We start from the raw sequence: 560,048 nt of genomic DNA, 5'->3' as shown, positions 1-560,048 counted from the left end.
ATACTGATGGATTAATTCCAAAACACGGTGCTGAATGAAAGAACCCATACACAAAAGACGATGTGATTGCATTTATTAAACTGGGGAAAAACAAAAATAATATATAGTGACAGAAAATTGAGAGTGGAGTCGGGGGAGTGGGCGGTTGACTGGGAAGGGGCATGGAGGAACTTTTGGGGATGATGGAAATGTCCTCCATCTTGATTATGATGGTGATTGCATGGGTATGTAAATTTGTGAAAACTCATCAAAATGTACACTCAAAATAAGGGTATTTTACTGTTTATACCTTAATAAAGTTTATTTTAAATATAGGGTCTTTATCTCATGGTCGAGGGACCTGAATTACAGCATCTCAGTTGGAAAGACAGCATTAAGGTTCTCTCGGTACCTGTTTCTCACTTAACAAGGACCAAAGACCAAAGAGGTTGAGACTTGCCGTCTTTATTTGGTTTCCTAACTCAGACTACAGTCTCCTTTCCAGGACATCCCTCTGGATTCTCAGTCAGGAAGTAAAAATGAGACACCCTAAAATGTCAGCATGTTCTAGAAGTAGAGGGCTTGGCACCATAGGCTTGGTGTAGGGGTTTGGGCATGGACGTCTCTACCTATCTGGAAAGGTCCTCTCTCCAGGCCTTTTCTCCCCATCTTCTCTCCTACTGTCCAAATCTTCTTTATCCTCAGGACCCACCTTGTAAGTAAAGCCTCCTGGGATCACCCCAATAACTGCCCCCTTTAATGAGACCCCTGAGTAGGTGTACACGTGACAAGTGACTGCAGTGAAATGACTTGAGTTGCTCTTTAATCCTTTATTATTATTTTAACTTTTATGTTGACATATCTTGTTTCGCCAACTACACTACCAGTTCTGCACAACTGGGACTGTGTATTGTGACTTATTTCATATTCTACACATCTGGCAACAAAGCAGGTCCAATGAATATTTATTGAATAAATTGGCTCTGTATACTGAAGAAGACCTAAGAGAAGAGGGATATCTGGTTCTTATCCCCATGGAGCTCAGGTACCAATGATCTGAAAATCAGGTCCCAAAGGAAGAGCAATGTTTAAATCACTGAGTTGTTCTCATTTCAGCTGCACATAGGAATCACCTGCGAAGTTCTAAAAAATACAGGCACACAGATCTCGCTTGTAGCTGTTCTGATACGATGGTCTGGGGGTAGGGGGAAGGTGGGCAGCGCTAGGCGCTCAGAGTTTTTTACATTTTCCCAGATGATTCACATATGTAGCCAAGGTGCAGAGCCCCTGAAATAGAAGGTATAATTTGCCTTCCAAATCTCACTCATTAGCAAAAATGAGACTAGGTCCCAGGAGCCTTCTCCAACTGGGAGGTGGGGTACCAGAAGGGGAGTTAACTTTACTGCCACAAGTTCTGAAAGAAACTTCATGACATCCTCCCCCAACCCTGGTCCCCACCAGCTGCTCTATTAGCATTTCCAAGAGAAGACAGAGAACTCCAGAGTGTTCATTTGGCAGACAACGGCAGACAAGATTAGAATTCGGTAAGAGCTCATTCTTCTGTGTGGCAAAGGAGGACAACAGCTGATACCTACAGTCTTGGGAACTGCCCCTTTAAGAGGAGTATGGTGCTCGTGCTTGTTCCTGAGTTAAATGTGCCTTTGTCTCTATGCCCTTAAGGAAATTGTTTCAGGTGACTCAAACCCTGTCCCTTCCACCTTAGTGCAGTATTAATCGTTTAAACCTTATAGAAGGGCCTAGAAACCCAGCCAACATCAGATTCATTACTTCAATACCTACAGAGGGAACCAAGGATTGGTAGGTCCTCTCTTAGGGTTACTGAACTCAGACATCTTTCTTGGGAAGCTGGACGTTTTATCATTCTTCATTCCAGTCGGCTCAGAACTCTGTTTCTCAAGATGTAACCTCCAGACACCTACATTAGTCACCTGGGAGACTTATTAAGAATACAAATATTTGAGCCTCACCCCAAATCCTCTAGCTCAGAGACACTTTGGGTGGGGGCCCTAGAATCTGCATTTTAAATAAGCTCCCAAAGGCGATTATTTTGCCTTCTTAGGTGTGATGACCACTGATACAATGGAATGAGCACTGTACTTGGAGTCAGAGGTCTGAATATGAGTTCTCAACTCTACCACTTATTACCAGCATGACAACAGGCCAGTCCTTTAGTCCATCTGAACCTCCATAAAATGGGGATAAGTGTCTTGTGAGAGTTAAATAAAATACGTGTGAAAATGCTGCACACAGTGTGTGCTGCATACACGTTAGATGAATCTAAAGAGGACCCTCTGACTGATTGATTAACCTTTAATTTTGCAAAGTATAGAGTATATACTTCGTAGAGAGTGTATGCAATGTAGAGAGTATAGCATGAGGAATCCCCATTTCCCCGTTACCCAGTTTCAGCAGTGATCAACTCATGGCCAATCATGGGTCATCTGTAATCCCTGCTACTGACCCCCTGAATTGTTTTTAAGTAAATCCCAGACATACTATTTCATCCATAAATATTGCAGTAGGTATTCTTTAAAAAAAAAAGAAAACCACACCTAAGACACTGACAGGATTTCCTTAAAATCATCAAATATCCATTCAATGTTCAAATTTCTTGATTCTCTCTCTCTCTCTCTCTCTCTCTCTCTCACACACACACACACACAAACACACACACACAAGGTTGTATTGGTTGATATATCTCTTACATCTCTTTAATACCAACCTTCTTCCTCCAGCTCTCTTTTTCCCTTGTAATTTTGGTTGCTGTTGTTAAAGAAAACACTGTCTTCTATAGCACTGGTTTTCAAAGTGTGGCTGCAATTGAGTGGGAACTTGTTAGAAATGCAAAGTCTCAGTTCCACCCCAAACCTACTGAATCAGAATTGTTAAGACTCAAAAAGCTCTCCAGCTGATTTCCATGCAGCTAGTTTATGAAGTGTTGCTGATTGCATCCCCATGGTGTCCTCTCTTCTCTATAGTTAACGTAATTTGTGGTTGGATCTAAAGGTTTGATCAGAGTCAGGACTTTTTTTTTTGGCAGACTACTACATAGGTAGAATTGTTAACCCTCTGCTTTATTTTTAATTTTTTTTCCTTAACCCTCTGCTTGAGATCACATTGTACTATATATTACCTCTCAGGGCAATGCTTTGAAAACAGATCAGTCACTATTTGCAAGTCAAAGAGCAAATTTCTTGCCTAGTATCATCCCATATTTTCCTAACCATTTTTAGTACAATTTCTACATATAATAGTTCCACTTTGAAGCTAATTTTCATCAGAAGCAAACATGAGTCAATGACTTGGAAAACTGGAATATTAGCGTTCATTAACTTCTCACTGCCTTCTAAGGGATTCACACCCACTTGTTTGGGTCACATAGATGGGAGCATTGGTTGCCTTCATTGGGGTGATTTACAATGAACTTGGAAAGGGCCCCCTACCTAAAAACCCCACTGGTTCACCATACTACTGGGAATTCTGCCAGCTGAGATTTGTTCCTTTGGGTTTAAGGCATCAGTTCCCCCAGTTAATTAGATTTAAAGTGTAAATGCTCTGAGTGTAACACATTTGCCCATTTTCGTTTACTAGCATCCCAGTGGCAGTATTAGTTGTCTAGGTTGGCTGTAAAAAGTCACCACCACCTTGGTGGCTCAGAACAACAGAAATTTACCCTCTCATGGTTCTGGGGGCCAGAAGTCTGAAATCAAGGGGTCAGTGGACTGAGCCCCCTCTGAAGGCTCTAGGGAAGAATCCTTTCCTGCTCCTTTGGCTCTGCTGGCCCCAGGTATGCGTTGGCCTATGGCAGCATTGCTCCAGTCTCTGCCTACCTCTGTCTTCACATGGTCTTTTCTGTGTGTCTGTCTTCTTCTAATAAGGATACCAGTCACTGGATTTAGTGCCCATCCTAAAGCCAAGATCCTTAACTAACTACAAACATCTGCAAAGATGCTATATCCAAATAAGGTTACATTCTGAGGTCCCTGGTGCATGTGAATTTTGGTGGAGAACACTATTGATCTACTATACTGGCAAAATACTTTGGGACCAAGTTGCTGAGGAAAGGGATTGGGGGAGGTTGTGGGGTGATCTGGGGCACAGTTAACTGTCCAGCTGAAGGCCCACATAGGGAGTTTGCTCAACATGAGGGCCTCAATGGTTGGAGGGATAAGACAATACCAAAGGGGGGCCCACAGAGGAAGGCCAGACAGAGGACCCTGCGATGACCCACGCTGACTTCTCAGCCTGCTCTGGTGCCCAGAGCAAGGTGGTCATCTTTCCCATCTCACTGATCCTGGGTCAAGATGCAGGTTTCCACAAACTCCATCTCATCTGTCACAGAAATATTCTAAGGATTTCTGTCCAGCTAATGCACAATTCACTGCCTAACGGGTCCTGGGGTATCACTTGAGTATTGTTCTTAATTTAATGATAACCACTGGTGCTCATTTTTCAACAGCTTAAAATGTGTCCACCAAAACGTTCTCCGTTTCTTTTTACCCCAACTCCCATCACAATCAGCCATGGGGAATGGAAAGCAAAGTGCCTATTGTTTGAGCAGCACAGCTCTTTGTTCTCGTCAGTCCAAGCAGCTGTTGCTTCATAATTACCAGGAAGCTGACTTCCTAGACTGATCAAGAATTTCAAATATTGATGACTTTACCCTCAACCTCTTTCCTTTCTTCTAACACCTTCCTTAACTTCTTCCACTTGTCACATGAGTTGAGTGCCTAGTGAACGCAGGTTGCTATGGAGATTCAAAGACAAGGCAGCCTAGTTCTGGTCTGCAAGGGTCTCACAGCCTGGGGACACATGTGTCTACAAACCAGATATTTAAGGCTTGGAAAGAAACCTTCCTAACCCCATCTTCTGTGATGTGTTTGGATCGTAACATCCCTCTCTGGCCCCCAGGTCCCTCCATTGTGTAGACAAGGGTGAAGTAGAAGGAGGCAGGGATACTTTTGTGCCTCCTCATCTTCCTGAGAGAAGGATTTAAATACTGGTAATAATAGCTAATATTTATTAAGTGCTTACAACCCATGAAGTACCGTTCTAAACATGTTCTGTGCAGGCTTCATATAATCCTCACTCCATTTCCCAGGCAACTGAGGCACGAAGAGATATGTGACTTTCCCAAGCCCTGAGGTCACACAGGTGGAAACTGAGGCCAAATGTCATTTTCTCTTAGAAATCTGGGCTTTGCTGGTTGCTGTAGTGCTGGCTGGTTCTACTCAGCCCCCTGAAGGTCCTTGAAAGAGAGAGCAGAGCCTCCCCTTTAAAATAAAAGGCAAGCTTGCCTGTGGTCCAGAGTGAGCCCTCCCGAAACAGGAGAGGAGGCTCTGAGGACCTCGGCTCAGGCCTTAGGAGAGGACAGGGGAGCCACTGTAGACACGTAGGTGACTTCTGCTGCCCCTGCACTACCTTATTCAGCTCTCGTTATCACACATCAATGTGTGGTCTAGGCCAGTTAGGAAGAGAAAAGAAGGTTGAGGACAAGGCCTGTGGTACATCCCCGTTTGGGGGTGGGATGGGGGTGGCAGCAGAGGAGAGGAGGAGAGGCGGGAGCAGGGCAGAGCTGTCCTGCGTTCTGGAATCCAGAGGTTCTGGAAGGAGGGTACGGTCAGAGCTCCCATAGAGGCAGAAAGGGCAAGGAAGAGATCCCTGAGAAATGGGCACTGACCCTGGGGCTTAGGGCCCCTGGCCCCTTCAGGAAGGCTGAGGTTAAAGCATCCCAGGCGAGTCTGACTGGTGGGGGTGAGGCAGGTGGTAAGCGGGGACAGGGAAAGTTCTAACCATTAGCGACTTCCTCTGCAGGACTGAGAGCACGAGGAGGAGGAGAGGGAGTTTGGGTGGGGGGCTAGTCAAAGGAAGGCATGGGCTGAGGGTGATTCGTGCAGACACACCAGAGAGCTGAATGGAGGAGCACAGGCCTGGAGGCGACAGGGGGCAGGAAACGTATACGGCAGGACAGCAAGGCACGTGCTCATGGCGGCATACTTTGCAGCTGTGAAAATCACGTTTTTGATAGATATTTAACAACATATAAACTATTTAACATGAAAATTTTCCCATAAAATAATATAGGGGAAAGAAGGATTACAATGTTACTCTTGTGAGCAACTTAATAAAGTCGTATATTTATATTCCAATTAAAGAAACAACCTTGTTATGATTCCGATTTCCTTGAAAATGTGTGCATATTTGCACTGACAGGAAATAAACTGGAATACATGTGATTTTTAAAAATTATTTTCTGTATGTTCCAAATTTTCTAAAACAAACATGTGTTACTTCTATGATAATTAAAATGAGTGCAGATGGCTGGTAGCCTTGTCTAAACTATTAATATTATTGTGCCTTTTATTCTGTTATCTTACTGTCTGGGAACCGGGAGGGAATGCCTTCCCCCCAGCTGAGGTCCATGAACCCATGGACCATTACGGGTGACCACACCCCTCGTCCCCACAGCTGGGCTTGGTGATGGGGTGGGAGGAGATGGAGGATGTGCAAAGGGCTTTAGAATCTGACTGGACAGAGGAAGAAGCACATACACAAAAAACAGAGCCATGGTGATGTGGCTTTTGCCCTTTCAGAGAAGGGATCCATCTGTGAGAGCTGGAGACGGTGGAGAAATGGGACTTGACCTACACCTTGGAAGTGAAAAGGTTACAGTGAGGAGTCTGCTGGAATGGGCTGGAGCCACTGATCACTGGCTTGCACAGGGGAAGCCAGAGATGTGCTGGGCTGGAAAAGCGGAAAGACGACTCCATTCAGCTAGGAGTGGGGGAGCCACTGGGGTCCTGGTGCCAGCTGGAACTGTCCCTACTGAATCTGCAGGTGAGGTGGGTCACAAGGGCAATGCCCTGTAAGGAGCGGGAAGTAAGGGGCCTGGAAGGATGGGCCGCCTCACTGGCTTCAGCCCCTCGCTGCGTCCTGCTCTTCATTAACCCTGAAAGAGGGACAGTGCCTGAGAGACGATGAGAGAAGAAAGGCAGGCAGCAGAGCTCAGACGGTGTTACAGCTCCGGGAAGGGGAACAGGGCTGAGGGTGGGGGCATTTGCCGTCAAATAGCCGTCAGCTCTGATTGGTGGGATGGGGACCAAGCGGTGTCATGTGTCACTTGTAGGCATGTGAGTGGCACAGGGCGTTGATACCTACAGTCCCAGTCCCCCTTCTCTTTCAGTCCCTGACATAGTGCTCCCTGCCACAGAAACAACCTTTCTTCCTTTATCTCCATGCGCTTCCGGCCCCTACCCACGACTGGGACTGTTTCCCACCTCTGGGTGCTGTGGAGGGAGCTTGGAAGGATGGCCGTGCCCTAGTCTCTGTTGGCTTCTCTGCTGAGAGTTGATGAAGGAGGCAGGTCCTGTAAGTGTGTCCTTTGGGCCAGAAAGGCAACGATAAGTCCCTCTGTTTAACATCCAGTGAGTGCCTCCCCCGAGCAGGTACTGTGTGTGCTGGGAATAACGCGGTCATCACGGAGACACAGCTGCCTGCCTTCATGGAGCTCTTACTCTTGACTGGGGAGAGATGATAAGCGAATAAATAATCAAAATGTACAGTATGTCAGATATTGCTGTGGGTTTGGAGAAGAGCAGGGAAGGGGGCAGGGTGTGTGTAGGGGAAGTTGGCTTCTCAGCTCTTGAATTTCCTCCCTGGCCAGCCCCAGTGTCATCAGACAGATGCTTCTAGGGCAGAACATCGAGGGGTTGAGATGGTCAGTAGCTGCTTGGTGCTCACGTACCTCCCCCATGCAGAGACCATCCGGAAACAGCCCAGGTTTTGGTAAGAGGAGGGCTGTGCATGCACAATGCTGTGCTGCCTGCTAAGGCGTGCAGGGTACTGGTGATGTTAGAGAAGCAGAGGCCAACACTCACGAGCAAACCGAAGCCCCAGGATCAGGGCCGTTGTCCCTTCTCTGCCCTCAGGAGGCCAGCATCATGATTTTATCCCCCTCCCCATCTGACATTGCTCTGACTAAGCTCCTGTGGGCGTGGTCATGCAACAAGCACTCATGTTGCCTCTGTCTGCTTTGTTTCTCTAAATTCATCCCCAGAATGAGTATACATAATCCTAAGGCACTGGGTGCAATTTAAGAGAGGCTGGGCAGGGACTCTTTCTGACCAAAAGGGCCTCTTAGAAACCAGGGTCAAGGCAGAGCCCACTGTAGATCTTACATATGGGGCACTGGTAACATGGGAGACAGAAATGCTGAGAAAGCCAGAGACACTGAGACAGCCCAGAGGTTGATAAGAGCAGGAAGCCACTATCACCCCAGGGCTAGAGAGGCGATGGAAAGAGGACTTGTCACCAGAATCCAGAGCCAGGCCATCTGGCAGGGGCTAGAACCATTGGCTGGGGCCACTTAGTGAGACTTGGGTCCAAGATAGAAAGGATGCCCAGCAGGCACACCATCCCTGCTGGAGATGTTCCCTAGACAGAGGGAGATGGGGAGAGATGGGCAATGGGGAGATGGAGGGATGGGCACACCAAAAAATGGGGAGATGCCCTGGCTTCTCTCCTCCACCTCTCAACACTGGCTATGCCTCTATGATGATTAGTTTTACATCAACTTGGTCAGGCTATAGTACCCAGTTATTTAATAAAACACTAATCTAGCTGTTGTTAGGATTATATTTTGTAGATGGAACTAACATGTATAATCAGTCGGCTTTAAGTAAAGGAGATTACTGTCAATAGTGGGTGGGCCTCATCCAACAAGCCAAAGATTTCTTGGAGAAGAACTGAGATTTCTTGGAGAAGAGACTCTACCATTAGAATTAGACTATAGCATCAACTCCTGCCTGAATTTCCAGCCTTGCCAGTCTGCCTTACACATTTCAGACCTGCCACCCCAGCCCCAACAATCACTTGAAATAATCTGTCAATCATCTACCTACCCACCCATTATCTATATCTATCTATCTATCTATATCTATATCTATATCTATCTATCTATCTATCTATCTATCTACCTACCTATCTATCTATTATCTGTCTGTCTATCATCTATCATCTATCTATCTATCATCTAGCATCTATATCTATCTATCTGTCTGTCATCTATTATCTATCTATCTTTATCTATCATCTATCTATCTATCTATCTATCTATCTATCTATCTATCTATCTATCTATATCTATCTGTCTATCCTTCTAATCTATCATCTATCTATCTATCTATCTATCTATCTATCTATCCTCTATCATCACCTATCCCTCTCCTATTTTTCTGTTTCTCTGGAGAACCCTGACTGATAGAGCTTCCCATTGATCAAAACTACACAGAAGCCATCTGGCAAAGGAGTTTGAGAAATGTACTTCCTTGTGATGCCATGCAGAATAGGGGCAGGCTGGGTACTGAATCTGATTAGCACAGTCTCTTACCTGGTATGATATTCAAAGTTCTTCTGTTTGGTATTTTCCTGGAATGCTCCTTTCTTTTGAATGTCCCAGGTGATTGATTGCACAGCAAGAGCAGCTAGCATTTCTTGAGCACTTACTATGCACCAAGATTTTACATGTGCTAAGTACTTTACATGCGCAGTCTTCATTTACTCATCTATAAAATGGGGCTATTGAACAAAGTGTAGAGGACTGGATGAGGTCATGTTTATCCAAGTGCTCTATCCACAGAGTGCAACACAGGCCCAGACATCCTCACTCACCTTTCTGTGCTTTTTTCCACCTCTCAAAGGAGTTACTGTATATATTTCTCTTTTCATTTTACTGCACATTAATCCCAGTTTTGTTTTCTTTCACCCAATATATTTACCAACTGATTTTGCCCAGCTTGCCATCCAAACATGGTGGTGGGTGATCTCAGACATGTTACCATCAGCCAGTCTGGGGGCTGGAAGGAAACAGTGAATGATTTTCTGTGTCTGGTACCCATGCAGTAAAAATGAAGGCTGGGAGCTTTCCAAAGTAGGACTGTGACATGTTCCAGAATGGCCAGATTTACTTCCTGCAGGCTCTTACTGGCTTCTTTCATTGAAAAAAGGGTTTTTCTCTACTACCTCCCAGTCTTAGAAACCTGTGTTCACAGTTAGCTGCTTTCTTGCACACACTGCATGGATCATGCAATAAAACATGGCCTTTTGGTTTCTTTTCTCAAAGTATTGATCACTGTTCTGAAATTTCCATTCCAGCTATGTCCTGCTATGATTTATTTTTAAAACAGGAGGCAGGCTTCTCTTCCTTTCTTTTGTTGTTTTACATTTTTACCCACCTACTAAGAAGAGAGAAATAGTCATAGGATCCTAGAATATTAGAGAAATAATCTAGATCTGTATTTCTTAAACTGGAGGATATATATCTCTGGGGGTTCTGTGGCCATGTATCCAGGCATAGTTTTTAAAATACAAATTAGGCATGGAACAGCTTTCTGGAGCATTATTTCACCAAAAGATTCGACAAAGAGTATTTGTATATTAAAACAAACTAACATTTATTATGGAGTTGATCGCAAAATCTGCATGAATTTTTAGGTTAAAAACTGAGAGTCTTAAGGACTTCAGGCAGATGGAGGAGAGGGTGAGTCCTGAACACCAAGTGTCAACACCCCCAGCTCCTAGGATGCTTGGAATTGGCTTCTGACCCCAGGCTGGAAATGGAGGTCTTCTTCCATTCAGAAACTGAAAAGCCCAGAGGAAAAGAACATCTTTATAACATTTGGAAAGTCCACGCCCCAAAGGAAATGTGAAGTTCTTACCTAATCCGTTATTTCTGCCACACTTTTAAAGATAAATGAACAGCTCAAGGTTACTGGAGTCTTAGGTATGGTGGGTCAGCACTCAGCTCCATCTCTGGCCCCTTTAAGTCTGTCTGTAATCTAGAACTCAGCAAGGTAAAATGTACATTTCTCAGACTCCCTTGCAGCTAGGGAATTGCAAAGAGATTTGCTTCCACCAGTAGAAGCATTTGAGCAACTGTGTAAAATACATTTTGGGAAAGTATCCAATAGGAAAGAAAAAAATATAGTAAAAAGACTCAGAAATCAGAGACATGTATAGAACTGAAGAAAACTACAAAAACAAACACCGTAGTTAATATTCTCAAGGAAAGAAGAAAAGATATTATGTTCAGAGAAAGAGTAGTATGGCATTTAAAAAAAAAGAATATTCAGAAAACAAAAAAGAGCTCTTAAAATTGAATAACCAAAAAATTTTAAAAGTCAGGAAAAAGGATTAGAAAACAAGTTTAGGAAATCTTCCAGAAAGAACAGAAAGTCAAAGAGAAGGAATACAGGACTGAAAAGTCAAGGGAGTTAGAGGCCATTTTTCTGATGTTTCGGGCTGTTTTTCTGCTGGTGAGCAGGTTATGGGGGTGTCCTGCAGCAGCCCTCCCAGGGCTCATCTTTAGCTTTATGGGCAGTAAGTGACTGTTGGGGCTCTGAGTTGTGGCAGCTTCCTGATCCTAGGAGTGCCTCTCTGGCAGAGTGTTCTTGAATTTAATTCTTGCCGTGGGAGCCTCCTGGACTGCTGTTTCTCTGAATGTGGCAGAGTAGTGGCAGGTAGTTCTGCAAAGCTCCTGGGCCTCAGCATAATATCCTAGAGCTCAGTCCTCCAGCCCTTTGCTGATTTTGAAAAACATTCCTTATATTAAATCCCTTTCTTCTTTAATAGCTGCTGTGATTTCTGTTTTATGGCCTACTGCTAAACCTTGACCAATACAGTATTAGGTGGATGACTAGCTTTTTACTAATATCTATTCTCATTAATTCTGAAACTGCAGAATTTTAGCTGAACATTTGGCTAGCTAGCATAAACCTGTTTCCCAGTCTCGCTTGCAGCAAGGTGTGACCATGTGACTAAGTTCTGGCCAACAGAGTATGATCAGAGGCAATGTGTGCCATTTCCAGGCCACGCCCTCAAGGGAAATGTACTCCCTTCTTTTCCCCCTTCCATCTGAGTGGGATGCAGCTGTGATGGCAGTTGCTGAGGCAGCCGACTTGGACCCAAAGATGAAAGCCATCTATTGAGGATAGCAGTCAGATGAGTGGGTCAACCTAGGTCTAGATAAATATGTGACAAGAAAATAAAATTCTATATTGAAGCGAGGGCTTTGGGGAACTCTGTTAGAGAAGCTTAGTTAGAAATTCAACATATAGAACCTATCATTTTGGGAAAGTATCCAATAGGAAAGAAAAAAATATAGTCAAAAAGAGACTCAGAAATCAGAGACATTATAGAACTGAAGAAAACTACAAAAACAAACACCATAGTTAATATTCTCAAGGAAAGAAGAAAAGATATTATGTTCATAGACAAAGAATAGTATGGCATTTAAAAAAGAATATTCAGAAAATAATAAAGAGCTCTTAAAATTGAATAACCAAAAATTTTTTAAAGTCAGGAAAAAGGACTAGAAAACAAGTTCAGGAAATCTTCCAGAAAGAAAAAAAAGTCAAAGAGAATGAATATAGGACTGAAACAAAAAGTCAAAGAGAAAGAAAACAGGATTGAAACCGTAAGAAAAATGAGGCAATAATTTTAGTAGGTCCAAAATCCTACCAATAGGAATTATTGTGAATGAAAAGCAAAAATGGAAGAGATGAAATAATTGAAGAAATAAAAGAAGGAATAAAATAAATTTATATCCTATGAAAGACTATAAGTTTGCAAATTAAAGGGCAAATTAAGTACTTACTACAATGAAACACACTATCTAAGAACACCTGGCATAAGGAGAAGATCCTAGAGCTATGGGGTAAAAACAATGCTCACATATAGTGTTGAGCATCAGAATGACATCAGACTTCTCAACAGCAACTCAGGAAGCTGTAAGGTACTGGAACAGGTCATCAAATTCTGAGGGAAAGTGATTTTCAGTTTAGGATTTCCTATCTAGACAAATTGCCAATAAAGTGTGCCCATTATAGGAAAAAGTATTTTCAGACATGCAAGATATGAAATATCATCACATTCATCCTTTAGAAGGAAGCCATTAAAATCTGCTCCTTCCCAGGGAGGGAATAAGCCAAGAAAGAAGAGACATGAGATATGGGAGAGGCTACTATGAGTGTATTGTGTTTCCCCAAAACTTGCATGTTGAATTCCTATACCTTGTCTTGAAATAGGGGCATCGTGGATTTAATTAGTTGATAGGTGGTCATACAGGGGGATCCCCTTCTCCAATAGGACTTGTGTCCTTATAAAAAGAGCACCGTGTGAAGATGGGAGTCAAGCTGCCACAAGCCGAGAACGACCAGAGGCTGGGAACGCAGATCCCTCCCTAGTGGTTTCCAAGGGAGCCTGGCCCTGCCAGTGCCTCCATCTCAGATTCCAGCCTCCAAAACTGTGAGACAGTACATTTCTGTTGAAATGTCTGTGTACTTTATTATGGCAGCCTTAGCAAATTAATACAGAAGCAAAGAGCATCGACAGTTAATGGGAGGGGTGGCCCCAGAATGGCAGTGGGACAGCAATCTAGTGAGCAGCCCATTCATTCTGAAGAAGGAAGGAGGCTCCAGGACTGGCATCTTCAGCAGGAAAACCACATCAATATATTATTGGTTCTGTTTTCCAAGTGGAAAGTAATATAAGGAGATTTATGGCTCTGTTGGTGAATTTGGGAAGAACTAGGGATGGGCCAGAGAAAACAAAACCAGCCAGAACCAAAGTCAAAAACAAAGCAAGGAGACAACTGCTAAGTCCAAGACACACACAAGAAGGTGGTGCAGTCACAGCACACTAGGTGGCTTGGCAGGGAACAGTAGTACCTCATCATGACCTGTACACACTCCTTAGTGACTGAACAAAAAGTTGTGATGGAACCATACTGGGGGGATGGGAAGGTTGAAGTGGCTGGGGGCAGGGGGTGCAAATGAGAGCTGGGTGATTTTGTCCCATAATAAAAATAGACAATACAAAAAGTCAATAAAATCCAGAAGTGCAGCATAAGCATATCATTTGATGGTAAATAAATGAAGAAACAGCTAAAACAGTTTAAAAAGATGGCTGTAGAACTCAGGAATGGGAAGGATGAGGGGGTCAGGAGCCTGCTTATTTTCTGATTAAGTCTTTCAGGACTTTTTAGTTTTAAAGTGTTTGCACATCATATTTTAGGAAAAAAACTAACTTCTTAAAATATTCCATTTCCACTTTCCTTACCCAGAGGTGAGACAGACCATAATGATGGGTGACTCGCTTACCACTCTTAGGTCCTCAGTGGCAGTTGTCATAACTAAGTCTTCTGTTGGGTTTAACTGCTTAGCCATTTCTCTTGTACCTCAGGTATTTCCCATCCATTTAATCATTTCAGGCATTTTTCCTGCACGTACTCCACTTTCTTCTCATCCTTCAAAGAAATGGGGCTGGAAAACCTGTAAGGCCAGCTCCATGGAGCACTGAAGGAAGTTCACTGCCTGGCTAGATGGCATGCACTGTATGCCCTTCACTGAAGCCATGTGGCTTTTCCTGACATCCTGGGGTCTGCTGAAATCCACGTTTAGGTCCCATTTAGCTCTAGTCTGACCTACACTCTTGACAAAGACCAATCTGTGCCTGAGTAGCTCAATTTCATTCCTGAATTTTGTTGCATGTGTTCCCATTGCACTAGGCTATTCTCTGTGCCTTGTTCAATTTAGTCCAATTTGTTATGACCCATAGATAATTTGTGTTATTAAAATCCTGTCATCTAGGCTACAGATAAAGATGGGTAATCTGAAGACCATCTATTTCCTTCTGGAACTCTCTGCCTCTCTATTGATTCTGAGAAAATGGCTAACATTGGGAGGCAGAGCCTGCTTTCAGCTCTGCACACACCCAGTCTCAGTATGGCATACATATAAAACAATTCTGGCATTTTGAATGGATAGAGGAACAAATTGCTGGTTGTGTGTCTGCAGTGGATGAGGTGGATTGGGGTTAGGCTCCCTTATGCCAGGCTTCTGAGGCTGCAGCTCATATGCCTGAGCATCCATCCATCTGTCCATTCAACAAACATTTATGAAGTGCCACAGCACAAACCCAGAAAGCACAAAGCAAATGTTTGTCAAATAAAACTGTGTGACAGTGAACTTCAACACACTGAGGCGATGGAGCCGAAGGAGGAGAGCGGGGCAGGAACTGTATCCCCTGCCATCTAGTGTAAGAGCCCCCAGGCTCTTGACCCTTGTCCTGAACCACAGCAAGCTGCCTTGTCACAGAGCCTGTCACGTGGGGCAGAAGCAAATGCCTTGCTGAGGTCTCAGGTCGATTACATCTATTGCTTCCACCTTATCTACATGGCCTGTCACTCTATCATAGAAGGAAATTAAATTGGTCCAACTTGATTTACTCCTTACGCAGGCTGTGTCCATAAGCTCCCCAGGCCTTGCCCCCTTCTGGCTGACTGCACATTGATTGCTTGATGATTTGTTCTAGCATCTTCCCTAGAAGCCAGGTTAAGCTTATCAGGCCGTAAGGAATGTGGTCATCTTTTTCTGCCTCCTGAAAGATGGGCCTTGTGCTTGTTCTTTGTGACGCTCCTGTGGAAACACCCCTTCTCTGGGAAATGCTTGGAATGATTGTTGGTTCCTCCCCAGTGGTCCCCACAACCACTTAGTCGAGTGTCAGGACCCCTGTAGGTTTGGTGGCAGGCAGCTTTTTGCAAAGGATGCTCTGCTCTGTGTCGGGAGTTCCAACCTGGCCATGTCGCCAGGGAGGGACTCCTGTCCTGGAACCAAACCCAAGGGTTTGAGACAAAGGAAGACTTGAAGAAGCAGCCTGCTGTGCTCCTCAGCGGGTGGGCTGACAGATGAGCAGCCTTGAGGATGACTGGGAACTGGTTCCGCACAAGACAAAGTGTCTGCTGTGGTTGCTTTCTGAGTGTCAGCCACAGGCCTTAACATTAAGATGAAACATCTTTTGGTAAAGACAGATGTAAAAATACACATTAAAGCCACTGCTATTTTGAATCCTGTCACCTGCTTGCCCTCTTTGTCCATCAGAAATGGTACTTTCCTGGGTTTTGTTTCATGTAATGTACATGAAGAATACTTCTGGTAACCGTGTGTAAAAGCTTTCTGACTTTTCTGCTCTTGTGCCTACATGGTTGGGCCGATTCTTTGCTCTTGGTGACTTGCTTCCGTCCTCCGGCGTCTCTCCCTCTCACCCTGGTCTCTCTGCCTCCACATGCCCTGCTTACAGGGCCCTGAGCACAGCACCATCTTGCTGCTCTTCCCATTCTTTCTAGGTTCCAGTGTTTTTCCAAGTCTCCTGAGATTATTTCAAGGCATTTACTTTTACCTATATATATATATTTTACCTATTTTTTAAACTTCTTTTTCCTTATTAGGTAGTAAGAAACTTCTTATAAGTTCCAGCAGTTTATAAAAATCTGCTCTTTAAAGGTTCTTCCCGGGTCTCTTCTTTCTTCTTCATGATCAACTTCTAGTTAGGATCATAGAGTTTTGCACCCAGATCTAAATCTCTAATTGTCCCCCTTAAAAAAAATGAATCAAGATAAATTGCTCCTAATGTACCATTAGAATCTGGCAAGTCTTGTCCTGACTTATTCTACAGATGTTTTAGTGTAGAAGAGATTTCCTGCTCCGTCGCACGCACTCCTGCACCCACACACACCCGTCACCCTGAGGTGCCCATTTCTTTGGTGATCTCATCCCACACCAGACCCTGGATTTGTAGATTAACCGTATGCTTCGCCATCATTAAAGGAAATGGTTTGACTCTCTTACCAGGAAGGAACCAAGAACTCCAACCATAGCCTAAAATCTCCTTCCAGCTTTCTTTCCAGTATTCTCCCTTCCCCACTCCAGCCTCCCATACACACAATTTTTCTCCATTCCTTCTTCTGTCTCTTCTAGCTGGTCCCAAGCCGATGAAACCACCCATGAGATCTGAGCCATTTAAAGCCTTGCTTCTCCCCCACCACCCCCAGCCTGTCCTGTCCCACTGCCTGGCCTTCCTCCTTGATGCCGACCTCTTGAGAAGCACCTAGTCTCCAGAGGTTATATGCCACGTACAACTCGGTAGCTACTAGCCCAGCCCATCAGCTTGAAATCATTTATCAGGACTCTGTAGAATTGGGACATGGGACAAGTAGGTTTTGATGATTCAAGAAGAAAATTGTTGTCCGCTATGCCACCTGGGGGAGGTGAGGTCATGGTGAAGAGTGACGTCAGGGGGCCAGTTAGTGGTCCTTGAAGCTATGATAAAGGAAGCAGGAGCGTGAGGAATCCAGAGGGTAGTGGCAAGGACATGCTCCTCCAGTACGTTTGGCTGGAAGATAATGCTGAGTTTCTCCATAAAAAAATATTAAAGAGTGAGATGGGGAAGGCCCATTTAGTGGTTTGACCCACACCAACATAGGGTAAATAGTACATGTCTTTCTGCAATGGTTTTAAGTTCAAATCCTAAATTATTGAAGCAATGGGATGCCTATGCCTTTCCTGGGAAGATGGAGAGAATTCTTCCAGAAGGCACCAAAGTGGGGAAATCTGTTCTTCCACTCAGCTGAAATTCTCTGCCTGTTTCCACTCAATTGCTACAGTCAATAACGATTCCTCCACAAAGCAGCAGGGTTTTTAGTGGTGCTCCTCAGTTTCAGTAGTTTGCAAGGGGAAATTAAGGTAGGAATTTTCTAAAAATATAGCTGCAGCCAAAGTGCACCACTCCACATAAAGCTGCTCCTGAAATTTCCAGATCTGAAGAAATTTGTGCTTGTAGCCTGGCCTCTGGGTAAAATTTAGTCCTGCCTAAGAAAGAGGGATCAAGGGGAGCTTCTCAAAGCCCTCCAGACTTCAAGATCTCTGTACTTCGGGGCCTCTGCTGGCCAGGCAGAGTGAGAAACTGGAACAATTGTCTGAGGGCCCAGACCCATTAAGTGTGCTGGGAATGTGTTCCATAGTCATTAATGGAGCTGCTCACGCCCAGGGGAAAGAGGTCAGATGAATACCTCAAGCTTCCATTCTGTAATCCTAGAAGAGCAATCTGCTCAGGAGCCCAGTTTAATATGACAAAAGATGCAGAGAGCTGAAAGTCCTCTAGGGAGCCAGCGCCAGGCTGCTTTTCCCTCTTGTGTAAGCACGGGGCAGTCCCGCTGCAAGCATCAGGTGGTATATTTTGAGGCTGATTAAGTTCACCAGCACAGAGACCTTTGGGGCCTGGGAAGGCATGGGATTATGAGCCTCGCAGAACACCGATGCTGCGCGGGGCCCACTTTGTGCCATAGGGCCTCTGGATGGTTTGATGCTGGACTTCAGTGATACTGCAGAAGTCAGTCTACTAGTTTCTTTATCTTCCTGTGATAATAATCCTTCATCTCTCAACATGGTCCTTATTTCCTATGATGTGGCAATGCCAACAATGGTAAGACTAACAGTTGGGCAATACATACATAAACATATAATCATATTTGAATGTTAAACCTATGGGTTAAGCATTGTTAAATCCACATGTGAGAAGTGGAGAGATTGAAGCATAACAATATTAAGTCATCTCCAAGGACAAAACCTTGAAGTGGCAGACCTGGGATCCAAGCCCACTCTGTGACTCGGGGCCTGCGTTCTCTCAGTGCAGTGAGCTAGGCTGCTTACAGATACTCTCCCTAACCTGCGGCCTCTTGGCTGACCTGGGGGTTGCGTCAGCTCTCCTGGAAACCCTGTACAGCTATGACAGATGGGCGGTGGGGCACTGGCTTCCACCGGGCTGAGCAGAGACTCTCCAGGAATGCCAAGCCCCACCCCACCCCAAAGACTTTCAGACTGAGGGGTCTGGGGTGGGGTCACAAACCTGAATTTTGTTAACTAGGGCCCTGGTTGGTTCTGACACAGTCAAATCACAGACCAGCTTTTGGGAATTCCCGGACTGAATGACCTTAAAATTCCCTTCCAGAGCTAAGACTGAGGCAGGCGGACACGCAGGGAGCTGCCTAGTCAACTGGCCTCTCCTCTCCTCACCCGCTTTGTGAGGTGCCCCTTCCTGGGCCTGCCCCCGCCCCCACCCCCCGCTCTCTCTGGCTCCCCTGGCCCAGGCACAGCACCCCCTGACCCAGCATTGGGCCCCCACCCTGCTCTGTGGCCTCTGTCTGAGCTCCCAGCTCTGGCAACTCTTTTCTCTGGGTTTGGGGTCCTTCCTCTCGTCATCTAATCCTTCCAGGCCTGTATGTTTTTAGCAAGTGACACATATACACAGTATAAATGTCCACAGTTACAAAGGGTTTATTAAGAAATGTCTCCTTCCCACTCTACCACCCAGGCACCCAGGGTTCTCGCCCAGAGGGACTCCGGGTCACATTTTACCAAAAGAAATACAAATGGTAGCTGGCTGCTCATCCTGTTTTGCTGTGCTTATTTTGAGGAAAATATTTCTTGAAGATTTTTCCAGATCTTTGATAGAGAAGTCTGCAGCTTAATTCTCATTTCTGTGAATATGTTATAGTGTTTTTAAAAGCGATCCTCATTGATGAACACTTACATTGTTTCCAACCTTTGACGATTACTAACAATACCCCAGTGAATTCATTTTCCACATGCATGAGAATATCTGTAGAATAGAATTCATAGGAGTAGAATTGTAGGTAAAAGAGTGTGTTGTATTTCATTTCTCCCTGAACCTCACTTATAATCCCTGGTACCCTGGATAGCAGAGCCTAGGTCTCTAACCTGGGTCCCTGATGTTCTGGGGCCAGTGGCTCCCTGGACATTTCAGTGCCTCTGGCCAGAACCCCATGGGATTCACCATCCTATGTACTCCCAGCCAGGCCCCCATCTCAGCCTCTGAGACCCAAGCTTCCACATCATAGTAGGTTGCAAGGTTCTTCCTCTGTCACAGGCTTGTTTCCCAGTGCCTCTCTGGAGTAAAAGTCCTTGAGTGTCCTTTCTGGTGCTAACTGACTTCAGTTGTCATTTTTGTGCATCCAGATCCTCTTTTGACTACTTCAACCAAACCCAGCTTTTCACCTGGCCCCTTTAAGCTGGCCTGCCACAGAAGACCTAGCATGAGTCATGTGATCTGGGCCATGTCCAGATAAAACCACAATGTAGGTGACATTTGGCTGGGGCCTTTCTATCCATTTTTCCCTGTGCCACTTCATGCCCACAAAATGCTCTCCAGCTGTCCAGAAGTTCCCTGGGACCCTTACCTGGATTCCCTGTCTGTAACAGTGCTCTGTATTCCAGATTTCTTATGCTCCCTTAGTCCTTGTTTCAGAACATCCGTGTCTTAGCTTCTGTCTCCTAAGGGTCCTGTAGGATGAAGCCATCACAGTGGCAGGTACTATCATGCATGCAGTAACCCTTCTGGAGGTATTTTCATCTTGATAGGGCCTTCCAAAGACATATTTGCTGAAAGAATGGCACTGCAGGGATGGGGGTTCCTGCATCAGGGTAGATCAAGGGTGAGCAATTTGAGCAGAGATGGGGTGTCTATAGGGGTAACATTGGTGTGGCAGAAAGAACATACCTAGAAAACTGGGGTTCCAGCTCACGACCATTCTAACTGTGTGATGCCAGCAGCCCTTCGCTTCACAGAACCTGTTTCCTCATTTTCCATTTCTCACAGTGGTGTGGAGGTCATCAAGGTAATTTCTGTGTAAGTACTTTGTAAATAGTAAAGACTTGTCCAGGTATAAAGTTTGGTTACTCTTCCGCCAGCATCCCCCAAAGTCCCTGGCAAGGTAGCCACTTGGCAAGAAAGGAGGGCACAGTGATCTATCCCGTTTCCCCTCGTTCTGTAGAAAGTACGGAGAGCAATAATAACCAATGAAAGCCCTGTTAAAATCTTTACATCATTGGGGTCAGCTCTGAATTTTTTCTTATCTTGCCTCAAACACTAACTTCGTTTCCTAGATTTGTCGTTTCTCCTATGCTATAGGTAGATAGTCCGTTTGAATTTGCTTTTGTGAATGTTAGACATGTACATGTCTCTTTTGCATTCTACCAGTTCTCCCTAATTTTTGGAAGATGTTCCTCTGTCTGCTATTTACACCCTGTCTTTCTGCTCATTCAATTTGCTGTGGAAGCTGAGTGTCACAGGAGGCCTCGGAACAGCCCAGATGAGAACTGACAGCTTCTCTGCTCTGCACGGACGTGGGATTCCCAGAGTGCTCTTCCCACAGCCTCTGACCTGCACTGTGCAGACCCAGGTGTCATGGACGTGGATGCTTTCTTTGGTCCTCTCTATTGTTCCCCTGCTTTTTTTTCCAATTTGCACATGTCCATTACTACTGGTGCTGCTCGCTGCATCCCTGATGACCTCCTCAGGGTAAGCAGGCATTATAGAAATCAGTATTTTGTCACATGCCTGGAGTAATATTAAATGAAAAGAGGAATAAATGCTTCTCTCTACAACTGCTTTAGGGACATGTTTGACTTCTCTTTTTCCTGGGCCAACTCATAAGAAAATCAAGTTCTAAATCCCAAAAGCTCATTCCTATTCCTACTTCTTCATAGCAAGCCTGTCGCAAAGGCATTTCGGGGAAACTAGAATCCGGAGAAGTGAAAGGATTTTTTTTCAAGGCCGAAAGGTTAGTAAGTACCCCAGCCAGGATCCAGGAGCAACAAACGGAAGGTGAGGGTCCCTTGAGCATCAAAACCAATTGAAACCAAGTGATATGTGGGACCAGTGTGCATGGCAAGCAGAGACTCTGCTTATCTGAGAAAACTGTATCTTGAAGATTATTCCATATCAATACATAGTGAGTTCTGAACCTTAGTATTCTATTTATGGGTGTGTAATAGTTTATTTTCACCTATTAGGAGAAATTGGTGTTAAAATAAAAAATTGTCATAGTATCATACCCAGTTAGAATTTGCTGTATGTGTATGCATGTATAAATGGTTACCAGTTAAATAAACCTATACCTATATGTATGTATATTTGCATGTGGGGATATTTATTCATACAGTTCAGGTTTCCCCTGCTATCCAGAAGCACAGTTTTTGGTTCCTACAAACCATCTATGTAAGTATATACAAGCATCTCCTGCTTTTCAAAAGTTCGCGTTCCACCACTTCACTTTGACAAAAGCCCCACTTCAGTACCTGTTTTCACCAACTGAAAGAAACCTAAAGAAGATTCTTGCTTTTCTGAAAAAAGGTGAAAAGTGAAAAATGGCGTTCAGCATTCACTCTGCAGGAGCTTTATAGAGGCCGCACGTGAAAAACATAGATTTTCACAGTTCCTGTGAAAACTTTTGTAAGCTGAAAAGGTGTAAAGTGAAGAAAGAGTTACCATTAAGTTATATGGAAAAATGTTCGAGCATTCCCAGACCCCCAAAATAGCCTCTCTTAGGCTCTTCTGCTGCCTTAGGACAGACACATCTTGCAAACGGATGCACAAAATAAATCGAGATAGAGCACAGACGCAACTCAAAGCTCTGGGGGCCTGATGCTGACATGCTGAGTGTGGTTCCCTGGGAAGGGGGTGGGCAGGGCCCCCTTCACTGCGAGGGGTTCCAGCGGCTCTATAAAGCTCCTGCAGAGCGAATGCTGAACGCCATTTTCACTTTTCACCTTTTTTCATAAAAGCGAGAATCCTCTTCAGGTTTCTTTTAGTTAGTGAAAACAGGTACTAAAGTGGAGCTTTTGTCAAAGTGAAGTGGTGGAACACAACCTTTTGAAACCCAGGGGATGCTTGTATATGCTTACATAGATTGCTAAATAGTTTTTCATTTGTTCAGACATACTGTTGTTTTTAGTTTTTAAAATGAATCCCCTTGTTCTGTTGTAGTCTGGATTAAGAATTTGTCCAAGTTTTCTATATTCTTTCAACTAATTCCTTCAATATAAAAACCCAGTGCATCTTTGAAATCACTTCCATGTATGTATATTCTAAGCATTCTGTCCTTGGTGTTTGGTCTTCCATATTTATTCAGTTCCCCTCCCCCATCATCCTTTAGAACAAGAGTATTGCCACAATTTTTAGTGGGAGGTAGGTATCATATTGTATTTTCTGTATTTGTGCACAATTATTTCAAATGGAGTGTTCTAATCTTGGCGGGGGGTTGGGGGAGCAGGTAGGAAGAAAACTGACTTCTCACATGGACATGTTATGATGAAGACATTCATTAAACATCCAAACTGGATGCCTTAGCTCCATCTGTGGATCATATTGTCTTCAAACTCTTTACCATCTTGAGCCTCTACTCTGAGAAACACTCCGTATTTCAAGGTTCCTTTCTAATGTTGCACCCAGAATTAAATACAGTATTGCAAATAATGGTTGACGAGCAGGAAGGACCCTTGCTGGTTGTATGATCCTAAACACTAGACACTATAGCACATGTTACTGGTGCCCAGCTCATGTCCCCTGAGCCTTGCAATTTTAATGCATGCCTGCCCAACTCTGACTGCCAGCACGTCTTTGCCAGAGGGCTATCTCTGGCCGCCAGAGCCCACTTGGACTGTGCCCGGTCAGAAGTGCCAGGGAATGAACAGTCTCAGGAGAGCCTTCAAGGAATGACTGATGGGAGTTGGAGTATAAATGCCACAGCTCTTCCCCCTCTGGCTGGGGTAACCCTGAGACTCACGTTCTCCACCCTTCTCAGAGTTCCTCAGCAGCACCACGCTCCTATCACCTGCATGGCTACTGGCTCAATACTCACATCTGTTGGGTCCTTCCCTGTCCCACTCACCCCACTTCCTACAAGAAGAGGTCATGGGGTCATGTCCCAAATTCATTACTTGTAACTAGAATCCGTATCTCGGGTTCTGCTTCCAGGGGTACCCAAACTGAGAGCCTAATACTGCATCCACTTTCTTAGCAGTAACAGATGCTGCTCCTTTATCCTGATTTTATGGTCAGGCAGACTTCTGACCTCTTTTTCATGTCAGTTGCTGCCAAGTCATACTTACCTAATGCTGTGCCTTTGCTATTGATTTTTTTAAACCTAAACTCAGACTTTATGTTTATTCCTATTACACTCTTGGTTTATTTTCATATTCCAAAGTGACAGAATGACTTTGAATATCGATTTGTTCTTTTTCCATGTTAACTATCCTTTCCAGACCTGAGTCATATTCGAAAATCTGATAAGCTTGTCTTTTATGCTTTCATTCACTAGTTTTAGAAAAATGTTGAACAAGGTAGAATTAGGAACAGAATTCTAAACTAAATTCCTCCTTTAATTCAATAATCAGGATCTCTTGGTAAGAATCCTTATTATTAGTGATTCAAACTAATTGCATGCATTTAACCCAGAATTTACAAAATTGCCATAAGAATGTGGGGCAAGGTCAGCTTAGTTGCTCTGCTAGTCTCAAGATGATCCACAGTTACATCATATTAGTGATACACAGGCTTACAATCCTGTCCAAAAAGAAACATGGTCAGTTTGGCTTGATATTCATGAATCCATGGCAACTACTAAGAGAACCTCTGGATTAATTTTTAAAAGCCCCCCACATCTTCCTTTTAATAATCTATTCTGGAATTTTACCAGGGGGCTATGTGTGCATGACAAGGGGGAGGGGGTTCAAGTTTAAGGTTTCTAGACTCTACCCTTCTTTTTTATTTGAAAACGATGACTTTTGGCAGTACCTATTTTCCTATCCTATCCTCATTCCTTAATTTCTTAGCAACAACAAGTACTTAGGTCATATTTGCAAATTCTTTTAGGAGTGTGGCATGCAGTTTATCTGCAGACATCAACCCATTTCAAGTGGTCACACACTCCCTATGTCCTTCACCACCTCCTGACTGCCAAGCTTTCCCCATCACTAGGAAGGCTGGCTCTTGTGGCAGGGCCCAGAGGGGCCCCATAGTCCCCTAACCCCTCACCAACCTTCTCAAATCTGGACCCCTCCCTTCCTCATTTATCTTCTTACACCAGATGCACAGATTAGAGCTTTTGATATTCTACTTAGCTTTTCGGGAACTCGGCCTGCTTCTGACTCAGTGCTCGACCCCATCCCACAGTGGGTCAGCCCACTTCGCTCCAAGACCCCAACTCCTTAGCTCCCTGAGCAGCCACCAGGCTTTTTGCTTTTTGCTGTTTTGTTCTACCTTTCACTCCCTTTCCGTTTCCGCTGGGATCACTCACATTCAGTAATCCAATTCCTTTCGACCCTCTCCTAGTCCTCATGAGACATACTCCCCTTTATAATATTTTACCCTGGGACCAAACCCATTTTTTCTCTGAAGTACTTGAGGTGAGGTAAGCATGTCGTCTTGTCTTTGATCTCACCCACCAGCTTTCCTCTGGAATGGTCCTCAATTCCTCTACACCTCTAGGGAGGTTTCAGGCACATCTGTGGGTGGCACTCACCCTGAGGCGGGGATGGGCCCATGTTGGGGTTCGCAGCCTCCCTCAGCGCCCCGTCCCTCCAGCCCGATCTGAGATGTTTGTGGAATGAGATGGGTAACGGGAAGCCTTCCTTCTTGCATCCTGGGTTACGATTACTTGCCCTGAGCCTTGTCCAGCGCGGGTGCGGTGGGGGAAAGGGCTGTGGGGTGGGGGCGGGGGGCCACTGGCTGCTGGGGAGCAAGAATCTGATGTCCTGGCAGCGGCTGCCTCGCCTCCGAGCCCCCCAGCCTTCCTCCTCAGGAGGCCTTGGGACTCCAGCTGGCAAGGATGTGCGCCTTCAGGTGGCCTTCTGCTGAGTAACTCAGGGGGAGGAGGGAGACCGCCTGCAGCGCTCTGGGGAACGGGGCTCAAACAGACACCTGCCGCAGATAGGTCGGCGGGAACTGGCCTGGAGGACGGGGAAGGGCAGGGGAGAGGTCGCTGGGGGTGGGAGAAGGAGGGGCGAGGGGAGAGGAGCAGCGCGCAAGCAGCAGGCAGTCAGGACTCCTGACTCTGCCCCCGAATCCCTTTGCAAAGCCGTTATCAAAATTGATTTTAATAAATGAAAGATTTACCTGGGTCGAACACTATTTTTAACTGGAGGCAATTAATTAATTAACCATCACCAGCCTGGACATCATAATGGGATGATATTTTGATGCTAACACATTAATGAAAAGGACAAACCACGTTTTTTTTTCCTTCAAGTAATCAATTAATCAGCGCCAAATGAAGATTCCAACCTGACCGCTGCCTTCCGCCAGGACCCCTCATACCTGCTTTAGGACTTTGTGCCCTGGTGAGCAATTCGAGGCAGGTCAGCCAATGTTAACTTAGTATTTAAAATTTACAATAGTTAACTTTAAGAAATCTCTGAAACATCTTCTTCATAATTAATAAATGAAAAATGTTCCTGCAGCTAATCAATAAAGTTGTTAGAGAGAATTGATCGGATGGGGAACTCTTTTTGTGGGTACAATTTTTCACCTATTCAGAACAAAAGACTCCCTGGAGTGCTATCAACATGATAGACACTTAAGAGTCTGACCCAAAAGGAAAAAAAAAATAGAAAGACGATTAATTAATATCTGCAGGAGTGACATCTACTTTCATCCCGTGGGCAGAGAACTGGGTCAGGTGTGGAGGTGGCTAGTGCGAAGCTTTGGGAGGTTAAGGGGGCACAGGTGCCCAGGGATGTCCCTCACCCTGAGGCTGTGCCTGGAACACTCTGGAACTGTGGCCTCTTCGGCAGATAAAAACAACTGGCCTGGGGAGGCCTGTGTTGTTCAAGTTTGTTAAGGAGCGTGGTAGCCTCATTCCCTCTGGTGGAGTGCATGAAATGCATAAATGTGCTGGCACAGAACAAAATCTTGCAGATTCTTTTAATGTATAAGTTATCCAGCATGTTCAGGAGCAGTGAGCCCTGAGTGTTCTACAGGACCCCAGACCTGACAGCTCCTCAGGTTTACCGGCACAGGTTTTAGGGCCCATGCATACCTAATGGAGTCCGAGCCTATGAGGCTGAGGCTTGGGAATTTGTGTTTTTAAACCATGCCCCAGGGATTTGTCCCTGGTTCACATGAGGTTGAGATGATCACCAATTTCATCCATTTCCCTGTCTCCATACAATTCAGGCACTGAATGATATGTATTGTGTAACCTCCCCTTTCTCTTCTGTTGTACAAGTCATGCTACAAAATATTTATTGAGCACTTAGTATATGCCAGTCATGGTGCTGAGAATCATTTAGTCCTCATAGCAATCCCAGAAGATAGGCAACATGATTATCACCATTTTACAAATGAGTAAACAGAGACCTAGAAAGGGGAAGAGGTTGACTAAAGGGCACACACCTAATAAGAGTCCTGCCAGGTCTGAAGCCAGGTTTGTCGGATTCAAGGGCATGTGCTTTTACCTCCAGTACACACTGCCCCCAAGTAAGTGATGGGCAGCTGAGAGGGCACAGGGCAGAGTCATGGGCTGGCAGCCTGAACATGCAGAATGTGAGTGAAAGGATTCAATTCCATGAAGGTTTAAGTGGATTAAAGTAATGTTTGTTCCCTCTTTATAGACTGCCAGCTACCGTGATGAAGGTGAGAGGGGGTAGGTCAGAAGGCCAGCTGTAGTTTCTCCAAAGCAGCTTGGCCAGTGAGCTTGTGCTTTTACCAGGGTACCTGTAACCTAATCAAGTGATGACTGTACAGTATTCTCAGACAACTGGGGCATATGTTAAAAATGCAGGTACTCGGACTGACACCCGATCTACTGATACAATCAGGTGATTTGCATTTTCACAAGCTTCCCAAGTCATTCTGAGTGTGAGAGTCTTGTTTTTTTCCAAGTCTTGTTAAGTGTGAGAACCCCTGATGTAGCATTTTCCCCACTGTAGCACAGATGCCAGTTCTTGGTATGTTAGGGAGTGTATTGGACAGGGAATATCCTAGTCATTTATTGCTGTGTAACAAAACAACCAAAATGTAGTGGCTTAAAACCACTAGTGTCTAAAAACAAATGTTTATTTAGTCCCAATCTAAAATTTTTCCCAAATTGAAATTTGAGCAAAGCTTAACAGGAAGGCCCATCTCTGTTCCATTTAGCACCAGGTTGGTCTGGGGTGGGGCTGAAGGATCCACTTCCAGGATGCCTTACATGGCTGGTGGGTTGGTACTGGCTGTTGGCCAGGAGTTCAGGTGGGGCTGAAAGCCAGACACCTTTGTCCCTCTCCAAATGGGCCTCTCCATGGGGCCGCTTGGGTTTCTGCACAGCATGGTGGGTGGATTCCAAGACCATGAGTTCCAAGAGACAGAAGGAGAAGCTGCCAGCTTCTTAAAGCCCTGGGCTGGGAAACTGACAGTATCCCTTCTGCCATATTCCATTGGTTAATCAGTCACAGTGCCCAGACTCAGGAAGAGGGGACACACGCTCCCTCTCAATGGGAGGAGTGTCGAAGAATTTGGTGGCCATGTTTGAAAACCGTCACAGTCAGGATGTCTGGCTTTAGCCACCTCTGCAATTCCTTTTGTCACACTGGAGGATTCCCTTTATACCTTTCCATTGGGTTCTTTGCATCTGAAGAGGTTAAGTGATCATGCTCCCTAAGGATCCTGGATTCTCTGTATATATATCACCAGCAGGAGAGGTAGAGTGCATGGTTGCAAGGAAACCCCTCTGTGAGATTTGTCTTTGTTCTTCAGTGGTTAATATTATATCGGGATTCCTTCACACATGCCTGAAATCCAGGTCCTTGTGGAACTTATTTAGTCACTGTAGTTTTAGGTCAGAAATTTCAGAAATCCCCCCAGGTTCTTAAAGGTACTGGGAAGGTTAACTCAGCTATTGAGATACAGGCCTAGTTATGCCACCATTCCTTCCTGCAGGCCTGCCCAGCGTGAGGACACAACATGCGACAGCTTGCTCAAAATGTAAAGGTCATTCTTCAGAATAATGTGGAAAAAAGAGCTGCTCTGGTGTTACTTTAGCATCTTCTCCAAGGTGTGCTCAAGGGAGCATCAAAAATACCTATGTGAAGGAAGGATCAGGGAGAAGGGATGGAGGGATTTGGCCAATACGCCTAATTTTCTCATTCCAGCAGCTGACAAGGACCCTGGTACTTCATCGTCATAATGCTAGATGGGTTGGGAGCTCAGTGAGGTCACTCCATCATGCCAGCACCTGGAGCACAAGGTGAGGGACGCTCATGGAGACCTCCTGTAGGTGTGCGAGGTGAGAAATGAAAATGAAGCACCTTCCAAGCCACAAAGAACCAGTGGAACGAGGTGGAGATGTGCTCCTCAAATCCTCATGACTGGCTCTGTGCATAAAGACCCAAACGTCATCATTTTCATTTTTTCCAGTGGGTATTTACAGGACACCTCAGCAGACAGGGGTTACCAGGGGAGACAGGAAGGGCAAGCAAGGAAGTGCTGACCTTGTTTACTGAGTGTGATGGAAGAATCACAAACCAAGAAGTCAGACAGACATTTCAGAAAGGGAATGTTGAGCAAAACAAGTGGGTGTTGAGTATTCCTCTTCACTTCTCATTGGAATATATTATTGTTTCATTTATAAGCTCATCTTTCTTTACATAATAGATGCATTCCAAAGAAGTTTTAAGTAGAAATATTTTTCTAAATAGATTTCATTTTAGCTGTGCATTGAAAAGTACTTAATTAAATGATTCTTGAGATAAATTATATTTCTAATGATCTGGATTGTCAATATATATCTTCTTTCTCCATGCATTTGTCTGTTACAAAAATCAGATTAATCTCTGATATATTCAGTTCTAATAGTGCATGATCCTAGGAACTTGTTAAACTTTTTAAGATCCTAAATTCGGCAAACCAAACAGACCCTATTCCTGAGTGTGAGAATGTTCTATCACTGCTGTGGTCATACAGTGGTCCTTTTAAGCCCAGAACGACAAACCTTTCTAACAATAATAAAAAAGGTTAGTGGTTGCTAAACATTTTGGGGGACAATTTCAGTGAAAGCTAGGGATTCCACTTGTCAGAATTCTTTCTATTAGTTTCTGTTGACAGATACGCAACTCATCCTGGCTTAAACAACAAAAAAAGTTTGGGCCTGAGAGAGGAACTCGGTGGTTACATGACAGGGAAGTTTGAATGATGTTTCCTTGAGAGCAGACTGATTGGGGATCTCCAGTGATATCACCAGGACATCGTCTCTCTCTTGGCTGTGTTGTCCTCTGTGTTGACTTTATTCTCAGCAGACTTTCTCTGCCTGGTGGTGAAGAGAGCCACTGAAGAGGCAGCCTTACTTATGAGCATGACAACTTTAGCTGAAAAGATACCATGGAAAGTTGCAGGGCCCATTGGCTAGGGCCTCATGCCCAATCCTGAACCATCACTTGTTTGACTGGTTGGGTGGGTCACATGACTGGGGGTGGGGTTAGCCCTGCTCTGAACCACTCGTACTGAGCAGTAGGAAGGAAACTGGGATGCTGTAACCAAAAAAAGAAAAGAAAAAAAGAGAGAGAGAGAAAAAATATTGAGCAGGCAAAAAATAAACCTTTTGCCCAATAAGAATGTACATCCCTTGTAGTAGTTTCCTAGTGCTGCTGTGACAAATTCCCACAAACTCAGGCTTTAAACAAGAAAAAATTATTCTCTCACAGTTCTGGAAGCCAGAAGTCTGAAACCAAGGGGCTGGCAGCACTATGCTCCGTCCCAAGTCTCTAGGGGAGAATCTTCCCTTGCTGCCGCAGCTCCCGGTGGCTCTGGCTTCCCAGTGTGTGATGGCATCCCCACCTCCGCCTTTACTCGTTGTCTTCCCTGTGTGCCCACCCCTCTTCTAAGGACACAAGTCATCGGGATCAGGCCCACCCAAAATCTGGGGTGACTTATATCATGAAGTCCTTAACTAAATACATCTCCAAAGACCCTGTTTCCAAATAAAATCACATTCTGAGGCCCTGGGTAGACATAAATGACAGGGATACTGTTGACCCACTGTATACTTCACAAACACACACACATAAAATTTGGCATACATTTTCAGAAGGTTCATGGACTCACTCAGTTCCATCAACATATCATTGAAAAAGAATATGGAGCCCAGATTAAGATGCCTAGACTAGGATTTCTGAACCATTTTGGGCCAGGTAGTTCCTTGTCACAGGGGGGCTGTCTTGTGCTGTAAGGTGTTTAGAGCATCCTTGGTCTTTCCTCACTAGATGCCAGCAGCATCCCTTCCAGTCATGACATTGAGAACCACTGCTCTTATACCCAAACTTTTTGTGCTGTCAGGACAGATAGAGCCATTCTGAGGTCCAGCAATCCTGGATACATATGCCAGAGACATTGCATAGAGTGACATGTGCAAGAACATTCACGCAGTGTTGTTTGTGGCAACTGGTCATGGGGACGCACTCTAGGTGCGTGCCCATCACAGTGGAGATTAATAAGAGAAGTATGGATTTAAGTAGCCTTTTGTTTCACATACCCTTTATCTTCAGACCCAGTAGGATTCTCCACCATTAGCCCAGTCACTAGGCAAAGAATGCCTCAAAGCTTTGATTTGGTGCTCTGAAGTACAAGTTCCATGGTCAGCTTTGCTCAGCCCTTCCCTCAAGGTTCACACCCTTCTATTGTACACAGGCTCCTTTTTAGAGAAGAGACTGGGTTCATCCATCTTTTTCTGCCTCCAGAACTTGGGCCATGCTTTGCACTCAAACATCATTCAATACATGCTACATTTATTAAAAGTGTAATACTATTACCTGGAATTTATTTGTTAACTCTGCATAAGATGTATTGAGATTGCTTGAGATAAAAATAAATGTTTGATTCTTAAGAAAATAATCTATTTTTAGAAAGTAAATATAATTTAACTTGGTTGTCCTGTATAAATAGGAAATCTGATTATTCTTTGATCTTACTTTTCCTTTTTAAAATTTAATTCACAGAGAGATGACCAATTATGGATGATCCCACAGCTTAATAACATATCTGTTAATGTTCTAAGGAAAAAAAGCCAGGGAATTAAATTAAGTATTAATGGGGTTTGAATTGATTTGAGGAACTGAAACAAATAGGTGTCATACGATGATGTGATCTAGTTCTATGTATTTTTATTGCTAAGACTAATGTCAAGCTTTGACATAAAGAGGACTCTGTCCTTCCATTTTCAGAATCCATTTCCCTTGAGGACTAGATACTGGTTATATGTAAATAATAATAAACACAACAGCCAAAGTATTAAGTAGGGTTGGTCCCTATAATTCATCCACTTATTCATTCATTCATTTGTTCACCCATCCAATAAGCATCTACAGTTCACCTATCATGTCAGACATTGCTCTAAGTCCTAGGGATTGAGAGAGAACTGGAAACAGTCCTTGTGCTCAAGGAGTTTCCAGAATGGTAACGCAAGGGAGGCATGTAAACAGATCATACAACACAGTATCACTGGGTGGTGGTGAGTAGTGTACAGACAACAGTGGAGACACCAGGGGGCAGACAGGTCTGGGGAGGGTCAGGAAAGTCCTAATGGAGAAGGTGACCCTCACATTGGCACAGGGGGCTTAAAGAACACCAGGGGAAAGGGCAGTTGGACACTGAGATTTGGAGGGTTAGACAAAAAGTCAGTCCTGACGTTACTGAGCTGGTGGTCATTAGCACTGAGGTGGTTGTGTGAAGCTGGGGTGGGGAGGGTGGCTGAGCTCCTGCAGAGAGCACCAGAGGTCTCCTAAGACAATGAGGGTGAAAGAGGGCTGGTCTGAGCCTCAGCCAAGGGGGACCTTTGGAACTGAGGGACAGTTCCTGAGGCCAGGACACCAGAGGAAGCTTACTTTAATAATTTAAGCACACAGGCTCTAAACTCAGACAGATCTGAATTCCAGCACCCATTGTGTGGCCTTAAACAGATTACTTAAACTCTGTCTCAGTTTCCATAAACATAGAAAGAGAGTATTAATAGTACATACCTCAGAGTTGTTGGAAGAGTTTATGAAACAATGCCTAGCACATAGCAAACAATCACTGAATACTAGCTGTGGCTATCATTTCATATTAAAATGAATGCGAAAGACTTCTTTCACTTAGTAATATGCAAATAAATTTCCCCCATATGCTTTCATGGCTTGATAGCTCATTTCATTTTAGTGCTGGATAATATTCCATTTTGGATTTTGTCTGGATATACCACAGTTTATTCATTCATTCACCTACTGAAGGACATCTTGGTTTCTTCTAAGTTTTGGCAATTATGAATAAATCTGCTGTAAACATCCATATGCAGGTATTCTGTGTGGATATGAGTTTTCATAAGTTGCATGGGCATAATCATAAGAGTATGGTTGCTGGATCATGTCATAAGAGTATGTTTAGTTTTGTAAAATCTGCCAACCTGTCTTCCAAAGTGGCTGTACCCTTTTGTATTCCTACAACAATGAACTAGAGTTCCTGTTCCTCCACATTCTTGCCAGCATTTGGGGTTGTCAGTGTTCTGGAGTTTGGTCATTCTAATAGGTGTGTAGTGGTATCTCTTTGTTGCTTTAATTTGCATGTATCTGATGACATACAGTGTGGAGCATCTTTTCATACACTTATTTGCCATCTATGTATCTTCCTTGGGGAAGTATCTGTTAAAGTCTTTGGCCCATTTTTAAGTTAGGTTTTTTGTTTTTCTTATTGTTAAGTTTTACAAGTTCTTTGTATGTTTTGGATAGCCGTCCTTTATCAGACAGATGTTTCTTTGCAAATACTCTCTATCTTCTAATTCTCTTGATAATGTCTTTCATAGAACAGAAGTTTTTGACTGTAATGAAGTCAAGCTTACCAATTATTTATTTCATGGATTGTATCTTTGCTGTTATATCTAAAAAGGCATCACCATACCCAAAGTCATCTAGATTTTCTCCTATGTCATCTTCTAAAAGTCTTACAGTTTTGCATTTACATTTAGATCTCCAATCCATTTTGAGTTAATTTTTGTGAAGGGTGTAAAGTCTGTGTCTAGATCAATGTTTTGCACATGAACGTCCCATTGTTCCAGCACCGTTTGTTGAAGAGGCTGTCATTGCTCTACTGTGTTGACTTTGCTCCTTTGTCAAAGATCAATTGACTGTATTTAAGGGAATCCACTGGTTTTTTATTTTAACTTTTTATAATGGAAATTCTCAAACAGATACAAAAATAGAATAGGGCAACAAATCCCCCTGTAGCTGTCACCCAGCTCCAATAATTATCCACATTTGGTCAGTCTTGTTTTATCTGCGTTCTTCCCCCCCTTATCCCATGGAAGGTTGTAAAGCAAATTCCAGACAGAGCTTGTATAGCTCAATAATAACAACAAAAAAGAACCTGATTAAAATATGGGCAAAGGACCTGAATAGACATTTCTTTAAAGAAGACATACAAATGGCCAATGAGTATATGAAAAGGCATTCAACATCACTAATTATCAGGGAAATGCAAATCAAAACCACAATGAGAGATCATCTTACAACTTGGATGGCTATAATTTTTTTAAAAAAGACAAGTATTATCAAGGATGTGGAGAAAATGGGGTACTTATGCACTGTTGTTGGGAATGCAAAATGGTATACTGCTTAGGAAACAGTAAGGGAGCCCCTCAAAAAATTTAAAATGGAACTACCATATGATCCAGCAATCTTGCTTCTGGGTATATAGCCAAAGGTAATAAAAACAGAATCTTGAAGAGATTGTCTATACTCCATGTTCATTATTGTGAATAATGACAAGATATGGGAACAATAGACAAGATATGGAAACAACCTAGTGTGTGACAAAGGATGAATGGGTAAAGAAAATGTGGTATATACATATAAGAGAGTATTACCTTACCATAAAAAATGATGAAATCTTGCCATTTGTGACAACATGGATAAACCTTGAGGGCATTATGCTAAGTGGGATAAGCCAGACACAGAAAGACAATACAGCATGAGCTCACTTATATTTGGAATCTAAAAAAGTTTCACTCATAGCACCAGAGACTAGAATTGTATTTACCAGCGACTGGGAGCATGGGGGGAAATAGGTGGATGTTGGTTAAAGGGTAGAAATGTTCAGTTATGAGATGAGTAATGTACAGCATGGTGATTGCAGTTAATAATATTCTATTGTAACTTGAAAGTTGTTAAAAGAGTAGATCTGAAGTGTTCTCATCTCACACACACAAAAATGTAACTGTGAGATGATGAAAGTGTTAATTAACTTGATTGTGGTAATCATTCATAATTTATATGTGCACTATTCAAATTATATACCAAAAAAAATAATGTTGTACAACCTAAATATATACCATTTTTATTTGTTAATCATACTGTAATATAGCTGAAAATAATACCCTAATCCCAGACATTGTATCATTATATTTATAACAGGCATAACGGGAAGGGGGAGGACTCACGGAAGACTTTTTGAAACATAAGCACAGTATCATTATTAACCAGTCTGTGATTAAATTTTCCTAATTGTTTCAAAATTGTGGTTTCACAGTTGTTTTGTTCAAAGCAAGATCCAAACCAGGTCCACGTATTTAATTTAACTGATATGTTTCAAGTCTCTTTTGTAAAAAAAAGCAAACAAGAAACCACATTTGCGGTCAGGAGGGCCTGGCTCCAGCGCCTGGCAGCATCGGGACCAAGCCCTTCACCATTTCTGCCTTGTGGCCCGGGGCGCCATCTGCCACCCACAGGGCTCTCTGAGCAAACGCCTGCCAACATCCTAAGTGAGAAAAAATGCTTCCATCTGGGAGTCGCAAATGGCTGGCATCCAACTGGCATCCTGTTTGCTCATTTTTGTATGTGCAGCACCTAACACTATGTACTGGTGATCAATGATCCCCACTGGATGATGCAGTTCAATCGGCTCCTCTCCTAATCATGGGTTTTTAGGGAAAGGAGAGCTGCCCTTACTAGCAGGAGTGCGAAGATTTCATACAGCAAATGAACGCAGTGTAATTAATACTAGTTAAACTCATATCAGATTCGCTGGCTGTCAGGCACACTTCCAAGTGCTCCACATGTATCAACTCACTCGCTGCTCACAATAACCCCACAAAGAGAGCTGCTGTACCCTCTGCTCTGTAATGGGGAGACGGAGGTACGGAGTGGGGCAGAGGCCTGCCCAAGGTCGCAGAGGTAGAAAGGAGCACAGGTTGTCTGCTTGGGGCCCCGGAATACAATCTGTGTGGGTTTTGTTGTGTATCAAGAATCTGCCTTTGAACACAAAAGGGCTGCAGCAGAGAGGCCAAGAGCTAACCTCATAAATGATTGATTTTGACATTTGGACGGAGGGGGCCGAAAACCCCTCCACACTCCAGCCCAGCTTGGGGACCAGGCCAAGGATGGGGGAACACTGCAGCACTTTGCCTGGGGCAGTGCCCTCGGCCAGAACTTTCTGCTGAGCACTGCAAATACTCCAGTAGTCAAACCCTATTGTTAATTAGTTTTTGAATGACCGTGAAAACAAGAGGTCTAAAAACAGAAATCAGTAACGTACTGGAAATAGGGTTTCTGGGGGTCAAACCCAAGGTTATGCTTCCCATTTTTTAGCTTCTAGTTTGGCCCCACCTGCATTAGGAGACTTGTAGTCAGGAGGGTGCCCTGTGGCCTCCTACAGTCAAGGCCAGGCCTCCCAAAGGAACCTGCCTCCTGGCAACAGTGGCCCAGTGGACTGCAAGGAACCAGCTTAATAAATGTTTTTACTTTGGCATTTGGAGGAGGACAGGCCTGGCCAGGCCTCAGAGCCCTCTGAAGTGCAGCGGGCCCACTAACACTTCCCTGCCCTTTCCAAGGTGTTCTCGTGACAGCTTCTACCTGGGGTCCACCAGGCTGGAGCAACTGCTGTGCAAGGTGGTGACCTTCTAAATCCAGATCGGTTAATGAACCTGGCTGGCCCAGGAGCCCCAGAGGCTGCACCCTCCGCGGTGGCTTCTGCCAAATTCCTCTTGATTCTCGATTCCCTTCTTCTTCCTCCTCCCCCTTCCCATTACGCCTGACATTTTTAAGGCCAAGTTTTGCTACAGGCAATTAGCCTGTGTCAGGGATCTGGGGAGGTGAGCGGCATGCCAAGACACAGGCTGGGGTAGGGCAGCAGCGGTGGGGAGGGCTGCCTGCGGGCTGGCTGCCGAGAGGGTCCCCGTGTGGTGGCCCCCCCAGACAGCCTGTCCCTGTGCCGACAATGGGGCAGGAAGCTCCGCAGTGAGCCCGGGGCGCGGGGGCCCCGGCGCCGTGCAGCAGCTCCAAGGGGAGTCTGACACGCTACTCGGGAGCGCTCCCCTGCTTCCGATCTAGAAATCCATCCTTCCAGCCCGAGTTTCCCAGGCCCTGGAAGTGCTCTGAGGCCAGAGTTCATGGCCTCTTTTCAATCTTTGTAAAAGGGAAAAAGAAATGTACATTAAGCTGTATAGCAAGCCCAATATACAACCAAATATACATATACATTAAACAAAAATTTAGTCCATTCAGTACGGTTGTCTAGATGCTCAGTCACCAATTTTGTGTGCTCACTAATAAAAACTAGGAACATTAAAAAAATAAAAACAATGCATTTTGTAGCGTAGACAACACCTCTCACATGTGGGGTCCTCAGTGGAGTCACAGAGGAGGAGGGAGAGGCGCTGATCTGTTCACCATCCAGCACCCACCAGCTCACCCTCAGGTGCCCCTGGATCCCAGCAGTTGCCCCACCAGGCCTCCTCTGCAGGCCTCCCAGGCAGAAGTCCAGCCATTTAAACTCCAACTGCTGGAGCCTTGGGTTTAAAACTCAGCCATTCAAACCTGACCATTGGTTTCAATAATTTCATCTCTTTGTTGTCTGAGTGAACCCAAGAAATCAATGTGTGCTTCTGAGAGAGAGTCTGAGAGGTCACCTAACCCTTCCATGAGGTTAGGACTTCAGGAGTGGCTCTCTTGAGATAGTTTCCATCTTGGTGCTGTGCTCCCTGGGGGCATGTCAGGAAGGTGAGGAAACTGAGGCCCAGAGAGGCTGTGCTAGCCGGGTAAGGTTACACAGGATTGTGTAGGTGGCCATAACCAGAGATCAGGCCTCCAAACTCCTACACAGGGCTTTTCTACTTTGAGAAGCGCAGTGGCTCCCTACTGTTTGTATTCAATCCATATTCCATCTACAATCTATGAAGGGAATATATAGAGTCAGCAATAGCAATAAGATGCAGAAACCCAGAAATAATCCCAAAGCAAATAGTGTTCTCATGAACTCACTTGCAGTCCTGCTACTAACTCTGCCAGACAGCAGGAGGCTGGCTGCCTGTAGAGGTGGTGGAGGGCAGGCGAGGAGCAAAGGAGGGGCAGAGAGAGAAATCCTGATGGATGCTGAGGGTGAGCAGGCTGAGTGGTGCTGCAATGCTCAGAGACAGGGGGTTCTTTCTCCAGGGCTGGATGGAGTCAAGGGGTTGGGAGCCCTGGGGAAAGCTGTGCGTGTGGTCTGAGAGCTGGCTTACCTGACCTGCGTGCCTACACTTCACTGGGCGCCAACCCTTCTGAGTAGCCGGGCCGCTGGGACTGCTGGTGCCCCTGACCCCTCTCAGAGATCTTCCTGGCTCTCTCCAGCACTGCTGCAGGTAGAGCCGCTTTCCTCCTCTTGGGCTTTTCTTACCTACCTCAGATCGGCTGTGACCATGTGCCCACCTGGTGGTTTCCAGGCCGTGCAAAGGCAAGCGCTCTGGCTCAAAAGCTCTGCTGGAATTGTGGGGAATCCCTCTTCTGTGTTTCCAGAACAAAACTGATGTGACCGTTCAGTGTCTCCTTCCCCTCTTTTGGCACCACTTCAGGGTAATATATTGACATGATGGTTTTACTACCATGAACCAGTCCCCCCTCAAAGAAAAATTAGAGGAAGCAGCAAGAAATATGCAGTGGAGACATGAGAAGGCCGCTCACTAACGCGTGCTCACCAGGCAAGTGTACAAGCCCCTCCCGGGCCTTAGCGCCAGCCTGCGCTCCGTCTGTGGGATCCCCATTGGATGACTTTTGTGTTTTCACAGAGCCTGCCTGTTCTGTCATGACCTCCTCAAGTGATGACATGTCTAAAGTACCAAACCTCACTGAGCCCCTTTCTTGTTCATTCTGTCTGGAGTGTGGTGACTTAAGTCAGTGATTTCTGAAGGGGTGGGGTCAGAGAAAACCTGTTTAATCTTCAAGTGTCAGTAAGAACACTGCCCAAATCTGGTGTCCCCTCCTGCCAGTAGTACTTTAACTAGAGGGCCAAAGAAGAGGAAAGGCTAGTGGGAATGATTCAGGCCTGCTGAATACTTGTAGTTACCTGTGGGTTGGGAGTAGGGGGTGAATTGGGGTGTGTGTGTGAGGAAATAGCACCCAAGAAATGATAGCTGAAGTTCTAAAGATTGACTAGATGGACAAAAGAAACTAGGGAACCCATTCTTCCTCCTCTATCCTTCCTCTCAAACCAAACCAAACCAAAATAGGCAATTAACCAGTATCACCTTTTATATTTAACAGGTATCTAGAAATAGCCAGTTCCAGTAAGTTGGGACAGAGTGGGTTAGGAGGGAAGCAGTGCCAACTATGCAGTGGTTCTCAAAGTGTGGTCGCCAGGCCAGCAGGCCCAGCAGCCCTGGGAACTTGTTAGACTCGCAGATGCTCGGTCCCCAGCCCAGAGGCGCTGCACCAGAAACCTGTGGTGCGCCTAGTCACGTATAGGTTGCCAAGCCCTCTGGGTGATGCTTATGTTCACTCAAGTGGGAGAAGCCCTCAACCAGCTGTATCCCCACCTCCCTGCATTTGGGGTCATTCAGACTGGTGTGGAAGACTCTGCAAACACTCCCACCCAATGCTGTTGCCGAGCACGAGGAGGAAACAGAGGCCCAGGGAGGCTGTGTGAGCTGCCTAAGGTCACACAGCATTGCATGGAGAGAAGGTATCTCTTTTGAAACAACTGCCCATCCCACCCCTCGGCCTTTCATTCTCTTGGGCCCATCTTACCGAGGCATCATACTAGCATCTCTTCTCTGTTTCCCAGTTTGCTTTCAAAGAGCCCTGAGCCATCCACCCTGGAACCACCGCCTGCTCTGAAGCCACATGCCCTCACATCTGTGACTCTTGCTCTGTGCTTACTGCCTATTTTAATACTCATTTCCCCAAACAGCCTGGGGGGCAGCACCCTTGCCCTAGAATTCCCTGTGTCTCCCACCTGCTGATCCCATGCACGCCCTGGGTGATCCAGGTGGTGGCCCAAAATGCTTGCCCCAGAAGGGTGAGTGTGTGGGTCCACAAGGACAGCCTGGGAGCAGGGAGACCTCGCAGGTTCCTCCTGCAGTTTCCTCCTAGGTCTGTGCCCCACACACAGCCCAAGGAGCAGACATCCCCTTCAGGCCCCTTCACTGTTATTCCCCACGTGGATTAGAGGGTGGATTAGAGGCTGAACACAAACAGAATACGAAAGACAAAAGGCAGGGAGCTTTCGCTGCTGTCAGAGTCTATAAAAGTCTTGGAGTGACAGCAGGAGCTCGTGCCTGCTGCTGCCCTGAAACCCAGAAAGAATCAATTTCAGACCCAGGGCCAAATGGAGCCCCAGGGGGCGTGCCTGTGACAGGCACTGACTCCACCCAGCCCCAGGACCAGCCCCAGCCCCAGAGGGGAGGAGGGAGGGAGGGAGGGAGGGAGGGGGCAGGCTAGAGGGGGCATCCTGAGGACCACAAAGGGAACACGCACCTCTTTCCTCTCTCTCTCTCCTTCTCTCTCTCGGCCCCCTCATGCTCTGTCCCTTCTCGGAACCCCTCCTTGCTCCTCATCGGGGTCACAACTAAGATAAATCATTTTCTTTCTTGTTTGAAAGCTAGAACGTCCCACGATAGGGTCTGTGCCACCTTCCCCTTTGGGTTCCAAGTCCCCTAAAAACATGTACATTTTCAGTAAATGTTTGCAGTTCGTTGATAAAGACTTTAGGGCTCCAGAAATCACCTTTATTTATCCTTCTGGATGGCAAGGAAGGAGTTATTTACCAGGGACCAGTGAGTGTGTGGGTATGCATGTGCACCCATGGGTGCAAGGTATCTTAAGACAGAATTTTTGTTTTATTTGTTTACTTACACTTTTTTCAGGATATTGTTTATCACGTAAATTAGTTTTCTCCATCTGATAGAAACAGGAAGCTCCCAGGCTAGGGTTGCCAGATTGAGCAAATAAAAGCACAGGCCATCAGTAAATTTGAATTTCCAGTCAACAAGAAATACTTCTTTAATGTAAGTATATCCCAATTATTGCATCCGACATATGTATACTAAGAGGGTATTTGTTGTTTATCTGAAATTCAGATTTACTGAGTATGCTATATTTTATCTGGTGACAGTATCTCAGGGCAATTGAAGGACAGAAGGGCAAAGGGACGCTGGTCGAGGAAAAAGAAAAACTTAAAAATTTGTATTACATCTTATTATATTATTTTTGAAAAGAACAAAACCAAAAATTGCTTCCATGACACATTTCTTAAAAGCAGAAATTAGGCTCCTTTTATGTGAGTGCAAAGGTGGATGCCAAACTGGGGTCTCAGATGGAGTGATTTTAAATCTCAGAAAGAGCTTAGCTGTTTTTGTAAAAAGGAAAGTTGGCAAGTGATTAGGGCCGTTGTGGCCCAGCTGCTCTTTTGTACTTTGAAAGAAACAATTAAAATGGCTGGGACATTAAACTTTAAAGAGCTGGGTCGTTCGTATTCCGAAGCTAATTTTAAAAAGGGCCTGATACCTGGGAGATGAAGGGACATTTCCTGAGCGGACCTGATTTCTGTCCAGCCCTCCTGCCTTCAAAACTGTACATTTTAGAAAATCATTTTAAATAGCTCACAGGTAAATATTAGAGATAAACAGGTAAATACTCGGCTAAGAAAGCTCTCTCTTGCTTGGACATGAAGATACTAAATGCAAAATTAATTTTTTCACATGTTAGATTATAATAGGCACAATATGGGAAATTGAATAAATTCTAGAAAAGACAGATCCAGAAATAGTTTCTTTCTACAAATTGCTGAGCCCCTGTGACATGCCAGGCGCTGGAGTTAAAAAACAAAACTAAACTAAACAAAGCTTCCCCCCGTGGAGAGGAGGCAGTGTGCGGCCGGTGTCCCTGGTGTGGGCTCTGTGCTCGGACCTGGGCTCACACCTGCCCTGCCGCTTGGGCCGTGTCTCAGCCTTAGTCTCTACTAATGAGAGTAAAGGTGGATTACTTCATTAGATTGAGAGGATAAGTCAGTAAACAAAGTAAAGTGCTTAGTACATCACCTGTCATATAGCGAGTGCTTCGTAAATATTCACTGTTACTGTAAGTGTTGTCATACCTTTTGGGACTTTATAGCAGCACAGGGCAAGGAGACTGTCACTCTGCCTGGTTGCAGAGATGGAGGAGGGCATGGTGGGCAGCAACCCAGAGGCTGGATCTTAGAAGAGAATAGACCTTTCTCCTGGGGAATGAGAGCGTTTGAGGCAGCAGAGGCAACCAGGGGCCCGGTTACCAGGGGCCTCATCAACCACGCCGGGTGTCTGGCCTTCTACGAGGAATCAGGAAAGTCCTGTGGAGCCTAAAGAGAGCAGGGACATGGCCTGTAGTTTTGAAAGATCTTTAGTAGTGGGATGGGAACGAGTGGGAAGTGGGCCAGAGGGGAGGAAGACAATTGAAGCAACCATTTCAGTGACTTACAAAGGAAATGGTGAAGGTGTTGGTGGCCCAGCAGGTGGGGAAGCTAATAGTGATAGAAAAGATACGAAGGAGACAGACTCATCACAGGGCTTGGGGGTAACTGTGTGCGAGGGGCGAGGGAAGGGAAAGGCTGCGGATGACCACTGGGTCCCGACTTGGTGAACGTGAATGAAGGCGCCATTCACGAGATGGGGAGCAGATTTGGGATTGTAGGTGGGGAGATAGAGAAATGTGGATAATGTATTGCATCTTTGTTTACTGAGTTTGAGGTGCTTAGGGGCATTCAGGTGGAGTCTTCTGAAATGGGGACCTGGGGCCTGCGAGAGACATCAGTAGGAATATGGGGGTAATTGCAATGGTGAACTTAGATGAGATGGAGGAACACCTGGAGAGCCCACGCAGGGAAAAGAGGAAAACAGCTAAAGAGGTGAGAGGAAAACCACTAAATCTTGAGATCATACCTGCTGAAGACCAGGCTGCAAGAAGGTGTTCCAACAGGGGTCCTTTAGATGCCATGCTGTGCTCCAACAGGAGCCCTTGAATTGGGGGTGGTTGATGGCCCCGATGTGGAGGCATCCATCCGATGGAGGGTTGTTTCAGCAAGAGGACTGCGTTCATCTACGAGCTGCACAGACGGCCACACCCAACTCCACGCCACAGAGAAGGGCACGTGCACCAGCAGAAACCTTCTTCAGATCCATGATTTCACTGAAACATTTCCTCTCCCCTGAGTTAAAATGGTTGTGCCTCTGAAACATGGATGCAAGAATGTTCTATGAGCTCTAGCGTAACTCAGACACAGTATATTTCACCAAGGGAGTTCACACAATTACAGATCCATCAATAATCACACCCCATGGACTTTAAGATACAAGTGCAGATCACTAGAAGCTTGAATCCCATCTCAGAGGAAGATTTCACCACAGCAAGCCCCCACCTCCACCCCTCACATCCCTCATGGTCAGTGCAACAATTTGGTTCCATATTTTTTAAATCAATATTTATGAAGGGACTCGCACATGCGTGGCTCTGTGCTAAGCCTTTTGGAGCTTGCCATGTGCCTGGCACTATGTAACACTCAATAAACGTTTCCTATGGCTGTTGCTTAAGATACCCAATATGGATCCGGCCTTCAAAAAGTTTGCAGTCTGGTTGGAGAGGTAGACCTAGACAAGGAGGAGAACTGGGACCTATATAAACTCCATGTACTGGATAGATGTAACATGAGCCCCTAGCACAGACACGGCATAGGTGAAACGTAGCTATTCCTATTACGTGTTGGAGAACAGGAGAGGCTGGGAGAACATGGCAGATGGGAGAAGGCTTTACAGAAGTGCTGGGGCCTGAACTGAGTCTTATTTTATCTACTTTATGTGTGTGTGTTGGTGTGGGTGTGTGTGTGTGTACCCTTTAGGGTGCATAGGAGTTCTCCATCTCAGACTGCAATGGCCTATATGGATCAGCGATGAGATCTATGCGGTTTTCCAGGCACAGCCTCACACCCAAATGGACACTTGCTTAAGATGTTGATAGTGATGCTGATGACGATCATGTTGCAGTGTTCCACTCTGAGCTGAAAAATGTCTGCTGTCAGACACATTGCTTCCTCCTCGTCCTCCCCAAGTCTTAGGCAGTGTGCTGGCATGGCTTTCCTGAATGGCTCGCTTGTGGATTATTTCTAATAATAGACATTAAGGTTACCATAATTATCCTGTCACCTTTTGTCAGGGTTTAGGGCACAGGACAGTTCCCACGGAGGTCTCAAACCACCGCTCTTGGCTGCCTGGCAAACTGGAAGGCCACTAGAGTAACTTCCCTGACCTCTAGCTGACCTGAGGGGATCAATGAACAATTAATTACTATCATCCCGCTCCGGGAGAGATAGCACACTGCCATTTCTCAATTACAACTAGGAGCGCCCCTTGGCTGACAGCTGCCTGTTGGCCAAGCCACACCCCCAAGCTCGTCCTGATTCTAAGCCCCCATCACTACACACTTGCACCCACACGCATGCACACTTGAGCACACAGGGCCTACCTCAGTCCACACCCATTCCCTGATCATGCAAGAGTGCCCCCCACAGACCACGCTCATCTCCCATACACCCACAATCACACTAGAGCCTGACTGAGATCACACCCATTGTCTTTAATATTGATTTTCCTGTTGTCTGTGGGTAGGGGTGGCCCGCTGCAAGCAGGGGCTCAGGAGGACTGTGTCTTCACTGTATCGCCTGTGACATCTCCACCAGCAGAGCCTTTGATATTTTCCACCTTCGGCTCTTTCTATATCTACAGGGTGCCCTCCACCCTCACCCTAACACTGCTCTGCACTTCTGTACTCAACTAGGGCACTTCATCCTAAATTCAAAAGACTACATACGGCGGCCACTTCAGGAGCTCTGCAGTCTGGAGGGGTGAGTGGGCTGTTTTTGGTCATAGAAGCTTGAGAATCATTGTTACCTCACTAGGTGTGTTTCTTTATTTTCACAATAGACTATCTGAGAATGGTTTTTTTCCTTTTGAAATACCTGTGAATTCATTAGCCGTGATTTTTTTTTTGATTGAATGCAACAGAAAACTAGCTCAAAAAAGCAGATGGGATATAGCCTCACTGGACTGGGAGGCTGGAGTGTATCTAGCTCAGGCACTAACAAGGGATCCCCGTGCTTGAACAAAGTCAGCAGGACTTGGTGTCTGATTCCTCCTGGAGTGGCTTCCCTCCCAGGCTGAGTCCCTCCAGTCCCTGTCCCCACCCCTTCATGCACTGCTCCAGCCAGAGGAAGAGTGACCGACTTGCTTGGTGAGATCAAGGGGAACCAGACAAATCCCCTGGGCCACGTCTGCCCAGAGCCGAGTACCTGAGTGAACTTGGATGGGTCTGGCCAGTTCTCCCATCAACCTGCCTGGCTTCATCCAGAGCCTGCTGCCATCCTCCCCTTCAGCCCCCATCCTCCAGGGAGATCTGCTTTCCTCTCTAGGGAGCCCGTGGCTGGGTGTGTAAGCTCTGACTTACACCAGAGGTGTGAGGAGAGCCGAGGAAAGATGCTGTGCTTCTGTCAGGGAGCCCTGTGCTTCTGGTAGCAGAATGGACTCTGATCCCAGGTAGCTCCTTAATTCGGGAGAGCCAGGAGGGGAGAAAGCTTAAGTGCTTAGCACCCCCACCTTCAAGCACAGCAGTAGCAATTCTTGTTCTTCCTTTCCTTCTCCTCCTCGTCACCATCATATTATTGTTCTGTCACTACATCATTCAGTTATTAGATGGGCCCTGTCCCCACACTCAGAAGCAGTAAGGGAGCCGGGCCAGCTGCCCCTGGGGCCCCTCCCTTTCCCTCCTGGTGTGAGTCCTTGGCCCTGAATGTCCCCCTACTGGGTGAGCCTTGTCCTCGGCAGAACACACAAAAGCCATTGCACAGCCCTGTCTCTGTGCTGCAGAAGCCCACCAGTGCCTCGGGCTCGGGCACTAAATCATACCACAAGCCCGTGTATCTGCCCAGGGAAGAAAGAAAGCAATTGAAATCCAGTATTTAAAGGCGGTCTCAGATTTATCCCCACTCTTGACAGCCTACAAAATGTTGGAGAATGGACCCTGCCTTTCTCTGGACAAGAAAGCAGGATCGGCTATCCTGGAATTGGCTCTGAGAAAGTTCATCACTCATCCCCATGTGACCTTCCTAAGAAACAAAACTGCAGGCCAGGATGCTTGGTTTTGCAGTCTTCTTCTTCCACCCATTTGCAAAACAAGCGCTGTCTTTCCAGCACCCAGAGATACTTCGTGTTTTGTGCGTTTTAACAGAGATGAATCTCACCCGCTAGCTTGGCTTAGCCAACGCCCCACCCTTCTCCACTGGACACCACCCTCACCCACTCCCACAAAGGGTTTTTAAGGCCAAATTTTTTGGCTTGTTTCCATTAGAAAACTTGCCTGTTGTTTAGACATTAATGAACTAAAATCCAAAGTGCACCAGTTTCCCCTCCCCTAACCTGAGTTTGGAAGTTTACTGGCTCCATGTCAAGCTGATTCCTGGTGACAGGTGCCCTGCAGAGCCAGACACAAGCCCACCCTTCTCGAACCCCGGATATCTCCTCTCTGTCATTTCTTGACACAGGCACTCTCTTTGGCCCCCTCATTCTGCCCCGGGGGACTCTTCGGTGTCCCCAGTAGGGCCTGTATTGCGTTCCCTAGGGCCACGTGGCTTCTGGAGCACAAAAGTCTGAAATCCAGCTGCTGGCACGCTCGGGTCCTTCCAAGGTCTGTTTCTGGCCTCTGCCCTTGGCTCGTAGATGGCCTTCTTCTCTCTGGATCCTCACATCCTCTCCCTCTGTGAGGGTCCCCGTGTCCAAGTTTCCCTTCTTCTAAGACCTTGCGTGGGACTAGGGCCCAGTCTAATGACGTCACTGTAACTTGGTGACCTCCGGAAAGACTCTGCCTCCAAACAAGGTCACATTCTGAGGCTTGCGGGGGTTAGGACTTCAACATGAAGTCCTATGAATTTGAAGGGGACACAATTCAGCCCATAACCGGGCCCTTGTCACTTCACACCTGTTGGAGGACACTACCCAGCCCCATTCCTCTCCCATGCTCCTCACCAGGGCCAGTGTATGATTTCCCCCCATCCCCAGTGCCTGCCATAGAGTAGGCACTCAGTTTTGTTTAGACCTCCCATGCTTCTCCTTTTCTTTATCTGGTGATGCCCTTACTGACAGCATGGGCCCTGATGGCCACCGAGATTCCTGAGCTGCCTGGAATGGAGTTGGGTGGAGGGCTCGCAGAGCCTGCCTGCTGTTGGCGGCACCGCTTTAATGACCCAGACGCGTCCTCCCCATCTGCCTCACCCTCCAGGGAGTCGCTGTCGCTGGGGACACGTGTCCCTCCTTGACAGAGTGTGCATCAAGCTAATTCTCTGGCTCCATTTCTTCCCCTAACTGGTGGTTCCAGGAATCCAGCCACGCACTCTAATGGGCCCCTGTCATTAGAGGCTTGGCAAACGCTCACGCTCCAGGGCTCCCCAAAGCTCAGGAGGGCTGGCCAAGGGCTGAGAGGCACCAAGGCCATTTTCAAAAGCAAAAGGGCAGCAGGATCATAGTCTGACATTTTTTTTTAACCTGCATTTATTTAGTAAATAATGTATGTTAATGCAGCATATGCTATATTATGCAATAATTATGGAAACAACCTCATCCTGCTGTCCCAGACTTCACTTGTCTTTCCGCAGCTGTTCAGTAGGAATCCTGCGGCCCCTCCAGCAGAGCCTCCTTGGGTCCGTGGAAGGGCTGCAAAGGTTGGGGCTCAGCCCTTGGCTGTGCTGCTGCCTGCCGAGCTGCTTGCTCCCCTCCCGGGACCTCCCTTCTCATGACAAACCACTCACGCCCCACCGTCCTCCACAGACACCCCTCAGACCTGAGAGACCTCCCCAACCATGCTGGTCTGCGGTCCTCTCCAGACTTGTGAAGCTGTCAGCCCCTTGTCATCACGGCCTTAATTGACAGTGGAGGGGCCACTGTAGCTCAGCTTTTCCCCAGTCTGTTTCCTAAGCAGATTGTGAGGCACAGAGCAGTTTTCTGGGGACAGGGGTGTGTTCTGGTTCTTGACCGACGTGCTCGTCACACAGATGCCTACATTTTTCTATACCCACCAAACTTCACAATGAAAATCTGTATTTTATTATATATAAAGTATACCTCAGTAAGGTTGATTTAAGAAAAAAATGTCCTCATAACAACACAGAGAACCAGGTTTCCCTCATGTTTTGGCAATTTGAGGTTGTACCCCATCCTCTCTAGATTCCTGTCCTAACAATCACTCACAGTGACATAGGTGGCCCATGATAGTTGCTGGAGTATGGGTTTGTAGATACAGCATGTTAGCATCAATTCATCAGAATGCTTTGGACCCTGTACTATCAGGAAAACTTCGTCTTAACTGCAGATTATTACAATTCACATAAGGGAAACCAGCCTAGAGCCAGGAACCTGATTTCACGTCTGACAATCTGTGGGGTCTCGCCAGCATGCTTGCCTTCTCTAGTTGCTGTTCCTTTAACTATAAAGTGAGGCTTCAGACTGGCTCGTCTGTGATACTTCTTTTAATTCTACAGTTCAGTAACCAGGCTGCGCCATTCCTGGGTGCTGGTAAAGTGCTCCAGTCACTGGAAAACTGGGTGCCGGTGGCATCCTTCACACCCTCGCCATGCCAGCCCTCCCACAGCCCATCCCAGACTCCACTGTTTGCTGACTCTTCTCCTGTCTCTTAGCTTCCCTGAACTCTTTTCTGGTCAAGACTGTCTCTCACCTGCTCCCCTGTTATGCTAGCAACTCAGAGATAGGAAGCTTTCAGTGAGGACTGTAGAACCACCAGCTTTTCAAGCAAATTCCCTCCCTTACACCTAGAGCTCCCGTTACTGTGTCACTACTGCTAAGGGCTTTCCAGGCTTTGTGTCATTTACTTCCCACAACTCTGAAGTACATTTTATTATCATTCTCATTTTGCAGATAAAGACAATGAGCCATAAAAAAGTTAAAGGTACAGTAGGATTCCAACTATATGGCATTTGGAAAAGGCAGAACTATGGACACAGTAAAAAGACCAGTGGTTGCCAGGGGCAGAAGGGAGTGGAGGGGGGATGAGTAGTTGGGGCACAGAGGGCTTTCAGGGCAGCGTTAATACTCTGTATGATACAATGATACGTACATTTGTCCAAACCCGTTAATGTACACTACCAAGAGTAAGCCTCAAAGTAAGCTACAGAGTTTGGGTGGTTATGATGTGTCAGAAAGATCATCAGCTGTAATAAATGTCCCACACTGATGGGGGATGTTGATAATGTAGGAGGCTGTGCATGCATAGGGGAAACGGGTATATGGGAACTCTCTGTACCTTCCTTTCAATTTTGCTCTATATGTAAAACTGCTCTAAAAAATAAAACGTCTTTGAACAAATTTTTAAAAAGTTAAAGGGACTTGCCCCATCTTACTTTGGCCATGCATGGGGCACCAGGGATGTGAACCCAGGTATTCAGGCTCCAGAGCCTGTGTGCTTGATCATAATGCTATCCCACTGCCCTAAAACCCAAGGTTACTTCAGGAAGGTTGGGAATTTCGTGTTCTCCTTTCTTGATTAAGAAGAATGCAACTTAATATGACAGCCAAGAAAGAAACACTTCTTCTAATACAAAATTGGTGGTAGGGTGGCCCCCCAACTCTTTTGGGTGACTTTGCCTAAAGTCTTATGATTGCTGGGACGAGGGAAGAGTTAATATTGAAAATGCAGCTGTTGAAGTGGAAAAGTGGGTGGCTGCCAAGGCAGATGGCCCCTCCCCTACACATACCCTGGGCATCCCCACAGACATCACAGAGCCACAGAGCCTTTCTTAGAGACTGGCCAGGCAAACTTGCAGAGAGATCAGCCCTGCTTTAGAACAACCCCAGAAAGGCATTTCTCAAATGATGTCCTCTGAACATAAGGTTAGGGGAGAGATTAATATACACTCCCTGAAGGAGAATTCAAGGCCAAATGAATTTAAGAAAGATGCTGAGTCAAAGTTGAACACATCTCCATACCAGAATGCTCTTCAGACATTTTATGACGTCAGGTGAGTTATAAGGCTCCCAATGTAGTTTGCTATGTTTCCTCTGACCATGAAAGTTTGCTGTTGTTATGTATGTGTGGTAGGGTTAAAGCAGGGAATAGATAGTAGTTTTTGCCAAATGTCTATTCATATATTGACAAAAACCAGCAAAACCACAGAACAATGTTTGGAAAAATTCCACTATAGTGGGTGGAAGGCAGAGTGAAAGTTCAGGTGAGTTAATGTGGTAGCTGACACCCAGATGGCCCCCAGTGATTCTCACCCCTTGGTCCTTCCCACACAGGTTGTCCTGTATAACCCACTGGACATTGCATGAATAATGAAGTGTGACTTTTGAGGCTAGGCCCTAAAAGATATTGTGGCTTCTGGCTTGTTCTCTCTTGGATCATTGACTCTGGGGAAAATGAGTTGCTGTATCATGGGGAACTTGAGCAACCCTATGGAGAAAGTCCAAGCGGTGGGGAACTGAGGTGCCTCCCCAATAACTGGCACTGGCTTGCCAGTCATGGGAATGCACCATCTTGGGAGCAGAACACTCAGCCCCAGTCAAGCCTTCAGATAACTGAAATCCCAACAGTCATCTGACCTCATAAGAAACTATGAGCCAGAACCACCCAGTTAAGTCACTCCAGACTTCCTGACGCAAAGAAAGTGTGAGATAATAAATGTTAATTGTTTCAAGCTACTAAGTTTGAGGGTCATTTGTTATACAGGAATAAATAACTAATGCAGTTAAGCAGGATATCCAGGATGTTTCAATGCAATGATCCTTGGGGAAATAGTTTATACCTTTTAGAAATGAAGAGCAATAACATTCTGACATTATGCTTCCCTCTCAATTGTCGGCACAAAAGTCTGGAAGACCTAGTCATCCCATTCCCAATTCTTTAAACTCTTATCATTCAGCAAAAGATAAAACAACACAAACTTTTCCATTGGAATGTTCTCCTCAACTAACTGGAAGACCAGTGGTGATTGGTACTAAATATGGCTCCCATAAAATCATTTTCACCCACGAGATGCAGGTATTCTCTTTCCTTTGTCTAATGTAAAAAGTTAGCTTGCATTCCATGAATTTAGCTGTGTAATGAGACCAGCATGCTGCTCTGCAACAACCATTTTTCTTAGGCTCTACACTCCTGATTGCAAGGACAAGCTGCCTGCCTGTACAGAAGCTCTTATTTTACGTAAGGGTTGTGCTTATGGAGACAGTAACTGTGATGCTCAGAGCATCATTTATCCCATCTGTCAGCTTTCCTCCAGTTTCCTGAGAGTCAATGAAATGACTATTAAAATCCTACAAAGAAGGAAATCTAATAATCTCAGCAAGATACAACATTATATTAATATTTTAATGTTTTCTTTGCTACTGTAAGGTTTTGATATATCATGAGAGACATTTTGAGCTACTGCCTGGAAGAGAAGGATATATGGTATAAAACAAGATATTTAAAGATTCGACACTAAAGAATATTAATAACACAATGATGCTTGGTCTGAATTTTCCTGAAAAATAACAAAGGGTAAGGCATGAATAGATAAATATGATTGCAAACTGCCAAGTTGAATAAGGGAGGCTACATTTCCTGAGCCTTGGAGCAAGGATAATAAAATACTGCTTTTGCAGAGCCCCTTTCTTGGAAGAGCTCATAAAACTTTATCATACATATATTTGCTCTACTAATGTAATCATTTAATCTCCCTCCTGCTTTTGTGAAGGCATCTTTACTACCATGTGGCAGGGACCCCAGACTAATTGTGTTTACAGAGAATATCAAACCATCCTCTGGAAAGGCCTGATTTTCTGAAGGAATTGAACAGGGAAAAACACCATATTATTTTTCCCTTTATCAAAAAACCTTCTCAGGGTTTAATAAAATCGTGACCAGTGTCCCTCTGAAGCAATGAGCACATTGTGTTGATTAACCTTATCTGCAGCCTCCTCGTTCCTTCTCCTGGTCACACAGGCTGCCGTGGGAGAGTAAATACTGTCCCAGACCTTACCTTTTCACCTCTTCCTAATCTTCCTTCAGGGGCTCCTAGCAACTGTCCTGCCCCAAGAACCCAGGTAAAAGTGGAGAGGTGGGAACGCAGCCAAAGCAGTTAGTTTTTGACTAATAGCAACTGAGAAGAGGGAAGCTGGGAGGCCTCATTCTGGGCTCTCCCTCAAAGAAATAAGTGACTTCTAGGAGTGCTGGACACACCCTACCGGGACGACACACCATCAAGGGAAAGATCGTCCCCCCAACATGCCTCTTTGTTCTTGCACCATTTTGCCTGGGGAAATGAAAAGCCAAGTGTGCCAAGCGTGCGCATCCTCAAGCAGAGTGCTTGGGCTTGCGCAGGGGAGGAAACAGGGTAGGCAAGACATCTCACAGTGAGGGGTCAGGAATCCTGCCCTGCCTAGAGGCCAGCTTTGGGGGGCAGATACCCTGCTGACTTCCTCACAAGAGATGCTTCTCTGTTGGTGTTGAGACTTTATCCTTTTAGCAGTTAATGAAAAGAGAGAGAAGATACAATTACCTGCAGTTTAGGGGCCAAGAGAGCATTTCCAAAGCCAGTGCCGAATGTCTCCAGCCATTACTGTCCAGTTCTCTCTCCTGATAGAACTGGTTGTGACCCTCGATCTGACTGGAATTCCACATCCATGCCTTTCCCCCTCGGCACCTGGTGGAAGCCCAGAAGGCTATGTGGTTTTTGAATGAATGGATTTTCACATGTGTAACGTATCATTCCATCCTCAGAACAACCTGGGGAGATACCTAAGTCTGATAGTCTTGCCTTTTTTAACAGGTATGCAGACTGAGGTACAAAGGAGCCTGATGACATCCTATGGCTGCGTGGAAAATGAGTGACACTGGCTTAGAGTTCATAAAGCTCTTTGCACCCTAAAAGGAAAGATGAGAAACAAGGTGAGGGTCTGATCCACAAATCACATCTTTATTGTGTCTGTTTTTAGTTGAGTCATTTGATTAATAAGAATTTAGCCCTGTGCCCTCACCCCCTCTGGGCACCTCTCACCCTCTGGAGCAGAGCTCCTGGGGTGGTGTTTGGTACGGACTCAGCAGGGGCCCTGCAGTTCCTGTGAGAATCCGGGAAGTCACATCTTCTCGGCTACTGTTTCCTCATATAAAAAAAGGGTGGGGGCAGAATTCAGGTGAGGCGGCACAAACCCGGGTGCCAGAGGGCCTGGACGCAGCACAAGTGAGCCAGGCGGCCGGGCAGGGGCTGCAGCCTCCGATGTGCAAGGGGCAGCCCCCTTCTCTGTTGTCCCCAGTCAGGAATAGGGCCTGGAGTTACGAGAGCTTCCAATTTTTCAAGAAAATCTCTCAAGCCATATTTATTTAAAATCTCCTGATTTTTAAATATTGACAGTAAATTCAGCTTGAAACAAACAAAAACACTGCACAGGTCAAAAAAAGATGTGTCTGTCACCAGGAGCCACGTGGCCACCCGTCTGCAGCATCCAGATGCAAGCGTGACGTTTGACATTTGAAGCCTTAATTTGGCAATTAAGTGGAGGTTGCTTGTTTGTCGCCTTGTGAAATGACATAAGTGGGAAAAATAAGAGTGAGGTGCCTCTATCTTTGAGATAACACTGGTGAAGGCTGGGCCTGCTCACAGATGACAGACCCTCCCAAGCTGATGGATTTCTCTCCACCTTGGCAGCGAGCTGGTCTCCAGGCTCCTCCTTCCACTGCCCTGCTGCGGCTCCCCACCCGCTGAAAGCCACCCTATCAGCTGATGACCTTTGTCATTCACACCTCCCACCCCCCCACCCCCTGTGCCTGCAGGTATGCAAATGAGCTTTTCCTTCCAAACTGGACAGATAAGATATATTGTCACAAAGCCAATATGTGCAGTAAAGTCTCAGTTAGAGAGGAAGGTGAGGTTCTAGAAATATTTTGTAAAAAAAATGTGTAAGTATGAGAAGGGTCATCAAATAATATCAGCTTTTACAGATTGGAGCTGCTCAGAAGGGGGTCTATAAAGCACTCTTCACAGAGACTCAAAGAGATTATTGATTTTTTAGGAGCAGAAGGGGTCAAAATTACATCCCTTGCACAACGGCTGCCACTGCTCCTCTACTCCGGACCTTTACACAAAGAACAAAGTCAGGAAAAGGCAGAAAAATAGCGCTGGAGAAAGGGACAAAGAGGAAGCATCATCTGGTCCCTGAACACCTTGCCCAGACCTCAGCTCGGAGACATGGTGAAGCTCTGCAGGGAAACCAAAACCTGGTTTCATGCTGCGGCTGCTGCCGTTGACAGCTGCCTCGGGGAACAGTGGCTTTGTGTTTGCAGGAAGGCAGTGGGAAAGGTCACAGCAGGGCGGGCAGTGGCCCAATGACACTGGCCACCAAAGATTTCTCAGGTTGATTCACCTGCAAGCCTCTGAAATGCCCAGAAGGCGCTGGACATTTTCATGCTTCACCAGGATCATGACGGGATTGGCATCACAGCGTCCTGATGGCATGGCTCTCAGGCCTGGAATATGCGTGTGTGTCGGTGCCTTTTGATCCAGAAGGACTGGCATATGGAAGGGAGGAAAGCGCCACTTCGTGCTACTGCAAAAGGTGACCCAGTACCAATGTCCTGGAAGAGGCCCTGGCCTGATGGGGTGGCTGATGGAAGGCTTCTTTGGGAAGGAAGCAGGGCTTATAAATCAGAGGAAGGCCACTTTCCTGGTGGCTGCAGCCAGGAAGCTGTCAGGATGAGGAGTCACAGAGAAAACTCAGGGGTTAACAGCAGAGCAGACAGAGAGCTGTGGCACCTTCATTCTTGCTACTTCCTGGAAGAGAAGAGGTCCTCTTCTTAGTGCTTCCTCCCTCCCAGGGCCGACCAGTTAGGAACTAGACCCCAGTTTGCCTAAAAAGGATCAAAGGATTAGCCCCTCCCCCAAAGTGGAGGGCTGGAGAGGCTGCTTTGGAGAACCCTGCAGGGCATCCTGCCTTCCTCCCAGGTTGGAAGGGACACGGTCACGCCAGGGCCAAGGTGGTGCAGGGGACCAGAAAAGGAGGCACACTGCAGTTTGGGGGTGGGGACAGGTTTAGGGAGGCCAAGAATGATGGGCCCACGTTGCCTGCATTTCAGTGAGTGATCATGCTCCTGGGAAACGTGGCCTGACAGATTCAGACCCCAAAGGACCCTATCACACAGTCCTGGGAGGTGGAGATGAGACCAGAGGGCTCACGTTAACACTGCTCCACCACACGGAAACCTGAGGGGCAGGAGGGGGGCCCACCCCTCACACGCACACTATGGAGCAGGGCTGGGCCCTCCAACCGGTCAGAACCAACACAAGACAAAGCTGCAAAGTCAGACACGAGCTGAGAGCAGAGAAGGGCCAGCAGACCAGCCGTCCACGCTGCCTAGTGGGGGTGAGATCAGCCAACACAGAGACACTGCTGAGCAAGGGGGGTCATGAAAAGTAGGGTCTCAAGTGCCAGAGAAGAACCTAGGAGAGGAAAGCTACAACAGACCAGCAGAAGGGGTGGCTGTGGGGGCACAAAGGACCTCCAGCCCCAGCAGGGGCTTCCTTTGAAACCCCGTGGCTCAAGCCTTAGGAGTGCCTCAGTGGCTCTTTTTCCAAAGATTCAGTCTCCAAGCCAGACATCTGGTCAGACCACACGCTGATTTGAGAGAGCCCGGGAGAGAAGGGCAGCCCGAGCTGGCCGTGGCAGCATAGAGACAACCAGCAATAAGGCAGGCCATGGGAAGACACGCTGGGTCCACAGACTGTGCAGGAACAGGGCAGGGGCAGGGGAGAAAGCTCTAGATGGGAGCATAGTCACGCTCCCTGCGGTGGCTGCAGGGGAAAAATTCTGACCCAGATACTAACTTGCCACACTGAGCTTCCCAGAATTTCCAAGTATGTGCTAAGAGGTAGACTAGACCCTGAGGGTGGGTCCTCAGGACCCGATCAGACAAGATCTGATGCAGGTGGCTGCCATCCTCCCTGCATCCTGCAAGAGCTGTGTGCAGGGGAGCGTTCTGCCTCAGCTGGCCTGGGAGGTGCAAGGAGACCCCAAATTATGGGGCCAGCAGAGCTCCTTTCCTGCTCTCAATGTTATAAGTGTGGAGATTCACTTTAGTCTGAACATGTAGAAAACCTGGAAAATGTCCATGATGACAAATCAGGTCAAGATGGGTAAGATTTAGGTGGAAGTGGGGACCTTTCCTGAGTGAGGTAAGAAGCTCTATGCAACAGCAAATTCTGTTCACTCACTGTTTCTCAACTTTGCGCTCAGTCTCAGTCAGTCAAATCTCCATGCTGAAACCCTGTCTCTTTCCCTGTGTACACCCCCCACAACCTTCCCCTAATGATTTCTTAAGGATAGCCTAAAGTTGAGCTAAAATGTTTATAAAGAGAAACTATAAGCAAAGTTCATTATTTAAGGTTATGTTTACACTTCCGTTCCTAACCAACCACAGCCTTTCGTTAACCAAGTTTTCTCAATTGTCCACTAGTCACTGAAAGACTGAGGACCTCCAGTCCACGGAGTTGCTCCCGGTTGCTCAGATCTTACACGGGCACCCACACTTGGGTCAGGAGTACAAACAACCCAACTCTGGGGGAAGTTTTGGGCTTACTTCCAGTAAGTGATTACCTGTCACAAGAGCACCATGGACAAAACCCTAGGAAGGGAATTCACCTGCAGGATTTGGCCCTGCTGGCCTGTGGGGATTAACCTCATCTTCCCCACCAGCCATTCTCTGTCCTCTCTCTACCTGGGGCTCCCCAGGAGGCCCATTCTCCTGGGCAGACATTGCCCACAGGAAGGAAGGGGGCTAAAGGGCTCAGTCATGTTTGGAAATTGAATGTAACAAAGACAAGTTCATCCTGCAAAGGGTCCCCTGTGTAAAACATGGGAAATGGGGCTTTGCCCTTCTTTGGATCCCTGAAGCCTCATGCTGGGTTTACCCATTGAACAAGAGAGTAAGGCCCCACAGAAGAAAAGGACATCCCAATGTCACACAGCAGGGACAAAAGTCCAGCTTGGAGTTCTCAGTAATTCAGGGCTATTTTCACTGCACTGCATGTCCCTATAAAATGGAAGGTGGCGATAGAGTGTTCCACCCTTGATGTAATAGCACCTAAAACCAACACCTAACATTGCTTGGCAAGAAGCCCAGGAGTAGAGGGGAATGCAAGACTGGATCTCAGGATGTGAATGCTTTGAAAAGGTGCATAGGTTCATGGACATTTCTCCGTCAGCCTCGAGTGACTCAATTATCCATTTTACAAATGAAGAAACTAAAGTCCAGACAAGTTAAAAGACTTGCCCAAGGTTACCTGGCTAATGATTTGAATGAAATAAAGCACCCCCAGGCCACTACTCTCTGCCACACTGTTTCCCCGCATCCCATTAGTTCATCAAGAGCATGAACTTCTGCTCTTTGGCACCTTTATAGAAGATGTATGCAGATTGTTCTTAAAAAATGGTCCACAGTAATTCCACATCTAGGAATTTATCCTGCTGATATATTTTTATGAAATCATGTGTATACAGGATTATAGATTGCAGCATTTCCTTAATGATTAGAAACAACCTAACTCTCCATCAATAGGAGTTATTCATATAAATGATGGTATATCCATGTGGTAGAATACTATGCAGTTATTAAAAAGAATAAAGCTGCTGTACTGAAGCTTATATACTGATATGAAATGATCTGTAAGATACAATGTTAAGTGAAAAAGCAAGATGTACACCAGTGTGTGTGGCATGCTTTTTGCCAAATGTTTGTGTGTGTGTGTGTGTGTGTGTGTGTGTGTGTGTGTGTGTTTGCCTGTATAGAATAATTCTGAAAGTATGTCCAGAATATTGGAAACAGTCTTTGCCTGCTGGGTGCTGATGTCTGGCCCATAGTAGGTGCTCAATGAATACTTGTTATTAGAGAGACAAAGTCTGGTTTGGCCACTATTTCCACCAAACATGAAATAGAAGTTTATATATCTGATTATTCTTAATTCCCAAAGTTGACACCAGGGCCTAAGCCAAGATTCCCTGTCTTTATGGATATGGCGTGAATGTCCCTCTGTAGGACATCTTTGCAGCCTGACACGTACAATTGGGCTAATGTGAAGCACAAGAAGTCCAGGCATGGCAGTGCAGCACTTACCTCATAATGTCAGGAGGAGAAAGTCACCAGTCACTCAGTCCCACAGGAATACTTTAAAATGTTTCCTAGATACTGTCTACCGGGAAGTGATACTGTCTTCAGTAAAAAATAAATGCAAAGTGGCCTAGACAAAACTCCAGTAAAAAGACAGACTCCTTCCTCGTAATCACAGAAGAGAGCCAAAATCTGAAATGCCTCTTTTTTTCTTGTTAATGTAAACATCTTTCAAAGAAATATAGTCCCTCATGCCTTCACGATCACGCCCTTCTGGGGCCACACCTGGACAGAACACCCATCCCCGTCCAAGCTTACCTACTCGGACTCCAGTTCTGGCATCTCTTCTCCCCAGTGACAATAGGTAAGAACTGAATACATGTATGAGGAGTGGATACATGGGAATTATCCAGTGAGATATATTTTCCATGAGTTGAACCTTTTATGAGAAGCAAACTAACAATAAAGACCTTAAATGAAAAATAATAGTCGCTAGTACCCATATGGCACTTCCCAGGTTCCAGACACCATTCCAAGCACTTTACTCAACCTAAGCTATTTGCTCTTCCGAACAATCCCAGGAGGTCAGTGTCAGGATTGTCCGCAGTGCACAGATGAGGAAGCTGAGGTTACTTGACTTCCCCCAGGCCCGCATTTAGTAAGTGGTGGAGTCAGAATTTGAACCCAGAGAGTCTGGCCCTAGAATCGTGCCCCTAACCACAGTGCCAGAGGTCAGAGGGAGGGTTTAAGGCACTGAGACAAGCCAAGAAAGAGATGGTTTAAACTCCTGCAGCGTTGCAGTCAGAGCTCACATGGACACCCTCCTGCTCCAAACACTCAGAAGGCCCGCATAAAATATAACCAAAATGTTTACAATTTTGAGCCAAGTTGGAAAGAAAGGAAGAGAACTCCCCAGGTACCAGAGACATAAAGAGACTCTAAAAATGGAGCCGATAAGCACTGTAGAGCCCAGGGGGTGCAGGTTCTGGGTCCAGGTCCCTGTGGCTGGTATACAAACGGCACGCAGAGTCTGGGGCCCAGGTTCGCCTGACAAAGGTTGCAGCCCTGCAGACCTGCCCCTAAACAGGCCCTTGGATGAACTTCCCCCTCCATGAAAGACTGCTGGAAACCTCTCCCAGTGGTTCCGGGAAATGGCAAAGAGATTTGGTGTCTGCTTGGGCCCCAGAGGAAATGCCTCCTGTGTGAAACGTCTTGAAATCCCAAGACTGGGCCTCCGGGAGATGAAGTCTGAGCGTAAACCACCCACAGGGCCATTCACAAACGGGCAGATGCTCCCAGCAGAAGCAAACGCAGAACCCCTTTCTGTGCACCTCCATGACTCAGGGCAGTGGGATGCCTATGGAAAAAACCGGCCTCCCTGAAGAGAAGTCAAAGCTTAGGCAGTGCGAGGACAGGAGCTCCCAGGAGGTGCATGGGCAGTGCCCCCCATTCTGGCTGCCTGCTTCCTCTTCCTTGAGCATGGTCCTGGGCTGGTGTTCATTTCCCTCCCTCACTCAACCTTCAGCTCAGGTGCTGGGGTTGTGTTCTCCCCCTTGCTCCATCCTCAGTGCCTACGACAGTAGCTACTGCGTACTAGGCACTCAGTAAAGATGTATTGGGCATTGCTAAAAACAAGAGTATGTATTGTTTGCAGCTGGGCGCACATATACACACATATGAAACCCCGGGCAGGCAAGCAGCCCCGTAGTGTCGGGAGAGGGGTTCCCTCCAGGAAGAGAGAAAGCAAAGGATGGAAACAGAGTGAGGTCATGTCCAACTCTATCAGTTTATTTCTTTAAAAATGAATCTGAAGCCTCAAGACAAAATATTAACATTTGTTAAATCTGGGTGGTGGGCACATGGGGATCTTAGAGTTTTCTCTGTGCTTTTCTGAGTGTTTGGATTATTTCCTAATTTAAAATGAAAGTAAGTAAAGGAAGATATGTGGGGAATGAGGGGATGTCCTGGAGGCTGTGCTGATCCCACATCTGAATTCAGACCACAGTCCCGGGTAAGTCCGAGAGCCCTGACCAGGGACACCTAGTTTGCGTTCAGACCTTTTGATGGCAGAGGAGGCCAGTAGCAAAGGGGACCAATCTCCAAGGAGTGACTTCCCAGGGAAAATCCCCCTGGGATGAAGATTGGTTTAGCTTGGGGCTGGTCTCTAGGGTGGGGCTGCAGAGGAGAGAGGTTGCTTCCATTCCTATTTTGCCATCTATAAAAAATGAATACTCAGATCTCTCTGCAAAAATGCAGCGATTAAAGACACCAGCTACCTATGCATCTTTCCCGGTTAGGATTTCTGTCGGGGTTCTGAGAGCAGCTGGCCTTAGGATGTGCTCCTCCCAGGGAAGCCGGGCCCAGGATTCCTGGTTCGGGTGAGGCCAGCCCAGTGCAGGCCTGGGAAAGTGCACCCCCTACTGGGCGCCTTCCCCAGCCTGGCCACTACTGGGGTGGGGGTCTGCAACGGGTTGTGCCACCTGACTGGTGCTCAGGCCTCAAGCACCAGCCCACGTGCTCTTCCAGAAGCAGCTGGCAGCCAAGGCCTGTGGGGGTTGGGCGTGCGCTCCCCTCCCTGAACTAAGATACAAGAAAAACGGAGCCCGTCAGTTCTGGTGATCTTTCTGGGCCTTCATTAATTCTTTCATTCACTTTGCAAATGGTCACATGCCTGGCTGGGTGAGCTCATCAGGTACACCTATGCTGACCCTTTACGTTCTTGAAGCACCTGGCTGAGGCCGTCCAGGAGTGTAGGTAGCAATGGCCTTAGCCCATGGAAATGTACAGCATAAGCCTCAAATGTCAGCCACAGAGGCAATTTTAATTTTTCTAGTAGTCATGTTAATAAAAGTATAAAAATGAGTGAAATTAATTTTTTGATTAGTAGACTTTACTTTTTGGAGCAGCTTTAGATATACAGAAATCCTGAGCCGTAATACAGAGTTCCCATGTACCCCCCCCACCACCACACCCCTCCACAGCAACACATAGTTTCCCCTATTGGTAACACTTGCATTAATGTGAAACACTTGTTACAATTGATGAGGCAATGTCCATGCATTATTATCAACCAAAGCCTGTAGTTTATGAGGGTTCACTGTGTTTATAGAAAGCATAACATGGGTTTTAACAAATGTGTAAATGACTTGTAGCACCTTTACAATGTCATACAGAATAGTTTCAAAAAATCCTAAAAATCCCCTCTGTTCCACCTATTCATCCCTTCCTCCCTGTCCCCCACTCCAACCCCTGGCAACCTCTGATCTTTTTAAGGCCCCGTAAGTTTTGCCTTTTCCAGAATGCCGTGTAGTTGGAATCATGCAGTATGTAGCTTCACAGATTGGCTTCTTCACTTAGTGATACATATTTAAGGTGTACATTCCTCTGTGTCTGTTCATGGCTTGATAGCTCATTTCTTATTAGCACTGATTCATATTCCATTGTGTGGATGTGCCCCAGTTGTTTTTTTAAGCCATTTACCAAGGACACCTTGGTTGTGAAATTAATTTTAATAATGTATTTATTTAACTCAAAATATCTTAAACATCATTTCAACAAGTAATCAATATCTTAAAATTTTTGAGATATATAACACTTTTCTTCATACCATTCTTTAAAACCCAGCATGTGTTTTATATTTACAGCGCCTCTCAATTTAGTTAGCCACCTTTCAAAGGCTCAGTAGCCATGGGTGGCTAGTGGCTACTGTACTAAACAACCCAGATCTAAAGAAAGGGAAAATACAGCCCGACCTTCAGAAGTTTAGAAGAGGCAGAATATCCTCTCTTCTCAATGATGTGAGAATTGCATGCCTCCCTTCCACACAGATATAAATATGTTCAAAACTTTGCTATTTTTATTGCTTGGATTTTCATTCACCTGTTCCCATAGGAAAAACAAATTTTAGGATAGTTTTATAGGATGGACACTAGGCACACTCCATTGCCCCAAATTTGCACCTTAATGTGATGTCTTAAGCACCTTGCCCCCCACCCCCTGGAAGTGTCCACATTTCTTATATTTTTCACGTTAAAATTTGTTTTATACAACAGGTACTAGCTGAATATCCAACACAGCAGTTTTCGAAGTATGGCCTGCGTCCTGGGAGTCCCTAAGATGCTTTAGGGGGCCCATAGGGGCAAAACCATTTTCATAATATTTCTAGACATTATTTGCCTTTCTCTTTCCTCATTTTCTTCTGAGTGTATAGTAGACTCTTTCAGGGACTACCTGCAGAGGGTTGTTGTAAGGCCAAACACAGAAGCAGGTAACTGAATATGGCTATTTGCCATTCAGCTACATACTAAAGAGATCTGCAAAAATGTAAATAATGCCACTCTTCTAACCAAATTTAAATCAAATCACTCTTTGTTACACTTCTTTGTATTGGAAAATATGTTTTTTCATAAAAATATCATTTAATATGTTATCATTGTTTTAAGTAAATATTTTAAAGTTTTCTCAGATTTAACTTCTAAAATCTTAAATGTGTTAGATATAATTGACATAAAATCTCTTGGGAGTCCCCAGTTTTTAAGAATATGAAAAGTTTCTGAGACCAAAACGTTTGAGAATTGCTGCCCTAGAGTGTGCCAGGCTGCTGTCTAAGCCTGAGGAAACCAACATAAATGGACTTGTAACTCAAAATAAACAAGACACCTCTGATGGCTCTCTCCCACTTTGCACAGCCTGCTATGCCTTGTTATAAGTAGGGGCCATTCATATTTAGGTAACATGCATAAAGATGTCCTGATAACTGAGAGACAAGGTAATTTATTGTCCAAGCCAGGATACTTTGAGTCAAAAGGAACACGCAATTCATGATTATGCTGCCATAATACTGTGCCAGTCATGGGCACACCAGGACATATGGTTACCCGACAGAAAAGTTTATTTGTGCTCTTAAAAATAACTGGAGATGCAGGTTGGGGAAGTCTCCACGGGTGGGAGGCAGACATTTGGCTGCTGTACATAGTGGGTGATGACCCCGAGCACTGGATCGGGAGGGAGGAACTCAGGGATGGACGGCTGGGATGAGGCCCTGAGAGGAGAGTTGCAATCAGAGACCTTGAGCAGAGACAGGACAAAATCGGACATCCCTGTAGCTGGGCCTGGCATCCTTGGGCGATAGCCAAGCTCTTTCCAACTGATTGTCCTTTACTAACACTTGAAAGAAGAACAAACAAAAAAGTTTGTGGGTTACCCAGTGGGAGGATATGGGTAAAGGGAGTTCATTCCAGAAGACTGTTTGTAGGTACCAGGTGAACAGCAAAGGACTTGACCCCCTCCTCAGCCTCCAAGAGGGAGCGGGTAAGTCTAACCCCATTGAATTAGGCTGTCATTTCACTTCATTTCTTCACAAGTTTCCAAGGTCCCTTCTAAGATTCCCTGACAAGAGTTTTAGAAAGTCACATTTTAATTGTCCTAAAGCAAGCAGGAGCAAGTGAGTATCAAAAGGAGAAACAAGAAGCACCATTGTTAGATTTGTCCTGGAAGCTGACAGCTTTTGGTGAAGGACATGGATGACTCCCATCCCATCATCGGAGCATCACTGTCATCTGAACCAGGTGTGGATATGAGCTCAAGGCCCAGCTGTTCACTGCTGACTGAATGCATTTACTCTGTCTCCAGAGGTATAACACCTCAGGGAGCCCAGGGATGCTATGCGTCCCCTCCCAAGCCCCAGCCAGCTCTGAGCTGTGGGTCAGGGGGCCTGGGTTGCCGGCCCAGCTCAGTTGTTGGTTTGCCTTGCCTTTTAACTTCTTTCTTTCTTTCTTTCTTTTTTGCATCAGACAATTACAACGAATAAAGCCTTTCTAGGATGTGGTGATGATTATTGGTGAGTTTACAGAAGTGCTTAGAAGCTATTGATAATGTCGAGCAGCACTGTGAGTATAATATGCAAAATAAACCCTATAGTGGAGATTTCCTAAAAGCCAGCCAAAAGTCTTGCTTTAGCAAGAGAATGATTTGGTCACCACTTAGAGAATGACCAGCATTCTTTTAATGGCTGAACGGGATTAAAAAAAGAAGGAAGTGCAGGAGGAAAGCAAAGCAGAGGAAGAGAGAGGGGAGATAGAATTAGACAGACAAGATTGGTTCCCTTAACTCGGAATTCAATCCTGTCATCTCCTTGACAACTGGCCCTGCAGAGGGGCGGGGGGGCAGGGGGCAGGTCCCAGGGGCTCACCTGCCTCAGCAGAAATCCAGGCCTGGGGCTTGCCTGACTGGCAAGCTGGAAAACCTGAAATGGGAAGCTTCTGGCCTGCCTGCCTGCGGCCCACCAGCTCCCCTAAGTTTAGCCTTGAGAGAAGGAGGCGAATGCAAAGGGCTACTGCTGCTGGGGGCTCAGGATGTCAGGGAGCACCACAAGACAGCTGGGGCAGGCCCTGGCGAAGAGTATCAGGAAGCTCTGTCCTCGGCTTGGAGTCTAGAGAACCTTCCAGAGCCTTTTCTCATGACAGACAATGGCGTCTGTGCCCCCCACCCCCACATTTCCCAAGAGTCAGAGAAACAGTCACAGACTGTGTGGTACTATTAAGACCAGTGGCATCGTTTATGACCTCCCCATGCTGGGCCTGGTCTTGGGTGGCAGGCCTGGGTGGCACAGTGATTCAGATGCAGCACGTTGGGGAGCAGTGTGGGGAGTCACCAGAGGGTAATCATTGCTCTTCCTGCAGCATCTAATTTTTAATTTTGTAAATAAATCATTTGGAGTATGCTTATGTTACAGAGTGGAGTTCAAAGTTTGCTGGAATTTTTAAGGAAAAAAACTCAAAGGAAGTTTTGCAAACTTGCTATGCGGCCTGTGTCAATCCACACACATATCCAGAATATACAGACTCTCTCCCTCCTACAATTAGGGTGCTTTGCAGGATAACGTGAATACGGCAGGTCTACTGTGTTATCTTTCCCATGAATACTTGCTGTGAAGAGGAGCCCAGGGAGAAAAGCACATAAGCCTCTCTGGAATGAAATTAGACACAAGTAAACAAAAATGATGTACAACTGTAGATATTGTTCATCAAGCGATACTTGAGAATAGCAGGACCCCTCCACTCATGCCAGACCTACAAATAATGCAACAGCAGCTGCCATATTGGGCACCTGCTAAGTGGATACACCATGTCTTCAGGTTAAGCATTGCCACCCCACCTTATCAATGATGAAACTCCCCCTCAAAGTCATTAAGCCACTGACCACCCAGATAGCAGGTAAGATCTGTACTCAGATTGCCAGGGCTCTGTGCTTCCCTCACCAGGATGAGGCCCTTCTGAGAAGTGAGAGCTGCCGGGAGGCCCAAGACTCTCCCTGAAAAGGCCACTGACAAGACAAAGTAGCCTCTGTCCCCAGGACATGTCCCAAAGCCACCCCCCACCCCCAAGGTGAGAAATCGCCCTTTCAAGCCAGGAACTCCAGGGAAAATCAGGAAGGTCAGGCGTCTGAAGCCCAAAGGAAGCTGATTCCCATCAAGGGTGCGGTCTGGACTAGTATCCTTAAGTGAATTCTCTTGCTTTTGTGGCTTCCATTAACCTGCTTACTGTCATCAGAGCGGCTGCCCCTATTTGTTAAGGTCCCTAGATGGGCTATGATTAGGTTTCCGGCCGGTCATAACATTATACCTGGATCATATTTGGGTTAATCGCCTGAAGCTGGGTTAATATCCTTCCTCCGTGACAGGCCCCACCCCCTCTGAAGGCTGAACCCCTCTTCTGTCAGGGAAGTCTGAAGTCGGTGTGAGTTGTGAGGGGCATGGGCTTTTGTCAGACATCTGGTTCACTGCACCAGAGGGAACAAAGGGAAAACTGGAAGCGGAGCCTGGCAATTGCACCTCTCTAGTACGACCAGGGGATAACTACCCTTTTAGAAAAGTAAATGGCAGGGAGAATGAAAAGGGTCGTGACCTGGCAGTGACTCCCCATTGTGGAAGCCCACAGACTTTGCCTGCCTGACTCTGCCAGGCTCCGTGTGCCACCCCACCCTGCCTCTGCCGGAGCCAGTTACAACCTTCCAAACCTCTCTTGAGTCTCATTACTATGCAGACCAATTTTTCATTCATCTGGAATCCACTGTAGCATTTTAATGTGAAAAGCCTGCTACTCCATTTCTCTCCTCAGAAGAAAAATGGCTTAATTTCTCCAGCTGATAGATTTTTTTTCTGATCATTCAGACAGTAGAAAAAGACCCTGGAAAATCAGCCATTGGACTATCCCCATACATTTTATGATGGCCATAAACAGCTGTGGCAGGGGACACACCAAGCAGCATCCTGACCAGTAACCCCAGCACTGCTCTTCTCCACCTCCTGCAAAAATGGTGCTTAGCTAGATAACTAGGTAGATAGATGATGGATGGATGGATAGATGATAGATGATAGATAGATAGATAGATAGATAGATAGGTGATAGATAGATAGATAGATAGATAGACAGATAGATGATTGATAGATAGATAGATGATAGATAGATAGATAACAGATAGATAGATAAATAGATGATAGATGATAGACAGATAGATAGATAGATAGATAATAGATAAATAGATGATAGATGATAGATAGATATAGATTAGATAAGTAGGTAAATAGATGGATGAATGGATGGATGGATGGATGTTAAATCATAATATAAGCTATGATTTCCTGCCATACATATTTGAAGAATATAATTTCTCTTAATATTTTTCCTGGCAGACACATGAGACCTTCGGATACCAAATCAGTCCCGGCCCCCCCTACCTACCTACCCACCCCCAAACTGAAACAAATGTCATCAGCAGTGAAAAATCTATTTAAGAAGGAAATTAGAGGCAAAATTGGGGTTAATTATTTCAGCTGTGTTTTCTATTGTTCAGCCCACAAGGCTCAAGTGGATGAAATCAGCCCATCCTGTCTGGGGTTCTTCCTCTGAGGCTGAAGGGGGCCAAGGGCAGAGGGAGGCCAGGCCCTCTTCTGGATGAAAGGAGTGGGGCTCTGTGAGAAGAGCATTGTAGTTTAAGGCATGGACTCTGGGTTCAAATCCCAAATCTGCCATGCGCTAACTTGGTTACTTGAGCAAGTTACATAGCTTCTCTGTGCCTCAGTTTCCCTAGTGACAAAATGGGGATAATAGTCATACATAACTTGTATAGTTGTGAAGATTTAGTGAGTTAATACACCTAAGGTGCTTAAAACAGAGGCCAGTGCACAGCACCATGGGAATAAGCCACTCCACCCTCTAGGCCCCTCAGCAATCCCCAGGCTTACTACGCAAAAGATGAGACTTTGACACCAAAAAGAAGATAATCAGATTTTATTAACTCAGCCTTAGGTTTGAGGCTGAAGCTTGCACCCTCTTCCCTTGTAGTGTTTACTGATCTTTTCTAGGATCCAAAGCAGCCCTCATTCCAAGCAATAGGCCAGTCTGGGCTGGGACACTGAATGCAGAGAAGGTGAATTCTATGGCCTGGTGCCCTAGGCAAAGCCCTTATCCAGGGGCTTCTGCCTGCAGGTAGAATTCTCTACCTTCTGCTGCTGTGGCCTTGGAGGGGCCACTGCCCAGCTAGATATCTCTCAGAAACCCCGACAACTTTATATGGCTACTGTGTAATTAAGATGCGTAGATTCTTAGGCATGACTTAGAAGCTGCCTAGTGCCTGCGTTAATGTTAGCTGCCTCTTTGTTAAATGTGCTTACTGAACGTGGCCTCCTTTAGCGTCTGGGGCCTTAGAGTAGCTGATGTTATAAAAGCAGAAGACAGACGAGTGTTAACACTGAACTTCATCATGCAAAAATTTGTGCTATTGTCTCAGTGCCCCCCATCTGCACTCATCACAGTGACAAGCTAGTGGTTCAGTTCCTAAACTGAAAGTACTCATTACTGTTAAACCTCCATTCCCTGCCCAAGGCTCCCTGCTCCTCCCGCAGTGGGAGCCAGCCAGAACTCTCCCTGACAGCCTGCAGTCATGACAACAGTTTGCATGAAGCCAGGCCATTTTATCTTTGGAGACAGGATGTAAAACTAGTGCATGTCAACATGATGGAGTACTATGTTGCCATAAAAAATGATAAGCATGTGGATTGTGTCAATATATGGAAATGAGTATGTGAAATAATGTTAAATGGAAACAAGCAGAACACTCAGTAGTTTGCACACACTGATTACAACTCCGTCAATAATCACATCTGCACACTCATAAGCAGGGACTAGGAGGAAATGTAGAGTGGTGTAAATAGAGGGTTATTTACTGGATTCGTTTTTTCTCCCATAAAATCTTAGATATTTTTTATCTTTTAATGAGGCAAACAGAATGTTTGGATTTAGACTAACAAGAGAAGCATTTAGCTGCTGACACAATCGTGTGGACAGGGAAGGACACTTGCAGTGGTTGAAAATAATCAAAGGAAGCTAAAAGTCTGAAAACATACCCATTTTTAGGGGCTATGCAGACTCTACCCTTCCAGGCTCAGAGAACCAAGCCCTGAGGTAGAAAACACAGAGGAGGTTTCAAATGGATAGTGTTATTACTCTTCCCAAAATTCACACTTTGCTTTAAAGTAGGGTGATCACATTGTCCTGGCACAGCCCTAGTTGTGCCCATTGTCCTAGCGTATTATTAATAGCATCCCCATTTATCTCATAAGTGTCCCTGTTAGGACGATAAGCATAAAGTCATGCAGGCCCCAGCTTGCTGCCTAGCAGAGTAAGGAGGACTGTCTTTACAGGCACCTGGGACACTTGAATGCCGCTGGCCTCCTCCTCACCTCACAGTGACCAGGGAACCAGGATGGGGCCTCTGTCTCCAGCCTACAAGGACACCTAGCCATGGGGATGTTGGGGTTGATGAGAGCGGTGAGAGCTGGAGCCAGCTGGTGCCACCCAGAGAGCTAACTGTGCGCATCTCCCCAACATCACGTTCACTGACGTCATGTTGGTAGCTTGAGCTCAGCACTGACAGGAGTACTTACATCATGGAAATCAGGGAATGCTACAGACCTGGGCTTTTCTGTCTTTTTTTCCCCAGGGAGCTGGTTATAAAATATTTAGCAGCATGCCACGGATTGCTGGAGTCAGTGAAGCTGGGCTGTAAACCATCTTATGAGGCTATCTGATCAGACGGGTCCACACTTAGCTCTCAGCTGAAGCTCATAGCCACATTTCACACAAAGCACCAAAGAATAACCAGAAAACTGTGGAGTGTGGTAGTCCTTTGCAGAAGAGAGAAAGGGACAACATCTCTCTTTATTTTCCACAGGCATTAGAAACAGATTGAGAATGCAAACAATTCAATTGTCCTTGAATATGACAGTCTGACTCACAGCCCCTCATCCCCTGCCTGACAAGGTTATTTACATCTTATTAAAGAAGATGACCAGTATGCTGTTGATACAGCACCGTGTCTTCTCATGATGACAGCTTTTGAATCATACCTCTTTCTTCATCATACAAGTCACTGAAAACCTCTGTCCCAACTGACACCATAACATGGTGTGTCACTACACAAAGTGGCTTATTCTTCAGCACCAACAATGTCTTATTAATGTTTCCCTCCCCACAACCCCTGCCGTCCTCTGACTTCTCAGTAGAGCCCTTTGTGAAAGTCGCATTTCATGGTCACTGACAATTCATTACCTCCTGTCACATGCTGTTTTTGGTCAGCTCCCTTGTGTAACCATGGCAAACATATGATGAACTTCGACATAGTTTTAAGAGGTTTTTAAGGTGCCTTAGAGGCGCCTGAACTTCAGTGCTTGGTTAGTGAGTCAGCTAAGTCCAAAAGGGTCAGTGGAGGAACTGAAGATGAAGGAAATTCTGGTTTGAAGAAGAAAGAGTAGGTGGGACAATCCCCAGCACCACTTTCACAATAACCCTGTGTGCACAGCTCTGTGGGCTTTGATGAAAGGAGCACCACTCTGCCTGCACCACTCCAGCACCTCCGGGGGCCGAGTACTCTGCTGAGTGACACGGGCTAATTCAGAAAAACTAGGACATGTGTCCTTTGCCTTTCTAAACATCCTGGAAGACACAGGATGGAGACAGAAGAAATAATGAGGAACTCATGAATGAGAGAGAGAAGACGAACAAAAATGCCAATCTTTGGTTTGCCATAGTGATGGAGGGAAGCTAAACTAATTAGTGCTTATGGCTGGATTAGATTGATCAGGGCTCTCTTCTGAAAGGGGGCTTTTGAGCAGGGCCCTTAAATGTATTCCACTTGCAGCTATAGAGAATTGTACCTTCCGGAGCCAAAAGCGAATCAAGAAGTATGAAATCCTAAGAAATAAGAAAAGACCTTAGCAAATTGTTCTTCAATTCAACTCTCTGGAATGCTCTCTGACAACCTTTAAATATTTTTCTCAATCACAATTCCACTACCCCAAAGTTCCCTCAAAGTTAGATGTGTCTAGAATCTAAGAGTTAGAGTAGGTGATGGTGTCCCCTTTGCAGTGACAGCTAGACTCCCGCTGTGCTGCCTTAAGCTGTATACTCCTTCGTCCCTCCCACCAGCCTGTGAGAATGCAGATGCACTGTCTAAGAGTGGGCACCACTCCCGGCTCCGTGACTCCTGTATGCACAGTGCCCGATGCAGTGAAGGCAAAGGGCAGCCTCAGCCTTCACTGAAGCCTGGGTGATGGCCATACTTAACACTGGGATCCTTGGGATCAGCAAATTTGTTAAGTACTTTATTCATGTGCAAATCCTTGGTCGGGTAACTTAAATTGTCCTGAGAGGCATTTATCTAAACATGTCACATCTTACCATCAGTCAGAGCACATGCTCTTTCTAGGTTCTTTTAAACTCTGAGAATTTCAAGTTTCTTGGTGATTTAAAGGTCAAGTTATGTAGGGGAAAAAAGTTTGAAACAGGAATATTTCTTTTAGTGGTTATGTAATAAGAGTTGGGTCCAGTGTAATTTCATGATGCTGAGACGATTCAACCTTTAAAAGGAGGGAATGGAGAACAATGGTTATAGTCACAGGCAATGACATTGATTTCTGTGTTTCACCCACATTTTGGCATGCCCAAGGCAGTCAACTTTCAATTATATTAGCATTTGAGAAAAAAATGTATATTTTGTATAAGATTGTATTTTCATAAACCTGTAGTCCACAAAAAGAACCCTTGATTATATTCTCCAGACATATGTCCCTTTGCTTTACACAGACTCTTACTTATCAGGGACTGAAATAATTCTTCCTGCAGATCTCTGTGCTGAAAATGGTGTCCTCAGTACCTTCACAGATGCTCCTTAAATGTCTGCTTGTGTTTCAGAAGAGCAGTTAGATCATATATCAACTCATGGTATTCTAAAGATAGATCACCTGTCCCTGTATTCCAAACTGGACAAAATGAGGTATTTGATTCTAACCTATCACTCACAGGCAGTGTGACAACTTTTAAAAGAAAGCTTTGAATTCTACATAGTTTCTTTCTTACCTAAATACTTTTTATGGACATTAATAATATAAACTCAGGTGAAGTTTTCTGAAGTTCAGCTCTATTTTTTCATTAAAATTTTGATAAATAATGGACCAATTTTCTTGATCATGGTTCTTTAGTCTCTATTGTCAGTGTAGAGGATATTTCTCTTTAGACACATTTTCTCAACTTCTCACTAGGGTGTGTATGTTCTTTGGTGGTGGTGGAGGGCAGGTTATATTTAAGAATTCCCTTTCTCCCACTATGTATCTGGATTAACATTAGACTTTAAAAATTGACAATTAAATTATGCTCAATCCCAAATAACTGTAAAGGTAGAACTGATTTCTGGATGGTGACAAGACATTAAGGAGTAGACAGTAAAATCACAATATGTCTCAGCTTTAACTTATTTGATGAATAATCATTTGGGGACCAGGAGTCATCTCTTTGGGATGCTGGTGATTTAAAATTTTTCTCCCCAAAAGCCTATCCCAATTTATTGTCTCAATGAAATGTGGAAGTTAAAATTTCAACAGGCCTTATTTTAATTTCTACTCAAGTCAAAGCATTCCACTTACTGGAGTCTACTCCAATTCCTAAGGGGACATATAAGAAATTTACTGGCTTGGATAAAATTCTCCAAGTCATAGAGTTAATGGGAACTTAAGATATCATATATTTCAATGTCCGCATATCACAGATGAGAAAACCAAAGTTAGGGGAGGTCAAGTGATCTGACCAAGGTTAATCAGCTTGTTAGTCACAGAGACAGGACAAGACCCATACAGTTCTCTACTCATCACACCATACTCTGCCCAGTATATAGACCATCTTGCTGCTATTCTCTCCTGCTTATTATACTCTCTCATACTCATCCACCACTTCCCATGATTCAGCTGTCTCCTGACCACCTATTTTATATTTTGGACACCCTTTAATACCATGAAACATTAAATTTTCATGTGATTTCATAATAATTTCCTTCATGAGTTGTATGAGGTTGGTGCTCTCTTTTTTGCCTATACACATGGCTTCTGGTCTCTGCCTTTACACCGACACTTGAATCCTGGGTGCATCACCTAGCACAGGCCCTGGGTATTAGTCGATATTCATTTACTTCTTCCTTCATCTGAGACTCCTTACTGTCTTCTAATGTTCAACCCCCTGCCAGGTAAAGACCCTTAATTTTGAGATATTTTTGGTTCTTCTAATCTTGGCTGCTTTATAGAGTTGTTGTCGCTGTCCATGGTGCTGATATTAGCTCCAGCCGTGACTGTCCAGACTGAGTGGGAAATGCAATTAGGGGTTCTCCACGACACATCTAATTATTTTGGTGGACTATTTGGCAAACACATTAAGTAAAATAATAATAATAAATTACAAATTTTCATATATATTTAACTAGACTTATCAAAATTGATTCTCCTTCTGAACGACTCCTCAAAGAAATGCTGTTGAGTCCAGTGGGTGGTAGCTAGTGATATCCTGGTCAATGTTTAACAAATCTTAAGCATTTTTCTCCAGGGAAATCAAACATGATTTCTAATTTCCATGATGTAAGTAGGACTCCCACAATGGCTGATTTCAAGCTACCCTTGACATGGCACTGAATACAAAGGTGGGCAAAGATGTTCACAATCAGGTATCAAGAGCTACCGCAAGCTGGCTGTACCACAGTACTGGCCCTAGCCCAATATTGCATCTCGAGGTACCCAAACTAGCTCTTACCCAAGGTGTGACATTGCTAAGGTGGTTCAGAGAAAAAATATCTGGAAATGTCTCTGAGATTAAGCCCTTAAGTGAGATACGAGTGTAAAACCAAGAGAAAGACATACATCTAGATATAACAAGGCAGGCACGGTTCCTCAGTAAAGACATATTGTTGTTGTGAGAAGTATTTTTAAAAAGAAGGAATGGATTAGGATAAACATGAACTTTTAACTGTAAAGAAAGTTGGAGTTCTGTCCTATGGTCTGTGATGGGTGGGGTTGTGGGCTCATCGCATTGACCTAAAGGTACGTGGACTCAGTGAGCACCACCCCCACCCCCATACGCACCATTGTGTCCCGTGTCCCGTGTGATCTCAGCTCTGGATGTGAAGAGTGACATCAAAGTTCCAGGAAGTCTGTTGAGCTTCCAAGTCTGCAAACACACATACAATTCCATTTTTGTAAATACTACTTTTATTGCCAGTTCTTGTATTAAAAAGGTATTTTAATATTGTGGCAATTATAATAGCCAGGACTATATTTTGGTTATAAAAGACAGAGAACAACTCGACCTAGAAAAATGAGACATTAATTGAGAGAAAGTTGGGGGCACTTCACAGAACAACCAAGATCCTAAAAAGGAAAGAATTCACCTGAGATGCAGGAACAGTGGGTACCAGGAATATGACAAAATCAAAACCGCTCTCTGACTCTTATCTCTGCTTCACTTGGGTATCAGCTACACTCTCCCCCCTCCCTACAGACCCCATTTCTTCACAGAATAGAGAATATGGCATCTTTCAAACTTCAGACCTTATAGCCACAGAAGGAAAAAGATGACTGAAATCTTTTAGTCCAAAATCCAGCAATCTCAAAAAGAGATTCATTGTCCCAGATGAAGTAATATATTTCTCCTGGGACCAACCAACTGTGGTCAAGGTGGTAGGATAACGTGAGAACTATGTAGGGGACAGAAAGCTCCCAGGCAAGGGATGCTATTGGACAGGAAATCCAATGGGCATCTACTGCACTATTTCCACATGTCAGAGGATTTGTCCGTAGGGCTCTCCTGATATCACTCAACAATTCATACTCAACGATGAATAAAAGCTTTCATAAGAAGAATGAATACTTGTAGCAGCTCACTTTTTTAAAGTATTGCTACTGGGTACTGGATGAGGTTTTTCCAGAACCTGTTTGGGCATCAGATTGTGTGAAAAACAAAAAATACTCAGATTCTCAGGCCCACATCATTCCTACTTAATTAAAACATTTGACTGTGGGCTCAGAAATGCATTTTCTAAGTTCTCCAGGGGCTCTGGTGCTTGTCCATTAACTGACATTTGGAAATTCACACTCTGGGCTCTAAATGTATGTAGGTGTCAGGGTCTTAGGGGAAATGAGTGTTGAAAAAACTGGGAGGTAGGAGGGGGAATGCAGGGAAGTTTAGATCAGAAAATAATTACTCCTTCATATGACAGGAAGAACTCATTACAGGTATCCCTTTTTTCTTAGCTAAAACCCTTAGGGCCAGATGTATTTCAGACATACAAACACTGAGGAAACAATCAATACAGTAAAGGAAACAACAGACTGAAGAGACAACTGATGGAATAGGAAAAATATTTGCAAACCATACAAATAAGGAGTTAATATCCAAAATATAGAAGGTGCTCAAAGCAACTCAATAGCAAAAAAAAAAAAAAAAAAAAAATTTAACCCAATTAAGAAATAGGCAGAGGATCTGACTGGACATTTCTCAAAAGAAGACATACAAATGACCAACAGGTAGATGAAAAGGTGCTCAGCATCTCTAATCATCAGGGAAATGCAAAGCAAAACTACAATGAGATGTTGCCTCACACCTGTTAGAATGGCTGTTATCAAAAAAGATAACACAAGTGTGAGGATGTGGGAAAAGGGAGTCCTTGTAGCCCTGTTGGTGGGATTGTAGGTTGTACAGCCATTATGGAAAACAGTATGGAAAACAGCCATTTCCTCAAAAAACTAAAAACAGAACTACCACATGATCCAGCAATCCTACTTCTGGCTATATATTCAAAGGAAGTGAAATCAGGATCTCAAAGAGGTACCTGCTCTTCTGTGTTCACTGCAGCATTATTCACAATAGCCAAGATACAGAATCAACCTCAGTGTCCATTAATGGATGAATAGACAAGAAAATGTGATAGACACAGATATAGATCAATATAGATATATACACTGGAATATTATTCAGCCTTTAAAAAGAAGGAAACCCTGCCATTTACAATAGTATGGATGAACCTGGAGAACATTATGCTAAGTGAAATAAGCCAGGCACTGAAAGATAAATACTCCATGCTCTCACTTATGCGTCAAAGTAGAGAGTAGAACAGTGGTTGCTGGGAGATGAAAGAAATGGGGAGATGTTGGTCAAGGGGTAGAAAGTTTCAGTTATGCAGAACAAATAAGTTCTGGAGATCTAATGTACAACATGGTGACTATAACAAAACTGTTGTATACTTGAAATTTGCTCAAAGAGTACATCTTAAGTATCCCAACCTTCACACACACACACACACACACACACACACAAAGATAACTATGTGAGGTCAAAGATATTTTATTTAGCTTGATTGTGCTAATCAGTTCATAACATATCATCAAAATATCATATACACTGTAAATATATACAACTTTTATTTGTTTTAAAAAAAACTTTCATTTTGGGATTTCCAAATTGGGGATCTGTTTTTAAGTCAATAAAACTACATTTGAAAGGAATTAGAGAAACTAAAGACCATTGTAGGCCAAAACAGTTCTTTTTGGAAAGAAGCTGGAGCACACCTTACCACCGCCACTCATATTTTCCTCCAACCCATCCTCATCTCTGCCACCAATCTGCTGAGGATCCTCCCTGCTCTAACTCACCCTCTCACCCTAAGACAATGTCCACTCCCCCGTGGTCTCCTGGGCAGGATCCTTATGACCTGCTCGTCCTCTTCCAGCCTCTTGTCTTACTTTATCCTTCTGTCTTATGCCAGTATTACTATTCATATGCTTGTCTCTCCTCCTGGAACACCCTCTTCCCTCTTTTTTCTCTGGGAAACTCCTATTTATCCCTCAAAATCCTCCTGGGTATTATCTCATGTAACCTTTTTCTGTACCACCCAACCCCACCCCATCAAATAGGAAATGTGTCCCTTGCTACACCTTTTTTCTAGTTTGTCATACCTTGATTTCTCCCATGAAAGTGATGTTCAATTTAATTACTTACTTATCTTCTCTTTGAGGACAGAAGGGCTTTTGTCTCCATCCTCCAGTGCCAAGCACAGGGCCTGGGATACATAGTAGATGCCACATATCTCTTAGATGAGTTTGAATTCTCCTTTAAGGTTGAAATTACAGGGCATAAAAGTATACAATAGATCCCTAATAATAGGGGCCACCAAGACTTCCAAAAGGTTTCCATAGAAGTCTACCTCAAATTTAAGGAAACATGATAGAAAATATTTATTGAGCACATGCTTTGTCCCTGACATTATCTCATTCCCACAATAATTCCATAAGGTGAGTACCATTCTTATGGCTGCTTTTCAGATGAGGAAACTTGAGACATAAAAAAATTAAGACATGTGTACCATGTCACAAAGCTAGAAAGTGGCCAACCTGGAGGTTAAGCCACTGTACTATGCCAGCTCCCAAGATGTCATTTTGATGCCTGTCGGCATCCAAACATGAGACCTTGTACTCAACAGGGCTGCAAATGGGTAGGGGAAAGACTTGTTCTGTATTGCAAGGGTTAAGGGCCTTTGGGAAGGTCCACTAGCCAAATATTTTCTGTCAAAAATGTTGCTATTAGTAATTCAGTCCCTTGGAGGGAATAACATCAGACAGAAATCCCTAAGACCTCACAGTATGAATGACTTAACCAGACGTATTCCTAGTATAAGAGGAGGATAGTCACAAGGGGCGACAGACAGGTATTGAATGTAAAGATAGGGGAGGTGTCCCTGCAAATGTGGGAAGTAGAGAGACAGTCTTATCAAAGACTGCTGGGGAGCAAACACCAGCTTCATCCACGTTACAGTTTGGCTTCTGGACTACCCAGATTTCGTCAGCACCTGCAGAGAGCTTCTCGGGCCTCTGGGCATACCAGCGGCAAAGTGAGAAGCCCTTCCTAAGAATAAGAAGAAGTGGGGAAAAGACCGCTTCCTTGTTTTTATTGTGTTCGAAGGGGGTTCATCCACATTGTTGGTTTTCTCCATTAGGAACAAGGAAGGGCCTCTCTTCAGCACAAACAGGCCCAAACGCCCCCAGAAGGATCTGGCCAGAGGGTGGAAGCCTGTGTCCATTGCTGAGGCACACGATCTTACACGGTCACTTTACTTTGGCTTTACGAGCCGTGTGTCTGCTTTGTTCCATCTCTCAGCACAGCCCCCAGGCTGTCTTCCCCTCCATGAATCACCGCCTCATGTTTCCCTTTGTCTGACCTCTTAGCTTGAGTATTTCTGCCTTTCTCCCTTTGCTCTCTGCAGGAAAGCGAGGTCTCAGATTTCACCTCTACCTGAAGCCTGACGTCTTTTCAGCACATAGCAGAGCATTGAAGAATTCCTCCAGCACATGTGCCTGTCAGCAGCCATCGTGAAGGGCACCCCACTCCAGGCAGCCCTCAGAAATTATTCAGAGCGGCCAGAACAGAGCGGGGAGGTGGGTGGCACGAGGGCCCCTCGCCAGGCTGCACTGCATCCAGGCAGGTTGGCCGGTGGGTAGTGGGCCTTTTAGATCCATCCAAAAGCTTTGTCCAGCTAAGTGGCGATCACCACCCAGCTTTGCCACTTTGACCCAATGTGCCTCATTTATGAAGAAAAATGCTACTCTGCAGTTTTAAAAGAAATGCTCATAGCTGAGTTGTCTCAACACTTAATGTTCCTCAGTGCCAAAATTAAAGATGGGAGAAGAAATATAGAGAAGGGCTAATTGGCCTCTCCCAGGAAATGCAGCAGGTCAGCAAACATCAGAATTAGTCCTTACTAAGCCAGCTTGCTGGGGTCTGCTGCTCCGCCAAAGCACGGCTGTTGGAGCTGGAAGGAGCTCCGAGTTCCCTCGTCTCACAGAAAGGCTGCCAAACCCAGCCCGCCAGGTAGTGGCAGAGCCCATCTTGAAGCCCCAGTCTCTGACTCCCAAGCCAATACCCTTCCAACCACATGCCTTATTTTCTCAGTTTTGAAGTCAGGAAGATAGGAGCCCTTCATGGAAGTCATTCACCAGGGCTTACAGGTGGAAGAGCTGGATTCTCCCTAGAAGGGCCTCCTCCTCCAGGTCCCAGGACCTCTGCTGGGACCGAAGGGATGGATGGAAACAGGGCAACTTCCTCAAAGAGACCACACGTGGGGGCGGCCTACTAACCAGAAGTCCGTGCCGGTGGGGCTGAGAGATGCGCTGGAGAGGGGGCCCAGGCCAGAGCTCAGGGGGGTTTGAATCTTGACCCAAGTGCAGGGTGGGGCCAGGAAATCTCTGTGAAGAGTGGGGTGTCCTGCTCAGATGGGTGGTGATCAGAAATGTCCTCCGCACTTGGGTGGCAGTGGAAGGCCCGGGGAGGATGGCCAGAGGGGGCAGGAGGAGCTGGTCTCTGAGGTGAGGGGTGCACAGGGTCAGGGCCAGGGTGGGCCAGCCACAGGAATGCCTGGTGTGGGCGGTAGGACTTGCCCTAGAGCCTCTGGCTGTGGAAGGGGCACAGGGTGAGAGCCATCCTGGCCTCTGTGCTGAGGCTGCTGGGCCCAGTTCCTGCTGGATGCAGCAAAGGGGAGCGCAGGGGAGCAAAGCCCAGGGCTCCGGAGGGTGGAGTCTGAGAAGCACATGAGGCTTTGGGAGTGCAGAGCATCAATCAAGCATAACATGGCCTGCAGGCTGGCTGAGTAAGAGAAAGGAGGTGAGATGGGGAGAACGCAGGCTCCAAAAACATGACCAGACCTTCTTTCTCTTCCCCAGTCCTTTTCCTCAGGGCTTTTGAGGGCATGGCAGAGCCCATCTCTCCCAAGGGGAACATCTGTACTCCTTCCCTCCTGCTCCCTCCCTCCCTCTCTGCCTTCCCTCCTCCTTCCCAACACCCCTCCCTCTTCATCCTCGAGCAGCTGGGTTTGATTTTTCCATCTCCAATTTTCTCCTCATCAACATGTAGCTGGACCTGCAACCACGTATGTACCTGTACTCCCTGGCACAGGCTATAAAAGAGATACAGGAGCCCTTTTTCCTAGAGACAATCCTTGTGGCACCTTCCTGCAGAAGACCACTTCAGATTCTGCCGGGTACCAGTTCGCAGTGCGTTTGTGTACAGGGGAGGGGGGCTGTTCTGACTACTGTCGGTTTGTTCCAGGGAAGGCTTGGTTTCCTTCCCCTCTCCTCCCTCGCCCCTGCTCTACACAGGAATATCCTTTTCCTGGGACACCTCTACCCTCCACGCTGCCCCCTGCCTCCTCCAGTCACTGGGGGATTGTAAAGCATAAAGGAAAGCTTCAAAACTGGAGGACAACCTTTCGCTGTTTTTGTCCTGATGTTTCTACAGACATCTGTGTAGTCAACCATTCCATCCTCTTTGAACTGCCTTTGCAAGATGCAAATGTGCGATCCAGGAACATCATTCAAACCTTTTAGCACTTACCTTTAGGATAAATTGTTAGCTTCAGTCCCTTAACAAGGTCCTGATGCAATGGGGCTTAGGATTCAAAAGAATCAAATACACTTAGGGACACAAGGGAAGCCTTGGAGCTGGGGGAGGACAGGGTGGTCCTAGGAGCCCCCTGGGAAACCTGATTAATACCAAAGGTGACTCCAGAGAGAAAATAGTAAATATTTCACACACTTTATCAGCTTGCCCAGCCCTAGCATCTCCCCTAAGGCCCAGACATTTCTGCGTCTGTGTCCACTCTCCTCCAGAACGAACCACCACTTCCTTCACTGGTACTGCCACTTTACAGTTTGCTTCACCTGCCGTGGGTTGTGGGCCAATGTTTATATCTCCAGCTCCTTCTAAGCTCAGGCGCTCCGACACCAAGTGAGAAGCAATGTGATTCGAAGGTAAGATGAGCTTGGATCTGAGAATGAGACAGACTTGACATCTAGTCTCAGCTTTGCCCACTGGAGTAACCAAGCTACAGTTTTCTCATATGCAAAATGAGAAGATGACACCTACTTCCAAGCTTTGCGAACAAGGTAGGCACTTTAAAAGCATAGAATCCCCAGCTATGTCTTGGGGTCCCTTTCCTCTGTAGGTACAGGAAAGATAGAACCAACTGGTAAGAAAGTATTTGGGCTACACAGAGTTTTTAGTATGGGAAACATAGTACAGTGCAGTCTTCTCATTCAGGCTACACACGTGATCCCAGGAAACAGCCACAGGACAACTGATCCGCCATGCAGTCCTCCCTCGCTGGCACTGCGGTTGCCTCCCCAGCACCAGCACCCAGACCCTACACCCCCACAGGGAATCAGCCACGATGTTCAGCAGGGATTAACCCCACCTGGCACCCTTCCCCTTGCCACAGTGACTGGTTACTTAATGCAGCTTAATCAGTTCATTGCCTGACATCCAGGCCATGGGGATTGGTTGAGGACAAATCATTCAGCCTAGAGCCCAGATCTTTTCATGACAGCTGTGGACAACCAGTTGCTAGACCTAAACAAAGGCACGTGTGGCTCTGGTTGCTGCTGACTGCCATGTGTGAAGTCAGCCTGGCTCCAATACCCAGTAACAGCGAAAGAGAAAAAAGAATCTGGGTTGCTGATAACAGGAACTGGACCCAACTGAGCTGCTGGATCAAACATTCCTGAAGTCCACCCAGCCCTGGGACTTTCAGCTATGGGGTCCTGTACATGCACTTACTGTTTACATCAGTTTCAATCAGAGTTCTTGTTATTTGCAACCCAAAACACATGAGCTTAGACTTGGTAACAAGTGGAGGGCCATTCCCCTACACTTGTTTCCCCTGCATTATTAGCTCATATATCTGAGTCTTTAGACTGGAATAGACAGCCTGCCTTAGATCTGTGTTCCGGCCCCACCACCTGTTTTCTGAGCTTGTTTCATGCAGATCTAGGTCTCCAGTTCTGAATTTCAACTTGGTAAGATCAACCACACATCTTCCACATTCATTCATTCATTCATTCATTCACTCAAAAAATCTTTATGAAATATTTATTATGTGTCAGGCACTGTGCTGGGCTCTGAGAATAGGAAAGAAAGAAATCAAGAACTCTGTCCCTAAATGGCATCTTGAGACCATGTGCAACTTACACGTGTCAGGTGTGTTTCATCTGTGAATTCCTCCATGAAAATGTTTCTTTGTGGTTACATAAGGTAAAGCTATGGAGCTTTTGCCTAAATTTCTCAAAAACTCCATGAGAGCCCAGAACTTCAGCTGGAGTTGAATGAGTGGACGTGCCTTCCTCAGGAAGTTCATGTGGAGTTGTGGAAGCCATCTTAAACCACAAGCTCCAGTTACGGGGCCCAGCAAAGCTGTACCTAATCAAGCTGTAAATTAATCCAGTTAAGCACCATCCTGTATGGGGAGCCCTGTGGTCGACAGAGGAAGTTGAGAAGCCTCCAGTCTTCAGGTGAGTTTCTAAATGAATCTCTCTTTTTCTAAAAGGCAGCATTCAGCAATTGCTGAAGCCCGAATATGACGCTAAAACTCCCACTCTAGAGTCATGGCTACGGGGAGTAGCTGTGATTGGAGGTCTAGGCAAAGCCCCAGGAGCCTAATACACACGGGATTGCAGTTTTACTATTTGGTCAATATTCAATTTGTCCAGCTCCCTCTGCTTTGGCCTCACAGCTGTGCATCTCCGCTTCCGCACTCCCCACAGTTGTGGGGGGGGACTGTTAAGTGCAAGCCTCTCTTGCACCTGGCCCACCTACACAGCCCTGTGAGCAGGAAGGAACGGCCCTCCACTGGTTACCAAGTCCAGGCTCATGCCCCTCACCACGACTTGTCAATAAGTCGAAAGACAAGATGTTGGGGTAAGGAAAGCGACTGTATCTGGAAAGCCAGCAGACTGAGAAGGTGGAGAACTGGTCCTAAAGCCCCGTCTTAACTCAGGGTTGATTGCAAGCTTCTTTTATGTCAGGGAAAGGGGGAGTCGGAGGGGGAGCAGGTTAGGGGGCCCTGAAGGCCATCTGCATGCCAGCGGGGTCTCTGTGTCCTTGGCTAGCTGACCCTCGCCAGTCATGATGTTCCTAAAACTCTGCCAAGGCAATCATTATTCACATACACATGTCCCTATCTCCTGGAGGAGGTGAGATCCTGGCAAGGAGCTATTTGCAGAGATCTCAAACTGTAAGCAAAATTCCTTTTGATGGCCAAGAAGCCTACATGCAGGGCTGCAGGGCTGAGCAGAAGCCCTTTTCTTTTATTTTTCCTTTTGACCCAAACTAGGCAGCAGAAGAGGGAACACAGTAAGGAGGCAGAGATGCCACTTTTTCACTGGGTTCCACGCTTACATGAAGCAGTACCAGCAAACACAGGGCTTGTTCCACAGACACTGTTCCATGCACTTTACATATGAAATATTATATCATCTCCATTTTACAATTGAGAAGACTTGAGGCACCCAAAATTTAAATAACTTGGCTGTGACCTTCACACAGGCAGGAGGAGCAGAGATGGCATTTCAGACAGGCATCTGGCTTCTGCGGTTCTTGCTCGTCGCCACGGTGCCCCCGTACCGATCTGTAGACACTCAGCGCAAGTGTGTGGGATTAAATTAAAGTCACCAGGAAGACCTTTATAGTAAATAATAGTAGCAAAAGTTCATGATCCTCCGATGGCCTCGGCCTCTCACTGCTTAGTGCGTCTGAACATCAGAAGGAGAGGCAGTTCAGGGGTAGGAATCTGGAAGTAAGTTTCCTAAAGAGAACAGAGAGGTCTCTCTGACTGAACAGTTATTTTTCTTAGGCCTTTTCAATGCCTGTCAGGGGAAGCCACGGCACCCTCGGGGCATCAAAGCTGTTATACTCTGCAAATCTCTGACCTTGGGCTGGTTACACTTTCTCTTTGACATCCATTTTCTATAACACGGTGTGGTGGTTTTAAAGTCTTTGACATCCCTCCGTGGAGAGGTGGCGTCTCTGTGCCTCTCAATGAATCTGGGGTCCAGGGAGGAGGCTTGAGACTGCTTTGACCAAAACCTGGGGTGGAAATGAGCGTGTGTGACTTCCGAGGCTGGGTTATGTGGTGGTACGGCGCCCACCTCGGTTACTAGGAACGCTCCGCCTCCGTGCTGGAAGTCGGACTAGGCCACGCCCACCACGCTGCAGGGGCCACACCCAGGCCGGGGCCCAGCGGTCCCACGCCAGCACAGCCGTATCATACCTGAGTCCTCCGGTCCCAGCTCCTTCCGCCCCAGCTGTGGGAGTCATTTCCCGCCACTGAGGTCAGCCCCGCTGAGAGCCCGACATCACGGCGCAGAGAGGAGCCGTCCTCACAGCCTCCTGTCCTGTAAGCATCATAAACGGTGGTTGGTTATGCAGCGTAGGCAGCTGGGACATACAGGAACCACCTACCTTTTTTTTAAGAGTAGACGACATAGCAGAGGAATGAACTTAGTTTGGGGATTGACTGTAATGCGGTTTTTTAGATGCTGTCTTGACCCAGTTTTGAGGTCCTGACTAGAGGCAGGTCACCTCCCCTCTTGAAAAGCCACTTAAGCCCACACCCCCACCCACCTTCCTCATCGGGTGCTCATATGCCAGGCCACCCCACGCCTGCTCTGAGCACCCCCAGGGCCAGGTGCCAAACAAGCAGGATCGCCTGTATGCCCCAGAGGCCACAGGAGTCCTTCAAGCTCCTGCCCACAGTTCCTCTCCCACCTTCTGCCTCGTGACGGACCCCGGTGTGGCCCCCAAGTGGCCCCGTGTGTCATGCTATGTGCCCCCCAGGGAGCCGCTAGGAACAATCTGTAGAGCTCATTCTGGTCCCTCTCTGAATCTGCGTCGGCCTCACCCTCCCCGACCCTACGTAATGAGGTCAAACAGTGACACACAATGTGTCATCTGAATGGGTTTCCTTCTTTTCCTTTCCTCCCTTCCTTCAAATTGCTTTATTTTGTATAATTAAGAAATAACTGCATTTCTGGGAAGGCAAATATCAACTTGATTGGAAGACAAAATAGATGACTAGGTGTCACAGTAAAAGCTGGAGGAGCAAAGACAGAAGGGGTCTCTGGAGGGTGGGCTGGTAGGGGTTTGGGAGCCACAGTGGTGGGGTGGGCCAGCCAGAAGGTCGCAGGCAGATGATCTGTGGGTGCTTTAGGGACTGGGGACCAGTCGTGCATGCTGTGGGGGGGGATAGACTGCATTGCTGTTGCCTTCACATGGGGATGTCATCATTTGCCATGTGGAATGGCAACTCTGGGGGCACGCCCACACCTGCACACCCAGGGGCTGATCAACATCCCGGGGCTAAAATCCAGAGGGCTTCGTATCGCTCTAAGAAATGCACGGTTCTTGAGTCTGAGCCTGACCCACCTGCAGAAGCACTTCTCAAGCTCTAACATGCTCAAGAATCACCCATGATTCTCGGTCAGCAGTCTGGAGTGGGGTCTGCTGAGGCTCTGCATTGCTGTCAAGCTGGGGCAAGACCACGCCTGTAACAGCGTGGACGGGTTCAGGGTGCAGTAAAGGGCTTCCCTGGAGACCCCTGGGCTCTGTCTTTCAGAAGCAGGTGATTCCAGCTGTGAGGAAAGTATCCCATCGCCCCATTTAGCCCCACAGCCACTTGAACGTGGAGGGGTCTGGCCACCTTCCCATCTCCCCCTCCCCTACTCCGGCAAAATAGGAGGAAGGGACCTTCAGTGTTTGGCCCTGATTCTCTGTGACACTCAGTGGGACGCAGGGTCCCAGCCTCTCCCCACATGCCCCTCCAGCCCAGCTCTTCATGCCTTCTCTCCCCGGGGGATGGCATTTGCACCTGGGGCAGCTCTTGCTCGCCTTAGAGAGGGAGAGCCACGCTCCCAGTGGTTCACACCCCACCCCACATGCCCAGGCCCCAGAATATGACTGCTCCTGGACCACATCACTATCTCCTGGTACGCTCTCTCCCTGGAGGCTGCTTCAGCCTCCGCCAGGGAAACGTTCACTGAGGACAGAAGGCATCTGTGTTTTAAAATCCAAGTAAAGGAAATGTGGGAGATATAAGAATCCAGGTGAAGGATGAAGTGGCCAGGACTGCAAGTCCTCCCCACAAAAGATTCTGAATTTCTTTAACTGCCTGACTCCTGGAAGCCATTTCCCCCTTTTTACAGGGTTCAGAGTTAGCTGCTATTATGCAAATGTGAGGTGGACTGTTCTACCGCCACCCCACAGCCCTTGTTGCTTGGTGGATTTGGAGAAGATAAAGAAAAGAATGTCTGGACCCCAGGGGACTGATTGTCAGGAGACTGGGATACTGGCAGGGCTCCCCAACTATGCTCATAGAATGAAGAGCTGGTTCTGACAGATACATGTGTGTCCTGGCGCAGTGAGGAGGGGATGGAGAAGGAGGGTTGGAGAAACCATTTAGAGAAAGGGTCTTCAGAGAAATCTACTGAATTTACTCTGTCCCATGTTCAAGCACACTTCCTACAAGCTTTCTGATTCTCCCCATAGAAGACCATCAATGTCCGGTGACCCCAGGATTTGGTCCTGCATTTCTTTACAGTCCCTGCTACATCGGATTTCAGACTCGGTCATGAGGCAGAGCTCCTGGTGATGCAGTAAAAGCCTGTGGAATAAAACACGTTTATTGTAAATAGAACGAATCTTACAAATGATTTTTATTGAACTAATTCAGATACCTTACCTACCTAATCTCAGATAACCATCCTGTCATAATCTCATGGCCGTATTTTAATTCTCTGCCAGGATCTTAATCAGCAGACATTTCTCTTATTTGTGTGTTTGTGTTTCTTGTCTGTCTCTCCAACACACAGGGTTTTGATCCTTTTGCACAACTCAATCTTCTCCCCTTGTCTTTGCTGCACATCACCCCCAACCCCTCTTCTCCAGCCCTCGTGCCTACATGGAGCTAGTGGAACCACACGTCACTCCACCTCTGGCTGATCCCACTACCCTGTACTTGATTTGCATGTGAGCTTCCTCACAGAACCAACATCACAAGGTTAGAACCTTACTGCCCAGACAGCACGGGTTGTACATGGGCAGTTTGGCCTTTGCCCAAATCCTGACTTTACTCGGTCACACTCTACTAGACATCCTTAGTTCCCATTAGCCCTTCAGTTGGAATAACTCAAAACACTTACCCTTCAACCCTTCCCACCTCTGCCTGCATCTGCTCGCATCTACCCCATGTTCCTTCCTAAACTGATTGCCTCAACTCATTTTATGTTTATTAGTTCTCTGTGATATTTCCTTCCTCCAATACAACAGATTCCACTTCTGAGTAAAACTGCCCATTCAATGACCAGGAAGCTCAACCAGTGGCTGGTACCGTGTTGCAAGCTGACACACACGGCTAGGCGGCGAATCAGGATGCGACAATATAGGCCAAGGAATAATGGAGAAGTTGAAAGAATTAGCACCAGGGAGAGAGGGAGCCGAGTGAGGTGAGGCTGGAGACAGATGGGAACACCTCAAGAGAGAGTGAAATAGATAGCTGGGCTGTGGGCTATTTCCCTGTTCCCATTCTTGGACGATTATTTGTCTTGTTAAGACTCTTATTAGTTGTGACAGCAAACAACTCAAACCGGCTTGAGCACGGGGGAGGGGTAATTATAAGGAGAAAGAGCATCTCTCGGAGCCCAAGGGTGGAAACGTCCCTTCCCCACGGGGCTGGAATCAGAGCACAGGGGCCGCCCAGCCCTCCTGCTCTCTCCCCCGCCTCTTCCTCACATCCGCCTCGTTCCCCTCCCTGCTCCCCTGCCTGGATTGGGCAGCCGACTGGGCAGCTCTTAACGTCACCTGTGTCCATAGCACTGAGGCTCGCAGAGACTTCGGAGCCACACTTACAAGTTTCTCAGCTGTCCTGGTTTCCAGCAGCCATGATCGAGGCTAGAGGGAAACAGAACAAGACTGATCAGATCTCAGGGATTGACGTGCCTCTTCCTCAGAATCACAGACTGTGATGGTGGTTCTCTTTTCTTACAATTCTGTCCCAACTACTTCCTTCCCTGTCTTTCATTTTCTGTTTATTGCATTCAGTCTCTTGTTTCTGTCCTCCTTTTCACAAAGCAGGGTGAAATGTTACTATGAAATAGTTGATTTCATTCGAGGCAGCCATCAAGGCTTGGCAACATTCTGCATTTGAGTGCAGATCCCAGGGTTTACTGTTTCCTTTGCCAAGGATTGACTTTCCTCTTGGCTGAGGCCAGAAGCCACACTTTCCCCTCCCGCTGCTTCTTTGTTCCCTTCCTCCTGCTCTAGCCTGGGCAGCTCATATGAATACGCTTTAATGAGAGCAATCACTGAAAAGTCCTCCTGGTGTAGTTAAGACAGGTTAATAATTGTCCTGCCACAATGTGAGGGCATCTATGATGAACGTGGAGTGGATGAAAATGTAAAGCAATCAATGTTTTCCATTTTCTAGTTCATTCATTCATTCTGTATCTCAATCTTCCAGTTGAACAGTCAATTCACCAAAGTTCGTTTTTTTTTTTTTTCATTTTCTTGCTCTCTCGTTCACATTGGATAATGAAGGAATGAGAGATTGCAAGAGACAATTAGGATAATGAACCACTGATGAATAAAACAGCAGGGAAGAGCAGGAAAAGGCCATGTGGAGGGAACATGTGAGGAAGTAGAACATTAGATGACATATGAGAAAATCAGAACCCCAGGCACGAGATGAATGAGGCAAGAATGTGGAAGTCATATTTCTAGTACAGACAGGGGTTAATCAGTGAATTTAAGAATGATTTTGTGAAGGTCCTGTACCAGTTATCCATCCTACCATATGCCAGTAACAAGCCCAAAGCCTCAGCAACAAGCAGCGGGAGCCCTTGCTCCCATCCAAATGTCTGTTGTCAGCTAAGGGCCAATTATGGGGCTCTATTGCGCTGCTAACAGCACGCAGCAGGGTCGGCTGGTTGGCTGGCGATCTGGGCTGGGTTCATCCAGGCACTGCACTTCAGCCAGCTTGCTGTGTGTCTTCTGACATCCCAGTGGCCAAAGCAAGCCACGTGGTTGAGCCCAGTGTTCAAGGATGGGGCAGGTCACCCTGCCTGCAGTGCTCAAATTCACATGGCAAAGCACAGGGCTAGAGGGAGGATGAAGAGGGGTGTTGTGATCAAGCCTGAGTATCATACTTAGCAGAAGTTCAAGTATACTTCATCAGCGGCTCTCACGGCTCTCAGTCTGTCCTCTCTCGGCCCTGGGCTGCACCTGAGAACGTGGTCACTGTGTACAGCCCTGAAGGGCACACACACACTGTGTGGCCGGAGGGTCTGGACCTCAGCAAGCAATATGCCAGCAGGGCGCGGACAGCAGGAGCAGTAGCATCTGTGTAGAGACTGTGGAGTCACCCTCACTTTACAGCTTCAGGTTTATGGCCTCCGGGCCCCCAGAGACCTTTCCCTTCTACATGGGGGTCTGCTTCTCCTGGAGCTGGTGGAGTCATACTGTGCTCAACCACAGGGTCCTAAGAAAATTAATGACTAGCATTGAAACAAATGAGTTCTTTCCTACTTTCCTCTCCAACTAAATGAACAACATGAAACATATTTATAAAGCATGGTATCCAGAAAACTCTGTGGTTCCTTCTTACATAATCTTATCCCTGATCTTATCAACAAGACTGATCCATATGCTTTTGTAAAATTGGCCGTGATTCCTTTCTTGGGGCTATTATCCTTCCAGGCCAGCCTAAACAGGAGGACTTCAGGTCAGCTTTAAACTGTCTGTAGGTTTCTTTTCTTCACCTCTTGTGATCCTTTTTGTCCTAAGTCACCTACTTAGGTTTTTGAACTAATTAAAAATGGCCTATATCCACAAAATGGAATATTTTCTGTCAATAAAAAGAATTGCAGTGCCGACCCACGCTATAGCATGGATGAGTCTTGAAAACATCATGCTAAATGAAATAAATCAGCCACAAAGGACCACACATTGTGCAGCTTTGCTTAAATGAAGTGCCCAGAATAGATAAATCTACAGACAGAAAGTGAATTGGCAGTTTCCTACAGCTGGGGGAGATGGGGAGATGGCGAGGTGGGGAATGAGGGCCGAGAAGAATGGGTTTCTTGTTGGGATAATGAAAATACTCTAAAATGGGTTGGGGTGATGGATACTCCGTGAACATACTAAAAGCCAGTGAATTTGTACCCTTTAAACAGATGCGTTGTTTAGTTTATGAGTTATATCTCAATACACCTGGTTGTTTTTTTGTGTTAATCTTTTTGCCTGTTTTTTCAACAAAGAGAAGAAGAGGCAAAGCCCAAAAGCCAAGTCCGACACTTAGAAGACACGAGCTCCCTTCTGTGAGGCCTGAGGCTCCCAGCGGGCTCAGGGACAGGGCAGGGGGAGGCAGTGCTCTGCAGCCCAGGGCTGGGAGCAGCCTCAGAGGAAGCGGACCTGAGGCATGCCGCCCTGGCCCCCTGCCCGCCCCTGTGCTCCACAGGTGCGGCGGCACCCCCACAGCTGGGCCCTGGGCTGCAGGCGGTGGTAGGGGCACCGGCGGGTGGGAGTTGGGGGGGCCTGCTGAGCTGAGGCAGCTGAGGAGGGTCCTAGAAGGCTCTGGTCAGCGGATCCAGGAGCAAACGAAAGGGGGACACTGCCCCTCGTGGAGGTGGAGATAGGCACTGGGCTAAACTGGAGGAAGGAGCCTTACTCCTCCATGTCTGCTCATTCAGGCAACAAATATTTATTACTCACCTACTATGTTCCAGGCACTTTTCCAGGTGCTCAGAAAAAGAAAAAATACTGAAAAAAATCAGACAGTGAACCCTGCCCTCCTGGAGCTCACGTCCTAGTAGGGGGACAGGCGTTAAACCAACAAGAATTATAGTACACAGTGCGTCTGACTGTGGCCACTGCTCTGGAGGACAGCAAGCAGCGGGTGCAGGGACCCCAGGGCTGGAGGCAAGGGTGATGGGGAATGGAAGGCTCAGAAGAGGCGAGGGACATATAGGGAGGGCAGAGGGCACGGTGCCGAGTTTGCAGGCCCTGCAGGGCCAGGGTCCTCACACGGGGATGGAGCACTAGGACCAGTCGGGCCCCAGGGCTGGACTGTTGAGGCAGGGGGAGTGTGTGGTTGGGATATTGTGCCCTTTATATCAGAGGAGGCATTTTTCATGCTTAGGTCTGGGTCTAGCCTGGGGCAGAGGTGGGCATGGGGCTATCTGTTTCTTCCGTGATGAGTACTTGGTCAAAGTCCTGGCCCAGCGCACGAGGCCTGAATCTCTCCCCCAAACCCAGTGCCCCCTCCTGCCAGTACCTTGGGGCCTCTGGCAGGCCACCTGCAGGGCCCTTTCTCCCGCCTGCATCTGTTTCCTGCTTCAGAGCAGTGGCGAGGGAAGGCTGGTGGGGGAGGCGGGCGCTCCGTTCTCAGGAGTGGCTGTCACGGGAGTGCCCTCAGCCACGTGCCTGGAGGATGGATGGGCTGGTCAAACCAATTGTCCATTAGTAACTCCAGATCCATTTTCCAGGTTTACATTCTCAATTCATAAAGGTTTAAAAACTATGGATTTTCATTTTGCTTGTTGCACCTGTAACCTCACCAAGCATCCTCCGGGGCGCGGGTGTCAGCAGCCAGCAGCCAGGCCTGCGAGGTAATGCAGCGCCTCTGCTACCCAGATGGGCGCTTGGGGAGCAGGGACATTAAACAGATCAACAACTGCAAATCAATCAGGCCTTGCCCTGGGACACTGACAGGGCCGCTCTGTCCTGGGTTATGGGTGTGTGTGCGTACAGGGGGATGAGAGGAAGGGGTGGAAGATTCTGGAAAATGCCAGAGCTGTTAGCCCTGGTGAGGGCAGAGGAGCCAGGCTCAGACTCTCATGTGAAAGAACTGGGTCCACCAAGGGGCCAGTCCCTCCTCCCTGCCCTGCCCCCTCACAACCCACTGACCACAGCTCCCCCCAGACCCTTGCTTAGGGTTGCCCAGCGGCTGGCATTCTTAGGAAGAACGGAGACAGGTGTTCACGCCTCTGCCCCTTCCCACCCTTGCCTACAGCCTACACGTGCGTGCCCAAGACACACCCATCACTAATGTTTCGGTAGATGAATGACTTTGGAGGGTTGGGGAGGAGGCCAGAATAACGGTGTATAGAATTATAGAAAACTCCATTCCTTAAGTGTGCTCGGCAGCAGGCCTGTCACACCTGCAAAGGCAGGGCTCCAGGTTCAGTTCTTTCAGGAAGAAGAGAGGGAAGCCCAAGAGCCCTTTACAGTCATTTCTAGGGCACGTGGCAGCTGCTCAGGACGCCCCAGCCCCGCCCCGCCCCGCCTGGGGCCTGGTCCTCTCCCCTCTGCTCCACCCTTGACCGGGGAATCACTCCAGCCGGTGGAGGACGGCTGCTCCCTGAATTCACAGGCAGCTTCCCGTGCCCCGGCCTCTGGGCCCAATCCCCGCAGCTCAGTTCTGCGCCAGCCCTGCAGGGCTTTCCGATGGGCATCCTGACTCTACCAGAGCGGCTCGTGGCCTGAGGAGTCGTGGCCAGAATGTCCATTTCCCGGCCTGGCTCCTCGGGGCCCAAGCGGAACCCTGGCCTCTGCCCTGAAGCCCCCTGCCCTCCCTGCAGCAGCTCGGCCTCCAGGGGGAGAGGGGACCTGTGCAGATGCCTCCTCTTCCCCAGAGACACCGTGCAGCCAGGAGCCCTGGGACGGAGCCTCAGCTCTGCTGGCGTGTTCCTGGGGAGCCCCTGTCTTCCCAAACGGCCCAATACCAACAGGCGCGGCCTCTGTGAGCAGCAAGTGAGCGTCTGCGGGTGGTCCTGGCTTCTGCTCGTGCTCAGCGCGCGCACCGCGGAGAGGGGAGGGGAAGCAGAGGGATTTTTAAAGACTTCAAGGTACAAATCTCTTCATTTTCCACAGTTCTGCGGGAGAACAGAGTCACTCGGCACTCGCCAAGCGTCCTGAGGCTGGGAGGCGCCGGGGAGGTTCTGGTTCGGAAGGTGGGAGCCAGTCACCCTCGGGTGAGTCCAGAGTGAGCGAAGGAAGTGGTCCCTCCGCTGCTGCTTCCCTGGCCAGGCTCCAAAGCGGCCGGCAGGAGGCATGGCCCCACACTCCGCCTCCCCGCTCCCCTGGCCCTGGGCCACCCCCTGTCCTGAGGATGGCCCTCCTGCGCGAGGGGAACTTCCGCTGGGCCAGGGAGGAGAGGACAGCGGGCGGACGGCCTCCAGCGGGGCCTCGCTCAGGCCGCACCGACCTCTGGGCCCCAGGCTGGTCTGCTTCGGCCCCGCCACTGCGGGAAAGGATTCAGGCGAGAACAAGGCGCTGGGCCTGAATGGCCACTGCCTAGAGCAATCGTCCAAGGCTTTCATGTTCGGGGACCAATTAATTATCCAAACCCCCCGATTTGAAAAGGAGGATGTTTAATCTCCTGTTTTCCCCAGGGTCTCAGCCCTTTGACCCTGCTCCTTGACCCCTGCCCTTCCACCTCACCGTGTTCCCCAGAGGCCCTGCCTTGGTGCAGCAGCTTGGCTTCGTAAACAAGGCTTCCGAGCGGGGGAGGTGAGATGCAGGACGCTGGCGTGGCATCTTTGGAGGAAGCCAAGCTGTGTTCATGGTGCAACTTGGAGAGCTGAGGAGAAAGGCCCCAGGGCCCGGGAAGTGGCGCTCACAGGATCTGCCCTGGGACCCTGCTGGGGAGAGGGAGGCTTTCCCTGTCACAGTGCCACTAAGCGGGGTCATCCTGTGTTTTTTTTCTGAGCATATTATGCAAAGAGGTTGGCCAGCAGCTCCCCTGGCAATGGGCACAGCTGCTGCAGATGCAATAAAGGGTCCCCAAGGGAGATGGTGGGGCCACATGCGGGAACAGAGGCCTGGCCACTGATTTCTCAAGGCTCTTCAACAACTAGTGTTGAGATAGAAGGTGCCATGTCAGCCTGGGTTCAAATCCCAGTCTTGCTTCTAATTAGCTTTTTGTCCTTGGACAGATCACCTAACTTCTTGTTGCCTCAGTTTCTTCATTCTCAAAATGAGAAGAATAAGAATACCAACCTTTATGGGTTTGGTGTGAAAATTAAATATTAGATAATATTTATATTATATATATATGCATGCATATATATATATATAAAACATATATAATAAATTAGACAAACTAAGTAAAGTGTTGGACTGCTTTGAGGTTTATAGAAGAGTTGGCTAAGTTGACTTTTTCTGGTAAGAGTTTTCCTTCCCAGCAGGTGGCTCCACTTTGTGCTTCATCGTCACCCCCAATCTCCACACACCTGTGTGTCCCTAGGATCCCTGACTTCCAGGCACTACAACAGGGTTTGTAGCAAGTCTAGGTCTGGATACCATGAGCTGGTGGTTCTCAACCAGGGGTGATTTTGCCCTCTGGGAACATTTGGCAATATCTGGGGACATTTGGGAGCACTGCAACTGTGAAGGGGTGCTGCTGGCATCTAGTGGGTAGAGACCAGGGATGCTCCAAACATCCTACAAGGCCCAGGACAAGCATCCAGACAAAGAAGTATCAGGTCCAAAACGTCCATACTACAGAGGTTGAGATAGCCTGCTCTGAACAGGCCAAGGTGAGAGTGAGGCCAGGACAGGGAAACAGACCAGGTGCCTGCCTCCCGCCTGTCCCTGAGCTGGGAGAATCTGGATGCTGTCTCCCCCTTCCCCCCAGTTAACCAGACTAGTGGGGGCAGGGGAAGAGTGTCTACCCTGTGATATTTGCACGCCTCCCCCCCCAAAGAGGTCTATGGAACAAAAACAACCCCACGATGCAGATTATGTGTCCTGAGAACCCAGGACAATATGCCTTCATGTAAATCAATAAACAGAAAGCAACTGCTGTGGCACCAATTGCTGAACAAAGCCTCTGAACTAATGCCTGTAATTTGACATCTTCGGGAAAGTGATAAAAATCTGTCCATGGTGCTGGGTCTTCCTCTGTCTCCCAGGGACACGTCCAGCCTTTCAGCTGTCACGCAGCCACGGCAGCTCCGAGAAGGGAGCCTCCACCTCCCCTATACACCCAGGTCCCCTCTGAGTTAGACCTTCCCTGGGCGTCCATCTTCTCACTGAAGACAAGAACCTAGAAGTGTTTTCTGCTGGGTCCTGGTTACCTTGGTTACAGTCAGGGACAAACCAAACAACAAATTCAAGGGGGCACGGGTGGGGTGGATCAGAGGAGGGGGCAGAAGAGGAGATTTCTAGAACTCCATAATTCTTTCCTCAAAATGGTGTCTGAGTAAAAGTGCCTAGCTAGTTAGAGGTCCACCTAACCTCCCTTTTTTGCTCTGTATGTCTTTTTATGTAACTAAATGACATTATTCCTGAAGACATTGCCACAAACAGCTGGACCAAGACCAAACCAAATCGCAATGTTAAGCTTTAAATGCAGTAATTGGGGGAAGAACTAAATGTACAGGAGTACAGTGCATGCTGCTGTTCACGTCTTTCCGACCGATGGTCATGATATCTGAAAGTTGACCATCCCTGACCAAGAACAGATTTCATCACTGGAGAAGAAAGGAGTTTGATCATCAGCTTGAAATAGTGTGTAAGACATATGACAGGCAATTAGAATCTTATTTCATTTTTTATTTCTAAAATGGAAAAAAATAATTATTTCAAAAGCCATTTGTCTTTCTTATGGGGTGGGGAGGGGAGGTTCCCCTGAACCACAAGACTCCAGTCATTTAGCATTCTGTTTTAGTGTGTTACAGCATGGACTTAATTATAGCTCCTCTTACCACATGCCGATGAGGCTTGACAAGATGCTGCTAACTCATAATGAGTCAGGGTTAGTAACTAGCAATGTGTCGGTCCAATCACCCAACCTCGGCTTCATAGACGAGCGCTGTAATACACTTTGTCTACATCAACATCAAATCAGCCAGTGCTTTGAGCAATAAGTAAATGATGTACAGTCAGCGGGTGCCATAGAAGCAAACACATCTTACGTTGCTGAACTTTTTGTATTTTGACCACTGGGGTCGGTTTTCCTGTGCAAATTCTGGCACCTCTCACTAGCTGCGTGTCCTTGGGCAAGTCACACCACTTCTGAGTTTCAGTGTCCTCACATGTAAACTATGAATAATGGTCTAAAAGTTATTCATGGTTTAATAGTAGTACTCACTTCATGATGCTATTCTGAGAATTAAAATAGCTGATGAATGTAGAGCCCTCTGTAAAGCACCTGGAACTTGTTATTGCTGAAGGAAAGTGAGCTGTTGTGCATCACGGTAATAAGGGAGTTCTAATCTGAGTTTCTCCCACCCCTCAGAGATGGGTTGAAGGAGGTTTCCAAGGCACTTTTGCTGAGCTTTCTGGTATTTATGAATGATCGCCCTGCCCATCTGCTACAAGTGAAATCCTGAAGGTGGTAGGTCGAGCTTCCACTGGGCCCTTTAGCAAACAAGAACAGAACCATGCTTCTAGGAGAACCAGGGCTGCCCACCTTGTCAACAGTCACCAGCTGAAACTCAGGACACGAGTGGACCTGACATGCGTGAGTGTAACTCCCAGAACCGCCACTTCCTTGTCCACAAGGCAGGACGGAGGGTGTGGGGTTCCAGAGCTCTGCCCAGCTCTGAAAGGGCTGCGGTCTGGAGACCCACAGTCCCAGGATCTGAAAGAAACTGGCGACCGATGCCCACATTTTGTCACCCTGGGGCAGGGATGATATTGTTGGCTTCCGTGAATCCCTCATAGTGCCCAGCCCCTGCTGTCCAGGGCTCAGTAGATATTTGCTGGTCGATCCATGGGTCAGATTCCCAGTCTCATGGCTCCCAGCTCGTTGCTCTTTTAATTTCAAAAAGGTCAATCAATCAATCGATATATTTTCTACAATGCTGCAGTGCCACTGTGCAGTTTGGAAAGAAGTCAGCACCAGCCAGTGGCATTCCCACAATCTGACAGGCAGATAAAGACCTTCACACGCACACACTCGTACCACACACATGTATGCACACACACATGTGCACTTATACGAGCATGTGTGTACACACTACATGCCTGTACACACTCAGGAGGATGCAGTGATGCAGGCACAACAGGGCGCTCACTTCTAGGAGGCCACCTCGTGAGCACACACCCTTTGGTGGACTTACAGAGTTCTCCCGAGAAGCTTTGCTAGAATCAAAAATTTAGAGGAAAAAAACCCAACCAGAGTGTAATCAGCCAGACGAACCGCGCCAGTCCAGGCTGAGCGGGAGCACGGCCCCCAGACTGTGCCCCGCATGTGCCAGGAAGTGGGGAGCCCCCTACTGTTGGAAGAGAAGACTTCTTGGAAAGATGAACAACAGAGGGAAAAATCCCGAAATAAATAGCGGGGCGGGGGAGTGACCTGGCTCCCGTGCCCCTCAGCTTCTTCCCCTGAGACAATATCCCTCTGACCCCAAACTTTCCCCATTTTCCAAGTCAGTGCATTTGAAGGGGCCCATCGGGCTCCCTGATTCCACCCCGTCATTGCCTAGCCAGGAAACTGGTGTCAGTTTACAGCGGTTCGAATTCATTTCTTTATATCCGCATCCGATCTTATCAAAGGGGCTGCTGTGGAGGGAGGAGACGCTGGTTTTGCCCATCGGGCTTCCGCCTGCCCTCCCCTGTGGGTCTCTCCCCCTCCCACGGGCCCCCAAGCCTGATCAGAGATCCCCCCCCCCGCAGTTAATGGTTTTAAGAAGATTTCATTTTATTATATCTCCAGCAGTCCTGATACTTTACATTTGCCTTCGGAGCCCTGGAATCATCATTTAGGAAACAAAGCTTAACTGGGAGCTTTCAAGAAGGGCTTTATTCCTTTCAATGTTAGCAGGCTAGTAAAAATCAATAATGCCGTGTTCCCATCTGTAGCCCACCTGACAGCTCACGAACGGTCAGTGCAGCCTGCTTCTGGCTGCTGAAGCTACTGAGAGCGGCGCTGGCCAGCCCAGCCGGATCGCATCGCTTTTCTGCCAATTTAAAGTCCATTCTTGCCCCGGAAGGTGCTCCTGGGTGACTTTCTTGGGGAGGAGGTCAGGTCTTTCCCGAAAGAGTTTAGAGTGACCAAAATGAGGACCAGAAAATTGTGGGGTGGTGAGGGGAGGCATTATCTGAGCACGGAGATGATGCAACTCTTTGACCCTCAAAGGATTCATTAAATAGGACAAGCCTAGGACGGGGATTTGAAGGGTATTATCCCGGTGCAATTAGCCATGAGCTCCAGGATTCAAGAAGCTGTAAATTGGTCCTGGCTGGTGCCAAAAGGTTTGGGATGCCAAGCAAGCCTCAGTGGGCTGAACACAGCCCTGGCCGCAGACACGCTGCCCCTGCCTCCCTGGGTACCCCGAGGACGTGAGTCTGTCCAGCTGCCCCCAGGGAATCTCAGTGTGCCCTCGAGGGCCAGCCCACGGCAGCCAGTGTGGCCTTACCAGTGGCGCAGGCAACTGTGTGAGTGTGCCTCCCAGACAATGGAGCTGAAATTCAGAAGCTGCTGTGGACGCAGGACACGTGAAAAACAGGGCTCGGTGAACAAGAGCGAAACCGAGGTGGGGGGAACATGAAACAGCCACCCCCTCACCCCACTCCGAGGCCTTTTCAAAGCCACAGACTGAACCATATTGTCACTCCCAAGCCAAGTTTAACTTCTAAAGAAATCTTTTCAAGATGTTCAAAGCACCCGTGTGCGGTTCAGCTCTAAGCACTACCATCTGCCGCATGCCGTAATCCCCCACTCGGCAGAGATCCTGGTGGCAGGGCTCCTGCTGTGCCCGCTGGAGAAGGCACGTGGGGTAGGGGTGACAAAGGCCTGATGGGCGCTCCGGCTCGTGGTGGTGGTGGCTCACGGGGCACTTCGGGGTCTGGGAGCAGTTCAGGGTGTAACACATTGGCCTGGCCTGAACCAGCTCTAGGAGGGGTCCTCCCACGCCTGGGTGGGCAAGGGGGGCTCAGCACCCACCGGCGAGGCCTGCAATTCCTTTGACTCCATAATTTCAGGTGCAAATAACAGGCACCTATCTGATTCTAAATAGAAACCCTCCTTATATTGGTTTCTTGCTTGGCTCTCTTTTCCCCTATTCTAGAGCATAAACACCATCATGAGTTGGCATGAAATTAAATAGCTGCCAGTTTTATTTTTTAAATTTTTTAATTAAGGTATTATTCATATACACTCTTATGAAGGTTTCACATGAAAAAAACAATGTGGTTACTACACTTACCCATATGATCAAGTCCCCACCCATACCCCAATGCAGTCACTGTCCATTGGTGTAGTAAGATGCCACAGATCCACTGTGTGCCTTCTCTGTGCTACACTGTTCTCCCCGTGACCCCCAACACCATGTGTACTAAACATAATACCCCTCAATCCCCTTCTCCCTCCCTCCCCACCTGCCCTCCCACACACCCCTCCCCTTTGGTAACCACTAGTCCGTTCTTGAAGTCTCTGAGTCTGCTGCTATTTCATTCCTTCAGTTTTGCTTCGTTGTTATACTCCACAAATGAGGGAAATCATTTGGCACTTGTCTTTCTCTGCGTGGCTTATTTCACTGAGCATAATGTCCTCCAGCTCCATCCATGTTGTTGCAGATGGTAGGATTTCTTTCTTTCTTATGGCTGAATAGTATTCCATTATGTATATGTACCACCTCTGCTTTATCCATTCATCTACTGATGGACCCTTAGGTTGCCTCCATATCTTGGCTATTGTAAATAGCACTGCGATAAACATAGGGGTGCATCTGTCTTTTTGAATCTGAGAAGTTGTATTCTTTGGGTAAATTCTAAGGAGTGGGATTCTTGGGTCAAATGGTATTTCAATTTTTAGTTTTTTGAGGACCCTCCATATTGCTTTCCACAATGGTTGAACTAGCTTACACTCCCACCAGCAGTGTAGGAGGGTTCCCCTTTCTCCGCATCCTTTCCAGCATTTGTTGTTCTCAGTCTTTTCGATGCTGGCCATCCTTACTGGTGTGAGGTGATATCTCATTGTGGTTTTAATTTGCATTTCCTGATGATTAGTGATGTGGCGCATCTTTTCATATGTCTGTTGGCCATCTGAATTTCTTCTTTGGAGAACTGTCTCTTCATATCCTCTGCCCATTTTTTAATTGGGTTATTTGCTTTTTGGGTGTTGAGGCATGTGAGTTCTTTATATATTTTGGATGTCAACCCCTTATCAGATATGTCATTTACAAATATATTCTCCCATACTGTAGGATGCCGTTTTGTTTTGTTGATGGTGTCCTTTGCTGTACAGAAGCTTTTCAGTTTGATGTAGTCCCATGAGTTCATTTTTGCGTTCAGGAAGAAGTTGCTCATACTTATATTTAGGAGATTTTTGCCTATGTTTTCTTCTAAGAGTTTAATGGTTTCGTGATTTACATTCAGGTGTTCGATCCATTTTGAGTTTACTTTTGTGTATGGGGTTAAACAATAATCCAGTTTCATTCTCTTACATGTAGCTGTCCAGTTTTGCCAACACCAGCTGTTGAAGAGGCTGTCATTTTCCCATTGTATGTCCATGGCTCCTTTATCATATATCAATTGATCATATATAGTTGGGTTTACATCAGGGCTCTCTAGTCTGTTCCACTGGTCTGTGGGTCTGTTCTTGTGCCTGTACCAAATTGTCTTGATTACTGTGGCTTTGTAGTAGAGCTTGAAGTTGGGGAGCATAATCCTCCCAGCTTTATTCTTCCTTCTCAGGATTGCTTTGGCTATTTGGGGTCTTTTGTGGTTCCATATGAATTTAAGAATGATTTTCTCTAGTTTGTTGAAGAATGCTGTTGGTGTTTGGTAGGAATTGCATTGAATCTGTAGATTGCTTTAGACAGGATGGCCATTTTGACAATATTAATTCTTCCTATCCATAAGCACAGGATGTTTCTATTTATTTATATCTTCTTTAATTTCTCTCATGAGTGTCTTGTAGTTTTCAGAGTATAGGTCTTTCACTTCCTTGGTTAGGTTTATTCCTAGGTATTTTATTCTTTTTGATGCAACTGTGAATGGAATTGTTTTCCTGATTTCTCTTTCTGCTAGTTCATTGTTAGTGTATAGGAAAGCCACAGATTTCTGTGTATTAATTGTGTATCCTGCAACTTTGCTGAATTCAGATATTAGATCTAGTAGTTTTGGAGTGGAGTCTTTAGGGTTTTTTATGTACAATATCATGTCATCTGCAAATAGTGACAGTTTGATTTATTCTTTACCAATCTGGATTCCTTGTATTTCTTTGTGTTGTCTGAATGCCATGGCTAGGACCTCCAGTACTATGTTGAACAGAAGTGGGGAGAGTGGGTATCCTTGCCTTGTTTCCGATCTTAAAGGAAAAGCTTGCAGCTTCTTGCTGTTAAGTATGATGTTGGCTGTGGGTTTGTCATATATGGCCTTTATTATGTTGAGGTACTTGCCCTCTATACCCATTTTATTGAGAGTTTTTATCATGAATGGATGTTGAATTTTGTCAAATGCTTTTTTAGCATCTGTGGAGATGATCATGTGGTTTTTGTCCTTCTTTTTGTTGATGTGGTGGATGATGTTGATGGATTTTCGAATGTTGTACCATCCTTGCATCCCTAGAATAAATCCTACTTGATCATGATGGATGATCTTTTTGATATATTTTTGAATTCAGTTTGCTAATATTTTGTTGAGTATTTTTGCATCTATGTTGATCAGGGATATTGGTCTGTAATTTTATTTTTTTGTGGTGTCTGCCTGGTTTTGGTATTAGAGTGATGCTGGCCTCATAGAATGAGTTTGGAAGTATTCCCTCTTCTTCTACCTTTGGAAAACTTTAAGGAGGATCGGTATTAGGTCTTCACTACATGTTGGATAAAATTCAGCAGTGAAGCCATCTGGTCCAAGGGTTCTGTTCTTCGGTAGGTTTTTTATTACCAGTTCATTTTCATTGCTGATAATTGGTCTCTTCAGATTTTCTGTTTCTTTCTGGGTCAACCTTGGAAGTTTGTATTTTTCTAGGAAGTTGTCTATTTCTTCGAGGTTATCCAGTTTGTTAGCATATAATTTTTCATGGTATTCTCTAATAATTCTTTGTATTTCTGTGGTGTTTGTAGTGATTTTTCCTTTCTCATTTCTGATTCTGTTTATGTGTGTAGACTGTCTTTTTTTCTTGATAAATCTGGCTAGGGGTTTATCTATTCTGTTTATTTTCTCAAAGAACGAGCTCTTGCATTCACTGATTCTTTCTATTGTTTTATTCTTCATGATTTTATTTATTTCTGCTCTAATCTTTATCATGTCCCTCCTTCTGCTGACTTTGGACCTCATTTGTTGTTCTTTTTCTAGTTTCGTTAATTGTGAGTTGAGACTGCTCATATGGGATTGTTCTTCTTTCCTGAGGTAGGCCTGTATTGCAATATATTTTCCTCTTAGCACAGCCTTTGCTGTGTCTCACAGATTTTGCGGTGTTGAATTATTGTTGTCATTTGTCTCCATATATTGCTTGATCTCTGTTTTTATTTGGTCATTGATCCATTGGTTACTTAGGAGCATGTTGTGAAGCCTTCATGTGTTTGTGGGATTTTTCATTTTCTTTGTGTAATTTATTTCTAGTTTCATACCTTTGTGGTCTGAGAAACTGGTTGGTACAATTTCAATCTTTTTGAATTTACTGAGGCTCTTTTTGTGGCCTAGTACATGATCTATTCTTGAAAATGTTCCATGTGCACTTGAGAAGAATGTGTATTCTGCTGCTTTTGGGTGTAGAGTTCTGTAGATGTCTGTTAGGTCCATCTTTTCTAGTATGTTGTTCAGTGCCTCTGTCTCCTTACTTATTTTCTGTCTGGTTGACCTGTCCTTCAGAGTGAGTGGAGTGTTAAAGTCTCCTAGAATGAATGCGTTGCATTCTATTTCCCCTTTTAATTCTGTTAGTATTTGTTTCACATATGTAGGTGCTCCTGTGTTGAGCCCATAGATATTTATAATGGTTATATCTTCTTGTTGGATTGACCCCTTTATCATTATGTAATGTCCTTCTTTGTCTCTTGTGACTTTCTTTGTTTTGAAGTCTATTTTGTCTGATACAAGTACTGCAACTCTTGCTTTTTTCTGCCTATTAGTTGCATGAAATATCTTTTTCCATCTCATGTGTGTATGTCTTTGGGTTTAAAGTGAGTCTCTTGTAGGCAGCATATAGATGGGTCTTGTTTTCTTATCCATTCAGTGACTCTATGTCTTTTGATTGGTGCATTTACATTTAGGGTGATTATCAATAGATATGTACTTATTGCCATTGCTGGCTTTAGATTCCTGGTTACCAAAGGTTCAAGGTTAACTTCCTTACTATCTAAGAGTCTAACTTAACTCAATATGCTGTTACAAACACAATCTAAAGGTTCTTTTTTTTTTCCTCCTTTTTCTTCCTCCTCCATTCTTTATATATTAGGTATCATATTCTAATCTTTCTCAGGAGTTGTATTCATAATTTTACTTTGAACCAGGTTCCTTTTTTTAAAAAACAAAATTGTATTTATTTAACGATTCATTTTCTCATACTGTTTTTAATTTATGAGAATTAAAGGGGGAAATAAATACAATGTTGCTGTATAAATTTGATATTCTATTAAAAATTTTCAAATGTTAATTTTTGTTTCTTGTACATGTTCTGTTTACTCAAATAATACAGGAATAATATACAGAATCTCACTGATAATACACAATAAAAAACTATTTGAAGTGGCCTAAGTGAATCATTTTTGAGAGTGACTTTTATCATGTTTTCTAAAAAGGTCCATCAGATTTTTTTTGTCTACCCCTTGATTGACTTTGGGGATAGTTAATTTAATTTTGCATTTGCTTAGTAATTAGCTGTTCTACTTTCTTTACTGTGGTTTTATTACCTCTGGTGACAGCTATTCAACCTTAGGAACACTTCCATCTATAGCAGTCCCTCCCAAATACACTGTAGAGATAATTTGTGGGATGTAAATTCTCTCAGCTTTTGCTTATCTGGAAATTGTTTAATCCCTCCTTCAAATTTAAATGATAATCTTGCTGGATAAAGTAATCTTGGTTTGGGGCCCTTCTGTTTCATTGAATTAAATAAATCATGCCACTCCATTCTGGCCTATAAGGTTCCTGCTGGGAAGTCTGATGATAGCCTGATGGGCTTTCCTTTGTATGTGATCTTATTTCTCTCTCTGTTTGCTTTAAATAGTCTGTCCTTATCCTTGATCTTTGCCATTTTAATTACTATATGTCTTGGTGTTGTCTTCCTTGAGTCCCTTGTGTTGGGAGATCTATGGCTCTCCATGGCCTGAGAGACTATCTCCTTCCCCAGATTGGGGACATTTCCAGCAATTACCTCCTCAAAGACACTTTCTATCCCTTTTTCACTCTCTTCTTCTTCTGGTGCCCCTATAATGCGAATATTGTTGCATTTGGATTGGTCACACAGTTCTCTCAATATTCTTTCATTCTTAGAGATCCTTTTCTCTCTGTGCCTCAGCTTCTTTGTATTTCTCTTCTCTAGTTTCTATTTCATTTATCATCTCCTCCACCATATCTAATCTGCTTTTAATACCCTCCATTGTGCTCTTCAATGATTGGATCTCTGACCAGAATTCATTCTTGAGTTCTTGAATATTTTTCTTTACCTCCATGAGCATGTTAATGATTTTTATTTTGAAATCCCTTTCAGGAAGATTCTTGAGTTAATGTCATTTAAATCTCTCTCAGGAGCTGTATTCATAATTTTACTTTGAACCAGGTTCCTTTGGTGTTTCATATTTGTATATGACGCCCTCTAGTGTGTAGAAGCTCTACTCTCTGGAGCTGCTCAGCCCCTGAAGCAATGTTGGGGGTCACAGGGGAGTGGTACTGGTGCCTGGAGAGAGGAAAGAACTGTTTCCTGCTTCCTGGCTGCTATGCCTGTCTCCACTACCTGAACCAGTGGGCTGAGCACATAGGTATAAGCCTCTATGCTTTGTGTTTGTAGTTGCTGTAGACAGGTTTTCCCCCTGCTTGGTCTAATGCCAGGGTAGAGTTTGCCAGTTGGTGAGCCAGGTGGGGCTGGCTGCGAGAAATGCGCAGTAGACTGTGTATCATGGAGGGAGTCCTTGGAGCTGTGTAGCCAGCCAGGGAGCTGGAGCACCTGAAGATCGTGAAAGTTCCCAACCTGCTGGGCAGAGTGCAACTGGAAAATATTGTCTACCTGTCCTTTCTCCTGAGCAGTAAACTCTATGCTTCCTTGCCCCTTTAGCAGCCCTCTTGCTGTTAGGAAGTCTCTCAGACTGCCTGCCTCTCTTTTGTCCCAGAGCAGCTGGATATGGATCCCTGCTTTCCACAAGTGGCTGGAATCTCAGTCTCTCCAGGAATTCTGCCTGTCTTAGCTTTCCAAACCCCTAATCATGAGTACCATGCAAGCACCATGAAATGTAGGTTTGTGCTCCCAGAGCAGATCTCCGGAGTTAGGTATTCAGCAGTCCAGGCCTCCACTCCCTTCCTGCTCTGTTTCTCTTCCTTCTGCCAGTGATCTGGGGTGGGGGAAGGGCTTGGGTCCCACCGGGCCATGGCTTTGGTATGTTACCCTGTTCTGTGAGATTTATTCTTTTCTCCAGGTGTATGAAGTTTGGGGAAGTCCTCTTTCCTGTTGCTCTTTCAGGATTATATGCAGTTTTAGGAGGAAGCCTCTGTCTCACCTCTCACACCACCCTCTTTAGTCCCTCCTCTGAGCTCAATAGTTGCTAGTTTTAATAAGAGAACCAATACTGTATTTTAGCTACAATCAACCATTTCCTTTGATCTTGTACATCCAGGGGCCAGGAAATTCCAGGCCAGTGTGTTACTCCAGCACCAGAAGTACAGAGTTGGACATTGTGGAGGCTCAGGGCCCAGAGGGTGAAGGGGAGCAGGTGCCAGGGCACCCTGCAGGCAGAGGGTGAAGGGCCCCACATGAACTTGGGCATTCGGAAGATCGGGAGGTCCAAAGGACCAGAGTGGGGTGGAACGAGGAGGAGTCAGTGAGGTAGAGGGTAATGATGAGGAATCAGACTGGCACTGGCCTCTCGGAAACCCCCTGAGACCCGGGACCCAGTCTGGCCCGAGCAGAAGAGAGAGAGCCAGGGGTCCAGGGCTCCAGCAGCACCGTCTGCCCTAGGCTGGTTGTAGGGAGAGACAGCATGGAGGCTGCATCCCCAGCAGGCTCAACTCAAGAAAGGCTGTGAACATCAATCCCAGGCTGCCACTGTGACTGGCTGTCCCCTGCTTGGTGTGGCAGGGCGGCTGGTAGCCAGGCAGGAGTGAAGCCCTGTGAATTGCTCTGGACTGACAGTGGGCACACTGCACAGAAACACATGCCCAGGGGTCACTTTCTGGGCTGCATGACCCTGGGCAAATCATCTACAATTCACTTGCTGTGCCTTAGTTTTCCCATCTGTGAAATGGGGTGGGGGCGGGTATGAGAGCACAGACCTCACATGGTTATTGCCAGGGTTAGTTCACATAAAGTGCTCAGAACAATACCCGGTACACAGTGAGTGCCAGGTGATGCATAGCCACTATAATTGTTATTGTTTTATTTGTCACGGGAGTGAGTGAGAGGGTGACAGGCTCAGATGTCATGTCAGCTGGAAGAAGAAAATATGGCCCCAGGATGCAGTTGGTCCCCCTCCACCCAAGAGGGGCCTCCGAGTCCCAGAGCTGATGGGAGGCTCTCCCCCTACCCCTTGCCCCTACCGGCCTGGGTGCCCCGTAGCTGGTGGCTTGGCAGATCTGAGAACCCTCCGGAGGCTGGGAGCTAGATTTCCTGGTGCAAATGCCTGTCAAAGCTCTGTGGGAAGAAACCACCCCCTTGGGCTCTGCATGGCCACAGTTGCCAGATGTTTCTGTCAGAAGTTGCTTCAAAGCCACCCCCAGAACTGAGATTCAGATGGGAGCCGACTGGCACATGGGGGCTCCCTGAGTCTGGGGACCCCCAGCTGGCTTTGGCCACAAAGAGCAAGGGCTGCACTGTAAGAAGACAAAAACAGAAGGCTGGCTGGCTTTGGGGGTTTGGGTTTCTCTCTCATTTTTTCTGGTGCCCCATTAGAGTCTGAGTGACACCAGTTACAACTCCTGAAAATCCATAGCCACCACTCCGGCCAGAAGGCCAGCCTGCCTTGCTATCTGGAAGCATAATGACATGGAATCCACAGGGCTTCTCCCACCACCTCTCCTGTCACCCATCCCTTTCCCCCTGGGCCACCCGTCCCATCCCTCATCCTGCCCAAGGTTAGGAAGCCTAGAGCTCAAAGCAGTGACCCCAGCGAGTGTCCACGAAGAGCAGGTCTGTGGAGAACATACTGCTCCCCTGGGGAGGGGTGGAAATTGGTGGGAGTCCTTCGGCTGTCACAGGACAGGTGGGGACACTGCCACATTTAGCAGAGGAGCGCTGGGGCTGCCAGAGCTCAGACCGCTGGGTTCTGCCACTCGCTGGGTATGTGAACTTCTCTGGTTCCCCTTTCCTTGTCAATAAAACAGAGACAATGGTTGTACCTACTCCTGAAGTTGTGCACAGCCAGGGAATTCACATGTATAAAGCCCCTAGAACAATGCCTGGGACCCCCAAACATCAGCTATCATGTTCCTGTAATCTAAGGAACAGTCCCTGCCACAGATAATTGTCTTTCAAATTGTGTTTTATGTGACTTTCAAATGCTCCACTGAATATTCAAATGGGTTGAAAAATGTCTTCATAATGATCTGAGCCTGAAACATAACTCTTTTATATATATATATATATAAAATATATATACATATATGTATATATATTATATATATATGTATGTAATATATACATATATGTATATATTATATATATATGTATGTAAACGTAAAACAAACTTGAAGGTTTTTCCAACCACTGTGCTGGATCAGGCACAGCAAATTCACCTCCAGATTCCCTGGGCTGCATCTGCCTCCCAGACTCTCAGCATCCCGTTTTACCCGACTCTCTGCAAGGCATGAGGGTGCTGCCACCAGAGGCCACCCAACCTTGTGCCCATACGCCCTGGGACACCCCTGCTGCTTCTAGAGTCAGATCAAAGGCCACACTCAAGAGGGTGCGGTCACCTCACAAACGACATCACACAGAGGGGTGGGGGAGTTAACTACTCCAGGAACCAGCTCCCCCCCACCCCCTGTTCTCCCGGTGGACTGCTCCAGAGGTGACGTCTCCACCTGGTCTGTCTGGAGACTTCCTAGGGAGCTCAGCATACTCTGACCTAGCAGTGTCTCTAGACAAGTGGTTACCCAGGAATGCGTCGCCTTGTATGGCTTTCCATCCTTTGCTGCCCTATTTTCCATTTCCTTCCCTCTTGCTGCCCTGAGACTTTACCCCCTAGAGATAGCGTCATCACTGTATCCCTGCCTCACACTCTTTTCTAGGGAACTTGGGCTTACATTTCCCTGCAGAGGGGAGATTGTACTTTGTCTGGGTGCAACTTCACCAAGAGTTGTATAGCATTTCAGAAAATCACCTAATCAATAGGAACAACACTTAAAGTATTTAAGTCACCAATGCTACATATTTCTATCAGTCCACATTTGTAGCTGTGGCATTTGTGGTGATTGCCTTTGAGTGTAATTGTGCCTGTGTATTTACTTATTGAACTACTTCATTATGAATTATTTCCCTTTTATTTCTCCCGTATATTACATGTAGGGAAGTATACTGATTTTTTATTATGTATATAGGGAAGTTATATCATCTATAAACTTAATGTCAAGAAAGTTAAGAGGCCAATACAAGAGATTTATGATGGGCATTGGAGCTGATAGAGCTGAGCACGTGGTGGTGTAGTAGAAAGAGCCACTACCCAGGTGCCATGGCGGATAAGACACTGGTCTCCACAGCCTTGGCTTTTGGGGTTGGATGAGATGATCCTAGAGTCCTTAAGATCCAGTGTAGGAGATACCATCTGCTTTCTTTTCCTGGGCTTCCACTAAGGTGTTTTGTCTGTTGTTGGAACCCAAACCCAGCCCTTCTCTCACAGGCAGGAGTGGGGCGCCATTCCCAACCAAGACTAGCAGGAAGTGAGTGGACACCCGCCTAAGTCAGATTTCACTCCAAGATCATATTCACACCATAGGGCCCTGATGGCTGCCATCCTGGCCCACCTGGCCGGGCTGGTGATGTCTGACTGTGTGCTCTGTATGTTGATCCACCTATAAAAATTCAGTGTCAGTCCCATCCTGGGTCTCCATGTGCTCCCTGGTGCTTGCCCCCGCTTGCTGGGTCTTACTGCCAGGGCTGGCCTGTGAACCGCACCCCATCTCTGTCTCTGTCCTTCCAGGTGACACCTCTGAACCTACTCCCAGGTCTGACTGTCAAAGCCAAGACCAAGTCAGTTCCTAATGTGGAGGGCAGGAGGCTTGAGAGCCAAGCCATGGTCCTTAGTACTTTCTAGATGGACACAGAGAAGGGACTGAGTGAGGTTGGGAAGCAGGAAGAACTTTCTTACTGGAACCCCACCTACCACCCTGCGCCCCAGGTATCCGGACCAAGCCACCACCGTCAACCCCTTCCGCCGTGCCATGTAGATGACGGGAATCAGACAGTGCTCAGGACAACTGCTCAGCCCTCCAAGGACCCCTCTCCTACTCACTGTATTTGCAAACTTCAGGAATGCCTGGAAATGTTGTTCATGAGAAAAGAAATCGATAAAGTAGAAAGTTAGGACAAAAAGAAGTTTGTCTCTGTAAATGGAGCTGCTTCATGCAGAAAAGCGTGTTGACCAAGCAAGAAAGCGCCTTTAGGGACAGAGACGGTGCTTGGGAAACAGCGAGGGTAGGCCTGCACCGCCACCTGTGCCCGCTTGAGGGGCATAAATCCTTCAGCACAGGGTGGCTTTGCAGGCCTCTTCCCCTCTGATTCCCTGGGAGGTTCCCACCCATCCGCTCATCCACACAAGCCCAGAGGCCCCTGGGATGAACTGCGTCCAGGACTCCAGTGGGGAGGGGCTCACCCTTGTGCTGTTGGGGGGCTGCGTCCAGTTGTTCTCAAGCCCCAAGTGAGTCTTGGGGCAAAAGAGTTACATATGAAACTATTAAGAACCCTGATTAGCTTAACTGGGGCTTTTGAACAGCAGGAAGAAAATAAAATTGCAGGGCTTTTGAATTAAGGTTACCAGCGCTGCTTTTACAGAGCTTGTTGAACCCTGCTGAGGAAGCCGACTGGGGAGGCTGTGGAGAGGCTTCCGGGCCCCCCTTGAGTCTCCCCGGTGCCCCAGAACCTGTCAGAGGGGGCTTCCCAGCAGGTCTAAAGCTGCAGTGAGGAGTTTACCTACCACTGGGGCATCGGAGGAAGCTTAGATATTGTTTACAAATTTCTAGAATTAGGCTTTATTTAAAACCGAATTTATTGAGGACCTACTATGCCCAAGGAAAGCCCACTTTGCAAAAATGAGCAGGGCAGTGACAAGAGGGCCCATGGGACCCCCAGGATCCAGCTCGTGTCTGAGGGTCTCAGCCACAGGCTCCTCTTCTGGCTTCAAAAGCAGAGCCTGGGCTCCTGGCCCCTGGGGCACCCTTTAGCTGTTTGCTTAGTGCTAACACAATAAAGCAAATCCTGGGCCCGGAAAGCCCCACTGAGGCCCCGGATGGCCCTGGACATGGGGCCATGGGTGCACAGCATTGGGGTGCCCCCACTACTGGGGAGGCAGCACTCGGGAGAAGTGGAGCGGGGGTTGAGCCTGCTGGGGAGGGTCTGCTCATCCTGGGCACACAGGGATGCCTCGGGATGGGTAGGGGGCATTGCCCTACAGCCCCTCCCACCAATTATAGCCAGAGGGCGGGGCTGGAAAGCTGCTAGCTGCTCTAGCAGGTGCTCAGTGGGCTCTGCTTCCCCTAGAGTGGTGGCAGTGCCTCTAAGCACACTTACAAGGGGCACGCCACTAAATGCAGGCTCCCGGACCTCTCAGGCCCACTGTAGGGCACCCCCAAGGACCACAGCCGGGAAGGTGGGCTCCTGACAAGTCCCAGTGTGCACGCTCCGGTTTGAGATCAACCCCCCAGTCACGGCCTTGCTTCAGGGCCAGAGGGTCATGGATGAATCCATTTTATCGACTTTCATTGCGGAAGGAGACCCAGGGCCCAGCCCAGCTCCCCAGACCGAGGTGACACGTGGAACATTCAGTCCCTCATGCGGGCCCTTCCTGAGGGCCCCGTGGGCCTGCGTGTCCAGGGTCTCAGCAGCGAATGAGCCAAAATCTGTCCTTGAGGGCCACCACTGCAAGGGTGACAATGCCTGACATCCATGTAACACTTCACTTACAAACACTGTCACATCAGGATCGCCCCGTGACTCTACCACTGCTTTGGTGGGAATGTTGATTCCCTTTTCACAGGCAAGGGACCAGGCCCTGAGAAGGGCCTCCCTACAAGCCGAGGCCCCCTATCTCGTAGGGGGGAAGTGATCACTGTACGCAGAGCCTTCTGCCCCTTGGTGGGTCCCGCGGAGGTGGTGCTGGGCCTCTCCCTGCAGAGCAGTGGCAGGTTGCCCCCCAGGGGACACTTGTGATGTCTGGAGACATGTTCGGTTGTCACAACCACAGGGTGCTTCTGATCTAGTGAGCAGAGGCCAGAGAGCCCACACTGCCCAGGACAGCGAAGCCCAGCCAACAGTCACCCACCGGAACGGTCCAGTGTGCCGGCTGAGAAGCCCTCCAACAGCAGGGCAAGGCGGAGTGTGGACATTTCTTAGAAGCACCATGTGAGAAAAAAGTTAGACTGTTCCTTTTACACGAAGGAAAACTGAGGGTAGCCTAGGTGACTAATGTCAGAGATGATGGTAACTGGAAACAGATGGAGCTGGGATTTGACCCAGTGTTCAAATTTGAACCAGCCCAACTCCAAGGACCTATGGTTTTGCTCCCAAGTCACCTGGTCACCTGAGTCAGCAGAGTAGGAGGCGACCTCTGTAGTCAGGCGGCGCTGGGTCCTGGGTGTGGAGCGGCTCGGAGAAGTGCCACCGACTCCCCCCCTCAGCAGATTCTGCAGCCCTTTGCTTTATTTCTCACTAATGAAATACCTTCAAATGTTTTTTTGGTTTTCTTTTGTTTTCCTGGTTTGCAGGAGCTGATCCCAGGAGTCTGCCTGCGACCTGGCATGAGATCAAAAGCTTAACCCGAGAAAGTGCCTCTCGCCAGGCGGGGGTGAGGCTCCGGCGCCTTGTGAACGGCACGGAGGCCCACCCTGCGGCCACCGCCCTGGTCCTGCCACAGGCACACATGGAGCCTCCCAGCGCCCAACCCAGCTGGTCCCGTTAACGGGCTCCCCAGACTGCCCCCCAGGCTCCCCCCGACAGGCCCGTGCAAGGGGAGGCCTGTTTCCTCAGGGGAGAAGGGGGCTTCCAGAGTGACTGTGAGACCGCTCCCCTTCTGCAGCACCTGTGTTGCACGAATCTCACCTACACGTGTAAGAAAGGGAGTTATGGGAAGCATTGCTCTGTTAAGCCAAGTTGACACATTGCAAGATCACCATTGTTTTTGTTCCAAATTCTTTGTTTCTTTTTATCTGTCAAACTCCTGACTGTGTATTTTTTTAGATTTGCATGTGAGTTTGTGTGGACTCCCCTTGAACTAAACATACCTCAGCTTTTCTCAACTGAATTCCTTTGAGGATCCTTTAACTTATGATGGGAAATGAGCACCATGCCAGGAAATCTGCCGGGAAGGAATGTGGCGAGTGTGTGTCTCTGTTAGTGGCTGTGCGTGTGTGTGTACGAGTGTGTTTGGTATGTGTGCATCTCTGTGTGTGCCCTGTTCCCACCCACACTTCCGTGCTGGGAGTGGGAAGGGGACAGGAGGGCGTCAAAGATGACAACAGAAAACGAAGCTGCTCAGTTGGGCCGTGAGGCCATGTCCTTTCCCTACAAACCAGATGCAGGTTTCAATCAATTCAATCAATGGGCAATGTTTGCTGGCCGTAAAAATAGCCCAGAGGTTGCTGGTCAGCGGCTCTAAGATGGATGACCAGTGGCCCTGGAGGTCCCAAAGGTCAAAGATGACTATCACCTTAAAATGTAATCTGTGCTAGCCCCCAGCCCTGGGCCTGGTGGGTGGGGCGGGCCATCTGCAGCCACTTGCCTGGCCAGGCTGCTCTCAGCCCAGCAGCCAGGCCAGTGGCCTTTGGGCACCATGGACTGTGCCATCTGTCTGTCCACACGCCCAGCCCTGGGCTTGCGCTGTTGTCCCTCCAGCAGAGAGAACGCACACATCTACCCACTGCTGTCCCCCACGCAGTCCCACGGCGGCTGCAAAAGATGAGGACTGCCTTCTGCTTTCATCAGGCAAACCCTCACCTCCTGCAGCTCTGAGCACCTACTCCACCTTCTTAGGAACAAGGGGTGGAAGGTCATAGTCTCTCATTTGTAGTCCTGAGAAAGGGTGATGGGAGCAGCCCTCTGTTACACCAGGAGGCATAGGTGAGAGACCCTCCTGGTCCCCTTCTTCCCTCCGTGCCTGAAGACTCATTTCATTTGTCCTTTCCTCCTTCCTCAGTCCGGAATTACCTCCCATTTCCTCACGCAGACGTTCCTTCCTGCGCCTTCCTGCTCCCGGGCTGGCACTGCAAGGGCACGTGCACGTGGTGCCGCTGAGCGCCTCACCAGCTCCTCTGAAAACAGTTCTTTCCACCTTCTCTCTGCTCCTTGTCTGATGAATGCCAGATTTTTCCTCACCATCTTTGGTGTACTGGTCTCCTTAACGTCTACCATCTGCTGGGTCGCATTTGGAAACCGAGTAAAGATGAGAAGTGCCTGATGAACATTTCATCGAGTTGCGTTGTGTCCCAGAGCAGGCAGCTGCCCTTCCTCCCAGTCACTGCGGTTGGCGGTGGTGCTGTGAGCTGGAGAGCGGGATCTGTGCACTGCAGGTCAGCCTCTCACAAATCACCACACTTCGGCTATTTAATGGTTGACGTGTCGTCCGAAGATGCAGTATTTCCCAAAAGTCAGGAAGCAAATAAATTATTACAGTTTAAAAATGAATCTATCTATTGATCTCCTTCTTTTACACTATTAATGCTAATTGCTTTTCATGGTGCATGCATTTGGGATTCATCAAAATGAATTCTTAACGAATTTCCAAACACAAAGTTATAGCAGGATAACAGAGCCAAATCATCCGACTGTTTCTCAAACGCCTTCTGCTGTGAGGCGCCCTGCAGTATATGGTGGAATCATGCATCTCTGTCTGTGAGATCTGAGATATATTAACAGTGACAGGCACGTATGAGGACATTACACCCAGCTATGCTGTTTCAGCTCCTCCTGTGGGCCAGGCCTGTGCCAGGTCATTGACAAGCGCTGTGTCGCTGAGCCCCTCACGGCCGCGGGTCCGTTTTATTATTCCCACTTTATTTACTGGGAAACTGAGACCCAAAGAGGTTCCCACATCTATTCAGGGGAAGAGCCTAGTGCAAGGGAAACATCAGGCAAACCCAAATCTGGCACAGTCCACAAAATACCTGTACTCTTCAAAAGCATTGAGGTCACGGAGGACAAAGGAAGGCGGAGGGCCTGCCAAGGATCGGAAGAGCTGAGAAAGGCATCACAACTGGAGACCCCGGGCCAGATCCCGGGCCAGGAAAAAAACGTTTGTTAGGACATTTTGTGAAACTCAAAGCCTGTAGCTCAGTTTAATGGGGGTGTTCAGTTTTGCCCTATGGATTCTGGTCACTGAACTATGGTGATGTCAGATGTTCATGTTTGGGGATGCTGAGGAAGGGCACGTGGGAATTCTCTCTGCAACTTTTTTACAAGTCTGAAGTCATTTCAAAGCAGCAAGTTTAAAAAAACTTTACCATTTACTAAATACTTTTATATTATTGGTTTGATTTTATCCTAATTACAGTCTCTCAAGATAGTAGCATTATCTGTTCCGACTGGTGAGGAAACCGGGGATCAGAGAGGTAAGGGACTTGTCCAGGGTCACCAGCTGGTGAGTGGTGTATGACCGTGAAACTTGGACCCGAATCTCCTATTTCCAAATCCTATTTGCTTTGCCCACTAAGGTCAACTGGCTTTCACTTAATATCAAGAACTATTATTCCTTATAAAACATTTAACAGCCTGTGAGGGACCTGAACCCAAGTTGCATGTGGGCAGGAGTCCCACTCTGGGGCCACTCTGGCACCACCTGCCTCCGTGTGCCCTCAGTGCCCCAGTGCCATGGCGCCATCAGCAGCCAGACACAGACGGCGGCCCTGCCAGCCCCTGCATTTACTAGAGGCTCCAGCCTCCATGGGTGGAAACGGGGCCTCCTTCGACCACCTGCGAATAGTGTTGAATGTGCATGGAGAAAAAACAATGCATCAGGGGAGCAAAATGAGTCTCCAGGGGGTCTCAGCCAAGGGTCTGATTCACCGGGAACTCTGAATCCGTGCTCTTCTGCTTACACATGGGTCTGCTTCAGCTCTCAGTCTTTGAGAACTAGAGACAAGAGACAGAGCACTGAACTGGGAGCAGGACACGGGTCAGGAGCATAGAGGGTCTGGTTTCCAGGACTAACTTGGTCCTGCCTGCTGTCCTCGTGGAATAATTAACTGTTCCCCCTTTCACTCTCAAGTGGCCTGGTTAGGACAATAAATTCTATGGTCACCCTCCACCGAGATTATCTAGTTGAATTTTTTCATTTTCAGGGAAAGACATGGGGGCACAGAGAGGTGAAGCACCTTGCTCAAGGCCACACAGCATTTTGGGGCAGTGTCCCATGAGGCTGCAGTACTATTCCCTTGGGTCACCAAGTCCAGCCTTCTAGGTGGGGCCTTGGTGGTGGGGCCTTCCCAACCCAGGGCTCTGTCTCTGCCCCACTGCCTTCTCTGCGGCCCAGTCTCCTTCCGACACTGGGAGGAATGGCCTGGCTTCATCTGTGCTCTGCAGCTGGGCAGTGGCCTCCTGATGGGCTCTCCTTCCTTATTCTCACTTCTCTCCAACCTCACGTCAGCCAACAGTCTCTCCAAAATAGAGATCCTGTCATGCCCTCTTCCTGCTAAACACCCCACCCTCGGCAACCCTTGCTAGGCCAGGAGGCCCTGTGTGGCCTGACCCCTCTTACAAGCTGCCCCTCACCTCATCTTCCCCTCTTCCTACCGCCCACATTTCTCCCTCAGCCACACTGGCTTCTGGTTGTAGTTGTTCCTCCAAAGAGCCATGCTCCCTTCTGGCACATGCTTTTTCTTTTGCACATGCTTTTCTCTTAGCCTAGAACATTCTTCAACCTCTTCCCTTTTTGCTTATAGGTCTACTTAACATCAGCCTCGTCTGCCAGCATGCAAGCCCCAGCAGGGCAGGAGCTGTGTTTTGTTTCACTGTTGCATCTCTGGTGCCTCCTAAATGCTGAGCACCGAGGGTGATCGATCAACGTAAGCTGAACGGGTGAATTTGTTACAGTCCTGACGTTCTGACTCAATGGAGTCGATCAGAAACAATTAAACCACCAGGACCCAGGGATGCAGAGGTCCCCAAATCTGATTCCTCAGCACTTTCTCTTTTGTGAAGTAGAATAGAACCAGAAAGAGTAACCTCACAGGACGTGCTCCATGTGAAGTCCTGAATCCAGCACCTCAACACGCTGCTCTCATCTGAAGCTTTTCCTGGCTCCTGTCCTGTCTTTTTCATCACAACCTGCCGTTGTCAAGGAGGTGATCATCCTGTCAACCCCAAAGACAAAAAGAAACAGACCAAAAATAAGCCACGTATAAAGCTGGACTTCTGATGTCAGTCTCCGAACCTTATCATACAGGTGGGAACGTGAAGGCCTCAGGGAGGGAAGAAGTTTCCTCTGCAGGATCAGGGCCTGGGCTCCGGCCTCTGCCTGCCATGCTGTTGGTGCCCAGCATGGGGGCATTTCCCAGAGGAGCAGCCCCCCAGGGCTGGAGGTGGGCTTCCGCCCCACGTGACCTTGGGTGGCAGTGTCCATTCCAAGCCCCAGTCCAGTTGCAAGCTGGAATCTAGTGGAACTATCAGTAACTCCTGTGAGATTCCTGCAGAGACTCCAGCACAGCGCCTCTCTGGTGTAATGTGTCACCTACCACCTGGGGCGCCTGCCAGACACAGGTTCTGACCCAGGAGGTGTGGGGTGGGGCCTGAACCGCACTGCGAGTGGGACAGCTCCAGCTCAGGGGTCGGCCACCTCTTCCTGTAAAGGTCCAGAGAGTAAAAATTTTAGGCCTTGTAACCAAAAGGCAAAACTGTAAATATTACCTAGGTTCTTCTATAACAAAAGAGGAAAATACCCACAAATTTCCTATTGATGACACTCAAAATATAATGATAATTAAATGCAATATGTTTATAATACAGGTCTACTAATGAAAAAATTGAAATTCTTTTTCTGGGAGGGATAATATTTCACTAAACTGGGGTTCACAACACTCCCTATCATCAAATCAGTTGTTAGTGTTGGTCTGTGAAGAGCATCTTAGCTCAAGCACTGCACAAAAACACGTGGCAGGGTGGATGTGGCCCATGGGCTGTGGGGCGTCAACCCTGCTCTATACCAATGGTCAACCTGAGATTTATCAAAACCATTTTCCCCCCTCTTCTCGTCTTGGACAAAGGACGGAGATCCAGGGGCCTGCTGGGGTGGGGAGGCCTCTCGCCCTGTCTCCCGCTCCACTCCTTCTCGTGCCTCAGGTGACCTAAGGAAGCTCTGGGCCAGCTCACCAAATAGTGCAGGTGACAACACCTGGCCAGGTGTGCTCCTGGCTGTGCCATGAACTAGCTGTCCACTCCTTCCTTCATGGATGCATTTTGCCACTCAGCATTGCCCCTTAAGAACTCAGCCTGGCGCCAGATACTGGGATGAGTGGTGCTGGCTGAGGACAACCACTGAGAATTGCTCTAAGACCATCAGAGGGAAGGGCGTGTGTGTGTGTGTAATGGCTACACAAAACAGACTACATTAGCTAGATAGCTTCTGAGGTGCATAAGCGGTGACTGCCTGGGCTGTATTAATTTAGCCCTATCTAGAAATGCCTGGAAAATAATAGGCATTCAATGAGTCATTGCGGAATAAATAATTGAAGATTGAATTCTGAGGTCCTTGGTTGTTACTGAGGTCAGTATGAGAATGAAGTGCGTCTCTTCAGCTGCTATAAAACTGGCTTTGAACATACTATCCATTGATAGGGAGGGAAGGGCACCTGGATTTGAATCCTAGCTCCACCTCTAACTAACTAGCTGTGCTACCATAGGTCGGTTACTTAACCTGCTAGTGTATCAGTTTTCTAACCTATAGAATGTAAACTAACTCATAGGATTTTTGAGAGGCTTACATAAAATCATATAAAGCAAACACCCAACATGGTCTCAGTAAAGTCCTTCAAATTCTTTCATTCAAGGATACAGGCAGTACATTCTGCTCAGAATAGAGATACGACTGGTCTTTCCTAGCACCCAGGATGGGTTTCCCTGGGCCAGGTAACCAGGACTCTCTAATTCACCCCTGCTCCCGCTGTTAAGGAATGTGCGGCCAAACTGAATGGTAAACTGCAGCGACACCGATGCTCTCTAGAAGCCTCATCCACCCCTTTCCTCTAAAATGTTTGGAAACAACAAGCAGAAAGCTAAATGTGAGGGAGCAGGAGGAAGGAGGTGACACATGAGCAAATGTTTTGGTAATAAAGGGACAGGAAATTACGTCTGGACCCTTCAAGAGGGCCCCTTGACTCATTAGGAAAGAGACCTGAGATTTGTGCAGCATGGAGTCACAGCCTGGAAATCTGAGGCTCAGGATGTGAGTAGAGTGGTGTGTTCTGGTTTGCTCTAGAAAATTCCCATCTATTCCAGTACTTCCTGGAACAAGATCATCAGCGACAGGGAGTCAACATAATTCTGTCCTTTTAAAATCTGGCACAATGGCCATAAATCCCAAGGAAAGAATGAATGGCTTTAATGGCTTAAATGGACCAAAACCTCTTTTCTGTTCTCAGACATTTCCTTCAGCTTCTAAAAGGGTTGGCTGGACTGCCAGCTCCTCCTCCTGTCCTTCAAGGGACCCTGGAGGGACAGGGAAGGCTGGGCCTTGGTGACAGAGTCTAGGTTTCAAATACTGGCTATGCCTTTTACCAGTTGTGTGATCTTGGTCATTTCTCTTATGTGACCTGCAATTTTTTTCATCTGTGAAAGGGAGATAATAATTCACGGCTTTTAGGATTAAGAATAAAATGGAATAAAAAATGCAGCTAGTAAAATGTCTAGGACAAAATAAATACCCAGAAATGTCAGGTTCCCTCCACCTTTCCCCTCACTTTTTAAAAGTGAGCACTTTGATCTGGGTTGAAGAAAGAAATAAAACACAGGAAAACAATTAGTGGAAAAACATATTTTCCTTTAACATAGCAGCAGGAAGAAAACTGAAGACCTGTATTATCTCATAATTGAAACTTTAGATGATAATTACAGTGTAGTTAGCATTTATTGAATATTTACTATGTGTCAGACACCGTTCTAAGGGTTCTATATATACTAACTCTCTTCTCTTCTGGTCCTTATAACAAGCCCACGAGGTGGGTGCGATCAGCACTCCATGTGGCACAGGAGGAAGCGGGGGCACAGGGAGAGTTATTTAGCTGGTAAGTGGCGGATTGGACCTAGGCGGTTCACTTCCTGGGAAGGAGACCGTGAGACAGGCTTTCTGGAAGGAGGCGTATGAGAAGTGCTCCCAGGACACACCCGGGAGGGGGAAGTGCAAGGGCAGAGGGAGAAGCTGGGCTGAGGTGCGCTGGCAAGAGAGGCCTCAGCCGGCTGCACTGGGAGCTGGGGAGCAGGGGGTCCCCTGGGGGCGTCAGACTGAGGCAAGGAGGGTTGAGTTTTGTACTCCCTAAACTGGATATCAGATGCAGCTGCCTCTGGTTGGGGTGTGTGGTCTTCAGAAAAGTGGCTCGTTTCCACCCCAGGCACTTCCTGGAGAAGGACTCGACTGAGAGATGCCCACTGCCCACCGCCCGGTACCTCGTCAGCCAGCATCCTCGGCAGTCACCCTTTGCCTCACTCAGATCCACTTGCTTTGAGTAAATTCTGGGAGCAGCTGTTCCCGGATCCTGGAGGGAACTTGCAAGAGAAATACTAGTGGGGACAAAACCAGCTCTGGGGTGTGAAGCCAGCTCTGATACCCAGCGTCTCCCTCCTCTACTCTCCATTCTAGAATCCCCTCCCCCTTGGCAAGACCCTCTGCTAACCTAGGGTGCTTACTATGGGCTGGCCCGGTCCTTGTACACGAGGGGTATGTGCCTCTGGTAACCATGCCCCTCAGGTCTGCAGACAAGGCAAGGGAGTTTGACTTCTCGGTGGGGTGCTGCCTTCAGCCTCCTGTTACCCATTCTTGATTTCCTTGGGTTGGAAAATTGAACTGCTGCTGGTTACCCCGGGGATAACGTATTTTATTAATCATTTCCAAACATCTCTGCAGCAGAGGCCCCTGTGGCTAGCACTCCCACCCTGCTGGTAATCCCCCATCGGATCTCTGTTATCTCAGGATCCTGGCATCCCCCACCCCGCCCATCGCCAAGGGCCCAGTCCTACAGCTGCGTCTGGTACCTCAGTCCCAGCCTGCAGCAACGCGGGCCCTTCTCACCAGCACTGTCCTCTCCGCTTGTAAACGCAGTGTCCGCTGGCCTCTCGCAGAGCGGTCATCTGGTGCGTTTCCGGTCTTGGTATCACATCTGCCCCAGTGATCCCACCACTCCAGGCTTTTTGGTTCTTTCCTCCATACCTGCCCTGACAGTCCTGGCATTTCCTCTGGACTTCACGTCACCATCATTTGCTGCAAGCTGAGCAGCAGGTGAGAACCTGTCCCTGGGTCTCTGCCAGGGTGTTCAATCCCCTATCAATAAACTGTCCCCCGTCTCACTTTACATTCTGTTGCCCCTTGACCAGCGCCCTGAGAATCCAGTCCCACCATCCTCCCAGTTCCCGTGGGCTCTCATGGGCCTGGCCCTACAGCTCTGTTGGGGTGGAGTCCTTCTCCGCTCTAGGCAGGCCCGGCACTTGCGCAGCTTCTGTTGTGTCTTAACCCCAGCTGATGGGCCTGATGGCTGGAGAAGAGGCAGAGGGGGGCCCGCGCTGTTTTAGAGGGTGAGGCCTCTGCATCATCCTCAGGCAGAGGCGGGCACTGGCCTTACAGAGGGAGGAACGGGCTGCTTGGGCAACCAGGGAGGACTCAGCAGAACCTGGGGATTCAGGTTCAGGCATCAACCCAGAGAGCGCCCTCCGCCCCAGCCAGAGCTCTGACCGTGGGGTAGCAGACCTCTGGAGGCTGCGACTTCAGCCCTTTCTGGAGCTCTGCTTCACAGAGCAAGTCCTGGGCCCGGTCCTCAGCTCATACTTGGCTGCAGGAGATGAGGCTCTCTTTAGATGCAGCCAAAGGGTCTCTCTGGCTTCATTTTGCCTTTAATGGGTGATATATCATCCACAGATTTTGTCTTTTCCCAGTGTGCCCAGCAATAGTCATCCACGTTCATGTCTTATAATCTCTGCTTTGCATTGCCTCTCAAATGCCTGCTGCAACGCACACTCCAGCGCACCCCCTTCCATCAGCTGCCATCCCAGCTCCTCCACAGTGAACATTTTAACACCGGCGTGGCTCAGCATGCAGAAGCTCTCCATGATCATCTACCACTAGTGGAGTCACACTGCTAGTGGCTCAGTGGGTGACCAAGCTCCCAAATCCTGTTTTAGTTTTTCAAGAGCCTGTCTTCTTGGACCACTCCTAGTACCAAAGGTCACAGGCTGGGTTCTCTGGGATGCAGACCAAGACCATCTGCATACATGAAGTTGGTGGAGAGATGTTCTCAGGATGGGCACAGTAGAGGTGAAGGGAGCAGGACTGGGCAGGGAGGGCTGAACAGGGGTGCAGTCTGGTGAGGCCTCAGCCAGTCCTGGGGCATTCTGGAGTTGAAGGGGCCCTTCAAATTTTGTCCTGAGGTGGAGCTGGGGGCTGGGCCTTTATTCTGCCCTCCTGCATGGGTGGTTGCCCCCTAGGGGGGGGGAGCATGATTTGGGGTAACAACCACTCTCTGGCTGCCGGCCAGCCTCAAAGATGCTGCAGAGCTATTTGATGCTAACAATCCTAGCAGTGGGGGATAAATGCTTCTGTCTTGGCATGGGACTTGTGGAGGTGGGCATCTGGGCTATTGCTAAGGCAGGCACCCAACACACCATGCTGTCTGCACACTCGAATACAGGATAAGGAGGGTGCAGCACTTATTTTTAAAGCAAACCTTTTTCTTTAAATTAAACAAAATCTGGAAAACTAATGAAGCAGAGAAGTCTTTTATTAGGATCTTTCTGAAAAAATTGTTGGCAGTAGGGGGGTGGGGGTTTGCTTTCTAGATCTCCAGTGTCCTTTGGCCCAGGAATCTTGTTTTCTGCGGTTGCAGTAAAAGCTTGTCAGTCGTGCCTACCAATGTCCTGTCAGTTTTAAGCCTGAAGTAGGTTATGTCCATTTAGATGATATAACAACTTGAACTTCCATAAAGTCCTACCTTATAACATTCCCTCTATCCTCCAGTTACTTTCAATTTATTCTTCAAGGCCCAGGCCAAATGCTTCCTCTGTGAAGCCTCACTGGACACCACCTTGCCAGAAAGAATCACTCCCTACGTTCTTATCACTCTTTGCCCATCTCTGCTTTCAGCGCTTAATCCATCGGGTTATGGTCTTTTGCTAGATTCCAAACTCATCAGCAAGAAGAAAATAGAGAGCATATACTTGGTGTAGACCAAGATTCAAGAGATGCTTGTCTACTGAATAAAAATATCTCACTGCAGTATCTTTATTCATAAATTTTCACTAAAACTTAAAGGGCCACTGGGTAGGTAGGTCAAGTTTTAGACAATACATTTCACATTTGGGTAAACTGAAGCGCTACGTCATTTTGACACTAGTCAAAAGAAGAAGATATTGGCAGCGGAACCTACACATTCAGCTTCCTTTGCTTTGTTGATTGCATGAAACCTACTCTACATACTTTGTGCAGAGACTTGTTCAATCTTGATAGAGGTATGTTTCGAAGATAGTCATGTAATTAATTAGTCCTAGATTTAATGTGCTGACCTACTTTCTTTTTGAGGAATTAGTCATAACCTTCACAGCCATCCACCGGCATATACTTCAGTCTTTCCTCAGTGTCTACAAATTTTTTTGAGAAGATGGTAATACAGAGCAATATGGCAAAGAGCCTGGTGAATACAGGTGGAACCACAGAGAGGCCCCTTTGGGTAGACATCAAGTCCTATTATTGGAGTCCAGATAGAGAGAACACAAAACAAAAATCCACCATTTTCCAAAGAACACAAATAATTTACAATCTTGTTTATCCAAGCTCAATAAGGACTTCTATATGTTCACTACAAATATTAGCTCACATTACTGAGTGCAACATGATGCTCTTGCAAGCATCTTATAGGCATAATCACATGGATTTACCAAATGCAATACATATTTATATTGATGCCTACTACAAATCAGGCATGTGCTAGGTTTCTTCTCTGGGAAATCTCAGACTATTAAGGAAGGCATCTTGGATGGCTGTGTCCTCCTTTAGAAACAAATAAAAAATTTCCAGCCAGATCTATCTTTCCAGACAGCTCTTCCTATGCCTTTCTAATAAGAAAGAATATAAATTAAGGCTGCATTTTCGCTGTTATTTTAATAATCATCTAATTAGAATATGTTTACAGCAAGCCTGCTGATGCACATACAAGAGAAAGCAGAGGGTTAGATACTTAAGCGTATTCAGGATTCCTTTGTCCTTCTGAGCTTTGCTGGAAGGTACGGGTACCGTGTGACTTTTTCATTTTCTTATCTGTAGGAAAGAAGAGAATCTATATCTGTGTGACGGAAGCATCTGTCCACAGAATGAATGGATCTAATCCTGCTGGTAAAGAGCAGAGCGAATTGCTTACCTTTCTCCTAAGTTGCATATGCCTCTCACTGAGAAGGGCACTAATTAGAATACTTTCGTAAGTAATTTCTTTAAAGGAACTTGGGAAACTAGAAATAATTCAAGTTTCATAGGCACATGAACTCTTTTCTCATGCAAATGATTGAACCAAATGTGAAGGATGGTCTAAGATTGATGCTGCCATCACGGCAGGATCAACGTGAATTGAAAAACAAGATTCTGAGATTGTAGCACAAAACCATGTAACCTTTCAAAAAACAATCCATGTCCAGGAAAAAAGGACAGAAACAAGAAGTCTAAACACCTTTTTAGGCAATCAACATTCATAGCGTTGCATGTATGAAATGTAAGGTCTGACGGAAGAAGGATGATAACTTCAAAGCACACAATTGTGAGCTTGCTTTATTTAAACGACAATTGTAAACACAAACCTCTCTGTAGTCTTTTTGAGTTTGTAAAAAGCAAAAAGAACTGAACATCTAATTTTTGAGATTCTTCTGGCTTTTCTTTTTGACCTTTGGTATTTGTATGTATTGACGATCTCTAAACCATTGTACAAAAACACCTTGAAGTGTCAAGCTTTAAAAATGAGTCTTCTTTTCTCTTTCTCCTGTGCAGCATGGATTATCTTGGCCTTGTCAAAATACATTCTCTAGTTAGAGGTTGGAAATATTTCCCTCCTGGCTCCAATGTATTGATTTTCTTCAACACTCAGCTCTGTCAGTCAGTCAGAGAGGTGAAAGGTGAAAGTTCACCCAGCACAGCTTGGCTTTACCTTCCTATTAATGTCACGCCCTTTCCACATTTGATCAGTTTATGTGATCACCAATCATAGAGAACTGGTACTGCCCCTCTTTTCCCAGTATTGATACATTTAAGTCATCAGAAGATGTTAAAACGATTCCTGGGATGGAGACTAGCATTTGAATAGGGCCAAGATGTTGCGGTCAACTCCCCTAACTTGTATCTATTCTTAAAGAAAATTACATATATACTATTATATGAAGATTGACTCAATTAAAACTGTTCTGTATTCTTACCTGAAAATTAAGGATGTACATTTGCTATTGACACATATAACCCCCTGTGACCAATGAAGACCCATTTTGTTACTCCTGCTTTTTCTGAAAACCAATTATGCCCTTTACCTCAGGGATTCAAATTCAACTCCAAACTGAGTATTAAATGAAATGAATGTAATCATCTCAGCCCAGCCCCTCAACCCGGGGCAGCCGACCTATGTCATCAAATCTGACAGGATATAATGTGGTACAATTAGCGGTCTATTTAGAAGCAACTTACGGTGGAGATGAAGCAACATGCATGCAATGTCCTTACCCAAACCACAGGGGGTGCTGTTGAGTTTCCAGTAGGGGTGTTTCCCTGGCAATCCCACTTCCGCAGCACAGCAGGGGGACTTCCTTCTCTACCATTTGAGTGTCCTTTGTGAGCAAGTTTGCCTTTCCTGAAGCTAGCTCTCCAGAGAAATGAATGATTAGACAGAAATAGAAAGCTTGATTTGGTCAAGGTCAGGGTGGGGGAGCAGAAAGCATATGGATTTAAATTGAGAATGTTTAAGAAGAGTGAACGCTTTTAATGAGAAAACAATTTTTAGTACAGTTTGGTTTTATTTAACACACATATGTACACAGGGGCATTCAGCACATATAGAATCTATCAAGAAATGTCTCGAGAGGCAGATATTTCAATTCACTCACTGTACACAGTTCAATCATTGCATTTTCACACAGGTGTCACATCATGTCATCTTTTGCTTGTAAATTACCAATGAAGCCACATATATCTCTACATTTACAAGGACAAGTCCAAACACAGTGCCAATGAAATCAATAAAACACTAGAAGCACACACTGCTGTGATCATAGAAAGTTTGCCTCAGTGCTGAGGAATCTAAGCTGTGATGGAGGCTGGGACTGTCATCACCAAAACAGCCAAGGCGAGATTTGTGTTAACAAGAATGCAAATATTAGTTCAACAATTAGAGATAGCTGTCTAACCATCAAATATCATCCCCTCTAGAGTTTTAGAATCATAATATTCTATGGGTCAATAATTTTGGCTGGCTGTGCAGACAGCCTGTGTGACAGCCTCGTGGCCTAAGCCCACAGCCCAGACGTTGCATTCTTCTGGCCCTTAACAGCATTTTTCTAAATCCCCTGAGCCATTTGGGCATTTCTGGTGGCTTGCCTAATGGTCCCACACCTTTCCCCTAATGCACTGAATGTATTGTTTTTAAAGAATCTCTAAGATGGTGTTTTTTTAAAAAAAATCTTCACTTCATCATTCCAAAACAGCTTTGTAGTCTACAATAAATTAATCCCCACTTAAGTTCATAAAGTAAACATGTGCTGGGTGTTGCAAAGAGTCAGGAGCCCACTGGAAACACAAGTGCATCTTTCACTTACCTCAGGTTTTCTCTATCTACACCGAACACAACAGCAGGTTCACCAAACAAATTAAGTCTACACTGTATAGTTCCTTTTATTCTGCCTTGGAAACTACATATATAATCTTCATAAATACAATATACATGCATGTGGCATAAATTCACTTTGAACGAACCCAAAAGTCTAAAACCAAGGAATAGCACAGGTTTGCCATCTATGGAAATAACATACTTCATACTATCAGTATGAGAGAGACATTCTAGTGGTCTCAATTTGACATACTCCTTAAAAATCAGTTTCAATAAAATAGCAGATGTATTTGTACTGAGACTGTGACCCTACCTTTTTGGTAAATTACATAAACTCTGACAATCTACGCTTTTTAAATTAAATGCTGTCATTAGCATTTTGGTTCCTCTGCAAACTTTACATAGTTTCTCTTAATTTAATAAGTCATTTTCTCTTTTTGCAGTTAGTAAACCATTCTACCCAACTAGCGAACCAATCAACAGCCAACCGACCGACCAAATCCCCAACTATACACCAATCAAGGTTGGTTAGGAGCAGTTCATACGAAGTATTATTTAATGGAGTCTCTCCCATTACCATGAGCAAGAACCAGCATAATTTGACATAACGAGAAGAAAGCAGCCTAGTTAAAGCTTACTCTGAAGCGTGATGAACTCTCGTTGCAATGTTTGCTCAAAGTGAGAGTCCTCACGTTTTCATACATACTCCTGAATGTGTGTGCTGATTACTAATTTTGATATTTGTTTAAAAGAAATGTTGTCTTAGCTTTTCTTTAATTCACCAGTGGGAGTTTGAAGGCTGGATTGTAACTATTACATGATAACTGACACAGACCATACACATGGGACCTGTGAAGTTTCTGGATGGTAAGGCTAAGTATTTTCTTAAAAGGATCTGTAGCAACAGGCACAAATCTTTTTAGTTTTATGCTATGCTTGCTTCCAAATTTGGTTCTTTATTAACAAAAGTCTGTTTAAGAGATTAGTTATAATGACCGGGTAATCATTTAACTAGATCATAAGTAGTGATGATTTTTATTTTGAACTACTTAACTACACTATCACTTAGCAGGATATGAGCATTTTAGAAGTCTGGGTGCCTGGGAAACTGTATTCCCCATAAGGGAAAAAAAGTATTTTTTTGTATATTTCCTCATTAATCTCAAAGGGGTTAGGTGTGGATAAAGAAGGCAGTGGTTAAACCCTGGGACATTGGACTAATTTTCTAGCGATAATTAGAAAAAAAAAACCATGTAAACGCAGAATATTTTTTTGGTAAACAACCGTATGTTTTAGGAAACCCTAATTGTAGGGTTTGAAGGAAAATAACTTCAATAATCAGGCCTGCCACATTACTTCAAAACCCGATGTCTCAATGACCAGGTTCAAGGAGCACTTCAGAGAGGGGTTAGCTCTGGAAACGGCTGACTGGGTGGGGGCGCGGTCACAGTGTTGACTGATTGCCAGGCTTCCGGCGCCCCAAGCGACAGGAGCGTTCCCAGGGACCGCAGGCTTCCCCTCCCGCCCTGGCAGGGAAAAGAGACCCAGTGACGGAAGGGCCACGTCCTGCAGAGCAGTGAGCGCGTGCCCATGAGACAGCTGGTGGCCCGAGCAGGAGCCTGCCCCCGGAACCATGCAGGGGTGACAGACTCAGCCGCGCGCCTGGAGGACACCGGCGCGGGCAGCACTGGGGAGGATGCAGCGGACGGGCGCGGCCCGGCCCTACACCATGAAGCGGTGCTCCTTCCCGTCGTGGGCCATCAGGATCACGTTGCGGTTGGAAGTCCAGATGAGCCGGGCCAGCCTGAGGGCGTTGTGGGAGCCGGGCGAAGCCGGCTGCACGGGCGGCACCTGGTAGGTTTTAATGCAGCGCAGCTGCGGCGCCGAATTCAGCATGCCGATGCTTCCCAACAGCGAGGTGTTCATCTGCAGGGACGTGGGACAGGAGGGTGTGCGTGTCATTTAAAGGATCGGTTCCCTTTCCCTACCACAGACGGACACATGATTCCAGTCACTCTGTCCTCCGCAATGCTTATTCACGTTCGCCTAAGACTTTATTCTTAACCTCTGAAGGGTTCCTTTCAGTGTATTTGACATTGTTCTGATGCTATTAAAGGAAATGGCTAAATCCAGAGAAATATTACTTGGTGGGTAGAACTTGACGGCAGGAAAGTCCCGCAATCTGCCTTAGGGGCCTAAATCATCAATGTGAACGGTTCAGCCAGTATTTGGAAATTATGGACATTTTAAACTTTAGACCTTACTCTCTAACAACAGTGCTCACTGCATCCCTTGGAAGGTAGGGCCGTGAACAAGTTTTGGGACTTACAACGAGTTCAAGGAAATGAAGCAAAGGTAAGCAGCAGAGAGAGTGACAGTGGCAGGTCACGGGGTCAAAGCTCAAAACTTAACCTCCTTTCCCATCTCCATCTACCAACACCTTCCCTCCATTCCTGCCTTAAAACAAATTCAGTTTCTGGAAAGTTCTAGCTTATTTTGAAGGGAAAAAGAAGAACCAGCTGCATTTCGACACTATCTGTGGCTCACTGCTTTGCTGCCATGCTAAAGGAAGATCTTTAACCCTTTATTGGCAATGCATTTTTATCAGTTGGTAACTTCTGCTTTCTGGCAGCTTTTCTGGATTTGATGTGAATTTTAACTTAAATTCATATAAGTGGAAAATAATGTGGGAATTATGGCTCATGAACAACAATGCATTCAGGTCAAAGTGCTAAATACTGAATGGCAGTTACTCGGCAAGCTGATATCAGAGTGACTGAGTCTGAAGAATCCTTTAGATTCTAAATATTACTTAACATTTTTTCAATATACATACATCTTTCCTGCTATTACAAATCACATGGAAAGCATACTGAAAATCAGGAAAGAGGTCTTGGAAATAATAATTTTCTTTGCACTAATTTTCATTTCATAGAAGATTGCAGGATTTGTGGGAAGCATGCAGATTATGATCCAACATACATGAATGGTTGACGTGTGAAACCCTGGCAAATCCTAGGACACTTAAAATGTGTTATTGCTGATATCATGTTCTGCATTTGGATCAGTGCAAAATATAAGCCATTCCTTTCTTCTAGCTCTTCTCAGCAGCAGGACGGTGTCAGAGGGCGTAAATCATGGCATCTCTAGCGGGATGTGTGCAGGCTCCACTGACATTTCCACAATTTAAATCATCTTGAGTAATAACCCTTTTAAGATGACTAATGTTACTGATTTTCCTGCATTAATAATAGTGCCAAACACAACACAGAGGTGAAAAAAAATCACTAGTGTACGAGGTCACATTTTAAAACCAAATGTATGGTTATCATTAACTCTTTCTACTAAAATTCACTTAACATTTAAAGCCGGTCATTCTCCAGAGTGTCTTTCCTTGCTTCCTTCCCTCTTTTTCTCCAAAACTCCATGAAAGATAAAAATCAGTGCCTTATTGCTTTATGGAGGTTCCCAGTTTAGTTTAAATAGAAATAATGACGGTGAGCTTGATCTGATAGTCTTCACTTATACAAAAAGTAACAGTACATAATAATTTAGTCCTCATACAGAGCAGATCCAAATGATGCAGAAATTGCTGGTTAAAATTTACTGGCATCAACAGAAAAACTGTGCTTTTAAAAAATCTAATTTCTCAGTTGACAAGTAACTACAAAGTATTCTTTATTCTTTATGAATTGTCTATGAAATTATGTATGAAGCTTGATTTCTGATGGTGGCTCAAAGTACTAAGTATATCCAATATGCTCAGACACTTCCTTATTTTTAATTCTTTCCCTCAAATTTAGCCACATCCAAAAAATGGGTTGAGGGCTAAATGGGATGGGAAGAGAATATCTTACCAGAACGTTACTGATGGAGAGATTTCCCCCAAAAAGACCATTATTCTACCTGGGTTCCCCTTACAAGCTGAGCTACCCTTTGAATGACTGATGTATCATTTAAAAATTTGATTGATAAATGCCTTTGGTAGGGTCAAAAAGCCTGCCTGCCTCAGGACAGGGCTATCCGAAATTCGGTGAGGGATATTAACTATTATAGTTGCACACACTCAGAATGATACAGACCCTATGTTAACTATAATTTTTTGCTCTCAGACCATCCCTTCCCAACCTCATCAAACTGGAGAAGGCATCTGAAGGGTAAGCATTGATTTTTCCAACACACTTGACCAAAGAACTCTTACCAGAACAATTAACCATTCTGTTATTCAGTGTTAATGTTTTCTTGACCAGTGATTGGCTGCAAATAAGTAAAGGCAATTTAAATCCTGAATCAATGAAAATGATGTGGAATTATGCTATTTGTTAAGATTAAAATTTTTATTGATTACAAAGATGATAAATACTCATTGTAGAAAGTTCAAATAATAAAGAGAAATATAAAAAAGACAGCAGAAAATCCCCTGAAATCTCACTCCCCAGAGACAATCACCAACATTTTGGTAAGTATCTTTCCAGACTTCCCAGTATATATACACATAAAGAGAAGCAGCATTAAGTAATTTTATGTAAATAAGCTCATATTAAAAGGCATTTCACAGTCTACTTTCTTTACTCAACAAGGTGTTGAGGACAATCTTTTTATGTTAATGACTATAGATTTACGTCATTATTTTTAAATGGCTGAATAGTATTATACTATTTATTATTATTTACTATTATACTAATAGTTTGATGGGATAAATAAAAATAAGTGAAACCAATATCCATCTAATTTATAATTAGCATTTCTGAAAGAGGATACTTATTTGTTGGGATCTAATGGTAAAATTAGGTGAGAGTTATGGTTGCATTTCATCACTAAACTCCCATTGCTCAAATACCACTGGATACACTAAGGTGTGATATTCAAATTGTAGGAATATGTTGTTGGAGAATCAAAGGGCTTGAAAGACTGCCAAATGGCATCACTCAACACCTGAGGATATAAACTAACTAAAACATAACTTTGGCTTTTTCCTCCTTTTTAAAAATAATGTTTCATGAAACCAGTTCTGCAAAGATTATTTTCTAAACACAGAAACACATACAAATGTAATTCATCAAAATAGGAAGTGTTTTAATGCAATTCCCAGTGTAAGTGATGCTGCATGCAAACCTTTTACTAAGTCTCACTTGAGTAATTATCCAACCAATATTTCTCATTAACACTCATTTCTCAGCAAAGGTTTTAATAGCTGATAGCTTTTGTAAGGTTCTGTATTAATAAGACTTCATTAAGTTTTCAAAATATAGTACATTTCCTGGAATAATATAAAAGTATTACCATACACAATTAGAACTAAACAATATGTATCTAAATAAATCAACAAAGCCCATTTGGGCAGAGTGTGTTAGATCCAACACTGCTTTCCGGATTCTTTAATTCAAATAAAAACCCACTATCCTTCTGGAAGACATTTTATTGTATTTTTCTTAACAAAGCTGAAGTGTTTTTGTGCCTTCCACCTAAATTTCAACACCAAGCTGGGTATAATTTGAGCATGTAAGGAATGGGTCGCATTTTAAATTCTGACATTGGGTTTAGAGGCAAGAAAGACTCGGGTGTTGCCTGAGTTGCTCTGGTGCTCAGTCCTCTGAACACCCACCCACACGAGCAGACAGCCCAGGCCAACCCTGCAGCAGAGGAGCGCGCAGATAAGGAGGCCAGGGCCAAGCTGCACGTACAGGCCCATGGGCTCAGTGTACCTGGCAAAGCCCGGAGGCCAGAGCAGGGGCCTGAGGAGGAGGAGTGGGGGATGAAAATAGTTATGTCAGAGGTAGCACCTGATGAATGACCCTGACCTCTAAGGTAAGAAAGGCTGCTAACCATGATTCCATCAATGCGCTGGGCGGACACTTTGGTAAAACCGGAACAACATTCAAGGAACGGATGAACACAACCGAACAGAACCCCAAACATGTAGATAAGGGGAAAGAGGCTTATCACATGGAAATTCTGGGGAAAGTTTCAAATCTGACTAATTTAGAGGTACTCCGTCACATAAGGAATTACATTTCTGAGGAAGTAAAGTTGGACAAAAAGAGACTTGTTTTCCAAAGAGGAAAGCATGGACAGAAACAAGCTCCTTGAGAGCAGGGGCCTGTGACTTGACTTCAGTCCCTAAAGCACACACTGGCACCTCACACCTGGACACCGAATAAATACCGAATGAGTGTGGAGCTTGCCCTAAACACTCCTCCTGGATTTCAAGAGCAGAAATATGGGAAAATCTGTGTCAAAGCAGAGTTGGTGTAACAGAGACCATAGCATACGGCAAGGGCAGGAAAAAACGGTGGCAGAGAAGCTCTCTAAAGAACCATCGCAAGAGGCCACTTTATGGACACCTGAAGGGCTTGCTGTGGGACTTCAGGGGGGTGGTAAAATACGAGGTCTGTGGTTACCGCTGGGAAAAGTGAAGATGGCTGAACTCTCTCAGGAAAAGAGTTTAATATGAGCTAATGAAGATGCTTCAGATATACTCTGGAAGAAAGGATAATGAGAAAATAAACTGGAAAAACTGAATTAGATGAAGAGTAGAAAAAAGTCTGGGACTGATCTGAAAATTGTCATGCTTGAATAGCATGTTGTTAATTAAGCAATTTATTGTATTTTTTTTACGTTTTATTAGCTATTGATTTAAAAAAATCATCATCAAGTTGGGCTGAAGTCTTATTTAAATTTTTTAGCTTTCAAAGCAATTACTTGAAATTCATAAAACATATTTGCATCCTAGGAAAGTAAATGTAACAAAATTTTAAATTAACTTTTTTGGGGGGGAGTTGCTAATGTTTAATTTTTTGGTAATTATCGGGAGTAAGGTAATTAAAAAGAAGATGGGATGGAGATTAATCACTACGGATGAAACAAATTCTACTGTAAACATTAGATGCTCAAAGTTCATACTCATTTTAATCAGAATTAAACATAAGCATTCTCATGAACTGCCAGTCAATGACACTGGGATTTTAAAAAGTTTCCTGACAGTTTAGGAATGGAGAGCATTATGTGGGAAATTCAGAATGCAAACAGAAATGAAGAGTATAACTGGGACACAGTTACTATCAGGCTGTCTTTTCCCCACGCCTTAGGTCCTGTAGATGTGTCAGAATAGTGCATGTAAGCTACTGGCCTGGCGCTACCCCTGCCGGGTTCTTCCAGGCCAGGCCCTCACGCACTGCATGGCCTTGCTCAGCTCTGCACTGCGGCATCTCAGCCCTACTCTTCATGCCTGGTCCCTCCTCGGCACCATCACCTCTCAGCTCAGATGTCACTTCCTTGGTGAAGCTATCCCACAACCTTGTTCGCCGACTCCCTTCTGGACTACAGCTGCTTGCTTATTTACCTGTGTCTCCCTCAGACTGGGAACTCTGTGAGAGCCCCCTCTTTTTGGATTGCTGAGTATTGTCTTGGTGTACCCTGCACACTGGCATCCGGCGCATAGGCAGGCAGCAATGAATACTTGATATTTGTTGCTAGAAGGGAAGGTGGGCAGGTAGGCAGGCAGGTAGGTGCAACAGGAAGCCTTTTCTACCAAAGGCAGATCATGCGGTATGCTTCAAGACACTATGGCATCTACACTTACCTGCCAGAAAGAAATGTGGCTGTCAGTATTTGAGTAGGTGGCAAGATATCGTCCATCAGGAGCAAAGGCCACTGCAGTGATTGGTCCCTTGTGTCCATGGATTGTCTACAATAAAATTCAGAGTCATTATGATACGCATCCACAGGATGAATACACACACATGCCAATGCAGTCAGTGCTGAACAAGTCATGTCATGGATATTAGATACTGTTATGTGCTCTATTTACAGTATCGGGTTAGAAAAATAGGGAAAGCAACCAAAGTTCTCTCACTGAGGCATCCAAAGATTTCCATTTTGTTCTGAGGAGCTAACCTGTCTCCGAGGTGGGAGGACAGCATGAGTCCAGAGGAAAAGCACATATTAATGGGCAAGCCTATGTGTTAATTCATTTATGGCCATTAGAGGGAAGAATTTGACAATTAATTAGGAAGGCAAGAAAATGATGGCCAAATCTACCCAGGAACCTCACTCATCTGAAATGTAAAACAATCAATGCTGTATCATAACATCCCTGTTCTGGAGGGAGTTAAAAACTGTAACTTCAGTCCCTTAATAATTATACATTTTTTGTGTTTTATGCTCCATTTCCCACCAGTAACACTGTTTAAATGCATGTGGCTGCAATTAGTACAAATACATACTTGCGTGGGTTGGAGGCTTGAGCACACATATAAATCAAATACTATTAAAAATAAGTTAACAGGGATAATTTTCAGCCTTTGCCAAATAGCTATCATTGATTTAACCATAAATTTTAAAAAGGGATTTGTATTTTAGACTAGGTCTGTGGTAAAAGTTCTTTACTAATAAAAATTTACACCCAACTATTAATAGTTATTGAAAACAGTGTAGTACTAGGCAAATTAGAATATTGTATTAATGTCCCTACACTCAACTCTTAAAGACCATACCTCTACTCCATCAGCCAGTATTTAGTCTGCTTACAAACTGTAGGTTGGTCTCCTCCTTTGTCTAGAATGGAACAGGGAAATGTGTTCCCTTGAACTAAGACAATACCAGGAAGGTTTGTGTCCATCAGTTATTTTTTGATGAGGAATTGTGAACCTTGAGTCTCAGTAGGAGCATCAGGGTCATTATGTGACCATAGATGTTATACATTTTGGTAAGTCTCTTCTAATTCATATCTGAGTGATTAAAATGAGGCAGGGAGGGAGGAGAGAGGGATGAGGATACAAGCATGTTCCTCAATGCCCTTTGGATTTTGTTCTTTCCTGTCTTTAGATTTTTGTGAGGCACTGTGGGATCCAAAATAATGCGTTTTTCAACAGAGAGAGAGAGAAAAATGTTGTACTGGTAACATCACTGGGCTTTCAGTTGGCCGACAACACAGCTCTGAGTCAGGCCGACCAGCTGAACTCCTTATATCTGGGCTCCACTACTTACTAAAGGTGGGACGCAGGCAAGCTATGTAGAGCACCCAAGTGCGTAAGTAGGAAAGATGACGGTGATGATCCTATTGATGTACCTGCCTCCCAGAGCTCTGTGAAGATTAAATGAGTAGCAGTGTGCACAATGTGTGACAGATTTCAATAAATATTATTAATGTCCTTACTTAAAGATGACTGGACTTGAAAGTTGCTAAGAGAGTAGATCTTAAGGGTTTTCACCACAAAAAAAGAAACAGTAATTACATGACAGAATGTTGGTAATCATTTTGCAATATATAAGTATATTAAATCATCACGTTGTACACCTTAAACTTACACAGTGTTATATACCAATTATATCTCAATAAAGCTGGAGGAAAAAAATGATCAGATGAATGTAAACAATCATATAACCCAATTACTTGAGTATACCACTTCATGAAAAGCCAAAAAGAAAAAAAAATTTTTTTAATCCTAATCACATATCCCAGAATCAGCATCAACTAGCATACTAGGCTGTCTAGAAACACAGATTTTAGACTGTGGCATTTTATTAAACAGATATGGTAGGTATCCATGGTACTAGCCCACATATGTGGCACTAAATTATTGCTAAATAATTATAACAAAAAGCCAAGTTAACACCACCTATACTTAAATGAAAATTATTGTAGGTAGGGGGAAAAACGTAGCCAAATAAGAGAGGAAAACTGGCTGTCCCCATGTATGTGGTCAATTTAATGAGCTTTTTGGGAAAGCATCTTTGATTTTTAAAATCAAGATACAGTTCTGCTAAAAATTTGAAATTCTACTGGGCCAACCTGAGACTATTTTATGATTAAGACAGTTGATTAGTAGGCCTTGCTTTGTAATAGAGGCTGCAAACTGAAGAGTCTTAAGATGAAACCAGACTGTAGATATGTGTGGTTTGGCCTGCAAAGTGTTTTCTGAGCCCATATTTTCATTCATCAGGTATCATGTAAAATCAAGATTTTTTGCCTATCCTGAAAAACTGGAAGTTCTAGAAATCTTGGGCCTTTGTTCACATGCGGCAGCATCAGCCAGGGCAAAGGAGAGGCAGCCCCTTCAGCCTGGACACCTAACACCTGCTGCCTGGCTCCCTTATTTCCTGCCTGATCTCTTATGGCATTTAATGCAACACTTCTATTAAAAATACTGATGCAAAATAGTTCTTCTGTTCTCCAGGTTCTAGTATGCATATAAGCAGACCAGAAACTCTAAGAAAAGTTGGCCCTTCTTGCAAGTCCCCCCATACCCAACTCTGTGTAGAGGTGGATCGATTCTCCTTCTGAAGTTTGGGTCCCTAAATCTCAAAACAGAATGCTCAGTCTGCCTCCTTCAGGTTAGTATCACTCTTCAGTCAGTGTCTGGAATGAGCTTCAGACAGGTGGGGTAAGCCAGCAGGTCCAAAGGATGTAGCAGCCCAATGGTAACGTGACTGTACTTCTCTGTATCTGAGAGGTTACGTTAGCTCTCGTATAAAGGCAGAAAATCAGACCCACAGGCTCCTTCAGAAAAGTCTTCACAAAAGATTTCATGTTATGTCTTTATTTTTTATAGAGGCCTGTTATTTAAAACAACCACTTGAAGAATACTTCTGCATCAGCTGAAGACATTCTTCATTACATCTAGTGTCTCTAATAGAAGATCCTGTGAATTAATTCATCTTGGAATTTTCTGCCAGTGAAATGTTTATCTTTCCAGATAAATTTTGTTGCTTTCTTTTTATCATGTAACAATAATGACATAATCTTAACACATGTTTGCTTTACTGCCAGGGTGCTCAGAACTAAATTTATGCTCATTCTATGTGACCGGGAATAAATACTTCCTACTCATTCCACTAATCATTGTCCTGTTTTCATTTGATGTTCTTGAGGTCTTGTTAGACATTGAGCTTAGTTTGTTAGTTCCTTTTAAGTCTGTTTTGGACAAAGGAGGACTGCCCTTTAGAGCAGAAAGCATTCACACGCACAGGCACACACACACAGTAAGGTACTCCTAGGTGCCTCATGGGGCTGTCTTTAAAACCGACCTAAAGAAAAACCCAGGGGCACTGACTGCAGTGTCAGCTGACAAACAGACCTGGTGTCTTATAAGAAAGCAAGTACCACTCGTGGAAGCTCAGGGAAGCTCACTGTTTTAAATGGTTTGGTACATCTGGTGAGTTCATTACAATCTCAGCCTAAGAGGTGCTTCAGCTGTCAGTGTAATGGAAGTGTTGCCATTGTCTTTTGTTCAGAATCTCTGAACTTCGGAGAGCTATGCAGACACCACCTGAACTGAGTTTAACCTCAATTCTGGCCTTAGAGATGCAGCTGTGCAGGGATCACGGCGAACTTGTAAGCGCTTTGTGATGGGGCAAAACCATGGTTGGGATCTTAAATGCTAAACTGTAAAGAACATTTTCTAAAAACAGTTATCAAAATAAAAGAAGGTTCGGTCTACTTTTCATATGTGAATGAGCACCATGTCTTGTTATATTTTCAAAGAAATTGCTGACTTGAAAAGATAGAAATGGAATATAAAGAAATTAATCTAATTCGAGAAGTATTATGAACAATAAAAGAAATCAAGCAATTATCCCTAGCAGTAGACAGAGAATTGAATCGTTAAACACCCCCTCCCTGGTTTCTTGTGAAAGGAACTGAGAGGCAGGATTAATAATGAGCAACGCTTGCACTTACCCAACTGTTCCTAGCAGGCACTTTCAGTGTGCTCTGCAAAGAAATATAATTAACCCTGTTGGACAGAGGAGAGACACGAATTTCTAAAAATGATTTGGTCAGGACCAGCAGAAGCTATGACTGCCTAGAATGTTCCCTTTAGAATTGCTCTTTGAATGGTTGGTCTCTTCCTGGAGTTCTTGATATTCATCTTCCAAGTGTCAAGTGAAGAATTGAAACCCAAACAGTAGGACTTTATTACACCCACTTTAGAGATGAAAATAAGATAAAAGAGAACATTGTATATTTATTTGCAGGTCTCATCACTTTTATAAAAGGTAGGAAAAACCCCCAACCAAACAAAACACTTTCCTACTTGTAATATAAACTGTGAAGAAAAGGTTTCCTCAAGTAGGTAAAATTTTGCTATCATAATTACCATCACAAGGGAAAGATTTATAAAGTATTGACCATGTATTTTGTATAATATTTACTAAAATAAACTGAGAAACGAAAGGACCTGGATGGAGCCTTCACAGCCTTGGGTCTGTAGGGGCTGAGAGGCGAGAAGGCTACCTTGGTCTTAGGCCACCCAGGGGAGCAGCATGGCTGGCTTTAAGATAGCTGGCTGCAATTTGGGGGTGCTTGAAAGGTCTGCTGAGCTGAAAATATGTCTCCAGTTGGCTGCACATAGTCTCTGAAATTTCTAAAAATATAATTATGCTTTCAGCTGAGGCATCTTTTCTAGAATGTGTTCTTGAAGAGAGAAAATAGGATAAACATGCTTTCATGACATACAAACTTGGCAAATGCCCTGAGTTTAGGGTGAGACTGAATGAAGTATCTGTGTGTGGAGATAGGAAATAGGTTGGAGACAGACCAGATAATCAGGGAAGTGGTGGATGCCTAGGAAGTGAGGATGAGCCCTAAGAAGAAAAGGAGAAGTAATCCCAAAGACCTACAAATACCTACCTTTCTTCAGTGCTGGCCCCTCTTATGCTAAGTGAGGGTCAGGGGGGGCTCACCTCAGTGCCTGAAACCCCAAGCATACATTTGGTATTGCTTACAGATCGCACCCAAGTCTGTAAGGGTCTGCTCTGCATGCCTTTCCGACATCCCGATAGAAGAGGCCTCTGATTTCATGGCTGATTGGCAGAGGGGTCAACTGCTCAAGGCAGAGAGAAGACAAAGACATCGCTCTGACAGCTTTGTTTGTTAGGCAAGGGAAAGACTCATGAAAAAGAGTCATTTCAAAAGAGTTGAAAAGTTGAGAATTAATTATGTTCAATAAAAAAACTCCCCCCTTTCTTTTCTCTGAAGCAACCAATTTGTGAAAATTTTATTCTGTATTTAAGGTTCATTCTGTTCAAGGAAACAAATAATTTACGCAGATGATAACGACACCGTTTAAAAAAAAAAGTCTCATCTATGGCCAATGAGAAGACACAAGCAAAATTTAATCACCACAATGAAGTAAGCCTTCTCCAGCCTTTTTGTGCGTCGGCTCTTAAGGCCGAATGATATTGCCAAGAACACCGAAAGGTCACCCATTCTTTTTTGTATGTGGACAGCGCTGCCTTAAAGCAGATCAGACAGACGAGAATGTATTCTGTTTTCAAATATCTCCAGAGGAGATTCCAAAACCTCCCCTGGGGACCCTTTTCTGTGTTTAACAATGCATGCTGTCAGGAAATTTTTCCTTATATCAAATCTAAATCCAAAATGCTACAGTGTAAGCCTGCTTCCTCAGCTCTATCCTCAGCAGACATGGAGAACAGCGGGTCACCAATCCCAGCATGGTAACCTTTTATAGAGTTGAGGATTGTTAGCGTAACTTGCCCCTTTTTCACTTACTTATCTTTTATTTTAAGGACTAAAAAAAAATATCTCAGTGACTATAACCTTTCCTCTCAGGTCTCATTTTCCAACTTTTTAATAATTTCTGTGGCTTTTCCTTAAACTCTCTCTAAGCTCTCAAATCATGACATCTTAGGGTTGGGTGGTATCTTAAGGGTCATTTTATTTAATGACACCTCAAAATGTAGAATTTCACATCAGAAAGAGTCCTGGACCAGGCAACCGGATGTCATCATAATTTCCCATAACACTGTACAGGAAGGCCAGCACTCTCCTCATTTTATCAGAGAATCGCAATCATGGCTGGCAGCAATGGTGAAGCTGTTCGCATGCAGACGGCTGACACTCAGCGTACTCCCAGACCTGTAGGAGGGTGGGCTGTGGATGCTGAGGCCAGGAGCGTGCTGGTTGTGCTGCAATGCCTTGCGAGGCCTCCAGTGACAAAAACATCCATCAGCAGGCCTCAGTCTCAGGCCTCTTCTATGCTTTCCCAAAGTCATTTGTCCTCACGTTTGCATTCTGTACTCCTGCTCAGTTATTGCCCGTTGAGCTTGTTCTATTTCTTTCTGTCTTCTCCAGCTTACCAATTCTTGATACTTACATCCTATCACTAATATCTTATTGAGTAGAATATACATTCAGGGCAAAAGACAAACAGATTTGGTATCCTTTTAACACCTAAATGGAAAAGAGCATAGTTTGTGTCTCATATTGTGGTTACTGATAAAATGGATCTCATAACTTCATGTGAATCTGAAGCCTCCCTTCACATCTTGGTGCCATCCTGGTCCACTGCAATCTCCCCTGCCCGCCATCCCTATGAGGAGAGAAGGACCGCACAGCCTGGCAGTGGGGGCTTGGTGCCCGGAGGGCGCTCACTCACCTCAGCAGCTCTAGACACGTGGAAGAGGCAGGGCCCCTGGCCCCCTGCAGCAGGGGAGATGAGGAAAAAGGCTTTTCCTTGACCCAGCTCCAGCAGTTTAAGCCTCTTAAAACAGATGTTTAAGCATTAGAAGCTGCCCTGTGCTCCTTCACTGGCTAGGAGTGGGGAGGAGGCCTGTGGTGGCTCCCAAGATGCCCCGGCCGGAGGACGGCGGCCCCATCTGCCATCAGCAGGTTCCCTCCCTGGCCCGGGGTGCCTGAGGGTTTTCACACTCCCATCAGCTTTCTGTGTAATACCTATCTACAGATACCAAAATAAGCGTTTCTGGAGGAAAGGATCATTATTAAGATTAGGGGCCTTGCTTTTTTCTCACTTGGGACACAAAACGCAGAAACTGCCGTACGGCCCCAAAGGAAAGTGTCTGGTAAATGGGCTGCTGAAGCTTTAGTGCTGGCGTGAGGTCAGGTTGTCTTCCCGGCTGTGCCACCTCCCAGTCTAAGCACAGAAGCCCACGTGCTACCCTGTGGTGGTTCTAGAGTGATTCTGAACAGAGATTTGAGGGTTGACAATGGGTTGTTTATTTCTATAATTTCTTTTCTTTTTGGAGGGTTGGGGCAATGCTTGTTATTCACATTATGCCAACTCTATGTTATAGAATCAACCTGTTGTGGCATTTCCCAATAGTAGGGGTAATGGAACTGTTCAATGAATTGAGTCATTTTTTATCACTGTCTTATTGAGTGGAATATATATTCAGGGCAAAACACAAATAGATTTGGTATCCTTTTAACATCTAAATGGAAAATAGGTTTAAGGGTAAATATAATAAAGCAAGCTATCTTGTTTATTGTAAGATATAATGCCTCAAGTAAACAGACTTTTTTTATGACTTAAAAATAGCTGCAGCATTTATTGTCCATTTCCAGGTACTGAAAGTTACTTAAATGTCATTTGGGGATAAACTAACTGACAATGATGAGTTAAAGGAGCTTATCTACATCTACATATTGGTAATCCTTATGATACAAGCTATAGTTTTTAAAATTTCTTTTGTGGGTGATTACACACCAACATAAATGTACACACACATAACATTCTTATCCAGAAATAGTAAGAATTACTAAAGACTAAGAATTACTAAAGACTGTTTTATTAAAGTAACTTAGGCATTAGTAGAAACTTCAGATTTTTATTATAGTGAAGCTTTATTTTCACTAATATCAATTATAAATTATCAAAATTAATTTTAAAAAGGAAGGTCAATGAATGAACAAATAGAGAATAAACATTTAGTACAACAGTTGCTTTCTAATCTTAAAATTTTATAGTCATTGTAACAGCAATCTTTGTTAAATACATGTACTGTTTTTTTTAAATCCATTATTTTATTTAGTCTACAAAACAACTCTCTTTATCCATTCATTCAACCATCAAATTTTTATTGGGCATCAGCCATGTACCAGTTATTATTTTATCTGCTCTCATGGAACTTATATTTTACTGGAGAAAATAGTCAATAAGCCTATAAGCAAATATGTTTCATACAGTGTCAGATAGTGACAAGTATCTATCTGTGAGAAAGGCTCTATTTTCTCATCCACATCTTACATATGAGAAAACTGAGGCTTAGAAAGAAGTTACATGTATGGTTTTAAGAGTTTTTTTCCCTTCTATTCAGCTGAGGAACTTTTCAGATTCAAAGAATAAATTTTCTGTAAGTCTCACCTATTAATGCTTAAGTGATTCCCCCTCCTTCCCTTGCTGCAGATAATCAGGAGCTGACCACACACCAGCGTTCACACACATACACACTCACACACCTCTCTTTTGCGTTACTAGCCCAAATATTTTCAGGATGATGTAACTATAAAAAGCCCAATTAAATTATATGTAACTGCTACGTCCTTTCTTTGCATTTTGAAATGATCAGTATTATAGTCAGACTCTGAAAACTACATTTATCAAAAATCCCATATATTACAAACTCCTAATTATTTTAAAACATGATTACCACCAATTTTTGGCTAATAAAATCATAGGCATATTAATATTGGGAATGACGCTTAAGCTCAATAATAACATAAGAAAATAAACCTAGGTAAAGACGTAATTCAAATGTGATAAATGTGGTTCAGTTTTAAGTAAAAGGATAGTGAATAAGTTGTTATCAATATTCACATAACTAGTATGAAGTAATCATAAAACACTTATTACAGTTAAGTCTCTTATACTTAAAAAGTTACAGAAAATATTTTCTTCAGATTTTGGTAGACTCAAAGCTAATTTTTTTTTTTTTACCTATATTTCTAATATAAATCTATTCAAACACACACTAAGAAGTCTTAAAATTAACAAATTTTTGTTTTTATATTCTCTGACTATGAAAATTTTGTTGTTAAATATTCAAAGGATTCCTAAGAATTGGACTAATTTAAAATGGTTATACGATTTTTCAAAGAAGACAGGAGAAACTGTTGTTAAAGGTAATACTGTGTCACAAAAGTAAATCCCAGTCATTTCTGCTGGGAGTTCTTAGGAATGTCAGCTGTCTGGTTTGATCTCAGCACCCTCTCAAAACACTGCAGGCATTCATACAGCAGGCTGGCAGCAGACAGATTCACATTAACTGATGGAACTGTGCAGCTTCTTGAGTTCCGACCTGGGGTAAAGTTATGATTTTTTACTGTAGTAGCAGGACAAGACCCCTCCACTTCTCCCTCTCACCTCCCTTTGTCCTGGTGCAGTGCCTGCTGATACAAAACTGTCTTATGTTGACTGTACTTCAGCTACAGAATTTATATGTTTTGAAAACATGACTCATAAGGATTTAAGATTTTCAGCAGTCCAAAAGAGAAATCACTTGAAAGTGTTAAAGAAAATTAAAGTATTACCTAAGTTTTAAAAATTCATGTATACATTAGCGAATGTTACCATTATCTCTTGGCTCATACTTATTTTGGGGGATGATAGAGTATATTCACTAACACATAAAACAGATACAGAAATTTTACATTTTTATGTGTGGCTTATTATGTCTCATTAACTTACTAAAACAGAGTGAGGTTCGTCTGGAACATAACCTAATTAATGTTGTTCTGTGTTACATGGCCCCTTTCTTTTGTTAAGTCAAGCAATGCCAAGTTAATAAAAATATAAAATTACCTTCCTAATTTTGATTTAACATTCAATATTTTTCTTAATATTAAAATAGCAGTAAAATACTACAATATGCAGATTTTTTGGCCTATAGCCATTGCATTTGCACATATTCTGGAGCAATTACTGTGGCAAAATAACACTGACACTACTTGTCAGTCCTCACACTGACTTACTCTCAGACTATCCTACATTTATCTGGTGGATTAAAATTTGTCCTTGCTGGTTTTATGAATGAACAAGCTTTTCCGGAACACAATTTGTTTATTTGTAAAAAAAAAGGATGACATATATTTTGCCTACCTCATGGGATTAAATACTTTAAATACAAATGTACTTTAAAATGTTTATTGAGAGTTTATTATATTCTAGGCCCTGTGTTAGATATTGGAGCACAAGGCAGAGAAGAAGTGTGTGTAAAGTGCCACGGAAACACAGGTGAATAAGCACTAAGTTCTATTTAAGGGAGGACATGTCGGAACAAAGCGCAGAAAGTATTTGAGTTGCGCTTACAGGATGAGCAGAAGCTGGCCAGGAGCAACAGGTCCTTCTAAGCAGATAGATGAGTCTAAGCAACATGTGAGAGGGAAGACATGGGGAGGTGCAGGCAAACAGCAGCGTCCCTACGTCACTCCACCAACGTGAGTGCTGGGGCGGAGGGAGCTGGGGGAGACAGGGCTTGCAGATGAGGCAGGAAGGCAGCTCTGGCCAGGCTGTAAACTGTCTTATGTTCACAGTCTAGAGGGAGTTTCCTGGATTTTAAATAGGACAGCGGTCAGATCAAACCAGGTTTAGAGGCAGAGGAGGAGGGGAGAGGAGCTAGGACAGAAGGACTGGTTGGGAGGTAAATGTAGTGGATAAATTAGGAGCTGGATGAGGAACTGGATGTGGAGACGAAGCAGAGGGAAAACTGGGAAGGTGGCGGTGATGCGCTCCCTGGACACGGAAGGAGTCACAGAAAGACACGCTTTTGGGCCGGAGGAGAGGTTAGCGGAAGTCGCAATGAGCTTAGTTTGGGACATGTAGCCATTAAGCTGCAGGACTTAAGCAGCAGTCAGAATTACACTAGAAAGTTAGAAAGGTGAATCTGGAGCTCAGGAAAAGGTTTATGGAAGGACAGGCAGATTTGAGAATTATTAGCACACAGACCGATGCTGAAGCCATAGATCCTACACTCAGCACTGCTGCTAGTACACAGCAGTTTCTCCACGAATATTTGTTAAATGACTTGAGTGTAAGTGGTCGAGACAGCCCATGAAGAGCAGATAAGGTGAAAAGACCAAAAGGTGAGGATAAAATGAGAGGACACCCCTGGTGTAAGTGGTGGGCATGAAAGGAGGGGCAGGGTCTATTTTACAATTTACATTTCAAATCTCAGTTTTTAGGTGATATTTTTAAGTGTAAGATTTCAAGTTGTCCCTAATGCACAATTCACTTCTTAGGTAGAGAATTTTGTGACAGATCACTGTAGTTAATACCCAACAAAATTGTTTTGAAGTTTGATAATATTTTATCTTTTAAATAACAATCCATTTTTAAAATTCAAGTACAGTTGACATACAATATTAGTTTCAGGTGTACAACATAGTGATCTGACCATTGTATGTATATTACTAAATGCTCACCATAAGTGGTTATCATCTGTTACCATACAATGATATTACAATATTATTGACTGTATTTTCTATGCTGTACTTTTTATCCCCAAGACTTCTTTTATAATTGGAAGTCTGTTCCTCTTTATCTCCTTTACCTATTTCACCCATTCCCCTGCTTCCCCTTCCCCCATGGCAACCACCAGTTTGCTCTCTATATTTATGAGTCTATTTCTGTTTTGTTTGATTGATGGAGCCACTATGAAAACAGCATGGAGGTTCCTCAAAAAATTACAAATAGAAATATCATATGACCTAGTAGTTCCACTTTTGGGTGTTTACCTAAAGAAAACAAAAATCACTAATTTGAAATGATAGATTCACCCTATGCTTCCTGCAGTATTATTTATAACAGCCAAGTGTTCATCAACAGATGAATGGATGGAAAAAAAAAGATGTGGTACACACACACACACACACAGTGGAATATTATTCAGTCATAAGAAATAATGAAATCTTGTCATTTTTTGTGATAATATGGATGGGCCTAGAGGATATTATGCTAACTGAAATAAGAGAGACAGATACATATGATTTCACTTACATGGAATTTAAGTAAGAATCCTTTATCAAGTAGTAATTATTTAATTCAGGGATCAGGAAATTAATTATTAAAAAGTCAAATTTATAGGACCAGAAACATGGATTTGAATTAGAATTAAATTTACAATTCCAAACAACCAGTACACATCAACTGCCAAAACTGAAAGTCTAACCTTTCTAATTTTAAGTTTGCTTAAATTTAGTTATCAAGAATTTTGATATTTTAGAAAGGTCATTATGTAACACATTTAAGACTTCTATGAAGGTAATTATAAAAAGACAAAAAAGATACACTGTTAAAAATTAGGAAAGACAACAAAGAAAATTTAAAATGTAACCTTTATGTATTTATGAGTGAGTGTGTATACTGTGTATATGTGTATACACACACATGAATTTGGTTGCTCACTTTGATATACAGATCCTTTTCATAAATAAGGGAGAACTATTTTAACCAAATTAATGATTTATAAAAAACTCATATTAACGATCACTATCACCAACTTTGTTCTACAGAAATTTCAGTGATTCACTAGATTCACAAACTAGAATCAATGCAAAAGATACCGGATGCTTTTCTACTAATTATAGTCCCATAATATATATTAAAACAAGCACTCCTTATAGTTTGGTTAAAAAGCATTCACCTAAATGCAAAGCAAAATGAATTAAATATCCTATGGCTGATATTAAATGTCACAGGAATATCTATTTGATATTCTAAGAGTGGGAGATACACTGGCTTAAACCATCACATCCTTAATGCAATCGTATTGCCTAATGATAAGCAGAACTAAAAGTCCAGTTCATTATAAAATTCAATATTTGGACCATCATACTCTTTAGCACTTAATAAGCAATTAATATTTGTCAGCAAAGAATGTTTTGGTAACACAGGGTGAAAATCAATAACACTAGCCCACTTGTTGCGTGCCCTAGCACTGAAAAGCTATCCAAACAATTACAGTCCTTAAGGGAAACAAACTGTTTTGATGTTTTAATTTATGTTCTTCTCAAGCAAACTTTTGAAACCTTTGAAGCTTTTTTGTTTGTTGATAAGTTGAATGCACTTTGTTAGTAACTGCTTATAATTGCATACAGAGTGTGCCTTAAAATAACATCCTGTGCCTTACTAGATACTATTAAAATCATACTGTGTGTACTGATTTTAGTCACTTTTGAGCAAAGCATATAAAACTCAAGCAACAGCCTTCCATTTAATATGTCTTCCTTTTAGAGGAAGTGTGTAAAGAAGGCAGTTTGGGCACATTTCCGAAGCTTAATAGGTTCTATGTTATGAACTTTGCATTAGCAAAAATGATTTGTAAGAGAAGCATGTTTTTTATTTTGGAGGGTTTTGTAAGTATAGAGAATAACACAAAAAAAGGAAAGCAAAAATTACATATAATCTCACCATTTTAAGTACTTATAATAAAAGTGGTAACCCAACTATTCTTACTCATCAAACTCCAAGCCTTAGAAGAAACACCATGAATCACGTGGCATATATCCTTCCACAGTTTCTATTAATTTGTCTTTGAAATCATAAAGTTGATCAGTTCTTCCTAGTAGGAATGACTTGGTGTTCCTCTGCACTATCTGATTTTTTCATAAGAGTATTTTGTCCAGAACTGAGAAACACAGTTGTCAGATAATTTTAAGTGTTAAAATAAAATCGTGATATCCCGTGGGAAGTTCATGCTACCCCCAAATTTGCTTCTGCTTAAAAAAAACTATTTAACAAAGGAACATTATTTACCATGAATTTAGTTGCTTGTAAAGCTTGGAAATGATACAGACTCACTGTTTCTGTAAAAATAAAAGGCAGGTGTGCTCGTTTAAAGGGGAGGTCCTCTTCAAAAGGAAATACTATAGCTGAGGAAACATTTTTTATAATATTATAATCAGCTTTATGGTAAACATTTTCATTTAACGGTCAAGTGAGATTAACATTTAGATATAGCATTATACATTAAGATTGCCTGCTGTGGCAGGCAATAAACTATTTGCACTTACAGATTTAAAATTTATGGTTATTCAGGTGTCAGAGTTTATAACTGCTTTAACAATGAACTTAAACTATGAGGCAAACAATGAATAAACCTTAAAACCACTGCAAATTTCACACTGAAGTGTAAGTTAATACAGAACAGAAAATACCATTACTGGATCTTTGGATAGTTTAAAATTTAATGAGAATTCTGGTTCATACTTCCTGTTTAACATATGAAAAAGGCAGGCCCCAATGTCATATGAAAGAGAGCCCAGAGTCGGAGCAATGATACATTCAAGGTTCAAAAAGATCAGTATTATAACAACTGTGTTTTTTAACTTCTTGATAATTTTATATTAAATATAAGAAATAAATCATCCTATTTATAGTTCTGTATACTCATGACAGACCCTTCATGCTATTCCATATGCAATCTGGTAATTTTTTATGATCACATGCCTGCAACACTTTACATGCAGGATGTTGTGGTGTTTCCACATAGGCAGTCATTAAACAGGAGGTCCTAATGTTTGTTTGTAATTCAGCTGTTTGGAACTTGGAACACATTTATCCACTGAAACAATGCCACAAACAGCAGTTAGACTTCTAGGTCACTTTTAAAAGCCTATGGAATTCTTAATGTTTCAGAATTTATAGTGCCAGTTCAATTTCCTAAACACTAAATATAATAGTTTCTGATGGGGAAAAGCATTTCAAGGTCCAAATCAGACACCAGGAACCTAATTATCTACTGCAGATTCCAGAAACTTACAAGTTCTAACATCCTTAGATATATAGGGGGCATGCATATATGTGTGTGTTACTGGGCCAGTGGAAGCATGTATGACATTACCTTTCTTGAACCCCTAGACACTGGATTCACCCAAAATCCTAAGCCAGGCAGACACTCATTTACCTGCCTTTACACATATACCTTCAGGTAGAAATTAAATCATGGGATTACTGTAGGAGATGTTGGGGATTTTTTTTGTGTAATAATTGTGAGTGATTATGTAGTATGGTGGTGGTGATGTGTGTGCATGCATGCATTTTGGGGTAAAGTGGGGGATAGCAAGACTAAAAGAGGGTGTAATATAATCAAAGCCCTAGAAGAAAGAGAGCATGTTTTGTCAGAAGCACTAAAAAACCTTCAGAATGAGTAGGATTTACAGTGCAAAGGATGAAGTAGAGAGAGATAAGGTAGATAGAGAATTAGGCTGAAGACAGACCATGAAGGGAAGGGCTTGTGAATTTCAGTGAATATATGCTAATTGTGAACACATATTGTGAGGACTTTTAAACCCAACAATATTTAAAAAATATATGAAAGACATTATTTGGTCTAAATAACTGTATTTCCATATAATTTAACTTAAAAATACAGTTATTTAATATCAGATTTGCATCTCTACCTTCTGCTATATATGAAGATTAAAAAATTGGATACCAACATGGTTTTAGTCATTTTATATTTAAGTAAGTGTGGTTCAGTTCTGAATAAGAAATGATGGATAGCATTTTCTCTGAATAATTGCAGAGTACTTTATTAATGTGTAACTAACATGTTCAAAAAGTTAGTAAAACATTTCCTTTGCATTTGTGCAGATCTAAAAGCAAAAAGGTCTTTTTAGTATTCAACATAAAATCTATTTCAAGCCCATGGCACAAGTCCTAAAATGAAAATAGTTTGCTTTTAAATTCTTAGATTATAAATTCTTTGCACTTTTTTAAAAACTGAAGCATCACAACGCAAAGAAGGGGTAATTACTGAGGTTTGTCCACTTCCAAGTTTGGCTTCTGTGAACTCTATATAATAAATCTACCACAAATGGACCTCACAACTGTCTCATAAATTTATATTTTCTTTGATTTCCGGTCAGCTTTCAACAACAAAAAGAAAGAACCATACTTAAATGTAAAGACGTTTGGTGTATATAATGTATAAAATTAATGGCTGACTTTTTTTATTTTTTAAGTAAGGCATATTTGCACTGATTAGAACTGCTTAAAATGTGAATTGCATGATTTTTGATGGCTGCACACTCAAGGACAACAGTGAATGACCTTGAACAGCAGTGTATAAAAATACATTTATCACTGAAACGGCATGCTGGCTGCCAGTCAATATATGCCTCTCATTTGTTAGCAGGTTCTCCTGCTGTGATTCCCTCATTACAATTTGCTTTTACTTCCTGGGCAAATGACAACTAGAAAATGAGGCAGCTTCTTTCTTGACCAAACTTAATCCAGAAAAAATGAGATGACAGCTGCCGCCGCTCAAGTGTTACAGGATATTTTATACATGTTTGTAAAAGGCATGATTATATATTCTAAATACTATATTGCTAAATGTGACAGCCAACAAGTTATCTCACTCTATTAGTCTATTTCATTGGTGGGAAGAAATCTTTCAGAAAGTTAGGATACTTTTTGCTCATAAAATAACTTCTTATATCCTATCTGATCTATTTTTCTAATTAAATAAATGGGGTATAGGATGCAGATAAATGCTCAATTTAGAGACACAATGTAGAAAACATTCTTGGATACTTTTTTGAAAAACATCTAGCTGAAGTCTGAGTATGGGAATACCTGACTCCTGTCCTATATTTTTATGATAATTAGTCTCAGTACACAGCTTATATTTTTCTAGGAAGCAAAACATTGCTTAGGTAATGAACTTGTGCTAGAAGTATATTCATATCTGTAAAGAAAATTATAGAACAGTCACATATAAGTTTACGTTGTATTTAATTAATTTTTTCATATAAGGATTTTCTGACCCACTGATTTCTAGTCATGATTTGAGACACCTCAGGGCACAGTATATTATTACAAGAGATGTGAAATAACCACAAAATGCTGAAAACAAAAGCAATTTTTCCTTTCAGTTTAAAAATACAGATACTAGAAAGCACCTTAGGAAGGAGAAGACAAAGGGGAGAACAATCCCAGTGACTAATAGAAGGATATAGAAAATAAAGGCCAAAAATTATAACTATTCCAATGATCGTCTTGGTTTTTTGTTCTGGGTGGTGGTAGTGGTGGTGGATTTCCTTTATTTAATGTGGCTAAACAATTTATGTTCCAGTATAGAAAGGTTTGTTTTTTTTTAGCTAGGATTCTGTACTGAGAAATTTAGAATTAGATTGTAAGGGAACAGATTGAAAACAGAGTCAGGTAGACAGACATAAATATGATGCTACGTGAAATAAGCCAGATTAAAAAAAACACATCCTGATGATTTCACTCATAAGAAATTCTTAGTGAGGCAAAACTACCATGACAGAGAGATTAGTGGTGGCCAGGAGAGGATGGAGTGCAAAGTGGCAGAAGGGAGCCTTTGGGCGGCTGGCCGTGCTCTCACCTTGATGGTAACAAGCCTGTACACATCTGCTATCACTCACCACATGTGCACTTAGGGTGGGTGAATTTATTACATATAGATTATACTTTGTTAAATACTTACAAATATGTATAGATATAGAAATAGATATATCAGGAAGAGTGGGTTGTGTGACAACTGATGCTTTTGTTGTAACTGCCTGGAAGAGCTGAGAAATGGACATGCAAAAGGCTACTTACAGCATGAGGCTGTTTTCCCCAGAACACATTTTCTAGGCTTTCATTAGGTCTCCATGGAAAGGGACTCAATTTCCCTTGAGGAACTTTAACCACGACCTACCAGTTCTCAGTAGGGAAACCTTTCCTGTACATCTCCTAGAAGTGAGCTCTAACTTGCATTCTTCTTCATCACTCCCTAGGAGGTCTGTGTATGGCACAGGTAACATCTCTTCCTTTTAATATAAGCTCTACATTTCTGCTCAATTTCTAATCCTAACTATTGATTCAGGACTTCTGGTCCAAACCATCCTTCTTTGTTTTAAAGTCCTACATCTAAATTTCCACCTGCTATTGTCCACAAATACTTATATTCATTCAAAACATAAAGGACTTACAAGAGTATTTTAGAAGTTCTAGAACCTGCAAATACAAACTTCCACACGATTCTATGCAAGAAACTCATTAAGATTTATATTTAATAAATGGCATAGTATTAACACTGACAGTCTAGCTTTTACATGAGGGAAACTTAACATTTTCCACAAAAACAATCAAGCTATAGGAACATAATAAGCCACAAGCTTTATATGTATGGGTCACTATGCAGTTCTGAAAGAGCTCTCCACTTCCTTGCAGACTTGTGAGCATGATACAGTTCAGGAGCTCCTGTTAGAGTTTATTAATTTTCAACACACTAATCCTCCTTCAAAGAGGAATGTTACAAAATCACTAAAAAACAAAATAATTAGGGTCTACTAGAAAAACAAAATTGTCTACAGAATATGGTGCATATAATTAAAATAACACCCAATGAGACATGAAAAAACAAAAATATTATTCAGTGAAGGAAGAAAACAAATCAGTATTTTTGTATCTTCCTCAGTTCACACTTTATTAAGAAAAACAGGAAATTAAATAATATAGGATCAGTGAAATCAGATATGGAAAAAGAGCTAGAATACTATTCATTAAGCCTTCTCTTCTGCTTGGCCACTGAATAGATTCTGGTTTATGAAAGGCTTTTAAAAATATGAATGTAATTCTAGTTAATTAAATACAAATATTAATAAATCACTTGAAAATTACTTTATAAACTAAAGGATTACACTGGCAGGATTTTAGCGTACTGACAGTCCCTCTAGACATTTCCATCCTGTATCTCCTAATGTATGACTCTTTTCTATATTTTGCTACTCCCAATTCTTCATGTGGAGACTGTTCCCAAGCACAGGAAGCTGTGGTCTGCTAGCCAGCTGCAGTGTTATTCCAGGGCCAGAGTACAGGACCCTCCTCAGTGAATTCTGCACCAAATACAACTGCAGTAAAGGGAATTTTGCCAAGGCCAGAGACAGCAGCTCACAGGGCCAGAGGGCAGCAATCCCTTCTGGTCAGGGCGGCACCATGCTGGCAAGGCTAAGGAGTGGTTCATTCTCTTGAAAGGGTTTCTGGACTCCTGCTTCTGCCCTAGTTAGGTAGTTGTCTGTAGGTCTCCAATTTTCTTGCCATTTTCCCTTCTATCCCTTTGTATTGTTAAATTTGTTATTTATATGATGATAGTGTAAAAGCATTAAGTTCTCCTCATTAGACTTGGTTATTTTTCCTTGGCTGTTTTCTCCACCGTAATGTATTTCTATCTCTTCTTAGCTGTCAACACAAAGAAAACTGTTAAAGTTAAGCTTTCTTTTACATTTTTTTTTCCTGGCCTACATTTTTCTTTTGCTGAACCTTTTTTGCTAGATATTTTTCAAGGACTTGGATGCCCCAGACCAATGAAGGGCCTGACCTCATGACGAAAGGTCGAAAAGAATTCTTATTTTTCCTTTCCTATTATTTTAGTCCTCTCAGAGCAAGTGGTTTGAAAGAGTTCTGTGGATTGCTCTTTTTGCGCAATGGAGGTTTAATATACAACCCATTATTACTATTTCATACACACTATTTCCTAATATTTACTTATTCCTAAACTATTTATCTCCATCATCTCCAACCTACCCCATGATTTTAACTTTTCTACATTTCTATATTCAAAAACAGTTTCCCAGTCCTAAATTCTTCACCAGGTTTCTTTTAATACACACGATACAAAGACAGGTGTTGTAGATATATGGAGAGATTTAGAACTCTGCTATTCTTTGTTGTGGAGCCTCACATTAAAGGACTGCACTTTCAGGGCAGGATCATATCGCACTGACATTCTCCGTAAACTTTTTCTGCTGTATTTTCTAACATAAGACTCCATAAACATTCTCATAACTCTGACTTTTTGATGCAGAGGCCATTCCCAGATGTTTGAAATCAGGGGGTAAATTATCATACCTTCTATGTGACACATTATTCATACTAGTACTAGGTTAGGATAGTGTTGCTAAAAGATTATTTTAGTCTGATATTAAGTGCTATAAATGTACTATGAAGAACTTTGAACAATCATGAGCACATCCTGCAATTTCTCAAACAATATTTCTAAAATTTTAAAAAATACTTTCTTAATTTATAAGCAGAACACAGTCTTTGGGTGAACAGGAATCTAAGTCACATTCAAGTCCATAAAAAAGGTCATTTTTTGGACAAAAAGCATGATTTTTCTATGTGCAGAGCTTAGTGAATTTTCCTTTTTAGTGACTTGCTTTTAATAATGACATTTTATAAAAATGTTTCACTTTATTGTATCATTTGATGACTAACTCACTCATTACAATGGACTTCCCAGCTTCAAATCATCATTCCTTAATAGACTTCTGTATGGGAGGGATTACAAAAGCAAACAGCATTAGTAAAGTATGAAGTTAAATGATTAAATTCAAAGCCACTAAAGGCCACATTGGTTCAAGTATGCTGATAGAATTCAACTCTTTCCCTGTAGATCATTTTGTCCCACATACAGTATGCCCCTACATCCATGTGTTAAGAGTTCACTCCAGCCCAATTTTATTAAATAGAACACATAAAAAACTGGCATTATGCCTACAATCGAGTGTAAAATGTATGTGTGGAGAGAAGCAGCACTTGACCTCTGCCTCCCCAAGGCCCAGTGCAAGAGTTCTGGGCATGCGCACAGCTCCCGAGAGACCCATCTCCCAGCGGGCTGGTGGGACAGGGAGGCGCACGGCAGCCTGGCACATACGGGTCCTCACTGCCTAAATACTGGGGCTTCTGGACATCGAGCTGTGCTTGTCAGAAATGCCCTGTGACCTCGGCACTCTCCTGCTCAGGCTTTAGAAGACTCACGATGCCTAAATGGACATCTGATTTGTCTTCATTCCTTTTTTTACCCCAGGGAAAGCAGCACAGTAATAAGAAGGAGGCCTTTCTCCCCTGCTCTTCATCCTTGCTGTAAAGATGATCAGGAAAAATCGCTTCTTTACAACTAGAACTAAGAGGAAAGGAAGTTTTAAAACACAGACCATACCCATATTTATTATTTAATTAGAGGGCACATGGCTGAATGAAAGAACAAACTGAAAATGTGGAGGGCGGATTTCCTCCGCCAACTCTCCTGGTTCCTGCTGGAAACACTGCACATCCCCCAGCAGCAGCAGCAGCAGCAATTTGCTCATCTGCTTATGATCTAAATAATTCATTTTGTCATCACTTTTCTGAAAAAGTTGAACTCTAGAGATCAGTCCAAGTGCCAAAAAATATCCCAAGGTGAATTAAGTAAGAAATATATTTTACAGGAGTGGAATGATTTTTAAAGGCTTGATTATGTTTGTTTGTTTGTTTTTAAAGAGCCACAAAAGAGCAACTTCTCCCAACTCCTTCCGGTTTCCAGAGTCAGGGCTATCCATCCCTATGGAAGGGGACACTTTTTGGACAGCTCAGTGAGACTCCCTGTTTTCACTTCACCAGGGAACACATTTGTAACAAAAATGAACTGCTAGCTGAAATTCTGGCTTCGGTCATTAATACTCAACCATACAGATTTAATAGTAAATGCCCACCCCCTACACCTGACCCATGGGGAGATTCAAGAATGGATGCTGTCTTTTCAGCAAATACTTCAGCTTTGCCTCAGATGTTTACAAGTGTGGTAAACATTTATTCCTTTCTATATCTGCCACTACTGTGAGGTTATTGATCAAATCATACTTGAGAACACTGTCAGAGACCTTGGAGAAGGATATATGTTGTTTCTGAGAAGTAATTGCTTCCTTTCCTCTAGAATAGTTCATTGTTTTAATCCAGGTTTGTTTTAAATCTGATTTTTTAAGGTCTTATGCAAGTCACAATTTCTTATAAAACACTCAGGCAATTAAGGATTTACACAGTATGACTTTCACTAATATTAAACTTATACGACATTGTTTATGGTTAAGAAATGTGACTCTTCATGGAGAAGATCCAGTTTCTTTTTGTAGGCTAATTGCAGGCAATATTTATAGAACATTACATATTCTTTTCTAGCCCTCAAGTGAAATATTAAAGAATCTTTTAAAATTAAAATGCTTACATGACCATTGTAGGCTGCAGAGAATAAAGATTATATCTATAGAACATTCTGCTGTGGGTGGAAGCCCTAGATTTTAAGGACCATTTTGAACTGGTTGACATATCATAAGGAAGAAATGAGGTCTTTTCCCCCTGTCTCCTTCTGAATAGTTCTAGGAATTTCTAATTCCCTTAGGGCTTTTCCTTCCTATTGGTCCAACTGCCTCAAAGTTCTGGAAGGAAAACAAAATTTTTACCAGGCATCTCATGTAATTTTACATGACTTCTTAATCTATCAAGTAACCTTATTTTATGTACACCTTAGCTTATATATTTTTGGTTGCATCTATTTGTCAAAACTACTATAAATTTTATGTTTCCAAATTAAGGAATTTAATCGCTCTAGTAAACCAATTTGCCAAAAATAACATTTTAATTTTTTTTGAAAATTTAATTTTTAAATGTTTTCAGTAATTTGGGAACAGAACCTGTAAAGAAATCTCTTTCAAAGCTCTGGAATTTAAGAGAAGCCATATTTCATCTCTAAGTAGATGCATAAAGGTAACCTAATCATTCCTTTTATTTTGATTCACAAAAAAAAAAAAGGGGTAGCGATCAGCTCTCATGCTGTGTAGATGGTAGGCTACCAGCTCAAACAGATTCTCAATTCAACTTGTATTACAACAAATGTTTACTACATGGATGAATGAATGAGAGTGGGAAGGGATCACAGTCAGCCCTTATTAGATGTTTCTGGACTCATATTACTTAGTGGGGCATGCTGATGCTCCAATCCCTTCTGGCAGTCCTCTCAGTGTCTTGCTCTATTCTTTCATTTGAAAAATCATTAAGCCTCAAAAGCAGCAAGTGGCCCAGCTACCAAATGTGTATTAATTCTAGCTGCCTGCCCTGTGGATCCAAGTCTCTGTATGTGCAGCTTATTGGTCAAAATATCCTTTTACTTGCAGACCAGGTTCTATTTCCATGATAACGTCTTGGGAAAGGAATCCACAGATGCATACACAGATGTGTATATATTACACACAGGCAGCTAACATTGTGACTGAACCTGGACATTTAGTATAGCTGGGAGGTAGGGATGGGGGATACCAGAAATTAGAAGCATGCAAGGGGATTCTAGTAGTTCTCATGAACTCTCAAGTGAAGAAATTTTTTAACACTTTCTGGCATAAAAGAGTCCATCTCAGGATTCTGAGTGGAATGACTGGAGGTAGGGGAGGAAAGAGCAAATGGGTGGGCTCAGGAAGAACTAGGTATGGTTCCAAAACAGACAATATGGCCATGACTCAGAAGAAAGCTGTAATTTCATATAATCCCAGAGGTGTTTATTATAGACAGAATGAGTTATGCTTGGAATGGACTTTCAGTATATGGTAGATCTGGTTCCAATAGGGTGTAGTTCTGGCTATCAGTCAGATTGTTTTTCCCTAAAGAAGTAAGTGCTACACATTCTGTAATCACTTATACCATGCTTGAAAGAAAAAAAAAAAAAGCACAAATTTTGTACACTTAAACTTGTTTCTACCAGGGAATAACCATTTTTGAAGAGGAACCTAACCTCTTGTAAAGTAAAATATGTGTTTCTGAGGAAACTGGCAGGATTTTACCAAAGACAGCTTTCTCAAGATCCTCCCCTGTTTTCTTTCATCCTATAACTGTATAAACTATTAGATACCTCCTAGAAATTTAATACCATCTAGAATGTAGTCAGTTTGGTAAAAATCCCCTCTTACAACCTTGAGGCCTAAAACTTTTTGGGATGCTTACATGAAGAGAGGCTCTGCTATTATGAGATCTGAAAGATTTTATGTGTGCTAGAGTGGCATGCAATTGGATTTTTATTTTTATAATGGTCACTATGGAGTATGGCTCATGGACAGTCTACCATCACAGGAGGCTGAACACCTTCCTACTCTTTATTTTAAAATCACAGAGTTTATTAAATGATGCTCTTGCAAATGTAAACATACTTAGCCAGTAACATGAAAGCTATAGTTAAATTATTCATGGAAAACTTTGGGGAAAAAAGTACAAAAAAGGAAAAAAATTCCCATAGTGAAAAAATTCCTATTCTTAAGATGAGAAACCAGATTGAGGGGCCAAAGATTAAGAACAGTTTGAAAAAGAACTCAGAAATGCTATAAGCATAGCAAAAGTCATGAGTTCTCAAGGATTCCTACTTACTTCAACAGAGCATCCAGACACATGCAGTGTCTGTAACAGTAATGGATGAGCAGTCATACCGGCTCCATTTTAATCAACAAAAATGTAAAATCAGTGACACACTGGCAAGGAGGAGTCTGTTTCCCCAAGCAATTGCCATACAATTGACTGACAGCAATTTATCTGCTTGATCACTGCCAAATGTGTATTCAGTAATCTTAAGATTATCCTGGGAGATGACTGATCACTTTACAGGAAAATACCATTTCTGTGAAAGGATTTCCTATAAATTAGGGTGAACAGGAAAAACACACAACCCCCCACATCCCACCACCTTCCCTAGACAGAAGCTCCTCTTGACAGTCTGAATGAAAGTGCTTTGCTAACAGACTTAAAAAGGAGCATTTACAGAGTTAAAAGCTGAAAAGGCCTATCCAGGGAGACAGAGGTAAATTAGCTACATTTCTGCATTTCTTCTGATACAAATTCAATTTTTAAGGAGCCTTTACCCTAGACACGACGTCACACTTTTTACGATAAAAATTTAAAATCATAGTACGTGGCTTCACAGAATGGTCAGCAAGTTTACTATTTTTCCAGGCAGCCCCATCTCATTATAGCAAATGGCATCATTCCAAAAGAAAATAAGAGAAAAAATAAAATTGATTATTATGTCAACCTTGGCATCCATATGCCAAACTGTTCTTTGATAAGAGCTAAGTATTAGGTAGAAACTTGAGAAAAACTATTTTCTTTTCTGAATTCCAAATTCTTGCTATCAGATATATTTTCTTAGGCTCACAGATACACATTTAAATGATCTGAGTATTTCCAAAATAACTCGAGGTTTTTCTACTTAGGAAGTCAATTTATTAGCCTACTAAGTACCTCCTTCCCCACCCCCCCATACTTTATTTCATTAACCCATTTGTCACATAATTGCAAAAATAGATATAATATGTCAAATACCAGCAATATTACAACAATATAGATTTGAGTTTGGGAGGTGGGTTAGTCTATGAAATACTAAGCCATTACAGCAGTGAGTTAGCTTGCGGTTTGGACTAGCTTGGAGGCCACATGAATCACAGCCATCATAACACCAGCTTGTAGTGTAACCACTTCTTTCATTCAAGCTCCAAATGTCAGACAACTAAGGGACATGCCGCTTCATGAGACACTTACACAAGTGCGTGCTACAGGTTCTCTTGACCATCTTATCCCTGAACTCCTAGTTCAGTGGAGTATTTGGGGGTGGGTTGAACTGGCCTTGGGAAGTCACAGGGCAGGATCAGGGAAGACAAGGCAACCAGTAGAAGTCTGCCCACCATGCCTTCATCATTTGACTGTGTTTGCATTAATTACGTTGTCTTTCAAAATAATTACCACCTATTACTTGGTATTATTCTCCATTACCCATATGCTCCAAAGGACCCAAAACAAAACACTTCTACTTTATACTCCAAATTGAGACCTTGTCAGAGTCAATAATTACTTGTCCAGTGTTGTTAGAAATGTATTATTTTCTGCTTTTTGACAAAATTCAAGCTTTAATTTTAATTTTAAAATTAGCATAAGAGAATTTACTCCTTTGGAAATAATCTGTGTGTGAAGACCCCATGCAGTCCCCATTCATCTTGATACTGGTTCTATCATTTCTGAGATACCTTAGTTTGCTAAGGCACATTCCACAGACAACTTGATCTTTATATTTTATTGTTTCTTCCTTATAGTCTTTTTTATTGAAGTATAAATGACATACAATAACCTATTAGTTTTAGGTGTAGATCATTATGAAATGATTCTTATAAGTCTAGTTACCATCTGTCACCCCACCAAGTTATTACAATATTATTGACTATATTCCCTTGCTGTACATTTCTCCCAATGACTTATTTATTTTATGAGTGGAAGTTTGTGCCTCTTGATCCCCTTCACCCATGTCACCCATCCCCAAGCCCCACAGATAGACTTTACTTCACAAAATGCTGCGTTGCTGTGAACTGCTGCTAGCTCCACAGAGAAGGCAGGCTCCCCCATCTTCCCAGCGCCAAAGCATTCCCATTAATGCATTTTTCCTTACTGACACATGTCGAGCTTGGAATGGATTCTTAGGCTGAAGGAGTGATTACAAAAGGCCAGCTGCCTTAATCAAGATAGGTAAGGAAAAAGGAAGTTGTTATTTGATTAGCTGAATTATTCTTTTTCATTATGAGCGCTTTATAAAATTAAACAGCATGGGCTTGAGGCTACTTTACACTGAGCAGGCCTCATGTCTTCAATTTTAATTGATTAATATGATTAATTAGAACAAAAAATGGAAAATGTTAAAAATCTGGCAAAATACATTTATAATATAAATAATATTTTGAGAGGCATGAATAGTCTGAACATTTTATTCAATTAATGTGAACTCATAACAAGAAATTGAACTGAAAGATGTGAATCCTCTCTCTCCATTAATATTTTGTTTCTCTTAGAGAGTTTCTAGGATCACATTTCAAAGCAGGGTATTTATTGGTGTTTACATTTTAAACAGTATTTTGGACTGCTGCTAATAAACCGCATTGTAAATAGAGGTGTAAGATACTGAGACTTCAACAGAAACAGATTCCTTTTTCTTTCTCTCCCTATAATCACTCATGCTTCATTCCATAGCTTCAGGCTGCCCACAGGCCTACTGTGGCCCACAAACTTGTTTTGTTTGGTCCTATGATGTCTAAAATTTTTAGAGCTCCACCCCCCAACCCATACTGCACTCTCCACTTTACCACGGTCCCTCACCTCCCTCAAGATCAATCCAAATCTCATTTGATCAGTTTCTTCCCCATTATTTATAAAACAAAGGAGGAGGACTAGGGCAGCATGAGAGAGGTGGTACAATCTTCATATGTTACATCCAAATCTGAGAAGGGTATGTGACCTGATTTTAATCTCAAGAGAAAGGAGGTAAGCAACCAGACGCCTGAATGGTACTGAACTGAATGAGAATCAGTCTAGCCCCCAAAGGTACAGTTTCGTGTACTAGTGAGGCAGTGATTGCTTGGTTTAGGAACAAGTAGGGATAGCAGTTACTATAAGTGAAAGGAGGGAGATGGGATATGTGGAGTGGGAAAGAAAGAGAGGTCCTAAATAAGGAGTAGCATGTGCAAAGGTTCTGGGCGTAAGAGATAAGACATTAGAGTAACAAAAAAAAAGAGTTAGTGTGGCCTAAACACAGAGACTGTAGGGGAGCCTGGTAAGAGGTGAGGCTGGAGCAACAGGTAGGAGTTTAAAGTTGAATAACTATGGCTTCAGTAAATGTTACATCATATGCGTTATTATTAGTGACATTAATATTTATATTAACCCAGTGTTTATATATTATTTGCATTTAAAAATTATTATGGAAAATTTCAACATGTACAAATGCAGATAGAATGCTATAATGAAACTCTATATACCCTTCACTCAGCTTTAAAAATTCCCTCACCAGGGAGCTAGAAAAGCAAAAGGATTTCCAAATAAGCTTTTGGCCCACAGATCAACCCCTCCAATCCGGGAATTGTCACATTAAAAGGAGGAAAGGTTTCTCTCTCTCTAGACTATAATGGCATCAGCTCTAATGCTGCTCACCTTAAGGACCTGTTAGAACTTCATTTCAAACACAGTTTTGCTTGCCACAAGTGGCAATGAGTTCATGTAATGACAGGAATTCCCTGGGTCTTCAGCTCATGTGCCCTTCAGTTTCATGGATTTAATGCCAAATTCTATGCTTTTATGTACCAGCAATTTTGTTTACAGTTTTCTCCCTGGGATGTTATAATCTTATTAAAAAACCAAATCCATACAAATACAAAATAGTAACAGAAATAGTAATTATCAGCCTATGCTTTAAAAAATGTTTATTTTCCACTTAAAGAAAGACACCAGTTTTACATGTTCCTGGTTGTTCATTTAGAAGACACTTACCTATCGATTGGAGTTTGGTAAATATTTTAACTTAAAAGTCAAAAGTCAAATGTTGTTTTAAGGATGAACAAGCTAGGCCATGAAAATAATGAAGGCTGGGCTCATCAATAGAGCAAAGTTTGTATAATATTCTGAACCTTTTCAAAATAGGAAACTGTACCTACAGGAATAAAGGTAAGCTTGGACACTACAATTCTTATTAAAAAAAAAATTCTCTGGGATAAATAAAGTTACATGGTATGATAGAGGAATATAAGTCATTTAATAAATAGGTACAAGAAGTCTCAGCATTTGTGGCTGATAGAAACTTCCTAAAAAAAGGCATTTCCCTTTGCCAGGAAAACTGTTACTTTAATTTCATAACTGGATTAATAGTTTTAATATACATCAAATACCTAACTATTAGATAGGTATTTCTGAAAAATTGAACATGAATTAGAGGGAGAATAGCAGAAGTTCTAAGGAGAATTTTAGATTTTTATAAAATTAACAGACTTTTTCAGTCTTAAGTTATTTAAACAATAAAATTTAAAAAGACTATAAAATTGACTAATTATTCAGAAAATATTATTTTCAGCCATAAAGCCATTTTCAGTAATTTTGTAAGAGGAGCTCCATAAATATTAACTTTGAGGGATTTTCTCTTTTTATTTAGAACTCTCCTATCTACAAATGTTAGACATTATTAGCCAAATGCAGCTATTTAAATTTAGTTAATTAAAATAAAATAAAATAAAAAATTCAGTTTCTCAGTCTCATTAGTCATGTAGCTAGTGTCTATCACATTGGAAAATGTAGATAAAGAACATTTTCTTCATCACAGAAAGTTCTAGTGGATAGTTTTATAAGTTTTATTTCTCTTTTATTCATGTTTAACTTAAATTTATACTGAAAAAGTTTTTATTTTACTCATGATTAACTTTATACTGAAAAGTTAGCCATGGTATTTTCATTATTTCCTTTTTTTTAAAGAACAATAATACACACACATACACACACACTCCTGAGAAGATATATCACCAAAAAGGTGGTCTCTTTTTCCCTTTAATGGGTCAAAACTACTAGATAATCCCAGTTTCCTTTTAAGTACGAAGTTAGAAGCTATCATAAGAAAATAAAAATGATTCTTCCCTGAAATATTATCAATTCACTAGAAATGTGAGCTAAAATAGTTATAAAACTAATATTTCCTTCTCCCCCTGTATTGTTCTATTTTTAACTGATAGTTATAAGTAATAAGCTAAAGGGGATTTTCCAAACCACAAATCCAACTACTATTTCCTATAGAACTTTCAACTATTTAATAACTTTATTTGTACGAAAGCACATTCATGTTTCTTTGGAGTTCACCAGAATGTCACATCCTTTACCATTCACTGGAGTGAGGTCCACGAACTGCTGCAAAATCATGACAACAAAAAATATATTTGTTTTCCAAGAGGCCTTTCTTCTGAAGAAACTTTACCTTAAAAGAAAGTCAATCTATATTTTGTTCAAAGATGTACTTTCAAGTCAACTGATACTATTTAAACAACACCTTATGAGTTCAAACTTTGGTTTATAAGTCTGAGACCTGGACCGATAATTTTATAAAATCAACAATGTGGATCTGTGAGAAGGTGGACGAGGAAATGTCAATTTCATCCTGAGTCTGGGTGTGTGTGTGCAACAAGGATATCAGTGAGCAGCGATGTGGCATGTTTATCATGAGATAATCACACCCCTAGAGGTTTAGAAGCACTCAGCTGAACCCTGTGCCTTACAACACACTTGGGGTGTCATTATCTCATGATAACCATATTCCCTGTCAAGTCTTATTGCTTAATTAGGGGTTACGAAAGTGATAAGGCTAAAAGAAATTGGATGAACAGTACCTAAGATGAATGATACCTTAATCAACTTAAACCTGGTGGCTGAAGGAAGCATGAGGAACACATGCAGTAAGTTACCTATTGTTTTTAGAGAAGTTTGTTAATAATAAATGAGAAACTCAATCCGTATTTACAGATTATTTGAATTGCATTTGCCACGAGACATGATGTTCATGATCAATAATTTAAATTGGGTTTTCACATGGTATTTAAAATGTCCAAGAAATTAAGTATAACATGAAATTTAGCCTTCACCTAAGATACCCAGTCTTTGCATGACAGTGATACAATCATAATCCAAACAGAATTTAGGTATTAAGTCCACAAGGGAGCTGATCAATAACACCCACAACATGTAAGATTTTAACAAACTAAACCTGAAACCGAAGAGGGAAAAAAACATGACATGCCCCTTCTTACTTCTTTTTTTCATTAGAACTTAAAATAATCAAACATGGAAAAAAAAATCTTAGCACCAAATGCTCCAAAAAGCTCTGTCCAAATATTTAACTTTCATTCCTTTGTTCTAGTTTTTATAAACAACCGACATATTTGTGGATAGAATATCCCTCCAAATATGGCGCACTTGAAGCCGCTTTCCAATTCACTGTGAAACATCAATTATCTTTAACAAATAACAGTATCTCATCTCAGTCCATTATCAAGATGGAGTCTTATTTTAGCTGGACTGCAGCTCTATCTGTATATCAGGGCTGGCCACAGTGGCAGAGCGTGAGTGAAAGGCTGTGAAATAATCAATAATCATCATCAAATTGTGGCGAAAGGTTGTGAGGATGGAAGTTTTTGATGAAACCTCACCTTTTTTTTTTTTGGATGCAGACGATAAGGCTTAACCTTTGCAGTAACTGATAAGTATGACTCGGTTTTAAAGGAAGCCTTGCATACACGTTTAAGTGTTCTTAACGTCCAAAGACACTGAAGTGCCGAGGCTGAAGGGGTGCATGAAGCTCATGCTATTAAAAATCATCAGGTGGGAGAGCACAAAACCACTGTGACCAAGGTTTTTTGTAAACTCGATACTTGACTCCTACACAGAGAATTCAAGCCTGAGGTACTGTGGGTGTTAAGTCCCTATAAGACAAAGTTGGCTCTGAAAGTACATACTTGCATAACAATGGGTCCAGTGTACCCTGCTTTTTCCCCCAGAGGTGATGAAATGTTGCCTAAATCTGTGTACCTAGGTTTGAAAAAGCCCTCTGCTTGAAGCTGGAGGGACTTCATCGCTCTACCCTCACCCCATAAGTCCTAAAACTTTGTGAGGTGAGACATGCAGGACCATGAAGGAGAAATAACTTCTTAATTTAAAAGAACACTAATTTGGAGGGATAAGAGGGGGATGCCTTTCCTCTGTTTTTTATGTCGCATTAACTGGACATACACTGAAAATAATTAGCTGAGAAACAATAACTAGACTCAAATTAGACACTACTCAGGTGCTCAGGGGTTTGTGAGGATTTGTCATGGAGGCAGACTACGAGGCTATATACTCCCACTAGCCAAAAGCAGTATTTGCTAAAAACTCTTTAATTAAGAAATTCTTATTTTATGACAGTTTGATATTTTAAAAAGCATACTTCAGAGAACTATGCATCCCTGAAACATAAAACCTACCTTACTAGACTTTGATAAAACAAGAAACACAAAACTACCAGGGAACACAAATGAATTGTGATCTCAAAATGTTTAAAAAAATTAAACAGCAAAGCTCACTGACATAAACTGTCAAACTATTAACATTTTCTAATGGTGAGCTACTAATAATTTGAACATAAATGCTGTTGATTTTATAGCAAACATTTTTGAAACAGATCCTAGTTCCAGGGAATTCATGAAGTTGGACACATACTGATAAGAAATTAGCATTATTGTAATTTCCAAATCTTAATTTATTGAAAATAGGTTTGTTACAGAAATTTTTATTTGTTCTGACCAATGAAAAGACTCTTAAGTTAAACAACTTCAATCAAAAGTAACCAACAATTGTAGCTGAACCTGCAACTCTTGCTCTGACTTATCTTTTTCTATAAAGATGTTTAGCTGCTTCTGGCAAGAATAGAGTAATTGCTCTCTTTTGAGCTATATTGCCATTTATACTCATAATAGTACTTACAGTGGGTTAAAATACTTAAAGTATCTTTAAGAAAAATATTCAGTTTATTCTCTCTGTACCAACAGAACCAAAGTCTATTTCTCAGGACCTCTGAACTCTTTTTTGAAATGCTACACTATCAATCAACTTAGGGAACAAAGGAATTATTGTTGATTGTGGATTGGGAAAAATGGGAAATGAAAATCAAAATAATTTTGTATTAATAAATTATATGAAACCTCCAGTACAAAACAGAATGACATATGCTCAAAGAAATCCATTTTCCACGAATAACAACTTAAATAGAAAAAAAGTTTTTCAAGACAACTAAGAAGAAAGTTTTCATATGATTTTTTATAACGATATCCTATCAGAAGTTAAAATGTATTTTGGATGACATTTTGGCAACAGCAAATTAGAAATACGATAATTAAATCAAATCAGAAACTTCAAAAAGCGATCATTCACTGTAGTAACAAAATCAAAGCATAACCACTGTGACATATTTAAAAATTTAGTTTTGAAAATGAATATTATAATAACATATCTAGCCTAATGTTAATACAGAATATTCTTTTCATTAAAACAGTGTTTTCAAATTTATTTTGTACTTAAAAATGCAAAATTTCATGTTAACAGTAAATGCAAACTAGTATTGGCTTTTTTAAGACAATAAAAATGTAATAGTGTAATGTAGAATCTTGCTATAGAGGTAGCTATTAAAACTATACAAGACAGTATCCTAAAATTGCTACAATACTTTTCCCACATACAATAAATGTTCTCCAGAAACACTGTGGTATTCTAAGGCTGAATCAGTTGGCTCTCAGAGCTGAGTAGCAATAAGATAGTATGTTTTATTATGAGTGTCATGGAGACGGTGTGAAAAATCAAGAGCCACAGGCAGTCAGCGGCAATGGGTCAATAATGTTCCCAGAGACACTGTGTAGATAATCAACAACAAGGCCTGAGGTTCTCTCTGCGCTGTACACAGCTGAAGGGCAAATCAATACAGCCAGGGGAAGGACACTGCCCTGCTCTACTTCCCACAATACACTATGGCTACTCTAGGAAAAACACCCTACAAATGGAAATAAAACAAACTTGCTATGCAACTAACAATCAACTAACCTTTCATGTTATCATCATTCACCCTTGAAAAAGGCTTCCAAAAATTCCAAACAGAATCCAACATGAAATCTGCCTAAAAATGAAACCAGAGCAAGGGAAAAAAACGCTACCTAAACAGGGGCCAGGACTGAATTACTTAAATATATAAAGGGCAAACCTGATCTTATGAATTATTTCAGTTTATAATCCTAAAAATAAATTTTAACCAAAATTTTTGTAAGTAAAAAATTTATATCAGGATGTTTTATTTTCCTAACTTTGGGGTCTAATATTAATAATGCTCAAGCAGATGATGTCCATGCTTATCATCAGAAGAGTAATAAGAAGTAAATCCACACTAAATTAAGGAAATTGTAAATTATGTTTGAATTACTTCCAAAAAAAGGGAACATAATATTTTGAAGTATTTTACTGGTTATGAGGGTGACATTTTGCTGGCAGGTTTTGTATCTGACACCTTGCTAAATATATGATGCTAATATTTCACATTTCTCAGTAAAAATTTATGGGCAAGAATATGTTGATTTATTATTTCTCAAGAAAAAGGTGATTCATCACATCCATCATTCCGTTAATCATTAGGTGTTATTTCTAAGTCATATGTAAAACCATCTTTCTTGAGACATGAGAAAAATGTTCTGGAAGAAAAAAGATATTGGAAAATATTTTAAGGTTTATTTTTTATTTTTCACAATTAAACTCTCTTTTTCCCCCCAAACAGGTAACATACCATCTTTAAGCATTAAAATGTATACTAGCTTATGTGTGAAATACAGCAAACATTCTTCCAATGTCATATTACAGGAAGGACTGCAACATGTTCCTATTGTTATGGTATCAAAAGAATATTAAAGAAAAACCTACAATTGTGTAAAAATGCCTTGTGAGTGAATTTAGGAAACAAAGCACCGATTTCTTAAAGGATTTTAACTGCATTTTAGGAGAATGTTATCTTTTTGTTCAGACAATTGACAAGAGGCTTTCTCTTTTTTCTTTTATTCACTGACAATTATTTATAGAAATTGAGGAAAACAGTATCATATTGTTTAGCAAGGTACTACCATAACAATATTCCAAAATCAAACATTTTAAACTAGATTTTAACATGTCATAATTTTAAAACTAGATTATTTTAATGTGTTTTTTTAACTGGAAAGAATATGAATTAAAAAATAACAATTCCTTTGTTGGTGCTTATTATGTTTTACTATTAGGAGATGGACAGGGAGTTTACTCTGTGTGTGTGTGTGTGTGTGTGTGTGTGTATTACTGAAATCTGCTATGTGTAAACTTAGATTTTAGCAAGGAGAGATAGTGCATATAAATTGTCTACTCTGAACTCTACATTTATGACTAGTAGGTTGGTACAATATGGTTAAAAATAGGTTCAATTTCTGAAAAGTTATAATATCTAGTCACCATGACAACAAGATTGAAGTATCATAGAAAGCTTTAGAAAAATACCTGCCTTTAAGAAAGTAAAGTTGGTTTTTTAAAGTAGCTTGAATCTTCACAAATATTTATTTTGCTGAAACACTAGTCTCATAGAAATAATCTGAAAAGTAATTAGTGAAAAATAGGAACTGTTTCATCATAAAATAAAATGGTTCGGACTTAGATGCCCCTGACGATGGGAAATCTGAAATGAAAGCACTAAATATCAGCAGTTTTTAAAAGCAGTTTTCCTGTGGGATCCCTCATTGTTCCATCACATCTACCTATTATTAGAGAATCTGTGTTGACCTATTTAATTTTAGACCTTCCACCTCTTTGTCAAATCTGTTTGAGATCAGCTTGCCTAAGTCCTGTGACTGAGTGTGTGACATGAGGGCTGGCTGATTTGCATACTTCCCTCTTATTGGCTGATGACACTGCCTAGCAGTCAAACAATCAAAGACGGACATAGATTTTACATGCTTCCTCATTTTGAAAACTAGAACATTTCTATGCACTTAGAGAGCATCTACAAAACCCCAGATACTATAAATTAAGATAGTGCTTTTTTCCACCTAAAATGAGCATAAGTTAATGAGAATTTAAAATGTACTCCTTTGGACATAACACTAGCAGTTAAAAACGCCTCAATTCTAATTGTGTTTAGAGGCTTTGGTGTTTGGTGGGATTTTTTAAAGTCCCATAACCACATGATCAATTCAGGTGATTTAAAATCAATGCCAAAGCCAGACAAAGGCTGTTGTAAACAGCTATTTGCTTTATGGAAAAGGTGAAAAATCAGAGTGAAACTCTTTCTTCAGGAAGATGGCTAAACCATAGGAAAATAGCTCAAGCCTGTGAGGACACTTGCACTTCCTTGGTGGAAATTCAAAAAATGTAAACTGAACCTGTACCTCATTCATCTGGAGAAAATTAAGGAAAAGCCTCTAAAAACCGTGCTCCTCGAAAATGATACCTCTTTTTTGTAAATATGAAAAAAATACTTTGACCATGATATATTTGTATTACATATTAGCTATACATATAGCAAAGAATGTTCTATCATTGGTAGGAAAAAGATATCCCCTTCAATCCTAGAAGTACAGGACTACTGAATCATTTCATTTAAGAACACTGCTCAGCAGCTGAGTGTTTTTGAAATCCACCAATTTTAGAGTAATATAAATCTTTGAAACGCCTCAACAAATGACCCTTACTGAAGCCAGGTATGAATTGCTCTTTGTGTTTGGCTGTGATTTCAAAGGTCTGCCTTAATGATTCCTGTTATTACTCTCATTAGCACGGACTTAATGCCACTTGAATTCTTTGGGTTGGCATTAAAGTGGTACTAAAATGGTTTAGAATCATAGTGCTAAGATATGCAGAACCTGTATGAGTATTTTCTTCATGGCCAGTCCCAAACAGTATCTTTTACAGCTGTTTTAAACCTTTTCTTACTGCTAAATGTTTTACTTTGGTAAACAATGGGTCAAGTGTTCACCTTCAGGAGACAAATATTCTATAGCACGTTAAAAAATACTTATCTTGAAAAGTAAGGCTCTTTGCTTTGGATGCCACGTTTTCTCCTACCGGTTTTCCCTGTTCTCCAGCCAAGCTTCTTGGGAGAGTGGTCTACCCCCGTCTACCCGTCTGCTGCTCCCCTGTGGCCAGGCTTCCACCCCCACTACTGCAGAGACTGCTTTAGGGTCACCCAGCACCTGCTGTTGCCAAATCTGATGGACTCCTCTTGATTTTTATGTCACTTGACCTTTCAGCAGTGTTTCCTCCGTGAGACACTTTCCTTGCTTGGTATCTAAGACACCAGAGTCTTTTGATTTTTTTCTTGTCCTCAAACCATCCATTCTCACGTTTCCGCCAGATGCATCTCTTCCATCTCCTCTCTATATGTTGAACGTGAGGGCTTTGTCTCAGCCGGCTTTTCTTCTCATTCTATAGTCATCCATGGCCATGGCTCCAAGACATCAACATGCCAGTGATGTCTGAATGTTTATTTCTAGAGCCATGAATACAGTCACATATTTAACATATTGCACAGGCATGTTTACTAGGCATCTCAAAGTTAACATAAAAAACTGAGCAGTTAATTTTCTACCACAAATCTGCTCCTCTTCCAACATTTCCCATCTAATCAGGTGCTCACACCAGAAATTTAGGACTCATCCTCAACATCTCACTCTCTTAATTACCATACCAAATGCACCATGAGTTCAATTTTATCTTCAAATTCATCTCAAATTGGTCCATCTCTCTCTATCTTCACTGTCCCCGTACTAGAGTATTGTCATCTCTAGCCTGGTATCCTTCTAAAATAGCCTTGTAACTGGTCTTTCCATTTCCACTTCTGTCTTCCTTTCACCCATTCCCCACACAGTGGTGAAATCAGATCAAGTCACATGCTCAGTACCCTTAACTGTTTTCCACTTCATTTAGCATGACAGCAACATTCCTCAACATGACTCAAGGACCAGTGTGACCTGGCTCCAGTTCATCTCTCCAGTCTTGTTTCTTGTTGCTCTGCTGCTATATAAAATCTTCGTGGTGTATAATTTCTTTTGTTATATTATTAAAGATGTATTGACAAAGTGAAATGCTTATCTTAAATATGGAGATGGCTCAAATCTTTGGAATTTCACTGAATTCACAACTTGGAAAAGCAAGGCATCAACAAGTGTCCTGTCAGTTATGCCTCCAGAGGAAGCATTCGTTTCCTCATAATCATTAAATAGAAATTTATTATTTCAATAGTGTGTAGCTCTAACATAGCAGCTGATACACAGTAAATATTTAATATTTGTAAGTTATTTGAATGGATGTTGCAGCAAAAGAAAAGATCCTACCATATTTTGAGAGATATCCAGAGACAGAGAAATCCTGCATTGTGTGCTGTATCTGAGTAGCTGGAGAAAAACCCCCAATTAGGGACAAAGCTCTAAGGGGTTAACAAGCTATTGGTGACTTCTGTAAGCACATTTTCCATTAATGATTACATCTGGTACAGGCTCCCTCCTGTTGTAATCTGAAGAACAGAAAAGTCATTAGAAAGGGGACTATGGAGAGAAAAGGAGGCTATACATGTATACAGTAGTTGCTTAAAGCTCTGTCAGGGTGGGTTGGTATAACATATCAGAAAATTCTCAAATGCAATATATGAAAATCTAGGGATTCTGGCCTCAACTCAGCCTAGGACAGTCAGAGAAATTTCTTCTCAGGAAAGAGTAACTAAAACCTCATAAACTAAAATTTTACAATTTTAGGCAATGTTGCAAAGGAAATACAGGGATATGTAGACTATGATTGCAAATATCTACCACTGTACATGTGAGTAAGCAACATATAAACATGAAACTTTGTGGGGGCAATCATGAGATTTTCTCCTTTAAACCTTTCTTTAATGTTGCTGCATTGCCTTTTCAGTGGTAATACCCCACCCAAATCAAAGTCCACTAATCCTAAGACTCCATTTCATTCTATATGATTCTAGATTTAATGCAAGCTCTTTTTCTTTATTTTTAAATCACTTGGTTTTATTGATCATGAAGACTTAAAATTTTAATTCACAATTATTTACATGTCATTTGCTCCTCCTATAATCTTTTGTTTTATTTGGCAAACTCAGAGCATCTCAGCTCCTGCCTGTGTTAGATTTACTAGGAAGCATCCTATAAAAATGGAGATATCTGGGTCCCTGCCTCAGAGATTGTGATTCAGAAGGTCTGAGGTAGGAGGAACCAATTTTGAAATTTCCTACATGTCTTTGATGTGTAACCTGGTTTGGAAAGAACAGTGCTAAATGGCAATGCCCAGTGAATTTATCTAAAAGGAACTCCTAGGCAGATGGAAACATCCATGGAGGATGAAACGCATATCCATTACCCTATAAAGGAGACACTGGCTTTGTATTAGCATTAATACTTATATCCCCTTGTAGTAATTTGCAGTTTTCAAAAGCCCTTTCACATCCTCCTGCAAAGCACCTTATCTTTCTGGCCTCACTTTGCATTTTTTTTGCAAAAAATAAGGACACTAGGACTAAATTACTTTGTTCTGCTTAATAAGAAATGTGTGCCTGATACAGAATAAGCACACAAGAAATGTCTGTTGAATAAATGAATGCATGCATGGCTACCTCACAAAAATCATGCAGCATGTATTAGTGTGGTATTAACAGATTTTTGAAAATCAGTCCTATACCTAGTACACTTAGGCTCAGAGAAGTTAAGTAACAAAGTTAGTAATGAGTTTCAGACTAAATTTTCTGACTCCTCATTTGGTGATCTTTCTTTTCGCATTCTTGCCAAAATCTGCTGATTAGACTGTGGTGGGTGAAGGGCAGTCCACTTGCTATATTTTGTATTCATACCACTACCAATGAATGACAAACTGCCGTATATGTATAATGGCATGTAAGTTGTTACCTTCTTCTTTAACCTCTGTCTACAGTAGAAGCAGTAATTCCAGAGGCTTGATATGTATGTCCATAAGTAATAAATCTTTGTGAGTTATATCTGTGTCCTTGTAGATTTACAGCTGTAAGTTTTAATTCATCTCTGACAACACATTTACATAAATTACAGCAACATAGTAACAATGCCATATGCTGGGATGTTCGCCCAGAGAAATTCAAGAGGCATAAGGGAACCAGCATTCTTACTTCTACAAAGGGTCATTCTCAGTATATATATGAGAAAGCAGCATTTAATTGGTATGCTGGGCATTCTACAGATGTTTTGTTGCTCTGAACATTCCTTTGAAAGTAAACTGTTTTCAATGCCCTTCCCCATATTAATGAATATTCTAGATTAAGCTGTAACTTAAGGAAAAGCAGAATTACTTAAATAGTTAAACATTCAAAAGAATAAGCACAAATTATTTCTAAGCAAATTAGGCATATGTCTTTTTATCTCACTTTACTTTACTGGACTGCACAAATACTGCATATTTTACAAATAAAGGTTGTGGCAACCCTGCGCTGAACAAGTCTGTTGGCCCATTCTTCCAACAGCATTTGCTCACTTAATATCTCTGTGTCTCATTTTGGTAATTCTAGCAGTATTTCAGCCTTACTCATTGTTATTATATTTGTTATGGTGTCTGTGATTGGTGATCTCTGATGTTACCATTGTAACTGTTTTTTGGGGCACCACAAACCATGCCTGTATAAGACAGTGGACTTCAACGATAAATGTTGTATGTGTTCTCACTGCCCCACCCTCTCCCTCTCATCAAGCCTCCCTATTCCCTGAGACACAACAGTATTGAAATTAGGCCAATTCATAACTCTGCAATGGCTTCTAAGTGTTCAAATGAAATGAAGACTTGCAACCTCTCTTTAAATCAAAAGCTAGAATGATTAAGTTTAATGGGAGGCATGTCAAAAGCTGAGATAGGCCAAGAGCTAGGTCTCTAGCACCAAACACTTAGCCAAGTTGTGAATACAAAGGAAAACTTCTTGAAGGAATCTAAAAGTGCTACTCTAGGGAACATGTGAATGATAAGAAAGTGAAACAGCCTTATTGCTGATATGCAGACAGTTTTAGTGCTCTGGATACAAGTCCAAACCAGCTGTAACATTCCCTTAAGCCAAAGCCCAATCCAGAGTAAGGTCCTATCTCTCTTCAGTTCTAGGAAGGCTGAGAGGTAAGGAGGCTGCAGAAGAAAAGTCTGAGCTAGCAGAGGTGGGTTCATGAGGTTTAAAGAAAGAAGCCACCTCCATGACATAACCTACACCATCATTTATTGAACATCTAAAATATAACAGTCTTGAAACTAAGTATCTTCCATACCTTAGTTCAATTAATCTTCAAGACCTAAAATTATTCCATTTATAGGTAAGGAAACTGGTTTAAGGAGGGTTAGTGACTTGTTCAAGGTCCCAAAGACGGGAGGAGGAAGGGCAGATTCCCAAGCCCAGATCTGCTCTAAAGCCTCTATCATCAACCCAATTTTGCTATTTATCATAACTTACAACACTTCAGGGAAGGTGTCATCAAATTCACTTGGGGAGGGAAAGATTGGACCCCTTCCTCAGGCCAAGCCCCTGTGCTCAGGGAAGGTGACAGCTTTGCACTCTCTCAGGAGTGAATTCAACTAGGAAAATTCCATTCTCTGTGCCAGCAAGAGGTTTAAAAATGGGTATGTGATGTGATTTGGGTCCACTGAGACATGAGAACAGGCTTCCTCAGACAATGTAATTGCTTTAAAAACTTCTCTGCCTCTGGATGGTATTCTTTGCACAGGGTGCTCCTCTGTGGCAGCCATCCTGTACCCTGAGGGGGTCCAGGCTGAGACCCACGCACTGGATACAGGGAAACAGATGGAAAGACAGCAGTTTCCAAACGGGACCACTGAGCTCTTCTGTCACCAGGTACCTCTGGATGTTTTGTTATATGAAACTATAAACTCTTTAATTTAAACCCTCTCTGTGGCTTATATTACTTTGTAGATGAAATATCCTGTTAAATCTTCCCAACGATTCCACAGTTTTTTTGCTTTTGAAATTCTCTATGCCTAAACTAAATGTTTCTTTTTACATGACTACATTCTCTACCAGTTTATACATAGCTCATCCTTTTTTTCCCATTTTTTTCAGAAACTGTTGCTTTTACTTTTTCATTATGGAATTAGTTTATATTTTAACTTTAGTGTATATACTTAAAGAACTGTGTGTTGAGGCTTATCATAACCTACTTGTTCCACATCACACATCCTAATCCTTTTCTTCACTCAGCTGATATCATTCATGCTCTGACCAACTGTCGCCTGGATTGCCACCAAAGCCTCAAAGAGCAAAACATCTTCAGTTCATCTCCTGCAGTTCTGACCTTCCAAATGGAATATCTGACCCTGTGGTCCCCTGCTTAAAACTCTTCAAGTGGTTTCTCTGAATGTACCTCTAGGTATTCAGTATATTACTGATTTGTACTCTTCAAACACTTTTTAAATCAGTCACTAGCATTTAAAAATTGGAAGACTTAAAAAAAAACACTCAGATTTTCAGTATATCTTGAAAAATCAGAAGGTTAGGCAACACTAGGCCCACAATCCCACATGGCACCAGCTGATAGGATCTGAGACATGGCGCCTCCCTTTACATGGGGCAGGGGCTCCCCAGTCTGCCACAGTGCCACCTCTTCCAATTCTATCCCATACCCTCAAGCAGAATATCAGCTGGCATTTTAATAAAGGTTTATGCTGTTGTTTTACACAGAGTATCATTAAAAAGAAAGGTAACTATTTCTTGAATGGTGCTATCAAAAATGGAGAAATGAAAGATGAGCCAAGAGGGCTCACCTTATTTTACTAATTGATACCACCGGCTGGGGCTCTGTAGGCATCTGAGTCTCTTACTGCTGACCTTGAGACACCAAACGATGAAGCCGTCTACCCAGGAAAGGTTTAACAGGACTTCACCTTCCTAACTGCCAGGCTTTATCTCTCGTTTCCACTACCACACTTCCACACTCCTTTGCAACCTTTGCTCCCAGCATAGCAAAAAAAACCCTTCCATTTTCTGAAATGCACCGTAAGCCAACTAATGTCTCTGTGCTTTTGCTCATGCCTCATCCTCGGAAGTTTTCTTCCTCTGTGTGCGCCTCCAGAGCACCTACTCAGGACTCGGCTGGAGCATCACCTCCTCTGTGAACCTTTCCTCGTCCTTGCCTCCTGCGTCCTCAGGACTCACCCTTTCCTGTGTGGCCTGTCACACTCTGTGCAGCACTGTAACTTTACTGCACTTACTTGTTTCATCTTTGCCATCCCCTGCTGGATTGAACACCCTCTGGCCATGCCCTTCTGCATTCAGAGTGCCATGCAACTACTTCAAGGCATCATCATATTTTGGAGGTATTCTAACAGAATCTCTCATTACCTATTTCCTTTGCACTGACTGTTGCGGTTAGCCAATACTCTCTGTCCTGTCTATGAAGTATCTTGACTGATGCCCACCGTATGAGGAGTGCCACTGATTATCAGGCCCACTTGCTACTGCTCCCACCTAGATTAACCAGAGCTATGTGAACTGTGCTTGTGAATGCAAATATGGCATGAAATTATAAAATAAGAGAGGGGACATGGCTTTAGAATGATGTATACATACACACACTCATGAAATTAGGTGTGAGACAACTGTGAAACATTGGGGAGGCATAAACATCTGGGATTATATACATCTATGTGTAATCTATATAGATACACCTTCACTTTCTCAATCTACTTACAGAAACAGAAGACGGTAGAGTTTAGGAACAAAATATTCTGGAACTATAACCAATGGACCAATTATAGAAAGAAAAGGCCTTGGTCTCACATCTTAAATGTTTAAGATGTATATCATTTTACACGATTCTACACTTGGGAAACATTTCTCATTAACTGAGCAACTTGCAGGGCTCACTGTGCTAGATCCGAGGGCTTTTATGGTACCCGTGTATCTGCTTACTCCCCGACGAGATGTAAGCCCCATCAGGAGCCCTATCTGAGATACAAGTTACCCAAATTTTGACAACAAATTCCTTTACATTACCACCAACATCCCTCTAGAAACTACCATAAACTGTAAGTCTCATAAACTATAGGAGTCATGTCCTCATTACATATGTTTTAATTATGATTTATAATTATTGAATGACTACTACATGCCAGGCCTTGTTCTCAGTACCTTATATATTATGAGTGGATATAAAGAATCCAAGGCAGTAAATCCAGAATGAATTCAATGTACTGTGCCATTCTTACCCACTGTTTTCTAATTTTATGGACTAAATACATATGGAATATATAGAATATATATTTAGACATTTATACTTTCTTTTTCTTATACCTTGAGAGGAGAAAGAATGGCTAGGAAGGGAATAAAATGGCATTCAGAAATGTAGGTAAATTGTGAATTTTGAGAATCAAAATAAAAATTTTAGTCTACTTAATGTTTTGCAAGGATGATGAAATGCTTGTAATAACTGCTGGGTTTGTAAACAGCAGAACTCTCTGCCTCGTGTATTTACAATTAGAGAAATTACCAAGAATCCTGAATACTGCCACTCAAAGTAAACATGGATGTAAGAAATACTCAGTGATGATGCAGTAAATCAATAACAGAAAAATACTCCCCTAAATAGTCAGTTGAAAATACTCTTCAGAACACTTTTTAACTCTCAGAATAAATTGATGGTTTAATTTCAAGCACCCGTTTCTCTTCCTAGAGGTTCTTCTCTACATAGCATTTCACTTTTAAAACAGGAAGCTTGTTGGGTAATTCTTCAACACAGAGTCAGGAAGCCATTGTGTTCTCCAACCATTCATCTTATTCCCACCCTGATGCCATGTTTCTGGATGTTGCTCCAGAATGTCATAGGAAGCACCTGCCTTAAAACCAGCTCCTGAAAAGAGCAGGAAGAAAATTCCTAAAACGGCACTGTCTGACTAAGTACTGTAGTCAATTCTCACTGCAATTTTTGCAATCATCATGTAAGTGCCCTTGATGTATAAGCATTATAGACTTCTGCTCAGTGAAAACTGTGCCAGAAGCTTCAAAACTCTGCCTTAAAGAAACATCAATCATACTGTCCACCAGATCCCTAAGGTCCATTGCTCCCCCTAACCAGAAGTCAAATCTTTGTTATTTTTACGGAGAGGAACACACTGTTCTCCAAACTTTTGTTAATATAGGTGTGTTTGCTGGCATTTCTGTTGGGTCTTGAATACTAGCTCTCTTTTGATATGGAGTAGCCTTAGAGTACTCAGCAGACTTACATGTATTATAGAAAATTACACTTCGTTACTTTTATTAGAATGCTTTAAAGCCCATGCTGAAAACATTTTCATATCTTGCTCTTTTTCCTAAAAATATTATTTGTGTTATCCTTAATCTACAATTACATGACGAATATTATGTTTACTAGGCTCTCCCCTATACCAGGTCCCCCCTATAAACCCCTTTACAGTCACTGTCCATCAGCATAGCAAAATGTTGTAGAATCACTACTTGCCTTCTCTGTGTTGTACAGCCCTCCCCTTTCTCCCACCCCCCTATGAATGCTAATCTTAATACCCCTCTTTTTCTCCCCCCGCTTATCCCTCCGTACCCACCCATCCTCCCCAGTCCCTTTCCCTTTGGTACCTGTTAGTCCATTCTTGAGTTCTGTGATTCCGCTGCTGTTTGGTTCCTTCAGTTTTTCCTTTGTTCTTATATTCCACAGATGAGTGAAATCATTTGGTATTTCTCTTTCTCTGCTTGGCTTGTTTCACTGAGCATAATACCCTCCAGCTCCATCCATGTTGCTGCAAATGGTTGGATTTGCCCTTTTCTTATGGCTGAGTAGTATTCCATTGTGTATATGTACCACATCTTCTTTATCCATTCATCTATCGATGGACATTTAGGTTGTTTCCAATTCTTGGCTAATGAAAATAGTGCTGCAATAAACATAGGGGTGCATTGGTCTTTCTCAAACTTGATTGCTGCATTCTTAGGGTAAATTCATAGGAGTGCAATTCCTGGGTCAAATGGTAAGTCTGTTTTGAGCATTTTGATGTACCTCCATACTGCTTTCCACAATGGTTGAACTAACTTACATTCCCACCAGCAGTGTAGGAGGGTTCCCCTTTCTCCACAGCCTCGCCAACATTTGTTGTTGTTTGTCTTTTGGATGGCAGCCATCCTTACTGGTGTGAGGTGATACCTCATTGTAGTTTCAATTTGCATTTCTCTGATAATTACTGATGTGGAGCATCTTTTCATGTGTCTGTTGGCCATCTGTATTTCTTTTTTGGAGAACTGTCTGTTCAGTTCCTCTGCCCATTTTTTAATTGGGTTATTTGTTTTTTGTTTGTTGAGGCGTGAGAGCTCCTTATATATTCTGGACGTCAAGCCTTTATCGGATGTGTCATTTTCAAATATATTCTCCCATACTGTAGGGATCCTTCTTGTTCTATTGATGGTGTCTTTTGCTGTACAGAAGCTTTTCAGCTTAATATAGTCCCACTTACTCATTTTTGCTGTTGTTTTCCTTGCCCGGGGAGATATGTTCAAGAAGAGGTCACTCATGTTTATGTCTAAGAGGTTTTCGCCTATGTTTTCTTCCAGGAGTTTAATGGTTTCATGGCTTACATTCAGGTCTTTGATCCATTTTGAGTTTACTTTTGTATATGGGGTTAGACAATGGTCCAGTTTCATTCTCCTACATGTAGCTGTCCAGTTTTGCCAGCACCACCTGTTGAAGAGACTGTCATTTCGCCATTGTATGTCCATGGCTCCTTTATCAAATATTAATTGACCATATATGTCTGGGTTAATGTCTGGATTCTCTAGTCTGTTCCATTGGTCTGTGGCTCTGCTCTTGTGCCAGTACCAAATTGTCTTGATTACTATGGCTTTATAGTAGAGCTTGAAGTTGGGGAGTGAGATCCCCCCTACTTTATTCTTCTTTCTCAGGATTGCTTTGGCTATTCGGGGTCTTTGGTGTTTCCATATGAATTTTTGAATTATTTGTTCCAGTTCATTGAAGAATGTTGCTGGTAGTTTCATAGGGATTGCATCAAATCTGTATATTGCTTTGGGCAGGATGGCCATTTTAACGATATTAATTCTTCCTAGCCACGAGCATGGGATGAGTTTCCATCTGTTAGTGTCCCCTTTAATTTCTCTTAAGAGTGACTTGTAGTTTTCAGGGTATAGGTCTTTCACTTCTTTGGTTAGGTTTATTCCTAGGTATCTTATTTTTTTTGATGCTATTGTGAATGGAATTATTTTTCTGATTTCTCTTTCTATTGGTTCATTGTTAGTATATAGGAAAGCCACAAATTTGTGTGTGTTAATTTTGTATCCTGCAACTTTGCTGTATTCTGATATCAGTTCTAGTAGTTTTGGAGTGGAGTCTTTAGGGTTTTTTATGTACAATATCATGTCATCTGCAAATAGTGACAGTTTAACTTCTTCTTTACCAATCTGGTTTCCTTGTATTTCTTTGTTTTGTCTGATTGCCGTGGCTACGACCTCCAGTACTATGTTAAATAACAGTGGGGAGAGTGGGCATCCCTGTCTTCTTCCTGATCTCAGAGGAAAAGCTTTCAGCTTCTCGCTGTTCAATATAATGTTGGCTGTGGGTTTATCATATATGGCCTTTATTATGTTGAGGTACTTGCCCTCTATTCCCATTTTGCTGAGAGTTTTTATCATGAATGGATGTTGAACTTTGTCAAATGCTTTTTCAGCGTCTATGGAGATGATCATGTGGTTTTTGCCTTTCTTTTTGTTGATGTGGTGGATGATGTTGATGGACTTCCGAATGTTGTACCATCCTTGCATCCCTGGGATGAATCCCACTTGGTCATGGTGTATGATCCTTTTGATGTAGTTTTGAATTCGGTTTGCTAATATTTTGTTGAGTATTTTTGCATCTACGTTCATCAGGGATATTAGTCTGTAGTTTTCTTTTTTGGTGGGGTCTTTGCCTGGTTTTGGTATTAGGGTGATGTTAGCTTCATAGAATGAGTTTGGGAGTATCCCCTCCTCCTCTATTTTTTGGAAAACTTTAAGGAGAATGGGTATTATGTCTTCCCTCTATGTCTGATAAAATTCCGAGGTAAATCCATCTGGCCCGGGGGTTTTGTTCTTCGGTAGTTTTTTGATTACCGCTTCAATTTCTTTGCTTGTAATTGGTTTGTTTAACTTTTGTGTTTCATCCCTGGTCAGTCTTGAAAGGTTGTATCTTTCTAGGAAGTTGTCCATTTCTTCTAGGTTTTCCAGCTTGTTGGCATACAGGTTTTCATAGTAGTCTTTAATAATTCTTTGTATTTCTGTGGAGTCTGTCATGATTTCTCCGTTCTCATTTCTGATTCTGTTGATTTGTGTTGATTCTCTTTTTCTCCTAATAAGTTTGGCTAGAGGCTTATCTATTTTGTTTATTTTCTCAAAGAAACAGCTCTTGGTTTCATTGATTTTTGCTATTGTTTTATTCTTCTCAATTTTGTTTATTTCTTCTCTGATCTTTATTATGTTCCTTCTTCTGCTGACTTTAGGCCTCATTTGTTCTTCTTTTTCCAGTTTCAATAATTGTAATGTTAGACTATTCATTTTGGATTGTTCTTCCTTCTTCAAGTGTGCCTGGATTGCTATATACTTTCTTCTTAAGACTGCTTTCGCTGCGTCCCACAGAAGTTGGGGCTTTCTGTTGTTGTTGTCATTTGTTTCCATATATTCCTTGATCTCTTAATTTGTTCATTGATCCATTGATTATTTAGGAGCGTGTTGTTAAGCCTCCATGTGTTTGTGAGCCTTTTTGTTTTCTTTGTAGAGTTTATTTCTAGTTTTATACCTTTGTGGTCTGAAAAGTTGGTTGGTAGAATTTCAATATTTTGGAACTTACTGAGGCTCTTTTTGTGGACTAGTATGTGGTCTATTCTGGAGAATGTTCCATGTGCACTTGAGAAGAATGTATATCCTGTTGCTTTTGGATGTAGAGTTCTATAGATGTCTATTAGGTCCATCTTTTCTACTCTGTTGTTCAGTGCCTCCGTGTCCTTACTTATTTTCTGCCCGGTGGATTTATCCTTTGGGGTGAGTGGTGTGTTGAAGTCTCCTAAAATGAATGCATTGCAGTCTATTTCCCCCTTTAGTTCTGTTAGTATTTGTTTCACATATGCTGGTGCTCCTGTGTTGGGTGCATATATATTTAGAATGGTTATATCCTCTTGTTGGACTGAGCCCTTTATCATTATGTAGTGTCCTTCTTTAGCTTTTGTTACTTTCTTTGTTTTGAAGTCTATTTTGTCTGATATTAGTACTGCAACCCCTGCTTTCTTCTCGCTGTTGTTTGCCTGAAATATGTTTTTCCATCCCTTGACTTTTAGTGTGTGCATGTCTTTGGGTTTGAGGTGAGTTTCTTGTAAGCAGCATATAGATGGGTCTTGCTTTTTTATCCATTCTATTACTCTGTGTCTTTTGATTGGTGCATTCAGTCCATTAACATTTAGGGTGACTATTGAAAGATATGTACTTATTGCCATTGCAGGCTTTAAATTCGTGGTTACCAAAGGTTCAAGGTTAGCCTCTTTAGTATCTTACTGCCTAACTTAGCTCGCTTATTGAGCTGTTATATACACTGTCTGAAGATTCTTTTCTTCTCTCCCTTCTTATTCCTCCTCCTCCATTCTTCATATGTTGGGTGTTTTGTTCTGTGCTCTTTTTAGGAGTGCTCCCATCTAGAGCAGTCCCTGTAAGATGCCCTGTAGAGGTGGTTTGTGGGAGGCAAATTCCCTCAGCTTTTGCTCGTCTGGGAATTGTTTAATCCCGCCATCATATTTAAATGATAATAGTGCTGGATACAGTATCCTTGGTTCAAGGCCCTTCTGTTTCATTGCATTAAATATATCATGCCATTCTCTTCTGGCCTGTAAGGTTTCTGTCGAGAAGTCTGATGATAGCCTGATGGGTTTTCCTTTATAGGTGACCTTTTTCTCTCTAGCTGCCTTTAAAACGCTTTCCTTGTCCTTGATCTTTGCCATTTTAATTATTATGTGTTTTGGTGTTGTCCTCCCTGGGTCCTTTCTGTTGGGAGTTCTGTGTATTTCCGTCATCTGTTCGATTATTTCCTCCCCCAGTTTGGGGAAGTTTTCAGCAATTATTTCTTCAAAGACACTTTCTATCCCTTTTTCTCTCTCTTCTTCTTCTAGTACCCCTATAATATGGATACTGTTCCTTTTGGATTGGTCACACAGTTCTCTTAATATTGTTTCATTCCTGGAGATCCTTTTGTCTCTCTCTATGTCAGCTTCTCTGCGTTCCTGTTCTCTGGTTTCAATTCCATCAATGGCCTCTTGCATCCTATCCATTCTGCTTATAAACCCTTCCAGAGTTTGTTTCATTTCTGTAATCTCCTTCCTGGCATCTGTGATCTCCCTCCGGACTTCATCCCATTTCTCTTGCGTATTTCTCTGCATCTCTGTCAGCATGTTTACGATTTTTATTTTGAATTCTTTTTCAGGAAGGCTGGTTAGGTCTGTCTCCTTCTCTGGTGTTTTCTCTGTGATCTTGGTTTGCCTGTAATTTTGCCTTTTCACGGTGATAGAAATAGTTTGCAGAGCTGGGACAAGTGATGGCTGGAAGAACTTCCCTTCTTGCTGGTTTGTGGCCCTCCTCTCCTGGGAGAACAGCGACCTCTAGTGGCTTGTGCTGGGCAGCTGCGCGCAGACAGGGTTTCTGCTTCCTGCCCGGCTACTATGGAGTTTATTTCCGCTGTTGCTGTGGGCGTGGCCTGGCTCAGGCAGCTACTCCAAAATGGTGGAGTCCCGTTGGAGGGGGAGCCGCCGTGAGGCTATTTATCTCCGTGAGGGGCCTCTGTGCTCCCTGCAGCCCAGGGGATTAGGGTGCCCAGAGATCCCCAGATTCCCTACCTCTGGACTAAGTGTCCCACCCTGTCCCTTTAAGACTTCCAAAAAGCACTCGCCAAAACAAAACAAAACAAAAACCCAAAAAAAAATTAAATAAATAATTAAAAAAAAAAAAAGAAAGAAGAACAGGGGGATTACTCCCTGATAGGATAAGACTAACTGTAAATCAACGATTAATGCATGCTTTAAATGTCCTTAATTTTGATCATTTAAAGGGTGTCAGATGATCAGCTATGGAAGTACATTTTTCTGATAATATTCCTTTCTCAAAAAAAAAAAAAAGCAGTTCCTGTGTGGTGATCTCCAATAAGTTCTTCACGATGATATAAAGGGCATATCAAAGGGTGGGTAAAGGGTTTGTTTGTGTTTATATAGAGGATCAAAGCCTAATTTGGCTACCCAGAAAACGAATTAAGATACGATATGAAGAAGAACTTCCAACATCAACATCCTCTGGAAGAGTCATTCCAGAAGATGATCTTCAAAAAACTTCAACAAAGATCCTGGCGCTGTTGCAGTTGTAGCTGCATTCATCCCACTGGTTCCTGGACTTGCCATTGGAATGAAGAAGGAGATATCTAAGCTGGCCTGTGCATACAGTGAAACAACAAATTTGACTGGGTCTATACTGTTGGAACTCAACCAAGAATTAGGAGAAGTGCAAGTTGCAGCGCTCCAAAATCTTGCAACTACAGACTATCTATGTTAAAAGAACATATGGGATGTGAACAGTTCCCAGGAATGTGTTGTTTTAATTTGTCTGATTTTTCTCAAACTATTCAAATTCAGTTAGACAATATCCACCATATCATTGATAAGTTTTCACAAATGCCTAAGGTGCCTAACTGGTTTTCTTGGTTTCACTGGAGAGGGCTGGTAATTGTAGGTCTGCTTTGGTTATGTAGCAATATTCCTATTATGTTAATGTGTGTGTACAATTTAATTAGTAGTTTAAAACCTATACATGCTTATGTTACTCTACAAGATACGTCAAAGAAATAATCAATCTTCCCATGTTTTCTTCCGTCTGCTACTTCTATAGCTTTTCTTCTTCCTTCCTAATTATAACCCTTAAGTAGAATTCGTGCCTCATATCAAAATTACCAAGTATCATAATTCCTCCAAGTACTAAAGATACTCAAGACAAATGCTGGGCATAGAAGCCACAGGGCATAAATCTGCAAAGAAGTAAAAAGCTAACCTTTTCAAACAATATGGCTTCTCTCTCACTTGCCAACTTTATATTTCCCTGTATGGCCCCGGAAGATGACTGGTTAGCCAGAGATGGGTAAGATTCCTCAAGGGAGGAACAACCTAAGACAGGCACAGTCGCAGGGGGGCCATCAGGTGAGAAATAGGGGATCAACAGAGGTGAGGCTTAGAACCTCACCCCCGCTGTTTTGAGAGAAATCTTCTGCATCCGTGGATGTTTTGTTGCCCTTGTCTAGCTTGGATTAATACTTAGTCTATAGGCACACACCTGATCATCTACATTTGCCCTCTTACGGCACTAAACTATGTTTTCTACCTTTATCTTGCATCTACCTACCACTTCAGCATTTTATTAAACATAATAATAATAATAGTAATAATAAGGGAGAAATGTGGGATTCACATATAAATCAAGTATAAAAATCAAATGAATATTCATATTTGACCTGATTGTTTATAGTTCATAATGCGTGATCAAAACCAAAAGTTTCTGTGATGACTGCCCTTGTACTGTTCACCATGTAAGAACTTATTCACTATGTAAGAATTGGTTCACCATGTAAGAACTTGTTCGTTGTGCTTCAGAAGATTGGAGACTGTTGAGAATTAGGCTTGGGGTTGATTAATGATTGTGCATTGACTCCCCTATACAGAATTTTATTGTTGTTAACAACCATTTGATCAATAAATATGAGAGATGCCTTCTCAAAAAAAAATTATTTGTGGAAAAGGGCAGCATTCAGTTATTTCTTTAACACTTTGCTAACACTATGCAATTTTATTTACAAAACCTATGTTACTGACTTAGCATTGAATAAGTCCTGGATAAGAGGAGTCTCTACTTATCCATTGGAATAACTGTTTTTCACATTAAGACTTCTGCAAGTCCCAGAGTACTGCTAATTTGAAAACTTTTGTAACATGAGCCATTATTCACATTAACAGGGAAAGCAGCTCTCAGTTTTTGATAAGGAAGCCTCCCCTACTCTTTCTTGCTCCTCTGTGCTTTGCAGATGTCCTACCTTCTGCTGGAGCAATGCTCCCTGTCCTTCCCCTTCCTTGCCTAACTCCTAAGTGTTATGCATGGCTCAGTTCGGATGTCATCTCCTTTAGAGAGCCCTTCCAGATCATTCTCCCTAGACTCCTGAACAACTCCGGGCTAATGTTCCTTCCATGTTCTCCCAAAACACTCTAGGCTGCCCTGCTGGAGAGGATGATCACAGTATTTCAGCTATGGGTTTAGGTGTCTTTCATAGCAGATGATAAATTCTTTGAAGTAGGAACAGTTCATATTTAGTTTTTGATCTCTTGCATATAATATGGTGTCTGGCACAGAGAAGAGCCATCATCAAAGTTTTTAGTTTATTTTTTAATAAATGAATGAGTGATAACTCATGAATAAATGAATAAACAGACTTTTGTCTAAGATTAAAAAATATACAGAAGGCAAAAATAGACCAACTGTGAGGTTTCATTTTCAGGAGAATAACTGCAGGTGAAGAGTCATTCTGTTATCCACAGGAATATTAGGGCAGGTGTGAAGAAACGGATGCCCATAAATGGTGGGAAAATAGGTTCAGAGCATTCTGGCAATCAAATGCACAAATCTTTTGACTTAGCACTGTACATCCAGGAATTTACCCTAAAAAAATCTGATAGGCATAAAAAGTTATATAAATAAAGTTATTCAATGTAGTACTGCTTATAATGGTGGGAAATTGGGGGGTAGGTGCTTAAATGTTAACCAACAGAGGACTGGTTAATGAATTCTCTTACATCTGTGTATTGGAATATTATGTAGTTATTCAAACAGATTAAAATAGCCCTTCAAACATAATATGGCTAATACCTAAGTCCTGAGCTTCATCTCTATTCCTAGCGTGCTCTTCTCCCAGCTGTTAATGGCAATCCATTTGGCTGTTCATGACTCAGACCTATGGATCTTCCTTGAATTCTTCTCTTTCTCTCACCACTTCTTCCCCCTTAGCTCCCCTACCATGCACACTGCATTTAAACAATCACCAAGATCTGATGGCTCTACTTCCAAAATACATCCTTTATCCGTCCACTTCTCTCCATCTTTACTGTAACAATCCTGGTCCAGCTCAGCATTCAGAAATTTTTAAAAATAAAAATGGATCAAAACATTTCCTGTTTTTAGGATAGAAAGACATGTATTCAAAGATGTTTACTGCAGCCTTATTTGTAGTAACACAAAGCTGGACTTCACTTGAATATTTCACCAGCAGAAAAAGTTTTATGGAATATTTTTTATTGTAAAAAGAACCTATTTGATCAATTGTTTTTGATCTTGAAGTCTAGCTATGATATGCTAGTAAGATTTTTTCTTGAAGTTGAAGGGTAGTGTGTTTATTATGATGTCAAATTTGTGAAAGAACAAAAGCCTTCCAAAACAAAACAAACAAAAAATAATTTAAAAAAAACAGATCACATAATTTGCCTGCTTAAAATTCTCTACTGGCATCCCATCTCCCTAGAATAAAATCTGAGAGCCCAACACTGGCCTGCATGCTCAGATCACTGCCTTCCTGTCTAACTCCATTTGCTCACAAAATGAATGCCCTTCCCACTTGCCTGTTTCCTGCTCCCAAAATTTTCCCACCTTAGTCTCTGTGCTAACTGCTCCTTGAACTCACAGTGTTCTTCTTCTAGATGGTTGCATAGTCTCCGGTTAAAAGCCACCCCCTAAATGTGCTCACCCTGAGCCCCTGATCTAAAGAAGGCACCCAGTCACCCCCTTATATTATCGCACCACCACCTGATATTCCCTTGTCTAGTTTCTTGTTTGTCTCCTCTCACCATAATAGGAGCTCCTTGAGGACAGGATCCAGGCCTACTTTATGTACAGGTAATAGTAGGCACTCACTACATACTTGCTATTATTGAATGAAGTACAAGGTCTCACAGGGAGAGATAATAAGCAAAAATAACAACAGACTGCAGAAAACATATTATATGGGAAGGAGGGAGAGAATAATATTATTTGTATACCACAGAAATGAGACTCAAAGTATGTACAAGAAACAGCTAAGTAGGAATTAACTCTAAGGGACAGGTTACAGTGGACTATAACTTTCCACTTTAAATATTTTATATTGCTTGAGGCTTTTTTTAATGCTCATTTTAATGAGCATGTATTATATTTATAATCTGAACAAGCAATCAATATATTTCATTTTGGGAAAAAGTATAATGCCAGAGAAAAAGGCAGGCTGACGTACTCCTTCTCCAGGGGCTACACATTTTCCTCTTTCCTTGTTCTCACATAAATTCTAATTATATCCAGACTTCTTATGGAGAGGGTGGAAATTACACAGATTACTCAATTTTAACTGACCAGGTATCAGTAGATCACTATTATCTAAGAAAACAAAATATTTTTCTTGGAAAAAAAAAATTGTTACAGGAAGCTTCATGTTAGCAAAAAGAGGAAATTGAATTGGGCACTGGCTATAGCCTGCAAGATCAAGAGATGGAGCAGAATGGAAAAAAATTAGACTGATTCCAAATCTAAAAAAAACAGGTAACAACAAATCTTATAATTATAATTTTCTTTTGAGTTAAAGAAGCAGCCACCTATGCAGCATAAAAAGGCTTGTGATTTACGTAAACTAGACTGGGTTTCAATAGAGATAAATAACAATATGTGATATGCACATGATAGAGAAGGGTGGCATCCACAATGTTCCCTGTTTAAAGAAAGAAAAACTATGAAGAAAATTATACTACCTAAAAAATGAGACACTGAAAATTAACAATACTAATAAAAAGGCTGAATTACTGACCTAAACTTTTTATCTTTAAAAAGGATGCTGAAGAAAACAGATGCTGACAATTATACAGTAATAAAGTCCTTGAAAAAAACCCTGTGGTGATTAATTAAAGTAAGATTTTGAATATATGCAAACAGATGGGAATACTATATTTAAAAATCAGTCTAAAATTACTTTACTCAGAAAGATTCTAGCACAGCAGTAAATTAAAAGTAATATTTGTAATAATTTCAAAAAGTCACTTAAAAATATCAGTAGGACAACAGATTAGTGCTATGCAAAAATCATGATAGATGAAAGAACAATTATTAAATGTGGATGGATTACAAATTAGTAGTCTTGAAATTTGCTAATTACTTGGTTTGATATTCTATTCATTCCACTTTTAAGATTAATTAAATAGTCTTGGAAAAAAAAGAGCAATAAAACAAGTCAGAGGAAAAAAATTACGACAGATCGCACTGGAATGAAGTTGTATACACAGCAGCAGGAGGAAAAGAATGGCTGATTTTGCCTTATTAAACAATTATGAAATAATAATTATGATGGCTAACATTTTTAAGCACTTACCATTAGGTTGACTACTCTCTCCCTCTCTCTCTCTCTATATATATTTATTTATTCTTTTAATCTGTACCACACAATGTTATCAGGGTTATGGCATCCATTTCATAGATGAATAAACTGAAGCACGGCAAATTTAAGCACCTTGTTCTAAGCCACAAAGTAATAAGGGCTGAGCAAAGATTCAAACCCAAGGCAGAATCTGTTCCACTACTACCTTTTCTAGTAAGTAAGAGGAAACAACTTGCTAATTGAATTGAATATTAAGTATGGGATACTACAAATAGCATCAAAGAAATGCTAGATACTGAGTCAGAAATATAGATACAAGTAAAGAATTTGAGAGGGTAGTATAACTTACAAAGGTATGTAAGGAATTTAAAGGAAGGTCAAAAATAAATTCAGTAGAAACATTAATGAAAGCAGAGTCAATGTTCATTATTTTAATGTGGATTATCCTCAGCATTTTTGTTCACCAGGGGTGCTAAACCTATGAGTATATATTAACTGTGTATATTCAGTGAGGTCACACAGTTCAATATAATCTAAAGACAAATATAATTGGAAAGGGGCATTTCTTGTAATCTTCACTGTGTTTACAACACAACAAATCATCCAACAGAAATTTCTGAATGCCCTCCACGTAACCTGGGAGAGGACCATGACAGGGGAAAATGGAGGATGGTGTTACTGAGTAAAATGCAGCTCGAAGGAGGAGGGGATTATGCATGATGATCAAAGTCAGAAGCTCAAAAGGCCCTGAAGAACAGCCAAGGGCCTAATTAGATTGTTAGTCGAGGAAAAGGCAGATTCCAGGTATACTACTAGGGAAAGTTAACTGAACTGAGTGACTGGATAAGGGTAGGTAAAGCGGAAGCAGGATGAACTATGGTGTCATTACATAATTGCACCATTAACAGAAAAAGGTAGGTTAGGAAAAGATGCTGGTGGAAAGTAGGCTTGGAGAGATTTTCCAATACATTGAATTTGAGACAATGACAAGATATCTAGATGGAAATGTCTGGCAGATAGTAAAGAGCCATAGGGCTAAAGTTTAGGCGGGCCTGGCCATAGAGACCTGAGTATTCTCACTTGCTCAGAGGGAATAGTCGAGCTCAGTTATAATGTATGGATTCATAGCCAAAGTGAGGAGAAAGAACAGACGAGCAAAGAAACCTGTACTCTGCGTTGTGGAGTAATAAGAATTAACACTATGGCACCCCAAGAAATGAAGAAATCTAGTTCAGGATACAGTAAAATGAAAATCAAGACAGGTCACAGTGCTATGGAAGTCAAGGGAAAATACAACTTGAGAGAGAGAAGTCAGTTCTGTTGAACCATGCCTAGGTGCGGCAAGAGAAGCCCGGTGATGTCTGAGTGTGTGGTTTCAGTCACTCTGTCAAGGTGGAAGTTAGAGGGTGTGGGGCAGAGGGGTGCTACAGATCACTCTCTCATTCACTACACATAACAGGAAGGGAAAGAAGTAGAATGGTAGCTACAGAAAGGATTATAAAATGTAGTTTTTAGAGGTGCCAGTAAAGATGTTTACCACGAAGCTCATGAGATATATATGTATATACATAATTATACACACATACATATGCACAGTCCTCTAATTTTGTTTTCTTAAGTAAAAGTCCCCAAAACTATATATGCTCTGAGCCCTATGGAACCTTAATGAATGGAGCAGAAATAGATGCTCCTCACAAGTTAATTTAAGTCTTGTTCTCAAAATTACTTCGCTGTTGAGGACAAATGGGAATGAGGGTAGAGAAGTTTGAGAGGAAAACAATGAGGCAATCTTCCTCACATTCCAAAAGCACTTTAAGGTAATTGGTACTTTTCTGATTTTCCTCATTAGTTTAGTTAGATGCTCAGCAGATGCCCGTATATAACATGACTGTATCAGTCAGTGAAGGCTTGCTGGCTGAAGAATGAAGGTAAGCCAGGCTCAACACCAATGCGACAGATCAAGGCTCACAGACTGGTGACAATGGATTGACAGAGTTCAGGGCTACTTTCACTTCAATACCACTGAATTAGCAAAGGAGCAGGGCCAAGGATATTCAGGAGGTCAGGGCACAGTAAGTGGACGAAGTACCCTGTGGCATCCCCCTTTCCTCATGGAGGTGCCATGTGAAGTTCAAGGCATTTATCCCCACGTAGAGCAAGGAATCTGAGGCTAGAAGAGTCCACCCCACAGGCTTACCACTTTTATTAGTGTCAGGCTGTGTGATGGGGCACATGTCAGCACCGCAGAATGTATCCTCTGCTAAGGGATTATAGCTAGACCTCAGCTGCCACAGTTATCTACATGTAATCAGTCTTCTCTTCTATTTTTCCTCCATTATCTAGCAGAAATATGGTCAGGGTTCACTACAGAAATATAGGCATATCTTCTATAAGTAAGAGGTTCTCTATGCTGTTTCTGAAGAGATATCCTATTCTATGTACCAAGTCCAAGAAAATATGGGTCTTCAACAAAGTCCTTCAAGTAACTTACAATTTTTAGTGACATTCCTTGAATAATTTAAGATACAGATAAGACTTCAGCCATACTTTGTCTCATACCTCACTGCCTTTTTTGGTCACACTAGGTCAAAAAGTAAGAAAATAAAAGTTTAGATTTATCTAGTAAATCAGATACCTCCAAGTGACACGGCACAAACTTCATGAGGGAAATGAGCTAACATGAGCCTAAGAGACTCTTGCACAGACTAGCAGTAATTTATTAAAAAGAATGTGTTCAAAAGGACTGGAGAATCAGTGAGATAGAACATCAAGTCAGCCAAACCAAAGACAAATATTGCTAGAAGGAGAACTTTCATTGCTGATTTAACCAAACACATACCTGTAGCTCTAAGGATTCATGGAACTTAATTAATTTGCTTATCAAGCACACTGCCTACCAACAAAACTTAAGCACTTCATAAGGCGTTACATTTTTTTTTACTTAAATTGTTAATATTTTTAAAATTTTGGTATCATTATTATAAAATCACATGGGCAACACCGTGGTTACTAGATTCCCCCCATTATCAAGTCCCCCCCCACATACCCCGTTACAGTCACTGTCCATCAGCATAGTAAGATGCTATAGAGTCACTACTTGTCTTCTCTGGGCTATACTGCCTTCCCCGTGCCCCCCTCTACATTATGTGTGCGAATCAGTGTTATTTTTTTTTAATTAAGCAAAATTTGAGTCAGGTATATTCCTCATTTGCTAGCAGTTGCCAAGTGAAAACAGAGTCAGCCACACAGCAGGATCTGAACTATTGAACTGCATCGAAGTTTCTGATTTCCATAATCAGTACAGATCCGGCCTAACACAACAGGCAAGAGCTGCCTTATAAAGGGAAATCTACACACGGCCTAAGGCAGTGCTGCTGAGCTTTTCCACCCAAGTGCTCCTACCCGACAAGTGTGAACTGGCTCTGAAAGTCTACACACCCTGATGTCTCAAGTTTTATCTTTAAAATTCTCTAAAATTAATGTAATTCAATTACAATGTAATGTATTTCTAAGTTTATTTTGATATAACTATACCCACTACTTGCTGAACACTAACTACTTGGCAGGCACTGTACTAATAACTTTATATATATTATCTTATTTACTTCTCACAATAACAGGCATTATTTTGTCACCATTTTACAGTGAGGAAACTTCAGTTCAAAGAAGTCAAAAAGCTTTCACAAGGTTATGAAATTCCTAAGTGGTAGAGATGGGATTCAAGCCACATGACTTTCTAATTATTCTTCTCCAATATATCACCCTATACTGTTTGAATCACTTGTCAGTGAAATTAGTTAACTCTTCTTCCACACTCATCTAAGTCAGGGGTCAGTAAACTTTTTCTGTAAAGGGACATATAGTAAATACTTAAGGCTTTGCAGACCATATATGGTCTTCGACAGCCACACGAACTCAATCCTTGCAGTGCGAGAGCAGCTGTAGACAATCCTAAAACAAATGAGTGTGGCTATGTTCCAGGAAAACTTTATTTACTAAAATAGGCAGGGGGCAGATTTGGGCAATAGTTTTGTGAACCCTTGATATAAGCATAATTCATGTTCCAGACACCACTTTATCCTGTGGCTTTGCATAATCTTCTATTCTAGTTGTGGAAGAACAGATAAACTGATTTAAATAAGAAAAAAAGAAAACAATATCCAAAGGGAAGGGAAGGGATTTAATTTTTCTATTGTGTCTTTTACCAACCAATCCAATAAACAGTGGCAGGGAACCTGCATGCTCCTCCCTCCACTTCCTCAGACGGTTCTCTGCTTCCATCGGGCCCATGGATATTCTCTCGGCTTCGGGTATCCTGGACAGGCCACAGCAGGTCTTCCCATCAGTTCTCACTCTCCCCATTTAGGTCGTTCTGCCTCATCTTTCTGCCTAATTGGAACTCTACCACTAAAGTCCAGTGAGTTTACTAATTATTCCTTCAGCATTTTTTATGTCATATCTCTGTCTTTGCTCGTGTTAGGAGAACTGTCCCACTCTCAGTGTTAACTGACTCCAGTAGTTAACTCAAAATATGCTTTACTGCATTCCTGGTTCAAAATCTCTAGTCCTTTGATTCACCTCTAAAACTTCATTGCTAAACATGCCAGCTATACCTGTGTATTCTGCTTCAACTGTGGACTCATTTATTTCAAATACAACCACACTAATACCATAAATGAATAAAGAGAATCCCGGAAGAGAGTACTGTCACCAGATATAACTGGTAACTGGAGAAAGCAGTTAAGATGGATTTTGGAGATTTAGCTTTGTTTTCATGTTCTGAATGATGAAAGGAAAGGATAACCTTCACTTTCACACGGAACTGGAAGGTAAAGCTTATTCAATCATGTAACAATGATAATTTGGAGTATCAAAATCAAGAAGCTGATTTTGGTAGAGGGCACCTCACATCTATGGATTCCCCATACATGTGTAATTAAACTTTGTTTTTTTCTCCTGTTTAAAAAAAAAAGAAGCTGAAGTAGAAAAAAACTCATGGGGACACTAAAGGTCTAAATGTACTAAAATGGTGTACAGAAAATGAAATAGAATATGAATGACATTACAAATTCCAGTTAAGAATGTCTGATTAATAAGTGTATCTCAAGTAATTTAATTCAAGAGAATAAGATACTCAGATTATTCCTGTTTTCTGCATGTTATCAAGATCTTCCCTGAGATACTTAGGAGGAAGAAAACTGTAAAGAAATGTGTATTTCAGGCCAGTATGCTACTTTCTCATTAATTCTCGACTGTTGTCCCTCCCTCACTCCTCTTTTGGTCACTTCACTGGGCTCACAGAGCCTCACTTTTCTCTCTGCTGGTGGCAACTGTGTGCTGTTCGACAGCAAGAGCCCTCTCTATGATTCCCGCACTTCAGTTTTAAGTAAATTTGAAAAGGTCCCCTTCTTTTTTTTTTTTTTGTCTTTACCTTGCAGAGGTTTGTGGTTTATTTCTCTCAAGTCTGCTAATAATAATACACTCCAGTTTTTAAAAACTGTCTTACTAAAAGAGACATTCAAAATGCTATCTGAAGAATCAGTCTTTCTTAGAAGAGAATATTATAAACAACATTTTACCTAATTTTTAAACAAGAACTCAGAGTGGTTTCATAGGTAACACCTATGAGGAGTTAATGCCTTAGAAGTCACACAAACAAAATCCGATAGTTACATGCATATGGGGAATGCTGCACACCCCATGCACTTTCAGGAAATGCACAATTTGCGTATCAGATTCTCTGAGAAGGCCTGCATTAAGAAGCGTGTTTGACATTTAGACGGTATCCCCTAAATCTGACTCCTGAAACTATTACCCCCAAACACCTGTTACCATTTCTTAGAAATATACCATGGAAAGCAGCCAGGGAAGCTTTTGGAGAATTAATTAATAGTTGATTAAATTTAAAAGAGTTAAAAATTGTAGCCAAATCCTTATGAATTTCTTCATATTCCTCCTGAAAATTCTTACTGCAGTTGAATATACCAGTCTAATATTGTTGAATGTAATTCCTAATATGGTTGAATATATCAGCAATGATAAATGCTACAATGAAACATAAGAAGTTATGACCTGGAACTACTTATCAATGAGCACTGCAGCCACCATGGGCATGGCTGAGCCCAGCCCTGGCTCTGGCATTGACCGACAGTGTGGCTCTAGGATAGAGATTTAAAGTCTTGGAGCTTTGATGCACTTATATCTAAAGTGGGGCTGGACTTGCCTTATCTATCCAACTGGCACAGTTTGAGAATCAAGTGATCAAGATCAAAATCAAAATCCAGAAGAACTTTTCATAAATAATAAAGCATTCTAAAAGTAAAAAAAGTAATATATAATTTTAAAAAAAGCATCAGTTTCCTTTTCAAAGGGCCACACTAAATGCTATTGTGATTTCTTCTTTTCTTAAACGCTGACTAGGACATTGCCTTATAATCGCTGAATATCTCATTTTGCTAAGAAAGTTAATTTTTGTTTAGCTGTTAATCATAATAATTCTCATCAAACATTTTTCAGAAAACACATGACAAAAGTCAGAAAATCAGAAAATTTGCTTAAAAGAAAAGATGTATTGTAAAGTAGTTTGTGGGCAGTACCACCCTACTCTGGGCTCCATTATGAACCCATCTGCAGCCACCTTCATTCCCAGTGAATAAAGACAGTAGGGCTCTATGTTCTTTGAGTCCTTCATTAAACTATTGATCCCTTCAGCATTATCCATAATGTTCCAGCAGCTCAGCACATCAACTGGAGAAGTGTTGGTCTCTCACTCCTTTCAATAACACCCACACTTTATGGAGAGGAAGTCCCAATGATTTATTTACCTGACATTTTCCAGTTCGGATGTCGTACAGGGCCACTGAACCATGGCGAGCTCCAACTGCTATTCTGTGATTCCGTTCGTAATAGCTGACCATGTAGAACCTGCATTGAACATTTTAACAACAAAAACAAAAAAAGCAGGTGAGATGACCTGCTAATGGAAGTAGACAGCAACACATTTCAAAGATTAAAGCCAGATCTGATGGACATTGTAAAATAAATAGTCTATCCTTAATATATTAGGATTTAAAAAAAGTTTCACTTCTATAATTATTAATATCAACTGAAAGAAAAATGATGGAGAATACCACTGAGACCTGTGAATAATTATTTTCAATAGCAAACAACTTTATAATTATAAATACTTTTGATTTTCAAAGAATAGGATCAAATACAAAAAAGATTAAATATGAAAACTCTGTTTTGCTACAGTGACTATTATGCAAATGCTTCTATTTGCACAGAAATGGAAAAGATGAAAAGGTTGACATATTTAACTTAATTATGTTCTCATGGTATAGTATTAAGGAATGAAACATACTTCCCAGCAGAATAATAATAAAAAAGCTACATAAATGTTATGCTTAAGTTCTTATTAACAGTTTAGAGTGAAATTTATCCACCAAAAAAAAAAGTTATCTGGCAAATTCTTTAGACTTTCTATATTTATCAGTTTACTTAAATGATAGCTGCCACTATAGATGATATAAATAAGCTTATTTGGCATTAGATGAAAATGGGATTTAGGGAGGATGAAGATTATAGATGTTGATTTCTTATTTTTCTTTTTTCTAGATTAACTTTCATGGCTGGGTTAATAATTTGAATTCCTGATCTATGCATTGTCATAATCATATCACAGTCATATAGCTAGAACCTGGGAAGGTAAGAATAAAAATTATAGTGGAGTAAATAAGGTATGGTTTTATATCACCAGAGAGTTTTGAATGAACCTTTCCATTACCTAGTCCTGTTGTCTGTGTGAGTTGCCCAGGTGAATAAGAGGCCTACCCTAAATATTTAGGAGGATATTGTGTCAATTCCACTACACATTCCTTCCTTTTTTTTCTCTTTGGTTCCACACTACCAACCTAACATTTTGGCTACTATCTTTTTAAATATGAGAAGGGCATAATGACAGAAAAATACTTCTCTAATGCTTTCTTGAGATTAAGTAAAAAGCTACCAGGGCGTGGGACTATGCTTCTGAAATTCTGGTAGGACAGGCTGATAGAGAGAGACAAGATTTGAATGTGAGCATTCTGAAAGCAGGGGCATTCTGAAAAAGGCATTTTGGCACTAGGAGATATTATGACATTGATATGTATCTCATAAATCTGGAAAACAAGCTACTAAGTTTTTTAACTTTTTGTTTGTTATTTATAACCAAGTAATGGATTCAACAGTACTTTGGTCCCATCACTAAGCCTGACTTGGTGACACAATTCCTTCCTCTTTAGCGGAAGGTGACTGTTTCATTTTTAGTCACATGGAAGACACTACTTCAGGATGTCCTGCTGGGTTTGTGTGCAGGTAGGGACTGTCCTCTTTGAATCCGTAAGAGAAAGGGGGCAATGAAGGCCCCTGGCACATATGAAGCTTCTGCACTATTGCGTGGTTTGTAAAATGTTTGCTTTTCAAAGCTTTTCCTGTCTAAAGCATCATATTATTCCTCCTTAGTAGAGAAGGTAAGAATCAGCACTCAAAATCTAATGTGCTTACTCTCAAAAATAAAAATGATTTAGAAGAGTTTAAAAACATTTACTATTTTGTTATTCAATAATGACAGTGGTCTAATTATATTAGGCATCATTATATTTACATCTGTATACCTATACTCACATAAGCACACACAATTTATATCCTATCAGAACAACATGGAATATAGTATCTAACAAATGTTTTAATGAATATTTATTTGTTGTGCAGGTTAATAGCCACAGGAAACAAAAACTTTCAGAGGTACTTTTAAAATCTATTATTAAACTTTGCACAGATACAAAAGCTACATTGCAAAATCCTGCAAAACATGATATAGTCACCCCTCAAAATAATTCTCTTCAGAACAAACCAGTGGTAAAATACATTTATGTCAACAAAATTTTACTTAACCTAGAATCTAAAAAGTTTTTGTCACACTGACCATTTTCTATGCTCTGGATATAAAACTCATCCTTCTATATCATCTACAAACACCATTATTTCTGAGAGAAAAATGATCAAATCTATTCTTGGTATCAAATCTTTAGTCTGTCTGAAAGGACCATATATTTATTACAAGTCTGCATTTTTCATTCTTTGCAATTTGCTACTAGACTAATATTCTAAACAATATCTTAGAGAATTCTGGACAGTGAAAGTCTTATGGAATGTTTTTATATTTGGATTTCTTGTTAAAGTTTTTATTCCCTTAGCAGCATCTCTTTCAACAGAAGGAATACATGGTATGTATGCAGTCACTTCACAAGTATCCACTCTGGGGACTGGCAGTAGTGAACCTCCCTCTACTAAGGGTTTCCAGGACTCACCATACCCCTAGACTACTCTTCTGGAACCAGTTCTGCAATGGGGATAGGGGTCGGGGGGATAACGGTGATGTTACTTTTCCCCACCCCCAAAAGTATCAATGGATTGATTATAGTTTTTAAGACTATTGTAGTCTTGACCTGGTCCCACATGAAAGTCTTGAATTCCTCCAAAATTGGGGGAGGAAGATTTCAGAGTAAGGGTTCGTGTGGGCTGAGCCTTCTGGAAACGGCAACTCAGTCTGCAGTTCACATGATAACATGCAACTGGGGCAGCATTTTTTGCGTAACAACCTGGTAAGAATCCTTTCATTATATTCAAATTACAACAATGGTTCCCCTGTACTCCACCCACCTCAAGGTATCTCTAAGTCAGGGAGAATCTTACCACTCAAGTATGTGTAAGAATTAAGTGGAATTGAGTAATGTTGCAAAATGTATTTCTTTCTGGGACTAGGGGGGTTATCATCCACAAATTTAGTCGCTGATCTCCACACTTCATTATTGCCCACATGCAGCCAGAGTGATCTTTTCAACCATAAATCAAACCACTTCTATCTTATGTTCACAACTGTCCTTTAAGACATGATCTGGCCCTACTATCTCTCAGGCTTCATTTTCTCTCCTCTTTACTCACTCTGCTCTAGTCACACTTTCTTGAACGTGCTGAGAGTGTTCCCACTTTGGAACCTGAACACTTGCTGCTCCCTCTGCTTGAGAATCTCTGTCTGACATCTCCACGGCTCATGCCCTCACTTCAATTAGGTTTCTGCTCCAAGGTTATCTTGACAAAGAAGCCCTTTATGGGCCATTCTATTTAATACAGCAGCCTTTCCTCCATGGCTTTTTAGTCCAATATCCTACTTTTTCTGTATTGTATTTAGCATCTCTGAGATATTATATATATTTTTATTTATTGCTTGTTTCCCTCCATCAAAGACTTTGTCTTTTGTTGAATGTATGAATATATAAATATGGTCAAAACAAGCAGGATACAGCAATAAAAAGTTTAGTGTACAAAAAAGTACAAATCACTATGCTTATCTTTTAGTGACTAGTATATGCTATGCTAAACATATTAATTTTAAAGACCAATGAATATTTAATGGGGGCTAAAATAATAATTGAGATGAACAAAGGAAACAAAAGCTGTTCAAAAGAGTTGGGCAGAAATCAAGAAATGGGGCTGCCCCATGACCCTTGTAAAAATGTATTCCCAACTGAGACAAACAATTGCAGATTTATAAGAATTTATCTGTAAAGGTCCCTGGAACCTGGGTACTTAGCATGAGACTAACAGTTGAATAATGGAAACGATTTAATTTTATCTTTGCAAGTAAAAAGATTACTTGAGTTGAAACTCAAGAAGGTAAATAGAGTCTAAATAACAATATATATAATAAAGTATATATATTTGGTATAAATGCCCTGAGAATAAAAATTATTCTCAGATCTCAATGTAATAAAGGCCATATATGACAAACCCACAGCTAACATCATACTCAATGGTGGAAAGCTGAAAACTTTTCCTCTAAGGTCAAAAACAAGAAGAAGATTCCCACTCTCACCACTTTTATTCAACATAGTACTCAAAGTCCATGCTATAGCAATTAGGCAAGAAAAAGAAATAAAAGGTAACCAAATGGATAAGGAAGAAGTAAAATTGTCACTATGTGCAGATGATATAATACTTGGTATAGAAAACCCTGAAGACTCCACCAAAAAAAGACTAGAATTAACAAATGAATTCAGTAAAGCCAGAGAATACAAAATTAATACACAGAAATCTCTTGTGTTTCTGTATACAAACAATTAACTAGCAGAAAGAGAAATTAAGAAAACAATCCCATTTACAGTTGCATCAAAAAGCATAAAGTACCTAGAAATAATCCTAACCCAGGAGGTGAAAGACCTGTACTCTGAAAACTGTAAGACACTGATGAAAGAAACTGAAGACAACACAAAGAAGTAAAAAGATTTCCATGCAAATGATAGGAAGAATTAATACTGTTAAAATAGCCATACTATCCAAAGCAATCTACAGATTCAATGCAATCCCTATCAAAATACCAATGGCATTTTTCACATAAGTAGGGAAAATAATCCTAAAATCTGTATGGAACCACAAAAGACCCCAAAAACCAAAGCCATCCTGAGAAAGAAGATAAGCTGGAGGTATCACAATCCCTGGTTTAAAACTATAGTACAAAACTATAGTAATCAAAACAGTTTGGTACTGGCACAAAAAAAGACAACTAGATCAGTGGAACAGAGAGCCTACATAAGCCCATGCTTACATGGTCAGTTAATATATGACAAAGGAGGCAAGACTATACAATGGGGAAAAAATAGTTTCTACAATAAATGATGTTGGGAAAACAGCTACACACAAAAGAATGAAACTGGACCACTGTCTTACACCACACACAAAAAATAGGCTGGAAGTGTATTAAAGACCTAAATGTAAGACCTGAAACTGTAAAGTTATTTAAAGAATACATAGGCAGCAAACTCTTGAACACTGGCATTAGACATTTTTTTCTGGATATGTCTCCCCAAGCAAGGGAAACAAAAGCAAAAATAAACAAGTGGGACTTCATCAAACTAAAAAGTTTCTGCACAGGAAAGGAAACCATTAACATAACAAAAAGTTAACCTATTGAATAGATGAATATATTTGCAAATGATATACTTGATAAGGGGCTAATATCCAAATTATATAAAGAAATCATACAACTCGACACCAAAAAAACAAATAATCCATTTAAAAAATGGGCAGAAGACCTGAATAGACATTTTTCCAAGGACATACAGATGGCTGATAGTCACATGAGGAGATCCTCAATATAATTTATCATCAGGGAAATGCACATCAAAACAACAATGAGATATTACCTCACACCAGTCAGAATGGCAACTATGCAAAATACAAGAAATAACAGGTGTTGGCAAGGTTGTGGGGAAAAGGAACCCTCATACACTATTGGTCAGAATGTAAATTGGCACAGCCACTATGGAAAGCATGTGGAGGTTTCTTTAAAAACTAAATATAGAAATACCATATGACCCAGTAACTTCACTTCCAGGAATTTACCCGAAGAAAACAAAATCTGTGATTTGAAAAGATATATGCACCCCTATGTTTATTGCCACATTATTCACAATAGCTAAGATAGGGAGCAACCTAAGTGTCTATCAGTAAGTGAATAGATAAAGATGATGTGGTACATATATGTAATAGAATATTACTCAGCCATAAAAAGAATGAAATCTTGCCATTTGTGACAACATGGATGGACCTAGTGGGTATTAATGCTAAGTGAAATAAGTCAGACAGAGGAAGACAGATAGCATGATTTCACTTACATGTGGAATCAATAAAGCAAAACAGATGAACAAACAACAAAGAAATAAACTCATAAACACAGAGAATAGACTGGTGGTTGCCACAGGGGAGGTGGGGAATGGGTGATATAGGTGAAGGGGATAAAGAAGTACCAAGAAATTATTCTAAAAGTTTGCTAGATATTTATATCACTACACATAAATTTCAGTAAACATGGTATTATCACACAAAGCATAATTAAAAGAAATCATCACTTTTTAATCATCATTAAGTATTGGAATAGGTCATTTTATTTCTCCAAAGCCACATTTGTGACTTTAACTGTTTAGGAGTAACTCCCAATGGAGTGTCACTCACCTCACCATGGGGTGGCTTATGATGTGAAACACAAATTTTAATAACACAGTGTTTATTAAAATAGCCCTCAAATAAGAGAAAATTTGTGTGAGATTTAAAAGTCAATTTGAAAAAACATAGGAAAAGGAAACGTAACTCTCAGCAGAAATATGATTTGAGACAAAGAAAGAAACCCTTAAAAATCACTTTGTTAACTATGACTTAGTAATCTGCAATGATCTTAGAATGTTTTCACTGTACATCATATCCTTGAGCATTAAAATGCGACAAGAAACACTCTTCAATTAATCCAAAATTAATCTCCAGCTTAACAAGAAACTGCCTAAAATCTAAAAATACATGGAACAGAATGTATGGAATACAACTATTTACAATTTATAATTACTTACAATGCACTAACTACAACTACTTGTGGGTAACACTCACTGAGTAGTTTATCAGGTACTGTCCTAAGTCCTATGTTTTTCCAAATTGACTTTTAAATCTCACACAAGTTTTCTCTTATTTGAGGGCTATTTTAATAAAAATCAGATAGGTCACTAACTCAAAGGAGACAATAGAGAGCACCAGAGTTACTTAGGTGCTTGGCAAACTCTCAAACAAAGTGATCCGCTCCAGGATCTTGCACCAGAGTGGACTCAGTTCACATTTGTGTTTCACATCATAATACAAATACATATGTATATGTATTTTCATAAGTAACTGAAGAAGCAATTTTTACTGAGTTGCTTTTAGAAATTCTTGATGTTGCTTTAAAATGGTTGACACACTTTTAACTCTTCATTAAAAAGGTATTAAGGCAATACATACTTGTAAAAAAACTCAAATACCATCAATACATTATATAGTAAAAGCTAAGCCTTCCCTCTCCTAGACCCTCACCAAGGGTCTAATTTTTATTAGAAAAATGGTATCATATTACATATATTATTCTGCAACTGACTGTCTTCCCTCCATACTTCATGGAACACCCTCTCAAGTCAACAGACATGACCCCCTGTCATTCCTCACACCTGCATTGTACTCCTGTGTATGTACATTCCATTATTTATATTATTTATTCACTTTCTGACAGACATTTAAGTTATATTGTACAGGGATCTTTGTATACCTAGGTGAGTATTTTTGTAGGACAGATTTCCCCAAAACAAGATGCTGGATTACAACATACCCATATTTAAAATTTTGATAGGCAATGCCAAATTAACTTCAATTCCCACTAAAAGTAAAGGAATGGCCCCATTGATACTATCCAACTTTCTACCTCTTTTTTCCAACATGAAGAAAATATGGTATCACATTTTTGTTTTAATTTGCATGAAATAACTTTTGAGATGGACCCATTTGGTTACACTGCAGGATATGCATGCAGGTTTTTTTATTAACATAATAAAAAATTATTTGATATCTATTGGTTACACTGGATGAGGAGTGAGACTCCTCAATATCTGTGACGGGTTCCCAACAACCCATGGAAAAGATCTGAGCCCTAAACACAAACAAACCTGTTCTTTAGGAAAGAGTGGTAGACCTTCTGTAGTGGAGCAAAGTACAGGTCACTCTGACCATGAGAGGTGCCAGGGGCAACACTGACCCGACCCTCTTGCTGGCCAGTAACAAGATACCAAGGAGCTCTTCTGAGGGCCACCGTGTGAGGAGTCAGGATCTAAGATTCGGGAGTAGGTCCTCACAGCACCGGTCAGCAGCCTTCAGAAATGCCACATTTGCAATCAAGGGGGAACACTTTGTAAAGGGGGAGGCATTTTATAGAACACGTTCATACACCCTACCCAGAACTCCAGGTCTCCAGGCTGCTAATGTGTTTGAAAGATTCAGAGACATGAAAGTGGCTTTGGCAAAGGCATCAGCTCAAGGGAGCTATACTTGTTTTGGGAGGTAGGAGTAGTGGAGGGTGGAGAATTATTTTCAGGAGGTGATGCTTCCTTCCAGCGGAGGGTACCAGTTCAAAAGACAAAAAGGAAAAATTCCTCATTCTGGGATGGTGATGGACACTGGGGAATTCCATTTGAGAGTCACGATTTCCCATTCAGTGTCCTGCACCCCATAGAGAGTCAGTAGACATTTCCTGAATAACACTGCTGAGTATTTAATAGGTGAATGACTTTCCTTCTGAAAAAACTCCCTATAGGCACACTCTAGCAGAGGTGTTAAAAGGAGAACTGGAAACACTCCTAGGCTGTACAGGGAGCAGAAGGAACAGAATTTCTGCAAGGGAAGATACCACACCTGTTAAGGCTGTATTGTGTGACAGCTGAGAAGCAGGTCCCATCGCCTGCCTCTGCCACTTACCAATTGTGGGCAAGTTACTCAACTTGCCTATGCCTGTTTCCTCATGTGTACAATGGGAACAAAATAATGGTACCTACTATGACTGTTGTGAGGATTAACCAAGCTAATTACATGTAAAGTACTTAGAACAGTGCCTGGCACATAATAAGCACTTACTATGGTAAGTAAAGTAAGTACATGAAAACTTTAATGACTATCACAATCATCATCATCATCATCATCATTGTCATCATCATTTGCACCTCTGAATATATACTACAGAAAGAATACATAAGGCGTAATTAATTTACTATTTTCCTAGGGCATGATAATAAGTAGGGCAAATGAATGCCTAAAAATATTTTTAACTTGCTTATTCTTAAATAATTGTGATTTGCAAATGTGACCTGATAATAACTGCAAATTATTTTAGTTTCAACTTAAAGTTGCTAATACAAATAATAATGATTTTGGTTTGAAACTCCTCTATAACATTTCAAACAGTCTGAAAATTAAATATTCTTTCTATTATACAATGAAATGGAATATTCCTGGAAGCCTTAGAGGTTTTTTTTTTTTTTAATGATGAATTTTAATATTGAAAGACATTCGTCTGTTGGGAAGCTTTTATGAGCAGGGAAAGGACTAGGATGGTTATAGAGGGATTTCTACTCATGACAAGTAGAGGAAGAACACCTATAATTATTTATTATAAAAAGCATGTTATAATAAAAAGTATATTATAAAAAAATAAAATGACAAAATGTGTATTATAAATATATTTTATATTTTATAATAACTACTTTATAAAATAACTATTTTATAAAAACTATGTTATAAAATAACTAATTTAGGAATTTTACTGGAAGTTAGTATAGAACCTGTTTTATACCCCATATATCCCATTTGGAATAAGAACAAACCGAAGGTCTAAAGGAGTTTTGTAAAAGTGAGCTCACACGCTGTTCTAACGCAGACAGTGTTCATTTCCTTACTGGGGTTTAAGTGCCCATGTAGGGTGAACAGAGCTGAGTCAGATTTCACTTGAAAAGCAGAATCAATCAGTCTGTCTACATAATAACAGAGTTTAAGAAAAGGTAAACTATTTCTGAAAATACAGACTTTTAACTCTTCCATCTAGATACCTTTTTCCATTTAGTTTAAAATTTTAATTACTTACTTTACCTTGACTTTTTTGTATCTTATCTATGTTATAGCTTTAATGTCTTCCCAATTACTTTTTTAAAAATTTGAATTGGTCTTATACCCAATTTAAAAGGAATATACACTCATGGTGAAAAAGAAATACAGAGAATATAGAAAAACTAACAGTTCAGAAAGGAAGGTACTCTCTACCACTAACCCCTCCACTACCCCAGGCAATCACAAGAAATGCTCTGAGGTATGTCTCTCTAGATTTGTTTTCCCTCTTCATATATATATATATATACACAAACATGTACATGCATAAATATCAACCCTTATAGTTTTCTTCTTCGAAAATGATTTTATTTTACATATCTTCTGAAACTGCTAGTTTCTCTTTAAATTTCTCTTCCACTGACATCTTCTCATGTCAGTACAAATGGACTGACCTCAATCTTTTTAATGGCTGCATGGTATACCACAGTTCTAGTATCTTTTAATGTAAATAACTGTTGGTAAACAATAGGTTCACTTGAGGGACATGAATGAATCAACATTTTAATATAAAGTATATTTTCTATGTAAAATCATACTAAGAGGTTCCCAATAAAGGCCCACTGAGAGGTAATCAGTTAAATTCTGCAAAACCATATAGAACACTTTACATTTCACTGTCAATACTACCAAAATTCAGGTGATTCACCCATTTAAAGTAAGTTGGAGAAATTTATATCCTGAGTGTTTTAAAGTTAGCTTCCTTACTACTACTACTGTCTTTTAGTGTCTACTAAGCCCAAGTAGTTGAGCCATTAAATATATTGCTTAGATCTATGCACAGATTGAGAACTTCTTTATTCCTGGCAGTGAAATATGCAATTTTACATTATACACACTATAATTTTTACAAAATGATCATTGACTCATTAGTCAGAGATTCCCAGTCAAATTTAATATAGTATTAAATGACAGCCAATTTTGCATATGGAAATAGCTCAGATTTAAAAGTCAGAAGGATTTGTCTGCCTGATAAACATCTACTCTTCTTTTAAAATTCAACTGAAACATCACCAATTCTCGTTTTTCCTCTGTGCACAGCTGCCAGGTTCCTCCACTGAGTCTCTCCCATCATGGCATCTGGGACTCTTCAGGGTGTCCTGGACACCCTTTTGTCACAGTGCTGTGATATGTTTCTGATTTACCACTGTCACTACCAAGTCAGTTTAAGGCCTTTGAGGGCAGGGACAGTGCCTGACTGACGAGACATGGCTGAGGGGCCCACACCAGCCAGCACCATAAAGGGCCCAGAGCATGCACACAAGGAAGGTCTACTGTATAAAGGAATGAATTCTAAATTACTTTCAGGAAGTTTTAATCATGAAAAGCCGCACAACTGCTTTAACATTGTATTATTCAATCACTCTAATGCCATTTATTGATTCCTAGTTCTTCAGTGACTTTTTCTAATTTTGGAATTGTGTACTGAGATTTAACATTTATATGTTAAAAAATCAACTGAAATATCTTTTTTCATACTAATTTTCAATTCTAAAAATAAACACCATGTAGTGTTATTTGATATAATCCATAATGGAATGAATAATTAAAACTTCTCATCATTTAGTGATTGAGAGTGACATATTAATTCATCAAAAATAAATACTGAATGATTAAAAATCACTGAAGTTTTTATTGATTTCTTGACTTTCTATAAGTATGATGAGATTATACGCTTTTTAAAAAAAAATAAACAATATTTTTTAGAACAGTTTTAGGTTCATAGTAAAATCAAGCAGAAACTACAGAGAGTTCCCATGTATCCCTCCCTCCCCACACCAAGAAGCACAGACTCCTCCATTATCAACATCCCCACCAAAGGGTACATTTGTTATAATTGAAAAACCTATACTGACACATTGTAATTATCCTAAGTCCACAGTTTACATGAGGGGCTCACTCTTGGCACTGTACATTCTGGGGGTTTGCACAAATGTGTGGTAACATATATCCCCCATCACAGTATCATACAGAGTAGTTTCACTGCCTGAAAATCTCTGCTGTACCAACTCATCCCTTCTTCTCCACTAACCCTTGGTAACTAACCACTGATCTTTCACTGACTTCATAGTTTAGCCTTTTCTAGGATGTCGTATAGTTGGAATCAAACAATATACAGCCCTTACAGATAGGCTTCTTTCACTTAGTAATATGCACTTAAGGTTCCTCCATGTCTATTCATGGCTTGATAGCTCATTTCTTTTTAGTGCTGAATAATATTCCATTGTTTGGATATACCACCATGATATGCTTTCAAAAACATAACAATGACACTATGTTAAAACTATGCCTCTGAATTTCACCTAATTTTTTTTCCCACAAAACTTTAGCAGGTTAAAACAATAGAAAACCCTTGTTTTGTTTTTAAAAAAACATTTAACTTACTCTCCATATTAATTGACACTTTTATTCATTAAATAATATAGTGTAGGTTTAGGTTTGATAGTTAATTACTTTGAAGAATATTTAGGAAAGCATTAAAGCTGTAACATTCACATATTATAGCTATACTAGGAACTTTTAATATTTTCATAACTTGATTGTAAGATAGAATGATTGGCAATCATATGTTGATAAATTAATTCTGAGAAAAGTAGAGTTGTTATTCATCAAGTTTTAGGATCTTCATACCTCAGGTTATTAGGCAGTGGAGGCCCCTCATTTCACACAGGAGGAAACTGAAGCCTAGAGACATGCCCAAGGCCACACAGTAGGCTGGGGGGTGGCAAAGGCAGGAACCCACACCACCTAGAATTCCGCTGTCACTGCAGGCAACCGCATGGGCAAGGCTTACAGTAGCAGTTTTTAAACCATGGTCTGGGATCAAACCTGCTTCCACATTAACACTAAGATGCTATTTGCCTTTTCACTTGCATTTTCTCATGAATATATATGTAGTTTGGTTTTCCAGATTCTACATGACATACCACAAGCAGGAGCAGGTATGAGAACCCAACCGGTCTCTATTACATCAGAGATTATATATGGGCAAAAAATAAAACAATGCCATTCTTCTATGCTTTGTTTTAGAAATTATAATTTGCCATTAAAATATTATTTATATGAAAATATACTGGGTTACTTTTTAATAAGATAATTTTTAAATTCTCAGTTTTAATTTCTAATTTGGCAAATATTGGTAGTTATAACTCATAAAAACAAAACTCCTTTGGGATCCTCAATAATTTTTAAGAGTGTAAAGGGGTACTGTGACCAAAAAGGTTGAGAATTGTTGACTTAGAATCTATCTTTGAAAAAGTAGACTACCTATCCATATCTATCTACCCACATAGATAGATACAGTCTACTACATACAATACATATACTATACATACATATATTATCGTTGAGAACTTTGTTCCAATGAAACAAAAGCAAGTGAAATACTTTAATAAACACTTAAGTTGCTGAGAAGAGACTATACGAAAACTCTGAATTCAACAGGATGAGATGAGATTTAGGACTGGGAAGAGGTGTCTGAGAAGCAGAAGGAAAGCTAAGGGAACGGCGGTGAGGGAGAGGGTGTGAATGGGCCGCCCAGGACTGCCCGCCCTGTCCCTTTGCTCCGGGAGCAGATCCTTTTAGCCCTCACGGCAGACACATGGTCTCTGAATGCATTTGTTTAACAGTTAAGGCTGATGGGAACATAACAGGGAATGATTAGACAAGGTCCCTGTTCTTAGGCACCTAACAAGTAAACAAAAGCATGGACAAGATGCGTTCAGAGTATAAACATTCTATGAAGATGAAGGGCAAAGGGATAGTGATGGTGAGGAGGCTAATCTAAACAGGGTAGTCAGGGGAGTTCACCTGAATGATGAGACCAGACAGGCCATGTCAAGATCTGGAGGGGGAGCATTCTAGGCAGAGGGAACAGCAAGAACAAAAGTCCTGAGGTAGAAATAAGCTTGGCTCTATTCAAGGAATAGAAGAAAGACTGATGTGCCATCAGCTTAATGAACTTGAGATTGGGATTTGAAGAATGCAAGCCTGACATATTTAACAGGATATCATCCGGAATGTGAGCCCTAAGTGACAGGCAGTTTGGCTCCCAGGTACTATTTATCAAGGTGCTTTGTGTAACACCAGAAGCCCAGGGTTCTCTAAGGAGGCCCCTGTTGGGATCAGCAGCATTGTAACTTGAAGAGACTGGAGAATCTCTTGAAAAGTGAAGAGTCCTTTAAAGGAAGTAGAATGAACTTCAGGCTCTGTATTGAGTCTCAGAAAAATGAATCCCAGGTCTTCTTTAAGTCTAGTCTACCTTTTCCCCAGATATGGGCTCCTAGGAAAAGTGATGGCTTTGGGATACAAGGGATGCAGAATGCAGAAGAGTTTTAAGAAAGAAGAAATGAGTTTCACGTTTCAGTACAAAAACACATTCCACCAAATCAGCAGTTCTCAAAATGTAGTCTGTGGATGCCTTGGGGGCCTTATGTTCCTATCAGCAAGTTTGGAAGATCACAACTACTTTTCTAAAAATACTGAGACGTCACTTGATCTTTTCATTGTGTTGACTTTGCATTGATAGAGTAGAAACAATGATGGGTAGAAGAGCAGGTGCTTTGGCTCAAATCAAGGCAGTGGCACCAAACGTACTCGTGGTCATTGTATTCTCCACCGCCATGCCCTGATAGTAAATAAAACAAAGCCACAAAGCGCTTTCACTTAATGCCCTTAATGAAGCAGTGAAATTATTACTTAAATTCTGACTCCTGAGTACAGGTTGTTTCAGTGTGACAAGCAGGACGTACACGTAAGCATTTCCCTACAAAAGTGTGGTGGCCCTTTGGGCCCGTGGGGGCATAAACACTGGGCAATCAAAAAATTGTTTGTAACCAGAAGGAAAGAGAGATATCTGCAAACTAGTGGGGACAAAGATCAGTAGGACAAGAAGGAGAAGAGGGTGTGAGAGGCAAGAAAATGGACAGAGTGCAAGCTCCTCTTCCTGGAGGAGGAGAGATGAGGGACGGGGCAGCAGATAGAGGGGATGCAGAAGGAAGGAAGGGTTTCTAAATGAGCGAGAAGAGAGCACACTTCAAGGCTGAGGAAGAAATGCCATGAAGAAGAAACTGAGGATGAAAGAGAAGGGTTCTCTAAAGAGCAAGGCCCAAGAGGAGGTGAGAGGATGGAATGACAGAGGCAGCAAGGAAGAGTCCTGGTCCTCATTCTCGGATGAGGTGGCACAACTCTGTGAGTCTCCCAGACATGTGCTTGCCTGCAAACCTCACCTCTGCAGAACATAGAGGTTCAGCAAAAAAAAAAAAAAAAATGTTCAGAGGGCTTCACTTTCATCTGACTGTCAAGCACAAAAATGCTCTTCAGTTTGGACAGGAGTAGGTAATTCATAACATGGGGTCCTTTTCAGATTCACAGTTCTACAACTTGTAATGCTATAAAAATAATGCAGCAAGGTCTGCTTAAGTGAAATAACTGGTGCCATTTATTATGATGAAATTAAGGACTGAACACATGAAACAGCATAGCTAGTACCATTATTCAAACACTGTTATTGAGTGCCTATATTGAGTGCTTATACTTTCTAAACTAAAAATTGGGACAGAGCCCAACAAAGGATTTCTTTTGAATCTGTGAATTTAACTGACAAGTCTTTAAAAGCATAAAAATTAGATCACTCTTACTTATACATCAAATAAATTGCCTCGACTTAAAAGAATAAAAATGCATGAAATAAGGAGCTGGGAATTCTGGGGCATATGGCTTTCAGCCAGATGAAGACTTCTACTACTCACTACAGGGCACTAGCAAGGAAATGGATGCAAAAGCCCCTTTCTGTAAGCTACTAATAATGTGCATACTTGAGAAAATGTAAGTAACTAAAATCACATTTAGAGGCATACATGCAGTTTTGCTATGAAAAATCCTAAAACCTCTCAGATCTCCAAATAAAATATTTTCCTATCAACTTACAATTTCATTAAAATAAATTCCTAATCCTTTATTTATTGTGCATTATGTCACTACTAGTCTTACACAACATAATAAAATAGCCTTAAATTTAAAACTTACATTAGAATTCCATTATATTTCCAGAGGTACTTCATCTTCCTTCCTAATTGAGCTTTCATAGTTAGTTAGCTTACAAATGCTTCCATTTTTTATTCTGAAATTAGTAAAGAATATTTTTTTCCAGATGAGTAACAATCCTTCAAAGTATTCATTTTAGAATAAGTGTATAATACATACTTAGATTCTATACTGCTTTTCTCTTAGTTCAGTAACATCTGTGCATTTCTACACTTCATATTTTATGCCACTGAACCAAATACAGTAGTGTAAAATGGGTCAGTGTTTATACGGTGACCAGAAGATGAATAATTAATCAAACAGAGTCCAGCATAGCGTGATCAGTGTTGAGCAGTCTGCTCCATGAGGGGCTTCACAAGGATATTCAAGTTCAGTAACAAAGCAACTGGTAACTAAATTTTCACAGTGAATTCTGAGGAAACTTCAGCAATGTTCATCCTCCCAAGCCTTGAAAGAAGTTAGTTCTACTTTCTTAGTGTCTAGGGTATTTTTAATTGAGGATGCTATAGTATTTATACTGCAGGCAACTAAGTGCAAATAACTCAGAACCGTCCGTGCTTCTGCCTCTAACAATAATTACCTAGAGGGCTGGATGAAGATCATCTAGGAGATGGACAAAGGCAAAGAAAAGTCCAAACAGATGGAAGAGAATCTGGAGGAACTCATTTCTTATTTCTTAAGCAAGTTACCTCATTGCACTTCTCACTTGGTTTATTCATCAACATAAAGTTAACTCAACATCACAACAATTTTGTTGCTAATATATCTGTGCTCTAAAAAGAATGCAGTTTAATTCCTATAAAATAATATAGACTTGTTTGTTACAGTGATGACAAATCTGGCAGTAGAACAATTTTATTTGTATAACTGTTTGGAAGGATGTGTGTGCTATATTCTCTCAAGGGCATTGAAATCTAAGTAATTTTCTTGTACAACTAGAAATGTCTCTATATTATTTGTAATATCCCTGGAACTAAAATGTGAATGATTAGAAATATTTAAATCTATGACTATAAAGTTTGTACTGAAGTTAAAATTATGTGATTTTTGTATCTTTTATCTAATATATTGTAGAAAAATATCTACAGATACATAAACTACTCCAGGAAGATCTAGGCTACTTCAGGTAATACAAGAAGCATTTTTTTTTTAATCTCTAAAAAGTAATGATAGTTGGTATTATGCATACAATGATGATTTGTTATTTTCATGGATTTTGAAATAAAATTTAAAATGTATGTATATTTCACATACACATAGACATATATATGTGTGTGAACATATTTTCACATATTACATAAAGGACTTAGGGAAGCTTATAGAACATAATATGGTAAAAAAATAGAAAAGGAAGACAGGCCTGAGGTGTGATGATGGGAGAAGGAGAATGGGAGATGTAAGACATAACTTAAAACAAAAAACAAAACACGTACTAGTTCCTCAAGACGAAACAGACCAAAAATGTATGTCATCTGGATTTGAAAGAAATGTCCAGATTGAGTCTTCATGGAAGGGACCCTAAGCAATGTACTGCCTGACCCCAACAAGAGCCCTACGCTGGAAGCCCTGGCAGTCTTCTCAGGACACTCTCCGGAGGGCCCCTCAATGCAAGCGACACACATAACGTGGAGAGGAAATCCCAAGGAAACCCGCCCAGGTGGTCCACGCAGGCGTTCTCTCATGGTTTACCTTAACCTAGGGACATAAACCAGAATATGTAGGGGAATAAATGGACCGTGTGTTTTTTACATTAGCTTCTAAATGTTCTGAGCTTTAGATAAAAGCCAATTAACAGTTTGAAGTTAAAGTCTTTGGTCAGCATTCTATGATACTGTCTAAGGGTCTTTAAAAACTAATGGCGCCTCACTGGAATGCAGGAGCTGAAGGAATGTCTTCAGGTGTTTCGCTGGAAATTTTGAGTTTATTTGTTATATAAAAAATAAGCACTCAAGGATCCAAGGTTTCACAAAGAATATTTCCAAGGTTTCACAACATGCTCACAAAGAATAATGACTCAGGTTTTGTTTTTCTCAATTTGGGATTATTTGAGTACTTGTTTTCAAATTTTAGTGTACATAAAGAGACACCAGGGGACGTTGTTAAATGCAGCTTCCCAGGCTTCATGACAGTCTGATGTAGCTCTCAGGCGGCATCTAGAAATCAGGTAATTCTCCAGAAGATAGTCTAGAAACCATACTTAGAGACCTTTATTCCCCACGGGGCCTAACAGAGAGTGAGCACTCAATACCTGTTTTTAAATTTTACTTTCTTATCCATGTCCTCAGTTCTCTCAGTTAATAAGCACCAAATGTACTTTGCTTAATATTTAGCTGTGTGAGCTCCTTTCCAGCACATTCTTGAGAAATATAAAATATCTAAAACTACCATGTCTATGAGCTACATACATATTTATGTCTTCTCTTTGAGGACTGTCAATTTCATGCTGATCTCAGTTTTACAGTATGTTTCTCTTGAACAACTCTTCTATTTCTATCATCTGAACACTGTGACTTAGGTATGGATGGTCTTCACACACTGGCTGCTAAGAAGTTTAGGTATAAATTCATGGCTCAGCTTCAGCAAATTATGCTATAATTACTGCTATAACCTTACGTTTTCACGTAAGTGAGTTTTGGTCAATGATAAGAAAAAATGTCTATCAAATTGTGTTCTAATCTATTTCTATTCACAAGCAGATAATATTATAAGAAGTTTTAACAATGGATAGAAAAGGTATTATATGATCAGAATTTGAAAAATCAAACCCTTTTTATCAATCCTTTCTTTCAATGAATTTGCAATCTGTAGCTTAAACTTTAAATATGTTTTAAATAAAGATGTCAGAGAGAAAAGAAGTTCAGTTAACAATATAATTGAGTAAATTCTTTACTCATTAAATTATATGGTAAGTCATATAATCATTAATAAACCTGTATAAATAAATTAATAAACAAACAAACCTAAATAAAATTGACTCTTGGTATAGAGGAAAAACATACAGAAGGCAGCCTAGACTAAAACCTGACTTTTATAACAATAAAATGGAAATTTTATTGTAATATGCAATCTGAGAAAGCACTGCCAATTTACCAACAAGAAAGAAAATCTTGGAGAAATTACCAAATTAACATAAAATCCTGGACTGAAAACTCAGATGCATTTCAGAATCAGAAGCGCCCTGGTCAAGGTTAAAACACAAAACAAGAAAACCAATCTCAGGATTATTCAGCATTCAATGATGCCAGTTCATCTAGGTACTTACAAAAAACATCATTCAAGTGAGAGTTCTTTCAGTTTTTAAATATTTAATGACTTCAAGATACTATATTAGCTCTTCACTGAATTAATACAACTTTATATGTGAAGAATACCTTTATAACACTGACTAAAAATTATTTAATATTTTGAGAAAAAGCCAATTTTTTACATGTATTAGAATGATAAAAATGTTATTCTTTATTTTTTATGCATATAAAATACTTTCAACTATATATTAACTAACTTCTGATGTATATTTTGGATTTTCACATCATTATGACTAACAGGAAACTAACATTATCTTAACTAACCTAAATCACAGGTATTTTACTGGGTGCTTTGACAAGTATCATTAAATTTTTAAAAGATACTAAATGAATTTTACACCTTTTTATAATTTACCAATGATAACAGCTGACTACTGGAATATAACATTACAGAGGTCTAACCTATACCATCTTTAAAACAGGGTAAAAGATAGAGGAAAAAAACAAAAGAATACAACATTACATAAAGAATTTAAAAGAAAATGTCACATGACTGGATCACAGAGATTCATGTCATTGACTTGGGAATTTCATATTTAGAAAAAGGCATTAATAAGTTGAACTCTCATAAATGCTGTTAATCTGATGTTTCATAAGATTATGTTTTATCAACTATATTCTGGCAAAAGAATTACATATTTTTGTTTAAATTTTGCTGACTCTTCATTGCTACTAGCACACAGCATTTGCCAAACTCACTATATACTCTATGTCTCCAAACACTCGCCAGTCTGGGTCTTTCTGCAGTTCCAGATGGCACACACCTACTTATTCTGCAAAGCTCATCCCATCGACTCTCTGTGGAGCTTTCCCAGAACCTACCAGCACTCCTGCCACCACCACCCCAAGCCCCTGCAGAGGACAGATCCTTTTCTCCATTTGGCAGCCACTCTTAAAGCATCCTGCTCCCTTAATAAAATGAGATTATATTAGCCTACCTTTTCCTTTGTGAGACTTTCTAAGACTTCCATATCCAGAGTTAAGCACTGTATTGCCCAATCCCGTACCTGTATGTATGCTACTCCAGCACAAAACCAGCACTCTGGAATTATTTATCTTTATAATTACCTGCCCTGTTAGACCCTGTGCTCCTTGAAGATATTGTATCATTCATCATGGTATCCCCAGGGCCTAGCTAGTAACTTGATACACAGTAGGTGTTCAATAAATGTTATTAAATTAATAAATAAAATACAATTGCTTTCTGCCAAATCAAAAAAACCTGGTACTGACCAGCTTAGACACAAGCCCCCTTAGCATTCCAGCAGAATCCTTACTCTCCAGTGATTAAACAAAGGCAAACAAAAGAGGACATGCAGCAAATGAAAGTGACTTCAGGAATTAAGGATGCTGAGTGGGGAGGAGGCAGGCTCTTAAACACTCAGCAACTTGCTCATATTAATTCCAGAAGGCTTATTTACATAGCAGTGATTGGTGCTGTAAGGGGTACTTTGCTAACATTCAGTAAGATAAGTCCTAATAAAACTGCTTCCTCGCCTCTACTAAGTGACAAATGTCCATTTTCACTTAGAGATTTCCTTAGGGAGTAATTGACTGGGAATGTAACAGCTACTTATGTATTCTTAGTGTCAGTTAATTGCACAAAGATTTTAATATGTACAGTTTTTAACAAAAAAATAAGCCAGGATTAATGCAGAACAATGTTAAAAAATTACTGTATTCTCACATGGTTGATTTATATCACAAGAAAACATGCATCTGCATGCATGTGTACTCCAGCATAATCTTTTTCTTATATGTGCTCTTGTTTTAACTTCTGGGTGGCATAAATCAGAAACAGAGACCATGACATAAAGTCTGTTGTAAATATGGGAAGACTTACAGAGGACAGCTAATTTAGCAAACACTTGCTGAAATGCCAGGAAATACAGAAGGCGAACATGCACAGTGTCACACCATTGCTCTCAGGAAACTTACAGTCTAACATAAAGCTTTCCTCTACAATATACTCAAAGAACAGAGCAAAAATAGGTAAGGATATCATTGAACTTGCCTTAAAAAGAAAAATGTTATGTAACTATAGCTGGTTGTTTTTGTAGATTATGCTTAATAGATTTAAACACTATTTCTACTGACTATAAGCTGTAAACATTTTAAAAACCAAAAACTACTTTAAAAGAAAAATAAACACAGTATTACTATATTTTGACATTTAAAAAAATTCTTCATTTCAAAACAATTAAGTGGTGTACACACATAAACTTCTTAGTTATACTTAACATCAACAGTCTTGTTCATAAAAGTTTAAACTGCTCTAGGCTTCTGTCCTTTTAAATGCTTCTGGTCTGTTTCTCACCAGAGAAACACTTGATCAGTAGAACACTATGCAAATACTGGTCTTTTTAGTAAAAATAAAATTTACTAGTGAAAAATACATCACAAAGGTTCTTTTGGCTGAAAAGTATATCTTCTCTCCTAAGTCAGAAACTTCTTAAACCTCCCTTTTGTAATATAAGTGTTGAGTAATGGATAGAAGAATAAGACATATTCAAAAGATTCTATCTCTTATTCATTTTTTTAAGTTTTGAGAAAACCTCTTTCTGACCCAATTTCAAATCGTGGTTCTATTATATTTGTGTTTTTACCTATAAAACTGCCTAAATTGTTTTAGGAAGGAGATAGGTACATCATTGGATTTCTGAACAAGACAACTAACTCATCCTGTTCAAGAAATTTTAAAAAATTATTTGTTATTCAGTGTAGCAGAGAGAAGGCACATAGTGGATCTGTGGCATCTTACTACACTGATGGACAGTGACTGCATTGAGGTATGGGTGGGGACTTGATAATATGGGTAAATGTAGTAACCACATTGTTTTTTCATGTGAAACCTTCATAAGAGTGCATATCAATCAAACCTTAATAAAAAATTTTTAAAAATTGTTTGTTACTGAAAATCATTTATTTTGCATGCTGGCAAAGGTTTCTTTACCTGCAGATGGCTGGGAAACATTCTTGAAGACCTTTCTTTTTAACTAAAGATCCTTCAAGGCAGTACATAATGATGTCCATTACCTTTATGGAAAAGATACAAATCTAAAATTAATGTCAAATACTAAATTTTCCAAAATTTAAATTATTAACTCAGGCCTCATATGCATAAAATTCTGCATAGTTTGGTTTTAACATTTGCTAAAACTACATTTCATTTACTTTCTACAAGTGATTCTTTCTCTTACCTAAGAAAAGATACAACAACATAGTAAAATGAAGAAACCAGCCTTGTTTACTTTAAGGGCAATTCATATTTATGCACAGTATAGGTAGCTTTTATGCCAGTACACTGTATGTTTGTTTATTTGTAATGAAAGAGATCAAAAAGAAGGTAACCTTTAAAAATTTCTCTAATACAGACCAATTCCATGTGAATGATAAATGGATACAGAAATCATTTTGATTTTGAGGAAATTTTAATAAAGTCAACAGAAAATGGTATAAGAATTAATTCATTTTGGTCATCTCTCTTTTAGATGAGATGGAAGTAAAGATGCTTATATTATACACAGTCTTGTATCACTACACTGGAATATTTAATTTAGGCTGTTGATGTGTCATTTAAAGCAGGATATTCTCACCTCCACAAGAAGATCCACAACATCTGTGGGCATCTTTTCAATAAGAATTTCAACGACTCTCAGAATTTCCCCTTTAGCTCGTGCAAGAGTTGTAGTGTGCATATTCTGCTGCGACTGAGTATTTGCTGCAAGAGCAGTGTGTCTGTGAACCTGTGAAAACATTTCCATGCTTTAGATGTGGTTGATATTCAATGAAGTTTTACATTTCCAGTCACTAGTCTATTTTTCACTTACTAATACCACAGGAAAAAAAAGAAGATACATAAAACAAGCCTCTTGTGGTGGGTCACGAAACAGTTTAGAGGGCAAAAGAAAGTATTTAGTACAATAAAAAGTTAAGTATTTTCTAAAAAATGCTATAAATACTTGGGTAGTATATGAGATTTTAATACAATAGTACTGTGACACTTTTAAAGAGACAGACTGAAGGCATGGGAATTTGGTATATTTGGCACTGAGAAGGATAGCAGCTAGGGGATATTAGCAAGCATAAAGACAAGAGATTTGCTCTCAGCTTATGATAGCAAAGGATGCCATTCCTGTGTCCCAGGCACCACTCTAGGTACTTTGTAATCAAGTTGGGAGGCTCAAATGAACATGCTTCTAAAAATAATGACTACTGTATATAATATAAGTTCAGTGTGACCTTTTTTCCCATACATAGTGTAAGTCTTGACAGTTGGGTGTAGAAAGAGCATTAATGCGCTCTGGGCTAGCCACGGAGGAGTGGGCACGGGGATAGGGTGGGAGAGAGCAATAATAGTGGGAAATACTTCAAAATTTTACTCAACTCTAAAGTGAAGTGGAAACTTGTTTTTAAGTGGTAACAAATGTGGACTATTACACTGAAATATTAGACCACTTAGAATGACTCAACTGGCAATTGAAACATTAACATTAAAGAATTTAAAAGTGCCTTTCTAACCAAGTGCTGGAGGAGAATAAATCCGAAGTATGGCTATTCTAATAGTTCCTTTAAAAATACTAAATACAGCGAAAATTAAGTGCAGATGCAGAAACACAATTAATATAAATACTTGTTTACTCTCTTTAAGGAGGCAGCTCAACACCTGGCTTTTATAGGACCCAAGTATGTGTTCAGACTGATATGAGGTTTACTTAATATATTCAATATTATTATCTAAGCAAATTCTGAGGATGGGAAAAACTGGTTAAAAAAAATCCTATGGCTATTAAATCCATTCATTAATATATGCATATACTTTATGTATATATATATATATACACACTATATATAAAATACATACACATGACATACTTACATTTTAAATACAGTGGACCCTCACTATAACACTATGCACTGTTAGAAAAACAGATATCCTTAGTCTACATGTTTATTTTAGATATTTATTAAAAAATCCCACTGTCTCATACAAACTGATACAATCTGCTATTAGGATATTCCTCCCTTCTAGCTACATTCGGATCACAAATTTTGCTTCATGCCTATTAAGGATGGCTCTGGGAAAAATATAGGCCCAATAGGTTTCAGGTTATCAGGGCAAACTCAGAGGTATTTATTTATTATTTTAAAAATTCACCACAGCTACAGGAAAAACAACTCAGACCCAGTCCATACTCCAAGGACACCAAGTCTGCACATTATTCATGATGAAATAGAACAAACCTTTAAAAAAAAATTTAGGGGCCTATCATCCTTTCCTTTTTCTCCTGCTACCAAGACCTATAGGAAAGATCCTATAATTGGTTCATTGTTCTTTACTAGTTTTTCAGTTAGATGTGGGCAATTAGTTAGAACACTAAGAATGTGGGAATCAATTGACATTCAAGTCTTTATCTGTGACAAGTAATAGGAGAAACAATTAGCAGGTTTATGACTTACATTTTTGTTTACAGTTGGAGAGCCACTATTAAATAAGAAGTTTAGTTTTGATAACAGAAACAAATTGTAAAATGTAAATGCTTTTAATATATATTAATTTGAAGAAGTCTGCTGGACTTCAAACTGAAATACTGTCAAATATTTACAAGTGAATTAACTTTGAGAACAGAAATAAACATGAAAGCACAACTAATGAATGCACTACCATGGAATTCAGTGTGCATACACCGTATGTATTCATTTCAGTACTAAATTATTAACTTGCATTGTTCTAGAACAAGCTGGTAGGATTACTGTGGATATGGACCCTTGGCGCACCATATCAAAGAATTCCTCTCAACGAGAACACGGAGAACGCGGAGAAGTCTGGCTCACCTCTTTGGCTATAGTGGTAATGAAGGCGGGTGGTCTGGCGGTGGCAATGAGCGAGAGGGCATGCCTCGCGGAGCGGGCGGAGTCAGCTGCGGGGCTCAGAGGCAGCCCCATTGTGATGCTAAACAGAGATCAGAAAAAAGGAAAAAAAGAAAAGAAGCATTAGAAAGATAGACTGAAAAGATTAGACACAGCTTATAATGTCAGTTCAAGGTCAATGGGAGCACTCAAACAGTTAGAATATAATGGACTTGCAACAGTGAGCAGTGATTACAAGTCAGGGTGTTCTGGCATCAAATACAAAATCGAATAATTAACCATGAAGATTGAAAACAGTATGTGCATCTGTCCAAAGTGTTAAAAACGCCTTGTTAACAAATTATCAAGAACGACTACTGAATATATATCACAAAGCTCAGAATGAGGCAAAATAGAATATTGTGCTGGGTATTTTCAAATTTTTTCAAAAAAACTTAAAGGTAACAATTTGTCTTTATAAGGCCACATTAAAAGGCTGTCCATGGCCATATATTTGCCAGGATGCAAAATTCACTCCTGTCCATAAAATTATCAAAAGAATTGAAAATCACAAAGTTATTTTTAGTTTACGTATTATTTTTAATTTGAAATATGCTCAGTACAGCTAATTTACCCCACACTCAATACACTTCTAGGACCAGTCTACTTATCAGCATGTTCTGCCATTAGCTATTTAGTATTGATAAAAAAATTATATTAACTGATACTAAGTCTCTCTATATAATGAACATATGCATGATGATGTCCAAACTACATATAAGAATATATGTACATGATGAAATAAATCTTTCTGAACTATGAGAATGTCTTGCTAGGAAAGTGATGTTATATTCCTTTGCCACCCCAAAATAAAAATAATATCCTCCTGTTTGTAAGTGTTCTTCATGTTTTATATAGACTTCTGTGAAAAGTATTAAGACTTTTGTTAAAATGTGGCATGCGATCCATACATCAATGGTATACAAGGATTATTTTATTCCTCAGAGATCCGTTAGTTTCTCCCTCTAGTTAAATAATTTTGATACTTAAATATCCATACGAAATTATACTAAGATCTGTGCTGCTTCATAAATTTGTGTGCTTCATGTATAAACTGGATTATGTTTACTAAAAATTTTCAGAAAGTTTACAAGTATCTCTAAAATTGATCTAACAATCATTTTAATTTTTAGTTGAAAATAAACATGCATGAATAGGCATTCTCAACATTGTCAAAAGAAGATAAATTGATTATAGAAAATTCTGTTTGTAATATCTTTGTGACTGTTAAACTGCTTAAATATTTGACAAATAATATAATCATCTTTATTCTTTTTTTCCAAACTGAGGGTAGATACAAAGTAGGAACTCAGAGAAGAGGAGGATGGAGAGCTTTCCTTTGATGTTTACCACTAAAAAGCAAGACATGAGCTGAGGACACACACACATACTATACAAGAAACAGAAAGAAAGCATTTGTAGGTGCTTCTCCCCCAAGGAAGATCCTGATTCCCCAGGGACCCGGTAATGGCTGGAAAGTGGTGTCAGCAATAAAGCAGGCTGGGCTGTTTAGCCAGTTTCTTTTCTGGATTAAGATTTACTATTGAGAATTCCACAAAAGAAATATTTACTATGAGAGTAGCCCTGGACTAGATTGCTTACTAATTATTATAAAATTTGCATCATATTTTAAGTATTAAAAAAGCAAAAACTAATGAAATTTTTAAATACTCTATGATGTTTCCTTCCTTTCATTAATGTGGATGAAAAGGTGTTGATAATATTGAACGACTGAAACAAACAAAAATGGTATGTTAATTGAATAATTCTGAACACACCTAAATCAAATTTCCTAAGATCAGTACAATCACAGAATGTTGAAGTTGGAAAAGAACCCCTAGGTGGCATCCCTGCCAAGCAGTCAGCCGGGGAAGTGGAATGCCCATCTCCTGGGCAGCCCAGCCCATATCTGGAAGGCAGGAGAGGGAGGGAAGCAAGCCAGACACAAGACCCAAGGTCTATGTTTGAAGGCAGGCTTTCCTGTGCTATTTCTTCCCAGAACATCCCTATGAGGTGGTGACATCAGCATTTTATGAAGGAGAAATCAGAGGCAGAGAAGTTCCGTGAGGAGCACAGACAGTAGTGTGATGTCTTTCAGGACAGGTGACCTCTGGAGAGAACGAGTGGGGGTGTCTGATGGTACTGCAGTCACACGGACTAAGGGACTGGTAACGTGACTGAACTCAGCAACTTTGGATGAAAGGATTTGGGGAAATCAGCAAGCTTCTCATAGTAAGAAAAGTAGCAGTTTGGGGACTGGAGGAGAAGCTATAGGGTAATGGGGAAGGAAGCTAACCACAGACACATAGATGTATTGCCCACTGAACTCAGTGGAAGGGGGAACACCCGACAATTTGTGGAGGTGTCACTGTGTGCATGTGAGTGATTACCATCATCAGCGTCTGGCAGTCCAGGCACAGGACTTCAGAGTGTGGACATATTGTATATCAACTACACTTCAATTTGAAAAAAATTAAAGAAGAAATGGACACATGTATTGCTCTGAGTTCAGGGCTCTGCAATGACCCTCAGAGCATCCGGAGTGCAGAAGCAGGAGAATGGGAGTGTCCTAAAGGAAAGGGGTCGCCAAAGCCTCGGGGAAGAAGGGCACCCTTGACTCTCCCCCTGCAGTCTGTTCAATGCACCACTGCCAGTGCAAATCTCCTTCCAGAAGCACCAACTTATTTCATGCCTACCCTGCTTAAAAACCCCAGTGGGTCTAGTGCTTCTAAGAAAAATCTTAAACTCCTTGGCTTGAGAGTCTAAGCCCTTCATAATCTAGTTTTACTCAGTCAACATCTGTTCTACTGAGAGGTTGGGCTAATTGTGAAGCTGGTCCCTAAAATTCTATTCCTTTTTTAACTGTAGAATTTTGCTAATGCTTCCCCACTAGCCCTTTCCCCATCAGCACACTCTCCTCTCTTCCCCTCCGTTCAGTTCTCGTGGAAGCCCTCGCGGTGTTCTGCTATTGCTTCAGCACTCAATCACCATCTACTGAAACAAAACCAACCAACAACAAAATCCTTTATTTCAGGCCCTTAGCACTGAATCTTATTCTGCCAGGCATTATGAATTAGTTTTGTATTGTGAACTCTGTGCAGACTGGGACCATGCCTTCTATTCCTGTATATCCCCCCACGGTGCCTAGTACAGTCCTTGAACATGGTAGTAGCTCAATCGTTATGCACAAAATGAAGTTACTTGGCAAATTCAGCAGGAAAAGAAAAAAATCACTTAAGCCAGTTATTTGACTGAATTGACCAGGCAATGAAGTCAAAGTAATTGATCTGGTAGTCCCAACAGACGAAGTCTAATTCTGCATGTAGTTATCTTGAAAGTCAAAAGTGCATTGTGTGTGTGATATATTTTAATGTGGGATTCTAACTGAATGAAGAAGGATCATACTATCAGAGGCTTGAAATGAAAGGGGTATCTGCCTTACTGTGGAATCTGTATGTAAATACAGAACTTACTCTTCATCTGATCCTGCTTATCTGGCTGTTATGCAGATCATTTGTTATATAGGTTTATAGGATGGGTCTTTGGTTTCAGTCTTTATTCTAAAAAATGTGATATGATACTCTATTTTGTTCAGCATTTCAGCATACACATCCCATATGAAATACCAGAGATGATAGATATTATAAATAAAAATCATGAATAGAAAAATAGTCCACTCAGCCTGAGCTCATTCCTTACATGACTGCTCATTAATCCTATTCTAACCCTTACTCCATTGCAGTAAAAGCATTTTAAAAGTTACATGTATGACTACTGCAGTTAAATGTCAAAGTCTACAACTCTCAGGCTTCCCCATCTGTCAAATTAAGGAATTGTAAGGAAACATTCAGGGGAAAAACACTTAAACTTTCATAGAATAACTGCAAATCATGGTCAACAGTGTTATGGGCTGAATGTTTACATCCCCCTTAAAATTCATATGGTGAAGCCCTGACCCCTCAATGTGTGACCCCAAGCACTCAAGGAGCTGACAGATATTTAAATAGGCTTTTCATTTCTAGAAGGCACAAAATTCTGGATGAAATGATTTCATTAAATATATTTTAAAAGTCTGAAAGTACACTGAAAATTCTGAGTTGACCACTTTTATGTCCTTTTAAGAGGTTGTTTTAAATTTAGTAGTCTTTTGTCTTTAATTCTGTGGAATAAGGCTTCAAATGCAAGACGGCACAGGGGTAGGAGCAAGGCTTCTGGAGTCAGCGACACCCAGTGTGAACCTCACCTTCTTCATAGAGCACAGTGTTACTGTGGACGAGAGACAGCATCTCTCTCAGCTTCATTGCACAATCTTTTATAATCATCTTTGCAATCATTTTATAAACTAAAATGTGAAGCCAACCCTCTCTGACCCTAATTGTATTTTTCAGAGATAAACAGGCAAGGGATTACCTTTGAGCTTTAGATGGGAGTATCCACAGTGTAAGTTCTGCAAAGACTTGATGAATAAAATTAGTTAAAAAGAGTACTGGCCTTCACTCACCCTGGTTCAAGGCACCCTTCAGCATCTTTGGGGCATGGCTGTGCTTTCCCATCTCTGTCTTCCCTCGTGGCCTTGCTCTTCTCCTCTCCTCATAATTAGCAAATGGAAGATTCATATGAAACACTTGCTTGCATACTTCCTGAGTACCCAGCTGTGATTCAGCTGGCTGTGCTCTGAAGGTCCACACCTCTCCCTCTTCTCTGCGTCATTGTTGTCTCCGGGCAGATCCTGTCTTTCCGGCAGGACTGCAAGTACCTTGGAGCCAAGTGCTTTGCTGAAACTTTGTAACTGCATATAATCCCTAACATTGTCCCTTCCACATATTAGCTTCTCAATAAATGCTTGCTTGGTTAATAAACATAGTTTCAATTTGGGCAAAATATTTGAAAACATTAGAAAACAACTGGTTTTATTTTTGTTTCAAAGATGTAAAATCCTAAGTCATATATCTAAAATAAAAATTCTGAAAAATTAATAATAATTAATCTTGAGCCCTATATAGTGTTTTGGGAGGTCACTGAGGAGCCATCTCTGATAGACGATGTCGCTATATGGCAGAGAGAAAAAGAAACTGCTATCGTGTTCTCCAGGATAAGGTAGCGGCCTGAGCTAGCTGTTCTTCCCTAAAACCCCTCCCTTGCTACTTTAGAATGGGAATAAATGGAGAAGCATAGCTTATGCCTTTTCTTTTTCAATAAACATGAACAGAATTTTAAAAAGCACAAGTCTAACATAAAAGCTTCTTCATAAAGCAAGCTTAACATCATCGTCAGCAGCAAGGCGGCTCAACACAGTTACCATGCACACAGTAAATCAGGCTCAAAAGGGTGGCCCAGGAGGCACTATGAGGGTGATGTGTACATGTCACCCTTGCACATGTCGCTGCTCCGTTTCACCCCCTCTCAGTCTTTCTACAGCCTGTACCAAGTGTGTCATGGATGTAACAGGCCATTTTCAATCTAAATCTTGTTATAGATTAATAAGCAAACATTTCCTTGCTTATTATGCAATTTATCATGATGAAAATTACATTGGATTCCTCAAGGCTACATGCTGATGTATTCATTTATTCAGAGCTGCATATAGAGAGTTATACTAATCTTCATGACAGAAAAGGGTGTAATACCAAGATTTGAATTACCTACGGAAAAACTCAAGTATTTGCGTGTCTGTGGACATACTACATGCAGATAAAACATAATGCATCTTTATGTCTGCTGATATAAGCTTCATGTAAACTTATTTAAAAACAAAATATTAAATACTACACCTAAAATAAAAACTCATCACTTCTCCTCCCAGGCAACAAAACAAGATCACATACTGCTGAAACTGTGTTTAGATCAGATGTGAAAATAGGCTATAAAATTGAGTCAAAGCAAAATTCTGGACAATCAAAAAATGTTCAAGGCTTCTCAACAGAGCTAGAAGAGCACTGGTATGGAAGCTTGCCCAGCACTGTTGACTCCTTAGAGAGGGTACATGGCAGCTGCAGCCAAGGGAAGGATAAAAGGCTGAAACGCTGTTCCGGGCTTTTGCAGAAAGTCCAGCTGCCTTTTACTAACTGCTGCAAACTCATGGGCTCACATTCCCTCCTAATCCTTAAAGTCAATCAAGAACCTTTAAGCATTCTGCACCCAGAAACTATCCTGGCTACCGCTGTCAAACTGTTCATTCTAGAAATGAGCAGCTTTTGATCTGTTGAACACTAGGGCAGTGGCAAAGGCATCACTGAAGGGCCCCCACCCATAAGATGGCGAACCTCCTGCTTCTCTTCCGGGTCCTCGGTTCCCACTGGTGCCACCTGAAGCCCAATCACCCCTCGCCCCCCTCCCAATCCCAGCACCTAGCCAATAGCCACCAGCCCCGTAGAAGTGCCACCTCAATCAGCTCATGCCCCTTCCTATATAACCTAGCACCTTTCCCTAATAAAGCGGAATTCTCTGGTGAATTGCTGCTGTGTGTCACTCCCTTCCTTTCAATCACCATCCGAGCTACTGCAGTGCAAGTCACGTCCATTCAGTCTCTTAATATGTGTTAAGTACTCTTCTAAGCACTTTGCAAATATAATCTCATTTACATCAAACTTATAAGTGTTTAATCAGTTCCAACTTAGAGATGGAAATGAGGTAAGAGGTAAAGTAACTGGCTGACTAGCATACAGCTGGGGACACACAGAGGTCAAGTTCAGGAAGTGTGGTGGTATGAGAAGAGGGGGTGGGGGAGGGCAGCTGCCTTGGTTTGAAATGAAGACCCTTCTACAATCAATAACATTGGTGATAACACTTACATTAAAAGAGGCATCATGGGACAGTTCAAGAATTCCTTCCACTAGGATGGCTACTAAAAGCACCCAAACCAGAAGATAACAAGTGTTGAGGAGGATGCAGAGAAAATCAACTCTCGTGTAGTGCTGGTGGGAATATGAAATGGCACAGCTGCTGTGGAAAACAGTGTGGTGGTTTCTCAGTAAGTAAAACATAGAATTGCTACATGACCCAGAAATTCCACATATAAGAATCTACCTAAGAGAAATGGAAGTAGGTGTTCAAACAAATACTTCTACATGAATGTTCAAAGCAGCTCTGTTCAACAGCCAAAAGGTACAAATAGCTCAAATGTCCATCAATAAATAAAATGTAATATATATAAAATGTGATATATACTCCATAGAATGGAGTGTTATTCAACTATAAGAAGAAATACTGATTTCTTTATTTCAATATTTTATTGAAATGAAGTATTTATTTCAATACTTGGAAACATTATGATTGGAAATGTTATGCAAAGTGAAAGCAGCCAGACACAAAGGCCACATACTGTATAATTCCCTTTATAGGAAATGTCCAGAATAGGCAAATTCTCAGAGACAGATGAGTGGTTGACAAGGGCTGGCAGGAGAGGAGAACGGGAAGCGACTGCTTAGTGGGCATGGCGTTTCCATTTGGGGTGACCATTCCTGGGAACTAGGTAGTGGTGATGGCTGCATAACATTGTGAATGCACTTGACTGTGTACTTTAAGATGGGTGCATTTCATGTTACGTGTATTATGCCACCACCAAAAAAACAAAAGACTTCCTCTGGGAATCAGGAAGCTGAGTTCTCAAGCCAACACTGACCTCTATCACCCCTCCCATCACTTTTAACTGTTGGGTTACCAAGTGTGTCCCACTTATTTCATTTTAGCAACTTCCTGAGTTCATCTTCCTACCCTCTGCTCTCATCATGCTTCTCTGGATCTCTGCAACCTCCTTATAACAGGTCCTGTACAGTGCGCAAATGAAACCTCAATAAATTGATTTAAAAATTATTATGAGTGCGAAAGAGTAATTCCCCCAAACTGTGTGGTCATGTATTCTATGAGTAAGACATTTTGAGCAAGTATATATATCATTTTCCTTATAAGAGATATATCTGTACTATTATTAGCTAATAATATTTCAAGGCACAATAAACATAATTTATATTAAATTATGTCACAGATCATTCATTGGCTCACTGCTAAATCCCAGCTGTATTAAATTTAAAGAAAAATACCTTTTTTTGTTCACATCCAAAATTTCATTTATTGAGGTACTTATCTATTTTTTTCTCTTAACACACAATTATAAAGGGTAATTGATACCTGTACCCAAAACCAAAAACAAAACCCAACGAAACACGAACAAACAAACAAAAATTAACTGGCACTGAGCACATACTTGGCAAGTTGTTTCTCGGCATCGGCACAAAGTTCTAGAAGCCCCATCAGGACGGCAGACACATCCATGTAGGGCTCCCAAACTGTGAAACCGCGTCCAATGAGATCAATGGCAGTTCTTCGGATAGTGCTGTGTGGAGGGAGTTTGGGGCTTGGCGGCTGTAGCAGAAGAAACGTCAGTGCCTTACCTAAAATTACAAAATAAAAGGCAGAGCAAGAAATATTTTACTTTCGTGATATTTTCTTTGAAATACATTTTCAAAGCATAAATCACTTTGTACTTCTTTTTTCTTTTTTTTAAATTTTTTATAGTTTGCTTAGCACATACTTTAAGGAGGTAAGTTAGGCTACAATATCTTCTACCATATTCTTGATTACTTAATAATTATATATATATATATATGTAAGTATATGTGATTTCAAAATATATCAGCGATCCTAAGTTTCCCAACAATGTTTCTCCCTACTCGGCATTCTGCAAAATGGAGATGGTTTCAATAATGTAATAATGTAAATACATCTTTCTTCTGCATTTAACAGAGTTCATATGTCAGACAGTTCCCACTGGTAACACTTCTCTTCACAGATAATGCTTATCAGCAGGGATGAGGGATGGAGAAGTAGACTGGACAGTTTGAAACGTCTCCCTCCCAAGCACCTGTGCCCCTCCAGGTTCTGGTGTACTGATAGAGTACAATGATGTCAAATGTGTGCTAAATTCTTCACACAAGTTTGTTAAACAAATGAAAAAATAGCTCAATATTACTTCTAAATCTGATGAGATGATGTAGGTTTAATTAACATGGATCCCTTTATGTTGAAGATATTGCCAACAGTTTGTATATACAGCCTAATGGCCATTAAGCTGGAAGAGTTCATCTACTTCAAAAGGCATGTTGTCATTTAAAAAAGAAAACACCAGGGATCGGGAAGAGCAAATTGCATTTAGAAGAGGTTTTTGTCTGTTTGTTTCTTGAGGGGAAGAAACAAAACAATTTATGAATCATAGAAAAATATAGCATCCTAGTTAAGAGGAACACAGGCTTCAGATTTAAGATAAAGAATTAACCACAGTTTCATAACTTAATAGGGGGCAGGCTTAGGAAGATATCAGTGAGCGTAGGTTTCCTTGTCTGGAAAATGGGAGTAACAACTCTCTCTCACGAAGAGCCTGAGTGTTAAATGAATTAACGAATGTGAAGGGTACTGCCAAGTGCCCAACACCAGCGGGTGAGCAATGAAGGGCAGGTAGGGCTCCTTATGAATAACATGTTGAACTCGCCTGTTTTCAAAATTAAGAGCATGGCATATCAACTTAAAGTTAAAGCACTCAATGAAAGCATGTACTCGTTTTTACATCTTAGCCAGCTGTTAGGTGAGAATGGACTATACTGGAGGGGAAGGGTCCCGGAAAGCTGAGGTAAGAGCCCAGGCATGTGCTCTGTGCTCTGTCAGCCAGTGGTTCTGGGTTTCTTGTCAGTCACAAGCCTTTAAAGAATCTATTGAAAGCCATCAGTCTTTCTGCAGGGAATGACATATAGATACACATCCACCTGACACTGCAGAAAAACCTCGAGGCCACAGACTTTGGGTTAACAACCTGTGCAGTAAACTTAGAAAGTACATATACATGGGAAGCCTCCTTTAGAAAACATCATGAAATTCATGCTTTATTCATACATGTATTTGAAAACTTTACTCTTAGCCATGTAAATGGAATATGTAGTGCTTCAAGTTTTGTATATCATAAAAATATAAATTCCTTAAAAAGAAGTGATCCATACCATTCTCTATTTTTTGTTAGCACCTGTGTGTCCCTTACCACATGATTACCTTCAAATGCAACCATTTCTGGGCACTTCCCTTTTCCTCAGCCAGTTTGTTAGCTCCTTGAGGGTAGGAACTGTGTTTCACCTCACTTTGCAGCTCCCAAAACAGCAAGCACAGTGCTTTGCACACATTGTGGACGTAGCATGGGAAATACCTGCTTTTACTGCATATGCATTTCCACTGCAGCTCCCTGCCCCGGTTGGTCAGAATGGTATTTCAAGATGTCAAGATATCTCCCACTTTCCTGTTATTCTTTACTTCTAGGAAGTTTTAAGAGCTGCAAAGAAACCCCCCACTGCTGACCTCTACAGACACCCTGAAACGCCAGCACAATGGCTTCCAATCTAAGGCACAGGGCTCCCTGGAGGTGTATTCTTGCCCAGTAATATTGCAAAAGGGAAGTAAACTTTCCTAAGTACAATGTTTTAAAGCATTTCAATCATCATTTTCTGGAACCACACTCTACCATTTCTATATTCATTACAGATAGGAGCATTCTGGCACTATAGGGACCTTGCGGGTCCCTCACTGCCCCTGTGGTTGGAACTCCAGAAGCAGCGTCCTCACACTCTGACAATTTTATCCTGAGAGCAAAAATAAACCATAAGTGGCTGATTTCTTGATATTTCCTATATCCCTCAAGGGCAGTAGATGGGGATATGATCACTTGCGCTCCAGTGAAATGAGAAAAAGGGGAAAATTAGTTAGGGTTCTTCAACAGACCCCTGGCCCTACAGTGGCCCCACAGCACACCTGCTGCTTCCCTGCAAAGCGTGACCTACCCTCACAGTGAGGACGCCGAGCGCGGCAAGAAATGCAGGTTCCCTATAGCACCATCATCCCTTCCCTTAAATAACTTTCTGTTTCTCTCAGTGATCTCATAAGTAAAATCCTCCTACAGCCACTCTCCTTCTTTGGCTCAAATGACAGCCTCTGGGTGACACAAAGCAAAGATTCCTACTGGAAGTTCTGGCCGGGCAGTTTTTATAATTCTGTAGGCCATGTGTGAGCATCAAGAGAAGCAGAGAGAAAAATGGATTACAGCTAATACAGAAATTTTGTACCTACCAATAAAAGTATGATATTTTTTTTTTCCCCCGGTGATCTGTTTTGGAATTATAAAGACATACAAATGTAAAAATTCCATACCTGTCTGTGACAACTTATTCTAAACAAAACATGTAAATAACAGAAAGTGAAGAGAATTTTCAAGTTAAACCTTTTGATTTCTAGCCTTGTTAGATGCTTATGACTTTAATCTACCAGCAATAATGACACTGATGTTCTAAAGGAATAATCTAGGTTCCCTAAGCCTTCAAACTTCCTCATCATATTCTTTCTGCTGATACTATGGAATAGGCCTTTTAAAATATGGTCATATGATAATAAAAAGGGATATATTCCTTTCTCAACTTATAATGCATTCTCTAATTTAGGGTTTATCTAACTGATGATTCTATGTAATATAGGTACTCCACAAAATGGACTAAAGTGATGAAAAAGCTAAAATTAAGATAATGATAGTACCTTCCCTATTGATAGATAAAGTCTCATGACAGAGTTTTATGAGTTGTAAGTTTTTCTCTCAGAATTTTTCTTAAGTCTTTGGTACCCAATAAAGGTTGTATTTTAATCTATATAATATGGAATCCAATTTTGTATAAAAATACACATTTACTTGTTTTATGCAAATGCACTAACTTACCATAATGCCTCACTGAGTAAGCAAGATGGAAAATGATGCTCTCATCTGTCATCATGACTGATTACTTCTTTTTTTTTTAAATTTTTTAATTTTGATATCATTAATGTACAATTACTCGAACAACATTATGGTTAGTAGACTCCCCCCATTATCAAGTCTCCGGCAATACCCCATTACAACCACTGTCCATCAGCGTAGTAAGATGCTGTAGAATCACTACTTGGCCTTTCCCATGCCCCCCCCATAATGTGTGTTAATAGTAATGCCCCATTTTTCCCCTTATCCCTCCCTTCCCACCCACCCTCCCCAGTCCCTTTCCCTTTGGTAACTGTTAGTCCATAGTTCATTCTTGGGTTCTCTAAGTCTGCTGCTGTTTTGTTCCTTCAGTTTTTGCTTTGTTGTTATAATCCACAGATAAGTGAAATCATTTGATACTTGTCTTTCTCTGCCTGGTTTATTTCACTGAGCATAATACCCTCTAGCTCCATCCATGTTGTTGCAAATGGTAGGATTTGTTTTCTTCTTATGGCTGAATAATATTCCATTGTGTATATGTACCACATCTTCTTTATCCATTCATCTACTGATGGACACTTAGGTTGCTTCCATTTCTTGGCTATTGTAAATAGTGCCACGATAAACAATAGGGGTGCATCTGTCTTTTTCAAACTGGGCTGCTGCATTCTTAGGGTAAATTCCTAGGAGTGGAATTCCTGGGACAAATGGTATTTCTATTTTGAGTTTTTTGAGGAACATCCATACTGCTTTCCACAATTGCTGAACTAGTTTACGTTCCCACCAGCAGCGTAGGGGGTTCCCATTTTTCCACATCCTCGCCAACATTTGTTGCTGTTTGTCTTTTGGATGTTGGCCATACTAATTGGTGTAAGGTGATATTTCATTGTGGTTTTAATTTGCATTTCTCTAATGATTAGTGATGTGGAGCATCTTTTCATGTGCCTGTTGGCCATCTGAATTTCTTCTTTGGAGAAGGGTCTGTTCAGCTCCTCTGCCCATTTTTTAATTGGACTGTTTGCTTTTTGTTTGTTGAGGTGTGTGAGCTCTTTATATATTTTGGATGTCAACCCTTTATTGGATCTGTCATTTATGATTATATTCTCCCATACTGCAGGTTGCCTTTTTGTTCTGTTGATGGTGTCCTTTGCTGTACAGAAGCTTTTCAGCTTGATATAGTCTCACTTGTTCATTTTTGCTTTTGTTTCCCTTGCCCAGGGAGACATGTTCATGAAGAAGTCACTCATGTTTATGTCCAAGAGATTTTTGCCTGTTTTTTTCTAAGAGTTTTATGGTTTCATAACTTACATTCAGGTCTTTGACCCATTTTGAGTTTACTTTTGTGCATGGGGTTAGACAATAATGCAGTTTCATTCTCTTACATGTAGCTGTCCAGTTTTGCCAACACCAGCTGTTGAAGAGGCTGTCATTTCCCATTGTATATCCATGGCTCCTTTATCATATATTAATTGACCATACATGCTTGAGTTTATATCTGGACTGTCTATTCTTTTCCACTGGACTATGGGTCTGTTCTTGTGCCAGTACCAAATTGTCTTGATTACTGTGGCTTTGTAGTAGAGCTTGAAGTCAGGGAGCATAATTCCCCTTGTTTTATTCTTCCTTTTCAGGGTTGCTTTGTCTACTCAGGGTCTTTTGTTATTCTATATGAATTTTAGAACTATTTGCTCTAGTTCACTGAAGAATGCTGTAGGTATTTTGATAGGGATTACATTGAAACTGTAGATTGCTTTAGGCAGGATGGCCATTTTGACAATATTAATTCTTCCTAGCCAAGAGTATGGGATGAATTTCCATTTATTAATGTCCTCTTTAATTTCTCTTAAGAGTGTCTTGAGGTTTGGCTTATTCCTAGGTATTTTATTCTTTTTGATGCAATTGTGAATGGAATTGTTTTCCTGATTTCTCTTTCTGCTAGTTCATCTTTAGTGTATAGGAAAGCACCAGGTTTCTGTATATTAATTTTGTATCCTGCAACTTTGCTGAATTCAGATATTAGATCTAGTAGTTTTGGAGTGGATTCTTTAGGGTTTTTTATGTACAATATCATGTCATCTGCAAACAGGGACAGTTTGACTTCTTCCTTGCCTATCTGGATGCCTTTTATTTCTTTGTGTTGTCTGATTGCCATAGCTAGGACCTCCAGAACTATGTTGAATAAAAGTGGGGAGAGTGGGCATCCTTGTCTTGTTCCCGATCTTAAAGGAATAGCTTTCAGCTTCTCACTGTTAAGTATGATGTTGGCTGTGGGTTTGTCATATATGGCCTTTACTATGTTGATGTACTTTTCCTCTATACCCATTTTGTTGAGAGTTTTATCATGAATGGATGTTGAATTTTTTCAAATGCTTTTTCAGCATCTATGGAAATGATCATGTGTGGTTTTTGTCCTTCTTTTGGTTGATATGGTGGATGATGTTGATGGATTTTCGAACGTTGTACCATCCTTGCATCCCTGGTATGAATCCTACTTGAGCATGATGGATGATCTTTTTGATGTATTTTTGAATTCGGTTTGCTAATATTTTGTTGAGTATTTTTGCATCTATGTTCATCAGGGATATTGATCTGTAATTTTTTTGTGGTGTCTTTGCCTGGTTTTGGTATTACAGTGATGTTGGCCTCGTAGAATGAGTTTGGGGGTATTCCTTCCTCTTCTACTTTTTGGAAAACTTTAAGGAGGATGGGTATTAGGTCTTCACTAAATGTTTGACAAAATTCAGCAGTGAAACCACCTGGTCCAGGGGTTTTGTTCTTAGGTAGTTTTTTGATTACCAATTCAATTTCTTTGCTGGTAGTTGGTCCATTCAGATTTTCTATTTCTTTCTGGGTCAGCCTTGGAAGGTTGTATTTTTCTAGAAAGTTCTCCATTTCTTCTAGGTTATCCAGTTTGTTACCATATAATTTTTCGTTGTATTCTCTCATAATTCTTTGTATTTCTGTGTTGTCTGTAGTGATTTTTCCTTTCTCATTTCTGATTCTGTTTATGTGTGTAGACTGTCTTTTTTTCTTGATAAGTCTGGCTAGGGGTTTATCTATTTTGTTTATTTTCTCAAAGAACCAGCTCCTGCTTTCATTAATTCTTTCTATTGTTTTATTCTTCTCAATTTTATTTATTTCTGCTTTAATATTTATTATGTCCCTCCTTGTATTGACTTTGGGTCTCATTTGTTCTTCCTTTTCTAGTTTCATTAATTGTGAGTTTAGATTGTTCATTTGGGATTGTTCTTCTTTCCTGAGGTAGGCCTGTATTGCAATATATTTCCTACTTAGCACGGCCTTCGCTGTGTCCCACAGATTTTGTGTTGTTGAATCATTGTTGTCATTTGTTTCCATGTATTGCGTGATCTCTGTTTTTATTTGGTCATTGATCCATTGATTATTTAGGAGCATGTTATTCAGCCTCCATGTGTTTGTGGGCTTTTTCATTTACTTTGTGTAATTTATTTCTATTTTCATACCTTTGTGATCTGAGAAGCTGGTTGATACAATTTCAATCTTTTTGAATTTACTGAGGTTCTTTTTGTGGTCTAGTATACGATTTATTCTTGAAAATGTTCCATGTGCACTTGAGAAGAATGTGTAATCTGTTGCTTTTGGATGATTACTTCTTAAAAGGCTCTACAGAGGCAGCAATAAAAACTTCAGCAAACTGCCTTGACGTTCATTCAAGGCTTTCACAATTTGGTCCCAATCTATCCATCCAAGGATTCATGTAATAGTTATTTAGAGAGTATTGCTATGTTACTCTAAGTGCTAGGGAAACAAAAGGAATAAGACTGAGTTCTTTTCCTCAAGAAAATTAATTCTAGTTTAGGAGATATGTGAGCTAACAGATAATTTTTATGTATTATGAATAGTGTTAGAATATTTATAAGCACAAGGCATCAAGACAGAACTTAACAGGGGCACTTAGCCCTACCTTAGGAGTATGAGAAGCTTCCAGGGAAAGGTGACCTCTACACCAAACCTAAAGAGTAAATGGGAGTTAGCCACTCAAAGGAGAGGATTATGGAAAGGAAACATTCCAGGCAGAGAGAACAGCATGCCTAAAGACAGGGAAATGAAAGGGGAGATGACTAGTTGAAGGGATTACACATAGTTCAACGTGGCTTGAAATTCTTTTGGGGGTAGAGGAAGGGGTTGAGTCAACAGGCTAGGAGGTAAAGAGGGCAAGGAGGATGATATATAACAGTGAGCATGAGGCTAGACAGGGTACTAGCATTCCCTTATATTCCATGCTAAGACTTTATTCTGGTGACAATAAGGAGCCATTGGAAGGTTCCAAGCAAAGGAGAGGTTTGATTACATTTTCATTTTAGAAAGATCAATACTCAGGTTGTCTTGTGATTAGAAAGGGGGAAGAGCTATTGCCTTTTCAATTTTGTTCTACTCATTCCACCCAAGTGGATTAATTAGGATCATAGAATTTTTGAATTGAAAGGGTTGGAGAAAAATATGATATATTTCTATGTTTTGGATGAGATAACTGAGAACTACAGAAGGCAAATTAGCTGCAAGCCTGGATAAGGAATCATTATACAGGCCATGTGTAATGTGGCCAAAACACATCTCTGAACACAATGTGAATCTTTACAACCATAACTATTCATGACAATCAACCCAACTATGGATTCAGAACTATATCCTTATGATCAATCTCCTCCTCCTCCTCCTGAATTAAGGAATAATTTCTGCTGCAGTTAACCAATGTTTCCTCCGAACAAAAGATTAAATAAATTATATGTTTATCTTTTCTTACACAATGGGAAGGTTGCCATCATTGGTTCACAGCTGAATATAGCCACACCAAGGTCCCTGTGACTGTCTTGGCTCTAATTTAGTTGCATCAGGCTCACAAAACGGTTAATTGTACACCTAGTGCACATTGCCTTTAGGCAGAAAGAGGTAGAAGGCTGAAGGGCAAAATGCACCAGTTAAGTCAAGCAACCTTTTAAAGTCTGATTACATTTCATTGCCCAGAATTATATCACACAATAATTAACCTCATTTCAAGGAAGGATGGGAAATGTAGTTTGTTAGCTGGCCACACTGCCATCTTCAATAATACTGATGTGTTCACATGGGATGGGAGAGTGCTATGGGGTAGGTAGCTAGCAATTTCTTCGACATCTTCTCTACTTACTCTAGAATGAAATTCTTTTTAATATAGCGTTTACTATCCCCACATTTAACAACCTATGTTATCGCATCTTTTGGCATTTATTCTGTTATCTAAAGCTAATTTTATTTATTTTTATTTTATTACCTTTTCAAATCTGCTAAATGAGTAAGTTTCCAGGTCCATATTAAATTTTTTAAAAATGCTTTTATTTTTGGCATAAGGCTTAGCACAGTGCTATTAATTATTTAATACATAATTGTTGCTTTGCCAAATACTGAAAATTAATTTTACTGTATGTGCCCAGCATGTCAACAAAATTATGCACAAACCAGAAATTTCTAACAGTCTGCTACAAATCTGTGCTGGTCCATGGCAAAGTTTCCATAGCTCCATGGTAAATGGTAAAGATATAAACAACACAATAAGTCTTATTCAAAAAGTTAAACTTAATTTAAAGGAGTGTTTATTCTAAGGTTATGTTCTTACCACTATTTTGGTGAATAAAAGATTTTATAAAGTGATAAACATAGTGGTATTTTTTAATGTTTGAACTCAGCAAAATAAAAAATTTAAGACACTGTTACATACCCTCAAGTTCCATTTTTGGAAATTTTACTGGCCCATGATATTGGAGTGTTTGGAAACATCAGCCGTTTGTAATAAATCTGTCCTGGGGAATTAGAAGGGGACCTTCTCCCACTATATGTATCACAACTCATATATCCCATTACTGGTCACTGATTCCGAACTGAGAGTGCCAAGAGGATATTGGTTCAACTCAGAAGGATATTAACAGGATAGAATTCAGCATTAGTCAAGTCAATCTGGGACCATATTCAAGGTCCAGTTATCAAATTATTAGTCTTCCTTACTTATAAGTGACTAGTACAGATGCTGTGCCAGCTTTATAGCAGGAATTCAGCATGTGGCACCCCCGACCCCGTGTCCAGCCAAAGGTTCAGTCAAGATGCAGACAGGCTCAGAACAATGGAAAACAAATCAAAACTAAACAAAACCCTTCAAAAAGCAGAAAGTACTAAAACCCAGCCCTGGATAAATCACAATTAACTTAGACCCTCTGGCTGTTGAGAAACTAATTCTGTTGTCATGCAGTCAAGAGTAATAACAATAGCTCATATTTTAGTGCTATTTTAGCTCAAGCTTTTTTAAAAAAAGTTTCCAACTTTAATCTTACTGTCTTTTAAAAAAGGTGCTACAAAAGAACACAGTGAGAAAATATTTACACTTTGCTGTAACAGCAAAACACTAAAAATGAGAAAAGCATTGAGACAGAGGTAAAGAAATAAAGCCTACGTAAGCTGTGGTTATAAAGCTGACAGTATTATACTACATACTACAACTAGCTTATTGCTTTGACAAGATGAATATTGTCCCATCATGAAACGACCAATGAAAAATGCCAATTAACAAAATTTTGTAGTATCTGGCTAGTTATGCTGAACAGCTCTTTTAAAAGATTAACATACAAGCTATAACATACACACACACACACGCACACACACACACACACCCTCTTTCTCTTTCTGTCTCTGTCTCTCATGCTATTAGGTATCATGAATTTGTTTTCTGGAGCATTTATTTAACCTTATCAGAAAGCACAGATTTATTTTATTAACATACTCTACCTTCATTGAATGCTTATTTATGAAAACACTTTATTAGCTATAAAGAGCTACAGTTATATATTTCTATAAGCATTGGGTATCATTTTCAGCATCATTAGATAATAAATAACACTTTCATATTGCTATTTCACTATTTTCCCTTCTTGCATTTCAAATACAAGGATAGGGACTAAAGCTGACAGCAGTACCTTAAATTCTCCACGCTACACTGAAGGACAGACTCCTTTCATTCACTTGAAATACGTACACATACACACATGCACACACACAGAGTCAAATGCCAGTTACAAACACAAACAGAACACTCAACACTGACTCAAACCTTTTTTTTTATACAACACAGATCTTATTAATATGACATGACTATGACAGGAACATGAATCATGCAATTTTTTTTTTACCTACTTTCTATTTGTGCTAACATGGCACTAAATAAGAAAGGATCATTAAAAAAGTTGTAAGGTTGATGATATTTTTTCCAGCTCTCCATTTGTAATTTGTATTTCCTTTTTTCTGGCTACGTTTTCCTTCCCAGGCTTCTCTTGAAGCATGAAAGCCTCTCAGGAATCCTGTGGTTGCCCCACAGGCAGCTTCTGGCACCAGATGTTACAGCCCTTTAGCAGCCACACCCCAAGGGCACTGGATAACTGAAGAGGCTGAAGAAGGGAAGGTGGAAGGACAGTACAGAAGAGGAAAGGGGATTCGGTTATGGAGCCTTCTTGCTGGAAGCAAGGAAATTTGGATTTTAGGGCAGCCAATGCTTACAGAAAACCAGTGGCCACAGGAGAAGTTTTTAAAAACTGGAAATTAAAACAGAAGCCAGAATGAAACCATGTTTATCAAGGGAGAATGAAATTTTCTTACAGGACTTATTACACACCCATAGCATTTCAGAGAATTTTTCAAAGGGCCCTTAGAGATCATTCACAATTATTACGCTGTCATGTTGGCAGATGACATATATAACCATTTTCTTGGGCTTTGGTCCCTCCTACACCGGTCAGCAGGCCTGGTGAAGACAGACTTGTTCCCCTTACATAAAAGAAAATCATGAATGAAGAAATGGCCACTAACTATCCTTGGTTCTGAATAGTAGAGAAGGGAAAAAAAGGTCGTATTAAAAATATATATATTAATTAATAGCTCAATTACAAGGAAATTCCTGTGGGAGATAATACTATATGCACTTTAAACCAAATGAGTTTATGATGATTTATGCCATTACAATGAGTGCAAAATGAATTAATAATGACTGGCCACTTATTTCAAAGTGTAACCAAGTAAATGAAGCCTTTTCCCACTTGCTAATGTCCATCAAAGAACAAGGATGGCAGGGTGCCATCTAGAATTCTATTCCTATGTTTTATACAGGTACTTGATTTGAGAAAAATAATTCCAATGTAGTGTGTATTATTCATAGATAATTAACAAATACTTCCATAACTACATGGTTTGTATTAATGCAGTTACTAAAAACTGTTTTTTTACATCATATATTGCATAAAAACAAAGTCATCATTTCTTTTAATAAAAAGCATAAATAACTTAATTAAATTAGGAAGTTCATTTAACAAAGGTATTTCAAAATGCATTAAGCTAACATCAGCTTTATCAAAACAGTTTTAATTCAAATTAATTGGCTGTTTCTTGTCCTATAATCAGAAAGGTATAAAATCCAAATGTTCTTTGTTACAAAGTACGTATTTTTTCAACTAAGTTGTGTCATACAGTGAAATCTGATCTCTTTTTGCTTTTGGTGTTTAAATGTATTTTGGATGGCAGACTAAATAAGAGAATCTTACCTTCCTATAAACAAAAGTGTGTTACTTATTGTATATAGCCTTTTTCTGCCTATGGAAGGTAAAAGTGTTGATTGACAATCTGGGGGTCAATAATAAATAAGAGAATAATAGAAGCAGATGTTTATGATGTCAAAGAAGTAAAAAGAAAAGAAAAGAAAAATCCATTAACCTGTGGAGTATCTAGTTGAATGGTCCAAATACTCTTATATCCTGTTCCCAAAAAGTATAGGATTGTTGAAAGGCATGAATGCTGGGTAGAAGGGAGGCAAGAGAAAGCCAGGGTTTAAGTTCTTGCTCTAGCATTTACAGCCGAGTGATCCTTTGATTCACTCAGTATTTACTAGTGTCTGCTATGCACAAGGCCCTGTTTTAAGGTGCAGGCCAACAAAGTCTGTTCTCACGAAGCTTACATTCTATTTGAGACATAAAAACCAAATAAACAAATAGATGTGCCAAGTAGCACTGAGTCCCAAGACAACAAATGAAGCGAATATGATCCTAGAGAGTGAGAGAGAGGGGAGGAATCTGCAGGAGGTGACAGCTGAACAAAGACCTGAGTGAAATGAGAAGCATGTGCATCCGTGTGAGCAGCATTCTAGGCTGAGGCAGCCGCACAGGAGTGACTGGATGGCCAGCGACAAAGGGGAGAGCGGGACATGGAATCCAGGAGGCAGCCGTGGGATGGGTCAGGAAGGGCCTTTTCAATGTGGGGTGTTAGTTTAAGTGTTATAAGAAACTCCTGGGGGTTACATGGAGAACAATCATATGACCTGCTATCAACTAAAAAAACAACTGGGTGCTCTGGACAGTATAGATGGCAGGGGGGAGAGAGCCAATAGCAGGCCAATTGGGAGGCTCACAATAGTTCAGGTAAGAGGTGATGATGGTTTGGACTAAAACAGAGGTGAGGGAGCAGTGAGAACTGTGTGAACTCTAGATTTAAAAAAAATCTTTTGCAAACATAGAGCAGACAAGATTCATTTAGGGTTTGGATATGGACACATGACAGAAAGAGAAGAAATAAAACTGATGCCCAGAATTTGGGCATGAGCAACTGGGTGAGTGGTGGTGTTACTCAAGTGAGTAACAACAGGAGAGATGGAATTTTTTGTTTTTGTTTTTGAAGCTGGAGTAGCATTTCAAATTGAGATACATTCGAAAGCTCTGAAGGCAGATTTCGGATAAGTCATTAGATGTGTCTGAGTTTGGAGACCAGTGTAGAAACCAGGGCTAGAATTAAAAATTTGAAAATCATCCACATAAACATGGCACCAAAGCCATGAGACTGGATGCCTAGAGAATGAGGGTAGGTACAGAAGAACCTTCTCAGGTTGAAGAGAGGGGCTAACAAAAAGTGGGAGAAACAGGAGAAGATGATGTCATTGAAACCAAGGAAAGTTTCAAGTTTTAATCCAGCTGGAATTACATGCCAACGAGACACAGAGACAGGGCTGAGGATGGGCAATGTGCAAGTCATTGGTGATCTTACTGAAAAGGTTTCGGCAGAGTCAGAGGCAGGAAAGCCTAACTGAAGCACATTCAGGAAAGAATGGCAGCTTGAGAAAACAGGGAAGGCAAATGTAGTCAGAGTATTTAGCACAGAATGTGCACAATTATAGAGATTATTTTTATTTCCTGTGACAGTGATTTCTCATAACTACTACTGCTAATTCGGTGTCCACGCAGCCTTCTATAGACACAGAACGATGGATGAAACAGCTGTGAGTATCTGGTCTATGTGACACGTATTTCTCATCATGTTCCACGCACAGCTCCTTTCAGCATTCTCTGGGTCTGACCACCTCTAGGAACTGAACAGTTGGAGTGGGTCTCTGACCTTCAGAGCAGACCCTGGCTTTCTCAGAGATCAAATTCAACTAACACTATGGCTTCACTCACGTGTGATCAGGAACCCTTCCTGGTCGTCTGCAAGCTATTATGCATCCTGAGAGAGGGGCTTGCCAAATGGGATTCCAGGGTTCTGAAGATGCTGATAGACCTCCAACACAGCAGGCTTACTGTTCAATCAGAGGCTCATTTATCTTACTCATTTGCACTACTCTAGGGCTTTAGAATTTAGTTATTATTTAAAAATACATGAAATAAAACAATGACATTCTCCAAGAAACACTGTTATTGTTAACCAAAAGTATGGCAGAAAACTGACATGTTTCAAAATAACTCCACAACTGCTTCCTCTTTTTAAATAATTCACACGGCTAATTAAGTAAGTTAGCAATCATTACAAGATAAATCACAAACTAATTTTATAGGTGGTCTAGTAGACATTAAAATCATACAAAAAAAATTACTTGCTCTCTTTTCTAGTAACCACAGTAAAACATTCAACTGGAAGAAGAAACTCCTGAATTTTAGCCCTTTATAGACATATAGTCAAAGATTAGAAATAGTGCCCCTATAACAGACACTAAATATTAAGTTAGCTGTGATATGGACACGAGAATAACCACAGGAGAAGTAAATTCAGAATTGTTTCACATGCAAGCAAATGCACGAATATCAACATCCTCCGTGCAGGCGCTCTAAATGTTTCCTTCCCACACATTTATTTTATTGAAGGTGAGTAAGGGGGAAAAAAAAAGATGAGCAAACAAAAGTCACTCTGCTGCCCGTTTCTCAGTCTGGACATCTTTGTTTAAGCTTTGACTTGGCTTAAATGAACGAATTAATATTGACAAAAACATCAACTAAGCTAATGAGTTGTTAGTTAAGGCAATAAACATGTCACATTAGAGTCAGCGCAGTAAAGAGGTAATTAGCCCTGGAAAAGCCCTGCTGATTGGAGCTGCGGAGATCCTCTGCTCTTAACCTTTGAGTCCATTATCTAACCCGGGAGTGGTGGCGATGTTAATGGGGACTCGCCAGTAAACAGCAGCCTTGCTGGAGCAGCTACGCCTGCGTTCAGAATTCTGGGATCAAAGGTGTGCTGGTGGGTTTACAAGAAAGCCATCAACGAAGCTCCACGAGAAGCTGGAACAGAGCTCTTTGGGGGATAGATGTTCACGTGAAACAAATATATTGCGGAAGAAATATGTAGGGGTCTGAGCATTTTTAAACAGGATACATAGCAATTATTTATGTAACATGTAGTGTGACCAAGGAAGAGTCACTCCAAACACAAAGTACTCTCTCTTCTGCAAATAAGGATGCACCTGATCCTTTCAAGATAAAGTGCAAGATACTATACTAAGATGAATTCCTGATGAGGTAGAGAAGTGGCCAAAGTCACAATTAAAAATCTGATAATAATTTGTATTCATTTGAGACAAAAAAGAAACACACACATGGTACAACACTTCTGAAATAATATGCTTATTTGAGTAGTTACAAATTATCCTTCAGAGCAGCTTGCTCTATAACATCTGCTTTAAAAAAAAATCTCATTTATTTTACTTATTTGGCTTTAGATAATCAGAACTAGCATTTCAAAGTCTATGTTAAAAGAAATCAGATGCTTGTAGAAAAATCACAAAAAGGACAAAATTGACACAGGAGTTAAAACACAACATACATGAATAAAACACCCATTCTCTGGATTATTGAATGAAATAAAGCAAAAGACCATCTTGGAGAGTACAATTTGAATATGCCTTGTTTTCATAATCACTTGCCAAAAAGCCATCAAACATAAGCTAAGTTTTGACATTGCTTCTAATATATATGCATGTAAATGGATCAATACTACATTATCAGAAAATATTTATTTTTCCTTTGGAAACATTTGTTTTTTTTGGTAAAAGCAAACACATATGCCTTCAAGATTCTACTACACTGCTATTCATTTTGTGCATTTTAATCATTTTATGCTATGTTGTTCTGCACAGGAAGAAAATGTTCCATCCTAATTTAGTTATTATATGAGACTGATGAAAGAAATGGTTATATATGCAGTTCCTTGTCACTACTGCCACATGTGAATGTGTGGCAGTGTGCATGTGTGTCTGGGTGTGAGAGGAGGAGAGACATGGGACATTTACTATACAGTAAATCAATATGTGCTATCTTTTTTCAGGCTGAGTAATTTCAAAAGGGACAGGAAGCAATTAGCCTTATTGGCTAGTGTACAGTTTTAATATTTTCTTATCTTCCCTCAATACAAATTCTTTTTACTAAATTTGCAAAATAGCTATATGTGGCTTGAAATTCATTACTTATTTTACATAATCAAATTTACATTAAAAAGCACTATAAACTAGTCTTCACTTTCACTAAAAGATGAAAGTAGTAATGCTGCAAACCAAAATAAGAAAAACATTTTTCTGTTACTCCACTGTTACTGACAGCTAAGTATAACCTGAAAAAATATACCGAAAAAACCCCACAGCATTTACTTTTTACATTATACACAGAATACCTAAAAATGCCCAAATACTTCTAAATTGTCTAGGAGCAATAAAGAAAAATAAATACATTTGTCATAATATTTTTAAGACTTTTTATTCATGTGTGATTTAATCTGGCATTTTTATATAACCATTTCCTATCTAAGCAGTATATCATAGAACAATAATGTTCTTTTATTTTTTTAACTATCCCAACATGGTTGAAGAATATAGCGATAGTACCAAACCATGTCTTACTATTGGTAAGGTACCCATGTCTTACTTTTGGAGGTAGCAAAACTGGAGGCAGCACAGTGCCATGAGTATAATTTGAAATGTCCTCAGGTGACCGAGGTATGCTTTCCCACTCCACACCTTGCTCCCAGCCCTCTGCAGTTAGGAGGCAAAAGCTACCCTCCTCTCTCCAGTGACTGAAAATCCATGGATCATAGTAGAGAGCTAGGAAGTAAGATCTGGGTTCTAATCTCCAACCTACAATTTGATAACAAGGTTGATCTTAGGTAATTTAAACTGCTTATTAGTTCTTCAACTAATGAGATATAATGCAATAAGGAAAAGCCCTATTTCTTGAGTATTAAATGATATAACATGCACCATTCTTAACACAGGATAGGCTCTTCATACATTATTCTCCCTCCCTCTCCCAGTATATAATTACACAGAAATTCTTCCCTAATTATTTTCTTCAATCACAGACATGTATTTGTATACTACACTAAGACTTCAAAAAAAGACTTTTTTTTAAAAGAGGAAAACTACTGGGATACTAGTCCTTTTGAAAATATGAAATATAAAGCATATTATTAAATAGTAAGGAAAACCAGTAAAATAAATGAATGAAGGGACAGGAAGGAAATAGGGAAGAAGGGAAATTATATTTGTTGACTGCCTGGTATGTGGCAGGTACTGTGCTGGGTATTCATATATGGTGTTTCATTTTAATTCTGAAAATAATCCTGTAAGGAATATGATAATAGTTTTCAGTTTTGAATCTGAGGAAAACTGCTTTGCAGAAACCTTAAATAACTTACTCTAGATTATACGGTTAGTAATGCCAGAATAAGGTTTACTTGAAATCCTCTGTTCTGTTCATTATGTCTAATATTTATTTAAAAGTAATAGGCTGTATCATAGTCCACACATAAGATGCTAGCTGCAAAGGATTTGATGTTTAACAGAGCAAATGAAATGCCTCAGACTGTTTCTCTCCTGATAATCCCAGAAACTGTCAATTGGGTTCTTGACAATCCAGTATGCTGAGTCATTTTAACATGTATGAAAAGTGAAAAGCCATACAGGCAGAGCTCCTCAAGGTTGGGCCTCTGTTTATCTGAGTGATCTACATACATTAACACATGAAGAGAAGGCAGAGAAAGGCAAGCAAATATTCTAGCCTGGTTTTCCAACCATCCTCCTGTTAACTCTGACCCAGTTAAACTGAGCTAGCAATGCTATTTTTCTTCCTCTCAAGATCTGTAGAGGGTGAACTAAATGTGAAAACAAGATCAATTCTGCTCTAAGACAGTAAATGAGCCTAAAATCAGAACTACTTCAGTTTATAGAGAGAATTTAATTGTGCTAGCTTAAATGTGTGTTTATAGAACTATATTACAGAAGCAGAAAAGAGAAAATGCCCTACCAGCTCCTACTGACAAACAAATTTCATGGCTACAGATAGGGTAAAAAAAAAAAAAAAAGCCCACATTCCATACAATCCACATATATATAGCAAAAACTCTGAACAAAATATCTCCATATATCTTATTTTTATAAAAGTCAAGAGCTGGAATGGACCAACCTTCTCATCAAGATAGATTAGAAAACAGTCTCCGAGAAGTTATGGGGCTTACTCTAAAGAGCAAGTGTTATGGCAGGTCCAGAGGTCCAAGCTGCAGCCTCAAAACCCAGCATTCCCTCTATGATAGCACAAAGCCTCCATAAAAATGAGGTTCAAAATTACTACCATCATAACTGACCACAATCATACCCCAGTGCTTGTCATACTGTGTGGCACTGGGGATGCATTACAAATATTTGCAAAATGAATGAATGGACTTCATTACACTACACCATGCACATTTTAACTTTCTTTCAAGGTCTCAGTTGAGTTTCATTTTACTGACCAAGGCCTTGCAGTCACCCCAAATATTCTGTTCCTGAATTTCTGGAGCACATCTTGGACATACCATTCAAAGAAATACTGATTTAATAAAGATCAGAATTAGGGTGGAGCCAAGATGGCGGCGTGAGTAGAGCAGCGGAAATCTCCTCCCAAAACCACATATAGCTATGAAAATATAACAAAGACAACTCTTCCTAGAATAAAGATCAGAGGACATAGGACAATATCCAGACCACATCCACAACTGAGAGAACCCAGTGCCTCGCGAAGGGGCTAAGATACAAGCCCCGGCCCCGCGGGAGCCGAGCGCCCATCCCCCCAGCTCCCGGCGGGAGAAGAGAAGGCAGAGCGGGAGGGAGACGGAGCCCAGGACTGCCGAACGCCCAGCCCCAGCCATCCGGGCCAGAGTGCAGACACAGTACGTGCCCAGGGGGCCCTGGATGCTAGGGAAATAGGGCAGCAAGGACGGTGAGAGGGTACCAGAGGCCTGGCGCTGGAGGACATGAGAAAAGGGAGTGGCCATTTTTTTTTTTTCTGTTTTGTTTTGGCGAGAGCTTTTTGGAAGTCTTAAAGGGATAGGGACCCCAATACTAGGGAAACAGGGCAGCAAGACTGGTGAGCAGATGCCTGAGGCTGGCGCCGGAGAATAAAGAAAAACGGGCGGCCATTATTTATTTATTTATTTATTTTTTAATTAAAAAAAATTTTTTTTTTTGTGGTCGTTGTTGTTTTGGCAGGTGCTTTTTGGAAGTCTTAAAGGGGCAGGGTGGGACACTTAATCCAGAGGTAGGGAATCCGGGGATCTCTGGGCACCCTAACCCCTGGGCTGCAGGGAGCAGGGAGGCCCCTTACGGAGATAAATAGCCTCCAGGCAGCTCCCCCTCCAACGTGACTCCACCACTTTGGAGCAGCTGCCGAGCCAGGCCACACCCACAGCAACAGCGGAGATTAACTCCATAGCAGCCGGGCAGGAAGCAGAAGCCATGTCTGCACGCAGCTGCGCAGCACAAGCCACTAGGGGGTCGCTGTTCTCCCAGGAGAGGAAGGCCACAAACCAAGAAGGGAAGTTCTTCCAGCCGTCACTCGCCCCAACTCTGCAAACTATTCCTATCACCATGAAAAGGCAAAGCTACAGGCAGACAAAGATCACAGAGACAACACCAGAGAAGGAGACAGACCTAACCAGTCTTCCTGAAAAAGAATTCAAAATAAGAATCATAAACTTGCTGACAGAGATGCAAAGAAATACGCAACAGAAACGGGACGAAGTCCGGAGGGAGATCACAGATGCCAGAAAGGAGATCGCAGAAATGAAACAAACTCTGGAAGGGTTTATAAGCAGAATGGATAGAATGCAAGAGGCCATTGATGGAATTGAAATCAGAGAACAGGAACGCATAGAAGCTGACATAGAGAGAGACAAAAGGATCTCCAGGAATGAAACAATATTAAGAGAACTGTGTGACCAATCTAAAACGAACAATATCCGTATTATAGGGGTTCCAGAAGAAGAAGAGAGAGGAAAAGAGATGGAAAGTATCTTAGAAGAAATAATTGCTGAAAACTTCCCCAAACTGGGGGAGGAAATAATCGAACAGACCACAGAAATACAGAACCCCCAACAGAAAGGATCCAAGGAGGACAACACCAAGACACATAATAATTAAAATGGCAAAGATCAAGGACAAGGAAAGACATTTAAAGGCAGCTAGAGAGAAAAAGGTCACCTATAAAGGAAAACCTATCAGGCTAACATCAGACTTCTCGACAGAAACCCTACAGGCCAGAAGAGAATGGCATGATATATTTAATACAACGAAACAGAAGTGCCTTGAACCAAGGATACTGTATCCAGCACGACGATCATTCAAATATGATGGTGGGATTAAACAATTCCCAGACAAACAAAAGCTGAGGGAATTTGCTTTCCACAAACCACCTCTACAGAACATCTTACAGGAACTGCTCTAGATGGGAGCACTCCTAGAAAGAGCACAGCATAAAACACCCAACATATGAAGAATCGAGGAGGAGGAATAAGAAGGGAGAGAAGAAAAGAATCTCCAGACAGTGTATATAACAGCTCAATAAGCGAGCTAAGTTAGGCAGTAAAATACAAAAGAGACTAACCTTGAACCTTTGGTAACCACGAATTTAAAGCCTGCAATGGCAATAAGTACGTATCTTTCAATAGTCACCGTAAATGTTAATGGGCTGAATGCACCAATCAAAAGACACAGAGTAATAGAATGGATAAAAAAGCAAGACCCATCTATATGCTGCTTACAAGAAACTCACCTCAAACCCAAAGACATGTACAGACTAAAAGTCAACGGATGGAAAAACATATTTCAAGCAAACAACAGTGAGAAGAAAGCAGGGGCTGCAGTACTAATATTAGACAAAATAGACTTCAAAACAAAGAAAGTAACAAGAGATAAAGAAGGACACTACATAATGATAAAGGGCTCAGTCCAACAAGAGGATATAACCATTCTAAATATATATGCACCCAACACAGGAGCACCAGCATATGTGAAACAAATACTAACAGAACTAAAGGGGGATATAGACTGCAATGCATTCATTCTAGGAGACTTCAACACACCACTCAACCCAAAGGATAGATCCACCGGGCAGAAAATAAGTAAGGACACGGAAGCAATGAACAACAACACATTAGAGCAGATGGACCTAATAGACATCCACAGAACTCTACATCCAAAAGCAACAGGATACACATTCTTCTCAAGTGCACATGGAACATTCTCCAGAATAGACCACATACTAGCCCACAAAAAGAGCCTCAGTAAATTCCAAAAGATTGAAATCCTACCAACCAACTTTTCAGACCACAAAGGTATAAAACTAGAAATAAACTGTACAAAGAAAGCAAAAAGGCTCACAAACACATGGAGGCTTAACAACATGCTCCTAAATAATCAATGGATGAATGACCAAATCAAAATGGAGACCCAGCAATATTTGGAAACAAATGACAACAACAACATTAAGCCCCAACTTCTGTGGGACACAGCAAAAGCAGTCTTAAGAAGAAAGTATATAGCAATTCAAGCATATTTAAAAAAGGAAGAAAAACCCCAAATGAATGGTCTAATGTCACAATTATTGAAATTGGAAAAAGAAGAACAAATGAGGCCTAAGGTCAGCAGAAGGAGGGACGTAATAAAGATCAGAGAAGAAATAAATAAAATTGAGAAGAATAAAACAATAGCAAAAATCAATGAAACCAAGAGCTGGTTCTTCGAGAAAATAAACAAAATAGATAAGCCTCTAGCCAGACTTATTAAGAAGAAAAGAGAGTCAACACAAATCAACAGTATCAGAAACGAGAAAGGAAAAATCACGAAGGACCCCACAGAAATACAAAGAATTATTAGAGAATACTATGAAAACCTATATGCTAACAAGCTGGGAAACCTAGGAGAAATGGACAACTTCCTAGAAAAATACAACCTTCCAAGACTGACCCAGAAAAAAACAGAAAATCTAAACAGACCAATCACCAGCAACGAAATTGAAGCGGTAATCAAAAAACTACTGAAGAACAAAACCCCGGGCCAGATGGATTTACCTCGGAATTTTATCAGACATAGAGGGAACACATAATACCCATTCTCCTTAAAGTTTTCCAAAAAATAGAGGAGGAGGGGATACTCCCAAACTCATTCTATGAAGCTAACATCACCCTAATACCAAAACCAGGCAAAGACACCACCAAAAAAGAAAACTACAGACCAATATCCCTGATGAACGTAGATGCAAAAATACTCAACAAAATATTAGCAAACCGAATTCAAAACTACATCAAAAGGATCATACACCATGACCAAGTGGGATTCATCCCAGGGATGCAAGGATGGTACAACATTCGGAAGTCCATCAACATCATCCACCACATCAACAAAAAGAAAGACAAAATCCACATGATCATCTCCATAGACGCTGAAAAAGCATTTGAGAAAGTTCAACATCCATTCATGATAAAAACTCTCAGCAAAATGGGAATAGAGGGCAAGTACCTCAACATAATAAAGGCCATCTATGATAAACCCACAGCCAACATTATACTGAACAGCGAGAAGCTGAAAGCTTTTCCTCTGAGATCGGGAACTAGACAGGGATGCCCACTCTCCCCACTGTTATTTAACATAGTACTGGAGGTCCTAGCCACGGCAATCAGACAAAACAAAAAAAAATACAAGGAATCCAGTTTGGTAAAGAAGAAGTTAAACTGTCACTATTTGCAGATGACATGATACTGTACATAAAAATCCCTAAAGACTCCACCCCAAAACTACCAGAACTGATATCGGAATACAGCAAAGTTGCAGGATACAAAATCAACACACAGAAATCTGTGGCTTTCCTATACACTAACAATGAACCAACAGAAAGAGAAATCAGGAAAACAACTCTATTCACAATTGCATAAAAAAAAAACAAAACCTAGGAATAAACCTAACCAACGAAGTGAAAGACTTATACTCTGAAAACTACAAGTCACTCTTAAGAGAAATTAAAGGGGACACTAACAGATGGAAACTCACCCCATGCTCATGGCCAGGAAGAATTAATATCGTCAAAATGGCCATCCTGCCCAAAGCAATATACAGATTTGATGCAATCCCTATGAAACTACCAGCAACATTCTTCAATGAACTGGAACAAATAATTCAAAAATTCATATGGAAACACCAAAGACCCAGAATAGCCAAAGCAATCCTGAGAAAGAAGAATAAAGTAGGGGGGATCTCACTCCCCAACTTCAAGCTCTACTATAAAGCCATAGTAATCAAGACAATTTGGTACTGGCACAAGAGCAGAGCCACAGACCAATGGAACAGACTAGAGAATCCAGACATTAACCCAGACATATATGGTCAATTAATATTTGATAAAGGAGCCATGGACATACAATGGCAAAATGACAGTCTCTTCAACAGGTGGTGCTGGCAAAACTGGACAGCTACATGTAGGAGAATGAAACTGGACCATTGTCTAACCCCATATACAAAAGTAAACTCAAAATGGATCAAAGACCTGAATGTAAGTCATGAAACCATTAAACTCTTGGAAGAAAACATAGGCGAAAACCTCTTAGACATAAACATGAGTGACCTCTTCTGGAACATATCTCCCCGGGCAAGGAAAACAACAGCAAAAATGAGTAAGTGGGACTATATTAAGCTGAAAAGCTTCTGTACAGCAAAAGACACCATCAATAGAACAAGAAGGATCCCTACAGTATGGGAGAATATATTTGAAAATGACACATCCGATAAAGGCTTGACGTCCAGAATATATAAGGAGCTCTCACGCCTCAACAAACAAAAAACAAATAGCCCAATTAAAAAATGGGCAGAGGAACTGAACAGACAGTTCTCCAAAAAAGAAATACAGATGGCCAACAGACACATGAAAAGATGCTCCACATCGCTAATTATCAGAGAAATGCAAATTAAAACTACAATGAGGTATCACCTCACACCAGTAAGGATGGCTGCCATCCAAAAGACAAACAACAACAAATGTTGGCGAGGCTGTGGAGAAAGGGGAACCCTCCTACACTGCTGGTGGGAATGTAAACTTGTTCAACCATTGTGGAAAGCAGTATGGATGTACATCAAAATGCTCAAAACAGACATACCATTTGACCCAGGAATTGCACTCCTAGGAATTTACCCTAAGAATGCAGCAATCAAGTATGAGAAAGACCAATGTACCCCTATGTTTATCGCAGCACTATTTACAATAGCCAAGAATTGGAAGCAACCTAAATGTCCATCGATAGATGAATGGATAAAGAAGCTGTGGTACATATACACAATGGAATACTACTCAGCCATAAGAAAAGGGCAAATCCAACCATTTGCAGCAACATGGATTGAGCTGGAGGGTATTATGCTCAGTGAAACAAGCCACGCGGAGAAAGAGAAATACCAAATGATTTCACTCATCTGTGGAATGTAAGTACAAAGGAAAAACTGAAGGAACAAAACAGCAGCAGAATCACAGAACTCAAGAATGGACTAACAGGTACCAAAGGGAAAGGGACTGGGGAGGATGGGTGGGTAGGGAGGGATAAGGGAGGGACGTAGAAAGGGGGTATTAAGATTAGCATGCATGGGGGGGTGGGAGAAAGGGGAGGGCTGTACAACACAGAGAAGGCAAGTAGTGATTCTACAACATTTTGCTATGCTGATGGACAGTGACTGTAAAGGGGTTTATAGGGGGGACCTGGTATAGGGGAGAGCCTAGTAAACATAATATTCGTCAAGTAAGTGTAGATTAATGATACCAAAAAAAAAAAAAAGGCAGTTCCTGTGTGGGGACCTCCAGTGAGTTCTACACAAGGGTATAAAGGGCATATAAAAGTGTAGGCAAAGGGCCTGTTTGTGTTTATACAGAGGATCAAAGCCTAATTTGGCTACCCCGAAAATGAACTAAGATACGATATGAAAAAGAGCTTCCAACATCAGCACTCTCTGGAAGACTCATGCCAGAAGATGATCATCAAAAAACCCCAAAAAAGATTCATGCACTGCTACAGGTGTAGATGCACTCATCCCACCATCTCCTGGACTTGCCATGGGAATAAAGAAGGAGATATCTAAGCTGGCCTGTGCATACAGTAAAACAACAAATTTGACTGGACCTAGACTGTTGGAACTCAACCAAGAATTAGGAGAAGTGCAAATTGTAGCGCTCCAAAATCTTACAACTACAGACTATTTACTGTTAAAAGAACATATGGGATGTGAACAGTCCCCAGGAATGTGTTGTTTTAATTTGTCTGATTTCTCTCAGACTGTTCAAGTTCAGTTGGACAATACCCACCATATTATAGATAAGTTTTCACAAATGCCTAAGGTGCCTAACTGGTCTTCTTGGTTTCACTGGAGATGGCTGGTAATTACAGGTATGCTTTGGTTATGTAACTATACTCCTATTATGTTAATGTGTGTGTGCAATTTAATTAGTAGTTTAAAACCTATACATGCTGAAGTTACTCTACAAGAAGATATGTCAAAGAAATAACCAATCTTCCCATGTTTTCTTCCACCTGCTACTTCTATAGCTTTTCTTCTTCCTTCCTAATTACAACCCTTAAATAGAATTCGTGCCTCATATCAAATTTACCGAGTATCATAATTCTTCCAAGTGGTAAAGATACCTCAAGACAAACGCTGGGCATAGAAGCCACAGGGCATAAATATGCAAAGAAGTAAAAAGCTAACCTTTTCAAACAATAAGGCTTCTCTCTCACTTACTAACTTTACATTTTCCTGTATGGCTCCGGAAGATGACTGGTTAGCCAGAGACGGGTAAGATTCCTCAAGGGAGGAACAACCTAAGACAGGCACAGTCACAGGGGGGCCATCAGGTGAGAAATTGGGGATCAACAGAGGTGAGGCTTAGAACCTCACCCCCCCTGTTCTGAGAGAAATCTTCTGCATACGTGGATGTTTTATTGCCCTTGTCTAGCTTGGATTAACACATAGTCTACAGGCACACGCCTGATCATCTACATTTGCTCTCTTACAACACTAAACTATGTTATCTACCTTTATCTTGTATCTACCTACCACTTCAGCATTTTATTAAAAATAATAATAATAGAGAAATGTGGTATCCACATATAAATCAAGTATAAAAATCAAATGAGTATTCATATTTGAACTGACTGTTTATAGTTCATAATGCATGAGCAAAACCGAAAGTTTCTGTAATGACTGCCCTTGTACTGTTCACCATGTAACTTATTCACTATGTAAGAATTTGTTCTTCATGTAAGAACTTGTTCATTATGCTTCAGAAGATTGGAGACTGACAAAAATTAGGCTTGGGGTGGATTAATGATTGTGCATTGAGCATTGACTCCCTTATACAGAATTTTATTGTTGTTAACAACCATTTGATCAATAAATATGAGAGATGCCCTCACAAAAGAAAAAGAAAAGAAAAGAAAAGAAAAGAAAAAAGAAAAAAGAAAAAAAAAAAGAAACTGACAGAAAGGGAAAAAGCTTCAAATACAAAAGAGATAAATACTTATTTTGAAAATATACTCCATTTTGGGAAAAACTCAGTACTCAAATATATTGAAATGTGTCATACAAACTGAAACAAGGATATTAAATCACAATTACAACACAACTCAATGGAAATAAATCCTGCAAGTGGTTGGTTCTATTTTCAGTTGTATAAGAGGAAAAAGTATCAAAGAACAAGAAAGACTTTCTACTTCTTTGAAAAATGTAATACATTACTTAAATGGTCCCTCGGTTTGAGGTTGTCAGCTGCTCAAAGTCCAAAATGGAGAGATCTATTGGTTAAGAAAGAATAAAAGCCAGACAGGAAATTTAAGGTATTAAAACAAATGCCATATAAAATGGATCTTTAAAAATCACTGCCAATGAAAACAGACTTAAAGATTGGTATTTACCAATACTTAAAAACCAAGCAATCCTATTTGAAAGTGGTCAGAGGACCTGAACAGACATTTTCCCAATGAAGACAGATGGCTAACAGACACATGAAAAGATGCTCCACATCACTAATCATCAGGGAAATGCAAATCAAAAACGCAAGGGTACATCACCTCACACTAATCAGAATGGCTAGTATCAAAAAGACAAGAAATATCAAGTGTTATTAGCAATGACACAGAGAAAAGGGAACTCCTTGTACAACGTTGGTGGGAATGTAAATTGTGTCAGCCACTAGGGAATATGGTATGGAGGTTCCTCAAAAAATTCAAAATAGATGTATCACATGACCCAGTAATTCTACTTCTAGTTTTTTACCTGAAGAAAATGAAAAAACTAATTTGAAAGTATACATACACCTATGTTTATTGCAGCATTATTTACAATAGCTAAGATATGGAAGCAACCTGGTGTCCTTAGATAGATGAACTGGTAAAGAGCATGTAGTACACACATGCACACATGCTGGAATATTACTCAGCCATAAAAAAGAAGGAAATCTTATCATTCACGATAACCTGGATGAACCAAGAGAGTATTATGCAAAGTGAAATAAGTCAGAGAAAGACAAATACTATATATCAATTGTATGTGGAATCTAATTAACAAAACAAACAAACAAAAGAGAAACAGACTAACAAATACAGAGAACAAACTGGTGGTTGCCAAGAAGGAGGAGGTGGGGGGATAGGTGAAATGGATGAAGGGGATTAAGAAGTACAAACTTCCAGTTAAAAGATAAATAAGTCACAGGGGATGCAAAGTATAGCAGAGGGAATATAATCAATGATATTATAATAACTTTGTATGGTGACAGATGGTAACTATACAGTTGACCCTTGAACATGGGTTTGAACTGCAAAGGTCCATTTATAAATGAAATAAATTTTTAAAAAATATATACATATTGGAAAGGTTTTTGAAGAAGTGACAATTTTTAAAAACATGCAGATGAACCATGTAGCCTAGAAATATTGATAAAACTAAGATAAAGTTAGATATGTCATGAATACATAAACTATATACAGATAACAGTCTATTTCATCATTTACTACCACACAATCAATGGTATGCTATTAGGTGGTAAGGTTTTGGGGAATCAGAAGCTGTATGTGGATTTTTTGACTGCATGGGGGTCAGCAAACCTAAAGCCATGTTGTTCCACGGTCAGCTATATCATACCACGATGAGTTTTGTAATGTGTATAAATGTCAAATAACTATGTTGTACACCTGAAACTAATATAATATTGTATGTCATGTATACTTCAGTTGAAAATAAATTTAAAAAAATCATTAGAATGGCAAAGACCAAGGATAAGAACAGAGGATAAAAAGCAGCCAGAGAGAGAAGAAAGATCACACACAAAGGAAAACCCATAAGGCTATCAACAGACTTCTCAACAGAAACCTTACAGGCCAAAAGAGAGTGGCATGATATATTTAATTCAATGCAACAGAAGGACCTCAAACAAAGTATACTCTACCCAGCAAGATTATCATTTAAATTTGACGGAGAGATTAAACAATTTCCAGATAAGCAAAAGTTGAGAGAATTTATCTCCCACAATCCATCTCTACAGTATATTATGGAGGGACTGCTATAGATGGAAGTGTTCGTAAGGCTAAATAGCTGTCACCAGAGAAAATAAAACCACAGTAAAGTAGACCAATTAATTACTAAGCAAAAACAAAAGTAAATCAATTACCCTCAAAGTCAGTCAAGGGATACACAAAGAGTACAAAATATGATACCTAATATATGAATAATGGAGGAGGAAAAAAAAATAACCTTTAGATTGTGTTTGTAATAGAGTATGAAGTGAGGTAAGTTAGACTGTTAGAGAGTAAAGAAGCTACCACTGAACCTTTGATAACCATGAATCTAACGCCTGCAATGGAGGTAAGTACATTCCTATCAATAATCACCCTAAATGTAAATGGTCTGAATGCACCAATCAAAAGACATAGAGTCACTGAATGGATAAAAAAACAAGACCTGTCTATATACTGCCTACAAGAGATTCATTTCAAACCCAGAGACATACACAGACTAGAAGTTAAGGGATGGAAAAAGATATTTTATGCAACTAATAGGGAGAAAAAAGGAGTTGCAGTACTTGTATCAGACAAAATAGACTTCAAAATAAAGAAAGTCAAAGAGACAAAGAAGGACATTACATAATGATAAAGGGGTCAGTCCAACAAGAGGATATAACCATTATAAATATCTATGCACCCAACATAGGAGCACCTACATATGTGAAACAAATACAAAAAGAATTAAAGGGGGATATAGGATGTAATGCATTTCTTTTAGGATACTTTAACAAACCACTCACTCCAAAGGACAGATCAACCAGACAGAAAACAAGTAAGGAGACAGAGGCACTGAACAGTACATTAGAACAGATGGACCTAACAGACATCTACAGAACACTCCACCCCAAAGCAGCAGGATAAATTCTTCTCAAGTGCACATTGAACATTTCAAGAATAGATCATATATTAGGCCACAAAAAGAGCATCAGTAAATTCAGAAGGACTGAAATTGTACCAACCAGTTTCTCAAACTACAAAGGTATGAAACTAGAAGTAAATTAGGCAAAGGAAACAAAAAAAGCCCACAAACACATGAAGGAGCTAGAGGGTATTATGCTCAGTGAAATAAGCAAGGCGGAGAAAGACAAGTACCAAATGATTTTCCTCGTTTGTGGAGTATAACAACGAAGCAAAACTGAAGGAACAAAACAGCAACAGACTCACAGACTCCAATAATGGACTTGCAGTTACAAAAGGGGAGGGCTGGGGTAGGGTGGGTGGGGAGGGAGGGAGAAGGGGATTGAGGGGTATTCTGATTGGCACACAAGGTATGGGGGGGTCATGGGGAAGATAGTGTAGTACAGAGAAGATAAGTAGCGACTCTATGGCATCTCACTACACTGATGGACAGTGACTGAAATGGGTATGTGGGGGGGACTTGATAATATGGGTGAATGTAGTAATCACAATGTTATTTATGTGAAACGTTCATAAGAGTGTATATCAGTGATACCTAATAATAAATAAACAAATTATTTAATTAATTAAAAAGAAATATCAGGACATAAAAAATGAAGACTACTCTCTCATCAACCTTTTGATTATGCTGAGACACGTTTATATGAACAACTCAGGACAAGTGTTTATTCCCCTTCATTTATCAGCTTTAAAAATAATACGTTAATTCCATCATATCACTCAAAAGTGACACTGAGGTTTGCGTGACTCACCTTCTACCCCCTACCATCTTTTTGAACATTAGATCAAAATAAATTGACATGTTATTTTTCAACCCACTGCTTTCATATTTATTGCCTTTTTTCCTTGCATATGGTATCTTACATAAATATAAATATATAAACTGCCTCTAGATTTTGAGTCATTGTGTACAGAGGTATTACCAGATCAGATTTTTTTAACCCCTTGTATGATTTCATAATAAATATATATAAAATCTCGAATGGGTATCATTACCACTAAATGTAAAACAGATTACATGTCTTCAATTGTAAGTTCTTAGGGCTCTAACATTTATATCTCTAAATCCATTAGAATAAAAGTAGTCACAACAAAATAGAAATCCTTAATATCCTCTAAAAATTATTTAAAAAGCAAATTAATACAATATAGGAGTTTCTCAATTGTTTTAGATTTTTCTTAGATTTATAGGCTTCATTTTAACTTCCAGTCTTTTTTTTAAATCAAAGTTCTATCTTCTACATATTCTCTAAGCCATACTTATCCTTCAATATCTATGAGACTATCTCTATACTTCCTCCTTTCCCTTGTAAATAGCTCCATGTCAATTCTCTGTATTCAGAATATTTGCCCTAATATTTACTTCAACAAGCTTCATCCCTTCCAATCTCCATTTTATTAAAAAATTTTTAAACATTTTGTAATTAATTTAGAGATGACCATACAACAAAGATTCTGGTGTTTTGAATGAAGAAGCTAAAAGAAAGGATATTTGAAAGTGAAGTTTCCTCAGTAAGGTACTCAAACATGAATTTTCACATAGTCACTTAATTATAATTGGGACAAAGATTCTGCATTTCTGTCAAGAATGAACCTTATTACTTACCTCTGTTTCCACATATGGAAGGCAGGAAAAACTGCCAATCTCTACTTTCCACATGGGCACGTTTTGTAAGAATGTGATAATGTCCCATGTAAAATCATCTAAGTATCTTGGAATCAAAAGGCCATGAAAAATACATCACTGACCAAAAAGTTAGGCTAATGTTATCACCAAGTTTGGAAATGATTAAGTACAAAACGCTTCCAATTAATAGTTTCACTATAGTGGGGAATGAAAAATAACACTGCATTGACAATTAGTCTTTGCATTGTTATATTCAAGAAAAAAAGAAGTCCACAAATTTATCAACCCATTAACTTACGAACATTGCATTAGCTACATTTTAAATGTAAAGCTGTGAATTATTACTAAGGAGTTCTCTGTGTGGCTCATTATAATTTAAATATATTGTGGATCATGGTAAGGTTGAATAAGACTAGATCACAATCAAAATTTTCAAATAAATTCATTTCTGAATAATAGAAGAGAAGGATTGCTTATTGCCAGTGAGATGGCTCTGGGGTCTACCTGCTGTCTGTACCACTTTTCTTGAAGTTGACAGAACCCTAAATCCAATTTCTGTTAAAAATGGAAAAACAAATATCTTAACTGGCCACTGTTACTAATGAATACTCACTACTGATAGCTCAGCTCAAAAGAACAAATATATCTTTCCATAAGAATGAAGATTACTAAAATTAATATCCAACTAATTACAGTTTCCTTTGTAGAACTGAAAGACCGCAGTGACTCTCATCTTTAGAAAATATCAGGAAATAAAAGTAGACCAATAGAAAATGCATAACCTCAAAAGTGGATGAGATACTTTCCAGTATGACCTTTACAGGCAAGGCTGTCATTAAGTAAAAAGCAAAGGCACCACCCTACGCTCTGACCACCCACCAAGGGGGAATCACTTTGATATTTAAAAGTTAGAAAGACAGTAAAGAACTTAGAAATAAAAATCTGCTATTTTAGGTATGTCAGGAAGGCAACGATGTAAGCAAATATGAAATAACTTAGCTGCAAGCATTTATATACTTCTAGACATAAAACACATTGTTCAGAGAGTGAAAAATCTGTTGACCAAACTATCTTCTGGCAACAGAGTTAGGAGGACCACATCTCGCTTCTGCCACCACAGTATAGGACTGAGTCATAGATCACTCATTAGCTTTACTTTCCTTAACATCATTTCTGTCTCTTGTCCACTTGTTGTTAATTTCAGTCTGGTTTATATAATTTGCTTTAATAACTTGGTGCTCTTCTATGTTATAGCAGAGTTGATACTTTACTATTAGGTTGAACCATGTGAAAAATTGCCAATATTTGACCATCTTTGACTTTCAAGAATAGCAATTTCATGTAATACAAGCTAATACTTCATAGTCCTTACTACCATTACACCTGCAACATACACATTCAAAGAGAGTAGTCACATGGGGCTTCTATCTGTGTGCATAAGATTTCAAGGAGGCACTAAATATGAAAGAAAGTAACTTTTCAATCTTTTATATCCATTGAAAAAGGATATTATATCATTATATGTACATGTCCTATATAGATTTCCACAAAGGCAAACTCTACTTTGCAGTTACCAAAATTAACTTGATTGACAACCTATAGGTTCAGCATAATGATTTCTGGGCAATGAAAACAGCTTGAATGACATACTGTATATAACTACATAATACTGCTATACTTGAGGAGTGGCCACATCAATATTTTAGGACTTGTACAACTGCCCAGAACACTTCTCTTCCCAGAAACAAAGTGGCCTTCTCCACTCAAGCCAAGTGCCATATGAAGCTCATAGAAGTCCTAGAACTGACAGTGAAGACAATCTGAGCACACTGCTCTGTAATGTGATGGTCAGTCAAACAAAGTAGAATTTTAAATAAGCTTGGGTTTAATACATTACCTTCTCTTGGCCTGAAACTTTTTTTCTGGTTCTTAAAAGTCCACAGAATTTTCCACCTGCCAATAGTATTCCCCCCTTAAACCACTCAATGCAAAAACGCTAGTAAATCCTTTGCTTGCCATTTTTTTTTTTCTTAACTCACAGAATGCTGTCCCAGTGAACTGACAACTACAGCTAAAATGGATGGCACTGCAACATTTTACAACATATAATGGAACTGAACTGCCTTTCTATTTTGGAGAAAATACATTGTAACGTCCACTGGAACTGAGGATAAGAGATCATAGGAACCATTTCTTCAGTCTGATAAAGTAGCTAGTAGCGGGCCTAGAAATCCATAGCAATTAAAAGGAAAATAAAAGTTAAATATAGAATTTGTACATCTATTGTTCATTATAATCAAGGATATGATCTTGTTAACAAATCATTATTCCTTATCACCACCTCCCTGTGAAGTAGTAGGTAAGTGATGGGACATTACTATGCCACTGAAATGCAAATTTGGGGGCAGTAGTTACCTACCATCATTTATTTATCTTAAAATGCAAAATGGGGTTAGTTGTGCCTACCACACATTGGCAGAGGTCAGTTTTTTGAGGTCAGCTAAACCTGGTTTAGCAATGTTTTAAGCCAGTCCTTTCAGTAACCACATGACTACGTTGCCTAGAGATCTACACAGATATGTAAGGGTACTTTTCAGAAAGAAGAAACGAAACAGAGAACAATTTCTTGGTTGGTCTCCCAAAACTTATGAAATAATGCTATTAGTAACTCGAATCAAAAAAATATGCAGAACATAATTAGTTCATTATAAAGGACCAAGCAGAGAATGAAATTTTAGTGATTTTGCAGTTCTGACCTATGAGACTATACCTTAGAATTATAATGACAAATTATTCTTTCTGGTATTCTAGCTATCAATTTATAGTATTTCAGACTCAAGTCCACTGTCATCACCCCCTACTCCTTTGTCAAACTGAAGCTGGACTCTGTAAACATCTCCTTTGGCAGCCAGTGGAAAACGTCAAGCTTTGTCAACACAGGTCAGTAGAGTGAACTTGAACTTGCAAGGGGAAAGAGTCTTCCTCTGGAGCAGTCCTGGCCTGCCCCTCCGAGGGAGAGCGGCACACAGCTTCTAGAGACCATCTAGGGCCAGCCCATGCCCTCCAGCAACAGTGGCTGCTGCAGAGCAGCTCCAGGCTGTATTCCTGCAGGAACTCCAGGGCCAGCTCCACTTCACCCAGCCCTTCGGCAAGTTTCTTCACCACCCGCAGGCTGGGTGTCCCCTGGTAGTCACACCTTCCTTGAAGAAATCTAATCTTGGAGGAGAATCTGTCCCAGGTCTCAGCTTCTTTATTAGCCATTGCAGCTCACCCTAGCCTAGGTGGTACAGCTGACTATTTTGCACCTCTACCTCTGGACTCCTAAGAGTCTCCTGCACGGCTTTTAGTAGTTAACCACTTTTTACTAATAAGCAATTCTTAAGAATTTCCTTGTTTGGTGACTGATGTGGTTTCTGACTGATACATCTCCCCTCTTCCTCTCCATCTCCCTTTAAGAATCATCAGGAATCAACATCACATTATCCAAAACCACTGCTTTTACTGCTCTGGAGGGAGGCTACTACACAACTTCTACAGTCTTCAAGGAGATTCCACTTCCTCCTTTCTTCACACAATTTAGAAGGAGCACATTTCAGACACTATGGGAGTTTTCCAAGGTGTCCAGCCAAATTTAATCAGTGGATGACAAGATGAAGTTTGTCATCTTCACTGTTCTGATTAACAGTGAAAATTTACTAAAATGCCTAAATCAAAATGCCACTTACAAAACTAAACAATGTTTACTTTATATATGCTTAGTGAGTTCAATTCAGGAATCATTTATCAATCATATGAATCCTAATTGCTTACAGGAGAAAATCTAGAGGTTTAGGGGTTAGATGTTTATCTAACATTTAGGCACACACATAATTCAAAACTTAAAGTATACATTGAATTCTCAGACTATCTCACAAAATACTGTTTATTAATATGTGAACACTTTTCTAATGAAAATGAAACACTCATTCTTAGATGTTTTATTATGATCAGATATTGCTAACACAAAAAGCATTATTTATTACACATGAATATGGTTAAGGTCAGTTTCCAATCTGTACAATTTAGAATGATATTTTTAATAGTAAAATACAAAGTTGAAGTTAATAAATGAGAGGCATGCTGTACTGGAACGTAATTTCTATGGGCAATCTTCCTTTGTGTAGTTTCAAGTAACACAATTAATTATATAAGGTAAGAGTAGAAGAAAAACTTGTAAAACGAAGATGCTTTAAGAATTTTAGAAATTTAGGGTAACAACTTTGAAGCACATTATTGTATCACTGACATAAGACCTTAAAAACTTTATTGAGAATAGGAGAGAGTTTTCTTCCTATGACTAGCAATAAACAAAATTAAGAGTATAGAACTATTCACTCTGATACTTTCTGTCAACTTAATTTTATTTAATACCCCAGGGAAAAACACAAATTGTTAAAACACTGAATTATAGGTAAGAAACTTTGAGATTTAGTGGACATGGAATAAAGCTGAATGTGAAAAAAATCTTCCAGAGCCTTCCAGAGCCTACCTATTAAAACAGTGATATATGCTACGAATCTAATCATTATGCTTTTATTTTTAAATCTATAAATAAAACTGTACTAAACTTGTTATTCATGTGTTGAATAACACAATGGAAACTAGGGTGGGAGGATACTGGGAATGGCGGCCATAAGAAAATAAAATTGCTATTTCTAATTCTGAATATATCCTAGCTAATTTAAAATACAGTATTATATTTACTACTATAAAATATAAATCAATCCATCTCCTATACATAGGAAGAACAGCTTTTTGAAAACTTTGTAGTTTGAAATAATTTTAGGCTTACAGGAAAGTTGCATAAGTAGAGAGAAGTCACATATATCCTTCACAGTTTGTCTAATACATAACCATTGTATGATAACCGAAACTAGGACATTATTTTTGGTAGACTACTAGAGACTGAACTGTGGACCTTATCTGAGTTTTGCCAGTGTGTCTTTTCTGTTCCAGTTCCCACTTCAGGACTTCACACTCCTTACTCTCCTCCAATGTGTGACATTTCCTTACACTGTCTTTGATGACCTTGACAGTTTTGGTCAGTCATTTTTGTAGAATGCCTCTCAGTTGGGTTTATCTGCTGTTTTCTCACAATTAGATTAAGGCTATGCATTTCTGGCTTGTATACCACATAAGTGATGTTGTATCCTTGTCAGTGTATAATATCAGGGAGAATATGATGTCTTATTACTGACATGTTAACCTTGATCGCTTGGTTAACATAACCAATTACAGTGGAGATCCAATTTCCTTCTGTAATTGATAAATATCTTGGGAGGAGATACTTTAAGGCTGTGTTAATGTACTGATTTTAACAGCTACCAGTGGATCTTGTCTGCAATAATTATTACTGCATTCTTTGCTGAATGGAGGTTTTGTATTTTCCTCATTCCTTCTATACTTATCACTTAAATTCTTCTCTAAGAGTTGTCCCTTCTCCTTTATTGACTGACTGAGTGATTGAATTATAGTACAATGGACTCAATGATATTTATTTTGTTCAATGGGTTATAATTCAACAAAATATATAATCCATTTTGTTGCTCAAATTATTTCCAGTTTTTGCTATTGGAAGCACCTTTAGGTTGGCTCTGATGTCTTTATGACATATTCCCTTCCATTTTAAGCCCTTCCTTATTTTTTGACATCACAGATTTCTAGGTTCAACTTGTACTTTCCCTGCCCCAGCTCTGAACAAACCACTGCTCTAAGGAGTCCATTTCTTTTATTACAGAATGGTATTTAAAATTCAGGGTCTGAGCTCTGGGTATGCACGTTGCTACCATTTCAGTAACTAGAGCTAGGAAATACATGCATGCATACTAATCAATATATATACACATATCTATATTTCTATATCTGTATGCATACTAAAAATGCTGAGTTCACACTGATATCTCAGAATTCATTCTAGCATTTTCCCCTTCCTTGTTTGTAATTGAGAAAATCACTTAGTACCTTGGTCACCATTATTTTAGACCCTTGAATACATACTATTTACCACAAAATATATATATTTATATTCTTCATTTTTTTTGGTTTAACAACATAAAGGTAAAGATTGAAGGTCTGACTACATAAATATTACAAATATCCCTATTACAAAGATTCATAAAGTATGAATAAGAAACACTAAACTGAAACAAATATTTTTACTATATATTTCTCTATTCAAAAAATACCAATAGTACAAGAGTAAAGAAATTGATATTAAAAAAGCAACATGGGGAGTAGGGAATAGATGGAATGGGTGAAAGGGGTCAAAAGGCACAAAATTCCAGTTATAAAATAAATAAGTTATGCAGATGTAATGTATGGCTTGGTGACTATAGTTAATAATATTGTATTATATATATTTGAAAGTTACTAAAAGAGTAGATCTTAAAAGTTCTCATCACAAGAAAAAAAACTTAGTAACTGTGTGTGGTGATGGATATTAACTAGACTTATTATGGTGATCATTTTACAATATATATAAATATTGATCATTATGTTGTAGACCTGAAACTAATATAATGTTATATCTCAATTTTTAAAAAAGGAAATTCATAGAATTAAAAAATAGTAAGCATATAACAAGAAAATCAACCTAAAGAGTTAAATGAAAATTAAAGTAACAACAGATCTTATTTCCATCAATCACAATGGCAGACATGAAAAATATTAAGATTCTCAAAGTTAAAGATGTATAAAGAAACAGCAGAATAAACTGATATAATTTGACTGGAGAACAATCTGGCATAACTATCCAAATTTAAAACAAGGATAAACCTTGAAATAGGAATTTACTTCTAGGAGGTTACTCAAATATTCATAAATGCATTCAAGCACACACACAGAAATGTTAAGTGTAATATTGTGTTTCAAATGGAAAAAACAAGAAACAAATTACAACAACATTATGATGTTCTTAAAGTTTAACTTGTTTTGGGTTTGCTGAACTTTTTCTTGAACCTGTACATTTATATCTTTCATCAAATTTGGGAGAGTTTCAGCTACTATTTCTTTAAATATTTTTTTCTGATTCATTCTGTTTCTTCTTCTATTAGGACTCCAGAATCTTGCTGAGAAGAACTAAAGATCTAAAGAAACTGTGCAATACACTACATTCACACATTGGAAGATTCAATATTGTCAAGATGTCAGTTCTCCCCAATAGATTCAAGGCAATTCCAATCAAAATTCCAGCAGGCCTTTTTTTTTTTTAACAAACTGATTAGTAGATTCCAAAGTTTGTATCAAATCACAAGTGACCTAGAATAGCCAAACCAATTTTACAACAGAAAAAGTAAGTTGGACGATTTATACTACCTGATTTCACTTAACACTAAAGCTAAGGTCACCAATACAGTGTTGTAGTAGTCAATAGACATATAGATTAATGGAAGAGAAGAAGGGTCCAAAAATAGACCCAAACACCTAGGATCAATTGATTTTCATAAAAGGCAATTTAATGGGGGCAAAAAAAGTAAAACATTTTCAACAAATGTTGCTGAAACAACTGAATTTCTGTACATACATTTAAAAAACACTAACCCTGAACTCACATCATATTGGAAAATTAATTCAAAATAGAGAATACACCCAAATGCAAAAGCTAAAACTTGAAGAAGAAACATAAGGGGAAAAAATCTTTGAGACTTGGGATAAGCAAATATTTCTTAGAATACAAAAAGAATGAGCTGTAAGAAAAAATATTTGATAAACTGCACTTCACTGAAATCAAGAGAACTGTTGTTCTTTGAAACACATTAAGGTAATCAAAAGTCAATCCACACAGAGAGTCAAGAAAATACTCATTTTACATGTTTTTTCTAGACAAACCAAAAAGTGGACATGGAATAGTACAACCAATTGCTTTACAAAGTATATAAACCAATTTACACTCCACAATAAATGCAAAAACAGTTCTAGTTGCTCCAAATCCTTGACAAAATTAGCTAACGTCAGACTTAAAACTTTCAGTTTGGTAGATGAGAAAGCATAGTTCATTTTGCTTTTAATTTGCGCTTCCCTGACAATAAGCCTTAGTATCTTTTCATAGATTTATTAGCCTTTCTTGTTTCCCTTCTCTTTTTCAATCTTTACACATTTTTCTGCTCTGCACTTAACTTTTTTCTTACTAAATTTTTAAAAAATATAAATGTGTTTAACAATCTCTTATTATTTACTTGTGTTATAAATACCTTTTCCTTCTCTGTATATCTTTACTTTTTCTTTCTTAAAGTGATTTTTGATTATAGACCTTTATAATTTTAATGTAGTTTTATTGATCCATCTTCTTTACTGTTTGGGCTTTCTGTCACTTCTGTAATGACTTCTGTTATAGAATTGTTCCTCATTCCAAGGTCATGTTTTCCTATATCATCTTTTTAAAGTATTAAGGTTTTAGCATTTACATTTAAGTCTTCAAATCCACATAGAATTTATTTGTTTATTTGCTATGATGGACATTAGGGATCCAATGTTATTATTCTTCTTTACAGATAGCCAATGGTATCTATACCACTTACAAAAATTCTATCTTTTATTTTTCTGATCTATAATGGTAGATCTATATAGAGTCAAACTCCTATATCTATATAGAACCATTCCTGTCTGTCTATTCTGCTCTATAGGTCTGTTGGTCTGTTCTGCACCAAGATAACGCTGTATTAATTACTATAAATTTACAACTGTTGATACAATGTAGGGAAATCCCTCCAACCTTGTTATTCTTAAGAAGTGTCATGGTTTTTCTTAGCCCACTGCTCTTTCATATAAATTTGAGAATCACCTTGTCAAGTTCAGTAACAAAAATCAAAGATCCTACTGGTGTTTTGTTTGGAATGGTATTGAATTTATGAAAATTGATATTCTTATGCTACTGAGTACTCCTATTCATAAAAGTGTACATTTTATATTTTATAGTATTGTGTAGAGTGCCTTTTTATAATTACATACTTCAAAGGGGTTAAATGAGTTAATATTTGTAAAGTGCCTAAGATAGTGACTAGTATATATGTGTTTATTGAATAAAACAAATTACATATTCCATTTATCTCTGGTATATACCAATTTTAGAATAATTTTGACTAATAAAAGAGTCGAGATTTTTAATTGTGTTTGTGTGAGATTAATGTTAATTTGGGAACTACTATATGTAATAATCTTATCTATCCCAGATCTACATGCCTTTTTATTCACTCAAATATTATTTCTCTCAGTATCATATTGCAGTTTCTTCTGTAGTTCTTAAGTTTATTCTTAGCTATGGGACTCCATTTGCTTGCTATGATTACTGAGATTTTTGTTAATCTTTAATTTAAAAAATGTGAGCATCTATTTGTCGTTTTTTTATACAAATATCCATTCAGTATAAGAAAATTCTTTTAAATAAGTGTTTATTGTAAATTTTTCCTATCACCTAATTCCTTTGATTTGGGTAAGTTGAGTATTTGTTGGCATCTGCATTTCTTCCATAATAAAATGCTTGCTGGTAGTCTTATACAGGCTTTTTTTTTTTTAACTGGGTTGTCTATCTTTTTCTTCCTGGTTTTTAGAGTTTCATTAGTGTGAAGGGTCTTTCAAAAACTAATGACTTTCTACATTTTCTATTTTATCCACTAGTATACAGAAAAGCTACTGACTTTTGAGTATTTGGGTATTCATCTTGCTGACTAGCCATCTGGGTACCCTTAAGTCATATGACCTACCGTAGGTTTCAAAAGCACCATGGCTATTACATTAAAAATCCACTATAAGGAGGATATGGGTAGAAGCTGGAAGCCTTGTCAGTAACCCGAGTGAGAAATGAAGGCAGCCAACCAATAGTAGTAAAGGTGTAAGAAGTAGCTAAATTTCTTACAGATTTTGAAAGTATAGCCAGGAAGATTTCCTGATGGATTAGATGTTGTATAGGAGAAGAAGAGAGGAATTAGGGATGGCTCTAAGAAACTGGGAAGAGAGAGTGATCATCAGCTGAGATGAGGGAGGCCACAAGCAGGCTAGGTGTGGGTAGGGAAATTAAAAATTTCAATGATCATTGAGTATTTAAAGAATGTATAATTTCTAGTTTCCAGAGTTTTGGGGGGCTTTTGTTTTTGTTTTTTGAGAGTCTAGTCCTGTAACTGGCAGTTTCTTTGCAAATACAATGTGATAACAAACTTCAACTTCTAAACACACAAAAACCAGTGCTGCAGTACTTGAAGTAGTATTAAGACCCCAAGCAGCCGCTGAGCCAGCTCTATAGAACCCCAGGGCTTGACTGAACATACTTAGAAAACCTAAGGTATAAAGAAAGAGTTCTACATTGATTGATTTCATACAAAGCCCTCTCTCGTGGACTCAGGCTGTAGCAGCTCTCAGTTGAACTGGGTAGCACCAAGAAGCCCTTCGTATATGATCATGGAGGCCAAAGTGTAAAGCAATAAAGCAGACATAGGCACCCTACCACTCAACGGTCTTGGAAATTGTGTTTTCTGAGGACATGACAGGGAATCTACAGGCAAGTTCACAAAATGTTTCTGTTTACTTCCTATTGAAAGGCTTTCTAAGAGAACCTTCAAAGATCTGCAGCATCTGAAGGGATTAGGAGAGATGTTTTCTATTGTCCCTTGCTTATATAAAATTGTTTGAACTTACAGAATTAAATGTTAATTACAGTGACCCTGGGTACACAAACATTAAGACACAAATGCGAAGGAACCATTTTGCAGACCTGTCAGAAAACTTCAGACCAAGGTTACTTAAAAACCAGAAATAGGAGTGGTCTATGTAAAAAAAATAAAGGTTTTACAATACAATGGTAAAACCTGTCATTGAATCTACTACTCAGGCAGCAAATGACAAGGAATCAGGGAAATTAAAATTGAACAAAAATTGAAGACTGAATCAAGGTAACTAATATATACAATTGGATGGTTGGCAGAGTCTTATATCAAAAAATTGTTACAATGCCTTCATACTACATACCTATAAGGATAGAATTTTCAAACTATCACAGATGTTATATTTAGCTACTGAACTAAATTCAACATAACACAAGTTCAAAAAGCTGGATATGTGTAAAGGATGAGTTACACAGAAACAGCCATAGCTTGGCAAACTGACATGAGGAGGGATAGCAGAAAAATACTTTAAAGATGTTCAGCTTCATTTGACAAAGCTGTGGACTACTGGAACCTATAAAAGCAGAGAGAAGAACTGGTGCACAGCAATCAAAATAACATAGGCAAGTTCAAGTGGCAGCAATAAACACGAGCACTCTATAGTTAGAATGATAGCAAATCACATTAATAATTTCATAGACCCTGTAATTTTAGATGGAAGTGGCCTTAGAATAACCTTGTCCAACTTACGTGTTTTATGGAACAGAAATCTAAAACCCGTAAGTGTAGTGAATCAACAGAAACAATTGTAAATTAAAGTTATTTTTGGAGAACAAGGATGGGATTACATCACCAAACAGGTTCTATAATGCAAGTGTCAGATCTCAGTTAAAAAATGATAAAGCTGTTATACAACATAAATTATTTACAGTAAAAACAAAAGACTAGTGAAAATTTCCATTTGATCTGAGCTTAGTACTTTGATGTAGTTAAAATGAGAAACAAGGTAATTCATCCAATCACAACAACAAAAAATATTTAGTGTTATATTTAAATACATGCATAATAATATGGCCAAAGAAAGTGTATTTTTACATAAATCCTCTAGGATCTAATGGGCTTTACTGCAAACAGTAGGAATCAGTATGTATTGGAGAAAAGAATATCTTGGGCTTTGGGGGAAAAAATGCACCTGGAGTCAAATCCCTAACAAGACAGATAACTTTAAGGAAGTATCAGCTAACTTATATATAAAATGATGACAGCAATACCTACCTCATAAGGTTCTTAGGAAGATTTTTACATATAAATGTTCCAGTAGATAGAAGATGCTTTAAAAAGAATTATTTCCTTTCCTTTTTCTTCTATGAACACGTCTAGTAGCAACAGTAAATACTAACATTCACTAACACTTACATGCCAGGTGTTTCCAAGTGCTTTACATACATTAATTTACTTAATTCTCACAATAACTCTGTGAGGTAGATGCTATTATTATCTCCATCTTTTAGTTGAAGAAACTGAGCCACAAAGCATTTAAGGGCACACAGCTACTGAGTGGTGATGTCAAGATTCAATCCCAAGTAAGCCAGAAAAATGAAATTATAATAAAAAGGCTGAATTATCTAAAGGATGAGCTCTGAGAGGAATATAAATGTCATTTATTCACTCAGATTAATTCCCATTATCTCTTCCATTTTAAAATATAAAGAATAATTACAATGTGCATTAAGGTAGTTTAATGATTAGAACTACCATAGAACACTCAACTTAAAATAACTATAGGATTCCATATTCTACTGGGTTTCTCTACTCTGGCTCCATGTGAAAATTACACATGAAATTTTAAAATGACATAGATGCCCAAAAGCCATCCCTGACTTTTTTATTATGAACTCTGGGGATAAGGCTCAGACACATGCATTTCTAAAACACTCTATGTAAGATTTTAGTGCCAAAGTGAAAAATCACTGTTCTAAACACAGAAGGTATTATGCAACGCAAGATAAGTGGCATCTGGAACCAAGATGATTTTCAAAGGTAAAAATGCAAACGAGAAGTGTTGGTAAAGAACATGGAATGCTGAGTTAGTGCAATGAGAAGAATGAATGAGGTGGGTAAAGGAGTAAGGAGCTAGACAGGAAAGCAGGATTATCTGAGTGCCAGGAAGCTTAGGTTAGAAGTGTGTGGGGAAGCAAGCAGAAATGAGTCTCTATGGTCAGAGTGGCAGCTCAGCAACAAAATTTCACGACTTGTTTCTGAACAGTGAAAATATCCTTTTCTTTCTCATCGCTTATCCTTGAAATGGCATGATGCTTTCCTCTTCACTGTTGCTCTTTTTTTTCATAACTTGCAACTACCACTAGTTTTGTTATTAACTGTAATTCACTTTGTCCTAATTTGCTGATAAAACATTTGAGATTTTGCTTACCTTTCTAACCTTAAAATTTATGAAATAAATTCATTATAATATGAACCTCAACCAATATTAATATATTCATTAAATAAACCATGCATGACTAAAGGCACAGAACTATTTGGAGGCTCATTTTCACAACAGTAGACTGCAACAAAATAAAATCAAACACTATGCAAACAACATAAAAACTCTAAATACAAGTTTCATAGAATTAAAATATTCCTATTGGCACCTAATTGAGGTTTCCATTTAGTGGTATTATAGCTGAACAAATCAAGATGAAAACAACTGTATATTGTTTATTTATTTATTTGTTTTTTATTATACATGCCAATCGTAAGGCTCCCTTTCTTTTTCCCCACCCTTATCCCTCCCTTCCCACCCATCCTCCCCAGTCCCTTTGCCTTTGGTAACTGTTAGTCCATTCTTGGGTTCTGTGATTCTGCTGCTGTTTTGTTCCTTCAGTTTTTCTTTGTTCTTATACTCCACATATGAATGAAATCATTTGGTACTTGTCTTTCTCCGCCTGGCTTATTTCACTGAGCATAATACTGTCTGGCTCCATCCATGTTGCTGCAAATGGTAGGATTTGTTTTCTTCTTATGGCTGAATAATATTCCATTGTGTATATGTACCACATCTTCTTTATCCATTCATCTACTGATGGACACTTAGGTTGCTTCCATTTCTTGGCTATTGTAAATAGTGCTGCGATAAACATAGGGGTGCATCTGTCTTTTTCAAACTGGGCTGCTGCATTCTTAGGGTAAATTCCTAGAAGTGGAATTCCTGGGTCAAATGGTATTTCTATTTTGAGCCTTTTGAGGAACCTCCACACTGCTTTCCACAATGGTTGGACTAATTTACATTCCCACCAGCAGTGTAGGAGGGTTCCCCTTTCTCCACAACCTCGCCAACATTTGTTGTTGTTTGTCTTTTGGATGGTGGCAATCCTTACTAGTGTGAGGTGATATCTCATTGTGGTTTTAATTTGCATTTCTCTGATGACTAGTGATGTGGAGCATCTTTTCATGTGCCTGTTGGCCATCTGAATTTCTTCTTTGGAGAAGGGTCTGTTCAGCTCCTCTGCCCATTTTTTAATTGGATTATTTTCTTTCTGTTTGTTGAGGTGCATGAGCTCTTTATATATTTTGGATGTCAACCCTTTATCGGATCTGTCATTTATGAATATATTCTCCCATGCTGTAGGGTACCTTTTTGTTCTATTGATGGTGTCCTTTGCTGTACAGAAGCTTTTCAGCTTGATATAGTCCCACTTGTTCATTTTTTTTCTTTTGTTTCCCTTGCCCGGGGAGATATGTTCAGGAAGAAGTCACTCATGTTTATGTCCAAGAGATTTTTGCCTATATTTTTTTCTAAGAGTTTGATGATTTCATGACTTACATTCAGATCTTTGATTCATTTTGAATTTACTTTTGTGTATGGGGTTAGACAGTGATCCAGTTTCATTCTCTTACATGTAGCTGTCCAGTTTTGCCAGCACCATCTGTTGAAGAGACTGTCATTTCCCCATTGTATGTCCATGGCTCCTTTATCAAATATTAATTGACCATATATGTTTAGGTTAATGTCTGGAGTCTCCAATCTGTTCCACTGGTCTGTGGCTCTGTTCTTGTGCCAGTACCAAATTGTCTTGATTACTATGGCTTTGTAGTAGAGCTTGAAGTTGGGGAGTGAGATCCCCCCAACTTTATTCTTCTTTCTCAGGATTGCTTTGGCTATTTGGGGTCTTTGATGGTTCCATATGAATTTTTGAACTATTTGTTCCAGTTCGTTGAAGAATGCTGTTGGTAATTTGATAGGGATTGCAATAAATCTGTATATTGCTTTGGGCAGGATGGCCATTTTGACAATATTAATTCTTCCTAGCCAAGAGCATGGGATGAGTTTCCATTTGTTAGTGTCCTCTTTGATTTCTCTTAAGAGTGTCTTATAGTTTTCAGGGTATAGGTCTTTCACTTCCTTAGTTAGGTTTATTCCCAAGTATTCTATTCTTTTTGATGCAATTGTGAATGTAATTGTTTTCCTGATTTCTCTTTCTATTAGTTCATTGTTAGTGTATAGGAAAGCCACAGATTTCTGTGTGTTAATTTTGTATCCTGAAACTTTGTTGTATTCCAATATCAGTTCTAGTAGTTTTGGAGTGGAGTCTTTAGGGTTTTTTATGTACAATATCATGTCATCTGCAAATAGTGACAGTTTAACTTCTTCTTTACCAATTTGGATTCCTTGTATTTCTTTGTTTTGTCTAATTGCCGTGGCTATATTGTTTTTAAAACCATAATAGCAAATAAGCAATTTATGCCAACAAAATCCTGGAGTTCTAATCTATTTTTAATGATTTTAAGAATTAAATGGAATCTGTGGATCCTTTTTCACAAATGCAAATAAACATAACATTTTTCAAGTAACGTCAGTGAGGTCATAAATCATGGCCAGCTGAAGAACCATAGCAGTACAGTGGAACTCTAGCATTTATAGTATTTCTGAAGACTGACTGTGGGGAAAAGTTTGTTTTCTCTAGTAGAAATATGTCATACCATAGATGCAAGCCATTTCATTAGGACAGAGATACGGATTTTGTACACATTTATATCTCTATGGCCTCAGCACATCCCTAAATGGATGAGTCAACAGATGTTCACATTACAACTGCCCTGGTACTTGCTGACTGCCCCATCGTTTTATGCAGCACCACTTCTGAATCTCACTAGCTCATCACACAAGACAACTATGTGCAATGGTGCAAATACAGCACCTTAGAGATGGAAGATAGGTGTTCAAGTTTGACGCTGTATAGCAATATGATCTTAAAGCATTTAACCTATGCCCTCAATTTGCTGTCCACACAAATAAACTTTAATCCGAATTTACAAAGCTTTCGTGAGCACTGGGCCATGCTTCAGCTTCCTCATGTAATAAATAGTAACTAACAGTAAGAGTACTTATTTGGTAGGATTGGAAGATTAAATAAGATAATACATGTAGAGTGCATAGCAAAATGCCTGGGACAGAGTAAGTGCTCAATAATCAGCTTTTAATAACATGCCTCATTTTGTGCTCAGGTATTAGATAAAATAGCTGATGGCAGGGTAACAAGAGATATGCATGGAGTTGGAATAAAAGCATGTTAATAAATGGTAGTCCCTCTCTCCATTTCTGTTGGTGGAAGGCGGAACTGGGGCACACATAATTTAGGAACATGCAGAGTGGAAGCCTGGAGAGGATGCCCACCTCCTCCCCTGCACAACTGAAGCACTCAATACCCTGAGCTCTTTGGTGTGTTAGTAGCTGACAGGTCTCAGCTGAGCCCCTCTGAAGGATTTGTGCTAAGATGAAGAGAGTTGCCTCACCCAAGGTAACACCCCCTTCTCAGGGCACCCCTGATCCAATGACTGAATGACACTGGGATACAAAGGCTGAGCCCTTGGCCCCAACTCAGGATGAGCCTGAATGGCTGTCCCAGCTCCAGTTCAGTAAGATCTGCTGCAGCTTTACAGGCAATTGATATGCAATTCAACCTCTCCCCCTTCCCAATCCTGCTTCTTTCACTCCCTACAGGTATTGATCTGGAGAAAACTCCTGCACACAAATCTGTCTCAGTGTCTGCTGCCTAGGGAAATGACTTATGACACTTGCCCACAGTCAAAGAGCTAATGAGAGATCAAAGTGGGATTTACTACAGATGTGCCAGCATAATTCCACAATTATAAAATGCACAGAAGAGACCAAATGAAAGAATGAACCAAAAGACCTATATAGCAACATTGTAAATAATAACCTAAAACATTCTAATAATGCTTTGTGGATCAGAATAAAAATGAAAGTGAGTTGAAATGAAACAGGACAGCTCCATCCCTAAATGAAGAGGAAAGGGGATGGTGGTAAAGAAGGTGAATTTCCTAGGATACTTTCTATTTCAGTTCAGAAGCAGAGACTAATGGGACCAGAAGGGGCTTTAAAGACAGAATAGTTCTCGTTCTTTATTGTATACAAGAGGAAACTGCAACCCAGAGGATACTTTGCTTACCAAGGGTACACAGTACCAGAGTAGCCTAGTCTAGGCCTCTCAATTTCCAGGGTCTTTCAGCTTTGTTTTCAATATGTGATTTCAAAACTTTATGTAAAGTGTAACTCCCACTAAAGGTTCATATGTATTCAAATGTAAGTATAAAATGTATTATAAAATGAAGTAGGACTTTCAACTTAGGAATCAGTGTCACTCTTCCCTCCCAGCAATGTGGGTAACTGGGATTTGACAATGTTATGAGTTCCACAGAATGGCTTTACAAAGAAGGTTAGAGCTCACTATCTATACTTCTAACTATGGAACAATTAAAATTCATCAAATATTGTACCTTAATGGCCTTATCTCAAATGAGGATAATAATTATTATCTTATTCAATAGGATGCCACAAAGACTAAATATTTAAAGGTAGCAATGCATTCTAAATGCCACATAAATAACAGAGCAATACACATAGCAGGTTCTAGTAGGTTGACATTCTAACAGGTTAATATTCCACAGAACTGAAAAGAGCCCAAGAAAGATACTGGAATACTCAGACATCTGCTTCCAACAAGACAGCAAGACTTAAGCTGATAAATATGATTATTAAAAGGAAATAGGGTAATCATAACAAGTGAGGAAAATATAAAAGACATTTTACACATTTTAAACTGATTCTATTAAGAACTATATCATTCATTTTTCCATAGTATTTTTTGCTTTCTAGAAGAATCTCTTGTTTCAATGAAATAATCATAAATATTATTTGCTAAGAATCATTACCTCTTGCCCTTCCCACAACTCGTCCCTTATCTAAAATGCTCAAAGAACAAACTTAGCTCTAAAACACTTAAATATTTTAAACCTTTGGTACATTTTATTTGTCTTGCTGAGAAAAGCTGAGGCGGCCCCATGCAAATTCCCAGCTGGTAGTGCATCTTAGCCCAGGGTTTCTGGGCTTCCCTCCAGTTGAAAATAAATTTTAGGACCTTTTTCCATGTAGTTCAGCTCCCCTGCCTTTTAACAAACTAAAATAGTGGTACACTAACACCCTACTATTCTTTTATCAATTCTCAAGGCTCTTTGAAAAATCTCTATTTCTACTCTGCCATAGCTTTAAAAAGTCCTTCTTTTTTCCTAACCCATTTCCTCTTTTTCTAGTTAGAGCAGTAACAATTTGCAGTGAAATTATTGCAGTTAAAAGGAAAGATATACAGAAGCAAATTCATGAATATCAGAATTTTGTAAAGATAAATTGTGGTTAGAAAAGAGATGGGAACAGTACTAATCTAGGTAACTAGGATAATGTAGTATAAACTAATCTGCCTTATAACTAGCCAATAATAACTAGTTTGGATGGAATCAGTCAGCAATTCACTTATTTATGATATTCCTACATTTATATACAGATATTTAAACAAAGAGAAACAGCATTTATTCCCACTGTCCTTGCAGGAAAATATAAAATAGTAATGTTAAGATATTATATAAAACATATTGGACTAAATTGGTAGCTTTCAAGATAAGTAACCTCCTTAAAATGGAACATCTTGAGACTTTTTAAGGGAAATAATTTTTAAGATACAGTAGTTCAAAGGAGCTGATTTTTGCATGCTAAATATACAAAATGAACACCGTCTCTAAAACTATAAGGGTAGAAATTTTCTCTCTTCAAGGAAAATAATCATGGATGTAAAATTTCTGATTTTAAAGGGAAGTTTGTCATGTGTGTTTAAAAAATGAATGATAATTGATATCAAATAGTTATCAAATAGTAAATATTCTACTGTGTCTATTAAGAACAACAATAGTGTATCTTTAAATGTCAATATTCACAAAATCCTTACATCATTATCTTTTGCAAGTGTTTAAACTTACTCTTAAAAAGTTTTAGCTGTCAACATAAAAACATGCTAAGGATTAGCCATTTTTTGATACTCATCAGAGAGATGGTGAGCAAAAGAGGTTGAAAGACACCAGACCAAAGCATGTCAAAATGTCATTAACCTCTAACTCTACTGCTGAGATTCTGAACAGGGAACTAGATGCGTAAATTCTAGGTTGCCTGGAGTGACACAGAGAAGTGGGTCTAATTAAAGAGCTCTTTCTGGAGCAAGTGGACTTTGAGCGTATGCATGGGAACCAGGGACCTTGAAGATCTTGGAAAAGATGAAGAGGCTAGTGGTGAGAGAGGTAGGGGCCAGCAGTGGGCAGGCCTCTGCAGAAGGAGGAAAGCAGATGTGTACAGGCGAAACCTGGAAAGGACATGGGTTTTCAGGTCACAGGAAGCATGAATTCAAGTCCAAGTTCTACCACTTTTTAGCTGAACCACTTTGCAGAAGTCTTCATTTCTATTTTGAAGATCAAATGAGGGGATAGAAAAGGGAGTACTTTTTAAATTATAAAGTAATAACACCTGTTAGTGATTAAATCCCTTTCCTCTAGAAACCATTCATTGAACAGAAGCAGTTTGCATAGTGGTCATGAGCTCTGGAACCAACAGATTATTGAGACAAAACCCGCCATTTCCTAGGGCTGTGATCTCTGCCAGGATAACTGCACCTCTCTGTGCCCAATTAGTCTTATATGTCAAATGGAGATAATTAAGGCTCCCACTTCATAGTTATTATGAGGATTAGGTGAGCTTATGAATATAAAGAGCTTAAAATCATGCTCAAAGAATTAGTAGTTTTATTGTTGGTGGTGATATTGTTATTATTACTCTGATTCTCAATGTCAAAAGAGATCAAGAGATTACCAATCACTAATACGTATTTGTTTAGTTAAAAGTCTAAAGAAAGGGGTGGGGAAACCAGGCAGCTAAGTCTGTAAGGGCCTTTAATAATAAAAGCCACTAATATGGCTCCTTGGTTTCACAGCAAAAGTATGTGACAATTTTCCAGTGAAATTCTCCACTGTCATAACTAACAAAGTAACATATATCTTCTTTACTTGCTTAAAGGCCACAAACCCAAAAGAACACATTATAATTTGTTTTACAAAGACTTATCTTGTGATGTATTCAGTAGGATTATATTTGGTCCTTAAGGCGACACAATTTATTAGAAATGATTCTGCAATATGATAGGAACATTCTGACCTTACCTAAAGGAATTCCAACATTGAAGAGCCAAAAGACATCAGTATAAAAGACGTATTTTGAGCTATGAATGTAATTTTTAGTCATTTAAAAACTGTTATTGGACTATTTTTAAAATTACAAATGTAATTCATAATTCCTCATTCATAGTCTTTTAAAAATATATATGTGTAATATATGTGTGTATATACACATATGTATATCTGTGTGTGTATATATGTATATATGCATAATACACACACACACAATATTCTGAGATTTTGTTAACAAATAATATGTACTGAGAAGCAGTAGCTCAGCATGAGGACTTTTAAAACTTACAAGTATGTCTGGCCAGTGAGTAGTTGGATCCACCACTAGTCAAACCAAATCCCTCAGGAATTTGACTAGAGCTTCGAGGTCTGGTCAACAGTTTAGGAGGTTCAATTTCAGCACCGAATTCAGCTCCTATTACTCCCAGTAAAACAATAGCAGTAGCTTGCTTCCGTCTTTCCTCATAAGATGTGGAAATCTTTTTCATTTGTGGGACACTTGATAAGCAACCTGAAAACCAAAACAGAAGAATATAAATGAAAAGAACATCAGTATAAAAAAGACATACTATTAGAAAAACATTCAGGATTGCTCTTTCTGGAAAGAAGAGCCTTTTCAACAAATGGCACTGAGACAACTGGTTATCCACATGCAAAAAAAAAAGCATGAATCTTGGGAATCTTGGGAAAATAGTTTGGCAGTTCCTCAAAAAAGCTAAACATAGAGTTACCATAGAGCCCAGTAATTCCATTGCTGGGTATCTACACAAGAGAAATGAAAACAAAAGTGCATACAAAGACTTGTATGTGAATGTTCACAGCAGCATTATTTGTAATAGCCAAAAAGTAGAAACAACTCAAATGTTCATCAACGGATGGATAGGTAAACAAAATATGGTATATCCATCCAGTAAAAATATTACTCAGCAATAAGAAAGAATGAAGTACTGATGCATGTGGCAACATGGATGACCTTGAAAATATTATGCTAAGGGAAAGGAACCAGTCATTAAAAGACCACATATTGTATAATTCCACTTACTATATGGACAGAAAGTAAATTAGTGGTTGCCTAGGCCTGGGATGAGGGTGAAATGGTTAATGACAGCTAATGAGTAGTGGGTTTTTGAGATGAAATATTCTAAAATTAGATTATAGTGGTATCTGCAACACCAAATATACTAAGAAGCATTGAACTCTACATTTTAAAAGGATGAATTTTATGAATAAATAATATCTCAATAAAGATGGTTTTTAAAAAGATTGCTCATTAACTCATTTACTAGTTGGTGCACTAATTTAACAAATATTTATTGGGCATCTCCTTTGGGCCAGGGAATTATAAACATGAAAATAAAAGGTCCAGGTTTTCAAGAAGCTAGTGCATGAGAAAAGAAGAGCCTGTTCACAAAGGAGGAAATGATGAAGTTAAGACTCAAGAGTTTTCCAGGCAGTAACAGGGACAGGGAATTAAGAAGAGGCAAAGGGTGAATATTTTGTCCAGATGGACCAGAATGCAGAGCACAACCAGCCATTTGAAGAAGTACTTATAACGTGGGCAAAGCCCAGCATAACTTCATATTCAGAAGAAACACCAGCATGACACCCCGAACGTAATGCAAAACAATTTCAAGTCTTCGTTAAAGTGTCAATAAATAGGAGACAATGAGAAATTACATTCCTACTATATAAAACACTGCTTCTTAATAATTTTTTCCCAACCTTACAAAATCCTACTGTTTTTCCATAGGTGCTTCAGATTTTGTCAAATAATTAACATATTAAAAAAATACTAATATGGCCATAACGAAAGTCCACTATAGACTGTGTCCTGACCTCACTATCTTTCCTTCATGCCCTAGAGGTCACCACAATCCTGATCTTATTCAATACTTTTTAATTTCATTAAATAACCATATCAATGTTACTAGAAATGTTAAATGTTATAAATGTACATATAACACATACAGATGGTGATCAACAGATAGCTAGGTAGGTAGATAGATAAGCAGCCCAATAGACTCTGAAGTAAATTTGCTATAGAGTTTTTTACATTTATGATCATGAGACTGGACTATAATTTTTTTTTCATATACTATACTTGTCAGGCCTTGGTAGCAATTTAATACAAGCCTAAAAAACTGGGTTAAGTAACTTTCCTTCTCCCGCCCTCCTCTCCACTTCTTAAAACCACTTGAAGGATTCCTGAAGTTGATGAAAATTCTCCTCTAGAGTTATCAGGGCCTGTGTCTCACGCCAGTCCCCTCCTAGATTTAGGGGCTGGAAATGAAGGGAAGGGAAGGAACAGGGTGGAGGAAGGGATATTCTTTATAATCAATTCATCTTCTTTAATAGTTACTTTAGTTTGGCTTTCTATTTCTTCTCATTTCTGACCACTTACAGTTTTGAAAGAATTATCTATTTAATCTAAATTGAAAAATTTATTGATGTGAAATCATACTACTATGATTATAATATCTCAATTGCATCAGTTGCTATGGTTCCTTTTAAATATTGTTTATTTGTGCCTTCTCTAATGTTACTTTTCATGCCTTTCTTGATCAGTTTTGCTGGAAATATATATTTATTCAGATTCTTAAAAAATACTTTGGTTTTTTGATTATATTGTTTCTTCCTCTTTCACTAACTTCTTCGGTTATTTTTTATTATTTCTTTCTCCTATTTTCTTTATGTTTTCTCTCTATTCTCTCTGTTTTGTTTCTAGGTTCTTAGGTTGAACACACTCACTTATTTTCATTATCTTCTATTATGGTTAACACTGCCAGGAACATAGTTAATATCCATTTTCCTCTTCTCCTTTAACAAAACAGCATCAATTTTAACTGAGTAGCAATATATGCATATCCTTTCAATGTCTTTTGAGGAACTGAGGAAGCCTTATTAGCCTAGCTCCTGGCTTTAACTTTATTCATGGAATATTGTAAATCTTCTTCAGCTCATAGAAGCCAAAAGCCTGGCTTCAGCTAAGGGTTTCGACCAGATCACTGCATTTCTGTTCCCTTACTTGCCCACAGAGACATCTTCCTAGAGACTGGTTATGTCTCTTTGGTTTTCTATTTGTATATTTTATCCAACATGGCTACATATTTGCTACAGAGGGATTTAAAAAATGAACTTCTGGAGTCATCTTGGAGATCAGCTTTCTGCTCTTTCTCATAATCCATCCAGCTTTTCTGGTCCCTTTCAGTACTTTGCTCTATACATTAATTAAATCAATAAAACAAAAGGCCCAAAGAGCTCAGTATGCCAAGACATTAGCAGTAGGGAAGCTCTGGATAAGTATAGATGTTTTTTGTTTTTGTTTTTGTTTTGGTATGTCATCACATGGTAACTGGAGGTAAGGCAGGGGAATGACAACAGGGGAGGGTACATAGGGTACCAAACTATGAGAGGCCTTTGCATAGCAAGTTGAAGACTTTTAACCTCTGGTTAATGGAAAGCTATTGAACAATTCTGCATAAGGGTAGTGATATCAGATTTATTCATTGTTAGAGAGATCATGAAAGCAGCAGAGGAAGATTAATTGTGGAGTAAAACAAGACTGGTGTCAAACAGAACCAAAAGAAAACTCACACAATGATCAGATGGAAAATAGTAAGAACCAGGGGTGCTAGATGTAAATTAACAAGAAATGAGAAAAGCAAAATCTCTGTTCTCTTGAACTTAGAGGATACCAAACAAGAATTAAAAATACATAGGTTACAAAATCAATAAGACAATAGAAACTGAAAGAACAGTATGTTTAAGAACCTAAAGCATGAAGGAATTTGTTGATTTCTAATTCAAGGATAGGTAATGCGGCTGGAATTCTTTGAGCCAAGAGAAGAATGGCAGAAAACAGATAAGAGAGGCAGGCAAGGGCCAGAATGTAGACGGCTCTACAGATTGTAAAATAAATTCTGTAAGATAAATTCTAACCGAAATAAGCAGGCGAGGAGAGGCAACAAAGGGCCAGGCAGTTTATTTGAGTGCAATCCCGGGCGAGGTTCACCAGTCTGCGAAAGTAGAGGCTGGAGAAGTCACGTGCAACTAGACAGGCGGGGAGTTTTTAAAGAAGGTAGCGGGAGGCAGAGCATAGATTTATAGCGGCCCGAGGATTGGCTGGCCTAAGGCACATTTTTCAGGTTGGGAGGGGCAGCAGCTGGGGACTTCGACACATCATCAGTGTCCGACGTGCTCACCCCTTCTTCTGGTGCCTCCATCCTTACACAGATCACATTCACATTTCAATTTTTGTCCCACAAATAATGGAAAGATACTCAAGGTAGGATTTAAGCCACAGAGTGACCTAATTAGATTCAGGGTTTTAGAAAACCACTCTGAGCCTGTATGAAGAATGCTGGGAGTAAGGTGATCAGTTAGGAGCGTATAATAGAAATCAAAGTGAGAGATCAAGGTTGGTTTGGTCTTGGGATCTTAAAGAGGAGATGCAGAGGACAGCTTTAAGATCCACGGTAAGGTCTGGGTCATTGACGTTAACACTGCAGAAAGATTTAGATGTCACGCCTTGAGTTCTTTTAAAAATCTAAATTAAAACAAGTAAAAATTTTAGTAAAAATTAACTAAAACTAAAGTTACACAAAAAGAAAAAACCCTTTCAAGAGAGGTAGGTATGTCCCTTGCAAAGGCTGAATAAAAAATACTTAGGGTCAAAAAAAAATGTTTAGTATACATTTTAAATTCTACTTATTTAGCTGTGCTGAAAGGCAGACCAAGATGTGGGCAGCAGGACCTAGCTGAGTCTCTGAAATGGCAATGGTAGGATATTATATAGAATTTATGAGTTAGAAAGGAATAATTGGGTAAGAAAACAGCATTAAAATACTTAAGGAAAAATAGAAGGTTGGTTATCTAGAAAACTAAGATGGTCACACCAAAGAGTTTCCTGTTTCAAGAAGCAGGTCCTGTTTATTTGGGTTCCAAGCAAAGTCTGGCACAACTGAGAACAAAAATACTTTAGCGCTGTTGGTGCTATAGGTTCCTAGCTTCTGCACGTCATGCTTTATTGTTCAAAGAAGGTTAGTTCTGGAAATTTGCTGTCAGTATTTTAAGCAGTATAAAGAAAAACAAAATCCATAATGAGTCCATGAAGAATAGATTCATCTTTAAAAAACACTCTCTTTCATATAAAATTTCACTTTTTACTCAGGTTCCTAATTTGCTAATTTTTTAATAGTATACTTCAAAGCACTTGCAGACTGCTTTACAATGACATTCTTCCAAGGTCGTCGAAAAATTACTTCATCACTTCCAAGGTCATGGTAAGACATATTTCATGAACCAACCTTTCTTATAAAAAGCCTCAATTAAAGTATTTAAAAATATTTAAGTAATATTAATAATCTCCTAATCTGATAGCATAGTATGCATTTCACTCTTTTCATGGAATTTTTTCTAGTTTTAAAAGACAAAGAGGAAATGTTACTGCAAGTATTAGCATGTACACAGAATTACAGATTCAAAGTATGATGCTGATCTGTCTGATGTTTCAAAATATGAAAAAGAATCTGAAATTGCTATGGTATTGTTAGAATAGTAGTAGGGGTGGTAGTCATAATAACTAAAGGGGGGAGAAAACCTAAAAGATCACCCATTCTAAGGAGGAAAAAATCAATAATCGCTGCCTCTCTGTTTAGAAGGATGAAAATGAACCCAAATTCTAAACAAAGTGATATTTAACAGTTTGACAATCTACATTTCAGTACATGCATTTAAAGTCAACTGATGTACAAGAACAGACACAGGACAGAGGGCTCTGTCCAACTACCTCTAGATTCCCCTCGTACGTATTTTATCTTTCCCTAGAATTCTTGACACAGGAAGCCAGCCAAGCTCCCCTCCCCCGCGTCTCAGCAAGAGCGTGCTCCATAACAATAGTTCAAAGGAAAGCTCTATTCTGCACTTGCACTGATTGTTCTGTCAGCTGACCTCTGCAGAAGGGAATTGCTAACCGCTGCCTTGCTCCTTAGCTGACAAATGAATGATCGCAGCTCCATCTATTTTCACTATGGCTGCCTCTAGCCCAGGTGCTCAGACAGAGAGCCCGGTGTGACATCTTAGATCAAGATGAATTGGCACAAACTCCTGATCCAAGATTGTTTTATACCATTTAATTTAGTTTCTTCCCCTGCTTGGATGAGCACAGCTCTGGTTATGGATTTCTATTCTAATGTCCTGAAGCAGGCCCTGAAAGAAGCCAGTGAAGCAGCTGCTGGAGCAAGAGACTGCGGGGATACCGATCAATAGGCAAGGCATTGACCCCAGCCGTTCAGCCTCTGCAACGGCCACTGCTGGAAGGGGGAGGGGGACCCAGAGGCACACATGGGCTGCTTCCAGGAGAAAACTGAACAACAGGGGCATTTGGAGAGCTCCACCTCCAGCCCTGGTGCCCCACCTTCTCTATGTTCCTTTTGTTTAATTACCTCAATCTTGTCTTAAATCCCACTTCTCGGGAAGGAGTGATGACTTAAGGGAAGTTTTAATAATGTGCTTTCAAACAGTCACTTGTAAATTTTGTCTTTAAGCTAACAGAAAGAATCCTAACAGGTGCCCTCTGCTAAGTGCCCAAAATATGAAGAGTTAATTAGTTGTCAAGTATATCACTTGATGTAACTGAAAGTTTGGCATATGCACAGTCCCCTAAGAACACTGTCCAACTAGCTATTAAAATTACTAATGCTGAAATTGTATATGTAATTTTTATCAGTACACTCAGATCTGAAACCATCCTAGCTCTTCGTTAACAAGAAAAGCAAAAACAGATCCCCTAAAAGAGACATTGACTGATGAGTAATTGTATAAGGCACAGATGCCCACCCTACTACTATTCTAAGAATACCACAGCAATTTCTGATTCTTTTTCAGATTTTGAAACATTTTGAATTACTGGGTTTGCCTGTGCTTTGTCTAAAATATTACATGAAATATATAATTAGCTGCAATGTTGTCCTATAAAAGTGACAGCCAAATGGAAGATTCTGAGAAATTAAAAATAAAATAATTCTGTAAAAGTAGACCTTCCTACAGTTTCATTTGTCTCATGAAAGTCTGGTATTTTTTTCACAGAGACATGCCTCCATTTAATCATGCTAAAGGGTTGACATGGAGATCCATTTTCTTGACAGGACGGTTGATCACCCTATCCCAGTAAGAAAATTAATACCTTCAACTAGTCCTGTGTAGAAAACAGAAGCTACATGTAATGGCAAAGAACATAAGTGCTCTAAATTTTAAGTTGCAAACAGAAGTCTCATTCTGTGTGAATAATGTTTCCTCATTACTGGGCTACTTTAAACAAAATATGAGCCTTTGATTTTATTAAAACAATGACTTAACTCATACAGGTTCCCCAAAAGTACATAATTGTCTTTAGATTCAGCATAATTGACTCTAGATTTAGACGAACAGGAGTAAACACTTTACTTACAGCTTAACTAGAACACAGGTAAAATATTTGAGAAGTTTAAGCTATTTAAAGGGCTGTGAGATATTGATTACTTCATTTAAAAAGCAGTCAGGGAGTGCAACCAAGGGGTCAAGATAAATTTAACAGTTTGAAGCACTTTACTAAATAACTCTAAAGATCATGTTAATTGGCTTTGTGCAGTTCCAGGGTAAAATTAATTTTATCCTAGCTTACAATAAAAGGATTAAAAGACATATTAAGTTCTTCAGTTTTAACTGGAATAGGAATCAATGGATTTGAATTAAGGCTAAAGGTGGTTTTATGAGAGATGGACTACCAGCAGATACTTTATATCTGCTATTAGCCATATATTGATGGAGCTCTGTTATTGTATTCAGTATTAAATCCTTAGATAAGAAGATGCCAACAATTTACTTCTCTGAGAATATAGTTTAAGAACTGTGTGATTTGATCTGGAAAAACTGTTTTCAAAAATTTGATTCTTTGTTTAGCATTAAGTATCAGAATACTTTTTACAGGTTTATGTATGTTTGATATTTAAAATTCTAGTAAAATTTAATAAAGCAATGTGGTTGAATTCAATCACAGTTCACTCTAAGACTATAACTGTATTTTAAAAGATTTAAAACTATATCATAAACATATAATAGGTTTTTTTTAACCAAAACATTATATTCAGAATGATTTGGCATAACCAATTTAATGCCAGAAATTTCTGGGCACATACGTATAACTGAGCCCAAGTGACGCTAACAATGATATGAATATTTTCTGAATTTGACATGAATTTCAATACACCCTAAATACCACTTTGGAAATTCAGAAATTCTATTTATTCATGATGATGAAAATATAATTTTCAGTGTTTTTCTATATTCTTTCAATATTTAATAATATGTTTTGGAATTATATGTATAGCAATGAATTGCTTTTACTATGCACTAGCAAAGCAAAAAATACAATTTGTATTTAATAAGGTATATTGTATATGAATAGTGACTTTGTAAGACTTTGTATGAATGATCAGAAGAGAGAAGAGAGTATGTTGCAGATATCACATCAGAAAACTAAAGAGCAGCATGGAGAGACTAATAAATTGGATTAAGATCGTAATTAGTTTCTATTATGGTTCTTTACAACTGTGTTTTATTTAATACAGCGTATTTGTTAATATTAGGTTTTCATTAATCATTAAAGAACAAAGTAAATTTACCAAGGTGAACTTTGTTAATATGGGCAATCTTGAGGACAAGAGAACTTTCAGAATTAAGAGACATGATTTACTATTTACAATGTATGCAGATAGGCTTAATAGTCTTAACATATATATCATTCAAAGCTCTACAAATGTTAGCCAATAAAACTACAAAGATTTATTTCTATTTTCAGACCAGTAAAATATTCTTCTGACTTTTCATCTATTTCTCTTTTCTTGGCCCCAAGAACACTTTAATGTGATGTGACATTATCAGCTGATGCTATGAAAAATGTATATATAAGATTATCATCATATAAGATTATATATTAAGGGAAGATGAGTTAAAAATAGTATGACAGTGAAATATGCCCAAAATACATTTAGAAACATTTCGGAACATAAACAGAAGTATCTAAAAGAAACTATATCTTCAAAAGCAAGTTGAGTTCAAATTTTTTCTTAGATGTACTTTAATCAGAATAACTTGTTTCCTCCTACTATCTAAATTGATGAACCTGGTGGCTTACAGGAATATTAACATTTTTAAGATGTGCCTTTTTAATAATCACTATATGGTCCTAATCAAATAGGTTAACTTTACACCACATATAATTATATAATTATATGCACAAACAAGTATATAGCATTCTTAGTGCACCAAGACATTAAACATTAAACCTAAGTGAGCTAGAACTATATATTTGAGATTTTTAGAAGGTGTTGTCCACGTTTTAGAATCATAATAAGAAAAATGACCCTCAGTGGAATTTCCACAGTGCAAATAAATTATTTCCACATATATCTGGCCAGAACATTTTCCACACCTACTTGCTCTTCTTAAATCTGATAAAGTACAATGCCATAAAAATGTCAGCTTTTGCCAGATACTTAACAGTAATCTTCCAACCAAGCTTTAACAACAGGGAGAAAAATCTTAAAAATCAGCAAAAATCTTTTACTATTAATTCAGTTTATAACAATTTGGTTTTAAAAGAATTGAAAATGCTCCAGCTGTCTACTAATTAAACTTTGGTTATCCATTATAGCCCAATTCTTAAATGAATTTGTTAAACAGGAACACAAATAGGCATAGATTGGTGGCAAGTCAATGTGTGAGAAGGACTCAAAGACCTTGTTCTCCAGGTTTCAACAGCTGATGAAGAGAATCTGTGGGTCTATACCATTGCCAGTGTATGTAATTAAGTTCTTTTCTTATTCCAAGTGCTTTTATATGAACATTACATCATTTTTTCATTTGTTGGCACAACTCAGAGCATTGCAAATCCCGCAATTTTAATTTTTTATGGCAAACAAATTTTGACAATATGGAAAAGATTTTAATTGTAGGTAGTCATATGCATGTAAATTTCTACCTGTGCACCTGAAGTAAAAATTGAAGTGCAAGTTCTCTGACTCCTCCTCTCTACCTCCTTGGGAAAAAAAAGATAAACTGATTAAAAGTGACAATCACGTGGGCACTTCGACATTTACTTCCAAACTTTCACATTATTACCAAAGCTACTGCGTGTGTGTAGAATACTTTCAGTATTCACTCCGTTAAAAACAGATGTTTCCTGCATTGTAGTAAAAACATTTTAGTTGCTGTGTGACGCATCTGCCAGTGTTTTCCTCACACCTACAGATGGAACACAGGGAAGTCGCTCCCCTTTACGAGGCTTTCGCTGTTTTTGCTGCTGCTGCACTATTTTCCCCTCACTGGAAAACTGAAGTAAATAAACATGCCACTAATTTGTACGTATGCACGATAGCCCCCTGCTGGAATGTCAGAGGTCCTGCAAATTCATAGATCTTTCTGAGCTGCTGATTAAGCCATTGAAAAGTAATGCGTCTTGCACATACATATATGTATTGTGTGTGTGTGCGCGCGCCCTTGCGCACATTTGACGAAAATTTTATCCAATCTGTTTTCCACAATATTAGATAAAATTTTTAAAAATTGCCTAATTCAAATTATTTTTTTTCCCAAGCGAAACAATATTATTACTATCTTGAGCATAGTCCATCTATTTTTTTGATAACTGGAAACCTTAAGCTCTGAGAAAAACTTGTATGCTTTTCAAGTAATTCTTGTAACAATTTCTTATTGTTCACACAGATAAGTTCTACATCTGTTTTCCCATGATCTGCATTATCGTACTTTTCTCTTTATTCTCTACCTGAACATTAAAAACTCAATTCTTTTTCCTTCTCTTTTTAGTGTAAAGATTCTCAGTTTGGGAGAAACTGAGATTTAAAAAAATTCCAAATATCTAAAACATCTATGTAATTAGAAATCCTGTAGTTAATAATTATCAAGGATCATGTTCAATTCTTGGTTCACTTTACCTTTCAAAGGTCAATCTCAGATACCTGTCAAGTATTAAAAACCACAAATTGTAACTTTAAGAAGACCATTATTGGCTTTTTCATGAGGAAAGAAATCATTCAGAAATAGTGGTTAGTTGCTTGTAAAATCATATGAATCTGAAAACAGCAAATTATTCTCATAAATAATCTTTCTCATACAGTTAATGTTCAGAGAAAGCTTCTGCAATGAGATCTACTTATAAAAATACTGGAGTAGACATAACGTGTTTCTTTAAATGATCAAATGGAACACATGAGATGACATTGTGGACTATTAGAATATCTTCTATGAAGATTTCATACTTCTCACTTTCAACTGCACAGTGAGAAATTAATTGTTACATCTGAGATCATTTTTATTCATAAAATGACAACTCAGGCACTGGATTTACTGAAAAAATATTCTCACCTAGATAATTATCTTCATCAACTCAGTGATATAAAAGGGATAACTTTTATCAAAAGGGATAACTGCCTTGTTCTACCTTTGAGAAGTTAACATGTATATCTGTGCATTTATAAGAAGTGTTTGTATTATTCATTTTTCTGAATTACTAAACATTTAGGTCATAATAATGAAACAATGACATGTAACTAAAAATACTGTTTTGAAAAAGTGTGCAGTAAATCAGAATTTCTAAGGCATTTTTTGTTTTTATTTTTCTCAGTAAATTACTTTATAATGTTATCTCTGGCTTTGAAAAACAATCACCTTATTTCACATGTTTTTTTTCATCTGTTTTGTTCCCTATAAGTGAAATGTTAATTAGGAATAATGGAGCAGAGTCAGGGTCAACATAGTATCTTGGGAATTAATGGCTAGACCTTTGAATGATTAGCAGATTTGGGCAAAGTTGTGGTGGTTAAGCCCAAAGCAAAGTTCTAAGTTTTAATTTACTAATCACATTAATAGATGACCAAGAAAGAAAAGCTTTGGGAAAAAAAGGGGCAAAAACTAAGCACTTGTGTTCAAAGTCAAAAAGCCATTAACACAATAACCCATAGCCTCAAGCTGTTTAGAATATACGCAGTATTAACCTGCAACCGATAGTAAAAGTAGTCCATTTATACCCTAAGGAATATGTATATGCGTAAATGAAATTTACGCCCATTTTTCAGTGAGTTTTCTAAGTAGCTTCAGCTTAAAGAAATGGAAAGTTTATATTGTTATTAGATAGCTACACAGGATTTTCATTTCTGATCTTGTTACATGTTTATGCTTTCATAATTTTTAAGCCACATATGAAGAGAATTATGTGCCTTTAAAATTATTATAAATGACTTTATTAATTTACATTTCATCATTTTAAGATGCAGATAACTAGTCTATCAAATTGTCCCAAGTTGTTATTTGGCAAATATTTTTTTTCACAGACCTTTTTCCTGTTTATATGTTTTCTTTGTATACCTTCTCAAATAAGCATATTATGGATATTTAAGTTTACTAATACTCTATTTCATGTAACTATTTCATATGATCTCCTGTTAATTAATTAATTCCATTTATAATTTGGATCTGAGTTGCCTATCCTGCACATATCAAACTAAAATAATCCTGAGGCTTGAGTTTTTGCACAGTCCTTCCAAGACTTAACCGAGGAAGGCAAGATACATGCACCTGGAGATCTTGGAAATCTAAGCCATTGATTTGTTTTCACTATGGATTTGGAAAAGCTACCACTTTTAAAATGAACACTGACAGAAAATTTAACGTTTTAACCTAGACATGTATGTAGTCAGATATTAGAGTTTGTAAGATGTCATATCATTTTAAAACATTGGTTTCTTTTTTTTTTTAATCTGTTCCTGCTGCATGATAATTCATAACCATTTCCTCAAAAGTCTACCTAAGTCAAATCATTAGGTTACTTAGGATCTGTGAAGAGGTAATTTTATAATCTTCTCTTTTCTTAATTCATCTTTTAAATAGACACCGAGATACTTTCATATGTAAAACTTAGAAAATACACGTATACTGATGCTGGATACACACATAAATGTAGGATGGTTCTTATTGTATTTAACTGCTCTGAGACTTTTTGGCAGGAAAAAAGAAAAAGAAATACCAGATCAAGGGAAGATAAAATTTACTGACAACTCTTGCCACCACTGCCACAAGACCACCAGGGTCAGCGCTGCAAACTGCCAGAATATGAGTTCAACACAGGTAGGTGAAAACAACCTAAAGCAAGAATTTAACATGTACTTATGATTTTTCTCAAATAAAATCATTTCTCTTATTATAAAAGAAAAAACTGAATAATTTCTCTAGTACTTTATCCCATGTTTTTGACTTCTACAAAATACTCAAATAATAAGACACAGTATTGGCTTATGATAAAACAACAGCAACTCAAAATTTGTCAAAGGTAAAAGGTTCCCCATTTAAAACACAGAAACAACAGAAAAACCTCAAGTCCATCTTTCAAATAATCAGAAAAATATTAGGCCCACATAAATTCCATCTGCTGCCTTGGGGTACTTCACATATCTACTAATATTGTTTTTGTTATAACATAATTTTATGTTGACTACAATCACTTTCCAAATTCTTCTGCAAAGCTGATATACCATAAAAAATTTAAAAGGAAAAGAAAACAAATCAGAAGCAGAGTTTGTAAAACATCTCACAGGTCCAAGATTAGGTGACTGTTAGTGTGGAATTTTGGAGGAAATGGGGATCATAGATCTCTTCTAATCAAAGCAATGCCCATATTTTATAAGTAAGAAAGGTCAAGTAGTTAAGTGTTCAAGTGACAAGGTGAAGGGCACAAAGAGTAGAGACTCACGGAGACATCATTCCAGATTGACCTCCAGAACCTTCATGGGCCTATATGTCAGTGTTCGTTGCATAGAGAAACTAGTTAATATTTGACACCTGCTCCAAGACAAATATCCGTTCAGTATCTTCAAATCCTGCATAATTAAAAATGTTTCTCAAAAAAATAACAAACAAACCAAATTTATAATTAGAGAAAATTCTTAAAATAAGTTTTGGACTATACTATCTAATAATGGTACATATACATTTTCTACATAAAAATTGGGGGGAGAAACTCTATCAAGTATATGAAGTAACTAGATTAAATTGGATTTTACATGGAATGCATACATAGAATATTGAAACATACTGAAAAAAATGCAAAGTACCACACCTAAACATTACTGCTCAGAGACCAAATATTTAAGTAATGTATTATTTAACAGCCATGTCATCCACAGAAACATCAACAACCTCCACAGAAGAAAAATGTCTTCAAATGCAATACATGGAGGAAAATACTAATTAAAATTATCACTTTTAGTTACCTCTACATAAGCCTCCCTGTAAGTTAATTTCTACTATAAGCTCACATGAACAACTAGTTTCAAAACTGACATACTGGGCTCCCAGATATTGCAAATAAATTCATGATCATTTCCAAAGTTCATGTCATAATATCAGAGAACAGCTTAGAGTCACCATAAGGGTTAAGACAATCATTTTCTACTGCATACTAGTGCTATTCTAAGCTGATATTGTGTTTAAATCCACACCAATGAAATCAATACAGCACTGTTCTATTCAAGGTGAGACCAAATAAACCTGTCTGAAGCTTTGAGAAATAGGCTTTGCAGTATACTTTGAGTGCTAAATGCCTTTCAGTCTAGAGATCTGTCATTAAATAATCATTAGCTATCATTCACTCTTCCTAAAAAGCTTAACATCTAAACTTGTTCAGCACCCACTAAAGCATTAGTATAGACTACTCATTAGCACTTAGGGATGTTTCAACCGTTCTGTTCATCCATGCCTTTCATATAAAAAAATAGCCCAAAATGTTAATACGTATTTATTACTGGATCAGAAGACAATTTATACAAATGATTAGTAAAAAGGACATCAACATAATGATCAGCCTCTTTTGTACAAGGCAACTCTGAGTTACAGTCAACTCTGTCCTGTCTGATCTATCCAAATAAAAACTGATGCCTTTCCTACCATTCCGCATCATATATAATTCAGCATCATATATAAGCCAAATAAAATTAAGTTAATCACAACAGAGAATTCATCAGGAAGTAATCTTGGCTTTAATCCTGAATGTATTTAGAAAGAATCCTTCTTTTATCAATGCTATTTATATCTCACTTTCAATACATGATCATCTCAATTGCTGAATAGCTACTATGATGGACCCTGCATTATTTTAGATATGAGGTAGAGAGAGAAAATCAAGATATATTTATCTTCTATTACCTGAAATATTAAGCAAAAAACAGCAAATGATCCATATTTGGTAATGTTATTGGACCATATGCATAAATTTGATGGTCAAAGTAATTTTCTCTGTACTTATAAGAAGTTAATTCTTATATTCTATCATACTAATCCTCTCATTTTCAAGCTAATATTAGTGAAAATATCATTTCTGAAAGACATTAATTTATTCTTCATTTTTAAAAGCTCATATAAAAATATATGGCCAGATACTTATGATCTCATCTACAATTTTACAACTTCTCACTTTCAATTCTAATATAGATTTCAGCCTCAATGATGATGATGATATTATATGAACATTTTCTTTAAGTGGATGACATCTGACATTTTCCCAGGAATACTTCAATAACTAAATACAAAACAAAAGTATCCTTTTAGCTATTAGTACTTTAAAATGCCAAGTACACATTTTATATATATAAACTATAATATTTAGAAACTTTCCAGTTTACTTATCATTCCATGCAATCTATGACTTTTTATTTTTCTCTCAATATCCCAACATAAAGTTAGTTTCAAGATACAAACAAGTTCAATACAATATTTACCAAACTACCCAAGTAATATCATAATATTATATTTTAATTATAAAACATTTCAAGGCTCAGATATTAAAGAAGGCAATACAAAACCAAATCTCACTCTTGATGGTCAAATTTTCTCTTACATGCAGCAATGGGAAATACATTCAATGTGTTATGGAATATAAAATAGCCTTTCCTTTTTACTTTTTAAGATGCACCAATAGTTATACTGAACAATCAAATAGTTAAAAAACAAAGTAACGGTCTAGTCATTATAAAGAGAAAAAGTGTTTTGGAAAAATGCAAGAAAAATAGTAAAACTAAAACTCATCTACTTATACAGAAGTATAATGTGCAGAAAACTAGAAAAATGGGAATATCCAAAATTAGCATGAATATTGTGAATAAAAATTAGTCAAACTTTCTTAGAAGAGCCTTGAATCTAAAAAAATTTGAAGAGTTTTGCAATAAATAAATACAGTTTTGCAATGTAATAATTTGCCAGAAAATGTAACATTTTTTTCAAAAATGTGTAATTTACAAAATTTGCAACACTGAACTTGACTCTGATCTCACCTCCCCTGAAATGAGTGAACTCTTTCAGAACCTCAGGTAAATTCTTGTTTTTTAATCTACAAAACAGTGCTAGCAAAGTCAGGAAGGTCTGACCAAGTGCTTTCACTCCTTTCAGAATCTATACCAAAAATCTCTTACTGCTAATCTTTTAATGACTATGGAATCAATATTTATAACATACCATCTATCCTAAATTTTAAGTAATAAGACTTTATTATCATTACAGCTATTTAATTAAAACAAGGTTGATTTATTATCTCTACAATTAAATTTAGCCTATTTTAAAGGTAAAAATAAGAAAAGGGATTTATTTGCCTTCCCTAACAATATAAATATTTTGTATACCCTAAACACCTAGTTATGAAAGAGAAACAAAATGTTGTTTTCAAATAATTCATGCCTTTAAAGACATGTTAGATTAACTGTTAATATGAAAACATGATCAATAAAAGCAATTCATTCTGACTCTAAAATCTCACTGGATATAGGTGAAACTTCAATAAAACCAGTACTCTGGATTTTACATTTTGAAGCATGATTACTATTTTATTGAAAAGCACATAGGAGTAACACACTATTTTAAATTATAGTCATTTTAAAACCAAGTTGCAACTTATCCTGATTCTCTACGAATAGACTGGGTCCTTATTGGAAATCAATTGGAAGGCAGGTAAAATTAGATAGCCATGGTTACCAAAATATCAATAAGAGATAGAACAATATCCACTTCTAAGACTTAGGCTAAAATAAAAAGAGAGTAAATTGAAAAAGACATTTTCTGCCAATGGCTAAGATGTAATGTCATTATATAAAATATGAAATACACAATAATGAAAAAAACATATTTTCATATTATTCCCATATTTCATATTATTTCCATCAAGATTATCATCAAAACAGGATTTTATATTTTTAATTTGAGTGTCTTAAAAACTGAAACTACATTAAAATGTAAGAACATAAAATAAACAACTTAAGCTTTAGCACTTTTCAGATATTTAATTAATATAGACATTAGGTAAGCAAGAAAAATTTTCAAATAATATACTGAATCTGTTATACTGAATTTAAGAATTGACTGTATAAAATTAAGAAATAAAAAATAGAAGGGAGCATTCATCACAAACATATTTAAATGTCACTGCACATAGACTTAATCCAAAAAGGCAGACTTACAACATAAACATTATTTGTGAAATATCTTCAAAACACATTACATGGTAAACTTACATTTTTAAATTATTAAATCAACATTAGATCAAAATCTTCACATTAAAAAATAAAGTATACAGAGTTCCAAGATATAGAAACATACTAGCTAATGGTAGTAAAATGCTTCTGAAAATTGTTTTAGATTTGTTTCTGAATTGTTCATTCTTTATTAATAAATATTTATACACAAATTATCTTCTCTCTATACAATTTTATCTACTTGGGCTTTTTTTGAGGAAAAGGCACAGCTATGAAATTTTATAGAATATACTAATAAATGTTAACAGTCCATCTCATTTACTCCTTAAACATCAATTTAAAAAAAGAAATGCACATGCCTAAAAGGTACAGTAATCACTGAAATATTTTTTGTATGAAAGTACTGAAAGATTCCAACAGTGTAATTTGTTGGTGTAATGTAATAGTTATATTACACTCGAGGCTACTAAGCATGCATTCCTTATCCTAATTAAATGTTCTAAAGGGCTAGATTTAACTTGCATAAGAGAGACAACTCAATATCATGATACTTGTTTTCCTTAAAATTTTTATTTTTCAACACCCTTAAACCTAAATACCCAGCTCTTCCCTAAAGTGACACACAGAGAAAACCAGTAGGTTCTTGAGACAGACTACCAATAGTCCTGCTCAGAAATGAAAGGCCAATACTATATTAAAGAAAAAAAATGAAACCGCAAATAAGTAACAGAATTACAGCAGGCCCCACTGTACTGCAGGAGCTCAATACTCGATGGCACTGCCGCTGGAGGAACTCCAGAGAGAGCTAACCCGGTGTGATAAAAGACTTGACAAAGCGGTCCTGACGGCAGCAATGCCCAGTTGTGGACTAATACAAGAACAGGAGGCCCAATCGCTGCCTTTCACCATGCGCAATTTACACAGGGCTTTATCAATAGCCTTAGTGCTGAATACAGAACACACTCTATTTGGCTTTCAGTCAATTAAGCTTTAAGCTGTCAGCAAACAAGACTTTTAAGTTAATTTTGAATCACCACGAATCAAGTTGAAGGTTGTGAAAGGGCGGCTCACATGCCGGCATGAAAAAAGGCAGTTTAATTGCCTCTGAATAGCTATTATATGCTGCAATTGGCCTATTGAATCTTAGATGATCTATTTATTTATCAAAGTACAACCATCAAAGATTAGTAAAAGAGTGCATAATATGAATTGGACATTCCCTGTTTTGCATAAGAAATTGATGTTTTCAAAGATAATAAAGAATTCATATTTTCAGAACGTATTTTATTTTTTAAAGTGAAAATTTTGTGAAATGGACAATTAGGAATGCTAAGTAGCCAGCATAAAAATAAAGCAATTGTATTACTAGGAAAATAAATGTATACTTTTATAAAAAGGTAAACCTGTTACCATGAAATATTTTCACTTATTATTTGATATAAAATTGATGATTTAGAATGCAAATACCCTCCTTCATATATGTTCACATCATAAGTGTTCATCAAATCAAGAGAACCAGAAAAAGAAATATAAAATTGAATCAAGTCGGAGATTTCAAAATATCTTAATCTAGAATTCCTTAGGTTAACCACATTATTAATTGTGTGAAAGGAAAGAGCTCCAAACATCATTTTAATAGAGATTACTTTAATGATGATTAAGGATTTCTCAAAATGGTATAATCAAATTAAAAGGATTACTATCTTAGAAATACTGCTCAACATATATTTTTGAAAAGATTGTGGTTGACCACAATCATAATCAGTTTTTTCCTGAAATTACTTTTTTTCAATTGCATGTACTCTGTTTATTATTATAGGGTTACTCATGAGTGCTGGATGCATATATTGATTTTTTTATTAGAAGAAAGCACTGAAGCATTAGGTCGAGGCAGGGAGGGAAATGCTCAGATTGTCTAAGTAGATGTAAATGTAGATCAAATTTAGGGACGGTAAAACTGAACCATGCACTCATGGTTGATTTACATAGGGAAATTACATGGAGATTAATGGTTATAAAGCATTAATGGTTTATAAGATTTGGATAGAATATGGGTTAATTTTAGTATTCCCTCAGGGACAGTCACATATTCTTGGAAGCCCAGACCCATCACTCTGTATTTCCAGTCAGCAGCGGCGGAGGGCTTGGGAATCAGTACTGACTGCCATCATTCCAGGAACTACCACATATTTAGGGGCTGAAATTCAATGAAAGAATGTAGAAGCCCTTTCTCCTTCCCTCTCTCTTCTTCCATCCATTATTATAAAATGGGGTGGTTTTTTTTGCTTTTATAGTCACAAAATATCTTATAATTATCTACTAGTTACTCCTTAAAAAAATCAATGCTACTAAAACCATAAGCATAAAGACATTAGAGAATGCTTACATGATGTCTAAGGGAAACAGAAGGAAGTGGACTAAGTGTAAGAGACAGACTTTCCACGATAAAGTAGAAACCATGTGAAGAAGGGATATTCTTTTTCTTCATCACTACTAAGGAGCTTTAACAAAAGATGTCTTGTATTCAATGGTCTCAAATGTTCATTGGGCATCTCCAACTATATCTGTATATTTATATAAGACCCAAAGTGTTCCAAACACTTTCATGTGACTCATATAAACATCCACTCATCCAAAGAGGGAGGGGGACATTCCAGGGAATAAGACAGACAACATTCTCCAGCTTCCTGCTGCCTATATTCAGGGAAGGAAGACAAACACACAGCAAATAACTACAAGTTACAAAGTGTGATAACGTAAGAGACAAACAAGAGACTGACAGAGAAAATGAGGAAGAAACAATCAACTTCAGAGGGATCAGAGATAAGGAAGCTGAGGCACAGTCTGGAATAAGCTGCCCACATCTCCTAGCTACTAAGTGATGGAGCCTGGACGCAAACCCAGGCAAGACTAACTCTAAAGCCAATGTTTTTAACTACTACCTTAAAGAAACAGTAAAAACCAGGTATAGTAAACACCATTTTCAAAGACCTCAGAACTTAGTAAGAAAGCAAAGATAAATTACCACGTAATTAAAACCCAAAGAAGAAAGTTATTCTTGTCATTAAGCAAGGGCAACAACAGTAAGAAAGCCATAGATATTCAAAGGCAGTTGAATTCAATTGAAAGAAGGGTGAGCCAGAGGAGGTACCATTCGTGATAGGTCCCTAAATCTATTTGGATTTCATAGAATGGGTGCATCCAAAGATTAAGAAACCATAACAGAAGTAGAGGTCTCTCCTACCTACTTCCCATTCTCACCCCCCATCTCCACCAGCCTCTCTCTTACACCCCCTTGGCCCTGCTGTTTTCACCCATGGTATATACCTTCTTCTAACATACTATAAAATATATTAATTTCTTTGTTTATCGTCCCCCCACAACTTCCTCCTCCTGCTAGAATGTAAGCTACATGAAGACAGGAATTGACATTTCTGTCATTTTGTTCACGATGTTGCTCAAAAGCCTAATCCAATGCTTGGCACACAGAGGCTTAATAAATATTTGTTGAATTAATGAATAAAGCACATGGCAGGAGCGCTCCAGTCATGGGAAACAGGAACCAGATTGCTCTGGCCCAAGATAGAGGTCTTAAAAGCACTAAGTGGGAACCGAGCCTAGAACATTCAGTGATTTTAGAATGCAGAGGCCTTGACTATCAGGCTAAGGAAATTGAGTTATATTCTAAAAGCCAGTGAAAAATTTTTAATCACATGGTGATTATTAAGAAGATCATGCTGGGAACTGTGCATTTACGTGATCTGGGATGTAAGAGACAACAGATACTAAAAGCTACAAACCTGGGTAGTGGCAGTGACATTGGAAGCGATATTACACAGCAATAAAAACATTGTGTGTGTCTCTGTGTTTAACAGTGCAAGAGGTGCAAGAGGGTAAAGAGTCAGACATAATTTTATAATTTCAAATATGGGTGAACAGTGCCATTAATAAAGTAAGTTCAGTTTGAACATAACTAAGTTTCAAGTACCTTAAGGGCAGCCAGATTAAGTCTAACAGCTGAAAATAAAAGCCTGGAGCTCTGCAGAGAGATGAGGTTTGGAGAGAGAAAACTGGGAATTATTCCTTGTTGCGGGATGAGTAATGCTGTGAAACTGGCCAAGTTTACAAGGGAAAAGGGGAGAGAGAAGGGGACTGAGCAGAGAACTCTGGGAAATACCGCATTACTACTAATCTTCAAGAGATGGAAAAGAAGCCATAGAGAATGGAGGACAGGAAGTTGCCTTTCCTACTTTCTTCTGACAAATCTTTCTACAGCCTTTCAAGTTGCACCTGAAATGTCAGCTGTTAGCTGGCCTGTCCCCTATGCTCCCACACTGCTTAGTGCAAAGCCTCACGGTAGCATCAAAAGGGTTCTTTGTGATTTGCTACTTTTCATGTCTTTACCTCTTAGATTCCCAGAGCGTATTCCATAATACTCCAGGATGCATCTGCACAAGTGTGTGCACACACACACACACACTTATGTACATATATGTGAGCGTATATATACATGTGTATGAGTGTGTAAGATCTGTGTTGTCAACACGTATTTACATATGCATGTATGTCTGAATCTGCGCATAAGGTTTCCTGTTGCCAATATGTCCCACAAAGAGTTCCACGCTCCAATAGAAAATATGAAATCAGAAATCAGTATGTAGTACTTTCCTTTCTCTCTAATACAAAAGAAGCAAGAAGCCCAACATATTGCCTCAAAGGAAGATAATTACTCTGGAATGTTTGGTAGTGAACTAATGGAGGATTTTAGTATTATAGAGCCAATACTACCCACAGAATTTAAGTTTCTTTCCTAGAAAGGTACTTGATGGATCTTCAGTGCTAGCTGAAGATGAGAAAGAAGTAATTAGAAGGAAGAAAGACAAGATATCTTCCTCATATGATGTAACTTTGTCCTTATAGGTAATAAAAAGATTTATATAAGGGGGAAAGGTGGCCATTAGCAGAAATTTTATAATAGCTGTGGTTTCAGCTAATAACCTAATTCTCAAAAATGTACCAGGGGATGAGTGAGGGGGGACCATAAAGTGGCATTAAATTCTTGCTTCAAAGTTTTGCTTTTTTTTCTTAAAGAATTTTAGGAAGTACCGAAGGCTCTTCAATACTTTGTTATATGTCATAGGTAGCAAGGTAGAATTCTTAGTAATTGTAGGATAATACCCTAGAAATATAAATAATAAATCTTCTACTTAAGTAAAATGTGGATCATTCTTTCTTAGTTCAAAAAAGTTTTTAAAAGTTATAAAGTATTCAAAAAAATGGAAGATGATCTCTTCAGTAGTTTCTTCAGTAGAATAAATAAACACAAAGAACCATTTCCTATGAGTCAGAGCACTCAAAGTATGTGAGGGCACACTGATTATTTCCGCAGAGATACTCGTGGAAATTTTAGGGAGTTGTTGGAAGTTGGGGGAGGTCTTATTTATCATTCACCCAGTTTCCCTCCATAGATTTTCCCTAAGCTTCCCTTGGCTTTCTGGCCCATCCTTCACCCAGTGTTTCCCAGAAGTACTAGAATGACTTTTCTGATGGATGAGTCTAGGATACAAAATTTATCAGAAAGATCTCAGCCTCTTCCCCTCTCTTTGGGATACATTTATTTGCAAAAAGCAGATACTCTGTTTCCTCTCAAAGCTGTGACTTTTACAGAAGCAGGTGCACAAAGGGGAAAGACAGAGATTTTCCAGCACAGGCTGTGATGAATAATTAATTCGACTGTAAAATGTATTATGGAAGAACAAAGGGCCAGGAAAAATCAAGACACTTCTGAAGAAGAAAATGAGAGAAGATACGAAGAAGAAAATGTGAAGAAAAAGGGATAAAGACAAACCATAAAGCTACAGTAATTTAAACAGCATGGTTTTGGTGCAGGGTTAGATAAATTTAAAAATAGAATAAAGCAAGGAACCAAAAAACAGAGTCCAGTTCTATACACATACAACATAAAAGAAAAGGTTATTTATATGAATAAAAATGAAATTGGAACTCTGTATTATACCATATACCAAAAATCTACCACAGGTGGATTAAAAATTTACATGTCAGTAGTAAAACTTACAAACTTTTCGACAAAAAACACAGATCATATAAGGAAGAATTTATAAAGTTCCTAAACGCAATCGTCATAAAAGGAAGGATGGATAAATTACATTACAGAAGAATTAGGAACTCAGTTTCATTAAAAGCACCTTACAGAATTAAAAATATAAGATAGAAACTGACAGAAGACCCGAGGGCGGAGCCAACATGGCGGCGTGAGTAGGACAGTGGGAATCTCCTCCCAAAAACATATATACTTTTGAAAATACAACAAACACAACTAGCCCTAAAAGAGAGACCAGAAGACGCAGGACAGTGGCCAGACTGCAGCTACATCAGCGAGAACCCAGCGCCTGGTGAAAGGGGTAAGATACAAGCCCCGGCCCGGCGGGACCCGAGCACCCCTCCCCCCAGCTCCCGGCGGGAGAAGAATAGGCAGAGCGGGGGGGAGACGGAGCCCAGGACTGCCGAACACCCAGCCCCAGCCATCCGGGCCAGAGCGCAGACACAGTACAGGCCCAGGGGGCCCTGGATACTGGGGGAACAGGGAGTAAGACCTCTGAGCGGGTGCTGAAGCTGATGCCCCTGTGACAAAGAAAAGCGGGGGCTTTTTGAAAGTCTTAAAGGGACAGGGACTTAACAGCTTGACGGAAACAACCCAGGTCACAGTACAGCAGCTGGAAATTACAGGGAAAACCGGGTGCACTAACCCCCTGGGCAACAGCTCTGAGACCCCTCACGGAGGCAAATAGTCAAGCAGCCCCCCCATCCATCACCCCACCGGGCGCTGTGAAAGCAGAGAAGCAGCCTGAGACAAATTCCGCCCACAGAAAGGGAAATTTCTCCCTCCCGGCCAGGCAAGACACAAGACCCACTCTACACGCAATTACCCAACACAAGCCACTAGGGGTCGCAGTTGCCCCAGTAAAGAAAGGCCAGTAGTAAGTGAAAATTTTGGCCCTCCCAGCTGACAGTCAATAGCACCTGTCAACATGAAAAGGCAAAAAAATATGATCCAGACAAGACTAACCCAGACAGCTTCAGCATCTGCTACATCTTCCCCTGAGAAGGAATCTGGGGAGATAGATTTAGCCAGTCTACCTGAAAAAGAATTCAAAACAAAAGTCATAACCATGCTGATGGACTTGCAGAGAAATATGCAAGAACTAAGGAAGGAGAATTCAGAAATAAAACAAGCTCTGGAAGGACTTCAACACAGAATGGACGAGATGCAAGAGACCATTAATGGACTAGAAAACAGAGAACAGGAACGCAGAGAAGCTGATGCAGAGAGAGATAAAAGGATCTCCAGGAATGAAAGAATTTTAAGAGAGCTGAGTGACCAATCGAAAAGGAACAATATAAGAATCATAGGTATTCCAGAAGAAGTAGAGAGAGAAAAGGGGATAGAAAATGTCTTTGAAGAAATAATTGCTGAAAATTTCCCCAAACTAGGGGAAGAAATGGCCTCTCAGACCACAGAGGTACACAGAACTCCCATGACAAGGGATCCAAGGAGGGCAACACCAAGACACATAATAATTAAAATGGCAAAGATCAAAGACAAGGACAAAGTATTACAAGCAGCCAGAGAGAAAAAAAAGGTTACCTACAAAGGAAAACCCATCAGGCTATCATCAGACTTCTCAACAGAAACCCTACAGGCCAGAAGAGAATGGCATGATATACTTAATGCAATGAAACAGAAGGGCCTCGAACCAAGACTACTGTATCCAGCACGAATATCATTTAAATATGAAGGAGGGATTAAACAATTCCCAGACAAGCAAAAGTTGAGGGAATTTGCCTCCCACAAACCACCTCTACAGGGCATCCTACAGGGACTGCTCTAGGTGGGAGCACTCCTAAAAAGAGCACACAACAAAACACCCAACATATGAAGAAGGGAGGAGGAGGAATAAGAAGGGAGAGAAATAAAGAATCATCAGATTGTGTTTATAATAGCTCAACAAGCGAGTTAAGTTAGACAGTAAGACAGTAAAGAAGCTAACCCTAAACCTTTGGTAACCACAAACTTAAAGCCTGCAATGGCAATAAATTCATACCTTTCAATAATCACCCTAAATGTAAATGGACTGAATGCACCAATCAAAAGACACAGAGTAATAGAATGGATAAAAAAGCAAGATCCATCCATATGCTGCTTACAAGAGACTCACCTCAAACCCAAAGACGCGCACAGACTTAAAGTCAAGGGATGGAAAAAGATATTTCAAGCAAACAACAGAGAGAAGAAAGCAGGTGTTGCAATTCTGGTATCAGACAAAACAGACTTCAAAATAAAGAAAGTAACAAAAGACAAAGAAGGACATTACATAATGATAAAGGGCTCAGTCCATCAAGAGGATATAACCATTATAAATATATATGCACCCAATACAGGAGCACCAACATACCTGAAACAAATATTAACAGAACTAAAGGAGGAAATAGAATGCAATGCATTCATTCTAGGAGAAACTGACAGAAGATATTTGTCTTGAATATAAGTATTAGTATTCTAAACGCAAAAGGAATCTCTACAATAAAAAGACAAATGCTCTGATGAAAAAAAATGGACAAAACACCTGAACAGGTATTTTACAGAGGAAGAAATGCTCATGTTCAAACTCATTAGTTAGCAAGGAAATGCAAATCAGTGGCACAATAATACACCATTTTTAAGTTGGCAAAATTGCAAATGTCCAATGTTGATCTGGATATAGATTGACAGATTCTGTCATACAGTTTGACTATGAATTTGACTCTACTTCATAAAGTTGATTGTTTTGCATATGCTAAGACAGGAATTCCAGTCCTAGGCATATATACTCAAGAGAAAAATCACATGCATGTGTAAAGAAGACATGGATAAGAATGCTCATAGGAGCACTGTTTGTAATACTAAAAACAACTCTAAAAACTCAAATGTCCAGTGACAGAAAAATGAGCAGACAAATTATGGTATTTTTTCCTATTTACTATTAGCAAGTAGTAAAAATGACTGCACTACTGCTACATATGATATAAATGAATCCTTATAATACAATGTTTAATGAAAAAGAGCATGTTTCAAAACATTGTATATACACTGTGACAGCTTTTCATAAAGTATAAAACAATGAAACTAAGCAATAGCTTCTCCTACATATGAGACAAAACAAACAAAACAGGGGAACAACAGACACAAAATTCAAGAGTGGTCACCTATGAGGGCAGGAGGAAGAAGTGGGGCAAGTACCCTCATAAAGACACAAATATCTTATATTCTGGTTCTTGGTTTGGGCAGCATGGTGGGTTCTAGTGTGATTCAGTAATTAAAATTAGTTAATTGGTTAAGTAAGATGTATTTTAAATAAGGTAAAATAAAACAGTTTCTCTAATGGAAGGATGATGATTGTTTCTGTTTCTGTGTTAGAGAAAAGAAAGAAAACAGGAAATGAAAAGGTAAATTATTTGTATATTATCCCATCCAACCTTTTAAGTCATTAAATATTAATGGTTAAGAATACTGTATACGATAAAAGGCTAAGTAGGCAATACAACACCAGGACATAAAATTGTATTCCTATAAAAACTGTAATAATGCACAGAAAAGAAGACTGGAAGAAATTTATCACTAAGTGAACAATGATCATATTGAGACAGTGGTATTCCATATTTATTTACCTTTTCTGTTTTCTAAAATTTTTGCAAGGTAATTTACATGACTTTTGTAATTTTAAAACTATTTAAGACTTCATAACTACAAAGGAAAAGACCTTCTAGGGGAATTTCATATTTTGCCTGACCCCTTCATTTCCCCATAAACCAATATGTAATGTTTACTAATAGATCAATGAATTTAATTATATTTGCATTATTTACATGGGGCAAATTGTGTGACCATGGTAACTTACTGTTAGAACCTGCAAACATGTCAACTCTCGGTATAATTCAAAGTGCAGGAAATATTTCTTTTTTAATAAATCATGCCAAGGTACTTACTTAGTTGGAAACTTAAGTTCATCAGCAAAAGTGTTTATATTTTTATTTTTAATGAATGTAAATATCCATAAATATTCAACAATCTAAATATTCTTGTCCATATATCCATATATGTGTATGTTTAAGCTATTACATCAGTGTACCTCCAGAATGGCATAAAAGTTTAAAGATCATTTTGGAAAGAGTAAAACTAATTCTAACTTCTTGATATATGGGTGACTATTAAAATGTAGTAAATTTCTAAGATGTGCACTAAAATGAATATTAATTGTTATTTAGCAGAAAGGATGTACCCTACATGCTCTCTTATAGGATGCAATCAATGAACTAATGGATTATAAATAACTTCTAATTCAGGCTTTCTTACCAGCTGAAGGCCCAGTTGTTTAGAAAGAGCCTCCAAGTATTCCTGTGTCATTCCAGGGTTATTTAGGTGTACACGACTGTTTAAATGAGAACCCGGATTGGTTTCCCCACCATTGGAGGTGAGACAACTCTTTTTGCATAACCACTAGATCAGGCACTACACAAGGTATTTTACACATATTAGGTGGGATGGCACAACAGATTCCAAGCTTTAGCATTACCAGACCAAGTGTGCTTCCAGCCTCTCTGCATATAAGCTGAGTGATCTTGAATAACATATTTGTCCTCTTTGAGTCTGAGTTTCCTCATCTCTAAAATATGTACATTTCTGACTAACTTGTTAGGATTAAAGAGAGAAAGCATCTAGTTTATAATACTGGAGACATGATAAATATTAACAATTATTTTGTCATCAAATTAGTAGACAGTCGTCTATATTTAGAGTTTTTAAAACACTTAATGAAATACAACAAAAAGATTATTGGCAAAAACAAGTTCTGTTTAAATCTTTAAAAGTGATAAGCTGCATTTAGTTCAAGTGTAGGTAAAGTTTTGTTTGCTTTTCCCCAAACCAAAAAAGCAGTTTGAGATAACTGAATGTTATAATCCTAAGAGGTTCAAGTTGGTGTTTTTGTCAACACAAGTAAAATCTTGTAATATACACATTACACTGTGATGTAGTCAAACACAATAAATTTTTTTCAGCAACTCAAAATACCAGAATGAGGACAAAAATTCTTTTTCTGCCCTGTTCAGGAATGAACTAGGTTTTTCTGACAGCACTACATGGCAGGACTTCACATGCATAGTTTTGATAAGAGCAGAAACTAATTCTAAATCATGACGTAACGGCCACATTTCCTTGGCTAGGGCCTTCCTCAACAACACTTGAGCTCCTGAACAAAACCCGGTGAACTTACGCACACTAGGTAGGCAAATCATAAAGTCCAGCTGGTGAGGTACCTGTCTGTCTATACCTAGAGGCAGAAATGGTGGTTGTAGCCTTACTAAAAACATTTTCCCTGTTAAGATGACTAGTAAAAATAGGAATAAAGCCATACGTAGTCTTGCCCCTTAATACATACATTTCTAGAGTACTGATTTCAAAAAATTTGTTCTTCTTTCATCTCTTTCTCTTGATCATTTTTTGTTCACTCATTATTTTCTATAGGTCTCCATTATTCTTCCATTTTAGAATTGTTCATTTCTCTGGAGAAAGCACTAGCCCAATGTCACAGGTGACTCTCTTTTCACACTCTCTCACATTTCCCCCTTGTCCTTCCCTCTTCCTCCCTTGACTCCACATCTTCGTGGAAATAGTACACGGCTTCCTTCCTTGCCATCAGGCATCCTTTTGGTTTGTTATTTCTGTGATTTCCTTATGCTCACCCTGTCGTGTAAAAACACTCCACCCGGACAAAACAATACCAGGTACATCCAATCTGTTATAAGTAGTTTACCAACCTCAAAAGGCAAGTGGCTAATTACCATAGTTCTCTGCTTTATACTGTTATTTTCTTCTCTAATGAAATTTTCAGGCACTAGATTATTTCACTTGCTGAATTTATGCCAATTCAAAGACTAGATATTAGATAATATAATAATAATATTAATAATTTAAAAGAGTCGCATTTTGGTTAAGAGTTATTATCAACAAGAGATACATATGGAAGTATTAATGACAAAACATGATGTCTGGAGATTGCATCAAAATAATACAGTGGTGGGGAGAATAGGTAAAACAAGACTGACCACATGTTTTCAGTTGTTGAAGGAAGTAGGAAATTAGTAGGCATTCATTATATTATTCTAATTTTATTTGTACTTCAACATTTCTATAATAAAAATAATTTATGCTTAATTAAACTGGGTCTCTGTGTGTTTAACTTTATTAAATAAACAGTAAAATCAAGGTAGGGAATGGTCAAGGAATTGAGGGGTTTTTATGTGAATAAATTATGCCAATTACAGAGAAACCTGAGAAACCTTATAACATTTAAAATAAACACATACAGTCTTTGCTTTAAAGTAATACAAATCTTGCTTCAAAGTATTTCAAACTTTATATATTTCTAGCTTTTTAACTTAACCCTGGTATTTCACTATAAAACATACAGTGTAGTATGTTAGCTATTAATGTTTTTGTATTCCTAAAATGAATGAAATTGTTCACTTTAAAATGGCTAACTTCATGTCATGTGAATTTCAATAAGAAAATCAGAATTTTTCAATATCTAAACCTAATTCCCAAGTTATTTTTTCACTTATTTTTCCCATACGATTTTTCTTAAGTCCCCAGTAATGATCTAATAAAGTGGCATTTTTAATATACTAATCAAAATTAGAGGTTATAAAACTTGTTTAAAATTTTAGAATAGCAAATTGTTAAGCAGATTCAGCTTGTGACATTTTTACTTAAATTTCTTGGTGATCACAGCTGATGAGAAACATTAATAAATCCAATAACATTTTTTCCACACAGTCATTTTTGAAATGTCAGCCATTGCTAATCAATAGACTTCTTTTCTGACTGGTCATAATGGCTCACAAAATGGTCACAATGGCTAATTTTGAGATCTCCTTACACATCATACCCATAAAAGCTTGATCCAAATAACCACTAGTGTTGCGTGCTTATGTTTCTTCATCAATGAAGGAACTAATTATGTTATTGCAATAGCCACATTTGTTTATAAGGTGCAAATGATTAAAATGTGAGCCTCTTTTAGATTAACACACCGAAATTAAACTGTATCTTAACTGTACTGACATCTGTCATTCGAACAGATGTAAACTCATAAACCTGACAAAGGACAAGTTGTTTATGTAAGTTTGTTGTGTGACAAGATTTATCAGTCACAGCTCTGCACAGTCACCTTTGATTGTAAGCTTAGTGATTTTTTGTGAAACTGTAAAAATTCACAACAGAACAGACAAAAATTATTCCAATAAAAATTCTCATGAAAATAGTAGTAATATACTCTAATTTGAAGTTATATGTTAGTCTAAAAATTCCCATTGATAAATGGGCTAAACCATCTACTTAGACGTTTTACTTTAAAGACTTCTTTCAAAGAAATGAAAATCTTTATAAAGCATAAATCACCTAAAACAAAATAATCTTTTCTGTTCATATTATCTTCTTTTACTTACAATTTTATAAGAATGGGACATAAGAAAGAATTGAACATTCTTATTTAACATTTGAAGAAGTTAGGTCTATTTCAGATTTCAATAAAAGTGCATACTGATGTGGTTGTTTTTTATACAATAGCTATTGCTGGATATGGTGGGTGGTTTCTCATAGAGTAATTAAATGTTAATTAAAAGCTTCTTTGATGTATAAATGACTAGCTGGTGATGGAATCACATCCCAACATGTGTGCCGACAGGGTCTGTCCTAACCCTCTGAAATTAGGCCCAGCAGGAGCTCTGTCCAGGGGCTGACTCATGTGGCATCAGCATTGTCCCCAAAAGTGGGTTAGGGACTAGTTGGTTGGGAGTGGCAGATGGTTCCATTTGTTCTATATTTTCACTCTTTACCAAAATTTAGGTAAATCCTGGCTGGAGATAAGAAGAAAAAATTGTTACTGCACCTGTTGCTTTTACTTCAAAAATAACCATCTCCAGTTGGATGAGAATAAGGAAAAATATGTTAAGTTTGGCTTTAGTGAGTCAATACAAGATTGGTAAGTAGGCTATCTGACCACTTTGTATATGACACAAAGCTTTCTATTAGCGTTTACATTTTCTTTTCTTTAAAATTAAATTCAAGAAGCTTTTAAAAATGCACTTCATATTTAAAGAAATTCTCAGAAAATACATAGTATATTTACAAACAGGTAAGGTCCTTTATATATTTAATGAATCATATGCTGTCAACTGCATATATCTAAATATCAAAAAGAATCAAAGTATTAATACCAAAGGGGTCTAGATTTCTATTTTTCTATCTCAACCAAGTTATCTTAAAATAACAGCACATGAATAATCTTATACTTACCTGATATACTATACATTTTTAACTTTAAAAACATAGTAATACAAGACCTAAGTTTAAATCAAATCATTTAAACATTCTTATGTTTACAAACATTATAAATTACAAATTTTATAAACATTTTTAAAAACAAGCATTTAAACATTCCTATAAATACTCCATCAGTAAAAATTTGTCATGAAAATCACAGCATACATAAAGTCAGAAATAGAAATGTTTACATATTGTTGAGATATATATAACTTCCTGATACCCACTGGCAGGTGGTTATATCTGCTCTGTCACATGACAATCACCCAGTCAAAAACACTGAGGATGATCACTGCCACTGGTTGCTAATTTAAAAATTACGTATCTTCACTATCACTGCAACTCAGCACACATTTCATGAATGATTTGAAACCTCTTTAAATGCTTATAGGTTAGACTCAGTACCACAGATTTAGCACTCATTATCTTAAACCTATACTGTTCATAAACGTAATGTATTCTGATTTCAGCAAAACATCTGAAGAAATCTCTCAGAGTATTATCATGAATAAGATGGAGAAATACGAGTTGAGTGACATGGCAAAAGGGTTGGTTTAGTACTGAGTTGAAAAATCAAACCAACACAGTAATGTCAAGGCTGGTGACTAGGTGGTTTAAGTCCCTAGCCATGGGCTGCAGGAGTCTCTTTGGGCCCAGTCCACAGTTAACTAGTAAGCATGTGACAACATAGATGGCTTGTTCCTCATATCCACGGAAAACATAAGGCTGGAGGAATAACTAATCCACTGGACGGCAGAGAAAAGATTCCTCGTCTGGATGTTGGGCTGAAGGCAACAAGATATAAATCAAAAAGGATAAATAAATAGCAAGTCTAATTTCTCAACTGGGAAGGCTTGAATTAACAGCACTTCATATAAAAATGGAATTGAGGTGATTTCAAATTTAGTAGCAGTAAAAAATGTGGGATGCCTTCTAAAGAAGTTCAACTTAATTTTAGAACTATAGTATCCAGATAAAGGAAGGTAATAGGCCCATAATACTTGGACTGGTCTGCTAGTGGTAGCATGGTCAGTTCTGGGGGACAGTGTCTAAGGAATATCACTGATAAACTGGAGTAGGTACAGAGAGCTGTAAGGGGGAAGGTGTAGAAATTACATGAGAAATTGCAGAAGGACAAAGAGAAGACATGGAAGAAGAAATTATCTCCACACGTACATATATGTATACATACACACAAGAACAAAACAAAGAAAATATGGAAGCAATGAGAGGGAAAGTAGTGAGCCCCACAACTGCATAGGTGTGTTTGGTGGGAGCATCCTAAAGAGACCCCCAGTGAGCCACACCCTTGTATAATCCCCTCCTCTTGAGTGCGGGCAAGATCTGGGACTAGCTTCTCACAAATACAAGATAGCAAAGACATGGGATGCCCCTCCCATAAGTGCACTATGTTGTATGGCACTCTCAGGATTAGATTACAATGACCATGCACTAGTTCCCCCACTGACTTTGAGGAAGCAAGCTGCTATGCTGAGAAATGCCTCAAAAAGGGCCACACGGCAGGGAACTGTGCAAACTGAGGACCTCAGTCCTACAGCTGCAAGAACTGAATTCTGCCAACAAGCACGTCAGAATGCAAGAGGACCCCAAGCCTCAGATGAGACTTATCCCTGGCCAACATTTTGACTGCACTGTGAGACCCACGGCAGAGGATATGGCCAAACCATGCCTGGACAACCTAATCCCCTGAAACTGCGAAATTATTTTTAAACATAACATTTGTGGTAATTTATTATGTAGCAATAGAAAAGTAGTCATCATGAAAGCAGATGTTGGCTAACCTTTATGTTCAGTGATATAGTATGAGGAATTCCTTGCAATGGGTAAAAGATCTAACTAGTAGATTATGAATCAGATCTTTCCACCTCTATGATAATATAGCAAAAATGGGTGTGTGGAATTTTTATATGGCACATGAATGACACTAAGATTTTCTACACTGAATTCAGAATATAGCACTTATACAACAACATAACTCATTTTACCTCAATTGACAATTGTAAATGCAAACATTCATTTTATTGGAATATTTAATATTAAGTAAGAATTACCTTGTCTTAATTGTAAATCTAGAGGACTTTAAATAATCAAAATGCTTTAAATTAACTTAAATACCATTCCAAGAAAAGCAGCTTAGAGTATGAAATTTTGCTTTGTTATTTTGTGTACCTGCTTCTTGGGGTACACTTGCATGACCTTAGTTCAAGCTCATATCAGCTGTCACCTAGACTACTGCAGCATCCTCCTCCTAACTGGTCTCCCTGACCTGTCAGCCCCACTTACTCCAGCATTAATCCCCAATTTATCCAGCACGAATAGCCAGAGTTTTTGTACAAATGACATATCAGATTACATCTCTACCTGGCTTTAAACTCTTCAGCAGTTCCTGGATGTCCCCTAAATGAGGATAAAGCAGCTCACCTGACACACAAAGCCTTTCTTCGCTGGGCCTCCCCTTTAGCATCATCTCTTGTCAGTCCTGGCCCTGCCTCACTCTATACAAGTTCATGGTGAGCCACTTACATTTCCCCCAAAATGCTACACCACTTGTTGCTTTCCCCCTCCAAAGCCTTGACTCCAACTTGGAAAGATTTCCTTATTACCACTACCCACCCACCCGCCCCTACCTTTTTGCCTGGCTAGAATTTAAGTTCAAAGATGCCCAACTAGTGTGTCATAAACCCCTCGCAAGGAGTCACCAGGCCTGTCTCACTACACTGAAGACCATGCTTCTGAAGGAACAGACACTTTCCAGACACACCACTGCACTACAAAGAGCGAATGCCACTTCCTGCACATTCAATAGTAAAAGGTGAGCTGGGCCAACAGCCAGGCCCTCTGAAGGATCATCTGTTTACTGGAATGTACAAAACTTCCACAGGAATATGTATCAGCAAATCAGACACATCGTAGTATCACAAGGACCAAAGGTGTAAAGCACTGTTACCCGGAGATGACTTGGAGGGAGCACGATGGCACTACAGCCACTACTGACAGGGGCGTTCATTGTCTTGGCGAATCTTGGGCTGTAGTGCAGGGATTTTCTTTGCAGACTGTTCCCTGTTCTTCAGAAATTCCCTTCCCTAATCTGTAAGTCAGTTGAGAAATTCGTCATGAGAAAATAGTGAGACATTAACAAGGATACCTGTGCTGGTAATGACAGCAACAAGGAATGTCAACTCAAATTCTAAAAAACCTGAATTTATTCTGAGAAATAGCTTCCATGAACAGAAGAATGACCCATTTCATTGGGTGTTGTATATAATGAAAACCCAAACAGTATAAATGTCATTTTATGATGAACTGTAAACATCTTATACTAAAACACTAAAAATATATTGGGTGATGGATGGTAACAAAATCAACACACTTGAAACACTGTGATAAAACTCAAGTCTGAAGAACAAAACCCCCGGGCCAGATGGATTTACCTCGGAATTTTATCAGACATACAGGGAAGACATAATACCCATTCTCCTTAAAGTTTTCCAAGAAATAGAAGAGGAGGGGATACTCCCAAACTCATTCTATGAAGCTAACATCACCCTAATACCAAAACCAGGCAAAGACACCACCAAAAAAGAAAACAACAGACCAATATCCCTGATGAACGTAGACGCAAAAATACTCAACAAAATTTTAGCAAACCGAATTCAAAAATACATCAAAACCATTGTACACCATGACCAAGTGGGATTCATCCCAGGGATGCAAGGATGGCACAACATTCGAAAGTCCATCAATATCATCCACCACATCAACAAAAAGAAAGACAAAAACCACATGATCATCTCCATAGATGCTGAAAGAGCATTTGACAAAGTTCAACATCCATTCATGATAAAAACTCTCAGCAAAATGGGAATAGAGGGCAAGTACCTCAACATAATAAAGGCCATCTATGAAAAACCCACAGCCAACATTATATTGAATAGCGAGAAGCTGAAAGCATTTCCGCTGAGATCGGGAACTAGACAGGGATGCCCACTCTCTCCACTGTTATTTAACATAGTACTGGAGGTCCTAGCCACGGCAATCAGACAAAACAAAAAAATACAAGGAATCCAGATTGGCAAAGAAGAAGTCAAACTGTCACTATTTGCAGATGACATGATACTGTACATAAAAAACCCTAAAGACTCCACCCCAGAACTACTAGAACTGATATCGGAATACAGCAAAGTTGCAGGATACAAAATCAACACACAGAAATCTGTGGCTTTCCTATATACCAACAATGAACCAACAGAAAGAGAAATCAGGAAAACAACTCCATTCACAATTGCATCAAAAAAAATAAAATACCTAGGAATAAACCTAACCAAAGAAGTGAAAGACTTATATTCTGAAAACTACAAGTCACTCTTAAAAGAAATTAAAGGGGACACTAACAGATGGAAACGCATCCCATGCTCATGGCTAGGAAGAATTAATATCGTCAAAATGGCCATCCTGCCCAAAGCAATATACAGATTTGATGCAATCCCTATGAAACTACCAGCAACATTCTTCAATGAACTGGAACAAATAATTCAAAAATTCATATGGAAACACCAAAGACCCAGAATAGCCAAAGCAATCCTGAGAAAGAAGAATAAAGTAGGGGGGATCTCACTCCCCAACTTCAAGCTCTACTATAAAGCCATAGTAATCAAGACAATTTGGTACTGGCACAAGAGCAGAGCCACAGACCAATGGAACAGACTAGAGAATCCAAACATTAACCCAGACATATATGGGCAATTAATATTTGATAAAGGAGCCATGGACATACAATGGTGAAATGACAGTCTCTTCAACAGATGGTGCTGGCAAAACTGGACAGCTACATGTAGGAGAATGAAACTGGACCATTGTCTAACCCCATATACAAAAGTAAACTCAAAATGGATCAAAGACCTGAATGTAAGTCACAAAACCATTAAACTCTTGGAAGAAAACATAGGCACAAACCTCTTAGACATAAACATGAGTGACCTCTTCTTGAACATATCTCCCCGGGCAAGGAAAACAACAGCAAAAATGAACAAGTGGGACTATATTAAGCTGAAAAGCTTCTGTACAGCAAAAGACACCATCAATAGAACAAAAAGGAACCCTACAGTATGGGAGAATATATTTGAAAATGACAGATCCGATAAAGGCTTGACGTCCAGAATATATAAAGAGCTCACACGCCTCAACAAACAAAAAACAAATAACCCAATTAAAAAATGGGCAGAGGAACTGAACAGACAGTTCTCCAAAAAAGAAATACAGATGGCCAACAGACACATGAAAAGATGCTCCACATCACTAATTATCAGAGAAATGCAAATTAAAACTACAATGAGGTATCACCTCACACCAGTAAGGATGGCTGCCATCCAAAAGACAAACAACAACAAATGTTGGCGAGGCTATGGAGAAAGGGGAACCCTCCTACACTGCTGGTGGGAATGTAAACTTGTTCAACCATTGTGGAAAGCAGTATGGATGTACATCAAAATGCTCAAAACAGACATACCATTTGACCCAGGAATTGCACTCCTAGGAATTTACCCTAAGAATGCAGCAATCAAGTATGAGAAAGACCAATGTACCCCTATGTTTATCGCAGCACTATTTACAATAGCCAAGAATTGGAAGCAACCTAAATGTCCATCGATAGATGAATGGATAAAGAAGATGTGGTACATATACACAATGGAATACTACTCAGCCATAAGAAAAGGGCAAATCCAACCATTTGCAGCAACATGGATGGAGCTGGAGGGTATTATGCTCAGTGAAACAAGCCAAGCAGAGAAAGAGAAATACCAAATGATTTCGCTCATCTGTGGAATATAAGAACAAAGGAAAAACTGAAGGAACAAAACAGAAACAGAATCACAGAACTCAAGAATGGACTAACAGGTACCAAAGGGAAAGGGACTGGGGAGGATGGGTGGGTAGGGAGGGATAAGGGGGGGCAGAAAAAGAGGGGTATTAAGATTAGCATCCATAGCGGGGTGGGAGAAAGGGGAGGGCTGTACAACACAGAGAAGACAAGTAGTGATTCTACAACAGTTTGCTACGCTGATGGACAGTGACTGTAAAGGAGTATATAGGGGGAACCTGGTATAGGGGAGAGCCTAGTAAACAAAGTATTCGTTATGTAAGTGTAGATTAATGATTAAAAAAAAAAAAAAAAAAAGCAGTTCCTATGTGGTGACCTCTAATGAGTTCTACACAATGATATAAAGGGCATATAAAAGTGTAGGCAAAGGGTCTGTTTGTGTTTATACAGAGGATCAAAGCCTAATTTGGCTACCCCGAAAATGAACTAAGATACGATATGAAAAAGAACTTCCAACATCAGCACTCTCGGGAAGACTCATGACAGAAGATCATCAGCAAAAAAAAAAAACTCCAGAAAAGATCCACGCACTGTCACAGGTGTAGATGCACTCATCCCACCAGTTCCTGGACTTGTCATGGGAATGAGGAAGGAGATATCTAAGCTGGCCTGTGCATACAGTAAAACAAAAAATTTGACTGGATCTATACTGTTGGAACTCAACCAAGAATTTGGAGAAGTGCAAATTGTAGCGCTCCAAAGTCTTACAACTACAGACTATTTACTGTTAAAAGAACATATGGCATGTGAACAGTCCCCAGGAATGGGTTGTTCTAGTTTATCTGAATTCTCTCAGACTGTTTAAGTTCAGTCGGACAATATCCACCATATCATAGATAAGTTTTCACAAATGCCTAAGGTGCCTAACTGGTTTTCTTGGTTTCACTGGAGATGGCTGGTAATTACAGGTATGCTTTGGTTAGGTAACTATATTCCTATTATGTTAATGTGTGTGCACAATTTAATTAGTAGTTTAAAACCTATCCATGCTGAAGTTACTCTACAAGAAGATATGTCAAAGAAATAATCAATCTTCCCAGGTTTTCTTCTGCCTGCTACTTCTATAGCTTTTCTTCTTCCTACCTAATCACAACCTTTAAATAGAACTCGTGCCACATGTCGAATTTACCGAGTATCATAATTCTTCCAAGTGGTAAAGACACCTCAAGACAAATGCTGGGCATAGAAGCCACAGGGCATAAATATGCAAAGAAGTAAAAAGCTAACCTTTTCAAACAATAAGGCTTCTCTCTCACTTACCAACTTCACATTTCCCTGTATGGCCCCGGAAGATGACTGGTTAGCCAGAGACGGGTAAGATTCCTCAAGGGAGGAACAACCTAAGACAGGCACAGTTGCAGGGGGCCATCTGGTGAGAAAATGGGGAGCAGCAGAGGGGAGGCTTAGAACCTCCCCCCTCATGTTCTGAGAGAAATCTTCTGCATACATGGATGTTTATTGCCCTCGTCTAGCTCGGATTAACACATAGTCTACAGGCACACACCTGATCATCTACATTTGCTCTCTTACAACACTAAACTCTGTTTTCTACCTTTATCTCGTATCTACCTACCACTTCAGCATTTTATTAAAAATAATAATAATAATAGAGAAATGTGGTATCCACATATAAATCAAGTTTAAAAATCAAATGAATATTCATATTTGAACTGACTGTGTATAGTTCATAATGCATGAACAAAACCGAAAGCTTCTGTGATGACTGCCCTTGCACTGCTCACCATGTAACTTATTCACTATGTAAGAATTTGTTCTCCATGTAAGAATTTGTTCGTTATGCATCAGAAGATTGGAGACTGACGAAAATTAGGCTTGGGGTGGATTAATGATTGTGCATTGAGTATTGACCCCCCTATACAGAAATTTATTGTGGTTAACAACTATTTGATCAATAAATATGAGAGATGCCTTCACAAAATATATATATATAAACAGACTTCCAATTGTAAAATAAATAAGTAACCGGGATGTAATGTATAGCATAAGGAATATAGTCAAAATATTGTAACAACTTGGTATGGTGATAGCTGGTACCTAGAATTATCATGTATATAAATGTTGAATCACTGTGTTGTACACCTGAAACTAATGTAATGTAATACTGTTGTCAATTACCCTTCAATTAAAAAAAAAATAAAACTCACACACACACACACACACAAAAAAAAACAAAAAAAAACTCAAGTCTGCGGGAAAGCTTGGGGCACCTGTTCAGATTCGCACTTTTTCTTCTAAGTGCTTCCAAATCATATTTAAAGTCCACTGTAGAATTTCGGTATATCTGAAAGGTATACTAACCAGTTTAGAGATTTTTAGATCCGATTTATCCCCATTGTCAAAAATACAGGCTTCTGTCCACCTGTAGATTTCCACTTTCACTCTCCCCATTCTCTTTTTCAGAATTAACCAGGAGTGATTCTGCTATCACTGCAGCGAGTTTTCATCACCCTTGCACGCAGTTCACTAGATTGTGAAGAAAAACTAGGTTAAAATATCTAGGTTCCCTTCGCTCTTGCCCTCACATCAATGGAACATCAGTGTCCCAGCCCTCTCTCCATCCTGTGCTGCCTCACACCGTCCTGGGACTCTCTCGTCATCTTGGAAACACAGCCAGGAACAGAAAGGGTGGCTGGGAAGGTGGTGGAAACACACACTGCTTCCTACTCACTCTGGCTTGGACTCAGTGATGTCATTTTATGTCACTTTTCACTATCACCTTTGACTTTGTGCTCCCTTGGTCTACTTTTTAAAATTTTCATATTTTCAAATTTAGTTTTTATTTCATGAAAGTATAAGTTGTTTATGTCCTCCATGTGAGTATAAAAAAGTGGAAGTCTCTCAACCCCATTCCTGTCTCCCGCTCTTCAAAAACAACCACTTTTGGCTCTTTCAGAAAATCCTGTTAGGACATTCTAAGTTTTCAGCTTTGAGCTTACCTTTAGGCTTATGCTTTCCTACCACCATCGATGAAAATTGGATCTTCACATATATACAACTTACTTGCACATGTCACAGATACACACATACCCCCCACATTCACACACACACACTGTGTGTTTTTGTATCAGTTATAATATAACCATGATATTACAACTAATGTTTGTACTTTCATCATGATGTGCATGCTCTTCACAGCTCAGCCATGTGCTTTAGCAATCATGATGTTTTTCAGTACTACTTTTTTTCCTCCTGCAGTTAATAATTGTATTTTGTTATTGTTGTTTACCTGGTTTTCTGTATGTTTCAACAATTTACCTGTAAACTCTCACCCAGCTGTGTAAATCTGGAATATAAGAAAGCAGGCTAGGATCAGAAATCAAGCCATCCTGGGAGGGAAACATCTTGCTAGGTATCTGGAACACCATCCAATGCATTTAAGGAAACCTTAGTGAAGTTAATCCAATCATTGATTGAGACTCTTCCCATGAGCAGGGACTGCTAGCCCTTAAAATACAAACACTCGTCATGTCATCCTGAATTCTCTTCTCTATGCAATCCTCAGGGTGGCTAGGTTCCTGAAGTTATGGTTCTAAAAGGCGCCAACTCACGAAACAGTGGGATAGGGTTTGCAAGCAGAAAATGGGCCAGAGCTTATAAGATAGGTTATCTGGTCACTGGATCACTGGATCCTAGGCTCCCTCTCTTGATTTACTCCCTTATTTTGGTGGAACATCTCTTCCACTAGTTCCTAATAAAAGAACTTGGGAGGTAAATTTTTGGGGGTCTTGTATTTCTGAAAATGTCCTTATTCTACTGTCATATTTTATTGATATTTTGCTGTGGTATACGTTGTTCAATTTTTGAAACTCTTAAAAACTGAACTAATAGTTAAGTATCCTTTCCAAGTATGAAAGCTGCATTAAATGTTCCTCCTTTTTCTTTCCTGGCAAGACTATTAATGGTAGTATGGTGAAGATTCTCTTTTATCCTTTAGGTTTTATCATCTTCTCATTCTCTCTCTCCCTCCCATTCCTCACCCAATACTACTAGCCAAACACAGGTGTGAATATGTAAATCAACTCTCTCTTAGCTATAATAAGCATAAATAAATATCTTCTTTTAAAGACATCATAATTTCTATTTCATCAAACAATTCATTATCCTTGGTCAGATTCAATTCAGACAATAATTGTGGTACAAATAAGCTAACATAAAGGTGCTTAAGAAATTATAATAATTCATCAATATTTAATGAGCCAGCTTTTAGAAATTACTGAAAATTTGCATTCAAGCTCAGATGCAGCTTATTTCTCTACCTATAAAGTACAATTTTACCTAGTAAACTTATATCCCTTGCAGTGATCATCAGACTACATAAAGTAAACATCAATTCATCTAAAAGAACTTATTTATAAATGATTTCTAAGTTATTTACAAATCATTTATTCTATTAAAGAAAATCATGTCAGGATGATGGAGATAATGAGGAATATGGAAGGAAGAAGGCATGTAATATTTCTTGAGCATTTATGTGCCAATTCCTCTGCTAAGGAGGTTTCGTGCATCAATCATTTAAACCTGACAACAATCTTAGTGTCTTCATATTTCAGGGGAAAAACCTGACGCTTGGCACAGTCAAGTAACTTGCACAAGGCCACACAGCAAATAAGCAGGGAAGCTGGGATGTGAGTACGGGCAATGGGGCACTAGAGCCTGTGCTACAACCGTATTTATTCTAAAACATCCTAAAATATACTTGCTATTGCAGACCAGCTTTTCATCTAGCTGATCTGAATCTGTTCCATTTTGTTTCCCCATTTCCCTATTAAATCTACAGAACCACTCTTAGGCACACATATGAAATGTAAGTTTAACATTACAGTAACATGACTTCATTAAACCTCTGTGAATAACAGTTCTTCAGGTAAAAATTTCCCAACAATAAACACAACCAGTTATCAGTCTTGCCCTTTGGAGGATGTCACTCAGTGTCTCATAAGTGCTCAATATCCAGTAGGTGCTCAAAAATGCTTCTTGAACGAGAAGAAAAACCATGGAAATAGAGTTCAGCATATCAGGAATGAAGCCAATATATTTTACTCAACATTTAAAATCCCTGATTAATAATAAACACTGCTTTAAACTTATATGTAGTCCAGAATGTAAAATCTGCTCCATTCCACATGAACGTGCGCGACCCGACCTGATGACAGACCCTTGCCCCTGGGTGGTGCCGCTGGTCCGTCAGCAACAGCCAGGCCATTCTTCTCGGCCGCCACAGAGTCTTCGTGTCAAAGTCTAAACGAACAGCTTTGGCTCAAAAGCTTTTCCCATTTCTGTCTACCTCTGCCACAAATGCAGACTTACTTCATAATTAGTTCCTACACCTAACCAATCGCCAGTGCTTGGAATTCTCCTAGAGGTCTATCAAATGTGATATGTATTTGCAGTTAATGCGTAAATACACAGCCTCTCTCTAAAATTAGATCATCAGCTTCTCAACTGACACTTGCTTTCTTAAATCTTCTCTAGAATATGCTGATAGAACAATACAAAGTGCATATCAAGATTTTTGTTGATGAAAACTGAATATTCTTTACACTTCTTTTAGGTGTACCAGTGACACTGAGAAAAATATATATAAAAAGGGCAAACAAAGAACGAGTAGCTGGTTCAGTTTCTCTGAATCCTTTTAAATTAGGTTTGCTTCACTTAATTCACCTATCTTTATTTAGGATATATAGATTTTTTTCAAAGACAAATATGTATTCTCACCTGATTTTTATCCTACCTATCAGACAGGAGAACTCTTTCTAATATATCACATGAGGAAAAAATACGTTCATGTTCATGATTGTGCCTCAAATACTTTCACTCGTGATTAGAAAGCTCAAATTACTAATAAAAGCCTTTAATGGTTGATAATCAGTTTTACTCCAATAAAATCATGGAAAACTCAAGGATGCTAGTTAATTTAATTATCTTTTTGAGTATTAAAAGTGATATAAAGATTCAGGAAGAACTATTTCAAAACCCCACATCCATTTTAAAACCTGTTTTTCTCCTTTAACATGGTTTGCACAGTAAAAGTAATCATTCACAAGTATGACATAAAGTCGGTGAATTATGAGACACTGTTGTCATTACTTTTGTGAATTACAACTTTTGGTCATATGGGTTTGATATCAATTATGGGGCAATTCATGTAATATACAGATATATAATAGTGTGACACAATCTAATGCAATTCATTCTTATCCGTGAGGTATTATTACACAGCTCACAAAAGGCCAAACTTTAAGTTCATCCTGAAGGTTATTCGCTCATAGGAAAGGCTTTTTTTTTAACAGCTCGTACATTCTTACCCAACAAAGCATTTCTGCTTTTTCTTATGTAGTCTAAGTTTATCAAAAAAATATAGAATATTAAATCTGAAGATCAAACACTAAGACTTTGTGATCTAGTACTGTACATGTGCTGGTGCATTTACGTGTGTGGTTTCATATGAGCATAAAAAAGTTTTAATTTTATCTAGAAAATATGTGAAATTGTCTTCCTATACTATGTTTACTTTTTAAGAAAACAGCAAGTCTTTTCTTCATATATGAAATATTTCCTTGTACTATATAAAAAATTGAAAAATACTCAAAATTAAAATGGAAGTTTCTGTACCATCCAAAGAGAAAATGTTGTATCACAATGAATACATTTGTTTCTTTCTTGCTATTGTTAGGTCTTTAAAAAAATGACCTGGCTTCAAACAAACTACTTCCATTTAAGAACATACAATCTGGAGACAGATTACCTGGATTCAAACCCTGACTCTACCACTTCCTATCTGTAGGCTTTATGTGAAAGTTACTTAACTATTTTGTGCTTCATTTTCCTCTCTTGTTAAATGGAAGTGATAATGAAGATTTAATACAATGAGTTGCCGAGAGGATTAGTAAGAGCCAATAGCATGGTCTAACACATACAAGGTACTCAATAAATGCAAGCAAATTATTATAATTCCAGATTTTTAAATGTGTTTTTTTAGATGAGTGTACTAAGATAATGTCAATTACTGTTTATTTGATCAACCCCTTGCAGAAGCAGTGTATGCAAACAGCCCATATATACACACATTTGTACTACTTATACTTACAGTCTTATATCACAGCATTCCTCAATAAAGAACAAATTTAAAGAGAATAAAGAAAAAATGATTTTTTTTCTAAAGGAATCTCTGAGTCTGAATTCGAATAGCAAATATACATTTGAAATAATAAGATATTCAGCAATTATTAGGCTTATTTATGTCTGATATCATAAGCAGTAAAGGTGGACTGTGACATCATCTCAATCAACATTATAAAAAGAAAAGTGGCATTATTGGGAGATATCATTATGGAAGATTGATTCAGTGCCAATGTGAGAGTTTATTTAAAGCTTTATTTATGTTACAGCACCTCTGATACTTTACATTTAATTAATTTAAATATAAAAACACTTTCTTAGTCAAAATATACCAATATTAAGTAGAGTTCCCATTTCAAAATGTCTAAGACAATTTTAATGAGAAATTGAATACTCAAATGGTATTTATTAGCCATCTTCTGTCCTTGCTCAAAAGAAGGAGGCAAGTGCAAGCCAAACCTTTAAACATAAGATTAAACATACTAAATCTTGAACACATTAAATTTTCAATGGATGATAAGAAGCAAGTTTTTCTCAGTACTAAATAAGTGATTACAGACACTCAGGAATGATACAAAAACACTATGTATACCATCAAATGATTCCACACTCTCATTCTCAGTGGCATAAATGTCAGGCCTCCTGAAAAAACTGCATTTCTCTCCTTCCTACGAGCATCTCCCAAGTTCACCATCTCTGCCCCCCAGTACAAGCCATCTTGCTTCTCCTTGCAGGGGGCTACCAAGCCCCCAAAACAACAAGCCCCTTGGACAACGGCTACACTGACATCTCCAGCTCCAGGAAAACCACAAGGGACTTTGGTTTTCCTTGACAGAGCTGAGCCTAGAAGTGAGATGGCACAGCTCCCAGGGCAGTACGAGAGATATTCACAGAGGGGAGAAAAGTGTCACTAAGGTGAGATCAACCAAACAGGGCTTCACAAACATATAAGAAACTAAGACCATGGTCCGTAAGCACACCTCCACCCTCTGAGTCAACGCGGATCACAGGGAGGGACTCAGAATTCTAAGAGTCTATTTCTCTGCTTGTGCATCCCATAATAGTATATTCCACCTTCTAAGTTACAGAACACATTTGTCCCACGTATTCTATCACATCTTCTCATTTAAACCCAATTGATCACATCATTTGCCTAATTTTGAAGATGTATTATTTTCTAAGAGAAGAAGACATTTAAATGAGAATCAACAGTTACTAATTCAGTAAAGCTAATTATGCTCTTGAATCTAGTCCAAGTCCCATTTTCACAATATCAAGAGATAGTTTGTCTGGAAATGAGCCTATATTCCCTCACTATTCTGTTACAAGTGCTTTTTGAGCCATTAAATACACACTAAGAAAACAAGGGGAGGTTAAGGAATACACATTAAGAAGAGGGGAGGTATACACACATGCACACTATGTAAGAATAGGAAATATATATATAAATTAATTAATAGTGTATAAGGAATGCTATTTGAAATGTGAGTTATCTTATGGATTCATAAATTCAATCATCCAATAAACAGTTTTTGAGGCCATACCATGTACCAGGGCACTATTCTAGCGGTGGAAATATAAAGAGATACAGTCCCATGCCCACAGATGACTCACAGAGGGCAAGTGAAATGGTCACTCAACAGTATTAAAGAACACAACAGAAGGGCATGTTAATGACCTGGGAGATCTTCTGTAAGGGGAATCCAGAAGGGCTTCAGGAAGATGGTGACACTCAGGCTGTGTTTGAAGGGAACCCTCAGAAAACTTCTACTAAATGTGAGAGCATACCAAGCAGAAGGAGGGGCACAGGCAAAGCATGAGTCATCGGATAGCAGAAACCTCTGGGGAAACAAATTCAGTATTGATAGAGCAGCCGACGGAGCTGGAGATGGGGTCAGTCTTTGAAGAGCCCTACACATATTGCTAAGGTGTTTGGATTTTGTGCTATAATCAATGGGAAGCCATTAAGCAGCAGCTAATGAGGATGAAGGTTGATGTATTGGCTTCTGAAACACTCGGAGTAAGGGAAGGCATGAAAGAGAAGAGCCATGAAATGCAGACAGGGAGACAGCTGTGGGAAAATTTGATAAAAACATGAAATAGAAAAAAAAATCAAGGTCTGGATCTAGGTATTCTCTATGGAAATGGAGAAGAGGAAAATCATAAGGAGATGTTTAAGAGGTGAATTTACAAGATTTGGTATGTGGACACTGTTAGAAAGATTGTTCCTTAGTTTCTACTTTGGGATGTTGAATGGTTAATGGTGCCTTTTGTGATGTCTTTAAATGAGATATAAATATAAAAGAAGATGAGTTTTAGTAAGGAATAAATATGAGCTCACTTTGGACATTACCAAGTATACTATCTTACTTTCTAAGCATAGAGCAGAGGCCTTATAATTAGTAAACTAGAATAAGACTTCACCATTGCTCCCTCTCCCTCTCTCATTCTTATTTTACAATTAACTTGTTATTTGAATTTACACCAGAGATTTTCTCCTTTAGAAAAAAAAACCATTTGTTCTTTAAATATTCTTTTTTAATTAGTTTTTTAATTTATTAGTTCTTTAAACTCAATCATTTAATTTAGGAGCGGGAGCAAAGGAGAAGTCTTATTCTAGTTTACTAATTACAAGGACTCTGGCTTTATGCCTAGAAAGTACTTTTGATTTCTAAATACATAATGCCCCAAGTTTTGTTCTTTGGGACTTACTTGTACCATAACAGGATGAATTTCCTACCTTTCTGTCAAAACAAATGTATAAACATTTTATGAATAGGACCCCTAGTAAATGGTAAAATGCACAAACCATTGTTTAGTCTGACTAGAAGTCCCTTTAGCTTTCTTTTACATGCTAGAGATGTTGACTTTAGTGTATGAATATATGTCAAGGTGTCAGTTTTATACTGATAACTTCAAAAAGCAAAATAGAAGAGTAAACACTGCATTTCACATGTATGCAATAAAATAACTGTTCAGTAATAAACACTACTTGTATTTACAGTCTTAACATCACTGTAGCATTCCTAAATAAAAAACAAGTTTAAAAAGAATAAAGAACAAATGACTTTTTTTCTAAAGGAGAGAATCTCTGAGTGTGAATTTGAAAAACAAGTTTGCATTTTAAATAATAAGATAGCAGCAATTACCAGGCTTCTTTATGTCTAATATCATAAGCAGTAAAGGTGGACTGTGACATCATCTCAGATTTCAAAAGAAAATGAAAACATGCCCAGTTTCAATGTGTTTGAGAATGTCAGGCACTGTGGGGTGGCACTTAAGATAGCACATAAGCTTGAAGTTGGGGTATAGTCATTGTAAGCCCTAGATTTATCACTAGTTATGTATGTGACCTTATAAAAGTGACCTCTCTGAGCTTGTTTCCTCATCTATATATCTGGAAAAACACCAGCATCCACTTCAAAGAAATACTCTAAGAATCAAGTGCAAAGTGTGTGGCTAATATGCTTTGTCAAAAAAGCAAACTGTCAATGGGTATTACTTTCAATTTCTCTTATTATTTTCTACTTTTTCTTTTTTTCAAAGTGTTTCCTCTTTTTTTATAAGTCAAATTTGAATTTTACAAAAAATATAACAAAGCCCACACCCATCTGAACCCACATATCATTGCTGCTTTTGTTGTAAGCAGTTGAATCTGCCAACTGTGCTGCTGATCTACTATCAAGCTGTCTCTTTTTGACAATGTCAGTGACTCCTGACCCTTTATCACTGTTATATGGTCAGCGTGTCCTTGCTGTACTGAACAAGGTGCAAGACACTGCAGTATGACCTTCAGAAGAATAAATACACTGACTTTCTTAAAGGGATCCATGCAGATTTGTGAATGAAACCCTTTCAAAAAATTTTTAACCACAATTAGGGGGAGGTTGTTTTCAAATGCAGCATTTAGGGGGTACATAGCCTCACCCCCACTTGGAATGTCATCCTTTACCATGATGAAAATACATAAAGATAATTAACAAAGTCACCTAAAAGGTTTACTGTAAAAAACAGATGATCCAACATATTTCTAGGTAAGTCAGTTTTTAGTGAGATTTACTCCATTAACATAATATCATACTGAAAATGAGGACACATTATTTACAAATACTGATTATATATCTAAATAAACATATAAATTACAATACTAAAAATGAAAATTTACATAGAAAAGCAAACACATAGGTATAGAATAATATTCATGTGACACTGAAATTATAAAACTTGCTAAAAACAATACCATCCTTTTTAAAGGAAATGCTATTAGTTTTGTTAAAACAGATTTTAAATATACAGCATATCGCAAATCCTGAACCAGCATTTCCAAGGCATACTGTACAATATTACAAAAAATACATGAAATACATTTACAATTTTTTTCTACATAAACACTGTTAATCTGTGAAATAGCTAATATGGCCTTAATATGTAATTTAAAACATTTGGTTAAAGGAAAGAATTTGATCAACCTTCAGAAAGAATGCTAAGTAAAACCAAGTGTGTGTGTTGGCCAAGGCACACTGGCATTACTTTGTAGAGAAGATCAATAGATATTAGCTTTAAAAAGAAAGATATAGAAAGAAACTGCAGCATATTTTGTAAATGACAGGGTGAAGGTCTAAATTGTCTCAATCAAGACTCAATTTTTTCTTCCCAGTTTTTCCAGCTGTTCTCTTCCAGTTAAGACTCTTCATTTCAAATAAATTTAATTAGTTCCAATTGATCATAGCTAACACTTACACAGCTTTCTCCATCCATGCTTCTTTACTTTTAGGAGACAAACACTGACAAAGACTGTGATTCAAGAATCATAAGAGAACATTCATACTTCATTCTCATCCAAAGAAAAATGTCAAAAATGACTAATCTGCCTATTGTAAAAGCACTAAATTATAGCTCATATTTTAATTGCTATCTTGGTCAGTTGTTCAATTAAGTTAATTGAAGAATTAAGTCCCAGATCGCTACAAAAATAAAATTAATACAACTCTGCCTATTAGCTTAACTACAGTTTCCAAATAAGAACTGATTCAAAATACAGGAAAATCTCTCTGTCATTATATAATTTCGATTTATTTTATGAGGAGATGTTAATAGTAATTCCTTTTAAATAACCAGAAAAAAACAAACAGATTTTCAAAGTGAATGGCTAACCTGGCCAGATTTCCCTGTTGTACTGCTTGTGCTCTATAACGCTGATTATCCCAAAATAAGATTATTGTGCTTGAAACAGGTTTCTCTCAATGCATCTACCATATTTTTCATAATGTAATTTATATAGGATTCTAGTCAATAAAAAGAAATATGGTTTTCTTCTAAACCCTCACAAAAATCTATACCACATCTTAATCAAGTCACACAATCTAAGGTAACTGAACGATCTACAGACTGCTGTTTGCTAGCTGCTTTGATGACATGTTAAGGAAGCCTTTTTTACTTATTTAAATTCTTCGAACATTCTTGCTCCTAGTTCCCATGGCATGAAATGAATAAATCAACTGATAAAAGCCATTTGTCACATATGCTGAAACAGATTAAAATATAGTTTATGTAGCAGTAATGGACTCTCCAAACTACATTTTTACTTTAAAGTTCTTGATTTTTTAACAATAAAATAAAAACAGTCAAATGCCATAATGCTGTTTCATGACTTTGATAGTACATAATTCAAAATTTCAAGGTACTGATTTAATAATGCTTACTTTAGTGTTCAAAATTCAGCTTTTATTCCAGAATGCAAGTTGAATTATTCTACTATTGCAAAGGCAACTTTTTTTATTGGAATATAGCTGATATACATTATTATATTGGTTTCAGATGTACAGCATAATGACTCGATAATTACATACATTACTGAATGCATGCCATGGTAAGTGTAGTTGCCACAACATTTCTTCTATGAATTGAACCATTACTTTTTATAGACTAGAAGGTCTTTAAAATTTACGGGGAATTAAAACATCTACATATTACTTCAAAAAGGAAGGAATACTGAATAAAGCAAGAACTAGTTTTAAAAAAATCTGAAAATGAAATGATTTTCTTTAGTAGCTATAATTTGCGAAATATAAGTGACTTTCAGAAAAGTTGGAAATTTCTGAAATCATTTCTATTAAATCTAAGTTTTGGTTTTTTAATTGATGTACTGATAAAACAAAAGAGGGAAAGTAACAACAGCTACCAACATCAACGTATTTTTACTGAAAACCAGATGATGGCCAACTTAGTCAACTACTTATGTGTAGCAGTGGTATACGACTACAGGTTTCTAAAAATAGGCTCTGTAAATTTTCAAGGGGGACCTTTAGGCTCCCTTAACTTTTTCTCATTGATAAAATTTTCAAGGCATTTAGGGGATAACAGTAAAGAGTGGTACTGCCACACAGAGATTTAAAATTTAAAAAAAACCTTTCCTTTAACTATTTTCTTCCTCTCATCTTTGTTGAACATTTTAATGACATTTTTGGGACATGCTTCTTTTCAAATTATTGATTACTAATAAATTAATATTTGGTGCTTTACAACAATTATAGATTTATATGGTCAGATTTAACCATATCAACCATCCACACCAAACACCAAAGTTTGACATTCTTAATACGCATAAAAATATTTATATTAGGTTGTTTTTATCCTTCATGCACTAAGAGAAACTGAGCTGAATGCATCTGGAGACACAGTAATTGAAACTGATTTAAGTGTATAAAAAGACAGGCTGAGCACATATGCTAATATGGCTTTCCTAAATTTTACTTTATGTCTGGTTATGTGATAATACAAATAAGAATGTTCAATCTCCAAACAATGTAAATAACTTTAGAAGCACTTATGTATGGTATAGGTACAAAGACTATCTGTAAGTTTCCTTATGGAGCCTATACTGCATATATCACTACTACAACTTTAGTATTCTTCAGTTTACCCTATAATTGCAAAATCTTTGATAACTTAATAGGGGTATTTCTTTCCATGTTCCAAGGCTTCAGTAATGATACTAGCCTTTGAATGAGGAGGTCTCCAGAAAATCAAATGCACAGCTAGCAGGCTCATTGTTGTAACAACAATAAACAAATCTAGACTAAATACACAGTTCCACTTTTTTCCACTTCAAGATCAAAAAGGACACTAAAGAGTCTCATAAAACTAAACACTCCATCAATACAAGTTTCCATCTTTTCTATCAGCTTATTTAGTCCCACTCTAAGTGACCTAAAAGCATTTTCCAATACTGGACAAAGCTCATCCAGGTAATGTTAAAGATGTCTCTGCTTACCAGTTGTGATGTCATCATCTACAAGGTCGTGTTCTTCCTCCTGGATTTTGGCTTCCGGCCCTAAAGCATCAGGAGCAGTGCTGATAGTCTGCATGGCTTCAGCTGAGACTCCAGCTAGAACAAATGGGAATCACAAGGTTAATTTAGAAAAACTAAAAGGTAGACAAAACCTAAAAAAAAAAACTTCTTTAAGTTTTTAAATTTACTTACTGGATGCACATGTAATAAATTTAAAAAATACAATATATGCACCAAAATTAGGAAGAGACACAAATTAATGAAGAAAACTTTCATGTAAGCTCTATTTCTTTATATGTATATATGAAGATGGGCATAAACTATGTTGACTTTTACTTAAGATCTGGGAAAAAGAGAAGGATGCTTAAGTCAATTATATTTTTACTTGATTGTTTTCAAATTCTTAGCTATAGTTAGCTAACTTAGATGCAATTAAGCTACAAAGATGGGGAAAAACCTAGGAAATGAAGGACTGTTTTAAAAGTTTACTTCTCTTTCAGTTTGCTTATAATTTGGGGGTTAGGAGGAAAGATAATAACAACAGTGCTCTGGGTCTATGTAAGACACCTGAAATTCACTGCCCAAAAGAGTATAATACATTGGTCTATGAAGGAATTAGGCAGAGATATGATAATTATCACACTGAAAGAACCTAAGTGGAAGCAGACAGATGAACTTGATCAGGGAGCCAAAAGTCTCCATTCTGTAAATCATCTGAGAACCTGCCAGCTCATACAAATGTCTTTTCCTTATATACTATCTTCCCATCTTGATGTATATTTTGTTGTCAATTTGCATTTACCACATTATTTCTACTTTGGCAATAGATAGCAGAGTGTCTCAATATGTTTCTATGGTTACCCTCAGGTATTACTCAATCATGGTGTACAGAATCTCACCAATTAAAGTCAGGTTAGGAATTGAACCTTCTAACCAATCTTCTAAATAAGCACTTCAATAACTACATCTACAATAGCCATCAAAATATTTTAAAAACCAAAAACTACAAATAATCAAGAACTCCTTTCCTTCCAAAGTATATTAACTTAAATATTTCTATGTGAAATTCAACCTTGCTGACTCAGGTTTACAAAAGTCAGCAAGAGAAGAAGAATCTTAATCATTAACCACCTGAATGATCCAGAACTAGATCTACCAGTAGGCAGTTCCAAGACCTAATGATTTAAACTTAAATAAGAGGACACATCATTTTAGTACTACCACTTTGTTCAGAATTGCTCCATCAAAAAAACGAACAGGGCTAAATCAATGGGCCCTGATGAATGGCAAAATGAAAAAGCTATCCCTTTGCAGTATCATTTTTGTTGTTGGGTTTTCAAGATAAAATTTTTAAATATGGGAGGGAGATTACTAGAAAAAATTGTATGAAGTTGATTACTTAATTAAAGATGGCTATCAGTAAAATAATCACAAAGAGGAAGAGATAAGGCAAATGCCATATTCCTAAAGACTTATTGCACAAATACAAAATGAAAGATTATTTCATATTATTAAATCAAAACATAAATCTCTGAAATCTCTCCATCTCATTCCTTAACACATTATTTTGAAGATGATCAGAGAGACAGAGAAACAGAGAAAAGATATTAAGGAAGATCACTTATTAGTAGTGTTTTCCTTTCCAGTAAAATGAAGGAATTCAATGAAAATAAAGCTAGTATTTATGTAGTCACAAGTTTACCAATCTACTTAAATTATTCTCTTTTAATCAGAGAGGTTAAGTAATTGCTCAACATAAACAGCTACGCAAATCAGGATGAGTATTGACACACAGGTTGATTTCAAACCACAATATCTTTTCACTACCAAGCCCTTCGAGGGACTGAGTTCCTCAGGACAGGGTAGGAGGTATGACAGACCACCATGGCATACCCACGAGAAATCATGGAATCACAGAATACTGAGTATAAACACTGAAGTGATCCATGGAGTTATTGTGCTGTGCCAAGTAACAGCTCAGGTGAGGTCATTCAATATTTTGGGACAGAGCTTACAGAGCAAACGTGTGCATCTCAAAGTAACAGAGGTTGCAAAACCAAGTAGCTATACTGAAACTGGTTCTTTGATCAATGTTGTCCAAAACAACATAAGGGTTATAAAATCCTTTACCTCTTGGAAGAAAAAAGAAAATTGTTTAAAAAAAAAAAAGGAAAGAAAAAAGTAACTACAATCAGTATCTCTCATGAATAGTCTAAAAAATCCTTAACAAAATATAAGCAAATGGAATTCAACAACATATATAAGGAATTATACACTGTGACTACATAAGGTTTATACTGTGGCTGCAAGTCTGGTTCTACATTCAAAGATCAATCAATATAACTTAAAATATTAACAAGCAAAAGGAATAAAAAAACTTATAAGATCATATCAGTCATTTGACAAAATTCAACAGCAATTCATGATAAAATAAGAAAACTCTCAGAAAAATAGAAATGGATGGGAACTTTCCTCATATTAATAAAGAGCATCTTCTAAAAGTCCACAGCTAACATTATACTTACTGGGGAAAGACCGAATGCTTTCCTCCTGAAATCAGGAATGAAGCAAAGATGTCCACACTCACCACTCTTATTTAACGTAGTGTGAGAACTTCTAGCCAATACAGTAAAAACAAGAAAACACATAGTTTGAAATGGATGAGGTAAATTGGCCCAGTCAAGGATGAAATGATTGTCTACATGGAAAATTCAAAGGGATCTACAAAAACAATAAAAACAAAAAAACCACTGAACTAAAAGTAAGTTCAGTAAGGCTGTGGATTACAAAAAAAAGCATTAAAAACCAATATATTTTATCTGTAGCAACAAACGTGGACACCTAAGTTAAAAAAATACTACTAGTGGTTCAGAAAGCTGAAATAATAAGATGTGAATCTAAAAAACATATATAGGACATATGTTGAAGCCTAAAAAACACTGCTGGAAAGAATCAAAGAATATCTAAATAAATGAAATAGAAGGACAAGTTCATGGAAGATTCAACATAGTAAAGATGTCAATTCTTCATAAATTGATATAAAGGTTTAATGAAATGCCTATCAAAATCCCAGTATGACTTCTCGTAGACATAGACAAAATTATTCTAAAATTATGTGGAAAGACAAAGAACTAGAATAAGTAAAAGGATTTGGGGCAAAAAAGAATAAGGTAGAAAAAAATCAGTCTATCTCACTTCATGACATTAAATTTATTAAAACTGTATTCTTTTAGGTTAATGGAACATAATAGAGAACCTAGAAAAAGATGCATACAAATATGGCCAACTGATTTTGGACACCAGTGCAAAAGCAATTCAAGTGGGAAAAGATAATCTCTTCAACAAATGGGTTGCTGCTGTAACTGGACATCCACAGGCAAAAAATATGAACCTTGACCTAAGGCTCACGCCTTATATAAAAATTAACTCAAAAATGGGTCATGGACCTAACATAAAACTATAATGGAGAACATAAAATTTAGGAAAAAAAAAGAAAATCTTTGAGATCTAAGGCTAGACTTGACACCAAAACCACTATCCACAAAAGAAAAAAATGGTTAAGTGGACTTCATCAAAATTAAAAACTTTTGCTCTGCAGAAGACCCTATTAAGAGGATGAAAAAACAAGCTAAAGACAGGGAGAAAAGATTCAGAAATCACATATCTAACAAGGGACTAGTACCTAAATTCTAAGGAACTCTCAAATCTCAACAGTAAACAGTCTAGCAGGTCCTCAGAAGGTTAAATTCAGAGTTATCATATGACCTAGCATTTCCATTCCCAGGAAATAAAAACATATGTCCACACTGACTTGTATACTAATGTTCACAGCACATTATTCATAAAAGCCAAAAGGTATAAACAATAGAAACTGTTCATCAACTAATGAATAAATGCATAAACGTATCACAGTTTATTGATGGATAGTGATACCTAAGATTACTAACCATTGTTGGAAGATGTAAAGGTAAGAGATACTGAGAATGGGAAGAACAAATTACTACAAGCAACTCTCAAATCCGTATGATACAGATCATTTAAAACTAATTTTAATAGTTTAAGAAGATGATAAAAGCTTTTCCTTTTGAACTTTGGACCACACAGTAATATAAAAGATGAGCAAAACCATTATTTAATCCTTTTAGGCATGGTAATTATTCTCTGCAAAAGTAGGAATAATAACAATAAAAAAAATTCCCAGCCATAACTTATTTATTTCTAATCTCCACAGTAAATTTTACATTATCTTCTTATGACAGCAGGCAGACACCACAGCAGACATTCTGTAAAAGGCAAAACTATGGGCTAGAAATCAAATCAGGGGTTGCCAAAGACTAGCGGTGTGGTAAGAGGGCTGATTACAGAGTAGTACGATATTAATGAAAACAATCTATAACCTGATTATGGAAGTGAGTACATGACTATTCACATTTGTTTGACATTAATAGAACTGTAAAATTCACTAAAGAGGGTGAATTTTATTATTTATAAATTATACATCAATAAACCTAACTTTAAAACAAAAGATACAATACAATATATCATGTCACTAAAGAGAACTGAGGGATATGCCAGAAAACTTCTATTTTCACCAAAATACAAAGACTAGAAAGAACTGTTTGATTTTCTTTCTGGTATAAAAAAATTAAACTTTTTGAACCATAAAAATCACTTCATCACTATCCACTATCAATAAGATGAAATATTCTAGAGAAAATGAAGAAGAGTCTACTTAGAAAATACTTACATGGAAGCTTCAGTTTCTTGTACACTGATAATCAAGATTACAAATGCTGTCAATTAATTATATGGTGGTACTTTGCTATTTCTTTATGTACTTGATGTGAGCTTATTTGTCAAACTAGGCCATAAAATTTTAAAACTTATTTACTTTCTGAGTATTCCCAAAATATTTGCCAATAATGAACATCTCATAAGGGTTCAATAAATGCATCTTAAATAGAGCTGAATACCTTCAATCCCATGACAGAAATTTTTATTTAAATATACTAGAAAATAGTAGTAAGTGTACTTTGGGGAAAGATATACAATTAAAAAAGTATAATAAAGAGATGATAAAGAGTTAAAGAAAGTAAAGAGATAAAAAAAATAAATGGAAAGCTGTGAGCTACTTAAAAAACAAGTTATTCCCCTAATCCAGATTTCACACACACAAAAAGAATGACCATTATGCCAGATAATAAGTGTCTATAAATGGGTTCTATACTGTGAGTCAGGAGGAAGACAAAGAAAAAAATGGAATGGAGCAGAAAGCAGATGTAAGTCTGGACATGGCAGTGGAAAGGACTGGGGTGGACTGTGGCTAGCAGCAGAAGTAAGAAATTAAGGGCAGGGAGGAGGACTATTAGGAAATTGTCATGCCATCTAGATTTCTAAATATTTACATCGCTGCTCATTGCAAGAGGTCTATTAGATATACAACTTCCTTGCTTGTATGCAATACGTTTAATCATTTTAGAAAAAGAATTTAATGTAAATATGGGATACAGTTTTAAAAATCAATGCAATAAAATTTCACTTGCCTCTCCCCACCAGTAAAATCAGGTACATTATTCTGAAATTTATCTTTCAAAAGCTTGTAAATTATCTTTATAAACATTTTTTCCTGACTAATAATAGCTGGGTAGTGATAAATGATATGAAGTCAGAAGACTTCAGAATCATGTGGTTAACTTAATAATCAAAGATTAAATACTAAATTTCAATAGAGTAACAATTAAAATACAGAGCCTTTAACCAATACTAGAATATAAAACCATGTGAATTCATTATAATTTTATTGTTTTATTGAAGATTAAATGGAAATGATAGACAATATTATTAGGACTCAGAAAAATACATACCAAAATATTTATAAATAGTAACAAAAATGATATTTCTCATTCCCATAGTAATACAGATTTCCACTATATTGGCTGCAAAGCGGATCTAAAAGAACAGCAGGTACTTTTACTTCATCAGTTCTCACAACTGTGGTTTTCCAGGGGTCCAATTAAAGTATACTGGAGGCAGTAACTTGATATGAACATTTACTTTGAATAAAGTAAAATTTAACAATGAGGAAGCGAGTACGTGTGTATCTAGAGTTTGTTTTCAGGCAGAAGGGTTGAATTTATTGGAAGCAGATCTCTGCAATGACTGACCACGCTGCCCCGCATTCCCCACAATCCTTATGACAGACAGACGGCCTGCCTCGCATTAATTCACTTCACACCACTTCTATCGATCCACAGCTGGTTCCCTAGTCTCTCTGCACACACTGCCTGTCTGGCTGCCTACCTCCACATCAGCACATACACACAAAGGCCAGAGAAAGATAACCTTTTGCTTTCCATTAAAGACACAGCATCCACTTTTCCTTCCTCAGTAACATCAAAAATATAAGATATAACTGTATAGATGTCTCAGAGAAAAGTCTTCCTGTAAGAAATGTTGAGGATATTTATCCTTTATTCTATAGAGATCATTTCAATGTATCAAAAACAAGTTCATTATTAAAGGCCACAAAGTACTTAGAGAAATGAAAAATATAGTTAAAAAGAAGCAAAACCCTGAATAAAAATGTAATCATTTGGTAACATGAATTTGGTAGTTATCTTTAAGAAAATGAAATACACTTTTCCCTAATTAGCATTTTGATGTTTTTTTAGAGAACTGTCATCACATAAAATATAATACACGGTTCTGAAAACAACAAAAGAAACATATTTACTGAAAAATACACAAGGAATAGAAAACAAAGAAAGTACACTGTATCAACAGAATATTAATGTAAGAGTATAAAGCTTTTATTATTCCTCTTTTCCAACAAGAACCTGAAAATGATCCATGGTAAAAATCACACCTAATACTTTTAATTCATTGCATGTACTTTTTCAAAGATTTCTGTTTGATTTGCAGGCTATGAGCTGACTCAACATCAATTTTAGTTTCAGAAGACACAATAAAACAAAGATTTATTGTTCAACCTGCAACGTGTTGAGAAACAAAGGCAAATCTGTCTTGACACACATTGCACTAAAGCACAAACTCAAAATTATAACCTCTGGCTTATTTCAAAACCCAAATTATAAGCAGAATTATATATCTCAGAACTTGGCAAAATATATTCTCATATATAAGAAAGTACCTTTGAAAACTTTCATGTATTTTCATTATTTTTGCTAGAACTACCCAGGCAGAGGTACAATACACTGAATATGTGTTTCTCTATAATTACAATACGTTGCTTTAGAAACCAAAGGAAGGGAAATTGATAAGGGCTGCTAAGGATAAGGGAGCTAAGGATAGCTGTCAAATAGGAAGTTAAGATTTGGGCTGGGCCTGAAAGATGGGAAGTTCTGAATAAGAGAGAGGCTGGCACTGCCAATATGAGTGCAGCAAAGCCATTAGGAAGATGCAGATAGAACCATGCAAACTTCCCTCGGTATCTCTCTTAAACATTTATGGAGCACCGAGGCTACTACTTACAAAGCCCCTAACAGGTACGAGAGACACAACGGGGAACAATACAGCTTTAGATCCCAAGAAACTCACATGTGAGGTGAGGCCATAGGGATGCATTAAAGATACTAGCATAAGAAATAACTTAATTTGATATGTGTTTTAGAAAGATACCTCCCGAAGCAATGTGAGGGATGATTTGGAAGGACGCAAAAAGAGAATTAGCAATAAGGCCAATGATTTTCAAATTGTACTATGGAGCACCCTATGAGTTCCCTAGAAATGCCAGAAGAAAGACCTCCACGCTTCCCATCTTTACCTTTTTTAAACATATTTTTACAGACATTTTCATTTGAAGAAAGAATACCACTTTTTAAATAAGTGTTTGAAAACCACTGATCTTTTTCTTTTTTGAATGATAGTTACTGCTAGGCAAAAGAAGAAAAATGCAAGGACTTGATACTAGAGAAACTTAAAGCCATGTAGAAAACAAAGATTTTAAGTGCATAGGTGATTTCTTGAAGGCTCCAGCACAGTCCATGAAGAGAACAAAACAGGTGGTAAAATATAGCCACAAGATTGCTAGGATTGGTGGCTATGCAGTGACAGTAAATGAAACTTCATTATTTGAGATTTTAGGATAAGAAAGGATAAATTCTTTTTCTCATCATCAGAATAGTCCTGGAATTCAGTCTGCATAGAGCCAGAAGCAGCTCTTTGAAGACAATTATGAAGGCAAAGAGTTTGATCTATACTAGCTGACAGTCCCAGAGAGGCAACCAATGAAAAGTAGTAACTTCCAGCAACCCAGCCAAGCTGTCTGGTATCCTTGTATACAACTCAATGAATACAAGATAAAAGACAATGATATATTATCTTTTAGATTCAATATTGGGTATAAGGGGTATAGTTTGGCATAGCACCTGGGATTAGTAAGCACTCAATAAATAACATTATTACTATCACTAATATTATTACCATTGCTTTTGTTATTACTGACTTTGGCTTATTTTGTTAATGTGGTTTTTTCTCTAGAAGTACTTTACTACATTCAGTATTCAATATTCTACTTTTTTTCTATTTGATGAACCCATCTATTTTGTCTTTTTTAAAACTTTCAGTAAGCATCATTTCCCTCCTTTTGGAGCTACAATTCCAGACAGCTTATGACATCTGTTTATATATAAGTAATCTGAAGCCAAAACCATTTAGAACAAATGTTTACATTTCAAAGAACCAATTTATCCTATGATTACTTCTGTTACTGCCAATTATGCTATTTTCAAATATCTGCACACACACACACACATGCAGAAGTAGGAAAGCTTTTGACCTCTTAATCTCTTAATACACACTGAATAATTGATTTGAAAATAAAGAGAGGAGTCTTGTTCTAATATTATCCTATTAGGTGACACATTTAATTGGCAGCAATATGCTTTAAGATCTCACTGTAAGTCATTGGTGATATTTGAACAATTTCTCCCAGTAATAACTTAGATAAAATTGTGAGGTGCTCTGACTTTCTTATTTGAGAATATTAAGTTCTTCTAGAGATAACAACAAAAATTCAGATGGAAAACTCCACAAAAATTGTTCAATACAGACAGTAAATAAACAAGTAGCTTGTGAGACTATAGGCAATACTCTCAAGAAGTATTAAGTATAGATAATGAGTTAGTGATCTGGAAGATAATGTTGTGTGTTAAAAAGGATGAAATAATCAAGAATGGTACTTACAGATAGAAATGAATGGGAAGACCAAGTCATTAGATTAATGTAAAGCTATAACACTTCTAAAAAAAAAAAACATTGTGCAGAAAATCTGTGTGACCTTGGGTTTGTCAATGAGCTTTTAGATACAATACCAAAAGCATGAGTCATAAAAGAAAATACTGATATACTAGATTTTATCAAAATTTAAAAATTCTGTTCTGTAAATGACATTTTTAAGAGAAGGAAAGACAAGCCACGAATTTTAAGAAAATATCTGAAAATTGCACATCTGCTGTATACTTGTACCAAGTAATGTAAAAAGAACTTGTAAGACCCAAAATGAGAAAACAAGGAACCCAAAGAAAAAAAGCTGGGTGAAAGACCTAAATGGACATTTCATCAAAGAGGCAATATGGACAGCAAATAACCATATGAAAACATGCTCAGCATTATTAATTATTAAGCAAATGCAAATTAAAATCACAGTGAAAGATCACTACATAAGTCTTAGGATGCCTTAAAAATAAAAAAACTATCAACTGCTGGTAAAGATACAGAACAACAGGAAAGACTACTTATTGCTAGTAGGAGTATAAAATGTTCCAGCCTTTCGGAAAACAGTTTGACAGTTTTAAAATAACTACATTTACCATATGACCTAGCAATTCCAATCCTAGGTATCTGCCCAGTAGACTGATAATCTTATGTTCATGCAAAAATTCTAAACATGAATAGTTATTGCAACTCATTCACAACCACCAAAACCTGGAAACAATCAGCTGTCGTTAGATAATCAATAAACTGTGGTATAGCTATACAATAGAACACTATTTAACAATGAAAAAAGGAATGAGCTATTGATTAATGCAACAATATGAATGAATCTTATAGTTTCTAAGTGAAAAAAACCAAACGCAGAGTCTACATGTCATATGATTCCATTTATACAGAATTTTGAACAAAGCAAAACTATAAGGATGGAAAACAGATCAGTGTCTGCCAAGGATTGGTGGGGGTGGGGATGGACTGATAATCAAGGGCTACAAAAGGAACTTTCCAAGATGCTGGAAATGTTCAGTATGGTACTGTGATGGTAGGTGTCTTGCTCTTCATTTATCAAAACCCAAGGACCTATATACAGAAAGAAGAAACTTCATGCATGCAAATTTTTAAAAAAGAATTAACCAGGTAACCCAGGAAGAACTGCAGACTGTGACAAAAGAATATAATTCTATTATAAAGTTACAGCATCACCTCACTGAAGGGTTTAAAGAAAAAGGAGTTGACCTAAGTAACTTTGGAAAACAGGCCCAAACACTGATTACTGTAAAGCAAAAGACAAAAAGACCTATATACAAATACTGTGTTCTATCTGGTAAACTGGTTTTTCACAAAGGCACAAATTAGCAATCCTAAATTACTTTTTATAACTACTAGAGTTGAAAAAGAAATAAATCTATTGTAGATAATGAGAGATTTCTCACATGCAGAGGGAGAAATTACAGATCAGCAAATGTGGAAGACTATACTGAATCCCGTGGTGGTGGGTTAAAACAGAAGATATAAGGATGAATTAGTATCTTTTTAAATATTGCTGGATTCAGAACTAATTATGGACATGTGGGTAGACAGGAGGTTAGTTTGAACTTACATACATCCCAGTTCCGTCCAGCGAGGGGACTAAGAAGGAAGAGTAAAACAAGCACAACCAACACCCAGGTCTCAGTTCTGAATACCTGCATTACAGGGAACCGCCCTCGGAGAAATGGCTGATTCTAGGACAGGACAGGGGCAGGGAAGGTACAAGATGAGTGGGGGGCATGTTCTCGGCCAGAAAATAGGAAAGTGCTTAAAAAAAAGATGGCGCCATATCAAAAGGACACTGAGGCCAGCCTAAAAAAGGTTCCCATGGCCAGTGCTAGAATAGTTTGAGCAACAAATTGGCACTTACGGTCTATTCCTCCATTAAATGCCTGCTGACAGCTTGGTGCTGGCTCATTTGGGAACCAAAAATAAGTTCCTGGACCTTGGTCCCACCGATATATCAATACAATGCTTACTACATGTATTACTTTTATGAAGACTGTGTGGCTTCATTATCATAATGAAATACAAATTATGTCTCAAAGTGTAAATATATATTCATACATGGAATATAAAGAAAGAAGTGTAATGATAAACCTCAAAGAAAACAAGTAAGCAGGTTCATGAAATACATTTACTTCAGCCTGGAAACATGACAAAACATCATCAAACTGCTGAAGAAATAAACATTCATGCACTGTAATAAGCGTAATGCATTCATAGAAGCACATTAGTCCCCATTCCACTGATTAAATGTCACTATTCATTTTAAGACTATTCATAGCTCACCAATGATTTAGAGGAGGATGGTGCATTGAAGGAAGCACCAATCACTGCATCTGGCAGAGCTTTTAAAGAATTAACTTGTAAACAAAGCTATACAAAGAATAAAAAAATGGATCAGATGAATACTAAGATAGTTGAGAAACTATAATGTGTAGAAAACATAAACTTTCATTTTCTAACCCAAACTCACAAATAAAAACAAAACTTAAAATACGTATTTTAATTAGGCAGCCACTCTTAGATTAGAACTTGGATTTTTTTCCCTGGTCTTGAGTGGCTGGCAAGTGGGAAAGCACCAGGAAAGGAAGGACAGAATCTCTAAAAATGAACCATAATTAAAGGAACTTGAGAAGATGAACAGAAGTAGATCAATAATCTTTTTAACAATAAAGAAATATGCTTTAAAGAGGTTAAACAAAAGATTCTGATCCACTAGGTGTCATGAGAATCCATGATATCTGACTTTGCAGCCACTCCACCCCTACCACTAATTTCCCTTGCAGTGTTTCACGGTGTGTCTTAAAAATGTCTAATTCTTTCAGCATAAGTAGCTATATATCCACATGACATACAGCTGGCTTACACATTCTTTTCAAATACTCTTTACTTGTAGATCAAATATTATCATCACCGATTAAATCTTTGTTCCACCAATCACCATGTAATAGGTTATGGACACATTTCCAAAATTAGTGTATATATAATAAAAGTGATGGCAGTTCCAGAAAGTGCTAGGAAAAAAATAGAAAAAAGAAAATTTATAGGTGAAGATAGGTTTGAAGTGACTACGGACATCCACGTGGAGATGGGGACTACTCAATTAAAAATCAATTAAACGGGATCTCATTTTTTAATACCCAGCATCTAGAACAGCCTCATGTTCTGCGTATGTGCATAATACAATTTGGTCAAATAATGTTGCTTTACATTTTAGCTGGCATATTTTTAGACATTAATAAAAATTTATTCTGATGAATCCATAAAATGGGTTTGTTTCTTTGGGAATGAGGAAAGTCTTACTCCGATGAAGAGATATAGTACTCTAAGAATGACCAGCACACCTGGTAAAGAAATTTAAAATCAGAACATTTTAATGAATTTAGTCTTCTATCAGAACTCCCTGCTTCTTCCCCTTTTTCTATGCATTCTATTTATATCTTCTTTATGGAAATTATATTTTGAAAGCTGTGTGGGGCTAATTAATCATCAATCAGAAAATGAATCCCTAATTTTCCATTTTACCTCCAATAAACTGCTAGCAGGTGGATTCTTCTCCATATAAGATTCCACTATTAATGTTCAAACAAAGGGAGGAGTCTTCAGTCCCTGAGGGCAGCTGAAGTTTGATTTCTTTCCTCATTTATAATTAAAACACACACACACACAAAACACTTCAAACTACTTAAAGAATTACAGTAGAAAATGTGCAGATGATGTTGATTTTCTACCTTTTAGTTTCATTCCATTCCATGCATTTCCTTCTAGATCACTCATTAGCACACTTTAATCTAATAAATATTTTTTTAATGTAAAAAACACCTATCACATTGCATGGATTTAGTAGGTATCCACTTCTTTCTTCCTTTGTACTATTTAACAAGATTACTGAGACAAAGATACTTCACAAACTTGATGACAGAGGGCAAATTAGATAACGATACCTCATATTTCATAGTAAAATGCTACTAAGTATTTTAGTGGAAATTAAAATTTTAGAAACAGCATATTTTAGATAAAATCCCACCATATTATCAATACGTAAATCTTTCTATATTGGCTGAATATGTTGAGTTTTTTTAAAAAGATGAGTTTAAAATCAGTACTCTTGGGAATGTAAACAGGTGTAACCACTGTGGAAGGCAGTGTGGAGGTTCCTCAAAAAACTAAAAATAGAAATACCATACAAGCCAGTAATTTCACTTCTAGGAATTTACCCAAAGAAAACAAAATCCACCCTTTCCTTTCAGCTGAAACTGCCACCTTCTAGTAATTTATCAAAATGACCAACATAAAGGGAAAGAGAAGAGTCACTTGGTATCTTTTCTAGGCCTTTTAGAAAACATGCAGTCGTTCCTTTGGCCATATACATGTGAATCTACAAGAAAGGTGATATAGTAGACATCAAGGATTAGGCACTATTCAAAAAGGGATGCCCACACATCTTACTACACTGATGGGCAGTGACTGCTCTGGGGTATAGGGGGGACTCGATAATATGGTGAATGTAGTAACCACATTGTTCTTCATGTGAAACCTTCATAAGAGTGTATATCAATGATACCTTAATAAAAATTAAAAAAAAAAAGAAAGGAATGTCCACAAATGTTACCATGGCAAAACTGGAAGAGTCTACAGTGTTACCCAGCATGCTGTTGGCATTGTTGTAAACAAACAAGTAAAGGGCAAGATTCTTGCAAGGAAATTAATGCATGTATTTTGCATATTAAGCACTCTAAGAGCAGAGATAGCTTCCTGAAGCATGTGAAGGAAAATGATCAGAAAAGCAATGAAGCCAAAGAGAAAGGTACTTGGGTTCAACTGAAGCGCCAGCCTGCTCCATCCAGAGAAGCACATTTGTGACAACAAATGGAAAGGAACCTGAGCTGCCAGAACCCATGGCCTATCAAGTCATGGAGAGGGAGGAAGGGAGGGAGGAAGGAAGGACAGAGGGAGGGAGGGAGGAAGGGAGCAAAGAAGAAAAAACAAAATTCCTGATTCAAAAAGATAGAGGCACCCCTATGTTTAGTGCCACATTATTTACAACAGCCAAGAAATGGAAGCAGCCAAAATGTCCATCAATAGATGGATGGATAAAGATGTGGTGTACACACACACACACACACACACACACACACACACACACACACACACACAAAACAGAACACTATTCAGCCATAAAGAAAGAAATCTTGCCATTCGTGACAACATGGATGGACCTATAAGATATTATACTAAGTAAAATAAACCAGGCAGAAAAAGACAAATACCGTATGATTTTACTTACCTGTGGAAGGTAAAAACAAAACAAAATGAACAAAATAGCAGTAGACTTGTAGACACGGTGAAGGGACTGGTGGTTATCAGAGTGGAAGGGTTGGGGTGGGTGGATGAGGGGCATAAAGAAGCACAAAAATTCCCAGTCGTAATGTAAGCTTGTCACGGGGTGGTAGTACAGCGTGAAGGATACAGCCAATGTTTACGTACCATCTTTCTATGTTGGCAGATAGTAACTGCACTAGTTGGGGTGAGGATTTAATAACATGGCTAACTACTGAACCACACTGTGTTGTATACTCTTAACTAATATAAGATTGTACGTCAACTATACTTCAACAAAAAATCTTTTTTTAAATCAGTAATCTTGAACATATTAATCAGCAGCTATCTACCTGGGGTTCAATACACTTCAGTAAATGCAGAACAACTAGATTTACTTTCCTGAAGTCATGAGACCACCTAAATGGAGAGGAGCGAGGGTGAGATGGTAATAAAGAAATCTTCAAGTGGCGATGAAATAGAAAGATGCTCTCCCAGCCAAGTCCCTGAGTAGTCTAAAGCTAGAGGCACTACTACCAGTGGCACTATGTGCATAGGTACCCTACAAATCCCACCAACTGGGAGAACTGTGGGCCACAGAGTACATCTACATATAAGTTACACTGGTAGGTAATATATCCTATAACCTATGTGATTCTGGTTATAAATATATTCAGTGAGTTAGCCAAATGGTACTGTTTAGTTTCAAACTAAAAATTTTACCTTCGAAATACAGAAGCTCCTATCATAAGCATTAAATAATAAGATGTTTGTTATATTCACAGTTTCTATTTAACACTGTGTTGGAGGTATTAGCTAATGGAATTGTATAGATAAAAGTAGTCAGAGGTATATTAATGGAAAAAGAGGTAAGACTGTCTCTGTTTTTGACTAATATGATTATGTGTATCTGAAAAACCCCAAAGGATCAAGGAAAAAACTTATATAATCAGTAAAAAAAATTGTATAATAATATCAGATTATATAACTAACAAGAGTCAATAGTATTTATATATACAAACACACACCAGTTAAAGGGTATAATGGAAGAACAATAAAATTAATTACCTAAGCAACAACTTAACAAATGTCTAAAGACACATGAGGAAAATTTTAAAACTTCTTAATGACAAAAAATCAGACCTGAACAAATGAAAAGACATACTATATTCTTGGATAGAAATCCAACATTATAAAGATATCATAGTTCTCCCTAGGTATGATATAAATTAAATGTAATCCCAATAAAAATGCCATCAGGTTATTCCCTCCTAGAGACAAATGAGTTTATTATAAAGTTAATTTGGAAAAATCAACAAGTAAGAATAACCAAGAGAACTGTCAAAAAGAAGAGCTTGGGCCTTAATTGTAATATAAATATTATAATTTTACCTAAATTACTTAAGCATTACCTAAAGGAAAATGGAACAAAACAGAGAAAAGACACAAAACTACATACAGAAACTTAGAGTATAGGAAGTATTCTAGAGATAATAAGATCGCCATATAGAAAAAGACAACATCCATTCTTCACACCATTAAGCAGGACCAATTCCAACTGACATAAGGAAAAAAAACTGGAAAGATAAAAATATAGAGAATTCCAGTAGCAAGGAAAACTCCCACAATTTTGACCTAAAATCCTGAAACAGTAAGAGAAAGGGTCCATACATTGGGTTATGAGGAAAAAAAAATCATATGCAAAGTAGAAAGAAAAATAATAAATGAGAAAACATTTGAATTGGATATATGAAATTAGTTTTAGTTATTTTTGGCATTCTAATGGTATCATTGCTATTTTTTATTTAAAAAAGAGCGTTTATCTTTTAAGATATAAACTGAGATATTTACTGATAAGGTGATATTGTATCTAAGAATTGCTTCAAAGTAATGAGGGAGGGGTGTTTGGAGGGGTAATCAAAGTAAGACTGCCCACCAGTTATATTTTGAAGCTAGGCAATAGGTACATGGAGGCTCATTACACTACTGTCTACATTTATATATGTTTGAAATATTCCAAAGTAAAAAGTTTGAGCAACTGAATAAGAAAACACATATCTCTTTTATCCAAAACTAATGTACAGAATTGTACTTGGTATTCAAACAGCTCATTTCACAAGCTATCCCAACATCTCTAGGCAGTGATTCCAAGAGGAATAAGAAGAACAAGATTTACTGATTAGTAGTAAAGGTTAATACAATTCCTTTGAAATGACCCCTTGTAATGTTCTTCCACCCCAAACCCCTACCCTTCTACCAATCACTTCTGAGGATGTATATATAATACATAATTAATAAAAAGGAGAGAGGTAAGCTTGTTTTTGTAGAAGAAAAGAAAAAAAGAAACTCATGTTTGTTATCCTGCTCATGTATCCAATGGTAAAGTTCAAGAATGAATATTTCTCTTGTGCATCATGATCATCCCATGCATACCCCAGGGCCCCAGACAATGTGTAGCCAATGAGAAAAAGAGGAAGTAAGTATGTGCAGTATCAAGTATGAGGAATTACATAAGAATTCCTCAACCAAAAATTCAATCTGAAACAAAATCCCTTGCAAAATGAGTCTTTAAATATTTAGTGTGAAAGAAAATAATAAGACTCAAGTCACATGCTTCTGAAGAAGGCATACAAATAAACATACTGATTTTATATAGAACATATCACAGAAACATTACTGCACTTTCTATGCCTTGGGAAGGAAAAACAGATATTTAAATTAACAAATAAAACTTTATCAAATGACAATTCATTAAGTCAGATAGGCAAAAAGTGTTATTATAGAGGTCTGATCGTGGCTATTAAAAGATGATTGAATGTATACAAATCTATATTCACATTACATTCACATCGCATTAAGAACAAAAAAGTTCTAAAATCAGACAATTAGCCAATCCATATCTGAAAGGTTATCATATTTTAAGTCAAAATAATAAAGTATATATCAGACATCAATGTAGTGTATTCAAAACTCTTCATGTGCTTCCAGGAGACAACTATTTCAGATATACATTTAAAGAGCATACTGTACTAGCACTCTGCCAGGCACAAGCTACTACGAAGTCCTATTAAGACCACATTGATTTGCTGGAGAAGTGGCACGAATATATTTCACAGGTTACCATACAGAACCATAAGAGTTATAGAGAAACTAAAGATTGTCCTGCAGGATAACAAATTTTAGGAATTGCCATATATAAGGTAAAGTTTGTAAATCTGCCCCGTATCATTTGTGTGTTGGGATGAGGGAGTCATTTGTTAGAACAAGAGGCATTTAAGGAACAGACTACTTAACTAGTTTTCTATTGTTAGAACAGAACCTCAGAAGACAAAAGAAGAGCCTGATTCAGTACACAGGAATGATTTTTTTTTTTCACTTATCCCCCCCACCCTCAATATCCGGAAAAAAAACAGAGATTTAAACTGCCTAAAGAAACTATTTTTTTAAATCTGTTTTATATATTGGGACTCTGGCTAAGATTTCACATATGAATTTACTACCTAAAAGGTTTGAAAAGCACAATTTTGTTTCAGTCCCCTCATAAAAGAAATGAACAAATAAGGAAGTGCAGAAGCTTAGTGATCTCTCTGGGGTCACAGCTAATGCGTGGTGAAGCAGGATGAGGGGCCAGATATTCTGACACCCCTTTACCACTGTATTACCCAAACAAAAATCTGGTTCAATAAATAAGCTGCTTACCCATGATTAGAAAAATCCTTTGAAAAAACAGTATTTTTCTCTCAAATTACTGGCATCTGATTGGGCAACTATGAAATGAATGAACACAGATCTTTGGTTGAGGAGGGAGTAATATTTAGGTTCATCATCCTTTGAAACTCCTCCCTCCTGTCTCTCATTCTTCCTTTTGAGAAATCACTACACTCAATCTCTTCTCCGCAACAGTGGGCAGTGATGAAACGGAATAGGAAAGGCTTCTGGTCCCAAATGCCCACCCAACTACTAGACGGGAAAAGCTTAGGATGGTCTCAGAATCTTGATCACATCTTAAAATAGGTCACATGTGAGATTACTGGTCACTTTAAACCTTATGCAAATATTTTATAAAAAGTCTCATGACACTTCAGATTAAGACTACAAATGCCCAACCACCCAGAATTCAGATTCACTTCTGGTTTGGTTCCTCTGACTTGATATTATTTGTTTTGAATATTTAGCCTTGCTTTAGATGGGGGTGGGGGGAAAAGCAGTCAAAATCAGAACAAAACAAAACCTCAGTAAGACCTGCTGGCCAATCCCTAACAGTGAATAAAGAAAAAGCCTGAGATAGAAAAGTACCTCAAAATAAGCTGATCTGTGTCTCTGTGCTCACAATCTATGTCAGAACTTGTTTAATAATGTTAAATTGTTACAGAAAGGTAATTTTATTATGCCTTAATATCATCAGGAATATTCATGCAGAAAGAGCCATCCCTCCACTACCATTTCCATTTCCCAAAACTGAGTGTTCTTTAGTCCAACTACACATTTCAAATACGTCTGATCATATTTTCCTAATAAAATATAAACTCTTTTCATAAGGATTACAAAAAAGAACTGTGATTATAGCACTGACATTAAGTGTAGAAACAATTTTTAAAACAAGAAATAAAATAGGTGGTTGTGGTTGTTTTCATCTTTAAATCAAGCAAGGAAGATCTTTTCAAGTGATGGGTAAGTTTTATAGAACACAGAAAATACGTACAGAAAAATTACAAAAATACTAAGTACTGTTACAGATGACTGGATTGACATTTAACAGGCTGAAAGAAACCAGATCAATCTCAATCTTGCTGGGGTCAATTCAGGCGCTCAAACCAATAAAACAAATTTTTTTCTTTATGTTTGTGTACTAGAGGTGCTAAAATATTTACCAAGTCTGCAAATGTCATGCACAATGAAACCATTTATAAATATTAAAACAGATTAAAATACTTATTTTTACCAAAATATGCTTAATAAAAATAGATAGTAGATGTAATAAATCATTAGGACAATATTAATAAAGAAAAATAAAATATAAAATATTACACTTTCCTAAAATACAGGGAGAGGGAGGGAGAGTGAATTAGGCAAAGATATTTTAGTAGATACTTCGATCATGTTAATACCAGAACATATAAACAACACTAGAACAAAACCTGTCATTAGCTATTACAATCAAAATATTACAAGTAAAATAGGTTCATGTAATTGTCTTGCAACAACTTTAAATTACTATTTACTTTCAAACTATAAGACCTATTCTGTCACATACAGTTCACAATAAGGCGTTTAACTAAAATATTGAAACAATGCAATTATATATAATAGCCAGTCAACAGAAAGAGATAATAAAGTTAGAAATAAGGTATTAAAATTATAAATGTTTCACAATCAAAATTGGATTCGTGCATGCATATTCAGTGTCTAAGATTTAAAACTTCACAAGATTATCAATTCAGTTTTTCTTCATAAAAGCAAATGGAACAGTACTCTGAGTATCTGTACTGGAATAATCTGTACTAGAATAAAGAAAATTCATATTTAAAAGCTTATTAGATACTTGTTTTATTACAAATACATGTTCCAGTATTTCTGTGCAGTGTTTTGTAAATTACTTTATTTCCATTAGCATTAAAATTTTTTGTTCTTCAGCAAATCAGCAAGAGACTAATGGCACAAATCAATATCACACTCTTCATAGCAACTAATAATAGGTTATTTATTATCGCAAAGGCCACCAGAACCTCAGCTAAAGGTTTATCAGGTATTTCAGTTGGAACACAATTTTTTAAAACAATGTGTCACAGGTTGGACGTGTTTTTCTTTTATAAAGTAGCCTCCATCAGCTTAAGTACTTCAACTCCTTAAAGCAGGTAGAAAGTGTACAAACACCTCAAAAACTCAGCTGTTCCCCCTAGGGGCCTTGCCACCACCTGCAACATGAGGAGAGGTAACATTTCTGCACTGAAGGAAGGAAGGCAGGGAGACTTGTGAAAGGGAACAAGAAGGGGGCATGAGAAAATAACAGAGATTATTTCAAATCCTTTCTGCTCCAGAAGCTTTTCCACAGGGGCCTCTTGGTAACCAGTGTTCCCTAAGTGGAGTGGGAAGGACGGAGGCAGGCAAAGAGTCCCACAATTGATGGGATCCCCCAGTTCCTCACAGGGAACAAGTGGTTGAATTTCCTTATGCTCTGAACTCCTTCCTTTGTTGCCCAAGGGGGAAAACTGTCTGGGGCTCCTAGTGATCACCTGAAACCAGACCGCTGGATACACTGCTACAAACCACTTACATGGAGGACTTCCTGGCAGCATGAAGTTACTTAATTCTGTGCAGTTCATAACCCACAGCATTACTTGACACAGAGTTCTGTTTATTACTCAGAAGTAAAGTATAAATAACCAGTTGATTCATTAATGCTTTCATTTTGAATTTGGAACTTTACTACTTTAATTTCCAAGACTTGTAGGGAGGATATAAGGGAAATTACAAGAATATTAAAATCACCTTAAAGAAGTCAAGGGACATGAAACTCAAGGAATTTCCTTTAGATAGTGGCGACTCATTACAAAGAAATTTAATTGTTATTCCTTTAGGTTAGTAGCCAAATATAGATAAGTGGAACAGTTTAATGCTGTTAAGCACATGATCAGTCTAAAGTGCTTAAAATTAAGCCCCATAACTCTGACACTCTGGAAGAAAAAAGAAAAACAAATCCCTTAGGTCCCAATGAAACACTGCAAACAGATTCACTACAGATTCCGTGTGCTTGCATAATACAGCTTGTCTTAAGACAAACCCTTTCTGCTTCACAATATAAAAATCCGCACAGAACATGAAGTTCTTTTTATGTCGGTCAGTTGGTCATAATTTAACACTTTCCCTTTCTAACTGCAATGCACAACCACTTCCGCCTGGCTTTGTGAACAGCGGCGTGACTACAGATACCTGAGGAAACATCATCTTTTAGTTTCAGGTGATTCACAAAATACGGATTAATTACAAAAGACGTGTTTTAGAAGTATCAGTTCTTCATGAGCAACCAAATGATATTCCTTTTCTTTCCTCAATGTTAACTAGAATATTTTTTCCCAAAAAGAAAGATACACCCAGGATGTAACAAAAGACCCGAGAAAGTAGGCAAGTAAGTAGAATGTGAGGAACCAGCAGGGATGCCCCAAAGTGCTCACACTAAAGCTTCGGGATTTTTTATTTTCATCAGAGAGCCCTTATTCATAGCCAGTTCACTGTTACTTTATATTTAACTCAAGTAAGTTTGGTTACCTGGCTTCTACCTCCCAGAACACTGGAAACAGTACATTACAAATCAAAGCTGCTAAGAATGAGACAAAACAGTCCAACAGCAAAAACTGGTAGCAATTACCAGACAATAAAAAAGAGGAAATCATTTTTTTAAACCTAAAACAAGAAATGCTAGAAGCATATCAATCTGGGTACTTTTATGTTCAGATAAATAGATCCACTCTTTTCAATAAGCAAATGGTGGTAATTTTACAGCATAGGCCAAAACAACTCTGGCTACTGAGGATTTAAAGCTACAGATATTTAGAAATATATTTTTTTAAAAGGTTTAATTTTTTTTTTTAATCTGACCATCTGGTGATTTTTATACCCTCAGTTATCTTGAAAATCCATTCCTAAGAAGACCGTCAGAGAGTTCCAAATAATTGAGGCATACATAAAAAAAAAGGAAGGAAGGAAAGCTTTGCAGTTAAGGCCCTTCAGGGGGAGTGGAGGGAATTCAGGCTTAACCCCTATTTATCAAACCCTCTCCCTATCCTTTCCCATCCTTTCCCCACCAGTAAACCCTGAAAGCATCTGTCTCCAAAGAATGCACTAATATTACATTGTTTTTACTAGCTACAATATACTCTTCCACTACCTCTAGAATATATAGTCCCCTCTTACCTTCTTGTATATTGTTGGTCCATCCACATTTGTGCTCAGAATGAACACTATTTTATAATCATCAGAAAAGTGACTTCAATTCCAGGTTAAAATAGGTACTACAGTGTGGCTTGTTGAAAGTCAAACTCAAAACATTTACTAGGAGGGTCTTTCATTGAACAAAGAAATCCTGTTCTGTTTCCAAGGGGGATAAAAAGACGAGCCTAACCCTGGTAACCCTAACACAAAAGGAAGCTAAAAAGGCAGGGACTCGATAAGAACAAAGGATTGTTCCTTCAGATGACATCAATACGTATTAAACACGATGTGCTACACATCCTTCTATCAATATCTGAGATGATAAATTTGCAAATTAATACTACATTGGCCATAACTGCATAAAATTACAATAGCACCCCTTTAGAAGAGACTTTGATTTATATAATGGTAGTAACTTTTATGTGTTTAATGTTTCTGACATTAAAGGAAAAGATGAGCTACTGTGAGCAAGCAGAATACAACATACAAGAAATAATTACGCTTGTGACCTCATGCCCTATAAGGTCACTCTGCATCACAGGCCAAAGGAAATCAGGAACCATCAGCATTTACCTCAGAGTAGTCACTGCCTGGAATGAAGGGCAAGTGTGGGTATATTTCATAAACGAGCAGGTGCTTGACCTCATAAAAAAGTCAATTATCAAAATGCTACATGTACACTGTCACAAATAAGAAAAATATATAAAATCGGGTTCTGCAAAATAGCTTCCCTTCAAGATAAATATGAGACAACTGATAACATTTTATCTTCATCCAAATTTTAACACAACTTTTTCACAAAATCACATTAATCCTTCCTTAGTAATAATAGAATTTTGTAAGTGTTTTGTAACCTAAGTGACTAGACATACATGCTAAAGAGTGATAACTCAGAATATGTTTACAATATTCATATGTTACCATCACAAAAATGCATGAAATAATTGCAATCCCAGTCCTGTTACCATTAGAGTACAAACCACATTGCACTTATCCTCAAATTTTCTATCAGAAATGAGACATAAGAAGTCTACATACTGAGTGCTTTTATAAGGAATAAAATGTTTCCTAACAGGTTCAAGGACAGAACACCATTATGGTATCACTCAATTAGGACTTAGTTTTTATGAAAATTTGTGAACTGCCTTTTCAGTTAAGGCAGACTGTTGTTCTTTCTTTCTCCCCAGTAATTTCTGCTCAGAATCCCTCAGCAATATAAGTCAAAGTGAATTCTGAGTCAGTGACAATAAGGAGAACAAAACAATATAGGAAAGGAAAAGGGCGGGCAACATTCACTATGTCTATTATATACCGTGTTAGGTGCTATACAAAAAGTTTCTCTTTAATGCCCCCAACAGTCCTAAGAAAAGCAACTAGCTCTGGCTGGTTGCTTTGCTTGAGTTCTCAGACAGACCTACAGAAGGATTTTATTGCAATATACGTTATAAAATTCCAGAAGACCTCAATATGAGGAGTTGACTTGAGCTGTCATCTTGGTCCCAAGCTCAATTACTTACTGACTACAAAGTCAGAGAAAGTTACTTACCACTTTAAACCTCAAACTCCAGATCTCTAAGATAAAGGGCTATGACAGTCCATCAGCCCAGTATGACATTCTGCTCTTCAGGTAAAAGCACCTTCTGAGTTTCAGAGACAAATATGTAACAAAGAGATGCTTAGACCAAGCTCAGTCATAAGTTAGGGGCTGCCAATATTGCTCAGGCAATTACTGAATGTTTTAAAATGCTTAGGATGATTAAGTTGTCAGAAAATATCTGATGACATATTTACCAGATACACTGCTTAATATTTTACCTAATTAGTTATTAAAACAATTCCTATGCTAGAAGTAGGTTTTAAGTTTCTTAAAATAATGTTTTATGCTGTACCTTGCTACAATAATCATCTCCTCAAACATAAATGAGAATGGTAGAAGCAATTTCACTACAAGCACATTGACGGCAGGTGTGGGCTGTCCACCAGCTGGCTCCATAACCTTTTGATCCCTTCGGACAGCAAATCTGTTCAGCAGCCCTATGTGGTCATTCCTCATTTGTTGTATGCTTTCTTCTCCTTTCACACATTCACAATCCCAACTCCTTCAGCTTGATGTACTTGTATTACAATAGAAAGCTTCCAGTAAAGCAAACTAATTTTACACTCAGTCAATATAAAAGTTCCAGAATAGATTAATATAGAAAGAGTTGTTAGTATGAGATGCTTGAGTTTCATGTGGAATGCATATTTGTTTATTCTTTTGTAAAAAATACAATTATAGTAAGTGATAAGATTAAAATTTTATGTAAGCCAGCATTTGTTTAACGTGCAAAGTACTCTAGGATACTGTATCTAAATACCAAAGCCTTTAATTTACATAAACGTAAAGGTTTAAATTTGACGTAAGAACTTAGTTTATGTTTATTTAAACGATGAGAACCTTTAAGAGTAACTTTCCTAGTTATTTTTCTGCTCCATTTCATTGTTGTTGTTAGCGTTAAATTTAATATGGCTGGATAACACTGCCTGAAAGCAGGATTAGTTAGGCCAAGTATCTACTCATCCCTCCCTGTCCCAACCCAGCGAAGATCCAAGGATGCTGGAGAAAAGCATGATAGAATATAAGAGGTTAAGAGAGTGAGTTTTAAGGTCTGACAGTCACTTAATAACTAAGAGACCCTCCTTGAAAGTTCTTTACTCTCTCCGGACCTCAATTAACTCATCTTGGTGGGGGGGAAGAAAGCACAGGGTGATAGTGACAATAGTGCCGACTTTACAAGATTATTTCAATAGTTGAATGAAATAACACCAATCAGGTACTTAGTAAAAGCCTGACACAGAGAAAGTGTTCAATAAATAGGAGGTATTGTCCTTATTGTACTTATACTGTATCCTCTCTGGACCCACTAACAGATCTCTCACCTAGCAACATATACATCTGTATCATTGCTTCAGGGAGTAATCTGTGACTATTTTATGCCTTTATCTTGAAGCTAACTCATTCTCTTCTTTCCAGGAAAAAAATAAAATGGCACCTACCATCATGGCTAACGGTACCTCTTTTCTCAAACTGGCAAGAACACAAGACTGTACTAATCTTTGGTGTTTTTCTTAGACATTTATATGTAATCTGTAACCAAGATTTAGGATTATCTTTGATTCTCCCCTATCTACATTTAGGTCTGGGACCCATATCCCCTTCCATAACAGTCTCCCAGCTACTTATTCTATATTAGTGCATCCTCCCACTCTACCTCAGTTCATTCTAAATAAAGATGTACTGAGAATGTTTCTTAATATTCCCATTATAGTGTTCTCCTTTTAAAAGGATGTCTAGTGATTTGTTATGTAGTTTCACCTTCTATCTACTCTAGAGTACTATATGTTCATGGTTTGTCCTTACCTTTGGAGATCTTTTATTCAATATGGTTAATGATGAACTGTTGAGCTAATTCTATTTTCTGGAATATTATGAAGTAAACAGTCACAAGTTCCTAAACAAAGACTAGTGTTTCAGACTATTCAAATTTTCAGAAGCAGGACTTTTTTCATCCTAATCTAATTTTTTTTAACTTTAATATTCTAGAAATGTGTTAAACAATACATACTTAAAGAAGAACTTTAAAGCTAATTCTTTAAGTAGAGTCCATATGTCTAAAGATCCTAGTTTTAAATTTCTTTTCATTGAAATGGAAAGATTCACCATAAGCAAATGAAAACCAATATTCTCTCAGTATATAGCCTATTTCCTAAACAGATTAAAGAATTTTAACTGGAGTTGTTAATGTGTGATTTATGATTATATGTGAAATATATGTTTATATTTCTAAAGACTATGAATATATTTGACGAATACATAGTGCTTAGCATGGCCTAGGCACTGTTTCATGTGCTTTGACAAAGGTTAACTCATTCTTTATGCAGAATAACCTTAGGTCTTACTATCATCTTCACTTCATCTGTGACAAAACTGAGGCTGAGAAAAGTTAAATGTCCAAGGTCGCATACCTAAGTAAACCACTACTACAGACACCACCACTGGCAAAATTCGGTAGCATTATGCCAATTACAATTATAATCTCTTTTGAATCCTATTTGCACTTCCTTCTTATACAGTCATATACCAAGAATAATTGGTATTGACAAAAGTTCACTGAAAATGAATTCACCTAAAACCCAGGCCAATTTTTTTTTCCAATATCAACATACTGCAAAATTTTTATACGACGTGGTTGAACACAATATTCAAATACTAAATTTTTCAAGCACATGAAAATCATCTTCTGAAAGAAAACTGGGCTATTTTTATAGCTACCATTTTTTGTAACTTTATAAAATTCTTTCCCTCAACGTTTGACACTGATTTTGACACTTGTTAGGAAGTCTGATGTATGATAATGACATCACAATAGGCAGAGAGTTAGAAGAATATTGCAATGCCAGGCCAAATTGTCATAGTAAAAGTTTCTTTAAAGTTTCATTGAGACTTTATCTTTAAAAAAATAAAACTGATTTATCTTATAGTCAATATGACAGGTTAAATATTAATTCTGAATTCTTCTTAAAATGATGAATTGGGGATGAAGCATAGTTTTCTAAAAAGAAAAAAATTATGACACCACAACATAACACTTCTTCAATGCATATTTGATCCAGCAGCATGATCACAAAGGTTTTATTCTGCAGAAAACATCTAAAAATTTCAACAATTTTTCCCAAGGCCTTTCCCAATTCATTCAAATCACATTCTTTCAAAAGATCCACCTGTCAAAATCCTTGCTAATTTTCTCTTTCCCAATAGTATACTGGTCTAATTCTACCAGATCTTTATTTCTTAAGGATTCACAATTTAGACTTCAACTTGGAAATTATCTGTTTTGTATTTGCACTTGATATCATCAGATCAATCGCTGACAAGTTGGCATACACAAGCATAATGATGCAATGGGCAGAGACAGATGCTAGTGTTTTATTAGGGACTGATTCTATATGGGAGAAATTAAATTTCTTCTAATTCCAAAGACCTTCTCCTTTATTAGAACATTGGACTATGGTTATTCCCCTAGAATTTGATTGATGTGATTATGCCTGAGCATGTGAGTTTGGGAGAGATGGGTGTATGTAGGTGTGCATGCCCTTATGTATACAATCTGTATAGAAACCAATATTTAATGGGAGTCAGACCATTAGTGAAAACTCTGATATGTATATAAGATTTAGCTTTTCATTTTTTAAATACTTAACTCCAAGCCACAGGGATCCAGAAACTGAATGAGCAGAATGTGAGGATCCCTTATTTCCACTTTAAGGTAAACAACTAACTTTTGTTTCTAGGTAGTAGCAAGCATATTTGTGAGCTTTGTACTTTTCTATGTAAGTACAAAAAGCTTTGTAGGAAACATGACAATTCTTACGTGATATGACGTGGTCCATATATTGAGGTAAATAAGGAGCCCAGGCATCGATGGCTTCCTTCCGTCCTGCCTGCTCAATTCTTCTCAGTTCTGCTAGAAGGAGGGCCTGTGCAGCTTCTCTTACCTGAGAAGGCCACAGATCCAAAAAGAAAGCAGATTAGTTTGTGAGGGGTTTAAAACTAGAAAGTTCATAATAAAAGAGCTAGAAAATATACAAACCACATTCATTTATTTACATGAGATACAAACTACTAACCAAATAATGAATTAAGTATTAAAAGTAGAATAAATTGAATACAAGCAAATTAAAGGCATTTTAATTAATGATTTCACTGAAAAGTATCTTAATAGACAGAAATATGTTTATTTCAATCTTTGGGTTTAAAACTTTATTTTCTTAAGTTTTTAATACATTTTTGCACTTTAGCATTTTTAACTTCTAAATTTCCATACAAATATCATTGTTAAAAGTCACCATTACACATTAAATTTGTTTTCTATTTTAGCCTGGAGAAATTAAATTTAAGCTTACCTAGTGAATTTTTTTATATTATACACCAAATAAGTATCGTTTACACAAGCATATGTATAAATCTACACAATTCACGTATATCTAAGACATGCTTAAACAATTTGTTTGCAACAAGTAATATATTCCTGTGTTATGATATTTTTCTAGAGAAGGAAAGTATTTATCAAAGTTATATTATCTCAATTTTTCTTTCAATATGGCACACAACTTCTGTTTTGCATTTAAGTTTAGTTTTATTTTGACAAAAGTGCCACATCAATTTATTATCTATAATTGAAAAAGATAACTGAGCAGCCTTTGGTAAGAGTTAGAATAAAAACTTGTTAATTATAACTGACTTTTGAAGTGAATTAAAATATTATTCAATGCAAAACCAGAAAAATTTCAGTATGCTGCAATTCTACTTGGAGTTGAGGCAAGAGAGACCAGGAAGAGGCAAATATGTTATTTATATTTGCTAAATTAAAAATCTTGAATGATACAAACTGCTACAACTAGACAGGTCAAATGCCATAATAAGGAAAATTTCTATAAAACATTTCCAAGTCTCTCGTCACACTATATTCTAAGCAATATCTATTACAGCATAAGTCCATTAACACAAAATTTTTACCATTTATTGAGCTTCTACCAGGTGTCAAGCTCTGTACTTACTATTTTACTTGCATTATCTTATTTGATCCTGACAGTAATTCCATGAGGAATATATTATTATCCCCACTTTACAAAATAGGTTATGTAAATTGCCCAGTGTCACAAAGTTAATAATTGGCAGGACTGATATTTAAACCCAGGTTTCTTCTAATTCCAAAGACCTTCTCCTTTATTAGAACATTGGACTGTGGTTATTCCCCTAGAATTTGATTGATGTGATTATGCCTGAGCATGTGAGTTTGGGAGAGATGGGTATATGTAGGTGTGCATGCCCTTATGTATACAATCTGTATAGAAAACCAGTATTTAAGAAATGGTTTCATAAAGTGTATGAACTTATCACATACTCACTGGATTTTAAAAAGTAAACAAATATGCAAGATGGAACACCACTGTTTTATATAGAAACAGAAAAAAAACCCATGAATCCATATTTTCTATCACATAACAAGCAGGTGGTAAGAAATTAGATAAACATTAACCATTTCTGTTTCAAACTTACACTTGTCCAATGCCTTTTTAAAGTTTGTTTTCTCTCTACATCATATTGTTTTTCATTCTATCCGTACCATTTTGTTACCTATCCATATCAGCGTTACCTCCAAGCATCGATCCTGCCATCTCCGAGCCAGCATCTCTAGAAGTGGAGGCCTGAATTTGTCCAGTCCCAGCAGGTCTGGTAACATCACACAGTGCATTGCAGCCAGCTGACTCCATCCTGTTACAATGGAATATGTTACAAATACTCTAAATGTTGGCAGTCTGAAATTCTGAAGACTTTTCTTCGTTGTAACTATACCAAAAGCAAAAAAATTAAAAGGGGGGGGGCAAAGCTGCTAAATTATCACTGATTTCAAGTTCTATTATTAAATATTTTACACAAAGAATTATATCAAATATATTTCATTTCTTAATCATGTAACTGGTACTTATAAGAACTCTTAAAAATTTAAAAATAAATGTCCACATAAAATATTAACAAATGCTATAAGAAAAACATGTTTCTCAACAGTCTCTTTAAAATAAGACATATATTCAGGGATGGGAAAGCACAGAAATACACACCTACTAGAGCTACAGTCTTACAACCACTTTCAGTTAAAAAGGCATTCACACAGATGTCCAAAGATAGGTTCACGTAAGGCCTGGCCATATGTGTATTACCAATTGTCAGTCAACAGAGATGTCTTCCCTTCTCTGTCAGAGGGTCTTTAATTAACATACTTACTGATCTCTTTTCTTACAAATGAATCAGATATTTAACCACAATCAGAAGTGAAATAAGTAACATACCATTACTTTTGAGGGGAAAAATGAATTCAGATATTCCATAAAATAAAAAACCCAACAATCCAATATTTACAAAATTTTAAGCATCATTAGCTTTAACCTATGGGAATAAAAGTTATTTTTTCCCCAATTCAAATCTACAACATGGAACTTAATCATATGAAAGACAAGCACTGTAAACCACTGCACTATTTTAAAGTATTAGTACCCAGATATTCTCAATCTATTTCAACCCTATTTTAAAGGTGTCTAAAGTGTATATAGACAATAAATGCCTCATTCTTCCCAAATTATATATGAAGGCACTATTAATTCACAATAACCTCAATTACCTCCTAGAGTTAACATCTAAGACAAGTAATCAAGAATGAATGCAAAAAAAAAAAAAAAATGCTTACTACCATATTACAAGGTGAGTTATCTGTGATCATAGAATTTTAGCAAATCAATGTTCTGAAATAATCTAAACTGTAGTCTTCTAAAACAAAAATAAAAACCCTACCATAAAACTTAAAATGATTACTGGGGTTGTTAAAAACAGAGAGAGAGAGAATGAAACAAAGAGACAAGCCACCTAGCTGAAGATACAGCCTTTCAGTAAGGAATTTCTCATCAACTGAGAATATATAATATAAGCTCATGTATTTTAGATTATAATTTATCTTCAACAGTGGGATATATACATGTACACACAAAATAAATACATTATAAACAAATATATAAAATAAATATAAATACAAATTACTAGCCAATAATTAAAGTGTTTTAATATCTCATAAAAGTGGAAGGGTATATGTCAGCTAAATTTTAATATGATGATGATTCTCACCATGGTACAGTCAATAGCTTATTTTTTAATTATCAAATTACTGTCACAACAGCTTAATAAATATGACCCTAATTATTTTTGCTAAAATCCAGTCTGAACATATATGTTAAGGTCTATGACAGGAAAACCAAACAAACAAAAAAAAGAATTATGCTTTTAAGTTCCCATGTTTTCTTTTCAAAGTAATGATACTTAAAACATAGGTTCTTTACTTTATATTGTGCCATTCTTCCCATATGAATGGACTTTTTAGTGAAGAGAGAATTTTTCTGGGTTTACATCTGAGATTTTTCTCCTTTGTATATTATACAAACTAGTGAAGATTGAGCCCACAAAGAATACGGTGGTATAACTCAAAGCTCACAAGTTCCATTAAACTTCCAGGTAGTATAATTAATTCTAGATGGCTCCTAGAGAACAAAGGTTTGTGGACTTCATTCCCATTTTCAGATCCCCAAAAACACTTTCTTCTAGCATTAATTCCACAGGGATAATATGTAGGCTAACTATATACTAGAAAATTGAAATTACAGATTTTTGCTTTAGCCAGAAACAGAAATAGTAAAGAAGATAAATAAGTGAATCCCTATCAGTCCACAGTCACTGTCACTGACCATCATTCTGAAGACTTTTCAGATGAGACTGTAAATTAAGAAACCCCCTCATATCCCTCTCTAACCAGGGCACATGGTGTGTAAAGAGAGCCAAGTGTGTCTGTCACAGATTAATGATACATGTCAAATAATTTCATTAGCTCTAACACCAAAGGTCACATGGCAAACAGATGAATCTACCTTTTAATACCTACTTCACATCAAAGATTAGCATCTTTGTACTTCAACAGCATTCTAGATTACAAGAAATGTGGTTTATACCATACAGGAGTAACATGACATTTTTATTACAGCCCTTATCATTAAGTTATAAAATAGAAATATAGTTTTAAAACAGATAACAAAGTTATAAAATAGAAACTTTAGGATCTCATATATAATAAAGTAGATAAATGTGTAAATTAGATAAAAAAGACCATGTTGTAGTAGAATAAGGCATAGACTGAAAGTAAGCTGTTAGAAAGTTGAGAGAGAATACCTTCATTTACTAAGAAACAGGTATGTAAAGCAGGAGTGGAAGCAGGGTCAGAGCCAGAGCGATCAGCATCAGACCGAGCTGAAACAACAGGTGCAGGAACTTGCAGAGAAAAAGAGAAGAAATAAAGAGGACAGGATTGAGGTACAGCAGTTTCTGAAAAAAAGCTCAGTATTAGTGAAGAATGAAAAACAAAGTTGGCAAAATATAATAAATGTAGAACTGAAAAAAGATGTTTGAATCAGTGGGGCATGATTGTTTAGGGTTACAGCAGGGAAATGATATGTTTTATTAAATAGTAATCATGATGTAGTTGACATTCCTCTTAAAACCAAAATCTATTTAATACTATAGTTGAATGACATGTTAACTATTATAAAACTAGGTTTAAAACAACAAAAGCTTCAGTGAAAACTGACAACAAACATCAGCAGAAAAGTGTAACTAAATTTTTTTAATGTATCATATAATGAAAATTTATGTTGTCTTCATATGGTCAACTACATTTTTACTAATAAATTATTTCCTAACATTATGTGTAAATTCTTTTAATATCTCAAACTAATATCCAGTAAGATCATTTCAATTTTCCATACTCATTTTACAAAAACTCAATTTAAAATATACCAACTTGTAAAGAATATGTATACTACACTCTTGCTAGAAGAATCCTAACATAGCTTTATTCTTTGGAGTTTAAAAAATATTTTTATGATACAAATGCTTTATATTCTAAAAATAATTATTGTGATTATTATAATCCTTATACAATAGATGCAACAATTCCCACCCCAAAAAAATTTGTTACCAGGAAAATGTTTCAACTTAAATTATCATATGAAAAGGCAAAAGGACCGTATGGCACACACATTCTACAACTGAAGGTCAATGTTAAGATTTAGAGGTCACCATTTGACACTTCCTTCCTATGGAGAAATTACCATATGTCATGCACAAGCATCTTCAAATTAATCCCTCTCCTTTCTTCTGTCGTTGAACAGCAATTGGTTTGGGCTCCTGAACAGATTAAGCATTGTCTGCTGAATGATATGTTTGTTTTTCATGCAGTGAAGTTCTTTTGTGACTACAGGACAGCTGCATGAAAACAACTTTTCATAATTTTCACACGAATGCATCATAATGTCAATCGGGCACGTGTGAGGTAAACAGGAGGACTAAAAGAAGTACATGAACAGTAATAAAAAGTAGAAAATCCAACTCCATAAACCCTAAGAAGCACATCTTGCATACACAGTTTTATCTGGGAAATTATAATTTTTTTAATTATAGCCTGTTCTTTGTTCCTTATACAATTGTTTTACAATGCTATGCTTATAACATAACAGGAATAGAGCTGTTCTAAGTTGCATACTTCATAAAATCTAAGAATTCGGTTGTAATCTTGCAAAGAAATCCCAAATGTTTCTACATGCCACTGAATAATTTTTTCAATTTTTAAATCATTTTAAATTACAAATTCCATTATTATGACCTATAAAACATTCACTTCCTCATGCAAAAAGTTGGTAAGCCCTGGTGGCAAGGAGTTAATTTTTATGTTTTAGCTTTCATGCCACCAAAATCGTTGAGAAAGTTCCTCTGGTGGTTTCCAATAGTTGGGACTTCTCTATAATTTTGCTTAAATAAAAAAAAAAAGTAGTATTAAGTATTATTGTTTCTGAAAAGACTGTATCAGCTCTATCTCATTTTACCCTTACTTCTGACAGGACACTAGAATGAGAGAGGAAATTCAATATAAATGAATAAAAATTTAGGACTGAGTGACCATTACCCTAGCCAGGTCAAATAAGCTATAATGCTTTCTCTACATCACAAGTCTAAAGGAAACTAGAAATGCTACTGGAGAAACTGCTAGAATAAGCAGAGTAAATCTTAATAGAATAATATATATATATTATTGAATATCTTTTAATGGGAGAAATAAACATATTCTGGGTGTTTATATTTTTGGAGTCTTGTTTAAATGACATTGCATACAGAAAAAAGCCATGTACACATCCCTTTAATAAATTCTGGGGCACTAAAAATCAAGAAAAATACTGTATTAGAAATCAAGGAATCAGATTTACTATGCTTTAAAAATCTCTGCATTGCCACCAAACAATACTTCATTCAGACTAATATAACTGAAACTGCAGAATCCAGAACTACTTTCATAATTCATTGAGAATATTAAAATTAAACTCTGCTGGAGCTTTTAAAACAATCCACATATGGAAAAATCAGTACTAGAAATAAAGAAAAAAGTTACACTTTCAAAATAAAAAGCTCAATATTTAATGCCAAATAAATCTGAAGAAGTTATAAGAAGTTATGTGTAGCACTGAACATCAAAGATTCATACCACAAAACATAAGCAAGCATTGACTTCTTAAAACAGAAAAGCTGTCATGTCAACTATCAGTTGACTTCTATTATTAAGGATTAGTAAGACACAAGGGAAAACAGTCTCAGCAAAGCTTCAAATGGTGACAGACTGACACAGTTCTATTATTTTACCTCTGAAAGTCTAAGTAATTTTGCAGGTAAGAGTCTCTTCAACTGCTCACTCTCATATGAAAACACAGGTGAAGAAAAATGAACTTGCATGACAACATACATATGCATACTTATGCTCTGGCTTCCCTTTAAGTGGCATATATAGGCATACCTTGTTTTATTGCACTTTGCTTTACTGCGTTTCACAAATACTGCTTCTTTTTTTTTTTTAATTGAAGGGTTGTGGCAACTTCGCATTGAGCAAATCTATTGGCATCATTTCTCCAAAAGCATTTGGTCACTTCATGTTTCTGTGACACATTTTAGTAATTCTTACAATATATCAAACTTTTTGCATTAGTATTATATTTGTTACAGTGATCTGTGGTTGGTGATCTTTGATGTGATAATTGTGAGTATTTGGCAGCATGACATATTGCACCCATATTAAGATGGTGAACTTCATTGATAAATGTATGTGTTCTGACTGATCAACCAAGCAGCCATTCCAACTCTCCCTCTCCTCAGGCCCCCTATTTCCTGAGACACAATCCTGCTGAAATCAGGTCAATTGATAACCCTTCAATGGCGTCATAAAGTCACACTTCTCTCACTTTAAATCAAAAGCTGGAAATGATTCAACTTTGTGAGCAAGGCATGTCAAAAGTCAAGACAGGCGTCATAAACGGGGATTTGGAAGAAGTTGATCCCAAACCTCATGGATGACTTTGAGGGATTCAAGACTTCAGTAGAGAAAGTAACTGCAGATGTGGTGGAAATAGTTAAGAGAATTAGAAAGAGAAGGGGAAACTGAAGATGTGACTGAATTGATGCAATCATAATAAAATTTTAATGGGGGAGGGGTTGCTTCTTATGAATGAGCATGTACTCTATTCCTGGTGAAGACGCTGTCAAGTTTGTTAAAATGACAACAAAGGATTTAGAATATTGCATAAAGTTAATTGATAAAGTAACAGCAGGGTTTGAAAGGACTGATTTCAATTTTGAAAGATGTTCTATTGTGGGTAAAATGCTATCAAACGGCATCACATTCTACAGAGAAATCACTCATGAAAGGAAGAGTCAATTAGTGCAACACACTTCACTGTTGTCATCTTTTAAGAAATTGTCACAGTGAACCCATCCTTCAGCAACTACCGCTCTAATCAGTCGATAGCCATAAACATCGAGGCAAGATCCACCAGCAAAAAGATTATGAGTCACTGGAAGCTCAGATGATAGCATTTTTGAGCAATAAAGTATTTTTTTAACTAAGGTACATATATTGCTTTTTAGACATAATCTGCTACACACTTCAATAGATTATAGTAGAGTGTAAATGTAACTTTTATATGCACTGGGAAAGCAAAAAACTCATTAGACTACTTGCTTTATTGTGATGTCAGTTTTAGTGCAGTGGTCTCAAACCAAACCCACAGCATCTCTAAGGTACACCTATCCATAAGTACTCAATATTTCAATATCTGTGGTCCTCTGATTTTAAACAGGTCTATTTCAGTTTTCATTTGAAATCTGATTCTAAACTCCATTTTCCCCTACTGCCACTGTGATATTTAAGATACATACAGGACAGAAAGTTAACATACTTTAGGTAGCAAGTGTTCTCTACATACCGCTCTCTCATCACCCTCCAGGCACATAAACACGGACAGCCCTTCGATACATTTTATCAAAAGGAATAAAAGAAAGTCTACAAAGTACAATAAACCAAATACAATGCTTAAAGAAGCTCTTTCAAAGGTTAACAAAAAAAATGAATAAAATGATTTAATGATGAATCACTTCATCTAAGTGTTATATGGTGATCACGAAGCTCCAAGGGAAGAGGACAGAGGAGAAGAAGGCATTCCACACTGGGTGTGCCATCCAGTACAGAGATCTTAGCACCACGTATATGCCTTTTTGTAAACTTCCTTTTCTACACTTTTATGTCTTCGGTAGATGGGTATTCTAGTCTTTTAAATCAACATAAAACATTACGGTAAATCATTCATCAGAAATTCTAAGGAAAGCAGGATATGCTTAAAACACTGTAAAGGAGTAGCACAAATATCTGATGGCAATAGGGGAGCACAAAGTTCCAGGCAAATGAAAGGATAAGAACCTACTACAAAGCAGAATGAATTAACAGCTCAAAATAACATTGCGACAGACAGACATCAAGTCAAAATACAAAAGTGTCAATAATATTTGAAAATTATAGTAACGTTTACTTAACAACCTATTAGATCACACTGGATTACATCAGAATTGGAGTACGCCTAGATGTAGTGACGATTTTTACCTTGGCCTGTAACTCCAGCTGAAGAGTTTAAAAAACAAAACAAAACGAACAAGTAAACAAACAAACAAACAAAAGCCCTTATGTAGAAGGGCTCCTTCGTTAGAAACATCCAAAACAAATAAATGAGCTAAGACTAAAATCCATGGGAAGAAGTTTCATTGTAGTGAAAGATAAAGTTATAAATACTAACTTGAATTGATACTTGAAGGCTATTAAAATTTTCTACTCCATTTAATTAATACTTAATAAGTGCCTACTATGTGCCAGCGCCAGGTGTTGGGCTAAGCACATAAAAACTCACAAAGACGGTGCCCTCAGGTGCTCAGAGTCTAGTAGAAAAAGCAGGTAAGTAACCAATTTAAGAACTATCCTAAATTGTATTCCTCTGGATCTCCTCCACTAGACATAAGCTACTCGAAAGCAGAGATTTCTTGTCAGCCCCTTAGAGCCTCAACACCTAGTTATTGACCTATTGACTCTAGAAACATTTAGAGAAGGTATCTATAGATTCATTCATTCAACAAATATTTACTGAGCACCTTCTACATGTCAGCCACTATTCCAAGTACTTACGTAAAACCAGTGAACAAAACCAGAAAAAATGTTACTGCCCTTTGAGCTTCCAAAGCAGACAAAATTTATAAAACAAATTTTAAAAAGAGTAAGAAAAGATACGTAAGTTCAAACACAACATTTTAGATAGTTTTCAGGTCCATCCACTGACCTGATAAATGTACTCCATGTTTTTTGTGATTGACCCTAGAAAAGGATGGTGAGAAGCTATTGGCTATTACCTAAATGATTCCTGAGATAGTATAACAATGAGTACCTTTTACTTCTAAGTTTAGACAGCCTAAATTGAAACCATTTCTGAAAAACCAAACTGCAAATAATGTAACATAATCTTAAATCTCTAATCTGCTTAAACTTGGTGCCACACCCACCACTGAGTAAAGATGCAACTACTAATATAAAGATATAGTCACAATCAAAGTAAGTGCTAGGAACACAGAGGAAAGACTTAGGCCATGAGATTATCGAATTGATCAAGACAAATACAGTATGTCAGAATGTAGAAAACCCTAAAGCCATGGGCAAATTTAAGGCTGTATGAACCATGAACAAAAATTTAGTTGTTTGACATCTTCAATCCCCTTCTCAAGGGAAATGCTTTATGAAGTGCAAAATTGTGTATCTAAGAAATAAAAACTATCAAAAAGTACATGACTGTCAGTATATGTCAATTACTGGTGAACAGTGAATTACCAAGCCTACTATTAGACAAAACCAACTTCTTGTGAGGAAATTATTTTCCAACACAATACTCTGATATTATGTTTATTGAGAAATGATGTTAAGCTATACTACCTACACCATCTTTATTCTCACACCCAAATGTCTGTGAAGGAGCCAATCCCTAGCTCAAGTCTTTATATAGATTATTTGCACCTGAGCAAGTATTAGTCACATGTAAGTGACAGTTTATCAAAAAAGGAGCATATTCATGTTTGCAGTCCAAACTTGGATTGTGAGTCAGTGTGCACTGCAGTGGGAGTCAAAAAAAGAAAACATAAGGGAAGAGGAAAATGTTTAAAAGAAAACCAAGGTAAGAAAAGTCAAGAGTACAAAGATAAAACTATATAATACTCTATTGCTTAGTTGTAGTCTAAGAACTCAGAGCTTTTGTCTGTATCTCACCACTTCTTACCTAAATTACTCATATTCATGTGTTACCTACCAGATAAACATAACTACTCAAGAGCATATACATCATACTAATATAACATCCCAAACAGAGTTATCTGGAGTAAAAAAAGAGCACAGCAAATATATGTTAAAGAGAAAATTACAACGTGTTCATTTCAATATCCAAGTAGAAGATGGATTTCATGATAGCATCCTAATGTATTTTATTAAGTAATTCTCTTTCAGTACAGAATGCAGACCTTCATTTACCTTAAGAGAAACAACTGTGCTGCTCCAAATGGAAATTCTTAAATCTCTTGCCTTAAGTAAATGCTTTAGAAAAGAGACTCAATGCTCAGTGCCTTCCTCATTGCTCTCAAAACTCCATGCTTTCTGAGAGGAACAACATTACAGCATAGCAACCTTAAAATCTTTAGACCTAACCACGTGAGCAAATTCATTACCATAATGCATCATGACAGTACCACAAATTATACTGGATTGCCTGTATCTGCTATGATGACAGAGGGAGAAACATGCAACCCAAGAAGAAATATCAACTGTAGAGATGATAATGAAGATTGACAATGATGATGACAACAAATAATATCACTAACAGGACTCTATCTTATATGAAGTTTTAAACTAACTAAATGAAATACAATATGCCCTGCCACTGATTTGTATTATATATTACCTGGAAGGTATTTTCAATGATTTGGAAAATAAATACGTGCTATTTTAGAAAAAGCACAGATATAGAGGTAAAATATACTGGTTGTGTCTTAATCATACCACCATAACTACAACTGTACTTTAACAAATCTCTTACCTAATATGAGCCTGTTTCTATTTCTCCCTGAAATAATACTCTAAAAATATTAAAACTCTCTACAATGTAAATAACTTTACATTATAAGGTAATAATATAGTTAAAACATTTCAGAAACAAAGGGAGGGGAACTTACATTCCTGGTCAAAGAGTAACATGAGACAGATTTACAACCCTATCTACTAAAACAATCTTTTTTAAAAAAGGGAAAAACACATAAAACAATGATTTCAAGACACTGGACATCAAACAATGAGGGACTGAGAGTCAAGAATTAAGAGACAAAGTGAGCCCTGTGACTGGCCCAGCTTATTAACTTGAGGTTTTATAGGCCAAGGAACAGGAAGGGGTAATGAAGGAAGAACCCAGCTGAGCTCATCCTAGTTGAGGGGACAGAGCTGAGAATCTTAGAAAACCAAGGCAGGGGAGGAGGGGCGGAAGATGGCGGCGAGAGTAGAGCAGCGGAAATCTCCTCCCAAAACCACATATATCTATGGAAATATAACAAAGACAACCCTTCCTAGAATAAAGACCAGAGGACACAGGACAATATCCAGACCACATCCGCACCTGAGAGAACCCAGCGCCTCGCGAAGGGGGTAAGATACAAGCCCCGGCCCCGCGGGAGCCGAGCGCCCCTCCCCCCAGCTCCCGGCGGGAGAAGAGCAGGCAGAACGGGAGGGAGAAGGAGCCCAGGACTGCCGAACACCCAGCCCCCGCCATCCGGGCCAGAGTGCAGGGCCCTCGATACTAGGAAAACAGGGCAGCAAGAACAGTGAGCAGGCACTGGAGGCTGGGCGCCAGAGGACATAAGAAAAGCGCGTGACCATTTTTTTTTTTTTTTTGCTTTTTTGCTGTTTTGATTTGGCGAGCACTTTTTGGAAGTCTTAAAGGGATAGGGACCCCAATACTAGGGAAACAGGGCAGCAAGACCGGTGAGCAGAGGCCTGAGGCTGGCACCGCAGAATAAAGAAAAACGAACGACCAACATTTTTTTTTTTTTTTTTTAATCAAAAATATTTTTTTTTTTTTTTTTTTTTTTGGTGGTCGTTGTTTTGTTTTGGCGGGTGCTTTTTGGAAGTCTTAAAGGGGCAGGGCGGGTCACTTAATCCAGAGATAGGGAATCCGGGATCTCTGGGCACCCTAACCCCTGGGCTGCAGGGAGCAGGGAGGCCCCTTACGGAGATAAATAGCCTCCCAGCAGCTCCCCCTCCAACGCGACTCCACCACTTTGGAGCAGCTGCCCGAGCCAGGCCACGCCCACAGCAACAGCGGAGATTAACTCCATAGCAGCCGGGCAGGAAGCAGAAACCCTGTCTGCGCGCAGCTGCGCAGCACAAGTCACTACAGGTTGCTGTTCTCCCAGGAGAGGAGGGCCACAAACCAACAAGAAAGGAAGTCCTTCCAGCCGTCACTCGTCCCAGTTCTGCAGACTATTCCTATCACCATGAAAAGGCAAAGCTACAGGCAGACAAAGATCACAGAGACAACACCAGAGAAGGAGACAGACCTAACAAGTCTTCCTGAAAAAGAATTCAAAATCAGAATCATAAACATGCTGAGAGAGATGCAAAGAAATATGCAAGAGAAATGGGATGAAGTCCGGAAGGAGATCACAGATACCAGAAAGGAGATCGCAGAAATGAAACAAACTCTGGAAGGGTTTATAAGCAGAATGGATAGAATGCAAGAGGCCATTGATGGAATTGAAATCAGAGAACAGGAACGCATAGAAGCTGACATAGAGAGAGACAAAAGGATCTCCAGGAATGAAACAATATTAAGAGAACTGTGTGACTATTCCAAAAGGAACAATATCCGTATTATAGGGGTTCCAGAAGAAGAAGAGAGAAGAAAAGAGATGGAAAGTATCTTAGAAGAAATAATTGCTGAAAACTTCCCCACACTGGGGGAGGAAGTAATCGAACAGACCACGGAAATACACAGAACCCCCAACAGAAAGGATCCAAGAAGGACAACACCAAGACACATAATAATTAAAATGGCAAAGATCAAGGACAAGGAAAGAGTGTTAAAGGCAGCTAGAGAGAAAAAGGTCACATATAAAGGGAAACCCATCAGGCTAACGTCAGATTTCTCAACAGAAACCCTATAGGCCAGAAGAGAATGGCATGATATATTTAATACAATGAAACAGAAGGGCCTTGAACCAAGGATACTGTATCCAGCACGACTATCATTCAAATATGACGCTGTGATTAAACAATTCCCAGACAAACAAAAGCTGAGGGAATTTGCTTTCCATAAACCACCTCTACAGAACATCTTACAGGGACTGCTCTAGATGGGAGCACTCCTAAAAAGAGCACAGCACAAAACACCCAACATATGAAGAATCGAGGAGGAGGAACAAGAAGGGAGAGAAGAAAAGAATCTCCAGAGAGCGTATATAACAGCTCAATAAGCGAGCTAAGTTAGGCAGTAAGATACTAAAGAGGCTAACCTTGAACCTTTGGTAACCACAAATTTAAAGCCTGCAATGGCAATAAGTACATATCTTTCAATAGTCACCCTAAATGTTAATGGGTTGAATGCACCAATCAAAAGACACAGAGTAACAGAATGGATAAAAAAGCAAGACCCATCTATATGCTGCTTACAAGAAACTCACCTCAAACCCAAAGACATGTACAGACTAAAAGTCAAGGGATGGAAAAACATATTTCAAGCAAACAACAGTGAGAAGAAAGCAGGGGTTGCAGTACTAATATCAGACAAAATAGACTTCAAAACAAAGAAAGTAAAAAGAGATAAAGAAGGGCACTACATAATGATAAAGGGCTCAGTCAAACAAGAGGATATAACCATTCTAAATATATATGCACCCAACACAGGAGCACCAGCATATGTGAAACAAATACTAACAGAACTAAAGGGGGATATAGACAGCAATGCATTCATTCTAGGAGACTTCAACACACCACTCACCCCAAAGGATAGATCCACCGGGCAGAAAATAAGTAAGGACACGGAAGCACTGAACAACACAGTAGAGCAGATGGACCTAATAGACATCTATAGAACTCTACATCCAAAAGCAGCGGGATATACATTCTTCTCAAGTGCACATGGAACATTCTCCAGAATAGACCACATACCAGGCCACAAAAAGAGCCTCAGAAAATTCCAAAAGATTGAAATCCTACCAACCAACTTTTCAGACCACAAAGACATAAAACTAGAAATAAACTGTACAAAGAAAGCAAAGAGGCTCACAAACACATGGAGGCTTAACAACACGCTCCTAAATAATCAATGGATCAATGACCAAATCAAAATGGAGATCCAGCAATATGGAATATAATGGAAAATATAATGGAAACAAATGACAACAACAATTCCAGCAATATAGAATATAATGGAAAATATAATGGAAACAAATGACAACAACAACACTAAGCCCCAACTTCTGTGGGACACAGCAAAAGCAGTCTTAAGAGGAAAGTATATAGCAATCCAAGCATATTTAACAAAGGAAGAGCAATCCCAAATGAATGGTCTAATGTCACAATTATCGAAATTGGAAAAAGAAGAACAGATGAGGCCTAAAGTCAGCAGAAGGAGGGACATAATAAAGATCAGAGAAGAAATAAATAAAATCGAGAAGAATAAAACAATAGCAAAAATCAATGAAACCAAGAGCTGGTTCTTCGAGAAAATAAACAAAATAGATAAGCCTCTAGCCAGACTTATTAAGAAGAAAAGAGAGTCAACACAAATCAACAGTATCAGAAATGAGAAAGGAAAAATCACGACGGACCCCACGGAAATGCAAAGAATTATTGGAGAATACTATGAAAACCTATATGCTAACAAGCTGGGAAACCTAGGAGAAATGGACAACTTCCTAGAAAAATACAACCTTCCAAGATGACCCAGAAATAAACAGAAAATCTAAACAGACCAATTATCAGCAACGAAATTGAAGCGGTAATCAAAAAACTACCGAAGAACAAAACCCCCGGGCCAGATGGATTTATCTCGGAATTTTATCAGACATACAGGGAAGACATAATACCCATTCTCCTTAGAGTTTTCCAAAAAATAGAGGAGGAGGGGATACTCCCAAACTCATTCTATGAAGCTAACATCACCCTAACACCAAAACCAGGCAAAGACCCCACCAAAAAAGAAAACTACAGACCAATATCCCTGATGAACGTAGATGCAAAAATACTCAACAAAATATTAGCAAACCGAATTCAAAAATACATCAAAAGGATCATACACCATGACCAAGTGGGATTCATCCCAGGGATGCAAGGATGGTACAACGTTCGAAAGTCCATCAACATCATCCACCACATCAACAAAAAGAAAGACAAAAACCACATGATCATCTCCATAGATGCTGAAAAAGCATTTGACAAAGTTCAACATCCATTCATGTTAAAAACTCTCAGCAAAATGGGAATAGAGGGCAAGTACCTCAACATAATAAAGGCCATCTATGATAAACCCACAGCCAACACTATATTGAACAGCGAGAAGCTGAAAGCATTTCCTCTGAGATCGGGAACTAGACAGGGATGCCCACTCTCCCCACTGTTATTTAACATAGTACTGGAGGTCCTAGCCACGGCAATCAGACAAAATAAAGAAATACAAGGAATCCAGATTGGTAAAGAAGAAGTTAAAATGTCACTATTTGCAGATGACATGATACTGTACATAAAAAACCCTAAAGACTCCACCCCAAAACTACTAGAACTGATATCGGAATACAGCAAAGTTGCAGGATACAAAATCAACACACAGAAATCTGTGGCTTTCCTATACACTAACAATGAACCAACAGAAAGAGAAATCAGGAAAACAACTCCATTCACAATTGCATCCAAAAAAATAAAATACCTAGGAATAAACCTAACCAAAGAAGTGAAAGACTTATACTCTGAAAAGTACAAGTCACTCTTAAGAGAAATTAAAGGGGACACTAACAGATGGAAACTCATCCCATGCTCGTGGCTAGGAAGAATTAATATCGTCAAAATGACCATCCTGCCCAAAGCAATATACAGATTTGATGCAATCCCTATGAAACTACCAGCAACATTCTTCAATGAACTGGAACAAATAATTCAAAAATTCATATGGAAACACCAAAGACCCCGAAGAGCCAAAGCAATCCTGAGAAAGAAGAATAAAGTAGGGGGGATCTCACTCCCCAACTTCAAGCTCTACTATAAAGCCATAGTAATCAAGACAATTTGGTACTGGCACAAGAGCAGAGCCACAGACCAATGGAACAGACTAGAGAATCCAGACATTAACCCAGACATATATGGTCAATTAATATTTGATAAAGGAGCCATGGACATACAATGGCAAAATGACAGTCTCTTCAACAGGTGGTGCTGGCAAAACTGGACAGCTACATGTAGGAGAATGAAACTGGACCATTGTCTAACTCCATATACAAAAGTAAACTCAAAATGGATCAAAGACCTGAATGTAAGTCATGAAACCATTAAACTCTTGGAAGAAAACATAGGCAAAAACCTCTTAGACATAAACATGAGTGACCTCTTCTTGAACATATCTCCCCGGGCAAGGAAAACAACAGCAAAAATGAACAAGTGGGACTATATTTAGCTGAAAAGCTTCTGTACAGCAAAAGACACCATCAATAGAACAAGAAGGATCCCTACAGTATGGGAGAATATATTTGAAAATGAAACATCTGATAAAGGCTTGACGTCCAGAATATATAAAGAGCTCACACGCCTCAACAAACAAAAAACAAATAACCCAATTAAAAAATGGGCAGAGGAACTGAAGAGACAGTTCTCCAAAAAAGAAATACAGATGGCCAACAGACACATGAAAAGATGCTCCACATCGCTAATTATCAGAGAAATGCAAATTAAAACTACAATGAGGTATCACCTCACACCAGTAAGGATGGCTGTCATCCAAAAGACAAACAACAACAAATGTTGGCGAGGCTGTGGAGAAAGGGGAACCCTCCTACACTGCTGGTGGGAATGTAAGTTAGTTCAACCATTGTGGAAAGCAGTATGGAGGTACATCAAAATGTTCAAAACAGACTTACCATTTGACCCAGGAATTCCACTCCTAGCAATTTACCCTAAGAACGCAGCAATCAAGTTTGAGAAAGACAGATGCACCCCTATGTTTATCGCAGCACTATTTACAATAGCCAAGAATTGGAAGCAACCTAAATGTCCATCAATAGATGAATGGATAAAGAAGATGTGGTACATATACACAATGGAATACTACTCAGCCATAAGAAAAGGGCAAATCCAATCATTTGCAGCAACATGGATGGAGCTGGAGGGTATTATGCTCAGTGAAACAAGCCAAGTGGAGAAAGAGAAATACCAAATGATTTCACTTATCTGTGGAATATAAGAACAAAGGAAAAACTGAAGGAACAAAACAGTAGCAGAATCACAGAACTCAAGAATGGACTAACAGGTATCAAAGGGAAAGGGACTGGGGAGGATGGGTGGGTAGGGAGGGATAAGAGGGGGGAGAAGTAGGGGGGTATTAAGATTAACATGCATGGGGGGGTAGGAGAAAAGGGAGGGCTGTACAACACAGAGAAGGCAAGTAGTGATTCTACAACATTTTGCTATGCTGATGGACAGTGACTGTAAAGGGGTTTATAGGGGAGACCTGGTATAGGGGAGAGCCTAGTAAACATAATATTCGTCATGTAAGTGTAGATTAGTGATACCAAAAACAAAGCAAAAAAAAAAAAAAAAGGGCAGTTCCTGTGTGGTAACCTCCAATGAGTTCTACACAAGGGTATAAAGGGCATATAAAAGTGTAGGCAAAGGGTCTGTTTGTGTTTATACAGAGGATCAAAGCCTAATTGGGCTACCCCGAAAATGAACTAAGATACGATATGAAAGAGAACTTCCAACATCAGCACTCTCTGGAAGACTCATGCCAGAAGATGATCGTCAAAAAACCCCAACAAAGATCCACGCACTGCTACAGCTGTAGATGCACTCATCCCACCAGTTCCTGGACTTGCCATGGGAATGAGGAAGGAGATATCTAAGCTGGCCTGTGCATACAGTAAAACAACAAATTTGACTGGATCTAATCTATACTGTTGGAACTCAACCAAGAATTAGGAGAAGTGCAAATTGTAGCGCTCCAAAGTCTTACAACTACAGACTATTTACTGTTAAAAGAACATAAGGGATGTGAACATTCCCCAGGAATGGGCTGTTTTAATTTGTCTGATTTCTCTCAGACTGTTCAAGTTCAGTTGGACAATATCCACCATATCATAGTTAAGTTTTCACAAATGCCTAAGGTGCCTAACTGGTCTTCTTTGTTTCACTGGAGATGGCTGGTAATTACAGATATGCTTTGGTTATGTAACTATACTCCTATTATGTTAATGTGTGTGCGCAATTTAAGTAGTAGCTTAAAACCTATACATGCTGAAGTACTCTACAAGAAGATATGTCAAAGAAATAATCAATCTTCCCAGGTTTTCTTCCGCCTGCTACTTCTATAGCTTTTCTTCTTCCTTCCTAATTACAACCCTTAAATAGAATTCGTGCCTCATATCAAATTTACCGAGTATCATAATTCTTCCAAGTGGTAAAGATACCTCAAGACAAATGCTGGGCATAGAAGCCACAGGGCATAAATATGCAAACAAGTAAAAAGCTAACCTTTTCAAACAATAAGGCTTCCCTCTCACTTACCAACTTCACATTTCCCTGTATGGCCCCGGAAGATGACTGGTTAGCCAGAGATGGGTAAGATTCCTCAAGGGAGGAACAACCTAAGACAGGCACAGTCGCAGGGGGGCCATCAGGTGACAAATTGGGGATCAACAGAGGCGAGGCTTAGAACCTCACCCCCCCTGTTCTGAGAGAAATCTTCTGCATATGTGGATGTTTTATTGCCCTGGTCTAGCTTGGATTAACACATAGTCTACAGGCACACACCTGATCATCTACATTTGCTCTCTTACAACACTAAACTATGTTTTCTACCTTTATCTTGTATCTACCTACCACTTCAGCATTTTATTAAAAATAATAATAATAAAGAGAGAAATGTGGTATCCACATATAAATCAAGTATAAAAACCAAATGAGTATTCATATTTGAACTGACTGTTTAGAGTTCATAATGCATGAGCAAAACCGAAAGTTTCTGTGATGACTGCCCTTGTACTGTTCACCATGTAACTTATTCACTGTGTAAGAATTTGTTCTACATGTAAGAACTTGTTTGTTACGCCTCAGAAGATTGGAGACTGACAAAAATTAGGCTTGGGGTGGATTAATGATTGTGCATTGAGCACTGACTCCCCTATACAGCATTTTATTGTCGTTAACAACCATTTGATCAATAAATATGAGAGATGCCCTCACAAAAAATAAAAAAATAAAAAATGGACAGACTTCCAATGGCAAAATAAATAAGTAACCGGGATGTAATGTATAGCATAAGCAATAGAGTCAAGATATTGTAACGGCTTGGTAGGGTGATAGCTGGAACCTAGAATTATGTATATAAATGTTTTATCACTGTGTTGTACACTTGAAACTAATGTAATGTAATACTGTGCATCAACTACCCTTCAATAAAAAATAATTATTTAAAAAAAAAAAAAAAAAAAAAACCAAGTCAGCTAGAACTCACAGGGCATAGAGAAGAGGGTGGCAAAGATCACAGTTCCACAGAGGTGCCCCTTGAATATTCAGGAGAGAACTGACTATTATATGTATCTAACGACTAGAGGAAAGAGAACAGTGCCTCCTTCCACTAACCTGAGTGGAAAAGTCATAATTCATAGGGTATTGGATAGAGTACTCAGGAAGGCTTGCCTTAGTCCTGGAGGCAAATTAGCCTTAGAGCAGTACTCCAAACCCACCTACCACATCATAAAAGCTAGATCAGAGCAAGATAAAACTATTTCCAAGTAACTTAACTTCCTCCCAGGATACAGCTCAAGAAGATTTTAAGGATACAGAAATATTCAGTACCCAACCAGGAAAAATTCTAATACTTATAATCTAATCAAAGATTTCCAGGCATGCAAAAAAGTAGGAAAGCACAGTCCATAATGAGGGGAAAGTCAATTAAACTCAAGCTGGAACTGACAGATGTGTCAAAAAATATCAAAAGAGGGTGTTAAAACAGTTACTATAACTGTAACCCATATATTGAAAAAAGTTAGAGATAAGGAGGATATAAAAAAAGATCCAAATAAAAATTATGGAAATGCAAACCATAATATCTGAGATAAAAAATACATGGACAGGACAATAGCAGATGTATATTGCGAAGAAAAGAAGAATGAACTTGAAGACATTGCAACAGAAACTACCTAGTCAAACAAGAGAGGAGAGAGGATCCAAAAATTAAAAAGAGTATCAGTGAGCTGAGAAACACTTTCAAGAGGCCTGATGTACATGTAATCTGAGTCCCCTAAAGAGAGGAGAGAGGGGAGACAGACAGAATATTTAAAGAAATAATGGCTGAAAAATTTTAAATTAATGAAAACTATAAAATTAAGAAGCTCAACTACAAGAAACATGAAGAAAACTACACCAAGGCACCTCATAATGAAATCACTCAAAATCAACAATAGACAATCTTGGCCCATGTGAGCAGGATTTCTGAGTGTGGGGCACTGAGTGATTCAGGGCAGCCCTCAGCCTGGCATGATATCCCGGGACAGGAACACAACACTCATTTTCAGTGGCTTCATCTCCCTGACTGGTACTGCCTTCTCTCACATCTACTTTGAGCCTTTAATGTGAATGGAGGAGTGAAGGAACAAGCCATAAATCGAACTGGTAAACAGATGTGTAGCCATCAGGGTTAAAAGTGCGGTCTAATCCATTTGGTGGGAAATGAGAAGGCTATCACCAACTCTGATTATGAAACTAGACACCTTCATGTTTTTGATTGTGCAGCAAGTACTATAATTCACCTTGCTATAGAGGTGTAACAAATCAGACCATAAGGAAGGTTTTCATGATTCCATTTAAATTCTAAAAATGAAGCTCTGTGGAAGGATTAAAGATGGCGGCGTGAGAGGAGAGACAGAGGCTTCCTCCTAAAACTGGATACAATTAGAAAATATAGTTGATGCAACTAATCTTGAGAGAGCAACAGGAAAGAGGATGGCGCCAGACTACATACACCTGGAGCAAAGAGCAGACCTCAGCGAACGGGTTAATGTACCAGAGCTGTGGCTCCGCGAGACCTGAGCCCCTCCCCGACCCCAGCTCACCGGTGGGAGGAAGAGAAACTAAGCAGGGAGGGAGTGGAAGGCTTGGGACTGCTGAATACCTAGCTCCAGAGATCTGCGCTGGGAGCACAAACCTGCTTTCATGATACTCGCATGATTATGGGGTTGAAAAGCTAATACAGGCAGAATTCTGGAGAGACTGGGATTACAGCCGCCTGTGGAAAGCAGGGATCCATATCCGGCTGCTCTTGGACAAAAGCTTATATCTGTGTGCTTGGCCCACTGGTTCAGGCAGTAGAGACAGGCACAGCAGCCGGGAAGCAGGGAACAGCTCTTTCCTATCCCCAGGCACCAGTACTGCTCCCCTGCGACCCGCGACATTGCTTCAGAGGCTGAGCAACTCCAGAATAGAGCTTCTGGACACTAGAGGGCGCCATATACAAATATGAAATGCCAAAGGAACCTGGTCCAGAGTAAAGTTATTAAGACAATTCCCAAGAAAGATTTAAATGATATGGACCTCGTGACTCTTCCTGAAAGGGGGTTCAAAATAAAAATCATCAACATGCTAATGGAGGCACGGAAAGACATCCAAGAACTCAGGAATGAATTCAGGCCAGAGATCCAATCATTGAAGAGCACAATGGAAGGTATTAAAAGCAGGATGGATACGGTGGAGGAGAAGATAAATGAAATAGAAACTAGAGAAGTGGAATACAAAGAAGCTGAGGCACAAAGAGAAAAAAGAATCTCTAAAAATGAAAGAATATTGAGAGAACTGTGTGACCAATCCAAACGCAACAATATTTGCATTATAGGGATACCAGAAGGAGAAGAGAGAGAGAGAAAGGGATAGAAAGTGTCCTTGAGGAGGTAGTTGCCGAACACTTCCCCAATTTGGGCAAGGAGATAGTCTCTCAGGCCATGGAAATCCACAAATCTCCCAATACAAGGGACCTAAGGAAGACAACACCAAGACTTAGTAATTAAAATGGAAAAGATCAAGGATAAAGACAGACTGTTAAAAGCAGCCAGAGACAGAAATAAGACTACATACAAAGGAAAGCCCATCAGGCTAACATCAGACTTCTCAGCAGAAACCTTACAGGCCAGAAGGGAGTGGCATGATATATTTAATGCCATGAAGCAGAAGGGCCTGGAATCAAGATTACTTTATCTGGCAAGATTATCAGTTAAATTTGAAGGAGGGATTAAACAATTTCCAGAGAAGCAAAAGCTGAGAGAATTTACCTCCCACAAACCATCTCTACAGTCTATTTTGGAGGGACTGCTATAGATGGAAGTGTTCCTAAGGTTGAATAGCTGTCACCAGAGGTAATAAAACCACAGTAAAGAAAGTAGAACAGCTAATTACTAAGCAAATGCAAAATTAAATTAACTATCCCCAAAGTCAATTAAGGGACAGACAAAAAATACAGAATAAGATACCTAATATATAAAGAATGGAGGAGGAAGAAAAAGGAGGAGAAAAAAAAGAACCTTTAGATTGTGTTTGTAACAGTATATTAAGTGAGTTAAGTTCTCTTACATAGTAAGGAAGTTAACCTTGAACCTTTGGTAACGAGGAATCTAAAGCCTGCAATGGCAATAAGTACATACCTATCGATAATCACCCTAAATGTAAATGGACTGAACGCACCAATTAAAAGACATAGAGTCACTGAATGGATAAAAAAACAAGACCCATCTATATGCTGCTTACAAGAGACTCACCTCAAACCCAAAGACATGCACAGACTAAAAGTCAAGGGATGGAAAAATATATCATGCAAACAATAGGGAGAAAAAATAAGGTGTTGCAGTACTAGTATCAGACAAAATAGACTTCAAAACAAAGAAAGTCACAAGAGATAAAGAAGGACATTACATAATGATAAAGGGCTCAGTGTAAGAAGAGGATATAACCATTATAAATATATATGCACCCAACACAGGAGCACCAGCATACGTGAAATAAATACTAAGAGAACTAAAGGAGGAAATAGAATGCAATGCATTCGTTTTCAGGGACTTCAACACACCATTCACTCCAAAGGACAGATCTACCAGACAGAAAATAAGTAAGGACACAGAGGCACTGAACAACACACTAGAACAGATGGACCTAATAGACATCTATAGAACTCCATATCCAAAAGCAACAAGATACATGTTCTTCTCAAGTGCACATGGAACATTCTCCAGAATAGAACATATACTAGCTCACAAAAAGATCCTCAGTAAATTCCAAAAGATTGAAATTCTACCAACCAACTTTTCAGACCACAAAGGTATAAAACTAGAACTATATCATACAAAGAAAGCAAAAAGGCTCACAAACACATGGAGGCTTAACAACATGCTCCTAAATAATCAATGGATCAATGACCAAATTAAAATGGAAATCCAGCAATATATGGAAGCAAATGATGACAACAGCACAAAGCCCCAACTTCTGTGGGACGCAGCAAAAGCAGTCTTAAGAGGAAAGTATATAGCAATACAGGCATATTTAAAGAAGGAAGAACAAACCCAAAAGAATAGTCTAACATCACAATTATCGAAATTGGAAAAAGAAGAACAAATGAGGCCTAAAGTCAGGAGAAGGAGGGACATAATAAAGATCAGAGAAGAGATAAATAAAATTGAGAAGAATAAAACAATAGAAAAAATCAATGAAACCCTAAGCTGGTTCTTTGAGAAAATAAACAACATAGATAAGCCTCTAGCCAGACTTACTAAGAGAAAAAGAGAATTAACACACATCAACAAAATCAGAAACAACAGAGAAAACATCACGACGTATCCCACAGAAATACAAAGAATTATTAGAGACTACTATGAAAACCTATATGCTAACAAGCTGGAAAACCTAGAAGAAATGGACAACTTCCTAGAATAATACAACCTTCAAAGACTAACCAAGGAAGAAACACAAAATCTAAACAAACCAATTACAAGCAAAGAAATTGAAGCAGTAATCAAAAATCAAAAAACTACCCAGGAACAAAACTCCCGGGCCAGATGGATTTACCTTGGAATTTTATCAGACATACAGAGAAGATATAATACCCATTCTCCTTAAAGTTTTCCAAAAAATAGAAGAGGAGGGAATACTCCCAAACTCATTCTATGAAGCTAACATCACCCTAATACCAAAACCAGGCAAAGACCCCACCAAAAAAGAAAATTACAGACCAATATCCCTGATGAGTGTAGATGCCAAAACATTCAACAAAATATTAGCAAACCAAATTCAAAAATACATCAAAAAGATCATACATCATGACCAAGTGGGATTCATCCCAGGGATGCAAGGATGGTACAACATTCGAAAATCCATCAACATCATCCACCACTTAAACAAAAAGAAGGACAAAAACCACATGATCATCTCCATAGATGCTGAAAAAGCATTTGACAAAATTGAACATCTATTCATGATAAAAACTCTCAACAAAATAGGTACAGAGGGCAAGTACCTCAACATAATAAAGTCCATATATGATAAACCCACAGCCAACATCATACTGAACAGTAAGAAGCTGAAAGCTCTTCCTCTGAGATCGGGAACAAGACAGGGATGCCCACTCTCCCCACTGTTATTTAACATAGTATTGGAGGTCCTAGCCATGGCAATTAGACAAAACAAAGAAATACAAGGAATCCAAACTGGTAAAGAAGATGTTGAACTGTCACTATTTGCAGATGACATGATATTGTACATAAAAAACCCTAAAGACTCCACTCCAAAACTACTAGAACTGATATCAGAATACAGCAAAGCTGTAGGATACAAAATTAACAGATAGAAATCTGTGGCTTTCCTATACACTAACAACGAACTAATAGAAAGAGAAATCAGGAAAATAATTCCATTCACAATTGCATCAAAAAGAATAAAATACTTAGGAATAAACCTAACCAAGGAAGTGAAAGACCTATACCCTAAAAACTATAAGATACTCTTAAGAGAAATCAAAGAGGACACTAACAAATGGAAACTCATCCCATGCTCTTGGCTAGGAAGAATTAATATTGTCAAAATGGCCATCCTGCCCAAAGCAATATACAGATTTATTGCAATCCCTATCAAATTACCAACAGCATTCTTCAACAAAGTAGAACAAATAGTTCTAAAATTCATATGGAAACACCAAAGACCCTGAATAGCCAAAGCAATCCTGAGAAGGAAGAATAATGTTGGGGGGGGGATCTTGCTCCCCAACTTCAAACTCTACTAAAAAGCCACAGTAATCAAGACAGTTTGGTACTGGCACAAGAACAGAGCCACAGACCAGTGGAACAGAACAGAGACTCCAGACATTAACCCAAACATGTATGGTCAATTAATATATGAAAAAGGAGCCATGGACATATAATGGGGAAATGACAGTCTCTTCAACAGACGGTGCTGGCAAAACTGTACAGCTACATGTAAGAGAATGAAACTGGATCACTGTCTAACCCCATACACAAAAGTAAATTCGAAATGGATAAAAGAACTGAATGTAAGTCATGAAACCATAAAACTCTTAGAAAAAAAGCATAGGCAAAAATCTCTTGGACATAAACATGAGGGACTTCTTCATGAACATATCTCCCCGGGCAAGGGAAACAAAGCAATAATGAACAAGTGGGACTATATCAAGCTGAAAAGCTTCTGTAGAGCAAAGGACACCATCAAAAGAACAAAAAGGCATCCTACACTATGGGAGAATATATTCACAAATGACAGATCTGATAAAGGCTTGACATCCAAAATATATAAAGAGCTCACACACCTCAACAAACAAAAAGCAAATAATCCAATTAAAAAATGGGCAGAGGAGCTGAACAGACACTTCTCCAAAGAAGAAATTCAGATGGCCAACAGACACATGAAAAGATGCTCCACTTCGCTAGCCATCAGAGAAATGCAAATTAAAACCACAATGAGATATCACCTCACACCAGTAAGGATCGCCACCATCCAAAAGACAAACAACAACAAATGTTGGCGAGGTTGTGGCAAAAGGGGAATCCTCCTACACTGCTGGTAGGAATGTAAATTAGTTCAACCATTGTGGAAAGCAGTATGGAGGTTCCTCAAAAAGCTCAAAATAGAAATACCATTTGACCCAGGAATTTACCCTAAGAATACAGCAGCTCAGTTTGGAAAAGCCAGATGCACCCCTATATTTATCGCAGCGCTATTTACAATAGCTAAGAAATGGAAGCAATCTAAGTGTCCATCAGTAGATGAATGGATAAAGAAGATGTGGTACATATACACAATGGAATATTATTCAGCCATAAGAAGAAAACAAATCCTACCATTTGCAACAACATGGATGGAGCTACAGGGTATTATGCTCAGTGAAATAAGCCAGGCAGAGAAAGACAAGTACCAAATGATTTCACTCATATGTGGAGTATAAGAACAAAGAAAAACTGAAGGAACAAAACAGCAGCAGAATCACAGAACCCAAGAATGGACTAATAGTTACCAAAGCCAAAGGGACTGGGAAGGATGGGTGGGAAGGGAGGGATATGTGTGGGGAAAAAGAAAGGGGGGCCTTACAATTAGCATGTATAATGTGTGGGGGCTGTGTGCATAGGGAGGGATGTGCAACACAGAGAAGACAAGTAGTGATTCTACAGCATCTTACTACACTGATGGACAGTGACTGTAATGGGGGGGGACTTGCTGAAGGGGGAAGTCTAGTAAACATAATGTTCTTCATGTAATTGTAGATTAATGATAATAAAGTGAATTTAAAAAATGAAGCTCTCTTACCCAGCTGAGATCTACTAATTATTCAGTCTCTACTACTTACCCAACTGAGCTATAATATGAATACAAGCAACCAATAGACTTGGGGAGATCTGAGTCTGCTTTGCCATCTTCCCAATAGGAAATTTCAGTGAAAAACCTCCATACAGAGCAATCTAACAGGATTCTTTGAAAATGCTAAAGTTGATTAAACTATTTGAGTACAAGGTACATTGTATTCTAAGAACAAACAGTTTAGCTTAACTATCTTGTTGAAGGTTGATGCACATTGGAAAATAAATAAATGTGAAACAGGTTAAACTAATGGGTATGCATGCATAGTAGAAATCAGTGTTGACTAACAGAAGTGAAAATGTGTATACTAAAATGATTTATTTTTACTTCAAAAAAATCTTAATAACAGAAAGTAATAAGAGTAAAAAATGTTATATACAGAGGAAAGAATATAAGGATGACATAAGATTTCTTGTTAAAAACAATGCAATTGAGAAGATTAATAGAGTATATCTCTAATGTACCGAAAGATAAAAATGGTCAACCTAGAATTCTACACCAGACAAAAATAACTTTCAAAATAAAAAGCAAATAAAGACATATTCAAACATACAAAAGCTGAAAGAATAGCAGAACTTCACTACAAGAAATGGTAAAATAAATGCATTAGACAGAAGGCAAATTATATCAGATTGAAATCTGGATCTAAAAAAAGGAATGAAGAGCACCAAAAATGGTGACTATATGGATAAATATGTATATTTTCATTTCCATCATTTAAACTTATATAAAATACAATTGACTCTCAAATGCAAATAATTAAAATGATTTGTGAGGTTTATAACATATGCAAATATAATATGCATGACAATAATAGCATAAAGTCTAGGAAGTGAGAAATGCAAGTGTGACATTGTGAGGTTTTTACATTAAATGTTAAGTGGTATACTATCACTTAAAGGTACACTCTGATACAGTAAAGATGTATGTAGACTAGAAACTAAAATAATGACTAAAAATAACAAAGAATTAGCTTAGCAGCCAATAAAGGAGATAAGACGGAATCATAAAAAGTACTGTATTAATCCAAAAGATGGCAGAAAAAAAGGTAAAGAAGGAAAAAGAACAGATGAGACATGGAGAAAAATAACTGGCAGAATAACAGACTCAAACCTAACCATACAAGAACCCCATTAAATGTAAATGGTTTAAATACCTCAGTTAAAGCAGGTCAGATTGCCTATAAGAAACACACTTATGTTTAAGGAATCAAATAGGTGAAAAGTAAAAGGACGAAAAAATATTTATGATGCTAACAGTAACCTAAAATGCTGAACTGGTTATATTAATATAAACAAAGTAGATGTAAAAACAAAGAATATTATCAAAGATAAAGAGGTCTTTCACAATGACAAAAACGTCAAATAATCAATAAGGAATAACAATTTTAAACATCTATGCACCTAACAAGAGAGCATCAAAATACATTAAGGAAAACTAGTAGAAATGCAAGAAAGAATTAAGAAATTCACAATTATTGCCAGACTGATAGGAAAAAATAAAAATCTATAAATTTTGAATAACAGAAATAAGAAAGGAGATATAATTATAAAATCCACCATAATGATAGTAAGAAGAAAGTTTTTTGCCAATAAATTTCACACAACTATCAAAGTTCACTAAAGATGAAATTAAATTTAAAAAATACATAAATCACCCTATAATTATTAAAGCATTTAAATTTATAGTTAAGAATCTTCCCATAAAGAAAACTCCAGACCCACACGAGTGAATCAGATCAAACAAATAAGGACTAATAACATTTCTAGACAAACCTTCTGGTAAATATAAGAAAAGGGATAATGTCCTAACTCATTATGTGGGACCAGAATTATCCTGTTACCAAAATTAAACAAAGACATTAGCAGAAATGAAAACTATGCAACAAAACCCTCATGAAACATTCACATAAAAATTCTTAACAAAATTTTAGCAAATTATATCCAACAATCTATAAAAAGGATAATTCACCATGACTAAGTGTGGTCTACTCCAGGATCACAAACTTGTTTTAAAATTCAAAAGTCAATGTACTTTGTTTTATTAAGAAAATAAAGGAGAAAAATCATATGCTAATTTCAGATGCAGAAAAATCCTCTGACAAAATCTAACATCCAGTCATAATGAAAAAACTCAACAAATTAAGAATAGAAGAGAACTATCAACATCCTCCTCATCTTAGAAAAAGCTCTACAGTTAATATCATACTGAACACGAAAAGACTGAATGCTTTATCTCAAAGATTGAGAATAAGGCAAGGAAGTCTGCTCTAACTTCTTCAACTCAACATTGTTCCCTAAATCCTAACCTGCACGATAAGGTAAGAAAAATAAAATGCATACTGACTGAAAAATAGATAAAACTGTCTTTATTCATAGATGACATGATTTTTGGCATATGCTCTTAAAGGATGAAGGGCTGAAAATCAGTAAATAACCATTCATCTTAGGAAGTTAAAAAGAAGAGCAGATTTTAGTGAAGTAGGGAAAAAAAATGCACTAGAAAGGATAAACAAAGGCACAGAGGATTCATTAAGAGGACTAGTAAGACTGATAAGTGTCTCACGAGACTGATCAAGAAAAAAGAAGATATAAATGCTTAATATCAGGAATAAAAATGGGGACAGCACTAAAGACATTAAACAAATTTAAAAGATAAGAAAACATGATCTTTTCAAATGTCAACACATTTTAAAATTTGGAAGAACTGGAAAAAATCCCTAAATGTGTACCACTTAATGATACTGACACTAAACAAAACAGAAAATCCAAACAGTTGTATAACAATGAAAGAAATTAAACCTAGAATTTTAAAACTTCTCACAAAGAAAATGCTAGATCCAAATCCAACTAATTCCACTGCATATTTTGGGAAGAAATAATGCCAATCTTAAAATAATTCTACCTGAAAATAGAAAAAGAGAAAGATTCCCCAATCCACTCTCTGAAACCTGAATAATATAACACTTTCAATATTATAAGGACATTAAGGAGAACTTTTTTCTAAATTTATAAGACAATAATACATCACAAGATTGATCTTACTCTGGGATGCAAGATTGTGTTTATGTTCTAAATCCACACACTAACAGAATAAAAGGAAAAGTTATATAATCATCTCAATGGATACAGAAAAAGCATGAAAAAAATCCACCATACATTGATGATAAACACTTATTAAAGAGTGAATTTCTTAAAAAATTATCTTTAAGAATATATAAGAAATATCATAATTATGAAAGTTTAAAAGTTTTCACTTTGACATTGAGAATAGAAAAAGCTATCCCCTATAACTGCCCACATAAACAAAGGAATCTACAGATAAAGTAGTATAATTAATATGTGAATTTAGCAAGTTTCTTGATACAAGGTCATCAATATACAAAAATCAAATGCATTTCTGCACCAATGACGTAGAAATTTAAAAATTTAATACATATTACAAGAATATTTTTAAAAATTCTTATCTAGGAATAAATCTAACAAAAGATATATAAGACCTCTATACAGAAAACTATAAAAGACTTATGACATCTAAATAAGACCTAAATAAATGTAGAGAAATATCAAGTTGAATACATACTGAATATGTATGTATGTATGTATGTGTGAATGAGTGAATCCCATAAAGATATCATTTTTCCCAAACTGATCTATAAATTCAATAAAATTGCAGTTAAAATAATAACATGTTTTTGTGACAAGTGAGAAACTGACAATTGAGAAATTCAAAGGGACAAGAATAGCCAAGACACTTTTTAAGACTAGAGTAGGAGACTTAATCTATTGAATACCAAATCTTATTATAGAGCCATAGTAATTAAAGCATAAACATACACTAACAAATCTATGGGTTCAAACAGTCAGAAACAGAGCATCATTTATAAGATTTTATTTACGATGAAGATGGCACTGCAAAACAGTGTAGAAAACTACTGTTTCTTAAATAAGTCATGCTGGGCCAATTTGGTATCCTAAAGAGAAAACAAATTGAAACATGACCCCTGGTTCACATTATATACAAAATTAGATCTAGGCAGATAGTAGATCTAAATGAAAAGGCTAAAACAATAAAGCTTCTAAAAGAAAACAGGGAAGATACCCTCATGGTATCAGAGTAGGAGTATTAGGATAATTCCTTAAACAGGACATAAAAATATGAATCATAAGTAAAAAGACTGATAGATTCCATTGAATACTGAATTCCAAAGATAGGAGTGAAAGGCAAATAAATATTTGCAATACATATAACAAAGGGCTCATACCAAGAATAGTCTAGATCAGACCTTACAAATCAATTTTTTAAAAAGAGACAACCTAATAGAAAAACACACAAGAGTTGAATAGGCACTTGATAAAAGATATAGAAACAGGCAATAAACAAACAAAAGTCTTTAACTCCAATGGGAATTAGGGAATGCAAATTAAACACTTGAGAAACTACCACACACACACCAAAATGCCAAAAATGAGAAAGACAGAAGTAGTAGGTGTTAGCTAGGATATCGTCTCACCAGCTGTGTAGGAAAGTTCTTATTGCTCCATTTCCTAGCCAACACAGTATTTTCCATCTTTGTCACTTTAGCCATTTTGATGGATATGTATTAGGTTCTCACTTATTTAGGAAAACATATGAACAGTATGTGTTAAAACTGAAGATACATAAATGCAGAAATTCTGCTTTTAGTTACATACACAACAGAAATGATTACAATTTACACTAAGATTCAAGTAAAAGAATGTTCACAGGGGAATTATGCATGAAAATCAAACACTGGAAATAATCTAAATGTCTATCAACAGGAAAATGGATGAATTATTATCTATTCATTCAACAGGATACCATACAGCAATAAAAACGAACAATGAAAATGAACAAGCTATAGTCAAAGGCAACAATATTGATAAATCTCACAAAAGAAGCCAAACACAAAAGAATACATATTCTATGATTGACTCAATTCATAGAAAATGGAAAACACAGGCCACACTATATAGTGTTTAGGGATGCAACCAAGAAGGAAAGGAAGGAAAAAAGTGATTTCCTAATAATCAAAACAGTAGTTACCTTTGAAAGGAGAAGGTATAATGACTGGAAGGGAACATGCAGAGGTTTCTCTAATGCTGTTAGTGCTCTATTCCTTGTCCAAGGATGTAGTTATTAGGATTGTTAGTTTTTAAAAATCAGTTGTATATTTCTGTTTTCTGCACTTTCTGTATGTGTTATTATATTTCACATGTAAGTACTAAAAGTTATCTAGCCAAAACCATTATGTAACTTACATATAACTTAAACTATTATAAAATGGTGAGGCTCAATGAGAGGGAAGGGAACTGAGAGGAGTGGCCCTGTGGGGCTGGAAGGAAGGATGGGAGTGACATAGAGTTTGCAGGAGCTCATCTTCCATGATGAGAAGCCAACAGACAGTGCTTAAAACTGAAAATCAAGCAAAACAGTAAAGGATATTAAAGTCAATACTAAGTGAGAGTGAAAAGTACTTTAAGTACTTCTCCTAGAAAGGGGAAAACTGTAGACATAAAGTTGGAGGCCTATTATCTAAGAAATCTTGTAGAATTATTCATAGACTCTTTAACACCAAAAAAAAAAAAAAAAAACCCAAAGTAAAAAGAACACCTAGCTTGACGGAAAGCTCTCAAGCAGAACTGACCTGTCAACTCTCTGGTTAACTCATTTGTCAGCATGAAAATGAATGTAAAAGATAACAAAAGTTACATCAAACTATAAAGTTTCTGCACAGCAAAGGACACCATCAACAGAACAAAAGGCAACCTACAGTATGGGGAGTGTATTTGTAAATGATTTATCTGATAAGGGGTTCACATTCAAAATATATAAAGAACTCATCTGCCTTAACACCAAAAAAACCAAACAACCTGATTAAAAAATGGGCAGAGGACCTGTTCAGACATTTCTCCAGAGAAGAAATATAGATGGTCAACAGGTGTGTGAAAAGATGCTCCACATCACTAATTATCAGAGAAATACAAATCAAAACCACAAAGAAGTACACCTCACACTAGTTAGAATGGCCACCACCTAAAAGACAAGAAATGACAAGTGTTGGTGAGGATGTGGAGAAATGGGAACCCTCCTACACTGCTGGTGGGAATGTAAACTGGTCCAACCACCACGGAAAGCAGTATGGAGGTTCCTCAAAAAACTAAAAATAGAAATACCATATGACCCAGTAATCCCACTTCTAGGAATTTACCTAAAGAAAACAAAATCCCCCATTTGAAAAGATACCTGATCCCCTATGCTTATTACTACATTATTTACAATAGCCAAGATATAAGTGCCCATCAATAGATGACTAGATAAAAAAGATGTGGTACATACATACAATGGAATATTACTTAGCCATAAAAAAGAAATCCTGCCATTTTCAGCAACATGGATGAACCTAGAGGGTATTATGCTAAGTAAAATAAGCCAGGCAGAGAGAGACAAATACCATATGATTTCACTTATCTGTGGAATCTGAAAACAAAACAAAACAAAATGAACATGATAGCCATAGACTCATAGACACCGAGAAGTGACTGGTTGTTACAATGGGGGAGGGGTTGGGATGGATAGGTGGGAAGGGTGAGAGGGATAAAGAGGCACAAAAAATCTCAATCATAATATAAGCTGATCACAGGGATGGTGATACAGCACGGAGAATATAGTCAGTGGTTCTGTAACATCTTCCTAGGTTGACAGATAGTAACTACACTAATTGGGGTAAGGATATACGAATGTGGGTAAGTGCTAAACCACTGTGAATAGGATGAACTGTGTTATACAACTGAAAGCAATATCAACTATAATTCAATTTTAAAAAAAGTAAAAAAGGTAGAGAAACTCAAATTTCTTCTTTTCTATCCACTAATGCAAAACAAAACTATAGATAAAAATTAAGGTATATAATGATTTAAATAAAAAGAATGGTTTTCCACTGTGGATGACAATGCATGAACTACTGGCAAATGGCAGAATAGATACAGTATGGGAATATGAATTTCAACATTTCTAAAAGTGGAGTTAAAAAAACAGGTATATAACTTTTAAATTCAAGATATATATAATGAAGGCACTAGTATTGTCAACTTAAAGTGCCCCTAATGCATGAAAATTAGGCCAAAGACGGTAAAATAAAATTATGTGAAATATGCTCATTTATCAATTTCTAAATAAATCTGATTTATTTTTAACTGACATCTTAATTATCCATATTTACATCTGGAATATAACAACTTTTCTCTCTTTTGACAATCTGAGACAAACAAAACATTATGATTATACATTAGCTATGCCTCCTCAGTTTCTAGAGCTGAAATGTCATGTCAATTACTTAATAAGATTTAATTTTACCTTGTTTAATCTGTCCTTGCACAATATTACTGGAAGTTGGAGGGGAACCCCTTGCCTTAGAAAGGTCTGGGGTGCTTGGTCTAGGTGGCCTTAAAAAAAAAAAGAGGAAAATACATGTATATATATTCATATTTCCACATTTCCAGAACAATTTAAAACATTAAACTTTCTAGCTCCAAATGAATTGCAAAAGAATGCAGAACATTTTCAATTGACTCTTCCAAAAAGATGTTATTGTTTTGTTTTGTATCTATTAACATTTTCCATTTCATATTTTAATACAGTAACTTAAATGATTAGCAAATAGCAAGTTAAATTTTACATCTACAATTTATGTTTTATACTAGTTTAAAAAATATTTATAAGCACTTTAATAACCACTAACAGATAAATATCATAATTTGTCCTTCATTCTTTAATATTAGCATGATGAGATTTCAGCCTGCTCCATACCATTGGTCTAAATGAATTCATGGAATTTAAAAGAAGTTTAAAGGAATTAAGCCCTAAAATCTGAAAAGAGTAATAAGGCATTAGAAATCTTGGATTGCCTCATTTTGAATTCTGGCTCTACCGCTTGCTACTTATGTGACCTTGGACAAGTTACTTAACCTCTCTGTGTCTCAGAATTCTTACCCGCAATAAAAGGATATAATGATAAAATTATCTACCTTATAGCGTTGAGAACATTAATGAGAGAGTATCTGAGTGCTCACAATAGAGCCAGACACAAGGTAAGTGCTACTTAAGTTTAGACTTTAACAAATTCTTAATATGATCAACTCTCAATAAAGTATAATAAAACTACAGTTTAAAAAGTTATCTACATGACTTGTGGGAAACAGGAAATAGCAATTCAGGTTAAGTACTCTAGAAACACTTAAAATAGTACTCTCCTGCACTCCCGTTTCCCCATAAAAAAATTCTGATTATACTCACAAAATTCTGAAGCCAATCACTGAACATTTATCATTCATTACATGAATCCAAATGAGAAGCATTTTAACCAAATATATATATATATATTAATTAAATGTTAGTGTAAGTTTTAAGTAGATATAATTCTAAGATGATATCTGTTGAACAGCTGGTTTATAATTCATTCATTAAAGCTGAACTGATAAACTACTTCCTTATTCCAAAAATTTTTAAATAGTTACTAAATATCTGTACAGATAAAATTGCAATTTTATGTCTCAAATTATGTACATTTTTTTAAAATTTAAAGGGAAATAAAACAGGGTGTTTTTTGTTTTTTTTTTGAAATATAAGAATAAAATCAAACTATCATGGTCACACCTGGTAGGGCCCTTCTTCATATGATCACCAATAAAAGTTGCATTGGTCATACTCATTAGGGTATTTGCCAAAGATATGATAGACAGGAGGTGTTGTGTGGTGACAGCGCGGGACACTCCATAAGTTCCCTTTCCAGCTCCCTCAGCCGCTGGCAGCTTCCTTCCTACGTCTGCTTTCCCACGTGACAGCTTACAAGCAGCCTGATTGTAACCAGGAAGCATCAGTGACATGTGACCTCCTCTGGATAAGAGACCAAATGATACTGTGCAATGGGGTTTCAGCATTCCAAGGCGATCAAGACAAACTTCATCCAGAACTTCATTCAAACCCCAGGCATGAAGGCAGGACATGAACAATTTGGCAGTGTCCATAGTTAAATTATATTCTAACAAGGTCAGCGGCTTAGACTTGCTGGCCCGATATTCAGGATCACTTTCTTCCCTTCTCTGCCTCATTATCTCCTCACCCTCCTCTTCATCATCAAGGAGATGTTCCTTTATGTTCTCTTTGATAGTTTCTTTCACTTGTTGGAAGAGAACTGCTGCTCGTTTTCCAGTTAGAAACGAGCCCCCTTTGTCTGAACTGCCAGATGCTTTTTGCAAATTCTCTGGGGAAATAAGCGCAGTATTCGGCCTAGAGGCTTCTTCAGTCAGGAGTTGAATAATCAACGCTTCCACATCAAAGAAAAGTACATGTATGTCTGGGTCCGTTAGGTTTGTCTTTATTGCTTGAACCATCAGGGCGTTATGAGAATATTTAGGCAAATTTCCCTGCAATAAATATTTTTAAAAGATGGTTATAATTTAAAGTCTTTAATTTCATACATTTGTTAATGAACAATAAATAGTCAAAGGAATTTCAATGCTAAGTAAGCTGGCATTTTAGGTCCCTGTCGTTAAAAGTAACACACCAACTTTGCCAGTCAGCAGCACATAAAAGATAGGAATTTATGCAATTAAGAGCTTTAGTTGCAACAATTATAAAACTGTAGATTAACTTCTAAACACAAAGATAGAAAAAAACATTATTGAAGCAGGGGATCCTTTTATTCATGGAACACATTACAAATTGTTCCCATAATTATACACAAATTCTATCTCTGTTCCACCTGAAAGAATAATCCATTTATCATTCTTTGGAGTTTCACACCATCAAATCCTTCCTTTTTCTATTTTACCTTAAATCTCTCCCTGTTCACAGATCTTTTCTCCCCAATAGAAAACATGCTCAAGTCTGCCTAAATTCTAAAAATAGTAGTAACCTTTGACCACGCCGCTCTTCCATCTATCTCTCCCCCTCTCCTGTCCCATGTTGCCAAATTTATGCGAAGTGGTAGACAAATTCAGTGGCGACTTTTTGGTCTTCTCTTCCTGTCTCTTTGCAGCATCTGACATTGTTTTTATGGAGAGAGAAGGAGGGAGGGAGGGAGGGAGCATGGTGAGGGGACAGAAGGGGAGGGAATGTAAATAAAAAGCCATCTCTCTTCGTTTCTGGAAGAACACCCTCCTGGTGGGCCTTTGGATTCTGGCTGCGCTCTTGGCCAGCTGCCCTGAAAACCCCCATTCATCCTCCCACATCACAACTGTCACCTGTATTCAGGTGGCTCCCTAATTGCCGCCATCAGCCTGGGACAGCCTCCTGAAGGAATTTCAATCCTGGTTTTCCAGTTGCTTGTATTTGGATGTCCCTCCGTACCTCGTGTTTACTATGTCCTGCCCCCCCCTCCCTGAGCCCTGCTGTACCTCCCAAGTCAGCAGTTCGGCATCAGCCCCTTCCACTCTATCCCCACCACCATTGCCACCACATTCAGGCCCCGTCTTCTGTCCTCTAAGCAGGCTTCAAGTGCCCCAGGTCTCTCCTTAGACCAGTCCACGCTCCACAGAGCCACAGAACTTCTTTCTGGAGCACAAATCTAATCATGCCACTCTTCTCCCACAAAACTGCCATTTATCAGGACTATTAAGAGAAAATATAAAACTATTTAAAAAATAAATCAAAACATAGGTGAATATATCTGATCTTAAGAAGAGAAAGGGCTTTCCAAATATAAATTTAAAATTCACTACTATAAGAACATTAAAAGTAAAAAATAGGAATAAATGTGCCAGAAATAGGACTGATGAAGAGTTATAATCTATGTAAGTATTTCTTAAAAGTCAGTAAGAAAAATACTAATGCCCAAAGAAAAACGGGAAAATACCATAAAGGTCAAGGACAATTCACAGGAAGAAATGTAGTCAATAAATACAGGGAGAAGCCTGCTCAAACTAGTTGTCAAGGAAATAACAGTTAAAATAACCACAAGATGCCATTTATAAAATTAGCAAACAGTAAACACTAAAAAAATACTTGGCCAGGAGTACAGTGAAAGTCAAATCCACATACTGCAGGCATAAATTTAAATAGCAGTCTTTTAGAAGAGTAATTTGGCAAAATACACAGTGAGCCCTTTAGATTGATCCAATACATTTATTTCTAGATTCCTATCCTAAATAGTCAGAAATACAGACAAGGATTTCTGTACAAAGATGTTCAATGGTACAGTACCCATTACTTTAAATTGAAAATCTAAATAATCTAACAATAAGGAAATTGGTAAATAATTTAAGCATAGTCAGATAATAGAATAAATACTGCAATCACTATAAGTCATGCTTTCTGGGCACATTTAACCACATGGCAAAATGCTCATATTTCAATTTTTAGATGAGATAAAATTACACACACACACACACATGTGTACCCAGAGTATGATTCTAATTCCACTTACTTAATGCCTAAACATATATTTGAACATGGCAAGAAACACTGGAAAGAAATACATGTTAACAGTAGTTACATTTTGTGATGAAATTATAGAAGATTTTCATTTTCTTCATGCTTCTATACATTTCTTAAATTGCATATCGTCAACATACTATTTTCATAAGTAGAAAATAGAGTTCTAGGATAAAATGCAAAATCCTTCACAACATTCAAGACCCATTACAGTTTGATACCAAATACCTTTCCAGAATTAACAGACTCTAGCACCATAACCATAGTCCCTCACCTATTAGTCCCTTTGTTTATTTCTTTGTCCAAAATATTCTTTGCTCTACTCCAATCCCCTGTCCTCCATCAAGACCCTAATTTTCCCAAGGGAAGCTAGTCCACAATGAATCCAACTCCTATAACATTTTATATCTACATCACAAGCTTTTATATCTTGGCTATATTTATTAATTAGGTTTTTTGTGTATTTACATTTTCTTGTAATGGTAACTAGGTTTTACTCATCCTGTGTAACCCTAAGCCTATCAGAGTACCTGGCAGAATGAACAAAGAACCTAGTAAAAATATTTATTTATTTATTTTAACTGCTAATCAATTCTTTTGTAAAATTACATCAAATCCCCTTAACTGGTCTTTCTACTGTCTCAACCTTCCTCCCGTCTGACTGCATTTCTTTCTAGCTTAAGAGGCTTCAACAGCATTTATAACCCAAGGATAAAGTCTTTGCAAAGCAAAGACTTCTTTGCAGAGCACAAAACAACATCCAAAATGTATTCCTGCCTACTCATCGAATTTCATCTCTAACCACAATCCCTATATCTCCTGCTGCAACCAAATTAAACCACTGGAAACTCCCAGAACACAGTTTCAGGCACTTGTACCTTTCAGTTACTGATACTTTTCCAAAGGATAATGCTCCTTTCTCATTCTCCTACAGCTCCTCAAATCATACTTCTACCCATCTTTTGAGAAGTATCTCCTGGATGTTAACTAAACTTATTGTGGTGATCATTTCATAATACATACAAGTATCTAAATATTGTGCTGTAAACCTGAAACTAATATAATGTTGTATGTCAATTATACCTCACACAAAACAGATTTTTTTACTTACTATCTAAAGTGGCTGCTCTTCCAAAAATTATTTCCAGAATTAACACTAATTCTGCCTCCATTGTGTAAAACTCTGCTCTGAATCAAATGAATAATGTTTAAAAGAAGGAAGAAAGCAAATATCATTTCTAAATTATAGCTTGGGAACCTAAGGTATATAACATAAGTAACATGATATATTTACACTACACAAAATAGGAAGCAAAAAAAAAAAATTCAAGACTTCCTGAATTTCATTCCTATATTTATTTCATTCATTCATTCCACATTCCCCTATGATTGTACAAGACACTGGAGATACAGAAATAAATAAGATGGTTTTCCAGTCATGGAACTCAAAACAGAGATAATGATGAAGAAAGACACTATTATATACAGAATGAATGGTGCTATAAATAAAGGGGGATTGCAAGATCCAATAAGGGGCACAACAGAGAAAATACCAACTCTACTTTGGGTGACCAGGGAAATCCTCACCAAAAGGTTAACCTGACTTACAAAAGACAGAAAGATAGCAGGATGTGAAAAAGGATAAAGGCATGAAACATCAAGTGATGCTGATGAAGCCACAGGTGACCAAGATGAAGAATGCAAAGGATGGTTCATTTTGAACTTTACTCCGCAGGCTTGGGAGCCACTAAAGCAGTGCTTCTCTTGGAATCATCAGGCGTGCTTGCTGCAATACAGATTCCTGGGCCTGGTATCAGTATACGTGGGAATGGACCAGAATCTGCCTAAGGACAATGCCAGATGACTTTATGCAGGAAGGTTTGAGAACTACTATCTAAAGGTTTAACGAGGGGAGAAACGTGATCAAATTTCATTTTATAAATGTTTATCCACCAGCAATGTTGGCTGAAAAGAAGCATGCAAGATCAGAGTCATGAATATGAATTGGGAGGAAACAGAAGCCATCCAGATGAGGGAAGATAAAAGTAAGCAACAGTACCAATAATGTGGAATATGGGATGAACTGAAGAATGTGAACATTACTCTTTTACTTCTAACACCACTGTTTTTTATATTGTTTTTTCAAACACTGAATGTGTAATGTCAAACACTATGCTTAATGCTTTGTACCTACCACCACTAATTTGGCTGACTGATACATAAAATTATATATAATAAATACATTATGCCCAATATTATTGATATGAAGCTAATTAATAATGATAGCTACCCCATACTAAGCTGTTGCTATGACTCAGGTGCTATGCTTGGCATCTGAGTTGGTTATATCACAGCAAAAGGTAAAATATCATCTTATATCAATATTAAGTAGATAGATGTGACACTATTGGTATGAGGGTAGAGGTAATAACAATTAAAACAAGAAGCTCACCACAGTACTTTAGTAAATACTATCTTTCCAGGAAACGGCTACAAAATTCGTTTAGGAGAAAGAGAGCCCATTACTACCAAAGAGCATGAAATCAAACATGTTTGGCAAAGAAATTATTGAAGCAGCAAGAATGGTTTGAAGGAAAAAGGGGGCAAGGGTGAGCACACAAGGTTGACTTTTAAGCTCTTTCCTCTGCTGTCAACCACACATGTGCCCCTTCCTTTCAGCACCACCAGATCTGCCCAGGTTTCTGTCTCTTTCTGGGAGGTGTGCCAACAGACAGCCATGTGCTTGCAACTGAAAGGTTATCTAGTGTCTGCTACCATGACCTCTGCACACGATTGTGTGGCTCCTCTTATCACAACCTCTCAGTGCTACTGACTGTGTCATAGTGGCAACAACTGTACCCAGGAGCAGTCCACAGTCAGAAACAGAGCGGAGGGGCGGGGGGTGCGGGGAGAAAACAACAATGAAAGCAGGTGAGAAGAGAGCGAGATGAAGGAAGGGAGATAAAATGACTGATCCCCAAGTCCTGTAGAAGAACTGTAATTTCTAACATCACCGAGTCCTGCCTATGACCTGTAAAGCCTCTCAACAGATTTTACTGACTTAACAAGTCTAGTTTTATTACAACAAAATATAAATTCCAGCAAAGTTGTGAGTGCAAGATTTTAGCTAAATGCATGGAGGTAGCAGAGCTGATCACCAACATGTTTGATATTCTAACACGTTACGCCAAGATTAGCTACAGGAAAATGAATAAAAACATTTGTCAGACTCCAAGGGTCTCTTGGCTTAATCATAAGATACATCTGTAGAGCAAACTCGCTCATTCAAATCAGTTTATATTCTTAACTTTAGGTACAGGTACAATACAGATTTCAATACAGATAGAGAAACAGATACAGGCTGTCCGATCCTGGAAATTCCTAGGCAGGAGTGTTAGTATGCTTTTGCTCTGCCACCTTTATTAAGAACACCTGAAATGTGTACTCACAAACTCACTTATACATTGTCAGTGGCAGAAGATTAAACTCAAGTCAACAAATATTTGTGGAGTGCCTATTATGTGCAAAATGCCTGGGAGAAAATACAGCCTATGCACTTACAGCAATAATTTAAAACCTTGGAAAACGCCAACAGGGAAAGCTAAATCACAAGGTGTAATACAAATGAAATGGTCTCAAATTTGCTAGTAAAACTCCATGTAAATGCAAACTACATACATACATGCTTAAAAAGCTGTTAAGACAGATACAGTATTTGACATTTGCCTTATAAGTACTAAGTCTCTTATAACTTAATATTTACTATATAAGAAAAAATAAAGATTCAGCTATTTCAAATACTAAATAAGGAATTTACTTAAAATATTACAGAAATGCAACAATAGGAAAATAATATTGAATTGCTTGCTTATCACTGAAAGTGAACCTATGGCAATCACATTAAGAGTACCAGGTAAAATTGAGTCTCAGGTGAAAAGCCAAGGAAAATGATAGAACTATCATCATAAGATTAATCCTTACTCAAGCATGGGCAGTGTTCAGCATATGCACACACAGGCACACCGTAAGCAGCACCCCCCAGCAATGAGCAAACGATAACTTAAAATCTGCAGAGGAGAAAATATTGATGTATCCAACTAATAACATCTATTGTTATTATATATTTGAATATATGTTAGGTTAAATCTCATCTGCTGAACACCAGATAACTGTCCCCTAAAACCAATGTTATAATATTTTAAGCATACTTTATTTTATCCAATGCCTAGAGAAATTTAAAACATGGGCAATAATTTTGCTTTTGCATCACTCACTATAATGGTCCTGACATAAAAGCTTATTTTTTCCTAAATCATTTTTTAATGATTTTAATTGTCATAGTTTGACACCATTTTTAAAGTTACTTAGTAAAATAATTTTTATTTTTCCTGAAAGAACACTGAATCCAGTCTATAATATCAAATGGTTTAGATTTCTACCTAAACAAAGTTGATTTATATCAGTAAACATTAAACATCAGATGATTTTGATGGTAAAGTGTGAAACAGAAGAGTGGAGGATTTAAAAAAAATCTGAATCCACTTTGAAACTGGAGATCAAGGATACTAAGAATAAGACTAGGAAATGTTATATATCTAACATATATAAAGACACTTCTATACATATCAATACTGATTTAAAAATAGAATATAAGAAAAATTATGTATTCCATAATTACGAATATAATTTTTTAAAAAAATTATGTATCATATGTATAATGCATTTCTAATTAATTTTTAATTTCCTAAGTATGATATAAAAAACTGGCTTATTCCTTAAGAATATTTTGGTAGGAAAAAAAACAATAATTTAATTTTTAAAGATAAAGATCTTTAAAAGAAATGAAATTCTGATGCATAATGTTAAATGTGAAAGGTTTACTAAACAAAAACACATTGATGTCTTAATGTACTTTTAAAATATTCTAAAATTAGCTAAGGGAAATCCCGCCATCTATTAAAAAAAGTGGGTAGTGTTAATGATCATAAATACTGGGACAAAGGGAGGGAGGGAGGAAGGAAGAGAAAGTGAGAATGGAAAGAAAAAGCACAGAACTATAACCTAATCAAGGAAATGTGTAAGATGGAAATAGATCTTTGGTGCCCTCTGCTGTCGAATTACTATTACTTAATTCTAGTGGCTAGGATAACATCGTGAGATGAGATTTACTCAGGGGATCCATTAGGTTGTAGTTAGACAATAAACTATCTTAAATATTTGGTTTTGGATAGGTTTTGATGAGTAGATATGAATGACAATATACTCATTAAAGCTGGTGTTCTTTCATTTCCTTTCATGTGTTTTCATTAACAAGTGTGTTAACAAATAAGCCAACAAGGGATAGTTAACCTATTGAGAGGTTTTTAAGAGTTCATGCTGTACTATAATTGATTTCACATGGCATAAACAAATGTAAATTACTCAAAAGTTAATTATAAGTATTAAATACATTTGTATTTAATGCTTAGACCGTGCCTTTCATAAAGAAAGTATCTTCTAAAGATATTTTTACTGGTTAATGTTTGAATGATAATAATATCCAAGTGGTATCAATATATTAAGAGATTAGAAGACTAATATATTCAGTTTCCACAAAATCAGCACAAGAGATATTGTCTTAGAACTCTTCCCAAAGGGCCAAGTTACCAAAATACCATGAACAGGAGCCCTGGAGGTTTGGGCATCCCTCTTCCTCCATTAAACAAAACTTTTTATGAATCAGTTAACTTTCCAGCATCAATTCTTCTATCTTCCAAACAAAGAGAGACCACCTCATTCAGAGAGATGTTGTAAACACTAATAAATTACCCAAGCAGTATTGCTTTCACTAGTAAAACTGTGATAAAATCCAGCTCATTTTAATCTCAAACATGTGTTAAAGACACATGAAAACAGTCAAAACCAACTGAAGGAAAGAAACTTAAAAAAAAAAAAAAAAAAAAGCACTCTTCTTATACCGTCCCAGGTGTTTCAAAACCCTTAACATTATTGTGAATGAACAGAAATGAAATGAAATTCTGGAAAGCCACTTTGGTAAGAAAAAAACAAAACAATACTAAATGACAGAACGGAAAGGAGAAAATTGCTCTAATCTACCCTAGGTCACTGGTGAGCAATGTTTAATTTCAGAAATATTTACACAAGTAGATTTTAACCTGTTTTTAATCCTTTTTGCTTACCACTGCTAGCCAGGGCACACTCTCACTATTCTCACTGTGCCCATTCATCAACCCCCCACACATCTGTACCTCCTGTTTCTTTGTCTGGGGTGTCTCTCCCCACTTTTCTCTCACATCAAGCCTCTACACAAATGACTCTTCAGAAACTCCTTCCCAACAGCTCTTCGGGTCCTTTCACCTCCTCCGGGCTCCCTCGCACTTGGATCACGCCTTAAGTAGTACAGAGCTTGCCACAAAGAAGGCACACTTGTCTCCCACATCAGAGTACGAACTCAGCGACACCAGGACCTGCTGGGTGTGGATGTGATTAATGCACTCTCCGGCTGTTTTAGCTCAGGGCCTCTGCATTCAGTATGTGCTGAATGAATCAAATCAATCAATCAATCAAAAGTATTAAACTAGTGTGTGCTGAATACCCACTGTGATAAATGTCTTCAAACATGGTGCCCATTTAACTTCATTACCTCATATTCAGGCTAAAAACACATGGAAGCTAAGAGGTTAGTCAGTCAGTCACACGGGTGACACAGCTAGTCAATGGTTAGGATATAGGAGGCGGTCAGGGTCCTGTATCTGCCTGACATTTAATTCTAGATATGAAGAGACTCTCAGCATGAATTCTGCAGAGCTTCTGGAGATGGGAGGAGAGCGGAGGGAAAGGACAGGGTGAATCCACTCCACATTAATCAGCTCTCAAATCCTGGAGTCATCCCCAGTGATTCAATGAACAGTCTGGGAATTACAAGGAGGAATATGGAATGGTCCTTTGAGGATCTCTTAGCCTGATACAGAACAGTGGTTCTCATCCAGGGGTGATTCCCACCCACCACCACACCCCTGCTCAGGTGCTCGCTCCCAACCTTCCCACAGACAATCTTACCTACAACTTCCTGGAGAAATGTGAAGGCATTAGGAATGCCCTCTTCAATTCCCACCCACTACCCACAGAAATACTAACCAGCCAGACCCCCAGCCTGTCCTCCTTCCCTCTGCTTTCGGAAAATAAAGTTCTCCTCCAGGTTAAAGCCAGCTGCCTTCTCTCTGCCTGTGAAATGTGCCCTTCTCTCATGCCCTTTGCAGCCTGGTGTCATTATCTCCTTCCAGTCCTGATGCTGAACCTTCCTCTCTCTCTCAGCTCTTCATCCTTATTCCACAAACATTCACATATTTTCAAAGTTGCATTCCCTCCTGCTATTCTCCTCCTCCTTCCCTATCACACAAACTTTTCAGAAGTATTTCACACACTTGCTACTTCTATTCTCACACTTATATTCACCCCTTAACCCACTACAGTCAAGCTTCTACCCTCAGCATCCTGGGAAGACGGCTCTGAAAAAGGATGCTAATGAACTCACTGGTAAGTGCATTTCAGTCCTTCTAAAACTCAACATCTATTGCATCTGACACAACTGACTGCTCTTTACACTTCCTGAAACTCTTGATTCCCTCAGTTTGCAGGCCAGCACACTGTCCTGGTCCTCCTCATACTCGCACCCCTCTTCCTCCCCTTCAGGTTGGTGTCCCGAGGGCTGGCCGCAGACCCTTTGCTCTGACTGAGCTCTTCCGCTCCCACGGCTGTACAGACCAGGTATGCGCTGGCAAGTCTCCATCCGCTTACCCATCACCAGCCCCTCCATCAAGTCTCTATTCCACAATATACACCATGCAACTCATCATCATCCCTCACAACGTGGATTCCCATGTTGAATATCACACCCGCCAGAGCCACTTCCTGCTCAGTCACCCAATCAGAAAACCTGAACCTGCTTGATCACTGGGTCCTGCCAATATTACTCACAAAAAATCCTTGAATTTAAGCTCTGTTACATTCCCTCATACCTGTTGTACATACTGACTTGCCTATAAAGGAAGGATCCCACTGCTAATTTTTTTAAAACCTTGGAAAGCCGCTAGGGTAACAGCCTGAGCACACTTACATGTACGCAGGGACTAGCCTCACTGCCACCACTCCGTCTCTCCTCGGCGGATCCTCCGGAAACACACATGGTAGCCCCTCTTCCCTCTTTGCATCTGCCAGCCACTCCTCCCAGAACATGCCGCTACCCTCTCCATCTGACACTACGTTCTCTTTCTTTAATGTCCACTCCTCCAAGAAGCCAGTCCTGATCACCTCAGGCTAGTCCAGGTTTCTGCAATACTTTCTACACTCTCGGCCATTTCACTTACTGCACCGCTTTATATTTATCTGTTTATATTTTCTGAGGGTAAATATCATGTCTTACTCATTTTGTCTCTCCAGGGCCTAACACAGTACCTGGTAGTCAATAAATGTTTACTGAACTAGACTGATTCAATTATTTTCTAACAGAGGCTATAAAAGTCAAGAAGTTTTAAAATCTCTTACATGGCCTAATAAAGAACAGATTTTTTTTTCAAGCATATTAGAAGAAATTATTTCTTACCCAAAGTACTAACATATTAATAGTTAGCCACAAATCTTTATACTTCAATCAAATTACTTTATAATACTTTCAGTTTCTCAAATAAGAGTTAAATAAAAGAATCATACACAGGGCTAGAAAGATCTGGCTATTGAGAGGGTCATAGGGTTTAATCTATCTTACGTTTCTAGTCTCTCAGCAGTCAGTCATTTGATTTAATATGTGAGATGGTGAAAGAAATCTCCCCTTTGCTGTACCTCTCACACACTGCAGGTACAGTGTGGATTGGCATTTTATTTCCAAGGAAACACAAAACTGTTCTGAATTTAAAAACCATCATAGAACAAGACTCCTTATCTGGGGGGTTCAGAATAATATGATGAATTGTATTTAATGTGAACTATGAATTTCATTCATATATCCATTGAACACCTATTATATGCAAAGCACAGAAACAATAAGGCACCTCATGTTTCACAGAGGGGAGTTTCCGTCTATGGGTCATTATTTGATGATGCTATGTGGTGATTGCAACACATCCAATCATGCCAACTCAAGAATCCTTAAAAAGAGAAAAGAACTAAAACCTCTGTAATTTAATCAATATGAATCAAATATGCAGTTAGTTTTGAGAGTTTAGTTATATTCTTTAATGGTATTCTCAGCCACTTAAAACTCATTTCCCTCAAACTGGAGAAAAACTTAGTGGAAAGTTAACCCGAGTTGGAAATGTTCAAAGCATTCATCCAAAACTGTATGAAATATCCACACGTGGTGTGTGCACGCACACACACACACACACACACGAGCATGCACACTCACCACCTCCATTAGTGTCCTTTCCTGTGTGTGTGCAAGCACTACAAAAGTAAGGCCGATCTGATGACACAATGAGAGAAGAGAACAAGGACACTAACAGAATGCCAACCGGCTTCACAGAGATAGGAAGGATGAACGGTCAACTTAATGTGATGAACTGTAGAAGGGAGGAAAAGATGGAGAAAGAGAGGAAAAGGGGAAGGGAGGAAGGCCAGCTGGACTTCAGGGACTGCACTGTATTCACTTGTGTTTCTGATGACAGCAACTAATGTAATAATGTATGTCACAAATGGATCCCATTACCTTACCTACATACCTGTGCCTGACCAATTACTTTAAACCTTGCAATTTTACATTTATGATTCCAAATTTTTTTAATTGAAGTATAACTGACATACAATATTATATTAGTTTCAGGTGTACAACATAGCAAGTCATCATTTATATACATTGACAAAGGCTGATTATGATTTAAGTTGTAGTTACCAGCTGTTAACATACAAAGTTATTACAGTATTATTGATTGTATTCCTTGTTGCACCTTTCATCCCCATGACTTATTTATTTATAGTTTTTATAACTCTAAGTTTGTAAATCTTGATGCCCTTTACCCATTTTGCCCATCTTCCCAGCCCCTACCTCTAGCAACCACTGGTTTGTTATCTGTATTTATGAGTCTGTTTCTGTTTGGTTTTGTTTTTTTTAAGACTTCACATATAAGCAAAATCACATGGTAGTTGTCTGTCTCCATAGGACTTACTTGACTTTGCATAATACTCTTTAGGGTCCATCCATGTTGTCACAAATGGCAGCATTTCATTCTTCCAAAAAAAATTTTTTAAGACTATTGTTCCTTAAGGAATCTTTTTACCAAAAAACTCACATTAAATTCTAAAATTTTCATTCTCAAAGTTTTTAAGTAGCAACTGACAAATAGAAAGGGAAGTAGTGTTTCTTTAAAAAGTCACTGATTGCTCACTACAGAGTCTAAAGTTGCTCTCACTAACCACTGACTGGGAAACAGGGGGGGCACCAAATGAGGACAATTCCAACCCACATGGACAGACTCAGGGCAATCCGTCACCTGCCAGTAAGTTCAGGATCTCACATAAACACAAAGTGGATGCCCTTTAAATTCAAACCCACACTAACCCCAAAACAAACTAGTTCACTAGTTCAAATAATACATAATTAAAATCAAGAAAATTAATATTTAATATGATTCCTCTGTAACTAATTCAACACTCACTTTTAAACTTAACATCAAGAATTAAAGAAACTTAAAGGATTCTTAGAAGATCATGGCAACATAGTTATTGGATTTTTCCAAACCCCCTTGTAAAAAGAGAGCAACTAAATAGAATAACCCAAACCTATTGAGAATATTTTCAACAAAACTAGGTGATAAAGTATGTCCACAAATCCCAAAATTCAAGTGAATGGGAAAACCCAGCAAATACAAGATCTGGTATCAGGTATCTCTGTAGGAAGAAGGACAGGGAAGCAGGGGGGTGCCTGACAAATTTACAGGAAAACTCCAAAATAGCAAATCGATATTTACCAGAAAAACACACTGGGCCAATCTGAAAACAGCAGCTGAAAGTGGGAGAGGTTTAACCTCAAAAAAAAATGTGGGAGAGGACTGGGGCTAGGACATCTCAGAAAAGCAGCCACCCTATTTCTGAACCACATGAAGCAACAGAAGATGAAGCTTTGCAAAGTTAGAAAAGCTGTCTGAATTAATCATTCAACAAGTTTAGGAAAAATCATTGCACAAAAAAGTGAGCAACGGAAAAAGCACTGAGGTCAAATTATTATAAGTTAAGAGAGAGTAAGAATCATAAAAAAACAGACCTGCTCAAGCAGCAGATCAGAATGAATGCTCTATTTCAATACAAGCTTAAGAACACCTTAAGCTTGTTCATGATATTAAACTTGAAAGAACAACATAAATGAGAATTTAAAAATTGGAAATGAAATGACTGGACTCAAGAAAGAATTACAAATAAAAGAAAACAGCACTTTGGCAATGAAGCTGAAACTGAAACACAGAAGCAAATAAACACAACCAATAATGCCTTAAGAGAAGCACAAGGTGAAAAGAAAGAAAATTTTTTAAACTAAAAGAAATGAAACTGCTTGCCCTTTGTGGGAGGCAGGATTTTGGTTGGCACATCTAAAAAGAGACTTGGGATGGGCAGGAAATGGTTTACATAAAGGAGGAATTGAGCAAATAAATATAAATGGCCCCTGATTAAAATGCTTCGACTTACAATTTTTCAATTTTACATGGTGTGAAAATGACATGCATTTGGTAGAAAGGGTACTTGGAATTTTGAATTTAGACCTTTTCCTGGGCTAGTGTAATGTGGCCCAATTCTCTTTGATGCTGCGCAGGGCAGCGAGCTGCCCCACGATCACAAGGGTCAACGATCACTACACCAACAAACATTCGGTGCCCATAACAACCATTCTGGCTTCCACTGTCAGTACAGTATTTAACAAATTACATGAGATTTTCAGCACTTTATTATAAGATAGGCCTTGTGTTAGATGGTTTTGCCCAACTGTAGGCTGCATGTTCTGAGCACATTTAAGATAGACTAGCGAAGCTATGATGTTCGTTAGGCTAGGTGTAGTAAATGCATTGTTGACTTAAGATATTTTAACTTCTGATTGGTTTATTGAGACATAACTTACATAAAATAGGCAACAAATAGTGCACAAAATTTCTGTCCAACCATTTAGAACTGTAAAACCTGAATTTATATGTACATATAAATATATAACAAATACATATCAACATATTCATATTTTCTATTAAAATATTCAGTAAAGTTTTGGGTAGAATGTTAAGCAAGTTTAATTGATTCTTCAAAGGTCAGCGATATCATAAGAATTTTTCTAAGGCCAAAAACATTTTGTTCACCAGACAAGCCCTGGTACCCTGTATATAACTGGTATCCTGTCATTTGGCTTGTCCCTGTCTGCACCTTACAGTGAGTGCCCTTTTCACAAAGAATCATAAAGTCAATTCGATCACTATGAAATATTTTAGAGTGAATTTTTCAAGCAAAAAGCATACAGTATTTCTCAGTAGGCTACATTTGCCTTCTAAATTCCATTCTCTCACTTAGTTACACAGAACACAAAGCTACTGACCTTTGCAAATATAATCCATTCATTTTTTTCAAGCTTTTGACTAATTAGACAACAGAAAGAAAAATGTAAGATAAATCATCCCGGTCATTTTTCAATTTCCTCAATCTTATAACTTCTCAATATAAATAGGGTGTCTTTGATTGGTACAATAATACCCAAGATGTAAAGGAGCAGAATAGAAAATTACACACACTAGGTCTAAAAATTAATGTATGGCAGGGGAGGGCTTTCTAGCTTCACTAATTAAATCCCATTGACCTACAGAATCCTCCTCCAAGATCTCACCAAGATCCACTGTTTGTGGCAAATGCTTTATGAGAAAACTTGTAATAAATGTCACCTGACATGTTCAGACTATCTTCTTAATATATACATTTATATACTCATCAAATACCACCACATGCCATCTATGAATTACCAGTTACTTATATTTTACAAATCTTCTATCTCCTAATCCAGCACACTACCTAGGCTGAATGTTATGGGGGAATAAAAAGATGACTTTACCTCCTCCCTTTTAACAAATATCACAGCCTGCTTTTCTCCTCTTCCACTGAAAATAACCTGGTTATACTCACCTCCCTCACTTTTCATCATTACTGATTATACAGAAACAATGGCTGGTCCAAGGGTGGGTTCTCCAACTGTGTTCTCAGTACCGTATCGTCTTACATGTACCTGCTGGTGGAGGCAGTCAGACAGACATGAGCAGGAGGGAGAAAGGAGGGTGGCTGACCACTGCTCTCCACCCAGAGACTGCCAGTCTTCCTCAGATCAACCCCTTGTTGGTTTAGCACAGACCGATAAGCAAGAGATACAGACTGCAAGGACTTCGCCAATTTGGGAGCAAGCACACTTAAAGGAAACCTTGTCTGCTAGTAATCCAAAGCCACTGCAATGTCATTTACAGCAAGGTGAGGCCCCCCCCACAATCACCACCACCACAGACCATGGGTTTCACCTAAGCATTCATGCGAAGATGGTGGACACAAACATGTGCAAAGAGGGTGGAGCGGAGGAACCAAGGCAGATCCAAAGGGTGGTGTGATGACAAAATGGAAGGAAACCATATAAAACCCTGTAAAAAAAAAAAAAACAATGCAAAACTCGGGGCTGCTACCCACCCTCAGGGTCAGCCCACTCTGTCTCTGGAGGGTAATTTCCTTTCACTTTGCTTAATAACAAAAAAACCCTCTGCAGCTTTAACTCTCCATCAAGTCTCTTGGCTGAATTCTTTCCTTCCAGAAGACAAGAACCAAAAGGAGTTCCACAAACCACCGTCAGGGAACAGATCCAGCAATCACCCCCTTCACCAAGAAAAATGGTCAGCGAACTCCTAAACACAGTATAAACTCTGTGCTTAACCCCTGCAGCTGCTGAAGCTACTTTTTTCCCTCCAAAAGCAAACTGCTTTCACACTCTCTACCTCCACTTCATCTCATCCTCGTTCCTCATTCATTGTTCCCCATCACTGACCCAACCAACTCTACCAAAGCAGCCCTCTTAATGAACACCAAAGATTTTCCTAATTACTAACTCCAAGCACTCTTTTATTCTCCAAGTCTTAACGTATTTCATTTCTTTGACCAACTGTTGACCTTTATTTCATTTACAGAGATTTATTTTCAATTATATGTGTGACCTAGGTCATTAGGTTACTTGCTCAAAGTCACCTATAGGCAGCAAATTACTGAGATATAATTTGAACACAGATATGCCAGGCACCAGGCTCTTAACCTCTCCTTTGAACTGCTTTTCAAACATGAAGCAAAGGTCATTTATCCCATGGGGAACTTGATATTAATAATGCCACCTTTTTTATGCAGGGGACAGCAAACTATGACCCAGGGGCCAAATACAACCCATTGCCTATTTTTATAAATAAAGTTTTACTGGAACCCAGTCATTTACATACTATCTATGGCTACTTTCACACTATAATGGCACAGTTGAATCACTGTGACAGAGATTGCATGGTCCACAAAGCCTAAAATTTTTATATCTAGCCCTTTACAGAAAAGTTTTGCCAAACCCTGTTCTAACCACCTATCTTTTAGGTTCATCATTTACAAATTTGAGAACAGTAACAATTAACTGACCTATACGCAGTGAAAATTAAGAAAGACAGTGTTTCTGGAATAACCTAATGACAGCAGATATCTCAAAATGTGAACTGCAGTCTATTCAGGCTCTGCATACCAGGATTTCTGTTAACAATTCTCCCTTCAAGCAGGCTTGGATCCCTGATATCACCTTGTATGTTCCAACTTTTCTCTTGCTGATTTGTGAAGTCCTGTTTATTCAACCTACACAATGGCTTACAAGCCACCCCTCTTCTGCATGCCCATGGCCTACTGCAGTCCCTGTTACCTCTCAGTACATTATCCAAGTAGCCTCACTATTCAGTTCCATGTCAATATTTGTAAGTGTCCTGCATACAAATGTTAAGACATTGCAAAATATAAACAAAAATCTCCTTTTAAGACTATTCAGTATCGTGTTGCTACCCACTGAGTTAAGACCTCAAATTTACATTCAAGCTGATTTTACAATATGATTCCAAACTAACTTCACACTAAATTTCTTGGGTACTTACTATGTTCCATATACAACATTAAACACGGAATATAAAAAGATGAGAAACTCAGCTCCTCTCCTCACGAAGCTCAAAATGTAATAGGGAAAGCAGACAAAAAAAAAAAAAAAAGACTCCATGCAAAGTGAAATATTTTAGGAAAGGTCTGAACAGGAAGGCATGGACACAAAGAGAATGCAAGAACTAATTCTGCCACAGAGAACTGGAGAATAAGGGTTGGGGATGGCTTCACTATCCTTAAAGAGGAGAGAAATTAAAGAAGGAAGAGTGGGGAGAGGAAAAGAAGACTTAGGATGTAGTATCCCTACAATTTCTCAGCCTTTTTTTTCTTCAGGAAAGTGGTTGTAAACCAGAGGCAATTTTTCCCCCCCAAGGAGCATTTGGTAATGTCTGAAAACACTTTTGAATGTCACAAGGGAAGAGGGGATGCTACTGACATGTAGTGGTATAGTGGGTAGAGGAAAAATGCTTCTCAACATCCCACAGTACACAGGACAGCACCCCACAACAAAGAATTATCCAGCCCAAAATGTCAATAGTGCTGAAAAACCCTAGCCTAGAGCCACAAGAAAGAGGAGTAAAGGAGAGGGTATGGTTGATGTAATTCCAGGATGTGTTGGGATACTGACAATACAGCAATGGCAAAGAAGAAAGGAGAATGAGCTTTGCCTGGACAACCTTGTTCACCAAACTGAAGAGAGGTAAAAGTTATTCATAGATATTCCACCTCTAAGGGCTCAGGAACAGGAATAGATTAGATTGTCACGTCAGACAATCGATTGTGAGGGAATGAAGAAGACATGGGCAAAAAGGCTCACACTATCAGCACATTCTGTTACACATCAGCCAATTCAACACATATTTATTACACAGCTGCTACCAGATGTCATGGGGAAAACACAGTGATAAGTAAGTCACAATCTTTGCCTGCAAGAAGACTGGATTTCAGTGGGGAGAATTAGATAAGTATACAAGTTATTATAATACAAGGGAAGATAAGATACATTTCATAAGAGAAATACACAGGGGTTCACATATATACATCCTGCAAAGAGTCAATGCAGTAATAAAAGAGAATTTATCTTAATATCCTCTTGGTCTTCCAGTGAAAGAAAAGAATCACAGGACAGCAAATTCTCCATCTTTGTTTGCAAAGCTGTGTATGTCTGGCATAATTAACCTCATTAGCAATATAAATATTTGTTACATCCAAATAGCCCAACTACCAACACTATTCTAATGTGGAATAAGTAAGTTACTTTCTACAGAGTATTCCCATTGAGGTTTTACTTTCCACTGAGAGACCAATGAAAAAAATTAGTTCCAATATCCTAGAATAAGTCCTGCACCGAGAGGCTCTTAGTTATGTGTTTGTTTTTTCTTTTAAACTTTGGGTGCGTTTTATTTCTCCTGAGGTTAGAAAGCCATCCAGAAGACAGCTCTTTAAATATTCCTTTCAGATGGAGCCTCAAATTCAACATGAGAAAATAGTTAGAGAAATCCCTAATGGTCCCGCCAACATACATTTTTCATAAAGTGATTATCCCCCTGCAGCCTCAGCTTCCTAAGCCTGTCCCCCCTTCTATAATTGTTTTCCTTGTAGGCCAGGCACCAATTACCACTGCTACAAGACTGAGGAGGTTCACAAGCAATATATTTTACAATACATAAGTGTAGAGTCTCTGATATCTGGTGCTTTTATCACTAATTGCACTATAAAATGCGCTATTAAAACAGGGACAAACAAGATTGTAAAATTCACATAATGGACCATGACCACTTACAAAAGCGATTCATAAATGTTACTGTACCACTAATTTCTCCTTAATTTTCCAGTTGCATAATCACTTTCCCAAATTTTTACATCTGGGGGAATCCCAACAAGAATATATTTGGAAATTACATAACACACATGCTTGCCCTTAAATATATTTTACAAACATGCTCAAAATTAAAATTATATAGAACATTAGACAATGTATGATAAATACTGAATTCCTAAGGACATCTACATGATCTCTTGAAGTTTTAAGCATGGCAAGTGCCATTAAGCTGTGATTGTTATTCAAACTTAAGAGTGTGAGACAGCGTGAAAAAAAGCACAGAAGGACTCCACACCTATGGAACATACAACTTAACAAAGCCAATAAAACATTGATATCTTGGGGAAAGACAGAAAGATCAAATATTACTGCCAATTACTGGAGGGCATGGGTCAGTGGAACTGCCTATAGTATTTCATATGTCACTAGCACTCACTGATTCATGGGCCGATTATCAAGTTTGTAGATTAGCCTTTCAACCTCTTTGTGTCAGTAAGGAAACTGACTGAGGTTAGTTCTAGCAAAAAAAATGCCAGTGCTCACACAACTTCACCATACCTATTCTCAGATATTCCCTTACATACTTGGAATGGCCTAACCTCACCAAAATCAGAGCCTGCATCTAAAACAAATGATGAGCATCTAATTGTACCCAAATTACTTTTTCTTTTCTCCTGGAAAGAACAGAGATAGTGCTCAATCTTTCAACAGAAAGACCATCAGAAAGTCAAAATGACAGCTTATACATAACACATTGGCTCCAATTTCAGAAATTGAAGTCATGTCACTCTGCAGGAATCATTTTTAAAGATTTTGAATCATAAGAATAGTTTACCCTTTCAAAATGCCAAAGACTTGAAATACTCTAAAACGATGCTGGATGTAGCTAAATAAAATTCAGAAGCTTATTGTTCACCAGTGTCACCTCCCAAAAAGTATTCCCTGAGACATGCCAAAGTTCTGATAGTAAATGAAGCTGAATGGGGACTACATGCACAAGCCCATATACAAAACTTACTTTGTCAGATGCCTCAGGAGCCAAGAGGTTAGTTGCAAGAGTCTGCAGCTTCTGATGAGCCATGTTTTTCAGAGCAGCAAGGCTACGTCTTGTCATAGCCTGTTTGAGGTTGACTGCTGGATGACTGAGAGAATCCACTGCGGCAGGAACTGCTTCATCACAAGCATTAAGTATCTCTACCGCCGTTATCCCCATCACACAACGATCCAGTGCCCCTGGAAGACATATATTCACAATTATCACCGACATTATAAAATTTTAAATAGTTTCTTAATAAAATAAGATGCATGGATGTTTTTTAAGTAGGAATATATTTTAGTGCCTCCCAGAAACATTTTCTTGTACTTCCTCCCTCCGATGATCTTCCTTGCGGCATTCCCTCAACTACGCCCTCTCCCTTAGCCCTACAGGGACTGACTGCCCAATAAAGTCAAGTTCAGAACCAAGGTTTCAACAATTTCCCCTGGGCTTTTCCATTTTCTTTCTATTTCCAAGATGGTCTCCTTGATCACTCTAATGATCAAGCAATTGAAGTCATTCAAACTTAAGAGTGTGGGACAGAAAGACCTGTTTACTGCCACAAACACCAGTTTCTAAGACTTCACCTTCCTTTAAGTTGTATATCAATGTTAAACCAAAAAACTAAGTTTTTCTATTTTTTCTACTTGAATCATTCCTAACGCTTCTTTTTCTCTATGAAACCTCTACAAAACAGGGACAATATTATAACTTTTCATTCTGTCTGCAAATTTCTTGACTCATTCTTAACACAAGCAAATGTTTCCCTGTGTGTTTGTGAAAACAATTACTACTTCAGTTTGTAAACACTTCAAAGCTTCTTCATTTGGCCATTCTTTCCATTTATGCCTATCTATGCATTCCTTGTCCAAGTCAGGGTGCAAACTCTTTCCTAAGAAGCAGACAGCCTCTAGACTCTTTTGTGTAGTATGGACCTAGCATCGTATCAGGCAGAGAAGGGTCCCAAGTGAGGATCTGTAAATAATTTGAGGATTATAATGACAATGAAATGATGAAGTTTATTTTGCTTCAGTGGGCATTCTTTCAGACAAAAAAGGAAAAGTCAATAGTGAAATGTAATCAGAGAGAATCAGAAACTTAAATCACAACAAAACATAAAGATTTTACTGTGTTTTTGAGCTAGAACCCAAACATCCAAACACATATTTTCTTCCCAATGTTGAATGGTTATATGCATGCCATTCAAGTCTGCCCCTTATTCCTTATAGAGCTTAACTCCTGACTCACTGTCCTCTGTCTAATAGTTATACTCCTGGAATAATTCTTGGTGATTTCAGTATTAACATAAATCAATGTTTTGCTATCAATTCACAGAGTCTTGACCAATATATTTTGGATGGCGAAGCAAAAAGAACTGTTGTTACCTGAAACTTTTCATGTATGTATGAAAAGGAGAGTGTGCACATGGTGTGGGGGATCACGAGGGGAACAGTGTATCACAGAGAAGGCACATAGTGGATCTCTGGCAACTTGCTGCACTGAAGGACAGTGACTGCATTGGAGTATGGGTGGGGACTTGATAATATGGGTAAATGTAGTAACCACATTGTTTTTCATGTGAAACCTTCATAAGAGTGTATATCAATCATACCTTAATAAAAAAATTAGAAAAAAAAGGAGAGTGTGTATACTCTAATGGGATTTAAAAGTTAAAAATATTTGAAAATCACCACCACATATTATTCTTACACATGTCCTGATCTCTTGGTTCTCTGAGCTCCTCTATTCTAATAAAATTTGTCCTACCCTCAACCATGGCCAAAGGTCATATTATAAATTTCTCATTACCAATAAGTGAAATCCAAACATAATTCCAATTTCAAATTTTCCTCTCTCTGATAGCAGTGCCCACTCTTCACATCAAGCCTTCTGACTCCAATAATTCCTTGTTCACTATTAACTTCAACAATTCATTAACCTGATACCCTGTTGTGATATAATGGATCATAAAAAATAGATATTTGGTGATTCTTATGACCAAATACATATTTCCCAGGTATATTCGGTCTTCATCCACAGTTCCTGAAAACACTGCAGTGTTTAAGGTAAAACAGGTGTTTTGTCATGTTAATGAGAGACTTTTGGACTCCCACCCCCACTCAAGGGTAGGGGCTGAAGGTTGGATCAGCCAACAGCCAATAATTAGTCAACCTTCACTATGCAACGAAGCCCTCACAAAAACCCTGCAGAAGAGCTTCTCTCTCTGGGCTCTGCTATGCCTGCTCTGCTGGGTTGGATCCTGCTTCTTGGTCGGAGAGAGCTTCTATTCTTGGGGAACAAGAACGCCCCCATGTGCCACCCAGCCAGGCCCCAAGTTCCACAAGGATAGAAGCTCTTTTATTCAGGACCTTGCCCTATGTCTCTCTTCATCTGCCTGTTAACTTGTATCCTTCACAGTGTCCTTTATTAAACTGGTAAACCTAAGTGTTTTCCTGAGTTCTGTGAGCTTCTCTAGCAAATTAATCGAACCTAAGCAGGAGGTCATGGGAACCTTCAATCTGTAGCCATAGGTCAGAAGCATAGGTAACCGCCTGGCACTTGCAACCCACATCTGGAGTGGGAGGTGGAGGGCAGGACAGTCTTGTAAGATGGAGCCCTTAACCTGGGAATCTAGTGCTATCTCTAGGCAGACAGCATCAGAATTGAGCTGAGTTCTCCAACAACCTTCTGGTGTTTGAGAATTGCTTGGTGTAAGTATGTACGGAAAGACCCTCTCCCACATATTTATATACACTGGAATGGAGTCTGGGTACCCGAGTGAAATTATACTACTACTGCTCCTGTGTATAATACTGTTATTGTTATACATATATCCAGGGTAAAAAAAATAACAACACTGCATTTGTTGTTGGAAAAGTAGGAATCACACCTGTGTATTCTCTCTCACTTCCCCATGTCCTCACATCCCTCCTTAATAAACTAAAATTCCATCATTCATCCTTAAAACCTCAGCTTTGTCCTCATCACACTTCCTCATACAAGCTGAGCAAACTCCAACCCTGGTTGTATCCAGCTCTTCATCTTTTCTGCACCTGTATGGTGAGGATGGATACAAATGAAGAACTTGCTGAAAGATTCACTTGAAATTCATGACCATTTACCTCAAGTGGACCCTTAGTAGTGACTACGTTTCCACAGACTTTTCATTTTCCTACTCTCCTAGTTAATTATTCTATACCTGCTCTCCCCTCCAATCTCCAACACTCTACTTCCTGCCCTCATTTGTGTTTTTGTTTCCTAGTTCATTTAGAATAAAGCAATTAGAGATGAAGTTCCACAAACTCCCACCACCAAATCATCCTTTGATTATGAATGAACTACCCAGGGTCCTACCTACCATACTTGTACCTTAAATAAACTTATCCCTCTCTTGTCTACCCAAGGATATCACTTTAGCACCTGTCCCCTTTCTCTTTATCAAGTTTCCTTAACTACTAGATCATTCCCACAGCATATGATCATTCCCATCAGCATATAAACATGTGATTATTTTCCCTGTTTAAAAAAACCAGCACAGTTGATTCAATCTCTCTCTCCAGCTGATACCCCATTTTTTAATATAATTATTCTCTAAAGAGCTGTCTATATTAGCCACCTCCAAATTTTTCTCTTTCCATTTTCCTTTGAACTTATTCAAATCAGATTTCATCCCCAAACATGTATAGGACCTACTCTCCATGTTGCTAAATCAAACAGTCAGCTATCAGTCCTCATCTTACTATCATTTAATATCTGTGGCACTTGTTCTTCTTTCCTACTCCTTAGAACACATTTTTCACTTGGCTTTCAGGCAACCACATGCTTCATTTTTTTTTTCTCCCTGGCAGGTCCATTTTGGTTTCCTTTGCTAGTTTCTTCATATCACAGATACATCTGAACCTCAAAAGTGCCCCAATCATTATCTACTGGCATTCCCTTGGGAATACATCCAGTGTCATGATTTAAATATCTTCTGTATGCTAAGAATTCCCAAATTCACATCCCACTCTGACCCTCATCCCCAAACTCCAGACTCACACATACAATTTACTAACCAACATCTCTACTTGAAAGTCTAATATTCAACTCAATATATCAAATAGTGATTATTGATCTTCCCAAAATCTATTCTTCTCACTATCTTCTCAATATCTCAAAATTAATTCCACTCTTCAAATTGCTCATAATCAAAACCTTGGAGTCATCACTGACCCATCTCATTCTTCTATGCCCCTTATCCAACTATCAGCAAACCCTGTTGGCTCTACCTTCAAAATACACCAAGAATTTAACCATTTCTCACCAGCTCCACCACTACCACCCTAGTCTAATAATCTACCATCCTTTATTGCCTAAAGGCAATAGTGTACAAACTAATTGCCCTGCTTCCACCCTTGAACCACCTTCAAGCTATTCTGGAAAAAAGCAGGAAAATATAATTATAATGAAAAAAATATTCAATAAAAAACAACCCAGAAAATACACATATTTTTTTAAATTAGCAGACAAAGGCATTAAAAATTATAATTGTATTCCAGATGCTCAAAAGTCCGAATAGACACAGAGGGGAGGATGGAAAACATATTTGAATAAACAATGGCTGAAAGTTTCCAAATTTGTTGAAAACTATATAACCACAGATGCAAGTACAACAAGCCCTAATCACAATAAATATGAAAAAAACTGTAATCAAATTGCTCAAAACCAATAATCAAAAGAAACTTTTTGTAGTCAGAAAAAAACAGACACAGCATGTATAGAGGAACAAAGTTAAGGGTAATAGCAGATGCCTCTTTGGAAGTAATGCAAACAAGAAGGACTGGGGTACTGAAAAATAAAACTGTCAACCTAGAATTTTATACCCAGAAAAAACATCTTAAAAATGAAGGTGAAACAAAGAGTATTTCAGACATACAGAAACTGAAAGAATCCATCACCCATAGACATGCATGACAAAAAATATTAAATATTAGGCAAAAGGTATTTCATTCCAGATGGAAATTTTAATCTACACAAAGCAATAAAGAACAACAGAAATAGTAACTACGTGGGTAAATATCTGAGCTTTTGTTTTTATTATTCAAGTTTTACTTAAGAGAAAATAGACTGCTTAAACAAACTAGTAAATAAAATATAATGTCTAAATGAGTGAAAATCATAAGCAACGATATGGAAGATACAAAAGACAAGAAGAGGTAAAGAGTTTCTTGACCCAGTTAGTCTTGAATAGAATTATTCTTTTTCTTTTTTTGATTAAGGTATCATTGATATACAATCTTATGAAGGTTTCACATAATCAACATTGTAGTTACTACATTCCCCCCTATTCTCAAGTCCCCATCATATACCCCATTACAGTCACTGTCCATCAGGGTAGTAAGATGCTGTAGAGTCACTACTTGTCTTCTCTTTGCTATCAGAATTATTCTTTATACAGAGCAACTGGTCTGTGTCAAATAGTAGGAGATAAAGACAAAAGTAGGATAGTACTACACTCTTAAAAGCTATAAAGAACTAAAATTATTTATGTTTTAATTAAGCATTGTTGTTTTATTTCCAAAAATTAATCTGCTAGCATGGTATAGAATGGATTAGAAGGTAAAAAAAGAAGACTGGACAACTAGTAAAGAAAGCCTACATGTGAAAATATATAGCTGTAAGTTAGAATGGTACATTGGAAAGGAAAGGGGGGAAAGGGGTACCTAATAGGAAGGGATTAGTAATTAATTAATTAATTGCACAGAAGGCTCATGGTGGGGAAGGTAGTAAAAAGAGTTGTATTTTTACTCTAACAATGTCTTCCTTCAAAATTCCAGAGTAAATCGTCCAAAAGGAAAAAAGGACTCTCATTATAGATTTCAGAAAGGAAGCATTTTTTTTTGTTATCATCGATCTACAATTACATGAAGAACATTATGTTTACTAGGCTCCCCCCTTCACCAACTCCCCCCCCCACACCCCATTACAGTCACTGTCCATCAGTGTAGTAAGATGCTGTAGAATCACTACTTGTCTTCACTGTGTTGCACAGCCCTCCCCATGCCCCCCCTACATGCTAATTATATATGCTAATCGTAAAAATACCCCCTTTCTTTTTTCCCACCCTTATCCCTCCCTTCCCACCCATCCTCCCCAGTCCCTTTCCCTTTGGTAACTATTAGTCCATTCTTGGGTTCTGTGATTCTGCTGCCGCTTTGTTCCCTCAGTTTTTCTTTGTTCTTATACTCCACATATGAGTGAAATCATTTGATACTTGTCTTTCTCCGCCTGGCTTATTTCACTGAGCATAATACCCTCTAGTTCCATCCATGTTGTTGCAAATGGTAGGATTTGTTTTCTTCTTATGGCTGAGTAATATTCCATTGTGTATATGTACCACCTCTTCTTTATCCATTCATCTACTGATGGACACTTAGGTTGCTTCCATTTCTTGGCTATTGTAAATAGTGCAGCGATAAATATACAGGTGAATCTGTCTTTTTCAAACTGGGCTGCTGCATTCTTAGGGTAAATTCCTAGAAGTGGAATTCCTGGGTCAAATGGTATGTTTATTTTAAGCTTTTTGAGGAACCTAAAGGAAGCATTTTTTAACAGTTTAATCCTTTGTGTCTTTGCCTGTCCTATAGTATTTTTTTGTAAAATAATAAAAAACAAAAATGTGGAAAATAAAGAAAAGTTGATGATGTAATGCCATACATTGTGAAATAGAAATGCAAAATCAAATTACTATATTAAATACAGCAGAAAAATATGTGAAGAAAATACTTGCTACTAAATTCTTCTTCAAATAACACAAAGGTGGACTGAAATAGCACCTCCTGATTTTCTTTGGTAATTTTAGTAACAAGACAAAACCATCAATTTAAATAAACCAAAATAAAAGCATGAAAGTTATTTTTAAACATTAGTGTCAAGCAAGAATAACACATATACCACAGCTTTACTTGGACAGAAAATCTGATTCTTTGACACATTAATGTTTTTGGTTATCCATGCTTTATATATATATGTGTGTGTGTGCATACACACAATCTTTATGTGTATGTATATATATATATATATATATATATATATATATATATATATACAATCTTCAATAGACATAAATGTAGAGTGGTTTATAATTCTGTTATATTTTATTAGGTAACTAAGCTTTTGAAAATGACTTAAATGAATATTTCATGAAGTAAAAGGAAAAAAAGGATTAGTTCAGAAAACTTGGAGGCACAGAAAATAAATAAAAAGAAAAAAAGATACCAGAACAAAGTAAATTGACATGACTTCCTACACTAATTTCTAATAAGAGTTGACAGGCACTATTGGTGTTTACATTTATACAAGACACCTAACACCTGTCCCTACAGGAATAGGTGCATGATGTGAGAATCACTTTTATTATGTAGGCAAACATGATACAAATGGGAAGATGAGAACATTATTTCAGCTTGGGAATGATAAGAGAGAAGAACTTCTTATAACCTCAGTCATAACTTATAGCATGCCAACTGTTTCCCAGGTAGACAGGTGTCTGACTTTGTTAAAGGTCTGTGGGAACAATGCTACATGTTTATTGGGAACATAAAATGTGAAGAATTTGGGTTGGTCTCTGAAGCACATAAACAGCCTCATGGAGAAGCAGTCACCACCTAGGTCAGAGGCCTGCTTTTAATAAACTCCTAAGCAAGAGTTGAGAGGTTCATTTGGCCGAAACTTGTTGCTTAGTTTTTTGACTAATTTTCTAACTACCCAGAGATGTGAAAGAATAATAATTTCCATGGCCTCTACATCACAATTAACTACTATTGGACATAATTACAAATGACACAATAAAAGAACAAGAGATCCTGGACCTCTATCTCTCTCATTAAATTTTATATTACTAGCTTCAACTTCGTTTCATTAGGAAATAAACACTGAAAATAAAAACTACACATTTGAAGGGAAATACAACTAAAAGACAACACTCCATAAAAGAAAAACATTTTTTAGTGTTTTTAAACTAGAAACACCAGTATAATTTAAAACAGCACAGAAAATTATACAATATGCATGACTGGTTTTGGTGTAATAGGGCTTCATGTGTAAAAATACATTCCCAAAACACTAAGAAGAGGGATAAATACCACTTCAGAGTTTAAATACATTTCATACATCAGACCTTGGCTGCATCTGATTTATTAAGCTTCATTTTTTATTTATTTTATAAATAAATAAATTTAATAAATAAGTAATGTCAAACCTTCAGGATGTGCCTTACTAGCTCCCCAGGGACCTTTATATCACTAGCTAAAGCCTGCACAACAAGGAGGAAAAAAAGAATGTATACCTCCTATTATGGTTGAAATACAAAATAAATTCTGCTTCTCTATCTTTATTTTGATTTAAGAATGCCATATTGAGGGATTATTTACCCAACTCCTCCTGAAGAGCAGAAGATAACTGTGAAATTTCAGTGTTACATATTATGTTTAAAATGGGCTTAATTATACTTAAACTGGTTATAAAAATAACATCCTCCAGTAAACCTGTAGTTAGAAGCTATTTGTCATTCCCTTCTAGGGAAATAACTGGAAAAGTAACTTTGTCTTTCAGTAGGGTCTCATTTTTAAAGAATTTCAAATTCTCTGCAAATGTATTTAAAATATCTGAAGTATTTAAGTATCACTTATTTAAAAATATCTGAAAAATTCAGGCAAATGGTACTCTCTTCCTTTATCATATTAGTTGAATTTTAAAAAGTCCTAGACAAGTTTACCATACTCTTATATTTACAATGTCAATTATTAATATTTATAGTATTTTAAAGTAGTGTTCTACAAGTATTATTCTGTAAGAACACACATTCTTTAATAGCAATTCCCAAATAAAATATTTCTAAATATAAGTAAAATCATATTCCCAGCTTCAACAAAGTAAAAAGTTAAGCAGCACATTTGTTAAATAACAATGGGGGATACACACATGCACACATACACACAAACATCAAGTACACAAATATACACAAATACGCATTTACATTACGTCTACTACACACCAGGTAAATATCATCTCATTTCATTCTCCCAGCAATGCTATAAAATAGGAGCTATTATTATCTTCATTTTGCAGATGAATTAATTGAGAGACAGAAGCCCAGTGACTTGCCATAGATCGCAGTGCCAGCAAATGGTCAACCCTAAATTCAAACCAAGCAGTCTTACTTCAGAGCCCAAGGCAACTCTATATTTAGTTTTGGGGTGGACCAAACCAGCAAACATGATCTACTGCTGCTAGGCAGACAGGATATAACAAAAATGGAACACAAAAGATACAAAATCAGAAACGAAGTACGACAGCAATTGTTTTAAAAGTTCAGGGAAACAAGACAAAAGAAATATGACAGAATGTGAACATTTACCACTGAGCAATGGGATTTGAATTCATCTGCCTTCTCTTCTAATACATTTATGTTTTTCAAATTTGACATAAAGTATGAACCTCTTTTACAGACCAGACAAGAAAAAGAAAAGTTGAATGCAAAAGCAAACAAGTTTGACACTCTTCAAGAATGCTTCTCCTTGTCCAGGTTGCCTATGCACTGCCAACTAAAACAAGGACTATAAATAAAAGATCACTGAAGATTTTAGCTACCTGTTCAAAAATGACTTCAGAAAACTCTCTTCTACACCATAGTATAAGCAGAAATATGTATATAGTCTGATCTGAAAAAGGAATATTTAAAACATACAAAAAAAAGATGAAGAAAAAGAAAACAATTTAATAGTAGTACTTATAACTAATACAACTAATATAAAATTTTAATCACTGATAGGTGATGACTTAAGACAATAAAAATAGAATATATGTTTTAAAAACTGTAAACTAATAAACATTTAGTTACATACTTCAAGCTTTCCCAAGGAAAACCAGATTCTATATATAAACATTATACACCATTGCCCGTACTTTTAAGCTAAGCATTGCTTGTTCGATACTATACCCCATACATGAAATTTTTGAAAACTTGAAATTTTGTATGTTTTCTCCAGAACTTAAAACGTTCATTTCAATCACCTCCTATAATGAACTGCCCCATATTGCTTTTCTGCTGTTTAAATAAGAAAAATGTATCTTTTTTCACTGTTTCTGAACTTGAAACAAAAATGGTTCCTTAATCTCACTCATAATTTACCTCATGAATCATACAGAAACCATTTTTTTTTTGGTCTGTTGTATGTCTGTCCTAATCTGCGTATTGTCTTCAATTACATTCCTTTAGAGATCAGTGAACTGCTCTACAAGTATTTGTCATGACACAACAAATAAGAGGACATTTAAGTATTTCTTTGTTATTGGTGATGAGAACATGAAGAAAAAGCAAAATAGAAATAAAAGTAGGACCCTTTTTACATTTCAGGGCTTTCTTCCTCATATAAAAAAATTTTAAGTTCTAGAAAATCAAATGTATCCACTTATTTTCCAGTCTCTCTCTCAACATTTGTTCTTACCAGTATCCATTTGCCAGACGTACACAGAGCCATCTGAACACCCCACTACGAGGTAGTCATCAGAGGGCCTCCACTTGATTACGTGAATAGGGAAAAGATGACGAGATGCCAGCATAATGCATTTCTTCTCTCGCAAACTTAGGAGTCCTACTGAGTGGTCACTGGCTACAGAGCAGATGCAGTGCTGTACTCTTGCCTGAAAGGAAGAATAAACCTTAATTATATTTAGATTAAATTCAGAAGAAAATAGATCCTGTCCTCAGCAACATAAAACTAAAATTAATTACACATTCACTACTGCTGAAAACCAATCACAGTATTAGGCTATGCTGAAAAATTTGTTCCTTTAAATTACACATAAGACACACAGTTTAATCACCACAACACTTAAAAAAAATTAATTAAACCTAGACTGGAGATGGGAAAAAAAATATCTTGGAAAATCTTCTGTTCAAATCTGAAGATGACCTTACTAAAATGACAGCTATATATGAGCAGGCAAAGCTGGAAAAAATTGATCGGTTATTATGTGTTCTCTTTCCACAGTATGAACTTTCCTTTGTTAGCTGCTGGAGCTGGCTTTCTGCCGTGCTTCTTTCTGGTGTAACTCTGTCATTTACACCCATGCTCTTCCCTGCTCCTGCTCAAAACAATACCCGCATGGTCTCTCTGCCACAATCACTTCTTTCAGGAGCTATAGATACTTTGTACTAGCTGTAGATGTGCTTCACAGCTTTTCTCTATTATGTCAGCAGGTGCACCACCTCAACTAACACACAATAGCCAACTAAACATTCAGTTACATGTTTTCTGCTCATCTCTAGTGCTTGCCCTTCAATTCTTGGTTAGAACAAGATAGACTATAAATAAGCAATGACAGCAAAGATTTTCACTAGCAACAGAGGGATGAATCCATAACCTGCAAAATTAAAAATTTAAGTCTTTAAATTTTTGTTAAGACAATTTACAAGCAATTTAAAACTTAAGTTTTTAGTGACTTATTAAATGATGCTTTCATACTCCTTGAAAACAGCCACCTGAAACTCATTATTGTCTATAGTGTAGCTGTTTACTGAGAATGAGGCCCACTACATATTTACTATTTCTACCATGGGATCCAAAGGAGAAACTTCTCAAACCCCACCCTGCTGGGCTTTGCCTAAACAAACAGACTGTTTTTAGCCAAAGAACAAAGTCTCACTGAAAGGGAAATGTTGACAGATACCAGATTTTTTTTTAAAAGGGTGGGGTGGCCAAATGTGCATGGGAAACACAAGTTCCAGTTATTTTTATCCATAGCAATTCTAAAAACCATAATATGCTGGTATGACTATAATTACCTCTATAAGGGGGATACAATACCACTCATCTCTAAGTTTATTTGACCATGGTAATCTTATAAGACCTAGTTTTTGAGGAACACATTTTAGAGAAAGCTACTATAAATGGTTCCTTTTATGTTTTGGCTACTAAAAACTTAGGACTGAATTTCCTACCCACAACACTGGGGGATGCTGGGCATACAATTCTGAACGTGGACACTCAGTGCCCTCATCTACTTCTTTCATTTTCTCTTTACCATGATGTGGTAATGTTTTTTATTTTTACCTTACTAAGTAATGTTTATTTTTGTAAACAGCCTAATATCAATGTTTGAATGAAGCAGAACATTAATAAAAGATTCAACTTTTTACTTTGTTCTTAAATTCAGGTGTTTTAATCCTTTATTTTGTGTAACTTTATTTGTATATTTTGCTTTATAATGATTTAAACACTACAATCAGCATAGCAGGTATTTCCTAATTTTAAAAGGTAAGAAACTAAGTTCAAAAAGATCATGTTATAAACCTTTATTAAACCACACAGAATTTTCTTAAGCATTTGTTACATTTAAGCTTACTTATTTCAGGTTCCCTGATAAGCATGCAATTGAAACATAAAACACGATTTCTTTCTGTGAAAAGCCTTGACAGACTGAGGGATAGTGGACTTACACCACACAAAAATTGGCTTATACTTAAGCAATAAATCAAAATAAAGTAGCAAACTACAAAAAAGTCATTTAAATATAGGCAATGTTAGAATAAAACAGGGTAAAAACATATACCATGATGCCTTTATTTTCAGTTATTTGGCACCACATAAAACATTTATGAGTTTCACCAGACATTGCTTACCGAAAATAATAGTTTAATACAATGGATGCTTTGCATTTCTACAGATTATCATTAGTACTTGTATTTATCAAATATATCTGCTATTCAATTTACAAAAAAGGGATGACTGCTACATTAATGGTTAACTATTCTCTATTTTGCAATATCAATCTGCCAAAAAGTGGTCATTTGATCTATTTCTCTCATCAGAGAAAATAAGTCTAGCAGAGCTCTCTACCTGTGTATGATTAACTAAAAAGAATGATACCTAAATAGTGTTCCTTTCATCTGTTCACATCCTTTAATTGGACACTGAACTGCCACAGTACTCACAAAACCTCTGACGACTTGATTCTGCTACTTTGCCTCATAAGCCCTCCAAAATCTTCTTTAAAATCAACTAATACCTATTCATTAGTGCCATACACCTAACCTAGCCTACTTGCTAGTCCCCAAGTCCCTATAGTCATTTCCTTAAATGTTCATATATACTCTTTGCCATTCCTTTTCAAAGAGTAGAGAAAATGAGGCATGAGTAGGGTAAAGTCTGTTTTTTGAAAAAGGTGAGATTTACCAATATGGTGTTTCTCAAATTATGATCTATTGGTCGATCTCATTGTCTGAGGTTATACAAACTACTGACAACCACTGATTAGCACATTCTCCCTGCCAAATATCTCTTACTGGAGTTTATAACTTAGCAGACAGAGGACTGCAGACAGTCAGCAAGCAAACAAAAAAGGCTTCCACATTCCTATGAGGAAGTTGACCTTCAGCATCAACTCCTGAGAAGTTTCACTGCCAGAACTTTCACATCCCCATTAATATGCAGGTGGATAATTTCAAGAATTCAAAAAAATGAAATCCATCCCCACAAAAAGACTTGAAAACTCCACATCATGCTACCACTATTATTAATAACAATAAAGGACATATGAAGCAAATACTAAAGAACAGCATGGGATCTGCTTTTAAAAGTAGATTATGGGACATAATTTTCTTCAGGGAAAAAATACCTGTAATTCCAAAATTTCTAGTTTTTCATTTGCACATGATACACTCTCTTCTGAGAACACATATGTTTACATAAATATGTTTTAAAGAAGAGTCTGTTCCTCTTTCATATAGTGCAATAATCACGAAAACTAGCAAATGACATGCCCCACTCACAAAAAAATTGTTTGGTTCAAAATAAAAATGATATAAATAAAAATAAGATACTGAAGAGTTAAGTCTAGCTCTACTGTAATAAGCAATAGTCTGGAAATAGCCAAAATAACAAAGACTCAAAACAAAAATCAATATTGCTAAGCCCAAGAAAGCATAGTTATTAGAGGTACTTAACTCACAAGAAAAGATGGCCCTCTCCTTTTTAAAATATGTATTAAAATAAATCTAATTTTTCTTCTTTAAGAAAATACTAGTCCAATTCGTGAAGAAAACTGGCCTAGAGTAGAAACGGCTCAATACAGCAAAATCTCATTAATTTTGATGCCACTAATTAATTCTGAGTTGATGGTTACCTTTGCAGACTGTGAAAGCAAATTAATGGTATAAACAAAGCAAACATCTAGCCTATTTAAGTGTACAAGGCAAAAATACCACTCTCAAGCACCACTTTGGTATTAATTTTAATTCAAACAATGAACATAGTAATGATAATTCTCAACTACCTGTTAAATGAAAGCACTTAAAAGATTTGCTAAAAGACAATTAACTTGGTTTCTTCTTATCTGTCCTCAAAATTTAAAGAAGCACTTCTTGAAGAATATTTTATGACTCCTATCTCTCTTTGATTTAGACCCAGCTTCCCCACAAATGAACTGAATTAACACAATTCCTTTATTATTAAATTATTAAATTCTAGAGATCTTGCACCTATAACGATTGATTCTATAATATGATTAACTCCATTCTACCTCATTTGCTTCCATTTCAACCAGGAAAACTCACCTAAACATGACTTAACACCAAGTGCATTATAAGAAGATAATGTATAAGATTTAAATTGTATAGTTCAAATAATAACACAACTAAAAAATGTGAGCCTCATATTTTTTCATTATTTGTAAAGCACTTATGCTCCAAACTTTTTTGATCATACACCCTTCATTAAAAAACTTTATAATGTATCCCCACTATATGTATAATTATAAACTATACATGTATTTCTGTGACAATATATCAAATACATTGTAAAACATGGACAAAAATATATACTTTAAAAGGGTAACTCAAAGTTTAAACAAATTTAAGATGAAATGTACCCATTAGTAACTTTAGGTTAACATTAGGCAATACTAGGTGTAGCCAACACACATTTTAATGGGAAGCACACCTGGTTGACAGCAATGCTGTCGCCCTCCTTATGGTGGCAGGTACACCACTCCCAGGTGATATGTGCCCATTTGATATATGAAACAAGTGAGGCACCAGTGTCCTCCCATCTAATAAATGTTCTTAAGCTCAATTTCTCAAGGTTAAAAAAAGAAGACATGAATAAAAGCTTTAATATTTTATTCTTACAGCCCAGCTGTGTCATAGATTGTACTCTAACAACCACTGCTATCCACTTTTAAAAAGTGTAACTCATATTCCATTTTGTGTATGTACCACATCTTCTAAGGGGAAGGAGTTGGGGCTGGTTGGGAGGGAGGGAGAGGGGGATAAGAGGGCACAATAATTCCCAATCACAATTTAAGTTCGTCACGGGGATAGTAGTACAGCATGGAGAATATAGTCAGTGATTCTGTAACACCTTTGTACATTGATAGTACCACACTAGAAGGAGTGAGGATTTAATAACATGGGTAATGATTGAACCACTGTTTTGCACATTTGAAACCAATAGAAGATTATATATCAACAATACTGCAGTAAAAAAATTATTTTTAAGTGTAACTCATAAATACCATTTAAACATTTTTTATTATTATGGAACAGAACTTGTACAAAATGGATTGGCATTCTATCAACTTGGTTCTAGTACTTTACAGATGAAAATTATTCAAATTCACATTCAAACACTGCATTAACCCTACCCTCAAAGCAATATGCACCAATGACATCAAAAGCTAATTAAAAGCAAAAGCTAACAATAAGCAACAGAATATTTTGCCAAGTAAAAACTCTACCTTTATTTGATTTTTTAAAAATGTAAGATAACTGGGACAAGGAAAGGGAGGAAGATACTGAACAAAAACAAATATATTTCAAGGCCAATTATTATTTTTGAAGTAATTCTGATCCTCAACCAAATAAAGTCTCATTGAATGTGCCAGTAAATAATCCTCACATTACATTAGTGCTAAGTAGCAGAATGCCACAAACTATCATAGAATCTGATGGAGTCAGAATACACCACCTAAAGTCATCCAGACTGACCTTACACATTTTACAAGACTTCATTTTAAACCATTCCCAGAAACCTCTTACATAACGTGTTCCTAAGCATCTGCCATGCATTTCAGAAATTAGACACAGCTAGTTTATCCTATCCACTAGCTCTCTGGAGAGAAGGTTCTGGTTTCCAAGAGTCCCAATGTAAATTATAATTTTTTTCCTACTTTTGCTACTCTGTTTTTTAAACTATTCTTTTTCTTCCTATCACTTCAGGAGCAATCACTGAGGAGCAATCACTTCTTAGCTGTTCAGAACAGCTTTTTTTTTCTTTTTCTGGGTAGTGTCTAAATATATGACCACTAACTATTGTCTCTCCTTTTAAATATGCCATTAGACAAGCTATAAATGACCAGCTTCTTTCACTCATAAATCAATCCCACCATTCTCTTAATCATTATTTCTTGTACTTCTCAGAACTCTTTCTATGGAACATAGCTGTGCAGTTAAGATGCATCATTTATCACTTCTAAATATTCTACCTGTAGGGAAACAAAGCCTGTGAATGTTAATTTCATTTCCACACTTCTGCAAGCCTTGATTAAAAATATTTTTTTCAGAAATCCATTGCTTATCCTTCTTGAAAAAAAAAAGAACTGTTTCTTTAATAGTTATTTTAGAAAATAAGACTATGTGATTCATCCAAAACACTGACTAATCATCTAATTAATTGGTTAGGTTTTACATGAAAATAAGACTTGCAGGAGCAAGTTTTAATATCTTCATTTGTTCATTATATACAAAAGATAACCATGAAGGAATAATAAATTAGCAAATAAATACAAATTTATTATTTTAATATAAATTATTTAATATAAATTATTATTAATATAAAAATATTATTAGCTAATAAAACAGCAAATAAATACAAATAATTTAATGTAAGATTAAGAAGATATTTGTTGGCTTAGGGAAGAACAGACGATTTTTATCCTATCCTCACGCCACAAACATAAATTTCAGATAAAGTATTTTATGTTTGTTTTTAACCCAGCCATCATTTTTAAATAAAATTTCATCAAATTTCTGAGGGAGAGGGGAACATCCCAAGCTTCAAAAATATGAAAGAAGCCACACAGAAAAAGTTAAATTAGATTACATAAGAATGGAAATCATCTGTAGGTTAAAAAATCAAAAGTATGTAATAAATAAGGAGAAAATTTTAACAATAGAAAGTTCCTAAGCTTAGTATTTTAATTAAGTTATATGCTCATACAAGCACTAACATCCCCAAGAGAAATAAATTAGAAAAGACAAAATATGTCTCAGAAGAAAAAAAATCACTAAAATCCTCATAGAAAAATCTCAATATCTCTATCTCTAATGTCTTCTAATTCAGTATCTCTAATCAAAGAAATGCAAATTCAAACATTAAGATACTCTTTCCATTTATCAATTTAGCCAAAGATTTTTGAAATTCTAATAGCAAACAACCAATATTTATAGGGTTCTCACTTTGTACTAGGTATTATTTTAAATACTTGGCAATAATTCATTATAGTCTCACAACAACCCTCTAAGGCAGGTACTATTATTATTTCCATTTCACAGATGTGGAAACTGAGGCATGGAAGTAAATAAAAACATCTTGTGCTAGCAAGGGTAGTGAAATAGGCTCTAAGAGTAGGGCTCCAGAAAGATGACCAGACCACCTTTAAAAAATCTGTATTGTCGGAGGCGGAGCCAACATGGCGGCGTGAGTAGGACAGTGGGAATCTCCTCCCAAAAACATATATACTTTTGAAAATACAACAAACACAACTAGCCCTAAAAGAGAGACCAGAAGACGCAGGACAGTGGCCAGACTGCAGCTACACCAGCGAGAACCCAGCGCCTGGTGAAAGGGGTAAGATACAAGCCCCGGCCCGGCGGGACCCGAGCGCCCCTCCCCCCAGCTCCCTGCGGGAGAAGAATAGGCAGAGCGGGGGGGGGGGGGGGAGACGGAGCCCAGGACTGCCGAACACCCAGCCCCAGCCATCCGGGCCAGAGCGCAGACACAGTACGTGCCCAGGGGGCCCTGGATACTAGGGGAACAGGGAGTAAGACCTCTGAGCGGGTGCCGAAGCTGATGCCCCTGTGACAAAGAAAAGCGGGGGCTTTTTGAAAGTCTTAAAGGGACAGGGACTTAACAGCTTGACGGAAACAACCCAGGTCACAGTACAGCAGCTGGAAATTACAGGGAAAACCGGGTGCACTAACCCCCTGGGCAACAGCTCTGAGACCCCTCACGGAGGCAAACAGTCAAGCAGCGCCCCCATCCATTACCCCTCCGGGCACTGCGAAAGCAGAGAAACAGCCTAAGGCAAACCCCGCCCACAGAAAGGGAGATCCATCCATATCGGCCGGGCAAGACGCAAAGACCCAGCCTACTCGCAATTACCCAACACAAGCCACTAGAGGACGCAGTTGTCCCAGTAAATAAAGGCCAGTAGCAAGTGAAAAGTTTGGCCCTCCCAGCTGACAGTCAATAGCACCTGTCAACATGAAAAGGCAAAAAAATATGATCCAGACAAGACTAACCTAGACAGCTTCGGCATCTGCTACATCTTCCCCTGAGAAGGAATCTGGGGAGATAGATTTAGCCAGTCTTCCTGAAAAAGAATTCAAAACAAAAGTCATAACCATGCTGATGGACTTGCAGAGAAATATGCAAGAACTAAGGAAGGAGAATTCAGAAATAAAACAAGCTCTGGAAGGACTTCAACACAGAATGGACGAGATGCAAGAGACCATTAATGGACTAGAAAACAGAGAATAGGAACGCAGAGAAGCTGATGCAGAGAGAGATAAAAGGATCTCCAGGAATGAAAGAATTTTAAGAGAGCTGAGTGACCAATCGAAAAGGAACAATATAAGAATCATAGGTATTCCAGAAGAAGTAGAGAGAGAAAAGGGGATAGAAAATGTCTTTGAAGAAATAATTGCTGAAAATTTCCCCAAACTAGGGGAAGAAATGGCCTCTCAGACCACAGAGGTACACAGAACTCCCATGACAAGGGATCCAAGGAGGGCAACACCAAGACACATAATAATTAAAATGGCAAAGATCAAAGACAAGGACAAAGTATTACAGGCAGCTAGAGAGAAAAAAAAGGTTACCTACAAAGGAAAACCCATCAGGCTATCATCAGACTTCTCAACAGAAACCCTACAGGCCAGAAGAGAATGGCATGATATACTTAATGCAATGAAACAGAAGGGCCTCAAACCAAGACTACTGTATCCAGCACGAATATCATTTAAATATGAAGGAGGGATTAAACAATTCCCAGACAAGCAAAAGTTGAGGGAATTTGCCTCCCACAAACCACCTCTACAGGGCATCCTACAGGGACTGCTCTAGATGGGAGCACTCCTAAAAAGAGCACACAACAAAACACCCAACATATGAAAAAGGGAGGAGGAGGAATAAGAAGGGAGAGAAATAAAGAATCATCAGACTGTGTTTATAATAGCTCAACAAGCGAGTTAAGTTAGACAGTAAGATAGTAAAGAAGCTAACCCTAAACCTTTGGTAACCACAAACTTAAAGCCTGCAATGGCAATAAATTCATACCTTTCAATAATCACCCTAAATGTAAATGGACTGAATGCACCAATCAAAAGACACAGAGTAATAGAATGGATAAAAAAGCAAGATCCATCCATAAGCTGCTTACAAGAGACTCACCTCAAACCCAAAGATGCGCACAGACTTAAAGTCAAGGGATGGAAAAAGATATTTCAAGCAAACAACAGAGAGAAGAAAGCAGGTGTTGCAATTCTGGTATCAGACAAAACAGACTTCAAAATAAAGAAAGTAACAAAAGACAAAGAAGGACATTACATAATGATAAAGGGCTCAGTCCATCAAGAGGATATAACCATTATAAATATATATGCACCCAATACAGGAGCACCAACATACCTGAAACAAATATTAATAGAACTAAAGGAGGAAATAGATGGCAATGCATTCATTCTAGGAGACTTCAACACACCACTCACTCCAAAGGACAGATCCACCAGACAGAAAATAAGTAAGGACACAGAGGCACTGAACAACACACTAGAACAGATGGACCTAATAGACATCTACAGAACTCTACATCCAAAAGCAACAGGATACACATTCTTCTCAAGTGCACATGGAACATTCTCCAGAATAGACCACATACTAGGACACAAAAAGAGCCTCAGTAAATTCCAAAAGATTGAAACCCTACCAACCAACTTTTCAGACCACAAAGGCATTAAACTAGAAATAAACTGTTCAAAGAAAGCAAAAAGGCTCACAAACACATGGAGGCTTAACAACACGCTCCTAAATAATCAATGGATCAATGACCAAATCAAAATGGAGATCCAGCAATATATGGAAACAAATGACAACAACAACACTAAGCCACAACTTCTGTGGGACACAGCAAAAGCAGTCTTAAGAGGAAAGTATATAGCAATCCAAGCATATTTAAAAAAGGAAGAGCAATCCCAAATGAACGGTCTAATGTCACAACTATCGAAATTGGAAAAAGAAGAACAAATGAGGCCTAAGGTCAGCAGAAGGAGGGACATAATAAAGATCAGAGAAGAAATAAATAAAATTGAGAAGAATAAAACAATAGCAAAAATCAGTGAAACCAAGAGCTGGTTCTTCGAGAAAATAAACAAAATAGATAAGCCTCTAGCCAGACTTATTAAGAGGAAAAGAGAGTCAACACAAATCAACAGTATCAGAAATGAGAAAGGAAAAATCACGACGGACCCCGCAGAAATACAAAGAATTATTAGAGACTACTATGAAAACCTATATGCTAACAAGCTGGGAAACCTAGGAGAAATGGACAACTTCCTAGAAAAATACAACCTTCCAAGATTGACCCAGGAAGAAACAGAAAATCTAAACATACCAATTACCAGCAACGAAATTGAAGCGGTAATCAAAAAACTACCAAAGAACAAAACCCCTGGGCCAGATGGATTTACCTTGGAATTTTATCAGACATACAGGGAAGACATAATACCCATTCTCCTTAAAGTTTTCCAAAAAATAGAGGAGGAGGGGATACTCCCAAACTCATTCTATGAAGCTAACATCACCCTAATACCAAAACCAGGCAAAGACCCCACCAAAAAAGAAAACTACAGACCAATATCCCTGATGAACGTAGATGCAAAAATACTCAACAAAATATTAGCAAACCGAATTCAAAACTACATCAAAAGGATCATACACCATGACCAAGTGGGATTCATCCCAGGGATGCAAGGATGGTACAACGTTTGAAAGTCCATCAACATCATCCACCACATCAACAAAAAGAAAGACAAAAACCACATGATCATCTCCATAGATGCTGAAAAAGCATTTGACAAAGTTCAACATCCATTCATGTTAAAAACTCTCAGCAAAATGGGAATAGAGGGCAAGTACCTCAACATAATAAAGGCCATCTATGATAAACCCACAACCAACATTATATTGAACAGCGAGAAGCTGAAAGCATTTCCTCTGAGATCGGGAACTAGACAGGGATGCCCACTCTCTCCACTGTTATTTAACATAGTACTGGAGGTCCTAGCCACGGCAATCAGACAAAACAAAAAAATACAAGGAATCCAGATTGGCAAAGAAGAAGTCAAACTGTCACTATTTGCAGATGACATGATACTGTACATAAAAAACCCTAAAGACTCCACCCCAGAACTACCAGAACTGATATCGGAATACAACAAAGTTGCAGGATACAAAATCAACACACAGAAATCTGTGGCTTTCCTATATACCAACAATGAACCAACAGAAAGAGAAATCAGGAAAACAACTCCATTCACAATTGCATCAAAAAAATAAAATACCTAGGAATAAACCTAACCAAAGAAGTGAAAGACTTATATTCTGAAAACTACAAGTCACTCTTAAAAGAAATTAAAGGGGACACTAACAGATGGAAACGCATCCCATGCTCGTGTCTAGGAAGAATTAATATCGTCAAAATGGCCATCCTGCCCAAAGCAATATACAGATTTGATGCAATCCCTATGAAACTACCAGCAACATTCTTCAATGAACTGGAACAAATAATTCAAAAATTCATATGGAACCACCAAAGACCCCGAATAGCCAAAGCAATCCTGAGAAAGAAGAATAAAGTAGGGGGGATCTCAATCCCCAACTTCAAGCTCTATTATAAAGCCATAGTAATCAAGACAATTTGGTACTGGCACAAGAACAGAGCCACAGACCAATGGAACAGACTAGACAATCCGACATTAACCCAGACATATATGGTCAATTAATATTTGATAAAGGAGCCATGGACATACAATGGCGAAATGACAGTCTCTTCAACAGATGGTGCTGGCAAAACTGGACAGCTACATGTAAGAGAATGAAACTGGACCATTGTCTAACCCCATATACAAAAGTAAACTCAAAATGGATCAAAGACCTGAATGTAAGTCACGAAACCATTAAACTCTTGGAAGAAAACATAGGCACAAACCTCTTAGACATAAACATGAGTGACCTCTTCTTGAACATATCTCCCCGGGCAAGGAAAACAACAGCAAAAATGAACAAGTGGGACTATATTAAGCTGAAAAGCTTCTGTACAGCAAAAGACACCATCAATTGAACAAAAAGGAACCCTACAGTATGGGAGAATATATTTGAAAATGACACATCCGATAAAGGCTTGACGTCCAGAATATATAAAGAGCTCACACGCCTCAACAAACAAAAAACAAATAACCCAATTAAAAAATCTGTATTGTCTATAACAATATTATTTTTAAAAATAAATATTTATTTAAAAGACAGTGCTGAATGCATAGAAACATGAAATGGTCTCAAATTTAAGAGAAGTATGTGTTTAGGGAAAAAGAATATTATATTACAGAATATTATGTACATTGTTATATATTTTAGAAAAAATGTCAGTTCTGCTTCCTGCTGTTGCTTAGTTTGCATTACCAAGGTTTACCCTGTTTGGCTTTCAGAGATATGCTATATATAGACATTTTTTAAATGCAACATTAAAATTAAATAAAAATCCAAATCCAGAAAGGTGAGATAAGAACTAATTCAGGCAAAATCTTTCCTACTTTTTCAGTAAGAAAGGACCATGTATTAAAAAGGACAAAAAAAAGAAAAAGAAAGAAAAGAAAAAAACCTTAATTTGTTAATTGTTCTTACCAGTTGTGGACGTTAGCCACACTGGCAGACTTTTAATCACACAGACCATCACCTTTGTCTCTAAAAGCTATCAATTTATCGTTGTCAAATGAAGACACAAACACGTTAGATGCCTGTCATTTGTTTTCACAAACCCATGCTGCCCCCTTCTGGATACCACTGGAGATTATGTGACAAATTCAGTATGATAAAATAGAAGTCATTTTTTAATGATTCTATTAAGAACTTAGCCTTATATGCTCACACTGAGAAACATATATATTACTGGAACTCAATTTATTTTGAGACATTTTACAAAAATCCATTTGGAATAAAGTCCTGCTAGCAACACAAAGCTCTGATAATCCAATCGTCCATGTCCATGAGAGAGGAAAATAAATATTAAGTATATATTTACTAAAAGCAGAATCTGAATTTGGCGCTTATCTTTCCAGTTCAATTTTAATAATTTTACTACTTATTATACATGTATCCATAAGTACACAGTATATGGAATAGCGTGTTTTTAAAATGTAAATGGCGTCAAACCATTTTAGACACACAAACGTCCCATTTCAGGTAGTACTTCTAAATGTAGCCACCAGCTACAATTGCAAACAAAGTGTGGAAATGTGGACAGCTCCACGCGGACAGTAGTACCAGTCTATACGTAAGAAATATTCTACTGAGCCGCTAGTGTTATTTATTAGTTTTTGAATTTTCATTCCTATCAATAAGATCTATCTGGTTTATTAAGGGGAATGTTTTTTAAATCACTCCTGATATTTTAAAATTATTTTCTTAATATTATTTTCAAAGTCTAGTTTCTTTCTCTGCAAGTCAAAATATGTGGAAATAAAAGTAAACGTTGTTGGGTCTTAGAGAGTGGAATCCTTTATATCAGAAACTATAGTATGAAGAGAATGATAAATAAGGGCAAGGTAAAATACACTGGCAGGGAGGTAAAGGGAAAAGGCCAGATCATTTTTATCTGTAACAACATAATCCTAATGCTAGAGATTTAGAGGGAACTTTCTGCTGCAACATTCTAGAAGCCTTAAAAATAGCTGCCCTCCCTTTCAATTGCCTTCCTGAGACTCACAGGCATTTGGTGCACTTTTGGTCTCCCCTAGCCTAGAAGACAAATTTTGGAAATTTACCTAAGCCTATATCCCTCTGACAGCTTTAATTTTTTAATTTTTTTTATTAAGGTATCATTGATATACAATCTTGTGAAAGAACCACATGGCCAATATTGTGGTTACCACATCCACCCATATTATCAAATCCCCCCACACACACACCCCACTGTAGTCATTGTCCATAAGCGTAGTAACATGCCATAGAGTCACTACTTGTCTTCTCTGTGCTGTACTGCCTTCTGACAGCTTTTAAAATCTAGAAAGAATTCTATCTCTAACCACTTTGTGTGGTTAAATGTCTTAGTTATTAGAATAAGATTAAACTAAATATGCTATATTCTTCAGTGTTAAAATATTACAGCACAGAAAATCTCTAAAGAATTATAAGGTATTGTACTCAAGGAACCATGCAGCTGGAAAATAGGAGGGAAAGGGGGACTTGCTTCACATTTAATAACCTTTAAATACCCTTTGCATTTTACGTACCTATCAATAAAATATTTTAAGATACTACAGTAAATACTATTCTAAGTGCAGATGAAAACTTTAAGATTTAATAAGCCTGTGTTTAAGATTTTTCTAAAAAGTCTATGTGGGTATTTGAAGTGACAATCTAATTTAATAAAAATATAAAGGTTCTGCTTTAAATTTGAATCCTATTGAAAATACCTAAGAACTATTACATTTGAATAGCAATATATAAGGTCAAAACTACTCCTTTAAAAACAATAAACACAACTTGAAATGACAAAAATGGTATAGGATTTTATGTTACATAATTCAAATACTGTTTAAGTAGATAATTTTACTTTTCCTTTCATATGTATATACAGTACATGTATATGATCTTTCATATGTATATATAGTATATTGTCTTATCAAGAAACCAAACCTCCAAAAAGAAAAAAACCTCAAACTGATTTTTTTTCTCTACATTCCATAATCTCAAGAAGAAAGAGAAATGGCAAATAACCTAATGTTACGGATCTCAAAACTACAAGCTCCAGCACCCTTCACAAAGTCAATATACAGTTAGTTAAATCTTAATAGCATGTTTTGAGTAGTTTACCAAAACTCCTTGTTTCTCTGAATACCTATGATATATCCTTGCCTTTATCTACAAAAGTATTTTGTTAGTACCTCTCTTTTACCATTTGGAAGATAGTAGTAGTGCCCCCAAAACTTTCTGAATTGTTCTCAATAACCCTATGGCACTATATAATCCTGAATGACTTCAGTATTTCATATTTCAAGGGATAGCTTCAGGAAAAGTTTTAACTTTCTTACTAACTACACTTTAATTCTTTAAAATAATCTGTATCATATAAAAGTTAAAGCTCAGCTAACCAGGCTATTCAGTGAATCAAACTAAATTGCAAAGCACTTTGATAGGGAATATATATCATCTATGAGCAAGTCCAATTTTTTAAATAATTAAAACTCCCATTAATAAAAGAATAGAGAAATTGCTTATTAAAAATAAAGTATATAGAGCCACTGAGTCTGGCATTAAACTAATGCTCATCTATAGGAAGAACCTAGAAAGATTTTAGGTAAAAAGATGCTAAAATAGCACAGAAATGAAGGAGTGGAGAAAGAAAGAATGACAAAAACACCTAACAGGAGAAAAGCAAGTACATCTTATTTGTCTACTGAGACATATATGCGGAGTCATGACAGTAAGACAGAGCAGGGAAATGGGATGCGGGTCATACCACTGTAAATCTACTTAGCCTGGGAAAAAGGCCCACACTTATTCTTTAACTTAATCTATATGCTCTTCTTTCTTTTCTTCCAGCTCTTTAATCAATTAAGTAACGTTGTAACCAGGACAAGAGATAGACCTCCAAAGTGTAAATGAACCTATGTGGATAAAGAATGCTGAGATATATATATCAACACAATCACCTAAATAACCCTATTCTTAAGACAAAACCTCAAAGGAATTATGAATCACCAGTATACATCATGCCTTATGCTGACCCCTACCCAAAAGGCCCTATAAAACCCCAAACCTTAAACCTTTAAGTGTGCCTCCTCTCTGAGGTCACCCACACTCCTGAATGTGTACTGTCTTATATCAAACTCTCTTGTTGCATAAGCTGATTGCACTTGTTTCTGAATTCTTTTCCATGATAAAGACAAGAACTCTCCAACCTCCACCTCCAGTGCAAAGTATCTTTGTCACTTTGCTATTTCATTCATTTTTTAGTCTTAACACAACCCTTTTCTCTCTCCCTGTTTTATTCAGACCAGCGGAGAAGTGGAAGTTCTCAGAACAGAAACTCACTCCATCCAGTGCTCTGTGACCTCCCCAATCCTGGGGTGATAGGGGCTGAGTTCCCACACTGTGCAGATCAACCACACGCTGGACAGCAGGCAACCCTGGCTTCAGGAGCTAGCAAGGGATCTGCCCTGTGCCGAGCAGAAGTTCAATGAACTTCCCTTTCCTGCCTCTGTTCTTCCTTGATCTCTACTGCCTGCATGGCTGCTGACATTCATTACTACTCTCGCTTTACTGAATTCCTTCCTGACCTGCACTCATCTGACCTATTTGAATCGAGTCCTGAACCTTCCCCCACCCAGGCTGATGTTTCACCTAGTGCACTGGGAGAAACCTCCCCAGATGCAGCTGCCCAACAACAAAAGGACATGATGACAGTCTGTCCTCAGAGCTGGTCTCTAGCTGCAGCATCTTCACTACGTAGCAGATAGGATTTCATTTTTCTTCACTAACAACCTAAGCTAAAAAACAATGATTTTGCTTAGTACTTTTCTTAACCTTTTATATTTTGGCAAACATGAAATAACCTTATAATAAGAAAGGAAAAATCATAAACCTTATACATCCTTAGCTATAACTTAAGTAATTTTTAAAATAAAACATTTCTGTTTTAGAACAGAGAAATCCCCCCACACACAAAAAATGCAAAGGTCAAAATTCAACGTCTTTCTGAATTTACCTTAGATAAAAAACAAGATGCTATTCTAATCAAAAAAGTAGATGACAAATTTTGAGTATTTATCTTTAACCATCATGTTTAGTAAATATTTATAATTTTTCAACGACCAGATCTCAAGTTCAAAATAAAAATATTTCTTACTACGAGAAAGTGCCGTCACAGCACATGATGCCATGAACTCTAATCTCAGCAACAGTCATTTGCTAAACATTTAGCAAATACCAGATTCTTCGCTTCTTCTTAATCAGTTAGGCTCTTTGATCTTCAAACACATTAGCTGATGTACCTAAAACTACCAGCAAAATGAACAGGTATTAACTAGGCAGCCCTTATTTACTTGTTAAATTATCACAAAGCTAAAAGCAAGTTTCTTTGCCTTAATCAGTACTTTTGAATGTTAGTTACAAACAAGAGAATCTATGGTTAAGCCAATAATAAGTAAATTACAAGTCAGACACTAATTTTCAAATGCCAGACTTCTTAGTCTGTGACCCTTGTCCTCAAGTCCCCAGGCCACTGCCCCTTTGGCTGTGGCCCCTAGTCAAGTAAGGAGTCCCTTCTCTATTTAGTTGCCGAAATTAGATACTTCACAAATTTGCACTCAGAGATGAAAATTCTCATGTTTCACATTAGGGCATAACTTTTGTAAGTCAAGTTTAGGACAAGGTTGTAACCATGCTATAACTTACAAGTGCAAGTATAGTGATACCTATTTCACCAAAATAAAAGTAATTTTTCACAGTGATAAAGATATGAAACTAAAAACCAAATTGGAAAGAAAAAGGCAGCAATAAAAAAGAAGGAAGAGAATGATTAAGAACATGAATTTTCAAACCTGGGAGAAAAAAAAGAAAGGGATGGCACTCAGACTTTCTACAACACCAGCAATAAGAAATCAAACAAAATCTAGCACTGGCAGAACATGGCAGATAAAATACATTACCAAGAAGATTAATAAACAGAAAGTCCAAGGAAAATTTCTTGGGTTTTGAAATGAGATACCATGTGAAAACTGCATCAGATACATGAGCAAAATTGTTTTCTCTTCGGGAAGACAGTAACTAGTGTATCATGATAAACGTGAAATATGTGTGCAAGCAGACCCTGTGTGCATCTCTTTCTGTTTGCGCATGTGCACAAACGTGTGTGAGTGTTAGGGAATGGCGACTATGCACACGAGGCGAATCACGTGAACAAGTCCATGAATAACAAATAGTAAAAGAAAGTATGGGCCCATTACTCATCAGTCCTAAGACCTCCTAAAATCACCCTAAAAAAATCCGTCCTAAACTTATTAGGCTTTTTATTTGATATCATGGCCTAACTTCCACACACATCTCTAAGAAAGCAATCTGCTTCCACAAAATTTTCCAAAATCATTATCAGTGACTGTTACAGTCTCCTTTGGCAAATTGTTTATTTAAATGAACTCTATAAGTATCTTGCCTTGACCATAGTAAATATTCACTATCTTTTTCCTCAGATGGAGCTAAGAATAATGAGATTGTAGAATGTCTTTGGGAATATTTATGCTATTTTAAAACAGAAAATTGAAACTCCAATAAACATATTCTGAACTGCTACTATGTTTCAGGGATAAGCCATGCTATTTAGGAGCTAATAACTGGAAAAATCACTATGTGCATCTTCTATTTCTATGTGCCCAATAGTAAGTAATCATAACTTTGCCTGAATATTATACATAACCATTATGTAGTTTTAAAATCAAAAGGGTTTTGTTAATTCTATTGTCTTACTTTTTTTTAAGTTACTATAGATTCCACTTACAACAAGCCTGACAGCAACATAACTCGGTTGTCCCATAGTGAAATAATCTTTTATGATCAACTTACACTACAGTTTTCAGGTGGAACTAGAAGCTGAGTAATCTCGCCCCCATGCACACAGAAGATATGTTTCATTTCTCCAGAAAATATGTCCCAAATTATGACTGAAAAATCCACACCTCCAGATATCAGATATCTTTGATCATAACGAGCTGAGACCTGATGAGGATATAGCAAACATGTGACTTTGTTCCGATGACCACGGAGTGTTCTGTGAGGTGGCCAACCTGTGAATGAGGTTTTTGATTTAAAATGGGAAAATACAAGTCTTAACAAAATTTCAACAAGTAAAAGTTAACATGAATCATCAGAATAGCTATAAATTTTTATCACAGAAAAAAGGCTTCTACGTTTATCTGATAAAACTGCTCTGTCCAATAGCTACTAGCCACATGAGACTACTGAGCACTTAAAAGGTGACTAGTCTGGCTTAACATGTGCTCTAAATGTACAATATATAGGAGATTTCAAAGATTCAGCATGAAAAAAATATAAAATATCTCATTAGTAATTTTTATATTAATTACAAGTTGAAATGAAAATAGCTTTGCTATATTGAGTCTGATAAAACATACTATTAAAATTAATTTCACCTGAATCATTTTTACTTTTTTAATGTTGTTATTAGAAAATCACATATATTGTTATATATATTTCTACCAGACAGCACTGTTCTAAGAGATTACCAGTATTACTAATAATATGGTCATTATTTAGTAAGCCATAGAGATAACTAAAAATAAATGGAACGATTAACATAGATCAGAGATAAAATTGGGTATTTCTTTATTCATAGTCATTATGTGGTATTTATTCCAATAATAGTTACTGAGTATTTTATTATCTGCACATTAAACCCTGCCAACTACACAGAACACTGACAACTGCACTGTCTCATTGTATTTGTTAAAAACAAACAGTGCAAACACTATCAATATCATGGCTATGATGCGCACTTTAGACTTGAGTAGATCTTCAGTATACCTCTTCGGAGTGTGTGCTCCCCTTGCAGCAGTTGTACTATAGCTGTCTGTGTGGCAGGTACAATAATGATGCTTCCATCTTCACGGCCACAAACAAGTCGTCCATGTGCTGGTATGTACACACTTGCAGTTACTTTCAGAGGTTCATTACTACTGGGAATCACACTCAGCTGATCTATAATTCCAGCAGGACAAGGATTCAGTTTATCAAATGCCTCTTGCAAACTAACAGAAGTTGTCATTGCCAGCCCTGTGGAGGTTTTGTTTTGTATAAAAGAAAAATATTTGTGCATGTTAGAAAAAAAGTTAAAGCTATTAAAATAAATGTGCTTATGATTGATTCAGTAATATACCAAACTGATCTCTGTCATCAACAATGACTCTAAGAAGAAACTGACATATGTACATTATGAATTTGTTACTTGGTAGTTACTATTTAGGTTGTTAAATTTAATAAATTAAGAAATTGTTGTACATGATTTACTATTACCTTCTTTACCTTCCTGTTTATCAGGTGTGTCTGATATGTTCCAAATATTTAATCTTCCGGAAGAATCACCCTGAATTAATAGTTTATGGAGGGATTCCCTGCACCCATAGAAGAATCGAGTAACAGGAGGACAAATTAGAGACTGCCAAAAAAAATAAAAGTTGTTCAAGTATCTTTAGCTATTTTTTTAATCAGAGTATTTCACACATTAACATTTTTTTCAGATAAAGATGTAAAATATTTTGCCTCAGTACCAGAGTAAAAAAAGTGGTTATAGCACAAGTATTCAACAATATTTTGATGTAATTTTGTAGCATTAATTACATGTCAACTAATACTCAAATTCAGTATAATACATTCAAATAAATGAAAACTACATTTGTAGTCTGTCTCTAGAATTAGTATTTATATTCTTTTTCTCTGTTTTATAATAACCGATTACTTACCACAACAATGCAATTTATTTGTCTGTTATTAAATAATTAATACTAAAACATACCACTCCTTACCAAAAGAAAAGTCTCTATTTAAGAGGCCAAAGAGAAGAACTTGCTAATCTTAGCCTTGTGCCTACTCCTGAATAGCAGCAAAATTAAACCACCAAGCTTGTGTAACTATAGGATTACATTTTTTTTAATTAGTATATTTTTCAACTAAGAGCATGACATGTTACTCAGGCACATTTACATAATCAATCTGAACCTAGCCTGATATGTTAGCTATAAACCATTACAAAAAAGAAACATTCATTAGGGTCTTATGTATACTTTTGTGCCTTCAGTGAGATCACTTATTTGAAAATAATAGTGGTGGACTCCTAAAATTAAACTTTAAATTATTAATTGACAAATGCTTGAATATTAAAGCACAGAATCTTATGCTGAAAAGCAGTAAAAAAGAGACTTCAAGTTTTGACAAATACAGTTAACAAATAATCTAATTAGCATATTTGGTAATAGTTTTTTCCTAAAAAGAACTAGCCTATATAGAAACCATATGTATTAAGCAAAATAATTATTTGATTTAACTTACAGTCTGAAAATTACTAGAAGTTTTAATTGATAAAAAAACACCTAACAAGAAGTTATAACAGCAGCTGGAATAACCAACCAATATCCCATATTTCAACCTGTACATTATACCACATAATATATGTATTTTATTTTTAAATGTGTTGGGAAACTGATATTAAAAGAAACATGATATATATTTGTTTTTTCTTATGTATGTTTTTTATACAAGAAATTATTCCTTAGTATAACTGGAAGTGCCTATCTAGTTTAGAGAGCAGTAAGTAGGAGTTTAAAAGAATAAAGGACAGGTTACAGAAGATGTTAATTTACATAGATGTATACATTCTGCAAATTCAACATATTTAAAAAATCCCTTCTGCTCACCATCCCTTCCCATAAGATGGAACAAAATGTTCAGAATGAAAAAGTTGTGGAAACTCAGAACATAAGTAAAGGAAACTATCTTTCCAAAACCAAAGCTTCCTTCTTAACGCTCAAAGAACAGAGTTGAAGATCCAGCACTAAGTGCTGTTGCATTTCACCTTTAAATTGATATTAAGTAGGTTTTTAGAAATCATAATAAACTTTGGTTTGCATAGAAAAAAAAATTATTTTATTCTTTATTTCTAATGTCTAATGTTTTAAACGTCTACATGATTTTGAGGATATACTGCAATGCCTTGTTCAAGTAGTAAGTTATTATTACATTGCCCTTCTATATCTGTCACTGTTTATAACTGTATAATAGTACAAAATAAACATCTGCCATCAATATAAACTTTATCAAAAAGTCATTGCCACTATGTAATTAGCCTAAGACCATTTGTATTCTCAGAGAAAGGCGAATGCTGTATTATAGGCACATGTTTAAGATACACAAATTTTTAAATTGTGCTTATATTTGACCATGTCAAAATCTTTTAATCTAATACAGTGCCTTAAATTGTTCTGAATCTTTCAAATGCTTAGCTACCAAAAGACACCAAAATAGTGAAAAGTTTTCTATGTAACTAGCAATTATAAATGATACCTGAAGACTTTACCTCTTTATCTCTTCCATGCAAGAGGCTATGTTGTAAAGGGGGAATTAAATTTTCAACTGCTTTCCCCACATCACTGCGGAATGAGTCACTAGCTGGAAGGCAACTGAAAATGAGAAAAATATGACATTCAATTAAAATACAGATATTAAATATTTAACTATACCATATAATGAGGTTTTCCTGACAAAGGACAAAACATGGATTTTTAAATTATAGTTAATTTAATGTTATTAAAATATCCTAGTTCAAATAAAAACCCATCCAATTTATATACTTCAAAGTTAAACTGAAATATTAAATTTAACTGAAGAAGTTCTGAAGTTTTTTGCATAAATTTAGTATTTATAGTTTATACATTTTCATATCTTGAGGTTATACCTTTAACTCAGATTCTTTTTGTTTTGATTAAGTCCTAAATTATTATTTACTGAATACCTGGCAGGTAGTTTGTAAATATAACTTTGCCCATTTTCAGTCCAAATGATTACTTTATCAGCTGATACAAAGTCACCTCCAGTCCATGTCTGTCCATTTTCACTAGGACCTGAACACAACAGAGAATAGTCTCCAGCATCAAATACCTACAAGGAATAAGAAATTACAATCTAGTTCACATCGGTGTCATTTTCGAAAGCTACAGCAACATTTTAACTAAACAAACAAACAAACAAAAACTTCTGGAAATATATTTAACAACTCAGGCCTCAGTTAAAGACATGTTGTCAGTGAGCCCAGGGCACAGTCACCTTCAATAGGGAAAACATGTAGGTCCCCGCTGTGTGCAGCCTCCTGGTGGTGAGGCAGCAGACCATGAAAAGCACAGCAGGGGTGTCCCCTGCACAGGGACAGGAATCCTTAGCCTTTCTTATCTAAAGAAGCAAGTGCTCCAACAAAAAATGTCAAGTAACAGGAAACCGACCTGTAGAATACATGGTTATGACTCTCATGACCAGTAACAATGTTTCTAATAATAAACTCTGACATCAGAATTACTGCCTTTTTAATACGGGAATTACCTTACTTTACCATATTTCATCAATGTGCTAAAATACTTAAATAGGAAGTTAACAGATTCAGTTTTATTATTCAATAATTCTCACATATAAAAGTCAAGTCCCTAAAATTTCATCAGCAACACAGGTTACTAACCTGGGGACTTCCATTTGTAAGGCACGTCAAGCTTTACAAAGGGTCTTCACAGTCTTATCTCATCTTAGAATCACAGTTTTATCCCATCTTAGGACCCTTAGAATCACTGCAGGAGGGAGGCAGGCAGGTATGGCTACCACATTTTATAGACAGGAAATGGACACAAATAAGGGATACATCACCCGCTCAGGGCCATTTATCTAGTGATAGAGCTAGGACTAATAACCATGATATTATATCATTCTTAGAATAATTTTTCTACCACTTTTGATATTTCATAAAAGCACAATCTATATTGATGGAAAATTACCCCAGGAGGAATGATAACTCAATGGCCCAGAGTTTTTATTTTACTTTTCCTAAAAGAAAAAGCAATGAAGTTGTTTGTGCAGAGCCTTGATTTTAGAACAAATCCCAGCTGTATTTACCATGCTTTGCTATGATATTTGTCATATATGACAACAGCACTCTAAGAACAGCCAAGATAAATCCAAGAAAGAAAAGTGGAGACCAGCCCTACAGCCCTGTTATCTATTAAAACAAATTAAAAAGCAACAGAAAATAAAACAATACAACTAATGCATAAGTGAACAGATAAATCAAGTCCAGAAGAGATTCCAGAAACATAGGAATACAGTATATTATAAAGGCACAACAATAGAAAAATGAATTATTGGACAAAAAAGCACCAGGAACTGGAGGGGAGGGAAGGGGTCCCATCTGAAATGAAAATAAAATTGGATCTACATCTCACAACTTATACAAAATAAATTCCAGATTAAAAATTCAAAGGTATGCAAGCCATTTGGCTTTCCTCTTTTAAAATATTTTTGTGTATTTTTTTATTGGGCTGTCTCTGTTTTCCATCTTGATTTGCAGGAGTTGGTTTTTTACAAGTACTAGATGAGTCCTTGATCACATATGTATATTGTAACTACCTTCTCTCCCTCTGTGAGTTACCTCTTCACTCGAATTGCGTGCATTTAAGAAAAGACTGTTCTCACATGATTATAAAATGCTTACAATGAGCACACAAGGAACTGGTATTATATATTGCCTGGGAACAGGGAAGAGAAGCAGCAGCAGAAAACAGTGTGTACTTCTCACAGTTTCCTCTTACACTGTTTCTATTATTATTTCCATGTGTTTTTAATTTTAAGACAAACGAAGGATCCCATGAGCTTACTGTACCTAATCAGCTGCTAGCTTTTCTTCTTTACTCTTATTCCAAATCAACAGCAGTGCAAGGTAGGTTAGGATGCTGCTACCCTGGTCAGTCCTTTTACTCCACAGCCCATCCCCTTCAAGACAGAACACAGCATGGCAGTCCTGCTGGCAGCTGCCGCAGTCAGACTCCTGAGTGGAACACAGCAACTCCTGCCTGTAACCCCACCACCCAACTACCAAATGTATAAACCTCAGTCAAGTTATTAATCCCCCCTGTGCCTCAACTGTCTTATCTGCAAAATGGGGAAAGCAATGATTCCCACTATGGTAGGCAGACTGTAACACTGCCCCACTAATCCACAACTCACAGTATTCACACCCTTGTGTAATCTTCTCCCTTGAGTGTAGGCTGGAGTTTGGTACTGTTTCTAGACAACAGAATGTGGCAGAGGTGATGAAATCTCAGTTTCAAGATTAGGTGGATCTTGGTTGCACCTTCTCTTGCTCCCTTACTCGGAGGAAAGACAGCTCCCATGCTGTGAGCTGCCCTAGAGAGAGGCCCCACATGGCAAGGAACTGATGTCTCCAGCCAACAGTCAGTAGGACCTGAGGCTTGGTAACCCCAAAGTGAGTAAATCTGGAAGCCGATCCTCCCCGAGGGGAGCCTCAGGATGACATCACAGTCCAGCCCACACCTTCATCACAGCCTGGGAGTGACTCTGAGCCAGAGAGACCCGGCTAAGCCATGCCCAGATTCCTGACCCACAGGTGGGGTGGTGACCCATGTATCAGAGGTGTGATGATACATGTTTGTTGTTTTAAACTGCTCGATTTTGGAGTAATTCGTTACACAGGATTAGATAACTAATATACCTCAGAGAGCTGTGAGGATTAAGAGAGATAATACATGGAAAGCTTTGAAAAATATACTAGGCACAAGTGTCAAAATATGCTGTCTCTTTTTCTATGATAGAAATGTTAAATTCAGGCAACATGTAAAGTAATATACTATTTCCACTGTTAGCTCTGAAGTGATGGAGGAAGACCTTCCTGATTCTAAGAAATCAGAAGAAAATGACAATTGGAAATAACACAACCTGCAAAGGCAGGTCAACCTGCACCAGGTTCACCACCACTGCTTACACTGCACTGACCAGATAATGACTGAAACAACAGCAAGAGACAGATATTATGATCAACAGAATAATAGTGACTAACTAAATCATTCTAAAAGCCAAAACAAAAAAAGGCACTATACATACCCAAATTCTAGCACCTCAAAATACAATATCAAAATCACACATGAATTCTAAATGGTTGAAATACTCGTGCACCAAGCTCTTCCATACAATTATCTTTGGAAGTCTGATAAACCAACACCTTGAAGGGTAAAAATACAGCTTCATACTTAGGTAGTTATCTTACCCTCCAATATTTGGAGCACACAACCAAAAGTGACCTCTGTGTGAATGCACAAAAAGAGATACTTTGGCAATTCTGACAATAAATTGGTTTGGATTCCTCCTCGAATATTGGTTCAGTATCCTGAAAAGAGAAAGATTTGTAAAACTTCAGGAATGGCTTGGTTGCCATTAAAATTATCACATAATGATAAGGAAAATAAAATAAAATAAGACATCACTTGATGTATTTGGCATTTTAGTGCCTTATGTGAGAACCAAGGTAGAAAAAAAGTTTCAAAAATATACACTAAAAACATGTGGGCACAACGTCTTTGCTATAAAACTACTCAAAATTAAACTACTGAAGAGAATCAGAGTATCATCATTCTGGTGTAAGAGTTGACAAAAGTTTGAGTCAATCCTGACTTCTGGGGCTATATGTGCTTTAAGGTTAAAAAAAGAAATCTGATAGATTCCTGTACTTTCTCCCTGATTCAGTATCTAAAAATTCACTCACTGAAGAGATCAGCATCAATATTGTCAGAAAACCAACTGATCTGCCTTTCTTACGAATAAAAAATGATAAGGAATTCGAGACCAAAAAACAGAGGGCGAGGACTAAAACTGACTTTATATACTTTTTATGGTGGTTAGCTTTTTTTTTTCCCTCAAGCAAACTAACTTTTATACAGACAGTTGAGGAAAATTCCACCTTCTCTATGTTCCTCTACTCCATATCCTGTGTAATTTCATATCCTTGATAGAGCAGATGTCCACCATCAAAGTGAAAAAAATAATGCATTTACAGAGACAGCATATTAGAGGATGTCCTATATTATGTCAATAAGGCTACTGAAAAAGAATAACTTTTGCCTTCCACTTTAAAAAAGAAAAGGAATATGCAGATTACTGAAGTTTCAGACTTCACAAGAAAAGAAAATCAAAGAAATCATTTCCAGTCTCTTGTCTCACCTGCATGCCACTGATTTCAGAGGTAACAATCCACACCTTCAAGATGCCTGTCACTGAGAGCGCCACCACGGTGTCCTCTAAGTCCAGAAGGAACAAGAAGCCAAGGTTACAAATGTAGTACACTTTCTTTCTAATTAGTAACATGGTTCAGTGTAATGAAATTAAATAACAGTATATTTACAACTGGCAAAAACACAAAATTCTGTATTTTATGAAATAACAGAAACCAGATTTGAAATTCAGTTAAGTGACCAAAATTTTAGAATTCAAGGAAAAGTCATTTCTAGCTACTTGAATTTAGGTTTCAATTTCTAACCAATAAGTTTTTAATTATTTCAAATGTTGATTATTAGGTTAACAAACACTTTTATTCAAAATTCACAATTTATTTTATTTATCATGGATGAACACCCTAACTTTATTTTTTCCAAGGCACTTGTTTCCCTGCTTTTCCACTCACCTTATCTGCCTTGTCGACATTTAATTGACATTACACTTTCCACATATGATATGAAACCTAAACTCATAAGCTCAGGAGAGGGGCCATCACAGCTCCAGGGAAGTAGACACAAACTGTGAAAGGAGGGACATTAGAAAGCTGACTAATACCATCCCCAGAGCAAGGAAGGTATTGGTTAAAGTCGTATGTTCTTCACTAGTTAACCAATGACTGTGGATAACTTAAGTTGCCGATCTCAAATTCAGTTTGCTTACCTGTAAGCAAATAAAAATGAATAACAACAGTACCTACCTGAATGGGTTATGACAATGAAGACACACCAGAGGTACAGCATTCCACATATCAATAAAGATGAGTTATTACTGTCTCTAAAAAGAATTGTTTACTACCTTTTAGTAAAAACTTTATCGTTTACATAGTTCCCTGGACAATGTGAGGCACTGGAATGTATACTGACTACAATTCTCTGATCCCTGTACAGAGAAACCACAACTGTTCGCAAGTCTGCTAATTACGGTAAAAGTGAAACATACCAATATATCTAAAATTCTCAAATACCCACAGACTAGAATATGGTAAATGCAGATTAAAAATTGTGTATGTTTGCAACATCATAAATTAGTAACATTCAGAATTGTAAGCAAAGAACAAAATTTTTTATGAAAGTACATTTTATCATGTTCAGACCAGTGTATATGTGTATCTCACATGTATAAACTGTTATAATTCAAAATATACAAACTGTTTATCACAGATACAGTACTTTAAAAATGTATATTGATTATAAATAAGATTAAGAGGTGAACATGCTAATAATGAATTTCCTAGTGCCTGGAAAATTAAGTTGAACCTAATTTTCACTGTTAAGCTCAGGAATAAAGCAGTCATTCTCTAATACAAATTAGAAACCCTCCCCTTGAGAAGGTCCCGTATTCAAGAAGCCTGCTCAATTTTATTTCACCAAATATCTCCCAAATATAGTTGACCACAGAACCCTCCTGTTTCACTAACACCTATTAACAAACTGCAGAACCAATCCTCTGAAGAACAGCTCTTGGAAGAAGTTGTAAGTCCATGCACTCTATCCCCTCAGTCACTGCCTCATTCAGACCTGCCCGGCTCTCAGCTGGGGCAACAGCTGACAACCCCTGGTGCAGAGGGTGAAATCCAAGTTCTGGAGCTGACACACAGGCCCTTCATGATCTGTCCCCTGCCAATTCTGCCAACCTCATATGCTCCCATTCCTTCCCTCACACTTCCTGCCCCAGAAAAAATATATTTGTTTCCCACACATGCCTAGACTATTATTAATGCTACTGTGCTACTGTACCTGTGTACAAACTATTTCCTCTGCCAGAAACATCCTGATCCCCATGTCTGCCAATTAAGCTCCTCCTCAACTTTCAAATCCTAGCTCAAACTTCATCTGATCTGGGCAGTTTTTCCTCTTTGCCCTCAATCCCCTTCACTGTCTGCACTAGTTCCAGCTTTCCTGTACTATTTCCCTACCTTGTCATACTTTATACTCTGAACTGCCATTTGTTTGTATATCATTCTCTCTTACTAGAATTTGAGTCCTTTCAATAGCTTAATCCTCAGCCCCTAGAAGATAGCAGGCACTTGATAAATATTTGCTAAATGACTACCGAATAAAAAGCTGTGTGCTGATTTCCAACCCTAAGAGGTTATGAAGGAAAGCTCCCATAGAAAGGGAGGTGGTGTAACACAATGGTTAAGGCAATAATTCTAGAGTCCATCTGGCCACGAGTCAGCCACAAACTTGCTCTGTGATCTTAGGAAAAGACTTCAGCAGGCTAAACTTCATCAGTCTCCTCATCTACACACCTGATAACAGCCATACCTACCCCACTGGGAATTGTGAGAACTAAAATGGCTCATATGAATATACATTCAATGTTCAGCCCTAACTACTGTTCTTTTCCTGAACAATTTTACTTTTGCTCTCACAGTTGTCACTGAAAGGTTTCAACAAAAAATGAAGAAAACGTAATTAGAATTAATTGAGCACCAACTATGTACCCTGGTATATAGTTGGTGCTCAATTAAATAAGCTTAACTATGTGTAATTCCCTCCCTTTTCATTATTTCCATATAACATGGAAACATTTCCTATGCCTCTTAAGCAACTGATAAAACCAGGTCCAAGAAATACACAGGTGAAACAAGAGTCCCACCCACCACACCCCCAGGGGGAAGCTGTGTTTCCTTCGCTCGGAAAATCACCTGCAAACTCTAAGACTGCCAAAAGCTAGCGATCCACTCCATGGAATGAAGATGATCTAATACTTTAAATCTTAATTCAATCAAAGATTCCTCTCTGAAGGTGTAGACTGACCATAATTTATTGAAGTAGTTATTTCTTAAATGGAAGAATATAACCAAATATATTAATATGTCATACATTATAGAACTCTACAGTAACCGAATTAACTGTTAGGTTATGGTGCTGAGGTTCCTAAAGGGTGCCACACACTGACCTTGTGTTCGGTGGGATCGAATAATGCTCATGGAGCTAATCCAGTCTGGAGATATCTTTGATACTAAGGAGTATAACACCTCAAGGCTGGTGGCATCCACAACGAGGATTTCAGGATAATGACCATGGCATAAAAGCCTTCCTTCTCTCTGATTTCCAACAGAGAACTGGTAGAACTAAAAGGGAATGAGAGTTTTAAATGTTCTCCTTTACTTTAGATACTTGATTCATATGTATTGATCAAGCTTATTATGGTACTCAACTTCTTCATTCTTCAGTAATACTTCCAGACATGTACTATATGGTACATATTATATGTCTACATATGCACATAGAAATATAGTGACATTAATATTTCAAAATATATACCAAATTATTCTTTTCCTGACATCCTCCCTTTTGAGCTATTTTTGAAAATTCATTGTAATTCTTCTTCTTTATTCTCCTGTAGCATCTCAAACAGATATTGAATGAATTAACAAAATACCTGAATAAGATGAACTTCATAAAGTCAAAGCAAAAGGGAAACTCAAGTGGGTCCCAAAAATATGAATTTTAGATGAATGGAAATAGGTGGGGATAGGCTTGTAATTACCAGTTATGACCAAATAAAATTTAGAAGATGAAGAGGCTGCTGTTCAAATATACTGTAATCAGATGTAAATTCTGATTAATCTAAGTGTGTTATTTCAGACTGGGGTATGAGATAACCATGTGAACCATCCTCATAGTGCACATTTACACTTTGTGGAAGAAAAATAGCAGAAGTATCAATACAATTATGATCCATACGTTACTCATGCCAAGAATAATTCAAAAGGATAAGATGAGTTTCCATCAACGAAAGAGCAAAAGAGTAACTATCAAAACAAGACCAATAACTTATCAAAGGACCTATCTTGCTTTAACCTCAGAACACTGTGCCTCTCTTAGTGGAACTACTCACTATAGGATTTTTAGAAAGTGAAAACATCTAATATTCAGACTACTACTTCCAAAGGCACTGGCTCTTATATGAGTCACATGAGTGTGAGCAAGATCACATGAGTGTGAGCAAGGTAGATAAAGCACACAGAGCAATGCTGTAAGTGGGGAAGAAACTAAGAAGCCTCGGGCCTGCTCACACACTCTAAGAGTTCAACACTGTATGTAAAGAAATAGAATCTTTTATCAGCTATGGAATACTCCGTATAAAAAGGATAATAAGTTCTTAAACATAAACACTGATGATGGAGCGCATTAATTAAGTGCGAGGTAGCCCCACTGAAACTCCAAGAGGAGGTCTAATAAAATGCAGACTGCCACAGGAGGCACCTCTAGATTTCAGAAGGTTGATTCAAAAAACACGGCACACAAACTGGAAGTCCAAGGGACTGCCAGGAACTCACATTTAATAATGTGACCTAAGGTAGCCTTGACTCATATAGCAGAACAATGTACCAAGGAGGAAAGGATGGGTGTAGAGAAACAACTTTGTCAGTGTTGATCCAACACCAGCCAGAAAGCACACGTGTACTGCAATCACTAGAGAAGAGCTCTTCAATGAGGGCAGGGGTATTTTATTACACCTGCCAGACTAAATGCCTCTCACCCTTTGCTTTAAAGTTATACCCCCAAACAATCTTCTGAACACAATTTAGCTTTCTAGACACTTTGATACTAGCAAAGAAAATGTCCTGAATGGAGAAACAAAATTTTCAAATATTAAAAAGGGATGTCTTCATATGACAATTTAATAAGTTGCCACTTCCTTGTGATTTCAGTAAGTTCTAGTGTCACTAAGGTTTATCATTTCTCCTTATAAAATAAACAACCTGCTTCAGGACCTGGGAGGATGAGATCACACAAAGAACAATCGTCACACACTAGTGAATCTGCCAAAAAGCATATTCTACTCAGAGAGGTTGTCAATTAAAATGCAGAAGACCTGAAAGATGGTGGCGTGAGAGGAGAGACAGAGGCTTCCTCCTAAAACTGGATACAATTAGAAAATTTAATTGGTGCAACTAATCCTGAGAGAGCAACAGGAAAGAGGACGGCGTCAGACTGCACACACCTGGAGAAAAGAGCAGACCTCAGCGAACGGGGTAACGTACCAGAGCTGTGGCTCTGCGGGACCCGAGCCCTTCCCCTACCCCAGCTCACAGGCAGGAGAAAGAGAAACGGAGCAGGGAGGGAGTGGAAGGCTTGGGACTGCTGAATACCTAACTCTGGAGATCTGCTCTGGGAGCACAAACCTACATTTCATGGTATTTTCATGAGACTCGCATGACTACTGGGTTGGAAAGTTAATATAGGCAGAGTTCCTGGGGAGACTGGGATTCTGGCTGCTTGTGGAAAGCAGGGATCCATATCTGGCTGCTCTGGGACAAAAACTTATACCTGTGTGAATGGTCCACTGGCTCAGGCAGCAGAGACAGGCAGAGCAGCCAGGAGGCGGGGAACAGCTCTTTCCTACCCCCAGGCACCAGTACCACTCCCCTGTGACCCCTGACATTGCCTCAGGGGCTCAGCAGCTCCAGAATAGAGCTTCTGGACACTACAGGGCGCCATATACAAACATGAAATGCCAAAGGAACCTTGTCCAGAGTAAAATTGTTAATACAACTCCTGAGAAAGATTTAAATGATATGGACCTCATGACTCTTCCTGAAAGGGAGTTCAAAATAAAAATCATCAACATCCTAATGGAGGTACGGAAAGACATCCAAGAACTCAGGAATGAATTCAGGTCAGAGATCCGATTGTTAAAGAACACGACAGAGGGTATTAAAAGCAGGTTGGATGTGGTGGAGGAGACAATAAATGAAATAGAAACTAGAGAAGAGGAATACAAAGAAGCGGAGGCACAGAGAGAAAAAAGGATCTCTAAAAATAAAAGAATATTGAGAGAACTGTGTGACCAATACAAACGGAACAATATTCGCATTATAGGGATACCAGAAGAAGAAGAGAGAGAGAAAGGGATAGAAAGTGTCTTTCAGGAAGTAGTTGCTGAAAACTTCCCCAATTTGGCCATGTCAGGCCATGGAGATCCACAGATCCCCCAACACAAGGGACCCAAGAAAGACAACACCAAGACACATAGTAATTAAAATGGGAAAGATCAAGGATAAGGACAGAGTGTTAAAAGCAGCCAGAGGCAGAAATAAGATCACATACAAAGAAAAGCCCATCAGACTAACCACAGACTTCTCAGCAGAAACCTTACAGGCCAGAAGGGAGTGACATGATGTATTTAATGCCATGAAGCAGAAGGGCCTGGAACCAAGATTACTTTATCCAGCAAGGTTATCATTTGAATTTGAAGGAGGGATTAAACAATTTCCAGATAAGCAAAAGCTGAGAGAGTTTACCTCCCACAAACCATCTCTGCAGTCTATTTTGGAGGGACTGCTATAGATGGAAGTGTTCCTAGGGTTGGATAGCTGTCACCAGAGGTAGTAAAATCATGGTAGGGAGGGTGGAGCAGCTGATTGTGAGGCAAATGCAAAATTAAATTGACTATCTCCAAAGTCAATCAAGGAATAGATAAAAAGTACAGAATTTGATACCTAATATATAAAGAATGAAGGAGGAAGAAAAAGGAGGAGAAATAGAAAAGAACCTTTAGATTGTGCTTATAACAGCATACTAAGTGAGTTAAGTTAGACTCTTAGAGAGTAAGGAAACTAACCTGGAACCTTTGGTAACCACGAATCTAAAGCCTGAAACGGCAATAACTACATACCTATCGATAATCACCCTAAATATAAATGGACTGAATGCACCAATCAAAAGACATAGAGTCACTGAATGGATGAAAAAACAAGACCCATCTATATGCTAATTACAAGAGACTCACCTCAAACCCAAAGACATGCACAGACTAAAAGTCAAGGGATGGAAAGAGATATTTCATGCAAACAATAGGGAGAAAAAAGCAGGTGTTGCAGTACTAGTATAAGACAAAATAGACATCAAAACAAAGAAAGTAACAAGAGATAAAGAAGAACATTACGTAATGATAAAGGGCTCAGTCCAACAAGAGGATATAACCATTATAAATATATATGCACCAAACACAGGAGCACTAGCATATGTGAAACAAATACTAACAGAACTAAAGGAGGAAATAGACTGCAATGCATTCATTTTAGGAGACTTCAACACACCATTCACTCCAAAGGACAGATCCACCAGACAGAAAATAAGTAAGGACACAGAGGCGCTGAACAACACACTAGAACAGATGGACGTAATAGACATCTATAGAACTCTACACCCAAAAGCAACAGGATACACATTCTTCTCAAGTGCACATGGAACATTCTCCAGAATAGACCACATACTAGGCCACAAAAAGAGCCTCAGTAAATTCCAAAAGATTGAAATCCTATCAACCCACTTTTCAGACCACAAAGGTATAAAACTAGAAATAAATTGTACCAAGAAAGCAAAAAGGCTCACAAACACATGGAGGCTTAAAAACATGCTTCTAAACAGTCAATGGATCAACAACCAAATTAAAATGGAGATCCAGCAATATATGGAAATAAATGACAACAACAACACAAAGCCCCAACTTCTGTGGGACGCAGCGAAAGCAGTCTTAAGAGGAAAGTATATAGCAATCCAGGCATATTTAAAGAAGGAAGAACAATCCCAAATGAATAGCCTAATGTCACAATTATCAAAATTGGAAAAAGAAGAAAAAATTAGGCCTAAAATCAACAGAAGGAGGGACATAATAAAGATCAGAGAAGAAATAAACAAAATTGAGAAGAATAAAACAATAGAAAAAATCAGTGAAACCAAGCGCTGGTTCTTTGAGAAAATAAACAAAATAGATAAGCCTCTAGTCAAACTTATTAAAAGAAAAAGAGAATCAACACACATCAACAGAATCAGAAATGAGAATGGAAAATCACGACAGACTCCACAGAAATACAAATAATTATTAAAGACTACTTTGAAAACCTATATGCTAAGAAGCTGGAAAACCTAGAAGAAATGGACAACTTCCTAGAAAAATACAACCTCCCAAAACTGACCAGGGAAGAAACACAAAATCTAAACAAATTACCAGCAAAGAAATTGAAGCAGTAATCAAAAAACTACTCAAGAAAAAAACACCCAGGCCAGATGGATTTACCTCGGAATTTTATCAGACATACAGAGAAGATATAATATCCATTCTCCTTAAAGTTTTCCAAAAAATGGAAGAGGAGGGAATACTCCCAAACTCATTCTATAAAGCCAACATCACCCTAATACCAAAACCAGGCAAAGACCCCACCAAAAAAGAAAATTACAGACCAATATCCCTGATGAACGTAGATGCAAAAATACTCAATAAAATATTAGCAAACTGAATTCAAAAATATATCAAAAGGATCATACACCACGACCAAGAAGGATTCATCCTAGGGATGCAAGGATGGTACAACATTCGAAAATCCATCAACATCATCCACCACATCAACAAAAAGAAAGACAAAAACCACATGATCATCTCCACAGATGCTGAAAAAGCATTTGACAAAATTTAACATCCATTCATGATAAAAACTCTCAGCAAAATGGGTATAGAGGGCAAGTACCTCAACATAATAAAGGCCTTATACGATAAACCCATAGCCAACATCATACTGAACAGCGAGAAGCTGAAAGCTTTTCCTCTGAGATCGGGAACAAGACAGGGATGCCCACTCTCCCCACTGTTATTTAACATAGTACTGGAGGTCCTAGCCATGGCAATTAGGCAAAACAAAGAAATACAAGGAATCCAAACTGGTAAAGAAGTTAAACTGTCACTATTTGCAGATGACATGATATTGTACATAAAAAACCGTAAAGACTCCACTCCAAAACTACTATAACTGATATCGGAATACAGTAAAGTTGCAGGATACAAAATTAACACACAGAAATCTGTGGCTTTCCTATACACTAACAATGAGCCAAAAGAAACAGAAATCAGGAAAAATTTTCCATTCACAACTGCATCAAAAAGAATAAAATACCTAGGAATAAACCTAACCAAGGAAGTGAAAGACCTATACTCTGAAAACTACAAGTCACTCTTAAGAGAAACTAAAGAGGACACTAACAGATGGAAACTCATCCCATGCTCTTGGCTAGGAAGAATTAATATCGTCAAAATGGCCATCCTGCCCAAAGCAATATACAAATTTGATGCAATCCCTATCAAATTACCAACAACATTCTTCAATGAACTGGAACAAATAGTTCAAAAATTCATATGGAAACACCAAAGACCCCGAATAGCCAAAGCAATCCTGAGAAAGAAGAATAAAGTGGTGGGGATCTCACTCCCCAACTTCAAGCTCTACTACAAAGCCATAGTAATTAAGACGATTTGGTACTGGCACAAGAACAGAGCCACAGACCAGTGGAACAGATTAGAGACTCCAGACATTAACCCAAACATATATGGTCAATTAATATTTGATAAAGGAGCCATGGACATACAATGGGGAAATGACAGTCTCTTCAGCAGATGGTGCTGGCAAAACTGGATAGCTACATGTAAGAGAATGAAACTGGACCATTATCTAAACCCATACACAAAAGTAAATTCAAAATGGATCAAAGACCTAAATGTAAGTCATGAAACCATAAAACTCTTAGAAAAAAACATAGGCAAAAATCTCTTGGACATAAACATGAGTGAACATATCTCCCCAGGCAAGGAAAACAAAAGCAAAAATGAAAAGTGGGACTATATCAAGCTGAAAAGCTTCTGTACAGCAAAGGACACCATTAATAGAACAAAAAGGTACCCTACAGTATGGGAGAATATATTCATAAATGACAGATCCAATAAAGGCTTGACATCCAAAATATATATAAAGAGCTCATACACCTCAACAAACAAAAAGCAAATGATCCAATTAAAAAATGGGCAGAGGTACTGAACAGACAGTTCTCCAAAGAAGAAATTCAGATGGCCAACAGACACATGAAAAGATGCTGCACATCGCTAGTTATCAGAGAAATGCAAATTAAAACCACAATGAGATAACACCTCACACCAGTAAAGATGGCTACCATCCAAAAGACAAACAACAACAAATGTTGGCGAGGCTGTGGAGAAAGGGAAACTCTCCTACACTGCTGGTGGAAATGTAAATTAGTTCAACCATTGTGGAAAGCAATATGGAGGTTCCTCAAAATGCTCAAAATAGACTTACCATTTGACCCAGGAATTCCACTTCTAGGAATTTACCCTAAGGATGCAGTACTCCAGTTTGAAAAAGACATATGCACCCCTATGTTTATCGCAGCACTATTTACAATTTACAATAGCCAAGAAATGGAAGCAACCTAAGTGTCCATCAGTAGATGAATGGATAAAGAAGATGTGGTACATATACACAATGGAATATTATTCAGCCATAAGAAGAAAACAAATCCTACCATTTGCAAAAACATGGATGGAGCTAGAGGGTATTATGCTTAGTGAAATAAGCCAAGCAGAGAAAGACAAATACCAAATGATTTCACTCATCTGTGGAGTATAAGAACAAAAGAAAAACTGAAGGAACAAAACAGCAGCAGAATCACAGAACCCAAGAATGGACTAACAGGTACCAAAGGGAAAGGGACTGGGGAGAATGGGAGGGTAGGGAGGGATAAGGGCAGGGAAGAAGAAAGGGGGTATTATGATTAGCATGTATAATGTGGGGGGTGGGGGAAAGGGGAGGGCTTTGCAACACAGAGAAGAGAAGTAGTGATTCTACAACAACTTACTATGCTGATGGACAGTGACTGTAATGGGATTTGTGAGGGGGGACATGGGGTAGGGGAGAGCCTAGTAAACATAATGTTCTTCATGTAATTGTAGACTAATGATAACAAAATAAAAATAATAAAATAAAAAAAAATGCAGAAGACCTACTACGGGATCCGATAAATACTAGGCACTGAAACTGTTGAAATAAATAATGATATTGTTGAATGAATGAAGAAAATTTTTCCTAAAATGTAAATCAAAAATTTTTACATCACAGAATTACAATAGTCAAATACTTATCTACAATGAGTTCAAGAAAATTATATATAATTTCTCAATTTAAATGTTATCTATATAGTCAATGGCTCTACATCCTTTTATTACTCCTTTTCTCTCTATAATCCTTAATAAGTCTTCATACGATAAAAATAAATAAATAATATGTGCCCTATAAATACAAAGCATACACCCTAACATTGAGGAAGCTATTTTTAAAAGGCTTTTGACAGGGTAAGAAATAGTCACAATACTGACCACCACCTTCCCCACAAAAATTATCCATTGCTTTTCTATTGGCACAGAAGGGTTTCTTTTTCATCAAATGATTTTGTTTGTTTTAAGGGAGGAAGCATGATGTAACAAATGAATACAGTCCCTGGAATGTTCTGGTAAATCTGATTTGGGATCCTGGCACCTGGAATGACACACTGTGACACTGGGCCAAGTCATTTAATCACGCTGGGTCTCAGTTTCCTTGTATGTAAAATGACGTAGTCCTACTTAATATGTAAGGGTATGGGGAGGACTAAATGGAACACCATATAAGAAATGCCTATACAATATTTGCTCAATAAATGTGAGCTCTCTTCTATTCTGTGTCCTTTCCCATTGAGAACATAAATCGTACTTCCTAGACACTTGCAATTTTCCCAACACTCAACAGAGTAAATGATGAGTAAATTGAAGCACAAAGAACTTGACAATTGTGAAAGAGTAAGAAAGAATACCAGGAAATACAAGTCAAAAACTATAAATTCCTATGTAAATTATTATGTAAACCAGGCATATGAAATACTTATTTCTTCTACAGATTTAGAAAGTCAGTAAATATGCCCAAGGACCAACTGCACAAAAAAATTAAAGGATATGATCTGCAAAGTAGGTCAATTTGTGTCAATCATGAATGGAATCATAAAGACTTTAGCAAGAGAGAATTTCATTATTTAAGATCTAGAGGACTTACCTGAATCGTAAGGGAGCTCTCACTTGGGTAATTAGGATAGCCGGACACAGCGGAAGCAGCAGTGACAATTGGCTTACCTTGTAAATTTTCCCATGAGTCTGGTCTACTTTATTACCCTCCCCACTATACCATCTTAGCAGGAAGACTTTACTACTCCATTTCTGGTCTTCTTGGCCTATTGCTTATCTATACCCATTTCTCATTAAAAATATAGGTGCAATGTTTAAAACATATATTTTTAAATTGTGTATTTGTAATGAACTGTGCTGATTTGGACAGTTACAGAAGTAGATACTAACCTGTATGCCAGTATGTGTGCAGGCTAATTTTGTGAATTCAATACATCTGCCATCATTCACATCCCAGAGGCACATCTCCCTATAAAAAAAAATAGCTAACTTAAAATCTAATTTTTAAAAGTTCTGTTCAACTCTGTCACAGCGGTTTAAAATCAATCTTCCATTTAAACTGATATAGTTCAGAAGTAGTGCATAGTCATTACTGCTGTTCATCAAACAATCCTGGTCCTCCCACTCACCATCCCAACCCCTGTCCCCATCCACATTCTTTCTGGTCGCACACTAGGACTCCACTTTCTGATTCCCTTTTGGCTGATGGAGCTTCGTGAGTAGCTCTGGCCAAAACTGAAGCAAGGCCCTGCAGAAGTCTCTCCTCTGCCTCCACTCCAGACAGTGGCTGCTTCAGACGGTGCTTGCTCCCTCGCCCTCAACCTCAAAGTGAGAAGAATAATGGAGCAGAGCAGAGCCCCAAGGGATGTATGAGGGGCAAGTGACAAAACAATGCAAACTTTTAATTTAAACCATAGCTAGAAGATTTAGCACAAAAGAAAAAATATAAAGTCAACTGAATTCCAAAAGTTTACAAATTAAATATGTTTTCAGTTTTCATTCTGTATTTACTACAGGAGTTTTATTGAGTACATACCAAAAAAAAGCTCATGTCTCAAACTGAAGACATAACATTCAAAATCAGAAATCTCAATACACCTTGCCTTTTCAAGAAATAAGATCTATTTAACAGAAGACAACATGAATAAAATGTAATGATCCTGATATTATGAAGGTTTTCTGTAAGATCCCCCTTCCTAAATCTCAGATGGTATTAAACAATTTTTCAGGGGACACTCAACCTATTTAGAAAATGCCTTCTAATGAGAATTATTCTTTAATTGACCAAAAGGCACTATATGTTTACCTGATGCCGCTCTTGTTCCAAACAGTAATACTAGGTTCTCTTCAAACATAAATTAATTATGGGGGGAGAGGGACAACTTGTTAAATAATTCTCTTCTAGTTCCCCAAATCTTTTTAATAACATATTGTGTAAATACACAATTTTCTAAGCACCAAGAAAGTTTTAAAAATTCCTTACATTCTGAACCCTACACCTACCATCCAATGACCCATCTCTCCAAAAGCAAGTTATATTCTGAGACTTAGGAATATATATATATAGTTACATTCGTGTATTAACACACATCTACTGCATGAACTTTTGCATGACTTCATCTTGCAAATTTATGCTAGCCTAAGATCATTCAGGTTTTTTTTAAACTCTCCAAATAGTTTGCCAGCTCAATAAAAATGCCATGGGGATTAATAGTCAAGCTTTAACTTTTAAGTTATTCTGAGTTTCTCAAAAGCAAGGCAAAGACAAATCATGAATTATAATAAAAGTATTATAAAAACCACTAATAAAGATAAAATTCACATTTTTAAAATAAAGATATTTCAAATATCTTTAAGTTTAGACCACTGAAACATTTATCTTATAAACACTCAGAGAAAAAAACCTACCTACTTACCAATATACCAATGCTATTTGCAATAAAGACTTATGCAGAAAATAGTGAATCAAAAAAAATACTTACCCACTTTCAGATGCACTCACAATATACTGTTTGTCACTAGAAGCACAAGCTTTAGACAAACAGGTGATTGAAGCTGTATGACCAAACAACAGTGCTCGAGGATTAACCTGAAAATACACAAATATGTTGATGTAAGTGCCAAATTAAAAAAAAATAATCTTTAAGGAATCCTGTTAAATATCCAATACAAATACACAGATACAGATTTGAGAAGGCTATATAGAACTGCTCAGAACACCAAAAACTAAAAACAGGAAAATAGTGACTCCCACCCTTTTAATGCTCACAATCACCCTAGCAGGTAATTCTGAGGTCAAAACCAGAACACCAAGAAGCAGCATTATTTGCCCGATATCATACAGAGAGTGATGGAGCCAGGATTCAAACCAGGGCAGTCTTAAGCACCAAGTTCTAGTATATGGGCAGATAAGGTTTAAAATGTGAATTAGTATATAAAATGAAGTGATTTAACCTTACTTTTTGAAAAATAATACCTTCATTGATCTGAAAACACATTTAAGTCTCTATCATTGTGAAGCACAAAAAATACAGGACAGGTACCCTCCTAAATGCTGATGCCAATGTTAGCTATCAGGAACTAAGAATGACTTTCACAGACTAGTGATTTAGTGGCACAGGACCTTTTAAAAAGGATGGCTTAATACCCATTATTCTAAAATTAGTCTAGTAATTAGCCCCCAGATTTATCTACCTTTGTACCAAATGGCATGCTGTAACTCCAGGTTACTTTGGAGCCTTAGATTGTTTCAGGATATATTAATATTTAATACATACAAATAATATTTATAACATATGTATAAGATATAAAGAATATATTGAATAATCACATACCCAGTTAAAAATACTGTAAACTCAATACCCAGTTAGAAATACAGAATATGACCAATACCTTGAAAGCCCCTTTGTACCCTTCATGATTTCACATTGCAAGAAATTTATCCTAACCTACTAGGAAAGCTAGATCGTTCAAAATTAAATATTCCATGGAAAGAGTATTGAGATTGTTCTATAATTCTGGTATGTTTCAATGGAAGAGATTTTCCAAATGAAATTATCTTAGCCATCTTTTGCATAGTTATAATTAAGAGAAAATTTCATCTTTGTTTATGGTTACAATAGACCTAGAAAGTTTTCTTATATATCTAAACTTTTCTCATAATCCAACACAATCTCTATGTAATATTCAGTATTCATTCACTGGAAAAAATGCTATCGGTCAATTTTTTTATTTCTCCCATGAAAATCACATTTACTGATAGTTTTATTTCCATTGTGAATGGCTTTGCTGGAAAATTCCATTTTCGGCCATAAGAGAGTAACTAAAACTAGACTTTACTTTGCCATTACCTAAAAAAATGAGCAAAAATATTTGAACAAAGTATAAAAATCACATGATCATCTTGACAAAGGCAGTAAAAGCATTTGACAAAATTCAGTATCTTTTCATGAATAAAAACTCTTAGCAGATTTGGTACACAAGGAATGTACCTCAACATAATAAAGACCCTATATGACAATCCCACAGCTGACATTATGCTCAACAGTGAAAAGCTAAAAACAGTCTTTCTTCTAAGATCAGGAACAAGACAAGAATATTCATTCTTGGCACTTCTATTCAACATAGCATTGGATGTTCTATGTTGTGGTTTTCACGTGAATTTTAGGATAGTTTTCTCCTATTCTGTGAAAAATGCCATTGGTTTTGGATAGAATTGTATGGAATCTGTAGATAGTATTGGATAATATGGACATTTTATTTTAATACCTCAAATGAGAAAGAAAAACAGAATTGGAGGCCTCACACTTACTGATTTCAAACTATTTTATGAAGCTGTGATAATCAAAACAGACATACAAAACTCATAAAAACAGATATACAGGCTAGAGGAAGGTATCCACATGCAAAAGAATGAAACAGGACCTCTATATTACACTAACCTCAAAAGATAACTCAGAGTGGATTAAAGACTTAAATGTAAGATCTAAAACCATAGACATCTTAAAAGGAAACATAAGGGGAAAGCTCCTAGACATTAGTCTTGACAATGATTTTTGGGTATGATACCAAAAGCACGGGCAACAAAAGCTAAAATAAACACATGGGACTACACCAAACTAAAAAAATTTTGCACAGCAAAGGAAACCATCAATTAATGAAAAGGTGATCTACAGAAAATATTTGCAAGCCACGTATCTGAAGTGGTAATATCCAAAATATTCAAGGAACTCCTATATGACTCAATAGCAAAAACAAAACCAAACAAAAAACAAAAAAATAAATAATCCTATAAAGAAAAAAGCGAAGAGCCTGAACAGGTATTTCTCCAAAGACATACAAATAGCCAATAGGTACATGAAAAGATACTCAACTTCCTAATCATCAGAGAAATGCAAATCAATACCTGTTAGGATGGCTACTATCAAGAAGACAGGAGATAACAAATGTTGATAAGAATGTGGAGAAAAGGGAGCCCTCATGCACCACTGTTGGTGGGAAGTGATTTGGTACTGCCATTATGGAAACCAACACGGGAGTTCCTCAAAAAATTAAAAATAGAACCACCATATGATCCAGCAATCCCACTTCTTGGTATATATCCAAAGGATTTGAAATCAGGATCATGAAGAGATATCTGTACTCCCATGTGCACTGCAGCATTATCCACGACAGCCAGACACACAAACAACCTAAGTCAACAGGTGGATAAAGAAAATGTATACACACACACACACACACACACACACACACACACACACACACACACTCCACAGAGGAATATTATCCAGCCATAAAAAATAAAAAGAAATCCTGACATTTGCAATAACACAGAGCATTATGCTAAGTGAAATAAGAGACAGAGAAACACAAATGGCATCACTTAGTGGAACCAAAAAGAAGAAGCCAATCTCATAGACACAGGGTTACCAGGATCTGGTGGGGAGAGAGAAACAGAGAGATGTAGGACAAAGGGATAAACTTTCAGTTGGATGAATAGTTCTAAGGATCTATGTATGGTGACTGTAGTTAATAATAAGATATTATATACTTGAAATTTACTGAGAGTAGATCTTAAACACCTCACCACAGAAGAAAAAGTAAATTATCTATGTGAAGTAACTTGTTCTTGGTACCATTTCACAATTATATAAAATTATCCTGTTGTAATTTACAACACATTCTATTTTATTTATCAGTTATTCCTCACTAAAAGCTGGAGGTGGAGGAAAACTGAAAAAATGAACAAATAGAAGAAAATTACAACACAAAAGAGAGAGAAAGTAGAGGACAAGTGAACACTTCCCAATCCATTTTATGTGGACAGAATTACTCTGATACCAAAATCAGATAAACTCCAGACCTATAAAATTCATGAATCAAGACCAAAGAAACAAAAACACAAAAAGGGGAAAAAAACAAAAAAAAACACAATAATACATTAACAAAACAAATCCAGTAATATATAAAATAATACATTATGACTATTCGGACCTTATCCTGGGTATGTTAAGGTTAATTTAACATTAGAAAACAATGTTATTCACCATATCAAGTGAATCAAGGGGAAAAACCATATGATCATCTCAAAAGATGCAGAAAAAGCATTTTACAAAATTCAAAAGGCATTCATTATGAAAACTCCCAGCAAACTAAGAATAAAATGGAAGCTATTCAATCTGATAAAGAGTATCTATGAAAAACCTAACACTAACACCGGACTCAATGGTGACCAACTGAATGCTTTCCCTCCAAGATCAGAAACATGGCAAGGATGTCCATTCCCTTCAACATTCATCACTGCACAAGAAGTCTTAATCAGCAATAAGGCAAGTAACTGCCTACCAAGAGGGCACAAAAAAGTAATAAAGGCATACACAATATAAAAAGAAGAAGTAAAACTACCTTTATTCACAGACAACATTATCAGATAAAAAGAAAGTTCTAAGGAATCTAGAAAATACACCACTAGACCAGAAGTGAATACAGCACAATCAACATGCTATATAGTCAGAACACAAGTCAAATGCCAAAAGGCAAGCATATGTCTAAATATCAGCAATTAACAATTATAAAATAAAAACAAAATTTATGGTTTTGGCATCCATTGTCAGATGGAAGCAAAAAATTTTGTAAATAAAACTATACTAACTATACTTTCATAAATACAAAGTCAGCTAAAAAATAGAAATGTTTAAGACAATATTTTCATAAATTGATGTTTCTTTATGTTACTGAACCCCCCCAGATTCACATGCCCAGTGTGCACAGAGTAAGCCCATCTCTGAGTCACCAGGTATGAAGCACAGAAAGCTTTATTATCAGAAGGGCAGCCCAACAAGAACACAGGGGACCTTTCCCAAATCTGCTTTACCCAATCAGCCTGAAAGACAGGTTTATATATACTATTGGCAAAGGAATGTGGGAATTAGGACAGAAACTGCAAGGTCCTTCAAATTCTCAGAATTATACTCCAATCTCATCTTCCTGGCACCACCTGAGGGGTCTCAAGGTGGTTCATGTTGACTCCATATATGGTATCAGTTCTGCAACATGGATGTTATCAACTAACATCACGCACGCGCACACGCACACACACATGCACATCATCCTATAACCAGCTTCAGGAAAGAGGACAAAGGACAAGAGTGTAAGACAAAGTTAATGATCCTTGCAAGGTTGTACAGCACATAATGTTATTATGGAGGGAGAGCCTACTGAAGGTATAAGTGAATAAAGAAATGTATGTCTGGGTTCACGTGAACAGAAACTCATTAATGTTTTCATTAAACAGAAGTTTTCTGGAGCTTAGAGGGGAAAAAAATAAAAAGACAGCTTTAACAAATTGCTCTAAGTGACCACTAAGTGGCTAATAAAGGAAGATTAACCGTGACACAATGATAAACATCCAAAAATACATCTATGCCTAGTATCAATGCTAGGTCACAACAATAAAATCTTAACATCAAGAAACTTACAAAGAAAAAAGCATTAGTAAAATCAGAGGAAGAAATAAATATATGGGTTATTTATTTATTTTTATTTATATCTTTTATTTATATCTCACCATATTCCATAAGTATTTAAGTTATATCAGTTATTAATTAAACATTTCACACATGATCAGTACAAATATAAAATATTTACAAAGACCATCCATCCTCAAAGACCACACAGTTCAGAAAAGAAGCTATCAAGTTAGAAGTGGCAAGGCAAGATGATCAGAATAAGAAAATATGATGTGTTAGTTCTTATAGCCATGTTCCATCTGGGACCTGGAGTCCAGGTAGCTCTACTTTTCTCTTTTTCCATATTTTTAACCTCCCTTCTCTGACAACTCTCCCCAGGCATTTTTCTATAAAAGAGAACAGAGAACATGCAGTGGCAGTTGGCATGGAATGCAGAGGGCAAGAAAGTTGATTTTTAAAGTATTTTTTTTCTTTAACAGCCAAATTGATATAAAATTCTGATACCATACAATTCAGTCATTTAAAGAAACTGTGATATATATATATATAATGGAGTATTATTTGCCCATAAAAAAGAATGAAATCTTGCCATTTGCCATAACATGGATAGACCTTGAGGGCACTGTGCTAAGTGAAATAAGTTAGACAGAGAAAGACAAATACCATATGATCTTTCTTATATGCAGAATCTAAAAATATACATATCAAAAAAAATAACAAGCTTATAGATATAGAGAATAGATTGGTGGTTGCCAAAGGCAGCAGGTAGAGGAGGAGAAATGGGGGAAATGTTTTTGTCTTGTCTTCAGTGTGGATGAAAATCTTTTGAAAAATCCTAAATGTAACCTCTTAAGCCAGTTTGGATAGATATTATAATTGGAAAATAGTGAAAGCCAGCAGAAGTTAACTCTGATGAATAATGTAAATAATCAATCTCCATAATACAAATTTTAGTCAAACTGTGTTTCACAGAAAATATATTATGAAGCCAAGTATTATTCTGGGACTGTGTTATTATCTATTAAGTAGTTTTTGTACTTAACACGTACAATAGGCATTTCAAATACTCACTTCCAATTCTCCTGAAAGATCCCAGAGACATATTTGTCCATCATGGCATCCAGTTATGATGGTGGACCCATCGTCTGTTAGAAGTACTGCTGAGATGCAATGTGTTGGCGCTTTGCGACCCCAAAGAACAATGGGGAGAACAAGGCTGTTACCTGCCATTGTGCTTTTCAAACCTGGAAATGTTATAAGAATAATGTCAAATATTACAATATTCCCTTCTAAAACATATTTCTATTCTGAAGTGTTGAAAAAAAAAAAGAACACAGCCCAAGATGGGATCACTTCTTCTGGACTAAGTCACCAATCTGGTGCTTTACTACTTTACCTAACAGCAGTTTCAGCCTCTCCCAGGAGTAGAATTTTAAGCCAATCAGTCTGGAATTTTGATCTGTAAAAGACCCCCTGCTCCTCCTGAGTAAGGTGACCTTCTCTGAAACAGTCCCTCGTCTTTTTGCTAACAACTTTTTGTCCCATCTCTTATCTATAAAAACCTTCCATTTTGTACAACTCGTCAGATCATTTCTCTACTTGCTGCCCAACTCAGGAATCACTTAATAAAACCAATTAGATCTTCAACTTTACTTGGTTGAATTTCATTTTTTAACAGAAGCCAACTCGAACTTACTAAGTGCTGAGAATTCATGTAAACATTATGTATATGTACAAAATATGAAAATACATAAAAATCTCATTATTTTTATATATTATTATATATATATATTATCTAATTAATCCTCACAATAAATCATGCAGTTAGTGTTATCACTCCTTTTTCACTAATAAAGACAGTGAGTCAAAGAGAATCACAAAGAAGTACCTCAGAACCCAGCCAGCCTGACTTCAGACCTGTGGTTTTAACTCTGCTATGCGACCAATGACTAATCTAGTTAAGTCTCTAAGCCAGTAGTAATAAATAGCAATGCCCAAGAAAAACTCAGTGTTGCTTCACAATGTGCTAAACATTAAAAGAGTATGTTCAGTGAGAAACTCATTCAATCATATTTACTACAAGTCTATTATGTCTCAAGTTCATGAATGTCTTTCATTATAAACTGTAAAGTAAGGGGAAATTTTTCTCTTCAAACTCATTTCTGCACAATAAAAATTTAGTTCTGTTATAGGGGTTTGAAAAATCAATTAACCAGCATATCCTAGAGTACATCTTTTGCAGGAGAGCACAAATATAAGAAATTCATCCTTCAGGTAACAAAACTGAGATCTAGTTGGTGAAACAACTAGATTTAAGTGTTATAAGCTGTGTGGTTAAAGATTTTACAAATACTAGTTCAGAGAAGTTAGGGAGAAATGCAGACTAGACTGATCAAAAGAGGGCTCCGTAGAAGACAGAAGACTGCCAGATCTTAGGAGTCACTAGGGGTCACTCATAGACTTGACAGAGGGTCAATCCAAAGCAATGGTCCCGATAGTGATTTTTTCTGCCAAACATTTTTAAATGATACCAAATGCTACATGTGTAATGAAAGACACTCTAAAGTGGAAAGACTGTCTAAAGAAATTTTCAGAAACACTGAAAGAACAGCCATTTTCTACGAAAGAAACTATTTTGATAGCCATGGTTTTACTGCTAGATGCTTTTAGCAAAAGTCTTGGTTTAAACCACTACCTACACTCTTTAAACAAATAAATAAAATCTAAAACTAAAGCCTTTAAAAAAAAAAAGAAATGGTCACTGGAAAGAAAATGAGGCAAGTAAAAATTATGAATGACATTGGGATGCTAACTAAAATAAACTATGTGTATTACATCTTTTATTTTTTGTTAGAATACATGGCTTTAATCAGTTTGTTTCCCCAAAATTTCATTTTTTGGCTACAACAATGTAAAAGATATTCATTTAAGGAAAAAATTCCAAGTTCACTTCTTTTTAATAAATCACTGTATCAGATTCACCCTTTGATAGATTACCATGACTCTAATAATTATTTCCATATTCCCACTTGACATTAGAAAATGAAACAAAGAGCACTGAACCAATTTTAATAAATTTGGTACCACATGTTCCTGGCTGAATTACATATCCAACAATGACTTTCTCAAAAAGAGAATCTGGAAGGAGTTCATTTTTCCATGGTGACCACATTCACTTTTAAATTATATCACCCAAAGAAGATTTCTCTCAGTTAAATAAGCTCACAGCATCGAACACAATATGGTGAGATCTGGAAAAAACATCATTTCTCTAGATATTTGCGGGCTCATATGCAATGCATACTGCCTAGATTAAAAGGAATGCAAACATAGCTGACCTTTGAACAAAACGGGCTTGAAATGCATGGGTCCACTTACATACACATTTTGTTCAGTAAGTATGTTTTTGGGAGATATGCGACAATTTGAAAAAACATTCTCTTTTCTTTAGCTTCCTTTATTGTAAGAATACAGTATATAATACATATAACATACAAAAATGTGTTAATTGGCTTTTTATGTCATGGGTAAAGCTTCTAGACAACAGCAAGTTATTAGTAGTTAGATTTCTGAGGAGTCAAAAGTGATATACAAATTTTCAACTGCATGGAGTGTCAATGTTCCTTAACCCCCTGCACTGTTCAGCTGTACACAGATTCAGGTCTAAGAAATCTTCAACATCTTCAGTAAACACGATGCGTAAGATGCTGTCTGTAATTTAGTCATTAGTATTTACTTAATAACCTGATCCATTTTAGAGACTAATTCACTGACCTGAAACTAAGACAGAAAGCCTCTGCCTTCCATGGTACTTGTCAACTACAACCAAACCAATGGCTGTCCAATGAATTACCTAAAACTCCAGATAAACCTCAGTCACTATGCCACAGACCTTTGGACTTTCAACACATTTCTTCTCTCTTCAGGCTTTTTCATGTAATAAAGTCTTCTAGATCTATTTGACTCTACATACCATGTGAATATGTAACTTAGGTAAGTTTAAAGAAAGACCAGGATGAAGAATCTTTAGTTCATTATATTAAAAAACTGTGTGAACATTCTTAGGACAAAGAAATACATACCGAAAAAAACACAATCTCAGTCCATTAAAAACATAAATGCCCCAATGTGGTTTTTTCCTAATATCTTAAAAATCTAATAAACTGAAGGTGAAACTTCAGAAAAGCTACTAAAAGCACAATGAAATAATGTGAAATAAAGGATAACATGGCATATGATGACAGGTTAGTATATCACAATCAAATACCTCAAAGAAGGATTAACCAAATTGGCAACCAGTAAACCTAGTTCTAAGGGACTGATTCAAACAAAAAATTGGCAAATTAACCAGATCCTAACCATTTAATTAGGTAGGACAGAAGAATCTAATTTTGAATTTCTTTAAACTGAACAAGACACACTGAACTGGCATCACACAGTTTTTTAAGAGCAATAAACAGTAGTGTAAATCCAGAACATGCAGTTTTCCAACCATCTTATTCAACTACTCTATCAGCTAATATTCAATTCTTTGTAATATCATCACCTATTGGATAAAGGAAATTGCAAATGTCCCAAAAGTGCTTTACAACAGATGGAAATAAACAGGCCCTATAACAGGATTCATTGATATAAAAAAATTATATTTAATGGAAAAGGCCCAAAGGAAAAATGATTGAACAAATGACTAATCTGATACAGTGTTAACTTTAGTAGAAACTCTGAAGAAAATTATCATACTAACTCTTCAAAATATTGAAGAGTTACATATTTTACAAGTAATATTTTAAGGGGAAATCCTAGCTTCCAAATATTAGAGTTATAAATAGATATGTCCTAAGACCAGATGTTCCTAAAAATAGAAGAAAAGGAACATTCAATTTCCATTTATGTTTGCACCAAAATCGTTTAAAATTACATTTAGAGATTGGCTCCTAAATACAATTTTTAAATGATAAAGCTTTAGAATCAGGTATCAGCAGTTTTAGTTTCTTCTCATTTGGCTACTAATCATGTAGCTTCTGATCATATCATCTCATTTCTCATTTATGATTTCTAGTTTCTCAAAAGCTATTTGTAAAATTAATTTTGAATCATTTTTAAGTCAAAGAAATCAAATCATAAAGAGCAGTGGTCTTAGAGGTAAAAATAAAGTCATCTCTTTGGTTACTTTAGTATCATGTATTTCTCTCTTTCACCTACTTCTCAGGGCTGCACAGAAATAAAACTGTACCCCAGTCAACAAGAAAAAAAAAACAGTAACTGAAAGAACACTGAACTTACAATCAGCAGAACTGAATTCAAATCCTGACTCTTCTATGCACTCTTGAAAAAGTTAGCCTTCTGGGTCTCAGCTTCCCCATCTATAAAAGATGGACAATAAGACCCTCCTTTCAGAAAACTGTCATAAATATTAAAAGAAACCATATATGTACTGAATTATTAAAATACCTTTTTTTACCATGACAGTTACTCAATAAATATTATTTTTTTAAAAAGCAGATTTTTGTACTTGTCACACTCTGCTTCCACATTTACTCGTTTCTTAAGAGCACTGTCACTTAATATTTAGTAAAACTGAACTTTCTAACAGGTTCATATCTTTCACTGACTTTCTGCCACAACATAGAAGTATTACCATATATGCTTGTCAAACACAATTCTATTATCTGCAAATAGAGCAATTCAATTCTGCATAACTTTATTACAAATAATACTATAACAACCATCCCAATACTAAAACAGCTTTCAAATGAAATTCTGGTATCATAACAACAATTATTAGTATACATTTTGGAACAGCATTTCCCAAGTTTCCATTTTGTACCTGTACCACAGTATTCCAACAGTAAATAAAACAATTCAAATACCAAGTGGGGCTTACATACATGTAAACAAGCAAATATCACAGAGTGTGATACAGGAGAAATCTAAAGACATATAGAGACACAAAAGATGGATATCCTAACCTCAATGGGTCCAGGAAGGATTCTTGGAAGAAATGATGAAAATGAGTAGAAATTCACCAAGGAAGAGGCTCAGGGAATCCCATGCTTTAACCCCCAAACATAAGAGGTCTCAATTCTTTCTGGACAGAGCACAAAGGCAGTACGATGAGACAAGAACCAACAGGTCAACATACACCAAATCATAAAGGACTTGGTAAGCCATCATAAGGAATTTGATGTAATCTGACAGCAATGGGAAATGGGTCAAGTGTTTTAAATCTGAATTTGCTTCTCAGAAAGAACACTCTAGCTGCAATACATGGAGAGGGATAAAACTGGGTTTGAAGACCAGTGGAGCTACTGCAGTACAACCCACGAAATAATGGTACCTAAATTTAACACAATGTCTCACTTCCTAGTTGTCCCCTCTAATGGCTGTCCCCTCTATTATTCTTTTTTCTTCTTCTTCTTCAACATGCCTGTATTATTTGAAAATTTTAAACCTTTTATAAATTTTAAAAATTATAATAAAGGTATAACATATAATTTGTCATTTTAACCATTTTTAAGTATACAGTTCAGTGGCATCAAGTACATTCACAATGTGCAACCATCACCACTCTCCATCTCCAGGATGCTTCATCATTTGAAATTTTTATCATGAGCTTGTAATGCTCTAAATTTTTTAAATTAAATATCATTGATATACAATCTTACAACAATGCAATCACTCCTTCCCTGAATCTGTAAAATCTTACACTGGTTTCAAATATGCAGCACAGTGGTTCAACAGTTACCCATATTATTAAATACTCACCCCCTCTAGTGCAGTTACTATCTTTCAATATAGTAAGATGTTACAGAATTACTGACTGTATTCTCCATGCTGTACTACTATCCCTGTAACTGACTTATATTGTAATTGCTAATTACTGTGCCCCTTTATCCCCTTCACTCTCCCCACCACCTGCTTCAACCCTTCCCCCTTGGTAACCATTAGTTCCTTTTTGGTGTCTATGAGTCTACTGCTATTTCGTTCCTTCTGTACGCTTTGTTTTCAATACTCCACAAATAAGTGAAATCATATAGTCCTTCTACTACTCCTTAAGCTCTTGTTTCTTGTTCCCTAAGAACAAGAACCACATCTGTATATTCACCACCATATGATGCTTAGTATAATCTACCATATAGGACAACTTTAATAAATATACGACAAAGGGTCTAAGTAATACAGCTCATATATAGATGATAAAAGGTAGTAGTAATATTGGTGATAACAAAATGAATATAAGAGCTATTTCAGAAATAAAACAGATAGGACTTAGTGTTCAACACATCAAGTTGGCAAAGACACAACATGGATTTTGATACAGGTTTTATACAAAGTTAGTCCAAGGACAAAGGAAAAGAGAAACATTTTGAAATACTGAAAGCCATTTACATAAAGGAAAAGCACTCTTATAAGGATATTAATGCCCAGTAAAGCCATCAAAAAATTCAGATTCTAATATGTGAGATAATTATTCTACACTTCACCAGAATTTACTAACTATAGGTTTTGAGCAGAAAATACCACAAGGTTTCACACCATTCTTGAGCAAGACCAGACAGTAAAGAGACTGAATGGCCCCATAAGTAGGTACTAGACAGAGAGGCAATATGCTAAAACTCCTGAAATAGTATGACGTCTGGATTAACACTAAGACAAAACCTGCAGACAGGGAAACTGAATACGATGCTACTGCGATAAGCCTGGGGCACAGGGATAAGAAGCTTAGCTAAAACGATGAGTTCTGCAAACTAAGAAAATACAAGACATTATAGAAGAAGAACAATAAATCATGGGGTTTGATGAAACATGTAAGGCCAGAGGCAAGAAAAGGACATAAACGACTTTTACTTTCCAAACAGACTGATAAGGAAAGAGGGAGGAGGCAAGCATGAGTGGAGGAGGGGAGGAAAGTGGGAACCTAAATAACCCAAAAGAGGAACAGAGGCTTAGTCTGGTCTCAGAGAAATTACAATTCAGAAAACATTTTCATAAAATGGCACCGGAGAACTCACTCAATAAGAAGTGTTCCACATGAACGACAACAATGCAATCACTCCTTCCCTGAATCTGTAAAGCAAGGCACTGCAAAAGCTGATTGAATAGGGGTCTACTTCCTATTTTGCTTTTGTTTTTTATATTTAAGCAGTTGTGAAAGAAATGCTTTTGTGACTGACAAATAATAATCTGGCTTCCTAATCTTCAAATGAAGGGAAGTACCATACTATAGGTTTTTATTTTGGTGGGTAATTAGGTCCATTAGCAGCAACTCTCTCAAGACCAAACTGCAAACTGATCTCAGAGATCTCAGACATACACAGACCTCCAGATTCCAAATGAAATAAATATGTTTCACTCTTCTATATTTCCTTCACTTACCACAAAATTCCATTTACCAGAAAACTTCATTCTCTAGTCAACCTGGTTAATCAAGATTTTACTATGACACATTATTCAAGGTAAGTAGAACCACAGTATCTATGGACAAAATGATATGATGTCTGGGCTCAGCGGCGCATGGGGGAGGGAGGGAGGAAGGAAATAGGGAGAAGAGGTGTTGACAGGCATGGAGGTGACAGAGCATCATCAGTGTGATGGCTGGTATGCATCCAGATCCCCCTTCAGGAATAAAGGAGTTATAGCCCTAGCCGCTGAGAGCCCAGGTCATCGGCCCCCACTAAGGACTGCCCTAGCCAAAGGGAGATGTCTTCCCCAGGTTTTTGCCCACTTCCAGAAGGACAGCTCACGTCCACTCTCGACTAACATCCACTGATCAATTCAGAGACATAAAGGCAGGCCTCCTCATATCAATTTGGGAAAGCCCTGAAGGGCCATTCCATCTGCAGAACTCCCCCCAGGATGAACTGAAATTCCACCCAGCCTCAACACTACTCAACCTTTCCCTCTGGCCAAACCTGCTTCCTGTCTGCCCTCTCCGTGGGTGCTGATACCAAGAGCATTCCCTAACAAGCCTCAGCACTCACGGCCTGCTCACCAAGAAACCCAAATGGTCAAAGCAAGTGCTGAAGCTCTTTTTGGTACAAGAAGGTTCATTACATTGCTCTTTCAATTTTTATATATTTGAAAATTTCTCTAATTTTTAAAGAGCACAGGGGAAGAACTTAAATGTCCATCAGTCAGGGATTAGTTAAAAAAATTATGATAGAGTCGTACAATGGAACACTGAAGTATAATGAAATAATCTCCAAAAAATAAAGTGAGAGAAAAAGGTGCAGTACAGTGCAGAAAACACACCCCCATTTGGGGTTTTAAAAGGGGGATATGTATGTATGTACATACATTTATACATACATACATACCCACCACACAACACTTAGAATCATTCTGAAATGGAATTTGCTTGATAATGATTAAATCCCTACCTCTCACCCCCAAAAACCAGTAATGACAACTACCTCTACAGAAGGTGAGTAAAAGAAGAGACTGGACTGAATGGAAATCCTTATTCTCAGGATAAATCCTTTGGTCTTAGGGTTTTCCCCACACCTTTGGGCACTTCACTGTATTCCAAAGTATAATTTAATAAATATAGGGATAAATAAAATGGCCCTGATTCACCAGGATCTTTTGTTTTGAAGATGCACATATGCACACATGGAGCTTTCAAAAAACACCTAACAAGAATTTATCTTTAGCCTACAATCCTTTCAAATGCCAGCTCCACTGTGAGTGGAGCCGCCTATAATCTTTTCAAATGCTAACTCCACTCTGCTGTCAGTACCGTGTCCCAAACCTCATGATCTAATTTTGCAAACGTTTTCACTACATTTTGTCTGTACCAGTGCACAACATTTACCATTGTGTGTGTAGTTATTTGTTAGGAATTCAACCATTCCACTAAAACCTGTGTTCTCTGAGGGTTAAACCAGATCATCTAATGTAAGCCACCACCTTTGTTATTTAATTATTATCAAGCAAACTGCATTCCACTGAGATCTGAGGTGGCTTGCCAGCACCTAGGAAAATTACTGACTTTGACTAGTAGTCAATATGCATTTACTGAATAGAGAATAACAGTAACTAGTACTTATTAAGCTCTCACTGAGTGCCAATTCTGAGAAAGAAATAACTCCTCTTTTTGCTAAATCTACATCCGCCTGGACTCTGAAGGATCTTACTCTCTTAATCACCTTCACTCTGCCATTTTAATCTCTTTCTATTAAATTAACCTTTGTCCTTCAAACATGTTCACATTTTAATCTTGTCCAAACACCTTCACTTTTTTCTGGTCTTTGCATGGAAATCTAGTAATCTCTTCTTCTCTGTCTCCCTAGGTCATTCTAATTACAACCAGAAACCTGTTGACTTTAACTGGCTGTTTTCATTTCCTTAGGACAAAGGACCTCATGTAATAATCTGCTTTCTATCCTTGAACGGACTTAATCTAAGGACACTCAAGATCTCCCTCTACATGAAGAGGTCAACAATATCTCTGATACAATACTCCGGGACAGAACTCTCCAGTATTGCAGAAAGAAGCAATGGCTTCGGAGAGAAGGGAGGAAAGAGAGGATGCTCTAACAGTGATGAACTTTAGATACCTATTCTTTCCAAATCCAGCCATCTTACTCAGTCCTTAGTCTTATATAACTGCTAGCTTGACATGGCTGATCATTTGCTAATCCTCAACCCTCTCTCTTTGATTTCTGGTACCATGTACTCTCCCAATTATCTTCTTCCTATTTTTTCAGCTTTCTTCGTCCTACATACATGAAGGCCTACAAAGTCCTAAGAAAAATTCAAGAGATGAGGGAGGATTTTACATCCTGTTTTTCATTAGATTTGGAATTTTTAAAAATTTGATCTTTCAATTAAAAGCTGAAGTTGAAATTTACTTTCCCTTGTGACTCTCCTCAAATTTTTATTATGAAAAATTTCAAATGTATAAAAAGATTTTAAAAACTCTCTAATATAAAGATCACTCAACAACTATCCTGTCATTCTCAATATATGTGTGTAAGTATATATGTGTGTGTATGTATATACAGAGCTTAAAAATAAGGATATTCTTCTTCATAAACACAGTACCATTATCATTAACACCATAATAATTCTCCAATAGCATCTATAATCCAGTCCATATTCAAATTACTTCAGTTATCTAAAAAATGTCTTTTTTAAAAAACATTCATGTTTTCTGCACTGCATTTGGTTGTTATGTCTCCTTAGTCTTAAATTCAAGAAGTCCCACCTCCATTTTTTCATAAGAAAAAAAAATTGCTTGTAGAATGTTCCATAAGATTTGTCTTTTTTTTATTATTATGTCATGTACCTTGTTCCTCTATCTCCTGTTTTTCCTGTTAACTGAAAGTTGGATCTAAAGGCATCATTAAGTTCAAGTGAAACATTTTTGGCAATAGTATTTCATTGGTGATGTCATACACATCATACTGTATCACCACAGGAGGTATGTAACATCGTACTGTCCTATACCATTTGACTGAGGTAGTGACTACCAGATACAACTACTTTTTTCCCCGTTGAAACTCAATAAGCTGTGGAGTGATACTCTGGTAAGACCATCCTGTTCTACAATATCCCATGTGATTTCTAAAAGCTATGAAATAGTTAAGATTATATGTGAAAAATCTAGTATCACTGCCAATTTCTCTACATTGCTTTGCTAACTCTCAAATGCAAAAAAATTAAGATGTATTTCTATGCCAGGAACACAGGTATTTTCACGAGAGAGTCACTATCATCTCAGTCTATGCAGTTCCTGTGCCCCAGGCATGACCCCTGAGACTTGCAAACAAAAACAAATTCAACTTCTCTCCCAGCAGAGTAGGCACTCATGAACAAGAGCATGCCCGCACTACTCTACTGCTGGGGAATATGAGGAGGAGGGACTACATACTACCAGCCAAATACACTTGCCACAGCTGACATGAAAGGATGAAAGGAGAACAAAGAAGAAATGTTTATGCAAATTCTCAGAGAACATTCCATCATTTGTCAAAAGAATGTGTGCAAGTGAAATTCCCAGTATGGTGTCGTGAAGGAAGTGATCACTAAGGTTATATATTTTCTTTGTGCTTGTGCTTTTGCTATCCATTTATTGAAGATTTGGGGAATGCTGGACCAGACCAGGAAGACTGTTCATTATAATGCAGTGAGATAGCTAGGTCATGAAATGAAGAAATCTCTGAGCTGCTGACTGAGAACAAAGGGTTTCTGGAATTAAAGAGCTGTGAGGGACACAACCTACTGAACACTAAGCTTGTCACTAAATTTCCAAGATTATGCTTTCTTATTTGAGTGGCAAGAAATCTACTCCCAATGAACTTGACACCTGCAGACTGCTTTGCTAAAGGCAGTTCCAGAATTCTATTTCAAAAGGACATGTGGAATTAGCAGATGGAAACAGAATACTACACTTACTTATTATCACTAAAACAGCCCTGAGCACATGAGAGTCAGGTTTTGAAGAACTGTAGAGCTATTTGGTCAAAAATAAATCACAACTTTAAAAATGATTTATAGATTTTGAAGCATATGAATCATTTCTTAAATTTTTACAGCTGCAATTAGGATGTCTGAACTCATACTTACACTCTTCCATCAACTCAGTCATAAGAGATACTGGTTAAATAAAAGCAAACTATGCCCGCTAAGCGCCTACATTTTAGGGAAGACAGATCCCATTTGTTAGAACCAACTTAAACTTTATCCCCCCACCCACCTCTAATCTCACCTACATCCCCAGTTGTTATAGTAGGTAGATAGCCAGACATGAGCCGGGAGGTGGTTAGGGACTTCGGCTGGTATCTACATTCAGTTAGATGCTTGTTTATATTCTAAACATTCGATGTAAACTGTTCTCTCCAGCGATGTGGGGAATGAGGGTATAGATAATAGACCTGCCAAAACTGATTCCAACATGGAGGAGAAGTGACACTGACTTCACCTCAAAATACATTATAGGCTCTTTAAGCATACTAAAAACCACACCCCCTGGTGCCATGACAGTTCCAAGGCGAACCATCTAAGGACAAAGAGAGGGTGTCACCCTATTTCCCAGAAATGCCCTCCCTATTCTGAGAAAACACCACCTGTCCTAGTCTATCACACACTTAAATTCCAGCTATAAGACCACCCAACCCAAACCCCACCGAGAGGCTCCCCTCTGGAGCACACCCACACTCCCTCCTTCAGTGTGTACTTTTGCCTTATTAAACTACTCTTTGCTTATAGCTGCTTGACCTGCTCATGAACTCTTTCTTCAACAGAGTCAAGAACCCTCTCCTGGGTTGACATCTCATCTAGCGTGCAGGGGGGCCTCCTCATTGGATTTCCTGACAACACAATTACTCCTACTTCCTTCCCTCTAGTTGCCATCAAAACCACGTTGAACACTGAACGTGGTTTCTCACTGTTCATAAATTAAACTACCCAGAAAAAGAAAATGAAATTATTTCCCAGACTAGAAGGTGAAGTGTCACAATCATGTGGGGATCAGTAAGATGTGGTAGCTTAATGTGAAGACTTGAGAGCCACACTGACTAAGGACAATTGCAACTCCCCATTTAGTAGCTGTAAACAGCGAGGAAATACATAATCTCCTTCTAAGATTGTCCTCATTTGTAACGTTAGCCTCCTCCTTATATTTAAACTATAGAAAAGTGTCCTGTCATAAAACTGCTCTTGACAAGATCACCAATGACTTGTGCTAACCAATGTCAAGTCCTAATCCCATCTTTCTTGACCTATAGCAGCATTTGGCACCGTTTATGCTTCCTCTTCCTTAAAATACTTTTGCATTTGGCCTTCAGGTCTTCACACTCTCCTGCTACCTCTCTGGCTTTAGTATCCCATTTTTCCTTATTTTTGACCTTTAAATGTTGGCATACCCAGAGCTAAGTCCTTACATTTCTCTTCTCTGCCAACACTCCCTCCCTCTCTCAGTGATCTCTCCAAGCCTCACAGCTTTAAGTAACATTTAGGCGTTGACAATTCCCCAGCTTACTGCCTGGGGCTGCCTTCTACTCTAGCATCCTACTCAAAAGCTCCATCTGGACAGCTAATAAGCTTCTCAAACTTGACACATTCAAAATAGAGTCCCTGGTCTTCTCCAAACCTGTTCCCACCCCCACCCAGTCTTCCCCATCTCAGTTAATGGCCACCTAAGCTTAGAGCTCAACAGACCAAAATCCTGGAATCATCTCTGATTCTTCTCTTACATTTCACACCACACTGCATCAGAAAACACTACTGGCTATACCTTCAAACTGTATTCCGACCACAAAGACTTCTCCACACCTTCACTACAACCACCCTGTTCACCAGCAACTCCAACCATGTACAGGACAATGGCCTCCCAACTGGTCTCCTGGTTTCCACCCCTGCCCCGACCCTTACAGCCACAGTACAGCATGCAGAGTGATACTATTTTTTAAAAAGTAATCATCCATGTCACACATCTACTCCAAATCTTCCCATGGCTACCTCTCTCACTCTGAGTAAAAGTCAAACTCTACACAACTGCCTATACTACATGAGATAGGCTGTTGTTCTCTCCATGGCTTACTCTTCTTTACCCACTCTGATTCTTGGTCTTACCTCAGAACAATGTCTCCTAGAATTAATGGCACATTCACTTTAGTCAGGTATCTATTAAAAGGTCATCTCAGTACTGGCTTAAAGATGGTGGCATGAAAGGTGAGACAGAACCCTCCTCCCAAAATCACATATAATATGAAAATATAGCAAATACAACTAATTCTGAAAGAGCAACAAGAAAGAAGGATATGAAAGACTGCCTACATCTGAGAAAAGATCAGACCTCTCAGAAAAGGGTAAAGTACCAAACCCACAATCTGGCAGAACCCAAACCCTTCCCCCACCCCAGCTCACCAGGAGGAAGAGAAAAAGATCCAAGAGGGAGTGAAGCCTAGGACTGCTGAATACCCAGCCCTGGAGATCTGCTCTGGGAGCACAAACCTATATTACATGGTGCTCTGGAGATTCATGGGGTTGGAAAGCTAAGACAGGGAGAATACTTGGAGAGACTAAGATTCCAGCCGCTTGTGGAGAACAGATACCCACAACCGCCACTCTAGAACAAAAGAAAGGTGGGCACTCTGAGAGACTTCCCAAAAGTGAGACGGCTCCTAATTGGGCAAGGATTGCACAGAGCTTGCTTCTCAGGAGAAAGGACAGGTGGACAAAATTGTCTGGGTGCACTGAGCCCAGCAGGTTGGGAACTTTCAGGAGCTTCAGATGCTTCATCCCCCTGGCTGGTGATGCAGCTCCAAAGACCCCAACATGATATGCACCCACTGCTCCTTCCTCACAAACCTTCCTCACAAACCTGCTGCCCCCGTCATTGCACCAGGGCAGCCAGAGGGCAGCCCCACCTACGGCAGCTACAAGGGTGTAACACAGAGGCTCCTCCTTGCGCACTTGGTTCATGGGCCCTGGCAGTGGAGGCAGGCACTGCAGCCAGGAAACAGGAAATGGCTCTTTCCTCCTGGCAAGCACCAGCACCACTAGCCTGTGACCCCCATCATTGCTCCAGGAGCTGAGTAGCTCCAGACAGTAGAGCTTCTGGGCACTAGAGGGCACCACCTACACCAAATTATTATTACAAACGTGAAACGTCAAAAAAACCTGGTACAAACCCAAATCCCACAAGCACCAGAAAGAGGATTAAGTGAAACTGAACTCATCAATCTTCCTGAAAAAGATTTCAAAATAAAAATCATAAACATGCTCATGGAGCTACAGAAAAATATACAGGACCCCAGGGAAGAATTCAAGAAAGATATATAAATTTTGAAAAATACAGTATCTGAAAAAAAAAATACAATGGAAGGATTTAAAAGTATATCAGATGAAGAAGAGGAGATGGTAAATGGAGTAAAAATTAGAGAACAGGAATACAAAGAAGCTGAGGCATAGAGAGAAAAAAGGATCTCTAGGAAGGAACGAGTATTAAGAGAACTGTGTCACCAATCAAAACAGAACAATATTTGCATTATAGGGGTACCAGAAGAAGAAGAGAGCAAAAAGGATGGAAAGTATCTTTGAGAAGGAAATTGCTGAAAACTTCTTCAAGTTAGAGAAGGAGACAGTCTCCCAGGCAATGGAGGTGCACAGATCTCTGAACACAAAGGGATCTAAGGAAGACAACACCAAGAAATACAATAACTAAAATGGCAAATATCAAGGGTAGGGAAAGAGTATTAAAAGCAGCACACCACTCACTCCAAAGGACCGATCAACCAGACAGAAAGTAAGTATGGACACAGAGGCACGGAACAACACATTAGAACAGACGGACATAACAGACATCTACAGAACACTTCACACAAAAGCAGCAGGATAACACATTCTTCTTAAGTGAAAATGAAACATTTTCAAGAATAGATCATATACTAGGCAACAAAAAGAGCTGCAGTAAATTCAGAAGGATTGAAATTGTAACATCCAGCTTCTCAGACCACAAAGGTTTGAAACTAGAAATAAATTATGCAAAGAAAACAAAAAAGCCCACAAACACATGGCAGCTTAACAACATGCTCCTAAATAATCAATGGATCAATGACCAAATAAAAACAGAGATCAAGAAATATATGGAGATGAATGTAAACAATAACTAAACACGACAAAATCTGTGGGATGCAGTGAAGGCTGTGCTAAGAGGGAAGTATACTGCAACACAGGCTTACCTCAGGAAAGAAGAACAATCCCATATGAACAGTATAAACTCACAATTAATGAAACTAGAAAAAGAAGAACAAATGAGGCCCAAAGTCAGTACAAGGAGGGACATAATAAAGATCAGAGCAGAAATAAATAAAATTGAGAAGAATAAAACAATAGAAAGAATCAATGAAAGCAGGAGCTGGTTCTTCAAGAAAATTAACAAACAGATAAACCCCTAGTCAGACTTATCAAGAAAAAAAAAGAGTCTACACACATAAACAGAGTCAGAAATGAGAAAGGAAAAATCACTACAGACACCACAGAAATACAAAGAATTATTAGAGAACATTATGAAAAATTATACGCTAACGAAGTGGATATCCTAGAAGAAATGGACAACTTTCTAGAAAAATACAACCTTCCAAGGCTGACCCAGGAAGAGGCAGAAAATTTGAACAGACTAATTACCAGCTATAAAATTCAAACGGTAATAAAAAAAACTACCTAAGAACAAAACTCCTGGACCACATGGCTTTGCCATGGAATTTTACCAAACATTTTGTGAAGACATTATAACCATTCTCCTTGAAGTTTTCCAAAAAGTAGAAGAGGAGGGAATATTTCCAAACTCATTCTATGAGGCCAGCATCACTCTAATACCAAAACTAGTCAAGGACACCTCAAAAAAAAGAAAATTACATACCAATATCCCTGATGAACACAGATGCAAAAATACTCAACAAAATATTAGCAAACCGAATTCAAAAATACATCAAGAGGATCATACACCATGATCAAGTAGGATTTATTCCAGCATTGCAAGGATGATACAATATTCAAAAATCCATCAACATCATCCACCACATCAACAAAAAGAAGGACAAAAATAATATGGTCATCTCCATAGATGCTGAAAAAGCATTTGACAGAATTCAACATTCATTCATGATAAAAACTCTCAACAAAATGGGTATAGAGGGCGAGTACCTCAATATAATAAAGGCCATATATGATAAACCCACAGCCAACATCATACTTAACAGTGAGAAGCTGAAAGCTTTTCCTTTAAGGTCGGGAACAAGACAAGGATGCCCACTCTCCCCACTTTTATTCAACGTAGTACTGGAGGTCCTAGCCACGGCAATCAGACAACACAAAGAAATAAAAGGCATCCAGATTGGTAAGGAAGAAGTTAAACTGTCACTGTATGCAGATGACATGATATTGTACATTAAAACCCCTAAAGAATCCACCCCAAAACTACTATAACTAATAACAGAATTCAGCAAAGTTGCAGGATACATAATCAATACACAGAAATATGTTTCATTCCTACATGCTAATGATGAGCTAGCTGGAAGCAAAATCAGGAAAACAATTCCATTCATAATTGCATCAAAAAGAATAAAATACCTAGGTATAAACCTACCCAAGGAGGTGGAAGACCTATATACCCTGAAAACTACAAGACACTCATGAGAGAAATAAAGGAAAACATCAATAAATGGAAATACATCCCATGCTCATGGACAGGAAGAATTAATATTATCAAAATGGCCACCTGCCTAAAGCAATCTACAGATTCGATGCAATCCCTATCAAAATACCAACAGCATTCTTCAATGAACTAGAACAAACAGTTCTAAAATTCATATGGAACCACAAAAGACCCCGAATAGCCAAAGCAATCCTGAGAAGGAAGAATAAAGCTGGGAGGACTATGCTCCCCGACTTTAAGCTCTACTACAAAGCCACAGTAATCAAGACAATTTGGTACTGGCACAAGAACAGACCCATAGATAAATGGATCAGAATAGAGAGTCCAAATATAAGCCCAAGTATATATGGTCAATTAATATATGATAAATGAGGCATGGATTTACAATGGGGAAATGACAGCCTCTTCAACAGCTGGTGTTGTCAAAACTGGACAGTTACATGCAAGAGAATGAAATTCAATTATTGTCTAACTCCATACACAAAAGTAAACTCGAAATGGGTCAAAGACCTGAATGTAAGTCATGAAACCATAAAACTCTTAGAAGAAAACATAGGCAAAAATTTCTTGAATATAAACATGAGCAACTTCTCCCTGAACACATCTCTTCAGGCAAGGAAAACAAAAGCAAAAATAAACAAATGGGATTACATCAAATTAAAAAGCTTCTGTACAGCAAAGAACACCATCAGTAGAACAAAAAGGCATCCTACAGCATGGAAGACTATATTTGTAAATGACATATTCGAAATTGGGTTAACATCCAAAATATATAAAAGAACTCACACGCCTCAAAACCCAAAAAGCAAATACCCGATTAAAAAATGGTTGGAGGATATGAACAGAGACTTCTTCAAAGAAGAAATTCAGATGACCAACAGGCACATGAAAATATGTTCCACATCGCTAATTATCAGGGAAATATAAATTAAAACCACAATGAGATATTACTTCACACCAGTTAGGATGGCCAATATTCACAAGACAAGGAACAACAAATGCTGGCAAGAATGCAGAGAAAGGGGAACCCTCCTATACTGTTGGTGGAAATGTAAATTAGTTCAACAATTGTGGAAAGCAATATGGAGGTTCCTCAAAAAACTAAAAATACAAATACCATTTGACCCAGGAATTCCACTTCTAGGAATTCACCCAAAGAAAGCAAGATCACAGATTCAAAAAGACAAATGCACCCCTATGTTTATTGCAGCACTATTTACAATAGCCAAGATATGGAAGCAACCTAAGTCCATCAGTAGATGAATGGGTAAAGAACAGGTGGTACATATACATAATGGAATATTATTTAGCCATAAGAAGAAAACAAATCCTACCATTTGCAACAGCATGGATGGACCTAGAGGGTATAATGCTCAGTGAAATAATCAAGACAGAGAAAGACAAGTACCAAATGATTTTCCTCATTTGTGAAATATATCAACAAAACCAAAGTGAAGGAACAAAAGAGCAGGAGATTCACAGACTCCAAGAAGGGACTAACGGTTTACAAAGGGGACAGGTGGGATATTATGATTGGCACACATGGTGTGGGGGGTTGTCACGGGGAAGTCAGGGTAACATAGATAAGACAAGGAGTGACTCTGCAGCATCTTACTATGCTGATGGACAGTGACTGCAATGGGGTGTTGGGGGGACTTGATAATATGTGTGAATGTAGTAACTACAATGTTGATCATATGAAACCTCCATAAGAGTGTATATCAATGCTACGTTAATTTTTTTAAAAAAGACCTCTCCTGACCACCATAAATTGCAAAATCCACCAACGAACAGTATTTAAGTTTTTCCAGACCATTTACAATCATTTAACATACCAATGTTTTACTATTTATTTCTTGTCTGTCTCTCCCACTAACTCCACAAAAGTGATGTTGTGTTCTATAGTGTTATTCACAGTGCCTACAATTTCTGCCACATAGAACCCAAATACTTGCTGAATAAACTAACAAAATAATGAATGAAGTATGTTTGCCTTGGTTTAAAAAAAAGGCTGCATCAGGAACCCATATCTAGGCTTCCCCATATGAATATAAATAAACTTTGTTGTTTTTGTCCTGTTAAAGAAAAAAAAAAGCTGCCTCTATCAACGAATTAAAATATATTTTGATTTTACATGCTTTGGATTTCATGGGCTTATCAATTAATTTTTCTATAACAATGTCAACAATTAATACAAGTCTCAAATCAAATCCCTATCAACATGCTAGATGTTTTTCCCCAGCTGCAGGTTGTACCTATATTCCAGCCTCTTTTATTGTGACATATACACAGCAAGACATATCTTAGGAGCTATGCAGCAAATTAGCTGACATAGTTTATTTTAATCGCTACTATACTCAGTAAGGTCTGTTAATGAATCACAAAACTGTCCCTTAAACAAAGTAAAGCAATATTTTATTAGTCTGAACTTTTCATTCCCACTAATGGTGGTTTTATTGTGTGTTTATATTTTAAATGTTTAGAAAAAAGAAGAGCCCTTAAGGATGACAGCCAAATAAACAACTTGATGTGAGAACAAAAGGTAACTGGCACACTCTATCAGTCTGTTATCGCTGACATGTATAAACTACCAACAGTCAGAGAAAAATATGTATGTGCAAAACACTAGTGAAATATCTGCAGTTAGCTTGAAGGGCCATAAATAATCATTGCTAAGCTGAATGGGAGACAGTGGTTAAAAAGTCATGTATTTCCGGTAATTTTCTACTCTAAAAGAGTCTACAGAATAACCCTTAGCCCTTCAAAAATGTTCTCCACCCTGAACTGACCAGTGCCCTAACATTTTATTGTCCCATCATTTTATGGCTCCCTCTAACCTAAGCAATCACTTTCATTAAATATCACCAATACATTTTGGAAAAGATGGCCTAATTTTATTTCAAATATTTGCTATTTTTATTAATATAGTAGAGACATTCCTTAATAGAAAAAAATGATAATTCCACTTGGACAAGGACTTCCCAAATGCAGTCATGGAATAGGACTTTTCTTTCCAATAAAATCCTTTGTGATCTTATCAGCAAAGTAGCTTTAAGTAAGATACAGATCAAAGCAAATGAACCACACACAGTTCAAATTTAAGTTAACATCACTATCATAGTATCTGTACCTATCCTCTTTTTGCTGACAGGATTTCACTGAGCCACACATAAAGTCTCAGTTTGTTCTTCCTACAATCAATGGCATCATATACATATAATATGAACTCTTTATAAAGTGCAACAATGAAATGGACAAAATGGAAACAGAATCTACAATCCTCACTATCCCCATACTCTAATCATGGAGTTTATCTGTGCCAACAAACAAAACAAAATGTCACAGAGAAATATGATAGAGAAACCAGCAATAAAGGCACTACCTAATTCCAGCTCAACTCTACAAGTACTAAAATTATTTCAAGATTTGTATTTTTTTTTATCTCTGTCCTATAGAACACACACACACACACACACACAAAAGGGAGAATCAATATATGAAAATCTGTGACATTTCCTTCTATTAGCTATAGTCTACTATGAATAAAAAATTCACAATATTTTTTAAACTACAAAAAAAATTATTTCTGCTCAATCATAAATGAAAGACCATCCAATGCTCTTGGACAAGATAACCTAAAATTATAATGATGTCAATGCTCCCCAAAATAAATCTATAGATTCCATGCATCCTCAGTCAAAATTCTAGCTGCCTTGTTTTTAGAAACTCTAGCTCTAAAGTACTGAGAAAAGAATAAAAATCCACAAATAGCTAAGCCAACTTTGAAAATGGGCTAAGAATGGAGAATCTGCCCTATCAGATATTTAACATCATTAGACATTTGAGAAATGCAAATCGAGACCAAATGATATATCTCTACACATCTATTAAAACAGCTAAATAAAAATATAGTGACAATACCAAATGCTGGCAAGGATGCAAAGAAACTAAGTCTCTCATAAATTGCTGATGGAAATGTAAAACGGCACAGCCACTCTGGAAAACAGTTTGGCAGTTTCTTCAAAAACTAAACGTAACACTTAACCATACCGCCCATCAATCACAGTCTTAGGCATTAATCCCAGAAAATGTGAAATTTATATCCACACAAAACACTGTACAAGAATGTTCACAGCAGCTTTATTTTTAACAGCCAAAAACTGGAAACATCCCCAGTGTCCAGGTGAGTGGTTAGACATATTGTGGTATATATATATATATATATATATCCTCATGGAATATGACTCAAATTATGCAACAATTTTGATGATCTCAATCTCAAAGTGTCACATGCTGTGTAATCCCATTTACATATCACTCTTGTAATGATAAAATTATCAAAATGTAAAATTGATTAGTAACCAGAGGTAGGGATAGTAGGGGGATGGGTGTGACTAGAAAGGTGTCGCACAAAGGACATCTTTGTTGTGATGGAATAATTCTGTTTCTTGACTGCAGTGGTAGTACAGGTAGATACCTGTAACACAGGTAATAAAATAGCACAGAAGGATATACACATATTGTGTCAATGTCAATTTCTTGCTTTTGCTACTATTGTACTATAGTTGTATAAAAGGTAACTACTGAGAGAAATTGGGTGAAGTTATATAAGATGTAACCATTGGGGGAAACTAGACCTCTTTGTACTATTTTTTTGCAAATTCCTGTGAATCTATAATTATATCAAAATAAATTTAAAAATAAATTAGAAGAATTAATCATGTAGGGAAAAATAATACAAAGCCATAGTATTAAAACAGCATGGTATTAGATTATGTACAAACAAATAACCAAACCAACAGAAGACAGGGTTCAGTTTACTTATAATATACAAGTGTGACTCCATTTATCTAAGGGAAAAGGAGAGAATGACACTAGGAAAACTGGCCCAATATATGGAAAATAAACTGAATCTGTATCTTCAGACATATAAAAAGACAGACTCTGGATGTATTAAATACCTACAAATTTAAAGGAAAACTATGAAGTTAGTTGTATATAAATCAGATTAACTTTGTGACTCCGAATCGGAGAAAGACTTCTTAAAACCCCAAAATACAAACCATAAGGCAAGTTTTAAAAAATTTGATTACATCAAAAAGATTTCTGTTCAGTGAAGGACATCATGAAAAATGTTACAAATGATGGAATAGGAACAAATATATTTGTAATATTTAAAGGACTGGTATCTGGGATACACAGGAACATCTGTAACCCATACAGAGAATACACATTACAGACGTTAGAACGGCTGCCTATGGATTGATGGGCAAGGCAATGGAGTGGGAAATGGAAAAAAAAGAATGGAGAAAAATCAAAACAACACAAAGCAGGAGACACACAGTGAACAGCCCAATGATGATCCTTGAATTGAGAAAGATTAACTCAATCCTCTGCACCTCAAGTTCAAAACAAACTTGAAGGACTCACCTAACACTACTAAAACCACACGTCATTACCCTCGACAAAGGCACAAAAACCAGATCACAAAGGAAAAACCAGCTCACTACATTTAAAGTTTTCAATACTAAGCCTGTTATACAGATAAATCACCCCACTTCCTTTGCTTCAAAACAGAACTTATATCCAAGATAAAAATAAAAGGAAATTGTAAGATACAAGACTCACTACCTCAATATTTAAGTTCCCACAGTGATACTCAAATAAGGCAAAATCCGGTCCTTTCAATTTATCTAATTATCAAGATATTTTAAAATTTATCTACAGGTGACAATAAAAAAAAGTAAAAAGCATACTCTAGCTTTGCTGTTAAGCAGGGTTCTGTAGCTTTTTAAAAACACAGACATTTAAACAAATTTCTCTACTACAATCACTAATTGAAATTAACAAGGCATTTATTATCTATATTGTTCCATTTTCCCAATTTGAAATAACTGGAAAGTCTGTTACTTTGGATGAAATCATGGTAGTTTTCGATTCTTCATAACAAGGGCATTTCAACACATTATTTTCATGCTTAAGCTGCCCTCCACCTTCATACTATCATAAGTTGCTTACAAGGCAAGAAAATTTGTGTGTGTGTGTAACAAAAGTTTAAAAACTCAAAAACTCAATTTTTCTCATACAGCAGGTGATTCTTGCCATCTTGTCATTAAGTCCTAAGCAATAAACATCAAAAAGTTACCGCTTGCCACTTTTGGCTCGTGGCAAATGTTACAGTGAAAGCAAGCTGAAGCTTTTCTACTGAATCCTAAAATCCGCAGCATCAACAAAAGCAAAGCTGCCTGAGACGCAACTGTAGCTGCCATAGTTTCTTAAGGACCAGCAAATTCTGCCTAGTTAGACCTGAGAAATTGGCATAGCAAGTGAATCAAAACATAAAAGAAAAGACAATTTTTGAGTCGGTGACAGGGTGGTGCTGACTCCAAACATACGCTTCAATAATAGGTGAGCGGTATAGCAGGTGTCCTCTTAAACCAATTCCTAGGGCAAAGGGATGAGAAGTGGCATGAGGTGTCATCTCTGATGAAACTCTCAACCGGCGACTCGGTACCTTAGGCAAGGGTAAACTAAAGAGGTGCACCAACAGATAAGGAGAGACTATGTGTACCCCCAAATCGTGCACATGACCCGAAAGCACTGTCAGTAACCATCCACCCAGCATCACTAACCACCGCACCCCCTTTAAATTGCCACTGAAGCAGAGGCTGTCCCATCTTAACACCAAAGCCAGTGTCACCAGAAGCAAATGTCACTCATCAGGGGAGGACTCCCCAAAGAACCCTGGCAGGACCCACATTCCATGCAAAGGCGCCTGGCGGTGGGCCCGAACCCGCAGGCGCGGAGCACAGCATTGCTTTGAGCAGCAGCGCCCTGACAGCTGGCGCCACCTTGTGCTGGGGCAGCCTGTGACCCCTGACCCTCGGCCCCTGATCTCCAGCTGCGAACACCTCGTGCGCTGGGGTTTCCCCAGGGTAACCTCGGAAGCCCCCTTACCTGTCACAGCTTCATCTGCCGTGATGTTGTCTGTCCCACCACCCGCGGACGCCGCGGCGAAGAGCCCAAAGCAAGAATGTACGGGGAGGATGGGGTGGGCAGATCCGAGAGGGAAAACCTTTGGGACCACAACCCCTGGCCAGCCGCCTCCTCCCACGTAGAAGGCAAGCTGTCGCTGTCGCTGCCGCCGCCGTCGCCGCCGCTGCAGTAAATCAGCTGACACCAGCCTCAACTGCCGTGACTTTCGCTGCAACTGTCGCAAAAACGAGGGGGAAGGAAACTCATCATTTCCATACAGGCCTGGCCTAGACGGGCGCCGAAAGAGAGAACCACGTCACCATGGAGACCGGACGGAGGCGTAGGCGCAACTGCGGATAAGGAGTGCACGGCAGCCATCTTCGTTAAGGGAAGTCTGGTCTAGGCTCTTTTCTCGCCTCTACTACCCAGCTGGGAGGACCAAAACGGAAGGAAGATGAAATGGCAAGTGTTAGGAGTTCCCTGTGATCAGGATGTTGCAAGGTTCCTCTTCTGCGCCCGCGACTCCTGGCACCTAGAAAGTGTTAGATCTGGAATTTGGTTATTTTCCCTCTGACCCCGAATTTAACTACGACACAGAGCGCCAGAAGAGGAACTCTGCTACTCGACTAGAAGTCTGACCTTGTGCAACATTCCTGTGGAGGAGAGAGAAGGAACGTACACTCCCCGGGTGGGTGGCAAGGAGCGGTGGGGCGCGAGGTCAATATTCACAGAGACATGTGTTCTGATCTCGGTTCTTCCACTACACAGTTGGTGTCGTCTGTGACATCTTCTCTTCTCCTCAGTGTCCCCATCTACAAAATAGGCATAATAACCTCATGGATGTCTAGGAGATAAAACGAGCTCAATAAATGTTAATTACTGTTTATGCTAGCCTATCTTCCTTCCAAATATTTGTTGAGTGAATGAATAAAGGATAGCCAAGGGTTAAAACTGGTGCAATGCTGGTAGCCAATAGTCGGTTCTGTAAAAGAGAAAAGATATTCATTCTATGGCTTTGTTTTTCCTCTATCATCTCACTAATGGGTTTATAGGACAAGTAAGAATTATGCAGTCCACAAAAGTTACTGTGCAAAATGAATCACCTTGAGAAGCTTGTTAAAATGAAGTTTCTGATTCAGTAGGTCTGAAGTGGGTTTCTGAGATTCTCCATTTCTAACAAACTCCTAGGAAATGCCCATTGCTGCTGGTCCTTGGACCACACTATGAGTAGCAAAATCCTATAGAACAGGCCTATAAAGTAGGGGATTAGAGAACTAGAACAGGGCAGAAACAAGTGCAGGTCATCACTTCCTTGCTAATTTGCCAAAAGAGAGCTAAGTATTGGTTTGGTCAAAAGGCTTCCTGTTAACAATTTATTATTCCTGCTAATGGCAAACTTTTCCCTCCCCTTCTTTCCAGTTTAGACACTCTCCTCCCAGCAACACATTACAAACCCATCAGTGTTCCAGGAGGCATACCCTATTTTCCTTCACCAGGTCATTTAGCATCTTTGGGTCTCAGGTGCTGTTCCTTACATGCTATTTCTGTTTATTTGTAGGGACCGGTTCTGCTGCCACCATAAAGAGAAAAACAAAATCATAATGTTAACCAGGAAAGTCAACAGAACACTAGAAAATCAAGAATTCTAAAATTGTCCTGTACTGCAAATTGGAATTCTATGATTTTCTACTTTCGACTGCCTTGTGATCACATGGGGGAGAGGGGAAGAGCAGGGACATGATGGTAAATAAAATAAAATAATTCCTCAGCCAGTTGGGTTCAGTACTCACTCCATCTGTTGTGATAATGAATACATTTAAACCATTAAGTTCATAATCCCCTTTACAATTTATAAGAACTTTTTGGAAATACGAGAAGCATAGAATGGTTACCACAGGATAATCTTAGGCTACATCAAAGCTTGCTCAGCTTGTCAAGAAAATCAAGATATCTTTCCTACATCAAGTTAATTACTCAACAAATATTAATCGAAAACTTACTATGTTTCAAATACATTGCTAGGAATACAATGAGAAGCTTTCAGACTATTAACAATCTCTAGCAAGTTAAAAAATTGACTGCCAAAGTCCATATATATGTGTGTAATCTCTTGAGTTATAGGACTAAAATAAATATTCAAATATTAATGAATAAATTATGGTTCAGAAAAATTCACACATTTATATATACACACACATATAAATATATGTGTGTGTTTTACATGCATAACCTTCCTGAAAGTTTGGATTTTTACCTTCACTAAGCTGATCCTGAGTATATTTATTTGAATAAATTATTTATTTATTCCTCTCATGTAGAAATTATAAAATCTTAGGAGATTTATATAGTCAGAAAATTCAGCTCAACATATATTAATTGAACCATAACTGAAAGTGCAGATGAGAAAGTAAGAATTTGGCAAGTTCAGTTTCTATAGAAGAAGGCAGGCTCTGTTTTCCACCAAGACTCACAAAATAGGGAATGCCTTAAACATTGCAAAGTGCTTGGACGCTGGGCAGCCAAAAAGAATAACAAATGTCCACCAAGATATATGACTAAAATAGAGTGCAACATGAGAAACACACAAAAAGGGGTAGTGGAGAAAAGAGGTGAATTACTGTTAGGTTGGGCTGAGGAGGATAATCACATTAGGTTTATGGAGGTCTAGAAAAATGGGTAGGATTTAGAATAGGAAGAACTGAAAAGAAAAACAACTCTCGCTGGTTCGGAAATGTAAAACATGGGCATAGACAAAAAACAGAAAGTTAAGTTGGGGGAAGGTACAGGAAACATGGAGTAGATGTAATGGGAAACTATTATTACAACTTAGCTATTTCTACTCTTTAGGGAACTCTGTCAACAGGCAATCTTTGCCCTGGAGCTCCCTCCTAGGTTGATACAGTCTTTCAGATTGGACCTAGACCCAGTAATAAACAATAACACGGGAAAAGAGAGTAAGGTCAGATAATGAGAGACCTTGAATGCCCTTAAAAGCTTTTTGGACTGTATTCCAAAGGCAATGAAAAGCCATTGAAGACTTTTAACCAAAACATAGAGTGGTGTTTTTCTTAATAATGTATTTTTTTTGTTACTGTATCACAAATTACCACAAATTTAGTGGCTTCAAACAATACACGTTTACTGCCTCACAGTTTCCCTTGGAAAGGGGTTCAGGCACAGTTTAACTAGGTCTTCTGCTCATGATCCCACAGGGATTCTAGACTCATTTGGCTCATTCATTTCCTTGTGGGTATATGACTAAGGGCCCTGGCCCTCAGGTCCTACAAGCCAGTCACAGTTCTTTGCCACCTGGTCCTTACCAAAGGCCCTCCCAGGACATGGTAGCTTACTTCTTCAAAGACAGCAAAGAGAATCTCTCTACTGAGCACAAGAATGATGGCATCACAGATATGGATATAATGATATAGATACAGCTGAAGCTATAGATATTAACCTAATCAAGATAGTGACCATCACCTTTGCCATATTGGTTAGGAGCAAATCACAGGTTTCACCTACACTCAGAGAAAGAAGATAACAGAGTGTGACTCACTGGGCAGTCACTGTCAGATGTGTCAGCCACATATGCTAATCTGGCAGCAATGCATCATGTTAATCAGGCAGGAAAGACCAGCAAGGAGATGAGTGAGAAGTTGTCATTGTTATCATTTTAATCAAACCTGTGTAGTTGTCACAAGAACAGAATCACAAATGGAACCCATTGGGTATGGGTTAGAAATTTCAACATGCTATAGGTATTAAATGCTACTAGCATTAACAATATTTAAATATCACTCTATCTTTAGAATTTAGTAACTGCCCTATAGCAACATACCAGTACTTCTTAGACTTCCTAAGTTCCAAGTTAGTTCTCCAAAAGGCAGGGAGATTTGTTCTTTGGTTTCACGTGTTTCAAAAAGAGATTACTACGCTGCCCAGTGGTCTGACAGTGACCTCATTATTACTGTCATTTTCCAACTGTTTCATGTGCACTGTTATTTTTTTCTTCATCTAGATTATAAATCTGTGGTTTGGTTTTCCCCATGGGGTCTAGTACATTGCAAATTCTGTTCCTTCCTTTCTGGACCCATTCCCCTTAAAGTCATATCATGGTTGGGGGCTTCACATTAGTACTGAGAGTCCTCAGTTACACAGAGTTACACAGAATAGTTTAATAAGTGTTCTTTGCACAGTTTTGCATGATTAAAACACTTTAGGAGCTTCCCTCTGCATTTTCTCACATGACATGAAAGTCAACTAGTGAGACTTCTCTTTTTTTCCTATCTCATGACTTCCACTAAATCAAACTATTTCTTTCCAAGTAACAGAGTGTCTTTTTCTGGAAATATTTCTATTTGCTCCATACTCATACCTCCTAGGAAGGAGTAAAGGTGATAACTTTGGGGATACTCCAGCTTCTCACAAATGAGGGTTTGGGGGCAGTTCAGCAAGCTATCAAGATCAGCAAGGGGAAATCAGGATAATAAAGGAACAAGTGATAAGCACCACTTGCAACACTGTCACCAACTGCAGCAACAGGGGCTATAGTTTGTCCTACTAACCTCCCTCTTCTTCTTCCTATCAGGGTGACAGGAATGACCACCAGAGCCCAGAAGGGTTGCCCCCCAAACTTGTGTGAAGATGACATCCCATGTGTGCTACAAATACTGCAAAAGATACAAAGATTCACTGCCCAGATTCCCCTTCTAGAAAAAAACAAAAACAAAAATACTTCCCAGTTCCCTTTCCAGCTGAGGCTCTCTATTCTTGGGGCAGCCCCTGGCGATACCTGAGCAAGGTGAAGTTAACCAAGAGCCCCTGCTTCTTGACGAGACCCCCAGTCAGTGACTAGCAAGGTTTTCCCTTCTTTTCACTGAACCACCTTCTTCTCCCTCCCTACCCTTCTTCTGCTACTTTTTTGTACATTTGAATTTTTTTCAGAAATAAAGAGTAAACAAGGTTTTTATAAAAGAGAGACAGATACATCAACTAATGCAATGACATACCTAAGTTCGGTATTGATTCAAATAAGTTATTAAAAAAAATAGAAAAATGGGTAATTTTAGCATTGAGTAGATATCTGATAATATTAAGGAAGTTCTGTTAACATTTCAGGTGTGATAATGGTATTTTGGCTATGATTTTTAAAGGAATCCTATCTTTAGATACACAGGTTGAACAATTTATGGATTAAATTACATGATGCCTAGCATGCTCCACAATAATATTAAATGAAGGGGAAAGTGGCTACAAGAACTTTACTTCCATTTTCATGAAATAGTACTTTCTTTTACTAGTCCTAAATGTAATTTGTCAAGGTGGAAAGCATCATTTATTCAACACACTCAGGGGTGTTGGGCACCATGCTGAGCTGGGCATGCAGATAATGCAAAGACCCACTTCTGGGGTCAAGTCGTTCACAGCTTGGAGGGAGACAGATACATAGCATAGCACAGTGTGAGAAGTGATGTGCTTTGTACTTTCTACCAGTTGCCGTGGATCTGATCCTTCTACTTCCCTTCTGATTCTGCTATCCTGAATTTTGGTGGGAAATATCAGTGAGAAATATTTTAACATTGTCTAAACAACCACTTGGCTATTGGATAGAAGCCACTAACACACATTTTATTTTTATTGAATGCCTTCAGTGGTTGGGCCTCAGATGTACTCAGAGTATCCAGATAATGCTACTATTCAAGAATGGACCACCTGATGAGGATGTGTATGCTTGTTATTTGGGGTGTGTGTGTGTGTGTGTGTGTGTGTGCGCGCGCTTGCTTGCTTGAGGGCATGCCTGAGAGGGCTTGGAATACAGTGAAAGCCTCTGTTAAGAGTTTTATCATGTCTTTCCTATCTGTACATTCTAGCCAATCTCTACTACATTACCACAAGCAAAAAAGAACTCTCTTTACAACTGGTTAAGTGAATACATAGTTATGTGTGGTTATGGGTAGTTTTTCAGTTCCAAAGTTAATTCCAACCCCTAACACACTCTTTAAAAAATTTTAAATATGGATTTTTATTTCAGAGGCTGAGGTGTTGGAAGTATTTGTCTAAATATCTGGCCTTCTTAATAGAAACTCTAGGCAGTTTAATGACTTCTGATCCTCAGACATAAATTTCAGAAGAAAACTCTATTTTACATTTCTAAGAAACACCCAAAACTGCTTCGTAGAATTGTCCTCAAGGTTCTTCATTAAGTTCCAGGAGGAGGAAATTTATGACAGTGAGAGATCACTCTCCGACTTCCTAGGGAACTCTCCTTCCAATATACTTCCTAGTACCCAAATCTAAGGAATAAAGTGTTGGTGGGATGAATGGTCCACGTGGTGACCATTTAAAGAAGCCATTTGACAGCATAGGGGAAAATCACACCCCTTTGTCTGAAAAGATATTGTGCCACCTAGGGACAACTATGGAAAGTGGTATTCAATATTCAAACTAAATAGGTTACAGCTAGAAAGAGTTTGGAAATAGGAAGCAGGATTTCCTATTTAATATTTATATTACATAAATTACATATTTTGCCCTCAAAAGCTTAAGAATAAGGCAAATCTTATCAACTGAAATTATTTTATAAATAACTTACCCAGTTGATAAGCAGAGTTAAACTGGTATCACAGATGTTTTCTACTTCTTCAGGAATAAGGTGACAATAAGCTATTAAGCAGCAATTATTTGTATACAGAATTTGAGATAGGTGTAATTTTGATAAGTTAATGGGAGTACTTTTTATGGTTATGCAATTCATCAATTCAATATTCTTGGGCTTCTGCAAATACAAATTCAGTTACTTAAAATGGTTTATCTCAGAGGAATTTATGAGTATTTTTTTGGTAGAATAAATGTTCTTTCTTCATGACATTCTTTCAAAAAAAGTATTTTTACCCCTTTTTACATGAGAAATGAATTTAAAGAAAAAGTAACACCAGAGGTTGTATGGCTACTGCATACTTCCTCCCCAACAAACACTCAGATACATAAGAAACTGAAAAACTGAACCTGTCTTTTCTATCATAAGAATACTTTGAAATGATTAGAATCAAATTTTAAAAGTTTGACTCAGAAATAGTGGCTAGTGGAGCAAAATACTAAACTTATAAGCTAAAACTAAAAATCTCCTAATGAGAACAAAAGGAAAAATCTTTATGACAATGGCTTTGGCAATCACACCAATATTTCTTGTACACCTGATTCTGTGGACTGAGATTTATACTTCCTAGCCATTCATTCATTCAGCCAATACACATTTTGTGCCTCCTATGTGCAAAGGACTATGGAAGCAGTAAAACCATGTATGATGTATCTCTAACATATCTATTTGTAAACTCAGGAAAGTGAACCCATGGAACCTGCAAGTCATGATAGAAAGCCTTCCTCTAGTGACTGGCTGAATTTGATAATATTGAGTGAGTCTGAAGTAAATTACATTCTTGATGAGTTAAGAGGAAAGTCAGGAGTCATTTCAGCAAAATGAAAAGTTTACGCATTTCCTTCCTATGTTTATCCAGAACTGAGTATTAGAACATATTCCTTCATAAAGCATTCTCTGCTCACTGAAGCTGCAGACTGTCTTTCCTTTATTGAGCCCCCATTATATATTATCTATATTTCTGCTATGGCACTTACCACATTTTAACTCATATTATTAGCTTTTGTATAAGTGTCTTTTCTCCCTTTTGATGTTCCCTGGAAAAAAGGTGTTTCAAAGCATTATCACAGTTCCTTGTACATATTAAGTGCATAGTAAATGTTACATAATAGAAAACAAGTTATTGAATAATGTTCCTCAGAATATGGACCCTTTGCATCAGCTACCCTGCGTGGTTGTTAAAACTCAGATTCCTGGGCTATGTTCCAGCTTTATTGAGTCAGAATCTCTGGTTGTGAAAATGGGAACCCACATTTTTAATGAACTTACTATAGTCTGAGAACTATGAATTTCAGGGTATCATAGAGTACAGTGTGAGATGGCAAATAGGTTTCACTTTGAGTGCTGACTCTGGTAGTGGGTGCTGTGGAGTGAAATCCCAAGGCTGAGCCTAGATAGACTCTGGGAAACCATGGCAATCAGTGTGCCACCACGTGTGGGATGGAGCAGGGGGAGTTTTTTGTAGTGTATTTGGCATTTTCTGAGTATGTTAAACTCAGGATGGAGAGAGTGTACCATCCTCTTAAGAATAATCGTAAGCCATCCTTGCAGAGGTCTTAGGGTCTGTAAGGTTTTTTTCTTCTAAAATGTACATGTAAATTCCAGGAAATGGGGTTTCAGAGAGGCATATAAAAATTTAGAGGAAAAATGATAACATCTTTTGGGACAAATTCCATGCACCTGAAGCTTATTTAACTTAATGTGCTCTACAGTCAGGTCTGCACCAGCATCAGTAGGCTAGGGATTCTCAGTATGCTGGGGCTGCCAATAACCAGGAGTGATTCCTACTCGCAGACCTGAAGGGACAAGGGAAGACAGTGGTCATCTGAACTCAAAAAGGGTAACAGTATGAAAAGCCTCCTGACAGGAGCTATGGCCTTTGGTAAAGACACAATCAACCTGCAGCAAAACAACAGGATGGGAGCTGAGAGATTTAATAGCTGGATCTCACTCTCTTTTACCCTTCCATCTCCAACAAGAAGCTTCAACAGGGATCCTATTGATCCAGTACTTGTAAGTCAGCTTCCTGGAGCTAAGAGTAGGTGAGAAAGGTTGAAAGCAGATGTGGAAGGACACAAGGAAGAAAAAATGCACCTGTTCAGATTTGACTTTTACAAATCTGATGCCTTGTTTTATCTTGCCTTTCAGGAATCTCTTTTTAAGATCTTGCTAAATCCTCTCTCCCCACATAATATTTACTTCAGTTGCGGAGTTGACACTCTGTTTCTCAGGTAAAACTGGGAGGACCACTGGGAATAATTATAATCCATTGATTGTATTGTGTGCCCCCAAAACTCATAGTTTGCAGCCCTAGCCTCTTATATGACTATATTTGGAGATGGGGGCTTTAAAGAGGTAATTAAAGGGTAGAGCCATAACCAAGAGGTCTGGTGTCTTTATATGAAGAGACAGCAGGAGTGTATGTGCTTGGATGTGTGCACATGTGCACAGAGGAAAGGACATATGAGAAGCCAGTGAGAAAGCAGCTATCTACAACCCAAAGAGAGAGGCCTAATGAGAAACCAACCCTGCTTGGCATCTTGATCTTGGACTTCCAGCCTCCAGAACCGTGAGAAATGAACTTCTGTTGTTAAGCCCCCCAGTTTGTGGTATTTGTTATGGCAGCCCAAGCTGGCTAATATATCATGTTTGTAAATATCCTTTATTGAGCACCTTAATGTCTAGTTCTTTATGTATACTGGCAACTATTACTTCTAACACTCACAATCCTAGGAATTAAGTAGTATTAACACAATTCTCACAGACAACAAAGGTGAGCTTCAGAGAGGTTCCAGACTCATTCTTCCTACTTACTGTACACCTCACCGGTTGTCCTACAGTCATCTTAACTCAGTAAACACGAGATTGAAATATTTGCATCATCATAGACTCCTTCTTCTGCCAGCTCACTAAATTGGTCCAATTGGTTACTAAACCTGTGGTTTCTATCTTTTCATTGTTCCTCAAATATATCCTCTTCATTTGCACTATAAGGGCTCCCATAACTCAGTTCCTGATTACCACAGGAGATGGGGTTTCAGTGGGCTAGGGATTCTCAGTAACCTCCTAAACTAGTCTTACTCTCTTCCATCCTCCTCACTGCTACCTCAAGGCTTTCTCTAAAGAAACTTCTAATCACAAAATTGCCCTAAGGATGTTCCATTGCCATGATGTTAAAATACAAATTCCTAAGGTAGTTAGGATCTGATCTCTAACTTCCTCTTTATCATCCCACCTAGCCTAATATTTAAAAGAACATGCTGCCTTAATTTGAATGCTGGCTTGACTTTATACTAGGTGTGTTGACTTGGGAAAATTAGCCTATCCATGAAATAATAATAGGACCTACTTCACAGGGTTGTTGTGAAGATTATATGTGCTTTATATTTATATAAAGAGCTTGTATCTTGTCTGGCACATAATTTATTAAACATGAGCTGTTATCACCCCTCTCAACCAAGCATTCGCCCTTAAGTTTCCTCTGTCTGTAAAACCTCTGGCATCTCCACCATCTAGCTGTCCCATTCTTTTCTTTCAAGATTCAGTTCAGAGTTCACATCTTCTAGGAAGTTTTCCCAGCCCCATTCTCCTATCTCATTCGTCTCCACTATTTCCTTTGCAAACGTTTTTGCTCCTTCATTGCTTACACCTATCACTAGACTGTGAGTTCCTAAAGCAGGGACGCTGCTTTTATTTTTCAGGCACAACTTACAGACAGGTGCATACTTTCTGGATGACTACACGGAGAGCGCCCACGTGTAATGAATCCGTAATTAAATGTTCCTAAAGTATATATTTTGTCTAGAGTGGCGATTTGCTCCGAATATGAGACAAGACTATCCTCAAAGTGCTCCCTGGGTTGGGGTGGGGGCTTAAAACCTTAGGCAGTAGCCAAGAACTCCGGAGAAAAGAGGGTCCCTCTTGCCTTTCCCACCCCTGAAAACTCCTTGGTTAAAGTCTCGGATCTTGCAACCGCGGACGAATATAAGAGCTTGGGACTGGCGCTCTGTGATAGCGTGTGATCGCTACTCTTCTGCGCCTGCGCCGCCGCAGCCGGCGTGCAGTTCCTCAGTAGAGGATAAGACCACGGGTCCCGTCTCAGGATCGGTCGGTGGAGCCAAAACGGGCGATGCGGAAATGACATCAAGGGACGCGAGCGCCGGCGGAGCTGCCGCGCGGTGGCTTCTGGGTGCCGCGCGCTTTCCCGCACCTCGCCTGTCCCCTCCCGCCTCCCGTCCCCGCCCCCTCGGCAGCCTCGCTCCCTGGCGTGACTCGGCACTGAGAGCCCGCGGAGAAGACGCCGCCGCCGCCAGCTCCCCTGGCCAGGCCTCGGCCTCCTGGAACCAGCCGCCTCCCGCTCCCGGGTCTTCTCCATCAGTTTGGAAGCCGGTGGCGTCGCGGCCGCCCCGCCGGGCTCTCTGAGAATGGTGGGAGTGAAGCCGGTCGGAAGCGACCCGGATTTCCAGCCGGAGCTGAGCGGCGCGGGCTCCAGACTCGCCGTGGTCAAATTCACCATGCGAGGGTGAGGCCGGGCGCGAGCTCTGTGGGCCCGGTCTGTCCGTCCGTGCTTTGCTTTCTCCCCTTCCCGGTGCCGGCTTCCTTGCGGTCTCCTGCTCCGGATGTCTGGCGCTGGCCGCTGCTCCAGGCCGCTGCCCAGCTAGGCCGCAGTTCTTGAGTGTGAGTCCCGTTTATACATAGGGTGTTTCTGGCGGGCTCGGAGGCCTGGCCAGCCGCTGTCCACAGCCCAGGAGCTCCCCGCCCGGACAAGCTCTGCCCTGGGAGGTGGGCTGCCGCTCGCATCTTCCAGTCTGTGGGCGTCTCCCACAGCCATCCTGCTTGCACCTGTCTCCTTTCCAGGGAGCTAGCTGTTACTTGCATCTTAAAAACCCCAGATCTTATTTACCGAACCCCTTATTCTCTTCACCGCTTGCGTTTCTGCAAAGCCTGTGGAAGATTCAGATGGGGCTATCCAACTAAATGGCGTGGTGCTTAGTCGGAAAGCTCAGCTAATGCATTTTAAATTAAGTTGATGTTGGGTCAGGATACTTTTTAATTTTAATGGTTTTGTTACTCTTTGGGTTAGTAACTTTGTAACTTAGGCTTCTCTACGTCGGCGATTGCAGCTGATCACAGAAATACAGTACAGGTAGACAGGAATCCAGATATCTTGTTTTGACCAAATAGACTCCATATTCGACTTGATCATTTAAGAGGACAGGGTTCTTGAAAGATGTTAGCAGGTTTTGGTAAATCTCAATGTAATTTATAGGTCGCAGAGCTAGTGAATCTTCCCTATTGGATGTGTGAAAGTGACATGTTGGAATTCAGAACCGAGATTCAGCAAATGCGTGTGTTTGCTGACCTCCCCTGGTGTCTGTCAGTGCCTAGTTAGGAGGATTAGGTAAATCAAGTAGACCTCTCATCCTCCTAACTAGGCACTGACAGACACCACGCATTATTTACATTACACTAACTTGGAGAAGCCTACAAGGTATCACTGTTTATGCAACACATTTTAATTGTTCAAGTAACTATATAAACATAAGGCAGTATTTTGAGTCTCAGAGCAAAACATGATTCATAATTATTGGATATGATTAAATGTTCAGTATATAAATGGTGGCATTAGGATCAGATAATTTTAGGGGTTGAGGGATACAGGTAGAGATGGATTTAGTTTTAGGGCAGTACATCGGATTTTACCTGCGAAATAGGGTACCCATTTGTTATGTGGACTTTCACTTTTACGTTGAGGAAGATAAAGTTTTCATTATAAAGATATATCTAAAAGGAAAGTCAAAATTCTGTAGCTGTGTCTTCCCAGCGTTAGCAATTTTGTATTGTGTGTATTTTTAATATGAGGAATATCAGGACATTAAGTACCTAGGCCAAAATTGGAAATGGGAAGAGATGATTTTAACAACGAATCTCATTTTTATTTCACTTTTCTAATTCTTGTCAGTGTGAGCACTTATACTTTTGTCTGTCAATGATGTACTCTCTTTTTCCTTTGCCATAGCACAGAGAGATGAAAGAGTAATAAATAATTGATTAATTCAAATTGGAAAAATGGGGAAACATTGTTATTGAGGACACACTTCCATTAGCAATGAGGTATCATTTAATCATAAACATAGGTGCAGGCATTGATTGGTAAAGTACTGTATTATTATTTACTTTTAAAAAGGTATTTTTGGTGGAATGAAAATTTATTTTCTTTGAAAAAACTGAGAGCAAATAAAATGTATGAATTTAGAGAACTAAGATCCAAATCATACTTAGGTAACATAACTTTGATGTGATTGTATTTGCCTTTAAAGTTCCTTTAAATATTTGACCATTAATGTATTCCTACACAAATTCTGTGACAATGTGACCCCAGATTTTTGTAAGTGGGTGTCAGTATTGGACCCTCAAAACAGTAAAATCATTTAACAAACCGCTTAGGTGTGAGAAATTTCTTAGAAGAAACCTAATGTCTTACCATTTTAGACCAAGAAGATAGTTTTCTCTGGCATCCATTTACTTTCCAATCCTCTTTTAAGACCTATTCCTTCATTTTCCACTTCCTTGCTTACCCATCCTGTTAATTTAATTAAAACCCTGTACAGTTTGTAGCTCTTCTGTTTAAGAATCTTCAGTGGCTCTCCAGTATTATTTTTCAGTTTTTTTAATTGTAGTAAAATACTTGTAACATAAAATTTACCATTTTAACCATTTTTTAGTGTACAATTCAGTGGCATTAAATATATTTACTATATTGTAACACCTTCATCACTATTTCCTGGAATTTTTTTCATCTCAGACAAAAACTCTATACCCATTAACACTAACTCCTAATCCCAACCCCTGCTAACCTCTCTTCTACCTTCTGTCTCTATGAACTTGCCTACTCTTGTTATTTCATAAAAGTGGAATCATAAGATATTTGTCCTTTTCTGGCATATTTCAGTTAGCATAATGTTTTCAAGATTCATTGATATTGTAGCATGTGTCAGAATTTTCTTTTTTAAAGCTGAATAATATTCCATTGTATGTACATACCACATATTGCTTATTCAGCTGTTTATGGTCATTTGGGCTGTTTTCACCTTTTGGCTATTGTGAATAAACCGTTATGAACATTGGTGTGCGAGGATCTCTCTGAGTCCCTGTTTTCAGTTCTTTTGGGTGTATACCTACGAGTGAAATCGCTCACTTATATGGTAATTCTGTGTTAACCTTTTTGAGAAACCACCAAACTGTTCCAAAGTAGCTGCGTCATTTTGCATTCCCACTAGCAATGCATGAAAGTTCCAATTTTCCACATAGTCACCAACACTTTTCATATTTTAATAGCCATTTTCAATTGATGTGAAGTGATACCTAGTGGTTTTTACATTTCCTTAATGACTACTGATGTTGAGTATCTCTGCTTATTGGCTATTTGTTTATCTTCTGTTGTAGAAATGTCTATTCAAATCCTTGAGCTGGGAAAGTACTCCTTCACCAGATACATGAGTTGAAAATGTTTTCTCCCATTAGGTTGTCTTTTCACTTTCTTTTTTTTTTTTCTTTTTTTAAAATTTTGGTTTCATTAATATACAATTACATGAGCAACATTGTGGTTACTAGATTCCCCCTATTATGAAGTCCCCACCACATACCCCTTACAGTCACTGTCCATCAGCGTAGTAAGATGCTATAGAATCACTACTTGTCTTCTCTGTGTTATACTGTCTTCCCCAGGCCCCCCACCGCTACATTATATGTGCTAATGGTAATGTGCCTCTACCCCCCTTATCCCTCCCTTCCCATCCATCCTCCCCAGTCCCTTTCCCTTTGGTAACTGTTAGTCCATTCTTGGGTTCTGTGAGTCTGCTGTTGTTTTGTTCCTTCAGTTTTTTTGCCTTTTCACTCTCTTGATAGTGTCCTTTGATAACACAAAAGTTTTGAAATTTTGATCTGTTTTCTTTTGGCGCTTGTGCTTCTGGTGTCATATCCAAGAAGTCATTGCCAAATCCAGTGTCATGAAGATTTTCCTCTATGTTGTCATCAAAGAATTTTATATTTTAGCTCTTAAGTTTAGATCTGTGATCCATTTTGAGTTACTTTTGTTAATGGTGTAAAAGGGTACTACTTCATTCTTTTGCATGTGAATGCTGTTTTCCCAGTACCATTTGTTGAAAAAACTCTTTTCTCCAGTGAATGGTCCTGACACCATTCAGTATTTTTTGGAGCAATGAAAGTATTCAACATTTATAACTTAGCATGTGTAGGGACTTGTTTAAGCACTTATATTGTCTCACTCATTCATTCCTTAGAATAGTTTTTGAAATTACCCCCATTTTACGAATGAGTAATTTCAGTCACAGAGAGGTTAAATAACTTGTTTAAGCTCCCATTGCTGAATGTACTATTTGGATTGTAGAGTGCTATCCTTGTTATTCCCAGCTGAAGCAGAAAGGAAACACAGGTTCATCTGTGTATTGCACAGAGCCTCACATTTTTCAGTAAATAGTGCCTTGAATAATTTAGTTAACAGCTATCCCTGCAAACTAATCTTAAGACCCAGGACAATTCAGTCTCTTAGGCGTTTTCCCTACCTGTAAAGTGGGAATAATATGACAACCTAACCATATTGTTTAGAGAATGAAGTCATATATGTGAATTATATACTGTGGTAGTGTATTTTTATAACTGGCATCTCTATACTACTACTAAGTATATGCAGATACATTGAGTGATTATAAGCAGTGCAGTGTTAGATTAGGTCAATTTTAAAGTTTTAGTTTTGTGGGCTTGGTTCTGTTTCAGTTGCAGAAAGCTGGAGTGTTTGATACGTTCTTTTCTCTCAAAAAGCATAATTCAGAATCCTTCCTACATATCTATTTATTTTACATAGTGGATTTAACAAATAAGCTTCCCTTCAAAAAGGTTTAGCTGTAGAAAAGGTTTCTCTGGTCTCTCCTACAAGTTCAAAGTCCTTTGATTGTGTACGAAGGGCTGTGAATCAAGGGCTGTGCCAGAAAAAAAGTAAAATCCTGAAATTCAGGCATACTTAGGGCATGATAATTTAGACATGGGAAACATCTTAGCGAATCTAGTCCCTTCTCATTTTATACAGAGAAATCAGATGGCTTATTCATGAGCTCAGCTAATAATGGAAGTTTAAGTTTACTTTTACTAATGTTAAAGGAGGCAAACATCTTACTTAAATAACCTTTCAGTTCATTTGAATGATTTGTGTGAAAGTATGCTGCTGTATATATTTGTGCTTCTGTGTTCTATGACTTACTTTGACTTGTGACTAATGTTCCAATCTGTGGTTGCCAACTAAAATCGAAGGATCTAGATAAGGTTAAATTTTGAAAGGGAACAGTTATTTGCAAGATAGCCATTATTTTAGTACAGTCTGTTCAGCTACAAGACGTGTTCCTTTAACATCAGTTTGCTCATATGCGATTGGTGAATAGAGCAATGATGTCCATAGAATGTGGAAGTTGTGTTGGTTCATGTTCTATTTTTCATACATAGTGAAGATGAGGAATAGAAATAGAATGTTGTAGCAGGTAGGAGGAGAACCCTCATTCACACAGGGAGGCTCTCTTTCAGGTTTATTTTAAGAAAGTTAAAGTTAACAAAATTAAATATGAGCTTCTGCACCCAGCATTTGTTCCCCAGGGGGATTCATTCTCCATTGTGCACTTCCTCTTGTCCCTGCCTTAGTGGCAACCCTACTGGCTCAGAGCACCACTTACACTTGATTGTTTTTATTCATTTTGAATATTCCCTGAGGTAGGTAGTCTGTAGATCTGAGCTACGTGCCTGGCAGTTCAGGTATTTCCAGAGTACTAATGTTTTTCTTTGGGATATTTTCACAAAGTTGCATAGGTTTAAATGGTTTGCCTTAATCTTACATATCCTATTAGTCTTCTTATTTTGAGTGCATGCTTTTGCAGAAGGAAGATTTTCAGGAATGAGTATAGTATACTATAGCATAAATACTTCGTTTGTGACACCTGTTTAAATGCAGTTAATGTCAAATTCTCTATTCTCACCTTATTTAATGTTTAAAAATAAAACACCTGTTCATCATAAAAAAGCAATGGATGCAGAGGTATGGATAATTAAAAACTTGCCCCTCACCTCTTTGTCTTCCTTTTCCAATCTCACTTTGCAGAAGTAATTAACATTATTGTGCAACCCACCTAACTTTTTAATACATATTTTATACACACACATCTTTTTAACGTCATAAGAGAACATTTTATCATGAGACTTAGTTTTCTTTTAAACAGTACAAATTATCCTTATCCCTTGGTACAAATGTACTATAAGTTTTTTAAGTGTTTTTCTGTGATAGCTTATTTAGATTTTCTAATTTTTTACTATTACAAGCATTGCGTTGAATTCCTTAAACATACTATTGTGAACTTGAGTAATTGTTAAGATTGACTTTTAGAAGTGCGATTGTTGATCTGAGTTGTGTTCATTTCACATTGATAGATAATTCTGACCAAATGGCTCTTCTATGACTATCATCCAATTTGTACTCTCATCCATAGTACTTAAGATATATTAGTAGCTGGAAGCATTCTGTGTAACTGAACATAGATTTAATCAACTGTTTGTTTCTTAATAATTTAGTCGTAGTGCCTAGTAGAGGATTGTTACATCCAAAAATCTACTTTGGAAAGCACCAAATTTACTATTAATAACTTTATTGTTACTTTCTTAACTTTTTGGTGTGAGGCTTAAGGATGGCACAGGATGAAAATGTTAAGAATGAAGATACAATCACAGTTTGAGTATAAAGATTTGTGAGTTTGAACATTTGGTTCTTTAGAATTTGCTTTTCTTTGTGTTTCTTCTGCTAAAACCAAGACTTTTCTCATTTTTTTGAACTTTTGCTGAGATATACTTAGTGCACAATTATTAATTGGTAGCATAATGAATTTTCACAAATTGGACACACACACCTGTGTTATCAGCTTTTGGATGAATTAAACATTACTAGCCTCTTAAAATCTCTCTAATGCCCCTGTCCTGTCACTTACTCCCACTGAGGTAACCATTGTTCTGATTTAAATACTATTGATACATTTTGCCTGTATTTCAACTGTACAGAAATGAAATCATACAGTGTACTTCTTTCCTTAGTATTATTTATGAGGGCCGTCCATGTTTTCCATGAAGTTTTCCATCAGTCAGTTTTGCTTTTGTATAGTATTCCACTGTATGAATAACTACAGTTAATTTACTCATTCAGTTGATAGGAATTTGGGTAATCTCTAATTTTTTACTATTGGATATATTGCTACTATCAATATTTTTTCAGATGCCCTAAGACAAACATATGTAGACAACAAACAACTATTTCTGTTGTTAATGTATCTCAGAGATGGTCATAGGTAGGCATAAATCTTGCTTAGCAGTTACTGCCGGTTCTTTTCTTCCCCCATAAAGTGGTTATACCAGTTTGCACTGTCTAACAGTTCAGTGGCTCCCCATTCTTGACAATGCTTCATTCTTTCTTGTTTTAGTTATTTTGGTGGGAGTAGTTTTAATTTGCATTTCTCTGGTTTCTCTAGTGGCTAACGAAATAGAACATCTTTTCAAATTTATTGACTCTTTGGATAACATCATTTGTCAAGTACCACTTCAAGAGTTTACCCATTTTTTCTTTTGGGTGTCAGCCTTGTTCTTAATGCTTGTAGGAGTTCTTTACATATTAGGGGTATAATCATTTGATATGTTTTATAGTTCATTTTTTTTTTTTTTTACCAGTTTTTGGGTTGTCTTTTCACCCTCTCAGTGGTATCTTGATGAACAAAAGGCCTTAATATTTTCCAGTTTATCAATATTCCATTATATCATTTCTTTGCTTTTTTCTTTAGGGCTTTTTGTGTTTTACGAAATCTTCACTTAACTCTGTGGTTTTGAAAATATGCTCTGTAGTTTTTTTCTAAAGGATTTTCCTAAAATCCTTACTGTTTTACCTTTCACATTTAGATCTAAAATCCATCTGGAATTGATTGGTTCTTGTGTGTGGTGTGAGATAGTGATCAAGATTCAATATTTTCCCATGTGTATATCCAGTTGACTCAAAACTGTTTATTGAATCCTTTCTCCACTGCACTGCTTTGTCAACTTTTTTGTAAATCAGGTTAGTGTGTATGGAATGGGTCTATAATACCTGGTAATGTAATTCCATCAGCTTTGAACCTAAAATGGTTTAGGCTATCCTTGGTATTTCTCTATAAATTTTAGAATTTAAGTTTGTTAATTTCTCCAAGAAACTGTGTTGGGATTTTAATTAAATTGACCCTACAGACCAAATTGAGGAGAATTGACATCTTGGCAATACTGAGTTTTCCAATTCTTAAGCATAGTGTATTATTTCACTTATTTAGATTTTCTTTAATTTTACTGAGAACAAAGCTGGAAGACTTCATGCAATTAGACTTCAAGATTTCTTATAGACTGGAATTGATAATTAAGGCAATGTGGTATTGATGTAAGTTAATTTAAATAGTCCAGTGGAAAAACTGGAAAGTCTGAAGCCAGGTTGATAAAAGTTTGTATTATTTTATGTTTTAATTGACAAGTTCTTTGGAGTATAAAATAGAACAATTTTTGGTGTTATTTTACTGAGCATTCCTTTTATCTTCCTCACAGGTGTGGACCATGTTTAAGGATTGCTCCCGCATTCAGTTCTATGAGTAATAAGTATCCACAAGCAGTGTTCTTGGAAGTAGATGTACATCAGTGTCAGGTGAGAGAAAGGAGTCCTTTTTTTTTTCAATGAATTTGCAAATCTGTTTGAAATTCAACATTAATGTCATCTTTCATTTATTATCTTTTTATAGGTAGCACTTATTCCTTTGAAGACAGGAAAATGTGGTGGCATGATGATTACAAATGTTCTTATAATTGTATTAATTAAGGGTAGTCCAATATTAATTGCTTTAGGCTTGTTTTATTAATATCTTTCTGATATAATTAATATGTTAAGCTTAATTGGTCACCTGGCAGTTCTGTGTTTTATGTATCTTTGTTTATCTTTTGCAGATCTAAAATTGTATCTTCCACTTTGGCTCATTAGAAAACCATCACAGAGAATTCTTGCTTATAGTTTGATTTGAATTGATCAATTTGTAATCTTAGCTCCAAAGCTGCATACTCAGCAGAAACTAAAATGTTGATTAGTGTTGATTGAACCACAGTGTTATACATAGATTGCCCTTACTACTTAGTTGAAATGGTTGTGACAGTTCTTCATTTGCATATGTAGAAATATGGAAAAATATTTGTGAAGTTCCTTCTAACACTAAAAATGTCGTCTTCAGTTCTGACTAAGGAATAGCTGTATAGCTACTTTTTGTGTGTGTGTGTGTGTGGTGTGTGTGTGTGTGTGAGGCTTTGTCTTTGATACATTTCTGAGTGTGAAAAAAGTTTTAAAATGTTACGTAATTTGTAGTTAATAGTTTGGGGATTTGGTGTGAGCTCTATGTACACATTGATTGTTTATGTCACATGCTACTGGACTGCAGCACTGGCCCTTTTAAGTATTCACTGTCTCTAATCTAGAAGTGCTGACTTCTGGAGCTGCATTGTCTTATATGGTAGCCACTACATACATGTGGAAATGTGGCAAGTCCCACATGATATGTGTTGTAAGTATAAAATTGGATTTCACATGTTTCTCTTTTTTCTTGTGGATACTAGAAAACTTAAGATGACATATATAGTTAACATTTGTGTTTCTATATTGGAAGCTAATTATTCTACTGATTGAAGTATTTAGCACTAGAAGTGAAAAAAATGCAGGTCTGTTCTTCATTGTGGTTGTAAGGGTAATGTAGTTGAGCTCCTTAGAAATAGGCTGCTTTTTCTTAAATAACATTTAGGAGTAAATTATTTTACATGTTTTTAGGTCATTCTTGTAATATTTAACATCCATAGGGATGTAGAATGAATACTTAAAGTGGTTTAATCTTAGTTTTAATCTGTAATGCTGTTTAACTTGCTGATTCTAGGGCACAGCTGCCACCAACAATATATCAGCAACACCTACCTTTCTGTTTTTTCGAAACAAAGTGAGAATTGATCAATATCAAGGAGCAGATGCTGTGGGATTAGAAGAAAAAATCAAGCAGCACCTAGAAAATGACCCTGGAAGCAATGAGGACACAGATATTCCAAAAGGCTATGTATGTACCCTTAAAAGTGAAATCATGATTCATCTTTCATTGGTCATTATGTCTCTTCCTGTTTTATCTTTTGCTAGTTAAGAACACTTTAAATAACTTTAAATTCAGTAGCTATTTGGTTTTGTCTATGTTGTGTGTTTTATGACCTTAAACCCTCATTCTAAACTATTTTTCCTAAATTTCACCTGATAATTTCCTTTGCCGTTTATTTTTTAAATCTGCTTTCTGAACTATTTTAACTGTAACACTTATTTTGTACCCTTTTCCCCAAAAAAGTGAAGAAGTGTACATTGGAAAAGTTCTCCCTTTTTTTGACCATTGTATAAAATATGTAAATTTTAATGTGTAACCATTCTATCCTGAACTTCTTTTCTTGCCACTTCCTAGAGATTTTTCCCTCTTTTTAAATTATCTCCCCTTTCTGGTACTCTAGTTGCTGATTTTGTGTAAGAATCAAATTTGACTTTAGTACTGGATATGTTTTTCTGAGTTTTAAGAGTGAGTTATTATTCTAAATAATAACTTGAAGACTTAAGAACTTAAAGCTTTTTTGAAAACTATGTAACATCAATAGCTATAACTCACTGTCTTTATCAGCTGAGAGTTATTCAGGAAGAAAGTAAAATTCTGGAGTAATACTTCATGGCAGCAATTTGCATAAACAAAGTACTGAATTGGCAGATGAGAGGCGAACTTTTAAAAATGCTTTACCTCAAGTTAAAGCTAGTATCTGAAAGTATGTATCAAGTACATTAAAGCATATCTGTGTCATGGGGCTACAAGTCCTTTTTGTTAAGTCCCTTAAATTCATGCTGAGGAAGGTGAATCTTTCTTTAGTCAGGTAACTGAGATTCTGTTTTTGTGTGAATGAGGTTGTGTCTTCAAAAAGTGTCTTTAACATGTAATACAAGCACTAATTAAGTTTGTTAGGGAAATGCAATTAATACTTACTTAAAAAAGAACTGTTACATGATAACCTGAAATTGTAATATCCAGTTGGAAAGTATGAACATGTGTAAGTCAGAGTTGTGACACCTTTTGGAAAATTTTGGAAATCGTTTTATTTGTAAACAGCTGTGTTTACATCTTTGTATTTTTTTATTCCTATATTACTAAGGGTTTTTGCATGAAAAAGTCTTAGTCAAATAGTCCTGCTGTTTAGCTAGAGGGATACTTTACACCTCATCTGAATGTGGTACCAGTGTTTTGACCTCAGGTAGGAAATAAGCAGGAAGAAATGAAAGTTTTAAGAAATCAAAAAAATTTAGTTTTCATGCATATGTTGTGAATACATTGTGAAAGGCTATTAAAAACATTTTCATTTTTTTCCATCAGCTGTCAATAAAGATTAAGTTTTGAAATATAGGTTTTAGAGGTTTTTTAATATTCAAAACTGGTAGTATGTTCCCAAGAACATTATTCCTCTCACAATACAAAATAAGAGTAAGAGTCAGTGAATGAAAACCTGTACCTTAAGTAGATTTAAATGTAAGCTTAGCAAAAATGTATCGACAATTTTTAAGTAAAATTTTGGATTTCTTGGCATAAAGACCTTTAGTCCTTATGTAACACTAAGAGACTATGCAGTTACTGATTTTACACCTCCTGTCCTTTTAAAACTCCTGATTTGATAGGAGCCAGAGTAAAAGAGAACACATACCTACTTTAGAGGAACATGTATCTACTTTAGAGGGGTTTAACTTACTACAAAAGATGTGGGTATGATACTCAAAAGGTTAAGATTTATAGTGGAATCTTATTCAGGTGTTAATGTATTTGTGAACATAATGACTTTTAGTTTTTAAAATGTTTATTGAAGTTGGGAAAATTCAAAAAGTCTATCTTTTCTCTCCTGTATTTGTTAAGAGTACCTAGCTTCAAATGAGGGGGGGCTATTAATATCGAGTCTTCCTCTCAAGAAGTTTGAATGCTAGGTGAAATGGAATTGAACTTGTACTTGCATGTCTTCTGAATCTTGATATATTTTAATATTCTAACTGCTAACTATAGATTTTGCTCTAAAATTGTTCATTAATCAAAACGAAATCAAATATTAAGGGACCCTAATTTGTGTAGTAAGGAAGGAAACAGATCTTTCTACCAAAAGCTTGAAGCATGGAAAGGTATTTCTAACTTATGTGTGTTTCATGTTAGATTTTGTGTCCTTGTAAAGAAAATGATGAAATTTATTTGATATAAGAGTTAGAGTAGTACAGTAAACACATATACCACTCATCTGTGTTCATCAGTTGTGAATATTTTCCTATTTTTTGCTCTATCTTGATAGGTTCTACTTTTATCTCCTACACAATCATTTAAAAGTAAGTTATAGATATCATGATTATTCCTCTATAAATATTTTAACATGTAGTTTCTAACAGCAAAAACATTCTCTTGTACAACCACAGTGCCATTATCACTCCTAAGAAATTTAGCATTGATAAAATATCTCTAATGTACAGCCTACATTCAGATTCTCTAATTGTCTCCAAAATATCTTTCATAGTATTTTCTCCACATCTAGGATGAAATCAAGGATCATACATTGCATTTAAGTTGTCAGTTCACTTTAGTGTTTTTTAGTCTAGAAACTTTTCTCTTTTTTCTTTCATGACTGCCTTTTTTGAAAGTTTAAACCAGCACCAGTCTAATGTAGCAGTCATAGGCACAAGTGGCTATTGAGCATGTGCAACTGAGGAACTGACTTTTTAATTTAATCTACTTTTAGTTAATTTAATTTGAAATGGCCACATGTGGCTAATGGCTATCTTATTGTACAGTCGGGTCTAGACCATCTGTCTTATAGACTGTCCTATAATCTGGATTTATCTGATTGTTTTCTCATGATTCTTTCCTCATTATTGGCAAGTTGATTATACAGATAGTGATACTTATTTCCAATTGCATATTTTCAGATTATGCCAACCTACAGTTATATAAGATATATAAAATATAATGGCATTTTGTCCCAGGGTTGGATACAAAGCATTTTAATGCAGTTGTTTGAATGTGAAACTTGTTTTGTGTGCCCCATGATGAATAAATATAAAAACTTTAGATAATTTCACCTGTTTAGTTTAGTGTTATTATTAGGGTATAAGAAGTATGACTGCAGTATTGTCTTCATGTGTGGGCTCTTAATCCTAGACGAGTATTGAGAGGCATCTTGGTAGGATGGGAGACATAAACATTTAAAAGATTTTGTCAAAATTTCCCTTTTAAGGCAAATGTTCATGAAGTTCAGCATCACTCCACAATAGAGCTTTGTTCCAAAGCACTACTTTTCTCTCCCTCTCCCCTTTTTAAATTGGCTATGATATGTAATGAGTAATAATATTTAACCTTTAATACAATGGACCATTTAATATAATATAAAACATTTTGGCTTTGATAGTATTTAGGCTACTCCATGATTATTTAGGGGTCTGTTTTAATGGATTGTTAATAACATGTTGGTACTTGCTTGACATGTAAACAGTTTCCTTTAGTTTTTCATTACTGTATATACATGCATTAGTATATTCCTGTACAAAAATAATAATAAAGATTCTTTGTAATATAAAGGTGAACATACAACTAATAATTTATAATACTTGTTAACCTTTAAAAATATCCTTATTTAGCAGGTGAAATGTATTCTTTTCTACAAAAATAGAACTTGTCATGATCAACTTCTCTAGAAGCAGAGCTCCTAAATAGACCAGTCACTATAAAGAATACAATAAAAGAGCAGTTCCATGAAGGCCAAGATGATTTCACAGGGAAATTCTGCAAAAGCTTTAAAGACCAAATAATCTAGTGTTATTGCAACCACTTAAGACCCACATATATAAGGAGAGAAAATGTCCACAATTCTTTTTGAAGTAAATATGACATACTCAGAATCTGACAAAGTTTGCACCAAAAAAGAGAGCGACTAGCTAGTTCTAATTAGGAGTACTGGTGTAAAAATCTTAAATAAAATAATAGTAAACAAAATCCAGCAATCTAGAGGAGAAAATCTTGATCTCCTAATGCAGGAAAAGCATTTGACAGAATTCAATACCTATTTATTCCTAAAGCATTCAATAAGATCTTAATAGGGAAGCACTAGAGACATTCCCACTAAAATCAGAAGCAAGACAGGGATGACTACCATCACAATACTCTTCGGCATTGTATTCTCTTAGCCAACACAAATACCGAAGATGGGAAACTGTAAAATGACACCACAGGGAAACAGCAAAATCTGGAATATATATCATTTTCCATGATCTATATCTATATAGATTTCATGATCTATGGCCATGTAGCCTATACTATGATGCCATAAACATGATTGTATAGGCTACATGGCTATTGATTTAAAAGATTTAAGAGATATATTAACCAAGTAGTGTCTATTCTTTTTTTGGATCTGTAGTCTAATAATTCAACTATAAAGAATTTATGAGACAATTGAAGAAATTTGAAATTTATGTTTGCTAATATTAAAGTATTACTGTTTTAGTTGTGTGAATGTTGAAGTTTTTGTTTTTTAAAGTCTTCATCTCTTAGAAATGTTAGTGAGTACACTGACATGTTCATGAATTAAATGAAAACATGTCTAAGATTTACTTGAAAATAATCAGGGTCAGGGGTAGGGACTGATTGTGGGATAAAGATGAAGTCGAGTGATCATGAGTTTGAGATTGTAGCTGGGAAGTGGGCATAGAGGTTCACTGTATTTTATTTATGTATGTTTGAAATTTTCCATAATAAAGTTTTTAATCCTTATTGCTGTTCATCTTAAATTTGAACTCTTCATAGATATATGTTGAAAAGAGTGCATGGCCACTGGAAGAGGGAGGTAGACTTTCTTTGGATCCTACAAGTACTTTAATTTGCATATTTTCCATTGCAGGACAGTCATTTAAAAAGTGTAAGTCAACATTTTATAATCTTAGTGTTCAAGGCTTGGTTTTTGATACCTTATTGAGTGGGCTAAGCCTAGATTTGGCTTTAATAACGAGTGTTAGATCTCAGAAATTCAAAAGAAAGATTATTAATATAAAAGTTTTGGTTACTAATTTAAGAGAGATCCTGTCTTCAAAATTGCCTAGTCTAAAATCACATACTTACATTTCTTACCAAGATTTTTGTACCAAATCCAAATGCTTTGCCTAAAGTCTTAATTTAACTATTTCAGATGGATTTAATGCCTTTTATTAACAAAGCTGGCTGTGAATGTCTTAATGAAAGCGACGACCATGGATTTGACAACTGTTTACGAAAGGACACGACCTTCTTGGAATCTGATTGTGATGAACAGGTGATTGAATTGAACGCTTGTAGGGATGATCATTACTTGTGCCCACTTGTTTCTTTATCATGTTTTTGCCTTCTTCCCAGATGAGCACTTCTTCCTTTCCTTTTTATAGGTCTTAGTTTCTTTGGCCCCTGTCCTTTGACCTGCAGGCCATGACCTTACTGTGGTCTATGTGAGCTCCTAGGGGCAATACAGAGAATCATCAGACTCTTGAAGTAATCCCTCTGCTGAGTTGAGCTTTCGCTTCTCTTAAGTCCTTTTGTTCATTCTTGACCTGCTTTCCATACATTTTACCCAACCAAATGAATTTGTCCCTGAAAAATAGAGGCTAATTAGATGAACATTGCCTTATAGTCCATACCCCCAGATGTATACCTGAATTGTACTTCCCTAATCCCTACATTGTCACAGAGGAAGCAGTGTGGTACTGCTTTGATCATCTTGACTATTGCTTTCCTTAGTTTACTTTCTACTCCACTGTCTCTGCATTGTTTCCATTCCAGTCCATCTTAGGCATGTTTATAAAAGTTTTTTTACCAAAATACAAATCTGATCATGCTTCTCTTTGTTAAAAGAGTTATATTATTCTTCTTCATTGACATTAGGAAGAGGATGTCATATTCTTGCTGACTTGATCTGTTTCTAGCTTTCCACTCTCATCTCCTCTTCACCTGTGATTCAAGCCCCTAAACATGTCATACTTACTGTTTTTTGACACATTATCACAGGTCAAGTATATAAAGTACTTACATAACTGAAGGAAATATTGTAGGTGTTTTCATAGGCAGGCAGACCACAATGATTCTGAAATCATATATCCAAACCCCGTCTTTCTTTGCTCCAAGCAGAGTTACCTTATTCTGTAGCTTTGAGGATATCATTCACATTGTGCTCCTTGTAAATGGTGCCCTGAATATAATGTGATACACATCATCTGGACTGGCTACAACTTCCTGGAAGTCTTCCTTCTAGGGTAGAAGCATAGGTACTTACAACAGACACAACTTCAGCTAGAAAGAAGATGGAGTGAATGAATCAGTTTCTGAGAGAGAGGTATTCTCAGTTTTTTTCTCAGACATTGTTTTGTATCCCAGTTCCCTTATATGACCTTCCAAATTCAGTTAGTCAAATAAATTTAGGATGGAGGTTTGGAGGTTACTGTAGAGCTCTAAGAGTCCTACTTTCTTGAATTTGGCATCAAATAGAACCTTTTGAGAGCTAGTCTCTCGACATAACCTGTGCAGTATCTCCAAATTGTCAAATGTTGATGCTTGATAAGTGTCCTAGAAAACTTTAAGCTTATTTGCTAAACTGTATAGTTCTAGTTTTAATTTGGCATTTGTTTTTTTGGGAAAGTAGATTGCTTGCCACTTTGTAGGTAATAAGACTGTAGGTTTTTGTGCATAATTTTAGTTAATTTTGTCAGTTCCTTATATGAATAATAGATTATTGTATTCTCAAATATCAGTCTAATCAAGTTACTGTCAATTTACTGATTTTACATATTACATTGGTTTTGGTGGATGAATTAAATTTTTTTCTGCCTCTGAATGAAGCGTTTTAATTCTGCTTAGCTATTGTGTATATTTAAGGTGTTCAAAAGCCCTTTTAAGATGAAAGTATTTTCTTCACAGCTACTCATTACTGTGGCATTCAATCAACCTGTTAAGCTTTATTCGATGAAATTTCAAGGGCCAGATAATGGTGAGTAACTGACAGCTTTTCTTTAACTTTCTGTTCTGTAGCTCTGTTAGCACATATTTAAAACTTTTTATGACATAGAGGTAGATGTTCTTTGTTTTGGGAAAGAGTAAAATTCTTTTTAGAACAAAGCAAGGGTATAGATGAATGGGCAAATGTGAGGTTCTTACGGACTGAAAGTAAGAAAAAGGAAACTTTTCACCTTATTTCTAGAGCTTTTTATTTTAGAATTTAAATTTCCTCTTAATCTAAAAATGAGGGAACCTTTTCTTCCAACTATTCTAAAACTCCAGGTTTGAAGCAGCCATTTTTCAGGATCAGAACTGGGGTGGATTTATTTCAAACTCCTTCAAAAGATGATAAACCTAAGGCTCTATATCTTCTATTTCTGATCTATTAGTTTCATTTTCGTTATACATACTATGATGCTGTAAACATGATTGTACAGACTTGGCACTTCTCTTTTTATTAAATAAAGGTTTCTCCCCCTTTTTCTGTTTATTTTGAGGTTTTTTTGCGGGGGGGTTGGGGTAGCAGTAGGGACTAGGGTTTTTTTTTTAATTGATGGGGAGAAACAGCACCCTTTTATTAGGTAGTGTTTCCTTCTCATTTGTTACGCTAAATTTTCATGTATTAGTGATTTCTTCATTAATAAAATTATATCTTGATTCTGAAAAAAAGAAGTAGTTAAAAAAGCAGGTGCTGTAGAAATGGTATTTAAACAATGTGAATATCTTAAGATTCCTCAATCAGTAAAATATGGATCTAGGATTGTACCCTGAAGTTAAAGGAACTAAGACATTCCATAAATGTGATCTCACCCACTGAGCACATCCTAATCCCTAAGGTGAAATTTGGCAATTTGTAAAATTAATTTCTTTTTAACTAAATGTTACACTGCTAATTGTTCCTAAATAAAATGTACCAATTGTTGGCAACTGGAAGACCCAGTTCAAATGTTACTACTTTTATGAAACTTGTTGTTAACCTGCAGATATTGTCAGAATCCACTGTCACCTTCCCCATAACGTCCTCATTTGTAGTATTACATTTACCATACTATGTCTTTGTAGTTGAGGGCAAGAATATGCATGTGCATATGTGTTTTAATCTCAGATTCTTAGTATAATGCTGGCAGGCCACAAATATACCAGCAAATGTCTTTTGGAAATAAAAAATGGTTATGAAAATGAGACTTTTTTACAATTCCTAAGGACACAGGGTAGATATGTGTGTATATGTGTCTGTTATAGTGTGGACATAACTATAAAGGGAAGAAAGTACTGTATGTTTGGTTTTAGCATTTAATTTTTTCCTATCATTTTATAGGTCAGGGTCCTAAATATGTAAAAATTTTTATCAATCTGCCCCGATCTATGGATTTTGAAGAGGCAGAAAGAAGTGAGCCAACTCAAGCTCTGGAACTAACAGAGGATGATATTAAAGAAGATGGCATTGTCCCACTTCGTTATGTTAAATTTCAGAATGTTAACAGTGTAACTGTAAGTAGTGTTTGATTTAGATATATTTAATGGGTTTATGGGTAAGAATTCATGCTCTTTTTAGTATTCTAAGTGATTTAAAATGATCCTTTAAAGTAGTTCACTTTGGTTTGAATGTCCACTTGGTTTGAAATGAGGAAAATGTATAATGAGCTAATTAAATTTTCCAATTTTTAATTTATCTCTGTGCCCCAAAGAAGGGCAGGTTGATTTTTTTGAATTTGTGGATTTGTTAGTTTATGAATTTTATATGTATTTGGCATCTTTTGAGTTTGTTCTAGAACATTTATACTTAACTGAAGATATTTGTGCTTTATTCTTCATACTTGGTGATGAGTGATGATACATTTGTAAAATCCATTTTACTTTCCTCGAGTATAGAGTATTAATTGTCATGATCTCAGTAAAAATGACTTTTTAAAAAGATCTTAATTATCTTCTTAAAAAGATAATTTTATGTTATTTTAATTTACATTAAGAAGTCAGCTGTTTCTTAGCAGTTATTAATTGCTTTTGAGAATTTTAATATTAAAACCCCAGCACATGTTCTACAAACCCCACCCCCCACTCTGGCCCAGTCCTTCAGAGGAAGGTGTAGGAGGGTTAGAATAGAATAGTAGAATACCTAGAGAAAAATGGGAATCAGGACAAAGTCAGGGAGAACAGGTCACTACCAAACTAGTGTGATTTCTTAATTTTAATTGAATAATTCTAGGATGTGCTAATTTTAAGACATTTTCAATAGATTTTACAGATACACTTAGTAAGATAAGGACTTATAATTAAGTTTTTGAAATATTCTATCCAAGTGAAATTGAAGAAAATGGTAATATTAAGCTAGGACACTGGTTATCAAATATTTTCCTGACTTTGCTCTTTTTTGTAACTTATCAGTTATAATGCCAGTTGCTTTATTTAGTGATGGCAGGAAGGCATTTGTTTATTGGACAAAAAGTCCTTTCAGCCCAGAGATCCTGATAATCTCTGTTATTGCTAATCACTGAGCGTAGTTACCTTGCGATAGGCCCAAGTCTTTATTGTACTGTGTTCTTTGTCCCATGTCAATCAAAATTTTAGTCAGTGACTTCAATCAACACAAAACATGCCTGTCACTTTTTTTGGTGATAAAATTGATATCAAAATAACAGTTTTGATCAGAAAGTCTAATCAAAGTAAACATGAATTTTAAAAGCAGTAAATACAAACTGTTGTGCTGAGGTTCAAAGAGCAAATAAATAAATAGCTGATTTAATATTCTTATTATAGACTTGGGGTTTTAAATAGATAAGCTCAATTTGAGATGAATCTGTAGTTGCTTATGAAAACAATAAACACTGACTAATGAATGCCATCTGAGAATGAAAGAAGTATGTTGCCCAAATCAAAAGAGGAAATATTTTTAAGTAGGCTACGCTATTGTCTTTTTAACAATGGTGCAAAAAAAAAAATCCAATTTTTCTTTGAAGAAGGATCTATGGGTAAAGCTTCTGTCTCCTAACATGCTAAGGGAAGTTTTTTTTTGTTATTTTTTCCTCCTAAGGGAGGTTTTTAAATAGAAAGTATAAAGAATCAAGCTTAACAAAATATGCACAGCATGGTATAGTTTTAGGAGCTGATTTCTAATGCCATTTTTTTCTTTTAATATTTTAGGACATTGAATGAATAAATATAAGAAAGACTGTAACTGCAGAGAGTTTTTTCAGTGGAAAACTATCATTCATTAAAATTTCAACAGCAGTCTGCCCATTGTAATTATGAATTTACTCTTTCAGCATTCTCTGTAAAGAATTTAATTATGATCCCTCCACACCATAATTTACTGAGCACAGTAAATTATTAGGAACTTGTATATGTGGATATTGTGACATGACATCCCAGGAGAAGCTGAGACTAGCAGGACAAACAGTGGAATTAATAGTACTATAGGATTACAAATCTAGATATAATTTGGATTAATCCTTACAAAGAATGGAAGGTTTTTAAAAATAATATAAGGAAATCAGCTAAAATTAAAGCATGTTTATAAAAAAAGGACTGTAATCGTTAATATAAAACCATTCTTTTTGGTAGATATTTGTTCAGTCCAATCAAGGTGAAGAAGAAACAACAAGAATTTCATATTTTACATTTATTGGTACTCCAGTCCAGGCAACGAATATGAATGACTTCAAACGAGTAAGTCTATTTAAATGATATTTAGGGAAAGTAAAAATATAATCAAAAATAATAATTTCATAAGGATCAAAATCATGTCATGAAATTTTATATGGTTAAACTATAGAACAGTAAGTTCTACTAACCACATTTTTAGTTATCTAACTAAAAGAAATCTCTAATAAAAATAAGTTCTACTGATAGAGCATCTGTTAATGAATGGCATCCAAGTAAAAGTAAAAATAATGCATTATGGAAAGTAGTTAGGAATAACTGAAAACATGGGAGTTAAGCCATTATTAGTGAGATTTTGCTAATAACTTTGCTGATATTAAGATTTTGATTATCATTCTTTCTGATGAAAACATACTTAAATGTCAAAAAATTTTAACCAAAAAGAATGGACTCAGTTTTATTGCACGTGAGATACATTCAAACAATATGTTTGCTTAGAGAATGCATTTAAGGAAATAAATTTTCAGTTAACAGGCAGATTATATATATGTATGTTTTTTTGTTTGTTTTTTAAGGACAGAATCCTAAGGTTTGCAAATAATTTAAAAGGTACATGGGAACTTTAGGAATGGGAACATTTTGTACATTCATGGAACTACTTCTAATTGGTAGCACTTACGTAGGGTGGATCTTAAAATATACAAGCACAGATCATAGAAGCGCCACCAAGAGCTTTACAATTCAGAACTCAGTTGCTGTACTAGATTAAGGGTTCAGCAGCAGCACAGAGGTAGGTATCACTGTTTCTGATGGCTGCACCTGGCAGGCCGTCTGGAACTTGAGCTGATGATAAGAGAGAGTTTTCCTAGAGTTGCCAGTGCTTGAAGGGAGAGGCACCAACTTAACAATTTAGAGCCCTGTTTGGGGAATTGGAGCCATGGAACATCCTAAAAACTCTTAATCTTTTTGATAGTATCTACATTCAATTACAGAAAAAGTCATAAAATTACATAATAGTATGTGTGCTTATAAAAATTTGTATGCTGTTTTTACAAAATTGATAACCTTGACAATAGATATTTTAACTGGTCATTTTTCAAATACTATCTCCCGTCTCACAGCATAATTAAATTTTGGGAGCTGTAGGAACAATTATGTACTTAGATCTGTCATGTCAAATGTTTGACATATGTATAATGACAGGTCAGAAGAAGCAGAGATTAAACATCTACATTTTTATGATATGAAATATGCTGTACTGGGAAAATGTGTGAGCATCAAAGACGTTTTGGCTGCCTACTTGTTATTTTGCCTGTGTGAATTAAATGGAATTGGATTTGGCTTTAATTGTGTCATGCATAGTTTGTTTTTAGCTTAATTCTGTCATAAGATCTGTTATCTATTCTTATTTTCTGGTACCATTAATTTGGCTCTAGTTTCTTGCTTCTCCCTCAGCTTATGATATTTTATTTCCATATTTGTTTTCTAAGTAACTACTACTCTATCTTGTCCATCATCTTACCAGCCTGCTGATTGGTTACATTTTTCTTATGTGCATTAATAATTGTCCATCTAAGAATCTGTCTCCACCTCTAACATCCTCTCTTCCACCCCTTGTAGTCTTGTTTTTCTCTCCTTGACTACTAAATACCTTTTTTTGGACTGTCTGTAGAATAGCAAAGTTGCTAGACTTTTCTTGCTTTAGAGGATTTGTGTTTGTTTTAAAATTTGTGTTTTTAAGTACCTCTTACCTTAAAATTACTGTAGAGCAATAGTTCTTAAATTTTTTTGTTCTCAGGACTCTTAACATTAGTATTACTGAGGACTAAAAAGAGCTTTAAGTTTATGTGGGCTATATTTATTTAATATTTACCATTTAAGAAATTGAAACTGAGAAATTTAACAAGTATTTATTTACAAAAATAAACTCACTGTATGTCAACACAAATAATATTTTAAAATTAAAATCCATATTTTCCAAAACAAAAGTCAATTTAGTAAGGAGCATTGTTCTATACTTTTACAAATTTGTTTACTTTCTAGCTTAATAGAATCCTCTCATTCTCTCATCTGCTTTTGTATTCAGTCAGTTTTGCTATCATAGGTTATGTAGCTTCTGAAAAACTATTGTATGCTTGTGAGACAATAGAATCAAGAAGGCAAATAACAATTAGCATTATTATGAAAATAGTTTAGACCTTAAAAGACTCCCTTGAAAGGGCCTCAGGGACCCCCAGCCTAGACCACACTGAGAACTGCTGCCAGAATAATTTAATACTGTCATGGACTCTATTTTTGGTATTCTGGACTTCTTAGTCTCTTGCTTTTAATGTTTGATAAATTTTAATTGGTTAAGATGATCTGGTATATATTAATATCATATTATACTTCCTTTGAATAGTTTGTGAATAAGATTTGTTCTGTTTGTTTCATTCATTGTCCAGTAGGGTTATTCCTCAAAAATAAGCTAATATTCCAGTGTTTTTTAATACTGTGCTAAGTCATCAACTTCAATTTATAAAAATTAACATGTCTGATTGAAATTGGCCAATTTGGTCCTCATATAGGTAGAGTCATTTTTTAAAAATTGTAAATGAGTTTGGTCTTTAGTAAAGGAAATGGAATGGTACAATCATAATTCTTATCTAAACCAAGTTTATTTTTTTAAAGGATAATGCACAAAAAAAATGGAAAGTTAACAGTTGAAGGCTCTTCCTCCAGAGTATTCTTATACATTCCCAGTGCAGTGATATTTCTTTCTCCCCAAAATGGCTGGGAAAGCATGAGTATTTTGTACAGAAAGAGGGCCTTGAACTAAACTTCGGGAGTGCAAATAGGTAGAGGAAAAGATAGCAGTGGACACTCTAGATAGAATGGAAAATAGGAACTTGGTCATGAAAGTGGGAAGGTGCAAGAGACATTCAAGGACAAGTCAAGCATGGCACTTCTTTTACCTTACATATTTAGTCGGTCTGGATTTTAATGGATTACACATTCAATAATTTGAATTTCAAATTTCAAAATAGATTTGGCATGCAGTTACTAGCACAGAGGCACTTTTGATACCTGTTCATGTAGTGAAGAGAGCTTTATAAAAGTTTAATGAATGATAATATAGAATTGATGAGCATTTTCAGTTTATCTTTGTACATTACGTGAATTGTTTCTGGATAATTTTAGTTCTGGCAATGTCATTTGACCATCTCTTATCACTAAGATGATAGAAGCTGAGGTAATGCTGATGAATCTTAGATGTGACCAAAATTCTTAGACCACTTTGCATGCTTTTAAAACTTGCTAAGGTATACTAAAGATTTGGGAGACTAGAACACACCTTTCACTTGTCTGTTTTTGGCCACTGTAGGCATTGTGCACAAATTATAATACACACTTGGGTTATTTGTTGTAGTAAATGGATTCTTTGTGCTTCAGCATGAAAAGCTTGCTGTCTTAATTGGAAGTAGATGTTTCTTTGCTGAAATATGCTCTTTACATGGACTGCTTTATTTTAATACAAAAGTAATAAGATATAAGTATATAAAAGTGAGCAAAATTGAGGGGCTTCTGCTTCTAAGGGAATGAGGTGCATGCGAAAAGCAGAGCCGATTTTCTACCACTGTAATAGAGTTTTTTTCTAAACTGGCCATTCACCATGTCAGCTATTTTTATAACATTTATGTCTGTTTATTTTTCAGCTTTTTTAATCCAACTCAAATGAATTAAAAACAGAAGATTTAAAAAAATGAAGTAATATAAAGATTGACCTTATCTCACTCTACTCCCCTCCTTGCTTCTCTGCTCACCTAGCACCTGTCTGCTCTCACCCTTTCCATGTTCTCGTCATTGTTAGTGCAAGATTTCTACAGCTTCCATCATCTGGATCAGCCTTCTTGTACCTCCATTTCTTCAACCATCTCTTTCTTCATATCTTGTTCTAGTATGTTTTTCAGTTGGCCTTTTGGTTTTTGTTTTGGGCTTGCAACCAAGTGCTTTAATTTCATTACCATAATGTGTTGCTCTCCCTACTTTTGTTTTTTTACTTTCTCTCATTTAGTTTTGTACTACATTTTGAGAAATAATGCAGTAAAACATGCACTGTTGTAAATGCTTTTATATTTAACTCATTGTTGGATAATGTTTTAATCCAATCTAAAGTCTAAATATTATTTTTTAGGACTATAGAATTGTTTTGGAAGTCAATATGAAAGTTTAAGTTCTCTTACAGTAGTACTAGTATCATATATTGATGAGGCTGTAGTTGAGATGTGTGAGTTTTCTCATTGGAACTGTAGCCCAATTGTCTTTTTGCTGATTAATTGTGGATGTGTCCTCTGCTTTGCCTACCCAACTGAGCTCAAGGCCAGTTGAAAGACTTAAGAACTGAATGTTAAGGCTGGGTTAAAATAATAACAGAAGATCAATGGACTGAACAAATGTTTTTGACACCTAATTTTGATGTACCTAGATTTTTGTTTCTTTGAGGTGTAATATAAAGACAAAAATGAATAAAACAGCTCTACATTTGGGGTGAGAAAATCCAGTTGGAATGCTGAATCTCTTCTTTTTTACAGAGAATACACATTGGCAAGTTGAGAGTTATCAACCTGTGAAACAGTATGCAGATTTGTGTCTTCTACTGTATCACATTTGCTAAAATTTAAAATTTTAATATTAGTTGTTTTGTTTTGTTTAATCTAATAGCTGTGTGTTTTGTGTGTTCCCAAGTGATATACTCAATAATGCTTTCTGTGCTTATCTGCTTAAATTCATTTGTGATACAAATAGTGCCATCTCCCCCTTTTTTTTAAGAAGGCTTCTCTTGGGTCTTAAAATCTGAATTTCTTACTCTTACCCATGTACTCTTTTATGAGACACTTTCTGGCATCTTTTTTGCCTTTGGACTTTCTAACAGATGTTTTCCTTAGATCAAAGAGATCTTTTAAGATAATAAAATTATTTTCTTTAAGGTGGGAAAAATGGCATTTCTAACATCATTTGATTGGGAAAGGTTTTTATAATCTTTGTCATGAATTATATTAACCTGACCATGTTCTGTTGTAAACCAGACATGTACTGAAGAACTTTGAGTTTTGCTTGGTTCAGACACTACCATTTGGAGCAGAATCAATTTAAAATATGAAAACTGCATCTATACAAATGTTCATAAAAATCTTTTTACATACAAATATATAATAGTTTGCAAACAGATTTCTTTGGAGACATTTCTGCTATGAGAATACATTATCTAATGATAAGTTTGAAGTAAATTATTTGCTTAGAACATAGTTTTGGAACCCTCCCACGAAATTTTTTTAAAACCTTGGTAGAAGTCAAGTTTAATCTTTACATATTTTTGTTACCACATTAATAACAACTAGGTCATTTTGAACCCTCCAACAGCGAATTTTTCTAATCATTGTCAGAAACAAGATTTATTCTTACATTTTTTATAGTACATTTGTAGCAACCAAAGTTTTTTAAAAATAGAAACTAGGCAGAATTAGTCATTTTTAATCTGTTTTCATTGCATGTCTACATATTGAGAGAAAAGTCTAGAAACCTGTCATCTTGGGCATGAAGACATAAGTTTAGCATACTCTTTTAATTCTAGATTATTTTGTGATCGACACTTGATTTCTAATTGCCTAAAAATAGTATGCCAAATATGTTTCACTCATATAGCATCATCTTTTTATTAACTTCTCTAAACTGTCAACCTTGTTTTGAAAAATTGCATTACTTTTTCTTTAAACAGTGTGGAAAACCAAAAATAGCCTGCATGTGTGTGTTTTTATTTTTTTAATTCCTTGAGGCTGGGAAGGGAGGGAGGGTCACAGTTTGCTTCAACAATGAAAATACACTGCATGCCAAAAAAAAAATGCAGGGATAAAAATACCAGGGTTTAAAGATGATTAACAATTAGCTATATTATTTTGTAAATAACACATTTTAAATCAGTAAGATACATGTATAAAGTTATTTTTGTTTTACAGGTTGTTGGCAAAAAAGGAGAAAGCCACTAAGGTACAAAAGGCACTGGAAGACCATGTTGCAATCAGATCTACAGCTCCTGGATAATTGCTTGATTCTCATCAGAGACTGTCAATATTCCATGCATTGCCATTATCAATAAATCATTGCTTTTGTTCAGATGGTATCACTAGTGTTTTTATTGTAATCTTGATACATACAATTGTAAATAAAAGTCACTACTTTTGCCAAGCTTAATTTTTGTCAGTCTAAATAAGTATTTTTTCTATTCATTTATCTGAAAATTGGCCAACTTTTGATTTTCAAAGAAATTCAAAAGTGTCTGGAAGCATATTGATTCAAAAGCCAGTTTCTTTAGAATAAAACTTTTAGGGAATTAAGCAGTGAATGTGCACTCATATGCACATACACATACAGAGCAAGCGCTTTGATACATGGACTTAGAACAGCCAGCCAAGTTCAAATGAGTACTAACTCATAAGTTTATAGCATAATATTTGGGTCATCTGGGCTATAAAAATTGCTCAAATTATAAACTACTATAAATATGCAAGTTTAATGAGATTTAATTGTTCTCACCTAAAACTGTTAGTTAATGGGACCACAGATTTTAATCCCTTCTGGATAAACTTTAAAAATTTTGAGTCGGCCATTTACTGATAGAGGTATGTTGAAATCTGACAGGAAAAAATACAGTACTATGAATTAATGAAACAACAGGAATTAATATCTTCTAATGAAGTATTTATTATCTTAACTGCTAAAAAATGCAGTGTAAATATACAGAGGTTGATTTAAGGTTGAAAATGGCCAAATGTGTATGTTTAAAAGGTCTTTCAGAGAAGGCTGGCAAAACAAAACATCTGTTCATGATGACTTTTTTAAGTCTTAAAACTAATTTAGCAAGTACTGGGAAACTTCATTTCTAAATTTCTCTGAGAATTAAAAAGTCAGTGTTTGAACAGTACATAAGACTATATTCATCCTGATAAATAATAACATTTGAGGGCACTTTGGTTGAGGAAAATATCGTTGAGAATAGTGTTTTGTCTTTGGAAGGCCAATGTATTTATACACGTTTATAAGAAAATTATGCAGAAGTTTTTGTGTTAAAATAGTCACTTTTCTGAAACCACAATGTTATTAGATAATTGTTCATTCATTCCTTTGTATGTAAGCACAGTAAGTGGTCTGTGGTGATGTCTGTGTATCTTATGTATTCCATAATTATGTTGCCTTGGGTCAAGTGGAGGCAAAAAGGCAATAAATAAAAGTTTGTAACACTTCTTAATATAGACCATTTCAGATTCATCACATCTGAAATTAAGGGTAAGACTAGTATCAGGAGTTTTGTTTTACACTGACCTTTTTGGGTAATTGGTAGTGCCTCATCTTAAGTATTGCTGGCCTCATCCTATTTATACTTGATAATTTGAAAATTCAGCAAAAGTAATTTCATATTTGTAAAGGATTTTCATCATATTTATATTGTTTATGTGACTTTTCTATAACTCAACTGGTTGACTTATGCAAGCATTCCATAATAATTCAAACCGTAAATAATGGAAAAGTGAATGTTTATAGGTAACTGTAACATATTTCACTATGGGCAAGTTTTACAAATAAACATGCATAGTTGACATTTAAATTACCAAGCCAAAATGCTGATGTTTTCTCCTAAATCTGTGTGTGTATGTATACATACACACATACATATAACATATTTATATATACAATACTGAATTTTCAGATGAATAAGAAATATACTGAATTTTCCAGATGCATAAGAACATTTGCAAATTGTAACCCTAGTTATTTTAACCAAAACCATCATTAGATAGGATTTTCTAGAAAACGAATACTAGGTTTATTGTTTTTGTCAGATCTAGCAAAAACAACACCCCATAAAACTGCCCTTGATTTTGCTAATTTTGTTTCAAACCAGGATGCATTATTTGATTTGGAGCAGTAATGAAATACCCTGTTCATAACAGAAACAAAGGCATTTCAGTACCAAGTCTTGTGTGAGCAGCATGAGGCTGAAAGCAAGAGAAGCACAGGCTACCACACTCTTGTGCCCGTGGCAGGCTGTTGTGATCCATTTTAGCCAAATTGTCCTACAATCTCCTGTTGGAGGTAGCCACTTATTTAACAATCTTTGGGAGTGGATATGTGAGTTGAAACCTGCCCTCCATCTTTGTCTCTTTGTCATCTCTGTCACTTAAGTGATGAAATCTGAAATAGGTGTATGAATGGGAGCATCTAGAGAGATACAAAGGGGAAGAAGGAAAATGAGCAAGTATTAGGGAAATACAATGGAGCAAATACTAATAAATATAATGGAATTAGCAAAAGAGGAGCATGGCAATCAGAGTATTACACAGGAATGTAGAAGGTAAAAGGATGAACTGATAAAACGAATTAAAGGGAGTAGTCATCAAATGGAGAAAGGCTGAAATTTGGAGAAATGCTGAAATTAGGGAAAATCCAATTGTCAATCCATTAAGTTGTGGAAACAATCTTTGTAGTGCTTGATACTAGAATCATTATCATGAATAATCTTTTGGTTGAAGAGGGCATCATTGATGATTCTGAAATCCCGACAAATACAGAAGTTTTCATAGCCTACCATTGAACAGGTTTCCATGACAGCAAGGCGTGGAGACTGATGGTAACATTTCATAAGAGAATATGAAACATTGTTTTGAAGCTGTTAAAGGTTTTAGTCTTTCCTTGTAATCATGCGCTTTTTCCCTATATTTTGCTTGTAATTATATAATTGTCCCATCCTTCAATCTAGAACATTCTTTCATGACTGCTTTTATTCTCTTAAAAGTTCCTAATTTCACAAAGATGATTCCTCTGTCAGACCAATTACTTAGGTCCCTTAGTAATAATATTTGTAATTTTATAGGGTGGTACTGAATCCATACATTGTTAAAACCTGTTCTTCTGTGTTTTTGTGTAATAGGAAATCTTTCACTAGAACCCTATAATCTCCCTGTGACCAAGGGTAGTAAAACTGGTGCAGTTTCAGTTCTCTGGCCACAATTCTCTCAGAGTCAACACATTGACAGCATTCAGAATGCTTTTGCTTGCTTAGCCTTAACTGCAGGTGACTTTTAAGCTTAAAGAATGGGAAATTAACTCAAAAAAAGGACCGTGGCAGGGAGACAGGGTGTAAGTGCATAGACCAACTAATACCCCTGGGATAGGCTTGTGCAGAAGTAAATAGGTGTCCATTAAAAGGTGAGGTGAATAGGTATCACTTCAGCTGATTTTTTGTTTGAGCCTAGCAATTGCAAGGGGAAGAGATTTTAGTGTTTACATTTTACTTTAAAAATTTTCCTGGAATTTAAAAATTCTTAATCTACAATTTATGAGAAGAAGCTTTGTTGCTTTTTTGCTGACCAATTCAAATACGGAATCCATTGAATTTGGGAAGTGCTGAAAACTTTAGTCCAACATACTTTTCAGAGTGCCCTAATGCAGTTGTTATCAGAAATTTCTTTATTATATGAATGCTACTCCAGGAATTAGCAAATTCTTGTTTTTATGGACATAAAAGCTCATTAACTTTTGCTGGAAATAACTGTATAAGCCTACCTCTGGACTCTATTCTTTTCCATAGATGTACTTGTCTAATGATATGTGACTAGGACACTTAATTACTTCAGCTTTGTAGTGTGTCTTGAAGTTAGGTAGTATAATTCCTTCAACTTAAGAGTTTTTTCATTCTAGGTTTTTTGCATTTTCATTTTAGAATCAGCTCATCAATTTCTTAAAAAACAATTTATGGTTCAGTTGTCTTGAATATGACATCAATATTAAACCTTTCAATTTATGAACATCGTATACATGTAACTTGTGTATATTTATATATATATATATGTATGTATACACACAATCTCCTCTTATTTAGATCTTCAATTTCTCAAGGCAATGTTTTGTACTTTTCAATATGGAGGGCCTTCTTTGATTAGATTTACCCCTAGCTATTGGATGTTTGTTGACATTACTGCAAATGAATTTGATAAATATTTGATTTTCCAGTTGTTTGCTGCTTGTATATAGCAATGCAGCTAATTTTTGTTCATTGACATTGCAGTCTGTCACCTTCATGAACTCTAGTTCTAGTGATTTTTCTAATAACGTACAATTTTTTATGTGAACAGTCAAGTGCAAATAGAGTTTTAATTATTCTTTACTAGACTTTGTGCCTTCTATTTGTCTTTCTTGCCTTATTGCATTGCCTGGGAATTCCAGTACAATGTTGAATAGAAGTAGTGAGAGTAAACATCCTTGCTTTGTTCTTGATCTTAGGCAGATAGCTTTTAGTGTTCACTATTAAAGTTAGCTGTAGATTTTTGAAAGCTGTCCTTTATCAAATTGACAGTTATTTTCTATTTCTAATTTAAGTTAAAAAAAATTATGAATAGGAGATAAATTTTGCTGAGCACTTTTTCTGCATCTATTGAGATGATTATGTGTATTTCCTTCTTTATTCTATTAATATGGCAAATAATATAAGTAGATTTTCAAATGTTAAATCAACCTTGCTTTCCTTGTATTACCTGCACTTGGTCTTGATGTATCATCTTCATATGTTGCTAGATTAAATTAGCTTGCTAAGGATTTTTTGTGTCTTATAAAGGATATGGTTCTATATTCTTACATTGTAATTTCTTTGCCAGGTTTTGATATCAGGGTTATGCTGGTTATTCTTTAAATGTCTGATAGAAGTTACCAGATTTTTGGTGGGAAGATTTTCAAATACTTATTTGACATATTTGATAGATTTAATTAGGGTTTTTAGAGTTATTAAATGTACTATAGATATTAGAGTTATTTTCTATATCACCTGTGTCCACTTGCTAAATTTTATTTTCCAAGGCATTTGTCTTTCATTTTAAGTTGCCAAATTTATTAGCATAAAGTGTTTCATAATATGCCCTTGTTTTCCTTTAATGTCTGAAAGGTCTGTCTAGTCCTTTTTCATTTCTATTCTTGGTGATTTTTTTCTCTTTTTTGTGAATCAGCCTTGCAAAAAACGGTTACAAATTTTATTAGTCTTATCAAGAATAAACTTCTGGTTTGTTATTTTTCTATTTTATTAACATACACTTCTCTGTATTATTTTCATGTTTCTACTTAATCTGTTTAATTTACTTTTTCTATCTTATTAATACAAAAACTGATCATAATAGATAACTTTTCTTCTTTTCTAATATAAGCATTTAAAATTATGAACTTTCTGCTGAGCTATGCTTCAGGTAAATACCAAAATTTTTTATGTGTTGTTTTTAATTGTCACTCAATTCAAAAAATTTTAAAGTTCTCTTATAATTTGTACTTTGATTCATTTAGAGTTATTTAGACAAGTATTTTGAGATTTTCCTGATAACTTATTTTGTTTGACTTAAGCACATATATATTATGTCTTTCTGATGAATTGACCCTTTAATCATAAATGTCTGTTTATCTCTGGTAATATTCCCTGACTTGGGGTATATTTATTTTGTTTGAAGCTAACATAGTCACTCTTGCTTTCATCTGATTGTTTGCATAGCATAGTTTTTACAACTTTTTAACTTTTAATATATCTGTGTCTTTGTATTTAAAAATATGTCTCTTGTAGAAAGCATTTACAAAAAGTTGGATCTCTCTTTAAATCTACCCTTATGGTCTCTGCCTTTTAATTGGAGTTATTCTGTTTACATTTAGATGAATGATTGATGATTTATTTAGGTGTACCATTTTGTTATTTGTCATCTAGTCCCATATGTGTTTAGTTTTTCTGCTCATTTTTACCTGCTTCCTTTTGTGTTAATCAGAAGTTTCATAATTCCATTTAAATTTCTTTTACTTTAGTGGCTACACTAAGGAATGCTTTATGTATAAGACAATATATATGCTACTTCACATAAACTGTTGGAAACTTGAAATACAATATCTAGTTCTATTTAACCTCCATCATTTGTGGTAGTGTTGTCACATATATTTACAAGTTATAAACGCCATAATATAGTATTACAAATTATATGTAACATCTTTTAATGGTTGTGAAAATTATTTGCTATTATCCCTCCAAATATTGCTTCTGTTCCAACTTCTCTCTCTCCTTCCTTCTTGAATTCCAGTTACATGCATAGCAGGCCTTTTCACTGTGCCTTAGCATTTCTTCTGTATTTTCTCTTTTTATTTGCTCCATTACAGTCTACTATTTCCTTCTGACACGTCTTATCCTTTCTGCTGGCATTCTAATCTTCTGTTAAGCCTATCTATCAAGTTACTAATTTCAGTATTTATATGTTCAATTCTTAGAATTTCTATTAGGTTTTTTACAAAAGATTCTAAATCTGTGGTGATATTCTCCATTTTTTTTCATCTTGTGTTAAAAACTTCCATTTTTTCCTTTAACACAGCAATTATATTTATTTTGAAGTCCTTTTCTGCTAATTCCAACATCCGAATCACTTATGAGTTTTGTTTCCATTGTCTGTTTTCTTTTAGATTTCAGTCATTTGTTCCTATCACTTAACATATCTAATAACATTTTATTAGTATCTGTTAAACATGTATTGCATGCTAGATACTGTGCATGAACAGTAGTAAAGGCTCTGGATGGTACTGTTTTCCTTCGGAATGAGTTTACAATTTCCTGTGCTAGGCAGACATAGTGGGGCAGATTACTTTATCCAATAAACTGAGTACAGGTAACCTACTGTATTTACTGATCCCTCCCCCCAAACCATACCCCTGAATATTTGAACTTTAATTCTTACCTCCTTAATACCATGAGACTGATAAACACTCTTTTCAGAGTTTCTCAGTTTATTAGCTCTAGTCCCGTGTAGCTTCATAATTTGGCAAATGTTTTAAGGGAAACATCAGCTATAGTTCAAGATTTGTGCTTTATTCCTCCTTTCAAATCTGGGATACTGGAACTTCAGATCCCCAATTTTTGTCTGTCTAATTCTCAGAGATGGCCAAAAGCCATTTTGGTTTCTCTGCTTCCCAGCCTTTTGACTGTGACCTCTGCAGACTTCCAGCCTTGTGGAGTAAGAGAAAATGTGACTGCAGAATGTTGACTCACCTTTCAATAGTTCCTCCCTCTGTCATCTTAGCCCCTCAAGTCTTGGTTGCTCAAGAGCTCTCCAATATGGATGCAATCACATTTTATCTGGTTTTCCAGTTGTTTCATGGGAGTATTGGTTTGTCACCATCTCCATCATAGAGCTGGAGTCTTTGAACTCCATCATAGAGCTGGAGTCTTTGAAGTCTTACAGATAAAAAAGTCTAAATATAGTTTGTGTCTGGTGATTCAATTATTCAAAAACTTTGTTTTTATGGACTTGCTTATTTTTATTCATGATTTTATTCTTTGTAATGGTCTCTAAAATAACTGTAGCTATAATTGACACACAATAACTTATACATAGTATAATTATGTAGCATTTGTATACACCTGTGAAACCATGGCCACAATCAAGAGAGTGAACATACCCATCACACCCAATATTTTCTTTGGGGTCTTCATAACCCCTGCTACTACCTTCCCCCTCAGCCATCCACTGATCAACTTGCTGTCATTTTAGATTAGTTTACATTTTTTGGAATATCATGTAAAGAAAATTATACTGTATGGCCTTTTTTTCTTTCTGACTTCTTTTTTTCCAACATAGATTAATCCATGTTGTACAGATTTATAATTCATTTTTTAATGCTGAGTAGTATCGTATATATACCAAAATTCATTTTTTCATTCACTTGATTTCATTCTTAATCTCACTAAAAATTTTTGTTTATTGTAGTTCCTACCTTATAATGGATACTCTTTATTCTGTGCTATATTGCATGGAGATTCCAAACCATTGCTCTCACTCATATTCTCTTAACAGGTGTAACAACTATAGCTCTGTACAAGCTTCTAGAAGCATGATTTTACTTCTGTGGGTTGCTCCTCCTAGACTTCTTGTTAAGGTCATTCAGTGACCCTCAACAAGCTTTAGTTCACTCTCCATTCTACTGATACCTTTCTCTTTTTTTAATTGAAGTAAATTTGATATACAATATTATATTGGTTTCAATTATACAACATAGTGATTTGACAGTTACCTACCTTATTAAATGCTGACCCTAACTAGTGTAGTTATTATCTGTCAACATAGAATAGTGTTACAGAATTATTGACTAAATTCTCTATGTTGTACTTTCATCTCTGTGACAGATTTCTATTATGGTTGAGATTTTGTGCCTCTATCCCTTTCACCTACTTCACCCACCCCAACCAATTTATCAATTTTATTACATGTTTTAATGAAACAACGTTTTATTGAAACTCTGTATTTTGTGTGTTTTTCTGGTTTATTATGTCTACATCGTTTCTTACAGATTGTATTTACCTTTTTTCCTACTTGTATGGGAGACCTGCCTCATTAATTTTCACCTTTTTAAAAGATATGTGCTTTAAGACTATATATTTCTAAGAACTGGTTTAACTGCATCCCACAAGATCTGTTGTAGACCGAAATGTTTTTTTAAGTTTTTCTTTGACCTATGAGCTATTTAGAAGTATATTTATTAATTTCCAAAGAAATGGAGATTTTCTGGATATGTTTGTTTTCGATTTCTGGCTTAATTACGTTGGGGTCAAAAAACATACTCTATATGATTTAACTGTTGAAATCTGTTGAAGCTTGACTTATAGCCCTATGTATGTATTATAACATATTAATGTATTAATATAATATGATTAATAATAATACATTTTTGTTCACTGTTTTATAAATGCAGGTTTTAAAAATATGCTTGAGAAGAATATATATTATTTAATTGTTGGATATAGTTTATGTCTATTAGATCAAGTTTGTGAGTTTGTTTCTTGAAGTTCTGTCAGTTTCTAATTTCTAGTTTTGATAATTATTAGGTATGTATAGATTTATAACTGCTATATCTTCCTAGTAAGTTGAACCTTTATTTTCAAGAAGTGAATTTAATTTCTAATAATGCTTTTTGCCCTAGTTTAGTTTGGTTTAATGTACTATATTGGCTTTCTTTTGGCCGGGGTAGGTTTACCTCTATTTCATGCCCTCCTTTCCCTCGAACCCCAAGAACCATTTGTTTTGTGGACCTTTCTGGGGATAGTGTCTCACAGTTCCTACCCCTGATACACTCCAAGCTTCATTCCTCAGGACAGCACAAAAAATGCAACTCAGTTGCATTGTTTCTTCTCTTAGATTGGCAAACACCCTCAAGGCAATTTGGCTTTGTTGATTTGGGCCAACGTCTTTGATGCTTTCAAGAACAATAAAAAATTTTGTCTAGAATTTTTAGTTGTCACCAGTGGGGTGGCTAGTCTGAATTATCTGTGGTGTCATAATAGAAGTTTCAAATAAAAGCAATTTTATTTATAAACTGTGCCTGAGATTTAGTCCATGTTAAAAAATCATTTGAGTCTATAATGCTAGGTCCCTCTATACCAGCTATGTTTTAACCATCATTTAGGTTTATAAAACTATGTTCATGAAAAATATGATTTGAAAATATTACAAAAAAATATTCAAATAAGAAAGATACATATTACTTAGAATGAATTAGAATAGGTGAAACCTTTAAAGATACTTAAAAAAAACAGCCTATAATTCACATATAGAATTCACTCATTTTAAGTGTACACTTTGATGGGTTTTAGTATAGTCACAGTTATGTGGCCATTATCATAATCAATTTTAGAACATTTTCATCACTTCAAGAAGCAACCCCATTCCCTTTTGCTGTCAACCTCCTGTCTCTTTTACCCCCAACTTCTGTGTAAGTACCAATTTACTTCCTGTCTTTATAGATTATTTACCTATTATAGACATTTCATATAAATGTGGTCTTTGTGATTGGCTTCCTTCACTTAGCATCTTTTCAAGGTACAACCATATGTATCAGTACTTACTCTTTTTTATGACTGAAAACTATATACTCTGTTGTATGGATATACCATACTCATTCATGTATTCATTAGCTGATGGATATTTGGGTTCTTTCTATCCTTGGCTATCAGTGCTGCTGAACATAGATATTCATATATAAGTTTCTGTGTAGACATATATTTTGATTTTCTCTTAGATTTTATACCTAGGAGTGGAATTGCTGGTTCATATGGTAATTCTATGTTTAACCATTTGAGGAACTCCATCGTCTTTTCCTAAGTGGCTGCATCATTTTACATCCCCACCAGTAGTGTATGAAGGTTCTTGTTTCTCCATATCCTCACCAAACTTATTATCATATGACTCTGATGCTGGTTAACTTTGCTGTGAAGTGATATCTCATTGAGGTTTTTGACTTGCATTTCTCTAATGACTAATGAGATCTAGCATTTTTGTATGTGCTTATTAGTTCACTGAAGAAATGTCTTCAAGCGCAAGATTCTTCGTCCATTTAACAAATGAGGTTACTTGTAAGGAAGCATTCTTTATAGGCGCTAGAGTGACATCAACAAAACGGTGGCATAGGAATTTCTAGTGCTCATTCTCCCCAGAAGCATCAATTTGAACAACTGTCCACACAAAAATACCTTCACAAGACCTAGGGTTTCAGGTGAGGGATTACACAGCACCTAGGTGAAGTACAGACATAGAAAAGGTGCACTGAGGAGGCAGGAACGAGATCCGTGCAGTGCCATCACCCCTCCCCCAGCCTGGGCGGCACGGTGTGGACAGACATCCTGTGGGGAAAGGAGTGAAGCGAGTGCGTGGAGCCAAGCCCGCCTGTCCCGGGCGGCTCTGGCCCCCCGGTGGCTCCCCGCGGGCTTCCGCAGACCCAGACTCCCAGCCTACCCCGGCGCCAGGCGGCTCCCGTGGCTCCAGGCAGGCACCCATTCGTCAGATCAGGCTCTCAGCCGGGCTGCAGGATAGCACCGACCCAGGCTCCTGACTCGCCCCAGCGCCAGGCTGGCTCCACTGACATCATGATCCAGGCCCCTTCTAGTGCTGGACTGACCTGCATACCTAGATGCAGGCCAGTTCCAGTGGTTCCAGTTCTTGGCTGGCTCCTGTGGGCCCAGGATCCAGCTCCATCCACACAGGCCCACGTCTCAGGCCCTTCACCAGAGGCCAAGGCTCCACTGAGCCCAGTCTCTAGGCCTGCCCCTGTGGACCCAGGCACCAGGCTGGGCCTCCCACCACTGGCCCAGGCCCCAGACCTGTCTGCCCAAGGCCTCCAGCAATAAGCCCACCCAGAAACGCTGCATGAACCTCCTGCTGGAAGACGTTGCCCTTAAATTTAATATATATATTTTATACTGTGTGCGTATATATATACATATATGTATTTAAATTCAACATAACCCAGAGCAAATCAGGAAAGCTTCTTTGACTCTGAGGTAGTGATTAGATATATCTTTTCATGACTACTTTCTTGTTTACCAGAACCAAGAAGTGAGTTGGAATTTTGCCTTTATTACCAGGGTGAGGATATATTTCTGTCTTACAAGGAGCACTGTAGGAGGAGCGCCACAGTCTGGATTCCCATCGTGCTGGCGTCAAAGCTTCAGTCTGCCAGCGTGTCGGGCTGGCATGACCTGTCCCCATGCCTGGGGAGCCGGTGCTGAGCAGGGATTAGAATGCCAGCATCTGATGCAGAGTTGCTTCCTGCTCCCCCTTGGAGTCCTGACAAGAAATGACCTTGTTCAATCCTGCTGAGCTTCCTAGATTTACTGGGTTTATAGCAACACATGGGAAGGAGATTATGTTTATTTTTAAAATGTAAAAAAATGCAACCTTTCCCAAGGCCTTTGTGGTGTCTGTGTGCAACAACACACATGCACACACAAACATGCAATGTATGTATAATCACTTCTAATTAACTTCAGCTCTTCCTGCAAAACTAAGTGTGAAGTCTTAAAGACTTGTCAGCTTCTCTGCCTGTGAAATTTATCTACTTCTAATTGTGAATAACAATACATTCAAGGTTAGCTATAAATGACTCAGATTTCACAGGAATCTAAAGTCTAAGAACCACATTTGAAGATGAATACGTTTATGCAAAACATTTTGTAGTATGCTTCCAGATCAAAATATAGTTATTTATGCTTATCCAAAATGCCTTTTTTTCTAAAAGAGGATGGTGCATTTCTCTACTATCTGTGAAAAAATAGACTTGATGGATTTCAAAGTCAGCCTGGACCTAAAAGGTATAAGACAGTAAAGATGTCTAAAATAAAAAACAAGTTTATCATTACAGTGGATTGAACAATGAATTCAGTTTACAGTTTCGCAAAACAAGATATCCAAAGAGCAAATATTAAATATGAATAAGATTTTTCCCACCTTCTCAGTAGTTTTCGGAGTACTGTAAGCTCTGTTCCAGACTTCACCACTAGATGTCACGAAGAGCCCGGTGAAATATAGCAGGTAGCCTTCCGGAGTCAAGTCTGTTACAGAACCTTTTAAAATTTTTCCTGATTTTGTGGTTAATTTGGATAGGATGTAATTTCTTTGGGGGTTTTGTGTCAGAATATTCATTGTGGATTAATTCTAACTAAGCTATATTTTAAAAGTAAGATATTAGAAATGATTAGAAAATGTGATCAGTTATCAAATGCTGGGAAACGAACCTATTAAAGCATTGGGAGCATCTCTGTGGAGAGTGTCGTATCCAACATAGAGTATCTGAGGTGCATTAAGTTCTGCTCTGTACTCACATTAGCTGAGGATCCCCAGCCTTCCTTTCCTTATGAAACAACATGGGCTTGTCAGATATGCAGTCACCAAGACTTCATAGACTTTTTCATAAAACTAGGCCAGAAAGAGGTACAATAAAGGGGAGGACCTTGGTGACCAGGTGAAAATGTTTGCATTGAGACTTTGAGATCCACTAATCAAAGTAATCCTGGAGGACTACAAGTGCAGGGTTGAAGTTTGGAGAGACTTAGATTCAATATAAGGAAGAATTTTCTAAATATACAAAAGCCCATCATTTCAACACAGCGGCTAATGAAGCAGTGATGTCCTTGTCACCAGCAGAGTGGCCCTCAGTGGACCAGAGACAGTCTCTATTTGGGGTTGAAAGTTGGACTAAGTGACGTCTAAGATTCCCAGAGTCACAGTTCCCCACTCTGGGATGTTGATTATTTAAGAACCGAGAAGACAGTGAGAAAAGAGTGAAGAATGTGTGCTTAGGTAAATACCAATAAATACTGAGTTCCCTTAACTAAGGAGAATGGGTTCTTGAAGCCACACAAAGGAATTCCAAAGATTGTGCCAGTTTTTGGGACTCTACCTGGGAAATACTGGTAAGAAGAGACCACTTGACATTGGAGTTTTCAGCCTCTGGTTCCTAAATCCTCTTCATCCAGGAGCACGCCTCTTCTCTCCTGAAGGCATATGATCTACTTGCCCTTTCACTTCTAACCAGAAGTTGATCTTGATACATACAGTCTTTACAAAGTAAATCTGGGAGTAACAACTGTCAGTCTTCTTCATGTGTTGCATTTTATTAGGGAACAATGCCTCGAGGCTAAACAAAAGGAATAAAATTCAGTCTGGGAATGGAAGGTATGGCCTGCAGGGAGGAAATAGGCCCTTGTTTGACCTTCTAACAATTGCCTTTTCTGCCAAGACGATAAGCCCCAAGTATGGCTGGCCCTTGAAGTATAATACATAAACTCCAGAAATTGATAAAAAAAAATATATATATATATTTCCACTTATTCTTTGCTCTTAAAAAAATAGAAGAACTGTGGCTGAGTTGTGACTTAAGCCCACCCAAGACCTTGAAGTAGAGTGTATGACCCCCATATGTATCAGGAGCATGACTTGATTGTCTCTGCAAACACATTCCATGATAGCCAGGCTTTATAACATCTTCCTAAACTTAGAGACTGGGAAAACATCACGTGACTAACCTGTAAAATGGATTAAAAAGTTCCTTCTTATGCCAAGAATGAAGATTTATACATGCTCACATTCTAGAATTAAGTGCTGGACTGTTTACCTGGATTCTTGACCAGATGTTAAGTGAAATTCTTTCTCCTCCATTTCCCCATGGACAATACCAAAGATGCTCAGAGCTGGGGTGGACCACAGGGATCATTTAGCTCAATCTCTTAATTCCACAGATGGGGAAACTGAGGTCCCGAGTGACTTGTTCTGACTGGCAGCTCTCTATCCCTGCACCACACTGTCTCCTTCCCAGAGGACATGTGCTGGAAGGAGAGAGACCCAGGCACATGCCTTCAGCTGCCCCTCCAAGGAGTCAAGAACAGAGATGCTTGGGTAGGAGTGGAAATAGTTTCTAGTGCCATCAGCTATCCAGTGGTTCTTCCTATTTTATCAGGAATGAATGTATTAAGTGCTTCCTGTAGGGGGCCCCATGCTTTGAAAAATTAGGTCCACAAAACAAACCTCATTTGTTAAATATTCATTTATTTTTTTTAAAAACCTGAAAGACAGGCTTGGTATTGACGCAACTTTCTAACGAGCATTGAAAGCCACAGTGAGAGAAACTCAGCTCAGGGCGAAGAAACACAGCGTTTTAAGCTGAGCAACCTCCCAAGTGATTTCCTTTAGGAGTACTGGAATGTAGGAACCAGCTGAGGACCTCCAAAAGTCTGGAAGCTCAGGTGATAAACACTGGCCCAAAGGATAGTCACAGAATTCCTTGTCCTTGTCTTTATTAACACTACTCTGAGTTAACTTTGGTTCATTATGGAATACGTGTGAGGTGAGGGTATGACCCAAGCCACTAACTTGCATCTGGATGATTGAAATGGCTCCTCACCATCTCCCTGCTTGCACCCTGCCCCACCCCCCTAGAGTCTGTGCTCAATGCAACAGCTGCTAACATCATTTAACACTCCACTGCTCGGAACCCTGCAGTGGCTCCACACTTTACTGAAGCAAAAGCAAAGTTCTGACAGTGATTCACAGCTCCCCAGCCTCTGCCCCCAATCTGGCTCTTGCCCCTGCCCATCTCCTTATTCCTCTTTTTCTCCCATCCTTTCTTCAACTCCACTCTCCCGGCTGAGTCACTGGCTCGCCTGTTCTGTAATTATTTCAGGAAGAGTCCCAGCTCTCTGAACTTTGGGCTCCGTTGCTACTCTCCAGAATTCACTTCTCCCAGAAACTTCAAAGCACTCCCTCCCTGCTCCAGTCTCTACTCGAGCCCTCTTCCTGGCCACCGCCAACTAAAATTGCAGCGCCCCTCTCCCCACCAAACTCTCTGACGCTGATTCCCTACTTCCCACCCCTCTTCCCTGCTTCATTTCTCTCCTTATCAATATCCAAGAACTTAAATGTTTAACTTGCTTAATGTCTGTCCCCTCCAGTAAAATGTAAACTTCATAAGAATAGAAATCATTGTCTCTTGTGTTTACTGCCTTGTTTCATGCCTAGAAGAGGGGTTGGCACATAGTTGGCACTCAATAAATATTTATTGAGGGAATACATGAATGAATGCAAGACATCTCACTATGTCCCCTACAACTTTCAGGCTATTATCTTAAGGGTTTCCAGGCAAAGTATAGACATACTGCAATAAGCTCTAGGGGCAATGTCTCAGTGGAAATTGCACAGAACTGTGGATGAGAAGGTTTAGGCTGTCACCCAGACTCTGCTAGAATCTTACTGTGTGATTTTAAGCAAATTGTGCAACCTCTCTGGGCCCTACTGTTCCTACTTTATAGATGAGAACACATACTGGTGTTAACTATCTTACAAGGTTTTATAAGAGTAAAATGATACAAGGCATATAGGTGCTTTGTAAAGTTAGATAAACTATTTACATATAAGAGGTTATTTTTCTTCCAAAGATTAATTTTATGTTCAAAAGAGAAAGACTGGAGAGAGCCTCTGAATCTAGCATGGAGAGAAAGTAGGAGAAGAGGTGAGAGAATGGGGGCAAGCTTGGTATGAAAATCCCAAAAAAATGAGTCAGGAAAAAAGGGTGTTGAAGGCCTGTGTCTTTTGACCCACCCAGGTTTCCACACCATGCCTGGGGAGGTAAATTATTCTTTGCCCAAAGCAAAGTAGACCAAGTGATGAGGACTGGATCCCATCAGAACAATGACCACTTACTTTCATAATAACAGCTGCCATTTAGTTCTCTTTCTGTTATGAGCAGCATACTATGGGGTTTTAAGTGAGTTATTTAATCCTCATTTACACTGTGAGGCAGGTATTATGATTTCTGCTTTATGGGTCAAAATATTGAGAAGTTAAGGAATTTGACCACGTTCAGAAATCCGGTGCCTGTGATGTCACACCTGTCCTTCTTCTGTCCTGCAACTCTGTTGTCCATTCATTCTCTGCCAAGTAGGAGAGAAGACTGCTGAATCAGGATTCCAGATAACAAAACCCAGACTTTTATGAGGTTAAACTCTCACTTTGTTTCCTTATGATCAGCATCTCACCATGTAGTACATAATCCAATGCCATTCTCATCATTCCCCAGTCTTTTCATGGGTGTTAATCTGGCCTCTTTAAACAGCTTTGAATTTCCCGATGTGCCTAACATAAACTAGTAGGTTAACTCCCCAGTGCCTAACATTTCCTGAAATACATAACACGCAGTGGGCCCTCAACCAATTACTTGGTTAAATGAATCCAATGTCCTGAATGCTATTAATCGACTACATGACCATTTTGGGGAGAATTTTAAGTCTCCTCAGCCCCTGCCTCCACCCCTCCAAAGGGAAATGAATAATCAATTAGAGAAATCAAGGAGAAAGAAGGTTCCATTTAAGGATTTTTACAAGAGTGAGTTGATGGTGGTGATCTTGACTTTTATTTGTATATCTGACCAGACTCAGGAAATGTAAACATTTTAACCCAAAACACATTGATATATCAGTTCAATTTTGCACACTTTCCCACTTAGAAGAGGGAAGTTATTCATTTTCCAAAATATGAACAATATATAAAAAAGGATTGATCTAATTTTCCACCCAATTGTATATAGTTCTGGGATATTCATGGTTTAAGGCACCTAAAATGCACTTGAGCTCTGGAAAAAGAGAAGCCAACTTTCAGAGAACTGATGTGTTTTCTTTGCTTTTACAGGATTGTATTGGGAAACCACCACAGACTATTATTACAGTCTAAATTACTGCTTAACCTAAAGGCCTTTTAACTGACTTAGAAAATGATTGCCCACAACTTGGCACTGAGAAGCCTGAAACCGCAGCGGATGTAGCTAGAATAAAAGAGGAAAACAAATGCAATGAAGATGTTTATATTCATTCAAAAGTCTACATGTGTATTTGGATAGAGGTTGGAAGCCACGTCTGCCTTTCAAGTTCCTTAGGAAGTTTTCTGTTGAAGAGAGAGAAGCAGGGAGAAGCTGTGTTCTTCTAAATCTAAAAACCTATACTGTGCTCTCTAGCTCCACAGGAGAAAAAAAATTAACTTAGATGTATTTTCTACCAAAGGACATATGATAGACATTGAAAATTAATCTCACATTCTTCTTACTTTTTTCACTATTTCAAATGGAAACAACATGTTCTTTATTTTTCTACAAGTGGAGAGGTAAGGAGGCAGCCTTCATCTCTCTTTCACTCTCATTATAGCCTCCTTATAATATAGATGTTGAATGACATCACTAACACTCATGTTGGAGACCAGTTGGATTTTAGTAATTGTTTTCTCTACTTAGGTCTTGTAGTGCCTAAGTTGACTCACCTATTTTCTATGTGGTGACAGGTTCCACTTTGTATAAATTAATAAAAGTTCAGGCTTTTAGATTGTCAGTGTTGCATTCTTCCCCTAAATAATATCTGTGATGTATGAAAGAAAAATAAAGTCACTAGCAAGCTAGGTAGAGTGGAATTAAAAAAGGAAGAGATATATCCTATTGGCTCTAATTAAAGAATCTTTGTGAATCATTGCTTACACCTTGGGATGTACACTGTGCAGTTCACACTGGTATTTAACTTGTTATCAAGTGCAGTTCAAGGTGTGGGAATTGATCTATAAACCCTTGGTGGCTGATCCCTGGGTACCGGGCTACATCTGTTTGTGTACCATTGAGATGGCTGTGGTCAACTAGAAGGCTGGCTAGTCATCCTTGTATCTGAACACCCTGAGAAGCTGTCCTTGATAATGTATCCCTAGCTCACTCCTCTGCTTTCCTGGATAACCTGAGAATTGCAAAGAAAGGCTCTTTAGCCAAAATCTCCATTCTACTTATGCATATTCTCTTAAGTCATTTACCTGCTCAGGTGGGGGCATTAACCCTTCCTTTAAAAGCTAAATTTATTTGACTTTAGGCGCCATGAACAGTTGTTGCGGAGATGGTCTTTCGGTGTCCATGGAGCACACAGTGTCGATGTCCCTGCTACCCAAAACGTGGGTCACCAGCCAGCAGCATCACCTGGGAGTTTGTAAAATATGTAAATTCTTGGGCCGAATCCCACACCTACTCATCAGTAACTCTGGGGACTGGGCCAGCAATCTGTATTTTAACAAGCCCCCCAGGAGATGCCCAATACACGCTGAAGCTTAAGAAACACTGCAGCACATGGTGACTTCAAGGAATTACAGTAACTTCCCCTAGCCCTTTCTCACTCCACACCGCTCAGATCTCCCTTCACCTGTTACACACCTGAAGTTTCATCAGACTAACATCTTCTCTACAGTTTAAAGCTTTGGATCTTGCAAGACACAAATGTCTATGAGTACTTTAAGCTGTCATCAGTTATTTATATCTTAGTATGAACACTTGCAAATTTTTCTGCTTTTGCTAGAGAACCAGGCTCAAGATGCTGACCTTCAGGTGGGGAGGAATCTCTCCAGCTTTTTAGAGGAAAATAGTACAACCAGGAGTGAGCAGGGCATTGAGGAAAACATACCTTGAGTTATAATTTTATTTGGTGAGGATTATGTCTGGCTCATCTGAGACAATTTGCAGAGGAATGTGAAGAGACTAAAATCTCCTGGGTAAACAGCAACAATACTGAAGGATCCAACACATTATACAAGAAGAGTGTTTGTTTCAAGTAGAAAAAGTGAGGATTTGTCAGTGTGTCCCCAAAATGTTAATATTGTGAAAGAGAACCTGGCATGAAAAACGGAGTGGGACAAATGTAAGGGGGAATTATTGTTTGTCCAGAAGTTTACTAAGGATTCTTCAAAGGTGTTATCTCTACCACAGCAGGAAAAAAGAAAAAGGTTATATATAATCAAATTTCAACCAATATCGCTATAGCTTGCATCTGCTAGAGAGACGTAGGGGAATTTATATTTTCCTTATTGAAGCTCATTGTGGAGCTGAGCAACAGTTTTAGAAGGAAATGGCTTCCCTGGTGGGCTGGGCATGGGAATCAGATACAGGGAACCTGGCATTCTTAATCCTCACTCCATCATCAGTTCAGCCAAGCCTGGGGCGAGTCTCTCAATTTCTCTGTGGCTGTTTCTTCCCTGCAAACCAAGAATAAAAACATTCACCTGCCCCTCAGGGGGACTCTGGGGGACTGACTGGCAGATGACAGGACTGCCCTTTATGCTTTCAACGTGCCACATAAAAGCTGTTTGGCTTGTTGGGGGGACTCTTTTGTCTGCTTTCGCACAGAGCAACCTTTAATGACGCTCTAGAAAATCAATTCCGTTTGTAAACTCTATCAAGTAATCACACGGAACTTGAAGCTTTAACTTCTGAAACTGAAGTTGCACAATAGGAAATGGCCAAATGTGGATATTATAGGAATTTGAACACGCCGAATGCAGCCTTGTGTTGGGTAATAATGGTATTGAGGAATGTGCAGCTGTTTGTATCTGAGTGCGTCGTCTCCGTCCTTGGAGAGCACGGAATGGCAGGAACTGCCTCTAACTATTGTAATCTGCAAGATTATCCCATTAATCATATTTGTCTCTGGGAGTACCTTCGTTCTAACTCGAAGTGTTGTTTTTTCCCTTGATGCATCACATGCAAGAAAGCCTCTAATTGAAAACATTACAGGGACAAATTTCAAAATGTTCTTAAATACAAGATGAGGTTTAGCTGCCAATAAAAGAAAAGTAAACTGCACACATCAAAACTTGGTCTGATTACATTTTTTGGTTTTATCTTTTTTTTTTTTAAGTTTTAAACTTCCAAAGCGTTATCATTTGTTTCGACCTCAAACCCTCCATTCTCTCCCGTAGGTAGTAGCTCTAATGCCTGCATTCTTAACCAGACAGAATGGCTCAGCGTTCCAGGCCTGTGGCCCGTGGGGGAGTGTCCTATCTCTTTTTTCCTTTCCAGCCAGAATTCAACAAGACCTGGGAGATGCAGATTAGTCTGCGGACAAAAATTAAAAGTACATTTTGAAAATGAAATTCAGATGCACAAGGATGGGATGATAGATTTTTATTAATGACATGATATTGGGGAGATGAGCCTGGCTGCAGCCGTGTTTCAAGACAGCTTCCTCTTCAGCATCTGGTGTGACTTCTCATGCTGCTTCTGGAACTTTCCCCTACTGAGCGGCTGCACACGTTTGAGGGTATGTGTTTCATCTCAATAGCTGTATAAGGATATTGTACTATATGGGTCCCAGGAATGAAAAATCTGCTGTAAGCATTTGATTGCATCTCTGTAATGACTATAAAAACCATATGTGTTCACACACACACACATACACATGTACCGTTCACACAATCAATTTTAATATAGATCAGAGCTAAAGACCAAATGCTGACAGCAAGGGAGAGCAAATAATAAATTGATTTGTTAGCCTACACTTACACTTCAAGCAGAGGAGATAAGTTTTTGTTTATCTAACAAGGTCTTCATTGATTACAGATGCAAAGTGACTTATAATGTATAAAAGCACATTAGCCATTAGGAAGAATATTTGGTTTCTTGGGTCATATACAACTGGGCAGCCTAGCCCAGCTGGTACTTTCAAATTTGAACTATATTAGGAGAAAGTATAGAGTGGATTATAAGTACACTGTTTCTGAAACTGACTATAAAAGAAGTAGAGTTACTTCATGAGTTTGTTGGCTGCTTTTCTTGTTGTCAACATTACTGAATAATCAAGTCTCAGCCAGGATTTCTATTTATGAATTCTACTACTACATGAGGCATATATTTAATGGACTTACTCATTCAACAAATATTTATTGTCAGTGATGTGTCAAGCATGAGGGGGTACAGCTCTCATTGAGGGTCAAACAAGTGTTGAATTTCCTCTTATGCTACCATACTACTGTCTTTATCTCTGTCCCCCAAACGTCTAATGATTTGAAAATATATAATTGCTCTCACAATTGAATACATGTGTATATTGCATGCAGCTTTGTTTTAGAAACCATAGCTTTTTAAAGTTTCTTTCTTTAAAATGGATCACTAAAGTGTTCACCTTCCCCTTCTGCCGGTAGTTGTGTACCATGCACGGACCAAAGTGAGAGAGAGATGGGGTCCAATCCAGAGCATCTCTGACCCACTGTGGGATCTTTGGCAGTTCACTTCATGCTATCAAAACCCTAGCTTTTCAGTCTGCAAGACAGCAAGAGCCATCCATGCCCGTCAACTTGAAAGTGTTGTCAAAAGTTGCCAGGACTTCCCACCCAAAGCCTGAGGCAAGAGGCAGGGACAGCGAGCGTCCAGGTGCTGTTTGCTGAAGTGTGAGGCCTGGTCTGATCCACCTCCTGATGCCACTGTCTAAAATACAACAGCAGCATCTACAGGACCCGTGGAACGCATGGGATGCCTGGTGAGGGGCCACAGGTGAGCCGATTGGCTGCAAGAGGCACAGGTGACCGCAGGTGGCCCCAAGTGGAACTGAGCCTTAGACTGCATTCAGATGAGGTTGGATTGACTTTTGCTGTTACGCGGAGGGGAGTTAGGGGTTAGAAAATAAGAGTTGGGTCAGCTCTCTGGTCCCAGCTGTGAGATTCAGCTGCTTTGCTTTTTGAAGAATGATGGAACAGTGAAGGGGTGGAGTAGGGTGTCTCTGGGCCCTCCTTCCCCCAGTGAAATTCCCTCTTTGTGGCACTGTCCCCGGCCACTTCTTTTCTGCCAAAATATCATGAAAGAGGTGGGAGGATATGTAAGAAGCCAGAAAGAGATGGACAGAAATTGATGGCTTAGCTGATTGTAGTCACTGATCGCCTCCTTCTGGAAGCCTGCCCTGAGCCCCTAAGCCTCCCTCAGACCACTGTGATTGCTAAAGACATGTGTTGTGCTCGCTTGCTCATCTTATCTCTACCCCAAAGTAGACAGTGAGCTGCAGGAGGGCAAGGACTGGGCCCATCTTGCTGATCCCAGGACCCTGTATACCTAACACGTATGAATGACCCCAGGCCTTCGGGAGTCAAGGTGGCTGGGATGCAGGAGAGACACCAAGGAAAGGCCTTCCCGCGGCCTCTAGGATTCTCTTCCTTTGGCTGGCTGGGGGAATTGAGATGCTCAGAAACAATTTGTTCTTTTCTGACATGGTTACTGGAGCAGCTGCAGCAGCATGGTGGGGGTCAGGGTGGGGGTGCAACAGCAGGGAGCAGAGCACCTGAGGTCACCAGCATTTGCCAGAAAGGCAATAGGTCCCAGAGGCTGCCATTGGGAGTTTTGTACCAGTTCCTCTCAAAGCACAGTGAGGAAGCTGTCCTTCTCAGCAGCCCGCCTGGTGACCTCCGGATAAGTCCGGAGGTCACACGCTGGAAGTAATGGTGTGAGATGAGCGACTCCTCCTCGCCGAGAGGATTCAGGGCTCACAGGTCAACCCGTAAGTGTATTGTCTTAGGTAGAGGATCCTGCAAAATTCATTGCAATTTCCCTGCTAAGTACAATCTAGTTGTGGTTGTATCCTTATTGCATAATTCAATTAAAGTCCAGTTTAAGGACAGTAACTGGTTATTGTTTGGAACAGAAATGCCAGAACTGGGCTATGGCTAATAATCGCTGCTACCTGATTGGGCATTTTCTATATGCCAAGCCCTGTTCTAAGTGTTTTATGCACATTAACTAGACAAAAAACAAAAAAACCCTCATCTCCACTGTATGACAATATTATGACCTTTATTTCACAGTTGAGAAAATGGAGGCAATTTGCCTAAAGTCACCAGCTTAAGTGGCAGAGCTGGGATTTGGACGTGGGAGCCTGTGCTAGAGCTAATCTCACAGGAGGTCCCTATAGGTCCTGCAGTTGCTGCCAGGATGCTCAGAGGAGATGGGACGGGGGTCTGCCAGCAGGCAGAAGGGCATCACCCGGGCCCATGTGCTGTCACTCTGTTCTCTCCCCTCAGTTTCACTGATGGTGCTGGATTCACCTTGCGGGTTA

At 38.5% G+C, this 560,048-nt stretch overlaps 2 protein-coding genes across 13 annotated transcripts; one reads left to right on the top strand and one right to left on the bottom strand.

Annotated features, from left to right (window-relative positions):
• Positions 1 to 124,797: 124,797 nt before the first annotated feature.
• Positions 124,798 to 499,546, bottom strand: WDR7 (WD repeat domain 7). 4 transcript variants are annotated; one of them, XM_057504212.1, is made up of 29 exons: positions 499,340 to 499,546; positions 479,503 to 479,582; positions 475,291 to 475,463; positions 469,234 to 469,340; positions 467,642 to 467,720; positions 458,363 to 458,537; positions 455,405 to 455,481; positions 454,455 to 454,574; positions 451,149 to 451,294; positions 450,714 to 450,816; positions 448,658 to 448,799; positions 448,169 to 448,417; positions 447,191 to 447,411; positions 428,522 to 428,717; positions 418,017 to 418,231; positions 397,240 to 398,009; positions 395,941 to 396,029; positions 365,190 to 365,288; positions 362,578 to 362,696; positions 360,793 to 360,916; positions 332,849 to 332,962; positions 280,819 to 281,040; positions 229,032 to 229,218; positions 220,754 to 220,871; positions 218,515 to 218,664; positions 217,872 to 217,954; positions 195,854 to 195,953; positions 133,209 to 133,313; positions 124,798 to 127,552 (listed from the first exon to the last, which is right to left on the bottom strand). In XM_057504212.1, exons 3-29 carry the CDS (start codon positions 475,447 to 475,449, stop codon positions 127,349 to 127,351), a joined length of 4,473 nt encoding a protein of 1,490 aa, XP_057360195.1. In that variant the 5' UTR covers positions 475,450 to 475,463; positions 479,503 to 479,582; positions 499,340 to 499,546; the 3' UTR covers positions 124,798 to 127,348. The 4 variants fall into 4 exon arrangements, with proteins under 4 accessions (XP_057360195.1, XP_036774420.2, XP_036774421.2 ...); XM_036918525.2 differs by lacking the exon at positions 479,503 to 479,582; XM_036918526.2 differs by lacking the exon at positions 479,503 to 479,582 and having other exon boundaries at positions 448,667 to 448,799.
• A 10,723-nt stretch (positions 499,547 to 510,269) lies between these two features.
• Positions 510,270 to 536,953, top strand: TXNL1 (thioredoxin like 1). 9 transcript variants are annotated; one of them, XM_057504211.1, is made up of 10 exons: positions 510,270 to 510,531; positions 518,670 to 518,766; positions 520,031 to 520,204; positions 525,372 to 525,494; positions 527,126 to 527,195; positions 528,522 to 528,694; positions 530,765 to 530,869; positions 534,654 to 534,740; positions 535,375 to 535,417; positions 536,797 to 536,953. In XM_057504211.1, exons 1-9 carry the CDS (start codon positions 510,434 to 510,436, stop codon positions 535,411 to 535,413), a joined length of 966 nt encoding a protein of 321 aa, XP_057360194.1. In that variant the 5' UTR covers positions 510,270 to 510,433; the 3' UTR covers positions 535,414 to 535,417; positions 536,797 to 536,953. The 9 variants fall into 9 exon arrangements, with proteins under 9 accessions (XP_057360194.1, XP_036774424.2, XP_036774427.1 ...); XM_036918529.2 differs by having other exon boundaries at positions 534,611 to 534,740; XM_036918532.2 differs by lacking the exon at positions 534,654 to 534,740.
• The last annotated feature ends 23,095 nt before the right edge of the window (positions 536,954 to 560,048 follow it).

The sequence above is a fragment of the Manis pentadactyla genome, chromosome 6 (genome assembly GCF_030020395.1).
Source record: "Manis pentadactyla isolate mManPen7 chromosome 6, mManPen7.hap1, whole genome shotgun sequence".
In the NCBI taxonomy this organism is placed as follows: Eukaryota; Metazoa; Chordata; class Mammalia; order Pholidota; family Manidae; genus Manis; species Manis pentadactyla.
This window is presented reverse-complemented; position numbering and strand designations above follow the sequence as displayed.

Excerpts from the sequence above, each read along its gene's own strand:
- TXNL1 (XM_036918528.2), top strand. The coding sequence starts at position 510,434 with ATGGTGGGAGTGAAGCCGGTCGGAAGCGACCCGGATTTCCAGCCGGAG. Across the intron at positions 527,196-528,521 it reads ATTTCAAGGGCCAGATAATG|GTCAGGGTCCTAAATATGTA; the intron begins GTGAGTAACTGA and ends ATCATTTTATAG. Across the intron at positions 528,695-530,764 it reads AGAATGTTAACAGTGTAACT|ATATTTGTTCAGTCCAATCA; the intron begins GTAAGTAGTGTT and ends TCTTTTTGGTAG.
- WDR7 (XM_057504212.1), bottom strand. The coding sequence starts at position 475,449 with ATGGCAGGTAACAGCCTTGTTCTCCCCATTGTTCTTTGGGGTCGCAAA. Across the intron at positions 418,232-428,521 it reads CGTCTGGCAAATGGATACTG|GGGCACTGGATCGTTGTGTG; the intron begins GTAAGAACAAAT and ends TATGTCTTCCAG. Across the intron at positions 398,010-418,016 it reads CTCCTGAGGCATCTGACAAA|GGAAATTTGCCTAAATATTC; the intron begins GTAAGTTTTGTA and ends TATTTATTGCAG.